Source organism: Lissotriton helveticus, chromosome 12 (genome assembly GCF_964261635.1).
Source record: "Lissotriton helveticus chromosome 12, aLisHel1.1, whole genome shotgun sequence".
In the NCBI taxonomy this organism is placed as follows: domain Eukaryota; kingdom Metazoa; phylum Chordata; class Amphibia; order Caudata; family Salamandridae; genus Lissotriton; species Lissotriton helveticus.
In genome coordinates, this window is record NC_136073.1 from 861359585 (window position 1) to 861884716 (window position 525132).

At 45.2% G+C, this 525132-nt stretch overlaps 2 protein-coding genes across 4 annotated transcripts; one reads left to right on the forward strand and one right to left on the reverse strand.

Moving 5' to 3' along the window:
• The first annotated feature begins 71468 nt into the window (after positions 1-71468).
• Positions 71469-224844, forward strand: COMP (cartilage oligomeric matrix protein). Its single transcript, XM_078671385.1, has 19 exons — positions 71469-71623; positions 83333-83418; positions 107170-107221; positions 116651-116826; positions 117743-117880; positions 134027-134101; positions 135144-135296; positions 138434-138538; positions 138628-138735; positions 141771-141930; positions 146809-146927; positions 159119-159171; positions 163954-164147; positions 175039-175217; positions 193502-193550; positions 194423-194619; positions 197649-197821; positions 220754-220893; positions 224034-224844. Exons 1-19 carry the CDS (start codon positions 71551-71553, stop codon positions 224090-224092), a joined length of 2289 nt encoding a protein of 762 aa, XP_078527511.1. The 5' UTR covers positions 71469-71550; the 3' UTR covers positions 224093-224844.
• A 19097-nt stretch (positions 224845-243941) lies between these two features.
• CRTC1 (CREB regulated transcription coactivator 1) lies at positions 243942-458749 on the reverse strand. 3 transcript variants are annotated; one of them, XM_078669878.1, is made up of 15 exons: positions 458566-458735; positions 356101-356217; positions 345174-345311; positions 341478-341539; positions 332258-332352; positions 330155-330240; positions 322970-323013; positions 311952-312172; positions 288849-288982; positions 288135-288384; positions 286118-286122; positions 277645-277746; positions 263825-263911; positions 253617-253797; positions 244802-247229 (listed from the first exon to the last, which is right to left on the reverse strand). In XM_078669878.1, the coding sequence occupies exons 1-15, from the start codon at positions 458689-458691 to the stop codon at positions 247018-247020; spliced, it is 1860 nt and encodes a 619-aa protein (XP_078526004.1). In that variant the 5' UTR covers positions 458692-458735; the 3' UTR covers positions 244802-247017. The 3 variants fall into 3 exon arrangements, with proteins under 3 accessions (XP_078526002.1, XP_078526003.1, XP_078526004.1); XM_078669876.1 differs by lacking the exons at positions 277645-277746; positions 286118-286122 and adding an exon at positions 326731-326766 and having other exon boundaries at positions 243942-247229; positions 288139-288384; positions 458566-458732; XM_078669877.1 differs by lacking the exons at positions 277645-277746; positions 286118-286122 and having other exon boundaries at positions 243942-247229; positions 288139-288384; positions 458566-458749.
• Positions 458750-525132: the final 66383 nt, after the last annotated feature.

A 525132-nucleotide genomic window follows, 5' to 3' on the forward strand; every position in this document is an offset into this window, starting at 1 on the left:
CTAGCAGGCACCTCCATTGCTCACTCCTCACCCAGCGTTACTCCAGCAGGCACCTCCATTGCTCACTCCTCACCCAGCGTTATTCCAGCAGGCACCTCCATTGCTCACTCCCCCCAGCATTATTCCAGCAGGCACCTCCATTGCTCACTCCTCACCCAGCGTTATTCCAGCAGGCACCTCCATCGCTCACTCCTCACCCAGCGTTATTCCAGCAGGCACCTCCATTGCTCACTCCTCACCCAGCATTATTCTAGCAGGCACCACCATTGCTCACTCCTCACCCAGCGTTATTCCAGCAGGCACCTCCATTGCTCACTCCTCACCCAGCGTTATTCCAGCAGTCACCTCCATTGCTCACTCCTCACCCAGCGTTATTCCAGCAGTCACCTCCATTGCTCACTCCTCACCCAGCGTTATTCCAGCAGGCACCTCCATTGCTCACTCCTCACCCAGCGGTATTCCAGCAGTCACCACCATTGCTCACTCCTCACCCAGCGTTATTCCAGCAGGCACCTCCATCGCTCACTCCTCACCCAGCATTATTTCATCAGGCACCTCCATTGCTCACTCCTCACCCAGCGTTATTCCAGCAGGCACCTCCATTGCTCACTCCTCACCCAGCATTATTCCAGCAGGCACCTCCATTGCTCACTCCTCACCCAGCGTTACTCCAGCAGGCACCTCCATTGCTCACTCCTCACCCAGCGTTATTCCAGCAGGCACCTCCATTGCTCACTCCTCACCCAGCGTTATTCCAGCAGGCACCTCCATTGCTCACTCCTCACCCAGCGTTATTCTAGCAGGCACCACCATTGCTCACTCCTCACCCAGCGTTATTCCAGCAGGCACCTCCATTGCTCACTCCTCACCCAGCATTATTCCAGCAGGCACCTCCATTGCTCACTCCTCACCCAGCGTTATTCTAGCAGGCACCTCCATTGCTCACTCCTCACCCAGCGTTATTCCAGCAGGCACCTCCATTGCTCACTCCTCACCCAGCGTTATTCCAGCAGGCACCTCCATTGCTCACTCCTCACCCAGCGTTACTCCAGCAGGCACCTCCATTGCTCACTCCTCACCCAGCGTTATTCCAGCAGGCACCTCCATTGCTCACTCCTCACCCAGCGTTATTCCAGCAGGCACCTCCATTGCTCACTCCTCACCCAGCGTTATTCCAGCAGGCACCTTCATTGCTCACTCCTCACCCAGCGTTATTCCAGCAGGCACCTCCATTGCTCACTCCTCACCCCGCATTATTTCATCAGGCACCTCCATTGCTCACTCCTCACCCAGCATTATTTCATCAGGCACCTCCATTGCTCACTCCTCACCCAGCGTTATTCCAGCAGGCACCTCCATTGCTCACTCCTCACCCAGCGTTATTCCAGCAGTCACCTCCATTGCTCACTCCTCACCCAGCGTTATTCCAGCAGGCACCTCCATTGCTCACTCCTCACCCAGCGTTATTTCATCAGGCACCTCCATTGCTCACTCCTCACCCAGCGTTATTCCAGCAGGCACCACCATTGCTCACTCTTCACCTAGCATTATTTCATCAGGCACCACCATTGCTCACTCCTCACCCAGCGTTATTTCATCAGGCACCTCCATTGCTCACTCCTCACCCAGCATTATTCCAGCAGGCACCTCCATCGCTCACTCCTCACCCAGCATTATTTCATCAGGCACCACCATTGCTCACTCCTCACCCAGCGTTATTTCATCAGGCACCTCCATTGCTCACTCCTCACCCAGCATTATTCCAGCAGGCACCTCCATCGCTCACTCCTCACCCAGCGTTATTCCAGCAGGCACCTCCATTGCTCACTCCTCACCCAGCGTTATTTCATCAGGCACCTCCATTGCTCACTCCTCACCCAGCGTTATTCCAGCAGGCACCTCCATTGCTCACTCCTCACCCAGCGTTATTCCAGCAGGCACCTCCATTGCTCACTCCTCACCCAGCGTTATTCTAGCAGGCACCTCCATTGCTCACTCCTCACCCAGCGTTATTCCAGCAGTCACCTCCATTGCTCACTCCTCACCCAGCGTTATTCCAGCAGGCACCTCCATTGCTCACTCCTCACCCAGCGTTATTCCAGCAGGCACCTCCATTGCTCACTCCTCACCCAGCGTTACTCCAGCAGGCACCTCCATTGCTCACTCCTCACCCAGCGTTATTCCAGCAGGCACCTCCATTGCTCACTCCTCACCCAGCATTATTCCAGCAGGCACCTCCATTGCTCACTCCTCACCCAGCATTATTCTAGCAGGCACCACCATTGCTCACTCCTCACCCAGCGTTATTCCAGCAGTCACCACCATTGCTCACTCCTCACCCAGCATTATTCCAGCAGGCACCTCCATTGCTCACTCCTCACCCAGCATTATTCCAGCAGGCACCACCATTGCTCACTCCTCACCCAGCATTATTCCAGCAGGCACCTCCATTGCTCACTCCTCACCCAGCGTTATTCCAGCAGGCACCTCCATTGCTCACTCCTCACCCAGCGTTATTCCAGCAGGCACCTCCATTGCTCACTCCTCACCCAGCATTATTTCATCAGGCACCTCCATTGCTCACTCCTCACCCAGCGTTATTCCAGCAGGCACCTCCATTGCTCACTCCTCACCCAGCGTTATTCCAGCAGGCACCTCCATTGCTCACTCCTCACCCAGCATTATTTCATCAGGCACCACCATTGCTCACTCCTCACCCAGCGTTATTCCAGCAGGCACCACCATTGCTCACTCCTCACCCAGCGTTATTCCAGCAGGCACCTCCATTGCTCACTCCTCACCCAGCATTATTCCAGCAGGCACCTCCATTGCTCACTCCTCACCCAGCGTTATTCCAGCAGGCACCTCCATTGCTCACTCCTCACCCAGCGTTATTCCAGCAGGCACCTCCATCGCTCACTCCTCACCCAGCGTTATTCCAGCAGTCACCTCCATTGCTGATCCCACCAGCATTATTTCAGCAGGCACCTCCATTGCTCACTCCTCACCCAGCGTTATTCCAGCAGGCACCTTCATTGCTCACTCCTCACCCAGCGTTATTCCAGCAGGCACCACCATTGCTCACTCCTCACCCAGCATTATTTCATCAGGCACCACCATTGCTCACTCCTCACCCAGCGTTATTCCAGCAGGCACCTCCATTGCTGATCCCCCCAGCATTATTCCAGCAGGCACCTCCATTGCTCACTCCTCACCCAGCATTATTCCAGCAGTCACCTCCATTGCTCACTCCTCACCCAGGGTTCTTCCAGCAGGCACCTCCATCGCTCACTCCTCACCCAGCATTATTCCAGCAGGCACCTCCATTGCTCACTCCTCACCCAGCATTATTCCAGCAGGCACCTCCATCGCTCACTCCTCACCCAGCGTTATTCCAGCAGGCACCACCATTGCTCACTCCTCACCCAGCATTATTTCATCAGGCACCACCATTGCTCACTCCTCACCCAGCGTTATTTCATCAGGCACCTCCATTGCTCACTCCTCACCCAGCATTATTTCATCAGGCACCTCCATTGCTCACTCCTCACCCAGCGTTATTTCATCAGGCACCTCCATTGCTCACTCCTCACCCAGCATTATTTCATCAGGCACCACCATTGCTCACTCCTCACCCAGCGTTATTTCATCAGGCACCTCCATTGCTCACTCCTCACCCAGCGTTATTCCAGCAGGCACCACCATTGCTCACTCCTCACCCAGCATTATTTCATCAGGCACCACCATTGCTCACTCCTCACCCAGCGTTATTTCATCAGGCACCTCCATTGCTCACTCCTCACCCAGCGTTACTCCAGCAGGCAACTCCATTGCTCACTCCTCACCCAGGGTTCTTCCAGCAGGCACCTCCATTGCTCACTCCTCACCCAGCATTATTCCAGCAGGCACCTCCATCGCTCACTCCTCACCCAGCATTATTCCAGCAGGCACCTCCATTGCTCACTCCTCACCCAGCATTATTCCAGCAGTCACCTCCATTGCTCACTCCTCACCCAGGGTTCTTCCAGCAGGCACCTCCATCGCTCACTCCTCACCCAGCATTATTCCAGCAGGCACCTCCATTGCTCACTCCTCACCCAGCATTATTCCAGCAGGCACCTCCATCGCTCACTCCTCACCCAGCGTTATTCCAGCAGGCACCACCATTGCTCACTCCTCACCCAGCATTATTTCATCAGGCACCTCCATTGCTCACTCCTCACCCAGCGTTATTTCATCAGGCACCTCCATTGCTCACTCCTCACCCAGCATTATTTCATCAGGCACCTCCATTGCTCACTCCTCACCCAGCGTTATTTCATCAGGCACCTCCATTGCTCACTCCTCACCCAGCATTATTTCATCAGGCACCACCATTGCTCACTCCTCACCCAGCGTTATTTCATCAGGCACCTCCATTGCTCACTCCTCACCCAGCGTTACTCCAGCAGGCAACTCCATTGCTCACTCCTCACCCAGCGTTATTCCAGCAGGCACCTCCATTGCTCACTCCCCCCAGCATTATTTCATCAGGCACGACCATTGCTCACTCCTCACCCAGCGTTATTTCATCAGGCACCTCCATTGCTCACTCCTCACCCAGCATTATTTCATCAGGCACCTCCATTGCTCACTCCTCACCCAGCGTTATTGCAGCAGGCACCTCCATCGCTCACTCCCCCCAGCATTATTCCAGCAGGCACCTCCATTGCTCACTCCTCACCCAGCGTTATTCCAGCAGGCACCTCCATTGCTCACTCCTCACCCAGCGTTATTCCAGCAGGCACCTCCATTGCTCACTCCTCACCTAGCATTACACCAGCAGGCACCTCCATTGCTCACTCCTCACCCAGCGTTATTCCAGCAGGCACCTCCATTGCTCACTCCTCACCCAGCGTTATTCCAGCAGGCACCTCCATTGCTCACTCCTCACCTAGCATTACACCAGCAGTCACCTCCATTGCTCACTCCTCACCCAGCGTTATTCCAGCAGGCACCTCCATTGCTCACTCCTCACCTAGCATTACACCAGCAGGCACCTCCATTGCTCACTCCTCACCCAGCGTTATTCTAGCAGTCACCTCCATTGCTCACTCCTCACCCAGCGTTATTCCAGCAGGCACCTCCATTGCTCACTCCTCACCTAGCATTATTCCATCAGGCACCTCCATTGCTCACTCCTCACCCAGCGTTATTCCAGCAGGCACCACCATTGCTCACTCCTCACCCAGCGTTATTTCATCAGGCACCTCCATTGCTCACTCCTCACCCAGCGTTACTCCAGCAGGCAACTCCATTGCTCACTCCTCACCCAGCGTTATTCCAGCAGGCACCTCCATTGCTCACTCCCCCCAGCATTATTTCATCAGGCACCTCCATCGCTCACTCCTCACCCAGCATTATTTCATCAGGCACCTCCATTGCTCACTCCTCACCCAGCGTTATTGCAGCAGGCACCTCCATTGCTCACTCCTCACCCAGCGTTATTCCAGCAGGCACCACCATTGCTCACTCCTCACCCAGCATTATTTCATCAGGCACCACCATTGCTCACTCCTCACCCAGCGTTATTCCAGCAGGCACCTCCATTGCTCACTCCTCACCCAGCATTATTTCATCAGGCACCACCATTGCTCACTCCTCACCCAGCGTTATTTCATCAGGCACCTCCATTGCTCACTCCTCACCCAGCGTTATTCCAGCAGGCACCTCCATTGCTCACTCCTCACCCAGCATTATTTCATCAGGCACCACCATTGCTCACTCCTCACCCAGCGTTATTCTAGCAGGCACCACCATTGCTCACTCCTCACCCAGCGTTATTCCAGCAGGCACCTCCATTGCTCACTCCTCACCCAGCATTATTCTAGCAGGCACCACCATTGCTCACTCCTCACCCAGCATTATTTCATCAGTCACCACCATTGCTCACTCCTCACCCAGCGTTATTCCAGCAGGCACCTCCATTGCTCACTCCTCACCCAGCGTTATTTCATCAGTCACCACCATTGCTCACTCCTCACCCAGCGTTATTCCAGCAGGCACCACCATTGCTCACTCCTCACCCAGCGTTATTCCAGCAGGCACCTCCATTGCTCACTCCTCACCCAGGGTTCTTCCAGCAGGCACCTCCATCGCTCACTCCTCACCCAGCGTTATTGCAGCAGGCACCACCATTGCTCACTCCTCACCCAGCATTATTTCATCAGGCACCTCCATTGCTCACTCCTCACCCAGCGTTATTTCATCAGGCACCACCATTGCTCACTCCTCACCCAGCGTTATTCCAGCAGGCACCTCCATTGCTCACTCCTCACCCAGCATTATTTCATCAGGCACCACCATTGCTCACTCCTCACCCAGCGTTATTCCAGCAGGCACCTCCATTGCTCACTCCTCACCCAGCGTTATTGCAGCAGGCACCACCATTGCTCACTCCTCACCCAGCATTATTTCATCAGGCACCACCATTGCTCACTCCTCACCCAGCGTTATTCTAGCAGGCACCACCATTGCTCACTCCTCACCCAGCGTTATTCCAGCAGGCACCTCCATTGCTCACTCCTCACCCAGCGTTATTCCAGCAGGCACCTCCATTGCTGATCCCACCAGCATTATTCCAGCAGGCACCTCCATTGCTGATCCCACCAGCATTATTCCAGCAGGCACCTCCATTGCTCACTCCTCACCCAGCATTATTTCATCAGGCACCTCCATTGCTCACTCCTCACCCAGCGTTATTCCAGCAGGCACCTCCATTGCTCACTCCTCACCCAGCATTATTTCATCAGGCACCTCCATTGCTCACTCCTCACCCAGCGTTATTCCAGCAGGCACCTCCATTGCTCACTCCTCACCCAGCGTTATTCTAGCAGGCACCTCCATTGCTCACTCCTCACCCAGCGTTATTTCATCAGGCACCACCATTGCTCACTCCTCACCCAGCGTTATTTCATCAGGCACCACCATTGCTCACTCCTCACCCAGCGTTATTCCAGCAGGCACCTCCATTGCTCACTCCTCACCCAGCGTTATTCCAGCAGGCACCTCCATTGCTCACTCCTCACCCAGCATTATTCTAGCAGGCACCACCATTGCTCACTCCTCACCCAGCGTTATTCCAGCAGGCACCTCCATTGCTCACTCCCCCCAGCATTATTCCAGCAGGCACCTCCATTGCTCACTCCTCACCCAGCGTTATTCCAGCAGGCACCTCCATTGCTCACTCCTCACCCAGCGTTATTCCAGCAGGCACCACCATTGCTCACTCCTCACCCAGCATTATTTCATCAGGCACCACCATTGCTCACTCCTCACCCAGCGTTATTCCAGCAGGCACCTCCATTGCTCACTCCTCACCCAGCATTATTTCATCAGGCACCTCCATTGCTCACTCCTCACCCAGCGTTATTCCAGCAGGCACCTCCATTGCTCACTCCTCACCCAGCGTTATTCCAGCAGTCACCTCCATTGCTCACTCCTCACCCAGCGTTATTCCAGCAGGCACCTCCATTGCTCACTCCTCACCCAGCGTTATTCCAGCAGGCACCTCCATTGCTCACTCCTCACCCAGCGTTACTCCAGCAGGCACCTCCATTGCTCACTCCTCACCCAGCGTTATTCCAGCAGGCACCTCCATTGCTCACTCCTCACCCAGCATTATTCCAGCAGGCACCTCCATTGCTCACTCCTCACCCAGCGTTATTCCAGCAGGCACCTCCATCGCTCACTCCTCACCCAGCGTTATTCCAGCAGGCACCTCCATTGCTCACTCCTCACCCAGCGTTATTCCAGCAGGCACCTCCATTGCTCACTCCTCACCCAGCGTTATTCCAGCAGGCACCTCCATTGCTCACTCCTCACCCAGCATTATTCTAGCAGGCACCACCATTGCTCACTCCTCACCCAGCGTTATTCCAGCAGTCACCACCATTGCTCACTCCTCACCCAGCATTATTCCAGCAGGCACCTCCATTGCTCACTCCTCACCCAGCATTATTCCAGCAGGCACCACCATTGCTCACTCCTCACCCAGCATTATTCCAGCAGGCACCTCCATTGCTCACTCCTCACCCAGCGTTATTCCAGCAGGCACCTCCATTGCTCACTCCTCACCCAGCGTTATTCCAGCAGGCACCTCCATTGCTCACTCCTCACCCAGCATTATTTCATCAGGCACCTCCATTGCTCACTCCTCACCCAGCGTTATTCCAGCAGGCACCTCCATTGCTCACTCCTCACCCAGCGTTATTCCAGCAGGCACCTCCATTGCTCACTCCTCACCCAGCATTATTTCATCAGGCACCACCATTGCTCACTCCTCACCCAGCGTTATTCCAGCAGGCACCACCATTGCTCACTCCTCACCCAGCGTTATTCCAGCAGGCACCTCCATTGCTCACTCCTCACCCAGCATTATTCCAGCAGGCACCTCCATTGCTCACTCCTCACCCAGCGTTATTCCAGCAGGCACCTCCATTGCTCACTCCTCACCCAGCGTTATTCCAGCAGGCACCTCCATCGCTCACTCCTCACCCAGCGTTATTCCAGCAGTCACCTCCATTGCTGATCCCACCAGCATTATTTCAGCAGGCACCTCCATTGCTCACTCCTCACCCAGCGTTATTCCAGCAGGCACCTTCATTGCTCACTCCTCACCCAGCGTTATTCCAGCAGGCACCACCATTGCTCACTCCTCACCCAGCATTATTTCATCAGGCACCACCATTGCTCACTCCTCACCCAGCGTTATTCCAGCAGGCACCTCCATTGCTGATCCCCCCAGCATTATTCCAGCAGGCACCTCCATTGCTCACTCCTCACCCAGCATTATTCCAGCAGTCACCTCCATTGCTCACTCCTCACCCAGGGTTCTTCCAGCAGGCACCTCCATCGCTCACTCCTCACCCAGCATTATTCCAGCAGGCACCTCCATTGCTCACTCCTCACCCAGCATTATTCCAGCAGGCACCTCCATCGCTCACTCCTCACCCAGCGTTATTCCAGCAGGCACCACCATTGCTCACTCCTCACCCAGCATTATTTCATCAGGCACCACCATTGCTCACTCCTCACCCAGCGTTATTTCATCAGGCACCTCCATTGCTCACTCCTCACCCAGCATTATTTCATCAGGCACCTCCATTGCTCACTCCTCACCCAGCGTTATTTCATCAGGCACCACCATTGCTCACTCCTCACCCAGCGTTATTTCATCAGGCACCTCCATTGCTCACTCCTCACCCAGCGTTATTCCAGCAGGCACCACCATTGCTCACTCCTCACCCAGCATTATTTCATCAGGCACCACCATTGCTCACTCCTCACCCAGCGTTATTCCAGCAGGCACCTCCATTGCTCACTCCTCACCCAGCATTATTTCATCAGGCACCACCATTGCTCACTCCTCACCCAGCGTTATTTCATCAGGCACCTCCATTGCTCACTCCTCACCCAGCGTTATTCCAGCAGGCACCACCATTGCTCACTCCTCACCCAGCATTATTTCATCAGGCACCACCATTGCTCACTCCTCACCCAGCGTTATTTCATCAGGCACCTCCATTGCTCACTCCTCACCCAGCGTTACTCCAGCAGGCAACTCCATTGCTCACTCCTCACCCAGGGTTCTTCCAGCAGGCACCTCCATTGCTCACTCCTCACCCAGCATTATTCCAGCAGGCACCTCCATCGCTCACTCCTCACCCAGCATTATTCCAGCAGGCACCTCCATTGCTCACTCCTCACCCAGCATTATTCCAGCAGTCACCTCCATTGCTCACTCCTCACCCAGGGTTCTTCCAGCAGGCACCTCCATCGCTCACTCCTCACCCAGCATTATTCCAGCAGGCACCTCCATTGCTCACTCCTCACCCAGCATTATTCCAGCAGGCACCTCCATCGCTCACTCCTCACCCAGCGTTATTCCAGCAGGCACCACCATTGCTCACTCCTCACCCAGCATTATTTCATCAGGCACCTCCATTGCTCACTCCTCACCCAGCGTTATTTCATCAGGCACCTCCATTGCTCACTCCTCACCCAGCATTATTTCATCAGGCACCTCCATTGCTCACTCCTCACCCAGCGTTATTTCATCAGGCACCTCCATTGCTCACTCCTCACCCAGCATTATTTCATCAGGCACCACCATTGCTCACTCCTCACCCAGCGTTATTTCATCAGGCACCTCCATTGCTCACTCCTCACCCAGCGTTACTCCAGCAGGCAACTCCATTGCTCACTCCTCACCCAGCGTTATTCCAGCAGGCACCTCCATTGCTCACTCCCCCCAGCATTATTTCATCAGGCACCACCATTGCTCACTCCTCACCCAGCGTTATTTCATCAGGCACCTCCATTGCTCACTCCTCACCCAGCATTATTTCATCAGGCACCTCCATTGCTCACTCCTCACCCAGCGTTATTGCAGCAGGCACCTCCATCGCTCACTCCCCCCAGCATTATTCCAGCAGGCACCTCCATTGCTCACTCCTCACCCAGCGTTATTCCAGCAGGCACCTCCATTGCTCACTCCTCACCCAGCGTTATTCCAGCAGGCACCTCCATTGCTCACTCCTCACCTAGCATTACACCAGCAGGCACCTCCATTGCTCACTCCTCACCCAGCGTTATTCCAGCAGGCACCTCCATTGCTCACTCCTCACCCAGCGTTATTCCAGCAGGCACCTCCATTGCTCACTCCTCACCTAGCATTACACCAGCAGTCACCTCCATTGCTCACTCCTCACCCAGCGTTATTCCAGCAGGCACCTCCATTGCTCACTCCTCACCTAGCATTACACCAGCAGGCACCTCCATTGCTCACTCCTCACCCAGCGTTATTCTAGCAGTCACCTCCATTGCTCACTCCTCACCCAGCGTTATTCCAGCAGGCACCACCATTGCTCACTCCTCACCCAGCGTTATTCCAGCAGGCACCTCCATTGCTCACTCCTCACCTAGCATTACTCCAGCAGGCACCTCCATTGCTCACTCCTCACCCAGCATTATTCCAGCAGTCACCTCCATTGCTCACTCCTCACCCAGCGTTATTCCAGCAGGCACCACCATTGCTCACTCCTCACCCAGCGTTATTTCATCAGGCACCTCCATTGCTCACTCCTCACCCAGCGTTACTCCAGCAGGCAACTCCATTGCTCACTCCTCACCCAGCGTTATTCCAGCAGGCACCTCCATTGCTCACTCCCCCCAGCATTATTTCATCAGGCACCTCCATCGCTCACTCCTCACCCAGCATTATTTCATCAGGCACCTCCATTGCTCACTCCTCACCCAGCGTTATTGCAGCAGGCACCTCCATTGCTCACTCCTCACCCAGCGTTATTCCAGCAGGCACCACCATTGCTCACTCCTCACCCAGCATTATTTCATCAGGCACCACCATTGCTCACTCCTCACCCAGCGTTATTCCAGCAGGCACCTCCATTGCTCACTCCTCACCCAGCATTATTTCATCAGGCACCACCATTGCTCACTCCTCACCCAGCGTTATTTCATCAGGCACCTCCATTGCTCACTCCTCACCCAGCGTTATTCCAGCAGGCACCTCCATTGCTCACTCCTCACCCAGCATTATTTCATCAGGCACCACCATTGCTCACTCCTCACCCAGCGTTATTCTAGCAGGCACCACCATTGCTCACTCCTCACCCAGCGTTATTCCAGCAGGCACCTCCATTGCTCACTCCTCACCCAGCATTATTCTAGCAGGCACCACCATTGCTCACTCCTCACCCAGCATTATTTCATCAGTCACCACCATTGCTCACTCCTCACCCAGCGTTATTCCAGCAGGCACCTCCATTGCTCACTCCTCACCCAGCGTTATTTCATCAGTCACCACCATTGCTCACTCCTCACCCAGCGTTATTCCAGCAGGCACCACCATTGCTCACTCCTCACCCAGCGTTATTCCAGCAGGCACCTCCATTGCTCACTCCTCACCCAGGGTTCTTCCAGCAGGCACCTCCATCGCTCACTCCTCACCCAGCGTTATTGCAGCAGGCACCACCATTGCTCACTCCTCACCCAGCATTATTTCATCAGGCACCTCCATTGCTCACTCCTCACCCAGCGTTATTTCATCAGGCACCACCATTGCTCACTCCTCACCCAGCGTTATTCCAGCAGGCACCTCCATTGCTCACTCCTCACCCAGCATTATTTCATCAGGCACCACCATTGCTCACTCCTCACCCAGCGTTATTCCAGCAGGCACCTCCATTGCTCACTCCTCACCCAGCGTTATTGCAGCAGGCACCACCATTGCTCACTCCTCACCCAGCATTATTTCATCAGGCACCACCATTGCTCACTCCTCACCCAGCGTTATTCTAGCAGGCACCACCATTGCTCACTCCTCACCCAGCGTTATTCCAGCAGGCACCTCCATTGCTCACTCCTCACCCAGCGTTATTCCAGCAGGCACCTCCATTGCTGATCCCACCAGCATTATTCCAGCAGGCACCTCCATTGCTGATCCCACCAGCATTATTCCAGCAGGCACCTCCATTGCTCACTCCTCACCCAGCGTTATTCCAGCAGGCACCTCCATTGCTCACTCCTCACCCAGCGTTATTCTAGCAGGCACCTCCATTGCTCACTCCTCACCCAGCGTTATTTCATCAGGCACCACCATTGCTCACTCCTCACCCAGCGTTATTTCATCAGGCACCACCATTGCTCACTCCTCACCCAGCGTTATTCCAGCAGGCACCTCCATTGCTCACTCCTCACCCAGCGTTATTCCAGCAGGCACCTCCATTGCTCACTCCTCACCCAGCATTATTCTAGCAGGCACCACCATTGCTCACTCCTCACCCAGCGTTATTCCAGCAGGCACCTCCATTGCTCACTCCCCCCAGCATTATTCCAGCAGGCACCTCCATTGCTCACTCCTCACCCAGCGTTATTCCAGCAGGCACCTCCATTGCTCACTCCTCACCCAGCGTTATTCCAGCAGGCACCACCATTGCTCACTCCTCACCCAGCATTATTTCATCAGGCACCACCATTGCTCACTCCTCACCCAGCGTTATTCCAGCAGGCACCTCCATTGCTCACTCCTCACCCAGCGTTATTCCAGCAGGCACCTCCATTGCTCACTCCTCACCCAGCATTATTTCATCAGGCACCACCATTGCTCACTCCTCACCCAGCGTTATTCCAGCAGGCACCTCCATTGCTCACTCCTCACCCAGCATTATTCCAGCAGGCACCTCCATTGCTCACTCCTCACCCAGCGTTATTCCAGCAGGCACCTCCATTGCTCACTCCTCACCCAGCATTATTTCATCAGGCATCACCATTGCTCACTCCTCACCCAGCGTTATTCCAGCAGGCACCTCCATTGCTCACTCCTCACCCAGCGTTATTCCAGCAGGCACCTCCATTGCTCACTCCTCACCCAGCATTATTTCATCAGGCACCACCATTGCTCACTCCTCACCCAGCGTTATTCCAGCAGGCACCTCCATTGCTCACTCCCCCCAGCATTATTCCAGCAGGCACCTCCATTGCTCACTCCTCACCCAGCGTTATTCCAGCAGGCACCTCCATTGCTCACTCCTCACCCAGCGTTATTCCAGCAGGCACCACCATTGCTCACTCCTCACCCAGCATTATTTCATCAGGCACCACCATTGCTCACTCCTCACCCAGCGTTATTCCAGCAGGCACCTCCATTGCTCACTCCTCACCCAGCATTATTTCATCAGGCACCACCATTGCTCACTCCTCACCCAGCGTTATTCCAGCAGGCACCTCCATTGCTCACTCCTCACCCAGCGTTATTCCAGCAGGCACCTCCATTGCTCACTCCTCACCCAGCATTATTTCATCAGGCACCACCATTGCTCACTCCTCACCCAGCGTTATTCCAGCAGGCACCTCCATTGCTCACTCCTCACCCAGCATTATTCCAGCAGGCACCACCATTGCTCACTCCTCACCCAGCATTATTCCAGCAGGCACCTCCATCGCTCACTCCTCACCCAGGGTTCTTCCAGCAGGCACCTCCATCGCTCACTCCTCACCCAGCGTTACTCCATCAGGCACCTCCATCGCTCACTCCTCACCCAGCGTTATTGCAGCAGGCACCACCATTGCTCACTCCTCACCCAGCATTATTTCATCAGGCACCACCATTGCTCACTCCTCACCCAGCGTTATTCTAGCAGGCACCACCATTGCTCACTCCTCACCCAGCGTTATTCCAGCAGGCACCTCCATTGCTCACTCCTCACCCAGCGTTATTGCAGCAGGCACCACCATTGCTCACTCCTCACCCAGCATTATTTCATCAGGCACCACCATTGCTCACTCCTCACCCAGCGTTATTCTAGCAGGCACCACCATTGCTCACTCCTCACCCAGCGTTATTCCAGCAGGCACCACCATTGCTCACTCCTCACCCAGCATTATTCCAGCAGGCACCACCATTGCTCACTCCTCACCCAGCATTATTTCATCAGGCACCTCCATTGCTCACTCCTCACCCAGCGTTATTCCAGCAGGCACCTCCATTGCTCACTCCTCACCCAGCGTTATTCCAGCAGTCACCTCCATTGCTCACTCCTCACCCAGCGTTATTCCAGCAGGCACCTCCATTGCTGATCCCACCAGCATTATTCCAGCAGGCACCTCCATTGCTCACTCCTCACCCAGCGTTATTCCAGCAGGCACCTCCATTGCTCACTCCTCACCCAGCGTTATTCCAGCAGGCACCTCCATTGCTCACTCCTCACCCAGCGTTATTCCAGCAGTCACCTCCATTGCTCACTCCTCACCCAGCGTTATTCCAGCAGGCACCTCCATTGCTCACTCCTCACCCAGCGTTATTCCAGCAGGCACCTCCATTGCTCACTCCTCACCCAGCATTATTTCATCAGGCACCTTCATTGCTCACTCCTCACCCAGCGTTATTCCAGCAGGCACCTCCATTGCTCACTCCTCACCCAGCGTTATTCCAGCAGGCACCTTCATTGCTCACTCCTCACCCAGCGTTATTCCAGCAGGCACCTCCATTGCTCACTCCTCACCCAGCGTTATTCCAGCAGGCACCTCCATCGCTCACTCCTCACCCAGCGTTATTCCAGCAGGCACCACCATTGCTCACTCCCCCCAGCATTATTCGAGCAGGCACCTCCATCGCTCACTCCTCACCCAGCGTTATTCCAGCAGGCACCACCATTGCTCACTCCTCACCCAGCATTATTCCAGCAGGCACCTCCATTGCTCACTCCTCACCCAGCGTTATTCCAGCAGGCACCACCATTGCTCACTCCCCCCAGCATTATTCCAGCAGGCACCTCCATCGCTCACTCCTCACCCAGCGTTATTCCAGCAGGCACCACCATTGCTCACTCCTCACCCAGCGTTATTCCAGCAGGCACCTCCATTGCTCACTCCTCACCCAGCGTTATTCCAGCAGGCACCTCCATTGCTCACTCCTCACCCAGCGTTATTCCAGCCGGCACCTCCATTGCTCACTCCTCACCCAGCATTACTCCAGCAGGCACCTCCATTGCTCACTCCTCACCCAGCGTTATTCTGGCAGGCACCTCCATTGCTCACTCTTCACCCAGCGTTATTCCAGCAGGCACCTCCATTGCTCACTCCTCACCCAGCGTTATTCCAGCAGGCACCTCCATTGCTCACTCCTCACCCAGCGTTATTCCAGCAGGCACCTCCATCGCTCACTCCTCACCCAGCGTTATTCCAGCAGGCACCTCCATTGCTCACTCCTCACCCAGCGTTATTCCAGCAGGCACCTCCATTGCTCACTCCTCACCCAGCGTTATTCCAGCAGGCACCTCCATTGCTCACTCCTCACCCAGCGTTATTCCAGCAGGTACCTCCATTGCTCACTCCTCACCCAGCATTATTCCAGCAGGCACCTCCATCGCTCACTCCTCACCCAGGGTTCTTCCAGCAGGCACCTCCATCGCTCACTCCTCACCCAGCGTTACTCCATCATGCACCTCCATCGCTCACTCCTCACCCAGCGTTCTTCCAGCAGGCACCTCCATTGCTCACTCCTCACCCAGCATTATTCCAGCAGTCACCTCCATTGCTCACTCCTCACCCAGCGTTCTTCCAGCAGGCACCTCCATCGCTCACTCCTCACCCAGCGTTCTTCCAGCAGGCACCTCCATTGCTCACTCCTCACCCAGCATTATTCCAGCAGGCACCTCCATTGCTCACTCCTCACCCAGCGTTCTTCCAGCAGGCACCTCCATCGCTCACTCCTCACCCAGCGTTCTTCCAGCAGTCACCTCCATTGCTCACTCCCCCCAGCATTATTCCAGCAGGCACCTCCATTGCTCACTCCTCACCCAGCGTTATTCCAGCAGGCACCTCCATCGCTCACTCCTCACCCAGGGTTCTTCCAGCAGGCACCTCCATCGCTCACTCCTCACCCAGCGTTACTCCATCAGGCACCTCCATCGCTCACTCCTCACCCAGCGTTATTCCAGCAGGCACCACCATTGCTCACTCCCCCCAGCATTATTCCAGCAGGCACCTCCATTGCTCACTCCTCACCCAGCGTTATTCCAGCAGGCACCTCCATTGCTCACTCCTCACCCAGCGTTATTCCAGCAGGCACCTCCATCGCTCACTCCTCACCCAGCGTTACTCCATCAGGCACCTCCATCGCTCACTCCTCACCCAGCGTTCTTCCAGCAGGCACCTCCATCGCTCACTCCTCACCCAGCGTTCTTCCAGCAGGCACCTCCATCGCTCACTCCTCACCCAGCGTTCTTCCAGCAGGCACCTCCATCGCTCACTCCTCACCCAGCGTTATTCTAGCAGGCACCACCATTGCTCACTCCTCACCCAGCATTATTCCAGCAGGCACCTCCATTGCTCACTCCTCACCCAGCATTATTCCAGCAGGCACCTCCATTGCTCACTCCCCCCAGCATTATTCCAGCAGGCACCTCCATTGCTCACTCCTCACCCAGAGTTATTCCAGCAGGCACCTCCATTGCTCACTCCCCCCAGCGTTATTCCAGCAGGCACCTCCATTGCTCACTCCTCACCCAGCGTTATTCCAGCAGGCACCTCCATTGCTCACTCCTCACCCAGCGTTATTCCAGCAGTCACCTCCATTGCTCACTCCTCACCCAGCGTTATTCCAGCAGGCACCTCCATTGCTCACTCCTCACCCAGCGTTATTCCAGCAGGCACCACCATTGCTCACTCCTCACCCAGCGTTATTCTAGCAGGCACCTCCATTGCTCACTCCTCACCCAGCGTTATTCCAGCAGGCACCTCCATTGCTCACTCCTCACCCAGCGTTATTCCAGCAGGCACCTCCATTGCTCACTCCTCACCCAGCGTTATTTCATCAGGCACCTCCATCGCTCACTCCTCACCCAGCGTTATTCCAGCAGGCACCTCCATTGCTCACTCCTCACCCAGCGTTATTCCAGCAGGCACCTCCATTGCTCACTCCTCACCCAGGGTTCTTCCAGCAGGCACCTCCATTGCTCACTCCTCACCCAGCATTATTCCAGCAGGCACCACCATTGCTCACTCCTCACCCAGCGTTATTCTAGCAGGCACCTCCATTGCTCACTCCTCACCCAGCGTTATTCCAGCAGGCACCTTCATTGCTCACTCCTCACCCAGCGTTATTCCAGCCGGCACCTCCATTGCTCACTCCTCACCCAGCATTATTCCAGCAGGCACCTCCATTGCTCACTCCTCACCCAGCGTTATTCCAGCAGGCACCTCCATTGCTCACTCCTCACCCAGCGTTATTCCAGCAGTCACCTCCATTGCTCACTCCTCACCCAGCGTTATTCCAGCAGGCATCTCCATTGCTCACTCCTCACCCAGCGTTATTCCAGCAGGCACCTCCATTGCTCACTCCTCACCCAGCATTATTCCAGCAGGCACCTCCATCGCTCACTCCTCACCCAGCGTTATTCCAGCAGGCACCTCCATTGCTCACTCCTCACCCAGCATTATTCCAGCAGGCACCTCCATTGCTCACTCCTCACCCAGCGTTATTCCAGCAGTCACCTCCATTGCTCACTCCCCCAGCATTACTCCAGCAGGCACCTCCATTGCTCACTCCCCCCAGCATTATTCCAGCAGGCACCTCCATTGCTCACTCCTCACCCAGCGTTATTCCAGCAGGCACCTCCATTGCTCACTCCTCACCCAGCGTTATTCCAGCAGGCACCTCCATTGCTCACTCCTCACCCAGCGTTATTCCAGCAGGCACCTCCATTGCTCACTCCCCCCAGCATTATTCCAGCAGGCACCTCCATTGCTCACTCCTCACCCAGCGTTATTCCAGCAGGCACCTCCATCGCTCACTCCTCACCCAGCGTTATTCCAGCAGGCACCTCCATTGCTCACTCCTCACCCAGCATTATTCCAGCAGGCACCTCCATTGCTCACTCCTCACCCAGCGTTATTCCAGCAGGCACCTCCATTGCTCACTCCTCACCCAGCGTTATTCCAGCAGGCACCTCCATTGCTCACTCCTCACCCAGCGTTATTCCAGCAGGCACCTCCATTGCTCACTCCTCACCCAGCATTATTTCATCAGGCACCTCCATTGCTCACTCCTCACCCAGCGTTATTCCAGCAGGCACCACCATTGCTCACTCCTCACCCAGCGTTATTCCAGCAGGCACCTCCATTGCTCACTCCTCACCCAGCGTTATTCCAGCAGGCACCTCCATTGCTCACTCCTCACCCAGCGTTATTCCAGCAGGCACCTCCATTGCTCACTCCTCACCCAGCGTTATTCCAGCAGGCACCTCCATTGCTCACTCCTCACCCAGCGTTATTCCAGCCGGCACCTCCATTGCTCACTCCTCACCCAGCATTATTCCAGCAGGCACCTCCATTGCTCACTCCCCCCAGCATTATTCCAGCAGGCACCTCCATTGCTCACTCCTCACCCAGCGTTATTCCAGCAGGCACCTCCATTGCTCACTCCTCACCCAGCGTTATTCCAGCAGGCACCTCCATTGCTCACTCCTCACCCAGCGTTATTCCAGCAGGCACCTCCATTGCTCACTCCTCACCCAGCGTTATTCCAGCAGGCACCTCCATCGCTCACTCCTCACCCAGCGTTATTCCAGCAGGCACCTCCATTGCTCACTCCTCACCCAGCGTTATTCCAGCAGGCACCTCCATTGCTCACTCCTCACCCAGCGTTATTCCAGCAGGCACCTCCATTGCTCACTCCTCACCCAGCGTTATTCCAGCAGTCACCTCCATTGCTCACTCCCCCCAGCATTATTCCAGCAGGCACCTCCATTGCTCACTCCTCACCCAGCGTTATTCCAGCAGGCACCTCCATCGCTCACTCCTCACCCAGGGTTCTTCCAGCAGGCACCTCCATTGCTCACTCCTCACCCAGCGTTATTCCAGCAGGCACCTCCATCGCTCACTCCTCACCCAGCGTTATTCCAGCAGTCACCTCCATTGCTCACTCCCCCCAGCATTATTCCAGCAGGCACCTCCATTGCTCACTCCTCACCCAGCGTTATTCCAGCAGGCACCTCCATCGCTCACTCCTCACCCAGGGTTCTTCCAGCAGGCACCTCCATTGCTCACTCCTCACCCAGCGTTATTCCAGCAGGCACCTCCATCGCTCACTCCTCACCCAGGGTTCTTCCAGCAGGCACCTCCATCGCTCACTCCTCACCCAGGGTTCTTCCAGCAGGCACCTCCATTGCTGATCCCACCAGCATTATTCCAGCAGGCACCTCCATTGCTCACTCCTCACCCAGCGTTACTCCATCAGGCACCTCCATTGCTCACTCCTCACCCAGCGTTATTCCAGCAGGCACCTCCATTGCTCACTCCTCACCCAGCGTTATTCCAGCAGGCACCTCCATTGCTCACTCCTCACCCAGCGTTACTCCATCAGGCACCTCCATTGCTCACTCCTCACCCAGCGTTATTCCAGCAGGCACCACCATTGCTCACTCCTCACCCAGCGTTATTCCAGCAGGCACCTCCATTGCTCACTCCTCACCCAGCGTTATTCCAGCAGGCACCTCCATCGCTCACTCCTCACCCAGCATTATTCCAGCAGGCACCTCCATCGCTCACTCCTCACCCAGGGTTCTTCCAGCAGGCACCTCCATTGCTGATCCCACCAGCATTATTCCAGCAGGCACCTCCATTGCTCACTCCTCACCCAGCATTATTCCAGCAGGCACCTCCATTGCTCACTCCTCACCCAGCATTATTCCAGCAGGCACCTCCTTCGCTCACTCCTCACCCAGCATTATTCCAGCAGGCACCTCCTTCGCTCACTCCTCACCCAGCATTATTCTAGCAGGCACCTCCATTGCTCACTCCTCACCCAGCGTTATTCCAGCAGGCACCTCCATTGCTCACTCCTCACCCAGCGTTATTCCAGCAGGCACCTCCATTGCTCACTCCTCACCCAGCGTTATTCCAGCAGTCACCTCCATTGCTCACTCCCCCCAGCATTATTCCAGCAGGCACCTCCATTGCTCACTCCTCACCCAGCGTTATTCCAGCAGGCACCTCCATTGCTGATCCCACCAGCATTATTCCAGCAGGCACCTCCATTGCTGATCCCACCAGCATTATTCCAGCAGGCACCTCCATTGCTCACTCCCCCCAGCATTATTCCAGCAGGCACCTCCATCGCTCACTCCTCACCCAGCGTTATTCCAGCAGGCACCTCCATTGCTCACTCCCCCCAGCATTATTCCAGCAGGCACCTCCATTGCTCACTCCTCACCCAGCGTTATTCCAGCAGGCACCTCCATTGCTCACTCCTCACCCAGCGTTATTCCAGCAGGCACCTCCATTGCTCACTCCTCACCCAGCGTTATTTCATCAGGCACCTCCATTGCTCACTCCTCACCCAGCGTTATTCCAGCAGGCACCTCCATTGCTCACTCCTCACCCAGCGTTATTCCAGCAGGCACCTCCATTGCTGATCCCACCAGCGTTATTCCAGCAGGCACCTCCATTGCTCACTCCTCACCCAGCATTATTCCAGCAGGCACCTCCATTGCTCACTCCTCACCCAGCGTTCTTCCAGCAGGCACCTCCATCGCTCACTCCTCACCCAGCGTTATTCCAGCAGGCACCTCCATTGCTCACTCCTCACCCAGCATTACTGCAGCCGGCACCTCCATTGCTCACTCCTCACCCAGCGTTATTCCAGCAGGCATCTCCATTGCTCACTCCTCACCCAGCGTTATTCCAGCAGGCACCACCATTGCTCACTCCTCACCCAGCGTTATTCCAGCAGGCACCTCCATTGCTCACTCCTCACCCAGCGTTATTCCAGCAGGCACCTCCATCGCTCACTCCTCACCCAGCGTTATTCCAGCAGGCACCTCCATCGCTCACTCCTCACCCAGCGTTATTCTGGCAGGCACCTCCATTGCTCACTCCTCACCCAGCGTTATTCCAGCAGGCACCACCATTGCTCACTCCTCACCCAGCGTTATTCCAGCAGGTACCTCCATTGCTCACTCCTCACCCAGCGTTATTCCAGCAGGCACCTCCATCGCTCACTCCTCACCCAGGGTTATTCCAGCAGGCACCTCCATTGCTCACTCCTCACCCAGCGTTATTCCAGCAGGCACCACCATTGCTCACTCCTCACCCAGCGTTATTCCAGCAGGCACCTCCATCGCTCACTCCTCACCCAGCGTTATTCCAGCAGGCACCTCCATTGCTCACTCCTCACCCAGCGTTATTCCAGCAGGTACCTCCATTGCTCACTCCTCACCCAGCGTTATTCCAGCAGGCACCTCCATCGCTCACTCCTCACCCAGGGTTATTCCAGCAGGCACCTCCATTGCTCACTCCTCACCCAGCGTTATTCCAGCAGGCACCACCATTGCTCACTCCTCACCCAGCGTTATTCCAGCAGGCACCTCCATCGCTCACTCCTCACCCAGGGTTATTCCAGCAGGCACCTCCATTGCTCACTCCTCACCCAGCGTTATTCCAGCAGGCACCACCATTGCTCACTCCTCACCCAGGGTTATTCCAGCAGGCACCTCCATCGCTCACTCCTCACCCAGGGTTATTCCAGCAGGCACCTCCATTGCTCACTCCTCACCCAGCGTTATTCCAGCAGGCACCTCCATTGCTCACTCCTCACCCAGCATTATTCCAGCAGGCACCTCCATCGCTCACTCCTCACCCAGCATTATTCCAGCAGGCACCTCCATCGCTCACTCCTCACCCAGCATTATTCCAGCAGGCACCTCCATTGCTCACTCCTCACCCAGCATTATTCCAGCAGGCACCTCCATTGCTCACTCCTCACCCAGCATTATTCCAGCAGGCACCTCCATTGCTCACTCCTCACCCAGCGTTATTCCAGCAGGCACCTCCATTGCTGATCCCACCAGCGTTATTCCAGCAGGCACCTCCATTGCTCACTCCTCACCCAGCGTTATTCCAGCAGGCACCTCCATCGCTCACTCCTCACCCAGGGTTCTTCCAGCAGGCACCTCCATTGCTGATCCCACCAGCATTATTCCAGCAGGCACCTCCATTGCTCACTCCTCACCCAGCGTTATTCTGGCAGGCACCTCCATCGCTCACTCCTCACCCAGCATTATTCCAGCAGGCACCTCCATTGCTCACTCCTCACCCAGCATTATTCCAGCAGGCACCTCCATTGCTCACTCCTCACCCAGCGTTATTCCAGCAGGCACCTCCATTGCTCACTCCTCACCCAGCGTTATTCCAGCAGGCACCACCATTGCTCACTCCTCACCCAGCGTTATTCCAGCAGGCACCTCCATTGCTCACTCCTCACCCAGCGTTATTCCAGCAGGCACCTCCATTGCTCACTCCTCACCCAGCGTTATTCCAGCAGGCACCTCCATTGCTGATCCCACCAGCATTATTCCAGCAGGCACCTCCATTGCTGATCCCACCAGCATTATTCCAGCAGGCACCTCCATTGCTCACTCCCCCCAGCATTATTCCAGCCGGCACCTCCATTGCTCACTCCTCACCCAGCGTTATTCCAGCAGGCACCTCCATTGCTCACTCCTCACCCAGCATTATTCCAGCAGGCACCTCCATTGCTCACTCCTCACCCAGCATTATTCCAGCAGGCACCTCCATCGCTCACTCCTCACCCAGCGTTATTCCAGCAGGCACCTCCATTGCTCACTCCTCACCCAGCGTTATTCCAGCAGGCACCTCCATCGCTCACTCCTCACCCAGCGTTATTCCATCAGGCACCTCCATTGCTCACTCCTCACCCAGCGTTATTCCAGCAGGCACCTCCATTGCTCACTCCTCACCCAGCGTTATTCCAGCAGGCACCACCATTGCTCACTCCTCACCCAGCGTTATTCCAGCAGGCACCTCCATTGCTCACTCCTCACCCAGCGTTACTCCAGCAGGCACCTCCATTGCTCACTCCTCACCCAGCGTTACTCCAGCAGGTACCTCCATTGCTCACTCCTCACCCAGCGTTATTCCAGCAGGCACCTCCATTGCTCACTCCCCCCAGCGTTATTCCAGCAGGCACCTCCATTGCTCACTCCTCACCCAGCGTTATTCCAGCAGGCACCACCATTGCTCACTCCTCACCCAGCATTATTCCAGCAGGCACCTCCATTGCTCACTCCTCACCCAGCGTTATTTCATCAGGCACCTCCATTGCTCACTCCTCACCCAGCATTATTCCAGCAGGCACCTCCATTGCTCACTCCTCACCCAGCGTTATTCCAGCAGGCACCTCCATTGCTCACTCCTCACCCAGCGTTATTCCAGCAGGCACCTCCATTGCTCACTCCTCACCCAGCGTTATTCCAGCAGGCACCTCCATTGCTCACTCCTCACCCAGCGTTATTCCAGCAGGCACCTCCATCGCTCACTCCTCACCCAGCGTTATTCCAGCAGGCACCACCATTGCTCACTCCTCACCCAGCATTATTCCAGCAGGCACCTCCATCGCTCACTCCTCACCCAGCGTTATTCCAGCAGGCACCACCATTGCTCACTCCTCACCCAGCGTTATTCCAGCAGGCACCTCCATCGCTCACTCCTCACCCAGCGTTATTCTGGCAGGCACCTCCATTGCTCACTCCCCCCAGCATTATTCCAGTAGGCACCTCCATTGCTCACTCCTCACCCAGCGTTATTCCAGCAGGCACCTCCATTGCTCACTCCTCACCCAGCGTTATTCCAGCAGGCACCTCCATTGCTCACTCCTCACCCAGCGTTATTCCAGCAGGCACCTCCATTGCTCACTCCTCACCCAGCGTTATTCCAGCAGGCACCTTCATTGCTCACTCCTCACCCAGCGTTATTCCAGCAGGCACCTCCATTGCTCACTCCTCACCCAGCGTTATTCCAGCAGGCACCTCCATTGCTCACTCCTCACCCAGCGTTATTCCAGCAGGCACCTCCATTGCTCACTCCTCACCCAGCGTTATTCCAGCAGTCACCTCCATTGCTCACTCCTCACCCAGCGTTATTCCAGCAGGCACCTCCATTGCTCACTCCTCACCCAGCGTTATTCCAGCAGGCACCACCATTGCTCACTCCTCACCCAGCGTTCTTCCAGCAGGCACCTCCATCGCTCACTCCTCACCCAGCGTTATTCCAGCAGGCACCTCCATTGCTCACTCCTCACCCAGCATTATTTCATCAGGCACCACCATTGCTCACTCCTCACCCAGCGTTATTCCAGCAGGCACCTCCATTGCTCACTCCTCACCCAGCATTATTTCATCAGGCACCTCCATTGCTCACTCCTCACCCAGCGTTATTCCAGCAGGCACCTCCATTGCTCACTCCTCACCCAGCGTTATTCCAGCAGGCACCTCCATTGCTCACTCCTCACCCAGCGTTATTCCAGCAGGCACCTCCATTGCTCACTCCTCACCCAGCGTTATTCCAGCAGGCACCTCCATTGCTCACTCCTCACCCAGCATTATTCCAGCAGGCACCTCCATTGCTCACTCCTCACCCAGCGTTATTCCAGCAGGCACCTCCATTGCTCACTCCTCACCCAGCGTTATTCCAGCAGTCACCTCCATTGCTCACTCCTCACCCAGCGTTATTCCAGCAGTCACCACCATTGCTCACTCCTCACCCAGCATTATTTCATCAGGCACCACCATTGCTCACTCCTCACCCAGCGTTATTCCAGCAGGCACCTCCATTGCTCACTCCTCACCCAGCATTACTGCAGCCGGCACCTCCATTGCTCACTCCTCACCCAGCATTATTCCAGCAGGCACCTCCATTGCTCACTCCTCACCCAGCGTTATTGCAGCAGGCACCACCATTGCTCACTCCTCACCCAGCGTTCTTCCAGCAGGTACCTCCATTGCTCACTCCCCCCAGCATTATTTCATCAGGCACCTCCATTGCTCACTCCTCACCCAGCGTTATTCCAGCAGGCACCTCCATTGCTCACTCCTCACCCAGCGTTATTCCAGCAGGCACCTCCATTGCTCACTCCTCACCCAGCGTTATTCCAGCAGGCACCTCCATTGCTCACTCCTCACCCAGCGTTATTCCAGCAGGCACCACCATTGCTCACTCCTCACCCAGCGTTATTCTGGCAGGCACCTCCATTGCTCACTCCTCACCCAGCGTTATTCCAGCAGTCACCTCCATTGCTCACTCCTCACCCAGCGTTATTCCAGCAGGCACCTCCATTGCTCACTCCTCACCCAGCGTTATTCCAGCAGGCACCTCCATTGCTCACTCCTCACCCAGCGTTATTGCAGCAGGCACCTCCATTGCTCACTCCTCACCCAGCGTTATTCTGGCAGGCACCTCCATTGCTCACTCCTCACCCAGCGTTATTCCAGCAGTCACCTCCATTGCTCACTCCTCACCCAGCATTATTTCATCAGGCACCACCATTGCTCACTCCTCACCCAGCGTTATTCCAGCAGGCACCTCCATTGCTCACTCCTCACCCAGCGTTATTCCAGCAGGCACCTCCATTGCTCACTCCTCACCCAGCGTTATTCCAGCAGGCACCACCATTGCTCACTCCTCACCCAGCGTTATTCCAGCAGGCACCTCCATTGCTCACTCCTCACCCAGCGTTATTCCAGTAGGCACCTCCATTGCTCACTCCTCACCCAGGGTTCTTCCAGCAGGCACCTCCATTGCTCACTCCTCACCCAGCATTATTCCAGCAGGCACCTCCATTGCTCACTCCTCACCCAGCGTTATTCCAGCAGGCACCTCCATTGCTCACTCCTCACCCAGGGTTCTTCCAGCAGGCACCTTCATTGCTCACTCCTCACCCAGCATTATTCCAGCAGGCACCTCCATTGCTCACTCCTCACCCAGCGTTATTCCAGCAGGCACCTCCATTGCTCACTCCTCACCCAGCATTATTCCAGCAGGCACCTCCATTGCTCACTCCTCACCCAGCGTTATTCCAGCAGTCACCTCCATTGCTCACTCCTCACCCAGCATTATTCCAGCAGGCACCTCCATCGCTCACTCCTCACCCAGTGTTCTTCCAGCAGGCACCACCATTGCTCACTCCTCACCCAGCGTTATTCCAGCAGGCACCACCATTGCTCACTCCTCACCCAGCGTTATTCCAGCAGGCACCTCCATTGCTCACTCCTCAGCCAGCATTATTCCAGCAGGCACCTCCATTGCTCACTCCTCACCCAGCGTTATTCCAGCAGGCACCTCCATTGCTCACTCCTCACCCAGCGTTATTCCAGCAGGCACCTCCATTGCTCACTCCCCCCAGCGTTATTCCAGCAGGCACCTCCATTGCTCACTCCTCACCCAGCGTTATTCCAGCAGGCACCTCCATTGCTCACTCCTCACCCAGCGTTATTCCAGCAGGCACCTCCATTGCTCACTCCTCACCCAGCATTATTCCAGCAGGCACCTCCATTGCTCACTCCTCACCCAGCGTTATTCCAGCAGGCACCTCCATTGCTCACTCCTCACCCAGCGTTACTCCAGCAGGCACCTCCATTGCTCACTCCTCACCCAGCGTTATTCCAGCAGGCACCTCCATTGCTCACTCCTCACCCAGGGTTCTTCCAGCAGGCACCTCCATCGCTCACTCCTCACCCAGCGTTATTCTAGCAGGCACCTCCATTGCTCACTCCTCACCCAGCATTATTCCAGCAGGCACCTCCATTGCTCACTCCTCACCCAGCGTTACTCCAGCAGGCACCTCCATTGCTCACTCCTCACCCAGCGTTATTCTAGCAGGCACCTCCATTGCTCACTCCTCACCCAGCATTATTCTAGCAGGCACCACCATTGCTCACTCCTCACCCAGCGTTATTCCAGCAGGCACCTCCATTGCTCACTCCTCACCCAGCGTTATTCCAGCAGTCACCTCCATTGCTCACTCCTCACCCAGCGTTATTCCAGCAGGCACCTCCATTGCTCACTCCTCACCCAGCGTTATTCCAGCAGTCACCACCATTGCTCACTCCTCACCCAGCGTTATTCCAGCAGGCACCTCCATCGCTCACTCCTCACCCAGCATTATTTCATCAGGCACCACCATTGCTCACTCCTCACCCAGCGTTATTCCAGCAGGCACCTCCATTGCTCACTCCTCACCCAGCGTTATTCCAGCAGGCACCTCCATTGCTCACTCCTCACCCAGCGTTACTCCAGCAGGCACCTCCATTGCTCACTCCTCACCCAGCGTTATTCCAGCAGGCACCTCCATTGCTCACTCCCCCCAGCATTATTCCAGCAGGCACCTCCATTGCTCACTCCTCACCCAGCGTTATTCCAGCAGGCACCTCCATTGCTCACTCCTCACCCAGCGTTATTCTAGCAGGCACCTCCATTGCTCACTCCTCACCCAGCGTTACTCCAGCAGGCACCTCCATTGCTCACTCCTCACCCAGCGTTATTCCAGCAGGCACCTCCATTGCTCACTCCCCCCAGCATTATTCCAGCAGGCACCTCCATTGCTCACTCCTCACCCAGCGTTATTCCAGCAGGCACCTCCATCGCTCACTCCTCACCCAGCGTTATTCCAGCAGGCACCTCCATTGCTCACTCCTCACCCAGCATTATTCTAGCAGGCACCACCATTGCTCACTCCTCACCCAGCGTTATTCCAGCAGGCACCTCCATTGCTCACTCCTCACCCAGCGTTATTCCAGCAGTCACCTCCATTGCTCACTCCTCACCCAGCGTTATTCCAGCAGTCACCTCCATTGCTCACTCCTCACCCAGCGTTATTCCAGCAGGCACCACCATTGCTCACTCCTCACCCAGCGTTATTCCAGCAGGCACCTCCATCGCTCACTCCTCACCCAGCATTATTTCATCAGGCACCTCCATTGCTCACTCCTCACCCAGCGGTATTCCAGCAGTCACCACCATTGCTCACTCCTCACCCAGCGTTATTCCAGCAGGCACCTCCATCGCTCACTCCTCACCCAGCATTATTTCATCAGGCACCTCCATTGCTCACTCCTCACCCAGCGTTATTCCAGCAGGCACCTCCATTGCTCACTCCTCACCCAGCATTATTCCAGCAGGCACCTCCATTGCTCACTCCTCACCCAGCGTTACTCCAGCAGGCACCTCCATTGCTCACTCCTCACCCAGCATTATTCCAGCAGGCACCTCCATTGCTCACTCCTCACCCAGCGTTACTCCAGCAGGTACCTCCATTGCTCACTCCTCACCCAGCGTTATTCCAGCAGGCACCTCCATTGCTCACTCCTCACCCAGCGTTATTCCAGCAGGCACCTCCATTGCTCACTCCTCACCCAGCGTTATTCTAGCAGGCACCTCCATTGCTCACTCCTCACCCAGCGTTATTCCAGCAGTCACCTCCATTGCTCACTCCTCACCCAGCGTTATTCTAGCAGGCACCTCCATTGCTCACTCCTCACCCAGCGTTATTCCAGCAGGCACCTCCATTGCTCACTCCTCACCCAGCGTTATTCCAGCAGGCACCTCCATTGCTCACTCCTCACCCAGCATTATTCCAGCAGGCACCTCCATTGCTCACTCCTCACCCAGCATTATTTCATCAGGCACCACCATTGCTCACTCCTCACCCAGCGTTATTCCAGCAGGCACCTCCATTGCTCACTCCTCACCCAGCATTATTCCAGCAGGCACCTCCATTGCTCACTCCTCACCCAGCGTTATTCTAGCAGGCACCTCCATTGCTCACTCCTCACCCAGCGTTATTCCAGCAGGCACCTCCATTGCTCACTCCTCACCCAGCGTTATTCCAGCAGGCACCTCCATTGCTCACTCCTCACCCAGCGTTACTCCAGCAGGCACCTCCATTGCTCACTCCTCACCCAGCGTTATTCCAGCAGGCACCTCCATTGCTCACTCCTCACCCAGCGTTATTCCAGCAGGCACCTCCATTGCTCACTCCTCACCCAGCGTTATTCCAGCAGGCACCTTCATTGCTCACTCCTCACCCAGCGTTATTCCAGCAGGCACCTCCATTGCTCACTCCTCACCCCGCATTATTTCATCAGGCACCTCCATTGCTCACTCCTCACCCAGCGTTATTCCAGCAGTCACCTCCATTGCTCACTCCTCACCCAGCGTTATTCCAGCAGGCACCTCCATTGCTCACTCCTCACCCAGCGTTATTTCATCAGGCACCTCCATTGCTCACTCCTCACCCAGCGTTATTTCATCAGGCACCTCCATTGCTCACTCCTCACCCAGCGTTATTCCAGCAGGCACCTCCATTGCTCACTCCTCACCCAGCGTTATTCCAGCAGGCACCTCCATTGCTCACTCCTCACCCAGCGTTATTCTAGCAGGCACCTCCATTGCTCACTCCTCACCCAGCGTTATTCCAGCAGTCACCTCCATTGCTCACTCCTCACCCAGCGTTATTCCAGCAGGCACCTCCATTGCTCACTCCTCACCCAGCGTTATTCCAGCAGGCACCTCCATTGCTCACTCCTCACCCAGCGTTACTCCAGCAGGCACCTCCATTGCTCACTCCTCACCCAGCGTTATTCCAGCAGGCACCTCCATTGCTCACTCCTCACCCAGCATTATTCCAGCAGGCACCTCCATTGCTCACTCCTCACCCAGCATTATTCTAGCAGGCACCACCATTGCTCACTCCTCACCCAGCGTTATTCCAGCAGTCACCACCATTGCTCACTCCTCACCCAGCATTATTCCAGCAGGCACCTCCATTGCTCACTCCTCACCCAGCATTATTCCAGCAGGCACCACCATTGCTCACTCCTCACCCAGCATTATTCCAGCAGGCACCTCCATTGCTCACTCCTCACCCAGCGTTATTCCAGCAGGCACCTCCATTGCTCACTCCTCACCCAGCGTTATTCCAGCAGGCACCTCCATTGCTCACTCCTCACCCAGCATTATTTCATCAGGCACCTCCATTGCTCACTCCTCACCCAGCGTTATTCCAGCAGGCACCTCCATTGCTCACTCCTCACCCAGCGTTATTCCAGCAGGCACCTCCATTGCTCACTCCTCACCCAGCATTATTTCATCAGGCACCACCATTGCTCACTCCTCACCCAGCGTTATTCCAGCAGGCACCTCCATTGCTGACCCTCCACCCAGCATTATTCCAGCAGGCACCTCCATTGCTCACTCCTCACCCAGCGTTATTCCAGCAGGCACCTCCATTGCTCACTCCTCACCCAGCATTATTTCATCAGGCACCACCATTGCTCACTCCTCACCCAGCGTTATTCCAGCAGGCACCACCATTGCTCACTCCTCACCCAGCGTTATTCCAGCAGGCACCTCCATTGCTCACTCCTCACCCAGCATTATTCCAGCAGGCACCTCCATTGCTCACTCCTCACCCAGCGTTATTCCAGCAGGCACCTCCATTGCTCACTCCTCACCCAGCGTTATTCCAGCAGTCACCTCCATTGCTCACTCCTCACCCAGCGTTATTCCAGCAGGCACCTCCATTGCTCACTCCTCACCCAGCGTTATTCCAGCAGGCACCTCCATTGCTCACTCCTCACCCAGCATTATTCCAGCAGGCACCTCCATTGCTCACTCCTCACCCAGCGTTATTCCAGCAGGCACCTCCATTGCTCACTCCTCACCCAGCGTTATTCCAGCAGTCACCTCCATTGCTCACTCCTCACCCAGCGTTATTCCAGCAGGCACCTCCATCGCTCACTCCTCACCCAGCGTTATTCCAGCAGTCACCTCCATTGCTCACTCCTCACCCAGCGTTATTCCAGCAGGCACCTCCATTGCTCACTCCTCACCCAGCGTTATTCCAGCAGGCACCACCATTGCTCACTCCTCACCCAGCGTTATTCCAGCAGGCACCACCATTGCTCACTCCTCACCCAGCGTTATTCCAGCAGGCACCTCCATTGCTCACTCCTCACCCAGCGTTATTCCAGCAGGCACCACCATTGCTCACTCCTCACCCAGCGTTATTCCAGCAGGCACCACCATTGCTCACTCCTCACCCAGCATTATTTCATCAGGCACCACCATTGCTCACTCCTCACCCAGCGTTATTCCAGCAGGCACCTCCATTGCTGATCCCCCCAGCATTATTCCAGCAGGCACCTCCATTGCTCACTCCTCACCCAGCGTTATTCCAGCAGGCACCTCCATTGCTCACTCCTCACCCAGCATTATTCCAGCAGTCACCTCCATTGCTCACTCCTCACCCAGGGTTCTTCCAGCAGGCACCTCCATTGCTCACTCCTCACCCAGCATTATTCCAGCAGGCACCTCCATTGCTCACTCCTCACCCAGCATTATTCCAGCAGGCACCTCCATTGCTCACTCCTCACCCAGCGTTATTCCAGCAGGCATCTCCATTGCTCACTCCTCACCCAGCGTTATTCCAGCAGGCACCTCCATCGCTCACTCCTCACCCAGCATTATTCCAGCAGGCACCTCCATTGCTCACTCCTCACCCAGCATTATTCCAGCAGGCACCTCCATCGCTCACTCCTCACCCAGCGTTATTCCAGCAGGCACCACCATTGCTCACTCCTCACCCAGCATTATTTCATCAGGCACCACCATTGCTCACTCCTCACCCAGCGTTATTTCATCAGGCACCTCCATTGCTCACTCCTCACCCAGCATTATTTCATCAGGCACCTCCATTGCTCACTCCTCACCCAGCGTTATTTCATCAGGCACCTCCATTGCTCACTCCTCACCCAGCATTATTTCATCAGGCACCACCATTGCTCACTCCTCACCCAGCGTTATTTCATCAGGCACCTCCATTGCTCACTCCTCACCCAGCGTTATTCCAGCAGGCACCACCATTGCTCACTCCTCACCCAGCATTATTTCATCAGGCACCACCATTGCTCACTCCTCACCCAGCGTTATTTCATCAGGCACCTCCATTGCTCACTCCTCACCCAGCGTTACTCCAGCAGGCAACTCCATTGCTCACTCCTCACCCAGGGTTCTTCCAGCAGGCACCTCCATTGCTCACTCCTCACCCAGCATTATTCCAGCAGGCACCTCCATCGCTCACTCCTCACCCAGCATTATTCCAGCAGGCACCTCCATTGCTCACTCCTCACCCAGCATTATTCCAGCAGTCACCTCCATTGCTCACTCCTCACCCAGGGTTCTTCCAGCAGGCACCTCCATCGCTCACTCCTCACCCAGCATTATTCCAGCAGGCACCTCCATTGCTCACTCCTCACCCAGCATTATTCCAGCAGGCACCTCCATCGCTCACTCCTCACCCAGCGTTATTCCAGCAGGCACCACCATTGCTCACTCCTCACCCAGCATTATTTCATCAGGCACCTCCATTGCTCACTCCTCACCCAGCGTTATTTCATCAGGCACCTCCATTGCTCACTCCTCACCCAGCGTTATTTCATCAGGCACCTCCATTGCTCACTCCTCACCCAGCATTATTTCATCAGGCACCACCATTGCTCACTCCTCACCCAGCGTTATTTCATCAGGCACCTCCATTGCTCACTCCTCACCCAGCGTTACTCCAGCAGGCAACTCCATTGCTCACTCCTCACCCAGCGTTACTCCAGCAGGCAACTCCATTGCTCACTCCTCACCCAGCGTTATTCCAGCAGGCACCTCCATTGCTCACTCCCCCCAGCATTATTTCATCAGGCACCACCATTGCTCACTCCTCACCCAGCGTTATTCCAGCAGGCACCTCCATTGCTCACTCCCCCCAGCATTATTTCATCAGGCACCACCATTGCTCACTCCTCACCCAGCGTTATTTCATCAGGCACCTCCATTGCTCACTCCTCACCCAGCGTTATTGCAGCAGGCACCTCCATCGCTCACTCCCCCCAGCATTATTCCAGCAGGCACCTCCATTGCTCACTCCTCACCCAGCGTTATTCCAGCAGGCACCTCCATTGCTCACTCCTCACCCAGCGTTATTCCAGCAGGCACCTCCATTGCTCACTCCTCACCTAGCATTACACCAGCAGGCACCTCCATTGCTCACTCCTCACCCAGCGTTATTCCAGCAGGCACCTCCATTGCTCACTCCTCACCTAGCATTACACCAGCAGGCACCTCCATTGCTCACTCCTCACCCAGCGTTATTCTAGCAGTCACCTCCATTGCTCACTCCTCACCCAGCGTTATTCCAGCAGGCACCTCCATTGCTCACTCCTCACCTAGCATTACTCCAGCAGTCACCTCCATTGCTCACTCCTCACCCAGCGTTATTCTAGCAGTCACCTCCATTGCTCACTCCTCACCCAGCGTTATTCCAGCCGGCACCTCCATTGCTCACTCCTCACCCAGCATTATTCCAGCAGTCACCTCCATTGCTCACTCCTCACCCAGCGTTATTCCAGCAGGCACCACCATTGCTCACTCCTCACCCAGCGTTATTTCATCAGGCACCTCCATTGCTCACTCCTCACCCAGCGTTACTCCAGCAGGCAACTCCATTGCTCACTCCTCACCCAGCGTTATTCCAGCAGGCACCTCCATTGCTCACTCCCCCCAGCATTATTTCATCAGGCACCTCCATCGCTCACTCCTCACCCAGCATTATTTCATCAGGCACCTCCATTGCTCACTCCTCACCCAGCGTTATTGCAGCAGGCACCTCCATTGCTCACTCCTCACCCAGCGTTATTCCAGCAGGCACCACCATTGCTCACTCCTCACCCAGCATTATTTCATCAGGCACCACCATTGCTCACTCCTCACCCAGCGTTATTCCAGCAGGCACCTCCATTGCTCACTCCTCACCCAGCATTATTTCATCAGGCACCACCATTGCTCACTCCTCACCCAGCGTTATTTCATCAGGCACCTCCATTGCTCACTCCTCACCCAGCGTTATTCCAGCAGGCACCTCCATTGCTCACTCCTCACCCAGCATTATTTCATCAGGCACCACCATTGCTCACTCCTCACCCAGCGTTATTCTAGCAGGCACCACCATTGCTCACTCCTCACCCAGCGTTATTCCAGCAGGCACCTCCATTGCTCACTCCTCACCCAGCATTATTCTAGCAGGCACCACCATTGCTCACTCCTCACCCAGCGTTATTCCAGCAGGCACCTCCATTGCTCACTCCTCACCCAGCGTTATTTCATCAGTCACCACCATTGCTCACTCCTCACCCAGCGTTATTCCAGCAGGCACCTCCATTGCTCACTCCTCACCCAGCGTTATTTCATCAGTCACCACCATTGCTCACTCCTCACCCAGCGTTATTCCAGCAGGCACCACCATTGCTCACTCCTCACCCAGCGTTATTCCAGCAGGCACCTCCATTGCTCACTCCTCACCCAGGGTTCTTCCAGCAGGCACCTCCATCGCTCACTCCTCACCCAGCGTTATTGCAGCAGGCACCACCATTGCTCACTCCTCACCCAGCATTATTTCATCAGGCACCTCCATTGCTCACTCCTCACCCAGCGTTATTTCATCAGGCACCACCATTGCTCACTCCTCACCCAGCGTTATTCCAGCAGGCACCTCCATTGCTCACTCCTCACCCAGCATTATTTCATCAGGCACCACCATTGCTCACTCCTCACCCAGCGTTATTCCAGCAGGCACCTCCATTGCTCACTCCTCACCCAGCGTTATTGCAGCAGGCACCACCATTGCTCACTCCTCACCCAGCATTATTTCATCAGGCACCACCATTGCTCACTCCTCACCCAGCGTTATTCTAGCAGGCACCACCATTGCTCACTCCTCACCCAGCGTTATTCCAGCAGGCACCTCCATTGCTCACTCCTCACCCAGCGTTATTCCAGCAGGCACCTCCATTGCTGATCCCACCAGCATTATTCCAGCAGGCACCTCCATTGCTGATCCCACCAGCATTATTCCAGCAGGCACCTCCATTGCTCACTCCTCACCCAGCGTTATTCCAGCAGGCACCTCCATTGCTCACTCCTCACCCAGCGTTATTCTAGCAGGCACCTCCATTGCTCACTCCTCACCCAGCGTTATTTCATCAGGCACCACCATTGCTCACTCCTCACCCAGCGTTATTTCATCAGGCACCACCATTGCTCACTCCTCACCCAGCGTTATTCCAGCAGGCACCTCCATTGCTCACTCCTCACCCAGCGTTATTCCAGCAGGCACCTCCATTGCTCACTCCTCACCCAGCATTATTCTAGCAGGCACCACCATTGCTCACTCCTCACCCAGCGTTATTCCAGCAGGCACCTCCATTGCTCACTCCCCCCAGCATTATTCCAGCAGGCACCTCCATTGCTCACTCCTCACCCAGCGTTATTCCAGCAGGCACCTCCATTGCTCACTCCTCACCCAGCGTTATTCCAGCAGGCACCACCATTGCTCACTCCTCACCCAGCGTTATTCCAGCAGGCACCTCCATTGCTCACTCCTCACCCAGCGTTATTCCAGCAGGCACCTCCATTGCTCACTCCTCACCCAGCATTATTTCATCAGGCACCACCATTGCTCACTCCTCACCCAGCGTTATTCCAGCAGGCACCTCCATTGCTCACTCCTCACCCAGCGTTATTTCATCAGTCACCACCATTGCTCACTCCCCCCAGCATTATTTCATCAGGCACCACCATTGCTCACTCCCCCCAGCATTATTCCAGCAGGCACCTCCATTGCTCACTCCCCCCAGCATTATTCCAGCAGGCACCTCCATCGCTCACTCCCCCCAGCATTATTCTAGCAGGCACCACCATTGCTCACTCCTCACCCAGCGTTATTCCAGCAGGCACCTCCATTGCTCACTCCTCACCCAGCGTTATTCCAGCAGGCACCTCCATTGCTCACTCCTCACCCAGCATTATTCCAGCAGGCACCACCATTGCTCACTCCTCACCCAGCATTATTCCAGCAGGCACCTCCATCGCTCACTCCTCACCCAGGGTTCTTCCAGCAGGCACCTCCATCGCTCACTCCTCACCCAGCGTTACTCCATCAGGCACCTCCATCGCTCACTCCTCACCCAGCGTTATTCCAGCAGGCACCACCATTGCTCACTCCTCACCCAGCATTATTTCATCAGGCACCACCATTGCTCACTCCTCACCCAGCGTTATTCTAGCAGGCACCACCATTGCTCACTCCTCACCCAGCATTATTCCAGCAGGCACCTCCATTGCTCACTCCTCACCCAGCGTTATTCCAGCAGGCACCTCCATTGCTCACTCCTCACCCAGCGTTACTCCAGCAGGCACCTCCATTGCTCACTCCTCACCCAGCATTATTTCATCAGGCACCACCATTGCTCACTCCTCACCCAGCGTTATTCCAGCAGGCACCTCCATTGCTCACTCCTCACCCAGCATTATTCCAGCAGGCACCTCCATCGCTCACTCCTCACCCAGCATTATTTCATCAGGCACCTCCATTGCTCACTCCCCCCAGCAGTATTCCAGCAGGCACCTCCATTGCTGACCCCCCCCCACCCAGCATTATTCCAGCAGGCACCTCCATTGCTGACCCCCCCCCACCCAGCATTATTCCGGACGGCACCACCATTGCTCACTCCTCACCCAGCATTATTTCATCAGGCACCTTCATTGCTCACTCCTCACCCAGCGTTATTCTAGCAGGCACCTCCATTGCTCACTCCTCACCCAGCGTTATTCCAGCAGGCACCACCATTGCTCACTCCTCACCCAGCGTTACACCAGCAGGCACCTCCATTGCTCACTCCTCACCCAGCGTTATTCCAGCAGGCACCTCCATTGCTCACTCCTCACCCAGCATTACTCCAGCAGGCACCTCCATTGCTCACTCCTCACCCAGCGTTATTCCAGCAGGCACCTCCATTGCTCACTCCTCACCCAGCGTTATTCTAGCAGGCACCACCATTGCTCACTCCTCACCCAGCGTTATTCCAGCAGGCACCTCCATTGCTCACTCCTCACCCAGCGTTATTCCAGCAGGCACCTCCATTGCTCACTCCTCACCCAGCGTTCTTCCAGCAGGCACCTCCATCGCTCACTCCTCACCCAGCGTTATTCCAGCAGGCACCACCATTGCTCACTCCTCACCCAGCATTATTTCATCAGGCACCTCCATTGCTCACTCCTCACCCAGCATTATTCCAGCAGGCACCTCCATTGCTCACTCCTCACCCAGCATTATTCCAGCAGGCACCTCCATTGCTCACTCCTCACCCAGCATTATTCCAGCAGGCACCTCCATTGCTCACTCCTCACCCAGCATTATTCCAGCAGGCACCTCCATTGCTCACTCCTCACCCAGCATTATTCCAGCAGGCACCTCCATTGCTCACTCCCCCCAGCATTATTCCAGCAGGCACCTCCATTGCTCACTCCTCACCCAGCGTTATTCTAGCAGGCACCTCCATTGCTCACTCCTCACCCAGCGTTATTCCAGCAGGCACCTCCATTGCTCACTCCTCACCCAGCGTTATTCCAGCAGTCACCTCCATTGCTCACTCCTCACCCAGCGTTATTCCAGCAGGCACCTCCATTGCTCACTCCTCACCCAGCGTTATTCCAGCAGTCACCTCCATTGCTCACTCCTCACCCAGCGTTATTCCAGCAGGCATCTCCATTGCTCACTCCTCACCCAGCGTTATTCCAGCAGGCACCTCCATTGCTCACTCCTCACCCAGCGTTATTCCAGCAGGCACCTCCATTGCTCACTCCTCACCCAGCGTTATTCCAGCAGGCACCTCCATTGCTCACTCCTCACCCAGCGTTATTCTAGCAGGCACCACCATTGCTCACTCCTCACCCAGCGTTATTCCAGCAGGCACCTCCATTGCTCACTCCTCACCCAGCGTTATTCCAGCAGTCACCTCCATTGCTCACTCCTCACCCAGCGTTATTCCAGCAGGCACCTCCATTGCTCACTCCTCACCCAGCGTTATTCCAGCAGGCACCTCCATTGCTCACTCCTCACCCAGCGTTATTCCAGCAGGCACCTCCATTGCTCACTCCTCACCCAGCATTACTGCAGCCGGCACCTCCATTGCTCACTCCTCACCCAGCGTTATTCCAGCAGGCAACTCCATTGCTCACTCCTCACCCAGCGTTATTCCAGCAGGCAACTCCATTGCTCACTCCTCACCCAGCGTTATTCCAGCAGGCAACTCCATTGCTCACTCCTCACCCAGCGTTATTCTAGCAGGCACCTCCAGTGCTCACTCCTCACCCAGCGTTATTCCAGCAGGCACCTCCAGTGCTCACTCCTCACCCAGCGTTATTCCAGCAGGCACCTCCATTGCTCACTCCTCACCCAGCGTTATTCTAGCAGGCACCTCCATTGCTCACTCCTCACCCAGCGTTATTCCAGCAGGCACCTCCATTGCTCACTCCTCACCCAGCGTTATTCCAGCAGGCATCTCCATTGCTCACTCCTCACCCAGCAGAAAGATGTTAGTTGCACCACGCAAGACACTATCTCCATCATGAACTCTATGCACTCTGGAGAACGCATGTACTCCTACCCCCAACCACGTCTTCAACCTTGGAAGCAACCCAATCGGCGATGAACTCAGGAAAGTCCTGAACATCTCCATCACATCGGCCTCCTTTCCGCAGGACTGGAAACATGCTGAATTGATGCCCCTCACGAAAAAACGACCCGCTAACCCAACTGAACTGAAGATCTACCGGCCCATCTCTCTGCTCCCCTATCCAGCAAAGGTCCCAGAGAAAGCAATCAACCGGCAACTCACCCAACACCTGGAGCACCTTAACCTCCTGGACTCCTCCCAATCCGGATTTTGAGATAGCCACTTCATCGAAATAGCTCTGATTGCAGTCACGGACGACATCAGGGCCATGCTGGTCCGCGGCAAAAAGGCAGCAGCCCTCATCCTGCTGGACTTGCCAGACACTTTTGACACCATCTCCCATCACATCTTGATCAATAGACTCCTCCACATCAAGATCCATGGATACGCCCTCAAATGGATCACATCATTCCTCTTCAGAAGAACCCAGAGGATCCGTCTCCCGCCGTTCACCTCAGAGCCCAAGAAGATCATCTGCAGAATTCCCCAAGGATCAGACCTCAGCCCCACTCTCTTCAACATCTACATGACCCCCTTGGCATGTATCAGATCACACTGACTCAACATCATCTCCTAAGCTGACAACACCCCGATCATCCTCTTTCTGACCGAGGACCCCTCCACCAACAGAGTCAATTTCTATACTTGTATGTTGAACGTCGCGAAATGGATGAAGGACAACTGTCTCAAACTCAACACGGGCAAGACAGAAGTCCTCATCTTTGGGAACAACACCTCGCCCTGGAACAATGCAAGGAGGCCCGCGGAACTCGGCCCACCCCCGGCCTCAACAAACCATGTCCGCAACCTTGGCATCATTCTGGACAGCAAGCTATCTATGGAAAAGCAGGTCAGCGCGGGCTCATCCGCCTGCCTCCACACCCTCTGCATGCTCTGCAAGATCTTCAGGTGGTTCCCAGTCAACACCTGAGAAACTGTCACACAGGCACTCGTCACCAGCTGGCTGGACTATGGAAACACACTGTACGCAGGAATCACTGCACGCCTCCTGACAAGACTTCAGACAATACAAAACACAGCGACAAGACTCATTCTCGACCTTCCCAGAAGGACCCACATCACACCCCATCTCAGGAAAATACACTGGCTCCCAATACAGAGAAAGATGCCAGTTCAAGATGCTGACCTACGCCTACAAAGCCCTACACAACAAAGGACCAGCACACCCCACCCCCGAGTCTACCTAACCAACAGCGGAGGACGCTATTTCTCACACCTGGCAGCTAGGATATGGAACAACCTTCCCCTGCACCTCCGCACTGCCCCATTGCTCCAGCAATTCAGGACAGGACTCAAGACCTGGATGTTCGAACGAAAAACCCCTTACAGCAGCCAACATCTCCAGCGCCTTGAGATCCTCACAAGTGATTTGCAGCGCTTTATAAATGTTTGATTGATTTGAAAACCAAGTAAACTTTTATGCAAAGAACAGCAATAGTTTTAATTTTTTCTGTTATTATTTTTTTTTATCTAGGAGAAGACGACATTGGCAGTTACACCCAAATATCCCCTTTACACACTGGTCACATTATATTTAAGGCTCCTTGTTTTCCGTTTTTACTGATTTTTACAGATATAGACAGAAAACAATGTGTTTTCTGTCTGCATTTATTTTAAAAAGTGGATAAATGCAGAACATTGTGCATGTTTAAGTGACTGTCCATGCTGTCTTTCATGAATTATAGGCCAGTGGATAGACAGCATGGAAAATTGAAAAACAGGAGGAAATTTCTTTAAATAACGGCATATGTCAATATACATTTATGGTATAACGCTTTGAAAATGGCCAATAAATAAATACCATAAAACCAGGGGCCCTAATTATATTACACATTATGTCTACCTAGGTACAATCACAAACTTAGGGGTCGATTACGATGGCGGACGGATCTGCGTCCGTCCGCCACCCCCGAGGTGGAGGGACTGTCCGCAGGGGCAGCGGCGGTCCCTCCGTTGGAATTAGGATGTGACCGCCACCCTGGCGGTCACATCCCGTATACTTAACATTGCGGCGAGTGCTGCTTTAAGCACCACCCGCCGCAAAGTTAAAAATGCATGTTTTCCTTTGACATGCACAACGTGGCGGGCACCATGTGGTGCCTGCCACCTTGTGCACCCCTCACCCCCCAACACCCTGGGGGCCCGCAAGGGGACCCCAGAAGCAAAGGTCCACATGCTTTTCCACGGCGGAAAAGCCGCCGCGGAAAAGCATGTTTCCGCACCCATCCTAATGTGGCTGGCGGTGTCTTGCAGACACCGCCACCTTATTGTGGTCCACACCCCCGCGGATCAGCGGCAGACGGACCTGCTATCCGCCGCTGATCCCACCGCCATCATAATCTGGCGGTGGGTGTTTTCTATGCCGCGCCGGTGAATCTGCATCCTCCGGGCCGGCAGTGGCTTCCACCGGCCCGGAGGATGCGGATTCACAGCCATCGTAATCGACCCCTTACTTACTAGATTCCTTCTGTTTCCACCGTTCTAAAAGTCCACATATTTTTTGAACATTTTTCCTTACCTTCTTTCCCTTTTTGCTTGTTAATATCTTTCTAACATAACACATTGATACACAGGACCCTGGAATAGTTGAGTTGTGTATTCCATCCCAGTGCCTGACGTTCTGCTGCAGGAAGCGACTTCACAATGGCGCGTGGCGAGAGAAGGTTATTACATTATTTTCGTGCAGCCTAAGCAGCATTCCAGGGTGAAAGGTCACCCTCATTTCAATAATCTTGCAGAGGGCTGGGATGGTGTCAGCAAAGGTTGATTGGAGTCCTGGCACTGCAAGAGACAGCTAAAGGTTACTGATTGAATGATCTTTCTGTTCTAAGATAAGCCGGTGGGTGTCATCTAGAGACATAAAATGTAAACAGAAAAGAAGGACATTTTGCTCCAAAGTCATCTTTGTGTTTTTTTAGTTTTTTTTTTCTTCTGTGAACTGGCGGGCACGCTTCGCGGGTTTAAAAATGGTCATGTTTATATTTGCTGACATTTTGATGGTTTCTCTTTCATTTCACTGTACATATGTCTGATTAATACTCAATTTAATAATAAAATAGAAAGTGTCCATTATTTAGTTGTTTTTAATATATTTTGTGTTTTTTTTATGTAGCGTTGTCTTCAACCTCGACTAGGGTGTCGCGGCGCTTTATTAAAGTTGGGGAACTCAATGCGGCCTTCAACGTGGGTGGCAGGAGCAGAGAAACCGTACTCCAGAACGGATGTATGACGGTACGACGCATGGTTTTACCATGCTTACCGTTACAACGCGGTTTTTACAACGCAAGTCGTTACCACAACTTGCGTTGTAGGGGTGCGGACTTCGTAATTTTTTTAGTTACTATTCCAACACCAGCCTACGTACAGTAGGGAAGGTGTTGAATAGTAAATTAAATTATTCCTTGTCCTGTTGCGCCCTCCAGCGCAAGTCGTGGTTACGACTTGCGTTCTAAAAATCACGTTGTAACGGTATGCGGAGTAAAATCCGCGTGGTAAAGGCTGTTCTCTCTCCAGGACATACACAATGGGAGCACATTGTGCTAGTTTTTATAACATAATTGTAAATAGAGGACAAACTAGTCAATCAGTCGTGTTAATATGGTTCTAAAATAAAACCTGTGGGTAGTAGCCGTGGGCTAGATTTGTACTCTGCTAGAAATAGGTACATGCAGCTGATATTGGTAATTCTTTGTAAAAGCAAAATTCATCTTGGCAGAAGGCAAGAAGGTGTGCTCCTGTGTGTGTGATGTTTTTGTGGGTGGTCAAGGTTGTGCTCACAAGGCACCTCACCCGTTTCCACCCCACGCCCCTCCCCCACAAGGCTTGAACCAGGGTCTCTGTTAAAGAACCAGAGGGGGCTGCTGCACAGGGAAAGCTGCTTCGAGGCCTTCACTGCCTGAATTACCGACCTCTGCCAAGCAGACTCCAAGAAATAATTTGTAATTTAATGCCTTATATCACGAGGCGCGAGGATAGTGAGCAGTGGGGAGGGGGTTATAGTAAAACGGGACTCAGTAAAACAAAATAAAAAATGCTATTAACCTGTGGGTGACGTGCTCTTGTGTGTTAGAGGCAGGACTCGAACACGGCGGGGTCCAGTGGCAGGTCCTCCGCTAAGGCGGAGGAGCGTCGCCCCACTGTCAGGAAGCAGAAAAAGAAAGGAAAAAAAAAATGATAACGTCATGTTATTATAATTTTATTATGTCCTACTGCTGCATAAGGGGGCGGGGCTGCAGAGCAGGGGAGGAGTGGTAGTACACTCCTAAGTGCGCAATGACTGTTTAGTCGGCCCTCTCGGGCCGCCCAAAACTGTCATGCGCACTTTCCCTGTTCTCCATGTAGGCTACATGGAGAACATGCCCACCCCTCCAGACCCTGGCTGATCGCCGTGTCACAGCACTCAGACCAATCACAACGCTGCATTGTAGCGTTGTGATTGGCCGTGGGGAGCGTGAGAGCCCTGGTGCTTCCTGTTTCTCACAAGAAGCCAGGAAGAGGACGGGACAGAGGAGAGGCACCAGCCAGCTATGCCGGAAGTGAAGTGATTATTTTTTTTAACCCAATTCCCCCCCCACCCGTCCGCCCCCACCTGCCCTACTAATGCTTCTAGGCAGCAACCGCGACTGGCGGGGTCTCCTGTCTGGTTCAAATACCAGGAAAGTGAGGAGTGACCCTCCCATTCAGCGGTATGTGTGTTTATTTAAAGAAAAATAAAGAGCAGGTTGGAGTTATAGAGCACGATGAATGTATAGGTACATGTTAACAACATGTGCAAGGCTGCACACCACCTCTAAAAGCAAAAACAGCTGTGGTGGCTTAAAGCGCAAGGTGTTGATGGATACACTTAATAAATTGAGTTGAATTCACGAAAAAAGCTGTACTATCAGAGCTTGAAATGGGAATATTAAAGTTCAAGTACTCAGTATTGCAAAGTGCCTGTTTTCTGACTCCTACTCTGAGAAGTGCTGGTGCTTTTCCATTATAGGTACTTCCCCTCCACTGAGAAGTGCTGGTGCTTTTCCATTATAGGTACTTCCCCTCCACTGAGAAGTGCTGGTGCTTTTCCATTATAGGTACTTCCCCTCCGCTGAGAAGTGCTGGTGCTTTTGCATTATAGGTACTTCCCCTCCGCTGAGAAGTGCTGGTGCTTTTCCATTATAGGTACTTCCCCTCCACTGAGAAGTGCTGGTGCTTTTCCATTATAGGTACTTCCCCTCCGCTGAGAAGTGCTGGTGCTTTTGCATTATAGGTACTTCCCCTCCGATGAGAAGTGCTGGTGCTTTTCCATTATAGGTACTTCCCCTCCGCTGAGAAGTGCTGGTGCTTTTGCATTATAGGTACTTCCCCTCTGCTGATAAGTGCTGGTGCTTTTGCATTATAGGACTTCCCCTCCGCTGTGAAGTGCTGGTGCTTTTCCATTATAGGTACTTCCCCTCCGCTGTGAAGTGCTGGTGCTTTTCCATTATAGGTACTTCCCCTCCGCTGAGAAGTGCTGGTGCTTTTGCATTATAGGTACTTCCCCTCCGATGAGAAGTGCTGGTGCTTTTCCATTATAGGTACTTCCCCTCCGCTGAGAAGTGCTGGTGCTTTTGCATTATAGGTACTTCCCCTCTGCTGATAAGTGCTGGTGCTTTTGCATTATAGGTACTTCCCCTCCGCTGAGAAGTGCTGGTGCTTTTCCATTATAGGTACTTCCCCTCCGCTGTGAAGTGCTGGTGCTTTTCCATTATAGGTACTTCCCCTCCGCTGTGAAGTGCTGGTGCTTTTCCATTATAGGACTTCCCCTCCGCTGTGAAGTGCTGGTGCTTTTCCATTATAGGTACTTCCCTTCCGCTGAGAAGTGCTGCTGCTTTTGCATTATAGGTACTTCCCCCTCCGCTGTGAAGTGCTGGTGCTTTTGCATTATAGGTACTTCCCCTCCGCTGAGAAGTGCTGGTACTTTTCCATTATAGGTACTTCCCCTCCGTTGTGAAGTGCTGGTGCTTTTCCATTGTAGGTACTTCCCCTCCGCTGTGAAGTGCTGGTGCTTTTCCATTATAGGTACTTCCCCTCCGCTGAGAAGTGCTGGTACTTTTCCATTATAGGTACTTCCCCTCCGCTGTGAAGTGCTGGTGCTTTTCCATTATAGGTACTTCCCCTCCGCTGTGAAGTGCTGGTGCTTTTCCATTATAGGTACTTCCCCTCCGCTGAGAAGTGCTGGTACTTTTCCATTATAGGCACTTCCCCTCCGTTGTGAAGTGCTGGTGCTTTTCCATTGTAGGTACTTCCCCTCCGCTGTGAAGTGCTGGTGCTTTTGCATTATAGGTAATTCCCCTCCGCTGAGAAGTGCTGGTGCTTTTCCATTATAGGTACTACCCCTTCGCTGTGAAGTGCTGGTGCTTTTCCATTATAGGTACTTCCCATCCGCTGTGAAGTGCTGGTGCTTTTGCATTATAGGTACTTCCCCTCTGCTGTGAAGTGCTGGTGCTTTTCCATTATAGGTACTTCCCCTCCGCTGAGAAGTGCTGGTGCTTTTGCATCATAGGTACTTTCCCCTCCGCTGTGAAGTGCTGGTGCTTTTGCATTATAGGTACTTCCCCTCCTCTGAGAAGTGCTGGTACTTTTGCATTATAGGTACTTCCCCTCCGTTGTGAAGTGCTGGTGCTTTTCCATTGTAGGTACTTCCCCTCCGCTGAGAAGTGATGGTGCTTTTGCATTATAGGTACTTCCCCTCCGCTGTGAAGTGCTGGTGCTTTTCCATTATAGGTACTTCCCCTCCGCTGAGAAGTGCTGGTGCTTTTGCATTATAGGTACTTCCCCCCCGTTGTGAAGTGCTGGTGCTTTTCCATTATAGGTACCGCCCCTCCGCTGTGTAGCGCCTGTGCTCTCCCATTAAAGGTACTGCCCCTCCGCTGTGAAGTGCTGGTGCTTTTCCATTATAGGTACTTCCCCTCCGCTTTGAAGTGCTGGTACTTTTCCATTATAGGTACTGCCCCTTCGCTGTGAAGCACCTGTTCTTGTTATATAGAGGTACCGCACCCATGCTGAGTACGGTAAGTGGTTGTATAAGTGCACAGTAAGCTCCAGTGGTTGGAGCATCTTACAGTTCAGGCCCTCTCTTGCCCATGTCTGAGATGGATTCTGCACTCAGACCTCAGCACTGGGCCCCTGCCGATGGACTCTCAAGGTTGAACCAACTGAGCTTTGGGGAGCAGTGTTTGAGTGATTCCAGTGATGTCAGCATCAATTATTCTATCTGTGATGTCATCAGTGATGTGTGATCTCTCAATCAGCTCACTGAGCATGAGTCTTGGTTGCTTAGCTCACCATGACCAGTGGCTTTTCATTTTCTGATCATAGCCACAGCATCTCAGCAACAAAGATTTTTAAAATTATTTTTTAGGGGTATTGCTATTTATCTGGATCCTTCGCTCATCTGTAAATCAGACTAGTCTTTCTTATACAAAATCGATCAGTGTCAGTACAAGTGAACACTCATTCACCCTCTAAGTTTAGGGTTTGCACAAAAAAGTATACCAGAAAGAGTGAAATGACCTGCTGTAAGAAACCTCAAAACACTTCTAATTGCAATTTCAGCCTAAATAGATGCTCTTGAGATTGCAATATAGTGGGCCGCTTGTAATCAGCCTCCGAGTATTTTACAGGAAATAATTCAAATGTAGGCTACTGCTAAATATTCAGCTTGCTGTTAATAGTGCCCACAGTGCGCCCTACAGGATGTATGACGGTACAACGCGTGGTATTACCACGAGTACCGTTACAACGCAGGTTTTACAACGCAAGTCGTTACAACGACTTTTGTTGGGGGGCGCTGGATAGTGAATAGTTTAATTTACTATTCCAACTCCAGTCCCCGTGGATAGTAGGGAAGGTGTTGGATAGTAAATTAAACTATTGCCTATCCTAGAGCGCCCTCCAGGGAAAGTCGTTGGAACAACTTTCGTTGTAAAACCTGCGTGGTAATGGTACCACGTTGTAAAAGTTTCGTGGTAAAGGATGTTCTCCGCCCCAGATGGTTACTTTAGTTCACATTGAGTTAGGCCTTCTTGTGATCTGGCCTAACACGAAAGGTCATTTTAGAAGAAAAGGTGCATGTAAAAGTCCATCCTGGATCTGCTCAGACAAATCAAGGATGGACTTTTACACGCTCCTTTTCTTCTAAAATTGGATTTTGCATGAACGTGGCCCTGGGCCAGTGTGACCACTTAAAGTTGAGCGGGAGAGTGTGCTTATGGAACTGTCCTGATATTACACCGGTGCACCCTTGTTCTTAGCCCACACTGACAGTTGCAGAATTTTGACTAACACGAAAGGTGGTCTAAACTGGTCTGAACACTCCTAAGACCCATTTTAGGTTTAGAACTTGGTACAAATTGCACAAGAGATGAAGCTCTGAGATTGGAGCTTTGTTAAAAGTGTGACACTTTTCTGCCAAATTCTCCACTGGGGACATGAGTTCCAATCCCACTTCTGACACAAAAATAAAAAGCCACTAAGAGAGCTAGGAAAAAAGGCAGAGGAGTGGTACTCCAGCCGAAAAATGCAGCGTTTCCTGTTTTGCAAGCGATTATTGACCCAACAAATGTATAACACACCTGGATAAAGTAGCCTCACCAGAATGGTTGGGAATGCTCCAAGTGACCTAAAATCCTTTAATTAAAATAAAAAGTGATCTAAAAAACAGAGCCTTATCTGAAAAGAGTAAATGATTTGCTATTGTATTTATGATATTTGTGATTCATTGTGAAACTGTTTCTCAAAATGTGTGAACAGGCAATTTTTTTCACTATTTTCCTGCTCTTTGCTAGCTTCTTTCATTTCCATGGTAACTAAAATAGGCACCTGCCCCTCAGGAATTATGGTGTCGCTAACAATCATGAGCCGCGCAGTCAAACAAATGCTTCTCTGTTGTTTGATCGGTGTCAGCGACACTACAAGTTCTCTTCGTGACATTATTTGTATAAGGGATGTTGGTGAAGTGGTCCTTGCTCTCAAATGTTTGACGTGTTCAGGAAAAAAAAAATCAAGTAATTGTTTGTGCGGAGTTCGAGGAAAACAACCTTCAGCCCTCTACCCATTGTTTCAAATTGCTTTACTCTTAAGATAAACAAGCAAAGGCAACAGGCCTAGTCATGTGGGGGACTAGAAAAGCCTGGAGATTGGCCTTGGAAGTTGAAGGGATGATGGTGTGGAAGGGTGGGGGCACATCATGTAGTTGTGTATTTGTCTCCACTGAGTGTTTTTTTTTTTACAGAGTTTTATATAACGCAAACTTTACCCGAAGGTATAGGGTATCAGAGCGCTTTACATAGCACCAGTTGCGTTACATGAGGACACACATTCATTTTTGTTAGGCACGGGGAGATTAAGTGGTTTGCCCAGAATCACAGGATGTTCAGCGTCGTTGTTAAGACTCGAACCCAGATTAGAGGTCGACCACCCTAGCCGTTAGGTCAACTCCTCTTCCCAATTGGTCATTGATTGGCAGGGGAACAGCCTTTACGACGCGGCTGTTACACCGCGTGCCGTTACAACGTGGTTTTTTCAACGCAAGTCGTTACCACGACTTACGCTGGAGGGCGCTGCAGGACAAGGAATTTTTTAATTTACTATCCAACACCTTCCCTACTGTACGTAGGCTGGTGTTCGAATAGTAAATAAAAAAATTCCTAAGTCCGCACCCCCTCCAACGCAAGTCGTGGTAACGACTTGCGTTGAAAAAACCGCTTTGTAATGGCACGCGGTGTAAAAGCACGCGTTGTAAAGCCGTACAACCTGATTGGCAATGATGTGTGAAATAGTGATGCCAAAGACATTGGTCGTCAATGTACTGCAGGGCACTCCCACACTCTGGAAGACAATATTCTCTTTCTTGCAATACTGACAATGTCCAACTCTGTGCATGAGGCAAATGATGCATTACAGAGTGTGTGGTCAAAGGATTATGGCTATCACTGTATTAAATAGGTGCATTATTATACAGCACACTATTGCCACCACTGTACTGTAAAATACCACTATGCCTGTCACAGGGCTGCAGGATATGTCCTCACTGTACAGTGAAGTTGGATAATAGCTTATTACGAAAAACAAAAAAGTGATGGGTGGAATGCTTGAATTAATCGCAGCATCTGTTAATTGCTCAGGCTACACTGTAGTTGATTGCTTCTTTGTCCAATGCCCCTCCAGACAGACCAGTTGTAACCAAATGGGCCTTGGTGCGGCTCCAACAAGGAAAGTGCAGCGCGAAATGTCATGCAAGGTGGGCGGCTGAGCAGTTTGCCAGGGCCGGTTTCTGTTCCCAGTCTGGCCCTGATGGTCACGTAGCATAGCAAGGCTGCCCCCCCTCACCCCCAACTCCAGTTTGGGTGGGAAAAATACAGCAATAGACAGGGTTCAGGTCTTTGGGCTCCGGTGCTACTGAACCCTCTGCACTATTGATAAATACACACCGGGCACTGCTAACAACCGTTTTGGTAAAATACTGCAAATTTGCGACATAGCGCATAGCTGCCTTAGAACTACAGCTGATAGGAACTTGCATTCTGTGCACCTTACTGGTTGCCAGTCGCTGTCGATGTAGACGGTTACCGCAGTGCTTAATTTGTGAAAAAAAATTAGGAGATCAAATATATATATAAATATATAATATATATATATCAGGCTCAAACTTCCTTGGCTCGGCAGAAGAATAGACAGCACTCTATTTATGATTTACTCATAGCGGCTTTCAGTGAGCTCTCTTCATCTGTTGCTCTGTGTCTCACATTTTTCTTCCACCACTACAGCATGGTACAGTGGGCCGTCCCATTTCAGCCATTGGCTAGCTTTATTGTGAGTCACAGCCGCGCTCAATTTGTAAACAAGTGCCAGGGAACAGCTTGCTCCACCCTTTGCCCATGCCAATGCTGGAAAGCTCGGTACCAACACAATTACTAATCATCACCCTCTAAAAGGGTGACAGTTCAGACTATTCCAGGCCCCCAAAGCTAGAAGAATGGCTTGGGCGGCTGATATTAGTTATTTTTATTGTACATTATATTAATAATAGACCATTGCTGTCCTAAGATTGGCAGACAGTGCCACCATGTAGCACACTGCCATAAGTGCCGATGTTGACAATTAGGTGCCTGTGCCAAGATCCGGAAACCACTGGCTCAAATTAAGCACTGAGTGATAGCATTCTGCTCTTTCAGTAGTAGACCCTTGAACAAAGTACATTCCTTTAGTGTCAAGAACTACCCTGGCGTGGTGTGCATTGTGAAAGAACATTTTTATTTGTTGCTGTTTAGCCAGTGGCTTTTTCTATATTGTGAGACCCCTGGCAGCTCCCCAGCATCAGAGCCATTGGATTTGCCAGTGCTTGATTTCATGTGTGAGAGAGTATGTGTGGCTAAGTGTACATTGGTGCTACAGGTTCTATGTGTGAGGGGAGATAGTACTTCTGCTGACAATACTGCCCTTGGTCCGTGTGTTGCTGAACATTATGATAAACAAGTCTTCACTACAGAAATGTCACGACTATAGGCTTTGCCAATGTTTGTTTACACACACAGTACCAAGCAATGAATGCCGGTACGACTTATTACAGAAACCTATGCTTGTAAACAGAATTTCTGCCTGGGTGGCGATGTCTGAGAATCGCTCTGATTACAGCTCTTTCGTAACTCTATCATGGACCCATCAATATCACTTCATTTTGAATTTCAATAAAAAATACATCGGTTTAACAATTGAGGCAAAACTAGGGTCATTTTTATGTCTGAGTTTTGACAGAGAACCTGTCAAAATGACCCATGGTTAACATTACACATAGAGTTGGCTTTGCACCCGCCCCTTTCAACCGTTGGCTCTCTTCAACCAGCCTCTTTCAGCGACAGGCTTGAGACTCTGTCAATCATGTCTTGGCTCCACCCAGTGGAGTGTTTATCTCTCACTTAATTCTATTGGCTGTTCGGGTGTGACCTTCCACCTCCAAGCAAGTGTTTGCAGTGGACTGTTCCCATGAGGCACAGGGTCAAGGCTGATTTGCATATGGCCATGTCTGAACTGGGGTGGTGTGGAGTGCAAAAAAACGATGGATTTAGGCCCAGATCTCTGTACTGGGGTGAATGTATGACATTGTTCTGCATTCTGTCCATCAACTGTTGTTTTTGCAGTGTACTGTATGCAGTGGCGTAGCACCTGCGGCCGTCGCGGGGCCTCAAACGCAGGGATCACCAGCAACCCCACCCGCTCTTACCTGCAGCCGTCACGGCGGCAAACGCAGGGACCACCACGGGCGGCAAAAGGTCTAGCTACACCACTGCCTGTATCAGGGACTATATTATTTTATTTTATTTATTTTATTTTGAGAGTTTTATATAGCGCGAACAAGATCTTCGCAGATATCAGAGCGCTTTACAGAGGAGGGGAGCATATATACATAGATACATCAATAGTGTTAAAAGTACAGTGAGGTGATATCATAAACAATCAAGTAAGACAATTTCAAAGTCGAACAAAAATGCAAAGGGTTCGAACAAGTAGTACAGATCAGTATCGAGTCTTTGAAGTTAGATGGGATGAGCCTGGTTTCAGGGGGGAGTGAGTTCCAAATCCTGGGAGCCATTCCTGAGAAAGAGCGTTTATACGTTTTTTCCTTGCGGAATCTTTTAGGCTTTAGCAAAAGATTGTTTGCGCAAGGTATCATTAATACTTACTGATGCTCAACCCTAGACACCATCATCATGCGATACGCGCGTGCACGCGTCATCACAGGCGCATACAGAAAGATATGGGCGTAATTTTATTTTATTTCAAATGTGCTGTTCCCTAATAACAAGCGCCTCTTGGAGTGATAAAAAAATGCATTTAAAAGTGTGTGAAAGGGCTTTGTGGAAGGGAAGTGACCTGCCAAAAAATGGCAACAGCACGGACCCTCCCCAGTTTTTTTATTTTATTTCAAGAACCATGATGAGATGGGTGGTGGAGCAATCGAGGAGTGGATGGGGGTTGAGTGGGTGGAGAAGAAACCAACGAGGTGGGGAAGAAGCACTGTGGAGTGGGGTGATGCTACAGACGAGCTTGAGTTTGTGGGGAGCTGGATTTAGAAATTAAATAAATAACAATAAAAAAACAGGTTGGGGAAGCAATGTTTGAGTACAGGTGGGGAAGGGCAAAGCAAAGCTCAGGGGGATGTGGGCGGGTATATGAGGGAGAGGCTGCACACAAGGGAGAGAGAAAGAAAACACGTGCACTCCCATGGAGGGCTGGCAGACACAGAACAAAGTAGTTCCTTGAATGTGAACAGTGAAAGGATACAAGTTATCCAGTAAGAAGGTTGGTAAAGAAGCTGTGCTCCAGGGGACAGACAAACACAAGAAATGGAAAGAGAACCACTGATCAAGAAGCAAGAAAGTGAGAGTGACAAGAAAACCAATCAGCGGTGAGCAACGGGCGGGCTCTAAGCGCATTAGTATTACCCACAAGAGGTCTTGGCAACAGGTAGCTAGAAGCTGTCTTAAGGCAAGACCTAAAAGGACAAATTTTTATGAACATGCATTGCATTAATGCAAAAAGTATGTATTATAATAACACATGAATGTTCCAAGGATGGTGTGTACTGTGCTTTGACTACAATTGATTCTATGGAGTTTAAGAGACTTTTTTTGCGTTTTGTTATAAAAATGAAACAATATAACGACACTGCAAATCTAAACTGAGCCCTTGTCAAAGGAATCTATATTCAGTCAATCTCACAACGTTTGATTACATTCCCCCGCCAACAAAAAGTAGGATTTTGATATCAGAATATATTTTTTCTCTCTAAAGTTTTTCCCATATGAATGACTTCTCATGGTCTAGTTTGATAGCGTAGCAGTCCCCAGACAATTATGTGGGTTTCACCAGGAAGGGGGTGTTGGCTCCGCCCACATGTTGGGAGCCAGGAGCACCAGTTTTTGATTGGGTAAAAGTTGTGTGCTTCTACAAAAAAAATAAGTGCTAGCCCTCCACACAGCTGTGATCATTTTGTTTATTTATCCAGCTGCCTGAGCTTGAACTTTCAGGGGTACACACATGATATTGGAATGGTATTAAAGTGTCATAGATAACCAGATAATTTATGGCGTTTCTTTCAGGCTGCAGCACAGCTGGGAGGAGGGCATTCAATGCACACGCATTTTAGGTCTAGCTTGACATTGCATTCATGAGCCAGACCTATTGGCATTGCCAAAGCGTGTTTACTTTGTGATAAAAGATGTGTACAGAGCCAACTTTGCACTGTTGGCGCCCGGTGAGGCAATCATTTTCGGCACCCCCATGACCTCCTCCTCAGATTCCCTCTTGACCACCAGGCAAAAGTGTCCCCTCATCTCACCATAGTCCCCCTCACACATACGAAAGCGCTGGTAAAGGCTGACTTTATTCATTAGAATGTATATCTACCCAAACAAACTCTTTTTAGCAACATTAGGATTAGATATCGAAAGACTGGGGAAAAAAACATAACGTGCTAACCTATTTTATGCAGTGCGCGTGCCGCTCTTTAATTACAGTTTGCAACAGTCGCTGTTCTGTGTTAGGGTGGTATCTTATGAACTGCGGAGACAAGAAGATCTCTGTGGCCAGAGCAGTAACCCACTCAGCTATCCACATGAAATACACACCTGTGATCTGCACAGTACCAGTTGTTTGCAGCAGGCATATTAACCCTCTGTGCTACTTTATGGCGCGTCAAAACTGCCACTAGACAAAACTCCCATCTCTCTCTAGCAGGCACATTAACCACAAGAGTTATCTTGACATTTTTATTGCTGCCTGAAAACTGAACGTACAAGGAACTCTGCCACTGGTGTTTTTAAATCATAAGTTATTGCTAAACACAGCGCCCCCCTTGAGGTCAGCGCCCTGGGCGGGCGCACCAGTCGCGCCGCCCTAAAGCCGGCCCTGGAGGTGTACAATGAGTTTCCAAAAGTAGGCACCAAAATCAGAACTCAGCCTAGAGAGATACACCCCCCTCTCTCCCCCTCCACCTTATAGTGCCTCGTGCACAGTGCAAGCAGTAACTTTTCAGGTTTTCAGACTACAAGGGGGGCGGAGGGTGGGGCTTCCTACCGTCTGTGGAAGGAGCAGGGCCAGGACATGCGCGGCTTCTTGAGGCCGGGCCTCCGGCTGGTGTCCACGGGCCGGCAGTACAGGTAGCGCTCCGTGTCCGAGTGATAGCGCTGCGTGATCTTGATGTGCGTGCGCGGCTGGCGCCAGAGGTGCTTGGGGGCCTTGGCCGTCCCGGCCCCCTCCCGGCTCAGGGTGGAGCACTTCGCCAGGGGCTCCGGCGACGCCAGCTCCATGGCGGGGGTCGCCTTCAGGGGGCGCTCAATCGGCCAAAATCACCCGTGGACCCGTCGGAAAGGGGGGGCAGCCGGGGCTCCGGCCGACGGGACCATGGGCGCAGCTCCTCCGCCGTGGGGGTCGTGAAATCCTGGTTCCAAGATGAAAGCGCTATGAGGCGGATCTGCGTCAACAAAGCGCTGGGTCTGTGTCCCTCCAGCAGAAATCCGCGTGCAAACACACGCTCCGTTAGGCGGTGCTGTGGCCACTTATCCTTACAAGGTCGATAACTCGAATACCAGTCAGCGTTGTACAACTATAATCCTCTCTGTTGGCTCATGCTGACTCCTTCTGCTGTGTCCCACTCTAATGTACTAACACTGCTAGCATTACCACCTTAAACCCAGACCGACAGGCTTTGCCAATGCTCTTTTAACATGCTCCCCCTGTGCCTTTTTCCCTCCTCCACTCGCTCCTTTCGGTAAGAAACCTACTCATGCCTCCTCCCTACAGAAATGTACTGTTTTCTCTTCTGTTTGTACATTTATTTTCTACTGCTTTCCCTCCTTCTCTCTGCATTTTCAATTAAAATTCTTTAAAACGTGAGCCGCGTTCTGCCCCTGTCAAAATATACACTTTGATTGTTTTATCAACTTCTTAGATATTATCCACCCTGCAGTTAAACCTAAATTAGAACATCTGTACCAACAAACATTCGCCTATCCTATAATGCCATTGTAATTAACATTTGATAAACAAGAATCAAACTGTAATTTCTTGGGCGGTTCATGGTTTAAACTAAAGTGAACATTAACAAAAAAAACACAAGAGTATTAATTAGAACTGAAAACAGCATAGCCTCTTCCATCGGAAGTGACGTTGTTGAGTCGTGATCCAATTCTGTCAGCACACTGTGTGCTGACTGTGCTGAAGCCCCAAAGATAGGGGAGGGGTCTCCATTACAGACATGCTAATAAGCTGAATATAAAACACATTCAGAGATGTGTCCACGCCTCACCATAACCACTGCAGACTTCTTCTGGAAAGAGAAATATAATGGCTCAAATGCCATCCAAGCAACCGGGGACCTGCTGAGAATTTAGTTTTATTATGAGGAAATTCTGGCCTCTTGCTATATGGATCTAGAAATGTGCCTTCTAGTGAAAATTCCAGATGACAGATTTTAAATAAGGGCTCGACGGATAAGGTGAGACTGTGAAATTCTTTATTGATCGCTTCCCCTAAAAATAAACACATCAGAATGAGGCGGCAGTGGCAACCATGACTGCCCATCACCACAGGAGGACAGCAAATGGATAGTAGAGCAAAATGTATCACAGCAGAACAAATCACACAACGCTGCCACTAGACACTAAATTCCTCCCTCTCCGTAAGACACCCCCCAAGAGAGGTGGAACCACCTGCAGACCGGGATAATATAAAAGGACTGAGTTTACAAATAATCACAGAGATGACCAAGCGCAAGTCACAATTTTTGAGAGCATCTTAAAAACTAATTTACTGTCCTCCCTTCTCCTCACTCCACCCAGACATTTTCCAGTGAAAACAGTACAAGATAATTTGGAGTCTAAAATATCTCCACTGACACCCTAACAGCACTTCCAATGCACTCTGCCACATACATGGGCTTTGGATTAATTCAGTAAACTTATCTCACCTGGTAATTTTTGGGGCACTTAACTTCCAAATTTCTTTAAAATCTATTTCCTCTCCTGCATTCATCATAACAGTGGTTTGCCTTTGTCTAAGCAACTTTAGCTTTCACGTCACCACCATCTATATTCATTCTCCATAACTACCTGGGACAACAAGATGCATTTGAATTTTTCCCCTCATCGTCTCCAAAGGGAACAGACCTGTTGACAAATCAGGAGTCAGCCTACAATTATTTACCATGCACCTCAAAGCGCCCGTGCTTTCATTTCCACAAGATTAGTCTGCTGATTACTTTCCATCATGGTCTGATTAAATCACTCCACCTTATCATTTGACTGTGGGTGGTAGTGAGAGGTTGTCAGTATCAATATCACTAGCTTTAAGATAGTCTTCTATTTCCTATAAAATCAGCGTATAAACACCACCAATGACTATAAACAATTCACAGGGGTAATCGTCCCTGAAAAAATGCCATAAACTTGTTAACCAAACTCTAGATGTCATTTGGTACAAACAACACCTAGCGTTTTTTAATCATGTGCATTAAGATCATGGTGTACAGCTTTACAAATCCAGGGAAATTAAATGATGCTAGTATTTTAATAGCCACTGCAGATCAGGGAGTAATGATAATGACAGCGGTGCTACATCCTTTGTTACTATCTAAATACTACAAACATTCCCTGGCTACCCTCCTTTCTGACACCGAACGACAAGAACCACTTTTCTGTAACTTATTGGGTCAGGTTGGTCCCGAATGCTGTATATGGACAATTCGAGTAGACATTTACAGACCCCTTTAGGTGGTCCTGCATACAACTACATCCACAGTTCATCTTAACTGACCAAAATGTCACAATTCCTGCCTTCATAGAGTGCGTCCACTGCCACCTTTCATACATAAACTTCACAAGCTGTTAATAGACAATATCAGATTTGGTCTCACTCTCCAACTATACGGTACTCTTTCAAGGCCATTTATTGTGACTCCATGTTGTTCTTTGGAAGCTTTTAAAGTGCTGTTCAGAAGTGGTTAATAAAGGTTTATGCATAATGCTAGCCTCCTGTCTTACCATAAAATCCAAAGCACATTTCCAGGTGGCTAAACCTTAAGATGACTAGGAGTATGAAAATCCACAGCCTAGCTACCCACACACTTCCAGACCTGACCTGGTTCATTGCTGAAGAAAGAGGGGAAGGGGTTTGAGATCTGCGATTGTGTTGACTTCCTCACTGCACAAAAGTGTGAAACTCATAAAATGCCCAAACCTTGGCTAGATTTTCATTCTCCAAGACTGAATGCATGGGCTCAGCTTCCTTCACCAGTCTTGACGCAAAACCCATCATGGTCATTTATTTTAATCTTTTTATAGATAGCACACTGACCCCATTTCCAACTTACATAGAGGTTTAGAGGAGTACTGGGGTGCCCATACATAACAAGGTCCACCCTCCAATGTTTTTAAACAAATCTGGCCTACTGCAACTCACTTCCTCAACCCCTGACATATACCCTTCCCCTCCCATGTAAAGGAAAAATAAATACCTGCCTCCCTGTCATTCATCCCCTCCGGCCTGAAAACTACCTACCCTTGTCTAAAACCAAATATTAAATTTAAAAAATAGCTCCTTGCCCAGCCTTCAAACAGCCTTTGCACCATCCTGTCCATTCCTGCCCAAAAACCCTCTCACATTGAGAGCGGACGGCCTGCGCCATGCTGGCATCGGTGCTATGAGAGACGCTTGTCATCGGGGGATGTTTTGTCCTGTCGGCATGGGTCTACAGAGACTGGCGCTGACCTGGAAGAAGTAGGCTGGCACAGCGCTGCCCGCCTCCTCCCGCCTCCCTTGGGTCTGCAGAGTCTTGGAAAAGGAGGATGAAAGTAGGTTAGACTGACAACCACCATTCCACCACTGTGCTTGGGTCTCTGGGGACCCAGACAAGGCTGATAAAGAAAGGTGGACTTTGCGGTTTCCTGGGTGACGTCACAGCAGTGGATAAATGCTTTGGGTACCCACTGTTGTGATGCCCCTGCAGTGAGTAACTGGACTTTAACCTGTTCTTTTTATAGATTTCCAGTGTAAGCTATATATAACCATAACAATAATAATAATTATTAGGATAACTTGTTCTATTATGTCACTTACTTCTTTATTTCACCCTTTAAAAGCAGTGACAAGAATTACTGCTACCTAGTGGAAACATAAATAATTTATCAACCTTATAAAAATATAAGACCAAGTCAGCCCTGGCATAATTTAAACTTGTGATCTGCTGGTCACACCAGGTGTCAACAATAAGTGCTTAACTCACATTAATCATATTGCTAGTAAATGGTACTAAACCCCTCCTGAGAAAGAAATATGTAGATTACCAACAGGCCTCCTTTTTTTGTCTTTCATCTCTGAATAGTTGGCCTTTTGAGCTGTTCCTTTGGTTTTTACAGGCACCAATGCCGACTACCATTTAACAACTGAATCAATTACACAAAAGGTGACGGGAGGAATGCTTGCAAGAAGTCTAACCGCTGGTAATAGCTCGGGGTAGCATTACAAATCATCGTTCTTTTGCTCAACATGGCACCTCAGTTTGGACCCAGCCATATGCAAATCAGTCTTAACCTGCTCCAATGGGACCAGTCCAGCCCGAACTGCCAAGCTAGGTCCTCCCATGTCATAGTAGCGCTTATTGCCAGACTCGAGCGCACTGCTAAATATAGAATCACCATAGCGCTTTATGAGCAGCCCGTGATTAGAATCCTCGTAGCGCTTTTTGAGCTGACCGTGATTTATCTGTAACTGTGCCATTATCAATTGCTGTGCCACTCGCTTTGCATATAGTTGCCTAATTGTGCTGCCCAGTTGATATTGATTAAGGAAGGTCGTGCCCCAATCTCGTCCTGTTTTCACTTGTGGCTTGCAGTCATCTTGTTGTTTGTTTGTTTGCCTCCCAGCCCGGATCTCCCCCCTGCTCCCACCTCCCAGCTGCTCCTCCCTCGCCCCACCCCCCTCCACTATCCACTTATGACAGATGCTTTTACGCGCAGCGTTCACGCGCAGCGATCGCGCCCAATGCGCGCCGAAGGTGCGCCAAAGGTAAGCCCGTCTACGCCCGTCCGTGCCTGGACCGCGCCCAGCGCCAGACCCCCTGTCTCCCGCAAAAACAAATCCTCCCGCATAACGTACGACGCCGCAATCCTCTCAGCACTTAATCCCGGCAGACTCCCAAATTGCAACCAAGCCGCCCCGGGTCAAACGCATGGACCCTTCACCTGCCTCTCCTGCCAATTCGACTGCACCAGGATCCACACCAAACCCACAGACTCCACACTGAATTCCAACACTAACCACCTGAAATGCATCCTGCTCAACACCCGCTCGGTCCACAAACATGCCATTGAACTCTGGAACCTACTCGACACCACATCACCGGACGTCGCCTTTCTCACAGAAACTTGGATGAACGCCTCATCAGCGCCCGACATCGCCATAGCCATTCCGGACGGCTACAAGATCATCCGAAAGGACCGCATCAACCAGACAGGAGGAGGCATCGCCATCGTCCATAAAAACCACATCCGCATCACGACCAATTCCGACGACATCCTCGCTACCGCCGAACACCTTCACTTCCAGATCCACACCGACCCCAAGACCACACTCAGAGGCACCCTCATCTACAGACCTCCAGGACCCCGTACACAATTCAGCGAAGACATCACTGACTTCATCAGCCCACATGCCCTCCCCTCCGAGAACTACATCTTACTGGGAGACCTCAACTTTCACCTGGAAAAGAAAAACGACAGCAATACCACCAACCTCCTGGACAACATGTCCAATCTCGGACTCAAACAACTTGTTGACACCCCCACCCACCTTGCCGGACACACGCTCGACCCCATATTCACTTCCAGCAAACATATCTCCTTGGATCACACCATAGCTCTCCATTGGACGGACCACAGCTGCGTTCACTTCAACTACAATAAGACCACGACCCACAACACCCCACAACCTATTCCCCGAAGAAACTGGAACAAAATTACCACCGAGCAACTCTTCACATCGCTTCACCAAAACACTCCTTCCAAATCCTCGGACCCAAACCAAGCAGCCACCAACATCGCACAATGGATCTCCCACTGTGCCGATGAACTAGCCCCCTTGAAAAACCACCATATCAAGCAAGGTAGCAAAAAAGCCCCCTGGTTCAATGACGACCTTAAGAAATCCAAGAAGCTCTGTCGTACCCTCGAGAAAGCCTGGAGAAAAAACCCAACCACTGACAACATGGCCTCCTTCAAGAACGCCACCCGCAAACACCACCAACTTATCAGATCCACCAAGAAATCAGCATTGAAGGATCGACTTGACAACAACGCCCAAAACAGCAAGGAACTATTCAACATCGTCAAAGAATTCACCAACCCCACCGCCGGCAGCAACGACATCACTCCCTCTCAAGACCTCTGCGACTCTCTATCCTCATTCTTCCACAACAAAATAGCCGACATACATAACAGCTTCAAAAACCAGTCCGAAGACCTGCCCTCTTCACCCACCCCCGAACTAAAACAGCACTCCAACAACCTTTACGCCTGGAACGCAATCACCACCGAAGACACCATCCGCCTGATGAACTCCATCCACTCAGGATCGCCAACCGACCCATGCCCCCACCATATTTTCAACAAAGCAGACTCGATCATCGCACCCCATCTCCGTGACGTCATCAACTGCTCCTTCAACTCCGCTACCTTCCCGGAAAGCTGGAAACATGCCGAACTCAGCGCCCTTCTAAAAAAAACCACAGCAGACCCCACTGAACTTAAGAACTACCGCCGCATCTCGCTCCTCCCATTCCCTGCCAAAGTCATTGAGAAAGCCGTCAACAGTCAGCTCGCCGCCTTCCAACAAATCCCTCGACCCCTCACAATGCGGCTTCCGAGCCAAACACAGCACCGAAACAGCCCTAATCGCAGCAACCGACGACATTCGAACCCTACTGGACAACGGAGAAACAGCTGCCCTCATCCTACTTGACCTCTCTGCAGCCTTCGACACAGTCTGTCATAGCACCCTCATTCAACGCCTCAGCAACATCGGAATCCAAGGAAAAGCATTGGACTGGATCATCTCGTTCCTAGCTGGAAGAACCCAGAGAGTCCGCCTCCCCCTTTCAGATCAGAGGCCACCAAAGTCATATGCGGCGTACCACAAGGATCTTCACTCAGTCCCACCCTCTTCAACGTATACATGAGCCCCCTCGCATCCATCGCGCGACAACACAACCTCAACATCATTTCCTACGCAGACGACACCCAGCTGATCCTCTCCCTCACCAAAGACCCAAACACCGCCAAAACCAACTTACACGAAGGAATGAAAGAAGTAGCCGAATGGATGAAGAACAGCCGCTTAAAACTGAACTCGGACAAAACGGAAGTCCTCATCTTAGGTTCATCCCCCTCCGCCTGGGACGACTCTTGGTGGCCACCGGCCCTGGGAACCGCACCCATCCCTACGGATCATGCGCGTAACCTGGGCTTCATCCTGGACTCCTCCCTCTCGATGACCAGACAAGCCAACGCCGTCTCATCATCATGCTTCAACATCCTACGCATGCTCAAAAAAGTCTTCCGTTGGATCCCTACCGAAACAAGAAAAACGGTCACCCACGCACTGGTTACAAGCCGACTGGACTACGGTAACACCCTCTACGCCGGAACCACAGCCAAACTACAGAAAAAACTCCAACGCATCCAAAACGCATCAGCCAGACTAATACTGGACATCACTCGTCAAGCTCACATTTCCACTCACCTGAAAGACCTCCACTGGCTCCCCGTCAACAAAAGAATAACGTTTCGTCTCCTCACCCACACACACAAAGCCCTATACGACCTAGGACCCGGATGCCTCCACACTCGACTGTCCTTCTACACCCCCACCCGCCAACTACGATCATCCAATCAAGCCCTCGCAGCAATTCCGCGCATCCAGAGATCCACCATGGGGGGCAGATCCTTCTCCTACCTAGCAGCCAAGACCTGGAACTCTCTCCCCTCCAACCTCCGCCTTAATCAGAACCACCTCTCCTTCAGAAAACAACTAAAAACCTGGATATTCGATAAATAATAGCAACCCCCCCCCCCCTAGCGCCTTGAGACCCTCTGGGTGAGTAGTGCGCTATATAAATATCTGAACTTGAACTTGAACTCCCTCAACCGTAACACATGCCACGCAGGCCCGGTTTCACCCTTGTTATGAGTTCATCCGCCAGGTATAGCTTGGTTCCAGTGACACAGTGAGCACAGGACCCACATCTGGGCATATTCGTTTGTTTGATATATCGCCCTAAGTGGTGAGGGTATGCCGGCATTAGCCACTGGGCCACATCAGTCATTGGATGTATTGCATATGGAGCTTCAGCGTTTTAATTAACAGTGTGTGCACATTCACCTAGAAATAGTCCATTTCAGTGCCATGATAGGTGTGCCAAGCACTGTGATGGTTATTTTTTTTCCTTTTGTCTTTGAAAGCATATGCCTAACACCCTTAATTTGTACTTTTTAGGTCTCGCGCCTAGCGTTGCAGTGCACAGCAGCACTTGCGCAGTGTGAGACCTTTTGTAAGGGGGTTTTGAAAGCTGACCACACGCTCGTGCCTGTGATCAGGCTTTCGCCAGCATGCATTGGCTTTCACATTTTTTTTTTAAAAAGGCACGCGATTGGGCAAAGGTGGGCGCATGTCCTGCCTTTGCAACGCCCATTCCCGTCCGTGTCTAGCTTGCGCAGCAGCAGGTGTTCACCTCGCTGCCGCGCTCCCCCCCGCTTCTCTGTGGTGCTAGTTTAAAGTGCTTTGCTTCCCAAGTTAAGATTCAAGGGAGCATGCAAAAGTTACAGGGAATTGAACTATGTGTTTCAATGTTCCAAATAATCTTTGACCCACCTCAGGGGAATTCATTCATTTTAATGCCCTTAATAAGCTGTATGTCTGTGCTGCTTCCCTCCTCCCATCTCCGACCGAATTCTCACCGGTTACATGAAGCCAGCGTGCATCCATTAACGGGTTTCAATGTAACAAACAAGTGCATTGTGGGACCTGTAGTCCTTATCTGCTGCAGTTGCGCCAAATGACCGCACACCTGTACTGATGACGTCCCCCAAATTTCAAAAATTGAAAGAGCTTCGGGCGTAATTTACAAAAGAGAGGTTACCTGGATTTTGTGGGTTCGCAGGACGTAGCCCTTGACGAAGATCCGGTACAAGGAGTCGATGAGACTCGGTCCTGGTAGGTCATGAAAAAACTTCAGCCTCTTGGTGCCGGCTACCGCTGGTGCTGCGGCCACGGTGGCATAGGCCCTTGGCTGCCTGGCCCATGCCCAAGGGCCCTGGACGGGCATGCTCCATCACCCCACAGCCCGTGATCGGGTCCACGCAGAGGCTGGTAAAGCCATAGTGTGGGGCTGGAAGCCTCAGAGATGGATCCTAGAGATTGAGAGAGAACAAACACACGAGTGTCTGGAGCAGTAAATCTCCATTAAGCACTATATAAATGACCACACGTGTGCATTCACAACTATAGAGGTGAAGGTAGGAAAGAAGCACCAGAGAACGAGCTGGAGAAAGCTGGCAGCAGGCACATAGCGCTAACATAAACACAGCCAACAGACGAGTGCCAAGAAGCTGCGTCCTCTGCGGTATGCGCTATATACATTGTTTGACTTTACTCGTGCTCAGTGTATATGACCGATGTTGTGTCCATTGGAGCGACATAGAGCTCCGTGTGCCCAGTGGTGAGGCGGCAGTAGAGCGGGGTCCGGACTTCTTGGCCCGGGAACGCATTGTCGCACGGCCTAAGATCACCAGACACACCGCACACACAACAGACACAGACAGATTATCGCACCACACGCAGCCGATAGACACCCCCCACCATAGGCACATAGCAGACACACACACCCACTCAGCCGACAGACACACGCAGGAGAAATACACAAAAGAGACCAGGCACACGCATACAGCAAACACACAGCAGACAAAACAGACATGCACACACACGACAGACACGCGTAGGTATCGGAGAAAAGTGATCTATCCAGCCACACAACGCAAAGGAGCCAAGACTCAGCAGACAAAAAGGAGACACAGCACACACACTGCAGACAGACACACCGCACACACAAAGGACACAAAACTCGCACCTCTTTGCAATTACAGTATTTTTATTACTCACTCACGTGCGGCACACTGCGCTTTCAATGCTCTTGCGGCACCCGTTTTCTGAGCACCGCTCTCTTACTTTTCACGACGACTCTGTTTTTCCTCTAGTTATGAAAGGGTACTGAGCAGCTACACTGGAAACCAGGCTTCCTTCAGCCTAACTGCACCATCGTTAGAATGAACAGTCTGCACCGAGTATCTTAACCGAGCGTATGCCAGTTGTCGTGCCCCGTTCCAGATGTTTTTACGAATCTTTATGGCCTTCTCGATATCTTTGCGTGCATAACGATGGGTTTTATATCATCCTTAATGCAGAATATACCAGGTAAGGAGAAACTATCTTTCTTATTGCATTATTTACGGTACACCGATCGCTCAGACTGTTATTAAATGAGTTCGTTCGTATAAAAAATCTGCATGCATTTACGGGAATATTATATTTGGTTAAACTGGACAGGGTGGCGTGTGTTGTCTCAGTTTATTAAAACCTAGTTTTGCGCCACGTAATGTCACACTTATACGCATACCGCACCTCAACTTAGAGTTTTGGTACTAGAAGGAATTAAATAAATTAAAGGAGACCTGTTCAGAGTGAATACTTTTGATGTCACCAAATGGTCTCCTGAATAGTTCTTTCACTTTACTGGTGCATAGTGTATAGCATGTGTACAATGTAGTCAAAACTACGACATTGCTACAGCATGAAGCATCGCATCACAACCTGGCCAGCTAAAAACTCAAAACGCCCTGTTGATTAGCATCCCTAGCCCTATATTGCTGGTGACTTTTCCATCAGTACATAAACGCAACACAGGATGTACACACCTCTTTCCGTACACCTTCTCAACAAAGGTAGGCACAAGGAGAGAAAACACAAGCCTTAAGCTGAAGTAAAGCTCCCATATTTATGTAAACAATCACGAACATGGTGCCTTAAAATACTTTAATAGTTCACTACTGCAGGAGCAGTATTAATATAACAGAAGCAAGGTCTCTCTATTCACAAGTGTAAGGCCTGTGAGAATCCAACAAAGCAAGGTCTCTCTCTTCACTACTGGAGGAGCTGTACGAATATCAGACGCAATGCTTCTCTAATCACTAGTGCAAGGGCTGTGAGCGTCCGAAAAAGCACAGTCTTTCCCCTCACTACCAGAGGAGCTGTACGAATATAACAGATGCAAGGTTTCTCTACTCACTAGTGCAAGCACTATGAGAATTCAACAAAAGCAAGGTCTCTCTGTTCACTACTGGAGGAGCTGTATGAATATCAGACGCAAGATTCTCTACTCACTAGCAGAAGACACACAATTGATGGACGGAATGCAGAACAAATCAAAACATTCACCCCCAGTCAAGAGATCTGGGTTAAATCCATCATTCTTTTGCTCACCATGCCACCCCAGTTTAGACCTGACCATATGCTATAGGTGTCACATTTGTGAGAGTTTAAGCTATTGGTATTGTAAATAACAATGCTTTTTATTTATGATTTAAAAATCAACAAGTAAATAAAAGGCATTGTCACTTACACTGCCAATAGCTCAAACTCTAGTAAATGCAAGACCTACCGCATTGCAAATGCTTGTTTTTCTTTACTTTCAAACTTAACTTGTATTGCATATGCTGGTAAGAATAAAAAATAGATCGCACGCCAAGGACAGCCCTATTGGCGCAGCCAATGCTTGTTGATAATGGGTGCAATAATAGATTTTTTAAGAACCTAGGGGGGACAAGGCACATTAAAAGCTACCAGTCACTGCTCCAGACAGGAGGCTTTAGAGTCATGTTGGCAGGCAGCATGGCTTGTTCTTGGCAGTCAGTGAACCCATATTCAAATTTCGAGCGCCTTAATACATTCCAATTGAAGCAGTGTGCCGCATAATGTTTATTAATAAAGGTATCTGTTTTCCAACCTTGCCTCTACGTTAGGCTTAACCTACCCGAGCCCCCAATGTTGCTTTATTACAATATGATAATTTCATTCCGAATACTGTATTACAGGCTCCGAAAATCTAATTACCAACACACCCTTTTAACCAACCACTTTGAATTTATGTGCACTTGACAGAGGGATTTTGAGCATAATTGTTCCTAATTTATTCTACATATTTTACATGAGTCAAATCCGATTATGTTAATTATTCTTCCTTTCCTTTGTACGTGTCAAATGTGTCACTGCGCGGGGTCCAACAGAAAAAAACCAGAGTGAAACGGCAGGGGCTGTATGTCTGTGTGCTCACGCCGCCACCCATGTGATATTCAGGGGGTACGGGTACAGCGTGTCTAATATAGGTCTCAATCCAGGACTCAATCCAGGCCTTGTTTTCTTGATAACCTCTGCTTATGTAAATGAGTTCCATTTAAATTCATTCCATGTCTCTTTATCTTGGGTATCCTGAAAATCAGGACTGGATCTGGCAGTCCTAGATCTGCAGTAAGGTGTGTCTAATCGAGATCTGAATCCATGCCATGTTTTCTTGATAACCATTGCTTATGTAAATCAGTTCGATTTAGATTCATTGTATGCACATTTATCTTGGCTTTTTAAAAAATCAGGACTGGGTCCAGTAGGCCTAGATCTGCGGTAAGGTGTGCCTAATCTAGATCTGAATCCAGGCCATGTTTTCTTGATAACCATTGCTTATGTAAATAAGTTTCATTTAGGTTGATTGCATGCACATTTATCTTGGGTATCCTGAAAATCAGGACTGGGTCCGGCACTGCTGGATCTGCAGAAACGTGGGTATAATCTAGATCTGAATCCAGGCCATGTTTCCTTGATAACCACTGCTTATGCAAATGAGTTCCATTTAGATTCACTGCATGCCCATTTATCTTGGGTATTCTGAAAATCAGGACTGGATCCGGCAGACCTGCGGTAAGGTTTGTCTAATCTAGATCTGAATCCAGGATGTGTTTTCTTGATAACCACTGCTTATGCAAATGAGTTCCATTTAGATTCACTGCATGCACATTTATCTTGGGTATTCTGAAAATCAGGACTGGATCCGGCAGATCTGAGGTAAGGTTTGTCTAATCTAGGTCTCAATCCAGGCCATGTTTTATCACTTCCATTTAAATTCATTGCATGCACATTTATCTTGGGAATCCTGAAAACCAGGTCTAGATCCAAATCCAGGCCAAGTTTTCTTGATAACCACTGCTTATGCAAATGAGTTCCATTTAGATTTACTGCATGTACATTTATCTTGGATATCCTGAAAATCTGGACTGGATCTGGCACTCCTAGATCTGCGGTAAGGTGTGTCTAATCTAGATCTGAATCCAGGCCATGTTTCCTTGATAACCATTGCTTTTGTAAATCTGTTCCATTTGGATTCATTGCATGCACATTTATCTTGGGTATCCTGAAAATCTGGACTGGATCTGGCACTCCTAGATCTGCGGTAAGGTGTGTCTAATCTAGATCTGAATCCCGGCATTACATTTTTTTCCTTAAAATGTCACCTCTGTGAAAGGATCTGCTTCAGTGAAAAATAACTTGCAATTGAAAGAAGAAAAACCCTACATGGCCAACAGGACTGAGGCTAATGTATAGAAAATAGTACAATTGTCCCGGGTACTCATTGACGGAATTACCTTGTGTATCACTTATAACACCCCATGCAATCTGTGAAATCGGTCACAATGATTCAATTGTAGATTTCATGAAAGAAGAAATTAATTCACCGCCAGTCACTCTTCTCTGTCGTTTTAAGTGTTGTAATCAATCCAGTATATATCTGCGGCAATATGTACATTTTAATTAGGGCAGATTTCTCAGTGTTTCTGTAAATTGAACATACATATATCTAAAACAATGGACAAAAACACTGTAAAACACCCAGGTTGCTCATACACAGATCACATTTGAGTAAAATATTGCATAAACCTATACAGAAAATTCTAAGTAGCAATGCATCAAATGGACAACTAGGGGATGGTGTGTCAATGTTTTGCCCTTAAATGACTCCCCAGGTCTCATCACGACCTAGTCATCTGTCTAATGACCACTGTTGTACTCTTTCTGCAAGAGGACCACCACCATATTGTCACTAGCGTTTTCTTCCTGGGTCACGTGTCGGAAGCGATCCTGATCACAGCCCGTCTCACCGTGTAACCTTCAAGGCAGTGCGTACACTGACCTCGTGGGCAAACAAATCCTCTCGCTGAGATCGAGCCACCTCCTGAGTAATCAATAATCAATGCGTGTACACGCGGGAACTGTCTCCAAAGGCTTGTTGTTGTGTCCCTTCTGGTATCCTTATGATATATGTGAAATGATCTGTAGGACATAGTCCCACAAGCAAAGAACCATCTCAAAGGTTTCCAGAATATTGATAATTTCTTTTAATGACATAGCGAGAAAATTGAAATCCACTCGACGTGGGGTTCTGCTGTATATTCGGGTTCCTCCAAGAAACAAGGCTCAGGTAGAAGTACCTGGGTGTGCAAATGCCCAAATACAAATTCTCACTGGGCAACGCCCACTTATTTTGCTTCAGAGATTAGAGTCATAAACCCAAAGTAAAGTCATAATGTTTTTCAATGCAAAAATCATATATCTTTTCTGGAACGTATACTATCCTTTGCATAAAAACAATCTTTTCAACCCTTACACTTCTTGTCTCTTTATCTCATGAATACCGAGGCTGCCTGGTCTTGATTCCACCTCACACCTCTTTCTTCCACCCCCTACACTTCCTGTCTCTTTATCTCATGAACCCCGAGGCTGTCTGGTCTTGATTCCACCTCATGCCTCTTTCTTCCACCCCCTACACTTCCTGTCTCTTTATCTCATGAACCCCGAGGCTGCCTGGTCTTGATTCCACCTCATGCCTCTTTCTTCCACCTCTACACTTTCTGTCTCTTTATCTCATGAATACCGAGGCTGCCTGGTCTTGATTCCACCTCACGCCTCTTTCTTCCACCCCCTACACTTTCTGTCTCTTTATCTCATGAATACCGAGGCTGCCTGGTCTTGATTCCACCTCATGCCTCTTTCTTCCACCCCCTACACTTCCTGTCTCTTTATCTCATGAACCCCGAGGCTGCCTGGTCTTGATTCCACCTCATGCCTCTTTCTTCCACCCCCTACACTTCCTGTCTCTTTATCTCATGAATACCGAGGCTGCCTGGTCTTGATTCCACCTCATGCCTCTTTCTTCCACCCCCTACACTTTCTGTCTCTTTATCTCATGAATACCGAGGCTGCCTGGTCTTGATTCCACCTCATGCCTCTTTCTTCCACCCCCTACACTTCCTGTCTCTTTATCTCATGAATACCGAGGCTGCCTGGTCTTGATTCCACCTCATGCCTCTTTCTTCCACCCCCTACACTTCCTGTCTCTTTATCTCATGAATACCGAGGCTGCCTGGTCTTGATTCCACCTCATGCCTCTTTCTTCCACCCCCTACACGTCCTGTCTCTTTATCTCATGAATACCGAGGCTGCCTGGTCTTGATTCCACCTCATGCCTCTTTCTTCCACCCCCTACACTTCCTGTCTCTTTATCTCATGAATACCGAGGCTGCCTGGTCTTGATTCCACCTCATGCCTCTTTCTTCAACGATCCTACACTTTCTGTCTCTTTATCTCATGAATACCGAGGCTGCCTGGTCTTGATTCCACCTCATGCCTCTTTCTTCCACCCCCTACACTTCCTGTCTCTTTATCTCATGAATACCGAGGCTGCCTGGTCTTGATTCCACCTCATGCCTCTTTCTTCAACGATCCTACACTTTCTATTGTTTTATCTACTTCATTCCTGCTTTCTCCGTTTGTCACTGTTTTACTATCTTTCTCGTCCTCCTTCTGTTTCCCTTCTCTGCTTTTCTCTCTTTTGTTGTGAGTCAAAATCCTATGAGAATGAGTCCCAGTCCCCAAAAATGAATGCTGATGGCCAGCACCTGCAAGCCCCGGCACAAATTAACCATTGTCTGTCTGAGTTATGGAACGCTTGATGCAAGAGTGTTTTGAGTGAACAAGGGTTTCCCCAGGCGTCCCAGGGAGGACTCAAGTTGGATAAAGACTGAGCTAAAGATAACATCACTGCTCCTGGAGGGAAAGGTGCCTGTATGCATCTGAAAATACTTCATAACTGGGCATCCGAATGAAGAAAAGGAAATGCATACGTTTTGGTACCAAAAATGCAAGCATATCTAAGAATTAAACAATTTAATATCATTTAGCACTGTGGTGGAATAGATTTCAGAAGAAACAGATTTACTATTTTATTTTTTGAGCTTGGTATCTAATATTTTATTTCAACTCTCTCTCTCTCTCTCTCTCTCTCTATCTATATATCTATATATATATATATAGATATATATATATATACATATATATGTATATGTATATATATATTCAACTATACTAATTCACCACTAATCCTTTGTATGGGTTCCGGAGTGGCGTGCTACTCGCCAGAAAAGCGCTTCAGCACCCCATCAGGGGTAACAAGTGCTATCTATATGAATGCAAACCTTTCTTCCCTTTTATCCCTCCGCTATCCTTCTCACTCCAAATAACTGACTAATATCCACCACTCAAATTACTTACATATTTCACCATACTAATTCAGCACTAATCCTTTATGGGCTTCCGGAGTAGCGTGCTTCAACACACCATCAGGGGTAACAAGCGACATATAAATACAAGCCTTCTTTCCTCTTCTATCCTTCTGCTATCCTTCCGAATCCAAATAACTGACTACCCTATCCACCACTTAAAATGTACTTGCATGTTTCACTATACTAATTCAACACTAATCCTCTGTGGGTCCCGGAGTAGTGTGCTACTCGCCGAAAAAGCGCTTTGACGCCTCGTCAGGGGTAGTAAGCGCTATATAAATGCAATTACAATACAATATATATATATTTCCTGAACAGCTTTTTCATCCGTAAGGCCTATCGGGCTGGGAAAGTGTCAGTTGCATATCTGGCACAGGGTTGACTCAGCTCCAGCCCTACAGGCCTCTAACAAGCATCTTCTGGATTTCTTCTTATTTCCGGGTAGGCCGGTCCCCTCTGCTTCCCTCCTGCCCCTTCATCTCTGGCCGAGGGGACGTTTATTTTGCCCCAGAGGTTGTTCGCTGCCAGTTCTCGCTGCGAGCTCCTCATAATGGCTTTATCACATTGCTTATTTGTGTAACTTCCACACTCCGGACGGGCCAGAAGGTGACGTGCGCCCTGCTCTGCGTCACAGAGTAAATCCTTCAGGGGAAGGAAAGAAAGTTTAAAACTTGGAAAAAGGGCTGGAGCTGCAGACACAACCACAGACCAAAGCTGCAAGCGGGCTGGGGCATTCCTGTCAGGGAAGAAGTCTCCTGGACTCCAAAATGTTTCTGTATTTTTGGTCTGTCAGTTTCTTGGCTTTTTATGGCGCGTCGAGTCAATCGTCCACTGGAAGAGGTAAGATTAAAATGCAATTTCTGCTGTGCATTGCGGTAAAAAAAAAGCATTTATCTGATTTTTTTTTCAATTTTATAGCGCCGATATGGTTTTATTCTGCAACTTAGGTGCATTGCAAATACATAGACGTGAATTACTTACGTTTGTTTACCTCACTTAAAACTGATTTTAGACTGTCTTAATTCAGGAAATATTGGTCCTATTTACAAAGATTTTTCCCCTGCATAAGACTGTCCATGACACAGAATATATAGTGTTAAACTGTCTAAGATGAGGACAGTACCCTTTGAGGATAGGGCCACATTTCCAGCCTTAATATAATCCCAATGGTGCTTTAAGGCAGAAAATGCAGTTTTAGGACTGTCTTTATCCTAAAGGATGTTATAGATCGCTGCTAAGACTGTTTCAAGCCAGAATAAACTGCTTAAAAACCAGTGCATCTCACCTGGCTTAAGCAGTCCTAAAGCTGTTTGAAAGGAGCTATCCAGAGGCGCTCTAGAACGTTGCTATGCGTGATGACGCCACCTTGGGTTTTCAGCCGTACTGTGATGTCATTCTCAGAACAAAGCCAGAAAGTTGAGTCTTAAAAATATCTTAAGTCTAGAACTACAACAGGCTGACGTCTGTTCTGGGCATATTTTAGTTTTTTTTGGGTAAGGTCAAAGCCCCTTCAAAACAGGGCCCCTTTACTGGTTTTATGACTGTCCCAAGCCAGCTCTTGTGCAATGTTTGATTTCTAATCCATAGGTTGCCCGAAGGTCTTCGTGAGAGCAAGAAGCAGCCATTATGTGTTTGAACTCAGACAGGGCTTCTCACCAGGGTCATACAGGGAAAAACGTCCATATATATGAAGACAACCCTATAGAAGACGTGCCTGCAATGTAAATAACATGCAGCTCTCTCCTCTTCAATAGAATTCTCATAATTCGAGGCGGGAAAACTGCAGCACGAACATTTATTGTCTTAACAATTATTATGGCAGCCCCCGCATTTCTCTCTCATCTGACACACGCTTTGATTCCTCGCTTCTCTTTCTTTTTAATGCATTCTTCATGTTTTTTAGCTCGCTTACCTTTATTTTTGATAAGAAGTGTGACACAGCAACCCACACTAGGTTCTGTTTGGATTTGGTTGGAAAAGTGTGCTCAGGGGCCATCCCATATCCTGTGAGAATGCACTAAGGGTTCACATAGCAATTTGTAACATGTCCAATGGCTGTCCTGCCTGGATGTCAGTCCCAGAAATTTCCTAACATATTCCCTGCTGGGGCAACTTTTAAAAACTTGTGCAATGCCCGCTGGTAGTTAGTGGTTGGCGGGGGTTGGTCGCCTGGTCAAGTGCTTCAGCGTGTTTATTGAGGGCCTAGTTAGGACTTTTGGCAGAGCGGGGGCGTGGTGGTTCCCTATACATGGGGTTACCAATGTCCCTGGTATTGGTAATAACTGGACAAAGGTCTTAGCATTCAATAGTGCAGCAGGTGCAGTTGCACCAGGGCCCAGAGGTATGAAGACCTCAAGTCACCCCATCTTGTGGTAACCTTTTCACTATTAAACCAGGAGATGCGGGGCCCAATTTCCTTTCTTGTATTACGGGCCCTTGCTACGCCAATTCTCCAGTGGTGGGGCAACGCAGTCCATTTACCGGGTCACTAATAATGAAGGCCTATGAGAGGATGGCGGCAGCATGGGCACGGAGGGGTATCAGTCAGACGCAGACGCGGTGGGGTCCCTGGCCTCATCACTCAGACGAGGACCTCAGTCTCAGCTGCCAAGCAACGCGGCATCCAATTATGAACTGGATAGGAATTGCCCTGACCTGCCGTCTACCCTCTTCATTTGAGATTTTGTTGCATATTTTGATTGCTCTCTGATCATATATGTTACCAATGTGTTTTTTTACAAGGCTAAATTGTATGCAATCTTGGCTTTCAATTTGCAGGGACTGCATGAATCAATTTTCAAACTTTCCTCATTTAATTTTCATGGGCACTTTGCCATTCCAGTCATTTTGAAATGTACCCACCATTGGTATTAGGGTGTTCATTTATTGTATTTTTAACAACTATCTGCTGTTTTTGTTTCTGCATGCCTGAGAAAGTATGCCACATGAAGACATTTTTGGAAATTCTGAAAGCTACTGCAACATTTTTCCAAAAACGTTGCTGCTTCCGATCCACTGTAAGTTAAAAAGCTGAAATGTTAACAACTCACACAACAGCAGTGCAGATTATTGCACTTGTCACTGTTTTTCGTACAAAGTGATAATGAGAAAGAAATGAAAGTGCCCGAGGTTCTGAGAGCAATCTCTTCTTTTCTTATTAAGCTAGGTCACAGGCTCCACTAATAATCTGGCAAACAAATACCCCATGTATGGTTAAGAGACGCCATTTTCCATTGTGCACTGTGCATACATACATACCATGTACAACATCGTATGACATTTAAAAAATATATTATATTAAGGTAATATTTAAATATTTTTTAAATACTTTTAGGATGTGATCTGTATAGGTGTCCATAATATCTAAACCTGTAAGGCCGTTTTTTCCTTTATTTTATTTTATTTTTGGCGTAGGTCTTTGGCTGATAGTGGCGTTCCCTGCCTCTGTTGATTGGTATGTGATTCCCTTGCAGCGCCTGTGACTGGCCATATGTGGTGTGTGACTTACTCCAGCGCTTCGATGGAGTACAGATGAGTCTGTTTGAGCTGCAGTATTACTGTAGTAGATGTAGGATGAACCTTTGTCCTACAACTGACTGGCCCGTCTGTAGGTGTTTTTTTTCTATTTGCATGCCCCGCCCCTCCTTGTGCTTCTACTTAAACAACCCTTTGTTGTGCCCACTCTCTATTGCCACACCTACATTTACAACTAAAATGTAAAACTATGGGTGCTTCTTCTGTAAGCAACTCAGCAGACAAAGGCTCATCATTAATGGGAAGGTGAGTGAGTGAAAGGATGGGTGAGTGAGTGAAAGGATGGGTGGGTGAGTGAAGGGATGAATGACTGGATAGATGCACGGATGAACGAGTGAAAGGATGTATGTAAGCATGGGTGAGTGAAAGGGAGGAAGGACGAATGGATGTGTAAAAGGGTGGATGGATGATGAGAGAAAGGATGGGTGGATGAGTCAGTGAAAGGATGGATGATGAGTGAAAGGATAACTAGATGGTTGATGGACAGACGGATGGAGTAAGAGGCCGGATTGTGGGTTGAAAGGAGGGATGGAAGGGTGGGTGAGTGAAAGAATGGATGAATGAGTGAAGGAAGGAAGATGGATGGCTGGATGCAAGGGTGGGTGGATGGATGAGTCAAAGGGTGAATGGTTGGATGGATGAGTGAAAAGGCAAATGGATGGATGTGTAAGTGAAATGGTGGATGGATGAATGAGTTAAAGGATGGATGCAAGGATGGGTGAATGAAAGGGAGGAAGAATGGATGAATGGATGGATGGATTAATGAAAGGGTGGATGAGTGGACGGGTAAACGGATGGATGGATGTGAGAGTAAAATGGTGGATGGATGAATGAGTGAAAGGATACATGTAAGGATGTGTGAGTGAAAAGGAGGAAGGATGAATGATGAATGAGTACAAGGGTGGGTGGATGGATGATGAGAGAAAGGATGGATAGATGAGAGTGAAAAGATGTATCAATAAGTGAAAGGGTAAGTGGATGGATGGATCAGTGGATGGACTGAGTGAAACAGTAGATGGATGGATGAGTGAAAGGGTGGATGAGTGAAAGGAGGGATGTAAGGATGAATGAACGAAATGGAGTGTAGATCGATGGCTGGATGAAAGGGTAGACAGATTGATGAGCTAAACGGTGCATGGGTGGACAAATTAAGGAATTAATGGATGGATAGATGTATGTATGAGCGAGTGAAAGGATGGATGGATGAGTGAAAAGGTAAATGGATGGATGGCTGTATAAGAGAAATGGTGGATGGATGGATGAATGAAAGGATGGATATAAGGATAGGTGAGTGAAAGGGAGGAAGGATAAATGGATGGATGAGTGAGTGAAAGGGTGAATGGTGGGTTGGTGGATGAGAGAAAGGATGGGCGGATAAGAGAGTAAAAAGATGTATAAATAAGTGAAAGGGTAGGGGGATGATGAATCATCAGATGGATGAACTGAGTGAAACGGCAGATCGATGGATGAGTGAAAGGAGGGATGTAAGGATGGATGAGCAAAGGGGAGGGTAGATGGATGGCTGGATGTAAGGGTAGACGGATTGATGAGTGAAAGGGTGCATGGATGGACAAATAAGGGAAAGGGTGGATGGATGGATGAGCAAGTGAAAGGATGAATGGATGAGTGAAAGAGTAAATGGATGGATAGATGGAGGGGTTGAAGGGCAGATGGAGTGGTTGAAGGGTGGATGGATGGGTCGAAGGGCGGATGGATGAGTGAAAGGATGGATGGATGAGTGAAAGGATTAATGAATGACTGGAAATATGGATGGATGGATGAATGGATGAAGGGGGATAGGTAAGTGAAAGGATGGATGACTGACTAAAAGGATGGATAGGTTTGAAGATAGTTGGATAGGTTTGGATATGGATGAGCAGACAGATGGAGTAGTTTCTGTCCTGTAACTCCAGTTCTGTAGTAGGGGTATCTCTGTTATAGTCATAATCTAGTGAATAGTCCCGCCCATGTGCGCGGACCCCGGAGCAATAAAAAATAATCTCTTAAGCTGTCAAAACATGCAGACCTGCATAGACACTTAAGAGAATTTAAAGACAGATAATGCAGCCTATATCCACAGGCTACACTGTCCAATACTTCAACTGGAAATTCCACCAAAAACCACAACAGCACAGCCTGTCCAGGGTTTTCCACAGAGAAAAACCTTGCTTTTAACAGCAAAACCCTCTGGAATGATAGAGAGGAAGGAGTGGACAGACAAGCCCCATAGGCTGCCATTATGTGGCTCAAAACAGGATACTGTGCCTTTAAGAGAACCCTCCAGAAGCCTCACAGTATCCCAGAATGCAGTGCAGGTCCCTCTCACCTTCAGTTCTTTTTGAAGGCGCAACACGCCAGACCTGTAGCATTCCTTACATGAATATCTCTCTCCACCGGGGAGGAGGGCGGGCGCTTATGACTATAACAGAGATACCCCTACTACAGAACTGGAGTTACAGGACAGAAACTACTCCTTCTGTAGTAGGGGATCTCTGTGTATAGTCATAATCTAGTGAATAGAATGGCAAGCCCATCCCCACACCAAAGCGGCGGTGGAGAAACGAGAAATAACACCACTATTGTGCGAACAAATTTCGCAGCGAAGCCTGCCCAACCTGAGCATCTGCCCTGGTAACAGTGTCCAGACAGAAATGCTTAGCCAAGGTATGGACCGTCTTCCAAGTGGCGGCCTTGCAGATTTCTGCAATCGGAACATTAAGCAGCAAAGCAGTCGTGGCAGCTTTGCCCCTGGTGGAATGAGCCTTAGGTTTACCTCCTAAGGTCGTATTAGTCTGTAGGTAACACAATATTGTACAGGACACAATATACCTAGAGATGGACTGTTTTGAGGTAGCAAGACCGGTCCAGACTGATCCATAATTGACAAACAATAGATCTGAACCACGAATCTCTCTGGTTTTAGCCAGATAAAATTCCAACACCCTCCTAACATCCAGGGAATGTAGGGACCTTCCCGCTGGAGATGCCGGATTCTGAACGAACGTAGGCAAAGCTATTGTCCGGTTGACATGAAAACCAGAAATAACCTTAGGAAGACATTAAGGGTGAGTATGCGTAACAACCTCAGCAGTATGAAATACAGTATAAGGTCCTTGGCAACACAACGCCTGAATATCACTCCCCCTGCGGGCCGATGTGATGGCCACGAGGAACGCCGCCTTCCAGGACAAATGCTGCAACGAAGCCCTATGAATAGGTTCAAAAGGCTCCTACATCAATCTGGACAGCACCACATTCAATTCCCATGAAGGCGAAGGAAGCCAGACAGGAGGGAATGCTTTCTTCCAGCCTTCCAAAAAAAAACTTTGATCACAGGGATCTGGAAGAAGGAAGTCTGAAGGGCATTTCCTGTAGGCAGTCAGCGCAGCAAAATGAACCGTAATGGATTAGACATAAGGCCCGACTGCGCCAGGCGTAGAAGATACAGAAGGAAGACATCTTCCTTACACGTCGACAGGTCATGGTCCCTGGACTTGCACCAGAAGCAAAAACTTCTTCCACTAGTAAGCATAAGAAGTCCTAGTGGAAGGATGCTTAGCCTCCTTCAGTATATCCATACAAACTTCTGGTAGATTCAAATGGCCATATCACACTATCTCAAGAGCCATGCAGCCAAACTCAAAGACGAGAGATTGGGGTGCAACGTCTGCCCCCTGACCTTTGCGAGAAGGTCCGGCCTGCAAGGCTTCCGTAGGAGAGGACGGAGAGACCGGTGAAGCAGGTCCGTGAACCACCACTGTCTGGGCCATTCCGGGGCAATCAGGATCATCCGCGCCCTGGACTGGGACAGCTTGATGAACACCGCCGTAATCAAGGGAAAGGGTGGAAAGGCGCACAGAAAGCTGTTCGACCAGTTAATCCAGAACGCATTCCGCAGCTCCCCCACAGGCAGTACCTGGAGGCGAAGTTTCGGCATTCGCCGAAGACTTCTCCTAGTACTTCGTCGTTTATGACACATTCGTGGCTTTCCTGAATCAGTCTGCTCAGCACGTCTGCCTGAACATTCTGCACACCTGGCAGATGGGTAGCCGTTAGAGTCAGTCGCCAGATCGCCCGCGCCTCCTGCGACTGAGTGCGCGATCTCGAACCCCCCTGCTTGTTGAGGTAATACATTGTGGTCAAATTGTCCGTTGTACAAGCAGAGAGTTGGTCTGGAGGGACAGAAGAAACGCCTTCAATGCCAAGGGAACAGCTCTGAGTTCCCAGAAAATGATGTGATACGTGGACTCCCTCGGGGACCACGTACCTTGTATCTGCAAGTCTCCGGAAAGCGCCCCCCCCCCCAGCCGTGGAGAGACGCACCCGTCACGACAGTCTGTGCGGAAATGTCCTTGTGAAAGGGAACCCCTCTTAGGAGATTCTCAGCTGAACACCACCACTTCAGAGACTAAAGAGCACGCAGAGACAGTCGTATCTTATCGACCAAGGATCCTTTCCTCTAATCCCACTGATCCTCCAAGCACTCCTGCAAAGGTCTCATGAGCAGCCGTGCGTGTGGCGTGAGGAATATACAAGAGGCCACCGACCCCAGTAGAGAAGACACCGTCTCCACTGCCGCAGATGGGGCGGTCACAAGAGCCTGAGCCTTTCCAAGGGGAGATAATCGACTCTCCTCCGAAGAAGACATACTTGCTGACAGCGTATCGACGGAGGCTCCCAAGTACTGTATGCACTGGACCGGAATGGGGACAGACTTGGACATGTTGATGTGCAACCCCAGCTCGCTCCAGAGAACGCACGTCCTCTTGAAGTGCGCCTGAGCTTCCGAGAAGGAGGAGGCCCTGACCAACCAATCGTCCAGGCACGGTTAGAGAAGCCACCTCGTTTTTCCACAGGCGTGCAGCTACCACTGCCATGCACTTCGAGAATAGTCTGGGCGCAGACCTCAGCCCGACTGGCAGTACTGAGTACTGATAATGATGAGCGCCGACTTGGAATCGCAGGAACTTCCTGTGTGCAATGAGCACATGGGAGTATGCATCCCGTAGATCTATGGCACCAAGCCAATCTCCCTGTTGCAGCTGAGTATAAACCTGATGCAACGACAGCATGCGAAACTCCTCTACTGCGAATCCACTTGTTTGCTTGTCGCAAATCCAGAATGGGCCTGAACTCGTACCTGTCCTTCTCGTGAACCAGAAGAACCGGGAGCACAGACCTCTCCCCCTTTGGGACAGAGGTACGCCCTCTACCGCCCTTGTCCTAAACAGGACAACGGCCTCTGCTTAGAGCTCGCACCGCTGAAACCGCGAGCCAACCGGAGGAAGTGCTGGAGGAGGGCCGATGAATCGAAGACTGACTCAGACCCAGCCGGCCTTTGTTCGCCGAGGAGCCACAAGCTCTCCCGCATATGCGCACAACATACTTGTAAAGCATTAAATGGCGGCCCGGGACCACCGGCAAAACCTGGGAGGAAAACGCCGCTAGAAAGGGCAGAAGGCCTCAGGCCGTTCTCCGCGCCCCAAACCTACAGCCGTCCAAAAGTCTCCGATTCAGACTTCGTGCGGGCCACTCACTACTCTGATGGCAACCCAAGGGCCGCCCAAAGAACAGGAGAGTAGAAGCACACTGCTGAGCCGCAGGCTGCAGGGACGTCAGGCGAAGAAAAGTATGGCAACGTAGGACAAACCCACAATACCTGGGGGTCGGCAGGAGAGAAAAACTTCGCTCCGACACCGATGCCTAAAACCGAAACTATCAGGCCATTAGACCACCTCATGTAAGGCTTCCCTCCTGTCTCTCGGCAGAGGAACCACAAATCGGTTAAGAAAACCCCCCCACAGAGGGATCTCACAACAACGGTCCAACAACAGCGGGCCACAGCGCGAGGTCCACATGCCGCCACCCCTGCGACCAAGTCAGGAGCACGGTCGGAGCCAGAACCTCCTGCCAAGCGGTAGTGGACGAAAGGTAAGTCCCGCCAACCAGTAAAGAGTCGGAGAGGGACTCCCCGTACTCATGGCAGATGCATCCCTGGCATCAAGACACGGAGGTTCGCAGACTGAGGGGCAAAAGGCCCCTGGGGTGGTGGACGGAAGAGGGAACCGAGAGGATTCTGAAACATCCCCGGTGGTCTCACCAGTAGTGGATGAGCAGGAGGCGACCTAGCAGACGTGCAGGCATGCAAGCACTCAAAACTAAGCAAAAGGACAAACGTCCACCGCGTACACGTGGTGAGTAACCACCAACTCCCCATCAGAAGGGTTCCTCGACGCTGATCAACTGCTCTGCGTCGTGAGTGGAAGGTGCCGGGAACACAAAGTCCCCTCTACGACGGGAGGCTCACCAAGGAGCAAGGCCTGGAACCAGACCCAGGCGTCAAGAGCCGGCAGTACTCTGCGGCTGTAACCCATGACGCCGACCTCACTACGACGTCACCATCACTAAGATAGTGACTGTCTCTACGACAACCAACACTCAGACGTCAAAATGTCACTAGGTGTCAAACACGGAGACGCCGAGCCATCCCTAACGGTGACGGCCGGACCCAACGGAAGAGGGCAGAGCCCAAGAGACCAATGCCCCAAAAGGAGCATCACTGCTCCATGACGTCGAGCCTCACCGCTCCATGACGTCGAGCCTCACCGCTCCATGACGTCTAGCCTCACTGACCCATGACATCGACCTCGAGACACTCCATGACGTCGACGTTGAGACATCCCATGACGTCGAGACACTCCATGACGTCGACGTCGAGACACTCCATGACGTCGACGTCGAGACACTCCATGACGTCGACGTCGAGACACTCCATGACGTCGACGTCGATGCACCTCATGACGTCGAGGCACTCCATGACGTCGAGGCACTCCATGACGTCGAGGCACTCCATGACGTCGAGGCACCTCATGACGTCGAAGCACTCCATGACGTCGACGTCGAAGCACTCCATGACGTCGACGTCGAAGCACTCCATGACGTCGACGTCGAAGCACTCCATGACGTCGACGTCGAAGCACTCCATGACGTCGACGTCGAAGCACTCCATGACGTCGACGTCGAAGCACTCCATGACGTCGACGTCGAAGCACTCCATGACGTCGACGTCGAAGCACTCCATGACGTCGACGTCGAAGCACTCCATGACGTCGAAGCACTCCATGACGTCGAAGCACTCCATGACGTCGAAGCACTCCATGACGTCGAAGCACTCCATGACGTCGAAGCACTCCATGACGTCGACGTCGAAGCACTCCATGACGTCGAAGCACTCCATGACGTCGACGTCGAAGCACTCCATGACGTCGACGTCGAAGCACTCCATGACGTCGACGTCGAAGCACTCCATGACGTCGACGTCGAAGCACTCCATGACGTCGACGTCGAAGCACTCCATGACGTCGACGTCGAAGCACTCCATGACGTCGACGTCGAGGCACTACATGACGTCGACGTCGAGGCACTACATGACGTCCAGGCACTCCACGACGGCCCCAACGCCGACTGGAACCGCGTCATAGCTCAGACGTGCCCTTACTGGGGAGAACCCCAGAGATTACAGCATGGGACTCGGTAGAGGACCTACCCTCACCTCACCCAGAGGCTGAAGATGCCTTCACACTCCTCTGTTTGAAACCTGGAAGCCGAAGCCCCCTAGAAAAGAAGGTACAGAGAAGACAGGTGTCCAAAGACACAGGCAAGCACAGAGTACAAACCCTGTGAGCTTCAGCTTCGGCCTTCAGCTCAGCTGCAGACAAGCACATGTCAGACTACAAATAGTCTGAAGACAAGAAGACTGCAGAAAGTCTGCCAAAAAACCACAGCAGAATGCAGATAAAGGCCAAAGACGTCGAGTGAAGCTACAAAAATCCAAAAATATCACAAAAATAGCATAGAAAAAGCTCAGAAAAGAAGAGCTAATGCTCCAGGGTCCTGCTAGCAGGAGCCGGAAAAAAGAACTGAAGGTGAGAGGGACCTGCACTGCATTCTGGGATACTGTGAGGCTTCTGGAGGGTTCTCTTAAAGGCACAGTATCCTGTTTTGAGCCACATAATGGCAGCCTATGGGGCTTGTCTGTCCACTCCTTCCTCTCTATCATTCCAGAGGGTTTTGCTGTTAAAAGCAAGGTTTTTCTCTGTGGAAAACCCTGGACAGGCTGTGCTGTTGTGGTTTTTGGTGGAATTTCCAGTTGAAGTATTGGACAGTGTAGCCTGTGGATATAGGCTGCATTATCTGTCTTTAAATTCTCTTAAGTGTCTATGCAGGTCTGCATGTTTTGACAGCTTAAGAGATTATTTTTTATTGCTCCGGGGTCCGCGCACATGGGCGGGACTATTCACTAGATTATGACTATACACAGAGATCCCCTACTACAGAAGGACAGAATGAGGACAGACTGAATGTTGGATGAAAGACTGAATGAATGACAGAATGTAAAGGGGAACTGGTGATCATCAGAGGGTGGATGGAAGGAAGAAATGAATTAATCGATGCTCGGCTGGAAGAAACAAGCAAACTCTTCTAGGGAGGGCCATGGTGACTTGCTTCTCTTGCTTGGTGCCAGAAGAGCTTTGGTTCAAAGTGGAGGGTATTTCATTGTTTTCTGGCTACTCTCCTGTACTACATAGTATTACTACTTACTCATACTCGTTTTTGTGAAGATTCCCCTTCGTGTCCAAATATCCTGCTGCCGTTTGTAACTTTCAGGTACAATGATAATCTTATACCATGCGATTCCCAATACACTCTAAAGTACTATTGACTGATCTTTGATATATGTCATATACCATATAATGGCCTATGCAATAAATAAACAATAAACATAATTCAATATGAAAAAGTCCTCAATATAGACAAGTCATTCTGTAATCATGAGAAACTGAAAAGTCTTTAAAGTAGTCATGCCAATTGTAGTCATTAGATAACGGAAAACCAAAATTCAGGTATGCAATTGTTTGGTTTGTATTACATTTTTTAAAAGTATTTTGTCAAGAGCGCCATATAAATGAAGTTTCACACATGTTTTGCTTGTGCAAATCTTTTTTTTTTTATTAGTGGCACAAACAGAATCTCAAATGCTTGCAGAGATGAGGCAGTCAAACTCAGTGCTGAAGGAAGTCAGAGACCTGCTGAAACAACAGGTAAGGGGATAAGAAGGGAAGTATTTGTGAATCTACACATTCTCGACATCAATGTGATTGAGATATTCTCTGTTCCCCAAGTGACTGATACCTCTCCAAGGCCCTGGTCATGAGTGGGACTAAAAGGGGCAAAGGGTACTTACAAAACTTGGCAAATACCATTACCCCAGAGTGAGGGATTTGGCAAGTCCTGTCCCTATCTCCCAAGCTGAGAATTCCCCTGAAAAATGGTCAATTACTTGCAGAATTGGTGCATTACAAGATGCATCAGAAAATACCAGATTTTTTTTCTATGGTAAATTTCATGTGGTTTGACCTGTCTAAATTTACCGGGGGGAAATGACAGAGCTTCAATGTTTGGTGGACAATAATTCCAATCTCGGTCTAAAGATAGGTTCGTACGGGGATCGTATTTAGCCCCACATGTCGAAAGAGGGACTCCCAGACATCTTTACAGAATCTTTTCCCTTTCCATAAACTATATAGAGCTATAGCAAGGTTCATAGCCATTGACACAATGTTATCGGGCATACAAAGTACAGTTCATGTGAAATGACGAATAGTTAGTCCAGTTACTTGGTTTATAAAAAAAATGTACAAAAAATATTGCATTCTGGTGAGTATTATAAGAAATAAATCATACAATTCCTATTCACTATGTGTGATTTCAAATTTGCACAAGATATGTTTTGATTGATTGATAATAATCTTTATTCGGCAAATTTGATCACCATAAAAGAATACATATACATAGTACTTTATACTTTATCAATTCTCCCACTAAAAACTATAAAATGCTACAGCATATAAAAGAAGAGTCCTGGGTTTACGGAATGCACCACAGTCACTAGCTTACTACAACGGTTACAACATCAGACCGTTAGTTCCCTAGAGTGCAATTTCAGTAACCGGGAGCGCGTCACCCACACACTACCCAGAAATTTTGCCACCCCGCATATCATAAAGGTGGATGATGAATCTGAAGAAAGTACACGTAGTGCCTGACTGTGACACCTCAACCCCAACTCCCTGCACACAGGTTTCAGCCAGATTTTCCGGGCCACTTTGTAGGCAGGGCAGGCAAAGAATAGGTGGGCCACAGTCTCCTTGGGTGCTGCACAGCCTGGACACGAACGCAGTGGGGCACAAGATATGTATGATATCTACACGTTGAAAATATGTGTAATACGAACTACTGTCCTAAAATGTGTGATTTTACAATACAGTATTAATTTATGTTTGAATATTTTTATTCAGATGATGCTGACAGGGATGCCACTATATTCACAACTCAATACCTTCAAAAAAGAAATTATTCAATACCTGCGCCCAGAATAGTGTCATACCCTAATACCAAGGCAATTATCTTTCTATATTAAAATTATTTGGAGTAAATTTACTTTTTGGGTAACTCACAAAGCTTTCCAGGAGTATTCTCCAGAAGCAGGTACAGGCACAGGCTTCACTCTACACAAAAACGGTGTAAATTCCTATTTACACACATTCAATACATGAGTATACTTAGTATACATTTACGAAGGCTTAAATATCAAGCATGAGAGCAGTTGCAAATTGTAACTTTCTTTTCCTCCATGTAGAAAATATTGTTCTCTGGAGAGGAATCCCTTACCTCAGACCAACTCATTTCAGGGCGTCCCTTCCTATTCCCACCTGGAAATTAATTTACTCCTGCTGCTGCTAGTAGTAAATCTCCAAAGTTTTCCAGGTTGGGGATGGCCCAAACTAAAGTTTGTGAATACAAGCTAGGACTTTTGCTGCTGTTTCAAACTTCGGATGCATCTAGTAAACCGTTTTACAACAGTAAATTCACCTCTAAGTGGACCACATACTTGGCTTCACCTTTGTGCATTTAAGTTGTATTTACGTATGCTAAGATTTTTTGGAATCTGATACAATAAGTTTGGAGAGTACACCATTTTGCCAGAAAAATCTGAGGGGTTGTAGCTGTGGACCATGTAAGCCTCTAAATGGTATTTGTTTATGTATGTATGTATATGACACTTCTATAGTGCAAACCTATTCAAAATGCAGCGGAGAGCTGTGTGTGTAAATGGTGTCCTTGCCAGGTGATTAAGACATATGGCTTGTAATATATACTTGTGAAAATTTTATGATCTAAATCGAGGCAGATCACTTTCATCACTCTGTACTGAACATGATCAAACACATGCATTCCATTATTCCAGTGTGCCAAACACGTCTGGAAGGGAAGCCTGTCTCACCAAGGTCAACCAGTGCTGACATACCATGCATATATTGGTTCTATTATTCAGACCTCATTCACAAAATATTAAAGCTTTAGAATTACACTTATGATTGTCACATTTTTTTAATTAGTTTTTAGTTTCACCATCTAGATTTCCATGTGTATTCCTAGACATAATGTGGTGACTTTCCCACCATGGGAAGATTAATCATTTTTACAAATAGGGTTACAGTACAAATGGACCTGAACATTAGCTTTCATTCTTAAGTTTTGTGGGAGGCTGGCTTAGTATATGGTGCACACTTATTTAAGTGTAGCACCCTGGCACCAGTCCAGACAACCCTATGGTGATTTTAGTGGTCTTAGACGACCATAGAAAGCTCTCTAAGTGGTATCTGTGGAGAGCAGCCTTCAGGCTTAGTCCAGAAGGAGTGTAGAGCAGCTTGTTTCACCAGACCTAATCATATAGTGTAGGTTAAATGAAATAGAACCACACAGTGTAGTTATAGAAATAGATATATTTATAATACGCACTCACTAACACATTTGTATATCTCTTAACCGGAGATATGAACACAATACACACAATATTTCAAAAGGAAAAAGGTAAGTAAGCACAAATTACAGTGGTCTCCAGGGAAAGACAAACTATAAACTAAAGAGGTGGAATGCGAACTGTGACCGAAGGTCAGACCTGGCCCAGAAGACTCAGAAGACCTGGGGATCCAAGGAACCACCCAAGGTAAGTACCCAGGTACCCCACGGAGGCTATGTGCAGAGTGGAAACACAGCTGTGTCCTACATGCAAGTCAATGGGGAAGTCGCAGTAGCAGTTTTGAAGAAGAAGGACCCTTCCCAGTGGACCCTGAAGAAATCTCATAGAAGATGGAAGGTTGGAGAGTCACACCACCTGTGGATGCCCCAGGAACCAGGATACCTACACCAGGGAAGCCGGGTGCATAGGTGTGAAGTGATGTCAGAAACCGCCATAGACCACAATAGAGGACTTCAGTGAAGATGCCGCTGGCAAAAGAAGTTGAAAGAGTCTGGTGAAATCCAAGGATGATTCTTGAAGAGAAGTCCCTACAATTAGAGGGGACAGAGTCTATGCCACTCTGGAAGGACCAGGAGGCACGGAAGACCAATGACCACCGATGACGGAAGATGCAGGAGAGTTTCCGGTGACCTTGTCGCGGCAGCTGTGAGGACCAGGCGACACTGTGGAGGACCAGGAGCTGTTCACGAGCTGTCTCATGTCTGAAGTCGAGAACCAGGGTGTCGTTGTCCGACAGGAGCACCAACAAGCCTTGGCAACAGCAACAGGCATGGAAAATGAAGAAGGTGCACTGTCGGGACTAGCAAGGTCCAAGGGATTCACCAAAATGCAGAAGAGTCAGAGCAGGCCCCAAGCAAGCAGTGTAGCTCACTGAAATCAAAGAAGACCCTCAAGATGACCCACAGGCCAAAGGCACAAAAGTCACACGAGGCTCTCGAGCAGCTCGCCAATGATCAGGCACACAGTGCCGAGGATGTGGTGTGGAAGAAGATCTTGGTAGGATCAGATGCTGGAGACTGGAGCTTCTTTTAGCCCGAAGATCTCTGGAGGACTTGCTGAGAAGACACTGCAGGCCTCGAGGGAGTTGCAGAACCACCACCTGTGTTGCTGAGCCTTTCGAAGTCCGCGGGACACCAGGAGCAGCAGACCGGTCAGCTTGCAGATGCAGGGGAGTGACTCCTTCACTTCAAGGGAGATTCATTTGGGTGTCCTTGATGCCCACAGGCCCAGAGCAGAACCTGGATAAAGCACAGGCACAGATGACGCAGAAGACTGGCAGGACGACGAGACCAGGAGCAGCAGGATTCTTACTTGATGCAGTCTCGGTTACCAAAGCGAAGTCCAACGAAGTCCAAGGTGCCCAGATGGTTGAAGTGGAAGTGGGGTTGGATCTGAATCTTGTCCCATGAAGAATCTGAAGAGTCACCCACAGTTAAGCCCTTTAGTACTCTATGAAAAGGGTTTGGATGATTCAGGGGACCCTCCCAGAGGAGGGGCTGGACAGAGGGGACGATACTCCCATGTCCTTTGTTTATTTTCACACCAGAGCGGGAGCCAACAACTCCCTGAACTGGTCCTAACTGGAGTATGCAAGGAGGGCACCAAATGTGCCCTTCAAAGCAGTCTGATGGCGCTGGCAAGCACCCCCAGCACAATACACTAAGTCCTGTCTCGGAGGTGGACACAGGTCCCTGTGGCAAGAAGCCTATTGTCCTGCCTTCCCCTGCTCGGGCTCGGCTCAGCAGCAGGAGGACAGAATTGTGTCTGGGGTCGGCAGCAGCACTAGCCTGTCATTAGACCCTGGAAGGCTAGTACCGGGAATACAGGTGGGCCCCCTAGGTGAGCCTCCCAGTACATGGGACCCTACATCCAACACTGGAATCGGTGCTGGGATAGGATTTCAACATGTTTGATACTAAACATGACTGGTTTCGGTGCAGCCAATATATAGCTGGACATCTCGTAATTGACTTGATGTTCACTATACGTATTAAATGGCTGACCACACTTACAAAGCCCAGAGAATCGACTCCAGAGTTTGTAGGGGTTGTCCTGCTCTTGCCAGGCAACCTCACACTTATAACATAGCACCCTGCCTTCAGGATTGAAAGGCCAGCCTTCGGGGTGACATAGTGTTTAAGTGCGGTGACCTCAAATAAAAGGAAACTTATATCTGTGGCGAGTGGTGCTAGCACCAGCTTACACAGGCTGCAATGGCAGGCCGGGAGTCACAATTTGAGTGATGTCTCATGGGTGGCATAATATATGCTTCAGCCCGTGGGGGACCCCTGGTGTACCAATGCCCTGGGTACCGTAGTACCATATACTAGGGACTTACCTGGGTACACCAGTAGCCAATTGGGAAGGTACCAAAGTAACTTACCATTGTCAAATACAGGGAGAGAGCACAGTGACTGGGGTCCTGATTAGCAGGTCTCAGTCAGACTAGTCAAAAACACACAGATACCAGGCAAAACGTGGGGGTAACCATGCCAGAAGGATCCTACCTTCCTACAAGTTTCTCCAAATAGAGCACGTACAGCACATTCAAAGGTTGTTAGTGGAACGCATTGCATCCAATAGCCCACTTACATCAGTAGTTTTGCTACTCATGTTGCAGATGGATATAAAAATACTTTAGGGGTGTTGGGGTACACCGACCAATTTGCGACTTTGCGGATGTTCACCACCTTTCCAGTACCATGTTCCCACCATCAACCCCAAGATTACAAATGCATAAATTCCAGCGTATTTATGGGTTTTTTCCAGTAGTGGGTTCCATCTGCAAGTGTCTAGGTCTGCAGATCTTAATTCTATAAATCATCATTTGCCCTTTTCAGATGAATTGCCACGTGAAACTTACAAAATGTTTTAAGAGTTGGCCTTTAATTTTAATTTTCAGGCACTGAAATCCATTGGGAAGAATAAGAGTCTGGTTGTGAGTCAACTTCCTCCGAGGCACTCCCATATTCTTTGTCACTCTGCCCAAAATGGTGGAAATTCAGAAAAACATGGCTATTCCCCATGCTCTGGTTATAGAGTCGGTCTCCGCTTACCCCACGCCTTCATTGCGTTTATGAGCATGTAGAAATGAGAAGCATCACCATTCCATAAACATTTACTCATCTTTAGAACTGTAAATATTGGGTTACCTCAAATAACCCCCTTGCACTAGAAAAATTTATTTTGCCTTCATGCTTGTTTTTAAGCAGATCTTTCAATTTTCTTAGTTGTGTTTTGCAAACTTCGATATCAAAATTTTGTTATATGATCTAAGGATTTTTAAATGGAGCAACAAAGTATTATTTTCCAAAATGAAACAAACAGGATTAGAACCAAGAGGAACATTTTTTGAATGAGATCACACTTGGACGGTGTGGGAAAGTGCAATGAAACACCCAATTGCAGATGTCTGGATTACTACATTATGTCTTTTGGAGACGCGAATCCGGATATCGTTGCTGAGATATTTTCCCAGTGTCACCATTAACGCGGATTTAAGAGCTCTCAGAACACGTAAGCGGTGTCGGCATAAATTTGTCTTTTGGATTTAGAAAGACTTCTTTATTCCCATGATCCTTTGGCTCTGTGACAGCAGACAGAACATCACAATCCTGGACTGCTGGACATTTGGCACGGTGTGTCCTGTTGGTGCCAGAATAAATCTAGTTGTCTCTGATGTGTAGGAAGAACTTTATAAATATCCAGCAATTGCTAGGAAACCTGTCTGGTTAAATTCCTCCCCTTCTGAGGCCACATTGAAATTCATAAATGTTAATGTCCCTAGTAAACTGAATTTGTTTTCTTAGACCATTTCCTACTGTAATATCCTTATGATATTTATACAACATAATACTGGGGTTGTTGAACTTACTTTTGAGGACAGTGGAGAGCTTTAAATTGTTTTATTGTGCCCTGTCAATGGCAAATCACAGGTGTTTCAAGCGCCAGAGGTTTTGAAAATGTATTTTTTTGATTAAAGTGTCATAGTCAAGTCAATTGTAGGATCAAACTCTGGATTCGAAACTCATCAGAAGATTCACGTAAACGTTAACACTTCTGTTGTATTAATCAGACTTTTTGTGATTTATTCCCTCCTTTTCAGCTCACTTCCTCCTTTGATTCACCTCCTTATATTTGTAAACAAGGGTTCTCATCCCTGAAGCCCTGCACTGGTCCTGGCATGGCTTGGCAGTTCAGTCTGGACTGTTCCCTTGAGGCACAGGGTCAAGACTGATTTGCATATGGCCATGTCTGAACTGGGGTGGCGTGGTGAGCAAAATAACGATGGATTAAACCCAGATCTGTGACTGGGGGTGAATGTTTTGCCATTGAACAACATTCCGTCCATCATTTTGTGTGTTTTGCATGGCATGCAGGTAACAGCCATCTTGGTTGTGGAAACTTCCTTCCATGACTCCATGCTCCAGACCTACCTGCCACCTCCTGTTCATGTTGCAGAGAAGCATCTCCTCCCTGCGCTCTATGCTCCGGGAGAGACGCTGATCACATCTTCTGATGCAGTGATATCAGACTCTGATTTCAGTGAAGGAATCAGCTTATCGACATAGTCCCTAGGACACCAGACGGTCTCAGTTAGCCAGCCCACCTCCTTCATTTGATAAGCACAGTTGTGCCAGAAGTGAACCTCCTCTTCTCCTTCCGGTACTAGTTGGATGCTCAAAAAGTTAGTAACTTTCTCTATACGGCCCATCAGAAAGGGAGTGTGCTAGTTCGGCGATTGCTCGGCAGAAAACAGAGTTGGTTGTACAGTGATCCGTCTCGAGAACCCCTCCGTTATGGTATGTGTATTTGTAAAGTGCACTATCACCCGCGCGGGTGTCCTGGCGCTGAGCAGGTGTGCGTGCCTAGCCCTGCCTATAGAAGGTTGGTTAATTGAAAAGCCAGGTCTATAACTTATTGTGGAATTCAAACAGAGAGGATGAGTCTCTGATGTAGGGTGGAAGCCCGTTCCACGCTCCCTCGCAGCAGCGGTGGTGTCCAAGTTGTACTCTGTACAAACCAACCAGTCCTGGCGGTCACATTCATCTGCAAGATGCCCACTTCCGGTCCCCATTCAAGTCTCCTTGGTGGTCAATTTCATGGGTTCCACCATGGTCTGGCTGGCACAGAGGTCATGGCATTGTGACTCCATACCGTTGAAGTTCTGGAACAAGTACGTTACACCCTCAGTGTCATCGAACGGACCCACGAGTCCTTGCATCGTGTGGGCCCGGATAGGGGCAAGGACGTGCCAGATAGCAATGCTTTTTTTGAGCTCCTTCTATGTGGCAATCCCTGCTGAGTTGGTGGGTCACTGAGTCTTCGAACGCGGACCTGGATCTCAGTAGTGCCTCCAAAAAACAGGTAGTAGAGTTGTGGACCTTCAGCAGTCAGTGAGTGATGGGTGAGCAACAGGTGACCTGAGTTCAAGGGGTCAACCAGTGAATGATGTTACAATGTATTAAAATTCCTGCTGACTCCATCCAATGCTGGCGATTGTTGGTGATTGTTAGTGTTTAGCGGTGCAGGGCGCAGTGGAAGAACTGTGCTTTTTTTTATCAACACCGGATGGCTGCTTTAAAGGGCACTAAGGATTGGAGGTCTCAAAGGGTTGTCCCAGGGCAGTTCTTGCTGAGTTTCAGTCCTATCGTTGGGCGAGTGTGAGGTGTTATTTCTTTGCCTCTGGTCTGGTGCAAGATGGTGGAATCACAGCCTGGTGTGGCACGTGCATAAGGGAAAAGCTGGGAAACCCTTGCAACACGCAATCTCATAACACCACTCGCAAGCATCACAAACACTGTGAATCGAGACACGCAAACCGTACCTGTAGAAGGAAAGGTGACAGTGAGTAAAACACGAATAACTATTGGCTGGGTCATCGTGGAGCCTATACGTTCACGAACAGTGCGAGGCAGTCTACATTGTGGAAGAAAGGGCAGGCTGGAAGCCTAGGGTGGGTGTGAAAGAATATAGTGTGGGTCACCGCAGAAGGTGTAAATCGAGACAGAAGGCATGAATGCAGAACAACAGTCTGAAAGTAGTGAAGCTACAAACAGTGCTCTGGAAAACACAAAGTTGCTGGGGTCTTGGGCATCAGGGTACTGATTGTATGCGCGATAACAACATATTATCCCGCATGCTGCTTTTCCTTTCTGGCGGCTACCCTCTGGAACTCCTTTCCCCTCTCACTCAGGAATTGTGACAATCTCCTGACCTTCAGGAAGTCCCTGAAAAGGTGGTTATTCAAGCAGACCTACTCATAGGGACTATATCCGGGCCTTGGACATTAGCGCCATGAAACCTACGGGTGTACGTGCGCTCTATAAATAAATATTAACATAACATAACATATATTCCTTTCTTTTGGTGCAGCAGGTGCAGTGGCACCAGGGCCCGGGGGACTGATTATTCCTCTATGTCAAAGCAGGAGGAAGTGTGAAAGTTTTTGTAGTGTCTGGATGGTCACCGTCAGATGGCAGTGTTAGTTTCGCGATGAAGATTTTACAGCATGGCACTCTGAAGCAACAGGCTAAGGGTCTCCCTGCTGAAGGAAGTGGCGTTGTAGGGTTCTTCCCAATTACAATTTGGTCCTGTCTTTCGGAACGGCTGACAGCACCGGGTATAAGCACAGGTATAAAGTTTCCCCTCTGGAAGGTTCCTTTAGAGTATACGCAGAACCTCCCTCTCCAAGGTGAGTGGCAGCAGTGACAGCCAATCCCAGAGGAAGGAAGGTTGCTTAGAACGTTCCCTGCTGCGTCACGCTGCTGAGATGCTTCCACCAGTGCGGAACGTTCTCGAGTGACCTGGTGATGTAAGGGGCACCTAACATAAAGAGGTAATTAGACCAGGTCCCTGTCACTTTTCAGTTCTATTATGTTTTTTCTGAGTGAGCCCCTCCCTGATTCATTCTGAGACCCAGGCCTCGTGTGGACGTCTTTCCACTCAGATAGCTACCGAGGCAGGCACACGCCCTCCCCCTCCAATCCTGGAACAGCTCTGTCAAGCATCACGCATATGGGGTTAGACTAACGCAAATTAATCATTCTCCCCGCATTAGCACTTTGACACCTTGTTGTCACGCTATTTCATAGTCCTTTGGGGTCAGCAGTACATTCTCTCGTGAAGTGTGAAGTGTCCGTACATTTGAACCTATTGGAAAATGAAACAAGCAGTCACATGTAGCCACTGAAGGTTTTAAACACGGCTGGATGACAGCATCAGGGCAGAGGAGAGGCTGGCCTTGCATACACGCTTAAAGCTCATTGAAGCTGTTTTCAGCTTGTCTCTGGGCAATTATATTGCGTAAAGTGGGATCATTTGTGATGGATGCCTGTCTCAGTACATGGATGTACCGGCTTTCATCTATCCACAGTAAGGTGTTATGCAAAGTCAGACACGTGAGATTTGAACTGTCACGTGTAAACATACTGAAAACATGGAAATGTCACATACAAGCAAAATGAATACTTGGCAGCTATGCTGGAAGGTGGCAGAAGATAAAGCGAGAGGTACAGATAGATAAACCAGCTCGAGGAAACCCCTTGGAAGGTAAGTTAGCCATGTATGAACCCCAACGACCGTGTCATACCAAACACACGGGTACCAGTTCTTTGGGAAAAAACACCTCCTTGTGATTTCCTTGAAGCTTCTGTGTGCAAGTCATTACTTTTGAAAGCTGGAAGGCAAAGACCCTTCCTTCCCGTGTTCCTGTCTGCCAGAGCAGAGGAAGCATAATTTGTAAGGTGTCCAGAAAATGAACCATATTTTTCTGAAGTGAAAAGTACAGGACGTCTCAAGGTCAACAATGGGGTACACTTCAGTGGTTGACTTGATGCAAGACATTGGCCACTTTACCTGCCAAGCTGGTGAAACAGGCACCTCTTTCAAGTCTCTGAGGTTCCTTGCGTGGAAACAGATTGTGGAAATTCAACAAGTCGTAAAAAAGTGAGTATCCGTTGCCTAAAGCTTTATTTGGCTACTTCAGGCACCGCAGCGTCCTCCTGAGGGTTACATCTTCACCGACTCCACAAAGCAAGCTCTGAGAAGGTAGATGCCGTCTACATGAGGCTTTCGCAATGCAGTACTTCGAGGCCTGGAGCCATGACCAGAAATCAGGCCCTTTCTTCAAATGTGCAAAAACATATCCAACAAAGAGATACTATTCTCAGATAAGATTCTAACATCGAATGAGACGCTGCACAATTGACGCGCTAACATCGAAACTAACCTCAAAATAGAGCAAATAAGACACTAACCTCGAATGAAACGCCAACCTCAGCTAAGGTGCAAACCTCCTGGGAGTCAATATCATCAGATAAGATGTTGACCTTCTATTAAAACACTAACTTCAGTTAAGACAAAAAAAACACGAAAGAATCACTAACTTCAGATAAGTCATTTGCCGTTAATAGGGCACTAATCTCAAAGGTAACGCTAACTTAGGATAGCACACAACCCAAAAAGGAGAGACGAATGACCAATAAGACGCCACCAAGAATGAGACGCTAACTTCAGATAAGACATTAGCCTTTAGGGAGATACTAACTTTAAAGTGTCACTAACCAGGGTAAGGAAAGCCGCCAAAGAGACGCCACCTCAGACCAAACACGGCCAACAAATTGAACACTAACCTTAGTTGCAACACAAACCATGAGTTAGAAGGCTCTAGCCTCGAAAGACTCTTAAAATATGAATAAAAACACTGAAGGATAAACTAACCACACAGGAGACATTAACATCAGAAACCCTGATTTAGGATAAGATAAAAACATTGTTTTGAGTCTCTGACCTCCCATACAATATCAATCTCGAATAAATTTGTACATAAAACATGAATACTGAACAAAATACTAACTTCACATAAAAATGTAATTTAAAATAAAAGCCCTGGGACTCGATTCATAATGCGATTTGGGCATTAAAGTGCACCTCAACTACTGAAATAAATGTATTTATGAGTGCAAAACCTCACTGCTGATTGACAGAATAAGGATTGCTGAAATGTGATTCTTGCAAAGGGAATTGGTGAGCATGGATTATCTTCACGGTCACACATCTAGGGTTGTTGACGGTTGTATGTCCCGACATGGTCCTAACCCAAAACTCATAATTCTGTCTGTATCGACATTCCCCTGGCAGATGGGGCACGCCTTGAAAATGGAGGCAAATCTTCTCCCATCAATAACGGTAGCATGATCTATTTTTGCAAAGGGCAAGTGTCCATTGCCCGCGTATAATTGATGTGTGGGGGAATCTGTTTTTCCATGAGAAAAATGTTTTCCCAATTTCCAGGCCAAAAAAATAAAACTACCACAGTTCCTAGGAGTTTTCCTTGAATGCTTTGCAAATTCCCTAAAATTTGGACGTTTGCTCTAAACAAGATATAAAGCTGTGAGAGAAAATGTCTGCCTTTTCCCTTCTTTTTGTGAAGTGGGTCACCAGAGTGCACGATGCAAAAACCTCAGAAAGAACACCAGCCTGAAAAGTGAGACCAGTGTCAGATAAGACACATACCTCACACAAGGACTGTACAAGAGAGGCCATTTTCCTCTGGTTCCACTCTAAACAGTTTGTTTTTGTTGGGGTCCTGGGTATCTTGTCTCTACCCTTTTTAGCCAACCCAGCCAAGCTATTTTTCCTCCACGTCTGTACCTTTTGTAAGGTGACTTACTGCCCATCTGCTGGTGCTGTGCGCCTCTTGGTGCATTCAACTTCTCTCTGTTTATGTACTAAATAGCTCTATGAACAAAAACAAAACACCCAAAATTGGTTTGTAGGAGAACATCCCGTTTTTAGAGGATGAATTTTCCTGAGGTACGTACGCGTATGTGGGAATGTCTCACCGCAACAAGGAGCCTTATTGGTAGATCTTAGAGTCAAAACCAGAGCATAATGCTGGGGCCTTCTCTTCCTGAAGTTTCCAGTTTGGTACCTGCCTTCTAAATTCACATCCCCCCATCAACCTTCCCCAAAGTTTATCCTCATAATAGGGGCTAAAGTGACAATGCCAGGAGTCTTTTGAGGACAAGCGGAAAGAGTGGGGCCATGAGGGAAACATCAAACCAGGCACCCGTGACTCCCTTCGGTCCTGTCTAAGTTCTTCTCAACTTATGGAGTTGGCAAGCGAGCTACTGAGAGACAATTTATATACGGTACAACAAATCAGAATTATTGTTTGGCACCTAGTGTTAATAGATCTGGCCCTGGCAGGATTCAGATCCCTAACCAGCTGTCTGTTTACAGATTCCAAATAAAAATGTACTGCAGAAGAGATGGCGTGTCCTAAAACATTTACCAGTTACTTGGCTTATATATAGTTTAAAGCAGATGCATCTTTAAAAATGTACATAAATTGATTTTGATGAATACATTTTCCCCATATTTTGTGTTTGTCTCCGGTGTTGCTGCTGTACCATGCACACAGCCAGCAAATCTGCCCCTCACACGTTTGAAGAGAGCTTCTGAAGTGTTGTGTCAGCTGTGTTGCCTGGAGTTCTTTGGCAAGCCTCTTGATATGACCATCTGTTTTTGTCATCAGTGATATTAGATGTCCAGAACTTTACAACCAACTCAGTCCTTGTTTTCAACAGTTCATAAGGCATTCTTTGACGGTGCAAAGGCAATCTCCTGGGCCAACTCAGCTCATCAAACGCTATTGACTGGATGTGTTTCATGTTGAAATCTGTTTATTGAGTTTGGGGTTGGACTCAACTACTTCCAATGTCCAATGAGCTGCAAAGTGACCCGCAGTCAGGTGTCTTGTGAGCAAAGGATACATCCAAATTCCCCTCCTTTCCACTCCCTCTCTCATCATGCAGCCTGGGGAGAATTAGGAAATGCGAAGCCGTCCCTCCATCCTTCCACGCCCACTTCATGGCATTGAGTCGATCCAGGTTAGCGTGTTTCTGCGGCATTCCACCTGGGATGCTGTGCAGGAATCGTACGTATCCAGAGCAGAGTAGTTATCTAAATTCAATTGAAAAGAAGGACAAAAAGGGTACCCAGGGCTTTACAATGTCTTTACGCCACTGTTCGACATACATCATCAATTTTTCCATCACCAGGACCGTCCGTAGTTCATTAAGATAATCTCTTGCGCTGAGGTGGTCTCGATTTACTTTAGAGGACTGTGCTGCTTTGTTTAGCTGCATGAGTGAAAGCATTGGGAACGTTTGGATGTTAGACGGGCCTATCAGTGTGTACGTAGAGGATCTAGGAAGCATGGTCCTGGTATGTAGTCAATCGCTTGGAGAACATCCACCCTGTACCTGTGCAATTTCGGGGAGTGTTGTACTAAGTGGGCCTCTTTCTCCAAACTTCCTCCAGTAATCCTCCCTGCAACTGTCCGTTTGATGGACTCTGACCTGGGTGTTATACCAGTAATATGTTATTTTGGACATTGACTCTTTTACGTTTGAGTTCCTAACTGTCGAGTGTGTTCTAGTCGATATGTCTTCCCATTCTTTCCGTGTGAGTTTGTGGTCTAGTGCTGTTTGCCCCATTCTTGAGCAGTTTGTTTTCCTACTCCTGGTTTCTCTATCATGGGGTTATTTAACTCTGGGACAAGTTTTTTACCCCCATCCTTCATCAGTAGTGATCGCTCATCATTCGTGAAGCATCTCGAAGCATGTGGTTTAATCAAGTGGTGTAAAACCCATTGTCGGGTCTGACAAAAGCAATACCTTTCAGACTCTGTAGGATTGATTTCTTCAAAGGGTTTGATGCCCATAGCAGTGAAGAAATCACCAACTCTCACTTGTCCACCAGCAAACCATTTCCAGAATATAGCTTTGTCTACGGCTGGTGAAAAATGTAAGTTCCAATAGGGGCCAATTCCAAAGTCTTTTTTTAATTCAGGCAGGACTCGACCCACTCAAATACCTTGGCCGTATATTTTAGCTTTTGTTTGTGTCACCTGTGTGGGTCACATTGCAGTAATGTTGTAGTTTGTCATTGCGAGAGTTCTTGACTTACTCTGTAGGTTGTTGGTAGGATTTGTGTGTTTTGATCACCATAGAAAGGTCAAAGTTGGGTTTTTTAGCCTGTGTATTGGCTTGCTATGGGATCAAATCCTCAACATTAAAGATAATACTAGATGTATTACTGCGGCAGGCCCCGAGATTAGGACCACCCAATAAATTGGATCTTGGATTATCCCACCATTAGGATCTCACGTTAGTTATGCTTTAGCCCCCCCCAGTCTTTTGAAACTGCTAAGGACGGGGTTAAATAGCCGCAGGGACGGAATTCTGGCATCAATGGGTTTCCTTGCTCCCAGACACCACAATATCTGCTCATGTTTTAGCCAGTGTGCCGCATTTATCGACCAACACCAGTGCAATGAGGACCTGCCTGGCTATACTGATAGACATTTTCCCAGAGATGGGTGGGCTACCATTACCCAACCATGACGATCTCCATGGCTCCATTCTAGTGGCGGCCTCCTCAGTGTGGGGCTGATGTGAAAGTTTTTGCCTGGGTTGATTTTGTTTGCCAGTCTGGCCAAGATATAATATCCTGAATATTAAGTTACTAGAATATTGTGACCGAAATGTGGAGGACCAAAATATTGAGGAGGTGTATATAGGTAAGTATATATTTACTAGTTTTCAACTCCACGTACCTTGAAGATATATATATATATATATATATATATATATATATATATATATATATATATATATATATATATACGTATATATCGCAATATATGTGAAGTTATGTATAGAAAATCTATACTTACCTATATATATTTACCTACCCATATTTAGCATTTTTAAATTTTGGTCATGATCTTGTAACTCGATATCCAGTTCATGATATTCGTAACCTACACCGACAGACACGCCTCTTATCCTTGCCACAACCTACACCATCCAATCACGACAAGTCTGAGAGCCATCTTAGAGTGTGTGCAATCCATAAGGAGTAGTTTCTGTCCTGTAACTCCAGTTCTGTAGTAGGGGTATCTCTGTTATAGTCATAATCTAGTGAATAGTCCCGCCCATGTGCGTGGACCCCGGAGCAATCAAAAATAATCTCTTACAGTGTCAAAAAATGCAAAAAAAATGCATAGACACTTAAGAGAGAATTTAAAGACAGATAATGCAGCCAAAAGGCTACACTGTCCAGTACTTCAACTAGAAATTTCCACCATAAAATCCACAAAACAGCAAAGCCTGTACAGATTTCCCTTGCTTAACAGCAAAATCCCTCAGGAATGATAGAGAGAAGAACCTGGACAGACAAGCCCCATAGGCTGCCATTATGTGGCTTAATTAGGATACTGTGCCTTTAAGAGAACCTTCTAGAACCTTCTCTCAGTATCCCAGAATGCATAGCAGGTCCAACTTAGCCTCAGTTCTTTTCGAGGGCGTAGGAAACGCCAGACCTGTAGCATTATGATCATGAACAACACTCCACCGGGGAGGCGGGAGGGCGCTTATGACTATAACAGAGATACCCCTACTACAGAACTGGAGTTACAGGACAGAAACTACTCCTTCTGTAGTAGGGGATCTCTGTGTATAGTCATAATCTAGTGAATAGAATGGCAAGCCCATCCCCACACCAAGCGGCGGTGGAGAGTAAAATAACGCCACTACTGTGCGAACAGATTCCGCAGCGAAGCCTGCCCAACCTGAGCGTCTGCCCTGGCATCAGAATCCAGGCAGTAATGCTTAGCAAAGGTATGGACCGACTTCCAAGTGGCCGCCTTGCAGATCTCTGCAATGGGAACATTACGGAGCATAGCTGTCGTAGCAGCCTTGCCCCTGGTGGAATGAGCCTTAGGTTTGCCCCCTAAGGTCTTATTAGCTTTGCAGTAACACAACTGAATGCAGGACACAATCCACCTAGAGATGGACTGTTTAGAGGTAGCAAGACCCGTCCTGACTGAACCATAATTGATGAACAATTGGTCTGACCTACGAACATCTTTAGTCTTATCAAGATAAAACTTCAGCACCCTCCGCACATCCAGGGAATGTAAAGACCTTTCCGCCGGAGACGAAGGATTCTGAAAGAACGTAGGCAAAGTGATAGTCTGATTGATATGAAAATCAGAAACAACCTTGGGAAGAAACTTAGGGTGAGTACGCATAACAACTTTAGCATTATGAAACACAGTATAAGGTTCCTGGCAACACAATGCCTGAATCTCACTCACCCTGCGGGCCGATGTAATGGCCACTAGGAACGCCGCCTTCCAGGACAGGTGCTGCAACGAAGCCTTATGAATGGGTTCAAAAGGCTCCTTCATCAATCTGGACAGCACCACATTCAAGTCCCATGAAGGCGAAGGAAGCCTGACAGGAGGGAACACTTTCTTCAAGCCTTCCAAAAAATCTTTGATCACAGGGATCTGGAAAAAGGAAGTCTGTGAAGGGCCTTTCCTGTAGGCAGTCAAAGCAGCCAGATGAACCTTAATGGAATGGACATTAAGGCCCGACTGCGCCAGATGAAGCAGATATGGAAGGATGACATCTTCCTTGCATGACGTAGGGTCATAGTTCTTAGACTTGCACCAGATGCAAAACCTCTTCCACTTGTAAGCATAGGAAGTCCTAGTGGAAGGTCGCTTAGCCTCCTTCAGTATGCCCATACAATCCTCTGGGAGATTCAGATGGCCATATTGCACTATTTCAGGAGCCATGCCGCCAAACTCAAAGACGAGAGGTTGGGGTGCACCATCCGCCCCCCGAACTTCGTGAGAAGGTCCGGCCTGCACGGCAGCTTCATGTGAGGAAGGAGAGAACGGTGAAGCAGGTCCGTGAACCACCACTGTCTGGGCCATTCCGGGGCAATCAGAATCATTCTCGCCCTGGACTGGGACAGCTTGATGAGAACCGCCGGAATCAGGGGAATTGGTGGAAAAGCGTACAGAAAGCTGTTCGACCAGTTGATCCATAACGCGTTCCCCAGCGTCCCTGGCTGGTAGTACCTGGAGGCGAAGTCTCGGCATTTGCTGTTTTCGGCGGTGGCAAACAGATCTACGTCTGGAGTTCCCCACCTTGCGAAGACTTCTCCTAGTACTTCGTCGTTTATGACCCATTCGTGGTTTTCCTGCACGATTCTGCTCAGTTCGTCTGCCTGAACATTCTGCACACCTGGCAGATGGGTGGCCGTTATCGACAGTCCTCGAGCCAGAAGCCAGTGCCAGATCGCCTGCGCCTCCTGCGACAGAGTGCGCGATCTCGAGCCCCCCTGCTTGTTGAGGTAATACATCGTAGTCGTGTTGTCCGTCTGAACAAGCAGAGAGTTGGTCTGAAAGGACGGATGAAAGGCCTTCAGTGCCAAGTGAACAGCTCTCAGTTCCAGGAAATTGATGTGGTACGTGGACTCCGTCGGGGACCACGTCCCTTGAATTTGCAGATCTCCGGAATGCGCCCCCCAACCTTGGAGAGACGCATCCGTCACGATGGTCTGTGTGGGAATGTCCTTGTGGAAGGGAACGCCTCTGAGGAGATTCTCCTTCGAGCACCACCACTTCAGAGACTGAAGAGCATGTAGAGACAGCCGTATCCTGTCGTCCCAAGAACCTCTCCTCTGGTCCCACTGATCCTCCAAGCACTCCTGCAGAGGACGCATTTGTAGCCGTGCGTGAGGAGTGAGAAAAATGCAAGAGGCCATCGATCCCAGTAGAGAAGACACGGTCCTCACCGTCGTGGACGGAGTTTTCATGAGAGCCTGAGCCTTCCGAACGAGTGATAAACGTCGCTCTTCCGAAGGAGACACGCTTGCTGACAGCGTATTGATGGAGGCCCCCAAGTACTGGATGCACTGCACCGGAATCGGGACCGACTTGGACATGTTGATGTGCAACCCCAGCTTGTTCAAGAGAACGCACGTCTTCTGGAAGTGTGCTCGAGCTTCCGAGAAGGAGGAGGCTTTGATCAACCAATCGTCCAGGTACGGGTAGACAAACACCTTGTTCTTCCTCAGGTGTGCCGCTACCACTGCCATACATTTTGAGAATGTCCTGGGTGCAGACTTCAGTCCGAAGGGTAGCACCGTGTACTGATAGTGATTGGTGCCGACTTGAAAGCGCAGAAATTTTCTGTGTTTGCATGCCAATGGGCACGTGGAAGTATGCGTCCTGTAGATCTATGGCACACATCCAGTCTCCCCGTTGCAGCTGAGGGTAGATCTGATGCAACGACAGCATGCGAAACTTTTCTCTGCGAATCCACTTGTTTGCCTGCCGCAAATCCAGAATGGGCCTGAACTCGTTTTTGTCCTTCTTGCGGACAAGAAAGAACCGAGAGTACAGACCTCTTCCTCTTTGAGACAGAGGCACGTCTTCGATCGCCCTTTTCCTTAGCAGAACGTCCGCCTCCGTCTGAAGCTCGCGCAGTTGATACTGCGAGCTGACGGGAGGAATCGATGGAGGAGGGCTGGTGAAACGTAGACTGTATCCATTGCAAACAATATTCAGCACCCACTTGTCCTGAGTAATTTTTCTCCACTCTGCCAGAAAAAATTGAACGCTTCCCCCCACCGGAGCGGGTAACGGACGAGGGGGAAGTAACAGCTCAGGGACGGGACCCGGCCGGGCCCTTGGTCGCGGTAGAGGACTGTTGACGACCTCTACCACCCTGTCGCTTCTGGAAGGGCTGCCTGTACTGCTGCTGCTGCTGCTGCCGCTGTTGATGTTGACCAGCAGACTGCCCCCTTCCACGACCCTGCGCCCCAAACCGACGCTGGTACTGTCGGAAGGGTTTCTTTTCCTTGGGCTTTTCCAGGCCCACTGCCGTCAGGGTCTCCGCTTCGGCCTTCATCCTGGCCATCTCATCATCCGCGTGCTTCCCGAAGAGGGTATCTCCGGAAAACGGGAGATTCGCCACGCGTTGCTGTGCCTCCGGTTTCAACGACGTCAACCTGAGCCAAGCGTGGCGTCTCTGGTGAATCCCGTGGCAATATCCGTGCGCGGACAGCAACGATATGTCTGCTGCCGCGCCGATGGCCTGATTAGAGACCAACATCCCCTCCTTGACGATCTCCACAAAGTCCTCCTTGCGGTCTCGAGGGACGAGGTCTGCGAACTGCTCCATCGAGTCCCAAAGGGACCGGTCGTAACGTCCCAGCAAAGCCGAGTCACTGGCTGCCTTCATGGACGAGGCGGATGTCCCACACGCCTTGCGACCCGCAGAATCGATCCACCGGCTCTCCTTGTCCGGAGGCACCGTGGACGCAGGGGAGGTGGAATGAAGCTTCCGAGCAGCAGTCACGATGACCGAATCCGGTACCGGGTCTTTTCTCAAGAAGGCTGGGTCTGAGTCCGGAGCCCTGTACTTTTTCAGTATCCTGGAAGGGACAGATCTCACCGTCGCCGGCGTCAGGAATAGCTGTTCGGCGGGCTCAAGGAGCCCCGGCACCAGAGGCAACAGGGGGCGAGACAAGTGCCTCTTGTGTAAAGTCTCAAAGATTACCGAGGTAGAAGCCGTAGGCGCTTCAACCTCAATGCCCAACTTCGCCGCACCACGCAGGAGAACCTCCTGAAATGTGCTAATATCGTCTATCGGAGACACCCTAGTCTCCGGCGAATCGGACAGCGTGGGCGAGTAGGAACGGGTCCCAGAAGGAGAACGTGACCTGGACCGACGTCTCTTGCGATGATGCCTGGATCGTGATGAAGATCCGCGGCCACTCCTCGATCTGTCCCGTCTCCCCGAGCGAGACCTCGACCTCTTGGGCCTCGGACGCTCCTTCGGCCTCCCAGGGTCAGGAGCTCCAGGCTTCTTAGGAGTCTTCTTCGGAGGCGTCGGGAACTTAGGCATCGACACCTCCCTCGGTGGGATCGGGGGTGGAGGAGCAACCGGACGCGGGTCCCGCGGAGCCGGCTTCGGAGGCGGGGTAGGGGCCTTCGGAGGAGGACCCTTCGGCACAGCAGGCCGCGGAGGAGGCGTAGACGGCCTCATCGGAGTATCCACCCCGGAATGCGCCGGTCCCGGCGAGCCATCACCTCTACCAGAGAGTGGGGAGCCCCCCACAGTCCTGGGTCTGTCCTTAGGACCTACAGACGCTGAAGACCGGTGTCCAGACGACGACCGATGTCCCCTCGACGTCGAACGGTCCTTCGGCGTCGACCGAATCACACTCCTCGACGTCGAACCGTGTCTTCGTCTCGACGTCGACCCCGACCAGATCGACGAGCCACGAAACCTCGACGACGGGCGATGGTGCCTCGACGGCGACCTCGACCTCTTCGCCGGTCTCGACGTCGACTTCCTGGATCGCTTCGACGGCGACCCTTTGGACCTCCTCGACGTCGACCTCTCCGACCTTTTCGACGTCGATCTTCTCGACCGTCTCGACGTCGGCCTTTTGGAATGCTTCGACGTCGACCTCTTCGGCGCCGGAGATGCCTTTCGCCTCGACGGCGACCTTGACGACGAGGATCCCCTCGACGACGATGTCCTCGACGGCGAACGGCGGTGTCGCCTCGACGGCGAGCGCCGACGCCGGGCCCTCCGATGTCGATCACTCGACGCCGACAGCGACGACGAGGATATCGACACCGGCTTCGACGGCGGCCGGAACACGTTCCTCGACGTCGACGGGCGACGTTTTCTCGACCCAGAGCCCTGGGGAGACCTGGAACTGGCCGTTGACCGTCCCCTCGACGTCGTGGTCAGCGCAACTGACCCAGACGGAGACCTTGGGCGCGGGCTGGTCTTCCTGCCCCTGGGGAGCCCCCCAGAGGCCTCAGCATGGGTAGAAGGAGCCCCTCCTGACCCACCTCGTGCCTTCAGCTTCCCCTCCTCAAGCCCCTGAAGCCTGATCTTCTTCCTCTCCTTCAGGGTCCTTCCAGAGAAGCTTCTGCAGATCCTACACTCCTCAGGGATGTGGGAAGAGGGAAGGCAGAGAATACAGACCTCATGGGAGTCTGTCTTGGCCTTCTTTCTTGAGCACTCAGGGCACTTGTCGAATAATGCAGGCATTATTGGACAAAAAAGAGTGCAGAAACACAGAAAGAAAGTCACTAGAGTACTTTAAAAGTACCAAAAATCGAAAGCAGTGTAAAACACTAACAAAAACCCTTGAAAGGGAGAGCTCAATGCTCCAGGGTCCTGCTTGCAGGAGCCGGAAAAAAGAACTGAGGCTAAGTTGGACCTGCTATGCATTCTGGGATACTGAGAGAAGGTTCTAGAAGGTTCTCTTAAAGGCACAGTATCCTAATTAAGCCACATAATGGCAGCCTATGGGGCTTGTCTGTCCAGGTTCTTCTCTCTATCATTCCTGAGGGATTTTGCTGTTAAGCAAGGGAAATCTGTACAGGCTTTGCTGTTTTGTGGATTTTATGGTGGAAATTTCTAGTTGAAGTACTGGACAGTGTAGCCTTTTGGCTGCATTATCTGTCTTTAAATTCTCTCTTAAGTGTCTATGCATTTTTTTTGCATTTTTTGACACTGTAAGAGATTATTTTTGATTGCTCCGGGGTCCACGCACATGGGCGGGACTATTCACTAGATTATGACTATACACAGAGATCCCCTACTACAGAACTACACCATAGCTTTAAATTGGACAAACCTCACTGCTTAAGGAGGTTGCTGACACCATGTATCTTGGGTTTCCAGTGCTTGTTGTTGATTTTCAAACAGCTAACTCCGAAAATTGGGCTTTCTGTCCATACTGCCCTTATCCAGCATTCCTTTAAAACTTTAGTACATTAAAATATGTTAGATATATATTCATTTTAATCACTGTACATAAGAAATTTGATTTCTTGGTGATTGAAAAACAGGGATAAATGGAACGTATCTTAAATGTTTCATAGAAATATCCTCTGAAAGGATTTTACTTTGCTTCCTGAATCCTATTTTCTTGCTAGGGAATTAATAGACTTTTGTGGTTGCTCCCCCATGATTTTAATATAGTACAGTTTTGCAGTTGAATAATGGTTTTACCTTCTATTTGGCGCACAACACCTTTTTTTTTCATTGATGGATTTTTCATGTGGGGCGTTTGTGTCGCAAGGAGCGAAAAAGCAAAATATTTTTCAAATTCTTGCAATGATTCAGAGTTTGGGGAGGAGACAGAACAGAACTGTACAAAACGGTAATGATGCGTCAAGAGACTCTAGGCCGCCTTCCAGGCGCTCTGGACTAGGTCTCGTCTGATCCTTTACAGTTTAACGGGATTGCGAAAGGCAGTCGAATTTCTGGAAGAAGTTGCAAAATCTAGTTTTTAATTTCTATTTCAGCTGGTCAGACACTCCGCGAATTGCTGCGTACATTGCAGTGTTCTTTCTGCAGCCTGTATTTTGGAATCCTTGCAGGCACTAAAATAAGAAGATTTAGGGATGAATGTAGAGTTGGTTGGGAACGAAAAATCCATCAGTTATGAAGGGAAATGCTAATTCTGGGTCAAAATTCTCCTGCTGAATTTTCTCCTTCATAAGTGATAGTATGGCAGAGCCTGTGGTTTCACCAATGAATTTAAAATTAGAGGATTATTGTTTTACCACCAAAATCTAAACCAAGGTATTATTTATTACATGAATCTCTATCTTCATATCTGTTCTTGTCAATCCAGGGATATTTCCCACCTTCATGTTGTCCCAGGAGGCCTGGAACCTAAAGGCTCTTTGCAACTTCATCACTTCCTGTGCTTTCTCCTGGTGCAGGAAGTGGTGTTGGGTTAGCAAATTGTAGCAGTGGGAGTAGCCAGTGCTTCAAGATGCTAGCGCAGCGGTTGAGTCTGGGTCACTGGACAATCTCAGACTTCAAAGTTCTAAAATATTAGCACACTGGACTGCAATAATATTTATTATTTTATCTATTCATAGCCCAAGATTTGAGCATTCTTACCTAAAAACATGTTACAAGCAAAACCAAATTGTTTGAAGATTAAGAGTATAAATTGCTAATCAATTACACTGATCAAATGAATTCTTTTTTCTTCTTACCTGACTATTTTCAGTTCTTTATCAAGAGTTGACAAATTCACCTTTTTTTAACAGCTTAAGGAGATCATCTTCCTGAAAAATGCAGTCATGGAATGCGATGCCTGTGGTATGTTCATACATTTGAAAAGCCATTGGCTATTATATGTTTAATATTGTGTCTTATGTTCTACCTGATAACATGTCTGTGGTCTTTAGAGTGTTTGGGAGGGTCATTGTCGGGATGACAATAACTCGAAGTAGGCTTGTTCTGGCATTCCTTAACACAGTTCGCTGTTTCCATGGAGACGGCAGACTCTGCGGTCCTGCATTTGTACATAGTTGTCTTCTATCCGGGGAGGTAGGTCCTTTGAGTTCCAAGGATGAGCCCTAGGCTCACTGGCTGAGACCTCTTAGATCCTGTGTTGGTAAGGTCAATGGCTTGGGATCTAACACTTCATGGTTGGATGTCACTTCCTGATCACTCTGCAATGGAGAACGGCTCAGCGCGTTCTCATCCTGCCGCATCTCCAGATCCCCAAACAAGGCCAAGATCCCTTTCTTTATATAGGATAAGGCCTCTCTGACCTACCCTCCTGTCTCTCTCTTGTCTCTGATTGACTCTGTGTTCAGTGATCCCTCCCTTGGCCTCCCACTTTTTCTCTTATTGCTTGATAAGGACTGTTGCTAGGTGCCACCCCAATCTTTTAAAAGTATGCCCACCACCCTTCGTCCCCGAGAGGGAAAGTGGATCTCATGGTGTTATCAGCTGTAGTGGACAAAACCAGTGTTTGGCCCTTGGCACCGGAGAGCTTCATCCATGTAGTTCTTGATCTTGATGATAAAGGACTGACTCCCAAGCCATCGCATATCCACTGTCTCCAAAACTTGGGGAGTCGTGTGATCTTCGCAAGAGAATACCCCCAATCTGCGCTTCGACCTGCATTTCTGTGATATCCCAGTATCACAGCCTCCCTCAGGATATGATGCTACTATAAAGCCACAGTGATATCAAATTCATTTTATGAAGCACTGATCAACTTCTAATGGCTATGTTAGCTATAACTGTGTCTATATTCCCCCTGGCTGCTCTGGTGTCCAAAATGTTGGACGACATTCCGAAGAAAATTGATTAATCTCAAGCTTTGATTTTGAGTGTCCAATTAAATTCCGACTCCATTGCAAACTTGGTGTCATTTTCGACTACAATAGGATTGCCGTGTAGGCGGTTCTACAATGCCTTTTACAAAAGCAGCTTGTGCTGCGGCCCTGAAAAATGGGCCCCCACACAAGCCGAAGTTATAAAAGGCACTTTGTGCACAGCCTTGCACCATGAGCCAGGCACCATGTGGATGTGACCCCTTGGGCCACTGTACAGTGGCCCGTGGGGTACGGGCGCCCTGCTTCGGGCCCTCAATGTTCTTTCCCGACAGGTTGTTCATGGGGTAGGACCACCATGAACAGCCTGTCGGAAAAAGAATCCTAATCCCTACGGTGGTGCCTGCACAGGCACCGCCCTCACTGTAGGGATAGGAGTCTGACCGCTGTCCAGACAGGATCCTTGATCCTGTCAGAGGCGCGGTCTCCCCGCCCCCCCCCCACACAGCCAAGCTCCAACTGCTTGCACCCGAATCCAGCGGTCGGACAGAGGGGCTGGATGTCGGTGGGACTGCCACTGACGGCCAGTCTGTGGCGGTCCCACCGACATCATAATCAGGCCCTTGGTGTAGTGTGAGGGGAGAAAGGCGCATGAGTGGAATCAAGACTAGATTGTCCTGGTGTTCCTCGGTATTCAACACCACCAGCAAAATTATGAGCCGCATTTTTTTTTTTATTTTTTTTTTACAGCACTGAGCCTGGGAATCAATGTTAGACCCTAGATATGGGCATATGTCTACAATAACAGTTCTGAGTGTAAGGCCCAATTCTAGGGGTGGGCGGAATTTGCGTAATCGCATTACGCAAATCTCCGAGAAATGGTAAAACATCTCCGCGAACACGCAGAAATTCCGCGAACACGCGGAATTGCTTGTTCATGATGCTTATTTCGCAATCACTGTTTGCATGCTCGGGGGAAATATCTCGCAAACAAGCATTTTGAGAACGCGAGCAAGCAAAAACATTCGCGAAGTCGCGGAACGCAGAATTCTGGGTAATTTCGCGCTCTCCGCGGAACGCAAAATTACCCAAATTCCACAAATTCTGCAAATTCCACGAGCGGAACGGAACTTACCGCCCAGGCCTACCCAATTCTCAAAGCTGTTTGCGTAAGCATGTATTTATGGGAGTGAATTCAAGTTTCTAATTGAGAAAAGTCGGTTCCACTCTTGTAAAAAGATTGAATCACACAAGGATTTCATGTGAGTAAATCTACTGTATGGGAGAGGAGTGGGAGGAGAGTTGGTTTGCGATATAGGGCAGGTAATTCATCCGAGTAGTTACACTCCCCACCAAACGTACACATGTTTGGCTAATAACAAATTTGTCTTAGACCTTTTCCCATCTCAAAAGGGTCAGACATTTTCTTCTGTCAAGGACTGGAGTAAAGTCCTTTCCATGGTTCAAAAGGCAAAGGTGCCCCCCTAGGATAAGCGGGGTGTCTAGGAGTAGGGTTACGCCTTCGGAAAATATCTTTTTGCCAGGTACAGCATTCACACTTACCCTCAAACGAAAATATTGGTGTGCATATTTTCAGACACAAAAATAAAATTCCCCAAAGTTTTCTAGGGCTTAGCCTGGAAACCTACAAGTGTCACGTGCTTCCAGGCAAACCTGGAAAACATTTGTAAATTCGTAAAATGACTAAATGTATATCCACGCAAGAACCCAACCTCTGGGCGTAGACTTGTCGCGCCTTTGGTCTTTTTTTGCAGACCGAGACATTCAACAAACACTTTTTAGGGAGCAGTCAAGCAGCACAGTGGTAAGAAAGCATTTATTCAGAGAGCAGGGGACCAGGGCTGGAGACAGGTAAGTCTGGAGGGAGCAGAAAGTGGAAGGCAGGAAACACAAACATACAGTGGTTGGGTCTAGTGCCAAGATATACTAGGGCTAAGGCTTCAATGTGCTGGAGGATGTCCACCGTAAATACAGCATGGAGGTCTCCAGCCATAAGGCAGGACAAAGTGGGGGCTTTGACACGCCTTCTCAGGGCGCAAAGTCTAAAGATCAGAGTTTTAGCAGAATGAACTTTGCCCATGTATAGTTTCAGATGATGTGTTGTCCTGTGGGAAGCTTCTTGTTCTTGCTTTAAGGAGTACATTTGAGTATTGCTCCCCTCTGCCCCGTGCAACGGGACATCGGTTTGAACCCGCAACACTCGCATGTTGTATTCGACCACACACTGACTATATAAGATATTGTTTTCATGATGTACAGTTCAAATAAAAACAAGTCTGTTCTAACCCAGTTGAGTTCATTACGCACTGCAGGTTGTGTTTATTTCAGTTTGACTTGCTTTATTATATTTTTTTATTTATTTGGTAAGGTGCAACACTACCCAAAAAATTGTTTCCAGGCGCAAAATAGAACTAAGACTGTGGTAAAAAAGGCGAGAAATATGGGAGAAGTAGAGGCAACTTGTAGAAAGAGGTTAACAAAAGAGAGGCGTCTTAAGAGTCTTGCAGAGGTCTTGCTCTTTGTTTTGTAGGGTAAGTAGGCCGCTGGTTCAAAAGCTTTGGGCTCAAGATGCCAATGGCGTTCCCTCTAATGCTCTCCTTGTAGCTGTGAGGGTCCCAGACCAATAGTAAAAAAACTCAAATATATATATATATATATATATATATATATATATATATATATATATATATATATATATATATATATATATATACACACATACATACATATATATTTATTTATATATAAGAGGATTGCCCCTGCATGTCACCACTAATTACAGTTCATCCACCCTAAATACCTCCAAGTATACTTAGAAAACTCTGCTCACTTGAAGCGATTTACAATCCATAGTACTTTACTATAGGCACCGGCGCCACTGCACCAGCTGCACCGTCGATAGCCATGTCCCTGTCACCAGTGACCTAAGACGTTCCCGCATCACCAGTGGCTCGTGTGCTGCTTCAGGGCAGCCCATCGTCGGCATGGTGGGTTTCGCAGAGTATGCGAAAGCCGCCCAACCTGGCTCATGAATAAACAATGAGCCGGCTGTTCTGAATCGGTGGGAGGAATGTCCTTGGGTGGAAAGAGGACAGATGATTCAGGCCAAGATGCACAGACATGAAAATAATTTATACCCCCAAAAAAAGTTGAGCTGCAAAATTAGATCACGGAAACAAATTTTAAATAAGGACATTATGAGGAATTAATTTTGCAATTTTCTCCAGAAATAGCCACAGAAGAGAAATGCACTTTTTAAACTCCTTGCCAACAGCATTAGATGTACTCTTGGATTCCTCATGCATTTAAAAGACTTGCATCTCAAACCTTAAAATAGCACAAATATATTGCTAGACAGAAATACTTATTAAGAAGTTTTCTTACTGTGTCGGGCATATTAGGAGTGAGTAATATATTTTATATCCATGAGATAATTGTATTTCCTCCTGAAACCTTTTGTAGTTGAAAAACCTTGATTTCCCAAGACAGGGTTCTTTTATTTCTTTTTTGTATCCTCCATTTTATTCACTCGAAACACAAGCAAATGACCCCCCCCCCTCCTAAACTTCCCTCCTAAACTTCCCTCAGCACAATTCTTCTACTAAGAGCCAGACGCCCTCCTCCACAACCAACAGTGGCGTCACAACAAACAGTGACGTCCGTCACAACAAACAGTGACGTCCGTCACAACAAACAGTGACGTCACAACCAACAGTGACGTCACAACCAACAGTGACGTCACAACCAACAGTGGCGTCACAACCAACAGTGGCGTCACAACCAACAGTGGCGTCCTGCACAACAAACAGTGGCGTCACAACCAACAGTGGCGTCACAACCAACAGTGACGTCCCAAACAACAGTGACGTCACAACCAACAGTGGCGTCACAACCAACAGTGGCGTCACAACCAACAGTGGCGTCACAACCAACAGTGGCGTCCTGCACAACAAACAGTGGCGTCACAACCAACAGTGGCGTCACAACCAACAGTGGGGTCTCTCACAAACAACAGTGGCATCTCTAGCACAACCAACAGTGGCGTCTCTTGAATATATGGGGGGGTGCACACAAGGGGCCACAGATACAACTGGCGGGGGCCTCCTATAACACACAGTGTTGGGAATAGTGTGTAATAAATAATTTTTATATATATATGTACATACATATAGCACACAAACAGGAACCCCTTCGAATTGAGGCCACCCAGGAGTTTATTTTGCTCACAAATCTTTATTAAGCACCTTGCCAGCAGGTACCTTCTCAAAGACAAACGGCCTTCTGAATTCATTTTTCCATCGCCAGACGCGTTTCAGGATTGGAGGTGCTTGGAAATGCAGCGCTCTGCTGCACGCTGTATGAAACTATATATATGTGTTCCACAATGCTTTTTTTATTAGAAAAACGTACCCGGACACAACAGGATTCCTGGTGCAAGAAAGTGAAAGTTAATGGCAGGAAACAACGCGTTTCACCTATCGGCTTGCTCATGTGTTGTTCATCTTTGCGGGGAATGTGCGGGTGCGCTAGCTGCTTGGAGACGAGTGTGATATATATATATATATATATATATATATATATATATAGGAGCCACTGCTGCATCCTGGGAAACTGAGTCCTGAGATCTTCTGTGACCAGCTGAACTGAGTAAATTAGTGCCGAGGGGCGGAGCCGATATTTGGTTGGGCTTTTTAAGGACTGCAGAAACGTGGGTTTCATTTATATCCACCGCAGGCGCTGACGAAGGCCAAACCGGCCGAAATGCATTCGCCATTTATCTGTGAATAATAAACGGAGCTGCTTTTAATCCCCGCTGAGGCTTCTGCTTCTGTCACTTGAGAGGAGTTCCTGTTTTTCATATATATATATATATATATACACCAAACATCCATCCAGCTCCAAAGAGTAAGTGGCACGTACTCATGATCGGGATGAATAGGGCTAATTTATTTGTTCAGGTCTCCCACGACCCTGCAATGACAGAGAGACGCATTTCGCTTTCATATTCTAATTTGGCGCCATGAATTCAAAACTATATATAGCCCTCCCCTCTAGTGCAGGCACTGATAAACATGAAGAACAGACTACATGGGTTAATTCCTGGGAGATATATATATATATATAGATAGATATCTGCTGGAGTATCGTGGATCAAAAGGATTAAAATAAACATGGCATGAACAGGAAACATCGCCCACCGAAGGAGAGTAATTAATTGGTTGGACTACAGGTACCAGAAAGCTCGGCAAAGAAATTAAAGGTTACACCCACTGGAGGGTAATTAATAACATTGAAATTGAGCGAACCTGGTGCTGTCAGTGTAACCACAGCGCGATGTTTTCAGCCGTGCTCCTCCTCTGACGAAGGCCCAAGGTGGGCTGAAATGCATTAGGAAGAAAATAGGAGCGTTTTAAATTAAACTGCAAAAACGAACCACGAAGTGTGCAGCTCAATTCTTTCTTTGGAAGGGTGAGGGTGATATATATATATATATATATATATATATATATACCCCTTTGTACTGCTAATTTACGTTGAAATAAACCCTAGAAATTCACTGAAAAACAAAGCCTAAAGTGACAGCATAGTTAGCTGAAATCGCGATTTCTCATATTACCGTGACTAGAGAATCTGGATTTCACGTAGGCTGACATTATGCATTATTCCTTTAATGAAGTACAAGCAGCCGCTTACATCACAATAGTAAAAGGTTCCAGAATAGAACAGTAGCAACACATGAAAGGCATGAACCATCAACAATCTGCCTCTTTTAAATGTGGAGGAAAATAAGTTCATGAAACTTGAAACATCAAAACAACCTTATGATGAGCAGGATGAAGGAGAAGGAAGAACGAAGGTTAAACTAAAAAACACTGAAATTCACCAGTTGTAGTTAACTGAATTAACTACATGTTGCACCCTCCCCATGCACTGCTTATGACCTCACATATACATCACCTATGACATGACTATGACATCATCAATAACATCAATGCGACATCTGAACTGATATCATTGATGGCAATACTGTGCAGGGTGGGGGCACATGGTGTGTTTCATCTGTAAATTGACATTTATATCTGTGGATCTGAATTGTATTCATGTCTCATTGATATATATATATATATATATATATATATATATATATATATATATATATATCTCAATGAGACATGAATACAATTCAGATTTTTATATATATATATATATATATATATATATATATATATATATATATATATATATATATATATATATATATAACATCACACATTGTGGTCACCACCATGTAGTCATAATTCGGCCAAATTTCTGTCGAAAATGTGTTTTTCTTCATTTCAGAATAACTTTGGTCTGATGAATCTTCACCTTCCATAAAAAGGTTCAGTCACATCTGCTATTCACTAGAAAGTTTCAGGATGATCCATCAAGCGGGGGTAGGAAAAAAGTTAAGGTTCAAAATGTATAGATATGTAGAGACACGGGGTCACAGCGGGATGGGCAGATCAAAAGATAAGGTCAGATTGGATGCCTCAGATCAACAATGATGTTTTTCAGCCATTTGTGGACTAATAGAGGGGGGGAAGGAAGATCCAGATCCAAAACGACTTGTAGGGGTGCCCGAGAGAGAACCCTACTGGGGCCAAAAGTGAATGTTTTTTGTGCTAAGTGCTGTTTTTTATTTTAATGGTCTCAGGGTGGATCAGAGACTGGTGGTGGGTGAATTGATTTAGTTTGAAACAATACTAGGAGAGGAGGGTTTGTGAGCCCCCCTTCCCGGGCAAGTTACTGGCCTTGTGGCCTTATCCCTTGGGTCCTTAGAAAATATATTGTTGCTCCTTTATATAAATATATTTGGAAGGAGTTCTGTACCTGCCCCGCAAGAGCACAGGCAGAAACAGTAAAGGCTGCTCCCGCGGCAGGAGTAAATACAGTATTGCCAGCTCCACTGGCACCCACAATGGGTTCTGGCTAGGGAGTCAGCGAGCCCGCGGAGGTCTTGGGCCTTAACCCAAAGACCCCCAACATTTACAAAAAGTGTGCACAGACGTGGGTGGGACCAGGACCCCTCCCCAAAAAAATGTAAAGCTGGCTCCTGCCGGCAGCCAGGATGAATGTGGGATGAGGAGCTGGTGGGGAAACTGGGGCCCCAGGCCTCGGACCTCACCTCCTCAGCCCCCAAGGTGACATAAACTTACTGGGTCATCCGGGCAGATCTGGGCATCCATAAATGAACAATAAAAAAAACTGGATGGCAGGAATATGAAACAGGTTGATCATCTCATATTTACTGCTCCTGCCCTATAATGCCCTGCAAGGGTTTTTATTTATTTTTTCCTTCTGGTGCCACAAGAAGGGGCAGGGGTAAACCTTTTTGTAAATATTGTGGTGGGCTGCAGGAAGAGCAGCAGCCACCCTAACAACATTAAAAAAACCTCACAGTAAATCTCCAAGATCCTTGAATACCTGACCACAGGAAATCTAACCATCTTTTTTAAAGTACTCTGAGCTGTATGCTTTTCAGCTTGAGTGTAGGAATCCCTTGTGATAGGTTCTATGGCTGCATTCCATGGCCTGAAGAATGTTAAACAAAGTCTCGAAGACACGTCTATGGTTGTTTCATCTAAAAAATCTTTATTTAAAATGTTTTTGTGACAATTATTATTAAGCATTGAGATGTGTGTACTTGGGAAACCATTGACTTATAGCAATTGAAAATGTATTTTGGTGATTTATTGACAAAGCCAATAGTCCTCCTTGTATATTTTAGTATACTGATCATTTGACAAAGCCACTAGGGCTGCCTTACTTACAATGGCACCCCTTTGTACTGCTAATTTACCTTGAAATAAACCCTAGAAATTCACGGAAAAACAAAGCCTAAAGTGACAGTATAGTTAGCTGAAATTGCAATTTCTCATATTACCATGACTAGAGAATCTGGATTTCATTAAAGACACAGAGGCTGACATTATGCATTATTACTTTAATGCAGTCCAAGCAGCCGCTCACATCACAATATTAAAAGGTTCCAGAATAGAACAATAGCAACACATGAAAGGCATGAGCCATCAACAATCTGCCTCTTTTAAATGTGGAGGAAAATAAGTTCATGAAACTTGAAACATCAAAACGATCTTCTGATGAGCAGGATGAAGGAGAAGGAAGAACGAAGGTTAAACTAAAAAAAACACTGAAATTCACCAGTTGTAGTTAACTGAAGTAACTACATGTTGCACCCTCCCCATGCACTGCTTATGACCTCACATATAAATCACCTATGACATGACTATGACATCATCAATAACATCAATGCGACATCGGAACTGATATCGTTGATGACAATACTGTGCATGGTGGGGGCACATGGTGTGTTTCATCTGTAAATTGACATTTATATCTGTGGATCTGAATTGTATTCATGTCTCATTTCGATCAGGGATAAATCCTGGAGCCATCGGACCTGGAATCAGCGTGGCTGCATTTCAAAACAGGTGTATCCCAAACCCTTGTTTCCCCGGCGTGTCGTGCATAGAAACAACAATGGGGTACTTGTGCGGCGCATGCCCGCTTGGCTTCACCGGTAATGGAACTCACTGCATGGATATCAATGAGGTGAGGAGCAAAGAACATGGTAATCTAATTTATTTCCGACTCAGCAGGGATGTATTTCTCACCCACCAATGACAATGACCTCTTTTCATTAGCCTTCCGTGTATTTCATCCCATCGCACCTGCAGAACGTTAAATAAATCAAGAATAAAAAAACACAAAAATATAACTTTATTTAAAGTAATCTGGTGTTCACGTAAAGCAGCCGCGGCCCGTGCAGGTAAGGGCAGTTGGGCGGTGGGCCCGGATGGGGTGGTGTAGGTATGTCGACAGATGACAACGAGGGAAAATGTATTATTTATTTAATTTTCCTTCGTGGTCACATGTCATTACAACGCATGTCACTACAATGCATGCCATTACAATGCATTATTAGGTAAGTAATGGGGAATTGCAATTTTTACCCCTACACAATCTAACACTTACCCTACTGTTGCACTCACTGGAGTGGAAATAGTAATTTTTACCCCTACACTATCCAATACTTACCCTACTGTTGCTCTCACTGGAGTGGGAATAGTAATTTTTACCCCTACACTATCCAACACTTACACTACTGTTGCACTCACTGGAGTGGGAATAGTAACACTGGAGTGGGAATAGTAATTTTTACCCCTACACTATCCAACACTTACCCTACCGTTGCCCTAAAAGTAATATGCGTTGTAATGGTATGCGTTGTAATGGAATGCGTTGTAAATGTAGTTTCTAAAAATGCGCTGTGATGGCATGTGATGTAAAATCATGCGTTGTAATGGATGTTGCAATGTAAAAACTGCGATCTAAAGGAATGCATTGTAAATGTTTGCGTTGTAACGTCATACATTCACTGTACATGCATCTTAATGTCGTTTGTGGGTTTAGCTGTTCTTTTTCGCAATGCACAACGACTCACACAACTTTCTTATCTTCGTTGCAGTGCAGCGTCAATCCATGCCTCCGTCACGTCGCCTGTATCAACACTGCACCTGGTTTCTACTGCGAGCCTTGTCCTCTGGGAACTACAGGGCCAGTGGTCAAGGGTGTGGGCTTAGCATACGCGAAGGCGCATAGGCAGGTACGTTCTTGAATATGTATGTCAGCATTTACCTTTATCAATGGTCAACAACTTTAACCCTTTATGTACTTGCTGCTTTTTTTGACCGAATTGCCAGAAAAAAAATCCGCTACAAGATCTAGAGTTTAGGAAAGCAAAGGGGGTGTAAGTTCTTGATGTTCTATGTACATTGTGATGGTGTGAATGTCCCTCACTGATGTATTCTCACCAACAAAGGTCTCGCCGTTAGTTTCAGCCACCTGATCAGGCATAAGGGCAGCAGGACTCCAGAATCATTCAAAAGAAATTAAATGGCGAACGAGTTCCTTCCATGCCACCACCTTCCATAGAATAGTCACTTGAATCAGAACATTCTGACACCTTTTTTTCATTCTTCCCACCTAAAGGCCTAACTGTAGATGCTCATGTGGTTTGTGGTTATCGTCACATTGTTTTCCGGTTTGTTTTGCCTCTACCACAATTTAGGAATGTTTTTCGTATATTTGTCTTCTTTCTGAAGTGGATTTTTGACTGATTTTGAAGTGGTGGTTCACTTTCACAAGTCGGCTTGGCTTCAATTGATGCACAAGTGGTGCTCAATTCCCACTTTTGTGGATGGGCAAAATAGATGTGTAAACACACCACTTCCGTACTTGCAACTCGTAAATGGTTGAATTATAAGTGGGATCTGACCTATGCAAAAGATTTACAATTGGATGGGTAATGGAACGTCTTTAAACTGCTGGTAGAAATAGTAAAACAACAGAAGAATACATTGGTACCATTTTCTCCATCACACAATTCCAACTCCTACTAGTGGATTTTCAGTGGGATTTTGCATTTCTTTCTGAAATTGGCAAATTTCTGCCACCACTCTACTGTTCATTAGGATCCAAATACTGTATATGAAGGATTACTGATTATTCTAACTTGGATGATGGCCTCCTTCAAAATCCAGTATCCATTTATTTTCTAGACACTATATTGTAAAATTAAATCCTTAATAAGAGTAGCACTGTACTGCTGATTTCATTTTGCCCAGTGCTCTGTAATCAATATAAATATGAACAGCACTTTCGTACCTGGGTACAAAGAATAGTGGAGCTTTTAGTGGTAAGGGTGAATGCCTAATATATTTTTGTTGCATTGTCCAATCAATACACTCTGCCAAGGTTGTAGACCTAATTTCTATTACAGACAAACACAATATATGCATATCCTGAATTATGATATTACTATTACTGCGGTAGAAAATGTATAAGATTCAAGAGGCATTGCGGAATCTGTTCCCTCAGGTCAAAAACAGCCATACCTTCTTGCTAGTCCTAACAAACATTCTTTGAACTGTTCAAGATTACTAATGTTTTTGAAATATTGTGATTTGTCTTCACATGTAACTGACTCATCACAAGATTATAGCTGATGGAAGAGTGTTGAGAAACCAACATTCCAAAAGTTAACTATACCAAAATTCGATTGAACAAATGACGTTGTTTCTCAAGCATGGTAATACCGAGATCACTTTAAAAAAATGGGCACATCTTAGTGCCAAACTATTTGTTTCATAGTGATTTCAACTTACCATAAGAAAGGCAATGGTCTACGGATCCTTATACGAAAGCCAACTCATCGGGCTAACTTATCCAGTCATTTTGTAATAAATGTGGGAGCCTTTCTTATGAACACAGAAGTTATCAGTGTATTATCTTTGTACTGTTAACTCTAAAAGAGCTCAGAAATCAAGTGTCTCTATTCTGCCAACAATTCACGGGTTACAACCAAATGACATGAACTCTTACAAAAGGAAAAGAGGACTTTATGCTCAATAGGCCTCTAAATTATTTGTCAGCTTTGCTTTGAGAGTTACACTGAAAAAAGTGCAACAATTCTCAAAAATGTTTTTCAAACTAACAATAGAGTTATATATTTAATTTATGTTGCTATCTTTAATTCTCTGTGACAATTGCCACTTATGCAAATTTGCATCAGTTCAGATTATGGGATTTTGACTTCCTAAAAAATAATGTAGAAATTTGACGGTATCTTATACTATCCTATTACCAGTGCCGGATCATGCCTCATTCGTAAAACCATGGGCAAAAAAAAAATGGAAATTTGCTAGCATAGTTTTACTCAGAAGTTCAGAGCAAGTTTCTGAACATGCTGTATACATAAATATTCTGTACTCGTAGAAATGCATACCAGTCGCAGATTTTAAGGAGAGCACATATGCAAAAAACATACATAAGCATTTTTGTCACCTTGTAGAAAATGCTGCATGAGAAAGTTTGTCACAGATTTCCACAGATAATGTATTTGCTCTCCAAGAACATATTTTATCCCATTGCCCTGTGATACCATTGAATAGGGAAGTGTTTCACCTCCAAAATAGGGAAGTACTTCACCTCCTATCACACCAGCAAACATACTTATTGCTGACTTTGGAAAGAACAAAATGGATGTGTGTTTCCAGGGTAAAACTGGTATGTACATACACACAAACCTACAGGTATGTGATGTTCACTTAAAACTTAGTAGTGCTACTTCCCAAAAAAACACCCAAATTCACCTTCCTTCCGCTTCATTTTCTGCATACACCATTGATTGATTGTGGGTTTCTAAAGCGCTAGAATCGACTCCCTAAGGAGTATCTCTGCGCTGTAGACCGCTGGGGAACCCGTCCTGGCTTTCCCTGTGAGATGGTCCCTACTGGGTATCTCCAAGGTGAAACCATGCATCCCCAGCGTATGTGGGGGGCCGTTGTGGAGATGAGGCAAGCTAATGCCCAGAGTTGCCGAGTGTGATCCCTAGTTAGAGTAGGCACCGAGGCGAGAATTATCGAGTCCGCGGACATTGACCCAAGACCCTGCCGTGTCGGGAATTGAACCCTGGTCCCGGGCTGTGCTCTGCTCCCAGGTCTGCCGCCTCTAACCAGTGAGCCACACCACTCCACTTCTGGCTGAGTTTCCATTTTTGTAAACACATTCTGTTAATGTAAAATTCCATTACACTTGAGTCTGTTTTTTACAATTACTTCATTTTGATAACCATGTTTTTGTGTAATGTAGATGTCAATGAAACAAAGTTAGTCTGAAGATCTTTAGGAAACTCTTTCAAGCTCCACCCCAGCCTTCCCCGTGCTGTAGTTCAGCCACCACATGGAGATAATCAGATCTCTGGCCCTCTGTAAGTGGATCTAATGTGGATCATCAATACAAACACTACCAAATAAACACTTGCGGAAGCTTCAAAGGATTCAGAATTAGGAAAGGAGACTGCACCACCAAAACCAGAAAAATATGACAACATTACTCTGCCCCTAAGACCACACAACCTACTCCCAGCTGAACAGAGGATTCCTTTCAAAACATCATATCCAGTGAACAGAACCTTCTGAAGCACAGGACCTGGGTCTTTTCAGAAACTGCATCCCAGATATATTCATTTAGAAGCCTTGGCTCTAACAGACGTAGAGAATTCAAAAGCTAAAGTTCAAAGAGAACAAGCATGAGTTGAAGAACCACGGAGGCAGAGCGCTTCTGCTCAGGAGTGCCCCGGCCCAACTATTGGTAGTTCAACAGAACAACCTTTAACTCAGGATGGAGCCCCCTTCCTCTAAATTCTAAATCAGACCCATAGACAAAGAATGGGTAAAAAGCTTTACTACATCAGGCCCTTAGTGTTTAACAACCAGTTAGAACACACACCCTGTGAACATTCTGATTGGTCAGTCCATGGACTGTGTATACTCAGGGGCATCTCCTCCACTTGAGAATGGAGCGTTGCCCCACTGCTTTCTCTCAGTGCGAGAAGCCGAAACATAAAATGGTAAAACTACTATTTCATGTTTCTGCTTCTCACACTGCGAGAAAGCAGAAGGGTCTGGTGGGGGCGGGCGGGTGGGTGGTTCTGCTCTAGGGCAGGGGAGGAGTGGCTTGCCCTCTGCTGAGGGCTCTGACTGTTTGGTCGGCCCTCTGTGGCCGACCAAACCAGTCATGCGCACTCTGACTTTTCTCCAAATAGGTTGCATGCAGTCAACACTCTTCCATCAGCTATAATCTTGTGATGAGTCAGTTACATGTGAAGACAAATCACAATATTACAAAAACACTAGTAATCTGCATGCAGACTACATGGAGGAGACGGCCTCCCCATAGACGCCCGGCTAGTCGGCGTCCCGATCAATCACAGCGCATTGTGATTGGCTTAGGGGAGGGAAGGGAGGCTGTCTGCTTCCTGTTCCTGCTCGCGGCAGGAGAGACAACGCAGGACCTGGCCGATGAAGGTAAGTTGACTTTTTAATTTTTTTAATGTTAAATTAACCCTCCCCCCCGCCCACCACCTGCGAGTCATGCCGGCCGCGACTGTGTATACTAACATCTTGTTAATGAAATAGTAATATGGTCTTGTGCAGAGCACATGCGTGCAGACAGGCTCCTCATCAACCGTGGGATTGTAGTTGTTGTGTCTGTGGCAACAAGGTGAAACAACCCGAAAACGTACACAGATAAAGTATTTTTTCTTTGTGGTAACCTATATGCACATTTGTTCTTCTACTTCGTGGAAAGCTTGTCTACACTTATGCCGTCCCTGCTCTACCGTATGTTGGGGAATCACATTCCTCCCCACACTTCCTGTCCAGTCCCTGTGGCCGGGGTCGTAGCTGTGGACTTGGGAGGATTTTGTGGAGGATGGACCCTCTTACCTCAGAACATCTCCCCCCTTCTTGGAAAAAATGACACTCCCCTGAGTAAGAGACCAAGCAGCTGCCAAACCTGAGTCCCTGGAACCAACTCTCTGCCAGAGTATGCATTTCCTGATGGAGTGTGACACCCGCCTGAAGATACGCAACCGGCGATGACCTTTTGGGCCTTGTTCCCACCGTTCACTTGGTCGACCTTAAAGGAATGTCAGCCAAGGTTGATGAATGGCGAACCGCTGTTCAAGTGCCAGACCCCCCACACCCAAAGTGATTGATGGACTGGTAGAGGATGCCCAACTCAACCAACAGGGAGCTCTTGTAATGCCTCAAAGGGTCTTCTCCAACCCACACTGGGTCAACATTCAAGCTTACTGTGCACTTCACAAAGCCCCGGCTGTTCTTGGGATTACATCATTGGTAAGGAAGTGGAGCTGTCGGCTACTTGAAAGTTCAATATAAGTTGTCCGGTTGCAGGGCAATGATTTGCAGAACCGGTGCACTTCTGCTCTCATCCAAGGAAGAATGGACTCTTGCTCGAAAGGTGCCAACACACAACAGCCAGAAGCAATATTTTAGGCATTTCTATATACTCTAGAGTCTAGGCAGTGATTTATGGTGCTAGTGTGATGCCAGTTTCAGCGCTCTGTCCATCATCTCCTTGTGTTTGCCAGAATTAACACTGTCACTCTCATTTCCCACCACCCGCATGCAATAAGAATTCCTTGATCGATGTAATAGGCCAGCATCAGTCTCGGCCGTGTAGTAGCATCCTGGGTAGAAATGGTCCTTCTACATCGGTTCCACCCACCCCGTAACATTTGATTTGGAAAAGAGAAGAGCCCTATCAACAGGAGAAGAGTGTTGAGGAGCAAAAAGTTTATAATAAGCTTCTTGGGTCTCGTTTGTCGCATTGACATCACTTCATAAATGAGACGCAGTCACACAACAAGCGTAAGGTAAAATAAGCCTCAGTGTTCAGCGACGAGCTCGCAGAGCAGAGCCAATCCGCCATTGAGTACACAGAAAAACATCAGCGCACAACAGAGGGGAGCAGAGGAGATGGGCCAATCAGGAGAAGAGAGACAGAAGAAGAGGATCAGTACAGACTTACTTATTGGACGTGAGCCTCACAGCTTGATTCTTACTACTTACAGGATATTCTCACTAATTGTAAGTCTAATTTTCTGGAGCACTGTGTCACTTTTTAGTTACTCACCTTGCAGCACAGTCCTCCTCTCTTGGCGTCTGTCCAATGCTTGAGTACGCAGTTATGAAGAGCAAGTTTCACTTCTTGTAGCAGTATTTCTGTCTTCTTTAAGTGAGAATTTGTCACCTTGGAGCACAATTGTAACTCACAGGGCCTGGTTCACAAGGGTAAACGTACACGTTTGTGTATGTTGCGATTTCTTTGGTATTCACAAACTACAAGTTAATAGTAAGTTTACAACTTCTTAGACTCTCCAGTCGGGTGGAAATTTCGGCACATAAAACGATAGGTCTGTTGAGGACAGACCTGTCCTTTTATGTGCGGAGTTCTCCCCACGACTGCAGAGTCTCTGCAGCCGTAACCGGACTAATAACTCATAGTTCATGAATACTCAAAAAACAAACTTATATACAAATGTACGTTTACCTTTGTGAATGAGGCCCACAGTATATGAGTGTCATGTCAAGATCACACTAGTACTTAGCCCCATCCTTTTGGGACTCAGTGTCACTCTTTTGGTGTGAGTCCCACACCTTAGAGTAGAATCTCACTCAATCAGAGTGAGTCTCACTTCATGGAGCACATTCTCAATCTTGTACTTTCTCAATGGATCCATTGATTTTAAAAGCACAGAAGGAGTAGTTTCTGTCCTGTAACTCCAGTTCTGTAGTAGGGGTATCTCTGTTATAGTCATAATCTAGTGAATAGTCCCGCCCATGTGCGTGGACCCCGGAGCAATCAAAAATAATCTCTTACAGTGTCAAAAAATGCAGAAATGCATAGACACTTAAGAGAGAATTTAAAGACAGATAATGCAGCCTAAAAAGGCTACACTGTCCAGTACTTCAACTAGAAATTCCACCATAAAATCCACAAAACAGCAAAAGCCTGTACAGATTTCCCTTGCTTTAACAGCAAACTCCCTCAGGAATGATAGAGAGAAGAACCTGGACAGACAAGCCCCATAGGCTGCCATTATGTGGCTCAGAACAGGATACTGTGCCTTTAAGAGAATCTTCCAGAACCTTCTCCCAGTATCCCAGAATGCATAGCAGGTCCAACTTACTTTCAGTTCTTTTTGAAGGCGTAACACGCCAGACCTGTAGCATTCCTTAAAGAAATATGTCTCTCTCCACCGGGGAGGAGGGAGGGCGCTTATGACTATAACAGAGATACCCCTACTACAGAACTGGAGTTACAGGACAGACACTACTCCTTCTGTAGTAGGGGATCTCTGTGTATAGTCATAATCTAGTGAATAGAATGGCAAGCCCATCCCCACACCAAAGCGGCGGTGGAGAAAAGAGAATCAACACCACTATTTTGCGAACAGATTTCGCAGTGAAGCCTGTCCAACCTGAGCATCTGCCCTAGCATCAGTGTCCAGGCAGTAATGCTTAGCAAAGGTATGAACCGACTTCCAAGTGGCCGCCTTGCAGATTTCTGCAATCGGAACATTACGGAGCAATGCTGTCGTGGCAGCCTTGCCCCTGGTGGAATGAGCCTTAGGCTTACCTCCTAAGGTCTTATTAGCTTTTTGGTAACACAGCTGTATGCAGGACACAATCCACCTAGAGATGGACTGCTTAGAGGTCGCAAGACCCGTCCTGACTGATCCATAATTGATGAACAATTGGTCTGACCTACGAATATCACTGGTTTTATCCAGATAAAATGTCAGCACCCTCCTAACATCCAGGGAATGCAAAGACCTTTCCGCTGGAGATGAAGGATTCTGAAAGAACGTAGGTAAAGTTATCGTCTGGTTGATATGAAAATCAGAAATAACTTTGCGAAGAAACTTAGGGTGAGTACGCATAACAACCTTAGCAGTATGAAACACAGTGTAAGGTTCTTGGCAACACAACGCCTGAATTTCACTCACCCTGCGGGCCGATGTAATGGCCACGAGGAACGCCGCCTTCCAGGACAGGTGCTGCAACGAAGCCTTATGAATAGGTTCAAAAGGCTCCTTCATCAACCTGGTCAGCACCACATTCAAGTCCCATGAAGGCGAAGGAAGCCTGACAGGAGGGAATACTTTCTTCAAGCCTTCCAGAATTTTTTTTATCACAGGGATCTGGAAGAAGGAAGTCTGTGAAGGGCATTTCCTGTAGGCAGTCAAAGCAGCCAGATGAACCTTAATGGAATGGACATTAAGGCCAGACTGCGCCAGATGTAGCAGATATGGAAGGATGACATCCTCCTTGCATGTCGTAGGGTCATAGTTCTTAGACTTGCACCAGATGCAAAACCCTCTTCCACTTGTAAGCATAAGAAGTCCTAGTGGAAGGTCGCTTAGCCTCCTTCAGTATGTCCATACAATCCTCTGGGAGATTCAGATGGCCATATTGCACTATTTCAGGAGCCATGCCGCCAAACTCAAAGACGAGAGGTTGGGGTGCAACATCCGCCCCCCGAACTTCGTGAGAAGGTCCTGCCTGCACGGCAGCTTCATGTGAGGAAGGAGAGACCGGTGAAGCAGGTCCGTGAACCACCACTGTCTGGGCCATTCCGGGGCAATCAGAATCATCTTCGCCCTGGATTGGGACAGCTTGATGAGAACCGCCGGGATCAGGGGAATGGGTGGAAAAGCGTACAGAAAGCTGTTCGACCAGTTGATCCATAACGCGTTCCCCAGCGTCCCTGGCTGATAGTACCTGGAGGCGAAGTCTCGGCATTTGCTGTTTTCCGCGGTGGCGAACATATCTACGTCTGGAGTTCCCCACCTTGCGAAGACTTCTCCTAGCACTTCGTCGTTTATGACCCATTCGTGGTTTTCCTGAATCAGTCTGCTCAGCTCGTCTGCCTGAACATTCTGCACACCTGGCAGATGAGTGGCCGTTATCGAGAGTCCTCGAGCCAGAAGCCAGTGCCAGATCGCCTGCGCCTCCTGCGACAGAGTGCGCGATCTCGAGCCCCCCTGCTTGTTGAGGTAATACATCGTGGTCGTATTGTCCGTCTGTACAAGCAGAGAGTTGGTCTGAAAGGACGGGCGAAAAGCCTTCAGTGCCAAGTGAACAGCCCTGAGTTCCAGGAAATTGATGTGGTACGTGGACTCCGTCGGGGACCTCGTCCCTTGAATCTGTAGGTCTCCGGAGTGCGCTCCCCATCCCAGGAGAGAAGCATCCGTCACGATAGTCTGTGTGGGAATGTCCTTGTGGAAGGGAACCCCTCTGAGGAGATTCTCCGCTGAACACCACCACTTCAGAGACTGAAGAGCATGTAGCGACAGTCGTATCTTGTCGACCCAAGATCCTCTCCTCTGGTCCCACTGATCTTCCAAGCACTCCTGCAGCGGTCTCATGTGCAGCCGCGCATGTGGCGTCAGGAAGATACAGGAAGCCATCGATCCCAGTAGAGAAGACACCGTCCTCACTGTCGTGGATGGAGTGGACATGAGAGCCTGAGCCTTCCGAAGGAGTGATAAACGTCGCTCTTCCGAAGGAGACACGCTTGCTGACAACGTATCGATGGAGGCTCCCAAGTACTGGATGCACTGGACCGGAGTCGGGACAGACTTGGACATGTTGATGTGCAACCCCAGCTTGTTCAAGAGAACGCACGTCTTCTGGAAGTGTGCTTGAGCTTAAGAGAAGGAGGAGGCCTTGATCAACCAATCGTCCAGGTATGGGTAGACAAACACCTTGTTCTTCCTCAGGTGTGCCGCTACCACTGCCATGCACTTCGAGAACGTCCGGGGCGCAGACTTCAGCCCGAACGGAAGTACCGTGTACTGATAGTGATTGGTGCCGACTTGAAATCGCAGGAACTTCCTGTGTTTGCGTGCAATGGGCACATGGAAGTACGCATCCTGTAGGTCTATGGCGCAAAGCCAGTCTCCCCGTTGCAGCTGAGGATAAATCTGATGCAACGACAGCATGCGAAACTTTTCTCTGCGAATCCATTTGTTTGCCTGTCGCAAGTCCAGAATGGGCCTGAACTCGTTCTAGTCCTTCTTGCGGACCAGAAAGAACCGAGAGTACAGACCTCTTCCTCTTTGAGACAGAGGTACATCTTCTATCGCCCTTTTCCTTAAAAGGATGTCGGCCTCCGCCTGGAGCTCGCGCAGTTGATACTGCGAGCTGACCGGAGGAATCGATGGAGGAGGGCTGGTGAACCGAAGACTGTATCCATTGCAAACAATATTCAGCACCCACTTGTCCTGAGTAATTTTTCTCCACTCTGCCAGAAAAAATTGAACGCTTCCCCCCACCGGAGCGGGTAACGGACGAAGGGGAAGTAACCGCTCAGGGTCGAGACCCAGCCGGGCCCTTGTTCGCGGTAGAGGACTGCTGTCCACCTCTACCCCTCTGACGTTTCTGGAAGGGTCTTCTGTATTGCTGCTGTTGTTGCTGCTGTTGCCCAGAAGACCGTCCCCTTCCTCTACCCTGCGACCCGAACCGTCGTTGGAACTGGCGGTAGGGTTTCTTTTCTTTGGGCTTCTCCAAGCCCACAGCCGTCAGGGTTTCAGCCTCGGCCTTCATTCTGGCCATTTCGTCATCTGCGTGTTTCCCGAAGAGGGTGTCGCCGGAAAACGGCAGATTTGCCACTCTCTGTTGCGCTTCAGGCTTGAGCGACGTCAGCCGGAGCCAAGCATGGCGTCTCTGATGGATACCGTGGCAGTATCCATGCGCGGCCAGCAGGGAGATATCCGCCGCGGCGCTGATGGCCTGGTTCGAAACCAGCATCCCTTCCTGGACGATCTCCATGAAGTCCTCTCTCCTGTCGCGCGGGACAAGGTCCGCAAACTGTTCCATGGAATCCCACAGTGCACGGTCGTATCGCCTCAACAACGCCGAGTCGCTGGAGGCCTTTATTGTCGTGGAAGACGTCCCACACGCCTTCCGTCCAGCTGAGTCAATCCAGCGACTCTCCTTATCCGGAGGCACATTGGAGGACGGGGAGGTAGGATGTAGTTTCCGAGCCGCCGTCACAATCACCGAATCAGGCACTGGGTCCTTCCGTAGGAAGGCCGGGTCCGAATCTGGAGCCCTGTACTTCTTGACAAGCCTGGAGGGAGCAGCTTTCACCACCGCCGGCGTAAGGAAGAGCTGTTCAGCAGGCTCGACCAGTCCTGGCACCAAAGGCAGCAGGGGGCAAGACAGGTGCTTCGTGTGCAAAGTCTCGAAGATCACAGAAGTTGTGGGCGTAGGGGCCGTCACCTTGATCCCCAACTTCGCAGCCCCTCTCAGGAGAACCTCCTGGAACGTGCCAATGTCATCTATCGGAGACACCCTCGTCTCCGGTGAATCCGACAATGTAGGCGAATATGAACGGGTCCCAGATGCCGAACGGGACCTGGACCTATGCCTCCTATGGCGATGTCTGGATCTCGAGGAGGAACCGTGTCCACTCCTAGATCTATCTCTCCTCCCGGAGCGTGACCTCGATCTCCTGGGCCTGGGACCCTCCGCCGGCTTCCCCGGGACGGACGTCTTGGGCTGAGGAGGAACCTTCGACTTAGGAGTCTTCTTCGGAGGTGTCAGAAGTCTGGGCATCGACACCGACCTCGGTGGAACCGGAGGAGGAGCACCCGGCACCGGGGCCTGCGGTCCTGACGGAAGAGCAGGTAGAGGAGGCAATGGAGGAGGGGTCGAAGCCCTCGGAGGAGGACCTCTAGCCAAAGGAGTAGGAGGAGGCGGCTTAACAGTCTTCCTCGGGGTATACACCTCTGAGTACGCCGTTCCCGGCGAGCCACCATCCTGTCCGGACTGAGGGGAGCCCCCCACAGTCCTCGGCCTGTCCTTACGACCCCCTGACGTCGACGACCGGTGTTCAGACGTCGACCGTGGTTCCTTCGACGTCGAGCGGCCCTTCGGCGTCGACCGTTCCACACGCTTCGGCGTCGACCGGCTTCTATGCCTCGACGTCGACCCCGACCAGATGGACGATCCTCGAAACCTCGACGACGGGCGCTGACTCCTCGACGGCGACCTCGACCGCCTCGACGACGACCTCTTCGATCGCCTCGACGTCGATTCCTTCAGCGGCGGAGACCTCTTCCGCCTCGACGGCGACCTCGCCTTCCTCGACGGCGGCCTCGACGACGAGGACCCCCTCAACGACGACGATGACCTCGCCCTCGACGGCGAACGGCGGTGTCGCCTCGACGGCGAGCACCGACGCCGGGCCCTCCGATGCCGTCCACTCGACGCCGAAGAAATCGACACCGGGTTCGACGGCGGCCTGTGTAAGTCCCTCGACGTCGACGGGCGACGTTTTCTCAACCCAGAGCCCTGGGGAGACTGGGAACTGGCCGTGGACCTTCCTCTCGACGTCGTGGTCAGAGCAACCGACCCAGACGGAGACCTTGGACGTTTGCTGGACTTCCTGCCCCTGGGGAGCCCCCCAGAGGCCTCAGCATGGGCAGTAGAAGCCCCTCCAGACCCACCTCGAGCCTTCAGTCTTCTTTCTTCAAGTCCCTGAAGTCTGATCTTCCACCTGTTCTTCAGGGTCCTGCCAGAGAAGCCTCTACAGATCACACACTCCTCTGGGATGTGGGAAGAGGGAAGGCAGAGGATACACACCTCATGGGGGTCTGACTTGGCCTTCTTCCTCGAGCACACCGGGCATTTGTCAAATAATGCAGGCATTATGGACAACAAAAGAGTGCAGAAACCAAGACGAAAGACACCAAAGTACTTTAAAAGTACACAAAATCGAATTCAGTGAAAAAACACCAACAAAACCCTTGAAAAGGGAGAGCTCAATGCTCCAGGGTCCTGCTTGCAGGAGCCGGAAAAAAGAACTGAAAGTAAGTTGGACCTGCTATGCATTCTGGGATACTGGGAGAAGGTTCTGGAAGATTCTCTTAAAGGCACAGTATCCTGTTCTGAGCCACATAATGGCAGCCTATGGGGCTTGTCTGTCCAGGTTCTTCTCTCTATCATTCCTGAGGGAGTTTGCTGTTAAAGCAATGGAAATCTGTACAGGCTTTTCCTGTTTTGTGGATTTTATGGTGTGAATTCTAGTTGAAGTACTGGACAGTGTAGGCTTTTAGGCTGCATTATCTGTCTTTAAATTCTCTCTTAAGTGTCTGTGCATTTCTGCATTTTTTGACACTGTAAGAGATTATTTTTGATTGCTCCGGGGTCCACGCACATGGGCGGGACTATTCACTAGATTATGACTATAACAGAGATCCCCTACTACAGAAGGATTTTGATCCAAAACCTCACCAATGTCTCCTCCTTGAACTCTTGGCCTGGAGATCTCTACCGAACCCTTGCCTCGGGCCGAGTAGTCAGGACTTTTCCTCAGTAGAAAGAAAGAATCAGGCAGCCATGTGGCAAAGTGCAGGAGTTCAATAGATACTTTTGCTTGGAGCAATCAGCATCAAAACTGGTGGGTCACCATGCCTTCAGTGTGTGACCTGCTTGAGGGTAGAAAACTCTTTTTAATAAGAGGCAGAGAGGGAGAGAATGATAGGATATATTGGTGTGGGGGGCAGAGAAGGTGACAGGGATAAGGGCGAACAGCAGCCAATGACCACCAACACAAGTCGGGGACTTCCTATTAGAAGAAGTGAACCGGACAATCTTTGTAGAATCTGAGGGCTGACAGCAATCAGATGAAAGAGGTAGGAGAAAAGAAGGCACAAAAAAAAGAGGACCAAGGTCACAAAATGAAAGGTTTTGTGTGCAGGAAGGGGCAGGAAGAGCCTCGAAAAGGTACACTGCGGCAGTACTAATGATGAGAAACTGGTGTAGGGGACTGGAGATAAACAAATCATGGCCGCCATTGCAAAATGCCAACCACAGTCTGCTGGAAGAGTCATGAACAGCCAATGGAGCGAATATATTGTAAGTGCTATTGCATGCTCTATCTCATGGAAAGCTGAACTTGGGAAGTCTTCAAACCTAGAAAGACTAACAATTGCCCTAGATAACTAAGCAATTCCATGTCTACTTCCGGCCACCGCTGGAGCCCCAGAGATACGGGCGTGAAAGCTTACTCACAGGTTATCAAAGATGATTACTATTACGGGCAGGTTCCACTCACTTAATAACTTCCACATTAGAATGTTTAATATTTTGATCCATACGTTTTTTTTGTACAATCGATCACAAGTTTTTCGTGATGAAAAAACCCCAAAAGTCCGGTGAGCATTGGATGGAGGTGGGAACAAGGTATTGTAGAATTACGTTTCTGAGGCAACCAGGTGTGCACGTGTAATATCTGGAATATGACAACCAAAAATGGAGGTGAAGAGCAAAAGAGCAACTTAAAAACTAGTTAATTATCCATGTTTTTCTCTTTTTATCTGTATTTATGTTGTGAAAAAATTAATACAATACTACTACATTTGAATATATATTTCACCGATAAAAATGTACGTGCAATTGGAATCCTCACAGTTTTAGTTCTATAAAAAGACATCTATAATGCATATCTGGAATGCAATACACACATTTTGGTGCATGTGCACATCAACTGTTTAAAGCTTCAGGAGGAAAACGTGTCTCCCTTTTTTATGCACCCCTGCGTGTATACAGCTGTTGGAAAACCATTTGTGATTAACAGCACTAAAGAGCACTAAAATGAAGACCTGTTTTTATAATCTTTCTTATTTAAAGATAAAAAACAGGAAAATAGATGATTTTCTATCTGTTTTTATCTGTAAAAATCAGTAAAACCAGAAAACTAAGAGCATTCAAATAATAAGTGAGACAACATTGTGATAAACAAAATCATAGCTACTACTAATCCAAGAAAGATGTAGTGAATATTCCTAGGAGTCAGGATCGTCTATTTGTCACAATAATCAATCTTAGCCTAGGGCCAGAACCAGAGCCCTACAACTGCTTTAGGAACTCTACCCACCATGGAGTTGACTTCCATTTAGAACAGTTTATAGGTAGATGTATCTTATGTGGCTATCACAAAGATCTTCGGAAGGGCTGCTCCTGATGCTAGGAGTAGTTCCAGGATTCACTTATTCACTCAGTGCCTGACATCCACGAGTTTAGTTAGCATTTCAAAACGACAATTAGAACATATTCAGAAATATTTTTTTTAAACATTCCATGTGAATTAGAACACTTATTTCAATATTGGTGTAGGACCTCAATTCATAAGGCCAATACCTTTTAAAAATATGATATTAAAAACAGGATGCAAGCTGTAAACCTTTTAGTGGAAATGATTAGTTTAGATATAGCTTGTGCCTTGGGGAAATGCATAAAAAAAGTTAAAGAGTTCCTTAAATGTAACGAGTATTGATGGTGACTAGATTTTCTAAGCTACAAGGAAAATGAGCTATGAAAGGACAAAAGTAACGCGGTGAGAAATATACGAATGTCTACGAGTGTTAAAAATGAAATTGTTTTTTTTAGAATTTTTAAATTAATTTTTAAAGTCTTGAGGATTATAGGTTTAAGAATGTGTATTGATTATTCTATCATTTCGACCACTTATTTTATTGAATGATATGTTGCCTATTTGTATACTTTGATGGTTGTAAAAGACCGAATAAAGTTTTATTGACTGACTGACTGACATAAGGCCAATGCGATTGCAAATCAGCACTACATTTTTTAATTCACGGTTGAACACTTTACATTTGCATTGAGCGTCTCATCTGCGATGCTCACAGAACTAAACAGTTACTCTTCAGATCATGAAAATTTGACTTGGATCCGATTCTCCTGGACATCCGCTGGTGTCCCCTACTCTAAATGCATGTCTTGAAATATAACTTCTGTGTCCCAGTTTGTGAATCCATTTCCCAGTAAGGTTTTGGCTTCTTTTCTTTCTGTCACTCAGTCTTTATATGTGTCCATGTGGGCAACAAGTCTTGTGTTATATTTGGTTACGCCAATTGGCATTTATATAGCTAACGTTTGGAAGTGGTGTTGGCTGCCCAGAATGTGTATCACTCCACATACTAAGGTTCGGCCAGTGCTTGTAAGTCTTGTAAGACAGCAGTCTTATGGCGCCATCTTGTGATGCAGTTGAATTACTACAAAAGGCCTGAAAACACACCTCTCAATGTATGGAGAGCACTCCAAGAGGCCCAATTCAGTTTCCTGTCTGAAGTGTGCCCTCCATCACATTACAATTAAATAGTAAATCTGCAATCTAGTGTTTGCACAATATGCTATGTGATTTACAACACGCATATCTCCTTCCATTCAAGGCTCGTCAAATGGTAAACCAAATGTTTAAATTTTGGAAAAACTGGGTCATTGATGCTTTACAACTTACTAAAAATGCAGCAGTGATAAATAAACTTAAAGTTTTCTTTTTTTTGTAGATGTGCAGTGACATAGATGAATGTGAAAGCCTGAACAATGTATGCGTCCCGAACTCAATCTGCATCAACACGCAGGTAAATACAGGCGATGCATCCTGTTTGATACCATGTCAATTGCTATTGGCAGAGGAAAAGCATGACATGGCACCCTAATATTTACATTTGTAGAGTTTTTTTTCTTTTTAATGTGACACGTAAAATAAAATACACACTGGCCCACATAGAACCACAATTGCAGACACCCACTATATTAAAACTTGTTCTGAAAAATGTTTGATATCTTGGAGTGTGTTGGGGTTATTCAAGCTGGAAGCAAGGTTTGTCTAAAGTACCATGACACTGACTCAGCTTGTGATGTATGTTTTTTCTGACCTCTGTTTTGGTGCACTAACTTTGTTCATATAATTTCGGGGTATATGTCTACAATCAGTGAGAACATTGTAATTTACATTACTTGAAACATTTGCTTTATGTTCAAGCAGAAAATGTCTTGTGGAAGACCCGCCAATGCTTGAATCTTTTAAATGTTTGCGTTTTAGCACACCTATAGCCAGAATTAGAGACAAGTCAAGGTCTCCTTCAAACTCTATCTTTCTTGAAAATGGCTGGATCATTTCTCACCATTTTCAAAGTGCACTCCTGCTAAATTGTACTTCGGTCAGATTGGGAGAAATATGATGGCCACAGTTTTGAACTATTTCACCATTTTCAGATTTTTTTAAAATAAAAACACATATTATTTTTCCTATTCCTCTAGCAAATGGAATACTACAAACATTGTAATAACCAAGGTTTTAAATATTTTATTGAAATAGAAAGCGGAGTCCAGTGTAGGGGCGGAGGAGTCAACTCCACCCAAGTTTTTGAGGCTATCCTGGTAGCCCCATAACATAAATTTACCAACAATTTATCTGGAAGAAAATAATTTACAAGTCTAGTGGTTAGGCTGAAAAATCTGCCCTGGATCCTTCTCTTGTGGACCTTTGTTGGACCTATGTTGGACCTATGTATCTTTTTGTATGCAAATGTTCTTGCTTGCACACAATTGCATTGGTTTTGATGTTGTATATCAAAAAAGGCTGTATTTCACCATAGAAACCTCTCCCCTTCATTTAAGGGATCATACAAATGTGGGCCCTGTAAACCCGGCTATGTTGGAGACCAGATCGCTGGTTGCAGGTTGGAGCGAACGTGTGGAACGGTGCACTCCACCCCGTGCCACCAACGAGCGAGCTGCTTCATGGAACGCGATGGGACGGCATTGTGCATGGTAACTCCAAGGGTTTGACTCTTCTGATGAATGTTGTAGTATTTCCAGGCCAGTGTATAATCTGCTGGGGACAATCTTTACAATCAATGTAGCCCTCATTCATGAGTTTGACATACAACTCCTGTGATATTACCGCACAACAGTATTACCACATTTAAAAAAAAAAAAAAATTGTCCAGGTCTTACCTTGGGGACTTTCTTCCCGAAAAATGGTCTTGAATTACAGGCGCTCACTGATTTCTGCATGTTATGCCCTATTCTATAGTGTTTTTTAGGGGAATAACTTGTAAAGTCACTGTAGTACCGCAACCTGGTACCCCTGGTATTGTAATGCGGGTATTACCACTTAGGAGTTGGGACACTCGTAATGCTGGCCTAGGAGGCCATGTGCTCCACACTTTTCCACCTGCGTACGACAACTGGGAGATCAGTGTTTCATTGAAGCCATTTTGAGACCCTTTTTGAGTCTAGATACAGTCCAGGAAAAACCTCTAAAAGACTAACTCAGCAAGTCAAGGGGCAGGGTGAGTTTAGCGCCATCGGCGCCAGGTGTGACAATCTTTTTTTGGCAACTCCCCATATTACCCCCTCCTTGCATTCCCTCACTTCCACCCAGCAAATGTTCCTCTATTATCACTCCATAGTCACTCCCTCACATATATTTTATTAGGTTTACAGCTCTGGTAAAGGCTGGCGTAACAAATTCACTCAGCTATCCACATGAAATACAGATCTGTTCTTTGCAGCAGGCACATTAACCCTCTGCCATACTTTATGGATTGTCAAAACTGCCACCAGACCAAACTCCCATCTCTCTCTCTAGCAAGAACATTACTCACAAGAGTTATCGTGACATTTTTATTGCTGCCTGAAAGCTGGAGGCACAAGGAACTCTGCAATAGGTGCTTTTATATTGTACTTTATTTCTAAACACAGTGCCCCCTGGGGTCAGTGAACCCTCTCCAGGTCAGCACCCAGTGCTGCTGCACCAGTCGCACCGCCCTAAAGCTGGCCCCGTCAAGGAGATGAATTGATTGGACTGCATTTAAATCATTTCTTCCAGTTTTGGAGCCTTTGGGCTTTTTTCTTGTAATGACTTCTACAAATCACAGGCAAACTTCCTGGCCCAGATACCGATTTTGTTTACAAATACCTTTGAATGCCCTGGCCTCTGATTTGCTCTCAAAATCGAAAATCACAAACCGAGTGCATCCTGCCAGGAGCTATTCTCAACGAGAGAGACTTTTCTGGAAGCCATTTCTAGAATTTACACTTCTTAAAAAAATGAATGACTTCTAAAATCATAAGCAGAGAGTGTCATGTGTTTCCAGAAAGAAAAACACGTAACTGAAGCTCTGCCTGTCCTCCCCCCATACCAAAGCCCCCCCCACCTTCCCCCATCCCAAAGGAATAAGGCTCCTGGGGGGACAGGTAGAGGTGCTGGAGCAATCATTATATTTTCTAGGGCTGCCACCCGTAGATCTGGCCTACCATGTGGAGAACACTATGGAAGTGTGTTACTGTAGGGTTACTACTCTGTATGTATGACATTTTAAGAATTAACAAAAAAATTAAGAACTTCTGGGAATCTGTGACTGTCACAAACACAAAGCAATTTTATCAATTCGACATGTGAAAATACACATGGAATTTTTTTTTTTTTAAAACAATGTTTACTCTTTTCTTCATAGGGATATATTTTCCCCTTCGAAAAACCTTTGATCCTGTAAATTATCGCCCCCCCCCCCCCCGCCCCCCAGCTATTTTGGTGTCGTGTTCTTCCCATGCCCGTGCCAAAAATGCATTTCCAAGTGTATCTGGCCAAAGAAAGCATGTCAATCTTTGGTCAAACACCAACAGGTTTGCGATTCTATGTCTGTTCCCTACATTTCGCTGAGCCATCCAGTAATGTATTAGAATTCATATTTGAAGGTTATGTCACATTTCACTTTTGTGCTACATTTCAATATCCTGAGCATTTGCGCCTTTGTTTTTATTATTTTTTTTTATCTTTGTTTTTTCAGTGTTTCATGAATAACGCATGTGTTCCTTTGTTGATCGTTATCAAGCCGTTTTCGTTCAAAAATATTTCATTCTGTGTAATCAACTCTAATACTTTACATTATTTTCCGTTTAATCAGCGCTCACAATTGTCTGTGCTGCAATGTGTATTGCATTTCATTTTACGATATTTATGCCTGTGACATACAGCATCTACGCAAAAGGCAAAAAAGTTGGCCTAACGGCTAGGGCGGTCGCCCTCAAATCTGGAGAACTGGATTCGAGTCTCGGCAATGAAGCTGAACATCCTGTGATTCTAGGCAAATCATTGGATCTCCCCATGCCTAACATGAATGTGTCCTCATGTTATGCAAAGCGACTGATGATATCCGATTCGGGTCAAGTTCGTGTTATATAAAACTCTGTAAAAAAAAAAAATAATAATAAATAAATGAAAAAATCCAGGTCCAACGCAAACTTGGTACTATAATACGCGTATTTTGCAATGAGTCAATCAGTCAGCATTTGTAGAGCGCTGCTAATCACCCGTGAGGGTATCCAGGTGCTAGGTTCCTGGGCTCAGTCAAACAGCCAGGTCTTATAATAATAATAATAATATTAATCCACATTTGTAAAGCGCACAATCACCCGTAAGGGTCTCTAGGCGCTGGGGGCCGTTGGGAAGATTAAGCAAGCTATTGCCCAGAGTCACATGGTGCTGGGCTAATCTGCCGCCGGTGCCGGGGATCGAATTGTGATCCCCAGATTCCGGAGTCAGTCGCCCTAGCCACGGCGCCACACCAGGTCTTGAGACTCTTTCTGAAGTCCGTTAGCGAGGGTGATGTCGGGAGGTGCAGGGGAAGGCCGTTCAAGAACTTGGCAGGTAGGATAAGAAACGGTGGTGAGCGGGTTTGATTTACTCCTGGATTCAAGGAGCAAGCCAGGACTCTTCCTGATTTACTGTTGGAATTAAGGAGTAAGGCAGGTGTACTACAAGAGAAAGTCACATCAAACGTTTTGTGAATTGGGCCCTGTTACTACAAGACAGTAGAACACACACTTCTGGTAGTGCTTGAAGACAAGTCTATGAGAGTGATAGAGTAGGGACGCTAACCCTCTCTTCTGTGTCCATGCAGTGTGATGTCGGCTGGGCTGGAAATGGCTTCATCTGTGGGCGCGACACGGACATCGATGGATTCCCCGATGAAAAACTGCGATGCTCGGAAAGAAACTGTAAAAAGGTGAGAGGAACAGGTCAACCCTGAACAAACTGTGCATCTCCCAGATTAACACAATAAATTAACAATCTACGAATGTACCCCTTTCCTAGGATAACTGTGTGACCGTGCCAAACTCTGGCCAGGAGGACGCCGACAGGGACGGCATTGGAGATGCCTGCGACGATGACGCTGATGGTGATGGGATAATAAACTCGGAGGTTGGAAATTTATTTATCCCTAAAATTTACCTGTAATGTTAAATTTTTCATAGACCACTCCCTCTTCATGGCTGTGATTATCTTTATGCATGTTAGCTCAAAAAAGTAAATCTTTGCTACTTAAATACTTCTCTCTCCCTCTATTCCTCTAAAAAGAATGAACACAATTATCCTGTGTATTGTATCCGCTTTTCCCTAATCCTTGATTCTTGGCACGTATGTAGAGGAAAAGGAGAGGCAGGGCGTCTGCCGATGCAAAACATCTGAAAGCTGCCACAAATTTGGAACTCTGTGGCATTCACAATTAAACTGCAGGTGGTGTCTGGATCTGGGAACATGTGTCCATGTACACCAATAAAAAGTTGGCGTATGTGTGTGAAGGTTGGGATCGCCTCCAAACTCAACGGGGTGCAGTGGGAGAGCTTCATCCACGTGGAAAAGTAATCTGCGTGCAGACTAATGGAGGCGCACAGCCATCTTTAAATGGGTATGCATGCCCTGCAAGGCATAGGCAGGGGTAGGGTAGCAAAAAGTGAGAGTGAAAGCTCCCTGAAGGCCCTTTGTGCTTGCCTTTAGTAGCTGTCTGAGCAAACCATGCTTCTCTTTAGAACCAGGTTGAGACACAATGTATAAAAATCAGGCACTGCCAAAACACTTATATTCTTTAAAACGAAACGTATAAATCAGCCAAAACACGTTGATTGAAATATCTGGGTTCGGTCTGTGAACCAGTAGCATCTTGATGTTTTTTGCAGTTTTTGGCCAGATAAAAGTGAGATGAAAGGTATATGTAATGAGTGCCTACGTTTAGAATTAGCTGAAAGATACATGAAAGGTTCCTGAAATGTTGGTGCAGTCTTTCTCTCAGCAGAATGTGTGTGATTTCGAAAATAGATGAAATTCTCACAATGTACTTGCTCTTCATCAAAGGTAAAAAGTTTCTCTCTTCTTTACACACTGTCCAAAGACTATGCAGGTACTTTTCCTGCTGATACTCTGGTAAGTCCTTTGGCACATCTGTTGGTCTATGCTTGGCCATTGCTTAATTTGAGCAGGTGGTTTCTGGTGCTTGGGACCAGCACTTAATTGCCAGCAATTATAACAGTCAGCCACATGGGGGTGCTGTTTGTCCTATTTAGAGATGAACACAACAGTTGTTCATTAATTCAATATACATTAAAAATGACAATTACCTCCCACCAAAACCATTCTTACGGCTTTAGGGGCCTGGAATGTCTGAATTGTCACACTGGTAGCAGTGTGATGGTTAGTAGTTGTATTGATATTGTCACTAGCAGCATGGCAGGGGCAATGGGTGGTACAAGCTACAGCGGCCTCCTGACGAGGGCCCTGGTATGTATTTTTTTTACAAATTGAGCACTACTTTGGCCCTCATGCTTAGGACAGCAACCAGGCTCTTCTTCTCATCACTGTAACACAGCTCAGCGACAAAAGGGATGCTCGGGTACTCACTGACCGATAGTGAGGACAGACGGCAGCCAGCAAATACATACCTGTGTACTTGCAAATTCTACGTTAACTTATGCCTTCGGCATTTGTGTAATGCTTCTACCATTAGTAAGGACACCAAAGCTGTTTTATAATCTAGGCACCCCTTTTGAACTTTTATTGGGTTTCCTTTGATCAAATGATTGCTAGGTTGTTTAAAAGAGTTGTGAAATGTCTAGTTTGGTCAGTTCAGAAATGGCTCATGTTGAGTAATATAAAAGTACGCTAAGTTGGATGCCCCCATAGGTTTTCTTTTTTTCTTGTTAAGATGGGTGGTTCGCTGTCCATAGTTCTGCCTGCATAGATTGATTTCTAGACTGCTTTGCCAGCACAAACTCTTGTAGCCCTATAGGTATCCTATACAAATGCAGCACGTCTCATTAAATGTTTGACCACAGTCATCTTGGGCAATGCCCCTAAAATCCGGAACACCATCCCAGTCCATATCAGGACTAACTCTTCCTTCATAAACTTCAAAAGACAGCTAAAGAATCTACTCCTCAACCAACCGGATAGCAACCACCCAGTGTGATTGGGTGTCTCTGCAACAGGCATCTCGTCCAGATGATTAACAATTGCTCACCGCAAGAGGGATTCTACACCCAATGACTTTTGCTACTCCTTCTATGTTCCCTTCCAGGTCTTCACTTGATTTGACTCATAACTGCTGTCAGCTGAACTAATGTTTGTCTGTTATCGTCATGATCATTGTTGTAAAGTGCTCAGATACCTTCAGGTCCTGCCACCGCTATATAAAACTCTTAAATAAAACAAATAAATCAATCTCTCCTTCAAGGCTGCATCATCTTTAAGACCTGCTGCTTCACTTACAAGGCCCTCGGGTATAAAGCCCCTACATACCAAACACCATACTAGGAACCAGGAAATTGCTAGATAGTAGATGAATAGACTGGCGGGATGTCCTCCGCTGGCCCGGCGGATTACAGTCCCTCATATTTAGAGATCTCCGCCAGCAGCCAGAGATTTTTGTGTCTACAGGGATGCTGCCGCCATGACGGCTTCTCTGAAGGTACTGAAGCTTTTAATGCTTTACTGTGCGCGTTCAGTGTTTAGTGCGTCCACACCGCAAAGTTTTTAAACTCCCAAAGCTGTAGTTTTATTTTGAAACACAAGATAAAACTAAATACCCCTGACAAGCCAGGTTTTATCCTGCAGCAAGTGGGGGGTCATTTATTTGTTTCTCTGTTTGGGGTTATTGGCCTTCCCTAGTGGCCCCAAAAAACAACACTCCAGTCCATCCACCGTAAACAGGGCGGATGGTGTCAGATACTTTGACCAAAAATCCCAAAGGTTTCTACGGGGTGGAGCCAGCAGAGGCTCAACCGGTGGAAATATGGCGATTTCCCAAGCTCTCCGTAGAGCGTGGGAACTGTGAGTTAGGCAGATAGGATACTCAGCAACATTTTTGGCAGAGTATCATGTCCACCAAACTTTAAATAGGATTCTTTGCCTATAAGCTGTGAGTGCCCAATGAAAACTGACTTGGCGTTTCTTCCTCTCGACAGGATAACTGCGTCTTTGTGCGAAATATGGAGCAGAAGAACGCAGATAAGGACAACTTTGGAGACGTGTGCGACAACTGCCGGAATGCGAAAAACGATGACCAGCGAGACACTGACCAAGACGGGACGGGCGATGAATGCGATGACGATATTGATGGGGATGGTGAGTCATTTATTAAGTCTGGTTTAGAGACAACATTAACTGTGTTGTCAGCCCTACGTTTTCTAAAAACTTCATAACAAAATTACATACATATATACAAACCGAGAATACGTTTCAGTCAGCCCTCACTCACCCTCAACCCCTCACCCTCACTCACCCTCACCCTCACTCGCCTTCACCCACCCTCACCCTCACTCACCCTCACCCTCACTCACCCTCACCCTCACTTACCCTCACCCACCCTCACCCTCAACCCCTCACCCTCACTCACCCTCAACCCCTCACCCTCCCTCACCCTCACCCTCCCTCACCCTCCCTCACCCTCACCCTCCCTCACCCTCACTCACCCTCACTCACCCTCACTCACCCTCACTCACCCTCACTCACCCTCACCCTCACTCTCACTCACCCTCACCCTCACTCACCCTCAACCCCTCACCCTCACTCACCCTCACTCACCCTCAACCCCTCACTCACCCTCAACCCCTCACTCACCCTCAACCCCTCACCCTCACCCTCACTCACCCTCAACCCCTCACCCTCAACCCCTCACTCACCCTCACTCTCACTCACCCTCACTCACCCTCACCCCTCACCCTCACACACCCTCACTCACCCTCCCTCACCCTCAACCCCTCACCCTCACTCACCCTCAACCCCTCAACCCCTCACCCTCACTCACCCTCAACCCCTCACCCTCACTCACCCTCACCCTCACTCACCCTCAACCCCTCACCCTCACTCACCCTCAACCCCTCACCCTCACTCACCCTCAACCCCTCACCCTCACCCTCCCTCACCCTCGCTCACCCTCCCTCACCCTCACTCACCCTCACTCACCCTCACCCTCACTCACCCTCACTCACCCTCAACCCCTCACCCTCACTCACCCTCAACCCCTCACCCTCACTCACCCTCAACCCCTCACCCTCACCCTCACTCACCCTCAACCCCTCACCCTCAACCCCTCACTCACCCTCAACCCCTCACCCTCAACCCCTCACTCACCCTCACTCTCACTCACCCTCACTCACCCTCAACCCCTCACCCTCACCCTCACTCACCCTCACCCTCAACCCCTCACCCTCACTCACCCTCAACCCCTCACCCTCACTCACCCTCAACCCCTCACCCTCAACCCCTCACTCACCCTCACTCTCACTCACCCTCACTCACCCTCAACCCCTCACCCTCACTCACCCTCCCTCACCCTCAACCCCTCACCCTCACTCACCCTCACTCACCCTCAACCCCTCACTCACCCTCAACCCCTCACCCTCACTCACCCTCACCCCTCACCCTCACTCACCCTCAACCCCTCACCCTCACTCACCCTCACCCACCCTCACTCACCCTCACTCACCCTCACTCACTCACCCTCACTCACCCCCACTCTCACTCACCCTCACCCTCAACCCCTCACCCTCACTCACCCTCACTCACCATCAACCCCTCACCCTCACTCACCTTCACCCACCCTCACTCACCCTCAACCCCTCACCCTCACTCACCCTCAACCCCTCACTCACCCTCAACCCTCACTCACCCTCACCCCTCACTCACCCTCACTCTCACTCACCCCTCACTCACCCTCACCCCTCACCCACCCTCACCCACCCTCACCCACCCTCACTCACCCTCAACCCCTCACCCTCACTCACCCTCAACCCCTCACCCTCACTCACCCTCAACCCCTCACTCACCCTCACCCTCACTCACCCTCAACCCCTCACTCACCCTCACCCTCACTCACCCTCAACCCCTCACCCTCAACCCCTCACCCTCACTCACCCTCACCCTCACTCACCCTCACTCATCACCCTCACTCACCCTCACTCACCCTCACCCTCACTCACCCTCACTCTCCCTCACTCTCCCTCAACTCCTCACCCTCACTCACCCTCAACCCCCACTCACCCTCACTCACCCTCACTCACCCTCACTCACCCTCACTCACCCTCACTCACCCTCACTCACCCTCACTCACCCTCAACTCCTCACCCTCACTCACCCTCAACCCCTCACCCTCACTCACCCTCACTCACCCTCAACCCCTCACCCTCAACCCCTCACCCTCAACCCCTCACCCTCACTCACCCTCACTCACCCTCAACCCCTCACCCTCACTCACCCTCAACCCCTCACCCTCGCTCACCCTCACTCACCCTCACTCATCACCCTCACTCACCCTCACTCACCCTCACCCTCACTCACCCTCACCCTCACTCACCCTCACCCTCACTCTCACTCACCCTCAACCCCTCACTCACCCTCAACCCCTCACCCTCACTCAACCCCTCACCCTCACCAACCCTCAACCCCTCACCCTCAACCCCTCACTCACCCTCACCCTCACCCCCTCACCCTCACTCACCCTCACCCCCTCACCCTCACTCACCCTCACCCTCACTCACCCTCAACCCCTCACCCTCACTCACCCTCAACCCCTCACCCTCGCTCACCCTCACTCATCACCCTCACTCACCCTCACTCACCCTCACCCTCACTCACCCTCACCCTCACTCACCCTCACCCTCACTCACCCTCACCCTCACTCACCCTCAACCCCTCACTCACCCTCAACCCCTCACCCTCACTCAACCCCTCACCCTCACCCTCACCAACCCTCAACCCCTCACCCTCAACCCCTCACTCACCCTCACCCTCACTCACCCTCACTCACCCTCAACCCCTCACCCTCACTCACCCTCACTCACCCTCAACCCCTCACCCTCACTCACCCTCAACCCCTCACCCTCAACCCCTCACCCTCACTCACCCTCAACCCCTCACCCTCACCCACCCTCACCCTCACCCTCACTCACCCTCACTCACCCTCAACCCCTCACCCTCACTCACCCTCAACCCCTCACCCTCACTCACCCTCAACCCCTCACCCTCACCCACCCTCAACCCCTCACCCTCACTCACCCTCACCCTCACTCACCCTCAACCCCTCACCCTCAACCCCTCACTCACCCTCACAACACATATTGTGTTACAATAGGTGTCACATTTGTGATAGATAAAACTATTGGCATTGTAAATAACAAAGCTATTAATTCGCTATTTTAAAAACAAGCACATACATAAAAAATGTGTCCTTTACAATACCAATAGCTCAAACTTTCCTAATGCGAGACATATTGCATTGATGTGCTTCTCTCCCCTGCTGCACTCTCCTGCTCTCTAGAGATGTAGCATAACGACCAGAGCTGCCATATAAGTCACTTAAATACAAAACATGTTGCATTCCAAATGCTATAGGTGTCACATTCGCGAAAGTTATAACTATTGGCATTGTAAATGACAAAGCCATCAATTTAGCAATTTTAACAACGAAAAAATAAATAAATTATGTCATTTACAAGACCAATAACTACAACTTTTCTAATGCGAGACCTATTGCATTCCAACCCCACTCATCCACGCAACGCCACTCACACACGCAACGCCACTCACACACGCAACGCCACTCACACACGCAACGCCACTCACACACGCAACGCCACTCACACACGCAACACCACTCACACACGCAACGCCACTCACACACGCCACTCATCCACGCAACGCCACTCATCCACGCAACGCCACTCATCCACGCAACGCCACTCATCCACGCAACGCCACTAATCCACGCAACGCCACTCATCCACGCAACGCCACTCATCCATTTGCAAAACGAAAAATGTCAAACTCTTCTATTGCGAGACCTATTGCATTTTCAATACTTGTTATATGTTTTATGCATTTACACATTTTTGTGTATTATTCATGTATTTACAAAACTGAATTAAATAAAAAATACTGCAGGCTTTCCAAGGCCAAACGTATTGGATTTGCAAGTGCTTGTTAGGTCCAGGTAGTTAGGTTGAAAAAGACCTATTGTGGGCTTACCAAGAACTTACAGGGGTCTTAAAGGCCTTTATTGTCACTCATTTCCTTCCTTCTTATTTGATAGCTTGCCTTGTCCATCATGTGTTTGTCCCTCCCCTGGAGCACAGCCTCTTTACCATCTTCTTGGTCTGGCTGACTTGTGCCCTTCCACTTCTCACGTTTAGGAAACTACCTTTTCTTTTAGATTAAGCACTCCAGGAGAGGGTATCTGTTAGCCAGCTCTCTCTTGCTACCTTGTGTGATCCCCCAAATGCCCCTGTGCTCAGTGTGCTTCTACTCCCTCTGAGATGTACTCTCCCTTGTGTGCTTGTCCCTTGCTCCATGTTGCTGTTACCAATGAGTGTTGCTTGCTCCCTCGAGTGCTTCTCTCCACCTTCCGCACTCCATGTTCTTCTCATCAGGTCCAATCATTGTACGCTTCTCCCCTGCATTGCTATTTCACCCACCCCATTTGTTGCTGTCTGCCTTGTGCACTGTTTTGCCACCCTTCTCCCCTCCACCCACTCCTCCTTTACCCGCTCACTCCGCAGTCCTTTTTTAAAAAACGTTTGCGCTTTCGTGCAAAGCAATCTCCTTGGGCGCTGTAAAACCAAACGCCGGTGCTGACTACAGGTGATAGACATCTTTAAAAATAGTTAGGGGCAGGTAGGTTTGAACTAACCCAATGGCTGGTCTGGCTAGTTGAATGACACGCTTCCTAAGTAATTGTTTACTTAATTTGTTTCAGTCCTCACCCTAAGGAAATTTGCTGAAACATTTTTTGACAAATTCAAGAACTAAAAGTGTGAGTAGGCCCAAGCAAACTCGACATTAAGACTGCGTTGTCTCTATTAACAGAAAGATATTGAGACACAAAAGTTATGCCACTTCTGATTATGATTTAATGAAATCTTTTTATTGCTAAATTGTACATTTAAGGCACTTGTACCATCCGAACCATGACATACAAGTAACCTTACAGGCGCCATCTTGTTACAGGGATCAAGAACATACTGGACAACTGCAGACGAATCTCAAACCGCGACCAAAAAGACAGCGACGGTGATGGTGTAGGGGACGTGTGCGACAGCTGTCCCGACATCAGCAACCCAGACCAGGTAAAAATAAAGCCCAGTCTGTTAAATGAGTTAAATGAGAGATTGATAGGAGGGATTTAAGCCTATCTCTCAACTTTCAGTTGCCAAGGAGGGTGAGATTGAGTGGTTTTAGGGGTGAACCTGTAAAAATTAATGAAGATAAACTGTAGGATGGTGGGGAAGGTTTTCACAGTCGGTGATCCCACTGGAGGTGTTTGCTTGCTTTGAGGGTGAAGTGTGTTCCAAGAAGGTTAGCACCCTCCCTAGAAGGCGAGTTATGCTTCCTTTCTTCACTTGACGTTGCTGCCTCTCATTATAAGGATAAGTGGGTTCTGAGACCTGGGATTGTTTCGAGGAAGAACGTGGTTTCAAGAGCAGAAGTGACTGTTATGTTATGTTATGTTATGTTATGTTATGTTATATATGGGTCTTGTATAGCGCAACGGCTACTCCAAAGGAGTGTCCCGGCGCTTTTATGCTCCAGACCCAGAAAAAGAGGCTAAAAAACATAACAACAGACAGGAAGCACAGAGGAAGGAGACAGAAGAAATCTAGTTCGAGAATAACCAAGTCTTAAGATCCTTCCTAAAGGCCAACAGATTGGACGCGGACCGCAACGACAAGGGAAGGGAGTTCCACAACTGAGGGGCCAAGTATCTAAAAGATCGCCCTCCCAGGCGTGCCCTCTTTATACGCGGGATCGCGGCCAGGGCCAAAGACTCCGATCTTAAAGATCGCGTCGGCCGGTAAAAAGCCAACCTTTTCTGTAGGTATTTAGCACCCGTGGCATGCAGTGCCTTGTGAGCTAATGTCAGAGCCTTGAACTTTATCCTCTTCCGTATGGGAAGCCAATGGAGGGATTGCAGCAGGTTTGAGGCACTAGCTCGACGATGCAATCCAAAAATTGCTCGTGCTGCCGCGTTCTGGGTCACCTGTAGGCGCTGTAGAAGGTATTCTGGGAGGCCCAAGTACAGAATGTTGGCGTAATCCAATCTGGATCCGATGAGGGCCTGTACAATTATTCTCCGGTGTTCCTGGGACAAAAGAGGAAAAAACTTTCGAAGCATCCGGAGGATGCCGAAACAGGTTCCAGTAAGGGTAGCCACCTGGGAATTAAGCGTTAGCCCATTGTCAATTTTATTTCCCAGATTCTTAGCCCAAATGGACGCCTGAGCCGGAGGGAACATGTCAACAGGCCACCAATCATGCCAGTTTGGTTCCAGAGGACATCCAAAGAAAAGTATCTCAGATTTATCCGAGTTACACTTGAGGCTGTTCAGATGGAACCAGTTAAAAACAGCCCCAAGGCACTCACGGATACTTTCCCCATCGAATTCTTCGCTCTTACGGCAGGTGAAAAGAAGCTGGGTGTCGTCAGCATATGAGACGATCTGGGCCCCGAAGGACTCCACCAAAGTCGCCAGAGGGGTCATGAGGATGTTAAATAGAGTTGGGCTCAGCACTGAGCCCTGAGGAACTCCGACTCCCAATGGCGGCATTTCGGCAGATCCAGGAGGAACCCAGACCGTTTGCCGGCGGTTGGCTAAGAAGGAACAAAACCAGTTCAGCACCGTCCCCCCAAGACCGATGTCATGAAGTCTTATGAGGAGATCCTCATGGGGGACGGTGTCGAAAGCCGCCGACAAGTCTAACATGACTAACATCACCCTGCCTTCGTCATCCAGCACCTCCTTTATAATCTCTGATACTTCCAGAAGCGCCGTCTCAGTGCTTAGGTTGGATCGAAAGCCCGATTGAGACGCATGAAGAAGCTCATTAGATTCCAGGAAGTTGGAAAGCACGCTATGAACGTGCTTCTCCAGGATTTTAGTCAGTGCTGGAAGGAGTGAAATAGGCCGATAGTTGGATGGAACCTCTGGGGCAAGATTGGGCTTTTTAAGAAGGGGAATCACCATAGCCTGTTTCCAGGAAGGTGGCAGAAATCCCTGACTCAAAGAAAGATTCAGAATAGGATAAGCTAATGGGTTGACAACATCAGCCATTCTGGCTAAAAATTTTGCCGGGCAAGGATCACAAGGTGAACCAGATTTCAGGTTCCTCATCAGAGCTAAAGATGAAGCAATTGTGAGGGGCGGAAAGTCCAGAAGGGCCGGGCCAGAGATAGGCTGGTGTGCTATCTCATTAGACAGAGTCAAATGGTCCCCTGCCAATCTCGGAGAGAAGGACTCCTGAATCTGTCTGATTTTAGGCGTAAAAAAATTAGCAATGGTATTCGCCCAGCTCTCATCTGGAGCCTCCTGGTCCGAGATCGAGCGGGAGGTAGTGAATTCGCGTACGATCTGAAAGATTTCCTTGCAGGAGTTGGCTGCTTCCTCAATTTTCCTAGCAAAGTAACACTTCTTAGCCTGTAAGATTAAAGCATGATATGATTTCATCATGGCCTTATAGGTCTCTTTTGCCTCCCCGTCATATAAGGCCCTCCCATGCACGTTCAGCGGCTTTACACTGTCTGCGGGATTGGGCGACCTCTGCCGTGAACCAGGGGGCCGAAGATCGTTTGGTGTCTGATCTAGGGGGCTGTGCAGGCGCTAGTTCATTCACTCTAGCTAAGAGCCAGGACTGCAGGGTCTCTAGATCGAGCTCCAGATCCCCTGTGACGGAGAGAGGATGATTCACCAGGGCCTGAGATAACATGTCAGGGGAGACCTGATGATACGCCCTGTAGTTCCTTCCCAGTTGCCTGGGGGCTCTGATAGATGGTTTCTCAGTGCCAGATATTTGGAAATGAACGAGATGATGATCAGACCACAATACAGGCACGAGTGCAGTGACCGTAATTGGTGAGGTGGAAAAGACCTGGTCTAATGTGTGGCCTTTGTCATGGGTCGGGCCGGAAAGATAGGGGAGCAGGCCCAGGGCAGATGTGATATCTAATAGCTTCACAACGTCCTTAGCCTGCCGATCTTCCATATGAAGGTTAAAATCTCCCGCCAATAGACAATGTTCTGATCTAAGAACTAGTGTAGCTAGGACCTGCTGGAGGTCCTCAAAAAAGGACCCCACAGGGCCCGGAGGCCGATATACTATAAGGCCCTTCACAGCTTGCTGAGGTGATAGGGAGAGGGTAAAAGCAAGAGATTCGGCACCCATGATATTCTGCGTGGGCACAACAGCACACGAAGAGGATTTCTTTACAACAAGGGCAACACCTCCCCCTCTTCCCTTAGCTCTGTCTTGTCTATATATGATGTATTCAGGTGGAATAGCAGCCGCAATATCCGGTTGCGATGATTCATATAGCCAAGTCTCAGTGAGCATAAGGCAGGTAGGGTTGTTTGTAGAGAGGACATCATAAATCTCCTGAGTATGTCTGGGCAGCGACCTGGTATTAAGGAGTAAGCAAGGGTGAATAATGCTACAATTCTTCGCGAGGGGGGTAGTAGGGAGGACCCTAGTAGGGTGCCACTTACAGCCTGGACATTTATATTTACCCCTGTAGCGCCCCGGGAAGACTGAGAGGCAGGAGGCTTCCACAGAGCGCAAAGAGTGGAGCTCCTTGGATGTATACGACAACATATTAATGCTGAGAGAGGAAAGGAGACAGCCAAGGGGTCCCGCCACGCCTCACGCCTCCGGGACGCTGACGGGCGCAGACGGGCAGGACTCTGGCGCGACTCAGGCGCAGATCAGGCGCGTCCGCAGTACGCGGCCGCTGCGCGGAGGGAAAGAGGAGCTTTATGTAGCGCTACTAGAGCGCGAGGGCGGAGAGTCCTACCCCCAAGATGGCGGCCCCAAACAGATCCCAGCCCTCGGCGTCAATACTCGGCCGAGGGCGGTCTGAAATCCCTGGTAAGGAGAAGGGAGCAGGCGAAGCGCTTAGCAGCGCTAGGAAGTCTCAGTCTGAGCAGCACGCTCGTGAATCAGGCGCGCTCACGTAATTGCACACAATGTTTAAAAATACAAAGTCACAAACACAGAGTTAAAAGCAGGTGGCAAAAGAAAAGAAGAGAGGCCTCCCGGCTTTCCGCCTTAGGAGGGAAATGGTTTGTTTGCAGGTGGTAATGTGTGTCATGACAAAGTAGGGTTCATTAACCCCTTGGCTGCGGGGCCGATTCCCCCGCTGTGCTGGGGGAGGGGGCGCGCACAGCGCCCCGGTGCTCATGATTCTCGTGTGCTCATGACGAGCTCAGCTCGTCATGACCACGGCCGTTCCTTAGAACGCCCAGTACAGCAGGGGAATTAGCCCCGCGTCTGAGTGTTCTAACGGTCATGACGAGCTCACCTCGTCATGAGCACACGAGAACCGTGGCTCATGACGAGCTGCGTGGGAGGGGTTAAAGAGGTGCATGTTCAACTCTTTCCTAAATTGGAGCAGGGTTGGGGCTGTCCCGATGGATACGGGATGTCGTTCCACATCCTCAGCGCGTAGACGGAGAAGGCCAGTTGCCTTGCTTTTGGTCGCGGGACGAGGAGACATCGCTGGAGCAATTAGGGTCCCGCAAAATAACTCCTACCGAGGGCGGGACCACCCGGGAGTGTGAGGCCAGGAAGCCCGCAAAAATGCACGCAGGCAATTGGCCGCGTGATTTGAAGCGACCAGTATGGTAGGGTGGGGCGTGGCGGTCAGGAGGCCAAAAGCCAGGGTGCTGGACCTTCACCACTGACTGACCTTGACAATTTTGCCCACCCAACCACGCCAAAAAAGGCAGGCGTCGCAGCTGCAGAGTGGGTCAGGCAGGGAAGGTCACACTTGGTCCTTGAGATGCCTCACGGCAGGAGCACAGGGGCTGAAATGGCGGACACATCACATAAGAGACCCCTTGAAAGCACAATAGCCGCACAATAGCCGAGGAAAAGAGCTGCCCAAACTATGTCGTTGGGATGCCTCATGGCAGGGGCACAGGGAGCAGGCTATTGGCCAGCAGGGGTCAGCTGCAGACGGACACGGCACTTGCAGCCCGGATCGGGCTTAACGTCCACCCTCACAGATATCAGTAGCAAAGGAAGTCCAGAGGCCGCAAACGCTACACACCTGCAGAAGGAGGCCGTCGCGAAAAGGGCTGTGCCGGGAGTGCTATCCATAACTAATATGAACCCACAAACATGAACTGATCCATTAGCAATAACAGTTGTGTAGAAGGTATTACTACCATTCCTATGTGATTTTAGAGTTTATCTGTTTGTAGCTGTTCCTTGAGTGACTTTACAACTTGTACATTTGCAATTTTTCCCTCCTTTCACTCCACTTGTACATTTGCAACTTTTCTTTCCTGTTTGTATCCCTAAGTAACTCATGTAATTCAAAGTCCTTATGTAACGCAAATGGTTCTTTTGTAAAGCGCCCTGACACCTTCGGGTAATGTGCGCGCTATATAAAATAGCTTTAAATAAAAAATAAAAAAAATTATAATAACATTTTGAATAACCCATGGAGAGTGCATATGGCCATTAAATTGTGATGTTCACCAACTGTGGCTCCTGTTGTGGTTACTAAAACAAGGAAGGAGGGTGCATGGGGTCCCTGCAGGGGGAAGGGTGGTCTCTCACACATCTGGGAGGGATTTTATTTTACACAAACCCAGACTTGTTTGCTCCCCACTTTCCACCACCAAGTTCTCTCTATCCTTGTAGTCGATGAAGCCTGCTGAAAGCTGCACGCTGTCCTTGCTCTGCATCTGAACATTGTGTCTCTCCTTTATTGCACAATAAAGATGTTTTGTGCTGTTTTTATTGGCGGCCTGTTCGTCGACGTACTCCACGCCGCACCTCTTTGGACGCCATCTTGTGACCTCTGCTCACAGCCTTGATTCCCAGGGCATGTTTTACCCCCAATCCTTGGTGCTTTTTCCACAGGGCAGGGGAGGGCCTTCGGGCGCACGTGCACGTCCCTGTGCGCCTAACTGCCCGCTCCGACCTTGTCTGGGCGCTGCGGTCCGCGCGGCCTCGTTTATTCCTTTTTATTGCCCGCATTTTACAGCAGAGAGCTGGGGGCGGCTGCAAACATTGTGCCCTCAAAGCTTATTGCTGGAAGCGCTCTGGTCGCGGGGGACATTGTGCTTGCATTTTTTAAGCATTCAGCAACGCTGCCGATGTTTCCATGGAGAAGTGGTTTTTGCATTTATAGACGATTTTTTTTCCGTCTCCTGTTTTTTGTTGGTAGCAAGGCCAGGACATGATTTCCAAGCGGAGATGAGATTGCATCTCTTAGAACAGGCTATAGGTTTATAGGGAATGGTTTTAAAGAATGCACTATTTGCCTGTATGATGTCCATGGCACCCACTGACAATAGTTCATGAAGAAAAATATGTTTTTAAATGTACGATTTAGAGGCCAGGATTTTGAAAACGTTCTGTAAAGACCGAGATTGCCTCACTTGACCGAAAATACCTTTGCACACTTCCACTTAGTTTTGGTACAGCAGGTAACACACAGGGCCGGCTCTAGGCTCATGGTGGCCCTGTGCAGGGAGCGTAGGTGGGGGCCCCGGAAGAGGGGGTCCGGACGGGGCGGAGCTCAGGAAGGTGTTTTAATAATACGTCCAGAAAAGTGGTTAGATGATTGACCAGTACCTGCGGCTGCTCCTACCTTTCCGAATTCGTCTCAGAACGATACAATTTAGGAAGAGGAGGGCATTGTGACACACGACATGAGGGACTGTAATATTCACAGATCGATTCATTGAAATTAATTGTGTCAGTCTATATACCTGCAGTGCAAGTCCGCTGTCGTCCGGGTACTTTTTAATAAGCAGATGGGTAAGAGAAGGTGGAGAGAGCAGGGAGAAAAAATAATCCCTAATATTCGCTGCAATTCAAAGTCTTGAGTCAGAAGCGGAAGGATGCAAGCCAGCCAGTTACCTCATTGAAAGACCAAAATGCGTTTAGGAAGGACAATCTCAAGAATTGTGAGGAAAGCCATTGATTCAGGATCAGGGAAGCTAGGCACACAAGAAAGTCATCCACTGACGAATATGGGCTGATCCAAAACCCATTATGAGAACTGTAAGTGAACAAACAGCCGCCCATGGATTATACAAATTGAAGTCATGTGAGCAAAACCAAGCATGGCAGGCTGCTTTGATGGGCACATGGACTATTCTGTTGGACTTGCCTGAGATTACAAAAACTCAGCTATTTGTAACAGTTTGAACTGCTTAGCTGACGCATCGTCATACATCTTGAAAGTGCAGAGGCGAAGTATTACTTAGTTTTTCTCGTATCTGGATAGTGTTAAAACAAGCATTGGCATAGCCAATAGGTCTCACCTTTGGAACCTTATAAGTGTTTAGCCATGCAACAGTTAATGTTGTTGCACAAAGAATATTGTGCTGGATGGCTAAAAACTTATAAGGCCCCAAAGCGAGACCTATTGGCTATGCCGATGCCTGCCTATAATGGCTGGTTTTGAACATGTTTACTTTATGACATTAAACATAGTATGAGTGAAAAACGTGGTTTAGCTACAAATTGTGTGCTGTTTTTTTATGTCCTTATTTTCCTGTATTATTGAGGTGAAGATTATAAAAATTCGAGTATAAATGAAAATGGTGCGAACTTCAAAAGCTGGTGACTATAGTCATGCCTTCTTGTGCCCCAGAATTTCTTTCAAATACTTGGTATCCACATTGGCTTTGGCACCCGCAGCCGTGTGACTAGATGGCGTCCATACCTTATGTTTTGCAGAAAGATACAAAGAAATGCACAATACCAACATTATTGTCCACTTGCCTTTGCATTTGGGTTTTTTTAAACTCCCCATTGTGGTTTTGAAAGCATCAAGCTGGCCGCTGTGAACTGTTTTTTTTATGTCACTAAATTATTATGCGTTCTAGACTTTGACATTCAATCATTCAATTGCAGCAGGTAGTAAATAAAATGACTACATTCTGTAGGCCACAGGTTCTTAGTAAGGTTGCCTCAAGGTCGATTAAATCAGTATAATTGAGTTCGGTAATCAGTATCATTGAGTTCGGTAATGGTAAAACCTAAATGAAATTTTGTTTTTATTTGATGGTTGCACAGTGCTGACCCACATATCAAAATACATTTGGGTGCTTTTATCTGCTTCTGGGACTGGGAGTGTGACGGCATGCTTGCCCAGTGGTCATTAGAAAGGCCTATTTTGAGCCGTTTTTGTGTGACTGCAGGTAACTGTTGCATTGTGTGTGTTTGTTTTCCCACATTGAGCAGAATCAAGACGTTTCTTATTTGGCCCTGGCTGCTCGCAGGTCCCTCAGCCCCATTTCAGCCATTACTGGGCAGGCTTCAAGTTTCATTGTCTGTTCGACTCGAGGCCTGCACCGTCCCACATTGCACAACAGTGGCTGCCTGTAATATTCACAGATCGATTCCAATTTGAAATTAATTGTGTCAGTCTATATACCTGCAGTGCAAGTCCGCTGTCGTCCGCTGAGACCTGCTCAGTCTCTCACCGTTCACTTCCAAATAGGGTCGGGCCCGGGGAACCGACGGACGAACTGGAGTCGGACAGAGGTGTTCTTTCTCGATGACGAGTGACGACGCACGCACGCACTCTCTCGTCTCGTGACCAGACCACCACTCGTGACCGGGCGTGACGCCGCGTTAGCTGCGCAGCAGGTGCAGTGAGTTGCGCACTGCGCACAGGCAGAGCGCGCCGCGGGGGCTGTCCCAGGGCCGTCACGTCAGCATTGGTGCTAAGATTGACGGCCCTGGGACCCAAACTGCTGGCTGCCTGACTCTGGGATTGGGAAAGTGAAACTACTATAGTAGCAGGTAAAACAACAAAACAACGGCGCTGGCCGGCCGCTGCCATTGCTAGCCGCCGGAGCCGGAGGGGAGGCCGCCAAATCCTGCCAGGGGGCCGCCAGTGCCACGAACGGATCCTCGTCGTGGCGGCCCCTGGGGTTTGGCGGCCCTGTGCAGGTGCACAGTTTGCACATGCCTAGGGCCGGCCCTGTAACACATTACCCTGCCCGGGAGAGATTTGAGCTGCTCTGTTCTGTCACTTTAAATCTCCACCCTTTTTCACCACTCCCCCCCACCTTGTGACCGCCCAGCCGCACCCATAGAAGAAACTCACTTTTTTTAACTCACTGAGAGTCTCGCATCTTATGTTTAAAAATAAATAAATAATTAAAAGCTTCTGTTGAATTTTGTATAATACAGAAAACTGAAAAAAAGTAAACCAAATATTCAGATTCAGACGATAATATATTAAACATATACCAGATAGAGGCTGATAAAATAGCAAAATGCCTAGAAGTAAAAATATTCTGCAAGTAACACCCCTCAAGCAATGAGTAAAGTTGTACCTAGAAAAGGGGTGTCCAAAATAAGTCCAGGAGAGTTGGATTTAATCCACATTTTCCAATAACCACAGCCAATGTCAACGACACCCATCTAGAGACAGTGTATATATTTTTTCTAATGTATATATCCTGAAAACCTGGCATGGATCTGGCCCTCTTGGTCCTACGATGGACACCCCTGACTTAGAGGATAACATTCTTGATAAGAGCTTCTTTAAAGTAATCAGTTCCATAGTGAGAAGGAGGGTGTATGTCTGGGGATACAGGTGTAGAGAAGGCAAGCTGTGAGGGTGCGGTGTGTGGTACATGCAAGAGTCCGTGGAGGAGGACAGCGTTCTCCTACGACTGAGGGACTGGAGTATATTTCAAACGTGGTTTGAGATAAATTTGAAACATCACTGATTAAATGTGAGGATCAATCCAATTATCCCTTCTTGAGGAGGTTACCCTAATCAAGAGATCTGTGGCTTTATGTGCAGCAAAGACATTTAATCCTGGGATGAGGAGGCACCAGGACAATTTCCTTGCAGGAAGTTATGCATTGTTGTGCACATTAACCCCTTCGCTGCGGGGGATATTCCCCCGCTAGGCTGGGGGGGCGGGCACAGCGCTCACATGCTCATGACGAGCTGAGCTCGTTATGAGGCTCCTGTGCTCATGACGAGCTCAGCTCGTCACGATCACACCCGTTCCCGTGGAACGCTCAGCACAGCAGGGGAATTATCCCCGCATGCGAGCGTTCCACGGCTCATGACGGGCTGAGCTCGTCATGAGCACCGGAGCGCCGTGGCTCATGACGAGCTGAGCTCGTCATGAGCCACGGCGCATTCAAGGGGTTAAGATGCCCTTGTCGAGGCACTGTTTGCCTCTGACGATAGCCTTTCAAACCAAGGTCTTACTCCGAGTTTCGCATGTGGAGTACTGTCCTCCAGGGGGGAGGAGGGCGTTATCTCTGCCACCCAGATGGACTACCGTCTGCCATAGTCAGAGATAGGGCACAGGTCCTAAAAAAAGAAGTGGGGGGATGCTGACTTCACAACAGGAAGTGACGTCACGGAAGCTGGCTTGCACTCAGTTGCAGTTGATAGTTATCGAGCTCCCGGTAAAATAAGTGGGAGGACGCCGTCCACCCGCGTGGTACCCCGACTCAAGCCCTGTTCACAGATGACCCTCAGCCCAGTGGTCATTTTTGTACATTGAAGGGAAGTGCTGTCATGGCCGTTCAGTGGACGGCCACCATTGGTTTTGACGACCGTCCACCAAACTTTTAACTTTTTAAAATATTTTACAAAGACAAACTTCCAAAGCTGGAATTTGTTTAAGTGCCCAAAAACTCTCCCAGGGCGTGTGGATCATGATATTTTTGTTTCCCGTCCTTCACCACCACATATTTCCGACAGATAAGAAAAACAAACATTACACTTTCCACAACATAGGGTGGACAATCTAATGTCCTTCCTCTGACGGCCCCTACTCTATTGGGCAGTCAGGGTACGAGTTCCATCAAATTAGCCAATAGGGCTTCATCGATAGAATTCTTCAGGTCTGACAGTCTCTAAATGAGGTAGGCGGACCCAAGGTTTGGCGTGCACGGTACTCCGGCGCCCTTGAGGCAGAGTACTCTGTCCGCCAAATTCTAAATCAAGCCATAAATGTTAGGCAGATGGAGAGTTGTACCACCATGGAGAACAGTGGGAATCATACGTTCTTAAATGTTATTGGAAGTCTAATTAAGAGATATACGGTATTGTGAAAACTACTGTGTAGCTTTTCGCAATGTGCTCATGGGAAATGTAGTTTTTCTAGGAAGATTTCAGTATTTTTTCTCTTTTTATTGCGCCTGTGTGTTTTCATTAATGGAGACTTCTCAGGTTTATCGGATTGCAAGACAACGGAGGGACAACGGTACACGAGGAGCACAAAAATGACCCTGTGGACGGATACATTCGCCAAGTTGCAGGCCTTTAGGTGATCTTCACCAGCACTTTCATATACCTACATCTTTTTTATTAATTATTGACAAAATGTCCCATTAATGCTATTGTGAGACTCCCATTGTTTTCCAAGGGTCTTATAAATACATTGGCCAGGATAAACACCTTTTCATTGGTCTTCCAACTCAAACTTCAAGCCTCAATTAGGTTTGCAAGGCTCACTCAGTACATACCCCGGTCTGACTCACCAGAGCTTCCGCTGACGCGCCCCAGCAGCTGTTCACTTCTTCATATCTCTTGACCCTGCCATAATCTTGCAAAGCAAACACAACTGTCCCTACTTGTCTGCTCAATAAATGTGTGATCTGCCTACATCCTGCCATTTATATACGCAGACTGTCAGCGCGTTCTCTGAAAATCGATATTTGTTCATATGCTCACAAAGTAATACCTTATTTAACTTCTTGGCAGGTTGTAAATTTACTTATTGGGTCTTTTATTTCGCACGTGCTTTTTCTAATCGCGACGATTTTGAATAATGTTATTTTCTTGTTTTTAATTAGGTTTTAAAATCTTAATTGTATTGTATTGTAGATTTATATATCGCTTATGAATACTGACAAGTTGTGAGGCACTTTGCGGACGAGTAGTACGCTACTCCATGGATCCTAGGGTTATTTTGTAGCTTTAGTTGTAATGCTGCAGTTAGGCATGTAACATCCAAAGTAATTAGTACTGGTATATCAATTAGTTGTGTCCAACTTGTGATCCAGAGGAAAGCTGGTTGTTAATTGTGGTGATTGATACAGATGGTTAAGTTATGTATACATGTGCATTCTAATTCTGTCTCTTTGGTTAAAGGGAATGGATGGAATGTGTATTTTTCTGTTGTTCTAGTGCACTGTGTTTGGATGCAGTTATGGTTGCTCGAGAATACACTACTGCTTACTGTTGGCTGCGCTTTTACAGGCGGGGTCAGTCCATCTTATATTCTAAACTTAAATTATTTTCATATCTCTTTTATTAGGCAGATGCGGATCATGATCTTGTGGGTGACCCCTGTGATACAAATAAGGACAGGTAAGCCTCACAAGTGGTTCTTTGGAACATGCACTTATCCTGTACATGCACTTATATTGTTGATGCACATATCCTGCAGATGCACTTTTCCTGTACATGCACTTATACTGGTGATGCACATATCCTGCAGATGCACTTATCCTGTACATGCACTTATACTGGTGATGCACATATCCTGCAGATGCACTTATCCTGTACATGCACTTATACTGGTGATGCACATATCCTGCAGATGCACTTATCCTGTACATGCACTTATACTGGTGATGCACATACCCTGCAGATGCACTTATCTTGTACATGCACTTATACTGGTGATGCACATATCCTGCAGATGCACTTATCCTGTACATGCACTTATACTGGTGATGCACATATCCTGCAGATGCACTTATCCTGTACATGCACTTATACTGGTGATGCACATATCCTGCAGGTGCACTTATCCTGTAGGTGCCCATACCATGTAGATACACACACCCTGTAGATACATATATCCTGTAGATGCACATACCCTGTAGATGCACTTATCCTGTAGCTGCCCATACCCTGTAGATACACTTATCCTGTAGATGCACATACCCTGTGGATGCACATACCCGGTAGATGCACATATCCTGTAGATACACTTATCATGAAGATGCATGTATCCTGTAGATGCACGTATCATGCAGATCCACATACCCTGTATTGTTTATTTCTGAGAGGTTTTTGGTGTGGGAGGCTGACTTACCATCTCTGTGGCATACTAAAATAGGCAGAGCCAGTGACGCTTAAGCAGCCTCCGCCCCCCACTCCAGGAGCGGTATCGTGCCCCCGGAGTCATACAGGAGCATGCGCATGTGAATTCAGGGAAGTCATGTAGAAACAGTAGTTTAGTAGAACTACCAAGTGGCAAGAGCATTACTGAGGGCAGAGCCAGAGAGGAGGCCTCCAGTTGTCCTTTCAAACCACAGAGTATAATTATGATTTTCTCACTGCTAAGGGAAAACAAGCATTGGCAAAACCAGTAGGTCTTGCCTATGGGAGCTATTGGCTTTGGCAACATTTTGTAGCCATGCTGTACAGCACGACAGATGCTCTGCAGTGTGGCTAAAACTAATTTTAAAAAGTGCTGTAATGCAGCCAGGGCTAAAACGATGTTTTTCAAAGTGCTTCAGCGCTGGATGCATCATAGTCCTTTTTAAAAATTATTTTTTAGCCATGCTGCTAAACAGCGTGGCTACAAATTATTGCCAAAGTTGGCAATGCCCATGCTGTACAACATGAACAAGTGGTAGAGTCAAAAGTCTCAAAGGTGAAACCTTTTGGCTTTGTGAATGCTTGTTAGGACTCAGCACGACACCCCTGTGATTCTGAGCATATCAGTTAATCTCCCCACGTGTGAAAAAGAAAACAAATATGACATGTGGCACAAAAGTATTTCAGTTCATACGTCTTTATTTCGGGTATTTCATCATAAAAGACACAGACATAAAAATAGTACCGTCCAAAAGTACAAATCGAATAATTAAAAAACATTAAGATGGTGCAGTATATACACATAATACGGTTTTATACCAAGAATAAAAGGTACTACTACCTAAACATTACATCATATAATGGTAACTAAAAGATAAAGAAACATAATACTCTAAAATAACTTTAAACAAAGCAGGCCTATACTGGATCAACCCCTTAACTGATGGTTAGCCCTGATGATCCACATCCAACCAAGAAATGTTGCTACCGCAATTACCAAAGGTTCCCTTGTATCAGTCCTAAGAATCCCTAAGGCCTCCAGCCCCACCCGTGTACCAATATTTCGACAAATAGGTTTAAGCCATTTTGTTCGGGGGGCTGAATAGGCAGGACATACAAAAAATATATGGCCGATTGACTCCCTTTGGTCCGTGCACTAAGGGCAAAGATCGTCCCCCTGACCTTTCCAATTTTTTGTGAACGTTCTTATTGGGAGTGAACCGATCCTAAACTGATGATATAACTTCCTATCACTAGGCTTAGTGATGGTATCCCAGTAGTCTTCTAAGGACGGATCAAGTTTGTGTTCTAGGAACATTCCTGACAGGGATGAGGTATTTATCTGTGCAATATATTTCTGTCGAACTGAATGCCAATATAAATCTTTGAAGGCTTTTTTCGATGGAAAGGGGTTATTTGCTGTTTCAATCCACAGGTCACTCAATCCCAACTCAAAAGTATTTCACAAAGAGAAAGCATTGCACCCATTCCCATGTCTTAGTAAACATACACTAGGAAGCATATAACATCCCTGTTTCGTTGTCATAATAAACATCTGTTTCAAAGGAGTACAGGGCATCTTTGAAGTGTGTGTGGCATATTAAAAGATAGCAACACATGGCATGAGGTTGAACAAGGACAGCAGGGAAGAAGAAAAAATAAAAGTAGTGCCTTAACCACAGCACAATCAGTGGAAGGACGGCAATCAAGCTGAAGCAATCAGTACTTGGTCCATGCTCCAGCCGAAACAAGAGGATGTGTAGCCAGCACATGCTGGCCAATTAGAAGGAAGCAGATGAGAGTGACAATGAAGCCAACGAATGTTAAGCAATGGGTGGGCTACAAGCCCCTTGTTGCATCCAATAATTCTAGCAAGCGAGAGTCCATGCGGCACACGAGCTGGCGAGGCGACACCTAAAAAGGGTGAGGTAATAGAAAGGATAAAACAAATACAATAGATGTCTCACCTTATGCTGATCATTGAGTCTATGCTTGGCTAGTTTGGGGCAATGTGTCATGCCCTGTCAAGCTGGCTGTGTTGACAGAAGGTAGGGCATTGCTTCCTGAGTTTGTTGAAGCCCATGTTTTACTATTATAAATTGACAAGTAATTGTACTCTGGTAAATCTTTTTCCATTCACATTAAGTTGATTTACTGTACAGCGCTGGGACGCACTGAATTGGGAGCCCACATCTCGAAAAAGTAACAAGTAAGGCACAGACAACACCTCAGATCTGACAAAAAGCAAGGCCACCTCACCCCCCAACCACTCTGCAGAAAGTGAGGCACACTAATTCACCACTGAAACAGCAGATAAACAACACTGTTGAGCTCCCATCTAGTGCAGCAGAAGTAGATTGCCCTGCACAGAAGCTATCTGGAAATTAGGGTAGCTTCAACTACTCCCTTCTCTCTGGCTTGTTTAGAGTGTAAGGTCTCTAGTGGTGTTTGGGAACGCCATAGGCGCCGCATTAATTGATAGCAGTCTTGAATCTATGGATGGCACTTCAGAGAAATATCAATGTCTGTCTATCTATCTATCTATCTGTCTGTCTATCTATCTGTCTGTCTATCTGTCTGTCTATCTATCTATCCATCTATCTGTCTAGATGTCTGTCTATCTGTCTGTCTGTCTGTCTGTCTGTCTGTCTGTCTGTCTGTCTATCTGTCTGTCTGTCTGTCTATCTGTCTATCTATCTGTCTATCTGTCTGTCTATCTATCTATCTATCTGTCTATCTGTCTGTCTATCTGTCTGTCTTTCTGTCTATCTATCTGTCTATCTGTCTGTCTATCTATCTATGTGTGTGTTGTGTATCCATTGCACATGGTACGTTAATTCTGGATGTATGATTGTCCTAAAGTATGAATATTTATTCTTTCTCCTTAATTATGGACCTATACTTACAACAACCAGAGGGAATTAAAACCGTACCCTGCCGCTCCCAGAAACCGAAGTTCCACCCCGATTCTACCACACTCATCCAGCCCAAGCGATCCCCATAAATATACAAATTTGCTGTTCAGATTGGGTGTTTGAAATTTCATAGGTACCCTAACCAGTTTACACTTTGGAATTTCCTCTAGCCTTCTTTCTCATGGGCCCTGTAGCACTTATAACCCGCTTTCCCTTTGCTCTTCTTTTGCTCTCAGTCTAGTGGTTCTCGGGTTATTTATCCCACTAAGACCCAGGCACTTACCTTAGGTCATGGGCCTTTGCAGGACGTTTGCTGCTGGGGACTGTGGCTCTCGGTGGCTGCTGGGTTGCGCAGTCCTTGTTACTATGATCCACGCCTCGTGTCTTCCTGCGGTTGTCGCCCGGACCTCTCGTCTTCTGCTGCTGTCCTCTTCTCTTGTCAAGGACCAAAAGCAAAGTAGGTCTTCAGAGTGCCTTTTGAGCCACACTGTCACACTGCACAGAATATTAACCATAAAAAGGTGCAAGGGTTACCCTTTTGAGGGTCACTCCTAGGAGGAAAAACCTACCAAGGGAAAAAAAACAATCAATGATGTAGTTTGTAACTCAATTGGTATAATCAGCAAAGCACCAAACTTCCTCTGACATCACAAAGGAGAAAAGAGACAGGTCAGAACTACTTCAGAATATTAAAAAACAACAGCAACTGATGCCAATCAAGACAATAGATTAAAAAAGATTTCCAAAGGAAGAATTCTATCTTGTGAAACAAATTAGAGGCAACATTTATTACAAGGGGGAAAAGAGCCTGACAAAAAGAATTCTGAGAACTAATGCATTGTGACTCATATTGCATTTTCAAACACCATTTTGCATATGCATAAAAGGGACCTGGTCTCATAGGAGGAGATTCCGCCACATCCAGACAGTGGACGTTCTAACCACATTCTTGGTGGACAATTTCTGTCTCACCCACTGAGGCAATTCAATACTCAATTGCACATTTCTCTGCTTTCGCATGAGATTCATAGGGCAGTTCATCTAAATGTATCCTACTCAAATGTAAAGACAGATTGATGCAAATGTCTAGCAACATTCTTAAACACCGACTGCTTTCCTCCACCAGGGACGGGGACGGCCACCAGGACTCCAGAGACAACTGTCCAACAGTGATAAACAGCGCACAGCTGGACACCGACCGAGACGGACTAGGAGACGAGTGTGACGATGACGATGACAATGATGGGATTCCAGACTACAGTCCTCCGGGGCCGGACAACTGCAGGCTTGTTCCTAACCCATACCAGGAAGACTCCAATTGTAAGTATTCCAGGTTTGAGGAATTCATAGATGAGCTCACAAAAGACTTTGAGTTATGGGTCCGAATTGTATATCTTTCAAACAGGGTGAATTCAGAGTGGTGGGATTCCACCTGATAGGCATATGTTGTTTTAGGGGTATAACAATGCATATCCTGTGCATCCCATGGCCTTTGTATGTCTGCAAAGTGAAAGAATCTAAAGGAGCTTTTACAACATCCTCATCGTATGCAAACTATGTTTTGATAGGCACGTCTCAGATAACTGAGAAAGCAGCTTACCTTAAAACAGATCAGTTTTTTAATCTTTCAGATGCGGCAATCAGGTCTACAGTCAACCAGAGAATCAACTATAAAATGCACAATTAGACTGAGGTCATATAAGGGTGCAACTAATTTGACCAGAAAGCAGGAAAATTGTCTCAAAGAATGGATATAAGCCATCACTCACCCAAGGGTAGCATTCTTCATCATAAGGCCACTCCTCACACCACAAACATATAAAAACAAGGGAACAGACTACAAACTCGGTGGAATGGTTGGTGAGCACTTGAGTAATGGATCCTTTGAAGATATTGGTGTGGGATGAAGGATGCAGAGGATATGGAAAGCGATTAGAACTACCTCTTCATGGACCATTAAAAAAGTGTATTCTTTTACCTAGAGTTACCCTCTGGGGGCAAGAATAAACATGTATTTTGTAGCTTAAAAATTGAAGGTTAAAAGAATGGGGTTTAATTCAACACACTGACGTGGTCAACATGTTTCTGCATATATCACAGACCCTATGAAAATGTGTATAGGTATTCTTCAGGACCATGAAATGAATCACTCTGCCAGTATTATCATTTACAAGGAAGATAGGAAGCAGTGGTTATCTCAGTGTTATTAGTACACTGGTAACTGGACCATCTCTGAGTAGGGTAACCAGCCTCAACTTGGGCAGCAAGGGCGAGGCACAGTTAGCGCTTTTGTAGTCTCTACCCTCCAATTTGGTGCTGTGCCATGCCGAGGAGGCCAATCAACCAGAGGCAGTGGCATCGGAAAAGAGTAAAATGTGCTATCTTGTATTTTAGGACACAGGTACACTGAGAAAGTAAATCCTAGTACAGACTAAGGGCAATTTTATAAAATAGTTAATGCTACCCCTGTCTTTTATTAGCAGGGTTATTATAATTGAACACACTTGTTAATTCAAACTCTGTAATACATTATCCAAAAGAAGAAGTAGCCGTCAGAAAGTGCATATGTAATTTTACCTAAGATAATAAAGCTCATTGGATGCAATTGAAAAAGTGAAGGTACACAGTCGTGATCACACTGGCTGCAGGTGAACATCTCTCACGCAGCTAAGCTCCACGGGCTGTGATTGGTTGAGGGGTGAATAATCCATGGTAGTGTCACTTATCTTAGTCTGTCCAACACATACTCACCAGAGCAGCCCCATCACCCTTTGTGAGATGCCAACTTGCTAGAGGAGACTTTTCTTAGAACCATATATGTAGACACAACTATACATAAATGCGGTTTTCTAAATAAATGTTTTCTTAAGTCAAATAAATATGCATGGAGTCATGTTGTGAAATGTGTAGAGGCAAGGCCTGCATCAGATTTGAGTTTGTATGTAATTGCATTATCTCACCTAGGGAACCCTGGGTCCACCACTAAGATATTTTGGCTTATCACAAGACATAATCTCAGAAACTTTTCTGCGGGCCTAAATTATTAGAAAAACACCGCTGATTTCAGACAAAAAGTTTTGTCATTTAGTTCCAACTCCTGGCTTCCTATGTGTGTTCCTCCTCGTTGGAAAGAGCGGGTATACCGATTGTCGCCCTCTATATCTGCTTGGAATTCCGTCCGACTGCTTTTGAACTCCTGCCACTAGTATGACTACTGATCTTTAAAATAAACACCTTAAGCAGTTCCACTTATTTGTAGCGGTTTACTATATCTATGTTGTGACTTACTATTATTACATACTCTTCACTGATTTACAGCACCCTAAAGTAAGGAATATTCTTTTAGCAAGATATAGTTTATTTAAGATTAAAGTTAGATGACAAGAAATACTATAGAAAACCATTCCTATAACAGCTGTGTGCTTAGGAGGTACTGTATGGTAAAACTGTGGCTGCTGCAATATTCATCTAGGTAAATAAAAGAGAAAATAGAATTAAGCAGAAGTGTAGTCAAGAAATGTGTATTATCTTACAAATGCAAATCAAGGTAGTTAGACCTACTGAATTTTCCATCATTCTTAAGTCTGTTGTTGAGTTTTTTTCAAGTTGGCTTGGCAAGATTAGGCAAGTGAGCCACTCGTCCATGGAAAGCTTAATTGAACAGCTCCCATGTCGGAGATTATTTTAGCGACTATCCAAAGAGCAACAAATCATTTGTCACTTCAGAAGAAAACCTCACAAGATCTACATTTGTGTATATTTTTATCTAGAAAAAAATTCCTTTCCGCAAAATTCAAATCAAGTGTCTGTGTAAAAAACGTATACATCTATCTATCTACCTATCTATCTATCTGTGTGTATGTATATATATATATATATATATATATATATATAGATACACACACACATATACACACACATATACACACACACACACATACAGCGTTGTCTTTTTTACACCCTCAACAGGGGGCATCTTTCTTCCAGAGGCAGCGTGCAGAATTTCACTAACATTCAGACATTCAGTGTAGGTACAAAAATACTTTAGTATTAGGAGTTGTATGTTTGGAATACTTTTCTTCATATACACCTACAACTTTCATCCACGAAGAGGGTTTGGAGAATCATTTAAAAACAATCCTCAGTCTCTGAGAGTTTTCGCAAGACATCTCATAGCCTTTTGAAGAAATAATTGATACATGTTGGAGTTTTCATTGTAATTCTAGAGTGGAGCAATAAATGTACAAAGTCTCCACATACAAATTCTGACTTATCAATAAAATATATAGAAGCAATGCCAGGTTTAAGATGGTCAATACATGCTTCCCTTTTAGGGATATCCTACTTTTTCATCATTAGAGAAGTGCATCACTATATTCCTGTCCCACACTTGGCACACAATGAAGATTTTGATAGGATTCACAAATCTTGTTCGACAGAGTCTGAACAGACCTCCCACACTCATCTCAACATAGCTCCGCTCATCCACGACCAAGCACAAACAGCAGGACTGTACACTGGAGGGAAAGGGGAGGGGGGTGAGAGTCAGAAGAATCAGCTGGAATGGTGCAGTGTTGTCAACCACGTCTTCGTTGTAATTAAGAGGATTTAAAATTGACTTTTCTAAGGTGAATGCCAAACGTATACTGAAGGTAAATAAAACAAACAAAGGTTTATGATGGAGTAGTTTCTGTCCTGTAACTCCAGTTCTGTAGTAGGGGTATCTCTGTTATAGTCATAATCTAGTGAATAGTCCCGCCCATGTGCGTGGACCCCGGAGCAATCAAAAATAATCTCTTACAGTGTCAAAAAATGCAGAAAATGCATAGACACTTAAGAGAGAATTTAAAGACAGATAATGCAGCCAAAAAAGGCTACACTGTCCAGTACTTCAACTAGAAATTCCACCATAAAATCCACAAAACAGCAAAGCCTGTACAGATTTCCCTTGCTTAACAGCAAAATCCCTCAGGAATGATAGAGAGAAGAACCTGGACAGACAAGCCCCATAGGCTGCCATTATGTGGCTTAATTAGGATACTGTGCCTTTAAGGAACCTTCCAGAACCTTCTCTCAGTATCCCAGAATGCATAGCAGGTCCAACTTAGCCTCAGTTCTTTTCGAAGGCGTAGGAAACGCCAGACCTGTAGCATTATGATCATGAACAACACTCCACCGGGGAGGCGGGAGGGCGCTTATGACTATAACAGAGATACCCCTACTACAGAACTGGAGTTACAGGACAGAAACTACTCCTTCTGTAGTAGGGGATCACTGTGTATAGTCATAATCTAGTGAATAGAATGGCAAGCCCATCCCCACACCAAGCGGCGGTGGAGAGTAAAATAACGCCACTACTGTGCGAACAGATTCCGCAGCGAAGCCTGCCCAACCTGAGCGTCTGCCCTGGCATCAGAGTCCAGGCAGTAATGCTTAGCAAAGGTATGGACCGACTTCCAAGTGGCCGCCTTGCAGATCTCTGCAATGGGAACATTACGGAGCATAGCTGTCGTAGCAGCCTTGCCCCTGGTGGAATGAGCCTTAGGTTTGCCCCCTAAGGTCTTATTAGCTTTGCAGTAACACAACTGAATGCAGGACACAATCCACCTAGAGATGGACTGTTTAGAGGTAGCAAGACCCGTCCTGACTGAACCATAATTGATGAACAATTGGTCTGACCTACGAACATCTTTAGTCTTATCAAGATAAAACTTCAGCACCCTCCGCACATCCAGGGAATGTAAAGACCTTTCCGCCGGAGACGAAGGATTCTGAAAGAACGTAGGCAAAGTGATAGTCTGATTGATATGAAAATCAGAAACAACCTTGGGAAGAAACTTAGGGTGAGTACGCATAACAACTTTAGCATTATGAAATACAGTATAAGGTTCCTGGCAACACAATGCCTGAATCTCACTCACCCTGCGGGCCGATGTAATGGCCACTAGGAACGCCGCCTTCCAGGACAGGTGCTGCAACGAAGCCTTATGAATGGGTTCAAAAGGCTCCTTCATCAATCTGGACAGCACCACATTCAAGTCCCATGAAGGTGAAGGAAGCCTGACAGGAGGGAACACTTTCTTCAAGCCTTCCAAAAAATCTTTGATCACAGGGATCTGGAAAAAGGAAGTCTGTGAAGGGCCTTTCCTGTAGGCAGTCAAAGCAGCCAGATGAACCTTAATGGAATGGACATTAAGGCCCGACTGCGCCAGATGAAGCAGATATGGAAGGATGACATCTTCCTTGCATGACGTAGGGTCATAGTTCTTAGACTTGCACCAGATGCAAAACCTCTTCCACTTGTAAGCATAGGAAGTCCTAGTGGAAGGTCGCTTAGCCTCCTTCAGTATGCCCATACAATCCTCTGGGAGATTCAGATGGCCATATTGCACTATTTCAGGAGCCATGCCGCCAAACTCAAAGACGAGAGGTTGGGGTGCACCATCCGCCCCCCGAACTTCGTGAGAAGGTCCGGCCTGCACGGCAGCCTCATGTGAGGAAGGAGAGAACGGTGAAGCAGGTCCGTGAACCACCACTGTCTGGGCCATTCCGGGGCAATCAGAATCATTCTCGCCCTGGACTGGGACAGCTTGATGAGAACCGCCGGAATCAGGGGAATTGGTGGAAAAGCGTACAGAAAGCTGTTCGACCAGTTGATCCATAACGCGTTCCCCAGCGTCCCTGGTTGGTAGTACCTGGAGGCGAAGCCTCGGCATTTGCTGTTGTCGGCGGTGGCAAACAGATCTACGTCTGGAGTTCCCCACCTTGCGAAGACTTCTCCTAGTACTTCGTCGTTTATGACCCATTCGTGGTTTTCCTGCACGATTCTGCTCAGTTCGTCTGCCTGAACATTCTGCACACCTGGCAGATGGGTGGCCGTTATCGACAGTCCTCGAGCCAGAAGCCAGTGCCAGATCGCCTGCGCCTCCTGCGACAGAGTGCGCGATCTCGAGCCCCCCTGCTTGTTGAGGTAATACATCGTTGTCGTGTTGTCCGTCTGAACAAGCAGAGAGTTGGTCTGAAAGGACGGATGAAAGGCCTTCAGTGCCAAGTGAACAGCTCTCAGTTCCAGGAAATTGATGTGGTACGTGGACTCCGTCGGGGACCACGTCCCTTGAATTTGCAGGTCTCCGGAATGCGCCCCCCAACCTTGGAGAGACGCATCCGTCACGATGGTCTGTGTGGGAATGTCCTTGTGGAAGGGAACGCCTCTGAGGAGATTCTCCTTCGAGCACCACCACTTCAGAGACTGAAGAGCATGTAGAGACAGCCGTATCCTGTCGTCCCAAGAACCTCTCCTCTGGTCCCACTGATCCTCCAAGCACTCCTGCAGAGGTCGCATCTGTAGCCGTGCGTGAGGAGTGAGAAAGATGCAAGAGGCCATCGATCCCAGTAGAGAAGACACGGTCCTCACAGTCGTAGACGGAGTTTTCATGAGAGCCTGAGCCTTCCGAACGAGTGATAAACGTCGCTCTTCCGAAGGAGACACGCTTGCTGACAGCGTATTGATGGAGGCCCCCAAGTACTGGATGCACTGCACCGGAATCGGGACCGACTTGGACATGTTGATGTGCAACCCCAGCTTGTTCAAGAGAACGCACGTCTTCTGGAAGTGTGCTCGAGCTTCCGAGAGGGAGGAGGCTTTGATCAACCAATCGTCCAGGTACGGGTAGACAAACACCTTGTTCTTCCTCAGGTGTGCCGCTACCACTGCCATACATTTTGAGAATGTCCTGGGTGCAGACTTCAGTCCGAAGGGTAGCACCGTGTACTGATAGTGATTGGTGCCGACTTGAAAGCGCAGAAATTTTCTGTGTTTGCATGCAATGGGCACGTGGAAGTATGCGTCCTGTAGATCTATGGCACACATCCAGTCTCCCCGTTGCAGCTGAGGGTAGATCTGATGCAACGACAGCATGCGAAACTTTTCTCTGCGAATCCACTTGTTTGCCTGCCGCAAATCCAGAATGGGCCTGAACTCGTTTTTGTCCTTCTTGCGGACAAGAAAGAACCGAGAGTACAGACCTCTTCCTCTTTGAGACAGAGGTACGTCTTCGATCGCCCTTTTCCTTAGCAGAACGTCCGCCTCCGTCTGAAGCTCGCGCAGTTGATACTGCGAGCTGACGGGAGGAATCGATGGAGGAGGGCTGGTGAAACGTAGACTGTATCCATTGCAAACAATATTCAGCACCCACTTGTCCTGAGTAATTTTTCTCCACTCTGCCAGAAAAAATTGAACGCTTCCCCCCACCGGAGCGGGTAACGGACGAGGGGGAAGTAACAGCTCAGGGACGGGACCCGGCCGGGCCCTTGGTCGCGGTAGAGGACTGTTGACGACCTCTACCACCCTGTCGCTTCTGGAAGGGCTGCCTGTACTGCTGCTGCTGCTGCCGCTGTTGATGTTGACCAGCAGACTGCCCCCTTCCACGACCCTGCGCCCCAAACCGACGCTGGTACTGTCGGAAGGGTTTCTTTTCCTTGGGCTTTTCCAGGCCCACTGCCGTCAGGGTCTCCGCTTCGGCCTTCATCCTGGCCATCTCATCATCCGCGTGCTTCCCGAAGAGGGTATCTCCGGAAAACGGGAGATTCGCCACGCGTTGCTGTGCCTCCGGTTTCAACGATGTCAACCTGAGCCAAGCATGGCGTCTCTGGTGAATCCCGTGGCAATATCCGTGCGCGGACAGCAACGATATGTCTGCTGCGGCGCCGATGGCCTGATTAGAGACCAACATCCCCTCCTTGACGATCTCCACAAAGTCCTCCTTGCGGTCTCGAGGGACGAGGTCTGCGAACTGCTCCATCGAGTCCCAAAGGGACCGGTCGTAACGTCCCAGCAAAGCCGAGTCACTGGCTGCCTTCATGGACGAGGCGGATGTCCCACACGCCTTGCGACCAGCAGAATCGATCCACCGGCTCTCCTTGTCCGGAGGCACCGTGGACGCAGGGGAGGTGGCATGAAGCTTCCGAGCAGCAGTCACGATGACTGAATCCGGTACCGGGTCCTTCCTCAAGAAGGCTGGGTCTGAGTCCGGAGCCCTGTACTTTTTCAGTATCCTGGAAGGTACAGATTTCACCGTTGCCGGCGTCAGGAATAGCTGTTCGGCGGGCTCAAGGAGCCCCGGCACCAGAGGTAACAGGGGGCGAGACAAGTGCCTCTTGTGTAAAGTCTCAAAGATTACCGAGGTAGAAGCCGTAGGCGCTTCAACCTCAATGCCCAACTTCGCCGCACCACGCAGGAGAACCTCCTGAAATGTGCTAATATCGTCTATCGGAGACACCCTAGTCTCCGGCGAATCGGACAGCGTGGGCGAGTAGGAACGGGTCCCAGACGGAGAACGTGACCTGGACCGACGTCTCTTGTGATGGTGCCTGGATCGTGATGAAGATCCGCGGCCACTCCTCGACTTGTCCCGTCTCCCCGAGCGAGACCTCGACCTCTTGGGCCTCGGACGCTCCTTCGGCCTCCCAGGGTCAGGAGCTCCAGGCTTCTTAGGAGTCTTCTTCGGAGGCGTCGGGAACTTAGGCATCGACACCCCCCTCGGTGGGATCGGGGGTGGAGGAGCAACCGGACGCGGGTCCCGCGGAGCCGGCTTCGGAGGCGGGGTAGGGGCCTTCGGAGGAGGACCCTTCGGCACAGCCGGCCGCGGAGGAGGCGTAGACGGCTTCATCGGAGTATCCACCCCGGAATGCGCCGGTCCCGGCGAGCCATCACCTCTACCAGAGAGTGGGGAGCCCCCCACAGTCCTGGGCCTGTCCTTAGGACCTCCAGACGCTGAAGATCGGTGTCCAGACGACGACCGATGTCCCCTCGACGTCGAACGGTCCTTCGGCGTCGACCGAATCACACTCCTCGACGTCGAACCGTGTCTCCGTCTCGACGTCGACCCCGACCAGATCGACGAGCCACGAAACCTCGACGACGGGCGATGGTGCCTCGACGGCGACCTCGACCTCTTCGCCGGTCTCGACGTCGACTTCCTGGATCGCTTCGACGGCGAACCTTTGGACCTTCTCGACGTCGACCTCTCCGACCTTCTCGACGTCGATCTCCTTGACCGTCTCGACGTCGGCCTTTTGGAATGCTTCGACGTCGACCTCTTCGGCGCCGGAGATGCCTTTCGTCTCGACGGCGACCTTGACGACGAGGATCCCCTCGACGACGATGTCCTCGACGGCGAACGGCGGTGTCGCCTCGACGGCGAGCGCCGACGCCGGGCCCTCCGATGTCGATCACTCGACGCCGACAGCGACGACGAGGATATCGACACCGGCTTCGACGGCGGCCGGAACACGTTCCTCGACGTCGACGGGCGACGTTTTCTCGACCCAGAGCCCTGGGGAGACCTGGAACTGGCCGTTGACCGTCCCCTCGACGTCGTGGTCAGCGCAACTGACCCAGACGGAGACCTTGGGCGAGGGCTGGTCTTCCTGCCCCTGGGGAGCCCCCCAGAGGCCTCAGCATGGGTAGAAGGAGCCCCTCCTGACCCACCTCGTGCCTTCAGCTTTCTCTCCTCAAGTCCCTGAAGCCTGATCTTCTTCCTCTCCTTCAGGGTCCTTCCAGAGAAGCTTCTGCAGATCCTACACTCCTCAGGGATGTGGGAAGAGGGAAGGCAGAGAATACAGACCTCATGGGAGTCTGTCTTGGCCTTCTTTCTTGAGCACTCAGGGCATTTGTCGAATAATGCAGGCATTATGGACAAAAAAGAGTGCAGAAACACAGAAAGAAAGTCACCAGAGTACTTTAAAAGTACCAAAAATCGAAATCAGTGTAAAACACTAACAAAAACCCTTGAAAGGGAGAGCTCAATGCTCCAGGGTCCTGCTTGCAGGAGCCGGAAAAAAGAACTGAGGCTAAGTTGGACCTGCTATGCATTCTGGGATACTGAGAGAAGGTTCTGGAAGGTTCCTTAAAGGCACAGTATCCTAATTAAGCCACATAATGGCAGCCTATGGGGCTTGTCTGTCCAGGTTCTTCTCTCTATCATTCCTGAGGGATTTTGCTGTTAAGCAAGGGAAATCTGTACAGGCTTTGCTGTTTTGTGGATTTTATGGTGGAATTTCTAGTTGAAGTACTGGACAGTGTAGCCTTTTTTGGCTGCATTATCTGTCTTTAAATTCTCTCTTAAGTGTCTATGCATTTTCTGCATTTTTTGACACTGTAAGAGATTATTTTTGATTGCTCCGGGGTCCACGCACATGGGCGGGACTATTCACTAGATTATGACTATACACAGAGATCCCCTACTACAGAAGCTGCACTTACATTGAAATACTTTGAGAAAGAGAAATATTGGTGAATATGCTAATCGGCTTCATAATGGTGTGCCCCAGGGAACACAAACCACAAACTAGGAAAGCCGATAACAGCAACAGTGGAATCCTGGCACGATAGCGAACCTGGAATTCAGGGAGCAAGAGGGAGAGCAAGCACAGCAACCAATACCAGTAATCCAGAGGCCAGATAGATACAAGGCAACCATTCAGCAAACTCAACCAAATAGTAATTGAAGAGTCAAAGTTCTGGCAACCGGTCAGCAAACAGTACCAAACCATAATCTAGACAGCAGGTCAGAATTCTGGCAGGAATGTGAGGGAACCGAAGGAAGTGAGCAGGGAACAAAACAACGAGAGGTGAGGGACGCAACAATAGTGAATGAGCAAAACTGAGCAAAAGTGAAGGAGCCAATACAACACAGAACAGTTGCCAGGCACCTCCCCAAAGGGAGTGGATAGTTTAAGCAGCGCTGCTACCAAGCATGACCTGGAAGTCCCTCCCCTTGACCTCCACCTGTGATGATTCTGACACCACGGCCATGTCCTCTAAAGCAATCATGATTTCTCAACCATATTCTGTGGCAACGAGTTCTAAAAGCAAATCTACGAGTCTGCATAACTCCCTTATTTTGTCAGATTACAAGCTAACTTCATTGTGTCTAGTGAAGAGATTTGTTGCCACTGTTGAAGAATGAACTTCACCAGACCACAGCCTTTTCCTATTTTGAATATTTGGTTTAATAAAATAACAATGAACCTTGAGTCGAAAATGAGATCATGTCATTCTTCTTCATGCGATGTCATCAAGTCATGTCACGTTTTCGGTACCTATAATTTGGGTGAAATTGAGCCACTGATTTTTACCATAAGGGATCTAAGATGTTCAGAAAACCTGGAAGGTTTTACCACTCATTTTCTCCGCATTTCTATTTATCAGCAAATGGAATTGGAGATGCTTGTGAAGGAGATTTCGACAGAGATTTTGTGATCGATCGAATCGATGTATGCCCTGAGAATGCGGAGATAACATTGACCGACTTCAGGGCCTTCCAGACTGTGGTTTTAGACCCGGAGGGCGACGCACAGATTGACCCGCACTGGATTGTTCTCAACCAGGTAGGAAACAAGTGAATGTTGTATAAAAATGTATCACTGAACGTTTTGAGCAATCCCCTGCCAGGGGTAAATCTCCAACCATTTTGAGGGTGGGAAGGGGGGTCAGAGAGCAATTTTTAAATATCCACAGATTCATAGTTTGGTGGACGCTCACAGACCCTTAAGGCAAACAACGCTTTGGAAGGCCCACATCTTGCATGGGGATTTACTCTTGAGTAATATTACGAAACTATAGAGTGATATTATCCATCAGTAAAAGGTTTTATGATTACAACTCCATATACAATTGCACCATTTACACCTGCAAGTCTACATTATGCCTGTAAGTCAAAAGTACGCATTCAAAGGTCTGCGTGAATCAAGCCAAAGGATCTAAAGATCCCACTCAACACCCAAGTAATGTCAGTGTGTGAAATTACTATGATGATCTCATTCGGCCCCTGGTGGGTGTGCTGCGTGTATTTATTATTGGCAAGCCTTACTTTACAAAAAGAGGTTTCAAGAAGCCTACCTTGATTAGTTTGTTCCCACTGGAGAATCTGAGGAGAAATGCGTCTATGAGCACAGTTATGTGTTTTTGCCTTCTAAGAGACTCTTCCAATCCATGGTTATCAGAAGCAAATATGTTTGGAGGAGGGATTCACTTAGTAATGGCCAAGATGAACTTTGAAAAATGTGCACAGTGCTTAGAGGAGAAAGTAATCATAGGTTTTAGTCAGGCAATCTTCAAACTAAGGTGGAGGAGAAGGAGGCAAAGAGCCTCTTTTGAAGTAGAAATAACAAAAAACATTGGTCTCTTTAGCGGAGTGCCACACATCCAAACTTTTATATTTAAGAGTCTCTGGGGTTCTTGGAATACTAAAAGTAGGGGTGGGCGGAATTTGCGGAATTGCGTTACGCAAATCTCCGCGAAACAGTAACAAAATCCTGTGAACACGCAGAAATTCCGCAAACACGCGGAATTGCTTGTTCACAATGCTTTTTTCCTGTTCGCAACCGCTGTTTGCGAGCTTGGGGGAAATATCTCGCGAACATGCATTTTGAGAACGCGAACAAGCAAAAAATTTCACGAAGTCGTGGAACGCAGAATTTTGGGTAATTTCGCACTCTCCGCGGAACGCAAAATTACTCAAATTCCGCAAATTCCGCGAGCGGAACGGAATTTAATGCCAAGGCCTAACTAAAAGTAGGTTTGCTGTCGACAGCAAACACTCCCGCAACTCTGCCACAGACCACCAGAAAGGAGAGCGTTGGACATACTGGGGCGGATGACCGCAGATGAGATTTAGATCAGACATCAGGATGTTTCTTGGGGGTGTTCACTCCATTCTTCCTCTTGCGTCCGGTCATATCACCGCTTTCAGAATTCATTCGATAGTCTTAATATTGGGTGTACGGTCTTGGGCAGGAATTACGATGACCATCTTAATGCTCCTGTGTATAGACTCCAATTCTATTGGTAACAGATGTTTTCTTTTAATTTCTGTACCTGTAAATTCTTCTGCTTTCATGTAAAGGGTCTGCTAGCCTGACGGGTCTTGTTGGCGCTATACAAAATTGCAAATAAATATATGTAAGTACCTTAACCCCTTACTGTAGCTGTTTGGGTGTAGACAAAGAGATGTTCCTAAGGTGAAAGGAGTTTCGTGATGAAGGCTTGTCAAAAGTTAGTGTGAGTCTTGGGTCAAAACTTAAAGCGAGGACCTCTGGAACCTTCTTCTTTTTTCTGGCAGGTCCCACAAGCACCTTTTTCTTTAGTATTTAAAAAAAAAAGACTGCAGGGGACAAGACTACATTGATCCTGTGCAATCTAGTAGACTGGCTACATAAGCTGCCTTATTAATAAGGAAGATGGAAGGCTTGCTTACAATTAAAATTCTATAAATAAATGTTGGTGAAGGAGACAAGGTTACTGGAATGCCTGGTCGTGGTCATGATGCCCCCCTGCCGCCCACGTTGTGGAGACCCAGCAGCAGGGACGCCAAAAAGGCAACAGCTTGCAGGTTGAAGCCCCCTCACCTTCATATTGTTTAAGCCTTTCTGCTTCTAATAGTATTTCTTTGGGGCACTTGTGGCTGAGTATCCATGTCAATGCTGGCAGACTGTAGCGGAGATGTATTCTAGGACCAAAGTTGCAAACCTCTGACCTAGGAGACGGGTTCCAATCCCGTTTTTTGGCCCTTGACCCTTAAACGGGTGATGTGAACCTATCAGATCGCTTGATTTTATATGCACTGAATTTCAAATGTTTATAATGAAAATGTACATGCTGTGAAACTGAACTCTCTCATTTACAAGCTTCTCTCATCTTCACATCTTGATTATTGTAATCCATCCTTAACCATCTCCGTGACCCTTACTGTTTGAGATTCAACGCCGCCTCCTATTTATTCTGCTCCTGCTACAATAGCAATGTTCACTCCTAAATGCTCTGCTGCTATGTCAAATCCCTAAAATAAATAATATATAGAATTACAGACGACTAACAGTGAATAACAGGGATGTTTTCCACCAAGACACTGGGGGTGACGTCAGATAGACGAGAAGAGCAAAGCTAGAGTTGTCTGTGATGTCACTCAGAACCCAGAGGTGACCAATAGCCCCATAATTACTCTCACCCATCACTTTCAACAGCTCTGAAAGGGTAGAGACGTCAAGGGTTAGCCATACAGAACATGGGCTCACCTACCGCTGTCCCCCGCTCAGTTATACCCGGTGTGCTGCCACCCACCCCCTCACTCCCCCTGTGGATGCCACTCCCCTATCCTACCTTAATTGAAGGAAATTAATACCTGGCATCCTGCTGTTAGAAAGGCGATCCCAGGGGGGACAGAAGGTGTCTGACTGCCCGCCCCGAGACCCACCTCTCGGTATAGAATAGGCCGAGCGCCGTAGGGAGGCCTCCTTGGCGAGGCTCCTCTCCTACAATCGTAACAGCTGAGCAATCACACTACTTACAGATGGACACCACACAGGAGGAATATTCACAAGAATCTTTATATAAGCAATTAAGGCAAGTTCTTGGCAGGATAGCAGGGAGGGATCGAGGGATCCGTAAAGTCTTGGTTTCGGGGATAGGGGTAGCGGGACAGTCTCAGCACCAACTGGTGCGTGAATAGTTCAAGGGGTCAGGCCGCGACAGCGTCAGCAGGGCCTCGAAGGTGGTTCAGCTTGGTCAGGCCGCGACAGCGTCAGCAGGGCCTCGAAGGTGGTTCAACTTGGTCAGGCCTGCGACAGCGTCGGCATGGCCTCGAAGGTGGTCCAGGTAGGTCAGGCCGCGACAGCGTCAGCAGGGCCTCGAAGATGGTTCAGCTTGGTCAGGCCGCGACAGCGTCAGCAGGGCCTCGAAGATGGTTCAGCTTGGACAGGCCGCGACAGCGTCAGCAGGGCCTCGAAGGTTCCCAGTGCAAGAGTTCGGATCAGGATCAGCCGCGACGAGGTCAGCAGGGCTTCGACTCCAAGATACAACTGACGCCCTAATCCGGGGCTGGCCCAGATATAGGACTGGAGTCCTTTGATGTCCGGACCCTCGCGCCTGGGGGTCAGAGGGGCCTGGATGAAGGTGTCCAGACACCCAGCAGGGGGGTGGAGCCAGCGCCCAGGAAGGCTGGAGGGCGATTGATACCAGGCGTCCGGGGACGGCTGGAGGCCCATCGAAACTCCCCTTCTCCGGGTTCCGCCAAGTGGCCCCTCAACCACCTGGGAGGACCATGGTGCCTCGATGTCGGGGCTTGCTGGGCCGGGCCCAGGGAAGGCTGCGGCCACGTGCTCGGGACGTGATGGCCACAAGATGGCGTCGGGCCGGACATGGTGGCCTGGCATGGGCGACCGTCCGGCAGCGTTGTTGAGCGGGGACCGCCGGGGCACCAGGAAGGGGGAGAGCTGTAGGTTGCCGGGGAGGCTGCTCTCGCTGAGGGTTCGTGAATGTTCGTATCAGGGGGGTTGATAGTAGGTTGATGGAGGCCCGAGGTCGTCCTGGGCCCACCATGCGGGAGGGGTCGGACCACGCCACGAGGCCGTGTCCAACACACGTCCCCTCCAGCTGAAGGCGGGGAGAGTCATCCATCTTCCTGGGGACTCTCTTCGTCGAGGCGGAAAAACCGGGACAGGCCATGAGCGTTGGCGTGGTCGTTGCCAGGGCGATGCTCCACAGTGAAATCCATCCCTTGGAGGGAGATGGACCATCGCAACAGCTTCGGGTTTTCGCCCCACATGTGCATCAGCCACCGTAGGGGCCGGTGGTCCGTCTGCACCCGGAAGTGGGTGCCGAAGAGGTAGGGCCTGAGTTTCTTGAGGGCCCACACGACGGCGAAGGCCTCTCTCTCGATGGTGCTCCATCGTTGTTCTCTGGCCAGCAGCCGCCGGCTGATGAAGGCCACAGGATGGTCAACCCCCTCGGGGTCAATCTGAGATAGGACCGCCCCGATGCCGTGCTCCAAAGCGTCGGTCTGGACTACGAACTCCCAGCTGTAGTCAGGGGCTTGGAGCACAGGGGCGGTGCACATGGCTGTTTTCAACGTCTCGAAGGCCAACTGACACACGGGTGTCTATTGTACTTTCTGTGGCCGGTTCTTCTAGGTCAGTTCTGTGAGGGGCCCCACAATGCTCCCATAGTTTTTGATGAAGCGCCGATAATATCCAGTGAGCCCCAGGAAGGCTCGGACGGCGGTCTGGGTGACTGGGGGCTCCCAGGCTGTGATGGCGTCAATCTTAGGTCGGAGGGGAGCCACTTGGCCGCTCCCCCCTTGGTGTCCCAGATAGGTCACAGACCCTTGGCCTATCTGGCATTTGCTTGCCTTCACAGTTAGTCCGACCCGTCGGAGGGCCGTCAGGACTTCCCAGAGGTGCTTCAGGTGCTCGGCCCAGTGGAGGCTGTACACCGCAATGTCGTCTAGGTAGGCGGCACTGAATTCTCCCAGTCCCGCCAGCACCTTGTTTACTAGTCTCTGGAAGGTGGCCGGGGCGTTTTTCATGCCGAAGGGCATCACTTTGAACTGAAAGTGACCATCGGGTGTGGAGAAGGCTGATCGCTCCTGGGCGCCAGGGGTGAGGCCGATCTGGCAATACCCAGCTGTGAGGTCGAAGGTACTGAGGTACTTGGCGGCTCCCAGGCGGTCGATTAGTTCGTCGGCCCGGGGGATGGGATGTGCGTCGGTTCTGGTAACAGCATTCAGTCCCCGGTAGTCGACGCAAAACCGGAGTTCTGGCGGGTTGCCAGGTGTGGTGGCCTTGAGGACCAGGACAACTGAGCTGGCCCAGGGACTGTCTGAGGGTTCGACCACCCCCAGGGCCAGCATCTTGGTAACTTCTGTTTGGATGCAGGCCCGAACTCGGTCGGGAACTCGGTAGGCCCGGTGTCGCACTGGCTGGCTGTCCCCGGTGTCGACATCGTGGACACACCACTGGGTAACCCCGGGGGTGAGGGAGAACAGGTCAGTGAATTGTCCCAACAGTTCTTGGCAATCTCTGCGCTGTGCGGGGGTTAGGTCGGGGGAGAGAGAGATCCCCTTTACGGAACCGTCTTTCTCCGCGCACGTTAGGAGGTCGGGCAAGGGCGCGGAGTCGTCTTCGGTCCCATCGTCGGTAGCTAGCAGCAGGCTTAGTTCTGTGCGGGCGAAGTGAGGCTTGAGCCGGTTGGCGTGCAGAACCCGGAGGGGGTTCCGGGGAGATTCCAGGTCCACGAGGTAGGGGACGGGGCTCTTGCGCTCGATCACTTTGAAGGGGCCCGACCATTTGTCCTGGAGGGCACAAGGTTCGACCGGGGACATGACCCAGACCTGCTGGCCCGGCTCGAACTCGATGGATGAGGAGTTCTGGTCATACCAGCGTTTCATGTCCTCCTGACTGGCCTCCAGGGTGGCCTCCGCAAGGGCCCGGAACTTCCGAGTTTGGTTTCGGAGGGTCAGGAGGTACCGGTAGACATCCGGCGGTGCGTCTTGAACTGTAGTTTCCCAGCCTTCCTTGACCAGGCTGAGAGGACCTCGAACAGGGTGCCCGTACAAGAGCTCAAAGGGGCTGAACCCCAGAGACTTCTGTGGTACCTCCCGATAGGCAAACAAGAGGCACGGCAGCAGAACGTCCCATTTGCGGCGGAGGGGCTCTTCTAGGCCCTGGATCATCCCCTCGAGTGTTCGGTTAAACCGCTCCACAAGTCCATTCCCTTGGGGGTGATACGGGGTGGTGAACTTATATGTGACCCCGCATTGTTGCCACAGGGACCACATAGATTTTGAGATAAAGTTCGTGCCCCGATCGCTCACGACCTCTCGGGGGAACCCCACTCTGGAGAAGATCCCCATCAGTGCTCGGCCCACCACGGGAGCCGTGATGGTTCGGAGGGGGATGGCTTCGGGATAGCGGGTGGCGTGGTCCACCAGGACAAGGATGAAGTGATGCCCCTGCGATGTTTGGGGGTCCAGAGGCCCCACAATGTCAATCCCCACTCGCTCGAAGGGGGTGGTCACTACTGGAAAGGGTTGGAGCGGGGCCTTCACCTTCCCCCCGCTCTTTCCGCTGGCTTGGCACGTTGGGCAGGTGCGGCAGTGGTTGTGCACATCGTTGCGCATTTTGGGCCAATAGAAGTGGGTCACCAGGCAACTGTAGGTTTTGTCCTGCCCCAGGTGCCCGGCGAGGGGCACATCGTGTGCCAGGTTCAAAAGGAAGTCTCTGAATCGTAGGGGGACCACTAACACTCGGCTGGCCCCCAGCTCGGCAATTTTCTGTTCACTGTATAGGAGGCCGTGGTCCCAGTAGACCCAGTGGGACCCCGAGGTGTCCCCGGTAGCTTGGGCAGTGGCTTGCTGCCAGGTCCCCTCGAGGGAAGGGCAGGTCTTCTGTTCCTGCCGGAACTGTTCTCGGGTGGGACCACCCTCTTGGCGCCATTGGGCTAGTTCGGGTATGTCGCTGAGCTCGGGGCTGTTTCCGCGGTCGGGCTCCGATGGTCGGGGCTCGGAGTCGGATTCTTCGCTGTCTGCGGGTGGTGGTGGCTCGGGCCACTCCGGCTCTTCGGTTGGGGCGGCCTCGGTCGCCGCCGGGGCTCGGGCCGCCATAGATCGGGTCGTCGCGCAGACCCACTCTGGTAGTCCCATCATCCGGAGGTGCTCTCTCCGCTCGACTTGGGCCCAGGGAGAGCTCTCGAGGTCGTTTCCAAGGAGGCAGTCCACGGGGGCGTCGTCCCGGACGGTCACCTTGAGGGTGCCCGACACTCCCCCCCACTCGAAGGGGATTCGGGCCATCTGGCATAGAGTTTCGGAGTTGTCGGCCGCCCTCACGGGGCATCGTACGTCTGGTATGATCTGTTCGGGGGTCACCAGGTGGCAGCGGACGGCCGTCACACTGGCTCCCGTGTCTCGGAGGGCTTCGGTCCGCCGTCCATTGATGTGGACCCACTGACGGTACTTTCGAGTGTTGCTCGGTAGCGGGGCCTGGGGGACCATGTCTCTTTGGCCCAGGCAGGCTAGGGCCATGGCGGCCGGTTCATATTCTATCTGATCTTCCTCGTAGACCTCTTCGTCCTCTTCTCCCCCTTCTCCCAGGGCTGCAGCAGCGAACTGGCGGGTCGGAGGCCCAGTGGTGCCGGGACGCTGGTTCATGGGGCAGAGGGGGTCACTGGCATAGTGACCTGGCCGCTGGCATCTGTGGCAAGTAATGTTCGGGCGGGGCCCCGGCCGTGCTGGGGGGGTCCCTCTTCTGATCAGGGACGGTGAAGTGTTATTCTGGGGGGACCCCCGAGGTGGACTCCGGCCCGGTGCCGGTGGAAAGTCTCGGCCCCGGTTCTGGCCTCCTCCGCCGCCTCGCTGGCGGGGGTGCCTCCGGCCGTTCGGTCCTGTTTCTCCTATCGGGGTCCGGGGGACCCGGGTGCTCACCCATCGATCAGCCTCGACGGCGAGTTTTCGGGGCTCGGTCAGCTTGCTGTCGAGTAGATGCTGTCTGAGCTCGATGAAGCAGTTGTTGGAGAGGTGCTGCCAAACGATGAGGTCGAACAGCTGCTCGTAGGTGGCCACTTTGCTGCCCTTTATCCATCCTTCCAGGGCCCTGCTATAAAAGTTCACGTACTCGACCCACGTTGTACCGGGGATTTTCTTGCAGTCTCTGAATCTCTGCCGGTACATCTCGGGGGTGAGGCCATACCGGACGAGCAGGGCGTCTTTCATGTGGTCATAGGAGGACATCACGTCCTCGGCGAGCTCTAGCAGGGTGTCTCTTCCTTCGCTGACGAATCTCCCCCATAAGCCGGCACCCCAGTCTTTTCGCGGGATGCGGTGCGCGGTCATGGCAACTTTGTACGCCTTGAACCATTGCTGGATATCGTCATTCTTGTAGTACTCCTTGACGATATCCTTCGGGATGTGGACCTTCGGGTCGGCAGGAGGTGGAGGGTTACGGGCTACCGCGGCGCCAGCCTCTTCGATCTTGGCTTTGATCTCTAGTTCTTTGAGGCCACGTTCGTGTTCGTACGTGAGCTTTTTTTCTTCCAATTCCCTTTGCCTTCGCCTTTCTTCCAGATCTCCCTCTAATCGCAGTTGTTCAAGGGCCATTTTCTTCTCTGCTAATTGGAGTTCTCCGTCCAGCCGGAGTCGGGCGAGCTCTAGTTCATGGAGCCGACTCCTCTCTCGCTCCCGGGAGTCTTCGTGGGAGAGGCCCGGTTCTCTGTTGTCGGTTCTTTCTCCTCCGGGGGCTATGACGGTACTCACGGGTACTTCTAGGACAATGTCATTGTTCGTTTGGGGGGTGGCCGTTCCGGTCTCTACCCAGGTTTGCAGCGCTCCTTTGAAATCGTCTTTCGTGTTTAGTCCCGTGGTAGCGATATCCAAGTCTTTGCAAAATTGTTTAAGTTCTTTATGGGTGTATTCCTCTAATCGTTCCTTCTGGAATTCTGTGGTGCTTCCGGCTTCCTTCGTAGTCATCGTGGTTGTGGGTCTCTGTTAGTAGTGACGTGTTACTCGCTGTACGATTTGCGCGGGCTCGGATCCCGTCGCTTGCCACCAATGTTAGAAAGGCGATCCCAAGGGGGACAGAAGGTGTCTGACTGCCCGCCCCGAGACCCACCTCTCGGTATAGAATAGGCCGAGCGCCGTAGGGAGGCCTCCTTGGCGAGGCTCCTCTCCTACAATCGTAACAGCTGAGCAATCACACTACTTACAGATGGACACCACACAGGAGGAATATTCACAAGAATCTTTATATAAGCAATTAAGGCAAGTTCTTGGCAGGATATCAGGCAGGGATCGAGGGATCCGTAAAGTCTTGGTTTCGGGGATAGGGGGTAGCGGGACAGTCTCAGCACCAACTGGTGCGTGAATAGTTCAAGGGGTCAGGCCGCGACAGCGTCAGCAGGGCCTCGAAGGTGGTTCAGCTTGGTCAGGCCGCGACAGCGTCAGCAGGGCCTCGAAGGTGGTTCAACTTGGTCAGGCCGCGACAGCGTTGGCAGGGCCTCGAAGGTGGTCCAGGTAGGTCAGGCCGCGTCAGCGTCAGCAGGGCCTCGAAGATGGTTCAGCTTGGTCAGGCCGCGACAGCGTCAGCAGGGCCTCGAAGATGGTTCAGCTTGGTCAGGCCGCGACAGCATCAGCAGGGCCTCGAAGGTTCCCGGTGCAAGAGTTCGGATCAGGATCAGCCGCGACGAGGTCAGCAGGGCTTCGACTCCAAGATACAACTGACGCCCTAATCCGGGGCTGGCCCAGATATAGGACTTGAGTCCTTTGATGTCCGGACCCTCGCACCTGGGGGTCAGAGGGGCCGGGATGAAGGTGTCCAGACACCAGCAGGGGGGTGGAGCCAGCGCCCAGGGAGGCTGGAGGGCGATTGATACCAGGCATCCGGGGACGGCTGGAGGCCCATCGAAACTCCCCTTCTCCGGGTTCCGCAAAGTGGCCACTCAACCACCTGGGAGGACCTTGGTGCCTCGATGTCGGGGCTTGCTGGGCCGGGCCCAGGGAAGGCTGCGGCCACGTGCTCGGGACGTGATGGCCCCAAGATGGCGCCGGGCCGGACATGGTGGCCTGGCATGGGCGACCGTCCGGCAGCGTTGTTGAGCGGGGACCGCCGGGGTACCAGGAAGGGGGAGAGCCGTAGGTTGCCGGGGAGGCTGCTCTCGCTGAGGGTTCGTGAATGTTCGTATCAGGGGGTTGATAGTAGGTTGATGGAGGCCCGAGGTCGTCCTGGGCCCACCATGCGGGAGGGGTCGGACCACGCCACGAGGCCGTGTCCAACACCTGCCATCCTCCCACACTAACCAACCATTACCTCTACACCTCTGGTCCTCCCAACCCTCCTCTGCAGCTTCCCTTCCCCCACCCTCCAAACTGTTCTCTCTTCTCCCCATCAGAGCCCGCACCTCTCTGACCAACTCAAACCCCCACTGTCAACATTGATGGAAACTTCCTCCATGGTATAGTTATTTCTAAGAGATATATCACTGCAACATATAATCTGAGGCTAGTAAGCACTTGTTTTTTTTTCATGGATATGTTCATGTGCTGTCGTGCAACCATGGAATATTTGACCTTTGCCCTGTAGTAATAACTAAGGTGAGTTTATTAGTACAGTTGCTCTAAAATAGTGGTACCCGGCCACATTTGGGGATAGAAGCTCCTGACTTCGCTATCTTCCTAAGTTTGATTGCCAGGTCGGCTCAGTATGAAACCTGCACAAATCACTATCCTAATGCTAATGTCACAAAAACTACTGAACGTATTTACACCAACCCAAGCAAAGATACACCCTTCAGTGGAGTTTTACTTTCAGGCCAGAATATTGTAAATCTGGTCAGCTGATTTTCTGTAGCACAGTTCAAAAGTTGCGAAAGGAGTTAAAATGGGAAAATAACTTTTTTTGCTGCCCCCCCCCCGCCCCCACCTTTTCTGCTTCCTGCTTGACAGATGTGCCTGAAACTTGCCACGCTGAACCAAAATCAGGTATACCTGTTTTTGGGAAAGGTTGTTTACATATTTATTGAACGGCACAAAAAAATTACCAAAACAAAAACGCTTTTCAATGGAAAAACAGACCTAACCACACCACAGATGTGCTACTGCCAACACACACTGATAGATATATGTATATATGGGCAGTTATTTTTATAGGTGTAATTAGATGCATAGATATACATTTATTTAGGTTTAGGTATATAAGAAATAACCAACAATTAATTTAAAAGAGAATATAGAAAGACTTCTAGACTTTTACTTTGTTCTGCCACGCCTCCCAGGAACTCAAAATAGCACATAAAAATTTAAAGAAAAAAATTGAAAAGGCCTCTCTTTCGGTTTGTGAGTTTTCTGCCATGGAATACTCCCCTGGCATGAATGGAGAGTGTCTGGCTGCTTTTCTTTTTATGAAAGGTGAATAGCAATTAATGAAAACCAGTCGGGAGTCTGTCGCCCGCGAGGGCGTGCGGCGGGTACGCCCCGCTACTGCTGGGGAGATGGCAATTCACCCACTCCAGTCGAGTGAGCCTCTTCTGGCTTGATTTTCCAAATTGATTAATTACTGTTTGCAGGAGGCATTTCTAATTTATGAGCAACTGCTTGATTTGGCAGCAGCTGGGGATCTGGAGCCGGCTATGTCCAACAAGCCTCCTCTGCTTGCATCGCAAATGAGCGTTCAGATGGTGAGTCAAGCTCGCGGCGGAATGTATACACATATTTATATCGCCATCGTGGAAACTGCTATCGACTCCATCTGCTATATTTTCCACCAGAATTTGATGCAAAAACCGAAGGGCCTGATTCACATAGCCTTTTTTGGCTGTAAACCTACGTTACATCATCAAGTACGCGCAACTGATACGTAGACGGTGTAAAAGCATTTATTGTGTAATTTTACGGCACAATTGCGTAACTTAGTAGTAAAGTAAATGTAACTGGCTGGCTATTTTGGGTCTAACCTCAGTTTCATCTGCCGAACTGATTTTCTCCAAAACTAGCTCTGGGACGCCCCGTTGCTGGGGCAGCCATGCGCTTTACAAATACTCTAACATAAGAAAAGGTCGGAGTGGGCAGCTCAAGGCGTAGTTTGCCTTAAGAATTTGTAGACACCTACAAACTTGTGAGTTTGTTGGCATTCACAACCTCCTCTACGACCCTTCCAGTCATGGATACCATCAGAGTTTTACTCAAGGAAAGGACTGGAGTATGTCCTGTTCCAGGGTGGGCAGCCGAACAGAAAACACCCACAGCTTGTGGGGGTCGGGGCAATGGTACTCCCCACAGAAAAAACCTGTGGAGTAAAAACAAAAAGAGAATAAAATTCAGAGTTACATTGTGCATGCAATTTCTAAATAGCAACAAAAAAAATGCCACCTGGCTTTCCCAGACGTCCACTTGGAATCCTGGGGCTACTGCAGCTCTCAGGCCCTACTATGGGAAATGTGTGTGAATTCCCAAACTGTTACATGTCAGACCACCGCAACCCTTACCTTGAGCCTGCGATGAGACCTTGCAGAGACGATGTGTACCAACTCCACTGTCGCGTTCCTCCTACTTGTAATATACATAAACTGGACAAGACAGAAGGCTGGGGTACTGAGCAGAAAAAAAAGTCCACATTTGTAAAGCGCACAATCACCCGTAAGGGTCTCTAGGCGCTGGGGGCCGTCGGGAAGATTAAGCGAGCTATTGCCCAGAGTCACATGGTGCTGGGCTAACCTGCCGCCGGAGCCGGGGATCGAACCCTGATCCCCAGATTCCAGCGTCAGTCGCCCTGGCCGCGGCGCCACACCTCTCCCACTACCTCTAGAAGGTCCTGTTAGTATCAGGTGAAATGCTCCTTCAGGGTGTGAGTGGTTGTATCCTAAAGAAAAAAGAACAAAGTCAGTAAGAGAGGATACATATGGTATCCCTGTGAAATCCCACCCACCCCCAGACTCTAATAACTACCTAAATAATGTGTTGTAAGTGCAGGATGAGACGTTGTGTACAATTGTGAGGTAATTAGGAGTAAAAAGATGGTCGCCTCACGCAACATGAAGGGTTCTACAGTAAAGAAAAGGAATGTGTTATACTAAGTGCCTGTATCAAAAACAACATTTAAATTATGAGAGGGGAAGGCAAGAGTATTAACCTGGGAGTGAAAGGTGATCAGGTAATCCAGGGATTCCCAGGCAAGACTCAGTTAAACTCACTGAGGGACTAATTACGAGTCTGGCGGTCTGTGGACCGCCAGACTTGTGGAGGCGCGGCAGTGGCGGTTCAGCCACCGCCGCACTGGTGGATGGACTGCCCCAATACAACTTGTGTCGTCGGACGACCCTGGGACCACCGCCAGGGAGCTGCTGTTCCCTGGTGGTGGCGGTGACAGGCTGCATTATGTTTGGCAGGAACACCGTGGTCCTGCCAAGCATTATATGCTTCGTCTCTGAAAGGGTTTTCATGGTGGTGGAACTGCCATGAAAGCCGTTGCAGAGAGGAAATAAAGGGAGGCATTACCATTATGGTGTATTTTTCAAAGGCACCGCCGCCTTTGAAAGGGCACCGTAGGGGGAACGGCCACGCCGCCCTCCCAACTACAAAAAAACGTGTCATTTGGGCGGGTGGCAGATACTCCTGGCAGTGCGGGGGCATTGCGATGGCAGGCTGCCCGCCCCAGCACCGCCAGAGGTCATAATCGGGTCTGTGTGTTTCCCTCAGATGCTACGCATTCAGTGGTGCTCTTGGTAATCCATTTAGAATAAGGAACAGTACCATCCAGAGAAAGCGCTCCAAGTACGGCTCATAGGTGCATGTATGAGCGCTCCAAGCTCATTGAAAACAAAATGATAGATGAGTGCTCCCGTGTGAGAGAAAAAACGAAATAATAGTTGAGCGCTCCAGCAAAGAAAAACAAACAAATGTCCAGAAAGCACTTTCATCGCGTATAAAAGAATTAAGTAAGATTTCAAATAAGCACTCCAAGCACCATGGCAAATAAACACACAGTTTAGCACTCCAGCGCTAAGTCTTAAATATTCTCAGAATGCGCTTCTAGCGCGTGGCATAAAATGCAGAAATACAAAGAAGTGCAACGAGCAGATGTAATCACATATCATAAGGTTGCTGCGCTCTTCTAGCACGTAGAAGGAGCGTAGTTGCAGAGGAAATGTGCAGTTTGATGAATGCCAATGGAGAAGCGAGTCAAGAAACAGGTCAGACGCTCTGTATATGAAGCATTTGGAAGGGAGTGCCTTAATTGCTCCTGGAATGGGACTACGTTGAATCCAGAACGCGAGATGAAGCAGCGTTGGGTTCGCTGACCCAGGTCAAAATACCATATGACCCGGATGTCAAAACCCAACCTGCCATGTCCTCGCGTAGCACCAGAAGGCTAGACAGCTGGCCGTGCAAGGATTCTGCACACTTCCTCATCACACATAGTCAACTGGTAAGGAATGATACGTTATGTCAAGCCCCACTCCCAGCCATGAAACATTTGCTGCTCTGCGTGTGCTATAGTGCGTGTTATAGGGAATTTTAGGGTAAAAGAGGTGTCGGGGATCGGATCCATGACCTTTCATTTACACTGATACAAAGGTGTGTGTGTATGGGTGTAAACTTACAAGTTTTATTTGTGAATCAGGTCATGAACATATTACTTGCATCTTATCTTGATTGGTGCTCCAGTTGATCAGTTGCAATGGTGTCCATTGATCCTCCTGAGGCATAGAGATTATGGAAATTTGACAGTATGTGTCCAAAACAAAACAAAAACAGATTTTTCTGCTGATCACTTACTTGTCCAAAAACACTCATGCTACAAATTGGTTCCAATACAGACCCATTTGCAGCTAGCCTACGGTAGGTTGCCTTATCAACACAGTAGTTGTGCCCAGCACTGGTTCAAAAGGGTAGGTTGAGGCCTGAATTTTGGATATCTGCATAAAATAAAGTTAAATTCAACTAATCTAAATAACCATTTACAAAGTCCGTAGTAAAGCAGAATTTTTGGCATGGATCCAGCACTAAAAGACCAATATTTAACACTTTAAGGTGAGTTCCTTTAACATTAAATCTTAGGTCTTACATAAATATATCTCTATCTAAAATATTTATACATTTTATAGTTTAACATTGCAAAACAAATGAAGTGGTCATCCCCATGTTGTGCAAGATGAAGTTATATAAAAATTATTGATTGTGTAAATAATTACTTTCGCTAATTACAACAAATGTCATTTAGAATTTGGCAGATTGGGAGAGCAACTATAACCCAGCGCATATCACGCATTGCCAAACCCGCTGTTCTTCTGCCTCATTTATAGACGTCAGTGTTCCAACAGTGGAGAGAACTCCTCCCCCACAAAAAACCTTTGATTGGCATCTCATCTGTGCCCCCTAGCTTGTTAATGTCAGAATGCATACCATATTGAGGGTGGGCCTTTTGACTAACATTTTTCCTGCCAGCCACTGCACAGACTAAAACTGTCATTTTCACAATTACACATTGACAAAACTTTGGGCCCGTATCGTTCGGACCCAAAAGAACTGTCCAAGAAAGTTCCTCAAGGCTCATGTTTGAGCCCTACACGGTTTACCATCTATATCGCTCCCTTGGACAGTCTTCTGAGGACGCCTGGGTTTATCCTCATATCCTATGCCGACGACAATCAGTTGCTCTTTCCATTCAACAAATTTACTTCTTCTGTGTAGTCGGCCTTCTCTAATGGTATGAGAGCTATCTCCCACTGGATGAAGAGCAATTTCCTCCAGTGCAATGTGGGAAAAACAGAGATTATGCTCTTCGGAGAAGCCCCTTCCTTATGGAGGCCAGAATGGTGGCTGATTGATCTACGCCCTCATCCTGCCCCCAAGCTGATGGTTATAAACTTGGGTATCCGTTTGAACCAAACCCTCACTTTGAAGGAGCATGCTGCTCTGACTGCAGGTTCTTGTTTCCATGCAATAGGCCTGCTCCGTCGAGTTTTCCCTCTGCTCCCTGACTCAACCCAGAACACTTTAGTTCAGGCACTTGTATTAAGCCCTTTCGACTACTGTAACGGCCTGCTGATCTCCGCTAATGATGCCCCGCTCAGCAGACTTCAGGTAGTCCAGGACACAGTGGCAAGACTGGTCCTTAATGCACCTCCTAGGAATCCTTACCGCCCTCTTCCTATGCATCTGCATTGGCTTCCGATCCGCCAACGGGTACGACTTAAGATCAGCTGCATTATCCACAAGTCACTGCTTAATTTAGGCCCCTCTTACCTCTCGGAGAAATTCAGGCCCTATGTACCTTCCAGATCTCTTCACTCGGGTGCCAAACATCTCCTTGTGGTACCTCGAGTAAGAAAGGCTAGATTGGGAGGAAGAGCCCTCTCCCATCTTGATCCTCGATATTGGAACGAGCTCCCCATACTTCTGAGACAATGCACCCATCACCTACAATTTAGGAAGCTGCTTAAGACCACTCTTTTCAACATCTGATTTTGCTGTCGCTGCAATACATCCTCAGGGTTCATCCTAAGTGCAGAGATACCCCTTCGGGGGTCAATTCTAGCGCTATATAAGTAAATAAATAAATTGAGACTTTTTTTTTTTTGCTTCTCGGAGAGTAGAATAGAAAAAACATACTGAGCATGCCGCTGTGACATGCCAGCCTGTCCAGTATACATCTTCGTCAAAGGAGCTTCTGTCCCGGAAGTCACCGCTGTTCATGCCGCCCTGCCACCCAGTCACAGTAACAACTTTCACATTTATACAATTTTTACAGTTCTAAAACACTATATGTCAGCTTCCTTAACTCTTTATTCTTTGAGGTTTAAATGTGTCTATTGGAAAAAATGCTATGACCTCACACAAACAAACCAGCTTTCTACTAATTTTTAAGATGAGAAGAAAGCTGACCTGTGATAGGTAGGTAGGTGTGGCCTCGTCCGTGCTCATTTCACTCTTGCTGTTATGTTCCTTGTAGTCCCTCAATGTTCTCATTATTGAGTCTGTAATTAGAATTTTAAACATATATGTTCTGCTTTTCTTAGAAGAATACAGAGAAGGTCTCCAACCTAGATTTTCCCGCTTAGGCCGGTTTCTAAATGTCCAGGAACCTAGGCTGCAAGCTTGAAAAGGATCCGCCCCTTTAATCTCAGATAAGAGGAGTGCTTCCTTCATTTGCACCTTTCTGCAGTAAAGTCTCATTTTTCACCACTTATTTTCAAGCGTGATACTTGCGCTCTATCACATCCTACTTGTGGGAACGCCCTCCGATATTGGCTCGCTAATCCACGATATAGAAACAGCACCAGATGCACAAAATGCAGGCAATTAGAAATTTGATCTCATCTCTGTGACATAGCAGTTTCTGCACTGGTTGCCTGTGCAATAGAGCATTCACTATCAACCTTATGCATAGTACACAATGCCTTTACAAGATAATACCCACAATTTTATTTCATAAAACATAACATAACTTATGTACTTGTAAAGCATACATTCCCGCCTTGGAGCATCCTACCGCTCATTAACAGTTAATTATTGTTAACCAGATCAATTATGCTTATTTTAAGGATCTCGGAAGAGTAAAAGGGTGACTGAACCCATTAGGATTTGAACTTATGGAATCTTGGTAGCATTAGTCTACTGCGACCTTCTTAGAGCACCCTCTAGGACAGGGTTCTTCAAAGTCAGTACTGGAGGGCTGGATCCATGGCAGATTTTTAGCATACCCCATTTAGATAAATGTAGTTATCTTAAAAATCCCTGCTTTACGGCACTGAGATCAGGAGCAAAGTAACTACTCTGTTCAGAAATGTCTGTTGTACCAAACAGCTTTCGGATTACTCGGACCCAAAATATGGAACGATACTGCATCTTATGGACGATCATTTGATGTTTTGTAGAGCAATGAAAACCAATCTTTTCTGTTATCTGCACTTACCTTTAGCATGGTTAAGTCATGTCCAACACATCCACTACCTTAAACCTCGAGTCCAAAGCCTCATGCAAAAATCCCAACCGCCCTAACATTTCTTACCCGTTTTAAAATGGCATACAAAACAAACTTTACCTTAAAATTTATATTTTTTCATTGGACAACTCAGTTTCAGTAGTGTATTATCAATGAAGTACATTTGGTTAATATGTTGATGACATTTTTTATCTTCTATATAAAGGTCATATTTTAAAAATAAACAAAGCATTTCAGTAGAGCAAAAGTAAGAGATACAGTAAGAGATACTGTAAGAGATACAGTAATAGGTAAAACAATCCTTAGTATTAAGCTTATTTTACAAGTCAATCCTGCCAGACACTTTGTTAATTTGCATGCAAATGTGAAAGAATCTAATTATTGATGATGAAACTTTCAAACCTTTACAGGGAATGGAAATTGTTCAGACAATGAATAGTGACCCAGGACTTGCTGTTGGTAAGGAGCGTCTTGATTATTTTTTCTACGGGTTAGCGCAGTCCCCCCTAAAGTAGAGCTGTGGAGATGGATCTAGGGTTTTTACTGTGGAGAAATGGGCATAATTAGATTTGAGACAACTTTTGATCTAACCTATACCCTTTACATTATTTATTTACACTATTTGTATACATTTTTTTTCTGAAAACCTTTTAATTGAAATGTAGCTAATCTTTTTCGAACAATATTATGGAACTATATACAATATTGTACTAGATGCAGTGGCAGAATATTTTGGACCGGGAGCTTGCTACAGATCCAAGGCACACAATTCTTTTCCTTATAGTTAGTTATCTGTATTGAAATATTAGGGTAAGTTATTAATACAGTGATGATTTTTCTATACATTAATTGAATGGAATTTTTTTCTCAAAGAAACTTCTAACATATTCCTTTCAACCAGTTTGTTTTTCTACCAAAATACCTCTTCGGAGTAAAGCTACATGTTGAGATTTAAGTTGTCAAATGACTACTGCGTGTCGGCATAACTAGGACTTTTTTGGGGGCTTTCTTTATTGGTATTTGATCTAATATATCAATTTACGGACTTCACTTGCTAACCTGGTATGTTACCATTTTCTTGCTAGATTTCCATGTGCACTGGTACTTTATGTATCCCACTTTAATAGCTTGGAAGGAGTTGGGGAAGGGACAGGGCTTACAGTCACGGTGGTGGTTGATATCATCATCTCAGGGTATTGACGAAATGGCAATCATGTATTTTATATTGTTGTTGTTATTATTATTTATATTTATTGGGCGCAAAACAAATCATCCCCAAGGGGATCTTATAAAATAGCTGAAAAAATTATTTGTGTCCTTTCATGGTTCAGGTTACACTGCATTCAATGGGGTGGATTTCGAGGGCACCTTTCACGTCAACACTGCCACTGACGACGACTATGCTGGGTTTATATTTGGCTACCAGGACAGCTCTAGCTTCTACGTAGTGATGTGGAAGCAGACCGAGCAAACATACTGGCAGGCAAACCCCTTCAGAGCAGTCGCAGAACCTGGCATTCAACTCAAGGTAAAGATGTGCTGTGAAACTGTATATAAGGAACACAAGGACAGCTGTATTGTTATTCACTAATAATGACAAAGCATCACAATAAAACCTTTTAGAACATTTAATGGAATGCAGAGCTCCTGTCTCTTTGCTTACTAATCAAAAGGGCACTAACTGGCATTAATGACCTTTTCACAATTCTAAAGCTTTTAGTGTATTCATAATCCACCAGCCAATTAGAAGAATTTGACTATCTTAAATGTTAATGTTACTTACCTCTTCACAGATTACCCTGTGTCATGTCATACCACAATTTCTGTAAGTTGGCATTGCTTAACACGTATATTTGAAACAACACGCAGTCCAATGATAACTCATTTTAATTGTTAAGTGCCAGGAGTTATCTTAACCTCCACATTCCTAGAGAGCATGCTCTGTTAGCATTATTGGGCATTTAACAGGGCATTATCAATGGCACAGATGCCCGTCAACCTTGTTAAGTGCCCTGTCCATTGTCTTGGGACAAATGCTTACCTGCAGGTAATTACCTCAGGATAGTTGCATTCATTTATGTTATATTGGAATTTAAAAAAAAATTATTTTTATTAAATAGTCGTCAGTATCAAAATACAGCATTACAATGGACCACATACTTTATACACCTTCAGCGCAGTACTACCCAGTTGCAATCAATATCTGTACGTGACATATACAGCAGTACGTTCAGGGTCTCAATCCAGCACCTATCGCTATATTGGAATGTTGGTGGTTGCACACAGAGAAAATAACAGCAGAGAGATGGTTCACCAGGGACACATTCCTTCTTATTGCCATAATATATCCCCTCCTACAAATTTCTTTCAACCCAGTCCCCAATGGTAAGCACCCCAATGGTATGTACTATGTCTGTTGTAATCTTCATGCCAAAATTCTGTCCATGCTCTCTTTCTCTCCACTCACTTTCCCGCTTTGTTTCCTACCCCACACGACATGGAGGCCGTCCTCAGGTGTAATCAGGCATTTCCTCTCCCTCTTCGGGCACTTTGTGCTCCTCTACTCCTCTCCTTGGAGTGATCACATAACCCGCCTCCTAGGATGTCCAGCTCTTGTGTCCACATGAATGGTGGAGAGTTACGGGTGTCTCCCTTCGGCATCTTGCTTGTGTAGATCCGTGCAGGTCAAGTAAATCCAGAATGACATTTCCCCCTTATACAATCTTAAAGTCCCCCTCCCGTTCCCAAAACCCAAATACGATCCCTTCACGTATTTCCCAAATCTAACCTATGTAGGTAGGAGCACAGTCTGTACTTCTAGCAGGACCCTATAGACCCTTTACTGAGATGTAAGTGAATCTCCTTGTCCCTACAGCACTCCTCAGTAGTATAGCTAAAATCTCTGCTGAGGTGTCCGATTTCCATGGATTCCATATTCACAGCCTTTGAGGTACAACATAGACATTCTACTGAGCTGTCTGAGTTCCTTGGTGTTCCCCTTCTGCCCCTCTGTATGATTCCCGTAGACCTTTTAATGAGGTTTCTCGTATGATTCAATGTAACTAGGGCCCTCCTGTAATAACTCCTCGGCATACCCTATATGGGTTTTAACAAGGCCACTTCTAACTTGTGCATGCAGTGGACAGCTCTGTAGCGGCTTGACGGACCCATAGAGCATCTATCTTGGTCACCTGTAACTAGGGCATTCCTGTGGGTTAATCAAGGTCACTTCTGGGTTATCCATGAAGACCAGTACTCTGGCTTGGTTTCTCTGTGACATGACTTTTGGTTGCTCTACCCATCTTCAGATAGACTCCAATATTCTACTATGACCGGCTGTGTGCCGTGTATGCCTGCAGGTTTCTCTCCTAACGCTCCTGAAGGAATATGAAGAGCATCAGTCAAGATTGCCTGTATCCAGCACATGCTGGGGGGTTCCCTTCTCTCACTCCCAGAAGGACACATTCTCAATCAAGCACGATAGTAAATTCATCTAAATTGCAGCTGTTTCATAAAAATATCGACGGAACATTATTGTTTGACCGAAATATCATGGCTGTAATATTGAGGACAAAAATATTGTGAATCTCAGTTTCTATAGGTAAGCTAAGTTTTTACTACACTTCGTTCCACATATATGTACCCTAACAATATATATATATATATATATATATATATATATATATATATATATCTTCAAGGTACGTAGATGTGGAGTTAAGAATAGTAAATATATATTTTCGCAATAATAATTTTGTCACACAATATTTTACTCCGGTCATACAACCAAAGTGTATGCATTCTGTCCCTCACTCCCGCAATCAAACACCTAGACACAACAAACTAAGATAAGAGCAGCACCCTGGTCAATCAAACACCAAAACACTTGCCACACAGACCCACAGTAAGTACAACACCCTGCCAACCCAGCTGTCCCCCACAGTGGCTCATGCTACCCATCAGCTAATGTGCTTGACCCCTTGTCAGGGTGTAAATGCAATTTCAATATAATACAACCATCTGCTGCACATAAGTATCTTCAAATGTTTTTCAAACATCAATCATAGAAAGATTTTAATGCCAGAGGCTTTCAGAAACTGACATTTTTGCTTTCTCTCATAAACAAGGTACAATGTTATAAAATCACTGAGGACAAGATTGATAAGAACATATCTCACAACAAATGCATCTTTGTTTGTAAAATAATTTTGACAGTACTGTAGCATTAAGTAATTCCTGATTGCTATCTGAAATATATATGTATGCTGACTCACATCATTAAAAAGATATTTAAGTGGTACAATTTTGAATTCCTACCTACTATAAGAGAGCCCTCAAGTTTCCAGTTCCATGCCTCACTAGCTCATCTGGTCCAAGTCCTCATTCTCTAATGGAATCAACAGGACTACACATCCCAGAATGCAAATAACCTGATTGGAAGAGCTCCATTCTCATGGAACAGGGAATCCTGAGAGATCTTATGTAGAGGAATACACTGGGCTTAGACTTTAGATAGACTTGCATACTGAAAATGTTTTTACCTTGGTCTTGAAACAGGCTGTCAAGTCTACGACAGGCCCTGGTGAGTATCTCCGGAACTCTCTTTGGCACACCGGCGACACCTCCAACCAGGTGAAACTGCTATGGAAAGACCCAAGGAACGTGGGCTGGAAGGATAAGACATCCTATCGGTGGTTCCTGCAGCACAGACCTCAAGTTGGATACATAAGGTAGGAGATAAAGAATTTGCTCTTTCACATCATTGGGGCCCTCATTCTTGACACCAAGTCAGACTTAGACAATAAAAAGCTTAGCTTATGATTGCAAAACTACTTTCTAGTTTCGAGAAGACAATTTCACACTCATAAATGAATTTCGTCACATAGACATTTCTTTGGGAGAAAATCTACAGCCTGATGTACGTACGGTTGCGAATAGTGGGTGACAACTGCATACCAACATCTTGAAACCTCCCTGTCATATGGCTGCTGCAAATGATGTACTAATAGGTTGGATCACAAAATGCCCATTGGGGAAGGTCTTAAAATGACCGGTATAAGGAATAGTAATCAGGGAGTTTGCTGGTTGCCATGCCATGTGACTGGCTAGTAACAGAGGGACGGTGGCCTGCAATATCCAGAAGACCTCCTGACCTGCATTCACATTCTCAAACAGGAAACTTTTTTTTAAAGCAGCCTGTGTCCATTAGAAGAAGAGTTTCTGCTCCAAACAAAATGTTGGGGCAAGCATTGTAGGGGCAAGCAGTTGTGCCTTGGGGCAGTTTCTGCTCCCTCTGAAGCCACATGAGTTGCTTCTTAATGGAGAAACTCTCTCCTAGCGACCACCTCACGTAGGAGTTGGTATCTAGGGAATGGTTTGCGAACACAGGTACATTCACAACTCTTTGATCCATGTCTTTGCGAATCACATTCTGACTTGAAAATGGGTTTAATAACTAATATAACAAGCATTTGCAATGCAATAGGTCTCGCATTTATGAGAATTTGAGCTATTGACATTCCAGATAACAAAGCCTTTCATTTTTTTTGAACATAAATGAAAGGCATGGTCATTTACAATGCCATTAGCTGAAACTAGGGTAACTGCGAGACCTATTGCATTGCAAATGCTTGTTCATTCCTTCCATGAGTGAGCTGTCCTGAAATACACTTGAGGAGAGATTGCACTGCTCTGCGGGGTTCAAGGTCCCCTATGCCAGCATGAAGAATAGTCAGTCTGGGGGAGTCCTGCTGTAATGTTTCAGACATGCGACTGCCATGGCCTTTGGCTGGACAGTGCCAACAACCCTGCAAAAATGGTGCTGTAGTCTGTGACCAAACCCTCCCTCTATGGTAGTTTGTGAAAAACAAAAAGGTTTGGTGCGCTGCGCATACAAGATGGCTGCTCTGCACCAAACTTTCAGTCACTTTGGCAGCGACTACTCTGTAGGCACAGAGATAACTGGAGGACCAGTGGTGATCTCGTAATTTGGTAGGCGGTATCCCTGACGGGGTGGCAGAGAGGATGACCTCTGCCTCCCCACCCTCCCCCGACTGGCAGCAAGGCACCTTCAATGGTCAGAATCAGACCCTTTAAAATAAACTGCACGAATTTAGGGATGTAACAGACTTGGAGAGAACTTTTTCTTCAGGAATTTGTGGCATGGATTTATTGGAAGAGAGTTTCCTATGCTATATGGTCTCCTGGAAGTTTTTATTTCCATTAACGCGTATATGCTGCAGAAAGGGTACATTTCCAATAATCCGGAGCCAACAGGCCTGATTTACATGTAGTAACGCATCGAAGCCTAGGCATTCACAAATACAGTTTGCATGCACTAACTCTTGAAAGCCAGATCTGTTGGCTTGCCCATGCTTGTAATTATATGATGCTTGCCAGAAGATATGGATGTGTCTCAGAAAGACCTACCAATAGAACGGTAAACACTGTCGAAAATAATGCAGTATTTGCTTTCCTAGATGCTGTTAAAAGATACAATTAAAAAGGTACACACTCGACATTTGAGTACATTCTTTATCAGTGACACTGCAGCTGTTGAGGCATGTACTTTCATATAGGCAGGCTTGATAGATGGAAATTCTGTGTTATCGTTATTTGTGCCTTTGTATTTTAAATGCCTACGTGTGCTTTGCAGAGAACCTGAGCCTGACTTGATTACTCTGCATTAATTATGTTGTTTATTACATCTTAGTTTCGCTTCCATTTTAAGGAGCCTACTGAGGTCCAGATTACATTTGCTGTGATTGTGCTGCTGACCTTGAACAAGGGGGGCCATTTAACCTTTGTCGGCGGAGTGTGCTGTTTCGCAAAACTAGGTGACCAGATTATCTGTGTAGCAACATATCTTACATTTCTTTACTTCATGATTGAATGTGACAAAGACCCCCCTTGGCTCAGTTAATATACCACAAATGTCCCTCCACGCAGCTTATTGTACAAACCAGTCTTCGATATTTACTGGCAACTGCCGGTGCCAAAGGGGTAACGTTCACTGCAGTTGGTTTTATAACTAAGACAAACATTGAAGATTATCTGCACTTAGTGCAGCAGCTTCAGAAACTCCCCCTTATCTACCGAAGGACAGCATGACTCGACATTTTTCACCAAAATTGTTAATTTTACACACTCGTTTGCAGCTTTTTAAGAAATGCCTAGGGATGCTTAAATGTTCTGATTTTACCATTGCGTGTTAAGAACACTGCTGGCACCTAGCGATCTCAACAGATGGCCATGCTCTGCCGGTCCCGGGCAGGTGGAGAGCTGCCGGTCACTCTGATCTAGGGACGCTGAACAGGAGCAGGAAGGGATGTCTTGCACCAGTTGAAAGATGCCGAGCCATCTGATTTTTACAGGCGCGTCCAGCAGGACATTTGCGTGAGCAGACAAAGCGCTGCCTGGCTCTCTAATTTTATCAGGAAAGCAAACATAATGGATTTGCTCTTTGTACCTTGGTTCTGACATTGTATCCACACTTCTAAGCAATTTAAGTAATGCAGTGGAGCATGTACATTGTATCAACAATACTAATACAAGACGTGCACGCTTCTCTAAAAGAGAGAGTAGCAGGTAGTATTTGTAACTGAAGTTACGATTACGGTCTTCAGCGGACACACTTGGAAGAGCAGGTTTACACAGTTCAGCTCAAACTGCTCACTCACACACACTGGGGACACTAGCCAACCTCTGTTTGCAAGCAAGCAGCACTGAAATATGGAAAGCTCCTGCCTGAGGGATGAAAAGACGCACGCTGCTCTACCAGAGGAAAGGTACCGGTGAAAGCTCTGAGTGACGCACCGTCTGTGGCTCACTGACAGATGCGCCATACGTCAAGTAATCATCAACACTGCACTGGCACCTCCCTTGGATGGATGTCAGCATGCTAATAGCAGCATGCTATGATCTCACCTCACTCACCAACAGACAACAGTGCACTTCAGAACAGAACTCACAGCAGCCGCTCAGCAGAGTTTACATACATCGGCAGAAGGCGATCCGCACTTGCAGCCACTTCAAACTTCCAGTTAATTCAGAGACATTCTGCAGTTAGCAGCCAGCCTGTTTATCACCGCCGAGCGCCTCGTGAAGAGCGCCGCGCGGCCCTCCGCAGACTCCCCCTGCATTCCAGCAGGCGCGCGTCGCGATCCGGTCTGCATTACCAGGCTGTGGAGACAAGACCTGGCCGCGCGCACAACGTTATCCTATGGGAAAATGCTGCGCGCGGCCAGGTCTGGTCTCACTTCGTCGGTCTCAGACTGCTGAGATGACGACTATAGTTCTCGCTTGCGAGAACGCGCTTTCAGCGCGTTCGTCGTAGGCGAGACCTAAAAAAGTACTGCAATTGCAAACCCTGTGAGTTTGTGAATCATAACACGAGGAACTGAAAAATGGTTGTGTACTTCAGGCCTTGTACGGGGTATGAAGCGATACGTAAATGCTATTGCAATATAATACAACCATCTGCTGCACATAAAGTATCTTCAAATGTTTTTCAAACACATCAAGAAATATCTAAAATCATAGTAAGATGTTAATGCCAGCAGCATGCTAGATTCCTGATTGCTATATGGAATATATATGTATGCTGACTCGCACCATTAAAAAGATATATAAGTGGTACAATTTACAATTCCTACCTACTATAAGGGGTGCCACTCACAGTCTGCTTCCAGTTTCTCCCTGCTGCCAGAACGATTATCGTATCAACGCGCACACTCCCTAAGCTGCCTCCCCACTGTTCTTGACTCGCTGGTGTGAGCGAGTCCTGCAATCGGCAGGACCCAGCAACGCTCCCAGCTGGAGTCACGTGGGTAGTAGGCAGAGGCGAGGGAAAGCGCTAGGTGCACCGACCGGGGGACTGCGAGGACCAGCATTCCATACGTAGTCCAGCTGGTGCCTCTTCCCCCGGCGGCCACGCCCATTGCTTCACGGACCATAAAACCTTTCGTGACACCCGCTTCGCGGGTGCCACACACAGTCTGCTTCCAGTTTCTCCCTGCTGCCAGAACGATTATCGTATCAACGCGCAAACTCCCTAAGCTGCCTCCCCACTGTTCTTGACTCGCTGGTGTGAGCGAGTCCTGCAATCGGCAGGACCCGGCAACGCTCCCAGCTGGAGTCACGTGGGTAGTAGGCAGAGGCGAGGAAAAGCGCTAGGTGCACCGACCGGGGGACTGCGAGGACCAGCATTCCATACGAAGTCCAGCTGGTGCCTCTTCCCCCGGCGGCCACGCCCATTGCTTCACGGACCATAAAACCTTTCGTGACACCCGCTTCACGGGTGCCACTCACAGTCTGCTTCCAGTTTCTCCCGGCTGCCAGAACGATTATCGTATCAACGCGCACACTCCCTAAGCTGCCTCCCCACTGTTCTTGACTCGCTGGTGTGAGCGAGTCCTGCAAACGGCAGGACCCGGCAACGCTCCCAGCTGGAGTCACGTGGGTAGTAGGCAGAGGCGAGGGAAAGCGCTAGGTGCACCGACCGGGGGACTGCGAGGACCAGCATTCCATACGAAGTCCAGCTGGTGCCTCTTCCCCCGGCGGCCACGCCCATTGCCTCACGTATAACATTGACTCAACATTGACCGCGACGCGGGACGCGCGCGGGACGGAGCTCGGGGCGAAGACCGGGCAAAGAGCGGGCCGTTTGAGGCCGTTCGAGAGCGTGAGAGATCGGACCGGGCCCTTGCTCTAAGCTCTGCATTGATGGACTATCACCGCAGGTACTCATCCAAATAATCGCCCCAAAACAGATTATACAGTCCATCACTCATTAAGTCTTAGTATACCTTCACCCTGATAATGAACACAAGAGGTAGCAAACAAAAAAAACTAAAAAAGCCTGGGGTTGGCGAACAGTTACTAGGACCAATGGATGACTTCATTACTAAAGCAAATACATTCATCGATCAAAGCATTAGCCTGATTGAGGGCAGAGTTTCTACTGACCTTGCTAATGCAAGGCGATCATCAATGGGTCTACTAGCGGTAGCAAGAACCCCAGAAACAAAGAGTACTCTACCGCAATCTTCACCAGGCATCAATAGGCTCAGCCTCCCAAATGTTGTAGACCTTTCAGCCTCCCAACTCTCTGTAACAATTTCAGATTCTGAGCTAGAACAAGCATTTACAATGCAACGGTTTCGCCTTTGCAAAAGTTAGAGCTATTGGCATTGTTAATGACAACATTTTTATTTATGTGTTGGTTTTGAAAACAGATAAATAAATGGCATTGTCATTTAAAATGCCAATAGCTTATTCTCTCGCAAATGCGAGATCTATTGCATTTGCACACACACACACACACACAGAGCCACACACACACACACACAGAGCCACGCACACACACTGAGCCACACATACACAGAGCCACACATACACAGAGCCACACATACACAGAGCCACACACACACACACACACTCAGAGCCACACACACACACTCAGAGACACACACACACACACTCAGAGACACACACACACACTCAGAGACACACACACACACTCAGAGACACACACACACACTCAGAGCCACACACACACACACTCAGAGCCACACACACCTGTTCAGGCACTTTTTGTGTTAAAAAACACAATTTTCTTTTTCCATGAGAGTGGTATTTCTAGGTGTACACCAATATTTGACTTCGAATGAGCATTGAAAGGAAGTTCGACACCATTTCATGTGCTCTTTTGAATGTGTTTCTATACATTTTAAGACACAGAAGCGCCGAAAAGGGGCTGCTGCTCAAATAGCACTCTGGTTCAGAGGTTTACGTTTTACAAATTGAAATCAAACGCCGTCCTGCCGATAATTAGCTATTTTCTATCTTTGATGCCTTAATTACCCACGTTATAGCGATGAAAGAGAAAGAAATGAAAGAAACATGGGAGTAAAATCATAACTGTTTTTTTTAGTTTTGTGTTGTTGAAGGGAGACTACCTAATTATGGAAAACAACCAGTTGTCTCCTGAAACCTCACTGACTCTTCGATGTTCAGTGAATATTGAATATTAAACATGGTGCTCAACAGCCCAGTAATGTACAAAATGCAGGTCTATGTACACTGCTGAAGCTCTCACAGGTATCAGCTACTTTGGACAGAGTTATTCTCCAGAGACAATGGGCATCGCCTAAAGTTACGTCGGCGTGCACCACCTACCAAAGGGGGTGAAGAAGTGTGTGTCAGGCAGCTGTCTCGTGCAATATTGTGACAACACTTCATTACCCTGACAAAGCGGTGAAGCTCATTAGCAGATGGGTATCTCGCTACACCAATATATAGTGCTTCTTTCTCCGACAAGGCCCTGAAACTCATTAGTTTTCTGTACCAAACACTATTCAAATGTACGGACAGCAAGGCCTGCAGGGTCGGCAATATTTGGGTATCACTTGAAAGCAACAGGAGGGCTATTTTATGCCAACATCCAATGTACAGGGGCAGCTCCACTAACCACCTTGTTCAGGGAGGCTGGGCACTGCTCATGCCAAAAACAGAATTACGATGCAATTATAAACCTAATAATTTGTAGTTAAACAACATGCCCAGTTGGCTTACTCCCTCCTTGGCTCCATATCCGATCCTAACAAAAGGACTGGCTTAGAAAATAATGTTTAGTGCCTCTTTTCTCTCCTGGTCTTGCTCATGTAGGACAAGCCGAACGCAAGAGGCGACTTGTATTAATGACCACACGGGATGTTTGCAGCAGGGATAAAGGCTCTACTGGTGCCCAGCAAATGGCAGCTACTGGCTGTTCATTATCTGCGGGGTTATGGTTTCAGATGCTAATACCTGCACTGGAACAACAATCACAACAATCAATTACAGAGGCCGATTTTCTATACATGCATGCACTGCACTCAACACGTAATCGATATAGAATAGTTAACAAACAGAAAAGTGCATTGGAATATGTGAAAAAATTTGTGTTTATTGGGCTTCTCATGATTGTCAGCATGACTCTAGAAGCAATTGTGTCCTTCCGTCACTTGCAACCCACCAGACTTGGCCTGGGGGCGTGCCCATAATAGGATAGGCAGGTGCAATTCACAATAAAATAAGCAGGACAGGTCCTACACCGATTATGTCTGCGTGGAAAGAGTTAAGGACCCTGATTTTATATATTGTTTCTTTCAGCAGTTTAACTTCCAAGCAAGCTAGGTTTGTGAAGACAGGAGAAATCAGACAGCTTAGTTGACAGCCTCTGATAGAGAAGACTCGGACTGAGCGCTCTCTTGTGAAAGGCAGAGCCTCACACGCACACACAGAGCTAGCACCGAGAGCGGCCAGAAGGCAGCGTAAGTGTATAGACTTTCCAACAGTAGTAGTAAGAATGCCACTATTAGAGGGGAAGGAAAACAAGAACATCAACAGTGGACACTCTTATATGGAGCTTTCTGCCACTACTTTGTTCTTTCAGTACCTAAATAAACGGTACTTATATTACCGACCTCGGAAGGATGAAAGGCTGAGCTAAGAGCTGGATTCCAACGCGCGAGATGAAGGCTTCACGTGGATCCATCTCATGGTGACCAGACAGTCCGCCCTCTTACTAAAAGGGTCTCTACAGCGCCCCAATGATATTCTAGGCTCGTATCATTTTTAAGAAACACTGGCCCCCAGTGTGAGAACGACAAAGAGACACTGTCAGCTGGGGACACCAGCGACTTCTCCCACCCCCCTGGTGCTCGTTCAGGATACTCGAAGAAGCACTAAGCACCCTGTGAGGGGTTCAAAGAAGGTGGACAGCAGTGTACAAACCCGCAGGACGCCCCTCGCCAGCTTCCCGCAAGGGCTGAAACAAAATGCAATGAACCAATATCCAAATGGAGGGTTTGGGGTATTGCCTCAAAGCCTCCTGCACGCAGGGATCGGATCCTCGTCGCCAGATGTCGTGTAGTCTTACTTGCGGCAGGCAATAATCACTCAGGACGCTGGTGATGTTATAGAGGTACTTCTTTATTTATCTTTGCTGAGCAGTCCGTCAGGGCACGTCTGTCCTCGTCCTCTTCCTACTATACTCTGTCCTTTCCTGTCCCTGGACAGGAAGTGGTGTCCGGTGACCTGGTCACCACCCTGTGACCCATAGGGTCCTAGTGTCCACTGTCTATAGTCTGTCGTGGTCATCACAATCACGACTATAAGAAGGATAATGAATTGCTTCCCTTAAGCTGAAAGAATAACGCTACAATCCGGGGATAGGAGGGGGGACCGTGAGCATCAGCTACAGCTCAGACATGGGGGAGGGAAAGGGGGTGTGCACTGCTGCGGGAGATGAAGGCCAGCCTGGAGGGAAACGAGGCCTTACTTAGCAACGCTGCCACCGTGTTCTGCTGAAAGCATCAATATGTTTTCAAATAGCGCTTCATAACGCACTAATGTTATTTCTAAGTAGTGTAGTTAGCGTGATAATGTTAGAAGTTTTAAAGATGCTAATTTTACTAACTTCAACGTAAAAACCTGACCTCTCTGTGCCCCTAACTGCGATGCAGTACTATGGGGACGGCAGAAATAAACAAGCATTGTTCGGAAATAGTCAATGGTACCTATGTGTCAGAACTGTGTTGACACTACAACCAGCGAATTTATTTTGCCAGTTTTATTAATCATAACTCTGCCAGGAAGGTGTCAGCGCACTGTACAGAGAACCACTCAGGAGATGCTTGCACAGTAACCATGTTAACAGAGATGCAGCCGCTCCCCTGCAATGAGGGGCAGTGGCTGCGATCTGGCACCTCGAGTGGCTACTCAATCATACTCATTGCAGGGCGAGGCACCTTGAGTGTGTGAGTGAAAAAAAAAAACCTCTTATCTAAATCGCAATTATGATTGCCATCATTGTTATCGTTGTCATCATTATTACCATGGTTATACCGATTATAATTTTTTTTTATTATTCTGCCGGATTTTGTTGAGGGCACTCAGGACAGCTCGCTCGGGTATGCACGTTTGTACTACTTCGATAACGGCGGTATAAAGCGCCGAGCCAGCAGCGCTATACAAGAAAGGGGGCATTCATCATTTTGCAGATGCTGGAACGGGCGGGGAATGGATGGTGGGTCACAGCAGCCAATCAGATCACTTACGTCGCATGCCCTTTAATTAAAGTGCTGTGAGAAACTGCATGAATTGGGCTTTCCATTCATACAAACACTGCTTAATTTGTGCCGGTGGTTAGGTGCATGCTCTGACGTTTGGTGATCCGCACTTATTTTTAACCCTCAGATTTTGACCCAGAACAAGAATGAGAAAGGAAGCAAAGAGGGGGGGAGAGGAGGAAGAGAAATATTGGAGAAAGGGAGAAAGCAGGTATGAATAAGAACCAGCAGCGAGTAAGATAGAGAGAGAGGAAGAGCAGGTGAAAAAAAGAGCCCCGAGATGGGATTAAGACGAGGTTGTCTCAGTGTTGGTGGATGCGGACATTCAGCAGAACTAGCAGCAGGCTCCTGGGAACGGCTCCGGGCCCCTGCGTTTATAGTTTTACCAGATTAAGCTTTGCATAAAATGCGGAGCAGCACCCGAGGGGGCCAGGAGCCACCGTCCTCCCTCCATTGTCTCGAAAGCCACAGCCTGAGTGCATGCTCGGGTGCAAGGGAAGGTTTACACGCTGCTTCTAATGGAAGAGATGCCCCAGGCCCTTTAAAACCCAACACAATAGATGCGGTTTAATTAAAGTACAGATGGAGCAGGCTACACTTCTATGCAGACACATATTTGTAATTAACACCCGCCCCTACATATATTTGCTAGGAGTAGACGTTATACATTGTAATAATAATAACAGAGTATCTAAGTAGCAGAGTGCACGGGGGCATTGGATCTGCACACATATGTATAATATAATCCAAACCTGCCGGCATTTGACAGGCATGAGAAATACTGAGAAAGTATGAACCATACGACATAACAATGGACTGGGATGCAGCCCCGAGTAATTACCAGTGGCTGAGATTTATTCAAGCTTTCCATTCATCACATTTTTCCATACTTCAGTGTGCAAAAAAGTAGCCAAGCGCTCTAAAAATCTAGATCTACTGCACACGCAAACAGGAAGGAACTTTGCTCTATTCACACGCTACAAATTACTTTGGAATCTACTTTTTCCACATACCCTGTAACTGCTAACGGCAAACTGTGTCCTTTGACGAATTCTTTCAGGCTGCTGTAAGGGATGTGCTGAAGCAGGAAGAGATTTTTCAAACAAAAATTCACAACCACACGGCGACAGCTGCAAGTGAGAACCATCCGAATACTGCACTTCTACCGAATCATCCTCATAGAGGACAAACAGACTTTCAGGATACATCGCAGAACATTCAGATCGGCAGTCTGAGATAGGAAAAAAGCAGAAATACACAAGAACCCTTATTAAGAATGCAATTACGGCACCTTTTACAGTTGTTCATATGTCATTGAACTCAATGTTTCTTCTCGGGTTAGCCCATTTTTTACAAACATTTTATTTTCATAAGTTGGCACCTGGATACCAAAATAAATACATTTGAAAAATACGTTTCCCCGTGGTATTCAACCTAATGGACATATGCAGTACATCAACGCATCAGTGTTACAATAAATATGTGCTGCAATTTTGCTAGGGTAAACTGTGTGGCAGTAACTAGGTTAGGCAATAAGGCTAAAATTAAGTGTTCGGATTTACGCAACTTCCAGCCACTAGACTTAATGAGCTCTGTCTTCTCATCTTCTTCACTTCTCATCAGAGCATTAAGCATGATGGGAGGGGCGCTACGTGATAACATGGAAACGAGTTACTGCCAAAACATATATCACTGAAGATGCCATGGGTGAGAATTCCCTGCCAGCTGTCCTGTGCATCCTTGTAGGATGCGCCAACTCGGGTTCATGTCACTTGGTATCCTTTCTTACCTCCTGTTGTACGGCTCCACAGTCACCCGCAGATGTCAACTGCAGAGTAGCTGCTCGAGCCTCCCGCCCTCGGAAGAAACCAAAAAGACGGACGATAAACTGTAGACTGTCTTTCCTGCACGGAAGCGGCCATCTTACAGAGGTAGGGTCTATAAGTTGTACTACAAATTATTAAAAGAGATACTCGATTCGTACGTTTAACATTTTCTATCTTGATTGTTAAAATCTTTTGTTTCAAAACCAATACGCCGAGAACGTTCTAAGGCATATTTCAACGCACAACAATTTTGGTGTGATAAAAAAAACAATTATATAGAGCTTTCATAACTTTTCGCTCGAAAAACAGAAAGTCATACATAACTGCTTCATTTATACTATTCACTACTGAATAAGACATGAACTCTTCGCCGCGTCCCTTTCTTCTCTGTAACCTGAAAACCTAAGAGGCCATCTTTGAATGCAGTATGTCAGTTTCGTCTTAGTTTAGGGAGGACATAAAAAACAAGTCAGGTCCCGGGCCGCGCTGTGATTGGCTGACGTCACGGGGGTGTCCCGGGCCGGCAGCCAATCACAGCGCGGCCCGGGAATGACGTCACGGGGGTGTCCCGGGCCGGCAGCCAATCGCAGCGCGGCCCGGGACAAAGGGGCGGGGCTTAAAAAAAGCACCAGAAACGCCCCCGAATCGCGTTTTCAAGAGAAAGCGCGATTGACAGCCTCTGCCTCCCAATGGCTAGCCTCCATTTATGGAGCTAGCCAATGAGAGGCAGAGGCGGTGCCAACATCCCTACTGTAGACAATAGTTTTCGATCTGGGAGTGGCACTTCGTGCCCCTCGCCAGGTCGAAACCTAAAAAACGCCTGATATCTTCCCTGACCACACTCCCGAGGAAGTAAGGCAGGCAAGAGGGAGGAGGGAGGGAGCCATCAAGAAAAGGAAAGAGCAGGAAAAGGTAGATAAAACTGCCCCCAAGGATGCGGCCGACCAAATAGATTTAATTGAAACTTCAAACACGGTAGGTTTATCCGACCAAATAATTGACGCCGGTAACCACCTTGTGACGATACATCATCCATCACGGAACATCCCAGACACTAGCACCTCAGAATCTCCCGCCATTTCGATTGTTGGCAATGAACAGGATACATTAGGGCTGCTAAATTGAATAACTTCCCTACTAAACTCCTTCTTCCTTCCGATAGAAAATAGATTGCTTAATATCGAGACCCAATTGACTAAACTTGCCAGTTACACAAAGCCAAAAATAATCCAGGGACCGCAAAAAACGGGGACAAACAACCCGGTCGTATCACTCGTACAAAAGAAAGTTACAACCCCAGCCTGTCCATCCCCCAAACCACAAATCGCAGCAAAGGCCTCTATAGCAGCAAAGGCCCTTACAGTAGTGAACCCCCCCCTAAAGCTCCTACTGCTACACTTCAGATTAACACGGCTCTAAAAACACCTATATCAAACACGTCAATTGCAATAACACCAGACCCAAAAACTCCTGCCCCCAAAAAAACATTTCCTCCAGCAAATAAAGGAGGTATGAGAGGGACTATCGACAGCAGGCTCCCTCTAAACATGCCACCTGAGGCATGCCCATATGTGGCAGTGATGACGGGGGTACCAGAATTAACGGGGGAGGGGGCAGAACCGAATTGGTCTTTAAAAAATAAGGTTCAACATTGGTTGAACACAAATCGACCAATTCCTCCAAACTGGCCAAGTAGGATAACATCAGTATGCAGGACCATCTGGGTGGGACATAGGAAAAAAACCATACAGGGAGATTGTATTGTGATCACCTTTGAGGACCCAAGGGTAGCCGAATATATCTGTTCTTGGGAACACCACAGTACAAGTGGGGGGATTGATACAAAGTCTCTATCATTTTTCTATCCAAAAAGACACCATAATAACTACTTCCAAGAACACCGGGCACAAAGCAGTCCCACAACCATGGGAACTAGACTTCCCTGGGCCTAAAATGCCCCAACGATATAGCGACTACAATAACCCTTGGTGGTCCGTAGACTCAAATCACCAGCACTATGAGGGACCGTGGCAGACCATGGGACCACGGAATAGAGGCAGAGAATGGGAACATTGGGGCGGGTCTCGATATCGACCTTACAGATCCACCTACAGAGATACACCACACTGGGAAAACTGGCCGGGGATACCAACTATGAATCGGTTCAGCAGCCTAGAAATGGTTGACTGACCATTAGTCGAAATCCCAACTCCCGCACAGATTGTGTCAGCTTCAGTCCCAGATCCCTCAGGGAATAAGACGGAAGGCCCACAAAAAAATACACTATGGCTCTCTGTCATCTTCTGGAACATCGCAGGGCTCCGACTGAAAATAGAGGACGGTTCTGCCGCCCACTTTCTTGAGGAAGGCAAGATAATATGTCTACAAGAGACATGGGCCATGAAGGCCCTACATCTTGTGGGTTATAAAACATACTTTTCCCCAGCCCTCCCAAGCAATGCAGGTAGACCCAGAGGGGGGCTGGTAACTTACATAGCTAACACAATAACAGCTCTAAAGGTACTAGACTCAGAATCTCTTACAAACTTTCAACTATTTTGTCTTATGGTAGGGGAAAAAGATACCATCATCTTAATAAACTTCTATAATAATTTAGAGGATGATCATTTCCTCAATACGCTTTTAACAATTCAAGAAAAAACAGTTCATTTTAGACAACTATATGGAAAAAAGGGCAATGTTCACATATTATGGGGAGGGGATTTCAATTTACACCCCTGCCCGTCATCGGGCAATCAGAGCTGTGGAGTAGTGGACGAAGATGAGAATCCTCTTACACATTTCCCCCATCTACGAACGGGGTTAGCTATGAACAACCTCCTCTCAGATTTGGAACTATCAATAGTAAATCCAATAGATCCAACTAAGAATTCTCTAGAACCCACATACCGAGGAAGGGGGCATGAGACCACTGTCGATTACATCGTTTTGACAGATGGACTTAGAAACTTGAGTAGGGATTTTAAACTTATGGAAAATACCTTAAGTGATCATTCTGCGCTAAGGCTGGACTTTCAGCTGAACCACTCAGTATCCCATACAACAACAATAGCAAACACTTTATCTCAAAATAGGCTGGAACTGGGCAAAAGAAATGGATACACTATAAAATGGGAAAAAGTGGACCCCAATAAACTGACAAATACACTAATAACGACTGTATACACTAATATAACAAAATGTCTAGATCTATCAGTAGACGAAGGTACAGTCCTTGAAAATTTTAAGCTAATACTAGACCAAGTAAAAGTATTGCTGACCAGAACCCCTAAACAAAATAATTCAAGTTCGACAGGGTGGTTCAATCACGATTGTACCAAGGCGCAAACTAACCTAAGAAAGGCGCTTGGGCAATCAACTAGAGATCAGCAACAGATACAACACCTTAGGCAAGAGTACAATAGGGCCAGAAAGATAAGGAAACAAGAGCTGAAATTAGCCTTATGGGATGATCTTCATAAAAGTGCACTCATGAAAAACAGCGAGTCTTTCTGGCGAATAGTGAAGTCCCCCTTGTTATCCGATCTCAATAGACCCCAGATCGATGTTGCTATAGATGAGGAAACCTGGGTAAATCATTTCTCTAAAATCTTTAAATTAACATCCCCAACAGAAGAATCCCATCATCTTCTTCCCCCAGTAGTTTTTCCAATGTCAATAGAATTCGATCTACAAGACATTGAACGGGCACTGCAAATGAGTAAGGGTGGTAAAGCACCCAGACCTGATGGGGTCCCAGTAGATCTGTTTAAATATCTTCCGGATCTTTGGGCCCCCATACTCACACGAGTATGTACTGCAGCTGCAAAATTGGGACTGATGGAGTCATGATCAAATTCCATCATGGTACCAATTTTTAAAAAAGGGGATCGTCAGGACGTAAAATGTTACCGTCCCATTTCACTTTTAGACTCTCTGGGCAAAGTAGTCGGCAGAGTAGTCTTAGAACAACTCCAGCAATGGGCAGACGATAAAAACATCCTATCGGACTTGCAATTTGGTTTCAGGGAAGGCTTTGGAACTGTTGAACAGGCCCTCAATCTAAGCATGATAGTGTCCGAATATATCCACGCAAAGCCAGGGACAATGTACATGGTATACGTGGATTTGTCCTCCGCATTTGACTGCGTATCTCACGCGAAGCTTTGGACCCTCTTAGGAACCATAGGGGTGGATCCCCCCCTTTTGGATTTCCTAAGAGAGCTATACGCTGAAGCCTCTGCAAAAGTGCGCTAAGGAACAAAAGGAGAACACACTGCGCCATTCAGAGTAGAACGAGGAGTAAGGCAGGGATGTGTCTTAGCCCCCTTCCTCTTCTCCCTGTATACCAACGGATTGGAGGAGATGATGCTGAGGGGGGGCAGGACCTCCCCAGACTGAAACACCGCCTGATCCCCGCATTGCTCTACGCGGATGACGCAGTTATTTTAGCACGCACTCCAATTGAGCTTCAGAAATCCCTATCCAAGTACGCTGACTTTATGGGCGCTTTAGATTTACAGATAAATGTAAAAAAAACATTCGTCATGGTAGCGGGAGGAGGCCGAAAAGCCACAAGGAATATCTACCTAAACTACCAAAAACTCGAGAGGACCCCCCAGTACCCTTATCTGGGCATCATGATTGATGAAAGACTAAACTGGAGGGCCGCCGTTGAGGCCAGGAGACATCTGTTCAAAAGAGCAATTACAGCATTGATGACCTTTTCACAGCGACTTGGAAAGAGACCGCCAGCTGAACTCTTAAAAATCTATGCAACAAAATGCCAAGCCATCGCTCTTTATGGGGCTGGGGTATGGGGACATGCAGACATTGGCTCACTTCAGATAGCAGAGAATTCATTTATGAGATTCCTTTTATCCACCCCAAAATGCTCTACCATCTACGCTTGTCATTTGGAACTGGGAATCCCATATATAGAAGATTTGATAAAGTGCTCTCGAAAGCCTTCTTTGCAACCCTGAACAAACTCTTGGTGCGACTAGCGTGGGCCGGGAAACAACCTAGGGTGCAGTGGAAGGTACTGCAATTGCCGTATGAGCAGGGGGGCTTAGCTGCCCCGGACCTGGAACGCTACTACAGGATAGCGCAGGCCTCCCACCTCCACACCTGGATACATGGCAGCCGTGATGTTCCGCACGTGATACTGGAGCGGCTGTTTGCGGACCCTACTCCGCTTCCTGCTACCATTTGTGGCCCGCAAGACCGCAGAGTTGGCGTACTAGACTCCCTCCTGTCTACCAACCATGCATGGCACTCTATTCTGCAGAGGCAAAATAAAGTACTAATGTACGCTCCCAACATGCCTCTACAATGGGCGCTCTGGCTACCAACCTTGGCGGAACCGGGAGTCCATAGGGCCCTTCACGCATTGGGTGCTCTTACTTTGGGGGACCTATTCGAGCATGGACGGGTGAAGACGTGGGCACAGATCTCACATCGGAGGGAGAGCCCCACACTGCTCCAACGCTTTCAGTACCATCGGGTCCGTAGCGCCCTGCTGGAGCTGCTGGGCCCCGATATGGAGGAACCCCCTGCGGTCCCGGAACTGGTGTATATCATTGACGCCGTCTCACCAAAGAAGCTCATTACTAGATTATACAGGATAGGGCACGAGCACACGGCCCTGCTCTACACGAGGGCGAGACTGGCCTGGCAGACGGATTTGGATACACACGTCGATGACAGCATGTGGGCCTACTGCTGTGCGGCCACCAGGCGCCTTTCCCTGAACGGGAGGCACCGGTTGATCCACTTTAAGTTCTTACAAAGGGTATACCACACGCCGGAGAGGCTCCATAGGTTCGGTCTCCGTGACACCCCACACTGCGAGAGGTGCCGGGCTCGGGTTGCGGACTTCCTGCACATGGCCTGGGGCTGCCCGGGAGTCCAGAGGTATTGGGCCAGCGTGTTCGCTGAATTGAGCGCCATAGTGGAATTGGACCTAGCTATGGACCCGGCCCTTGCTCTACTGGGGTACACAAAATCGATCCCAGTCGCGGTTCGGAAACTGGTGAGCGTGGGACTGCTCCTAGCGAAGAGGGTGGTCGCATTATGCTGGATGAGGGGGCCATTACCTACGCTCAAGCGATGGGTTAGCGACATGAAATACTGCAATACGCAGTCGGACACATACAGTGAGCTCATACCGCCCGGGGGTCGCCCCAAGAACTACTGGGGGCTGTACCAGACCTACTTGTCCTCCAGGCTGGACGGGGAAGTCTCGGGGGAGGGGGAGGGGGGAGACAGAGGGAGTGACGTGCCAGAGCCATCGGATACACATGACTAGGGTGCTCCTCCGCATGACTAATGTACTGTAATGGGGGGGATTCTCCATCCTACTAGCAGTGAGAACAGGGGGGCGGCATTCCGGGCAGGGGGAGGGCGGCAGGCCGCACTAGCTACCACAGGTGATAGAGACGGCCACAGGCGACTCGGGGAGCACGAATGAGGGACCAGTTGAGGGGAGGGGGGCGTTCAGAGGGTTGGGGTTGGTTGGGGGGGGGGGGGGGGAAATATAAAACTGTTTGCTTTGCCAATTTATTTGAATTGCACACTACTTTGCAGATGGTCCGAGCCCACGGAGGAGGCCCGTCCCCGGCAGACCTCCAACGCACTTTCACACTGGACTCTATGGTGTTAATGTGTCATGGTATTTGTACTTGTTGTCGCATGGAGACCTGTTGCCGGCCCGGGATGGGTTGTAGGCAAGTGACTGCGTATACATTGTGCTGTGCTTTTTCATAATAAATATAATAAAAAAAAAAAAAAAAAAAAAAGAAGATTTGATAAAGGTTCAGCCATTGCTACTCTGGAGACGTATCTGGCTGTCGGACAAAAATTTACTGACCAAAGACATACTACAGGACTCCATGGCACTGGATCGTGCACACAAAATAGCATGGCTTACCTATGTCAGACATTTCTTTTCCGACCTGGGTCTAGAAAAGTACTATACCACCCCAGAAAAACTAATTGAAATAACAAAGAAAGACCTAAAACAATTAGCACTGAGCCATCTAGAGTCTCTTAGACTGACCCTGCTATCATCTAAACAATCTGTGCTCCATGCAAACATGATACAGCATACCCCGCAAATCCAGCTCTACCTTACTTTAGAACTCAGCACATATGACAAGATGCTCCTGACAAGGTTCAGACTGAATCTTTTTCATAGACTTGTGGCCTTCCCAGAAAAGAACACTTGGGACGCAAATTTGGTACTCTGCCCATGCGACGATATGTCCCCTCAGTCATGTATTCATACAATACTGTTCTGTAAATACTTTCATACCCATAGAAAGATCTGGCTATTTCCGCTACTAAAACGCTGGGGTTTCAGATACTGTCGGCCCGCCATGTTAGCCTTGCAGGTGTTAGATTCTGAACGCACTTGTTATCATGTACTTAATTTTTTAAAGTGTATTATGAGGCACAGAAATAATCTTTAAAAAAATACACAGGATTTTGGTTATATTTATGTTTTATATCTTGATGATGTGTTTTTATTTTATATATGATACGTATGAACTTTGTGATTACTTTTATGGTTTTTCATTGTCAAAAAACCGAATAAAGGAAATTTATTATTACTATAAGAGAACCCTCAAGTTTCCAGGTCCATGCATCAGTAACTCATCTGGTCCAAGTCCTCATTCTCTAATGGGATCACCTGTGGGTGAGGAGTGTATGTTCCAGGGCATAAATGCCCTGAGGTCTGTGCACATCCACAGCTGAACACGTTTGTTGGTATTCACAACTTATTTTTTCAACCACTTGCTCACCTGAATTGATGAAATATTTTCTCCTGTCAATGGAAGCTGTAAATCCCTTTCTCTGGTAGAGGGGTAAGGGAACAATACACAAACATAATGAGCTAGGGGAAATATTTTCTCTCTGGAGAATGTGAGACTGCACAAGGGAAACTCAAGCATGTAAAAAAAAAAAAAAAAAATTCACAAAACAGTTCCAGGATTATACCCAGAAAGCTGTGACTAGCATGCAAAGCTGTACATATGTGGGTGTTAATTTACTCATATCTTTCAGAAGATGAGTTGTAACAAGATGTTCTGCACAGAGGTACTTGACTCCTGTTTCTATGGGGACTTGGTTTGTCGTGAGATGCTCTTCACAATATGTGCATGAAATGAGGGTTGCAGCCATATGCTGCAATGCTTTTAATGGCTCTTTTTAGGTTACGGGACATCCCATCACTAGTTTATTTTTTTTGCACTTGTGCTGGGAGAGCACGGTCTACTTTTTGATTTTGTGTATTTTAAATATTCAAAACATTTTGCTGAGGAATGGGCCTCTGTTCTAGGTGAGTGCGTTGCTTTGATGATGTTGTTGTCCTGTGTGGTTGCGGTTTTCTTATTCATTTCAGGTAGTTTATCATTTGGTTGACTGCCCTACCAATCTCTAATTCACCTGTTGGTCTGCCTGAATACAGACCCTAAGGGGCCCATTAGGATCACGGGCGGATCGCCACCGCCCGCCACCCATTTCCCCCCGCCATATTACTATGGCGGGGGGACCGCGGCGGACGGAAAGACCGTCCGCCGCTTTTCTACCCGGTCAACTCGTTGACCGGGCGGAAAAGGATTTAATATAGTGGCAGTGTCTGTTAGACACCGCCAGCCATATTAACATGGGTGTGGAAAAATGCCTTTCCATGGCGGCATTGCCGCCATGGAAAGGCATGCGGGAATTGACCACAGGGACCCCAGGTACTTTGGGGGGTGCACATGCTGGGTATCTATGGTACCCCCCAGCAGTTCCATGCACAACATGCCTTCCTGGCATTGTGGCGGGCGGTGCTGAGTGCACTGCCCGCCACAATGCCAAGAATGCAGGATGCACCCGCCACTGTGGTGGGCGCATCCTAATTGCCCCCACAGTACCCCTGCCCTATGGCAGGCGGTCCCTTTTACCATGAGGATGGCGGGCGGACAAAGTCCGCCAGCCATCTTAATGATGCCCTAAGCCTCGAGTCAGGTTTGGAAACAAAAGAGAAGTCACTGATGTATTTAGTATTTATCGGGGAGTTCGCCAGGGGTGTGTTTTAGTCCCACTCTTTTTTATTTAATTTGTATGTTAACAATCTCAGTAGGGAGCTTAGTAAGTGCACCCCAGATTGTGCCGATGGTGAGCAGTTCCCCTATTAAAGCATTATTGAATACAGATGACGCAGTGTTAATCGCTCGTACCCCCAAATCTAAAGCATTCCTTTGTCAATATTATGGCCAGGCTGGATTTATGAACTAATTTTAAGTCTTTTATAAAGACCTGTGGACCAAAGCATACAGTATCCTTAACTAATACGGTGGGTAACAAAGTGCTATTAAGCACTAGTTCCTTTTCTTACCTGGGGGTTACTCTCGGCTCGTCTGGGACATGGTCTGCGCATATCGCAGAAAGAGGACCAAGTTCTCCAGGGCTGTTGGCACCCTGCTAAGTCTTCCATCAACCAGAGGCGAGAGGGGTCTTACATCCCTTTGGCAAATATATTAGCACAATGTGTAACTATAGCAATTTATGGGGCACGAATATGGGGCTTGGGCGACTTGACCACCCTCCAAAGGGAAAAAAATAGTTTCTGGAGGAGAATATTGTCAGCCCCCGTGTCAACCTCAAGCTTTATTTGCCACAATGGTTGTATGACGTTACAACGCATGCTTTTACCCCGCATGCCGTTACAACGCAAGTTTTTACAACTTGCTGTCGGGGTGCGGTGGAGTTTGGAATAGTATAATTTACTATTCCAACTCCAGTCTGTGCAACAGTAGGGAAGGTGTTGGAGTTAAATGCAACACCTTATACCCCCTACAGCAAGCCATTTCGTTGTAATGGCATGCGGGGTAAAAGCATGCATTGTAAAGCATGCAGTGTCTCAGTAGTTTCCCGCCACAATAAACTAGGAGTAGACTTTCTGAGCGATTTTATCCGTAGCTGGCCACTTCACTTGTGGCTATCTATCTGGAGCTCAGAAGAAGAAAAATGAACGAGAGGGATAGCTTTAGACTGTTTGGCATGTGATAAGGGTCTTTTGATCCACTGGATAGCATATGTCAAGATATCCCTGGAAGCTATTGGAATGGCTGATATGTTTTTAGACAGAACGCCGCGGGCAGTCCCTGTCAGAAAGCAAGTACACGTCTTGCTGCTACAGTGATCTAAAGAAGATACGTTATGGGCTGAAAGACAAAAATTAAGTGCTAAGCATTATTTATATCTGAATCCCAGGGCCCTTTCTGCCAACTATTTGCAGAATACTAATAAGGGTATAGTGAAATATTTTCTTTGTTTTACGTCAGAACACCACCCTCAGCTTGACTCTAGAGAATCCCCATGTAACTTGCAAAAACAAATTATGGTACATTTTCTCCTTTTTGTGTGAATATTACAAAATGTATACACAAAAAATTCCTCATACCATTTTTAAGGCTTAGGAATCTAAGGCTTTGCATGTAAGCATATACATTTTTTACTTGCATTACCAGTGGCGAAACATGTGGACATGTGATTCTGTTTTTCAACGCTTCAGTCCCTTCTAGGGGGTCAATGCTTTTAGTAGAGTGATGAATTTGGACCAGTCGGTTTTAATTTTAGGTTTGTTCATCCCAGCCTGCTTTATTTAGATTGTTGGTTATCAATTTCCCAAACCTGATGATTTTATGTATTTTATTTGGATGTTTTTAGTAATTTGCATGTATTTCATTGCTATTTTTCACATATAATGCATGCTTTTATGGCTGTTCGCAGCACAACTAAAGAGAATTCTGATTCTGAGTGCCCTACATTTCCCTTGCATTTGGAAAGCTCATTTTTCCTTACTTAAGGCGCCTGCATACCAAGGTGTGGTTGTTCTTTTTGTTATCTCCAGAGTATGTAGTGCAAATTAAGTTTTATATTTGCTCTTCTTTGTGAAAGGCTATTAAGTTCTATTCCTTCTGCTCCTCCTTGGGAGTTAGTAGTTTAGTTTACATTGTTTTGTCTTCTGTCACTCTTTCAAAGGTTTGGGGGCATTGATTGGCTATTTGGAGTTGTCCATTGCCCTGTGTTTCAATGTTGATATTTAAAGGGATTAGAATGTTTTGTTATTATACAGTCCAAGGTTTATTTTTAAGAAAAAAGTATAACCGCCCTGTAGGAAAGAACAAAGGGTGCAGCACAGTAGATGTTGGATGAGCTCATCCCCATCCCCCGCAAAAACTACATTTGAATAGTGACCGCCACAAAGAAATCTCAAAGGGACGGAGACTAGACATCCTCTGATCACTAGAAAGGACAAAACAAAATAACTTGCATTGGCAAACCATGATGCAGTAGTTGATGGGTGACATTACAAATACAATGCCAGGGAGAATTTTAAATTACGTCTGAGCAAATTTTCGAATTTTCACATTACACAATTTCACGTAATTTTTTCGTTCGACAGGCTCATTTGTGCAGAAAATGGCTTGCCGATAGACATTTTCTGCCCAAAACCAATCTTCTGCGAGAAACTAAGTAAAGTAAAAAAATTGCATCGTACAAATGTAAGTAAAGAAAAATAAGGCAATGTCAAAAAGACGAAATTTATGGAAACGGAGATGCTTAGCCCTAGCGGGAAATGGATCATTATGTTGTAAAAGTAGTATATTTACTTGCACATGATCTCTGCTTGAGAACTAATTGTAATGGTCACTTTTGTATGTTTCAGAGCAAGGTTCTTTGAAGGTACTGAAGTGGTGGCTGACACAGGTGTGATCCTTGATACCACAATGCGCGGAGGACGATTGGGAGTTTTCTGCTTCTCCCAAGAGAATATTATCTGGTCCAACTTAAGATACCGCTGTAACGGTGAGTTTTGAGGTTCTACTTCAAAGACATTTCCTTGGACACTTTGAGAGCAGAAAAATCCCATATGTGTTGGAAAGGAAACCTTTGGCTATTTGTTTAGTCATAATTTCCCCTTTTTGTTTTGCTGGAGACAGAATTGTAACCAGTAGGAGCTTACAATCTGTCCTTTGCTCACTAGAGGATAGTTTTCTAGTCTATTTCATTTCCCCGCTCCCACCCAATTCAATGGCTTGCGTCTTTTGTCTTGTTTTGAATGCCATCAGTTGAGCAATGCGAGTTAAGCCCTACTCATTCTAGATGAGGTCCCTTCTTCCCGGCTTCTATCCATCTATCTCTCCATTTGTTTAAGCCCTTCATTCATGCAAGCATCCATCCTTTCGTCATTCCATCCTTCCAACCGTTCATCATTTGTCTTCCATCCTTCCTTCCACTCACACTTCCAATCAATCATCCACCCTCTTACCCATCCATTCTTTATTATCCATCTATCAATTCACCCTCCTTTTATCAATCCATCCTTTAACCCCTTCCATCCAGTCGTACATTAATCTATCCCCCTATTCATGTAGCCCTTCATAATTCCAGCCACCTATGCAAATGTTGTTTTACCCTTGCATCAATCCTTTTGACTCTTCCTTCCCACAATTTCTTCCTTCTTTTCATATGTTCTTCTTTCATTCTTCCTTCCAGCTTCTTTCCTTCTTTTTCTCTTCATTTCCTTATTGTTACAAACTTTACACCCTTGACCTCTGGTATCGTTTTCCCTAACTTTTGTTTTTTAAGAGCTTTCACCTGCACAGCTACAGACAGGACAGGTTCATAAATATCTAGAAGTCAATATCACTCTAGCTTAAGCTGTGAAAGCGAGGATTTCTCAACTGTTTTTCTCTCTCTTTATTTTAGGTTAATTATAGTAGCGATTTCCAGTGTTTTTACACTGAAAAATCTGTGTTTATACATTTTGGATCCACATAATGTTGCCAGAGACAGCGTTTTCTAGTGTTTGAAAAGTTCATTCACCACTGGACCATCTCTGACATTAGGTGCTAAACAAAGCAGTTTTTACTTGCTTATTTTAAGATTTATTATTTTTTTGTAAGATAACTTGGTGAGTTAATAGTTTTAACCTATTGCTGCCTGGCCTGCATCGCGCAGGGAACAAAAGGCGTGCCAAGGCGCCAAGCCCAGCATGCATGACCCCACAGGTGTGCGGAGTAAAGCTTCAGCTTAGCTGCATACCAACCATAATAGGAAGGCCTGCTAGAACGCAATGCCCAGCGGGCATGGCCATCACACTCCAATGCAAAACAGAGTCCTGATTGAGTGCCAAGTCGAGCTGGTATGGCCACCACATCCCCACACACAAATTAAAGGCCTGCCAGAGCACCAAGCCCAGCAAGCATGATCACTGCACCCTGCAAAAAAATAGATTATCTCCCAGGGCACTAATTTCAGCAGACCTCTCCCCAGTAGGGGTGGGGAGCAAAGTGCCAGCTCGCCCCCAACCTAACTTTACAAATACAGGTGCCAAACTGGGACTACATGGTACTCCACACCTTCAAAATACAGAAAGTCTCCTGGGGCACCAACTTTTTTTCTTCTTTTTTTATTACGGTTCAATAAACTTATCAGCCAACTTAAACATGACACATTTCCAGCAATTGTATATCAGACAGCTTCTGGCATACAGCATGACATTATATATAGATATTTTAATTATTGATGGCCAATGCCGCTTCCACCAGTGTGCATCTAGGTCTCTTTACGTTCTCAGTTTGCTTCTAAAGAATCCATCAATTCAGTCCGGTCCCCCTCACTACATTGCCTGTAATCGTTTCCTCTTTTTGCCGTATTCAGTGTGCCTCTTGAAATTTTCACCACATGGGCCAGATCTTGTCAAATTTCCTGCCGCAGACTCTCGCCTTATAAGAAAAAGATATCCGTCACATCATGTCTAAAGATGTTGGCCATTATGGAACAGGACACCATTTTAGATTATACAGAGCAGCATTCTAAATAGCTAGCTGCAGCTATTGGTTTTGCCAGTGCTTAACCTCCAATTGTACTTGCCCTGACAAAGGCATGGGGGCAACACTGCGATTGTACAAGCATTTCCAAAGCCTATATGACAAGTGAGTTTGCCAGAGTTTGTTCAAAACGATGTTGCTTCCAATCCTCATTAAATTATATTAAGCCGTATGTTAAGTAAGTAACAGATTGTAGGACAGTAATTCACTGAAGAATTTGTTTTTTATTTCTCTGTATTTATTATTGCTTTGGGCATCAAAACCAGCTTGCTGACTGGAAGCTTGATGTAGTAAAAACACTTTTGGTGAAGGTCACCCAAAAACCTAATTTGAGTAAATTGGTTAAAAGAGGTAAAAATGAAGGAAGAATGGCAATTTTTAATAAAAACAAATATAGATAACTGAGGCAGGTGTCAATGGGGTGCAGCATGGAATGTAAACAGAGTGATTTTGAGAGGCAATACTTCCTTGTAGCATTTGGTAACGAGAAAAAATAAATGTCATTTCCTACCGCTGAAATAGGGAAAAACTGAGAAAAGAGTTATGAATGTTTTACAGAAACTTTTAAGCATTGGTGTAACGGGCCGATGAGGCAGCATCTTCCTGGCTCACATTACTGTAGGCAACCTCTTCAATGGAAGACATAGCAGGCACATCACCAGCTCATGGACAGAGTTAGAACAATAATACAGCTCTATATAGTATCAGTGAGAGATGTTTGAGGTGTCTTTCAATGTTAAGATCTCCAACGGATCTATTAAAAATAGTATCTCCTTGACAGAAAGCACTCAGAACCTCACTTATTACCAGAGCAAACCCTAATTTAGAAACGTACAGTTCTTATCTGGCCAGAGGATCGATCACTTTGTTGGCGCTACCTGCCCTTCTCCTTGGAAGTTCTTCATTGCTTAGGATAGATCTGGATAGCTAATGCCCTGGTGTAAATTTACTATTGCCAATCCTTTGTCTAATATTTCCAAGTGTAGTCAGGGTGGAAAAATAGCTACATCCTGGTCAAGCATGAATAGCCGTCCCCTGCCCCGTGACTATACTGGTGAAATACAGATATGTATTATTAAATAAACTATGTGTTTTTTTTCTTTTTTCCCCTAGATACAATTCCAGATGACTATGACAGTTATGTAATCAAGCAAAGCCAGTTCAATGCATGAGCACATTCCCCCCCAGGGAGGTGAGCAAGAAGCCTACTTCATGCAGCCTTTCTTAGGACACTACTGCTGACCCTTCAAAAGGGTTCATTATTACAACACCCAATGTTTCTTTTCTCAGCTCAGTGACGTGCATTTCTGTGGACAATTATATTTGCAAAACCTGAAAATCTGTGCATTATTTAAAACTCCTGCAAGAGGTGAACCTTTACCATTGAGAATGACTGCATCATATCATGGCCGCCAATATTAGGAAATTCCTAGGAAGCAGAGAATGAACTTGCAGTATGGCCAGGGCCACAAAAACTACAGAGGAATCCAGGACCATATTGAGCCGCAAGATTGACTCGATGTGTCAAGAAGAGGCAATTCATGCAGCAAGAAAAGGCAAATTACGCAGAACATTGTGAGAGTAAAGGAACATTATGTCATCTAGCTAGCTTGACATTTTAACAACTCGATACAAAAGGTTCCCAGTGCTAAATAAATTCCTGAATTTCTCAAGAAAATCAACAAATGTTCTACACATGTTGGTCACCAGGAATTTAATTGTTTGTCTTGCATGGGAGCACAGCAAGACAATTTTCTAAACACTGTCCTTTCTGCTTCCCTTTGAGAAATAGAGTGTGTAAAACGTATACATAATTGCCCTATTGCACTCAGTGGAAAACAAATGTGTGACAGTCAATGCTTATAATAAAGATCTGCTTGATTAATGTGGAACATCTAAGTAAAGTTCTAAAACTACTCTTCAATTTCACGCTTACCATATATTTTTGTGACAGAGCGTCTGAAGGCCACTTTTCATTAAGGAACAGCCACCTTCAGAACAGTATTTTACATTTCAGAATTATTGGCCGAGGGTTTCACGAGGAGGTGTGTTAGAAATGAATGCATCAGACCTTAAAACAAGTGAAACATGGGATTCATCTAATCTTTGAGAAGTCTCTTGGTTTAACTGCTGGTTTGAGACCAGTGTCTATAATGTAAACATGAATTTTCCTGAAAAGAAATTTGTTGTTGAACCCTATTTGAAGTACATTTGGGGACTTCGTTTTTTTGTTTCCGTTTGCTGATGAAAGCCCTTCTTCAGGTCCTCCGACTGGGACGGTTTAACCAATATAAGCAACACTGTCGCATCGCAACCGTCTTACTACAGCAATGACTCAATGAGACGTGACAAGCTAACTTTTGCAAACTGCTAGACATAGCATTGCACTCTGTGTCCAGCAGTTTAAATAACTTTCCATCTGGTTGAGTTAGAAACATAAATTTGTTGAAATGTACAGTAGATAATGCATAAGGAAGCAAGTGTGGTTGGTTGATATTTATACATAAAAGCGTGTTTTTCCTTTTAGCTCTGAATATAACGCATATTGACTTCGGCTCTTAGTTCAAGATAAAACCATGTCACAGGTTTCATTTTCGACTTTGGCAAGAATAATTATATAAAATGTCTTGATGTAGATTACTCCAGATAGGGGTAATTGCAATGTTGGGAAAAACACAAAGGCATGTATAAATACAAGCAAACATTTGGATGCAGATGTACTTGTAGCAAAAGGAATACACTGTCAAAGTCAGAGGAAACTCAACTTAAAAAGGGATGGAAGATATGTTCATTGCCTGCTGCAGATCACAGGCACCCATCACTGGGATTGCAAAAGAATAGTTGGTGCATTCAGAGGCAACATTCCAAGACACCATGAGTGATGAGAGACCCATTGTTTAGACAATGAGGCCTATATTGGTGTTTTAAAAAAACAAATTAGAATAACTACACACATTAATGATAGTTAATTTTCCTTGCAGCAATTTCCATATTAGACATTCAGTAAGATAACATTTCTGTTAAATGAACATTTAGTAATTGCAGTCTATAAAAAGTGGTTAAAGTGAAACAAACTCCACACGTTCTTGTGTATTGTACAGTCATGGTTAATACATAAAAATATTCAGAAATCAATTTACAAATACAAATGGCATATAAACTGTAATAAAGCAATAATGGCTAGACTATCTTTTCAATTAATTAAAAAACACAAAGTTTTCTTTTTTGAGCATACATCAGAAATTGATTCTTTTCCAATTCCTAAAAACATCATCAGCTTTTTCTGCTCAGTTCAATCAAACGCCTCCTGGTAAACGCTTTCATCACCTGCTTTACATTTTGCGTACTGCCTCTTGTCTTAAGGACATCCGCTCTGTCTATAGTGACCTCATATAACACTATAAAAGAAGGTCATGACGATGGAGAGTAAAGAGAAAGAATAGATGACTATCAAAAAATGTCAGAACTGCTGATAATTGGAGGGGAGCACCTATCGGGCTTCAGACAGGTATCCCCGCTTCTGGTTACTGTACCCTGAAAGCCTGCCTTACCCAAAGATGTATCCGATATTTGAGGAATGGCGAGGTATCCATGTCTGGAGGACTAAGGAGGTATTAACGATGAGTAACTTGGCATCCCAAATGCCATGTCACAACAATGCAGGTTTATTGTCGAGGTCAACTTGTAGCAGATGCAGAACTACATAGCAGCCAGTGCTGCTGACAAAGAAGGGAAGTCTACTGCCTTAACTGGGAAAAATGTCAACACTCCATGGTATGTGCTGCCTTTGGTCTTGGCATAAAATCCAAGTGGGAGCATTGCATATAGGGCATTTCTGTAGCATAAATATATTGGCACATAGGAATGGCCTAGTGACCTAAGCTGACCAGCACAATTTAGTTTCTAATGGCTATATATATTATCAATCGCAGATGCTGTACAGCATAGCTAAAAATCAGTGATGATGCTTGTTTGTCTAAGCTATCCCCCCCTTCATGATGGGAGCTGCTAAGGAAAAACTCAACTGGAGAAAACATAGCTAATGTTTCGCGTAAACTGGAGGTTTTCTTCCAGTGCGCGGAATACATCTGTTCACTTTGTGGCAGCTGTCCTATTACCATCCACCTCCAAATAATGCCCTTTGTCTGTACAAGATAATATGTGTGTTTACCTTAAGACTTTATCTTTTCAGGCACCGGTTTCTAAATGTTTTTGCTCTGGTTTAAAGTGATTGATGTTGCGTACAAATGGGTGTTGGGGAGCACCATTGACGATAAAGTTGAGTTACCAATGAAACATATCTGAAGAAGGTAAAGTTCTTCGGTGTACCGCTTAGTAATGTATCTGCAAAGACAAGGAGAAGATTACTGCATGACATCCCGCCCCTGCACCTTCACATGATGCATCATGACAGCCTGGCACACGCAAACGTGAGTGGGCGGTGCTAGGAGACCGAAGCTGACAAGATAAATTGCTGCATTCAGAGCTTGCAGTATGAATGATCTTGTGCAGAGATCAGTCGATGTGTTAAAAAAAAGGATCTGCATATTCATGGTAGAATCCTGGCAAGCGTGGGATGGAGAAGAAATGATGCCCTAGCCTTCTACAGCAGCCCGCGCCACCATCTGCTACCCACTGGCTTCACCCACTGTACCTGCTAAGAACACACATTTCAAGACTCTCAGAGCTGAACACATTTAAATGCCTTTTCTTTACTCAATCTGTAGCATTTTTGTTGCTTTCATCTAAATAAATATGGATGTCTACTGCATGAAGTCTAATTAGACACCTAAGGTGCATATTTACTAATCCTCCACTCAGGGCAGCGAGTAAAGTTCTGGACTGCTTTGTGTGAAAAGGAGAGCATGCAAATGCCCCAGATTTACGAAGATTTGGAACATTTCTGCTCTCTCCTTGTGCTGCGGTACAAAAGGGGGTGGTGATGGACGGAGCATCTGAACCAATCAAACAGTCACACCCAGTCAACAGATCTGGGTTTAATCCATCACCGTTCTTTAGGCCACTCTGCCAACCCAGTTCAGACATGGCCATATGCAAATCAGTCTGACCCTGTGCCTCATGGGAACAGTCCAGCCCGAACTGCCAAGCATGCCTTCCCTGGACTGGAAACAAGCTTCCTAGGACCGGTTTCTGGCATTACAGCCGTCTTCAGCCATGATAGCTTGAATCCAGTGGCAAAGTGAGCAAGGGACTCACGTCTGAGCATACCATGCCAACTTATGGCGAACAAAGCGGTACAAAAGGGGGTGGTGATTTCAGCCTGGCTGAAGACGGCTGTAATGCCAGAAACCGGTCCTCGGAAGCTTGACTCCGGTCCAGGGAAGGCATGGCTTGGCAGTTCGGGCTGGACTGTTCCCATGAGGCACAGGGTCAGACTGATTTGCATATGGCCATGTCTGAACTGGGGTGGCAGAGTGGGCTAAAGAACGGTGATGGATCAAACCTAGATCAGTTGACTGGGGGTGAGTGTTTGATTGGTTCAGATGCTCCGCCCATCACCACCCCCTTTTGTACCGCTCTCCTTGTGCTGGGCATCGTTTGCTGCCTAGCACCAATGCAAGCACCCTTAGACCATAGTGCCAAGGTGCCCGCATTTTTGCCAAGTGTAAAAATAATTCGTAGAGGCATTTTCCTCCTCCAATACATGATGCAGAATGCCACATAGAAAGAGGAAGTAACGCAGAGAAAATACATTTCTCCTCGTTACGCCTCACTGTGGAAAGTGTAGCATTTTGACACATTCGCAGATTTACTAGCTTTAGTAAATCTGGGAATGCACCCGAATCCATGGCTAAATCCATGGGAACGCCCACGCTCCGTACCCATGGAATGCATCCCAGCTTGAAATGTAGCGTAATGCAGCGCAAGCTGCTACATTGCATTACATTTCTTAATAAAGTCATGCAAGGTGCAGCAAATACCCCCTTGCGCATCTTTGTGAATATTACTGAAGCTTTTGCGTTGCTGTTGTTGTATCGCATGGCAAGGCCAGCGCAAAGGCTTGATCATTCAGGGGCTAACCCCTCGGGACTCCAGGGCTTCATTCCAGTTCAGACGCAGCAGAGCAGCATCTCAAATAGTTCCTTCCAGCTCTGATGTAAAACATCATCGCAAATCCAATAGTTCATTACACAGCTGGCACAGCGCATCATTCCGCCACCAGTGGTATATTCGACTTCTGGTGCAACATTCCAACTCTAATTGTTCATTCCAGTTGTGGCTCAAGGATGTTTCCTGCCAACTCCAATGGTACACTCCACTTTAGACACATTGGTGCATCATCCCAAGGCCAACATTTCATTCCACTTCTGAGACTGCAACAGCATCAAACCATCTTTGCTGGTTCCAGTTCTGATGCAGAAGTTCATCATTCCAAATCTAATTGTCTATTCCAGCCAAAATGCTTCATTAGGTCTGGTGTTAGCCGAGACATTTATTTTGCTAAAATTATAGATATAATATACTTGCTCATAGGGGATTTCAGCCTGCCCTCTTCACCCACTGGTCTTTCAAATTTTTCTTCCGCTCACTTCATCATACTAACTGGGACATGGTGACGGGTCAGACCACTACAGCCTTTGGCTAACTTCACTGCGAGTGACAGTATTCTGCTCTTTCAAAAAGAGCACATTCACACAAAGTAGTTCCCTTCACTACCAGGCACTACTACGCAAATCTTGCTTTGTGAGCTCCCAAAAATATTTTTGTTTTGCCAAAAGGCTAGCAGCCAACACAGACCTATTCACCTTACCAATGCTTTATTTTTGGCGTAGCACCACATCAAACAACGTTTCAGTCCACGTCTGATATAAAAGCCCAGGAAACTGTATTTTTCATATTGACCGGTTCCCTGCAAAACCGTGTTTTATTTTATATACCTCTGCATTTTTTGCAATAAAAACACCCAACTATACACAAATACACATCCACTCTTACATTTCAGTAGGTGAAGCTATAAATGCTTTTCCGATGATGCTGCAGTTCTTTTTAAATAAATAAAAAATGTAATTGTGGATACAGCGGACAAAGCCCGATACCTTTAAATATAGGAAGGGCCTCAAAGAATTTGCGGGTGCCATGCTATTATGAACCAAGTGATCAGCACTATTTATTACATTAAACATTTTTTTGCCAACCAAGAGCATTTGATGCCTGTCCTTAGCAGTGTTCCCGAAATGAATGGGCAGAACTAGCTATAAAAAGCATCCAAAAAGATTTCCTTCTTAAAATGATGATGACATTTTAAGTAAACTGTCCTTCAAAGTGCCAAAAGGCACTGTATTATGAGTTTCACAAATCTTAATGTTAGTCTTTGTCAGCACGAGCAAGTTATAAAACAGATGCAACTGAAGAGAACAATGTAACAAGCACTGCTTTCTGGAACGACTACAAAATGCTGATCTGAATGTGATTGGTGTGTATCTACATTAGCAAAATTAGGGGACACAATTGGTTGGTAAACACCCAGAGAAATTATAAGTGAGTATGATTAATGACAGCATTGCAACCATCACTTTTTGTTCTACTCAATGTGCAACACTAAGTGTGGCACATGTACCTAGGTGTGTTTTATAGCTAGCTGTGCCATAGAACTAAATCTGCACCTCACTGGTGATACCCAATAGGACCTTTTTGGGATTCAGGAGAGGTGTGTGCCCATGCAGCTTTACCGTTTACCCTGGAATGTTCCCTTTGGAATGATGGGTCTCTGCGGACAGTGGAACATCAAACAAAACAAAATCAACACACTGGAATGCAGCCCAAAGAAACTACAAGTGGCTTAGAAAAATTCAAGCGTTTCACTGTGCTTAGTTTTCATCGAGTAGCCCTTGGTGAGCAAGCCTAGACATGGGTCCCATTCCTCAATGTGCCACAGGATGCAAGTTATACCTAATGATAAGATCTAACAAGGCAGCAACATGTTTGGGGTTACTTGCGCTCCTATGTAAAAGGGTGATACTCTAGCACAAACGGACTGATTCGTGTGGGTGTGTCCAAGACTGATTTGTAATTGGTTGATCCCAACTTGTGGAAGAACCATAAGCAAAATTAAGTGATGAATTTGACTGTGACCCAGCATAATTTATGATGGGCAAGATTTATTCATGCATTTCCCACATCAACCTGCGCGAGTGTAGGGATGTTCGATGCCCAGATAAAAGATATTTTGAACGAGATGCTTAATCTTTCGGTTTGAAGAGAATTCTTCGGAGTACAGATAGTACATAGGCTCAAAACCTGCTAGCTTGAAACTCAAGTGTCTCTTTTAAAAGAAAACACCTCCTTCCTAAGTCCTGTGCTCATTTTACTTTACAATTTGGAGCAGCTAGCGTTTAATCCTGCATAACTCCAGTCCAATTATTTGTGTACTTTTTCCCCATATATTAGAAATTCCAACACAAAAAAAATTGTACTTCAGGAAAAGGGCTTATCCATACCTTTAATGTTTTGGGAGTACCCACATTAGTAGCACTTGGAACTAGAATGCTGGAAGCTGGTCAGCCAATCAGAATGTCCCTTTCGCTGGCTGTGGCTGCTAGGTGCCAACATCCACTTTGGGGTGAAATAGGGAGTACTGCAGGAGAATGACTGGCCTTTCACTGGAATGGAGAGCGGGGGGGGGGGGGGGGGGGGGGGGGGCGAAATACTTCCATCCGCCTATGGCACTGCCTCCGCCACTTCAAATCAAGCTGCTTGTCCACAAATGGCCTCTGTGCTCCTCCCCTTGCTTTTGGTGAAGACAAGCCAAATCAGCCAGTGAAACACGTAAACAAACTGTCCGATTAGGCTTTCTTTCACCAAAAGTAAGAGAATGAGCACAGACAGTCATCTATTTACTGGTAGCTCAAGTAGAAGAGGCAGTAGGGAGGTAGGATAGAGCCCAGTCAGTGGTCATACTCCTGTAGCGCTCCCTACGTTGAGCACATGTGTGGGTTGGGGAGGAGTGCTAATGCACCTACCTCCCTCCCTTACATGTAGAGTTGCCATTCAAGGGCAAATCTTCCCATGGGAGACACAGAGTAAATCCTGTAATTTATGTACACAGATAAAGGCCAGAAATTGTTTTGTATATTGGGCCTGTCGTTGTTCGTTCGGATTGCTGTCTTTGATTACAAACTCAAATGAAAAGTTTATATTATATAGGAACTCACTAAATATCAAACCTGGAACAGTCAAGCATTCCTTATGCCAGTTTAGGGAGGACTGTGACTGGAGTTTTCCTCTTAAATTGCTAAATCTTTCTCTATCTATACAATTCCTTTTCTCAGGAATATGCTACATTTTGTTCACAGAGAGCAAATGTATCAAGTTGCTTAATAACTAAATGAATTTACATTTGGCATAATTTAAGGCATCAGGCTTCATTAAAATATCAGTTGCCACAGGAATAAATAGGCAAGGATTTGCAGAGCTCAGCATGTGCATGTCAGGACTTCGAATAATATGACAGTGTAGGAGTGCTGATCAGTCATAGCATGGACTTCCTCTCATGTGAGCTAACTTTACTAAGTCAGAAAGTTGAAACTCAAGGTTTCTTGGCTGAGAAGAAATCCACACCATTGCGTATGACAAAATCTGAACAAATAAAAGTTAAGAAAAATTTAAATATCACGTTTGGTTACATAAATCAGTGACTATAATTACTTCGAACACTTTCACCCTAGTACACTTCAGTTAAAAAACATTTTCACACGTCGCACTGGCATGGAAAATCTTTACTTGCTTTTTTTCTGTAAACTGTTCAATAATCTTTTTCTACACTGACCGTATCTGTATTAGGTAAATATCTTCAAACTGAAATAAACAAGTCCACATATATCACTCCCCTTTATTTTTTTATTAGGGTTAAATCTTTTAAACCCACATATAAGGCAGGACACACCACAGTTCGAACCAACAACCCTCCCAAACTCTTTCCCTGAAATGAAAAACTTAAATAAATAAAACGCACAAATGCATAAAGTACTCAATATAGTGTTTGTTTTGCAATATATAAATTTCACATGATTTTTAAAAAGGTAAAAATGATTTATAATACACAGAAATAGTAATGTCATCGTGCCCGCATAGAAAACTGACATGCGATCCATGCCTACACTACATTATATAAATATGAAACTAAAATACAAAGAACAACACTACAAATATTTTTTCTTTTAGTTTTTTTAAAAAACAAATAAAACGTACATGTAATAAATCCTTTATCGTTCTTTCACATCAATGTCACAGTGACAGGAGCTCAGTGGCTAAACTGAAAATGCTCATTCTTGCATCACATTTTACATGTATAGCAGATCAATCATAGGATAAGTATGTTTTCTTGATGGGAAATTGGGGATACTAAGCATGAATCATGCTAATAGTGCTAGGTCAAATATATCAATATAGTTTCTACAGAAATATACTTTGTTTAAAAAAACAATTCACTTAAGACATCTTTTATTTATTTAGTGGCATTTCAAATTCAGGTTCTTCTAGCACTTAGCAATATGATGCCGCCTAATCGGGGAATCCTTTCACTACTGGGGATATTGTACAAGCACGGTTTTCAATTTATTTCAAGGCAAGAACTACATCTTACACAAATGGTGCAAATTTATTTTGACAAACAAAAGCAAGGCCACCTCTCACATAGTAAAAGGTTTTTTCAATACAGAAAGTGTTTTATTACAACCAAGTACTGTTAGCAATTTATCACATGCATAACTGGTAGTAAAGCAAATCATTCAATGCTACCACCAGTGTCCTTGCATGCTGCATGTCATGCACAGCTTAAGGTCACACCTGTGGCAAACCTTTTCAGTGGAAATGCAGTAATTGCTATTTATGTACAATGTAAATAACTTTTTTCTTCTTCCCACATATACAATGCTGCACATACTAAATCCTTAATTTCTTGATCTAAACCACAGTACTGAACACAGGTGCATTACAGTACTTTCTTTCCGATTCTTTTGCCAAGTATTAACAAATGAAACAGTCATTTTTCTCATTAACGCTTATTATTTATGGTCAGGCAAAAATGTGACAACCTTTTCAGTTGGGAACACTAAAAAGGCAAATCTGAAACTCCAATGATAAATTAAACACTAACATGGTATAGGCAAAAGGCTATAGTCATTATCCACTTTCTTTGTTTTTAATTTTAGGCATAACGTGCCTCTATCTCTGTTTAGAATTAATTTGATGTCATTTTAAGGAGGTCTTGTAGCAGAAAACAAGTGTGCTAAGGGCTACACAATGTGTTGTAAAATATTAAAAAGTATGGAATGTCACCAAATTGTGTGGTGGTGGGAAGTCTATTTCTTTGACATAGAATATAAATTTACAAATCACTAAAACGCATTTGTGTGTGAAATTATTCAAACTACATTTAATACAAAAATATTTACATATGACTGAACACATACATTGCATGTAACTAAAGTATCAAAACAACAATTTCTCTGGGCTTGATATTTGAAACAGAATGTCAGATATGTACCTATTTCACTACTGAAACTAAAATGATAAAAAAAAATAGTAAGGCAAGCAAGAGATGGGAGCAGTACAATATCTGCATTTTCACAATGGCACCAACAACAAAAATCACAAAACAATGTGCTTCACAATTAAGCTGCATATTTTAGCAGCCATTACTTCAACATTATTTTAAATTATGGCCAAGTTTTCACAAAGGAAACTCTGAATACACATACAAGGTAAAACATGTAACTGGTACAGCAACTTAAAGCTATATCTGCACACAGATGTTTGAAGCAATAACAGTGTACTTTTGACTCATTCAATTAAGTGACCTTTCTGTTCAAATAAAAAATAAATGATCTGTTTTAGGAACCAGTCAAACGCCGAACATGAGTTCAGCACTTAAAGCAATGTCAGGTTTAGCATATCCATAAATCAATGAAATACTTAACAAAAAGTGCAAATCAGAGTGGGGGGAAAATCTATGGGGCAGAGTATGGGAATTATCTGGGGCACAGTATGGAAATTATCAGCTTGCACCACAGGTGTTTGTTAACAAGCAAACCACATGATTCATGTTGACAGTTTACAGCACTCTGGTGGGTCATTTGTTGTAGGTTTTGTCCATTTCACTAGCAAAAATAGTAGTTATCACCATACTAATCTATTATAGATGCATTGAAACAGGGAATCTTTCGATCTTGCAAAAGCAAATGACAATGTTTAACCTAACACATCATTTTATTCCATTTTATTCCATATATGTATGTTGAAAACCTTTTATAGCCATTAAAATATTGAATTTTTTGTTAAAAATGTATTAATAGTTTCCTCCAGTGACCAGAGAATGCACATCTTTAAAAATGCATTCACATAACTGAAATAATTAAAACTGTAGGGTCAGATAATGGCAACATTGAAAACCAAGAACTGTTCATTATGTAATACTGTGCAAGACTTGCACCCAGCTCCCTCAAGAAAGTATTTTTATACCAGGTAATCACAGTTCAGAACAATGGTTTGCTTTAAAACACCGTCTCATATGACAAACCTCAATTGTTAATCTAATTTTTCTGTGGTTCAGTTACGTTCCTATAGATTAACCATTTTATAACGAGCAATTTTGTAACAGGACTTGCTCATCACAATACAAAAACAAAGCCCCTAGGCAGACCTTTTTTTCATATAAAATCGCATATATCATATTTTAAACACCGTTGACACAGACGTTCTCAAACACTTTACTCCTCTGTCTTATGTGTATGCAGCCATTGAGTTATCTGTGATAGCCATCTACTGTGAAAAATAAATGACAGTAACTTTATAGGCAATTTTGGAGACACAGCAACGTTCTTCATGAAAACACCATAATTACACCCCGTTAAGTGGCATTTCAGGGCCATGGAGTGGGATATATAATAAGCGATGATAGTTCAGAGATAATTCCTATCCGATACCTATTTATTATCTCTTAAAATTACTTCTGTCATGACAGTATTCTAGGTGCAGTGCTAGATGCTCAAAGATTTATTTATTATTCATTTGGAAACATTGTACTTTATTCCAACACCCTAATTCATTATTCTTATATTTTAATGAAATCAGTTGTTGGTTCACATTTGTTCTTTTAGTTAGAACAGCAAACTTAGTATGTAATCTGAATAAAGTTTATGATTCCTCATAAATGACCATTGGGAGCCTCATTACCTTGTGATACTTCAGAGAGACTATGACAATTCCATTTCCCAATCTTCTGCTTTGGAAATGCCAATAAGTATGATTTACATTGGTTATGTTGCCCCCAAATACCATGATATACAGACTTAGAAATGGAGGACTGACAAAGTATCCTATTTTGACATTAAAATCCTCAGGTCAAACGACAGAGGTGGCATCTGTACATGCTTGTACACAAGTTAACATGTTTATTTTTCAAGGAAAATGGGCAAGGTGTTGAAGTGAACAGGTTATAAGGGCAAGAATATTTCCTTGAAAATTATGAATTCAAATACTCTCAACATGTTTAAGTTTTACCAATATTTTAGTAACTCTTTTCATAAAGAAAATTGTGAAGCCTTTCCCTTGTTGTTGGATTAAATGCATAATTTGTACACAGTATTCTGAAAATAATTAGTTAGACCTCTACACCATCTGGCAAATATAACAAAATCAGTATATTTAAAACACCTCTTCTTTTCTTACTTTTTGCTTTATTTCAAAATCCACCACATGGCTATCATTAGTTTGTGGTGTTCAAACAACAACACAATCAAGTGTTCTCAAATATGTTTCTGAAATGAATAAGACTAAAGTGATGCGAGAAAGAGCATGCCACAGGAACAACTATGTAGCCTGGTTTAAAAGAGTCTACTATTCTCTCATGGAATGCCATTAATAAAGATTTTAATATTGGCATACTAAATATGGTGCAATGTGTTAAAAGATGTGAAATAAAAGGATGTAATAAAAATATTTGAAAATATGTATTAAAGTTTCCAAATTTAACTAAACTTAGTAAAATACTTATGCTCCACAAATACACTAATCTCGAAGTAACAGAAATGCTTGCACTTTTGCAAACTAATGAAATGGCAAAGAACAAGGGAAGAAAAAGCACAAAAGGGAAAAAAAGAACATACCCAGGCTAAAATAATAGTCTCTATCTTGCATCAATACTGGTTATTTGTACTTGCAGAGTCTGTTACACAAAGTAGCATACAAAATCTAGCAATACGGAACACTTGTAAAAGTCTCCTCATAGTGGAGATAAATTCCCGATTTAGGCACAAAGGAACATGGAACAGCATACAAAACAAAGCTCATTGCAAGTAGCGCTACTGGTTAGAAACAATCATTTATGATCAATGAAGCAACTGCCGCCCATTTAAAACCATCAAAACATCAGAACTTACTTGTCACGACTAATCTACATTTTTTGCTGCATTCTGCACTGTTGCATAGCACTTAGTGTAGGAAAGCATTATTTCTAACTTATAGTTCAGTAGTTTAAGTGCAGAGAGAAGGATCAACTTAATTAAGATCACAGTGTATTTGAAGGAAACTGGCCCTTTGCCTGCCTGCCCAATTCAAAACAAATAACCAGTAAAAGGCCTACCTCGTAGGATCGAGCAAGTTATATTTTTATACCTGCAAGACAATTCATAAAAATGGCACAATTCAAACTTACTGCATTAAAATTGATTTTTAGATGTGATTTATGCTCCAGGCAATGCTTCTGTAGTGTTAAGGAATGTCTTATTTATCCTTGTTTATTATTATTTATGTATTGTCTGACTGCCGTTTTAAGTATAAATAAAATAAATAAATCCACATTTGTAAAGCGCACAATCACCCGTAAGGGTCTCTAGGCGCTGGGGGCCGTCGGGAAGATTAAGCAAGCTATTGCCCAGAGTCACATGGTGCTGGGCTAATCTGCCGCCGGTGCCGGGGATCGAACCATGATCCCCAGATTCCGGAGTCAGTCGCCCTGGCCGCGGCGCCACACCTCTTCCACAAGTATGCAGTCTACGAATAAATAAAATACACTTGTTTAAAAAAATTAAAAACGCAGTTGATTTCAGAAAAAGAACTTGAATCTTGATCAGTAACAAAAGTAGGCTATACATATTAAATCTTTTTGTTACTATGATATAAGTGAACAGAAGGACTTGTACCTAATCAGTATTCCAACCATGATAATGTTTCCATAAATGTTCTAACGAAAAGAGACGGTTTGTCAAGTCACAATGAGATTAGCTAATAGAATAAAAATGTTGGGGCATTACTTTTGAGGAGAGTGGAAACAAATGCAATATAAAAAAAAATAACAGGGCAGAGGCACACCCTAAAATAAGTTACAGATCATCACAAAGACAAAGAAGGCCTCTACATTTCCCACAAATCTAAAACATGAATTAGACAAAGAGCAAATAGAGATTCTAATAAAGAAAAGCATAACAGCCTAGACAATCTTCTTTCCTGCATACTAGTAAATAACATCATTAATGTGGCACATTACACAAAGAAATAGGATAGGTATTCTGCCAAAATAATTTATTGCCAGCACATTATGAACCACAGAAGACAAAGATATTGGACGCCATCTACCAGCAAATATCTTGCTGCAACTATTCATGGTGAACATAAATAAATAGGCACAACTACTTAAAACATATCAACAGGTTTTAACAGTGAGGCAGTGTAAAATGACCGCCGTACAAACTATGATTGTGAACTTAATAGGAATTTGAAGTATATTAAAGGAAATGTATATTTGTTGTTCGTTAACTCTACAAGTTATATCACAAAATATTTTGGCATTCAGTATCAAAAAAGTCAAACAGGAAGCAGGAATTAGGAGAGAAGAAACATAAATAGAGGGTTTGTTTTTTATCAAAGAGTTGCACGAACTCTGCACAGCATTGTATCGTCGACGCTGGAATAAGCATAAGTTAAAGTACATTTACTTCAGTAGGTCAGAAAGTGAATTTCTGAAAGCTGTGAATGCCCATGAATGGCGATCTGAAGGAACAGGATCTGCATTCCCCATTAACAAAATACTCTAGATTAAAATGCAATCCAGGTAACCACTTTAATTTCAGCAACTTTTATTTATTTTAAATTTGTAAGGTGCTAAAAATTGCAAATCTACAAGGGCTTATGATAGGGGAATTGAGATGGTTTATTTAAAGTATGCAAAGTACTTTGAAATAAAAATATCAAAAAGAAGCTTTAATGCCAGATGAAGCCGAACCAAATAAGAGCATAAATGGAAAGGAGAAGTAGATTATCAGAAGAAGGCAGTCCAGAAGAAATGTTCTCACATGCTGCTTAGAGAAAAATAAGCATTGTGGCAGAAAACTATGTCGAGGCTTTGAGACTTATCTGATTAGATGGGACATAAAGGGTTAACGAGAGAAACAAATGGTCCACTCATGGAGAAAAACCACTAAATTAATTTCCAGTGCATTAGGTTGACGTGAACATGAGAAACCAACAGGGTTTTTCACCTGAGCAAAGGTTTCAAAGATAGAAGAGTAATAGCTATAAGCTAGGGTGACCATCTCCCACCACGTCATTACTGGGTGTTGTAATTCTATTTTGCTTACATTTAATAAATTAGACTAACGCACCTGTAGTCATTAATATGTAGGTGACAAGCTGAGGACTAGAATGTTTGTAATTAACACATTTTAGATTTAATACATTGAGGATCTGTAAGTAAATAACCCTAGTGAAAGAATTTATAACTTGGCAACTCACAAATTCCATGTTATAAAAGTTACACTATATAAAAGGGAACACAGATAAACATATGCACTAAAATGGATCACAAAACATCAACTTCGAATTGTGAAAACAAATTATCACAATTTTCTAATAGATGGCTCCTTGGTGGCTGGCAAATGGAAAAAGGTGGTAGACAAGATCACACTCTCACAGTCGCATGGCGGACCTACAGCCAATCTGAATGTGAAACGGTTTGAAATTGTATAGATAATGGAGATATGCTAAATGGAAAGGCTGGAGTTTTAAAAGACAAGATCGACTTTGAGAAAGCAGCAGCAAACCTCCGGCTTGTACTAGTTTTTCAGGTCTAATCCAAAAAGCCAAATAAAGATATTGCTAGAAAGATATATTGAAAAATTATAAAGATTACAAACATATTAGCAACCATACAGGCAACAACACAAAGCAACTACTGAAAACATATGGCAGACACTTTCATTAATATTAGATTAAAAATGTGTATGATGCATTAATGAAAAGTGTACTATTTATGTAAAATGCAGTAACATTCAAGCTCTGCAATGTATTTAAGTAATAGGGCATTTTATGTGAAGGATTCGTGGACAAATACAAGATATTTCATGAGGCACTAATATGTAGGGGTCGATTCCAATCCTGGAAAAAAAACGTCTGTACGATTTGTATCCGGAGCCCTCCCCGTACGAATCGTAAACATGCCGTATGACCCGACGAGTACGATCCGGACCGGGGTATGAAGACGCGATTCGTACGGTCCACGTCAGGTAAGGGCGATTCGTACGGAAAAGCACACAATCACATACACACCGTACGGTCCGTACACCCCATGATCGCGGGGTACGGTGCGTACCCCTGCGATCATGGGGTGTACGCACCGTACACCCAGCGAACATGGGGTACGGTGCGTACACCCCATGACCGCGGGGTACGGTGCATAGACCCCAATATCGCAGGGGTACGATCATGGTGTGTACGCACCGTACCCGGGGGGGGGGGGGGGTGAACTCTGCTTCTCCGGATGTTTTCTGCTCCCGCAGAAAAAGCGTTGTACGGTGCGTACCCGACACAAATCATACTTGCTGGGTCGGAGAAACCAGCCGCGAACCGTATGGATGTCGCGTACAGCGGGTTCCGAGGGAGATTCGTACGGGGATTTGATTCGTATGGTCTCTGTACGATTCGTACGGAGTCCAGCTCCTGGTACGATTCGTACATCGTCAACGTACGGGGGACGTTGCAGGGTACGATTCGTACGGGAAAAACGCTCTGTACAGCTATTCGGAGCGGTTTTTCCCGAATCGGAATCGACCCCGTAATGTTCAGATCTGAAGAATTCCAGACGTCTGGCCACCTAGATTTGAGACACTTTTAAAAGCATGTGCCTATTTACTCAGGATTGAATTTATAACATTCTATGGCTTTTAGGCACACTTTGCTTTAGTCTGCTTCTCTTTAAAAACTGCAGTCCTAGCAGTTATTGATGTTAGAACTTCTGCTTTCTATGCACAATACATTTTATCTTATTCAATACATTACACAATGGACTAGACCAAAAAATGTACTTGAATAGTAAGGTAAGCAATTGAGTGTGACGAAAAAGTTTTACCAATGGCAAACATAATTAAGTAAGTTCTACTGAAGCAATAAAAGGTTTCTTAATGTGATATATTGTAAATAACCCAAACTGGAGTTTGCCTGTTGACATGTCTGAGTCATGCTCAATCAATGTATATTTATTTAAAACAGAGGGCATCCCCAAATAGGTACTACAGGCATGACAATCATATAAACCTCTGTGAAAATAACATGGCTCATGTTAAAACATGCTGTTGGAGAGTATGCAGTGATAAAAAAAGACTCATTGATTGGAGGAGCTCTGCCCCTACCGGAAGCCACTTTTAGAACGCATGAAAATGCCCTCTAATATAACAATCCCTTGGTTTAGAGCCCTAAAGGTGCTTCTAGGGAGGCTAGGAATGTTGGGGTTGTGGTCTGACCCTGGAAGCATGAACTCCATATCAAGACCCCAGCTAAAGGAAAGGTTTTGGGAAATAACACTTCTGCAAACTGCACTTGACTCAGAGAGCAGTTTGACCATTAATTTCCTCAATTTTAAATGCGTTCCTCGTTTTGAGGACACATTGGATGAAATTGTCCGTCCCTTGGCCCGGAAGATGTATTTCCAGTTCCATTACAAAACGCTACCTCTTAAAACATTTTGTAAAAAATGGAGTAAGGATATAGAGAACGATGATCAATGTCCCGCCTGTAATGCAAGTGCTGAGTCCATCATCCACTCCTATTTTTTTGTCCGATGTATAAATCTCTGAGGGACAAGTAGATCTTTTCACTCTGAAAAATTGTTGGGACCGGACATTACTTGGAGGTGCTTAGATCTCTGAGCACTGACATGAGCAGAGTTGTGGTTTTGGTTTTTTGTTTGTCTAGATATTGGTATGCGCTGTGGTTGAAAAGGTCCAAATGTTTGCCCTGATGGATGCTGTAAAGTGATGGACAAAATCGATATGGACTTTAGATGAAGTCCTATTGAAGCAACATATGATCATTTTATTTGGACTATATGACAGCCCGCTCATTTTTCTTATTTTTATCTTTGTATTTTATCTGTATTTTTTTTTACCTCTACTTCATATCGATCACTTTTAACTGTATTTCCTACTATGCTGTGTGTACTTTTATGATCCTATGGTCGAAATAAAGTAAATGATGATGGCTAATTGATTACTACAACACATAGGAAACAACCCATGTGTTTGTCATCACATCCTCTATGAAGTCACCGCTTCACATGATGGGACTATGCAGCAACATTATACCCTGTCCTATCTGCTTACCTAATGCTCATGAAAGAAAACTTGGCATAAACCATACATGCAGATGAGCAGAGATTAATATGCAACTTATTGTCATTGTACAAAGAAAGGGGGACCTCACGACCAACCTGAGAGACAGCCGCTAATCTAGCAAGTCATGGTTGACTGCACAATCAACAGTAGTAATAAACAGCATATTCTACTTAGGACACCCGTTTGTAAATAAATTGCTATGCAGCACATTTTAGCTTTTAGACAATGGTAAAGGGCAAAGAGTTAAAAAAATAAATTAAAAAAAAAGTATGTCCGCAATCTATTCACTGCAGTACAAAGGATGGATTCCAAAATCTCCTGTGGTTCACATTCAAGAACGATTGCAATCTAGTGGCACGGTCTTCCTCATGCTAGTTCATATTAAAACTAAGTACCCAAAACAACAAGGACAAAAATGTATGTTGAGTGTCTGTAAAGATCAGACTTTCCGTATTCCAATATAATGCAGATTGAACACTATCCCAACAGGTCTTGAATTTAGTCTGGATGTAAACAAGCGTGTGAACATCAAGGTCCATTTAACGCTGCAACTTAATAGAGACATTACCTTGGAGTTTATTTTCACAGCAGTGCTGTGGATAATTTTCAAACTACTGATAGGTATCCTCGCATTCCACTAAAACAGGGTGTACAATAGGCACAAAAGAAATAAACCGACCTCAAGCTCAGTGTTTCCACCTCAAGCGAAATAAAACGGAGTAATGTTTTAAGGGTTTTCAATATATATGTTAAAAGGCAATCAAATGAAGTGCACTAACACAAAATCACCGTTGTCTCTATTGTTTAAAGTCATTTTACAGCATAAAACATTTTAAAACTACTATATTATTTTGCTAAGAGGAAACAGCAACTACTATGTGCAATCGCTGTAACGGGTATGGCAGCAGCTGTAACTGGAATGGCAATCGTTATACCAACATTTCAAATTCTTTTTAGGCTATGTGATTAATGCGTCAGATTATGCTATAGCTGCCACTTGTTTATAATTATAGGCCTTCTTTATTGTAGCATAATGTTTCAAAATGCAAAGTTTATCATAAGATAAAAGTGTTTTGCTTTCCTGACCTACCATTTAGGTGTCTTTTAGTACTTGGCAATCCACACCCTTTTCTAGATATGGGCCATAATGTTTACTGGTGCTAATAAATTTATGGAAGAATACGCATTAAAAACAGTGCCGTAAAAAGGGATAGAGACCGTCACAGTTTCAAACATATGGAAGACTTGGAGGAAACAAATTTTGTGTAACTGATGCATTTCTTGGTAAATTCTCTTAATTTCCAGATTTTCTATGGACAGTTCTTAGTTAGGAGACTTGATTTGGTTGACAATGTTTGTAATCCAGTAAAGAAAAAGCCAGAGGCAGGGAAGGCCGATGCAAATATCAAAACCACATCTTTAAAATGAGGATGCTCAAGCATACATTGCAGACTACGGTACACAGTCATCTTAAAGAGGGTAGCACTATCCCTTGTAAATCACATCACCATGGTTTGCCTAAGCCCTAGCAGATGGAGCTGAATTAAGATGGAGCTGAATTATTGTATGTTAGGAAGCTTGGCAACTATCCTAGTTTGCTTACATGTGGATTTGCTTCAAATCATCTCCAGAGGGCGCCACTGAGCTCCAAAAGCGACAATAGATTCTTCAACTCAGAATATCTATAAGTAAACTTTCAATTGATTCCAGATTCACAGGTTACCATTTTAAGATTTTTAAAATTTGGGAATGATTAATTATATACATCAAAAACCGTTTCAGATATAGTCATTCGTTTCAGAGATGAGCACTTGATGATTAGATATTAACAATCCAACAGAACTGACATACAAAGAAGTACTTTCTTTCTGAATGCATTCTTTTGGCGGGATCACTTGGACACTGGTGTCTGGCTGGACATCCAAGTAAATTGTGAAAAGCATTCTTGAGGTGCACCATCTTCAAAAAGGTATAATCTCTAGAGGTCTAATTCTTTGGAATTCAGTCAACAAACCACATTACTTAAACAATGACAGAAAAGAACAATACTGTAGGACTAACGCACAATTAATGTAAAATAAAACCCATGCCATAAATAGTCTAAACTTTAGACCGGATCACACAAACAGGAAACACCTTAAGTCCATTTGTTTCTGTATTCCACATTGCTGACATCTTTGTACATCAATAGATGCAAAATCTGACAGATTAACAATTTAAATGCAATGTTAACGAGACATAAATTTGGCAAAACTTTAAGGATTGCAAATAACATATTTATACTTTTAAATCCAGACAAAATTAAAATGGATCAAACTAAATATGAAGGATGATAGGTTCACACTGCCAATGTTGGTTTCCTTCCTTTTAGCTACATATTAAACACAATTAAAATTGTTATTCAGAGAATGCGGATGGAGGCAAACTACAATACTGATTGCAACACATATTTCCAAGTTTAAGAATCAATCAAATATTTGGGATCCAGTAAAGAAATTAGAACATCCATTGCATAGTGTTTTTCATGGCCCGTAAGGAGCTGGATTTGCAGCTGAAAGTGCATTTGTTTAAATATATTTAGCACATTTCCATATTGTATGAATAACTAGAACAGCCAGGGAATTTTAACATCAATTTAACTATATATTTGTATAGTGTATTCTAAAGAACCCCAATTAAGGCCTTTTCAAGAGCAAAACGTTGTCAGTCAATGTAATTATGATATGTTCATCCACGCACATGAAGGCAATAACATTATTTCTTTAGCTTAAATGGAAATGCTGACATCTCCAAGTTCAGCACATTTTACTTGCAAGAAAGGAGCCACATTATAAGTAGTATGCGGTTTGATTACTCGGACTACTCATATTAAGCTACTGCTAGGGGTCTCCTCCTGCAATTTAAATGGGTTTGGTAACAAACTTGACAATCAATAGTATTCATAAAGGTTAGACTGAGAAAAATGTGTTGTCCTGGTACAACATAAAAAAATGATAGGTACAATGCTAACTACCAAAAGAAGAAAAATACACAAAAATATGCAGATCTTGTATGGTTTGTCCATTTAAACTACGTCTGTGTACTTCAAAGTGAAGGATGAGGTGAGATATTTGTGGCCATATAGAATCTAGGTTACTTTTACATGTTTTATGGCTACAATAACATTAATATATACTGCCAAACGTATTTAGAATCTGAAAGCCCATATCTCCCCAATTGCAAATAGTGGAACAAAAAGCAGACTATGTTACAGCGGGGCTTTATAAGAGCACATGATCAGTAAAAAAATAAAGATTCAAATGTAGTTATTCTCCTGCACAAATGTCCTAGAGTGACACAATTTCTTCTTTTCAAGACGAATGAGAACTTTTTTTCTGTATCTTTCTTAAAAGCTTTTGTATACATTTCCAGTTATGACACAGGAGGAAAAAATCTGAAATAAGAGCATCTCAATTGGTTTCATGTAGGATACATTACAAATAGTGAAATATTTAAATAAAAAAACCTTAAATAAGAGTACATGAGAAAATGAGAGCTATTTATAGTCAATCAGAAATGATACAAATGGGCATATCATTGTCCAAGGTATGCCCCCTAATTAGGTGGCCCTTCTCTATTAGAGATGACGTACACATTCTTGTTCTTGTCCACAGATGAAATGCAGATGGTTAAATTTCTCAATTTTCAACGGGCTCCTTCATTTTCACCATGTAATAAATTAGAAGTGTTTCTTTGCTCAGAAATATAAAATTTGCTCTTAAAATATTATTCATTTTGACTTTGAAAACTAGAGCACCAGAAATCTCACCAAATGCTGCGGTTATTGTATGCTAGATGGTTTTATGAATTTCATGCACATAATTACTGGAAACAGCCAATGTAAGACGACAACCTGGAAAACCATTCTGAAAACAAATCTAGGTCACCAGCATTTTGAACACAAAGCAAATGCTACATGATAAATTGGCTTTTCAACTAAATTCTTTTTTGTACTTTGATTGAGGGACCTCAGTAACTGTCTTTACCTTTTGAGATGTAGTCCAAAATGTTTGTTGGTACAGTCGACTAAGATTCATAGCTTTGTTGCATTTCAACTGTTTACATTCAACTGCCATTGGATGGCCTTTCACAAGAGAGTTGACATAACTTCCCTCAGCTGTTAATCATTGCTGTCTTGATAACATTAAAGTGCCCTATTGCTGAACAAACTGGTAACTGTAAGTTGGGCCTCTGAGGGGCAAGGGAAGTTTGATGATGAACCATTTCTTGTTAAACAGCCATGAGACATGAGCTAAAATATGTAGCAAATGGGGATTTGCAGCATTGCAAGCTTTGAACAAGCAGCTGTTACTCATTGTACTTAACAGAGCGTTTGCTTGCAGCAGGTGTCTGGATCTGCCATGACTGACCGACTTGGAGAATCAGTTCAACTGGGCAAAGGTTTGAATTTCATTTGCAGGCTCATGGTGTTACATTTAAAGTCGGTCCATTCGGAAAGTATCTTCTGTGGCTGGGTCTGTCAGGACCATGTCTGGATCATTAAGCATGTGCAGTCCATCCAAGGTTAAAGGGTCAATTTTAAGTTCATCCAGAGGAAACTGAGAATCAGAATCAAAACTGACGTCGCCGACTCCTGCCAAACTATTTGAAAGTTCCTTTGATAAGCTCGGAGGAGACTCTCCAGTCACTACATATCACAAAAAAGAGGAAAAGTTAAGAATTTGTTTTATTAAAAGTAAATCCTCAAAGCAAAATCTTCACTTTACATATTCAATTTATTCTGCCACACATTTATAACTATAACTCTAAAATATTTAAAAGGACCAGCAATTAAATTCAATGATCTGAAAGCATAGACACGATTAATGCTACATTTGGAAAAATTAGCTTAAAGATCCCTATGGCGTTAGCAGAGTATGTAGACAAGTACTGCGTCAGGACTATGAAATATGTAGGTCATTCGCTGTAACAGCAGGCATCTGTCCCAATTTAACATTCATGGGGCACAGAGTTGAACGCATGTAACTAGTCAATGAGTGATTTGGGGAGGACAGTGTATACTGAAAAAGCCTTACATGGACACACATAGGGTTGCTAATTCCACCCAATGATGGGGTTGGTCTAATGGAAGCATTTTGTGGAGTTAAAATGTGTAGTTACTCCTAAAGGTAACCAAATTAAGGAAGACAAACTTTAACAATCTCATGAGACTACAAAGGATTCTGAATGGTCTGAAAGCTTAAACATGTTTTAAAACCAGCCTGTTTCCCAAATGGACAGATCTACAAGACTGACACACAAGGACATTCAATTGCCCAAATGTAACAAATGCACCTTTAATTCCTTGCTCTGATTAGAAACCATAAAAAGTTTTAAATCTGTTAGACATTGTGAGGTGAATTTGTACACCGCAACATTCCTGTTCAAGTTAATCACTCATGAAAACTGAACAGGTATTTAAATGCTTTGTTGTATTCCACACCTCGTACAGGTGACGGATCTGCTGGCTGTATAGAAAGATGATTGTGTTGCAATGCTATTGGGTATAACAACTTATCTGATTGTTCAAACATTGTTAATGGTCACATTGCACGCAGACAAAATTGAATGCTCTCATACGAGCTCATGCTGTTAATGCACAATAAATTATACCAAATATCAAACATTTATAATATGCCATAAGAGAAAAATTGCAAAGTTACATTAAATAAAGAACTAAAAATTCATGATTTAAAAGAAAACAATAAAAATAATTGTCAAAGAATGAAAATAGGACATCACAAAAATAGTAGGAAAGGAACAAGAGATATGTGCAATTTACAATCCTACAAGTCCACAGATTCTTAATCGGACAATCATAATATAGAATCTATCATAATTGCAGATTTCTGTGACACTAAGTACCAATTAAACCACAAAAATGTATCTGAATCAGACTCCTGAGTAACTTGTGTGCAGAAAATTCAATAATTCATAATACAAAAATATAGCTGATCAAAGAATGGAGTGCATTAGGCACGATTACAATTTATAAATACTGACACACTTACATCAAGCTGAAAAAGTACATTGTGGATTAATGTGGTAACACGTATTTTGTTGCCAATTAAAGACAGGGTGAAATACCCGTAGATACCAAGGACTTCTGTTGTTTAGCACTCACTAATGACCAATACTTGACTTTTGGTGTTTATAAAAAATGAACAATAATGATGAAAAACTGAAAGATGAAAATGAGGCATTTAAGTGTGCTACTCAGGTTCAAATAACTATTCGATTCAGTTGAATCATAAAAGTTTGCATACATACATTAAAAAAAAGCAAGACAAAATATACATAGGGAAATTTTGTGCAAAAATTAAATATACAGTACATCTATTTCCTATTCGTAGGTCATATTATCCCAGCACTGAATCTAGAAGTTTCAAGAAAAACCTACTAACGTTCTACGACATATTTATGCAAGATATTAAAAACCCCTAAAATCACTGACATTTATATTCATACATTAAAAACATTTTTAAAAACATGACTTAATATACATTGGAAAAAAAATGTGTGCAAAGATTAAATATGCGGTACACCTATTTTCTACTCCTAGATCATCTTATCCCAGCACATATTCTAAGAGTTTGAAGGAAGCCTCCTACCGTTCTACAACATATTTATATAAAATATTAAAAAACCCTAAAATCACAAAACATGTAAGTTCATTTTACCATTCATAACGTTTCCTGATTAAAAGTGCAGTTCTAAGGAAGTTGAGCACAGCACTGCAGATGACTGCAATAGATAATGACCGCAAATAATTAAAACCCTACTGAAATGAGCAGGGACGATTTCCGTTAAAATGGGCTTGATAGTGTGCTACTCAACACAAGATGTAGCAAACACTAGCAGGCATTCTAAAACACATTCTTTCAACATGCAGTTATTTCAACTAAAAATAACAAAAAAAATACTTTGAATTTCACCAGTACAAGAATAAACTGAAACATTACAGGCACCTCTAATTCTTATTAAAACAACATGAAAAAAGGAAAATGGTCATCTACAGCAGCCCATCAGTATTGTGCACACTGTGGCACCAGAGGATGTTCCTGTACCATAGCTCCAGGGGCAACACACATGCACTGATGAAGTTTGCAGGGAGGCAAATGGACTATGCCCCGGAAGGCAAAATGTATTTACAAATTCACAGTTAAAACTAAAAGTGCATCAAAATGCCTTGATTGTGGGTAAATGGGACATCACAGGCGTCCGCTCAAAACTAAAAGAAAAACAGATTGGGTAAACTTTGTTGCTTCCTTTGATATCATCTGTATGTAGGAGACATGGATTATTGAGCCTTTCTACATAGATGGTATCTACACCTTATTTAATCAAGCTGTTTCTTCATCCGCAGAAAGGGCATTGGGTGGTCTTACCCCATTTGTTCTGTCAATCTTACAAATGTTAATGTCACACTTAAATGTTCCTCAGCACAGTTCCTGGTCACTCGGATATCATTAAAAGGGAAATGTGATATTTTGATAATACATTTTTGTAACAATATTTTTCATCAACAGGTGTGTAAAGCGAGTGTGGACCGGGACAAGTTTCTGGACAGTTTTCATTCACATTTAATCAAGGAAGTTGATTTGTTGTGGATTGGGTATTTTAACATTATCCAATGTTAATTTGGGAGACAGTATTTTGAGCTGTCTTTCCCTAGAAGATGGTCCCGATAGGGCACGTTATAAACACTCAATATTAGGGGATGCTCTCAACACACTCATATTAAAGTAAGATTGAACATTCTCAAATAAGGTTATAACAAACAATTGTCAAACCATCCCTACGTTTACGGGTAGTGCCGCTGGGAGTATTATAGACTTTATACTAGTATATACAGCTGCCTCACCACTTGTTTTGGATTTTAAAATCATTCCCACCTGCCTTAGTGGTTATAACCTAGGAAGCATTGTCCTAAAATGTCCCGACAGGATGAACTCCAGGGGAAAGGGCTGAAAACCAATATTCACAAAGAGTAAAGGTTTGAGAATAAAATGGGGAAATATTTAATCTGTGAGGTTTAGCCCAAAAATTATTAAAGAAAACATTGAGTCCATCATGGCTTGTTTGTCAGAAGTCCCAACCCACACATCTATTCTGCTAGAGTATGAGCATTTATCTGAGTCAATAGCAGCGGGTTCAACTTCTTGCAGGCCGATTCAGGAGCCCCCCCCCCTTTCCATTGTTGATTTCATTCTGCCTATTCTGCGGCCCATAAATAACTAAAGTCCACTCTTAAATCTCCCCATTAAGTGGTGGATATTAAAAATGCAAGACAAGAATATACTGGAAGCTATGAAAAAGGGAATTAAAAGCAAATCCTGGGAGGATTTATTAGCTGTTGCCTCACTAAGGGATATTATTAAATTCTAGGTGGCACTAAACCTCCTGTTCTTTACCCACTATTATACTCCCAAAGTGGAAGCACTAATACCGGAAACTGAGCGGGTGTCCCACTTTTCTAGAGTATTTCAGGTGTCTGATAGAAATTTGCAGCCAAGCAAAGCTCTATCTGGCCACGCTCCTTTAGACTTCCCGTCAGTTCACCTTAGCATGCCCACTGAGTTAAATGAGGTGGTCATGGCTATCAACCAGTCTGCTCCTGGGTAAGCCCTAGGCCCAGTACATTTTTTTAAGCTAAATATTGATTTACGGGGCCCAATGTTAACAAATGTGCTACAGAGCATAGAAGAGAAAAACATAGCCAAGTCTTGGAGATCAGAAGTCTTGGTTCCTATATTTAAAAAGGGTGATAAATAAATCAACAGCATGTTGTAGACCAATCTCCCTTATCGATTACACTGCTAAAATCCAAGGGTGAGTGATTCTGGCCCGTCTAGAGGCTTAGGAAGAAGAGAATAAGAATTTAACGCCAGTATAGTGTAGCTTTGGACCTGGTATAGGCACAATAGAACACATTATTAAATCTACTTCTTATAACTAGTTAATATGTAAAAGCAAAAGGGGCAGGTGGCATTCATTGAGCTATTGCACACTTTTGACTTAGTAAACCGGGAGAAACTGTGGGTCATAATGCAAAAGCAGGGGGTTGAACCAGAGCTCCTTACTTATTAAAGCATTTGCACTACGTTCTGAAAATACAATATGGTCCACAGGGGGAACCAACATCACAAATAAAGTCCTTAAGTGGAATCAGACAGGGATGTATTTTAGCCCCTTTTCTCTTCTTGATTTAATATAAATGGTATAACTGAATACCTATTACACTCAGGGAGGGACCTGTGAAACATGAGAGAGCTTTCAGTGACCATACTTTTATATGTAGATGACATAGTACTGATGACCCGCACATCAAATGGTCTCTATGGTGTGTTGGATCACTTTGCGGCTTTTATGGAGGGATTGAGCTTAAAGATAAATCAGTCACATTGCTACACTATGATCTGTGGGCCATTTAGCAGTAAGACTAAGCACTTTAGAATTGGGGTGGGGGAAGAGACATCTATTAAAAAGTGGAATCATTTCAGTTATCTTGGGGTAATTTTTTGTTCCTCCCAAATGTGGAAATCGCGTATTTTAATGAAATCACAACAAATAGGAAGGAACTTGGAAGTCATTACCCCCTTTGCACGGATTCTAAAACATAAACTGTTAATGGAGATGATAGCATTGCACAAGATAAAATGATCCTCGGCCACCTTATAAAAAAGCAGAGGCACTTTAACGCATAGAAAATGGTTTCACACGCAGGCTGCTCACCATTCCTAAAAATACTGCCAACTTTTTCTGTCTTAAGAAGCTCGGCTTACCGTTCAGTGGGGATCAGCTATAAGTAGCACCTCTCCTCCTATAGATTAAATGTTGGCAGAATCCAGAAGCCGGTTTGGTGAGAGAATGTATGTCAAATTGCTTATCATTCAAAAATGCAAATAGAATACCCTGGCTGACGTATTTAAAATCATCCTTTCAAAAACTGGGTTTAAACGAAATTCTCTCCCAACCGGAAAGTTTAGGCACAGATCCCAAGGAGATTCTGAAGTGTTGATTTATAGAAGCATGCCTGGAAAAGAGGCTACAGAGTGCATTTAAAGACTGTAGAGTTTTATGTACAAATATCATCCATATATGTTGAATTGCATTTGCTGCGGACAGAAAACCCCTCTTACTATTTTTATTTTCCGTATTTCAAAATGAACCGGATTCCCTTTAAAGTTGTCCTCCAATCTCAATGTGAATGGCACCATGAATTAACCCCATGCCGCTGCAATAATATCACAAAACAGAGTACCTGTCACTTTGCCCTATTCTGTCCTTTATAAAATGGTTCAATAATCTATTTCCTGGCTCCATTACTTCACCTGGCAGGGATTATGCAACATTTGTTTGCAATGGAGATTTTACAAAAACTATCAGCGACAGAGATTTATCATGCAGTTTTCAATTTTATTAGAAGTGCGCTACAAATTAGAAATTGCTACGAGCTGGTAACTATTTAGAGGATTGTTTCTAAAACAGTAAGCTATAGTTTCATGTTGTTAAAACCTTTTTATTATGTCCAAAATATCTTGTAGAATGATTCCAATTATATTGGTTATGGGTGAGGCTAAACTGAAAGATTTTAAACAATGTATTCATGTTTTTTTAACACTGCATATGTTTTAGTAGAAAAACAGTTGAAATTCTTTGTATTGTTTGCTCATGTAAGTTTTATATGCTTTTATGGCAAAACGCCGAATAAAGATGAACTGACCGACTGACTCGGTAATATATAGAAATATGTTAAACTGTGTTATTTTATAGGACATAGGCAAGCATTTTCCATTTGAACTTAACCCAAATCCTTGGTGGAAAAAGATATGATTCATCATATTAACAATGACAAATAAGTAAAATAACAAAATATATACGTATTGAGCGCCTCCTGAAAATTGAAAGCTCAAATCAATATTGCAGAATACAAACTCCAGGAAGCCCTAATAATATACTTATTTGAGTTGACCATACATACACAATGAGTGCATCCATAAATCATTTTTGCATAATTTGATGCACTCCTTACCTGTGAGAATAATATTAGGTATGTTTCCATGACTGGAGTAATTAAGCTGGTGAGAGTCCTGTAAACTGCCATGACTGCCAGTAAGTCCCATCATGGCTGCTTGGGAGTAGTTCAGTGTTGAACATGGACTGTACAGGCTGTTAGAGCTGATGGCGTTTTCTATCATATTAAACTGTTCAAGCTGCAGATCAACAGAGAATACATCTGTTAACAAAGGTCAAAACTACCTGTAAAACCAAGTTGCGTACCAAAACATTTATGTTTAAGGGCTTCACCTCGGATGTGTGAATTGTCTCTCATACAAAGCCCAATACTTCTTAATGTTTTTTTCAGAAAACACTTACTATCTTCATAGAAAATCTATTCTTAGTTTTAAATGCACTATAAAATATGATTTCCTCTAGCAGCAAAATCAATCACAGCAAATATATGTATATATACTAAACCTACTAGTGGTTTTGGGGGATAAAGTGTAAATAGGATAGAAGGGGTCAGGATAGAGGTATCCTGACACCATGGGACTGATGGAGGGGTCTCTGATCGACACGGCGCTCAGCATGGCCACCCATGTGAATCGATGGCAGATCCACCGTTCTAAATCCCAATAAAAAAATACACCCACTCACACATACACTTACACACCCACACGACCATTCACAGACCCATGTATACACCCATGCAACCACTCATACACCCACTCAGACACCTTTACAGCCACTCATACCGCCTTAGACTCACAAAACCACACACTCACACAGCCAGTCACACATGCGCTAACACACATCTAGCCACTCTTAAACCCACTCAGACACCCACTCACAGAGCCCCTCACACACACCCACTCACAGACCCACACAGCCACTCACAGACCCCCACAGCCACTCACCGACCCACACAGCCACTCATATACGCACTGACACACCCACCACAGACTCATACACTAACCAACACACACACAACTGACACACCCACTCACATGCCCAGGTTACAAGTATGTTATAGTTCGAAAATAGCATTAAAAAAGGAGAAACTTACTGAAAAAACCCAAAGGTTACAGGGACGCTATAGTAAGGAAATAGAATTTAAACAACTTAGAAATTCACTGAAAAAAAAACAAACAAACCTTACTGGGACATTATAGTTAGGTTCAGATATTACATACACAAAACCATAGAAATTCAGCAGTTAGTTATCTCATGTAACAATTCACACCCTCTGCATCCAATGCTAATTACCCCACATATGACATTACTGTTGACATCTTCTCCTCATTGATACATTCAGTGAAACCTTTGCAGTGAAATTATTGATGAGAAAACTGTACGATATGGGTCAGACGATGAAAGATGGGAAGAAATTGGACTCCTACCAGTTAGCACCTTAGATCTAAACCAAACAAGTGTTCTTGTCTTTTTAACTGGAGTAGTCGAATCAAGTGTCAACTGGATTCACACCATTTACCAAGCCCTCTTCTGCCAAAGCAAACATTGTTAGAGTGACACAGGTTTCCATTTAAACTTGTCTCAGGGTATTTACTGCAACCCCAAAATCTCATAACCAAATGGGTAGGAACAGGAATAAAGATCAAGGGCATTCCATACAAAATATTTATAAATTTTAACCAAAGAGGCCTGCTTTTGTAGTGGCAGAGTCAGTTTCTCACTGTCTGGAAGAACCAATAGGTTTCTTAGGTAAATATTGTTGCTTTCTACACTGCAATATTTACTACAGCTAACTAAAAAAGAGAGGCAATTTGCTTTCAAGTACTTAAAATACTTTTAAGTGGATTTTATATTAATTACATTAATAAGCAAAAATGTGACTAGAAGAGAGACCAAAACCAGCAAAAAGGGGTGTATTTTCACATCACTCTGCTTCGTAACTGAATTGACAACTTCTTCGTACCACATTCGAAAAAAGTATGGAGGTCCCCATGGGAGAAATAGAGTAAACAAGTGAATAAAGTTCCTTTAACCCCTTGACCGCGGCGAAAATTCCGCCGCGGTGCGGGTGATTTACGGCGTGGGCTGGACGGCCCCCGGCCGTCCTCCGCACACGCCCACCGTGACGTCGGACGGCCGCCGGCCGTCCGACGCATGGAAGGGGTTAACACAAGTCTGGATTGATGTACACAACCTTTCACAATTGTCACCTACAGAGGTCTTCTTTTTATTTTTTGAAAATTAGAAATGTATACTATACCTGTACAGGATTTATTTTAATTTTGTATTAAAGAATTGAGGTTTTAAGTAAATTAAGAATGTGACAAACCAATTTAATACGGACAATGTAATGGTAAAATGCCTTTGCAAAACCTATGATTACAAATCTAGCTACAAAAATGCCACATTCTTGCTTCATCACTTGCTAACCCAATGCTTAAATTGTGCTAACTTTTGTGGTGTGTATATATTTGGTGTTGTGAATGCACTGGATGAGCAGAGGCACCGAAATTGTGCACTAGCAACCACAATACCTGTGCACTCACGTTTGCATTACCAAATAATGTTCCACAGACCTAGAGAATACTAAAGAAAGTTTAGTTATAACATTTTCAACAATCATCCCAGATATCTCTGCAGATCTGCTTTTCAATCTCTGTAGTCTAAACAAGTGGCTCTATCCTTACACAGATTAACTTGAAGCCATTAGGGAAACAACTAAGCAATAAATTGCAGAATGCCACTACATTCTGGTAGATAGTCAATTTCTGAGCATATGGCAGTTTTAAGTAAGCAAAAGAGGGTGCATTTTAACAATGGATGACAGGTTGAGGTGCTTAGGTGACAGTGGGTGAGATAGAAGACATACTGAAATGGAATAACATTATGCCAAAGGGAGAGGTTTCAAGAAGTCTTTTTTTTAACGAGCCGTCATTCATTAACACATTTGATAATAGCTGTCAATTCACCAAACGGGATAGAAGCAATACTTGAAAAGTGCTGCAAGTATGGTAACCACAAAATTAGCAAAGTTCAAGCATGAATGGACTGTGAACTTTATTAATAGAGACAATAATGTGTAATTGGGAATAATGCATTGAAGATGGTCTCCTTAAAAAGAAAAGGTACTTTACACATGTGTAATCATTGCTACTCGGGTACTCCTAATCCAACAATAAATGATAAAAGCAACATAGTATCCTCCATAAAACCAGAAAAATAGTCATTTGCATCAAAGTACAATACAGTGCACAATCCATCCACAAAATTATTTTGTCACCACTTTAACAGCATTGCTTTTACCAAAGAAAAAGGTTACCCCAACTTTAAAATACAGTTCGCTTAAAGTCTGCCTCAAGAAATTTCTACAAGTCTGTAAAACATTGTTTCAACAACAAAGAAACTCAAACTGTAAGAGAATTATCAACAGGATTAAAATAGTAAAGATGCATGGATGAAATTAAAAACTGAAATACAGTAAGCTTAAAAGTTAACCATTTCAAAGGTACTTGACTGTGTGACTCTGAAAATGAAGTTCAGATACAAATGGTTTTAGGAGTTACACTGCGTAGAAAAAGAAGACACAACTGCTGCATCAGTTTATGAACTGTCAAGGAATTAATAACTTCGCGGCGAGGTAGGAGAACGATCTGCCACCGGAGGTCGTTCTTCGGTTGCGGGGTGGCGAGGGCGCGGTCGGAGCGGAGCTGGCGGTTCAGGGTGTAGAAGGTGAGTCGTCTGTTGAGGTATGCTGGTCTGGTGTCATAATTTAATTTAATTTAATTGTGGGTTTATATAGCGCTAGAATCAACTCCCGGAGGAGTATCTCCGCGCTTCGACCGCTGGGGAACCCGTCCTGGCTCACCCTGAGAGATGGTCCCTAATGGGTATCTCTAAGGTGCGACCAAGCATCCCCGGCGGTCTGGGGGGCCGTTGTGAAGATGAGGCAAGCTAATGCCCAGAGTTGCCGAGTGTGGTCCCTGACTGGAGTAGGCACCGAGGCGAGAATTATCGAGCCCGCTGACCCTGGTCCACGACCCTGCCGCGTCGGGAATTGAACCCTGGTCCCGGGCCGTCCTCTGCTTACGGGTCTGCCGCCTCTAACCAGTGAGCCACACCACTCCACTGGAGTGCCTTGTGTGCATGGGTGAGGAGCTTGAAGGTGATCCTCTTGTTGACGGGCAGCCAGTGCAGGTCTCCCAGGTGGGGTGTGATGTGGCGGTGTTGAGGGATGTCAGGGATCAGGCGGGCAGAAGCATTCTGTATGTGTTGCAGTCGTTTCAGCAGTTTGGCCAGGGCTCCCGCGTAGAGGGCGTTTCCGTAGTCCAGCCTGCTGCTGACGAGGGCCTGGGTGACCGTTTTTCTTGTGTCGGTGGGGAACCACCTGTAGATCTTGTGGAGCATGTGGAGGGTGTTAAAGCAGGAGGATGCAGCGACGTTGACTTGCTTGGTCATGGAGAGCGTTGAGTCGAGGGCGAACCACAGGTTGCGTGCGTGGTTGGTGGGCGTTGGTGCTACTCCCAGGGCGGTCGGCCACCAGGAGTCGTTTCAGGCTGAGCGGGTGGAGCCGAGGATGAGGACTTCCGGCTTGTCCGAGTTCAGCTTCAGACGGCTGTTCTTCATCCATTCAGCGACGGCTTTCATTCCTTTGTGGAGGTTGGTTTTGGCGGTGAGGGCGTCCTTGGTGAGGAAGAGGATCAGCTGTGTGTTGTTGGCGTAGGAGATCGTGTAGTCTGGCGAGAGGTCGAGCAAGCCCAGGCATATGTTGAAAAATGTCAGGCTGAGGGATGATTCTTGGGGTACGCCGCAGATCTTGGAGGCTTCAGAACGGAAAGGGGGGAGGAGGACGCTCTGGGTTCTGCCGGAAAGGAAGGAGGTGGTCCATTCCAGAGCCTTGTCTTTGATCCCTGCGTTGTGGAGGCGTGAGCGTAGGGTGCAGTGGCAGACCGTGATGAAGGTGGCTGATAGGTCCAGGAGGATGAGGGCTGCGGTTTCGCCGTTGTCCAGCAGGGCCCTGATGTCATCGGTGGTGGGGTTGAGGGCAGTTTCGTGCTGTTGTTGCGGCGGAACCCGGACTGGGACGGGTCCAAGATGATGTTCTCCTCAAGGTAGATGGTCAGCTGCTTGCTGACGGTTTTCTCGATGACCTTCGCCGGGAACGGGAGCAGGGAGATGGGCTGTAAGTTCTTGAGGCCCCGCGGATCTGCCTTGGGTTCTTGAGCAAGGCGTTGATTTCGGCGTGCTTCCAGCTCTCCAGGAAGGTTGCGGTCTCGAAGGAGGTGTTGATGGCCTTGTGGAGATGGGGTGCGATGGTGGCGTTGACTTTGTTGAAGATGTGGTGTGGGCACAGGTCTGACGGGGAGCCGGAGTGGATGGTGTTCATGATTTTGATGGTGTTGTCGATGTTAATCCAGGTGAGCAGGGGGTCGTGGGGTCTCAGGTGTTGTTGGCTTTCGTGGTGGTCTGGTTGTCGAAGCGGTCGTGGATGTCTGTGATCTTGCTATGGAAGAAGGTGGCCAGGGAGTTGCACAGGTCTTGCGATGGTGAGATGTCGTTGGTGTTGGAGCTGGGGTTGGTGAGTTCCTTCACGATGTTGAAGAGCTCTTTGCTGTTGTGTGCGTTGTTGTCGAGCCGGTCTTCGAAGGAGGTCATTTTGGCAGATCTGATGAGGTGATGGTGTGGCGCGTGGCGTTCTTGTGGGCTGCCTGGTTCTCCGGTGTCTGTTCGCGGTGACATTTGTTCTCTAGTCTTCGGCAGGTTTATTTGGAGGTCTGGAGGTCTGCGGAGAACCAGCTGGCATTCTTGTTGGTGTGTGTTGGTCGGGGCGAGGGTGTTGGCGCAGTGGTTGATCCAACGCCTGAGGTTGCTGGCGGCGGCGTATGGGTCGGCGGGTGGGCTTTGGGTAAGGTTGACTGACATATTTTCAACTTCAGTAACATCACACACCTTGTGATGATATATGTTATTGTAAAACAATCGCAAAAACAACAGTTGATGGACAGAATGCAGAACAATGTCATACATTCACCCCAGTACAGAGATCTGGGCCTAAATCCATCGTTTTTTTGCTCACCACACCACCCCAATTCAGACATGGCCATATGCAAATCAGCCTTGACCCTGTGCCTCATGGGAACAGTCTAGCCCGAACTGCCAAGCCATGTCTTCCTTGGACCGGAATCAAGCATCCTAGGACCGGTTTCTGGCTATCAGCCGTCTTCAGCCAGGATAGCTTGACTCCAGTGGTGTGGAGAGCACGGGACTCACCTCTGAGCATACCCGTCCCACTCAGGGTGACAAATGCAAAAACAACAGTTGATGGACAGAATGCAGAACAATGTCATACATTCACCCCAGTACAGAGATCTGGGCCTAAATCCATCGTTTTTTTTGCTCACCACACCACCCCAATTCAGACATGGCCATATGCAAATCAGCCTTGACCCTGTGCCTCATGGGAACAGTCCAGCCCGAACTGCAAAGCCATGTCTTCCTTGGACCGGAATCAAGCATCCTAGGACCGGTTTATGGCTATCAGCCGTCTTCAGCCAGGATAGCTTGACTCCAGTGGTGTGGAGAGCATGGGATTCACGTCGGAGCATACCCGTCCCACTCGGGGTGACAAATGCAAAAACAACAGTTGATGGACAGAATGCAGAACAATGTCATACATTCACCCCAGTACAGAGATCTGGGCCTAAATCCATCGTTTTTTTGCTCAACACACCACTCCAATTCAGACATGGCCATATGCAAATCAGCCTTGACCCTGTGCCTCATGAGAACAGTCCAGCCCGAACTGCCAAGCCATGTCTTCCTTGGACCGGAATCAAGCATCCTAGGACCGGTTTCTGGCTATCAGCCGTCTTCAGCCAGGATAGCTTGACTCCAGTGGTGTGGAGAGCACGGGACTCACGTCTGAGCATACCCGTCCCACTCGGGGTGACAAATGCAAAAACAACAGTTGATGGACAGAATGCAGAACAAGGTCCTACATTCACCCCAGTACAGAGATCTGGGCCTAAATCCATCGTTTTTCTGCTCACCACACCACCCCAATTCAGACATGGCCATATGCAAATCAGCCTTGACCCTGTGCCTCATGGGAACAGTCCAGCCCGAACTGCAAAGCCATGTCTTCCTTGGACCGGAATCAAGCATCCTAGGACCGGTTTCTGGCTATCAGCCGTCTTCAGCCAGGATAGCTTGACTCCAGTGGTGTGGAGAGCACGGGACTCACGTCTGAGCATACCCGTCCCACTCGGGGTGACAAATGCAAAAACAACAGTTGATGGACAGAATGCAGAACAAGGTCCTACATTCACCCCAGTACAGAGATCTGGGCCTAAATCCATCGTTTTTCTGCTCACCACACCACCCCAATTCAGACATGGCCATATGCAAATCAGCCTTGACCCTGTGCCTCATGGGAACAGTCCAGCCCGAACTGCAAAGCCATGTCTTCCTTGGACCGGAATCAAGCATCCTAGGACCGGTTTCTGGCTATCAGCCGTCTTCAGCCAGGATAGCTTGACTGTTGTTTTTGCATTGTAAAACAATCAACACAAGGTGGAGGAAGATGAAGGATGAAAGCTCTGTTGCTTGAAATGTTTGGCATCATCTAATTATTTTTATTAGATGAGAACCTGCAAACACCCCAACACAAAAGACATAAGTAGAGGAGTCATGAACTATCAAGTCATTTGAAATTGGCGACAGCTGGGTACCTAAAATGCAGCAATTGTTGCTCCACAAAGCCATTTTCCAGGCAAAGTAGGAGGGGGATTTATGAACATATAGTTTTCTTTAATTGATTTGATTACATGGCATGAAGCATGTATGTATTATCAAGCAGTGTAGTATGCCATTCACTGGTACTGGTATGTGAGGGGAACAGGGTCCTTACTCACTCAGGTTAAGCTTGTCATGTCCCACTTCAGTTGTTTCACTTAACATTAAAAACGCTGGTTGCAACTTTCTGAAATACAATCAAGTTGAAAATAAAATTTCCATTTTAAACTAACTATCATTTGCTTACCTCTACCTGCTACCTGATGTGCTTGAAACTAAAAACCATGACTACTTTCTACAGGCGGCTAAGGCACCAATAAGTTTGCTTACAAGGCACTCAATTGCCTCAATAACGAAATGCCCTCAATGTAATCAGTAAATCAGACAGAAGCGGTGGCCACATCTGGGCTTACCCGTCCCACTCGGGGCGACAAATGTAAAAGCAACAGGTGATGGACAGAAGGCAGAACAATGTCATACATTCACCCCAGTACAGAGATCCCATGAGGCACAGGGTCAGACTGATTTGCATATGGCCATGTCTGAACTGGGGTGGCGGAGTGAGCTAAAGAATGATGATGGATTAAACCCAGTTCAGTTGACTGGGGGGTGAGTGCTTGCAATGTTCAACACTCCGTCCATCATTCCCTTTGGTTTAGCTTTGTTCGCCCTAAGTAGGCAGGGTATGCCCAGACGTGGGTCCCTTGCTCACTTTGCCACTGGGTTCAAGCTAGCCTGTCTGATGACGGCTGATTAGCCAGATACCGGTCCCAGGATGCTTATTTCCGGTCCAGGGAAGACATGGCTTGGCAGTTTGGGCTGGACTGTTCCCATGAGGCACAGGGTCAGACTGATTTGCATATGGCCATGTCTGAACTGGGGTGGCGGAGTGAGCTAAAGAATGATGATGGATTAAACACAGATCAGTTGACTGGGGGGTGGGTGCTTGCAATGTTCAACACTCCGTCCATCATCCCCTTTGGTTTTGCTTTGTTCGCCCTAAGTAGGTAAGTAGGAAGGGTATGCCCAGACGTGGGTCCCTTGCTCACTTTGCCACTGGGTTCAAGCTAGCCTGTCTGATGACGGCTGATTAGCCAGAAACCGGTCCCAGGATGCTTATTTCCGGTCATCCCCTTTGGTTTTGCTTTGTTCAACCCTGTATGCTGGCTCCTCCTGCCTCATAAGCACCCACAAATTAATTGTTACCAGTTTTACTGCTCAGTAATACTTGCTGATGTCAGGAGTTGCCAGTCCGCCATCGAACACTCCCTCTGCAGTTTATGTAAGGCTATTCTAGAGTTTCCCCCATCAGGGTAAAGAAATATGACCGTTTTTTGTTGTTTGTTGAATAACTAGTAACGACAGATAAAATATTTATGACATGAAATCCTTTCCATCCATAACAATATTAAACCATTGAAAAAGCTGAAATAGTACCCTATCCTAGATTTGTCTCTCAGCTCACCCATCCGGTCTCTCTCGTGTCATTGCCTCCAATATTCTACATGTTCTTGTATCCAGTCATCAAATGTCTCCCTAAATACATCTGTGACCTGGTTTCCTACATCAGGCAAAATCATTTTGATAATTCAAGCAACTATGGACACCAACAAGCTTAGTTTTATTACAGCTGAGACCATGCCGAGTAGCACATTGCCATGAAACAAAAAACAAACTGATCACCTTCCTCAAAAACAGATGGGCATCATCCCATTAAGCTACTGAAAGGTATTATGGCGGTAATGACTAAAGAGGTCATAAAAAATTCGCTCCTCTGCTTAATTGTTTAAGGAAAGAACACCTGTATCATTACATGAGTAAAATGTATTTTGAAATAAGTTGCTGAAATTATGATTAACGTGACTCAGTTACCCTCAAGTCTAATGGGCTATTTCTGAGACCAAAATAAAGTGGAATTTATCACCTGTTTGCAAAGGATAGTAACACCCAAAGGTACCAGTATAATGTGCAACCCTGCTATAAAGCAAGACACAGTTAGTTTAGAAGAGCATTACACCAAAGCAGTCTACAAGGCATTCGAGGGTGCCAGGATGAGAACAGTATGATATACAACATATCTCATGCTAAAGGGACTGAATGTGGGGGCTGTATTTGCTCCATTTCCAGTGTCAGTCTAATCTACAAAAGACAACTGAACTACTTGCCTACGCAGTGATTTTGGACCTCCAATATCTGATTTTCAGTACATATGTTTTGTGGGTGCAACACAGCAGACACATAGATTAGTAAGAGAGAAAAGTGTCATTCATTTTGCCCCTTGAAGAAGTAGTTTGTTTTTTAAACACTTGGCAGCATTATCTGAATTCCTGGACTATAAAGAGAAATGAGCAAGAAGTAGAGACTAAACACAAACAAAACCACAAACCGGTTTCCCCTTATATGGTAAGCCATACTACATGCCACATTCCAGTTACCACAGAGCCTGTAGGGCTCCATCAAGTCTCCACTACTCACCTGATGGGAGAGAGCATTTGTCTGCCTGGCTGACATCTGCTGATCATAGAAGGAATCCCCAAAAACACTCCCAAGGATCGAAGAATGCTAAAAAACAAAACAAGACACTTTGCTGAGTTTACACATGAACAGAGATCTGTTTCAGGATTGAGGGTCTGCTGCTAAGCCAACATTGACCATACAGTAAAAGGGATGATCTAATTCGATGAGAAAATGGAAGAAATCCAAAATGGACATATATATTTAATAGGTAACAATATTTCTGAACCGGAGGAAAATACAAACACATTAACACTATTTTTGTGAATTTAATACGTCAGTAAATGGATAATAGTCTGCAACAATGCAGTTTTCTTAAGTCTAAAGGGAATCGAGCTATTAAGTATTACAAGTAAAATTTGAGTGGCCTACGCAGGGTGCTTCTACCAAGGTTATGATCTGCTTGGCTGCCACCTGACACCTTGCACCTTAGCGTCCCGAATGAGCAACCATCGCAAGCTCAAGTTTTAGGTTTGCAAGCTCTATGTACTAAACTTCATTAGCTGGTGTTGTGAATTTGTCGGTGTAGAGCATCTGCAACAAAGCTCACATTGTGCATTCCACGGAAACATTTTTGTTTAAAATATTAGTCTGATTCAATGCAACACTTTAACAACATTTTTAATGAGACAAGGACGTTGGAAATGTTGGACATGAAGAAAACTGTAGCACACTGTGACAGTACAGGTGAAGCGCCAACAAAGACATGAAACCAAAGAGATAAAATCAGTCAGCATCGATTGTTGCTCTAATACTGTAATTCTGCACCATATCTCTTTCTCTGATCCAGCGAAGAAAAACGAGGGCGCAACATGGTGAGCGCATCTTGCATATTTAAGTCACAATAGCAATGAATATGCATCTTTGTAAAATTAAGATGTGCAAGTTTCTTTGAATTCATTTTATATAACAAAACAAACAAAATACCTAATCAATACTTGGGGGGCATGGCCTGCGCATGAGGAAAATAGATGTATTGTACATGCTTTACACTCCACTCCGCCATGGGGGAGCTAGACGTTCTCGATCCTGAGCTGCAACACACATCAGACTAAGGATAATCAAACAGGATGGATTCTTCACCATACCCTCGAAGACTGGGTCAGAGGCGGTGGGACCAGTAGGGTGTTCTGTAAGTTCCTCGCGTGTTAGGACGTCACAGGGGATGCAACGGTTTATCAGATGTCAGGAGAGCACTGACCCTCTTTTTTCTTTCCCATCCTTTTCAAGTGTTTTCTCTCTGGGTACAACCTTGTGTAAGTCACTTTCATGTTTGCCTTAATCGCTATGAATGTATTTCTTCAATTTGCCCACAACTAATTTCAAAGATCACCTTTTCTATTTTAAAAATCCTACTCCTGCAACCTAACTACACCTAAAGTCCAATACCTCCTCTAATCCCTCCACCCAACATCTGGACTACTCTCCCAATGTTAACACCCAACTTCCATTAATGTAATCTTCCACAGAGAAACTGTAGTGAATGCATGGAATGGTTTACTTGAGCACACAAGACTAATTCCAGAAACTAAGAGTAACAATTTAACACTGTACTACCCACCTATCTTGGTATCTGGAGCATCGCGCTTCCCGGTGTAAGACACTTTAATGCATCATCAGTGGTAGTAAACAATATATAAATGCAATTACAATCTCTCTCCATATGGAGCTTTCTTCCCTCTAGGAGCAGACTTCTGACCTAGTTAACATAGGGATTGTAATATGGGAAAAAAGTGGCACTCAGGTAATAGCTTTTTGTCTTTCTAGAAAATGCAGATTCCTCCCATGGCTGCCTCTGCTTCAAGAAACAGAAAAAGTGAGCTATAGTCATGTAGCATATTATTCAGAGGGGAACATACAGGGTTTTACTACAGTGACCCCTTTTGTTCTCCACTGTTTTCGTCTGGGCAAAGTAAAGGCTGGGTGGGAATGAGTTTGATGGGAAGGCCTTGGTGAATCCGGTGTTGCCATTTATTTATTTGCTGTTCACTAATATCTCCCTCCCGTACTACTGCTATCTCTCACTCTTACACTTATCACTAATTGCATACCTATTTACCATATCCAAAAAAGAGAATCAGTAAAGGGTTGCATGTATACAAAATACAAAAGACAAGAACCATGGTTAAGTATAACCAAACCTACAGGCTTATGAGAGCGATTAAAGAAATTTCTTGGTATAAACACAAGAGAAGAACAGAAAATACTGAGCTAACCACATGGCTAGCATACAAACCCTATCCCTTAACACCAAAGGCATCTATCACCCAGTAAGACATAAAAAAAATCCAGCTAGACTACTGGCAAAGGTTGAAGGAAGACCTGATAATCCCACAAGAGATAAAGACTGAGGTAGGAGAGGCAATTCCAATGAGAACTAGCTGAGTAGAGGACTTTACATGCTCACCGGCTATCAAAGAAAAAGGCTCTGGTTAAACTGTTTTTAAAAAATCATGATTAATTGCCCTTGCAGTAGAAAACAACTGCAAAGCGAGATGGCTTCCTCTTAGACTACAGAGGACGGAAAAAGATAGACGCTTTCAAAATATACACACCTGATGCTGACATTTCAGACTAGTGCATATATGTAGGGAACTCTCTCACATACCACAAGAGGAGGGAATCACTAAGTGTGGAGAATATTTACCTGCAAACGGAACCCTAGACACAGCATCAACATACAAATTCAGACCGAACAGATTGAACGCACACAGATAAAAAAGTAACAATACAGAAGTGCACTTCTACATTTTAAAAGTAAATCATAAGCGATGGTATTTAAAAACGAAACTGCTAAGGAATAAAATGGTGAATCAACTAATTTATTCAATTAATAATGCCCGTTTCCCTGTACATTGTTCCAAAGCAAGAAGTTCTTGAAAAAAAGACTACACCTCTTATCGCCTACATCCACTGATCTGCAGTTGGGGAGTTAGAATCCAGCCAACCTCCAACCCTGAAACAGGCGTACAACTAATTGGGAAAGAAAAAAGTGTATTGAATCCCTATCTCAGGCACAGAATAAACAAGCTGATCTAAGGATAAAGATGTATAGATTCTATAAATTTCTGTTAAAATGATCACTAAACTGGATAATGATCCCTCAGTGTTTAATATATATGGTAATGCAGTTTTAATATGCCAATTGAAGAGTTTAAATACAGTAAATAAAGATGGGGAAGTATCCAATAAAGACAAATATTTCGATTTTCTACTTTAAGACCATTCAATATTTGAGCTACAAATTTAACAAGATTCTTAATGAAGATACAACTCAACATGGTCAACAGGATTATTTGATGAACTGCTCAGCATTCTTTAATAACTTATATATTACCCTTGAAGTGCTGGGAAGGAAAGCATCTGCAGACGATTAAAACGTCTGGAAAACTAGAAGGTAATAATGAAGGAAGAGAGCTTCAAATTTAACAAGTTGATTAAAATCCAATAACAGTCCAGTCTGGCCAAGAATGAAGGCTCAGTGTATAAGATGGGGGCAAAAGGTCTCCTCTCAGGAAACCCAAATGTGTAATACTGACTGATGGATTTTTTTTTTCTAGAACTGGAAACTTTTGTACCTAGAAAAATAACTTTTTTTACTTTCAATAATATGTTCCATTTAAATAATACATAAAAAGCATTTTATTAAATACGTTTTGTATAGAAAGAGGAGGAAATGTGTACAATGGAATGCCATTAAGCGTTCTAACTGCAAGAAAGCATTTGGGGACATTTGCAGAAATTCGAGACTACAATATAGTAATAAAGAATTTGTTTACAATAAAGCACCGATTTTAAACCAAATCGGACAATACCATTAATAGTAGTAAGTGAATCTGTACCCAACAGAAATGTAGTAAGTGAATCTGTACCCAACAGAAATAGAATATCATAATTATATGTACAGAATGCATTTTATAATGCAGTACATGAGCATTTCATTGATTTATTGTACCTTTTATTAATGATGCAACACCAAAGGCCACAAATACCTAAAGATCCAGGGGCTACAAATCAGGGTTTAGTCAAAACAATATTAATTTATTATTGATTAAAGAAAAGTCACTGAACCAGGGCATCTAATTACAAAACCCTACAAAATAAGAATTAGATAACAAAAATGTAGTAATTCGGAATATATAGGATTGATGTAAGACCAGAAAGATGATGTCTACTGTTGATGTGATTTAGAAGCAAAAAGGGCATTGCTAGTGTGTATTAGAAGAGGTATAACACAAAAAGTGGTAACAAAAATCTACTTTATAATGCAAGTAAAACAATATTTAGAAAACTATGATATATTTTATTACCACAGTTGTTACTGACATTTTAGGGTTCCTAGTTGCAAGATTGTATCCCAGTAATGAAATGAGACTCCTACTGTCGTAAAATTAAGAATAAAAACGAATAACATTTTGCACTAAGGATTTTTGATAGATAGGAGACCATAGATTAAAATATTTGAGGTACTGGAGCCCATTCTATGGGTAATTTGAGTAATCGAGGACATAGGTGGTAACCAGTATGTGCTTTAGAATCTTTTTGCACAGATGCACAATTAAATAAATTATTTTACAGCCTTATCTTTTCCATTAAGAAATATTCTTGATGTGCACACTGATTATATCAAGGCAAGGCAGTTAAAGGTACACACTTTAAGTTAAACGCCATGTACTTTTCTATCATCTTCAATATTAATATGATTTAAAAGTGGTGTCCTGAGGTCGTGGTTTTATCACTGCTTTCTTTAAATTGTGATTAAAAGGGAGCAACCTGTTTTAAGGTTACGAAGAAAAAGAACATGACTTACTAGTTGACAAATATAAGTATGCCTTTTCCACTGCATGCAAATACAAAAATAACATTTTAAAAAGTCTTGTTTGAGGGGCGGAAAAGGGGAGGTCAGGTTAGCGACAAAGAACGGCCATGCAAAATGCTTTAAACACCCATAAAATCTGAACTCTGAAGGCATTATTCAACATTTTACCTGCCAACTGCCATCAAGGAAACAAAAATCTAGCTTGCAACACAAATCAGTCTTATTCTAAAGCCTTATTTACAGAGTTGAAAGGGGTATGAAGACCCATAAATCACAGAGGGGAAGATAGGGGTTTCACCAACTGGAAATATTTTCAAGGTTGAAGAAAGAAGAGGAAATAAAAACATTGACTAATGTCCGTCTGTCAACCAAAGTTACTTAGGCAGATTAACCGACGTGGATAATTACGAAAAACAAATATGAAGTATCATGCATGAAATTCTACGCTGTGATGCTTTTCAGATTTACAGTGGCAGATTTCTGCAAATCTCCTGGAAGACAGAAATCTTCACAAATTGTAGGTAAAAGGTTTGGAGGAATGGCAAATGCAAATGTCCCTGACAATTCTATTGACAGAACATTCCCTTGGAGTAGGTGACACAAGACTTGGATATGAATCAGTCAATTTCCATGTGCATGTATTGTGAACAGATCTATTTGTGTATTACCAAGGGTGTGGAAGATTGGGTCTACCACACTTTGATATGGCTCCCAGCACATTACAGAAACCACCAACACCGCTGGACACCTGTTAGACCAATTTTTAATTAGCAATATCACAGTCAACAAGCCAGCAACCATGACCGAGACAGACCACACCCTCGCCAGTTTCCGTATACCAGTCCAGCACCACCACAGACCTATCGACCACCAGCCCTGCCTGCCGCAGCAGGAAAAGCATCACAGAAGAGTGGGCTTCCGACCTCTCCGGGCATTGGCCTGAGCACACCAGCAACTTGCTGAAAGCCATCAACAACCGGATCACCACACAAGCACTAACACCCTGCCTTCCTTCAAACGCAGCCCAATCACAAGCGCCTGACCACAGGCCAGTTGGGACACAGTGAAACTGGGACTTCATATGCAAATGTGCTTATTTCAAACTCCTCCCACACAGATACAAGGCACTACACAACTTAAGCCCCTCCGACCTGAACACTCACATCCCGTTCCACCAATCACCCAGACAAATCCATTCCGCAGAACTTGTACTCACACACATCCCACGTGTACACAGAACCACATTAGGAAGACGGTTCTCCTACATTCCTATGAAAGTGTGGAACAACCACCCACTCCACATCAGACCCGCCTCCCCTCTTCTTGAATTCCACAAGAAGCTGAAGACCTGGCTTCCCAATTAACTAACCTACTATAGGCAGGGCCAGGCTCTGGGTGCACACATTAGCTCAGCGTCAGGATACCGCCGCGGTGATAGTGTCCTTAATAAATACACAAAAAGAAACATAATTAAGATTGAATTAGCCTGTGTATGGCTGCTGATGTACATATCATGGCTAAAGTGCTTTTATTTATTTTCATCCTTGGTGTGAGTGGATTAAATTATGCTGTTTGTTTGGTAACCTCGTTCCACTGGTCTAAGATATTAGGGAGGATGGATAAGAATTGGTTGTTCTTCTGCTACAGCAGAAGTGTTTCTAGCAGAAAACGTGCCTCAGTTTGATCACTGCACAGTTTTAAGTCGTCTAGGGTAAGAGTCAAGTCCCTTACTGAGGAGGCAGATTCCAGGTCTTGCCATATATTTGACTCTCCCCGCGAAGCCTCTTTCATGGGTTGATAATACTGCTCATCCTCCCCATAAAGATCTTCTTGCTCATCCTCCTGCAGTTCTGGAGTTGCTGGGCAGTCTAACTCTTTGTGGGTTCCTTCAGCTTCTTTGCTCTCTAAAGCCTTTGTGAGGAGCATAAAGGACTTCACTTATCAACACAATGTTACTTTTTCAGAAGTAAAGCAGCCATGTCAGCCTTGAGCTGAAGTTTTTTCCTTTTGCTTGCTTGACATCAACCAGCCTTCTTTTTCAAAGACGAAGACACATTCTTCAGATCTTTTTTCTTCCTTCATCCCAATTTTGGAATCAATTTAGAGGGTCACACATGTTCCCTCTGCTTTCTACTGACTTGGACCTGTGAGGCTGTTTTGTTTTGGGCGCTCCTCGACTTATGAGTGCTTCGTGCCTTCGTGACTGTTTCAGTGGCTTCAAGTTCAAAATCTTTGGCTCAGACCTACTGCAAGCCAGTAGCACAGTGGGTGCATGCTTTTTGACATCAATGTTCTTTCTTCTACTGTCTCTTAGGGTTTTGGTATTTTGCTTCAACGTCTGCTCTGGTAATCGATATTCACATCCATTTTTTTTACCCCATTTCATAGAGGCTATCACTTCTTAAGCAATCAGTGATTCAGCACTGTGGACCATGCTTCCAAACCCAATGGCAGCAAACAGAATCCAAAGATGGGCGACAACACACACATGGGCATTGTGGGCTTAGGTTGAACGTCATATGGGTCTAGCACTTCTGTGGAAAAAAGCTCCTTTTGCAAAATGTTCGCGCTTCTGTAAAAGGGATAGCAGCATTTTACAAAAGCCTTGGAACTAATCAATGATTTCAGCAAAAACAAACTGACTTGTCTAACCATTATTACATAAGCGGAAATGTGGTACCTAAATTATTTCATCAAAAATGTTGTGAAGCAAGGTAGATGGAAGCGCTTGTTAGGCTTCATAGCTTCTCATATATTGAATCCGTTAGGGATTGACTTTGGTGTGGCATACACAACTTAAATTTTTTCAAGATCTCGAACATAAACATCGCATGGATACCCTCACGAGTAACAATATCTCGAGCATGAGCAGCGCCCTACAAATCCACTTTTTATTACATTACTGCTTTATCTCCTTGAGAAAAATAGTGGACGAAACCATGAACACAGATGATAGCAGTGTAAACTAGATTTATTAAAATCACTCACATCAAATGACCTAGAAATCTTGGTAGCTGATTTACCACTGAACCCAATTTAAAAATTACCATGTATACAAAATATAGAATAGGCAAACCTTAAAGCTCAAGTAAACAAAATGAAAATATAATCATACAGAAAGCATTTAGAAACACTCCTCTAGGAGTGTATCACAGAGGAAAATTCATCTAAGACACCAACCTTCTTGTCCTCATCCAATGGAACCATCTCATGACATGAAAAAGCCTTTTACAAGCAGTGGTATGGCTCTTTAGAAGGCCACTGGAAACTTGAAATGCACATCAGCTTTCAATGACCTCCATTACCATCTGCAACCTGCACTTATCACTTTCAAGGCTTGCAGTATTGGCTACAAAACAGAGAAAACAAGTAACCAGGCATCTTTATGCTAGGCGCTGAGAATTTTGGAATTCCATCAGAATAGAACAGGCATATTTCCTTCTCCGATTCAGAATCAACTGAAAGCCGTACTCTTCAAACACCTTATTTACAGGTAACAATGAAGTTGACAAGGCATAAAATGATTCTCTACAGATGCATGAAGTGCCCTTTTGACATCCACTCTTAGCTCTCACCCTCTGTCACATTTTGTCGCTCTATTTCATCTACCATCAAACTAGGTTGGGCCTATACATCTCCCTATATATAAAAAATTTCAAAGATTATTATAGCATCCACTAGCACCCTCTTCAAACTGCAGAACAACTGGTCAAACTGGACATAGGCAGATACATCTCTAAATGAAGCTCATAAGACTGGAAACTGATCAGCTCAATGGAAAGAAATAGTCTTGGTTATGCTAACAACCTAAATACCAAGGAGGGAACCAGCTCGAACATCTCTGTCTGGCACACGCAAGCCTAACAGTTCTGAAAATCTCTTGACAAAATAATGAAGTTAGTAGCCACAGAAACTTTTTACCACAACTTTTTGGGCCTGGTTCAATAATTTGTTATACACGTTCTCTTGACATTATTCTAAGAGAAACAGACCTTTCCCTTTAACTGAATCTTTTAATTTTTATTTGAAAGCCACAGTCAAAACTCTGACAATTAAAGAGATATATAAAGTGGAAAAAATGGCTGCACCTGAGTTATCACACCTGTTACAATGTTTCCATCAAAGAAAAACCAACCTACCTAAAATGCGCAGTAGGGCATTTGGAAACAGCATCCATAAAATATTAGTATTTATATAGTGTTAATTACCCCTGACAAGGCATTAAGAATATTTCAGCGAGTGAATATTAAGGACTACATATAAAGGAATAACAGAAATGAATACCAGTCATGATGTAAATCCTGCCCTAGGGGAAACGATGGTTGGTAGCAATTCGGAAAAAAAGGAGTTTTGCTAGAAATTAACTAACAATCGGGAAGCAACTGGTACGGAAAACAATATTAGGGGAATAAAAGAGCGTAAAGGAGAAAACAATATCAAGCTTCATCTGAGAAATATTGGAGACATAACTCTTTTGGGTATGTGTTAAGAGATTTGTAAATGAACAGTAAAAACAAGTTTGTTTTTCTTTAAGCATCTGGAGTGATAAAGTTGACCACCATGTGGATTTATTGTCTAATGTTTAATGATACCCTTGTCTACTGAAAATAACTTGTTTGCACCCTCATATGCTTTGTCATCAGTGCAATAGTAAAAAGAAGGTGGGATAAAGAAAGGAAGAGGTCTAATGAGTAATAATGATGATTTACATCTTTGCTGAGAGGTTCAGAATTTCAGAACATAACTGTCTGGCCCGCTAGCTTAATTTGAAATTTGTTAACAGCAAATTAATTCTCCACTTTTTTACTGCAGGTCACACAGAGCCTTCAACAAGGCGCAACGAGGAGGGATTTAAAGACTGGGCAAATGATAAAACTTCTCCACAAGTTTGAAATAGAAATAATAAGCTAGTTCTATGCTAACTTTAACTAGAATTAAAAAAAAAAAAATATATATATATATATATATATATATATATATATATTTGAATTCTAGTTAAAGTTAGCATAGAACTAGCTTATTATTCAGTCTGACTGGCTGCAACGAAAGGGCTTCTTCCCATGCAGACACTGCAAAGTATGCAAAATCGCAAAGGCCACGAAAGAAGTAGAAATCAGGAAAGGAACCAAATGGACAATACCACAACATCTGACATGTAAGAGTACCCATGTGGTTTATCTAATTGAATGCCCCTGCAACAGAAGATATATAGGGAGCACAACTTTCGAGGCCAAAAAGCGGATACTTGAACATACAAGGGCCACAACTAACAAAGATCGATCATACGCAGTGGCGAAACACATGGAAGAATCACATGGAAGCAATTGGGAACTTCTGAAATACTGTGCTATAGAACAAGTCCCACAGTCAGAAAGGGGTGGCGATCGCCAGAAAATCCTACGACGAAAGGAGTCGAAACACATCATAAATTTCAGAACCCTGGAGCCCAGAGGTCTGAACTTAACGGAAGAACTCTATGTACACCTCTAATCATGAAAATGGTAACCCAAAGAGACCCCTGGATAACATGGAATTAGCCCACTAGAGGGCAATCCACAAACGAATTATCAGGAAATAAACCTGCATAAAACAGAATGACATCCTGCCTTGTAAACAATAATGAGGTAACACCATCAGATTGCATCCCAAAATTCTGAATCGAAGTGAGTGCAAAGATGACAAAAAAACTCACCAAAGAGTGAAAAACTGTTTGCAGAACAAACATAATGTTTTATTTCCCCCCCCCCCTTTTCTTTTCCTGAGTTATGAAACTGAAGAGAAAAAAGCGAACTGGTGACGAAAATGTAGTGGACACTACATTAACCAGAATGCACTAACTGATAACACAGGAAATCACATGATGCAGTGTTTAAAAGGAGGACTTAGAAACCGGCTCGACATCCCGTGAACAAGCTTTGTAAGGAAGCGAAACGCGTTGGGTTTTGGTTGCTGATTAAACCGCTGTCACAAAACTGAGACGGGAGAGTGCGTTTTTATTTCCCCTCGGGGAACTTCAAGCAATATTTAAACGACGAGCCCAGTCGTAAAAAACTGCACCACGCCTGAAAAAACGAGCGCCGACACCAATTTGGGCGACAACTGCTATATATATATATATATTTATATTATGTAGGGATTTACAATGCTAGGTTTTAGTACAGAATCATGTTTCACATACAGGAAGTCTCTTTATACTTGGAAAATAGGGATGGATGGTGTGGATCTTGCCATAAGGATGAATTAAAAGAATGTCACTAAAATATATACATCAAGAATATATATACATATATATATACTTAGAATTTTGCATTGAAAATCTGGAGATTGTATCACACTTCTTACAAATGAAAATAAAATCGAAAATGCTTTTTTCGATTTTATTTTCATTTGCAATAAGTTCAAGACAAACTCCAGATTTTCAACGCAAAATTCTAAGCATATATATTTTCTTGATGTATGTACAGCATCATACGTAAACACCTTTGATTCAGTAGGCTCTCAAATTGCTTGTACTTGATGTAAGCAGGTGAGTTTTATGAGTGAATTTAAAATGCAACGTCCAGGCAAAATAAATGCAATTAATAACAAGCTTTGGCATAGCCAATAGGTCTCGCCTTTGGGACCTTATAAGTGTTTAGTTATCCAGCACAATATCCTTGGTGCAACAACATCAAGTTTTGCATGGCTAAACACTTATAAGGTCCCAAAGGCGAGGCCTATTGGCTATGCCAATGCTTGTTTTTGGCCTGTGACCCTTTGCATGCTGTGCCTTAGGCGGCACATACCACAATGAGAGAAGCAGAACTACAGGTCCCAGAATACACAGTTCTGCCCAGTAAAAAAGCCACGACTGGCTGCAGGAATCTCACAGGGCATGGAGCCGCTAGACAGAGGAGCAGATGTGAGCTCAGCTCCAGTCTGTCTTGCACAGACTGTCGAGGTCACGGAAGGGTCCCCGGCGTCCCCGGGCCCCTGCGCCCTGAAGCGAAGGGAGCTTTTAATATTTCCATTCTTCTCTGCACAGAGCCGTCCCCCTGACAGCCAATTATTCGCCACTCGTAATATGTAGGCCAGGCCAAGCCCAGGGCCCCAGGAGGGAGGGCGGGAATCATTCGGATTGTGGCAGGGGCGATGCTGCATGTGCACCGCAGGAAGCGTCCACGAATGCTGCGAGTTCCTGATGGGCGCCTGCGGCACTCTGGGAGCTGACCCTGGCCGCAAGTAAGCAGCCGTGGCTCGGGGGGGGGCACCTTGTGGTGGGAGCTATATCTAAAGGGGGGCGGCGGGGGGGAGGCCTGGGTTTATGGTCGGGCCCTGCTCGGGTTCAGACAGCTCTGAGCCCAGCCTGCGCTGCTCCCTCTGGAGCACCCACTGAGAGAGACTGTTCGGCGATTAGTGCTGAGACCTATGCGCAGCCTGCTGCAGGTCGCACCTTTACAACACGAGGGCGCTAGCTACGCACTTCATCCTTCAGGGGTGGATGAAGTGAGTGAAGTTGGTAACAGGACCGCCTGTTAATTACAGCGCTGTGGAAGAGCACAAGTGATCCCAATTGCTTACTGCTAGATAACTGCCAGCTGTTCACGTGAGTTTGTAATACTTATCTAAGCGCCTAAAAGCAATCTTGCTGACACTGTGAGCTATACTCTTCTGTATCGATGGTCACAACTCCACATATATTTCTCAGTCTGTTATTAGTCATAATATTTTTTCTTTTTATTGTACCACGCACACGGAGCCTTTGTTCCTTTCCTTCTCCAACCACTTCAGTGTTCGTTTTAGTATTTCCAACAGCAAACAAGCACGCGAGTGATGCGCGCGTGCCACAGCGAGACATCTGTTTAGCATTATCGCGCACGCATCTGGCCCTTGCGGGTAACCGCAAGCAATAGGCAGTGGGCGGAGCAAAGGCGGGACATGCACCCGCCTTTGCCCAATTGTGTGCTGTCTTTCTCAGAAAGACGCACGCAAAGGCAAATAGCCTCTGAATGAAAATAAACATCACGCACGAGCGTGTGGTGAGCATCCAAAGCCCTTTTACTGTTTACATAAAGTCTCGCCAGAGCAGCGCATGTGCGCTGCTACAGGCTCGACCTAAAAAACAAAGTCCACACAACCAAAGTCAGTTGAGGGTGATTTATTTTGCTTAAGGTCCTGGAGAAGAAAAATTAAGTGTTTTATGACATGGATGAAAAAGACTCCCCAGAGGCAATATCTGTTGGGCAGAGGCAACATCACCCCGAAGACATCACCATGTAGAAAGCACAAGTCTCCAACATCATCCATTGAATTCTGCATATTGGCGTGACATGGGAGCAAGTGGTGTTGAGCCCTTCTCTGTTGCTTTCCATTATCAACATGACAGCCCGTGGCGTGATCCCCACGTTTACACTATTGCTAGGGCGCTGCTGGGCAGTAGGGTATACAGTCATCTGATGGACAGATGCTCTGTGTTTTCAAAGGCTTCTCTCTCTATTTCAGACATCAGGCAATATAAGAAAAATGATAAATGGAGACTGGGTGGTTTACTGAACTAGGATTTAAAACGCTTTTAATAAACTGCAGGTGCATTAGCCACTAATGACAATTATTATAAAAACATATTACTGATGAGGATTCAAAGAACAAACAGGAAGTATATGATCTTTTTATTAAACTGAGATACTATTCAACTTCCTTGTAAACTGCTGTAGACTGATATTTGGTGGAAGAATACAGACTGTATGGACCTTCGCTGATAAAACTTTGCAAACTGGGTGAATGTCCATGTAGATCAGATTACTACCAAAAAAATGGCCTGAATCAATCACTTACAGCTGTATGAAACCACAAACAAGATGAGACGTTCAGTGATTCATGATGCACATACAGATACAGTGGGAAACCATGGGTCGGCAATGGAAAGACTCAGCTACATGAGTGAAAACAAAAGCAAGGCCTGTGAAATCACAGAGACCCTTACTTGAGGGGAGCTGCCAGGAGAGAAGCCTTGATTGGAGACAGGAGAAGTGGGAGACTGGTTGGCTGGGGATCCAGCATTACTGCGGTACTGCTGGAGTGAAGCCTACAGAATAACACAGAATTAAACATAGTGGGATCGCAGGACACCTTACCAACTAAGCACTTAATGGTCTATAGCTCGGCAAAATCTTTCAGAGCCCTAGAATGCCAAAGTAATGCATATGTCAACCTCAAACACCAGCAAATTTAAATTCTAGAATGTAATCTAGGCATGAATGGTAGTGCACTGCCACTAAGATTTTAATGAAAATAAATGTTTTGAAATTTAAATTCAAGAAGCAAATAATTTCCTCGTCTTAGAACACTATGCCATTTAAGCCAGGACAAAACATTCTTACACAAATTTACCTAACTAATGGATTTTTGGCTTAGTCTTCTTGAATCGATTCCAAAAGTTATATTGTTCCCCTAATACAAGAAGCTTTCTAAATTGGTCATTTATTTCTTGGTTACTCCATTTATGTAAAAGTTTCAAACAATGTGGAGTAACAGGAGTCAAAAACTAAATCGGTATAACTATGTAATAGTCTTTCAAATATTTTCCATGTAAAAATATTTGTACACTGGAAAAACTTCTTCAAAAAAGCAACAGCCTCACACTTTGGGCCTACAAAGATTAATTCATAGATCCATACTAAAATATATTTTTCTGTTGTACTATATTGAAAATGGTTATGTTTGCAACTTACATCACATTGTTTTGGCACTCGCAGAAATACTGCACAACTTGACAAAACCATGCAATAGATATGCAATCAACCAAATTTCCTCAAAAGATAACAGGTTAACTTATGTAGGATGACCAAATTCAGAAAATCACTGGTCGGAAGCAAATGCAAGCAATGCAGCCACAAGTAACAATCTTTCTGTGATCCTACTGCATCTCTAGACACTTTCAGAAAACACATTTATAGAAACACTCAGTGTCACTGGTTCCCTTCTCCTCAACACTTTGTGCTCACGTAGGCACTTTACAAAAGAAAGTGAACTGCTCATAATACGAGCAGTCAAATGTATTAATACACATTTTTAATTCTACTGGCAGACTGAACATGATGCAACAGAGCAGAAAAAGGCAAATCTATCTCAGTTGTGTTTGTAAGGCTGGTGAAAGGTTCATAAATTTCAAATAAATTGTAAAGCCAAGAGGCGTGATTTTTTTCTCAACAAATGGGAAATATGGTGTTAAAGTCAAGACAACTAGTTTAAACGCACGCATGTTTGATTTTTGCTTTTAATTTTTTACAGCTTTGGGCATAAAGTCCAAATAAAATGCTAAAGGATAAGACCTTTAAAGACTAACATAACATTTAAGCCACTTTTCGAAAATATCCATTAACCAACAAAGGCTATTCTTGCAAAAGGACTACATTAAAATATAAATATACACAAACACCATAGAGCATCCTTTACAAAATCATGAAAATTTACTGCGGATGAAGCGCTTTTCTCAATTTACTGTGTACCAGAAAAAGAAAATTGTATTGTGCGCTAGCTGCTTAACATATATAATAAATATTGGTGTGAGATTACTACATTTGACTTAAAAGGAGACAATTTGTTTAGAGATTTGTGTCATGTGATATTAATATCTCTTCACAGTACACATTTGATCACTCACTCGATTACTTAAGAATAACAGATTGATATGACCTTACTGGACAACATTCTAAAATTAACAATGTTCACTTGTGTACTAAAAGTGCACTAGCAATGTCCATATGCATAGGCAATACATTTTCCAAAACCCCAAACCATTATCTGCAATGGGTTTAACCCGAAAATAACCATGAATGATAGATCAGTGTATGTTTCAAAATAAAATGTATACGTGGTTTAAAGTTTTCACATGGATATGAATGTAAGAGTTCTAACAAAAAATATCATGACAAATTGTTTTCATTTACATACTTATTCCGAAAAGATCTACAATGATTATGTGGTTTAACCCATGTGAGAACAGTGAGCTAAAATCTCTTTCCAAATAAATTGTTTTTCTGAAACAACATAAGTTAAACACAGAATTAAAAATGACCTTCTAGATTTTTATATGGATGATTTCGAATTATCTTATGTTACCATACAAACTTGCAACTTTAATTTTGATAAGGTAGGAAACGTTATAGAAGTCTTTCACAGTGGAGGCTCTAAAATGTCAGATGTCTACGATACACACCGTTCAGGAGTTAAGTCTCATGCAGGTGACAAATGGTGAGACAGAATTAAAGTGCCTTATCCTCTGAAATTTGAATGCAAAGTGTGAGATCTGCTTATAGGTATTGACGGCTCCTGAATGATATTAAAAGGTGTCACAAATAATGACTGCCACAACAACAGAAAAGTATAGCTTGGGCCTCTGACTCGTAATTGAATGTGTGCTTTAATAAAACCAGTGACATTCTTTTTCATTACTCACTACACTACTGCAACTCAACTTTAGGCTAACTAAAGCCAAATGGATAAAATTAACTGTATGCTACCTGCATGGCAAATAGTTAATCGGCTAAATGGATTTCTGCATTAATATAGATTTACAACGTGAACATAAAAATATGTTTGAATTTAAATGCGTCACATTGCCTTCCGCATTTTTAATGTCAACAGCTTGTATGAAAAATGAAATAGAATGGCACAATTAATGACATAAAATTGGTTTTAATATAGCTCAACTACCTGGTCTTCAAAGCCCTTGGAACGGAAGCATTAAGGATGGAATGAGAAATATGATAAGGGGCTTAGTCGAGCTTACTACGACGTACATCAAAACACTGTTCCAAATAAAGTTAAACATATTAACTCTGCTAGACAGAGTGAGGCAAGATAAAGTTCAAATTACTTACCCCTCGTCCCGATATAGTATGTAGACCACAAAATCAATTTTATGACCAGGTGGTTGAATCTATTGCTGCGTGCTGGTGCAACCAAAAAAACCCTAATGAAAAATTACTTACCTTCTGTTAACGCTCTTTTTGGTGCGTGCTTTCATCTACCCACAGGTGCCTCGGATTTAGAATATCCCCAGGTGCCAGACTGGATATGGGGAATTCTTCAGCAATGCTCCTGCACCGTGACAAGTGATGCTGAGTGGCACCGTACAGATCCATATCACCCAGAAATGATGGAGCGCAGCCGCATATAAGTGGAAGCCATTACATTAGTTTTTGTTTTTCACCTTTTGTGACCTCAGATATGGAGCATGGAACAAATTGCTAAAGACAGTGTGTTGGTCTTCTAACTCGTTTTTTTTTTATAGATATTAAAGAGGTCACTCCATAGATGGGGAGGTGGGACGGGTGTTAGGAAACTTGAATTGGATAGAGATTCCTACAGAAAGAGAGCCACCAACAGAATGTAAATTGTTTTTATGATTGGTAACTCTAGCAGCAGATCCCTCTGCTTTAAAATAGATACTATAGAAGCACCTCCTAAAGGTGGTTTGAATGGCCAGACAGTCTTACAGAACTAAGCAATTGGAGAGGTGGGGGCCGGCACAGCTAAGCGTGATGGGGCGGGGCAGCGTGGATGGTTTGACAGAATTAAATAAATAACATCTATTCCGTCGGCTTCCCCCCGTCGTGCCATGCCCGTCTCACCGTACTTACCTGTGCCAGCCGCCGCTGCTTCTAGCTGGACCAGACAGTCAACTAAAGTATACAAAAAACGTGATGGGTGAGATGATTGAATTAATCTTGGTCAGTGAAAATTACTCTGGGCTGCATACCAGTCCATTGGATGTCAATACAGTAGTGCTTCGTGAATGTATGCATCAACGCACATGTTGCAGCCAGGCAGAAGTCTAGAACTACTCTCGCCACTGTCGCTTAGCAGTCTTGGTGGATTGAGCCCACAGACCTTCATAAGGCTGCTTCTTAGCCAGTGCAATAAATATTAGAGGAATATCCTATTCTGCATAGCCTTCCCTTTCTCAGCACCAGGGAATCCCATAAAGCTGACCATCCATGCAATGGTCTTTTTTGCAATCAATGGAAAAGCTTAGTGCTCTCTTGGGTTCAAGACGATGGAGCTGGTAGTGTGACTGACTGAACAACGTGGTAAGGATTCGTAACCTTTGTCAAGAATACTGCAAGAGTACTCAGCATCAATTCGTCCAGGAAAAAGGTGGTTTAAAGAGGTTGCATTGAAAGCTCTTGCAGTATAATTGCATGGCATTCTGACGTACCTTTCAAAGATAAGAGCCTTAGATATCAGATGTGCATAGACTCGAAGGGCAGTTAATGAGAAACGTCAAGACAAACTTGCGGTCCCATTGAGGCATAACAAATAGTTTTAAAGGAAATGTGAGGCAAACCTTGTATACACCATATCACAACTAGTGGCTTAAATAAATATAGCCAAATGCTTACCCTGAGGAGTGCTTTAGAGGAAAATCCAGCAGAGAGAATTGTTGGCACTGCGTTTGACGGTAGTGAACATATCTAGCCTGGGTGTACCCCATTGTTCAAAGATGCCCTGTCCCACCTTGCTTGGGATGAAGACGCCACTCAGTCAGCTAGGCAATGCCTGCTTAGTCAAACTCTGGCAACCATAGACCCTGTCAGGTGGATCAGTCCAGCCACCTCCAAAGACATAGTCACTCCTGATAAGATACAGGAGCCCACTCCACCCTGCTTGTTGCAGTACATGGCTTTAGTGGTGTCTGGGCAGAGTTGCATCAGCTTTTTTTTTAAAATTTTTAAAATCGATGCCAGGAAGGCAAATTGCTCATAGGGCCAGAAAACAAATATTGTGCTGGCTTCTCTGCTGGACACCTGGGGACCTCTAATCTTCACTACTTCCAGGTGCAGCCCCCGACCCCTACCAATCCAGCAGTAACGCACTTGTCACCATCATGGGCTTCAGGTGGAGGAGGAAGAGTACCCTGCCACCAGCACCCACTCCAGACTTCCTTAACATCTTGATGGAGTCGAAGAGGCATCCTTGATGCTGGGGCCACAGGAATCTGAAGCTCTATTGTAGGGGCCACATGTGCCACGGGGCATTCCAGATGAGTAGACTGCACGAGGGCATGAGACCAGGAAGCCTCAGGGCTATCTTCACTAAAACCTACGATTGGTCCCGAAACATCAGGCTCGAATTCAGAATCTTCTGTATCTTCAATGAGTGGGGAAAAGCCTTTGAACACTGCGTCCCAAAATGCCCCAATGAATTTAAGCCTCTGTAAGGGGTTCAGCTGGGGCTTTGGCTTGCTGACTGTAAAACCCAATGATGTCAGAAGTTCGGCCATCTTACGTAGGATCTCTAGGACTAACTGAGGCAAGCCCACCATTAGCAGTCACTCATCAAGGTATGGGAATTCCTGCACTCCAGACTTCTAAAGATGGGTAGCGACCACCGACATCACTTTCGTGAACACCGAAGGGACAGAGGTTAGGCCAGAGGGTAGCACAGTATATTGAAAGTGTTTCTGGCCCAACTGGTGGATGGAAGCACTGCTGGAGAACTCCGAGGATCTTGCCTGGTGCCGGTGGATATGCTATAGGGGACAAATATGAAGTTCTAATTATCCATCAGAAAACATGTCTTATAAATGTAATCATCCTTTGATCGATCACACATAGGGCACAACTCCCATCTCATGCTTCTGCACCGGTTACTTAAATACTGTAGTTGAAAGGCATGCAACTAGGTAAGGGACTGAGAATGGTCATGACTACATAGGCAACAGATATGCTTAACATGTTGATTCCCCCACTATGTCAAAATAGACTATAAGGGGAATGGGTAGATACAATCTAGCATGCCACTATACCACTCCATAGGGATTAATACAATAAATTCCTTCCTTAATCTTCCTGAGTCATTCCTGAGTTTATTATCAGACAAAGATTGGATAAGTGATCCGGTGCCACTGCATGAGGCTGTAGCTGCAGCTCAACTCAGATTTACCTTGCACTGAGTGTATCTAAACCGGAAAAAGATACAGGTTGCATTTGACGAGATGCCTCCAAAATGTACTTGATCGGTGGAGGCCTTTCACAAACTGCGCAAAGCCAAAAGCTTTGGACCTTTTGGAAAGGAGTCCCTCAAGCTGCACCGGGCTAGCCAGTTGAATTCACCCCATAAGAGGGCGCTGAGTACCTTTCTCTCAGACACAGATGCCAACAGATACACACAAACACTCCTTCACATTGGTATCATTGTAGCCAAAAGTGCCATTGCTCAGACATGGTGCGACATTAACTCCCTGAGCTGTACCTCTAGTTCTAGGGGAGGTGAATGGATAATTGTGTGGCTCTTGAGGTACCAGTATATTGTGTCGGGGTACTCACACAAACACTGCAAGACACTGCATGGGTGGAGGCTATTGGTAGAACTGAAAATGTAATTCTTAGATTAACCACCCTGCCATTTGAGTGTCCCACCTGAAATGTATTGGTAGTTTTATGGCCACATGTATGGATTTGTACTGAGGATAATGAATGCACTGAATTATTATAATAATAATAATCCACATTTGTAAAGCGCACAATCACCCGTAAGGGTCTCTAGGCGCTCGGGGGCGTCGGGAAGATTAAGCAAGCCATTGCCCAGAGTCACTTCGTGCTGGCCTAATCTGCCGCCGGTGCCAGGGATCGAACCGCGATACCCAGATTCCGGAGTCAGTCACCCTGGCCGCCGGCACCACACCTCTTCCATTGGAGACGTTACACTTCAGAATAAACTTGAGGTTGTTGTGCCTTGTCAGCAACATGTAAATTGTTTACTATTGTTCTAAACAGTAAGGCACCAACATCAAATAGGCACTTAGAGAAGATATTACAAAGATCTGCCATCACACAGTGAGTATTTTGGTGTGAGATTGCACAGAATTAAGAAACTAGCAATACAGTCCAAGGAAAACTGGGTTTGTTTTAGAACCCGACAACTGCTGAAACTGTGCAAGTGTACCAGTTACTGACAAAAGGTAAGAGTCATGAAGCATCTCAAACACTTTAGGTTTTGCTGCAACCCTAAAGCATGAAGCCTAAGAAACATAGGTAGAGATCATCTGGTTAGTGGAACAATTGAAAAGGCTTTTCGAATATGAAAGGCAGAGGGCAGATTTCACAAGTGTGGTAACAGCCACAGCCATGACTAAGAGAAAAACTAAAGTTCAATGTAAGCAACATATGCTTCCACCCGATCTAAAAAGGGCATTTGGGACCTTTCCTACAGTTCTGAATAACTGCAAAATAGCTCTTATTCCATGTCAACTTTATTCCACAAATAACTGTACATCAAAAACATCAACACTTACACACATTTCTGTACTGTGATTGTTATTTTCAGTAAGCTAAAGAAGTCTATGTTTCACTAGCTGTCAGGAGGTGTACAGAGTTATTCCACATGCATAGTTTATGGTATCAAAATGATGGAGAAGTGCAGACTGTGAACACTTCTAAATGCCCATTTTATGAGTGGTAATAGAGGGAGTAGTTGGAGGTAATGACTCAATCAGTCAAGGAAGGAAACATCGACAAGGCCACCCAATATGCATTCAGTTCTTCAGTATAATAGTATATTGGTGGCATGGTGTTTAAAATCCAATGGTCTGGTGCTCAAAAACCACCTTTAATGATATAATGTTCAGTTCACATTTTGAAGGGGTATGATGGAGGAGCAAACTGTCTGGGATGAAGTATCGGAGTAATTATTTTCTGATTGTGATGAAGGTCCGCTTTGGAGTAAAGAAAGGCACCAGACAAAGAACAACTATGTTTTCACAAAGGGAATATTTGGCTCTGTAGATAAAAAGCTAGAGATTTGTTAATTCAAGTAAGCTGCAGTACTTGAACAATAGCTCTTTTGGGAATATATCAAGGTACCTGCAATTACTTAAAGAGAAATGAGGGACAAAACATCATTTAAGAACCTTTAAGGATTTGTATCTTTGTCTCGCACACTTTCGACATTAAACTATGTAAGTATGTAGGCTTACAGTTGTCCTTTTGGTGAGACAGCTCTGGTATTGAAAACATATTTCCCATTGCAACCCAACTGGAAGGAAAAAAATATGCAGAAATTACTTTTCTCAGCACTCTGTGGGGCTTGACTGGCAGATGTTGCTAGTTTGTCTCCCTCAGGCCTGAGTTTATAGCTTGTTTCTATGACTAAATATTAGTTGGCATGGCCAAGAGAGACCCGGTACCTATCACTGTCCACACTGGCCCTGGGCTGTCTCCTAGGTGGCAGAAAGAAAATATGGTCTTTCCCAGTATCTTACAGTGAGAAAACTGGGATTCTTCTAGGCTATGGCTGTGCATGGTTACATGTTAGCACACTGACTTACCACACCACAAATGATGATGCACTGGTGTTGGAGCACTAGAAATTCTTGGTAAAAATATTTAATACACTACAATACATTTTACATCCTTAGGTTATGCACAGCCTTGTGTTTATCTTCCTGTAACAATACCTTTTACACACACCAGCTACTGTACAACAATGCAAAAGGTGCAAACGCATATACATGCTCAGCAGACGACTAAATGACATTCTGCTTGGGGACCTTGCCAGTCAGTACCATCCCATTGCAACTAATCTCCCCAGCATGCCAAGACTAAGTACACAGACTACTGGGAAGCTTTATGTGGAGACCTCTGAGGGAGCCGTTCACAGTTTATAGGCAAACGGATCCAGGCCCAGTGAAAGTCAACTGTGGCTAGATGTCTCACACACCTTCTCACTCCTGAAGCAAAACTATGCAGCACTGAACTGCTTATGAGGTCCTTGGGAAAGAAACCAGCACAATGAGGAACCAAGCAAACTAAGAAGGTGACTGCAGAGACCTAGCAAAAAAACAAGCTAACAAAACTAAATCTGTGTCACAAGGCCCATGCTTAACCGGTCAGCTGAAAAGGAGAAACACGTGCTATGTAAGGGACCATGAAGGGACTCATTCAGAAATCGAAGTACTCATGGTTGGAGTTGAAATAAGATCGGGGAGCTGGTAAAGGATCTGATAAATTGGCTTTAAGCCCAAAGGTCAATAATTGTCCAGTGGTTCTATCATCCACAGGGAGCATATTGATGCTAGAAATCAAGTACCAAACCACAACATTTTACTTTTATAAAAGCCATGTCAAAGTCACCTTCTGGAAAACACTGAAAGGCTGGAGCTGTAAACAGTAGCTGCTGGGAAAGAAGGCTAAAGCACAGAAAAGTCGAAAACTATGTAATACGCCTACTCTCATTGTGTGAGGAATGACAGAAATGTAAACCCATCACGAAGAACATGCCAAGCAACATGTGTAGTGGCTATCTGGTCACTGCACGACAGAAAAGCTCCACTAATGTTCAGAGGATGTCTTGCGATCTTCAGATTTTCACTAGAGTAGTTTTAGAAGTTGTCACACCTACTTATCGGAACACTCAAAGATGCATTGTTGGAGATGAGTCCACCGGTTGTTCAGATACTTTAGTGTTCACTTAAACGGTGAATGCACTTTATGAAAGCTCAAAAAACTGTAGTGGAAAGTGGTTCCAACATATCTTGAAGTAACACATTTTGAAATGATTTAAAAGCAGTAAATAATGCAAAACCTTTGCATCCTCTGACAACTACATTTCTGAAAGAAAAATATGTAGAAGTAAATTCAGAAAATCAAGGCATTTTATACCACAGCATAAAAATAGCTTAAGACAGGATGCATTTTACCATGGCTGCAAACACATCCGTGGAGTGAGACTGTATCTAACTTTCAGATTTAACAGTTTTTGACCAAAGGCCATTCAAAAAGACTGTATAGGGCAACAGTATGCAGTGGCCATTATTTCTTACATTAGACCCTGGTTTTAACGATACACCATACATAACTTCTCAGAGTGTTGAAGGATAAAGAGCAGAATTGAGTTTCTTAAGTCAACACATTTTATATTAAATACAGTTTCAATCTTCTTCAGTTTCCTTTGAATAGGCGATAGAATGGAATCCTTATTGACAAAGGTACTTACAGGTCAATAAAGCATTTTGCTTCCTCAAAACCAGAAAGGACATCTTAAAATGCTATGAACACTACACTCAATTTGATCAAGCAAAATTTTCACATCAAGTATTTGCTCAAGTTGTGTGCAGCATTACACATGGATAATCTCAAAGTTTGCATACTGAAATCACAACTTGCAGGCGTCAGTAATCTAAAAGTGTAATTCTATCACTCTTCCGACTGAACCTAAACATTACACCTTGCACCATAAATAGACACACACTTCAAAGTGTACCATATTATTCACTAAGAAGTGTTTTAAATGCAATGTCATTGAACAGGTTGCAAAATCCAGTGTCTCCAGCAAACTAGCTGCTGTCTTGACCAGTTAGAATGACATCTGGAAACCCAAATAAGGCAGGAAAATTAAAGTTTTGATACCTATTTTGGAAACTGGCAAAACTTCTATCTGTGTCGTTCTTTAACAAGTCTTGATCCAGACTTACCGAGTTAATGTCTATCGCCATTGAAGGCTGTGCCTGGCTTCCAGGAGGGGACTGTGGAATTGAGGACGACATTGTGACAGAGAGTGGAGGAAGTTGCGTCCCACGCTGCAAACCAGAATTCTGCATTAATGAGGCATTCTGCGACAGTACACTTGACACTTGAGTCTGGGTCGGTGATGTTGTCTGAGTAAAAAAACTGTATGGGGGAAGCTGTTGCTCCATCGACAGTGCATCCATAGCCACAGCCTTAGAAGAAAGACAAGAAATATAATGTTTTTTTTTTTTTTAAACAGTTTTTATTGCAGACTTATGAAATACAGGGTGCAAAACAGTTATTCATCTTCTCCCTGTGGACTTAAAGACAAGAAATATCATGCCAACATCTGTACACAAGAAATTAAGAATGTCAATTAATTCAGAGCACAGATTTTCCTGTCTACGCAACCCCAGCTGCGTCTGCCTAGTTGAGCCTTCTCGGAACGATGCAGATAGAGAAAGATTGTCCTTACAGTACAGCAGGGGTGGTCTTCTCTGTCTGGGTTTACTCGTCCCACTTAGGGAGGAAGCCTCAGGCAGCAAAACGTCACCAGTGATGCGGGAATGGCTGCACATATTTGCTACTCTTGAACATTAACCAAATTATAAGATACCTAACCATTTTAAGCACTGCTTAACTGCATGGCATACAAGCATTCTCATGAGATTCCTACCTGGGTGATTGGTGACAAAGGAGACATCTGTTGAGATTGCGGTCTTCTTGAGTCTGAATTTAGAGACAGTGGACTGACTGATGTTTGCCGGTGCTGTGACGATCCTGTAATTGTGCCTTGTGTCGTCGTCATTCCTACAAGAAAGCGAGGCATAACTAACAATAACGTTGATATTTGAATATAGAATGAAAGACAATCAATACATAAAAAGCATGGGCAGTTTTCTAAAATTCCAACTGTATATCCTTGCTGATCAGCCGCTCAGATGCTTTACACAGAGTCCGATAGCGCGTGATGTCTAAGTGAAAGACCCTGTTGAATTTTTACAGTGTTTAAATGGCCTGAGAGATTGTAAAAGCATGTAGTGCAGAAGGAGGGCTGGTGTTACAGAGACTGAAATCTAACTGTTTAAATAACACTTCTGAGCAGTCCCATCCTATTGTTTGAAGAGTTTCCACCTTGTATGCTCTGGCCAGAGGGAATGGAGTAGACTAAGTAGGCTGAACCTTTGAAAAACACTTTCCTTTTGGAGCACATCTGGAGCTATGACTGACATGCCAAGCAGTGCAGTATGTGACATCACACAGTAAGTATTCAGTGCTATAGGATGCTCCAAAGCTCCAAACTAGGGTTTGCAGGAAGTGGATGCACTCTCTCTGGAAAGATTCATGCAGGTTCGTCAAATGGCATCAAAGTTATTAAAAATACAAAAAAAGCCTAGTCGTTGGAAAGTCTGAATTAAGATTAGTACATTGGCCTAATCGTTGTGTGTGTGTATAATATATATATATATATATATATATATATATATATATATATATATATACACACACACACACACACACACACGCACGCACACACGGACACACACACGCACACACACGCACACACAACCACACACCCACACATTACTTATGCTTATGAATTTTAGATTACACTCTGAGAAGTCTCCAGAAGAAACTGGATGCACTATCAGCATACTGCGCATTAAGCCATTTCAGAAATGATTTAGAAAAGACAAAGGTCAAACTTTTTCTAAAAAGTGCCAAATTTCAATTGGTATATTAATAATACGAAAATAGAATGAGTTACGACCTATGAGTATTTGGGGCTGTACTTTAAAGCAAAGTTGAATTGGAATGAATATCGGCAGGATATTAAATGAACATCTGCAGGATATAAAATCTAAGACCTTATTACAAGCGGGCTCTCTGGTGAAGTTTAATGGAAAGTGTTAGAAATGGGGGTCCCTAGTTGGCCATGGCTTGCACCCAGACCAAGGAGGGACCCCCATGCTAGTCAAGGTAAGGGAGTTACACACCCAGGATAGCACCTGTTCACCCCTAGGTAGCTTGGCCCGGGTAGCCAGACTTATTTCAGAGGTAATGTGTAAAGCATTTGTAAATACACACACAGCAACACGGTGAAAACACGTCAAAAGGAAACCACGCCAGTTTAGTAAAAATAACCAATATTCATTTGAATAAAACAAGACCAAAGCAACACAAATCCAACATACAGAAGTAAAGCTATCACTTTTAAAAGGTTCATAATAGTTTAGTCTATAGTAAACTATTGATGTGCCACTTATCAAAAAGTACTGGGATGCGTCAGAATCAAAGATGACAACATGTGCAAGGGAGGTGAGATGCCAGAAAAGAAAATAGATGCAGCGGTTCTGTACTCCAAGGGGAGGTGATGCGTCAGTTCTTTACTGCAGCGCAGGGGACTTGATGCGTCTGTTCCTTTCTGTCAGGGGAGATGATGCATCGAGTTCCGGACACGCGGTCTCAGTTCATTACTGCTGGGCAACGTTGATGAAGAACTTAGCGCACAGGTGCAATGCGCAGAAAACGCTCTGGGTTGATGTGGCGGCCACACAGGCGCTGCATTGATTTCCTCAGCCGCACAGCAGGGCCTGCGATGGAGTTGAATTGGGCGCCACAGACGTCCGTGACCGCGCTCGGGACTCTGCTGTGCCGATCTTTCAGCTGCACAATAGGTGCTGCTTCGATCCTTCAGCTGCACCGCGGCGATGCATTCGTTTTCCAGCCTCACAGTCATGCTGCATCAAGAAAAACAGGCACTGGAAGTCGATGCAGGGATTTTCTTCAGTCCTTTGCAGCAAAACCACATTCATGAGCCCAGAACTTGAATTGGCAACACTTGGAAGGTCAGAACTCCCAGCAGAGGAGTTATGGGGCTAAAGAAGTCTTTGATGGGCCTGAGACTTCTTAACAGGAGGCAAGAACACACAAGCCCTTGTAGAACCTTGGCAAGCAGGAAACCGAAGGCAAAGTCCAGTCCTTTCACTGCTCAAGACAGAAGCAGCAAGCAGTAGGACAGTACAACACACCAACAAGCAGAGAGGCAGTTCCCCTCCTACAGCTTCTCCAGCTTTTCTTCATAGCAGAATGTTCTCTCAGTCCAGAAGTGTTCCCAACTTATGGTGTCACATCTCCAGTCCTTATACCAGTTTCTGCCTGTGAAGTAGGCAAATTACACAGGAACGTCTTTGTAGTGCATAACACCCTGCCTTTCCCTGACCTGGCTCTAGACACAATACAGGGGGTAAAGACAGCTTTGTGTGAGGACAGGCACAGCACTATTCAGGTGTCAGTGACAACTATTCCCACCACTCTAGCTCAGGAAGACCCATCAGCCTGATGATGGGCCATCAGGATATGCAGGGCATACCTCATCCCCTTGTGTGACTGTCTAGACGAAATGCACAAACAGCCAAACGGTCACCCTCCCACAGACATGGGTTCCAATGGCAGGCAGAGGTAGAGAATTTTAAAGCAAGAAAATGGCCACTTTCTAAAAGCATTATTTTCAAACACGCAATTTAAAAACCAACTTCCCTCAAAGATGTATTTTTAAATTGTGAGTTCAGGGACCCCAAACTCCAAATCTCTCTCTCTTCCCAATTGTAAGAGGAGACAAGGCAGCTCCAATGATAACCTATGGAAGAGATAGTCCTTGCAATAGTGAAAACGAAATTAGAAGTATTTCACGATCAGGACATGTAAAACACACAGGTACATGTGCTACCTTTTAGGGGGGCCTTACATGTAGTGAAAGGGAATGTTTGGATAAACAATCATAATCACAATTTAGACAGAGACTTTAGCACTGATCAACAGCGGTAAAGTGCCCAGAGTCCTAAAGCCAACAAAAAACAGGTCAGAAAAAATAATAGGAGGAAGAAGGCAAAGGTTTGGGGATAACCCTGTAAAAAGGGCAAATTACAACAGAATGTATAGGGGACTGTCACTCACACTCTTTCAAAAGTATTTTTGCACAAAATCACTTCTCTACCACTTTATGGACCAGAAATTTTGGGAAAGATGTAGGACCATTTCCTTTTGCGACTCGCAAATTGCGTATTTTAACGAGTCGCAATTTGCAAGACGCAAAAGGAAACTTACTTATGTGTCTCAGACACATTTTGCGAACCGCAATGGGGTCGCAAATGACCTGCCTCATCAATATTCATGAAGCAGGTTGCAATTTGCGACCCATTGGGAATAGGCAATAACACAGGGATGGTAACCTGCTGGGGACAACAGACCCCATGTCGGTTTACTTTTTAATTAAAGCAACTTTAAATAAAATTGTTTTTTAATGCAGCCAGTTTTCTTTAAAGGAAAACTGTATGTGTCTAAAAAATAAAAAGGAAACGTATGTTTCATTTTTTAAGAGTAGGCAGTGGTCCGTGGGACCACTGCCTGCTCTTAAAAAACATTTTTGCTACCAATCACATAGGGGAAGGGGTCCTCTAGGGACCCCTTTCCGTTTGTGACTGGCTTACCAACAATTTGAAGTAGGTGGTAAATGTGCTTGTTTTGCAACAGCATTTGGGTTGCAAAACAGTATTAGATCCCCCTGCGACTTGATATTAGGAAGGCACGTCCTTGGCATTACCCTTCCTAATAGCGACTTGCACAAACAATTTTGAGAGTTAGTAACATGTTACCGGCCAACAGAATAGGTTTGGTACATGCTGCAACCCATTTTAGCGGTCGCCAATGGACCGATTTCCTGTTTGCGACTGGTATAAACAATCGCACACCTGGCCCTCAATGTATAAATGGGATATCTTAGACCCACTGGAAAATGTGTATTAAAAGAGTCTTAAACTTCCCAAAAGGATCTATGATATAGAGTATTGGATATGAAGTAAAGTTGATCTCTTGGGCATATATGACAAGAATTGGCTTGACATTTTTTAAAAATCATATTCAGTTAGATAGCCCTGGAAGAATAGCACAGATATGTTAGATTGAAGCTCAACGGAGTGAGCTAAAATGGCTCAGGCTCTCAGAAGAAATGTACCAAAACTGATATTTTATCTGCTAAGGTTTTGGCTAGTTGGGGGCACCTCACACAAAAGTTACTCAGAGAAGCCGCTTGGGTTTTGTCCTATCAGAAAGATAAGAAGTACTGATTTAAAAAACCCTCAATCCAAATTACAGTGTCTTCATTGGGCAGCTTGCATATATGTACCCAGGGCCGGACTGGCCATAGCGGGCACTGGGCGTTTCCCCGGTAGGCTGCTAGGGTGGGGGCTAGTTTTGGGCCCCTGGGGGCTGTTTTTGTTACCGGGGATCGGCAATATCGGCCACCTGTCACAAAATCGGCCGAAACCTGGTCAGCTAACTTCCCCTCACCCCAGGGAGGGGGGGGGGGGGCAGCTGAGCAGTTTGCCAGGGCCGGTTTCTGTTCCCAATCCGGCCCTGTATGTACCCAAATCTTTTTTATCTGCTAGATACTTTACATCGATTAGAAATTTTAGAAGTTAGAATAGGTCTTAACCGAGGGTAGTATAGATGCTGGTCCTGGTGTAATAATCAAGCAAACTTGATTTTAAATCGTTCAGACTATAAATTGAATGAAAATGAAATAAATGTTCTGCATTTGAGTTTAAGTTTTTGCCCCACCAATTTTTGTGATTTCACGGAAGTGCACATTGACATTTAAGTTCACAAGACTTTTGAAGTTTAAATGTGTTTTGCTCTGAATCCTGGAAAGATGTGAATAAAAAGTATGGAATTGTCAGACTTGACTATTTCTGATGTTAAGAACATGCAGTCTCTCCTTTCTATAAATGATGAAAGTGATGTCCAAGAGGTACTAAGAGATATGCATATACAACCTGATTTGTCTATAGACAGTGGATTGAGGCCAAAGACTAAATTGGTTCCCCAGAACATGCAGTTTAGTGGGAGTGAATTGTTTCGGAAACGTGTTATGCAGGATTTACATGCATTGGAGGATAAGAAGAACTCATCCCAGGGATCAGGGTTTGACAGAAAGAACCTGACTAGAAGAGAACTTCAAGCTTTGAATGGTTCGAAATCTAATGCCTCCCTTATAATTCGTGAAGCGGATAAAGGGGGCAATGTGGTAGTGATGAACCGCACACAATATCATGCGGAGGTACTGTGGCAACTCCACAACATCACGTGCTATAAATGAATTAGCGCCAACCCCATTCAGGTATCAAACTTCTGGTTAATGAAAAATTGACACATTGGCATGAGCTTTGCCTTCTAACGGATCTAGAATATAGATATTTGAGGGTAGAGAACCCTAGGTTCCCCTGCCTATGTATGTTACCAAAGTTCCATAAATAAGCCCAATTTCAACCAGGTCGCCCAATTATATCAGGCATTAGGTCACCAACAGAGCGTTTGTCTGCTTTTATAGATGTGTATCTGAAGCCTTTTGTATTGAATTTACCCTCGTATATTAGGGACACCTCTGACATTTTACAAAAGTTTGACGATGTGGTTTGGGATGAGAATAACATGATGTCTGTGACACTTGATGTTGAGAGTCTATATACTTGTATCCAAAAGGAACTAGGTTTTTTGGCTCGACTCGTTCCTGTCGACTAGGAGAGCAAATCTTTTATGAACATTCAGAGATGTTGAAGGAAATTGCAGACATCATCCTCTCCAACAACTATTTTGTTTACGAGGGAGAATGGTACCAACAGCTACAGGGTACTGCCATGGGGTCCAGGTTTGCCCCCTCTTACGGCAATCTCTCCATGTGTTGGTTTGAGAGGAGGCATGCCTGGGCCCCTATGGCCTCTGAATGGATACAACATGTTCATTTCTGGGGACGCTTTATATATGACATAATAGTAATATGGACAGGGTCCCTGGCTAAAATGGAAGAATACTTCAGTTATTTGAACAGTAATTATCTGAATGTCAGATTCACAATGAACACTAACAGAACCAGGATAGAATTCTTGGATGTCCAACTGTATACTAAGGACAACAAGATTCAGAGCACTTTGTTCCGCAAGATCACAGCGTGCAACACCATTTTACAGGCGAAGTGTGCACACCCAAGGAGTACCATCAAAGCAATTCCCTTTGAAGAAATGTTACCCATTAAGCGGAATTGTACTGAGAATATCGAATGTGAGAGAAATTTGGACAAGCTTACAGATAGCTTTTTGTCATAACCCCATGAGGTAAGCCTATTTGGTAATGCTAGAAGAAAGGCAGCAAACACGAATAAAGGAGAGTTATTAACAATCAAGGCCAAGAGTGTAAGTTGCAAGCCATTAGCTTTGATCACCACTTTTAATCAATCAAGTCACCAGATTTGGTGTGTTTGAGAAAACACTGGAGCTTACTTGAAAGTGTTCCTGGTTTGGGGCCCCATACCAGTAAACATCCAAGACTGACATATAGGAGGGGTAGGACAATCAAGGATTTGGCCAGTCCTAGCAATACAACTGAGAGAAAAAAGACAAACATGCTTAATTGGCTACCACCTAAGCCTAATGGCTTTTTTTATGTGTAATACTTGCAGCATGTGCTACCTGGGCTTGAACAAAGAGAAAAGCTTCAGGTTTAATACTGAACGAGAATATAAGATTAATAGCTTTATTATCTGTGCCTGCAAGAAGGTGTATATTGGCAGTACCATCAGGGAATTAAAAGTCAGGATTGCGGAGCATTTAAGAGCACTGAAGAATAAGGATGTGTCATACCCATTGTCAGCTCACGTACGTGATGGGAGAAATAATTTTCCTTTTAGATATCTTGGAATTGACTTTGTTAAAGCAAACGATAGAGGTGGGGACAGGGAACTCTTATTGGGACACACGGAGTGCAAGTGGATTTCACGTTTACGCATGGTGGAACTGGGTTTGAATGTTGAACAAGAATTTCACCATTTCTTATAGACATTTGTTTCTGTAACTCTCTAATGATTCCATAATCAGTGTGATACGATATAACAAGTTCTCAGGAGTATTGTACTGGATGGCCCTTTTGGGTCATTGGCCGAAAAGACAATGATGATATGGGTCCTTTAGAGTTCCCACCTGAAATATCATCCTCATAATTTATTTATTTTTTTTTTAAAGAAGAAAGTGCTTGAGTAATAAGGTGTAAATATAGGGTTATGACCCTGCTTTAAGATGGGCGCTGTGGTTTCATAGATGTTTTCGTGTTGTAGTATCTTGTGCATTGCCGAGAAAAGGACTCTACAATCATAGACTTTCATACCTTACCATTTGTATTATACTCAAAGGGTGAACACCCAAAAGAGCAACTTCTAGGGTATTTGTAATTATGGGGCATCGTTGCTATTGATGTTGACATATTAAAACATTAGAGTCACTGCTCAAAGATGGCCGCCAGAGTTGCTTAACATTCGTGAATGTTTTAATAAAAAACTGCGGATAGGGACTGATCAGTTGGATTTACATTATAAATGTGGGAAGAGACAGTAGTATCAATATTACTTTGGTGTATGGCTGTGTATGGCTGTGAATTTAAAGCCCAGCATTTTGGAATGGACTAGTGACACTTTGAGATGTAAGTTAATGTGTGTGACATTGTTACAAGATGGCCGCGACGGATTGAAAAAGTTTGCGATACACGTAGACCAATGTCAGGTGGTTAGTTCAACCTATTGGCTTAATGGGTGGAGTATTTAAAATGCATCTTGACGTCGACTCGGTTGCACGCCTTGTCAGTCGATGTCCCGTGACGTACATGTACAGGTAAGTGGATATAGTTGTAATGGGGAATAGATTCTCTTCTATTCTGAGGGCTTGTTAGTTTAGTGTATTTGCTTGCTGCACTGTTTTATTGCTGGAACCACTCATGTAACCTGAGCCAGCATTTGAAATAGAAGTCAGTTTGGGTAGGAGTGTTAGCGTTTGGAGTAGCTAATGAGCCTCTCCATTACACTTGGGTTTTTGAGACAGTGTTTGGCCATGTTAAAAGTAGCCGTTTAGTGGAGATGTGAAATGTCACTTGTTTTTTATTAGGTGAACATGAAATATGTTGGTAACGCTGTGTTAAAATGGATTTTCTAGGGAACATCAAACACGACTGGGTGTAGTGAAACTGAGGAACGGTATTGTGTGGCCGGTTGTTTGATGATTTTATTGATTCAGAGTGTGGAGCATAAAGAAATTTCTTGATGGAATGACAACAGAAATGAGAAACCGGTACGTTCAATACAGTGTTTAAAGGTTTTTGACATCTTGTTGGTTAGTTAGGGACACTGTACATTCTTGTCTTTATATTTGCAGACCACGGTGGTGAGCATTCACTTTAAATCATTTGATGGATGGTTCCGTTATTGCATCACGAAGAAAATATAGCTAAGGTTGACCGATGGAGTGCTTCTTAGTGGCTATAGGGTATGGTCTAATGGGAGTTGGCGGATGTTGGGTTTATTGATCTCTTGTTCATTAGCTACATAATAAAATAGAGTGAGTCAACCGAAGAGAACGCCTCATTGTGTTAATATCCATGAGTTGGACAAATTCATCTGACTAGTTTGGTAAGTTCAGACTGCCTATTATGATATTGTGGTCATTATTCGACAGGACGGTGTGCCTATACTAAGAAATGTGTAATGAATAGGTCAGAGTTACAGATAGGTCAAATGGGGACAACAGGATTTGATAGGGTAATGAGATAAGAGCTTGTCTAGAAAAGGAGGATACGTATCTGTAGAAACAGTGACTTCGACCAAACATGCTAGTAATGGCTCTTGACAACTTCCGGATTAGGAGGTGGTTTGGGGCATGAAATGGTGGTACCTATGTATTGGTACAACTTTTTAGGAGATATTTCTACGTATAGCTCTGATGTAATAGGTTACAAGCGTGCCTTTCACCATGTTGGAAATCTGTACTATTTTGAATGTTCATATCATAACATATATGACATAACATATATGACATACACTAAATTATGCATTTTTGGTTGAATGCACAATGGTTACTTTTAATATCTTGGTGAATTGCACGATGGTTACTTTTAATGTCTATGTATGTATTGTGTATATATTGTATTAAATGTGGTTGTCACCTATTGTGTTCTTGTTTTTACTTGTTTTTATTTATTTGTAAAGTTTTATATAGCGCGAACAAGATCCTGAGGGATATCAGAGCGCTTTACAACAGGATGAAAGGAAGAACATAAACACAATATCGACATCAGGTATAAAGAAGTGACCTCAGCTATAGAGGAAGACAGCTTCCTTCATTCTTAAACCTAACAAAAACCTAACACGGTCCACATCATACCGTTCCAATGCACCTTCAATTACATTGGGTCGTGTTGACTTGTTTTTAAAAGTTGATTTTTGTATGTGTTTTTTTAAACAGCCCTGAAGAAGTCCTGTGAAATAGGGGCGAAATGCGTAGGCTGTATACGATTTGTGTCAAGACGTTTTTGATTACACACTTGCAACACAAATAAAAAGAAAGAAAAAGAAATCATGGAAAATCTCTCCTCGGTTTATTGACGTATTGATATTCATGTTGTCCCATATATTGATAATTTCTATGTATCTCAACAGTGAGAACTGTTGCTTTGTGTAACTCAATGAACTTTATTACATTTATTACATTTGGAATAACAAGTTAGGACGATACGTTGTTTGTGTGATCCTCCATCTTGTGAATCCAGAATAGGTCTTAATTCCTTCAAGGCTCTTGGTTGAAAGAAAATAATCAGGGAAAACAAGAATATTGGCTATGCACTTTACCAAGAAAATGCACTATTGTGCATGTACTGATTGATTTCCAGTCCAGCTTTTCGGAGGGACCGGAGCCAGAAGCAGGCAGGCAGAGGAGCAGAGCGGGAGCGGGAGCGGGAGCGGAGCGGAGACGCTGAAGAAATCGCTGAAACTTCTCAATCGCTCCACCGCTCCAGCCGTTCATACGCCGTTCATACGCTAACATTTCCCGCATTGGGGGCCGCACCGGCTCGCAAAACTTGCCGTGAGCTGTGCCCCAAAGCTGCAAGGGATACAGTAAAGCGGCCAGAGGCCAAGATTAGCGCTATCAACGCAGCCAAGGCTGCATCTGCCGGAGCTAGTAGAAGGCTCATGTAGAAGGCGGCGACCATAAAAGATAGCTTTACAGCTTTTACGGGGCTGGTGTCAGGAGTCCGTTGAAGCTTCCAGAAGGAGGCCAAAAGAGCTGAGCCTCATTTCCTCTCTTGCAGAATGTAGAATTCAGAACGCTGAAAGCCGAGCTGTGAGGGAGAGACCAGAGAGCAGAACGCCAATCGCCAAAAGCGAGTAGTGAGCTGCAAGCCACCACGCCACGCCAAGCCCTGAGTCCAGCTTCCAGCAGAGGGTCAGCGGAGAGCTGCGGGAAAGCCACTCCCGCTTGACCCAGCAGTAGCAGCAGAACAACACGGAGCCCCTGGAGCCTGGAACCATAGCGTGACACGGGAGACGGGAGCAGCCGCGATCCTGCTACGGGCAGTAAGTTACTTGCAACGTGATAATTTGGCGGCTCCTTGAGCTGCAATTTTGAGACTGTAATTTTTGAGACTGTAATTTGAGACTGGGGGAAGCGGCGAGATTGGCTGGGAGCTCAGCCGGAGAGAGGAGCCCAGTGCCTTGCTATCTGGAGCTGGGCGGAGCAGAGTACGAGCAAGCAGCATTTTATCCTCCCTTCCCACCCACATAAACTCGCGCATAAGTCCACCACATCACCCGGCTCACCCGATTTGACTATCCAGATTAGTGCCCGCAGGCCCCTATCCGTCATCCCCCGACGGCTGCTGTTTGCAGTGCCCGGCCCATTGCCATTTGCCTTGCTTGCCTCATATTGGAGGTTTTGCCAGAACGGCAATTGCGTGTTGGTCACTTACATAGCGAGCAGACAAGCAGGGGGGGGCTGTGTTGGACCCTGTGGGTTTCTGGTGGAGCTCGAAACGCGGGTGTGCATCAATAGTTGGAGATCTGAGGCGCGGCGTGTAGAGAGGTGTGGAGGTTGAAGAAAGACACAGGTCTAGTCCAACCAATTTAATCATCTTAAGAGTCTGTGGATATGAGATCTGGCCATCAACGTGGGGCGCTACCCAAACAGAAAAAAAGTCTAAAGCGGGAGGAGAATAAGGACATTACTACTCAACCCAAGCAGAGTCAAGAACATGTAAATGAAGCCTGTCCCGGAGTTTGCGCTAAGGACGCAACCGAGTATAAAACTGAGTTGGCAGAGGCAGTAACTTCGGCCTTAAGAAAGGAACATCCAAATGACCAGGCCCAACTGGTTGTAGCTCCTACTACCTCAGGTCAAGACAACAAGGTCGTGCCACATGTCACTCATGCTATTCAGCCATCCATTAAGAGTCTTTTTCTTAATTATCAACAAAAACAGATACAAAATCATCAAAGAAAAAACAAAAATAATTGTGGATATGATGACGCCTGTGAAATGTTTTCTTCATCCTCAGTTCCATGGGGTAAAAAGGGAGCTAACCCATGTGTATTATCAGAGGCCTCCTTAGAAATAGATGAATCGAAGGAGGTAGTAGTCAGCTACAACAAGATCATTCCTAGTATGGGCAAAAAGGGGAACAGTGCAGAAAAGGCTGAAAAGGCGGAAAATGTTGAAAATGAAAAAAAGTCAGGGATAACATCAGAGCTTAAAACTTTCCTATCAGTCTTCGGGTCAGATTGGGTCAAAAGCAACATTTCATCAAGCCCAAATTCACGCGCACAACTTGCATGACCCTGTATTATGTTGTACGGAGTCCATCGGGGTCGGTAGCGGTCCGGCCCCATTCGGTACCCGGATGGCTGGAGGCCAAAAGGAGCAAGGTACGGTTATCAATATTTCCTCCGGTCTAGAACAGAATTTAAGTGATGAGGTTTTTGTATTGGATCATATTGCCAAAGATATGGCTTTACTAACTATCGATCTAGTATCTAGCCCAAATGGTCATCTTGAGAATGATGGCAATGTAAGACCTCTCAAACTGGACCAATCTAGTATAACCTTGGAGAATAGTTACTACTTGAATAAATCACTACTGGTTCCAGGCATAGTTAATGGTGAAAAGGTCCATTGTACATCTGAACGAAAAAAATCCATTAACTCAGATTCAAACGATCGGATGAATCCACTGGATTTTTCTTTGCTAACAAAATTTGATGGGAATTTTCAACCAAGATCAGAGCAAAGAGAAAATAAAACTGGTTGTGAATGTGACTTATGGGCCAATCTTCTGCACACGATGGATTCAATTACTAATGCCCTAAACTTTCATTCAGATAAATTAGATATGCAGGTTGATATTTTAAGTACAATAGCAACACATGTAGTTGGAATAGATGAAAAGTTGCACCATTTATCTGATTTGATTACCAAGGTACAAAAGGATAATGAAGGCCAATTAATAACTTGTACCTGTGCTCAACTGATTGATAAAATATCAGATCTACCGGCAATTGTTAGCTCTATGGTACAGGAGGTAAAATTGTTATCTGTCAGAAAGGTTCAAGGTATCAAAGGGGGTACTAATTGTTTAAGCAGACAATCTACTACCAATTACCTCACGGATGGCGGGGGAATATCACAGACAAAACAGGTTTTACATATGAAGACAGACACAAATCAGTTAACGATAATAAAATAAACAAGTCTCTACTGTTGCATGAAGAAACGATAAGTAAAGGCGTGGAGACAAATAAATCGTTAATTGATATCTCCAATAAAACTCAAGATATACAGCCACCAGAAATTAGTCAAGTTCTGAGCGTAAAACATAATCCTAAGATCTTATCTAAAAGGGCAAGAAAAAGATTGAGGAAGAAACATAATCAAATCCCTTTGGGAACAAAACTTATTATAGATGAGGTAACCACAAATCATATAAATATCAAAGATTCCTCAAGAGTGGAAGTTACTGTAAACCCTATCAAAGAATCTGGAAAAAAAAGCCCCATTTCCAATTTTTAAGCGTGTAAAAAAACCTGAACCTAAAATAAGGGATGTACAAGATGATATCCACTTAACACAGGGTGAGGCCCTTTTTAATGCGTGTCCCGAGGCTACTCAAAAAAGGGATCCCATGTCTGATCACCCATGTGGTAAATCGGTGGAACAACTTGGAGTGAAAACCACCCCAAATGGGGAAACTGTAAATTTTACAAATCCACATGTTTCAAGAACAAAACCCTACGCTGCTCCCGCCTGCACTCTAGCACAATAATCCATCGAGTTGCCTGCCTCACGTCAACAGGTAGAGCCTGCATTGGACCATGTTGTTGTGAGGAAGGCACAGGTTGTTTCTTTAGATAAGGATGAAGCAGAAACCCCAATAGGTCAAATGGATAAGAGGAAAGTAGTCTTCTGCCCGGAGTACATCACGAGAGGAACTCATGATGTTCTGAATCGTGGCAATATCCTGAAGTTATTCACTGCAATCCCAGATCTGATAGACATAACATCGGGAGATCTGGAACTTGTGGAGTTTAAGATCGACCGCAATATTGAAACAACTGTGACTACTTGGCGAATTGAGGATATTGTCAGTAAAATATTGGCCAATGCCGATACATTTGAAAAATGGGGCATTAAAGTTAGGACCATTTGTGAAACTCAATACCCAACTTTGTTGATTCAGGTTAAATCACCTTGCAATACGATACAAACAAAGGGTATACAAAAAACAGCTTATGGTTCACCTGTTAGAGTACTGAAAGGTGCCTCAGGTCCATCAACTGAGGTGAATATGATGTGGGGTATTAAGATTAAGAGCCGTCAGTCAGGATCACGAGTTTGTGTTGAATTACGGCCCACATCTAATCCAATTGAGGATTGGAGTTGGCTTCCTTCAATACTATCAAAGGCTAACTCTGCAAAGATGGACTGAAGCCGATCTTCCTCTGAAAAAACATTTAAATCTCTAAAGTTTTGTTCTTGGAACGTAAACGGTCTTAAAACACTTCTTGAGGATCCGAGTGTAACGAGTTTTTTGAACTCCTTTGATATTTTAATATTGCAGGAGACCTGGCAAATGTGTAGTGAACCTATTATTGGTTATTACGAATATCTGAACGTGGCAACTCGTGAGGCCTCTATAGGTCGCCCTAGTGGAGGTCTCTCCATATAGGTTTCCTTAAATCTTGATGTTAAACACTTTGAGATAGACCTCCAAGTAAAATGGATCTTGTGTGTTAAATTCATTGCCAAACAATCAATTATCTTCCTAAATGTCTATTTGAGTTCAAAGAAAAAGATACGGTCCTCACAACTCGATCTATTATGGGAAATGGTAAAATTGTTATATTACGACCATTTGGGCTCGATGATCATTACAACTGGGGATTTTAATACGCATCTTCTCTCATTTAAACAAGCATTGGCATAGCCAATAGGTCTCGCTTGTGGGACCTTATAATTATTTTGTTTTGCAGCACAATATCCTTGTAACTAAATACTTTTAAGGTCCCACAAGCGAGACCTATTGGCTATGCCAATGCTTGTTTTAATAGTTTGTGTTTTGTGGGGTTCACAACACCTTAAAGGGAAGCAAAGAGAAGAACTTGAAATAGAGGGTCGTGTGTGATGTGACTTACAGAGGGAAGGGGGACACACTACAGTGGCAGACAAGTGAGGAGGGGAGATTGGGAGAAAAGAGGGAAGGGGAGGTGAAAATTCAGAGCAAATTCAACTAGAAAAGTGTTATGGCCGATGTAGCAGGGCGGTGCGTATTCTTGCGTGTGGTGTCGAACCTTGCCGGACACCTGAAATCCCAGCTCTCCCACCTGAGCGCAGTGTGTGATCCTGGGTTAGCATTCCCGTTGATGGCAATACCTTATCTCCCCAGATTGGGAGGCTTAACAAGTTTACCATCTAGTGTGAAGGAAAGTATTAGCACCTACTTGTAAATAGGTTTGGCATTATGTTATCAGGGAATAATTCTGCCGCTGAAAACAGGGAGGGCTAAGGCAAAACGGACAGGTATATTGATTTTACCGCTTTTCACTGTACACCGCACTCGGTTATTCTTACCGATAGCTTTTTTTTCTCTCAGTTGCTCTGGGTTAAAATCTGCTTTTAACTTTCTTTTCTGGGGCAAATAATACCACAGTTTTCATTTTTCAAGCTAAGAATTGGACAATTATTTATTGACTATATCAGCTGCTGGGCAACATACGCAGCTGCTCCCCTCTGATTTACTTGGGATCATTTTGTAGTTTTATAAAGCGCTGAAAGTGCACGGCCACTGCCTCACGGCGCTGAGGTCCTGCTGTTGTATTGCGGTTGGATTGCAGTGGTTAAGCGCTGCCCGAGCTCTTGGTTCCACGGTGGCAAGCCCCTCGGCCCGGTATGTAAGAGAGCCCTGCGGCTTGTTTGACCCTTAAAGCGATTCACGATACAGCGCCAGAGCGCACGGAACTGTTTCTAGGCGCTGAAGTGGTGTTATCGTGACCCATCGCACTGCTGCTTCTTTGTACCAACCTTGGGAAGATGAGAGGCTGAGTGCAGCAGAATGGTTCGGACTACACCCTGCACTATGCTATTTTGCGTAGTGTCAATCTCAGCTCTCGACATCGTGCGCTTTGTGCAGGGTGAATGTTCACGAGGAGGGGGCCGGAGAGATCCCTACAGTCTGCATTCCGAGGTTGGTGTCTGTTCTCCGGGTTCAGTGGGTGTCTGTGCTTGACGGTCCTGGCTGCGCCGATAAATTACAAGTGAGCATGTTACAAAAGCAAACGTTACGTTACATGAGACAATAGTGACAGTTGTGCAAGTATCAAGAGCAACAAAATACAAGAGGTAGCAAACGATATGCAATAGCATATCTGAGGGAACACGGCCTGGGGGAAGCTGGCTGGGGAGGGGGAGGAGAAATGAAAGGAAGGCTGTGTTTGCGGGGAGAGAGAGGGGAGGTGCTGGTGTGGGAGTGGGGAGGTGCTGGTGTGGGAGGAGTGCTGCTACGGCAAGGCTGTGTTTGCGGGGAGAGAGAGGGGAGGTGCTGGTGTGGGAGGGGGGAGTTGCTGGTGTGGGAGGAGTGCTGCTAGGGGAGGAGAAGCCCTGGCCGTGAATGCTCGTGCATGTTGACGTGAACTGCAAGAAAACGCCGGGCTGAAACCCCTTAGTTTGAAGAGGATTTTGCCGACATGAATTCGATCCTATCCATTCCTTGCGGAATGGGACAGGCTCGACCTAAAAAGGAATGGTACCATCATCCACCCTATTAGAATGGTCTAATTGTGAGTTCAGAAAATATAACTTAAATATTCTCAAAGATGCTGATAATACTCCTACATTTAGGAAAAGTGTTAGTCCTTCGATAATTGATTAACGCATAATTTCCGAAAATTTTGTAAAGGCAGTCCAAAGTTATCAAGTTGTACCAAGGATCGAGAGTGACCACAACCCACAAGTCATTACCCTTGCTTTAGCGTTCGATTATCTGCCCGAGTCAAGAACAATTAGAACAGCATCTTCCGCTTTTAATTTAAAAAGGCTCATATGGAATGATAAAATTAAAAAGGATATCTTGGACTTTCTAGCTGGCCTAATTGCTGATTTACAAGATGCGATACTTGAGGGAAAAAATCCGGTAGACCTTTGGCCTTGTTTATGTACTGCACTTTTGTCAAATTTTTCTAATTTAAAATCTACAGGTGGTAAGACGTTAACTCAAAGGAACCCAGGATGGTTTTCCCCTCGCGTAAAATATCTTAAAAGAAAACTCAATAAAATCATAAGATCGCTATATAGGAAAGCGAATGGGTCCATTTGTGCTGTGGTCGCTCAACAAATTAGAGAATTAAAAAAGATTTACAGGAATGAAATTTGGAAGTCCAAACAAGCCTATTATGAAACAATTTGGTCCAAATTACATCATGCCTGCAAATCAAAAGACCCTAGGCTCTTTTGGAGTTTAATTAATAATTTAGAAAACGGAAACAATAGAAGCAACAGCGCAAATATTGATGAATCAACTTGGGTATCTTTTCTAAATAAGTTTGTTAAAGACAAAACTATTCTTATGCGTAATAAATGTCCAGCGATAACCGAAATATCTGGGCAACTCCTGACAAATATCTCGGTTATTGAGCCATGGACAGCTGATAAAGTAAAAAAAGTGGTACATAGGATTTGATCAAATGGTGCGCCTGGGCCTAACGGAATGCCAAATGCCATATTTAAAGCTACCTTGGAGGATTGGCCAGAGGTTCTTACCCTGCTGTTTAATGATGTACTTAGAACCAGCAAAATTCCAGACTCTTGGCAGGGTAGTATCGTTCAACCAATTTATAAAAGCGGCCCTCAAGATAATCCAGCAAATTATAGATTAATAGCCCTAACGGATGTTGATGCTAAAATATTCGCAACCTGCCTATTAGAGGAATTGGAATTATGGGCCTCAAAAGAAAAACCGATACCAAATCTACAAACTGGCTTCAGAAAGGGAGAATCAACCTACTCAAATTTATTTTTATTAACACTATTAGGCGAAAGAGCTAAAATTAGGAAACAAAATCTGTATATATGTTTTATTGATTTAAAAGCAGCCTTCGACTCTGTGCCCCGTGACATATTATGGTAAAAATTTGATGATTGGGGAATATCCGACGCACTTTTAGAAAATGATTAAACTGCTATATTCGGATACTTGGGTCCAGATTAAAGTAGGCGACAGTAGTCGTATAACCCGACGCCTGGAAACAAATATCGGCTTGAAACAAGGTTGTGTTTCGGCCCCCTGCCTTTTAAATCTTTTTATGTCTGATCTCCCTGCCCATTTTAAAGATATTAACGCTCATTCCCCTTTTGTGATGGGCCAAGAGATTAAATATTTACAATACGCTGACGACACTATTTTATTAAGTCAGACAGTTATTGGCCTTAAAAGATTAATAGACTCTTTTAACGTCTATGTTGCAAGGAATGGTCTAAAAATAAATATTAAAAAAACAAAAATAATGACCATGGGAAAAGGTAAACTAGGTGTTAAAGAATGGAATATTAACGGTATGGTTGTTGACTGTGTAAAAACGTACAAATATTTGGGTATTACATTTGATCACAATTTATCTTTCAGGAAACATTTTAACAACCTAGAAGCTAAAGGCTCATCGCTTACATTTGCCTTTAGACAATTGAGGGATAAGTTACTATGCCCAAATCATGACCATTTGATGAAGGCCATAAAAGTGAAGTTAATTCCTTCATTGGACTATGGTTTTGTTATTTTTCGGGGCAAAGATGCGAAACTTTTAGATGATATTGAAATAAGATCATATAAATCGGTCTTTAGAATCCCAAAAAACATCAGTCGAGCGAATGTCAGACTGGAATTTGGATTGAAGAAACAGTGTCTCGTTAGACAATCTACATTTTTTAAATCTTTATTGTTATTATCCAGATCGGAGGAAGGCTCGTTGGCCAACCTTTGTTGGCTTGAGATTCAAAGAGGGGCCTATTCGGGAAGCTGGCGATCTTATTTAAACAAATGCTTGCATGCCTTCGATTGCCCGAACTTAGAGGATGAAACAAGGTGTAAAATGGTTTTTTTTAAAAACCAATCAATCAATCAGCAGCACTTTTGTCTTGTATAACGGATAAAGACGATTTAAGGGGATAAAATATCTTTGGATAATAGCAAACTCTTTTATTAATCTGTATCCCCAGCCTTACTTGAAATTTTATTTAAAACCTTATATCAAAAATAAATTTACGCTGCTACGGTTTGGGAGACACCCAACCAAAGATGTAATCCCAAAATGGGAAAAAAATTGGCCCTCTAATGTCTGTAGATTATGTGGTAAGAATGAAGAAACTCTACAGCATATTGTAACTTTGTGCCCAAAATTGCTTGTAGAACGAAAGATGTTTTTAAAACCGCTTTTTAAGGAAATGGGAGTAAGAACGTGCAGAACTGCAATCATTGTATGTCTAAGAGGTATTACACCTAGATTAGTTCATCAGTTTGTTAAGTATATCCTTATAGTGGAAACAAAATTATGTAAGGAAGACACTGCAACCGATGAAATCCATGTAATGAATGCTATCTAAAATGTCAATGACTCTACAATAGTAAATGCTTTTAGGGATCACGATGAAATTTTATAGAAATTTTTAAATTTAATTGTTATAAATGTATCACTTCATTTTATAGATAATATTTGCTGCTAGCATATGATTTTCTAATTTGTTGACTTAAAGTACATCAAATCAGTTGGGGAGATAGTATATTAATTTTGTTCTAAGTTTAAAATGGTTTTATCAGAATTCTTTGATTAGCATCTAAAGTATTTGATATGGAACTTGAGCGCACATTGCACTTTATTTAACTTTTGCTGCTAAATTGTTCATTGTTAATTCATCCTACTACAGCTGAACTAAGTATGTATATGAGCGTTGGCTAATCTGGTTCTGTGTTTATATTGTTTTTCTCAAATCAGGTTGTAAACTGAATTTGCTCTCTGCTGTTTGTAATGGTTTTAATTAATCAACAAAATAAACTTTACTTACTTAAAAAAAAGACTTCCCCCCCCCTTCTTTTAATTAAGCGCAGGAAATTTTTAAGACCATTATTTTTAAAATATGGTGCATGGTCTCTCTTTCTTGCAATTGATGTTTTAGTGAGTATTCACTTTTTAAATGTCATTGTTGGTTTGGGTGCTTTTTTAAATTGTTGAGAAGAATGGATTATCATGAATTAACAATTTTAATGGATTTTGTTTTGCTCTTTTGTACATTGATAGTTTTAACTAGTGTTTATTTTCCCAAAGAAATTGTGTTTTTAGGATGCTTTCTATGCTCTACGAGAAATATGGGCAATTCTGAAATAAATCGCAAAAAAAGTTAAATGGATATTTGAATGCATGTGCTTTACGAATGCGGTGTTGATTTGTATCGGCTTTGATTGAAACCATATGTATTATGGTGTACATCTGAGTGAAGATGTTGCCTGCATTTGTGCTAATCTGTGTGGCCAAAGTGTTTACAATACATACAAATACTCATGGAGCACAATAATTCAAATGTGTTTTGTGATGCGTTTGTATGGATGCAAGAAGTTTAATACATTACTTAATGTTCCATATGCACTCCTAGTGTAACCTGCTTTTAATGATACAAATGGGTAATTTTTTCTTCTTGCAGCATGAGTCAGAGTGAACTAGAGGATAAGCAGAAAGTGTAGAACAGCACAGTAAGATGTCAGGGGTGGTAGATCCAGAGCTGACCTGGAAGTGAAGTATCAATTTTTAGCAAGCGAAAATAATCTGATACTACTTTACTTTGTCCACAGTATCATGTGCTGGCGTGACTCTCTTTAGGTGTGCACTGTCAATTTCCTCACTGCATTAAAAAATATTATCCCATTCTATATTTCATAAAGCCACTAAAAGATTTTTGTTTCAATAACTTTGGCTACATTTGACCAATTGAAATAAAACTTTAAAAAAAAAAGTACATTCACTTTGGGTTATTCATGTTAAGTTGCATAGATTCATCATGAGCATCTAAAAAATAGATGTTTAGGGTGCTTAGGGAGTCCCAAACGTTCAATTTCCCAGCTTAACTCCCACAGAATAAATGTTCTTCAATACAGAAAAAACTAACAGAATTACACCAAACTTGGCATGTAAACAGAACTTAATCCGTGGAAGTGCTTTTAGCTGGTTGGGTACAAATCTGCTCAATAGTTTTGAGAAATCAGCATTTAAAAAGTGTTTCGTTGTAGGAATTATGAGGTTGAATTTTAGAGCTATCTGGACTGTTAATTCATATATTCTCCACATATTCACTAGTTTAAAAATAAAGGCGCATCATGGGGCATGGGGAGCTTCTTCTCCTGGCGTCTATTGAGGATTTGCTAAACCTGCTGCAGATTCGCAAACTGCATTATTATGGTAGACTAGTCGTCACAGAAAAATGTGTGGTCATTGCAGTGATCCAACATGGTACACTAAGCATAATGCTAGGAGATAAAAAAAAAAAAAAAGGGGGAAGGTGAATTTACGGTGACCCCATTTGGGAATCCTTAAAGGGGCATGCAGGGCAGCAAAATAATTATATAAAAAATAAAAAATTATTTGTGAATCCTACTCTGCATCTGTGAATCATGGAACCTCGTGGCCCACAATATTCACGAATCCAGTGTAGGAATTCGGAATACTGTATAAAAAAAAAAAGTTATCAGCACATTACCACCCATGGTAGGATGGCTGTAGAGTCTGACTGCAGTCCAGGCTCTTAGGCAATCCTCTGCTGTGCACAGCAAAAGGCTGTACACTGTACTGGTTGTAGTACACATAGAGTTGGGCACAGTGCATAACTGGAGGCTAGGCCTTTGGATCAACCCTGCTGGATGCGCAGAATTGAAGATTACACACAGAGGTGATTGTCTGTAGGGCCTGGAATGGGTGAGGCTCTGCAGCCAATCCCCACTCCCCATGGGAGAAATTTCAAATCTCACCTTAACTCACGCCCCCATCATGCACTGCTTAGGACTTTACAAATTACATCTTCAATGACACCAGTGATGGCACCCGACATCACTAAATTACATCACTGATGCGGTCATCCAGAGGTACAAATACTCAGCATTTTTCCGTGCACAGTAGGAGTTAGGTACAGGCCAAAGCCCCTGTGCCCAACCCTATATGAGGTGAACAACAAAGCCATACTGTGCACAACCTGTTTCACGCCCAGCTATGCAAGTGTATTTCTAAACGATATGCCATACATTGTAGTTTGACTATGATAGATAATTTATTTGTGGCATATCCGGGGACACTAAGATAAGTGACTGAGTTTGCGGACAATATCAGTAAGAATGACTTGAATGTTGAACACAACCAATATTAGCTGTAAGGCTGTAGAGTGTCCTGTTGTCAGAGTGGAGGTAAATAAGGGAGCTCTACTACAAATCTGCTTCACAGAATACACTGCAGGTTATAGTTTACGACATGGGAAAAGTCAACACTTGGCAGTATTACATAGAGCATCCTATGTGGGGAGTTGCTCCGTGAGAAAACCTCAGGTGACACACTGAAGAGAGAGTTCACTACGAGACAGCCTGACAAGCAGCAACTTCCTGACAGAAACTAAATATGTATTGTTAGGTGCGGATTACATGCTTTTTTCATTGTGTAAAATGTAAACTATATTTGATGTCAAGAAGAGTGTATTGGAGTATCTATAAAAAGTAACGAAAAAGGAGACTGGACTTGTCATTACCACAGAAGATTAAACATGCTAAATATATAGCAAATTTCATATGCTTTCAGTATAAGATGCCACAGTTATCAGCATTATATATATATACATTTCAGAAATAAAACAGAACCAATTCTGATGCACATGTGGTTAGCCTATGCAGTGAGTACATGCATCTTAATAGTTGAATATTTTCACTCTCCAACAGTTCACACAAACATCACAAACCGAAATGATTAAGGGACCTCAATATATTGATCCTCATGCATAGTCAACCAAACATACTTTCTATTTTTGCAATATGCTGTATACTATAGTTAGGATATCCAAAAAGAATTCTCAGGTGGTTACTCTCCAAATCTACCTTCTGGTACATGTGCTCTAATGTCTCATTTATATGTATTAATTAGATCTCCAATCTAATCCTAAGGTTTTTTAGCACTCATTTGCATTCATCATTTATTCTCACAGTACAATGTTTTGTTGATCAGACATTATGTGCTAATTTAAGACACTGCAATTGCAAGTTGAATTCATTCAATACACATTTTTAACATAAAAACATACTTCTTAAAAGGCACAAAGATTTGTCTGTATTAAAAAGAATTTGTGATCACCTTGACTGGCAGTGCTGATTCCCATGTGGTTCATAGTCGTCGAAAGATTACCGGTGCTGCTTGAGCTACTCAGAGATGGGAACGCAGTTTCTTCTGGATCCAATGGGATTGGTAGAGGAGAAGGGAAATGCATGTTTGTCAGGTCAGGCAAGGAGCCACCGGTGTTGTGGGCAGCAGGAACCAAGGAAGAGTTGTTTTCCTGTTCGGACGATGGATAGATGCTTAATTTAAAAGAAGAAGAAAGTTTACTTGTTACTAATTTAATGATCTGAAATAAGGTCTTCATGATTAATGCAACAACACTATTTTCTTTAATAAGATATGAAAGACTCGTTTATAATCTGAAATAGATCTGTCATGATTAATGCATCATTAATATATTGAAACTGTTTGATACAATACTGGAGACAATTTATTTGAATTGATGAAACAAAATGTTCAAAGAAATGAACACCATCTTGGAATGGGACAAATGCTTCTGATGAACCACTGCGAGCAAAACATTTGATGCAGTGATAGGATCATAAAACAGTCAACGTTTCTTCTAGAAGTTAAAAATCCAAAATCTATAATTAGATAAAACTGCTTGAATTTAAAATGAATATACATTTGCAACACAACCAGAGCATCTGTTCTCATCTTTAATCAATGTTCAACCATTCCTACAGCTGACAAATGAAGCATCATCAATGAAGGTGGGTTCCTCACAAGGCTGAAGCGCCATTTTGTACCGATTTATGCTTTTTATGAAGCATGGATTGTCTCCCGTAGATGCCTGCAGATGCTGGTGTTCACGATTTGCAAAGATTGTATGAGCGCAGGGATTGGGCAGTTGAGAATCCAGTTGCGGGTAGGGAAGACCCCAGCATTATTATTTAGTTGTGACCTTGGATGTAGAAAAATGTAGCAAGTATGAACAGCACATTTTCTAGGGTTATACCTAAATGCAAGGACTCAAAGTACACCACAGTTTGGGTCCCAGTAATTCCAGGGGGTCCCCATTGTGTTTCAGCTTCTTGAAAGTAGAAAGGCTGAACAGATGTGCTCGTAATGAGCACATGATTCTGGAAGGGGCATTGGGCGCTGCCAATTTCTGCAGGTATCCCTGCGCCATCCCCCTAGTGAGGTTCATTAACGGTAGATAAGATTGTCTTCTTTATTCTGGCATCCACTAAATTTAAATGCTAGTTTGGTGCCTTTACTGCAGATTACATATAAACCATTGAATAGCAAACCACATTCAGACTGCCTGGCCCTGTAAACCTTGCAGAATGCAAGTGTAACTCTTCAGGAGCCTGCTCGACATGTCATTACTATAGTCCAGGAATGCCACCACTAAGATCTATATGGATATGGTATTTCTAGCACTGTACAGAGGTCAATGACCAGTATGAAGTTAATCAGTGATAGAAGCGGTAGCTGGGTGTACGAATGTATGCGTTATGTTACATTATGCAGATTTGCAAAGCGCACTATCATCCAGGAGGGTATCCAGGCGCTGAGCAAGTGTGAGTCCAGGGACACCGTGGGCCTACTGGGGCAACTTGAAAAGCCAGATCTTCATCTTATGAAATTCAATCTTATGTGTAGCAACAGGGCGTGCCATGCTTTAGGAGCGATGTAGGAGAAGGCTTGACCGCTGGATATGGTTTCCGCTTGTTGAGATCTGCTGGACCAGCGTTAGGTAGTGTCTTAAGTGTGTGGGTGAGGAGTGTGAATTGTGCTCGTGTGTGAATGTAGAGCCAGTGGAGCTTGGAGCTCCTTCAGGTGTGATGTGATGTGAGTGTGGCGTAGGAGGTTGAGAGTTCTGAATGGTCTGCAGACGTTTGATGAGTTTTTGGTTGATCTTGGAATAGAAAGTGTACTGTTTAATGCATTGTGATGTAGCGTTCTTTAAAGAGTTAGGTCAGTACTAAAGGATAAGGGACTACTGTTTCAGATCCTGGATGCACACATAGAAACGGCCAGCCCCCTTGTTGGTTTCTGTGTTTTTACACTTCTTAGTCTGATGATGACTATGCTGCGGGTATGCTGACAACTACCAGACATGGTGTGGTAATCTGGCAGCTAATAGGAGGGTTTGATTGTGATAGCTTTGTACAAGATGCAGTTCAGCAAGGGAAGCCAATGGAGTACCATAGGGGTGATGTGTTCAGATTTTTTCAGGCCCTGCATGAGAAGTGCTGTGGCATGTAGGATGTCCTTAAAGGGTGCCACTGTGAAGGATGTACGACATTACAACGCATGCTTTTACATCGCATGCTTTTACAACGCATACCAACCATTACAACGCATAGCGCTTTGGGGTGCTGGATAGTGAATAGTTTAATTTACTATTTCAACTCCAGTCCCCGTGGACACTAGGGAAGGTGTTGGACAGTAAATTAAACTTATTCCCTATCCTAGAGCGCCCCCCAGCGCAATGCGTTGTAATGGTTTGCGTTGTAAAAGCTGCGATGTAAAAGCATTGCGTGGGAAACCATGAAGCACCATCCAGATGGGAGTATGAGGATGGACCTGTAGTCACTTTCTGGAAGAAATTGTTTCTCTTTCTTTTGAAGAGGGAGCTGTTATCAGGCCGTCTCTTTTTTCTTGGCAATGTGTTAAATGAACTTAAGGTCCAAGGTGAATCCAAGAGGCTTGGTTTTCAGCGAAGTTAGGGTTCAAAGCTGCCAAGGCTCATATCATTGATCCATGTTTGTACTATTTCTTGTTGCTGTCCTGGGTAAAGAAATTCTGCCTTGGTTCGGTTGAGCTCAGAGTAGACATAAGACCTCTGGGTCTGGATGATGTGCGAGAAGAACAAGTTACTTACCTTCGGTAACGCTTTTTCTGGTAGATACAATATCTGCCTGTGGATTCCTCACCTTGTGAATATCCCCTTGCGTCAGCAACGTTCGGAAATTTTCTTCGTATCACGCCGACGTGGAAGACGTCACAGGAGTACGACCTCGCGCTTGACTCCGCCTGACGTCACCGACCCCTTATCAGGCCCACGCCGGCGTGATGACGTCAGTTCCGCCCTTTTTTCCATGCCTTCGAGGCACACGGACGGACCAACGATAGCAAATATGCAAATATACAATGTACCCAGTACATATAAATCAAAATCAATACAATAGCATAAAGCATATATACAGAAAGACCAGGTATAGCAGAGTGGACAACGGGGAGGCGGGTGGGCATGTGAGGAATCCACAGGCAGATATTGTATCTACCAGAAAAAGCGTTACCGAAGGTAAGTAACTTGTTCTTCTAATAGATACATCTGCCGTGTGGATTCCTCACCTTGCGAATAGTGTCCCACAGCAGTCCCCACTCCCGGAGGAGGGTGTCCACTCCGCTACACCAGGAAATCTTGGAGAACAGAGCGCGCGAAGTGGCCGTCCCTCCTCACCTCGGTATCCAAGCAGTAGTGCTTTGCGAAAGTGTGGAGGGAGGCCCAAGTCGCGGCTCTGCAAATGTCCTCAACAGGTACACCTCTAGACAAAGCAGATGTTGCAGACTTTGCTCTAGTTGAATGTGCTCTAATACCCTCAGGAGGGTCCTTACCCGCAAGGGAGTAGCAGATCTTGATGCACAGGATTATCCACCTGGAAAGTGTGCACTTGTGCACCGCTCTGCCCTTCCGACAGCCAGCAAAACCAACAAACAGCTGGTCGTCCACCCGGAAGTCTTTAGTCCTGTCCAGATAGAAAGACACCGCCCTCTTAGGGTCCAGACGGTGCAGTCTCTCTTCCTCCTTAGAAGGGTGAGGGGGAGGATAGAAGGTAGGAAGGGTAATGGACTGTCCAAGATGGAAGGGAGTAACCACCTTAGGCAGAAAAGCAGCCCTGGTCCTGAGAACCATCCTTTCAGCATGAATGGTCAGGAATGGGGGCTTGGAACTAAGAGCCTGAAGCTCACTTACCCTCCTTGCCGAGGTGATTGCAACGAGGAAGATCGTTTTAAAAGAAAGAAGCCTCAATGGACACTTGTGCAAGGGTTCGAAGGGAGAACCCATTAAGAAGGTCAGCACAAGATTCAAATCCCAATGAGGAACAACAAAAGGAGTAGGAGGGAACATATTCGTTAGACCCCTCAAGAACCTTAAAACCACCGGAGATTTAAAAAGAGAGGGCTGATCCGGCAAACAGAGAAATGCCGATAAGGCCGAAAGATACCCCTTGACCGTGGCCACAGCAAAACCTTGCTGCGCCAGAGAAAGAGCAAATTGTAAAATGTCAGATAAATGAGCCTTCAAAGGGTCAATATCCTTCTCCCTGCACCAAGAAACAAATTTAGACCACCTATAGGAATAAATGGACTTAGTGGAGTCACGCCTGGCAGAAAGAATGACATCCACCACATCGTGAGGGAGAGAAAAAGAACTCAAGTTACCCCGTTCAATCTCCAGGCATGAAGGTGCAATGTCTGGAGGTGGGGGTGTAGGACCTTCCCCTCCATCTGAGAGAGGAGGTCTGCCCTGTGAGGGAGACGAAGCGGCGGGTGAGAGGAGAGGTGGAGAAGGTCTGTGTACCACACCCTTCTTGGCCAATCCGGGGCGATCAATATGACTTGGGCCCGGTCTTGGCGAATCTTCCTCAGAACCCGAGGAATCAAGGGTATGGGAGGAAACGCGTAAAGGAGTTGATTTCCCCAACTCAACTGAAACGCGTCCCCCAAGGCTCCTTGCAACGGATACTGGAGACTGCAGAATGACGGCCAGTGAGCATTCTCGCGAGCGGCAAACAGGTCCACCCGAGGAGTCCCCCACATCTGAAAGATGTCGTGAACCACCTCCGGGTGAAGCCTCCACTCGTGGTCGGCAGAGAACTGCCGACTGAGACTGTCCGCACGAACGTTCAGAACCCCGGCCAGATGATTTGCCATCAGACAAATCTGATGGTCCTGAACCCAGGACCAGAGACGCAGAGCCTCTCTGCAGAGACACTGTGACCCCACTCCTCCCTGCTTGTTGATGTACCACATCGCGGTCGTGTTGTCCGTCAGGACTTGAACCGACCGACCGCGAAGGGAAGGGAGGAAGGCCTTGAGCGCCAAACGTATCGCCCGCAATTCCAGAAGGTTGATGTGAAGCAACCTTTCTTCTGGAGACCAAAGGCCCTTGACCTCCAGGTCCCCCAGATGAGCACCCCACCCGAGAGTGGATGCATCCGTTATCACTGTGGCCACTGATGGAGGCAGTTGAAAAGGCTTTCCTTGAGACAGATTGCCTTCCACGCCCCACCAAGACAGATCCGCTGCAGCTTCTCTGGAGATCCTCACTGACTCCCTGAGATCTCCGTTGTGTTGATACCACTGCCTGCGGAGGCACCACTGGAGTGCCCTCATGTGCCAGTGTGCATGACTGACCAACAGAATGCAAGAAGCCATTAGACCGAGCAGACGAAGGACCTTCAGGACTGGAACAACCGCTCCATTGTAGAATAAAGGAATCATCTCCTGTATGTCGTGAATCCTTTGAGGTGGAGGGAATGCACGACATACAGTAGTGTCCAGTACCGCACCTATGAACAGGTTGCGCTGGGAGGGCACCAGGTGAGACTTGGGTACGTTTATCGAAAAACCCAACCTGTGCAACAACTGAGTTGTCTCCTGCAGATGATGGAGCACCTTCTCCGGCGACTCCGCTTTGATCAGCCAGTCGTCCAGATAGGGGAACACAGGTATCCCCGATCTCCTGAGATGCGCAGCCACCACTGCCATCACCTTGGTGAAAACTCGAGGCGCAGTAGTAAGTCCAAACGGAAGGACCGCAAACTGGTAGTGCTGCGATCCCACCGTAAAACGGAGATACTTTCTGTGCGACTTCAGAATGGGGATGTGAAAATACGCATCCTGCAAGTCGATCGACACCATCCAGTCTTCTTCCATCAGCGCTTGAAGAACCTGAGCAAGGGTGAACATTTTGAACTTCTCCTGTTTGAGATAGAGGTTCATAATCCTGAGATCCAGGATTGGCCGAAGCCTGCCATTGTTCTTGGGTATCAAGAAATACCGGGAGTAGCACCCTTGACCCCTCTCCTGCTCTGGAACCACCTCTATTGCACCCTTTCGGAACAGAGCCAGGACTTCTTCCTGCAGGAGCAGCAGGTGGTCCTCTGAACAATAACCTTGGCAAGGAGGGTAATTGGGAGGGAACTCCTGAAAAGGAAGTGCATACCCATTTTCCACGAGATTGAGAACCCAAAGATCTGATGTAACCGATTCCCAATCTCATAGAAAATGAGTAAGCCGACCCCCTACTGGCCCCACATGATCCAGAATGGTGGATCTAGGGCTGCTTTGCTGATGCAGGTGGGGGTTGGGTATTATTGGAGGAAGTGGAGGAAGAGGAGACTTGACGCCCACGTCCACGACCCTTCTGTCTACCTCTATAGGACTTATACAGAGGGTTCTGCTGTTGCTGCTGTTGTTGTTGGCCTTGTCCGAAGGGACGAAAAGAGGATCTACCAAAGCCTCTAAACTTTCTAGTTGTCGACCCTCTCATCTGGAGACCCAAAGATCTTGCAGTAGCACGGCTATCTTTAAACCTTTCCAAGGCGACATCCGCCTTTTTACCAAAAAGGCCAGTCCCTTCAAAAGGCAAGTCCAGCAACGTAGATTGCACATCCGCAGAGAAATCAGAGGATTTTAACCACGCGGCCCTCCTGGTCGCAATAGAAGAGCCCATAATCCTGGCAACAGAATCAACTGTGTCCATGCCACTCTGAATAACCATGCGTGCAGCAGCCTGAGTGTCTGAGACCACCTCATTAAAGTTCTTTCTATCTTCCTCAGGAAGCTTAGGTGATAACTGCTTCACAGAATCCATCAATGCATGGACATACCTTCCTAAAAGGCAAGTAGCATTAGCGGATTTAAGAGCCATGCTCCCTGAAGAGAAAGTCTTCTTTGCAGACTGATCCAACTTTTTTGAGTCTTTGTCCGCTGGTACTTGAGGGAAAGAGCCTGCAGCCCTGTTAGAACATGCCGCCTGCACTACAAGACTTTCAGGAGAGGGGTGCGAAGAGAGAAACTCAGGGTCACCAGGAGCCACCCTGTAGCGCCTTGCAATAGATCTTGAAACCGCAGGAGCAGACAACGGTCTCTTCCAGATCTCTTTTATTGGATCTGATAAGGCATCAGTGAACGGCAATGTAGGTTCAACAATAGAAGAGGGAGAATGCAAAACTTCTGTAAGGATGTTGGGCTTGTACTCAACCGTGGGCAGTTTCAAGTTGAGAAGATCTGCAGCCTTCCTAATAACAACGTGATAGGGTGCCACGTCCCTAGAAGGAGCATCAGAAGCTAAAGGTAAACCCCACTCAGGAGAGAGCTCCAGACCACTAGCATCACGTAGGTCTTCAAAGTCATCATCATGATCAAGAAGCTCACCCTCTTCCACATCTGAATCTTCACCTCCCCTTTCTTCCAGAAGACGCTGAGCCCTTCGTCTCGACCACTCTATTCGAATCGAAGTCGACGGATCCGGTAACGACTCCGACGGAGCCGGATTCGACGTCGAGCGAGGAGCCGGGGCAGCCGGAGGACGAGACTCACGGACAGGTGTGGAACCTCGATCCAAACTACGAGGTCGATCCGGAGTCGGCGAAGCCGCATGCGGAGTCGAAGACCTCTGTGGTGCCGTACCGAGCCAAGGTGTAAGAGGCGCCGGCATAAAAGGCATAAATGGAGCTGGGGCGTACGACTGAGGAATGCCCAAATTGTATGATAATGGACCCATGGGACCAACAGGTGCTCCAGCGGGGTACATCGCCCAGGAATATACTCCAAACATCGCATTGAGAAAATGCGAGGGGTCCTGACCAGGACCAGGAAAGGGAGGGTACGAACCTACCGGATGCTCTAAAGGAGGTCGTTCCGACACAGGTTCATTCTGACCTTCTTGGTCCACAGGAGTCTCCATCGGAGCCGGAGTTTGAGGAACTACCTCTTCTTCCTCCTCATGTTCCGAAGAATGTAAAGATACCGGATCCGGTTCCGGAGTCGGGGAACCTCCGATAGACTGAGCAGGAGAAGGAGAGACGAAGTCCTTATGGTGTTTGCGAGACTTATTCTTCGAATCTGAAGATTCCTTCCCCGAATGATGCTTTGAGCTGTGCTTTCTCCTCTTGTGCTTCTTCTTCGAGGAGCTCGAAGCGTGACCCGAAGCCGACTTGGATCCAGATCTTGATCTCTCTCTGGACCTCGACCTCGCTCTGGATCTCGACCCCGCTCTGGACCTCGACGCTGATCTCGACTTCGATCGAGACCATTGCTTCGACTTCGAGCGTCTCGACGTCGACCTCGAAGATCTCCCAGCATCTCTTCCCTTTACCTTCGCGAGAAGTAGTTTTGCTTCACGCTCTCGAAGTGCCTTTGGGTTCATCTTAAAACAAGATCGACAGTTCTTAACGACACCACAAACAATCGCTATGTGGGTCGGTGATTGACATCATGCGGGCACAAGACCCACATTGTTTAAATCCTGTCTTCCTCGACGACATCCTCGATGAAGAAATAAGTCGCAAAGGAGAAACAGTAACGTTTAAATAATAGCCAGATACTAAGTATCGCAGAAGATCCCGAAAACCGTTAGCGTCGAAGACGCGGAAAAAAGGGAACTGACGTCATCACGCCGGCGTGGGCCTGATAAGGGGTCGGTGACGTCAGGCGGAGTCACGTGCGAGGTCGTACTCCTGTGACGTCGTCCACGTCGGCGTGCTACGAAGAAAATTTCCGAACGTTGCTGACGCAAGGGGATATTCACAAGGTGAGGAATCCACACGGCAGATGTATCTATCAGAAGTATTTGACATCAACCAAGGGTCTTGTCATTTCTACTTGCTGGTCACCATGAGCAGTGGTTTTCCAGTGAAAGAAGAGAAGCAGATTAAAACCTCTGATGACTACTGACCAGTGAAATACGTTGGTCAGGATCACTGGAAGCGGTGCATTGAAAAGCACTACAGATTCTTTTCTTTCTACAAAATAAATTCTGGTGTTTCTAGATTTACTGGCTAATTAAATTGCAATGGCTTGTGCTCACCTCCTCCAGGGCCAGGGTCTAAATCTTGGCTCCACTGAGGCATAGACGCCTCTATTTTGGCCCAATGAATGCAGATGATAGTCTGTTTCCTAATTTATTTTCCAGCTGGAAGTGGACTTGGGTGCCGTCCACATAAATCTGAAAGTGGCACTGTTCTAAAATGCGGCCAAGACCATTCACAGATGTTAAACAATTCCAACATTTGACAGAGAGAGCTACTTTAAAATTCTACATTGCTGGAACCTTTGACAGCAGATATGACTAGTTCCTGACCCCATCATGTTGTGATTGTTTTGCGTGCGTTGATAAGAAATTAAATCAGTTCATGGATCAAAACACAAGGGAATTAAATTCTTAAACGTGCCTTAAAAGAATAATTCTAGCAATCTGCAAGTTTATTTAAGCAAAAGTGGTCTGGCTTATGTTGCTAGCAATATAGTAAGTACTTAATTATACTTTATTGAATGCATGAATTACTATCATCTCCGAAAGGCTAGCAGGCTGTGGAGCAGACAGTCACATATCCGCAATAAGGTCCCATGAACGAGAAGTAAAGTCATCCATCTGTGAAAGAGGAGTGTCAGGACGTTCACATTTTTAGCGCGAACATGGCAGACATGACCAATTACATTCTTATGACGTGTGTTCGTGAATTGCAGTAGGAGATCACAAACCCAGTGCCTAAGAAATCAGTATTTAAAACCACTAAGTGGCATGACTTGGGCATATGATTTAGGCTATGGGCTAATCAAATGCAGGAGAATATATATATATATTGCAAAAGCAGTGGGGTGGTCCCCGTGACTGGAGCACGGCCACTTAACATCTAAAACAAACTGCTCGCAGTTAGGGACACCCACGCAGCAATCACTTTAACCTTCTTTTATTTGTGCTGCAGCCAGGTTCTGGAAACGCTTTGCGGGTCCATGCGCTCCACCAGAGGGGCGCGGAAAATGGAGCAGTGTACCTGTTTGTGAGGCATGAGGAAAGCTGGGATCGTGCTACGCCGATGAGGTGCCCCGATGGAAGTGTTACGAAGGAGGGAAGGAGGCTAAGCGGCACCCATTAGGGAAATAATACTGTCCTGAACTACTGATTCCAGGATACATTGCGAACTTACCAGCCCAAGGGGGCGGAACTGAGACTTTATAAACACTTGCAGTACTTTGAACGCTTTCCCTCAACTATTCCCCCAGATTGCCATGCCACTAATGAAGGACTCTCCGAAACGCGTATGGCGTATATGGCACACGTTTGCACTGTCTTGAAGCGTTTCCCGAACCTGGCTGCAGCACAAATAAAAGAAGGTGAAAGTGATTGCTGCGTGGGTGTCCCTAACTGCGAGCAGTTTGTTTTAGATAGATATATATATATATATATATACATACATATTTTACACACACCTTTTAACCCCTTCGCTGCGGGGCGTTTTCACCTGCTGTGCGGGGGGGGGGGGGGGAGTGGGGCCGCGCGCGGCGCCGTTGTGCTTGTGACGAGCTCGGCTTGTCATGAGGCACAGTGGAGCTGCACTCGTGACGAGCGGAACTCGTCACGACCACACCCGTTTTGGAACGTTCAGCACAGCGGGGAAATTATCCCCACGTGTGAACGTTCCAACGGTCATGACAAGCTCAGCTCGTCATGAGCACAGCTCAACCGTGCCTCATGACGAGCTGAGCTCGTCATGAGCATGGAAAGTGTTAATTACTATGTCCATTAAGAATACTAATAATATACTTTGTATGCTCGACAAAGAAAGTATATGCTACATTCAGGGCTTAATTAGAAAATCAATTAGTGCCAGAGCCCAACGTTTTGCTCACAGAATTGCTGGGCTGCAAAAATGACAACCAGTCCACCAGACCTGCAACAACTGTCTCAAATTGAGCATTGACTAAATCACACTATTCTTGAGTTTATCTTTTTTGCATTTTATTGGATATAATGGCATATTTCACAGTACACCCATAAATACAAACAATACCTGATTCCAGGGACCTCACATGATTTTGGCCTTGAAGTCCCAGTCTACAACACAAGAGAGAAAGGTCGTGAATTACACACTTTTAAAATCCATCATACATTAACATTGGCGTTTAACATTACAAAATTCAGCCGCAGCGATTTTCTCTTCAGCAGAGACCATACACATGCTCAAAATTAAGAATTCTGTTTTCCTTCCAAAGCTAAGATGAGACATGGGCAACAAGATGAAACACGCATAAAATAATGTTTTTATATCAATATTTATATTAAGGTTGCTGTTTCACAGAAACAAATTACTTCATTAGCAGTCTTAAAAGTGTGACTAAATCTCTGAAAATGTTAGTTATGACAACAGTTCATTAAATACAGTCATTATGGAAACCAATTAATTTGTACCGTCATATTCATATCTATCAAGAGTTTTTTTTAATCTTTAAAGTGGTTGTTACGCCTCATAACATTCAGATATGAAATCAACTCCCAACATGTCCAACTATTTCAAAAACAAGGGGAACGGCAGCAACAGCTCTTAAGTGGGAGGATGACACTACCGAAATATAAAAAAAAAGCCTGGAGATCAATATCAAAATTACCATGTCTATTTCTTCATGCCATTAGAATTGCTTTATCTTTAATGCGTTTTTCTCCTGGGGGTTGCCTCTATCTACACTACTTTCAAACATTAAGAAAAAGAGGACCATAATTATTACTAAATTTATCTCAATTTTATTCCATCCATTTATTCCATTATTGTTGAAAGGTTATCAATGAATAGACAAATTCACAAAGTATGGTAGCACAGGACAAAAGACGGCAAAAATAATGTAGGTTTTTTGGTTATGGGATAGTATTTCAGTTTGCAGTGACGTCAGACTAGGAACAGATGGTGCCTCATCTAATGTTGTGTATTTAACAATGATGTACCCACCCACCCACACCGATCATGCCCGAAACCTCGGCATCATCCTCTACTCCTTCCTCTGGATAAACCGCCAGATCAACGCCGTCGTCTCCACCAGTTTCAACTGCCTTCGAATTCTCCGTAAGACCTTCAAATGGATCCCCTCCAACTGCAGAAGGACCGTCACCCAAGCACTCATAACCAGCAGACTCGACTACAGCAACGCCCTCTTCGCCGGAATCAACAAAACTCTCCTACACAGACTCCAAACCATCCAGAAAGCCGCAGCCAGACTCGTACTCGGAACTCTATGGCACGAGCACATGACCCAACACCTGCGCAGCCTGCACTGGGCTCCCTGTCGAGAAGAGTCTTTTTCAAGCTCCTCATCCACGCCTACAAAGCCCTCAACAACATCGGACCCAAATACCTCAACGAGAGAATCTCCTTCAACGCACCCAAGAGAAACCTACGCTCCGCCGACCTCGCCCTGGCAGAGGTTCCCCGCAACCACAGAAATAAAAACCGGAGGAAGAGCCTTCTCATACATCCCAGCCAAGACCTGGAACGAGCTCCCACTGAACATCAAACGCTCCCCGACCCTGTACACGCTCAGGAAAGGACCTCAAGACCTAGCTCTTCGACTGATCCGGAGCCGTCTTCTCTCCCCCCCAGCGCCCTAGGACCCTCACGGGTGAGTAGCGCACGTTATAAAGCCCTGATTGATTGATTTAAGATGGCGCCTGTGCAGGATGCCACATTTACACGGTACTACGAGGCGAACTGTCTCAGTTCGGATATTTTCAATATGGATAAGGGATGGAATTTGCTGCTGGAATTACTTAGAGGAACCTTGTTTAGGTTACTATATTTTAACTGGAATGCTTGTGTTTTGTTGTAGACCTGATGTGACGTGCACACCACAGACATTTAAAGACCAGGAACACGTGAATTACTTGTTTTAGGCGAGTGTCCAAGATGGTACTTGTATACTACATTGACAGTGTAATCACAAGAGCACCTATATTATTTGAGGAATGGTGGTTTGAGTGTGTATGTAATTAGTTATTTTCATAGGATTTAATATAATTTCAATGAAACATGGGTTATGAGTGTGGATTTTGAATAGTATTGATGGGATTTGAACCACCTAGATACTTTAAAGGTGGGTAGTATTTTCACAGCTAAACTGTATATTATACATTGTCAAGCATGCCCACAGGCTCTCTCGGTTTCTTATACTTCATTTTGGGGTACCGTCTTATTTTGGATGCACAAAAGAATACCTGTTTGTTGTGACATTTTCGGAGTCTCTTCTGTTTCTCTTACTCAATTACTGAACAAATGGGTACACTTTTGTAGAAACTTTCGCAAATAATTGCAAATGCATCTCTGTGGATGGTCCTTTAACTTTGATGTTCCGGTGACTTTTTTTTGTGATGGGTACGTTTTCATGACATTGGGTAGCTGATTATGATGGTAACTTTGGTACATGTTATATGTTTCTTTTTAGGTATGAAGACAAAACACATGTTGGCTAGAGTGAAGGTGTAATAAAGAAGCAACTGAATATCAAACGTGACAGAAGTCTTGTATATTGGACTACTGAAGATTTGGAGTTCTCGAGCAACAATTATATCAATGAATAGAACTTGACTGTGAACTCCTATTTTAGTCATGCTTACTGCGCTTTCTAAGGTAAATATCTTTTTAAATAGCTCTTTATTGACAGTTTTCCATACACTGAAAAAGGTGGTGGAAAGGATACATACCAAGCCACCATGCGCATGGCTACATACATTTATCGACTATTATACATAGCAAACAGGGCTAACAAGGTCTGTGTCAGGTCATGCACAGATGAATAATTCACGGCATACTGAGTTACATGCCATGTGCTGAAACATTGTACACAGAAAAATCTTCAAGCATGGTGAGGGCAGTCGCGGAGCCCTACACGGGGAGGTGCTTTTTGAGATCAGTCCAACCATCCAGACCGACTATTGGGGCCCAGGCTCTTGACATACCCTCTGGCTTCACGAGGCACCACAGGTTATTAGGAATGATTGTCAACTTCCAGATATAGTCACTGCTCAGTTTCAATCAAATAATTTTGGAAAATGTGCCTTATCAAAAAACACTTCCTGGGTTTTAGGTGAATGAACTGGTCCTTGCAGCTATAAAAGTTCCAGGCTTGATGAACAAAACTTACTGTGATCACCCCCAAATTGCTATGTTCTAAGGAGCGCTATGGTTCAGAATGCTGCAGTTCCCTTGGCCTGTAGCTGAGGGTGGATTAGTGCAGGATTAATTTAACTGACCTTCTGTCAGGGAGGTTATGATTTATGTTGAAGGTGGGTTGTACGGCTTGGATGTGCTTTCATACATTTACATAACTAACAGACACGACTCAGATATGTTGCATTTTTATAATCAGCGTTCACCGCAAAAAAATCTTCTCCTGTGTCCCTTAGGCCCTCTGTTTTCTAGGGACTCTACATTTCACCTGTGCCTTACAGTTAAGTATTTTTTGTACGCATCTGAATGCTGTTCCTTACTCCTGATGTCTTTTGCTATGAAAGGGTTAGCTTATTCTATTATAAGCTCTAATTTCTGGTTGATAAACAGGTCCATTAGAGTATTTTATGTTAAAAGTATTTTATAAGTTTCATGTATCAATCAATAAGTTACAATTGGTACACCGTTGTAGACCCGTCTCACGAGGAAACCTCAACCCTAAGCATGGTTTCAATATCTAAAAAGAATGCATGAGCAGATATCTGCTTCAACCATTGAACCAGAAAGCGCTGCTCCTATTATGAATGAAGTTAGCAAATGGCTGAAATGGGCTGACCTACCACCCTGTGCTGCATGCTGTAGTGGGCGGATGAAAACTGTGAATGACAAAAACAGACAAAAGCATAAAGAGAGCTGACTGAAAGTCTCTTTAAGTACATTAAATTTATAATTTTAGTAAGATCAAAAGGTCTTGGCTAGCGCAGACCAAAAAATCAGAGACCAAGATGACATCACAATAATCAGAGGCAAAACATACATATTAGAGGCTTAATTCACAAGTACAGTTTCTTAAATGAATGTCAGCGTGACCAACATCACGCTGCCTGTACATCACAAAAAACAGGAAAGCAAACGGCACACTATAACATTTTATGATTCTTTGTCACGACTGATAAAATGGTACTGAGCAGGAGATCTAAAGTATACAAATTAACATGACATAACATTGTTGTCAAGATGCTGAAGCACTGTGCCTCTAACAATGGAATCATTCACTAAGGTTAAAACATGTTTCCATTTCAGTCGATAAGTCATGATTATTGACAATCAGCAAGATCGGATGAAGTTTTATAACAAAAGAGACATAAGTATGGAGTCCCCAAAGGAGAATATGTTTTACTATTGTTAATAGATTTACTTTCTCTACCAAGGGAAATCCAGGATGGTAAAAGTTGGCTGTTTGAAGGAAGCTGGCTCTGTATATGGTATTACCACTAGGTGGTTGTACTGTGCACAGAGTTCAGGGGTTCCCCAAAAGAGTAATGGGGCTTAACGTAAAACCCAAAGTGCTTTATTAGTGGTAGAGTGGGCGAGCAGCCTCAGACATTTATTGCACAACCGTGATCAATAATGGAAACACTACTCAAGAAGGAAATCCAGACCAATTTTAGAAAAAAATACTTTGTTTGTACTTTATTTTAAGACCAAGACCTTTGCAATAAGGTAAGTATATTTTTAAATAAAAAAACTTTTCACTTTGTAAAATCGACACTTAGAAGCTTTTCAGCATAGTTCAATGTTTTCCCAGGGCGAAAACAAGTAAGTAATGCACTTATAATTCCAGTCTTATGCACCAAAAGTCAGCAAGGGGCAAGGGTCAGGCGAGTATCAAAACTGCACTACCAGCGGCACAGTGGCGGCAGGGTGCAGAGGTCAAAACCGGAGTTTGGCCCAAGGCTTTTCAATGGAGATTGGGGTGCCTGGAGCCACACTGCTTTCAGGTAAGTAGATTGGCGGCAGGGCCAAGCTTTGGGGGTTTGGACAAGCACAAAGGGGCTACAAAGCAGCACCAAACATACAGCACCAGCGGCACCGGGTGGCCACGTGCAAGGTACAAGATCAGCTTCGGGCGACAAATGCTTTTCTATGGCGATTCTTCTTTTGGCAAACAGGCTGCAGGTGTTGCACTGGAGGTCGAAGGAGGAAGATTACGGAAAGTCAAGTTAGGTAGAGATGTAGGGGGTCATGGGGCCACTGTTTGTTCCACTCACCAAGGCCCAGGGGCTTCAGGTGCAGGGGTGCATTTCAACGTCAGAGTCTTCTTACCGTTGCCGGTCAGGTGGAGCCTCTGGATTCACACTGCCGGAGCCGCCGTGGAGATCAGGAGGTCAGCCAATGCTGGACACGATGTCAGGATCGCTGGGGAGACTTCACTGCAGAGTTGAGCCATGTGGGCATCGGGTGCAGAGTGGGCAGGGATCACGGTTCCAGCTAGACCCAGAGCCCTTGTAGTCAGTTTCTTCCAGACAGGTCCACTATCCACAGGAGATTGGAGTCTTTTTCAAAGGCAGTCCTGCCAGGGTTTTCAGAGGTTGCTGGCTGCAAGATAAGTAGCAGGTTTGCAGAAGCTGGAGAAAGGCTGGTAGGGCTGGGGCCAAGGCAGTTGACGTCTTCAGTCTTCTCTGCAGGATAGTCTTCTTGCTTCTTAGGTCATCGCAGATCTAGTTTCTAGGTCTGGGGGAGCCACCTAAATATTAAATTTAGGTAACATTTTAAGGAAGTAGTAGGTAGGACCAATGGACACCTTACCTAGCGTAACTATACCTTATATTATGCCACTCTCCTGTGGGAAGGGGCATAGACCTAGCCCTGATTGGCGAGGTCTCCCCATCTTCAAGATGTGCTTCACTTTGCTCCCCCACCTTAGTGGTGCAGTTGGCAGAGGTGATCATACCTCCTATTCTTCGGAGTTTTCCCACTGGTTGTCCCACCCTAAGTGGGGATGTAAACCAGGAGCTGCCATATGCTGCTAGCAGCAGAGACTGGGAGTTGCATTACAAAGGCACCCGGCCTTTGAAGCTTCGCTCTTCTGGGCCTGGCCCATCCTGGGGGAGGAGGTGTGATACCTCTGCCCCGGGTGTGCATTGTTTCTGGGCCCAGAAAGTAGGGGCTCTCTACCCAGGAGTCCAGAAACATGTCTGGTGGTGGATGGCTGCCTACAGCCGGTCAGAGACCACACCAGAATTGGTAGGTTTTCAGGGGGCACCTCTGAGGTGCCCTCTGGGTACAAGTTACAATAGATCCCACAATAGCATCAGTGTTGATTAATTGAAAGGAGTAGTTTGGTACCACATGGTTACATGTTGTTATTTATTTATTTTATAAAGTTTTATATAGCGCAAACTTGACCCAAGAAGGGTATCAGAGCGCTTTACATTTAAGATTGTTACGTTAAAAGTTACATCAGTTACAAGAGCATAGAAAGGTACAGTACACAAAAATAATGTTGCAAGAATTCGTAGGAGGGACGGAAGGAAGGAGTCAGTAGCAGACATACGAGGAGGAACTGTGCCCAATGTCCGGCTGGGTAGGTGACTGTCAGGGGGAAACCAGGGCCCATCTCCTCAGTAGCTGTCTAGCAGGTGCACCGGATATCAGCCATGCTGCTCAGGTCTGAGCGAAACAGGGGAACCAGTTATGAGTTTTTTTTATTTGAAAAGTTTATATAGCGCTGGCTAGACCTGGAGGTATCAGAGCGCTTTACCAGAGGGACTTGAGTTACAAGCTACATCAGTTACCATAGCGTAGTAACGTAGTAAGGTACAGTAAACATACGTTGAAAGAATTCAAAGGAAAGGAGGGGAGGAAGGAGCCATAGCAGGAAGACGAGAAAGAACTGTGCCCAATGTCTGGCTGGGTAGGTGAAGGTCGAGGGGAAAACCAGGGCCAATCTCCTCATTAGCTGTCTAGCAGCTCCACCGGGCATCAGCCATGTTGCTCAGGTATTAGAATTCAGGATAAAAATAGCTTAGACCGGTAGGTATCAAAGCGCTTTACATGACATCCTTTTTGTTCCAAAATTACATCAGTTACAGGTTACCTCGGTTGCAGGGAGAACATATAGAGATCTTGGAGGACGAGGTCAGAGTAAATGTAGAGGGGTAAGGGGTGGGGTAACAGGAGCAGGCACACACTCACAAATGTACAGACACACACACTCTTATCAAGCCTGATACAACATAGAAAGCTAGGGAAAAAAAATACCTTTTTAGTGTCCCATCCTTGTTTATTCATATTTTTGTCTGCTTCAGATGAGGTCTCATCCATTCCTGGCAGCGACAGTAACAAAACTAAAAAAACAATTAAGATTCATATACATTATTTTTTAAGCATGATAGAATTACATTAGAAAATGTTTGCAAATCTTCTCTTAACATGCAATGCACTACAACATGTGCATATCACAAATTAACTAAGCATACTGGCGAGTTTTATCACATTAAGGACTGTGTATATCCCAGGCAACCTTGCATTTCAAATGTGTGAAATAGTAGAGCATTCTAAATGAAGTTGTTAATCGAGAAAATAAATAAGATTGCAAAGGAGAAAGGGGGCCTAGCAAATATGATGCTGATCTTAACAAAGGCCTCCAGAGTTTTAACCGCAGCTTTGTGGAAAAAACATTGCTGATTCTGAGCAAATTACTTTACCTCTAGGATTACAACTAGGAATATGTGTAACACAAAGGGCTAACTGTAAAGAATTCATACTAATACCGCCACAATAGAATGTTCTCAATTCACTCACTCTTCAGCAAAACCTGGTATATATGCCCGGTAAAGCTAGCACAGGCCACTACACACTATTTTTATATGTACAGCACACCATGGCTCAGATTACGGACACAAATATAAAAGTATGTTAATCTCTAACACTGTTAACAATTTTTCTAAAACTCATTTGTCTCGTCAGGTTCCATGTACATATCTCTGCATAGCCTGCAGAAAACAAAAACCTTCAAGGTATGGACTTAGTCAGTTTTACAGTTTTTCTTGAAATCATGTGCCAGGTGATAGTGTGTGCACTCTGTTTTTTACTAGGCCTTGTTAGTTAAACCAGAAGTAATCCAATGCCACGGCCCACTGACTATAGTTGGAGGACACACAGGTAATAGTGGGAGGTTGGGTTTTTACTCTAGATCTGGTTTTTCTATTGCCACAGAAGCTAGTACTGCAGGACAGTGATCAGCGTCGCAGTGTGGAAAGAGAATACAGGGACACTTCCACCATCCCGCCAGGTTGGCAACTGTATTGATCAACAAAAGCATTCCATTTTGTGCTGCTCCCAATGCAAATTTCAAATGAATACCTTCAGTATTCAGGAACCTGATCCACTGTGAAAACATCACCACAAGGCCGCTTACAGGAGGTACAATGCGGCTGACATACAAGCTCCTTCCACTAAAGCAGAAGTAGCTGCCTACCTTGTGATCAGATGGACGCAGGCCAAAACCTATGAATACTTTGAATACGTTCCTTTCAATCACTCGTGGAAAAAAATACGACACACAATAAACACAGAAGGAAAAACCAACAATGAAACAGACATCCTTCCTCCTGATTCAGGTAAGAAGGCCTAGGATGTTATTTGGACTGTCTGAAGTCAGATCAGTGCTAGGAAGTCTTGCATGCACAAACATCAACATGTCCTAGTCAATCAAACGCCTTCACTTCCTCTACCCTATTCATTCCACTGGCCTAATAATATTGACAGCATCTGTATGCTCAAAATACCAACCATCTCTCCATTACGCTCAAGTAAAAAGGAAGGACCACAAGGTCTTTAAGAAATAAATTAAATTCATTTCCTTCTTCAATAGCCTTCTTACTGAACTTGTCCTTCACCGAACATGATCACTCTAAATGGCATGGCTGGAAAGTCAGCAGGTGCAGAAGGTTTTTTATCATTCCCTCAAAAAATTTAATGTTGCATACAGTCCTTGCCTTGCAGCTAAAAAGGTTATCTCCTGCATACTTGACTGTTCAAAACAAAGAAAGTGTTCCTCATTTACAATCGTACCCGGCATATGGAAAAATAATTTTTGGTGAGGTTATGATAACTGAATTGGCCACCAAATCTTACGTGAATATAGGGTCCTGGAACCCACAATTAAAGACAATCTGCTCACTCTATTCCACATAAAATGGGCTTTGAACCCGACAGTAGCACAACATCAAATTAAATAATTCACTTATTAATTACACAAAATGGAATGAAAATTTTCAGCAAGAACTTCCCAAAAAGAAATGCAGCAACCGTCTTCGCACTCTTCAATGATTATACGCGCTTTCTGGTGTATAGGTGTACCTCGTTTCTGCTGCATGTCTTGTGAGCCTCCAGAAAAAGCTTCCTGTTGAGCAGGAGTCATCGTACTTTGATGCAAGGCAGAATCTGAGTTCGTTCTGATGGAAAAACAAACATCTTCCTTATAGATTTCCAAATGAACACCACAAATTCAGCAATGACAAGATACCAATAAGCTCAAAGGCAGCGCAAACCACAAAAGTCAAATGCAATTAGACAAGGGACTGAAATTTAGGCAAATAAAATAGTTCTTTATTAAAATCTTTGAAGAAATACTAACAACTCTCCCCATCACCTCCTTTAATATGGAGTTAAGAAGTGTACACGTCATTACTAAACCATTCAATATTCTTAAGTGTGCTCAAGGTCAATAATTTCAAATAATTTAATCTTTGTGAGGAAAAAAAAAAGGACTAGGCAAAATGCCCTGCTTCGGAGAAATGTAGTTGAATAAATAATGCATGAAATATTATCTCAAGGACAATTAATAAGAGGTTCCTAAAATGTACCCTCCCCATACTTTGTCAAGTCAGTGGTGACCACGAGCTCTGGATGGGACAGGTGGAAGGGGTATTCCATCAAGCGACTAGAACCATATGGCAACCATTCCAAGTTCAGAAAAAAGGACAGATGGACAGGGATCTGTCTCTAGGTCCCACAAGCAGAAACCACAAAAGTCCACTCAGTGGAATTGTAGGGAATGCCAGTAGAGTTTGGCATGATGTACAACCCACAAACCAGGATGCCTTTATTTCTCGAAGGCATTGAATCAACCTTGCTGTCACAATATGTTTGGACACAAAGTAAGCCACAGCCTTGGAAAAACTGTTCACTCTGTCAAACCGAAAAAGCTCTAGCGAGATTTGAGTTCAGAATCACCACTATCAACTGTATCTTCTTTAATAGGATAAATTAATAAATAACTGAATCTCGAGACTTGAATAGGGCCCGGGTGCGGAGGCTAAATTGGACTGCATCAACTTTTAGCACTGCTCTTACGAGCCAACCACATAGGTATAGATGGCAATGGCATCTGTAGTCGCAGAACGCCAGCCATTAGGACAGTTTCAGGGTTGGTGAAAACTCAAGTGGTGGAATGGACACTGGAGCGCAGTGTCTTGTACAGGTAGTACTGGCCTGTTGCCATGAAACAGAGAACTTACATATGTCCCCCCAGATGGGTACACAGACGTAAAAATCTTGAAGGTACATGGAGCTCAGCTCGTCATTGTTCCAGATTGCTACCAGAATCTGCGTGAACATCTGCATCCTAAACTTCAGGATCAGTGGGCCATATGTACTATAACATTTTCTGACAGACACAGAATTGTTTAAACACTTTGATATATTTGGCCCTGTGACTTTTAAAATGTTGTCTTTCAAACCTTCAACTCTGCTAGGGTCCATTGAAGGATTGGACTTCTTAAATGTACTGATAATTCTAAGCCATTATCACACACTTTTTGTGCCATCTTGGGCACAATTCCACTGAAAAACATGTATGCTGTAAAAGGGTGTCCAGGGTCAGGACAGAGGCACTTCCTTACCCAATTGACTCCCCTAGCTGAGAGGTTGCCAGGCCTGAAGCACTTCCTGCTATTATAGCAAAGAAAGCCCATGCTCTTGAGGTTAGTAACAGCCTGGTTCCCTGATAATATTTGCCAGGTCTCAGATCTTGCTCCAGCGGTGTCTAATCTGTGGCTCATCTATTAAATACCTCATTTTTGTCTAGAGTGGTTCCAGAAAGTAGAAAGCAGGCGGTTCAGCTTTTTCTTTAGAACCCGATTTCTGGCGGACACCTAGACCCAAATAACAAACTGATCAGTTTGGTACCAGCCATACCCAAGGTCGGCAGGTTATCTCATGTGCTAGTTCCCCTATTACTTTGAAAGCACAGATTTTCTGGGCACCTTGCAACCAGGCTTTCACCATAAGATAGGGACAGAGATCACTTTGGAGCCTGCATCGATTCACCATTCTTCTAGATCTACCGACATCAGTGCAAGCCACTGTTTGGCAATTTTAAGCCTTTGCATGTTTGCCATGTCCCAGTCTTTCCTTTCGGAACAACGACAGATTCGGATTTTGTTGTTCTCACCATTTCCTTTTGAGCAAACCTCTTGCGGGGTTACATAGGGCTCTTATTATCCCATTTTATTTAATGTCTTTCTGCAGCATTCCTACCTATCCCCCTTCCCCAACAGGCGTCAGCCTCTGTCGGCTTCATTACAGACATGATTATGGAATTTGTCAGATTGCATTTCTGGGTCACAACAATAATAGGAAGGATCTAAAATAACCAAAAACCGATCTTAGGGATATAGACGGATGCAACTTTTTCATTTGCAGTGTAAAAGAGTATAAAAACAACTTCTATTAGTAATATAGATGCCCACTATATCGAAAAGGTAAAATGCAACTCATTAGGTGAGAAGGGACATAATTCAAGAATTGCCTTCACATTGGATTTCTATTTTGTATTCCTCCTGCGATGAACAAATGCCTCAAAACTCGGCTTGAGTGTGTATTCAACATTCACCACACATGGGTGCATGCTAACTCCCCCCCAAACATAAGCTGCAGAAGATGTTTATATTTGGCCATGCTTGCATATGGAGAGAAATAACCCAATGCAGAAAGTCCCCAATGTTGGCAGTCTTGATGTTAACCATCCTCCAAATGTCAAGCAATAGCTTAATGCAGTGCAGCATCTCAGCAATTCTTGACATTGAAGGCGAGGTGCACATTCGCTACCATTTATGGTGGCCTAAAATGGTGACCCATCTTCTAAGAAAGGGGTCCTGGAATAGGTGGACATGGCTACAGATGGTGGATTCACCAACATTCATTTTAATGGGAAGAAGGAAGGCAAAAACTCCATGGCGATCGAATGGGTGAATTTGGTTGCAGGACATATCGCTGTCCCAGTAAACATGCATCTTAAAAAGAAGAAAAAAAAGACTGACAGACAAACAAAGCAGGTACTCCAAAAGAAACTAGAAGTCCAGCCAGCAAGAAAATGATTTGATCACAACTCTTTGTACTACCATAGAAAGCAAGAAAATTAGCAAAACACTGAAATAACTACTGGCGTACAAAAGAAACCCCCTGACAAAATCTCCAAAGAGAAAAATGAAAAAAAGTGTAGGAGAGCCATGTTTAGACATTCTCCAGGACTAACTATAAACATTTATTTTAATCTCTTCACTTGGACTTCATATTGGAAGTTTTAAAATGAAAAAATTTTACAAGTCAGAATTGACAGGAATGTAAGAAAATAAAACCAACAAATGTGCATCTGAGATGTCCCCATGCTGGAGAAGCAAGATGTAATATCATTGCTATTTTGATGGTTAAAGGGAGGATTGGATTCTGTGGCTTTAGGAAATGGAATTATGAAAATTAGAAACTGAAAACCTGGTGACTCCTTGGAGCAGGGAATACATTTATGAAAATGACCCACATTTTCAAGGAGAGAGATGAGTCAATTACTAGACGTCAGCATATAAACCAGATTTCAAAGCGACACTTTAATGTTTTCCAAATATGGGTTAAGAGTCATTAAAGGAGTCTTACGCCAACAACGAACAAAAGTGATAAAAGCTTATAGTGTTTAAAAGCTTTAGTGAGCCAAGATATACGTTCATTTAGTGGAAAGAAACACAATCCCCGCTTCAGAAGGAGATGAGCTATTAGGGGGGTACTCTATATTAGAAAAAGGTCATTGGCAATGAATGAGATGGAAATACAAAAGTGCCGGTACTCACTATCAAAGAGTACGTGTTTGTTACTGAGAAATGCTGGCACTTTCCCGTTAAAAGTACGAGACGGATGCTGAGAAGAGCAGGTAGTCTCCCTTTCAAATAAAAAAAGTGAATCCCTGGAAATCAGATGCAAATAAGGACTGCTGGATTGCTTATTTAACATGGAAATCCATCTAGCTCAACTTGCCAGCATATGTGCACCAAGAATCTGGAACTCATTTACTTTCAAATTACAGCCAGCTCTCCTCCTGCCTTATGCTCCATAAAGAGCTCACATCTCTGCTGCTCAGGATGCATGGCAACAGTCCAACATGCACATCACCACCAAGAAGAACTGAAACTCTGGGATAAGGATACTTTAGCTAAACCCCAAATGTAAAACGCTTACTGAATCACATTGTTACACTACTTTTCTACATCATCTCAGTCTCAAGTATGTAATCTTAAACCCAATTAAATTCCATTGTTATTTGTGCTAGTATCTCATTTGCATTAGTGCCTGTACATAATAATCAAATTGCAAAATTATGTATAATTTATTGTGTATTCACCTGTATACAACAAGAGTTACTGATGATTGATCATGCATTTAAGAAGCAAACCGTTTGGTGCAATTTGCACGGTCAGTATTTTTTTTAATCTATGCACTAAATTTTAACTGTTAATCATTACTAATATTTTACACAATGTTGCTCATTAATTTATCATTGTGGCACCTCTTCCATTTCCATGTATTGATTTTATATTTCTTAAGAATATTCAAGTGTTGCTTTTTTTTTAATGCACTTCGTATGGATACACTCAGCATTTTAATTGTGCTGTTTGATTCATCTTTGTAAGAAAAAGAAACAAACATTGAAATGAATGAAACCCAACAATTCAACAAAAATCTATCATTGTGCAGGAGTGTTCACTTAGGTTGACTGTGCATGGAGTCCTGACATGAGAAGTACTAAACCCTTTTGGCCGAGCACAGCTGGATGTCATCCTCTAGGCACCCCTACTTCACAATGCTGCACACTCAGAAGGAGAAGCAGCAACAGAAGCAGAAGGAAGAGTGATGGAGGTAGGCACTTATCTCAGAAGGAGCCTGTCTCCATGCCACAGTCGTCCAAAAAAAGGATTTCAGGACATGAGAACTGGCAGGCACATAGCTCATGAGCGATGCACTCACACAGGCAAACACAGACTGAGCCCCACAGACCCCCACAATCCTACCAAGAAGATCAGTCACCAACAATCTGGACGCTGGCTGGCACTCAAGGCCATGGAGCCTGCAAGAAGGGTGATTCCAAGTATCTGTTTGGTGCACAACACTCGGATGTGGTCTTGGATGTCCGGAAGCAACACAAAGCTTGCTTTCTTCTTCAGGTTATACAGAAAGGTAAGACAAAATGAGTTTGAGGAACAGCTACTGAGAGAGACATTCCTATTGTTTAAATAAAACATTCCAGTGGTACTGCGCATCTCGATCCAGCCCCCTTCCCTTGAAGCAATGTAAGGTAGGCAATGGTCAGATGTTCTGAGCTTCATCATGGTGGTAAGCTTCTCCTGACCCTCTGTAAATCAAAAGCCCACCAAGATCGTGCCAGAGGTTCCTCACAATGCTGCCCTCTTCCACGACAGCGTTTTGTGAACATCTCTGATTAAACAGTATGGGGTGCAGAGGTACTTTAGGGACTCAAACAATAACAAAACTTGAGACATCTTCAAGAATTCCATGGATAAAGGAAGCCAGCTCATTGGACAGTTTGTGGTACAAATATGAATATAATAATATTTCCTATGAAGCACGATGCCATTAATTGGATGATACTAAAAGCATGCCAAAGTGAAACATTAAGGAGACTCAGAGTCACAACAGCAATCATGCCATATGTTTTCCTGGCACTGGGCCAATGGATCCCGCATTTAATAACCATTGACAAGGTATTCGGGCTGAAATGAAAATATGCGAGACGAAAGAAGCTTTTTGAGAATGTACAGAGTTAAAAGCAAACAAAAAAGGTAAATAATTGGGTTTTACGCTTATATGCAACTGGCTGAAGTAGCGTCATGTGGGAACCTTAGGATGCAGGACACAAATCCGAAGTTTGTGGCTGCCAGCATCGATCAAGCAACTCTATTGTGTAGCTCTAAGTCCAAAGCGCAGGTAACTCAAAGGTAGTTGTCAAGAGCGGAGCTTGCAAAAAGCATGTGTCTTTGTCGGTATTTCTCTGCACTGCAGATCAAGGGAACCATCACATATCACAGAAGACAAGTATTCAATTCCCCCGAAGGAGAGAATGTCCATGCATCAAAAAAGGAGGACCATTTAGGAAGCATCTGTAAAGATAGTCCAACTAAAAGCAAAAGATGCTCAAAAAGTCTCTCTGCTGATAGTATGCCACTGAACCCAGCGTACAAACATAGGGAAGAAACAAATGCGTATGGTTCTCCAACTGTCTTAAAGTTGCTTTGTGGGGCACCTAAATTGTTCTCAGACAAGTTGATGCAGACCATACATTTATTTCAAAATAGCTTTTATCGAAATCAACTGGAGTACATGTGCCAGCATTATAATATATGAACAAGAAAGGGTTGGGTGTTACTTGTATGTATGTCAAGTGGAGAATAGTAAAAATAAAACCACCAGCTCCTCCATTGCTACCCAGTAGCAAGCTCCCTGGTCACTTGTAAGTCTGCTTTGCCGTCTCCATACATGGTGTTGTGGCTTTTTGCTTCTGGCTCACAATTAAGGCATTAAAACAGCAATTGTGTGAAGGGGGTTACGTCGGAGAACCTTCCTGAGCTACAGGCAGGATCATGGCCCACAGTCTAGAAAGGCACAATACGAAAAATATGGTTGGGCTGCCACAATGGGGCTACCAAGACAGACTAAGATGCTTTGACTTGTTAAGGATGCCCTGCAAAAACCTTAGAGAAACCCTTGTGAAATATTACAACGTTCCCTACAGAGCCATGAACCCTAGTGTTTCTTGATTTGTAAGTGAGTCCTTGGAATGGAGTTGACCAGAAAAGATGGGGGTTGGGGGAAGTGGGGGTATTTACATAAATCAAGCGCTTGGCTTTACCAGAGAAACTATCATAAATCTTCGCTGATGAGTGTTTCAGCCCTCTGGACCACCAAGTGTTGAAGCCATATAGATGGTCTTCATAGGTCATCAGCCTTCTCTTAAGCTGTGAAGGACGTATGGTCTGCTTGTTGGCGATGTTACTCATAAAGGTAAAGCCACACGGATGATATTCTATCTAGGGATAGAGGATTTGTTGGCTGGTCGCACCTACCATCCCCAAGTCTTCTCTCCCTTGACCAGCCACCTCTTGGAGGCTTAGGAGGAAAGGCTGGAGAAATCTTGTGAGAGCTGCAATGAATTACCTTCTTAAGTCTACACTGAATATGTAAAGATTCACATACAAATTAACTTACTAGTGAAGGCAGCACATCCACCTCAATCTTAGTATTATTTGCCATACTAAAGCTGTGAAACGTTCTGTATACTATCTGCCTACCCGCGCTTACAGGACTCTTACCTTGAATGTTTCCACATCTGCAACTATTCCATCACTTTTTTGTATACTTTAGTCTAATTCTCTAAGTGGGATGGGTATGCCCAGAATTGGGTCCCATGCACACTGAGCTACTGGAACGAAGCTACACCTGATGAGCCCAAAACAAAAAGGTAAAATCGCTCTTAGGCTGCATGTGTTCCGGCGGTTTTGGCTGGGCTGTTCATACTGGTGTTGACTTGCATGTGGCAAAGTCCAAACTGACGTTACATGGTTTGCAAAATAACAATGGACTGGGATATGGCCCAGAGTAACTACCAATGGTTGGCAGTAATTCAAGTATTCCATCCATCACTTTTTTGCATAATTTATACTTCCTTAAGTGGGACGGGTGGTATGAGCAGACGTGGGTCCCGTGCACACTGTCAATGGAACCACGCTGTAACTGGCTGATGAGCCCTAACTACGGCGAAGCCGGTCCTGGGTTGCTTGTGTCCCAGTTCAGGGAGGACCTGACCGGCAGTTCTCACTGGACTGCTCCTATTGGAGCAGGGTCAAGATTGATTTGCATATGGCTGAGTTCAAACTGAAGTGGCATGGGTGTGCAGAATATCAACAGGCTGGGATGAGGCCCAGAGCAATTACCAGTAGCTGAGATTAATTCATGCATTTCATCCATCACTTTTTCGGATACTCAGAGGAGTAGCTATTTTGGGGAAGTGCTATTCTGGAATCGCTTTTCGCTTTTATTTCAGTAGCTATTTTGAGATTAGCTGGTTTGACGGTGAGCTTGTTTTCAGAGGGCGGTGCATAGTTTAAGGCTGTGGGGGTGGGCAACACAAGGGAAAGTCTCTAGATCAAGCAGAGGTGCCAACCATTAAAGAAACATAAGTGACTCGTCAAAGTGCGAAGACCAAGAGGATTTTAAAATAGGTCAAATGGAGTGTAATTCACTTCTTGGCCATAGCAGACTGAAGCACTGCAAGGCTTTTGATAAACCAGTCCATTGCAAAGTGACAACACGCTGGAAGTAAAGTCTGTGCACTTAAAAACCGCACATCAACATTGAGGTGCACTGCACACATCCCCATGAATAAAACGAAAACACCAAATAGTCAGTCATAGTGCAAGAGTTACTTATGTTAATGAGTTTGTAAGATCATCCTGATCAGATGTAAAATATAGAGCGCTCAAAATCGGTGTCTGTAACCAGGAAGATTCCAACAAGATCTTCTCTAAAGCAGGTGCGGCTCCTCCATGTGGGCGGAGGAGCGTCGCTGAACTGTTTCTCGCAGTGTGAGAAGCAGAAACTTAAAATGGTATTATTAATACAATTCTATGTTTCTGCTTCTCGCAGTGCGAGAAAGTAGAAGTGTTTGGTTGTTTGGGCGGTGCGGGTCTACTCTAGTGCAGGGGAGGAGTGGCTTGCCCACTCTGAGTGCGCTGAATGTTTGGTCGGCCCCAGGACCGACCAAACCAGTCATTTGCAGTCTGCATCAGCCTACATGGAGAAAATTGGCCTCCCCATCGACACCAGTGTGGTCGGCGTCCCAGCCAATCACAATGGCTGGGGGAGGGGAGGGAGGCAGCCTGCTTCCTGTCAGGAGCAGAGAAGCAGTAAGACGCCGTACCGGACCGGCCAGCTGGCTAAGCTAAGTTAATTGTTTTAAAGTTAAATTAAAACTCCCCCCCCCCCCCCGCCAGCGAGTTATGCCGGCCGTGACTGCTCTAAAGGAAGGCTTAGTAGGGTAAACTATACAACAGAAAACAAGAAAAGACAATACTACTGTGAAAGAACCACCTGACAAGTGTTTGCCAATCAATAGCGCTCTAAAGAAAGCACAAACTCACAACAAGCAAAACTCATTTCACAACTGGTTATAAAAATGTTATGCATAAAGGCATCTCAAATTCACATCAAAAGAAAAAAATAAGCTACCTGTACTCACCTTCTCCAGCTGGTATCCGGCGGAGGAGACAGGTAAACAGTACCATAGGGACAGCTATCGACGTGATATGTTGATTTAAGGAAAATGACCGAAGCCTGGAAGATCCTGACGATCAAACTGATGCAAATTAATTTTTACCAATGAACTAATTTTGAAGGAAATCAAATGAATCTTTAAAAAGAACATCCTACATCATATTGCTTCTCATAATCATGATTAATGGTTAAAGAATTATTTGGGCCATGTATACATTTCTAAATTACAAAATGACCAGATATTCGCATCGAGGGACTCTTTGTAGGGACAGGCCAGGACTTTGGTTGCTACTCCTATGTAGCCTCTTCCTATGTAGCCTCTCGAAAACTCTATGGATTGCTTTCACCTCCAGTTATTCCACCAATCTAAATAGTTAATTTAAAAAGTTGTCGCCCTTCAACTTTTGCTAGTTTTAGTAGGTGGTGCTTTCTTTCTCAAATAAATCCCAGTTCTCGAACATGCTGCAGCATCAGCTTTTCATTACAGGTTGTTTAAAAATCAAGAGCATTCATTTCCACTTTCTTTCTTCTATGCAACTAGTCTCTGCTGATTGAAGTTCCATTCTCATTTGCTCTCACCCAATGGGACACAATGTTGTCTTGAGCAGCACTCTGCGCTGTGTGGTGCCCAAGTGGGAACAACACTTCTTCAAAATCAGGGGAAAGAAGAATACGCAAAGTAAAATCCAGTGACTTCTTTCGAGGACAGGAACAGTGAGAATGGATGTAGCTTATGCCACAGGCCAATAAATATGGAAAGATTACAACAATGATTATCAATCATGCCAAGAGTTATCAGTATGATGGTGGCAATAAGCAGAAAATCAAAGACAGATCTTAGGAAAGTAAGAAGTATACTTTGAAGAAAGGCTTTTCATGCTGTATGAAAAATATAACAAAGAGTGCCTCAGTTGCAACGGAGGCAATCAAACATAGCCTTCACAGATACAAAATATGGGAACACAAGATTTCACCATAGATTCTTGTAAGCCTATACATAAATGTAAATTTACGAGTGTAAATTTACTCATAAGCAAATCTACTCCTTTATATAGGTGTAAATCTATAATTTTGAGCTATTCACAATTCCGGGGTGCAAATTTATTCCCAAGTGTAGAGCAACGTCGCCACCCCTCCCCCTGTTCCGGGGTGAAAACTTCCAAGACTGAATTTACAACTGCAAACTTTCCACAAATATGTGGAGCTTTCTGCCATCGTGGGAGAGATGTTCCCATACGAACGTATAGGGGAAAGTATTGAAGTTTAATATTCTTTTTAACATTATACAAAATATTTTAAATTAGAATATTTTGCACTATAAAAACCTTTGTTTGTCAAGGTCTGTACTTTTATGCAATATGTGGAATACAGGAGATAAAATAAACACTTTTAAAATATGCTCATTAGTCATACCCTGGCAAAAACATACCTGGTGCTGTACTCTCAAAGATAAGCTGGGTCGGTGGGGAATAACACCGAGAGCAGGGGGTGGGAACTTGAGGGGCAGGGGTATCAGGAGAGAAAGATCAAGAAATCACACGTACTCTCATGAAAGGATGAATGAAAAGGAAAAAAGAAGTTCCCTGAATGAGAGTAGTGGAAGTATACAAGTCATCCAATCAAAAGGTTAGCAAAGAAGCTATGTTTCAGGGCAGGGACAAACCCAGGAAGAGAAGGAAAAGTCACTGATTAAGAAGAAGAGTGACGATAAAGCCAACCAATGATAAGCAATGGTGCTCGCACAAAGCCTGCTGGGAGTTTTTGGTATGCTCCGCAAGAGGTCGATCAACAACAGACTGTCTATAGGCAAGTTCAATAGACCTAAAAACACAACACCACTAGGAGTTTGAAGTCTATTTCCACAATTAATCCTAGACTTAATATCTCTGAGTTACATGCCTATCTGGTTAACTACAGGACTATGGATTCCAAACAGTGGGACCGCCCCTCGTTCTCAAGAAAAATGAGTAGCCATGAGAACTCCACCTCATCCCACATGCAGAGAGCATTACATATTTGACAATTAAATAGCCTCCACGCCAGAAAGTCCAATAAAGGATGTAACAAAGCATTAGCTCTCACTTCTCAAAGATGGTCTGGGCCAAAATGAATTTTGGGATCGAGACAAATTGCCTGACAAGAGTGAAACTAATACATACAAGCTAGTTTTAAATTATCAGTTGATACAAAAAAATAAATCAAAATGACATTATTTCTATCACAAATTAAAAACAAGTCGTTAAAAAGCAATTGTCAAGGAGCATGTAGCATTAGTAGGACAGGAGGTGCTTAGCTGGCATAACTTTTTCAGAACATTTTCTATAAGTAGAATATTTTCTGGGTATACTAACTCAATTCTCAAAAGTGAGGTTGGCAAACAACTTTATGTACGTTGACTTTACAGTAGTCTACTTAAGTAACTTGAGTAAACATTGCAACAGCATTTAATAAATGCACCAAATAAGCAGAGCAAGTAGTCCTCAATAAAACTGTCAGGTGTAAGATCAGGCATAGTACAGATTCTCAAGGTGGATATTACAAGGGCACTTTAACAAAAGCAATGTTTTTATGCATGAACATACCGAAATCTGAACTAAGCTCTTCCGTGTAGGCATAGTTAGCCTAGTTAAAATAGTTTACACATTTGTGATCCCCTTCCTGCTCCAGAGACAAATCAAGCAATATAAGTGTCTCAGAACTGAAACTGTAAAGTAAAGAAATAAACATGATGCTAAAATTCTATTACTAGTCAGCGTGCCATGGAAGGGCCATTCGTTGCTCATAGTGTTCTAATGCTATGGTTCTTAACCTTTTGACTTCTGGGGACTCCCACTTAATTATTACTGGATCCTGAGGACCCCCACTGAATGGTTATTGGAATTTGGGGACCCCCCTCCCCCTCATGAGGAGGCTTTGCAGAACCCCAGGGCCCCCCCACCACAAGTTGGGAACCGCTGTTCTAATATAATACTATTAATTTTAGCTGCAAGGAACAGAAAAACACAGTTGCTTGCCTTTAATTATTAATCTGAAAGAAAATAAATATCAGCTGGGCTGATAAAAATGAAGAAGGTGGTCACATTTAAAATGAGGACCAAAGCAGCGAGAAGAAAACAAGCATTGCAAAAGCCAACAACTCTAGATTTACTGTGCTAAAACATGCAGTGCTGGCACATTAGATAGAGTAAGTTACACACGACTGAGCTCGCAGAGGCGGACAGAGAGGAACACAGTTGTCTAGTAACCCTTCATGTACTTCAATGCAGGCACTTTAGTAAGGGCAGAAGGATACACTTAAGCAACCAACAGCATCAGGGCTGAGCCAGGACATGATTGAGAGGCTCAAGCCAATGGCTGAAAAAGGCAAACTCAAAGCCCAAAATGTATTTTGCTAGCAATACAAATGGAAGACAGCTGCACTGTCAAACCACAGACCTAAAAAGAGCAACTTTTTAATACTGTCAGCACCTATACAAAGTTTAGAGCTGGTGCACTAATGTGTGGTAGAAAATAATTAACATTTTTCTGATGTAGCACAGCATCCCATTCTAATATAATCTATTCACACAAGACCAAAAATATATCTGAAGTTAGTTTATGTAAATGGTAATTTACAAGATTCTCATAATAGCACTCCTTTACAAAAACTAAAAAAGGATATCTGTCGTCCATGCTTATCCACTGACAGTGGGCGTCTGTGGGGGGAGCCAAGGCGGTTTCGATCTCGATACACTCGGTCCACCAGTCCATGATGCCGGGTAGTTCGACTCGTATCCAGTCCAGATGATTGGAAAGGAGTCTAGAGCAGACAAAATATATAAGAAGGACCAAACACATCTCAACATATGCCAAACCATACCGAAATGCCAACATAACTGACCATCACAGCCATAGTAGCCGTGTTTTTGGCCAATGGAGCATACTTGAAGGGCGGTATTGAGTAAATATGCATACAAGAAATCGCAACAAGTCAACAAGTACAATTTGGCCTGTGTCTTTAGACTGTGTGTAACTAGGTACAGGACAATGGCTAGTCTGTTTAATAGTCAGAGCAGGTGCACAACAATGAGTGGAGTCAGAATATATTGGAACAACAAACAAGTGTAAATTATCTATGAACCATTTTAGCATAGGCATCTTGAAAACAAGGAATATTTTAATGAGTAAAACGTGTTAGAAGTTTAATCAAGTTTCTAAAGCACTTCAAATGAAGCCTGGTGGACTGCATAATTCACTTCAGAACAATGGTGGAATACATTTAAACATTAGAAAACACCAAAGCAGAACTACAGCTCAAATTGTTGAAGGTTTGCCATTTCGACAAAAGTTTAAAAAGGAGAAGTTTGGATAAGCTTGGCCAAAACCTGGTCCCTACGCACAGTTCTCTGTTCCCGGCTTTCTTACTTGTAAATGGCTGAATAAGCTTATAATAACTAATGACCCCCTAAAAAAAACATAAGCACTCCTGCGTGATACTGGCTGGGCTGCTGTTTTTACCCTGCTACTTACTGTCGGCTGACCCTCTGCCAAACAAAACATCTCTGAATGTGTGTAGCCAGTGAAAAACAACAGCACAGGCAGTATCAGGCATGGGTGCTGCGGGAGCCAGTTGCAGGTTCTTTTAGCATCAAGAAAGGACGTTGTTAGAAATAGGTGTCTCTAGTTGGCAGAGCTAGGTACCTTTGTCCAAATAGGGACCCTTGCTTCTAGTCAGGGTTAAGGGGATACACACTTTAGATAACCCCTGCTCACCCCCTTGATAGCTTGGCACGAGCAGACAGGCTTATCTCAAAGGCAATGTGTAAAGTATTTGTGCTCAAAACACACAGTAATACAGTGATAACACCACAAAAGGACCCCGTACCAGTTTAGAAAAATAAAGTATCTTTAGCTAAACTCAACAAGACCAAAACGACAAACATCCAACATACAAATATTAAGAATATGACTTTAAAAATGTTTCAAATAACTTGGTCCATTGAAAACGATGGATGCATGATTTCTCTCAAAGTAACTATAGTTGTGACAAAATTCACAAGGCCAAACAGTCACAGAGATGGGAAGCGTTGAGAACACAAAGAGATGCGTCAGTTCCTGCGAGCATGGGGCGGAGATGCAACAGTTCTGCTGCACACAGGAGAAGCGATGCATCGTGTCCGGTCTGTTGAGGGAAGTGATGCGTCGCCTCCAAGACGATTCCGGTCCGCGGGTGATTTCCGCACAGGTACATTCCACGCATCGCACCTGTGCGGCAAGTTTTTCCGACAATCACCAGCAGACCAGAACCGTCACCAAGAATCGACCAATCACTCCCCATACAGACCGGATTCGACACAACCCTTCCTCTGCATGCAGCAGGACAGTGGCATCGCCTCCCCAAGGTCTCAGGAGTTGACGCATCTCTGTTGCCTTGTGAATTTTGACGCAACTACAACCACTTTGTGTAAAAGTCACACATCCATAGTTTTCTATGGTACAAGTTCTTGAAACCTTTTTGAAAGTCATATTTTTAATTATGTTGGGTTTTTTGTCGTTTTGGTCTTGTTGAGTTTAGATAAAGATATTTTATTTTTCTTAACTGGTGTGGTGTCCTTTTGTGGTGTTTTCACTGTGTTACTGTGTGTGTTGGTACAAATACTTTACACATTGCCTTTGGGATAAGCCTGTCTGCTCATGACAAGCTACTGAGCAGGTGAGATGGGGTTAACTAAAGTGTGTATCCCACTTACCTACCTCTGCCAACTAGAGACCCCCACTTATAACAGACATGAAGGGACATCTGGAAGACTCACTTCTCACCTTGTGTCAATGCTCTTGTGGAGCTCTTTTGAGGATGCTCAGTTGACAGTTTAACTGAAGGGAGGATGTCACTGGAGGAATCTGAATAAAAATGTGTCGCTGGAATGCTGCACAATGCAAACAGAGTGTGAAAATGATGACCATGTCGAAGTGGCTTTGGAATCCACTCAATTCCCCAGTGCATTGCTGTACACGTAGCAATAAAGATCAGATCTCTTGGGAGTTGCGATCATAGGAGAGTGCGCTTTACTTTGTGAGAAGGATTTCTGGACATTAATGCTCACTGAGAAAATTGTAGAGCGACTCACTATTCAGAATCATAGAGTCCAGTGTGTGGATACTAAGAGAACACGTACGAATAGACCACTTGTGGACTGAGTGCTATGCAGCTGAAAGAACAATGCTACAGCCAGTGACCGATACAGATACACAGCTTACCTGTACTTGTGAGCAGGCTTTAGGAACTTCTGAGAGTAAAGCACTGGCCAGGTGCAATTTTTCCCTTTTTACTTATATAAAGTTAACTTAAAATGTTTGAAGACTCTGATGAGAGGATAAGCAGAGGGCAGAACAGTGACGTAAGTAGTACTGGCGTTTGGGGGGTGTGGTGGGTGGGGGGATAAGGAACAAGAGATCACCACAAGGTGCAGGAGTAATTGCATGGCTGAGAAGAGTACCTTTCAATTTATTATGAAAAAAACACAAGAGACCACGATGGAGCGCCCGTCATTACATATGAATGTATCAGGTGAGACATGAGATGTTCGAGCTGGTCTAGAGACTCAAGCTGTCCAAGCAGCACACATGTGATTCATACAGTAAATCCAGTGATCACTCACATTCTTTAGCACTTATTCAACGGAAGGCCCTCACTTTTTGCAGAAGCTAATCAACCTAAGAAGGTACTATGCATTTGTATTAAGTGGGAGTTTGGGGTTTACATTGCATTCCTTAGGTTATGCTTGTCCCCCTGCTAGAGCAGACAGTGAGGCAGAGTCAAAGGTAATGCAACTGTTGCAGGGACAGGTGCGAGTCAAAGAGGAGTGTGGATGTAAGTCTTCAATTGTTGCAGTCTCTTTAAGTACCAATGGCGGAGGAGCAATGTAGTTATAACTAGGGGTGGGCGGAATTTGCGTAGCCGCGTTATGCAAAGTTCGGCGAAACGGGTTCCGCCCGTTCGCGATGCGTTTTTCCTGTTAGAGGACGCTGTTTGCTTGCTCATGGGGAAATATCTCGTAAACATGCCCATTCCGTCACGTCTATCTTGTTTCACTTGTCCCGCCCGCTCGCGATGCATGTTTCCTGTTCGTGAAGGTGGATGTCCGATGGCGCGTTCGAATTATGTGTTCGCGATCGCACCCTCTCGCGGGATCGTGCGGCCAGAAGCAAACGGATAGGAAAACTCGTCAGTGAAAGCAGGGATCCCGGTAAGTTGCTCCTGTGCGTGCAAACACGCATTTTGAAAGGGCGAACAAGGAAAATATTCCGCTACGCTGCAGATCGCGGAATTTTTTGTTATTCCGCGTTCTCCTCAGAACTGCCAGAATTCCGCGAGCAGAGCGGAATTTACTGCCCAGGCCTAGTTATAATTAAGTATGTCTAGAAATTAATGAGGGCAACGGTGTGGGCCACTGAGCCATTTTGCGCATTCTTGGAGCCTACCCAGAAAAGAGAGGTCCTCATCCTCGGACCCTGCGCCTCCGCCTGGGACAACAGCTGGTGGCCCTCCGCCCTCGGGAGCCCGCTCACCCTGACTGACCATGCACGGCACCTCGGCATCATCCTCGACTCCTCCCTCTCCATGTCCCGCCAGATCAACGCAGTCACCTCCACCAGTTTCAACTGCCTCCGCATCCTCAGTAGGACCTTCAAATGGAATCCACAAGACTCTCCTACGCAAGCTCCAAACCATCCAGAACGCCGCAGCCAGGCTCGTCCTGGGGGCACCGTGCCATGAACATATGACCCAACCCCTACAAAGCCTCCACTGGCTCTCCCATCGAGAAGAGAGTCACCTTCAAACTCCTGACCCACGCCTACAAATCCCTCTACAACATTGGACCCAAATACCTCAACGACCGAGTATATCTCCACATACCCAAGAAAAACCACCGCTCCGCCAACCTCGCCCTGGCAGATGTCCTCCGCAGAAGCAGAGCCGGTGGGAGAGCTTTCTCCTACATCGCAGCAAAAGCCTGGAACGAGCTCCCAGTCAACATCAGACGCTCTCAAAATCAAATTAGGACAGGACACTTGTAACTACGTTACACTTGGTTTTCTTAGATAACCCTCATAAACGCTATGTTAGAATTTTCGCGGTTTATATCGTTTTACGCCCCACATAAGCGTTGTGGCATTTATCATTGGGTCATCTAACGTGCATTATGCCAGCCTCAAGCCTGAGGCAACCTCTCCACACGTTCAGGAAGGACCTCAGGACTTGGCTCTTCGACTGACCGGGAGCTGTCCCCCCCCCCCCCTCATAAACGCTATGTTAGAATTTTCGCGGTTTATATCGTTTTCCGCCCCACATAAGCGTTGTGGCATTTATCATTGGGTCATCTAACGTGCATTATGCCAGCCTCAAGCCTGAGGCAACCTCTCCACACGTTCAGGAAGGACCTCAGGACTTAGCTCTTCGACTGACTGGGAGCTGTCCCCCTCCCCCCCCCCCCAGCGCCTTGAGACCCTCACGGGTGAGTAGCGCGCTTTATAAGTCTCGGATTGATTAATTGATTGGTAACCACATTAGATTTACTTCAGGCGGTGCATCTCCTGAGGAGCCAGGACATTCTGCATTCGCCATGCCTCAAATAACATTTGAGATTCTAGGTGGAGTCACCTATTTATATCTTACATTTACTTACTTTGGTTCTAAGTAGTTGATCGGTAACATGTTTGGTTGTCCAAAAAGAAAAAACTAAGTAAAGATTGCTTCTGTACCAACTTCAGCTTTGTGGAGTTGGTCACTGAAAAGTTACCAGGAAGAGAAACTCGGTCAAAGACCGAGGGTGAAACCATGCAGTTTGTACTGTGTCCAATGCTATAAAAAACAGAGAAGACACAGAGGACATGAAGAAAGGAATAAAAGACTATGAATTTAAGTAGAACAAAGATTAGCTCATGCCTGCTTAAGAGGATGTTTCTAAAGACTAGAGGGCTTGACACTTCCTATGTGTGGGTCTGCAGAAAGAAGATTCTTCGTCTCTCCTTTAGAGATTTTAAGTCAAAGGTCAGCACTTCTCAAATTGTAGGTTCTAAATTACCATCTTTATCTCAAATAGAGGTATAGTCAGGATAGAAAGAATCCTTGACTGGTAAGGCAGTAAGGGGAAGAGATGCCGGTTACTGTACCATAGCCCATAATTAGAGGGATTAAAAAAAGAGCTACATCAAGAAACATGTATTAATAAAGGAAATGTCAAGTCAGGTTAATTGAGACTCCCATTTTTTTACGAGAGAAATACACCCACTAGAAAACAACTGATGGGGAGCTAGATACAACCCACATTATGTGACCATGTTTGGAAAGTTGGCGGCAGAAAGCAAAACTAATAGGCTGAAGGATTTAACAGAAATGAAGTTTAAAAAGAAAGCTTAACATCAAAGCCCGACAACGGAGCACATCAACCAACGGTCTGCAGTCAGCATGATGAAATCCAGGTTGAGGCTATTTTCTGAGTGACCAATGGTGGCACAGAATGCTCCTAGCTAATATAATCAACTGAGAACGACATCAGGATGCATGTATTTATGTAAGAAAACTCAAAAAAGGTAAATATAAATGTATTAAAAAAAGGGGCCATGATCATGATGCTTAGGAATCCCCTCCCTCCCCACCCCCAGCTCCTGATCCAATATGGAAGAGTCCATGGGACTGCTAAAGAAATATTTCACATCAGCAGGATGCAACAAATTATCGGGTGGACTTTTTTCCCTCTCATGCTGCCAATAAATGCAAGGACACACAAACATTCTCTAATTTACAAGATAGGAATACACTGCTGTGCAAACAAGGGAACATACTTTAAACTGAGGGGTGCAAAACATGAGGCGAGCAAGCGTCGAGATCCCTTTCTGTAATAAGAAAGTGAATTGGAAGTGCAAACCGCAGGAGTAAATGCTCACTGCGTTCTCTAAACACATCTGTACTAGGCACTTACATCGTCAAATCTCCACATTTGAACACTGTTAATTCCAAACTGTATTGAAATTTTGGAGGCACATAAAATATCTGCCACACGTAGTACCAAGAACGACAAGATAAACGGAATTTGTTCTTAGCATTATAATAAGAGCTAAAGAAAAGCAAAATGTATAAAATATATTTTATTATTGCTGCTCTTCTTCTTCATTAGAAAAAACATAACGATTTGAACAACAAAAATGTTACAGAATAAAGGAGAGAAATAGACACAATATTAGTCAAAGATCTGCGTTACCTCCAGAGGGCTAACATCTAGAAGATGCAACGTGCAGCTTTCGCAAGTACACCAGCCACATTTTCCACACACTTGGCTGCACCTGCTTAGCACATCGAATCAAAGATGGTTCTTTCTTATTTTCACTGACAACTCAGCCCAAGGCACTGCTTGTTATCTTGAAGAAGGAAAGTGTTCTAACAACAGTGACTCATGTAAGAGCTACTTGCCTTACATGATTTGTCAACAAGCCCTCTGGCACTGCATATTACACTCTGGATCAAGCAATCTTCATTTCTAAATAAATATAACCATGATATTATACTAGGTGTCAAAGAAGTTCACGTCACAAAGACACTTTGGGACTCTAAAAGATTATTCTCACTGCAATCTACAGTTTTTGAAAGGAGCATCGTAGCCTCTGCAGTGATTAAGTGTTAGCCCTTACAGTCATGATTTCAAAGAGATAGGTCTGGAGGAACACAGAGCAACCTTTTTCGAAGTCGCGAGGAGTGACCGGGCTCGGGCTACCAACTCTTTCAGGAAATGCATGAAGAGGAACGTCCTTGTTTACTGGTTATCACAGCAGAACATCAACACCGCAGTCCTTCCAGTAACAAATCTTATCACTAGTTTGTGATAAATTACACATTCGCTGATCATCTATAAAGAATGTATCCGTGAACTCACAACCGACCATACGTGAAATTGTAGATTTCTTCCGGAGACATGGCCATCTTCTGTTGGAGGTATGGCTCACCAATGCCACCTATTCGCTCCCAAATCTCCCCTAATATTGGCTGAGGTGGCCGGAGAGACTGATACAAAGGGAGGAGGAGAAGCAGACATCTGTTTGTGAAAGCCCAACTCTTTTTTACTCTAACTCCTGTGCTTTCTGGCAGTACTGCAGGGATTCATTGACCCCATGGCATGATGCATGCTGTCTGGGCACATTAATCAATTAATTTGTAGGTGACGTACTTTGGACTCGCTGTAGTATTTAACTAGTACTTCAAATATGCAAATGGCGAGCTAGATATACTTAGGATCTCCTCAGAACCTCAAGACCACAAACCGTGGCTTGAACTTGCATTCAATTTGGGGGTCAGAACACTGATCGCGCGTTTGCAAAATAAATAAATACATAAATATTAATCACATTACAAAAGACCATTTTCTATTAACTGCCCCATCTTTTGGGAGGCTACCCTGATCATAACAATTCTGTATGTACATTTTTACTGCATACTGTTAAGGAGATAGCAGAGCCTCTCCAAAAGATGGAAACCTGGATTGCGTAATAGATGAGGTATTAGCGTGACTCTCTATATTCCCATATGCACCAAGCATTCAGAGCACCCTTAAAAAATTATCCCCCCACCCCCAATACACGAAGTACAGACTAGACTAGGCTCTGAAGGCACTTCAATAGTGTCTGCCCCGTCGCAGGACTCACAACAGTGAGTAAAATGCTTGGAAAAGTTGGACATTGACCAAACTGTTGCAGAATCCCTTAGACTCCTGTGGTGTCATGGACCCTGATCAGCAGGATGCTTTCAACACAGCCTCATGACGTAGACCCACAGCCTTGATATGTTTAACGATGTTCTCATGACTGGAGCCTGAAGCCCCCTCTTGAACATTTTAGAACTTTCCAACACCGTTGACATGGATGACCACCCGCCATCCTTAAGTTGCTTTAACAGGGTGGGTGGCTCAATTCCAGAGCATTATAAGAGACCCAGGTATGGAAGCAAGAGTGTTGCACAGGCAAGGGAGCAAGAGTGAGGCAAGGGAGCAAGAGTGAGACAAGGGAGCAAGAGGGCAGCACTGGCATGGGAGCAAGAGGGCGGCACAGGCATGGGAGCAAGAGGGCGGCACAGGCATGGGAGCAAGAGGGCGGCACAGGCATGGGAGCAAGAGGGCGGCACAGGCATGGGAGCAAGAGGGCGGCACAGGCAAGAGAGCAAGAGGGAGGGCACAGGCAAGAGAGGAAGAGGGCGGCACCGGCAAGGGGGAGCAAGAGGGCGGCACCGGCAAGGGGGAGCAAGAGGGCGGCACTGCAAGGGGAGCAAGAGGGCAGCACAGGCAAGGGAGCTGTCCAGGCAAGAGAGTTATGAAATTGGTGCACACACACTACAGGGAGGCAAACCACAAGTCCTAGCCATAGCTCAGGCAGGATGGTGTAAATACCGCAGAGTGGCAGGGTAGCAGACTAGGAACTACTGTGATTCTCTCTGTGGGGGAGGACGAGAAGGAGACAGAAGAACCAATGTTAGGGCAGGGAAGGAGCAATTAAAACCCAGGGCAGAAAACTGTGAAGGTAGTGGGGATTGAAAAAGCAACTAAACAGGAGCCTTCCTAACAACGAATGAGAGTAGTCGAGGGAGGGGGAAGGCCAAGAACAGAAGAAAGGTCTCTGGGAAAATCGAGTGGGAGAGTGGAGACACAATAGCAAGAAGGGGTGCGAAAGGGCATAGGACAAACCAAAAGCAGGACAGGGGACACAAAAAGGAGTTAAAGTTGTTGGGGGTGGGCAGGAATGTAATTGGGGGATTGAAGAGGGATAAACTAATTCACATGGACCACGGGGGGGGGCTGCTCCATGGCAATGCAAAGCAAGGAGTCTAAGCAGGCTGGGAGGTCACAAGTGAACAGTCCAAGAAAGGTGAGTGGGTGTGTGCGAGTAGTCCTAGGAGAGTGAGGGAGCAACAGTGAGCTAGCAGCAAGGGGTGAGCAAAGGATCAGCCAAGCAGAGGTAGAGCAAGAGGCCAAACCCAACAATGCCACAGAGTGGCAGTAGCCTAAGGAGGATAGGGGGGCAAGAAACAGAGCACATTGACAAGAAGTAGGCATCATTTCTTCCTATGATAATAACTACTGATAAAAGGTAGAGGCCACATCCTGCCTTCCTTTATTAACAACAACATACAGAATTTGAATATTTTCCACACTAATACTACTCTATTAATTCCTGGCCAACCACAGCCAGTTGGAACGTCAGCAACAATCTAAACATAATCATGCAGCTATGCCAGGACATAAGGGCAAGAACAGAAAGATCTGGGTGGAGAGGCCTGTACAATATCACTTCCTGTACGATATCCAAAACAGAAGAGAACAGGATGTCCCTGCAAGAAGTAAAACACTTTTTAGGTGCTTCATGGGCCACTATTAAAGAGATGAAAAGGGAAAACATTTGTTCGACGCCTGAAAAGCCCAACGTTTGGTAATGAGCCACAGAGTGAACGAGGTTAAGATTAAGAATAACGAACGATGAACCACCATTTTGAATGGAGCCTATAAAGGAGACGTTACTGTCTGTCACCATGTGATTGCATTTTAAGAACCTGTTCTAGTGGCAAGTACTACATTTATTTTTTGCAGCTTGATTTTCTTACTGGAGCGATTTTTAAAGTGTTCCAAGTTCAATCTTTTGTTAACAGTTGGCCAATTATAGCTTTAAATATGCTTTTAGGCTGTAATGTGTAGTTCTTTTCCCTTGTTATTTAATAGCTATGCTAAAAAGGTTGAATGTGTTTAAAAAAACAAACTACAAGGCTTGTTCACCTTAGTTTTACATGTTATAACTATTATAGTAATTTTGTGCAAGACAGTAAAAGTAAAATGTATTGTTCAATGAATTATGACAATTTGATAGACTTCGGGGCAGGAGGCACTCAAATAAAATAAACTCAATATTTTCACCAGATTTATGGCTCCAGAAAGAAAAGAAATGTAAATTCGTATTTCACTGCCTCCAATAGAATACTTGCACTACATTTCCACATCCAACATTTTATAATTATGGTACAGACAATGTGAGAAAAAAAATCAAAACGTTACACCAACAATAAATAATTCAATGAACTTGAATAGAAAGGATTGTCCTCCACCACAATACAGGTTTGCACCCATGAAGGCATTGTCTCGTCAATTCCTCATTTGCGGCATTGCCAACACCCGCCACCCCATCACATGACTTCCCGTGGTCGTTTTGCTATTTGACTGAACTCACCAAAACGAGAAAAAAATAACTATAAAGCTTTCGCCAAGTATGTAATAGATGGTGGACGCTCTTTGCCATATTATCACTATTCCCACATCTTTCAGGGCACAAGTTAACGTGTTTGTACACACAAACGCATATACATACACATGAATATATATTATACACACGGAAATCAGGTCATTAGTGCATCATTTGATATCCTGAAGGTGAGAGATACAACATTAAAGTGACTGGAAATGGATAGTTTTCACGGTTATGGAAAGACATCAATAAAATGCTGTATAAGATAATGGCCATCGTCATCTTGACAAAAAATGTATTCTGACATGCAAGTAACAACAGCTAGACAGACGTACCTGGAAAGGCAGGTCAATAGTGCTGTTCCCGATCTGATTGACGTTTGGCAGAGAACCTCCATAGTACTGCCCACGGTTCGGTCCCAACTGTAAATACTGCGTCTTCTGCAATTGTAACTACAACAAAAGGAGAAAAAAGAATTAACATTACAAACTATGGAGTTCCACGCCACTCAAAAAGTAGAGAAAAAGTAGAAACCTTCATCAGCAATTAGCTCAACATTTGTTTGTTTTTTGTTTTTATTTATTTTTGCAAAATACATGAGTCAGTAGAAATGAGTCGATCTAGTACATACAGAATATGCTATAGGCATTCGAATTAACAAGGAAAGAATAGAATCAAAAAGCAATATAAATAACACTAAGAACATCCATAATACACAAAGAGGAATGAAAAACAATATAGAAGATCATAGATTATGGATTGCAGTGTAGAGCTATGAGCACAATGTTACAATCATCAGGTGACCCAGGCAAGGCCAGAGTTCAAGTTTCAGACTCAAGGTAATGCAAGACTATGCCCCAGATTTGCTCTCCACGCTTCTTTTTTCGAGGGCATATAAGCTATACTCCATATTGTATACAGCAAAGAACCGTGCCCTCCACGCTTCAAAAGAAGGCGGTTCCTGTTGCAACCAGAAGGAGGCTATACTTAATCTGAATACCGCTGTAGCTAAAAATATTAAGCAGACATGCTGCTTTAACATTCCTACCTCAGCGGATCCCATCTCTACACCTAAGATAATCTGAGTAGCAGATAGATGCGTAGGGGTACCAAGGATCTCTGATAAACATTTCTCCACCTGCGTCAATAAACAAACTAAAGAAGGGCACCAAAGAAAATATGAACATCGTCTGCAGATGGGTATCCGCAGCGGAAGCATTTCCCTATTAGATCCCCAGACCATTTTGAGACCTTATCTGGAGTATAATAAAGATTAAAAAGTGATTTAAAGTGTTGCGCAGAAAGCTTTGCAGAGAGAAATAAATTCTTGGCCTCCAAAGAAACTTCTATTTGTATATCCTGCCTCCCCAATTTAATCCCCCATTTGGAATTTTGTTCTACGATATCATTGGCCTTAGTGCTTAGCATATGACCATATAAGGTACCTATCCTCACTGCTTTCATATTGTCTTCTATCAAAGGATTAACTTGGAAAATGCCTCCACTATTCACCAAGTAATTCCTAATTTGTAAATACTTGGCAAAGTTCTCCCTAGGGAGCTGGTACTGTTCACGCAGTTGCTCAAAAGATTTAAGACAGCCTTCGGAGTAAAGGTCGCCCACCACCCTTATTCCTTTCAATCTCCACTTATCAACCACCCGATCCCACAAATCAACTGGCAAAAATATTGAAGATACCAGTGGTGTATACCAGGAAATTTTCTCGAACCCATACATACCCCTTACTACTTTCCAAACTTTATACGCAGCACATATGATCTTAAATCTAGTGCGCTTGTAGTAGTTCCACTCAAGGTGTAAGAACAAAGATTTTTGGCTTTCACCCCCAGTAGCATCTGGTATATGGATGGGCACTCAGCAATATCCAGGGGACCAGCCCCTGTTAACAAAATATTCATGCCTTGAATCATGCAAGCGTAATACTACAACATGAAGTCAGGTACCGACCAGCCACCTAACTTTCTTGGTAATACCATGTATCGCCCAGCCCAACGGGCCATGCAAATAGCTTGGAGCTGTGCCAAGCTCGCCTTTGGAATTTCTAAGGGGACACATCTAAAAAAATACAGCATTTTCGGGAGTATCATCATTTTTTATAAATTGCATCGCCCCACTAAGGAGAGAAGCAGACATTCAGCCCGGTCTAACTGTTTCCTTACCCCCGATAAAAGAGCCTCCCAATTTGATTTAACCAGGGCAGTTGCAGAAACCCTAAGCCTGACACCCAAATATGTAACCTCTTGGCAAACCCTCGGTCAGAATACATCGACATATTGGCATATAGCAACTGGGTTTTGGCTGTATTCAGCTTGTAGCCAGAGACCACGCCAAAGTCTGTGGCTAAGCATTCAATCTCCTGCATCGCTATGGTTGGACTCGGCGTAACGACGGCCACGTCATCCGCATAAGCGAGGACCTTGAACTGGTAAGTCTGTATAGCGATTGGTTGAATCCTAGCACTAGATTCCAGTATTTTTAAAAACGGTTCTATGTATAATGAAAATAAAAGGGGGGAACAGGGGCACCCTTGCCTAGTACCCCTCTGTATTTGGACCACCTCCGACTCGAGTCCCATGGTGTTAATACGGGCCACGGGTTGACGATATAGTGTCTGCAATGATGTAATAAACTCTGGCCCAAACCACGACGCCTCATAACATCCCATAAAAAGCACTATGAGACCCGGTCGAAGGCCTTCTCGGCATCTAATAGAATTAAATAGAGTGGTTCCCGAGTTATGTTAACATAATCGAAGAGAGTTATCACCCGGCTGACATGATTCGCCGTTCCTCGATGCGGGATAAACCCGTGCTGCATAGTAGAGACTAGTGAAGAGATGACAGAGGACAGCCTATTGGCCAAGATTTTTGAATAAATCTTCCCATCCGCGTTCAAAAGCGAGATGGGACGGTAAGAGCCGGGCAGATTCGCAGGTTTATCTTTTTTATGAAACACAACTATGCATGCTTCATTCCAAGTCACAGGGGGAGCGCCTTTCTGAGCCATTCTCACTGTTGCCAGGAGATCTAACTTTAAAACAGAAAAGAACGTTTTGTAAATTTCCAAAGGTAGCTTGTCTGGACCTGCCGCTTTGCCCCCAGCCAGCCCGTTCACTGCTACTTCTAATTCTTCTAGCGAAATGGGAGCTTCTAACCCTTCTGTCTCCTCTGCAGGGAGATCTGCATGCAATACTGGCTAATAAGAATAGCCGCACTATCTTCGTCATACTCAACTCTTCGATATAGTACCTCATAAAATTGTCTAAACACCTCCAAGATACCGCTTTCATTTTCAACAGAATAGCCATTCGAATCTAGAATATTATCTCTCCGTTGAGCTGCCTCTCTCAATCTTAATTTTTGGGCGAGGCATCTGCCACTTGCCTCACCGTACTCATAATGCATTTGCTGTTTGATAAAAAAAATGTTTGCAGTTTCCTGGGACCAATTAAGATTTAGCCTTGCTTTAAGCCGTGCCACCGCCGTGATCAAATCAGTAATATCTTTGCCAACATGGATGCCCTGCATGAGTGACTCCTCAGCCTTTATCAGCTCTTGATATAACTCTTGAAATTTTGCTGCTTGTTTTTTTTTGATTATACAATCCGAAGCTCAAAGGTTCGCCTCTAAAAGCGGCCTTGAAACTGTCCCAGACGCAGCCTTCATTGGTGCTCCCACGATTGATATTAAAAAAAAATAGTAATCCATTGTTTCATATATTCGACAAATTGCTGCTCTAACAATAGTTTACGGTCGAAAGAAAACCCCTTTGGCCTATTGACTGCTACTGTACCCGTTATTGAGAGAACTACCGGCCCATGATCTGATGTAATTCTTGGATATACCTGAATAACAGCCTGGTTTAATAACGATTGTGGAACAGAAAAACAATCCAGTTAAACAAGAAAATGGTTCTGTTGGGTAAGACAGATTATTTGAACTATGCTCCAGGATGCAAAAGAAAATCAGCTCTCAGATACAAGGACTGGTGTTCAATGAGAAATCAATGCTCAAAACACAGACAAACACAGTCAAAGGGTCAAAAGAGTTGTATTATATATATATTAATACATGGCTACTTATATACACACCCGAATTATTTCATTCATGGATTGATATTTAATACATAACAGGACCGTCATATAAATTTGTCACTTTGTGTGAGGAAGTGCTCAGTGAACATAATAATATATACAGTGTGGGGACATGAATCTATACACGCGTATATACAGATACAGTTCAAGTTTGGTCAGAAGATGGTTTGATCTCAACCAGAGATTCCTATAATTTCTGTGGGAATCCTGGTGATTCTGAACCTATGGATTCGTCGACGTTTCGACCCTGGTGTGCCCCTGTAGGTGGTCACGGCGGGTCTTTCTCAAGACAGGGGGGAAGGAGGGGGACGGTTTTAAGAACAACACAGGGAGTATTCAGGTTGATCTTGAATGGCTCAGTGGCCTGTTGCATGTATCGTATTTGGACGGTGGCGGAGGCTCGGAATCTCTCTCGGCGGCTGAGTCCGATAGTGGGAAAAAGGTTCTGAGGGACACCGGGTCACCCTTTTTTTTGTAAGACAGAAAAATAATCCAGCCGCACTAACTTCCGATGGGGGTAAGAAAAGAAAGTATACCCAGGAGCCGCCCCCCTTAAAAAAGCCCAAACATCCACCAACCCATGTGCCATCATTAGTGCCTGCAGCGCTTTAAAGACTTGCGGTTTCCTGCCACTATAACTCAACTTTTCATTGCATAAAATATTAGGTGTTACATTTATATTTAAATCACCGCACAGGATTAGTGGTGTGGGCCAAGACGCTAACTCGACATTTAGAAACTCTAAAGTGGCAGCTTCATCTAGATTAGCCCCGTAAACTGCGCAAATCGTAAATATTGTAAAACCGACAACACATTCCACAATTGCCCACCTACCTAGCCCATCAGTTAGAATTCTGCCTGTGTTGCCTATATGTTTTTTGACCAAGATTGCAACACCTCTGGCAGTACCGGAGTATTTAGTGCAAGCTATTAGATTAAATCCCAGCTCTTCAAGCAATTGCCGCTTTGACCATACTATATGGGTCTCCTGAAGACAAATTATATCACAAAGGAGGACTCGTAGTTCCTGCGCGACCCGCCGTCTTTTATCAACTGAATTCAGCCCCCTTACATTCAGCGTACCTATCCTAATACCCCTACCCGCCATCTAGCTGTGTCTGGGTTCCCTTCGCTAGCCCCACATACGGACTGAAGAAGACAAACAATGCCCATAGTAAACTCATTTCCATCCTGTACTCATGTATTATGTTCTTTCCCCCCCCCCCATTCCCCCCCAAACCCCTACCCACTATCCCCTCAGTACCCACACCCACCCTCCCCACGTAGCCCCACCACCCATAATGAGGCTTAAGGACCATGTCCTCTGCGATGTAGAAGTGATATGCCCAGTGCCCCCCTTTTTGACTCCCCTAACCCCATACTCTATCTCTCTCATTTATCAACCTGACAACATACCCTAAGAAAAAAAACAACAAAGGAAAGAAAAAAGTTGCCTCCCCTCTCTTAATTCCGATTCCCTATATCACATATCATAGGCATTTCACGGAAAATCATAAACTCGCAAAGCATACTTTCCCATATGCCCCCAATAATCGATAGTCAAAGTTCCTTAGGAACATGCAATACTCAAGCCTTGAGGGAGGATACAAAAATAAAGAGTAAAAAAAAACGAATTTGTAAGAGAGAGATAAACTCTATAGTCTACAGAAAAAAGAATTCACTTCCCCCCATGATACACACGATATGCAGTCTACTATCACTACGAACTCATTTGTTGACAACTAACATTGACATCTAATACCTTTAGCTTTTCTGACCCTTATCAATTTCCTTTAAATAGTCCTGTGCAACCATCCCAGATGTAAAGTATCTAGTTTGGCCACTGAAGATGATTTTTAATTTAGAAGGGTTGAGCAAAAAGGCCTGGGCCCCTTTTGCTTGAAAGGGTGCAATTAGTTTCCGGAGTTGCCAATGTTCATGCACCGTTGCAGGACAAAAATCAGGGCGCACGAAAAACTCACACCCCATGCCTCTCCGTTTTTTCTCAGGGCGTGCCAGATCATATAATGCCTCTCGCAGCAAATAGTTATTAAGACAAATTAAAATCGCCCTGGGGTATGAGTTTTGATCCGCTTGTCGCTCCTTTCCACGCTGCCGTAGAATAAATGGAAACCCGTGTGCCCGAATCACTTCAGTTTCCCAATTCCAAACATTAAGTTCCGGGAAGGCTTCCTTGAAGAGCTGTACAATGAATTTCCGTGGGTCTCCTCCTTCTTTTGTCTCGGCTATGCCAAGAACGCGCAAATTATTGCGTCGCGCACGGTTCTCTAAGTCCGTGAGCTTCCAATCGACGTCTGTTTTGGACTTTTGCAGGGTCTCGATAGCGGATTGCTGTTTAGCCAAACAGTCCTCGGCTGAGGAAACTCTTTCTTCCACTTCCACCACACGGGTGGTGACTTCTGCACAAGTCTTAACCAAGCGCCGTACTGTATTCTGGAGTTTCCTTACCGCCCCTTGTGTGCGTAAGCCTTCTGCTTTGGTTTCACTACGATGAGCCATTATACTCTTATAAATTAGGCCAAGAGTAATCGCATCCTCCTCAAAGTCCTCATCCAAGTTTGGCTGAGCTAATAGAAAGCTCTGCTCGTGCAATGGTCCTTCACCAGTCTCCACCACCTTCCTTACAGTTTCATGAGGGAGAGGTCGATCAAAATCCTCTCCTTCTTCGTCATCTGGCAAATCCCCCCAAACTATAGCTATCCTCATCATGCTCCTTATCTGAAGCGGTTGTTAAGTCAGTCATGGAGTAGAATTTGCATTCAGATCCAGCATACTCAGACTCGCTGCCCTTCTCAGTTGCTGCTACAGTAGAATCAGTGCTTGGCCCTAGCAAAAAACTGCTTTCTCCTATAACTGTTGCTGCGTTGACTGCATTCTCTAACAAGGCTGCCATTGCGATAGTATTAGTACTACCTTCTTGGTCGGATACAGCCAGGGCCGATGGGGCTGAGACTGCTATAGCAGCTCCAGTAGAAGTGATCACTTCTTCCTGAGACAACACATACTGGGCACCAGGAGCTGCTTGAGCTGCTTGAACCATTCCTACTGCCTCTGTGCCCAATTTCGCCTTCGCTCCTTGTTTTTTATTAAAGATTGCTGGGACAGTCCGCTGCTTTGCAGGAGTATCCTGGTTCTGGTGCATGGTCTGGTTCTGGCGGATACCCTGTATCTTCAAGACCGCCACATGCTCCTTCTGAAAGTTAGTGTAACCTGCCATACTCTGCGCATCACCAGTGTCTTGAAGTATCGTAGCAGTGCTGTCAGTACTGCCGCTGTTATCGCTGGCGTGAGTGCCTTTGCTCACGCCCATATCACCACTTCCAGATAAAGCATTCTCGCTAACAGCACTATGCCCCGGGGCCGTTACAGCAGGTTCGGTAGCTACCCCGACGGGTGTATTCGCAGATGTTCCCCCACGGGTCCTCACACCACCTCTACCCTTCGGCGCCATCGTGAAGGAGACACTACTCACCGCGCCTGGAGGGGTTACCAGTGTCGAGTATCGTATTTACTCAAAGCTATCTGGGGACAGGGGCGCTGCACACACCAATTCGTCTCTGGCGGCGATCAATCGCTCGGTCTTTATCGCTGCAAGTATTATGTCTCAGCCCGCCGCAGAGGCAACAGCTCAACACGCTGACCCCAGCACGATCAGCGTGATCAGTGCCGGCGCCTCCCTGCTCGTAATCAACCTCAGCTGGAGCCCTTCGAGTAGGCGTGGGGGTGTAAGCCGGGCTGAGCTGCAGAAAACACCACAACCTCCAAGTCAAGCCAAGCCGATACACCGCCGCTCAGCACAGCTCTGCAATCCAGCAGTCACACCAACGCTGCTGATACCATCGGGAGAGAAGTCGCAGGCAGTCACGGAGGTAAAGGGGAATCACGCGGAACTATGGACACACCACCTCACACGGCCACAGTTGCGGCCGCCATCTTGCCTCCCTCCAATTGGCTCAACATTTGTGCTGCTACTATTTTTTTTTTTAACTTGGTGGGCTGTCAACATTTTTTAGGTCTATGAGTAGAGGTAAATTATATGTCAATTTAAAACATAAAACGCATTGTTTGTTATTCAGCTCCCTGTGCATTGTCAATGCTACTTTCCTTTCTTTTATGCAAACCCTCTTCGAACGTTGTTGGCCCCACTCTTTGATTATAGTATACAAAAAGTTAAAAAAGATTCAGAGTAGTATAATATACTTATCCTTCCCTTTTTTTGCAAAGCCCTTTACTATATCCCTTTTCGATTTATTTCATCAGAGGAAATTGTTCACGTCTACAGAGCTAATAATTTAATGAATAATCGAAAAACCGACTTATTCCGTTTTAGTATTTGTGACTTCAACTGAATCTGTGTGTATATATATATATATATATATATATATATATATATATATATATATATATATATATATATATATATATATATACATACATACATACACACACACACACACACACACACAAAAACACACACACACAAACATTTATGTGAAAAAATCTATAAATAAAAAAAGCACAGTCTCTGATGTTTAGGTGTACAACCAGTGGCCGCTAGTCTATAGATCTACCAGATGGAGTGTATACAGTCGTCTCACACTAACCATACAGACTTGCCTTTTTTTTTTTAAGTTAACTTTTCTGAAGCAAATCCACCAGTGGCTTTCTTTGCTCACATTTAAAGATTAATTTAATAAATTCCTCTTTGTGATTAGTGAATTTACGATTTATAAGTTACATTGTCATTCTGAACTTACACTATCTTGTAAGGAATTTATTTCTTTAAATTTAAATCGTGAAGTTATTACTAATAGTGCAGCATGTATTTTCGGAAGAGGCATGAGATGTATTGAAACCGGTGCTTAGACTGTGTAATATTGTCATCTACTGAAGAGATTTCACGTCTTTTTCAGTTCACATAAGCCTTCACAGAATCACAAGATTGCTTTCCATTCATCAGGCTCTGCCCCAAGGCTAAGAAAATACATCTATAGACACCCGCTGTCCTCATGCCAAAACATAAATCAGGGAAGCAATGACTCACTTACTGTACAACCAAGAAAAGCTGAACGTCAAGCCGCGGCATCAACTTAACACAGCCCTCCACATGAATTGTGCAATGAATTAGCAATCTTTAGAAATGACGGAGAAAAGTATATACACAAGAGGTTTTCTCAGTAGGCTAATTGAGTATGTTGTATTCAGAGCATAGAAGCATACAGTGATCATGGAATACCGTCTGGTAGACTAATGCTTATATCCAACAAAACATAAATAGATAAAACCTGGTTTTAAACATCTTGGACTCTAGCTTTTCACAAAATGACAGCCTCACCCCCACCCTCCCCAGAGTGCCGCATCCCCAAGACACTGGTTGTCTTTCACCTGCTCTTTGGGATCCAGCTTGTTTTTCACTAGTTCAGAGGGCACCAACATCTTTTCAAAATTCCCTAAAGGAATAAACGCCTTATTCTTAACTCCCATTTAAAACTCAAATGTCAACATTTAAAGTCGTTAAAACACCCATCTAATTTTCCCATATCATTATACGATCCAAAACATTCTGAATCAAATTACACTCAAGCCACCTCTTTGAGCTAAAAAAAAATAAGGCAAATTCACAGAAACATCTGCAAATCATCCATTTCAACGAATCTCCTGGAACTCCCCCAAAAATTAATGAGTTCACACACCCCCAACTAAGGCCCTGGACCCAATACTTAAAATTTGCCAAACTCAGGCCCTCGCCACTCTGAAATGGCTCCTGTTTGGTGGGGATGTGGCTATGTTCTGCTGGAATAGATGCCCTACACAGACATAACAAGAGTGAATCCAACATCCAAAACCAAGTCACCCGTGGAACATCAGACTCTAACCTTAAGTGACAATGAGGGGAAATTGTGACCTATACAAATGATCTAAGTACATAAGTAATATGACTTCGCTCTTTCCACAATTCACTATTACAACATACTGCATTCTTCTGTAGTTTAGTGTAAACATGTATTCTCACATCCAGTGCAATGCCTAATTGTTACACTCTCCGGGAGTGGGCTTCTCCTCTTCGATCAAGATCTTCTCCCATCTTTCCTCCAGTAACATCCAATTCTCCCCATTAGCAAGCAGTCCACCATTCTTACTTTACTATCCACTGTTCCGAAACGTGAAAATGGTACCTGTCATAGTTTAATTTCATAGTACCAAAAATTACCTAGTCAAGATCTATAAAGTGGGGAAAATGGTTTTGACTAGTCATACTCTGGAAGATTATTTATATTCATCTGTGTAATGTTATAGTTAGGATAACAATGAACTAGTGTTTCGCACAATTAAGGAAGGTGAAGGAATAGTGATTGGAAGTTGGTAGAAGTAGCTTTGGTAAAGATAAGACCACAAACCGTGTTCAACAATCACTGGTTAGAAACAGGCAAAGTTTTTTTATGACCAAAACAGTAGACATGTGTGGTTTGAAGTCAAGTGGCTTTATCGCAAAGCAACTGGTCTCTGAAAAGGCAATTCTAATTTACACCTAAAATAACCCACTTGATTTCTCCATCGATTTGTTTTAGCGCAACATACACTTTAGACATTATTACATTTCTGAAGAGGGTGCACTCCAAAGAAAGTAATGTTAGCATCGCAGAGCACCATATCTAGATGAGTTAAGCTATCAAGAAATGATATGATGCTCTTCATCTCACACTTATCATAGACTTGCAATCAATACTTTGGCACAGGAAACGTTATGAAAAAGCATCCTGCAAAGTGCCTGCTACACCTGAAGCTGTGAAAACCTAAATTAGTTCTCTCTTAAAGGATACCTTACGAGAAACATTAAGGGACAGCAAAGGTTATCATCAATAGAAGTAAATCCCACCACGATTTTAATGTTACAAGACAATAGTCTTACAGATGTGAGGTCCTTATAACACCACCAAGAGTATTCTGACATTTGCTGGAACTGTGTTCAACAAGAAAACCAATTAGGTATTCATACTGGTGTCTCAACAAAATCACCCAAATCTACACCGCGTTCTGCTTTCAGATGTAAAGCTACGAGATTGAATTGGTTCTCCCGCCAACCCGTTGCTCCCCTCACTACAAAATGTTCTCTTTGTTTAAACCCACTGAATTATTTCTTCTTCTCTCGTGAAGAAAATCAAAACATAGCCCAGTAACTCATGCGATTTAGAGCAACTGGAGCAATAAACACACATTCATTTTTTACGACACTGAAAAGTTCAAATTCCAGTTCATTAACACAATAGTATGCAACTTGCATGAGAAAATCATTGAAACTGCCCCAAAGACTGCAGTCTACTGTTACTTCACATGTAGAAGCAACTTTCCTAATAGAAAGGAGACCTCTTCACTGTAATTTTACCTTAATGCACACATTTAACCTCTTGCAATCTGGTTTTGGGTAAATACCAAAAAACAAAATACATGAAAAATGCAACACATAAACCAAATATGCAGATGCGCTGAATGTACACTCAACAAAGGTAATAAGTAGCATGTTACTCTCAGTGAATCTTCATATATACGATACAGATTCTGGTCATTCGGTTGTGTGTGTGTTTCCGCGCATGACTCCTCCTGCCTGTGCCAACCAAATGGGTGAATCTCCTTCAACATTCACTACCAAGCAACTTTTGGTTTTCACAAACAAAATATGGTAGCACTTGGTTACTGCTACTAGAACATAGTTTTAGGACATATAGTGTACATTAAACTGTTAACACATTCAAGTCCTCGCAGGCCTGCTCATGATCACCTTTACAATGTCCCTTTTACCTATAAATAGTGACACCAATTTTCCCAGGTCTGGACTTTGGATAGTTTCCTGGGAGACGTAGTTAAATACAGCTTTTAATTCATAAAACCTAGTTTGTCGTTTTTCTCCAATCGTTCTCCATTTCTATAAACACCAAGGATTTGGAGCATGTCAAATACAAAAATGTTGCTGTGTCAATTTGAGTTTCTTTTCCTTTTATCAAACATACACTCATTGTTTATTACCCTATTCGTTATTACTCTTCCTGTGGGTTTTGCTGTTTTCATTACATGTTTTACTGTTATGGGATTTATGTTTTCATAATCAGTTGCATATTTTGATTTTCATTATTTACTGTCCAGGTCATTTAAATTTCAATGCTGTGTGCTGTTTTTCCAGACGTTCCAGAATAAACAAGCATTGGCAAATCCAGTAAGCCACATCTCAGGGACCTATTGGGTCTAATGCATTTTGGTGATGCTGTACAGCAACGGAGGAGAACGCAGAAGGCTTGGTGACATGACTGCTGACAGTCACGTCATGTCATTCTGCTGGCAGATGCATTCATGCTGACATATGTGAAAGCATGCATCAACACATGTATGCAGGAGCAGAATGATGTGGGGAAGATTTTCTTTAGTTGTGTAGTTATCCTGCCAAAAGAGTTGAATTTTGAACGAAAAATACTGAATGGAAAATCTAAACTAAATAAAGTCAACAGAGGGATGGTGGGAGAGAGCAGCACTGGGAGAAGGGGAGACGAATACGAAGGAGTGAGGAACACGGAGTATGGGGAGGTGGTGGGAAGAGAAGCACACGAGAGAGCAAGCAGCACCCTAGCTTGACAGCAACACAGAGAGCAGGCAGAAGAAGGAAATGAGACAGAAAAAGATAGAGTATGGAGGCATGCGTGGGGAGATGTACACAAGAGAGAAACATGGAGCTGGGAATTGGGCATGGGGAAAGCACAAAACGGAGCGCAGGACAGAGCTGGAAAACACATGCACTCTCAGAGTGGTTAATGAAAAAGAAAAAATACATTTCACTAAAAGGGAGTAGTGGGAGGACACTAGTCAGGCAATTCAAAATGGATAGTAGAGATGCAGGGGAGGAACCAACACAAACAAGGAAAGGCATAAAAAAGCAAGTAAATGACTGTGACAATAAAGCCATCCAATGGTAAGCAATGTGGAGCTATAACCTGCAAGTACGTTCTTGGTAAGGTTATAGGCGAGACCTAAAAACCCTATGTTGTCATAAGCATACTGCATTGGCATAGGCATATTTCACAAGCATATTCCATATGCCCTGTAATGGTCAAAACGTAAAAACATGGCCAGAGAAGCAGACTGGGTAAAATACCTCCTTCTACATTTTTAAGAGGAAAAAAAGGGCATTGTAAATCAAACTAGAGAGCAAGCCTCAATCATACAAAGAAAATGTATATGCTGGCAATGTACTCTCGCTAACCAGTGCCAAAAAAGTTAGTCAGCTGGGGAAGAAAAATCAAGAACTTAAAGCATCTCCTCATTCTAAGTTCAGCGAAGTGGTCCGGAATGCTGGGTTGTAGTAGCCTCTTGTAACCAGAAGTAATATTTGGGTAATCTGTATCCCAAACCGTGGTTTCCGGTACCAGTACACATTCCTGAACATTTGTTATTTTTCTCAGTCCTCCTGTTAAAATTGTCAAGTGAAGAATATAATCCTAAAATGAGCACAGGTACCAAGTTTGATGTTTTAGTTTCAGAACCCTACTTCCACTCCTGCTCTGGTTGCACACTGTGAGATACGGCTAAGTGTTTTGATTTGAAGGGGGGGTTCTCAAGTCGGCAGCACTGGTGGGGCATACATACCAAAGAAAGCAGGGTCCACTTAATGGTTTGCTTCTAAATGCCCTATGTTTGCTTATTGTTGGCTTTACATTTTAGCCACCCTGCTGTAGCTTCAAATTAAATATAAAAATTAATGGAGAGTTGAGGTTCGGCACCTGTTTATGCAATGTGACAGAGAAGTCAATAGTTAAAGCTGTAACAGAACGTGAGAACATGGGTTCTGGAGTCCACTGACAACAACAAAAGAAATGAAGACAAAAAGGCGAAAAACGATTTAATCCCTTAAGTGACGCAGCCGCCCACAAACTGACAATAGAAGCTAAAAGTGTAACGCCCAGCAGAATGACCAGCCACACAACTTAAGGGTGCTAATGGTAAATATTTTTCAGCTAAGAAGGACAAAGGGGCAGCTATAAATAACTTTAGCCATGTTTAAAAGGGTGTATTCTAAAACAGACACACCCAAATAAGCGTTCTCAGAAAACAGAAAAAGAGTGCAGTGATGTCAAAACCTGTAGAAAACCAATAGGCGAGTAAGTAGCCCTCTTTGTTCAAACAAAGAGAAAGACATTTTGTTTTCAGGACTTCAGAGCTTAAAATAGTACTGCTGGAATTACGCCCTGCTGCTACCTGCAGAAAGTTAGGATAGTTTGTTTGTTTCTAAGTTACAATGGGTGCTGAAAAATGCAGAACAATCGTTAAAAGGATCGTCTATAAATATTCAGTCGGTACACACTTTCAACAGTGGTCTAAAATAACATTTTGAAAGTGCTTAGAATTGAACAGAGACATAAGAAGATACACGCTGGACTAACCTCTGACCAATGTAAATAATATAGAGAATTGTGTGACAATACGAAATCCCACAGTAAATTAATAGGAACATTTCTAAACTCACGGGAATGCAGGTTACTGGCTGCATACAGTCTATGTACCCTTTTCCTGCTGGGTAAAGGTTTACTTTCAAAGACTGGATAGACCTTTTTTTGCTAAGAAACTCGAAGCCTTTAAGAAGGAATTCTTAACAGAATTATCCATGAACAGTTCAATTAATAATACTTTATTCGATGTATGCACAGTAAATCATAAAAGTACATAACAAATTAGAATTCAATATAAAACAAACATAACATTTTAGCACACATATCACTTCACAGAATGAAAACCCCAGCTAAAAACCGTGAGTAATAAAAACAATCTTTAAAACTAGATACAAATTGCAAGTATAACAGTGCTGGTTGAACTTGTGTAAAATCCTTATTTGAGAAAAGGGCATAAATATACTTATGTCGTAGGGTTGCATATTGGGGGCAAATAAAAACTACATGCAATGTTGAACAGTTCTAGCCAGTGGTCAGTGACATATTTTATTCAGACGGACAGCATTCAACGCCATATAAAGAAAAGAAGCGACATCATGTAAAGAAAACGAAGCAAAGCTATAGATGTTAAGAACCTAGTGATGGGAAGACATCCTCAAAGATAGGAATGGTTGAAAGTAAATACGTACAATTGAGCAACTGAGTTGCCGAATGCTACTGAAGAACAAATGGGACCACAGAGATGCTCATTGGTTGGCGGTGGGAGAATTCTATGGATGCCTGCTTAATAGGCGTGACTGCATCTGGGGGTTGATGGTGGTAGTGTGTCTTTAGCGCAGCGTGATCAAAGCTTATGCAAAGTGTTGTGCAGTATGCCGTCATACTACGCGATGATGCTAATGAGTGAGGTCATTCGAAGTGGCGGCATGCATTACTGTCACTTGCAATTCGGAAATGCTCTTCTTTGGTTCACCAAACAGACTCCTAAACATAGTACACTAAAAGGAATCATTAAATTGCCTTAACCTACAATCATTATTATTGGCTGTTACATTAGAAGTGCATTTCAAGCATATTTAGATCAGATTGAAGGTACACTCAGAAAGTATATATCCGATATTGTACAGTAAGTTGGTTCATCTAGATTAAATACATCATTCAATTAAGATTAAAATTCTCTGCAAAAAAAAAAACTGTACAAATCTTTCCATTTTATGTTTTCTATTTAGAACAAGGTAACTAATTCAGTAGTTTTTTGCTGCAGTCGGTTACAGATTTAAAACCAAATATAAAATCATAAGACCAGTGGTCTGTATCATTGATTCCTGCACTACCTCCCTTGTCCTGTGGTAAGCTAAATACCAGGAAGATAGACAGAATAAAAGGAAATGCAATCTAAGAAAGACTGCTGCAGGCAAAGTGTGTGCGCTACTTATTTACTTAGGAGTTTTCTACAGTGCAACTGAAGCCCGTATGGCAGAAAAGTGTTCGCAAAAAAGGGAGAGAACAAATCAGATAGAAGCCCATCAAAAACAGAGAAACTGTGTATCACTGCCAACACTACCAGAGAATGGCTTCTTTAAATGACCGCGTGCAAAGAAGCAGAGCAGACACACTGAGTTTCTTAAATATGGGTAAGAAGGTTATATGGTTAGAAGGCCATGGCTTTATAAGAGTATGGAAGCTGAAGGGTGATTATGCTTGCAAGCCCCAGATCGAGCATGCCGATATGGCCCTTTATAAATACTCACCGGGAGAAGTCAGTTCAGCGAGATATACCCATCAGGTATGGCCCAGACTTTGGTGACTCGGAGTTCTGACTAGTTGGATCCACTGCTGATCCACTAATGCTCCTAATCCACATCAGAAGATGCAGATGTTAATGACCATGCTGGCTGTCCTCCGTGAGTGGGGCCCTCAGGAGACCCTTTCTCCACCTGATGTTTCAAGGTGGGGTATAATGGGACCTGGTCTGGTGGCGCCACAAAGGCAAAGCCTCACTTTATTGCTGAATGCTGCGATTTCAGTGAGTGCAGATCTTCGCATTCTTCAGCCCAGGTCCAAAGAACAGTGGATGCGGATGATTGGGTGGTTTTGTTATCTAGATCAGTTGTCTGCTTTTGATTTGACGGCTTTCTTTGCTATTCTTGATTTTGTGAGACTAAATGCTCATGGGCACGACACTGTTCTTGTTTAGATGGGTTATACTCTTCCACCGTGTATTATATATTCAAAGCCTCATTGAAGTTAAAATGTTTCCAAGCTCTCCGCCACCACTTATTCCTGTGCCACATGCTCCCTTCTCATTCATTCCTCCCCCAATGTTCACCGTCACTTTCCCCATTTGATTTTATTTTAACTTTTTTTTAATTTTACTACAAGAGCCTGACAGTTGTGAAGTTCCACCCCCGCTTTTTCCTCCACCCCCCATTGCACATTCTCCATGGTCTTGGTAGTTCAGCAGAAATATGATTTACCCCAAGGTCCACCTCTCATTCAGCAACATTTCTCTTGAAGGAAGAGAGCATGGGTCACATCAAATCAATTGTGTTGCAAGGAATCCAAGATGACTCTGAGGATACACCTCGAGAAAGGCCCAAGACCCTCAAAATGTGAATCGCTCCCAGCCCTTCTTCAACAAAAGTATCCCTCAGACTAACCTGTTCAAAATTGCAGCTTCCGATCTTTTACCCCTTCTCTGCTAAACTCCTGACAGCCACCTGATCAGGCTGATGCCCAATCTCTCAAGCAACTCAGTCCTCACCTTAGCATCATCTCATTCCAACAATCACAGGTGTTTCAGTTTTGGCTGCCACTGCAACATTTTCAACAACTACAGTCAAATATAAATAAAGAGAAGCCCTAGTACATGCAAATGTCAATCTGTAAACAATCAAATGCATCAAAAAAGACTGCCTAGAATAAATAAGACTGAGAAAATAAAGAGTACCAGCATTAACCCTATTGTGGCTATTACTCCTACACGAGCTACAGAAATGCCATGCTTGTGGGGCTACAATTAGACTGAAGAAGATTTAACAACATATTGTTTGAATAAAACCACAGTATAAACCCCTATCCAGAGAGATAGTCACTGGCCTCGGCTAACTCCCATCAACTAACCTATGGGTTTTTAAATAAAGAATGCCCTTTATCAGAAAATGGGACGAATTCAAGTAAATAATACAATTTCTGTTCAAAACTGAACCTCTCCACCCCCCAAAAAGATCCCACATGGTGGCCACACCTACTCTCTGCTCCTTGAACTGTGTTTTAGGGTGACAGCAGAACAATATGACAAATCAAGTGACATTTATCAAAAGAAAAATCGATTTTTGTTTTGATGTAGCAGATAGATTACAGTTACAAGAAGGGCTGCATGAAACACTTGTAAAATGAACAAAAGTAAATCCTTAATATGCTTTCAAAAAGAATGTTCCTTGGACTAGCACAGAAACTAAGAAAAAACGATGAAAAATAAATGTCAGTGCCTAACATCACAGCCACTCCTGAAGGATCAGCTGATTTGACAAGTGGCAGCATACAATGCCAGCCAATGTTCTCATTGGAGGAATCATTGAGCACCACCAACTAAACACAAATATAGGAAAATGATCTGTGACAGATCCTGTTCTACAACAAGGAGGTCCCATTCGAAAAGGTGCAACCAGATGAGGCATAGTAACATGAACCACGTGAAAGAATCCACTCTGGTCCTCAGGAGGTTGCAGAAGTTGTATGATCATAAATCTGCCCTGCATGGAGTAGAGGAATGTCATTATACAGAGCAGACTTAAAATTCAGCCGACACCTCAGTCGTCCGATACTTCCCGCGGGAAGGATGTGAAGAATGGAATGGGTTCTTAACATTCAGGGTGCCAAACCTGAGTCTGCGGACTCAGTCCCACATTCATTTGATAGGTCTTAAGACTCGTCCATAGACAAGAGTTAAAGGGACTGGACATCTGTGGGTGCCTGAGGCTCGAGGAGAGAGTGGCTTGCATCACGCAGTTGGGAAGGTTCAGCACCCTTAGCTTAGCCAGAAAGATAACACAGCGGTTTATCACACGCATAGAACCTTCAGGTGCAAGGACATATACACGTGAGGGGTGTTTCGATGGACGTCAAAGCTCGAGTCTCAAATAGGGACTCTTCATTATTAGATATATTTATGTAATGTGGTTTTCTTAGAGGTGTAAGGTGTCGAAATGTTCCACCACGAGCAGGACAACAAGAATATTCAGAGGTTTTGGTTCAACTCACAGATCACTGATTTCAGCAACACCAAGCAGAGTCAATGGAACACAAACAAAAACTTGCAAGACAAGAAGCATTGACAGCTATGAAGATCTGTGAGCTCCAGAATCTGCAATCTATTCACCAGAACGAAGGTTCAAGAGGTTAGAGACTTTTGAGCTGCTCTGTATGCAGTTAAGTGGTACAGCTCCACATTGCACTTTGGCATCACTGGTCTAAAAAAACAAAAAACAGAAGGACAACTAGCAACAGGCTGAACAAGGGGATGATAAAGCACTTAGTGATAGGACAGTGGTCAGAGAAAAAAAGCAGATACATTTGAAGATTGACAAGATAGGTTTAACCGAAATCCGGAAAAAAGGTGAGTTATCGAACAAATAGTTTTGAGAGGACTTCATAAGTATATGCACAGTGAAAAGGCAAACTTACAAATGGTAAGGGTGAAGGTCTTCTTAGAGAAAGAGTCTGTCTGGGACTAGTAAAAGCTGCATTATATAAGGCAAAAAGCACAAACTGGGAATTACGAGTCGATTAAAACATGACATTTCTACAAAGGAATTACCTTTCAGCAAGACATGAAGGAACAGCAGATCTGTACATCCAACTGAAAACACTTTCAACCATCCTATAGGTCTGAAGTTCCTATTGTGATCCACACAGGCTATGGAGATAAATTACAATAATATTCCTAGAAAGACCCCTGCAGGATTCTCACTTTTCTGATCGAGGCACAGATGCACTTCCACAAAAAAAAATGTATGTCATGAATCATGTCATATATAAAAGTGGAGCGTTACTTCACTTGTCTGGATAAACGTGCGAGAACGGTATAAAACTGTCCTACTGCTATCCCCCCCCCCCCACCCACCCCTTACACACTAATCTGGGGCATCCCCTAATAGACTAAAATGGTCTGAGAACGTTTTACAATTTTAGATGTTGTGCTCTTTACATAATGGGAAGAAGGACCTGAGAAATGAAGAAATGTTTGGAAATTACAGCACAAATATCTAGAAATGCTTGTGCATTCAAAGATGCGGGTCCATAATTTAAATCTGAAATTATGCCCAAGACAACAGACAACTTCCGAGTATTGTATGACCGCAATAACAAGCCTACTGTGAAAAGTGGCTTTTGGGCAGCAAAGTGTATATTGAAAGGGGACGTGATCGGAAATAAACACACGATGGGGATCAATGTTTCAGTAATCATCTACAAAAAATATAGATTTGAGATCCATGAACAAATAATCAAGGTTGGCCATCATTTGCTTAGTAGGATGCGCGGTTTTAAAACCTCTAGGGCATGCCCAGGGAAATGAAGAGGACATTAAGATATTTTTTCACTGTCTGTAGGAACAGATAAAGCAAGGAAAGAGAGTCCTTCTGCAGCGTTTTGCGTCTCCCATGATAGACACTATACAAAGATGAAGGAAGCAGCAAGAGTCAACGTGCCGAGTGCAAGGAGCTGCAGGAGAGAGAACAGATAATGATTTTGGTGAGCGATGTGCCCTCAGATGAGGAAGGCAGCATCAGGAACCTCAGGGGAAGTTACCATAAAGCTTCTTATATCAACAGAGATGCAATCCAGTGAGCACTCTACAAAAACTTTCGAGAGAGTCATATGAAACAAGGGTTCAAGGATGAGGTGAAGTATGGCGGGTGGTCCTCACAATCAGGACAGACTACACAAAATGAAAATGTGCAAACAACGCAAACTGAATAAATAAAACAAATGCATATAAATGTGAAATAAATGCACCTGCAATTGTTATCAGCCCAAAAAAACACGTGCAAGCTTAGAAAAAAAAAAAAGGACAGAAGCACAGTACATTTAATTAGTATTCAATTAAACAAAGAAAGGAGTACCACCAAAAGTAACCAGGAAGGTTTCCTAATGGGGTGTTTCAGATGACGAAAAGGAAAGGATTCATCCTTTTGTAAGAAACCCCTCACTCACCAACCTAGTGGTGACATGCTTCATCATCGGGGTCCACCCTGGTGGCCTAGCGTCACCAGGGTGTGCTTCGACACCTGAACTACAGTGGAGCAGGTTGTGAGTATAGGTGCAAAAAATAGTGTGTTAAAAATTGTCCTGGTTTAACTTGAAAAAGTGATTTTTGAAGCAACTGGACAATATTAAAAGAATGGGGGAGTCCTGAGAGGTGAGTTACGGCCAAAGTATCTCTATATGTGTATTGGTGTGTTGGTCGACATGTTTCTACCATATGGGTAAATACCCGGTATTCCTCAGGACCAAAAACAAGGAGATGGGCGGTGTGGGCCCCCTAAAAGGCACACCCTATCCTATGTCCTCGTATACCTATTGGCAAAAAATCGCCAATGATAGAGAAGCTCGATTCAAATTGATGAGCTTCGCGGTTGAAAAACATAAAACCTGTGGAGAGAAGAGAGACAAACATCGATCAGGCGTAATCAATCTTACTAGCCTGTAACGTCGTGCTGTGTCTTTTGTGCTCTCATATTTCATGCCACTGTAAATAGGAAAACTTTCGGTGATCTATGTGTGATGATCAGGTTACCGTAAGGGGCTAATTATTGTGCCAGGGCTGTTATACTTATCAATAAGTGCGTGCAATGTTGCATGCATTGTATTTAATCGCATTCCCACTCATTCAAATAATGTTCCAGAAGTGCGATATATCATTCTGTCCATCCAGCTATGGTGGTGGGGAGATTGCGGTGCATGGAATTATCCATCTGATAAGATAAAAAAACGTACAAGTACTAACAAACACGTAACACTCAAGGGACAATCACACATGTTGCATGGCGGGGACGGCTTACATTATTTTATGTTGTTATATGCTTCGGCGGGCAGGGGGTAGTCTCATCATACAATCGAACACATTCTGTAATATAGAATGTGCACTGATAGTGAGAGACAGGTCCGCTAACCGCCAAGGGTAGTGATGGCTATCTGAAAGTATTAGCGGTAACAGACTCCGTTGACCGCTGTCTTTGGGGAGATAATTACTTACAGTTTTCTGCAGATGCGTGTGGCCATTAACCTACTGCTACCGTTTGCTGCTCGGCTAGTAATGCCGGCTGGTGCTGGGAACGGTAAAGAAGGGAAGAATCAGTTTCCGGGTGCGATCACGTGGTTCGCATTGTCATGGGAATGGGACGAGGCTAGGGCTACGGTGGCCGAGAAATGGCAAAAAGTGATTAAGTCTCTTGTGATACGCTTAGGGCGTTTAACGAGCGTTCGAGAGTCTGCCAAGTCCGTAATGGACATAGAACATGCTTGGGCTATGTGAGTGATTAAATAGGTAAAAATGTTTAGTTGTAAAAATAATTATTAGGGGCACCGAAAAGCCATTAAGCTCCAGCCATGATTGTGGACAGGATCATTGGAGGGAAAAGGACTATGCCTTGGGAAGGTATTCCAGTTGAAGCATATAACATTGATCGCTCCAGTTGTGGGGCGGTCGGAGAGAGATAAAGAAGAAGAGGGGGCCCACACTAGGGGTCTGGGAGTCAATGATATCATCAGATAATATGATGGATAGAGGTGGGCCGAATCATCCCTAATAGGAACACCTAGTGCTGGCTGTAGTGTATGGGTCTAACAGTCCAGAGGGATGGAAACTGTTATTTGAAAACCGATGCCCACGGGATATTGTCATTCAATCCTGTTTTGTGGGTCGAAAGTCTATAAATCCATCGCTGCTCTTTTTCGAAAAGGCGTTTTTGCGCATTGGGGCCCGGTTGGATTTGTTCTATTACTGTCCATTTCATGTCATTAGGTGTATGGTGTGACAACAAATAATGGTCTGTGAGTCTTGTTGTATTCTTCTTGCATCGGATCGTGCTTCGATGTTCACTTTTGCGCTGCTTCACCTTACGTGTAGTCATACCTATATAGGATTTATCGCATGTACATTTGATCAAATACACAACGTTACTGCTATTGCAGTTAGTATGGGATCTTTGTTCCCACACTCTGCCTTCCTCTAGATTAAGTGTCTTGGTGTTGTCAGTCAGATGACAGACACTACAGTCTCCGCACCTAGAATGTCCTGTTATTGGTGGGAGCCCCCAGATCTGTGTAATACTTGGATTGTTGGTGGTCGTTGTTGTTTTTGGTCTGGTGTTCACCAGGCTGTCTTTGAGACTCAATGCTTTTTTGTATGAGAATAAAAGGTTTTTCCCATTTGAAGTTGCCCGTATTGAGTATAGACCAATGTTTGCTTATGCTTTTGCTCACTTGGTTGGATATGGCATTGTAGGTAGTTACACATGTGAGAGGTATAGTCTCGTTCATTGGCGTTTTCTCTTCAAGTAGTGCTTGCCTGGGCTGATTCCTTGCTCTTTTTTGACATTTATTGATGATTTTTGATGGGTATCCTCGGTTTCTGAGTTTTTTGGTGAGGTCTTCCGCCTGGTTTTTGTAGTCAGCCAGCTTACTACAATTCCTTCGTAGGCGTAGGTATTGACCATAGGGCAGATTTTCCTTGAGCGGGCGCGGTTGAAAGCTCTCAAACCTAAGTAGGTTGTTCTTAGCTGTAGGCTTGAAATGGGTTTTTGTTATGGGAGTGTTATTTTCTCTTTGTATCTCAATATCCAGGAAGACCATTTTATCCTTGTCTATATTGTGAGTGAACCGGAGGTGTGGGTCACAGTTGTTAAGCCAGGTGATGAATGCCATTAGTGTTTCTTCTGGACCCTGCAGATTGTTAGAATGCCATCTATGTACCTTCGCCAGAATCTGATGTGATCACTGTAAGGGTTATCCGGTGATAGGATGTATCGTTGTTCGAAATCAAAGACGTAGAGCCCCGCTATGCTGGGGGCAAAAACACTGCCCATCGAGGTACCCCCAGTTTGGAGGTACAGAGACCCCTCATATTCAAAGAAGTTCTTTTTGAGGGCCAGGGTTGCACATTCTATGACAAACTGATTTGGTGTGCGGTAATCCCAGGTGGCGGTTTGCAAGGTTTTTTTGAGAACATTTATTGTTGCATCCTGTGGTATGTTGGTATAAAGGCTTTCAATGTCGAAACTCACAAGGATGGTATCTTCCTCCATTTGGATGTTCTCTAGGAGTACTAAAAGACTTTTAGTGTCCTTGAGTTATGTGGATGTTCCCTGTACTATGGTTTTAAGAAAAAAATCACAAAACCTAGGGAGTGGTTCCAGTAGGGAACCTATGCCCGACACAATTGGTCTGCCGGGGGGAGGGTTTTTGCCTTTGTGCATTTTTGGAACCACGTAAAAGTATGGAATTTTCCCTTCAGTTTTGGTCAGATAATCTGCTTCCTGTTTCGAGATGTGGCCTGCCGCTTCTGCTGTTTCCACGAGTTGTATTATTTCAATTCGTAGGTCTTCTGTGGGGTCCATTTGGAGTGGTTGGTAATTCTTGGTGTCTCCTAGCAAGCGTCTACACTCCACGTTGTAGTCTGATTTATCCATGACGACAAGGCCTCCACCTTTGTCCGCTGGTTTTATTATTATTGTGTCGTCTTTCTTCAGGTCTGATATGGCCATATTTTCAGCTTTGCTGTTGTTGTGATAGACCGAGGTGACTGTCATTGTTTCTATGTCATTAAACACTGACTGCTCAAAGGTATTTAATTCCACAAGGATTGTATGTGGCGGTGGTACAAATGAGGACTGTGGTCTCAATCCGGTTTCATTGGTAACCTCTCCCTGGTTCTCAGTATTGGTTTTTTCAAAGAAAGCCTTTAGTCGAAGTTTCCCGAAAAACGACGCTAATTCGCAATGTAGCTTGAATTTGTCCAGGGCTGCTGTTGGGACGAAGCCAAGTCCCTTATTCAGAACCTGTGATTCCGTCTCTGTCAGTGTCCTGGATGATAGATTAGTAACTAACTCCTCGCATTGCTTGGGCCTGCTCTGTTCGACCCGGTTTTGCTCCTGGTGTTGTTGCCCACTGTGTCTTCCTCCTCCCAGTGGACGTTGTTCCCTCGTTTGTTGCGTCCTCTTCCGCGCCTTCCTCTGTTGAGAAAAGGAGGACGGAATTGGTCTTGGAGGAAGGGGAATTGTTGAAAAGTCGGTTGCCACCCGTATATTGGAAAATGTTGGGGTTGTTGAAACGGGTTTTGAAAAGAGGGATGGCTATACTGAGGCCATTGGTAGTGTCCCCTGTATGCGCCTCGCTGTTTTTTTCTTGGGGTTCCATTGTTGGATCCTCCACTGCTGTTCGAGTTGTTGGAGGTATTACTTGCTGCATCTGAGTCTTGGTCTGGTGTCGCAGATGCCTTGTAGTCTGGGTCTGAATAAGGGTATGTCTTGACAAATGAATTTTTTTTTAGATCTTTTTGAAATTTGAGTACTTTTTGTTGCGTAAGATTGTCTCTGTATTCATTTATCTCCTTGTTCAGGTCTTCCAGCTTCTTTTTGTAGCCTGTAATGGTAGCTTTTATTTGGTCTTCTGTAACCTGGATCTCTATTTGGATTTTTTTCTGATAGTCGTACAGCCGTTTTGAGAATCAGTATGATCCAGTCGTATTTACAGTGCCAGGCGATAAGGGCCCAATCTTTCCTGAACTCTGGGTCATCTAAAAAAATACGAGGAGCGTTGGTTACTAGCAGACCTCTCACATGTGTAACTACCTACAATGCCATATCCAACCAAGTGAGCAAAAGCATAAGCAAACATTGGTCTATACTCAATACGGGCAACTTCAAATGGGAAAAACCTTTATTCTCATACAAAAAAGCATTGAGTCTCAAAGACAGCCTGGTGAACACCAGGCCAAAAACAACAACGACCACCAACAATCCAAGTATTACACAGATCTGGGGGCTCCCACCAATAACAGGACATTCTAGGTGCGGAGACTGTAGTGTCTGTCATCTGACTGACAACACCAAGACACTTAATCTAGAGGAAGGCAGAGTGTGGGAACAGAGATCCCATACTAACTGCAATACCAGTAACGTTGTGTATTTGATCAAATGTACATGCGATAAATCCTATATAGGTATGACTACACGTAAGGTGAAGCAGCGCATAAGTGAACATCGAAGCACGATCTGATGCAAGAAGAATACAACAAGACTCACAGACCATTATTTGTTGTCACACCATACACCTAATGACATGAAATGGACAGTAATAGAACAAATCCAACCGGGCCCCAATGCGCAAAAATGCCTTTTCGAAAAAGAGCAGCGATGGATTTATAGACTTTTGACCCACAAAACAGGATTGAATGACAATATCCCGTGGGCATTGGTTTTCAAATAACACAGTTTCCATCCCTCTGGACTGTTAGACCCATACACTACAGCCAGCACTAGGTGTTCCTATTAGGGATGATTCGGCCCACCTCTATCCATCATATTATCTGATGATATCATTGACTCCCAGACCCCTAGTGTGGGCCCCCTCTTCTTCTTTATCTCTCTCCGACCGCCCCACAACTGGAGCGATCAATGTTATATGCTTCAACTGGAATACCTTCCCAGGGCATAGTCCTTTTCCCTCCAATGATCCTGTCCACAATCATGGCTGGAGCTTAATGGCTTTTCGGTGCCCCTAATAATTATTTTTACAACTAAACATTTTTACCTATTATTTAATCACTCACATAGCCCAAGCATGTTCTATGTCCATTACGGACTTGGCAGACTCTCGAACGCTCTTTAAACGCCCTAAGCGTATCACAAGAGACTTAATCACTTTTTGCCGTTTCTCGGCCACCGTAGCCCTAGCCTCGTCCCATTCCCATGACAACGCGAACCACGTGATCGCACCCGGAAACTGATTCTTCCCTTCTTTACCGTTCCCAGCGCCAGCCGGCATTACTAGCCGAGCAGCGGACGGTAGCAGTAGGTTAATGGCCACACGCATCTGCAGAAAACTGTAAGTAATTATCTCCCCAAAGACAGCGGTCAACGGAGTCTGTTACCGCTAATACTTTCAGATAGCCATCGCTACCCTCGGCGGTTAGCGGACCTGTCTCTCACTATCAGTGCACATTCTATATTACAGAATGTGTTCGATTGTATGATGAGACTACCCCCTGCCCGCCGAAGCATATAACAACATAAAATAATGTAAGCCGTCCCCGCCATGCAACATGTGTGATTGTCCCTTGAGTGTTACGTGTTTGTTAGTACTTGTACGTTTTTTTATCTTATCAGATGGATAATTCCATGCACCGCAATCTCCCCACCACCATAGCTGGATGAACAGAATGATATATCGCACTTCTGGAACATTATTTGAATGAGTGGGAATGAGATTAAATACAATGCATGCAACACTGCACGCACTTATTGATAAGTATATCAGCCCTGGCACAATAATTAGCCCCTTACGGTAACCTGATCATCACGCATAGATCACCGAAAGTTTTCCTATTTACAGTGGCATGAAATATGAGAGCACAAAAGACACAGCACGACGTTACAGGCTAGTAAGATTGATTACGCCTGATCGATGTTTATGTCTCTCTTCTCTCCACAGGTTTTATGTTTTTCAACCGCGAAGCTCATCAATTTGAATCGAGCTTCTCTACCATTGGCGATTTTTTGCCAATAGGTATACGAGGACATAGGATAGGGTGTGCCTTTTAGGGGGCCCACACCGCCCATCTCCTTGTTTTTGGTCCTGAGGAATACCGGGTATTTACCCATATGGTAGAAACATGTCGACCAACACACCAATACACATATAGAGATACTTTGGCCGTAACTCACCTCTCAGTATCTCCCCCTTTCTTTTAATATTGTCCAGTTGCTTCAAAATAAAAATCACTTTTTTCAAGTTAAACCAGGACAATTTTTAACACAAGCAAACCCTGGTGACGCTAGGCCACCAGGGTGGACCCGGATGATGAAGCATGTCACCACTAGGTTGGTGAGTGAGGGGTTTCTTACAAAAGGATGAATCCTTTCCTTCATCTGAAACACCCCATTAGGAAACCTTCCTGGTTACTTTTGGTGGTACTCCTTTCTTTGTTTAATTGAATCCTTGATCAGGGGAATAGGAGTATTCTCCGTTCACCTCCAGGTGAACATCATCCCTTGCTCTCCCTCTTTGTTTTCCTACATTTAATTAGTATGCCTCAGATCTAAACACAACTCTCTCACAATCCACCCTGCCATACAATTTTCAAGCTATGACAACTGCAAGGTGCAGACAGCAGATACCACCAGAAGGAGCCCTAAGGTATTGTCTCCCAGCTTTAGAGAAGCTGTGTCCATCATGGCAAAACCTCAGCCCAAATGATGCAAGGTGATGCTCTTAGAAACCTTCAGAGTCCGTCCTTAATACCTGAAATAAATGCTAGACTATGTTATCCAACTGCAGATAGAAAAATGTTCATACCTAAATCAAAAAACATTTCCTATAGCGATAGGTGCAAGTGACAAGTTTAAACAGCTACAGATCCTGAAATGTATGATATAATTGTACAAAATGGGTTAAACTTTTTTTTACATTAGATCCACTTGCTTGAACGAGTGGATTAATTAACTAGGTTTTAACAAATGCTATGGAGAATCAAGTAATGAAACCGGACGTCAACATGTCGCTAAAATAGGAGCACCTACTGAATTTCTTTTCTGTATTTAGGAAAAAACTTGGCACACAAACAATGCAGATCACAAAGCTTTGCAGATTCAATTTGTTTTGGTGAACACCGGGTTAAGTAGAAACCTAAACTTGGCCAAAGGTCAAGAATGAGAAGACAAACCCTCATTAGATGCACATGATACATCAACCTCACCCACCATTAAAAGAGAAAATCCTAACATATGGTGCACAACACCAAAGCCATGTTAGCAAATTAGACAGACTTCGAGAGATATTAAGAGGTTCTAGCAGGCAGATACAAAAATCACAAAGTAGGCACTTAGGAGCCGTCAGCTACAAGGGCAAAGTAACTATGGATTTTTAATCAATCTTAAACACAGAGGTAATCTCTAAGCGCATCAATCATTTACTCAGCACAATGATCTTCCTGCACAGCCCTCAATGCTATATGGCACTATCTGCGTAACTTTTCCAACTTTTATTTCCCTTTATGAGACTGACCCAAAGATCAGCATAAAGTGATGTCTAAGTGTTTCAATGACCCTACACTCCCTATTCATTGACTAAGGGTGCACAGATGGACTGGGGGACAAAGAAATATCACTTACGAACAGTGCATGTTGAGTTACATACAAGAACTGCATCCTTGAAAAAAACAGGATAAAACATACCAAAGGTTTGTAGGTAACGAATGCAGAATCGGCAAGTGATGCGGTTACCAACAGACATGTTTTTTGTTTCAAATAGTTTATTATCAAAGAGAACTCTGGGGCGTGGTCTGCCCACGCAGGAAGATGGCCGCCTGAACGAGGAGCTCTGCTTCGGGACGAACTCCTGACGAAGGTGGCGCTCTTTTTCCAGCACTTCCGTGACTTCAGCAGCGCCGACTTTGAAGACCTAACAAAGCGGCTTTTTCAAATGGATTGAATTTCGGGGCCAAATGAGTTGCCCCAAGACACGTTCCAGCTCGAAGACTTCCAGAGCTCATAAACGTGAGTTGGTCCTTATGACGCAGTGAAGCACCGGCTCTTGGGTGGCTGGTGCGCCGCTTTTGCTGTCTTCATGTGCGGATTCAGATATCGCGTCTATCCGGTCCTGAGGATAAAATGCACTTCTGGGATACGGTTCTTCCCAAATGGTAAGAACTATTGTTGGCTCGTACTGGAAACGTTTATAAATGGAAAATAAGAGGCTTAAATTTACAGTAATTCATTTCTGTCACCTCAGCTTCAAAAACTAAACGACTGGAATTTCTAACTATTATACGCTGACAATTTTCCTCTGATGCAGGACTATTGTCACTATCTATAATGGAGTGCCTTCAAGCTCCACATCGTTATTATTCCAATAATTATGCAATAAAACATGAAATCAAGCTCTTTATGACGCATCACACGCTAAATTGCAATTGTTTTGCATACTTCGTCAGATTTGTACCCCATCTTTAATTGATTTTCATGAGGTTCTGTGAGTGTTTTCCTTGCTATTGATAAGTTAAGACCATTATATTTATATTCTGACAGATTTGGAATAGTGGTGTATGAGGGGGAATTTCTGACACACTTAACGCGCCAAGAATTTTAAATAATTCTGTCAGCACTGCAGTGAATTTGCAAGACACCTAGCATTGCATAATATACTATATAAAGTCTTAGCTCAAAGGTATTACTGCTGGGAAGCAGTGTTTTTCCATACGTCTGTGAGATACTTGTTTTTGAATTTGAACTTTTGCTGCAATATTGATAAGCTGCAGTTTAAGCAATTCACGCTTTGCTTGCTAATCTATTGCTTCACAAATGTCTAATCACAAGAACGGAAACAAACCTTCTAAGCAACCCCTTTTTGCAGAGGCGCTCAAACAATCATGCACTATGTCAGCTAATGGTTCAGATTCCCCAACATCTAATCCACCCTTGGTCACCTCAACTGAATTATCAGAGGACACTTTGAATCGCATTTTACAAGAAGTCTGATCAATTAACTCTCGTCTGATGGATATGGACGCTAATATCTTTTCTCTCATGGCAGAAACCAAATCAATTAGGGCTGACCTTGTGCAATTCCATACCAAAACAGAAGGGTTGGACCAACGTTTAAATATAGTGGAAGCTAGACTCGATTCAGTGCAAATCAAGGACCAAGACCTATCATTTTTCCGCAGCAAGCTTGTGGATTTGGAAGACCGAAACAGAAGGGCTAATATTCGTTTTTTTGGTTTTCCAGAAAAGATTGAAGGTCATAATGCTCGACTATTTGTATGTGATATCCTTCCCAAGCTTCTTGCTTATCACCTTTGAACCATGGTTGGAAATACAACATGGTCATAGAATTGGTCCACCACGCAAACAAACAGATTTCCGACCAAGACCCTTAATTGCCTGTTTTTACGACAGAACCAAGTACGACAAATATTGATGGCAGCACGAACGCAAGGCTCCTACATCTATGATGGTCACGAAATACGCATGGCTGCTGACTTTTCAAAAGAGAATAATGAAAGGCATTTCTATCTATGAGACCACAACTCTGGCAGATGGACTTAAAATATGATTTGTTTGACCCTGCTCGTTTCCGTATCACCAAAAATGGTGAATCTAAGGATTTCTATAATCCTGAAGACCTGCAACATTTTCTGGATAGTATTTCGCTTCAAGATATGGATGTACAAAATCTTCCTACTGATCTGCCTATCTCAAGTTCTAAACCCTCTCAACAACCTTCAGACAATCGACACCGCAGCACCAGTGAAAATCGTTATCATGGCAGAGACATTGAGAGATCAATCCGTACTTATGAAGACAAAGCTTCCGATTTACAAACAGCCTCTACTTTCACACAAGACTGTCATAGGAATAAATCTCGATTTCCCCTAAAAAAAATCTGCCCCAGATGGAGAATAGGCTCTGATGTTATCTTCTTTTCACAGCTTTATCCTTTTATAATGTACTTTCATGATTTTCCTTAGGCTCTAACAGATTAGTACTTTCCAAGATCTTTATAAATACTGCTATTCTATCTTTGCTCATATTAGTACCTATAGTCATTCTTATATTATGTTCAGGATTTATTAGTATATTTATTGCGCAAGATTTACAGTGGTCCAAATTAAATTGATGTCGCCCTTTCATGAATTTCTTTAGGTTATAGAATATGTAAGTATATTGTTATTATATTTTTGGTTATATTTCTATTTATAAACCACCTACACTTCTACTTTACTTTAGATTTATTAATGTAGTTATAGTATACGATCTACTATAAGTTTAACTTGTATGTTTTTATAGAGAAAAATATTCATGAATATATTTACTATTTTCCTTCTCTCATACAAATCATACTTGGAGAAAAATTGTGTTCATTATTACATTTACCTCTTTTGAGTTCTAACTTTTAATAAGGTCTGTTTCATTCTATAGCAGATATGTGTATAATCATTATTATTTACATGTATACTTCACTTTTTAGTATAAAATTGCATTTACGCTTATATTATTAAATGTTATGTCTTATTACATTACATTCTATTTAAAGTTATATATTTATTATAATATGTTTCAATTTCTTGAAATTATATGAATGTATTGACAATTTATACATGTTTTAATGCCAATATTTTACATTCATGGGTCTTTGAATATATTCTATTTTTCCCCCTAATAGCCACAGTTTTATTCTCTTGAAGGAGTTCCTACCCGGTGCGGTGCTTTAGTGACCCCAGACACGCGGTTGTATTGCGTAAATGTATTGCGACTTATATAGCGCACGTATCACCCGAAGGCATCAAGGCACTTGCCTTGGGAACCCGTCCTGGCTTTTCCCTGTGAGATAACCCCTACTGGGTATCCCCAGGGTGAAAGCCAGGCATCCCGCAGCGGGTGGGCCGCCATAGTGGAGATTAAGCAACTATTGCCCAGAGTTGCAGCGTGGGACCCCATGATTAGAATAGGCACCGAGGCGAGAATTATCGAGTCCGTGGCCATTTTGGGCTCAGGACCCTGCCGCGTCGGGAATTGAACCCTGGTCCCGGGCCAGACCTCTGCATCAGGGTCTGCCGCTCTAATCAGTGAGCCACACTCCTCCACCGGTTGAAAGTTAGAGGTATACTGATTCCATAGAATAGCTTGACTTCTTTAATCTACTTCTTTAGGAACTTTCTTTCACCTTTCTTATATCAACTGGTATTGTTCTATACAATATTTTACAGATGTTATATTGTTTTTCTTCTTCTGTTTTTGCTATTACGTTTCGTTTTCACCAGTCAATAATCTTTGCTCTGGACTCTAAACTTCTTATATCAAATTCTTATTCTATTACACTTCTCTATTGCATATCAGCCAGAGTACCCCTCCCCTTTCTGCCCTATTCCCGCTCATTGTATTCCCATTAATTTATCATTTCCCTTCCTTTGACTAATACATTGATTCCTGAATTCCTAATATCTTTTGACCGTACCTCAGCATGGTAAGCACTCATTCATTATCTACCATCACGTGGAATGTCCATGGCCTCACTCATTACATTAAAAGGAAAAAAATACTCTCTTATCTTCAGTCTAAACATGTAGACATGGCTTTACTACAGGAAACACACCTTGATGCGATTGGATCTGAAACTCTGCAGAGATTGGGTGGGGAAGGTCTTTCACAGCAGTATTCACAAAAATGAACTCACAGATACTAGCCCTGTACGCAAATGTGGAGTTGCAATCCTTATTCGTAAATCACTTCCAGTCACAATTTTCAAGACCTGGTCGGATCCCGATGGCCAATATGTATTTGCTAAATTATGTATTGGGAATTCTTACATTTGCCTGGGATCAGTCTATGCTCAGACTGGCAATAAAAAGTCATTTTTCATTCAATTGAATCGTCTTCTCACAGAGATGAACAACTCTAAATACCTTATTGGTAGGGATTGGAATCTGGTACGAGATCCTATCCTAGATAAAACAGGTCTGTTTGATTAGATAAATGCAGCGGATAGAGCCCTCTTAAATGATATACTCTCGAATAATGGTTTGGTAGACCATTGGCGCCTTAGCCATCCACAAGACAAAGAATATACGTTCTTTTCTCCCTCGCATGGCACATTTTCCATTTTCCCGCTTGGATTTTTTTCTGGTATCACACAAAGCGGTCCAATTGGTCACGGAGTCTCGTATCCTAGAGGCAGCCTTGTCTGATCATTCTCCAGTCCTTTTACATTTAGACCTAGGTCTATCGCGACTAGGGCGTAAGCCGTGGCATAGGAATATTCAGCGGCACAGGACACCTAAGGGTACATTTCTATTGCAATCCCATCTCCAAGATTATCTCTCTATTAATCAGGGTTCTATCCCTTCCAGCAGGACGGTGTGGGCGGCAGCTAAAGTCAATATTAGGGGTCAGTTAATGCGTGATGCAGCGCTCGCTAATAAACAGAATATTGCAAAGCAAGGAGAATCAGAACAGGACATTCAATCTTATTCTCGCCTATATACATTAGCCCCTACCTTGCATAGTCGCAAATTATTAGAGCAAGCATGTATGTCACTAAATAGGCTCTTTACTTCTAAAGCTGCATTTGTTTTGCAAAAAATGAAGGGGCGCCATTACGAACAAGGGGAGAAGGCCGGGCGGTTATTAGCTGCACAACTACTTCAAAGAGAGGCAGCAATAACCATTTTAGCTATTCGGTCAACCCAAGGTAACACACTCACAAGACCTCAGGAGATAATGAATTAATTTGCCTCCTTTTATCAATACCTGTATACTCCAGGCAACCAAATAGACCTAGATAAGATGACCTCTTTTCTAGCAAAGGTAGGACTTCCTCGTCTTTCTGATGGCGGTAGAGCTTTACTTGATGGTGACATCACAAGAGATGAGATCTCAAAGCCATTGCTGCTCTGCCTTATCATAAAGCTCCTGGGGAGGATGGATTCCCTGCTGAATTTTATAGATGGGCAGGACATAACATTATTGACCCGCTGCATGCTGCATTTCTTGAGGCTGATAAAGAATCATCACTGGGACCTCTTTCTAATAAAGCACCTATAGCCGTATTACCTAAATCTGGCAAGGACCCTCTTTTATGCGGTAGTTATCGTCCCATTTCTTTATTAAACTGTGATATTAAAATATTAGCCAGCATCCTAGCGTCTCGAGTCCGCAAAGTCCTACCCTCATTAATGCATCACTCTCAAGTGGGCTTTGTCCTGGGGCGTTCCTCTCGGAATCATCTTCATACATTGGCCCATACATTGTGATCTGCTAACCATCTATCAGAAGATGCCTTGGCCCGTTCGCTTGAAGCAGAAAAAGCATTTGACCGCATTAATTGGGAATACCTTTTTACTATAATGCAACAATTTGGATTAGGTGATCAATTCATAACTAAAGTACGCTTATTATTTGATAATCCCTCATCCTAGGTGAATTGTGGTGGTTTTTTGTCCTATGCATTCCCAATTCGGAGAGGAACACGCCAGGGTTGCCCATTATCCCCCCTCCTTTTCCTTTTAGCAATGGAGCCACTTGCTGCCACAATCCGTCAAACTGATGAAATCGTAGGTGTCCCCCTCCCAACTGGTCATTCTAAAATGTACTTATATGCAGATGATATCCTTCTTACTAATCTTTCTCGATCTCTTCCATCCCTTCTTCAAATTATTAATGATTTCTCCTCCTTTTCAAGTTATAAAACAAATTGGGACAAAAGTGAAGCCTTACCGATTTCCGCTGGCACTACAAAGGCAGCGGTCTAGGGATTTCCTTTTCATTGGCACTCTTCACATTTCAAACATCTAGGAATTTTTATCAATAAGGGCTTGGAAAACATGGTTGAAGACAACTTAGCCCCTCTAGTTTCTCAAATGCAGAGGAATTTAGACAAATGGAAAATTCTAGGACTATCTCTTTGGGGTAGAGTTCAAGCTATCAAAATGGTCACTCTTCCGCGTTTTATCTATACTTTAGGTATGCTTCCCCTCCAGATCCCTTTAGCTACCCTTAGATCTATAGATTCCAAGATCAAGACCGTTATATGGGTTCAGCTAGACCACGCCTTGCCATGGCAAAATTAAAGGCCCATCAGTTATACGGAAGTATGGGTCTTCCATCCATAAAACATTATTCCCCTACTTTACACATCTCCCAATTCTCTTATTTTTTGCCAGGAAATAAAGATATTCAGCAATGGGTTTCCATTGAGCGTCATCTCTTATCCATGGATTCAGGCCATTCTCTTTTATATGGAAGTGGTACTAGTCACTCTGACCCCAAAAATTCGATCTTATCAGTCATGCACAAATCTTGGCAAAGAGTGCATCGTTTATTGGACTCAAATTCACGTATTCATGTTAAGGCTCCCTTGTGGAATAATTCAGCTATCCGTATTAATGGTCGCACTTTATAAAGGGCCTTTATGGCAAGCAGCTAGCATCTACTTCCCAGATCAACTCCCTCATGATGGTGATTTCAAATCCTTTTCCCAATTTTGTGAGGAATTTAATCTTCCTGCACAACATTCCTCTAAAAATTCTCAACTTCAGCAATGTTTGAAGAAACATTTGGGTTCTCCCCCTTGGTAGCTCCAAGTATCTCCAATATATCTTACCTAAATCTGTGGGGGAACATAAGGGAGTGACTTCTGGTCTTTATAAAACCTTTATGCTTCCTTTATTTTCACAAACCCACTCTCATATTCTTCAAAATAAATGGCAATCCCGTTTATCTATTTTCTACACGGTTTCCGAATGGGACCAGATAGTGGAGGGATTACATAAAGGAGTCCGTGAAGCAAGACTTTAATTTTGTATATTTAAAATTCTTCATGACTGACACTGGTCCCCGATTAAATTACGTAAAGCTGGACTACTTTCCCACACTAATTGCAGGAGGTGTTCCGCCTCTGGTTGTGATATAACCCATATCATTTGAAAATGGCCAAAAATCCGGTCTTTGTGGATATTTGTTGGTAAAACCTTACATGCCACAATGTCATTACAGCTACCATTTACATCTGCCACCATTCTTTTGCATGATTTGCGTCATTTTCCAAAGCTTTCCAAACCACAAATTTGTCTCAGACATACTGCGTTAGCTACAGCTAAGATTTGTATCTTGCGCCATTGGAAATCACCATCCTCACCTTCACAGGAAGAATGGCTGGTGGCAATGATGCAGACAGCTTTACATGAACCCACAATCTAAAATCTTCAGGATCAAGCTGATATTTTTCTTCACATTTGGTCTCCTTTTTTAAAAGCTGATATTGATGATACAGCTAATTCTACTAATAAAAACTACCAAATTAATTAATTCACTATTTTACATCCTTGTGTATTAAACTTTCTTCACCATTTCTTGCATTTTTTTTTGTTTCCTTCCTTTCTTTCATCTCCATTTATCATTTAATTTTCCCTACCCCTGCCCCCTCCCTTCCCATTCCTTACTCTGGCTCTATTCTTCACACTATTCTTTCATATTATTCTACAGCTTTTCCACCTCTCTCTTATTTTCTTTCTTTCCTTTTCCGTATCCATTTTATATTCTTCTCCCAACTTTTGAGTCCTAAACTTATCAATGTAACTATCTCCTGTAATATATGCAATATCAATTTTCATTCATGATATTTCTACTATTTATCTATTTACTTATCTATTGATATATTTAAATATTTATATATAATATAATTCCTTATATATTCTATTTATTTGCCCATATTTATTATTAATAATATGTATTTCATGTTTTTCTTACACGTATAATATTTCTTCAATATTTATCAATAATGCATTGTTTTCATCTATTTTGTAGTACTATATATTTTATTGTAAAATTCAATACAAAATGTCAACACAAAAAAACCAAAGAGAATTCTGATTTTGGCTAACTATGATTTACCTTTTCTAAACTGTTAATCGGCCTAGGCCAGTCTTTTACACATTTGAACTCAAATGAGGAACTCAAAGACCTGCAACTACCATTAGTGCAGTAGATACAGTGACACCCGGGTCCAGGGGTGTGAGTCACCCAGTAAACCACATGTATAGCGGTCTTTTATTAGCAACTAGGGATGCAAGGGGGCCCATTTTCCTTTCTCGCATTAGAGCCCATGGCACTTGAGCTACACCACTACCACTTTAAATAATGCAGGCTGGAGCAGAGATTTGTGTGGCATTTTAAAAAGCAGAAATGCCCAGAAATAAGTTCCTTGCTTGCTGCGCCACAGGATCCAAGCTACACCACACTGACGAGGATAAAATCAGTCTGGGGTTACTTGCCCTCCCTTTTGGAGGGGCCTTGAATGGAGGTCAGAATGGTCTGTTCCCATGAAGAGCAGGGCGAGTACATATTTGAATAAGACGGGCCTCTGTCTAGAGTGGCACAGAGGGTGAAAATCGATGAGATGGAATGAAATCTAGAGAGACTGCCATGAGAGCAGTCCTCCCATAAGCTTGTGTGTGCTTGCCCTGGTTGAAACATACTGCGAGGGCTTGCCGCTAGCCACTCCTAGGGCAGTCCCGCTTAAGGATGCATTGAAAGCGACCACAAACATATACCATCCTTTTTTCTGAATGTAAACGCAACATGTTTGTTTTCAGCTTAGTTTAAAAACCATATGCTTGGCAAGGAGGACCATTCTTATAAAATGTACTTTTAAATTGCACATGCAAATCTGAGACTAAACTTATTTTTATATTCTTGAAAAAAAAGGGTGGCATTTGTCAGAACTACTTAACCAGTAAGTAGACTTTAAGCTATCGTTTAAGAGGACATAGCATGAAAACCTGGTTAGATTTTTGTTTTGAATGGAGCAAAGCTCAACGTTTCATGACAGCTTGTCTACAGTGTTGTCTTTTTATCATAGAGCTGCTTAATCAAATAATGCACCCATCTGTATGATTAATTTGCAGCTCATATTTAGCTGCTAAAGACAGGCAGTTGACAGTGTTGATGTGGAAGAGTGGTCACTATGAAAAAGTGACAAGCAACTTCTCCAGTGATGTGTTCAATCGCAGCATATTAAGTGATAAGTCTACAGAAAAAGGCTTTTATTAACAACATTTACAACTTCGTTTGCCTAAAATCCTAGCAGCTAAAAGTGAGAAAATGTGAAGGCGTTTCGGAGAATCGTACAAGCGAGACTCTTAACACATAGTCCATTCACAAGAACAGTGCCATACCTGGTTATCTTGCTGGATTTTAATATTCCTTTCCTAGAACTGACGGGCTAAAAATAAAACACTGGTAGCTTTCCAAGTTAACAGGAAATCCCTTCCAATAACTATCCCAACATGGCTCCTGCCAGACCGCATTATACAGGTCTGCGATTCGAAATGCTTGAGGTTTCGGCACTAGAGCTTCCAGGGAGTTTCACTTATTTGGTTTATTTGTTGTTTTGTGGAGTCATCTGCCTCGAAGTAAGCATCACAGTGGATCATGAGAACAGGACTATACAGGCCCTAGTGAATATGCAGGAATGATGATCTAATGAATTTCAATTGTATGGTGACAAGACATAAGGACCAGCTGTGCCACTCTCTCCCTTTAAACACTTTGATAATAATTTTAGCAAAGTGTAACGGGTCAGGCGGACAGGAAGTGTCTATCCCCTTGGACTGGTGGTCCGCCACCCCCCTCTTACCTTGCACGTTTTCCCCACAGCTCCCACCTGGTACGTGGAACGAGGAACCCGAGTCAGGAGGGCCGGATGAGGATACTAAGTTCGGCTCCTTTAAGGAAACAGACTCAAGGGCCGAGACCCCGCCCCTCGCGAGCGGAGTGACGTCAAAAGGCGGAAGCAACGTGGAGAGGACGGACGGTGATTCCCTGGTGGCGGTGCTGAACGAAGAGGACGGAAGGCGGTATCCTGAGAACTGAGAGACCGAGAACGACAAGCCAGGAGGCCCACGGTTGGACGCTTCGCCCCGCCACGCTCCCACGGGAGGGGCGTGGCTTCAAGAGGTACGGGGCCGGGTCACGGGTTGGGTTGGGCGGAGGTGGCAGCCCCCAGTGTAAATAGTGTGCTGTACAGCCCTGTAAGACAATACCTGCCTGAACACAAGCACTCCTAGCACGCCCGTTTCAAACCGTGCACTTCTCACTGGTGGTAATCCCTCACCCCCGGCCCTTACAAGCAAACCCAGAGTGGTTCATGTGTATGACCCGAGTTTCCTTTCTTTTTTTGGTACCGGAGAGGATCAAGGAGCGGAGAGACGTCCCGTCCAGGACAAAGATCGCCCGGACCCCGACCCAGCTGGAGAAAGCTATCTTTATTTTGAACCCTACATCCTTTTACAGAGTCATAGCCCCTGTACCGATGAAAAAGACTTACATTCCAATAAAGCCGTCTCTGAAACCCTTATTGAAGGCGGCTGTGTTTCTGTTCACCCAGACTCCCCTAGTCAGTTCCGGACCTGTGGTCGAGACCCCTCCCATCCCGGAGCCCCCGGGACAACTGGTGTCAGAAGTGGGATCTCCTCCACCATCCATCTGCTCGGAAAAGATGGAGGCCCTTATCGACCACATCATTAAAGGCCAAGAAAAGCTCGAATGGGCCGTGGAAAGCCAGCTTACAATGGCCCAGGCGGACCGAGAACTGTTCACAAAGACCATAACCGCCCAGTTGGAAGGCATCCAAAACGTGCCGCATACCACCCAGTCCTCGCCCAACGTGGCCCGCATGCACAGCCCCCATCCCACCGGGATGGCCCTCCAGAAAAACGTACACGGCGAAGACCCAGACGCTTTTCTATTAAATTTTGAAAGGGCCGCTCGCGCTATGAGCTGGCCCGAGGATAAATGGCCGTTTTTCTTAGCTCCTCTCCTCACAGCCGAAGCCCAATCCGCCTATCAAGCAGCCAACCCCTTGGGTACTACCCCCTATGCGACCATTAAAATGGCCATCTTGGATCACCTAGGCCTAGATCAAGAGGCCTATAGAGTACGCTTCAGAAAGGAAAGAGGGGTTCATGGGGAGAACCCAAAGACTCTGTTCTTCAGATTAAAGATGGCGGCTGACAAATGGCTGCGTCCGGACCTGTGTAGCAAAGAGGACATTCTAAATAAGGTATATCTCGAACAATTCATGGAGGCGTTGCCATATGCTACCCAAAGATGGCTACTCCAACATGTAGGGATCACTGTGGAACAAGCCATAGAAATGGCCTCTCAGTACGCCCGAGCCCAACCTAAGACCACTCCCTGGGAACAGGAGAAGACGCATAAGACCATGCCTCCGCCGAAGCTGGACAAAAGACCTAAACCCGTGACCGAGGTTCCCCGATTGTTTAAACCTACAGGAATGATGTCCGCCATGAATAAAGGACCCTAGTGCTTTGAGTGCGGGGAGTGGGCGCCACATAGCGAGAATGTGTCCCAAAAGAAAGAATCAAGAAGAACCCATGGAAGTCGGTTACCTTCCGCGGACAGTGATGTACTCAGCGGAAATGGGCAGCACATTCTATGCGAGTATGTGGATGAATGGTTGTAAAGTAAAGGCCCTATTGGATTCAGGGTGCAGACAGTCAGTCATCCAGACGCGTTTTGTCAAAACCGAACACATGAATCATCAGAGTCCGGTGTATATTCGGTGTGTGCACGGGGATGTGAAGCCCTACCCGGTTGCTTCCATCACCATAAAGCTAACCCATAGAGAACCATGTACAGTCCGGGTGGGGGTGGTGGATTCCCTACCCGAGGACACGATCTTAGGGACATACAACCCCAAATTCCTTTCTCTCTTTAGGGAATCCCTGTCCCGACCGGGGAAAAGTGAGGCCCTACCTTCTTACCTGTCCCCTGAACCCTGGGTTATCGACAGGAGTTTTCGCTTTGCCCAGGGAGAGGACAGGACCCTATTTCACGCCTGGGAAAACGCCCACAACTCGGAGGGGCTCCACCCCCAGTCATACCCCCGTTTTCTGATTAAGAATGAGTTACTATACCGACAGAACAGAGAAGAGGGAGATCTACAACTGTTGGTACCCCAGTCCTTCCGGGAACAGGTGCTCTTCTTCGCTCATGCCCATTTAACGGCCGGCCATGCAGGCAAGGAGAAAACTACAGACAGCATCATCAGGCACTTCTTTTGGCCGGGGATATATAGGGACGTACAGGACTTCTGCGCTAAATGCGAAGTATGCCAAAGACGAAACACCCATCGACCACCCGCTGCGCCCCTCCAAAGGATGCCCATCATAGGCGTCCCCTTTGAATGGGTCGGCATGGATATAATAGGGCCCTTGCCGAAGTCGGGTCGCGGACATTTGTATGCCCTGGTGATTGTCGACTACGTGACCCGGTTTGTGGAAGCTTTTCCTTTACGTACGACCACAACCGCAGCGATAGCCGAGAGATTCGTGGAGCTATTTTCTCGAGTGGGGTTCCCCAAAGAAGTGCTGACGGATCAGGGGACCCCTTTTACTTCAAAAGTGATGAATGAAGTTTGTGCCTCTTTGGATATCAAACATCTGAAGACATCGGTGTACCATCCCTAAACCGATGGTCTTGTTGAGCGGTACAACCAGACGCTCAAGCAAACCCTGAAGAAAATGCTGACCGCCGAAGGACCCACCTGGGACCGTCTCCTGCCCCTCGCCCTGTATGTCATACGGGCTCAGAAACAAAGCAGCCTGGGATGTTCCTCCTTCGAGCTCTTGTATGGAAGACTGCCCCGGTCCCTCCTAGACATCACGAGAGAAATGTGGGAAAACGAGGAATCCCAAGAACAGAAGAGTATGTTGGAATACACCACGCAGCTGAGAACCCGCCTGGGGAAGCTACGAGAACTAGCATACTCCAACCTGGAGCACCATCACGAGAGATACAAAAAGACGTACGACAAAGGAAAGAAACTAAGAACCCTTGACGTCGGGAAGTGGGCTCTTGTGCTGTTACCCTCCTTGAGTAATAAGACCAAACACGAGTGGCAAGGCCCCTTTCGGATTATCAACTCCATCGGAAGAACCACTTACCGATTACGCCTCTCGCCCACTAAAACACAAACGTACCACATCAACCTCTTGAAGGAATGGTTGGGACCACTACCCAGAGCAGGTCATTTCGTAGGACAGACCATCAACCCTAACGCCTCGACCTTGGAGCAACTGGTAGTCAACCAGGGGTTGACGCCCCAGGAGAAGAGCGAACTGGCAGACGCCCTGAAACCCTACGCCGACGTCTTTTCCGACTTACCAGGAAGAACAAACCTGGCCGAACACCGTATCGAAACACTTCCGGGAGAAGTGGTAAAACAAAGACCTTACAGGATACCAGCGGCCCGGAAAGAAGCCGTCCGACAGGAAGTCCACGACATGCTCGAGTTGGGAGTCATTCGGCCCTCCCAGAGTCATTGGTCGTCCCCGATTGTGATGATACCTAAACCCGATGGGACCAAACGCTTCTGTATGGACTTCCGGGCGTTGAACGCGGTGTCTCACTTTGATACATACCCTATCCCTAGGGTGGACGATTTAATCGAAAAGATAGGCGACGCCAAATACATCACTACCATAGACCTCACGAAGGGGTATTGGCAGGTGCCTCTTCGTGAGGAGGACAGAAAGAAAACCGCCTTCGTGACGGACGAAGGGGCCTATGAGTTCACAGTACTTCCGTTTGGCCTCCATGGCGCCCCGGCAACTTTTCAACGCCTGATGAACCGGGTTTTACAACCCTATACAGCATTTAGCTGGCCTACTTAGACAACATCGTCATATACAGCCAGCAATGGGAGGTGCATCTTCTGCATTTGCAAACCATACTTACAGCCCTGAGGAGAGCGGGACTCCACATCAACGCGAAAAAATCACGAGCCTCTTTCCGGAGTGTGAACTACCTGGGGTACGTGCTAGGGGAAGGCACTATAGCTCCCCAAAGCGAGAAAGTGCAGGCAATAGCATCAGTCCCCTTTCCCACCTCTAAAAGAGACCTCCGGGCCTTTCTCGGGCTGGTAGGATACTACCGCCGGTTCATTCCAGGTTTCGCCGAAGTGGCAGCCCCCTTAACAGACCTTCTCCGAAAAGACACGAAGACCCGGGAATATAGTCATCCCTCTCCGGAAGCCTTGAATGCTTTTCATGACCTGAAAACCACCATGACTACTGCCCCCGTTCTGGTATCTCTCGATCACTCCAAACCCTTCGTGTTAGCCACAGACGCCTCCAATCAGGGGATAGGCGCCGTGTTGTCCCAGGTCAGCAAGGAAGGGGTAGAACACCCGGTGTTATATGTCAGCAGGAAGCTATTTCCCCGGGAGTGTAACTATTCCACCATTGAGAGAGAGGCACTGGCCATAAAGTGGGCTATAGAGAAACTGAGGTACTATTTGGAGGGCAAACCATTCATCCTACATACTGACCATGCCCCCCTGAAATGGATACATCAGAACAGCAGCCACAACCCTCGGGTATTGCGGTGGTTTCTGTCTTTACAACTGTATTGCTTTACGGTACACCACCGAAAAGGGAAGGACAATGGCAATGCGGACTTCCTTTCCCATGTGTTCCCTCTCCCCGAACGGGAGAAACCAGGGGGGGAGGAATGTAACGGGTCAGGCGGACAGGAAGTGTCTCTCCTCTTGGACTGGTGGTCCGCCACCCGCCTCTTACCTTGCACGTTTTCCCCACAGCTCTCACCTGGTACGTGGAACGAGGAACCCGAGTCAGGATGGCCGGATGAGGATACTAAGTTCGGCTCCTTTAAGGAAACAGACTCAAGGGCCGAGACCCCGCCCCTCGCGAGCGGAGTGACGTCAAAAGGCGGAAGCAACGTGGAGAGGACGGACGGTGATTCCCTGGTGGCGGTGCTAAACGAAGAGGACGGAAGGCGGTATCCTGAGAACCGAGAGACCGAGAACGACAAGCCAGGAGGCCCACGGTTGGACGCTTCGCCCCGCCACGCTCCCACGGGAGGGGCGTGGCTTCAAGTGGTACGGGGCCGGGTCGCGGGTTGGGTTGGCCGGAGGTGGCAGCCCCCAGTGTAAATAGTGTGCTGTACAGCCCTGTAAGACAATACCTGCCTGAACACGAGCACTCCTAGCACGCCCGTTTCAAACCGTGCACTTCTCACTGGTGGTAATCCCTCACCCCCGGCCCTTACAAGCAAACCCAGAGTGGTTCATGTGTATGACCCGAGTTTCCTTTCTTTTTTTGGTACCGGAGAGGATCAAGGAGCGGAGAGACGTCCCCTCCAGGTCAAAGATCGCCCGGCCCCCGACCCAGCTGGAGAAAGCTATCTTTATTTTGAACCCTACATCCTTTTACAGAGTCATAGCCCCTGTACCGATGAAAAAGACTTACATTCCAATAAAGCCGTCTCTGAAACCCTTATTGAAGGCGCCTGTGTTTCTGTTCACCCAGACTCCCCATGTCAGTTCCGGACCTGTGGTCGAGACCCCTCCCATCCCGGAGCCCCCGGGACACAAAGTTACTCGTGCTAGCAAATACGGCAACATTTAAATGAAAAAGAGGAAACTATGATACTGAGTTTTTAGATAAGGAATATAAGCATTCTCCCTGCTCGGTTTCTTTAAGAGGACGGAGATTCTTAACTTTTTGACTTCTGTGGACCCGCACTGAAACATTACTGGAATCCAGGGACCCCCAGTGAGTGATTATTGGAAGCTGGGGACCACCCCATAAGCAATTTCTACGACCAACCTCAAAACAGTACAAAAAATACAGACAGACAAGTGCACATCTGATAAACCCACAAATGGCAAAATATTTTATTTAATTCACAACCAAGTACTGTAAAATCCGAACTTTAATTTTAACGGGAAGTTCAAAGCTTTTCTAAATTTGGGTTTTAATTTTAAAAGATAAAGCAATATACTAGACTTAAAATATCACTGTCTCTTTTGCTCTTAATGCACGCTCTTTTTGTTGGTACTTCAGCTGATGTCACCCATCGTCCATGCTATAATCTGTTTGCATTTTACATATATATATATATATATATATATATATATATATATATATATATATATACTCACTTTATTTATCCGATAATATTCCATTTGTTACACTGTTACAGACCCCCTGAAAAGGCGATGCAGACATCCAGTAGCCCATGGACCACAGGTTAAGAACCACTGTCCTAGGTTGTAGCCCATTTGGCTCGACGGCCTCATCAACACCTTCAATCAGCTTGTTCCTTCGCATCTGGTCCCTCATTCCCAACTTTGTGATGAATGAACAAACATATTGGCTCACAATTAAGATTGATCCAAACCAGATAACCATCCACCACCCGCTTGTATCAAATGTACACAATAAATCTGTAGTAAACATTTAGCTGGAAACAAATTCCTGCTCCAAACCCCTGCACTTTTATATTAGCTACAAATGTTTACAGATATCAAGATGCTGCTGACAATGAAAAACCAAAACATAAACAAGCATTTGCAATGCAATAGGTCTCGCATTTACGCGAGTTTGAGCTATTGGCATTGTAAATGACAATGTCTTTTTTATTATGTTTTGGTTTTCAAAACATAAATAAAAGGCATCTTCATTTACAATGCTAATAGCTTAAACACTCCCAAAAGCGAGACCTATTGCATTGCAAGTGCTTGTTTCAGCTTTGCTCCTGGGTTCCAAAACTGTTAGATGTGTTTAAGATTATGATATAATTAAAATATGTCTTTGATCATGTCTAAAAAAAACCTACTCACTAAAAATTGTTACAGCGCTTTGATACTAGATGATGTTGTCACTGTTAGGTTACACGAAGAGACTAGCAGCAAGAACATTACCCACTGTGCTATTGTTCTGAATGCTTAATAGTGTGTACCCAGGTGGAGCGATACAAGCGTTTTATTTAAATAGCATTTTTTTCTGGTGAAACAGGTGAGATACACGTCCAAGAGTGCCGTTGAGCTATGCAAAGCACAGTATTATGAAAGCCTGATGTGTGACGTCATGCGCAATTAGTTTTAGGTGGTTCTTATTTACATAATCAATATGATACATACAGGCGCTGAGGACATAAACCACGCGGAAGAAGGACACGTGACTTATACCTGTCACCTAAACCCCAAAACAGCATTACTGGACGCTAAAACGCATTCCACTTGCGTATATATTTTTTTTATACATGAAAAAATTACATATGAAATATGTGTGGATTTCTCAAGAAAACATTAGTTAAAATGTTTTTTTTTCAGGGGAATTATGCACATTTTACTGCTCTTGCATATTTATATATTCGTGTAGCGCTCAGTGTCACTGTGAAACAGCTTCTGTGCTCTGTATGGTAGGTGCTGTCCTGTGTGTGAAGAGCAACCTATGACACTCGCTCGTTCAGCCTTCCTCTGCTGAGTAAGACAGCTTCCGTGAATTATGTATTTGAAACCAATATCTGTGCAACAACATCAGCCAAAGACGTAAAATAGATTCGCTGCTGTAATATGATGATGTAGATGGTAGCATAGCTAGGGTAAGTGCCCGGTGCACTAGAACAACATTCACTGTTTTTTAACATAAAGCCCAAACATGCACACTTGGCGAGGCAATACGTCTGCCCAATAATGGAATGCGATGTCATGTCAGATATGCCATGTTGTACGGGGAAGCTGTACTATACCGCCATGTTATGTCATATCAGGTTATGGTATACTAAGCTGTGTCGTGACGTGTTAATTTGGCATGTCATACTATGGCATGTGATACTAGTCTCTGGTTATGTTATGTTACGTCACTGTATGGTATGCTAACGTCAGAACATGTCGGAAGGACGTGGTATGCTAGGTATTATGCGATATGGTATGGTGTTTAATCTCAGGTAGCTCTAAATGAGGGCCAGTGCAGATCTAAAAAGCGTTTTCGCACTTTCAAAGCTATGTAGGCGCTATATAAATATTAATACAGCACATGTGTGCGCACGGCAGCCTGCACTAGACATGTGGGCGCTGCCCTTCTTTTTGCTGATGTCCCTGGCGCGCGCGCGCTCTCTCTCTCTCTCTCTCTCTCTCTCTCTCTCTCTCTCTCTCTCTCGCTCTCTCTCTCTCTCTCTCTCTCATTCTCCATCTTTCTCTCACCCTCCTATCTATTTCCAAAACGGATCTTTGAACTTTTCCTCCAATAACATTGGTTTCCCAGCACCGAAAAAGTGAAAGCGGCAAAATTAAGCTTGGTCGGAAATAAATGAGGAAAGAACAATCAAGGAGCAAGGGGAGGGTGGTGGTAGGGGGTGACAACACAGAGGAAAGCGGCAGTGCATATTAAACGTATGGGCGAACCAGGAGCCATGGCAAACAATGAGCGAGGGGCGGGAGGTGGTGGGGGTGACAACACCGAGGATAGCGGCCGTGCAACACCGAGGGATTTGGCCGTTCATATTAAACATATGCATGAACCAGGCGGCATGGCAAAACAAGCAAACAAATCCCCCCCGGCCCTCACTTACCTAACGCTGGAACAGCACATCGCAAGTCGGCCTCGAGCGCGCCTCAGAAGAGACGCGGGAGGACAGGAGCGTGACGCGCGTGAACGTGCACGTTGACGTTCCCGCGCGTTCACGGACCTGAGTCGGCTCGTGCCCAGGTTTGGAGCTGCTAGTTCACAGCTCTGACTCCCTTGGCAGGGAGGAAGGTGACTATAGTCTCGCTGGCGGGAGCGCTTCGCGCTCCAACGCCAGCTCGACCTAAAAAATGAATGCAGTTGAAAACGAGCAGTGCAAGCAAAAGTGGCAAACAGAAAACCATGCACTTAGATAATTGAAACAAGTATCTGTACTTCGAAAATTGCAGCTCTAGAACAGACTGTTATTTTACATGACTGCTCTTAGCAAACTGAGTGCTACTAAAATGTGCTTCTAGGACAGTCTGTGGTAATGTTAACACTGCTTTACTTACATGGTTGGGCACTACATCACCTCCTATAGGTTGTGGGACCTTACGTCTCCATAGATAAGTAAACTAAATAATAGAATGGTAAGGGTTAATTAACCTAAAAAGGCGAAGGATAACAAATCAAAAAGCCACTCCCATCCCCAGACGAGGTAATGTGTGGGCGCGACGCACACAATTTGCTGTAGCGTAATTACGCGACAGAGTAATATTACATGGCATTACGAAAGGAGCGTAACCCAGCATTTAGAGTTAGTTTCTGTGCACTCAATGTAACCATGCATCCAAAATAGACCAGAGGATGTATTCTACGTTGAGAAAATAACATGCAACTGAACCGGCAGAGTAGTACAAGTCAGCAGCCACGCAGGCTGGCTGAGTTAGCTGTTCCTGTAACAGGAGTACTTTGGCACAAAAATCATAAGCAAACAGGGAAAAGTGCATAATTTTCGATAATGCAAGATTACGGAAATAACTCCCACTGCTTACTAATTAAAATGTTACCTAGGTTTAGTAAAGTCACACGCTGTAGTGGCAGAGAGGTAACGTCCATAAATGTAGTTACTTTCAATAACGTGACATACAGCCTTTACTTATATTTCCAACTTGAATGTACACATAACATTTCTGTATTGCGAATTAATTAGCTGATATAAGACATTTCACATTTTCTGCTACAAATTCACCATTTTCACCATTCTGAAAGATGCACCACAGTTAGGATAAGTTGGTTGACATCTCGTCATGACAGTTTACTGTACATTAGCCACTGGTTCGATGTCCAGGCTTTTCACTAGAGGACAGTCTACATTTACTATAGAGGTAACCATAAAACACACACCGGTCAAACCAGATAATACAACCCTCACTCTCTTAAACTTTCCTGCATCACTTCCTGTGCAAGAACAGCTACAGTTTGGGGCACCACTCAAGACCAGTGTACGACACCCAATCTCTTTCCACCAAGGCACCTATATCATTTCACACACAATGAATTGGGTAGTCCTGCTTTAAAGATGGTAAGCATACAGTAAAATCCATGATATCTCTTTCACCTCTTTCCTACATGCTTAAACACAGCTACAAGTATATCACAAGGCATATGTAGCGCCCCTATGAAAAGGACAGTCATAGCTTCATAAAACGGACAGATTGAAGGTCAAGAAAAGGAATTCTCTTCTTAATATATAGCTTTTTTTTTGTTTGATAGCACACTTAATGAGGGTAAGAACAGACCATAAATATAGGAACGTCAGCGTTCATTTATTTAGAACGGAGTAAATCTGGAATTCTTTTGACTTGGCGGTAGTAATGAGTGAAACAATATACTTGGAATAAATTGTAAGGATATTTAATTACACTTGGATCTAAAAATGCGATTTTAGATATTTAGGTAATTGAGTGGATTTAAAAGAAAGAAAAGAAAAAAAACACCCTCGCTAAGCCCTCATTCCGAACTACTGGTAATTCTCAATATGGGCAGAACAAGGAGGTCCCAACAGAATCGTGAACTAGTGCAGTCATTTTACACGTAGTCACCAGATGCAGAAACACTTCCACTGTTTTCGTGGATACATTCACCAGGTCTAACCTGGCAGTAAACGTCCCTAGAAAAAGGACCAGAATATGGGAATTACAAACCTAAATTGTTGCGGAAAGGCCATTTTCAAGGGAATCTCACATTCCATGGGAGAAATCTCAAACTAGTGTGCTTCTTTTGCAACAAATTGAGAGACCTTGTGCAAACAGGTACTAAGGAAGGAGAGTAATCTAACCTCGAACAGACCTGTCCCTGTAAAGAAAGACTTCGACAAAATTTGGTCACTTAGAACTGAATTATCATGGTACAGAGTATTAGTAATGGTAATGAATTATACGCAGTGTTGCCAGACTTGGTCATACTTGGAGCCTAACGGCAAAAAACAAACCGGATAAGTGGTCACATTTTTACCATCGTATGGCGTTTATCAGAAAATCACACAAAACATGAATCCAAAGAGCTTTACAAGCAAGTAGACTTTTACATACATTAAAAAAAAAAATACAACTACACAGAGATTTAAAGGAGTGAAAAGCATGCAGAATAAACAATGGAGTTTCTATTTGCAAAACAATATTCAGAGATGTAGGAAATTGAACATCTGTTGGCTTCCACAATGAGATCCAGAGCTTAAAAAGGCAAGAGATTGTGTGTGGGGTGGGATGGATTGAACAGAGAATTAGTAAATATGGTGTAAATAGAACTACTGCTGCAACTGCAAGTAATCATCATGCTAATGTGAATAAAATCACAATCTCATGTGGTAATAAAGATAAGAAAAGGTTTAGTGAATGCTGATCATTGACCAAAAGCACAGTTGTATTGACATAATAATAGGCTTGTAGTGCATAGAGTGAAAATTAGCGCAGTACATTTAAATTCGGGTTTTAATAGAACAACGTTTTTAAAAGTGATGTAGTTGCAATAAGACAAGAAGGGAATATCCAACATTTGTGTGCCATTTTGCTATTAGAGGGTCACTAAAGGCACTTACCAAAGGTGAAGCAATTTTTAAGCTGATAGACACGTTGATTATTCGACATGTTAATACTAGCAATCATTAGTGGATCCGATGCCAAATTTCATGACACTGAAACTGCCAACGTTATCCTCATGGTCCGGCAACATATTCACCCGCACATGGTGATGCAGAACTGCATGCAGTCCCTTGTCTTGAGAATTTAGTCCTCTATAGTGTCTTCAACCATGTCCTGGAGCAGATAATAATGGACATCAATTCATCCATTATCATCCCCTTGAACACCACCGTCAGCATCCCACCACTCAAAGAACATCGGCATGACCGTTCATCTCTCTCCATCTCTCAGGGCTAGGACCATGACCAATACCAGCCAAGAAAACAAATTACAGTAACAGACAGTCTCTGCTCTGTCTCCTACCTTCCGCTAACCTTCATCCCAGTGGATCAAGTGTTTGAGGTGCAACTTGTGATAACTTCAAACTACCAAAAATTGTTCCAAAGTGTTCCATCAGAATCAGGAAAACTTGGATCACAGAATACAGCAGAAGCTCAAATCCTTGCCATCCGTCTGGTCAAAGCATCTCACTATAACTTTTGCAACTCCTCTTCACTCTGAAACCCACCACTGTTGGACCATCCAAAAGCATTCATGGTTTCCCTCCTTTTTATGCCTCCGCTACAAGATTAACTGTCTGTTGTTTAAGGCCTATAGTGTAGAATTCTAAGGATGGGCTTGGAATCAGTCCATTGCTCATCACCGCTTGGCTTTCTTACCAATTTCATTTGCTTGCTTCTTATTGTCCCACTCAACCCAAGCTGCTCATAATAGCACAAGAACAGGTATATTTTTGCCACTGTCTGGAAAAAAAGCACCTTTTTTTAAGACGGTTTAGATGACTGCTGCAAGCCTGCTCCCCAGGTTACTACAGAGCAACAGATGGCTGGAGCATTTAATCAAATCCCGTGGAAAGTAAATTATACTTTGGCAAGCATTTTCTTTTAAATTCTGACATTTCCGTATTCACGACTTTAGACAGCTTTTCATTTAAGTATCTGCAACTAGTGCTGTGTTTGAATTTTAAGCTAGATCACTTGCAACCGGCTTTTAAAATCCTGTTTAGTTCTCCGTATGAGAAGTACCTACCAAGTAGGATTGAAATATTGAATTAAATGTTCCATTACAAAACACTTTAAGAAACATGGTTGCTTTTCTTCCAGTATTGGTAATTGTTTTTTAACGATGCCTTAGAAGCAAACATAGGCAGAGGCTTGGCACTGCCATTATTGGCAAAACCCTCTCTCCTAGCACCCAAATTCTTGCAAGTCATCCATCATCTGACAACGCTCTCATTTCTTGCACATCTTTTAATTATCCCAGAGGAAGCACCACCTCATAATGGAGGAAGAGGGACAGGTATACAACAGACAGACCCATACAAGTGCACAAATTCCATGTATTCCTTTATGAGGGCACTGCTATGTCTTTTCCTGGTGTGTCCCTCTCTCCTGTTCCAATCCCCTTCCTTCTAAGGTCATGCACACAATCAAATTCTGGAAATAAATACAGTATTTGTTTGAACCCATCATAAACAAAAAACAAATCACCCCCTTAAAACTAAACAAAATGCCACCTGCACCCCTCCCAAATATCCCTTAAGCTTATTTGGATTCAATAGTATTTAGGCACCGGCTACAGACAGATGTAGGCAGACCTATTATTTCCAACATCAAACACTCACTTAGAGTGGGCTTTGGGTCAGCCCCTTGCTCATAATTGGATGTTGTTGTCCAGCTCCATTGTCTGCTACCGATTTCAATGCTTTTCTCTGTATTCTTGTGTTTTTCATTGCCCATGGGCACTGCATTTCGGTCTCAGACATACTCGGGATGGGCAAGTTTTATCCCCACATTGCATACTTTGAGCCCTTTTATACATTGTATTCAGCATTACATCAAAATCCATGAGTTTCATTGTTCTCCTTGCCTTCTTCTCTGCCCTTCCCTATTTGTTTTCTTTGCACAAATCTCCAATGCTCCCCTTCTTGCTTGATATATATATATATATAAATAATTTATTGTATTTTACGGATTTGAGGGCACCTATTTTTCACTTTTCTATATTGTAGTTTTTGTTCCAACATGGTCAAACACCATGTTAACAAGCATTTGCAATGCAATAGGTCTCGCATTAGGAAAGTTTGAGCTATTGGTATTGTAAATGACAAATATTTATTTATGTGTTGGTTTTGAAAATAGCGAAATTAATAGCTTTGTCATTTACAATGCCAGTAGTTTTACCTTTCGCAAATGTGACACCTATAGCATTTGTAATGCAATATGTGTTGTATTTACGTGACTTAGATGTATTGATATTACAAATAACAATTGTTTTTAATTTTTTAAAATAATTAATACTTAAATAAAAGTTATTGTAATTTATAATGGCAATAGCTTTAACTTTTGTGAATACATTTTGTGAAGATTATGTTTAGTGTATTTTATTGTGACGAAAATCCAAAAACAAAAGTGAAATATTAACATCTTTTTGAGACATTTGTAATAAAGATAGAAACATTGAGAGAACATATTTGAACCAGTTGTTGTTGAATGGTTGCACAGATTGATGCTGTGGTGGCGCTGAGTGATGTTGTGGTGGCGACGAGTGATGCTGTGGCGTTTAGTGGTGCTGTGGTAGCGCATAGTGATGTTTAGGTGCCCCTGAGTGATGTTGTGGTGCCCCTGAGTGATTTTGTGGTGTTGCAATAGATAGATAGAGTGAGGGCGATAGATAGATAGAGGGGGGCGATAGATAGACGGAGGGCGATAGATAAAAAGATAGATAGATAGAGTGAGGGCGATCGATAGATAGCTAGATAGATAGAGTGATAGCAATAGATAGAGTGAGTGCGATAGATAGAGTGAATGCGATAGATAGACAGATAGAGTGAGGGGTGAGGGCGATAGAGTGAGGGCGATAGATAGATAGAGTGAGGGCGATAGATAGAGTGAGGGCGATAGATAGAGGGCGATAGATAGAGTGAGGGCTATAGATGGATAGAGTGAGGGCGATAGAGTGAGGGCGATAGATAGAGTGAGGGCGATAGATAGAGTGAGGGCGATAGATAGAGTGAGGGCTATAGATGGATAGAGTGAGGGCTATAGATGGATAGAGTGAGGGCGATAGATAGAGTGAGGGCTATAGATGGATAGAGTGAGGGCGATAGATAGAGTGAGGGTGATAGAGTGAGGGCTATAGATGGATAGAGTGAGGGCTATAGATGGATAGAGTGACGGCGATAGATAGATAGAGTGAGGGCGATAGATAGAGTGAGGGCGATAGATAGAGTGAGGGCGATAGATAGAGTGAGGGCGATAGATAGAGTGAGGGCGATAGATAGAGTGAGGGCGATAGATAGAGTGAGGGCGATAGATAGAGTGAGGGCGATAGATAGAGTGAGGGCGATAGATAGAGTGAGGGCGATAGATAGATAGAGTGAGGGCCATAGATAGATTGATAGATAGTTAGATGGTTGTGTGTGTGGGGGGTTGTGTGTGTGTGGGGTTGTGTGTGTGTGGGGGGGTGGGTGTGGGGGGTTGTGTGAGTGTGGGGTTGTGTGAGTGGGGTTGTGTGTGGGGTTGTGTGAGTGTGGGGTTGTGTGTGGGGGTGGGTGTGGAAGTGTGAGTGGGGGGTTTGTGTGTGTGTGTGTGGGGTGTGTGTGGGGGGTTGTGTGTGTGGGTGAGTGTGTGGGGAGTTGTGTGTGTGTGTGGAATTGTGTGTGGGTTGTGTGTGTATGGTGGGTTGTGTGTGGGGGGTTGTGTGTGTCTGGGGGGTTGTGTGTGTGTGCTTGTGGTTGTGTGTGTGTGGCTGTGTGTGTGTGAGGTTGTGTGTGTGTGGCTGTGTGTGTGTGGTTGTGTGTGTGTGGGGTTGTATGTGTGTGGTGTCGCATGTGTGTGGAGTTGTGTGTGTGGGTGTGGGGTTGTGTGTGTGGGGGGGTTGTGTGTGCGGTTGTGTGTGTGGGGGGTTCTGTGTGGAAGGGATGTGTGTGTGGGGGAGGGATTGTGTGTGTGGGGGTTTGTGTGTGTGGGGAGGTTGTGGGTGTGTGGGGGGTTGTGTGTGTGTCTGTGCGGTCAGACAAAGATGACCTCTACACAAGTGATAGAAAATAGATTTCTGAGGAGATTCCCTCCTGTCCCTATGGCCATCCCTTCTTATATTATCCACCAAGAAGCAGGGATGAGTTTTATAGGAGCGCTATACAAAACTTCAATACATAAATAACTAAATTATTTATGACACTCTCAGAGTACAATGCCTGATGTTGGCTGCAATGTCTGTATTTTCTGACATTCACTGTATTTTTATATGTATTAGACCTTTGCAACGTGTGTTCTGAGGTGGCAGAAAGGTGACAGGTTAGCTCTAAACAAAACACCTTTCATGAAATATAAAAATTATTTTGTACTCCATGTTCCCCAACATTACTCAGCTATTTCTTCACATTTGTGGACGCCGTCCTTTCAGCAACCATGTGTAAGTTATGAATCTTAGAAAGGACTTGCCTGCAATAATACAGCAATGTTCTCCTTAAAGCATTCTGCTGCACCAAGGAGCCAAACTAAATAAAATGTTCTCCCCTCAAGCCCCGCTTCAAGTTTGCAGTGATCGATTGTTGCAAATTGCATGTCGAAATTGCACTGCACAGGTGCGAGTTATGTAATTTGGACAATGGTACAGCCGCAGTGAAGCCAGCGTCAGGATGAGATGGCGTATTCTGCACGGAGGGCTGGAGGGAAGAGCGCCCTGTTCCCATGTACCACGAGGATTGCATCCCGCAGGCAGGGCAGGCAGTCATCCTGACGCCCAGCACGAAGCACGTTATTGGCACACGTGCACACGCTTGGGTTTGCCAAACTACATACCGCCCGGAGGCTGGGAGCGAGGGTGCAGGCGCGGACACGCACGTGCAGTGGGTACAACGAGTCGGTAACTAAACTACAATCGCCTCAAGGAACGTCTGCAGATTGTGTCATTCCTTCCCTGCACTCTCACTGCTCCGCCTTGAACCGTTTCCTTTTTATCCTTCCAACAACTCTAGCGTTGTTTTATTTCCTTTCGAATTCCAAAGGCTGTAGCGCCTTCTTCAGCCGTTCGGGGGTTCGGGTGAGTGCTCATTGGCGACTATGGGCCAAACTGGTTTACTAGTAGCTTTTTTGGTAGCTGGGTGAAATATACAAATAAAAAACGATTCAATGCTAGACGTGTATTAATTAAAAATAAGTGTACATGTATAACGCTGTAAGTAACCGTGGCAAGAGAGTGAGCACTACCTGTCTTAATAGGGCCGCGCGGGAACGAGCGATGAACAACAAGGTCCCCGGGACTGGCAGGCTGGCTGAAAATAACTAGCGCATGCGCTGTCCCTGTATCTGCAGCTAGTGCCCACATCCGGGCCGGGGAGGAGACGGGGGTGGGGGCACGAGGGCTGCTCGCGCATGCGCTGTCCCTGGGTCTGCCCCCGTAATCAAGGGAATGCTGAGAGAGTCGTGCAGCCGCCACTGGCGCTCCAGAAACGACTGTCCCCAACAGCAGTGAGGAGCGGCTATCGGAAGCAGGTAAGAGGGAGGCCCCGCGGGGGCCTGTGCAGGAGCGGACTCCCATAGACTCAGACTCTACCCTCCCTCCCTCCGCGTGTGCTGTGTGTGTGTGTGTGTGTATGTCTGTGTGTCTGTGTGTCTGTGTGTGTGTGTGTGTGTGCATGAGTGTGGCTGTTGTGTGTGCGTGTGCGTGTGTGTGTGTGTGCGTGTGTGTGTGTGTGTGTGTGTGTGTGTGCGCGCGTGCCTGCATGCGTGTGTATGTGTGTGTTGGCACACTCCAGGGAATCTGAGGCAGGGGATGTGCACGGCGCCGGCCTGGACGTGCGCGTCCACAGAAACCAATCGCCGCGCGTGCCCGACCCCTGTCTCAGATTCCCAGGAGACAGGCAACATTAGTTGTCGAGATGGACGCATTTTCTTCAGCTCGACCTAAAAATGACAGGCATGTGTCATAAAGCATGCACATCCGTACGTCACAATACTCCCAGCCCAAAGCATGTGTCAGGACTGCCGGCCATGCATGCATATCATATTGGTAAAACGCACCTGTCAAGAAAATAGGTGGCTTACAGGTAACCAAAAACTAATAACCTTCTACCTACCAACCAGACACCTACTCCCTCTTCCTCGCAGACACCCCCCGGATCCGCAGAAGCAACTGCAGAGGACACTTCTTCTTACACCTGGTGACCAAAGCTTGGAACAACCTTCCCCTGCACCTCAGGAGTGCTCCATCGCTCCAGCAGTACAGGAAAGGACTCAAGACCTGGCTGTTCGAATGAACAGATCACTACGATACAAGCAGCAACTCCAGCGTCTTGCAACCCTCATGGGTGATTTGCCGTCCATTATAAATCCTTGATCGACTGATTAACATACAGAGATAGAGGCAAGAAATCAACAATGAACAAGATAATTCCAAAACAGTTGTCATCATAGTTAATATAATAAGCAGTCTTAACATTAACAGTAAGGGGAAACCAAGCAATGTGTGGCTTGCTGGTGCTTTCATACTGTATAACTGCCATCCGGGAACATTTATTTAAAAAACTAGACTCCTACAAAAGACGCAGCACAAACATGCCAGTGATTTCCAGTTACCATAAATGAGTAAAAGAGGGGATCTGATTCCAGTAACTCAAAAGGTGTTTAAGAAACTTATAAAGTCGATTGGGCAGCAAAACTCGGAGATTTAAGTGAAGCAGACATTACATGGAGTGACTGGGAACCTCTGAGAAGTAATACCATCTTCTAGAAGCAGAGAAGGGAAAGGAGAGGGGCCTGTGTTTACTCAGAAACAGTACATGCCCAAGACTCAATGACTTTAGTATGTGTTGGGAGGATAAAACTAGTATCAGCAGTGTCCTAAAGATTAAGCGAGGCAGAATCCTTTTGAAAAGAACAGCATAATGTTAATGCTCAGGAAAACCAATTACACAATTTAGCAATTTTAGACCTGATTCAGGTCGTAGGTATAGACTCTGGAGTCATAAAAATGCTAACTTAATGTACATACATTGTGTATTTCTGTGCTTACTCCTTACCCGAAAATCCTTCTTCATATTCAATCACAGGATCAAAGACAGCGACACTAATTACATACACCTTGCATTCACGACCACCAGGTTTGGAGTCATGTGCAGAAGAACAGAAACTAAGCACCCTCCAAGTTACATGGCATCTTTCAGCACACACACCATGGCATTTAACCTCCACTACACTCAATTACTAAAGGACAGATGCAAATATTGCCAAAACATAAATCCACTCCAGCATCAGTGACTGATTTGCTCTTATGATCTGCACCTGCTTCCGGTTGACAAATTAATCCCCACAGAAGCCTCTGCTTCCATAACCCGCTGAGATTAATAATACCACTGTCTGGCGTGTGCTCACCGCATATAGATCGCCTGCCGCCTTTTGGTAATTCTCCAGATTAATGCCATTTATCAATGCAACCGTTATTCACTCAAATCCTAAAAAGACCCTTTAGGAAAGCCTAAAAGTGTTAACGATTGTGATTTACTAAAAACAACTTTCCCCCAAAGAGGCATCTACTATCCAGATTACCTAACTCTGAAGCAAGATTAGGGCAGTTCGCTCCTTTTCCATAAGCCCTCTGAATAGTGATTTTCAGTTTTACAACATTTCATGCAAGGGATGGAATAAACATAACCTAACAATCCACGTTGTGATGATGATGATGAAGTATTTAGAAAGAGCACAATACCCTAAGGGTCTAGGTGTTAGCCATGAAAGCAAACGCATTCAGCTCAAACAGATGAAGCGGTATGCCCCAAAAGCCATGTTTTAGACACTTTCTAAATTTTAGCAACTCTGCCTTGTCAGCAATTACGGACACATTCCACTGCATTTCCTATTATTGGGTTTCCTGCCCAATAGTCAATTACTTCAAAATGTGAGTATTCTGTCAGATAAACAGAATAATAGACCGGACTACCATGTCTAAAACATGCTGGACTTGCACTCCAGCAATGTTTCTGCCAACAATATCCATTCACTACTAGAATCCAGGATATTGCGTCGTTTAATTCACACATTTCGCAGGAATGTTAAAAAATTCTTTGTACGTGTGCATCAGGACAGTTTGGCTAGAACGGAGGGAATTCTGAATACTGCAACAAACACCTAAAGGGTGTCAAGGAGAATATAATCAAGAAATGTATGAGAAAGGTTCTCTGGCCTCCATTCGTTCGTAACTCAAGACCTCTGAAGAATCAATAACCATCCAATTTAGTAGCAGCTTGTCGAATCATTGCAAAAAGTACTACTGAATATATAGTGGTCCATTTCTGCACCTGTGCAACAACAATGCAAAAAGGATACTGCTCACAGCCTGTAGTCTTTTATAAAATGAGATCTGTGTTTGTGCTGCTTGGTTCATCCCTGGGCCCTTCCTAGGATTACAGACTCACTCTGCTCACAGGTACTGGGACACTGTCATGCACTTTGGTTTCACTGTATTTACAACATGACAGATGGAGTTTCCTACAGTGGGAATTGTTTGCACTCAAAGGCTGAGTATTTCATTTGCCACACCTTTTTACTAAACAAATGTGCACACAAGGCCAGCAATTTGTTATTGGTTTTCTATTAAACAAAAGCCATACGAAGACGGAACCTAACATGCCTGCTTGTGTTGTGGTGTGTGCATACATGATTTTTAATTTACAGTTTTCTCATGAAGGGCAACAAAGTTTGAACAGTAAACTATTATATTGAAGAAAGTGAAAAACAAGTGTCCACAAAGCAGAAGAAAACAAGCATTTACAATGCAATGGTCTCGGCGTCATTAAAGGTAGAGCTATTGGCATTGCTCATGACATTTTTTTTTCTTTAAATCATAAATAAATGGCATTGTCATTTACATTGTTAATACACACCACTCTGCACTCACCTGCACTGCACTCACCTGCACTGCACTCACCTGCACTGCACTCACCTGCACTGCACTCACCTGCACTGCACTGCACTCAACTGCACTCACATGCACTGCACTCACATGCACTGCACTCACATGCACTGCACTCACTTGCACTGCACTCACCTGCACTGCACTCACCTGCACTGCACTGCACTCACCTGCACTCACCTGCACTGCACTGCACTCACCTGCACTGCACTGCACTGCACTCACCTGCACTGCACTGCACTCACCTGCACTGCACTGCACTGCACTCACCTGCACTGCACTGCACTCACCTGCACTGCACTCACCTGCACTCACCTGCACTCACCTGCACTCACCTGCACTCACCTGCACTGCACTGCACTCCAAATACCTGCACTGCACTGCAAATACCTGCACTGCACTGCACTGCAAATACCTGCACTGCACTGCACTGCAAATACCTGCACTGCACTGCACTGCAAATACCTGCACTGCACTGCACTGCAAATACCTGCACTGCACTGCACTGCAAATACCTGCACTGCACTGCACTGCACTGCACTGCAAATACCTGCACTGCACTGCACTGCAAATACCTGCACTGCACTGCAAATACCTGCACTGCACTGCAAATACCTGCACTGCACTGCACTGCAAATACCTGCACTGCACTGCACTGCAAATACCTGCACTGCACTGCACTGCAAATACCTGCACTGCACTGCACTGCACTGCAAATACCTGCTCTGCACTCACCACTCTGCACTCACCACTCTGCACTCACTACTCACCACTCACTACTCACTACTCTGCACTCACTACTCACTACTCTGCACTCACTACTCACTACTCTGCACTCACTACTCACTACTCTGCACTCACTACTCACTACTCTGCACTCACTACTCACTACTCTGCACTCACTACTCACTACTCTGCACTCACTACTCACTACTCTGCACTCACTACTCACTACTCTGCACTCACTACTCTGCACTCACTACTCTGCACTCACTACTCTGCACTCACTACTCTGCACTCACTACTCTGCACTCACTACTCTGCACTCACTACTCTGCACTCACTACTCTGCACTCACTACTCTGCACTCACTACTCTGCACTCACTACTCTGCACTCACTACTCTGCACTCACTACTCTGCACTCACTACTCTGCACTCACTACTCTGCACTCACTACTCTGCACTCACTACTCTGCACTCACTACTCTGCACTCACTACTCACTACTCTGCACTCACTACTCACCACTCACTACTCACTACTCACTACTCACTACTCTGCACTCACTACTCACCACTCACTACTCACCACTCACTACTCTGCACTCACTACTCACTACTCACTACTCACTACTCACTACTCACTCCTCTGCGCACTCACTCCTCTGCGCACTCACTCCTCTGCGCACTCACTCCTCTGCGCACTCACTCCTCTGCGCACTCACTCCTCTGCGCACTCACTCCTCTGCGCACTCACTCCTCTGCGCACTCACTCCTCTGCGCACTCACTCCTCTGCGCACTCACTACCTACTCTGCACTCACTACCTACTCTGCACTCACTACCTACTCTGCACTCACTACCTACTCTGCACTCACTACCTACTCTGCACTCACTACCTACTCTGCACTCACTACCTACTCTGCACTCACTACCTACTCTGCACTCACTACCTACTCTGCACGCACTCACTACTCTGCACACACTCACTACTCTGCACACACTCACTACTCTGCACACTCACTACTCTGCACACTCACTACTCTGCACACTCACTACTCTGCACACTCACTACTCTGCACACTCACTACTCTGCACACTCACTACTCTGCACACTCACTACTCTGCACACTCACTACTCTGCACACTCACTACTCTGCACACTCACTACTCTGCACACTCACTACTCTGCACACTCACTACTCTGCACACTCACTACTCTGCACACTCACTACTCTGCACACTCACTACTCTGCACACTCACTCTGCACTGTGCACACCACTGATATCATGGAATCTTCCACCACACTTTCTAAAACTCCATAGTCCGAAGCATAATAGGCACAGAACCAAAAGAAGGGTAGACATTGTTTAAAATAATCTTATTGTATTTATGAGAAGCAAAAGCGAGACTGTGAAATGTGCTGAATATCAGTTTGTTACGAATCAACAGAGTGGAGTTAGAGAACCAAGAAATAGTAATTTAGAATCCGGGTTAGAAGGAGTAGTAATCACAAGCTGAGGATCAACGGGCGCGAAACAGCGTGGTGGGCGCGCAGGAGACGCAGCGTGAGCGTGCACATCAGCTGAAGATCGCCGGAGAAGACACCGAGCCTGCCTGCTGCCGTGACTGACCGCTGCAGAGGGAAAGAGCCCGGTGAGTGGGGGTAGAGGGGGGGGCGGCAGAGAGGGAGTGGGCAGAGAGGGAGGGTGTGTGTGTGTGTGTGTGTGCCTGCGTGTGTCTGTCTGTGTGTGTGTCTGGTGTGTGCCTGCCTGCCTGCCTTTGTGGGTGCGCGTCCACAGACCCTGGTCGGCTCGTGCACCGCTCTGTACTCCCTTGCGAGCTTACTCGGCGACAATAGTTCTCGTTGCCGAGACCTAAAAAAAGAGAACGGGAGTGTTCGGGTGGCACTTTGCAGCTTCCAGGCCCTCAAAATGCAAATAAATCGAAAATAAATATTTAACACAGGGAGTGAGGCTGCAGGGACAGCAAGTTGTTGAGGGCACAAGAAAAGGAAGGTGGAAGAGCAATAACAAAACACTTGAAATCCCACGAGTGCTGAAAAAAAAAATAAGAGTTCCTTCCAGTAGGCAAGGTGGTCCACGAGCATCAGAAAATAAGTCATCAATTCAAAACAAAATGGTGCCAAATACATCAAGGAAAGACACCATTTCAGAGTATTTGGGGTAAATTGAGGTCAAATAATCTTTTCTTTAGAATGCCTTGCTAGGGCTTACAGCAGTTTGTTATGGTTTGTGTTATTTTGTGCTCAGCTATAGACGAGAGCTCAGGACTCCAGCATCTTCAATCCATTCCAACTTTTTCATGGAACCATAATCCAGTTTCTTTCTTTCCCTCAGTTCAGTAACACCAGTGGTCTATATTTTAACATGTAATAAAAAGGGGGAAACATTTTAAGTCATTTTACAAGGCACTATGTACCTAGTGTTACATAGCGCATGAAAGTGGTAGTGCTTTTTCAGAATAACCCTTTTGAAATTTAGTTCACAGGTAGCACTATATTTACCCCATATCAGATCCTGCTGACAGAATATGGATTTTATTGTTACCACTTTGCGGTGTATCAGTGGTTCATACTGCAAACAATCTGACAATCAGAATATTTTCGTCATTTTGGGGCGGGGGGGGGGCTAAAACACGCCTTACCACATTTTAATGCATCCAAAAATAGTACAAATAAATGTTTCTACAAGAAAACTAACACTAGTAGTCTGTAAGCAGCTGACCTATGTCCACCATTCACTTTATTGCTTAGTAGACCACTGGCCTATAAATGTTATCCCGAGTTTGACAAATACAAATGAAACACAATTTCTAATCATCAAAACAAGGACTTTTAACCTGATTGATCCATCTTTTCAACAATGTAACCTAACCAATCCACATGATGTTGAAAGTTTTTGGTTAAACTTTGTTGAGTTGAAACCACTAAATCCATCCATTTTGTTATGTTGACATCATAAACCCACAAGCACATGTTCTGACCTCAGGACAGAATACCTAACCATGTATGCGATATAATCAATATGGAAAATGTAGAACACGTAAAAATAATAAAACCTTGTATAATAAAAAACCTGTAAACATAAAGAGGAACTTTAAAGTAAAAATAATCATGCATAACCCCACCATGCGCACTTTAAAGTATTTCAGTTCCTGTGGAAGAGGTGTCAACCACCAACATTAGCAATAATTAACGACAAACATAACAGGACCTGAAAGTCAATGGGATATATTAACCCCTTGCCTTGGCCGATGGCAGCACTAACTCTCTAGTGCTCCTGTCGGCCAACGGCCGACGCAGCCCCGCCCACTCTTCAGAAGGCCCGCACCGCAGCGGAAAAACCGCCGCGGTTAAGGCGTTAATAAAGCAACCAATGGGCATATCCTGGCAACAGTAAGAGATGAGTATACTGGGATAGAAATCCAGATGGAACAATGTAGAAACATCATTCAACAACAAACCTGTGAGCTCTCTGAGCAGGACATTCTCCAGCACAATATTCCAAAGGTAAGTGTTCTGCCAAAGGATTTCACAGATCCATATTTCCCTGAACCTATACGATATTATCCGTCAGGAATGAAGCATTTGGCTCTTACAACAATAAACATTCACGGCAAGTCAATCGAAGTGGTCATTGCCATTAAAGGATGGAGGTAAATTCATGTTTAAGTAAGCATACCCTAATGATCCGCTTCAACATTTGCATGGTTCGCACTCACATTGTGCACAGTTATCCCTCCATGCAATTGGGTGGATGCCGTTGAGTTTGCTCACCATTGCAATATTTTGATTTTCTCTTCCATAAATTATCTTAGTATTTAAGTATTTGCCTAGTCAGTACTGGAAGCCCTGCAACAAGTGTTTCGTATTATTTCCTCATTCAAAAAAGATAAGCATTCCTTGTTTGGGGGGGGGGGGGGGCACTTTGGTTCTGCTTTTATAATATACAGTTAACTGAACCAGTCCCCGTGCTTTGCGGGAGGTCTTTTGCAACATGTCGGTTCAAACCACACCTGTGAAATTATTAGGTTTATATGTTAGCCCTGGGGCTACACACCTTCTCACAAGCTCTGTAACACTTCTTTGGCTGGTATGCAGCTCTATACACCGTCCATTGTAAACAGATTTGGACAAAGTCCGCAGGCGTGCGCTCCTTAAAATGTCTATCAAGATACCCAAGGTTATCTTCCTAAATACATTGTAGAACAGAAAAGTAGGTGTACTCGAGAGAGGAAATTACCTGCTATTACACAACACAGAACTTGCCGTATTTTCCAGAGTCAATGTTTTAGCGCTAGAGACCTCCCTCACAATGTCTTGGCTCACAAGAAATCCCTGTCTTCTTAAACACATAAAAGCCCTGATGCACTAACGCTCCCAATCTGACATTACACTCAGAGCACGGCTGATCTCCTAGTTTTCAGCCTTATCACACAAGCCTCTGTAAAGTACATACTTCCGACCCTTTGCCGACACTTTCACACGCACCAGATCGGTCGTGTAGCCTCTTTGAAAGGGGACAGTGTCCCATTTCTGGAAGGAAGATGCAATAGTTGGAAACACTAAATGAGGGACAACAAACCAGACAGGAAGACAGCAGTACGAGATGCTTTCTACTTCTCGTTGGACACTTTCTCCAGAATCCGTGTTCACTACAATGAACAAGATCCAGGGCAGCACGAATGAATGCAGACTAATGATTTCCCTACTCCTGCCTCCTCACTCAGATAATCTCCTATGTCCCAGGTGGTTAGCATCCTTTCCTACTTGAGCCTGCTCCCTTCCAATTGCACCGGTCTACGTTACCAGCACGGATCTTTCCTCTCTTCCAAACAGGAGCACTCAAGCGGTTTTCCACACTCTCTCTGTGCTGAGCAGCCAGCAAGGTCTGTGCCTTTTACTGAATTTGTGTGCTACTGGCTCAGACCATTCCCGGACAACAGCTGTAAAAACTTTGGGTGCTGTGCACACTCCCATCGCCCGCTTCTCTGTAACCTTCTCCCACTCAACCATTCTGTCCAATTCTCTATGGGCCTGCAAGCAGGAAAGACTACAAATCTCTTCTATTCCTCGTCACGGAGCATCACTGGTCACTGTGCTCTCCTACAGGCACGCTCTCTGCTCCTCAACCCCGACAAACCAGACTCAATACATACTGGCTCACTTCCTTGCAGCAGCAGCCACTCAGCAGCTCCCTCCCCGACCACCAATGGCTGAAGTGCTGAGCTCTACTTTTACCAATCCCAGATAACATCACATTTTCACTCTCATTTCCTAATCCAATAAAACATTTAACAGGCATCCGCTGTACTCCACTACGTTGCCTCATCAGCTCTGCCGGTCTTCCGTCGCTTACCATTACTCCTGTTAATCCCCCAATTAACTGCCTCGTCATTGTTTTCTTTTCATCTCAACCATCTCAGTTGTGCTCGACTCACATGCCTCCCTTAACACTCTTTATCCTTCAGCATAACCACTTTAGAGTGGTCATTACCTCCTCTTAGACTCATGTCTCACCATCACTCCCCCACCAATATCACCACCCACCTGGCTGCACCCTGTTCTAGTAACTGAGAAAAAATGTGTTGCTCTTTTCCAGCCCCTCAAAGAAGGTATATTCAATTTCCCATCACTGCTGCATTACATACAATTGCAATTTATTAAAAGATTTACATATTTTGAGTGCAATGTTAGTCAAGAAACACCACATTTGTTCCGAGATCCGAGCAAGAGGTAAACAGGAAGGAGGTGCAAGGAGACTGGGTTGGCATGTACCGATCTTGTGCGAGAAGGTGGGGTTTTTATTTTACTTTTGAACATCAGACGACAAGAGCTAGTACTAAGGTGGCAGGTCAATATGTTCTGCATAATTTGAAGATCCTGTGCCCTTAATCTTGAAGGCAGCTAAAGGGACTTTGATGTTGTGGTGTCTTGCTTAGATAAAAGTGGATGATGCCTCGAGTGCAACCCTCCTGGCTTCTAAATACTCACCATCCAAAAGCCTTCAAGTTGAGAAGATTTTTTTCTCTTTGACCAGTTTCCAAGTAACACGTTTTTAGGTCAAAAGTATTATTTTACGACTGCGAACCTAAAATGTACAACACCACATTCTAGCAAATGTTTGTTGCCATACCTTTGCCGCTCACTAGTTTAGCATCTTTGGTCTCTCTTGGTAGCAGTTGCATTGCCCCCTCCCTCGAGCCTGCCTTCTGGCTTTCCATCCACAGTCTTCTACTATGCTAAAACTGCTAACCTCAATTTTCACTCACTCAGTCTCTAGTTTATTTCTGACTGTCCTAACTATTGTCCTGCTTTTGCTTTTTCCTGTCACTTAAGGAGAATGGGCCAATGAGTTTGAATTGTACCCACTTACTGTCCGAGAGCCCATGAGCACTTAGACGATGTGGGTTGTTGGAGAGGAACGTTGAAAACCACTTGGGCTGCAAAGATAACAACTCAGTCCATCAGAGATGAATGTAAACTTTAGAGAGACCAAGCAGCAGGTCGGTAGGCAGTCAGTGAGACAAGGGTCTTTCCACTTAATTTTGCTCTCTACCTTCCAGGTAAAAGTCACACAAGATTAACATGTAAAATAGATCATTTTATCATGCATATTAACTTGAAACCAATATCAGTGACATTTCTGACAAACTTGCCATTCCTTTGCAGCTGTCCTTATTTCCTTGGCAAGCAATAATAGTTTATCTTCAGTAAATATGTTGCTAATAGCCTTCTAGCCAGAAAAACACTGAAACATCATTGTCGACCCAACAAACCGGTGTAATATTTAAAATAGTGTGACAAGAAATCTGTATGCTGCTAAAACCAGAAAAGACAAAGGTGTACAAATGCCTCAGCAAAGGCTAACAGCCATCATCTATCACCAAGTCCGAGCCACAAGGCACAACAAACGTGGATTATGTGGCAATCTGTCACCTTCCAGGCAAAGTACTAGACATCTGCTGTCCAATTTCCTCCATTAAAAGACAATTATTCTACCTTCTCATCTTTCAGTCCACCTGTCTCCACACTTCCCATACAGTTTCTGAGTAGAACTCTCACTTTTGTTTGTTATCTTCTAACATCAAATGGTGCTGGTCAGCCCTCAGCCAACCCTGTTCTTTTGTGATTTGTGTAACTAAATTAGAGCGGTAAAAGTTGTTCAAATATAAAATAGGCAGTTTGAATCTAAGTGAGAGGTGATCCTGTGCCCTTAAATGCAGAAGACACAGGAAATCTGCTTTGCAAGAATAAAGTCCTTGTTTAATTGATCTGCAAATAAACTAACAAATAAGATGGAAGAAATCGAACTAAAGTTGGAAGACAACATTTTCATTAAATAGAGAAGCAGTGGTCAGAGGTACATGACATTGCAACATATATTACTAAATTGTGCATTGCACTTTGCCAACAGATTTGAATTAAATCGTACTAAAACCAAATGTCACTATACGTCATGATTGCAGACGAATGACCCACCAAGCCCCTGATGTGAGTAAATAGCTACCTAGCACTATTATTACATTTCTTACTTGATTAGTTGTAGCGGACTGGTCTAGCCTGTAAGTAAACATATTTATTTTTTCAGTATTACTTCCTTATGCTAAATTCAGTTTTTATTTTTATTTCTAATTTCAGGTTAAATAGGTTTTTAAATCATAGTCTAAACAAAGACGTGACTACAATGTATATTATATGTACGCCAATATATGAAATTAACAAAAAAAATTATACCTTCTACCAGCTTTAGGTGCAGAATTTTGTGCTTAAAAATCACCCTTTTACCATGTATCAATTAATCCTGCTTCTGTGCTTTTGATGCTATACTCTACAGCATTCGTAGCAAGAAGAAGGATAAAGAGACCGGTAGAGGTAGAAAGAAGTGAGCATGGTTAGTAAAAAAAGAAGGAAAATAATGGTATTAGAGGGTTAAAAAACCTCACTTTTGGTAATAACCACGCTTTCCACTATTTTATTTGAAATCTTAAATCAGGTCAGGAAGAGATCCAATATGGCCTCTGCATGTGGATGGCAACAAAGACAGCACTGTGTGGGACTCAAGGCAAAGCTGCCCAGAGCAATATCAAATTCTAAATTGAAAGTAGCCGTGCCAAGCAGGTGTGATGCAGCTCAGACGCCACTTGTACAAGCATCTACTATACTGATGGATTTCAGAGGAACTGAACAGCGTCCCTCATGGGTACATCTCTCAGTGCGACTAGAATAGCAATGGGTTTTGGGCTTTCCAACAGTCCCTGCTCTGTCTTCAAGCGTGTCTAACACATCAGACCAAAAGAGCAATTACATGTCTTCAGGAGGGCGCGGGCCTCTCTGTGAAAGACTACATATGGCTATGTTATAAGCTCCTTGTACATTTGGCAGAGATTTAAAAAAAATATTGTGAAGTTTGCATTAGAGGGAAGCTAGATAAGTCCGATCGAGGTCCCACTTTCTGCCTAAACCAAGGAAAAACTGTGAACTTAGGAATGCATCTCAGCAATGCAGATAAATGCAGAAGCATGTTGCTGAGGGGGTGCACTGCCCCCTTTAATCCCTACAACACAGTATCTGTCTGAAGCATGATGTACTGGAATCCTGCTTCAACGACCCTGGCGAGACTGAAGAAGCTAGTGTGTCAACCTCACTCAGAGACCAGACTCCAGAAAAATACTCTACAGGTAACTACGTAGAACAAAATATGCAAAGATGGTAGTCTCATTCTTCTATGCAAGACTCAAACCCCAAATATAATTTGGAAAACAAGCTCGAGGCCTGGTTGCAGTACTCAAACGTGTTCTTCCTGTGGTGCACTGACTCTACTTCACATTGCTTTATCTCTGCACCATAGCATTAGGTTAGCTCCTCCAGGAGTCTTTGCCATAGTATTCACCCAATTACAGGACATTCAAAGAGGGAAAAGAACTCGGGACGTATACACGGCTAATCCTTCCGCTTTAACTGTACTGTGTCTGTCACTTGACAAAATCTTATACTGCGCAAACCCCCAAACTATTAGTTTGATCAATGCACCAGAGTGAGTTCTGGCCACAGTGTCAGGCTTTCCAAAACAATTGATATAAGAAATACATACTTAAAAGGGACTTTGGGCCATACCTTTTCATCCACACAACTGTCAAGTGTCATTCACGTTCTTCTTCTGCCCACAACAACTTGGGGCACCGAGTCGCCCACTTTACCCATTGGCTCTTGTGCGCTATAAGAGACGGCATTTTGCCTGATCATACGTGGACAATCGCCTACAAATGATATGCCACAGAGGAGGACATTTTAGGGTGTGGACTTCCTTTCCAATGTTCCTTTCAATACAAACAGTGAGCATGAAAGCAATGGTTTACGTCTCCTCCTTTGCATGTAATGTGCAGCTTATTGCACGAAAAGAAACAAATGCAACCAGACACTAATAAAAGAGGGAATGGAATCCTGCGATATGAGCTGAATGTAACCTCCTGCTCTTTAAATATTAGAGCTTTGGGACAGTCATTTCAGCTTGAAAGAAAAGAAAATCCAAGGGCTTCATTTCATATTTCAGAGTAATATTTGCAGAGAGTCTAGGTTTGGAGAACTACAACTCCAGGTACACTTGGAAGGATGCTAAACTTCGAGACATCCTTCAGTGAAATGGGTCGCTTCATGTCTCAACCCCATGGGCCTATGAAAGGCTACCAATGTCAAGCCTACATGAACCTGGTGTAAAAGGGCATTCTAACTCTTCCGAGGTGAACCTAGACATCCACTACCATGTGCACTCATTAGATGTGAATACGGACTCCCGTCCAATGTAAGCTGCTTGTGTGTCGTTAATCATGACTATGCATAGTAATGCTGCGTTGTACCTGGTGTTAGGCCAGCACGTCATGCTTTTACATTGATGAGCTGCAGTGCTTCTTGAAGCAGATCCAAGGTATGGTAATAAATAAAATGATAGAGTTAATCGGGAGGAGACATCTGGGACAAAGTGTATAAACGTTAACAGTAATGGAAGCCGCTGGCTCCACAGTATGCCTATGAACGGGTGCCCTTATCCGAGAGCTCACCGGAGGATTCCACTACTTTTGTAAATGATGAATACATTTATCCGGGAATTCCAATGAAACGGAACAGGAATAAACCAAAAAAACTCCTTCTTATTCTCTCGAAAGCAAAGCAATCAAACGCCCTGTTTGATAACTAGGAGAAACCTACACTGGACAAGCCAACAGTTTGGGCGTTTGCATAGAGAAAATATTCTGTCAATCTTCATTCCAACCGACAACTGGCAGAACAAAACATGAGGCCGCGCACGCTTCTTTCATTAGCAGCACAGATTGAGCAGTAGTGCATGCTTCATATATAAACACGTGCACAACCAGCTGTGGCAAGTGCGTTTTGGTTCACTACTCACATCCATGGAAACGGTACTGCATGGGAAAGCAATGGTGTCAGGTTCACTACCTAGGTCTAGATACAGTAGACAGTAGCAGTTCAATCCCCCCAGTCACACACTTACTCAGCAGGAGAAGCATCGCTGGCCCAGACCACAGAGGGAAACAGCGTTTACAACGTTGTCAACACAACGCACTTCCATTACAACATGGTCGTTACAATGACCCCGTTGTTTCTACGCGATCCATTACATCGCAAGTCGTATCAACGACTTGCTGTAGGGGGCGTGCAACACCAGGGAATATTTTGAATTTTGAATCCAACACCTTCCCTGCTGTTGCGCAAACTGGAGTAATCCAGCGCGACCCCTACTGCAAGTCGTTGAAACGACTTGCAATGTAATGGATCGCGTTGTAATGGAATGCGTAGTGAAAGCTTTCGTTGTTAAGGGCCATATATTCCACCATAGATGTTAGAGCAAAATCAGCAATGCATGCTACCTCACTAAGAAAAGAATAAAGAGGTCATCAGCATCAGTGACCACTTTCGCCACCCACACGGCACGGACAATGACAAAGATGTCCTCAAACACACAGAGCAGATATAGTATATAGTAGTTTAAGCTTCCCCTCACACAGGCAAAGACCAGAAGAATGGCTCATGTGCTCTTTGGAAAAAAGAGGAAGACAGGACAACATAACTTGCTGTCTGTACTAGGCTGCTGTCTGCAAGGATGGTGGTAGAGGTACAGAGTGTGGCTGACGCAGATGAACAGAATGATTCCTCTGTTAAGTTAGACGTCCTAAATTGTAACAAGACAAGCTGTAATTTCAATTGACACTGGCACCGGCTCAATGCAGGGCCAAAGTTCTTTCATGGGATACTCTTTCAAGATGGCTGCACACCCTGCTGCCCATGATCAAGGGTTGCGCACAGCTGCCAGCTCATGGCCACCATATCTTGGTGGCGCCAGGTGAAGATATACCCGCTCCTGAAGGGCGAAACATCTCAACAGAGAAGAGCAGCGGAAGTCATTTTCCTTGCCCTCCTCCTGTTTCTAGGATTGACACCAACCCCTAGTCCAGAACTCTAGAATGTGTGTGCCAACTTCATACCAGGAAAAAAAATCCCACAGGATCCATATGTGCACACTTTTGATGAGCCCAACCAACGATTACCACAGTTCATGAATGCTGCATGTGGTGGAAGCTATGATGTAGTACCATTATACCACAGCATAGTGCACTGTGCATGAAGCACTTTAATCAGAGCATACCTTCTACATATGGGCGCTATGAAGTGCTCACTTCTGGGCCATGACATGATTGTCATTAAACCAAAGCATTAGACCCCGCATTTCAAATTGAGAAAACAAAAGAATACGTTTTAACCAGCAATGGCAAAGCCAACAGATTGCGAACTTGAAAGCCTATTTAGCATCCAAATGGTGTTCTGTATCGGCAAAAAAATACCGGTTGATGCTAAACAAATCTGGCAAACAAATGCTGTGATGTAGAACGACCAAGCTGGGTCTGGCGGCTCAGTGGACTAATGCGTCCACTGTAGGGGCCTGTGTTTGACCTCATGGTCACAATTTCAAATCCCTGCGGGTCCACTCAGACTTTTATCCTTCAGAGGTCGATAAAATGAGTACCATTAAGTTGGGTACTATAAATATCTGGTATTCAGCGCCAAGATACTCTACTGGGTGAACGTGCGCTTTACAAATACATGTTATGTTATATGTATGCATGGGGCCCAGAGCTCTGCAGCCTGTGTGTCACCACAAAGGCTCATATTCTTAATCACTGCAATTTGGCAGTCACCCATCTTGCATTAAATTGAAGAGGAAAAATAAATAAATAACAGAAACAGAAAGTGACTCGAAGTACATTTTTTGAACTAAGGAGTGGACCGAAAGCAAACAGTAGCTGCCCTGCCCTCCTAAAAGAGATATATATATATATATATATATATATTTTTTTTAAATGGGAGTCGTGGAGAGTGGCTGGACAGTTGGAGAAGTGAGCAGAGGCAGAACCCAGGCAGCACGGAGGAAACCAAGGATCTTGGTGAAAAAAACCTAGGGGATGGGAGGACAACAAAGAGCACATGGGTGCATGGGAGAGAGTGGGGGTGGGAAAAGCAAAAGAGAAACTGGAGTAGAGCAACAGCGACAAAGAGCACATAGGTGGAGAACAGGTTCAGGGCTGAAGCAATACATAAGGGCGAGAGCAAGAAAATCAAGCATATGCACTAGGCATTGAATGAAAAAGGAAAACTTAGATCCCTGAATGTGTAAGCAGCGGAAGGATCAACATCGTTCGAACAATAGAATGGTAAAGAAGATATGGTCCAGGGAGGAACAAACATAAGAAGAGGAAGGACGGCCATTACATAAGAAACCAGCAAACAAAACTGACAAGAAGCCAATCGTGAGCGAAGGCCTAGCCTAAAGCCCACTGGAAGCTTTGGTATTGTGCACAACAGATGTTTTCAAACTAACAAATTTGCTCTTTAGCACATACACCACCTACTTACAGATAAATGAACAGTACACAGCCAGCATGCATAGAGCCAATATAGTTTTACCTAGATTCACATAAACACACAGCCTTCTAGAGGTCATCAAAACCAACCACACCAAATTCTGAAAATAAAATCCATGTGGGTCAATAAACTGCAACACATCAGCACACCCTTCCGAACCCTATCCCCAATTCAACCAAAACAACTCAAGTACCTTCGACTTATCCGTTCTGCTAACAACTCTAAAAAAACACACAAATAAACCAATTTTGCTCACGTTATGGCATACGCACAAGACTTGTATCCTCCTCTCATTCTCTGCACCGTCAATGTTGCTAAATCACAAAACATTCACCACTAACTTCAAAGGTTATCACCACTCCACACGCCCATGCTTAATCATTTAGAACTTACAGATGAGAAAGAAGTACTCCGGCAAGAACTCACTTGCATCGAAACACCAAAATCAACGTTCCCAAATACAGCCACTTTGGCTTTTGCACAGTGAAAATGTTTGCTCACCCCACAGTAAGGCACAGTAGAATCACCCTCTCGCCAGCCTGCGTGTAAGATTCCACAACACACAAAACAGAGCAAGGACTGCAACAGTGGAAGCTATAGACAATGAAATACTAAAGAGGACAACTGCTGCAGCTTGTGCTGCAAGAAATGAGGCTTCTATTTCCAACATGGCAGAAGCATCAACCTGCTCAGGGGCAACTGGGCAAGGATGGCACAGGAACCTTTTGAAACTTGTGACTTTAGCCTAAATAGCTCAGTGAGTTGAACAGTCACTTCTGACATCTGCAGGGAACTGCAGGTCATGAGTTAAAATGCTGGCAAGCCCGACTTCACCTTCCCTTGTTCAAAGGTCAGTAACTAGAATATAATTAAACCGTGAAATAACAATACCTGTTATTTACAACACTTAGAGGCAACACACATGAATTTTGAAGCACTACATACATCTTGATATAAAGGTGCCCACTTTAATTCCCTAGGTCGTGTGAGAGCAGCGAGGATTTAAAGGAGAAAGACCAGTGCGATACTGGCAGCAGACGTACCAATCGGTGGCAGAAATGGACACGGAAGTGGCATGAGAGTTTCTGGTGCTGGAAAGATAGAGAAAGCCTACGAAGGGAGACAAAGAATGGAGAGAGAACAGGTTTCTCAGGATAGGTAGGGGGTGGACAGGGAAGTGTGGGTGGGGACCCATGTGAATTGTGGAGGCCGAAGACTTGAAGTGTTTTATAGTGTCTTCTCCACTGTCCCACATGGAAGAAAATTAAGAGCAAAGGGGACATGGGGGTGGCAGCACTGATTGGAAGAGAAGGTATGCCTAGGTTGGCATCTTATTTATAATCCCTTTAAGATATGTGCATGTCCAGGATCATTAGTCAAAGCCAGCACTAATCTTGAGTTCATATGTAGCAGCTTAGCTACAAAAGGGTAGGTCCACTCAGACGCAGTTCCCGTGCTTGGAAGCAATTCAAGTCTTGTGAAGTGTATTTTTAACAAATGATTTGATGGATGCTGCATACTCATGAGGGCCTACATGCGGTGAGCAAAACTGCTTTTTGAAAACTACTTCCTAAAGACGTCCCCAAATTTGGGATATACATGTAAGCAATTGGATTATCTTACCCCGGCCCCACGCAGATGGCAACAGCACTTTAGATCCTAACCCTCAACGTGAATGGCCTGAATAACCCCACTAAAAGGGTGGCCATCCTCTCATATTTGGAACATTCCAGAGCTTACATACGTCTCTTACAAGAAACACACCTTCTCACTAGCCACACCCATGGGTTTTGCTCCAGGGCATTCCCTCACCAATACCCTTTCATCCCTTTCTTCTAAAACCGCAGGGGTAGCAATTCTTGTCACCAACTCTTTTAGCGGCAAGGTCAGCCCTAAGCAGGGTGAAATTAAGGGGAGATTATTGGCAACCACAGTCATGGTAGGATCTCATAGCTTGACCCTGGGTACGATGTACGCTCCTAATGATGGTCAGGAGAATTTTCATTGCCACGCTGTGACGGAACTATCTGGGTCAGAAAATCGTAGCCTTTTGCTGGGAGGAGACTTTAATCTGGCTTTAGACACTGAATTAGATTGATCGGACCCAACGCCAGGGACAGTCGAGACGCTCTCCCGAGATGGGGCCCGTTGGCTACAAGAGATGAGTATGGCTGATATTTGGCGGACGCTTAACCCCCATACTAGAGATTTCACTGTTAATTCCCACGCCCACAGAACCTATGCCAGGATCAATTACTTTCTGGGTACACAAGAGGTTGCTTTTTTCACCACAGCCGCTGAAATCGAACCACGCTGGCTATCAGATCATGCAGCAGTGACGCTCAAGTTGGATATTCCCCTAACTAAACAATCCTCGAAAACTTGGCGTCTGCGCCAAACGCTCTTGAATCGGCCAGACGTTGTTAAACAGATTACTAAAACACTGGAGGAAATTTCAGCATTTAAATGACACCCCAGATGCTTCTAATGCTACCCTTTGGAAGACCCTGAAGGAAGTCTTCAGGGGTGCATTCATTGCGATCTCTTCGGCGGACCATAAGACCCGCAAAGACAAAAGGGAACTGCTTTCTAACCAATTCCTTGAAATAGAGCGCGTACATAAATGTAGTGGGACTTCCCGAGTTTGGTGTCAACTCAAAGCGGCACGCTCACAACTAGCAAGCATCGATTTGGACAGGGCAGAGTATGCGGCCCTTCGCCCGCGGCAGACGTATTATGTTGGGGCGACAGATGTGGGCGCCTACTAGCCAATAGACTGGGCACGCGGGGTTAGGCGGCAGGGGTCCTGGTAGTGCTGAACTCGGCTGTGGAATAGTGCAGAGAGGACTCTCATATAGTAGGGACGTTTCACACCTTTTCCGGAAAATTTTACACGCCTCAATGGCTACCTGCAAGGGCTCCGTCATGATATCTCCAAGGAGCGTTCACTCACAAACTAACCGTGGAACAGGCCTGGACCGCCCTATTCGTATTGAGGTCATCTCTGCGACTGCCCGCCAAAATGCTTAAATCCTGGGCCCAGATGGGTTACCAACTATTTTTTTATAAAACATTCTGCCCTCTCATAGCTCCCATTCTCACTAGTTTGTTTAATACTTTTGGTGACGATCACGCAGTTCCCACATCGATGCTATCAGCCTCCATTGTGGCTCTTCCAAAACCATGCAAAGACAAATTCCTCTGCACATCATACAGACAGATATTCCTTCTTAATTTCGACCTTAAACTCTTCACTGGGATACTTGTGGCCCGAATGAGCTCAATGCTGCCAGGGCTTATAGACCCCGACCAAGCGGGTTTTTGTACCGAACTGTCAATGCAGCGACAATATGAAGAGACTGCTCCACCTTCCTGAAAAAGTCCAGCACTGACACAGAACACATGTTGCTGGCAACAGACGCAGAAAACACGTTTGGTAGAACCCACTGGCCATACGCAGAAGCCACACCCCAGCATTTTGGCTTCAGAGACCGTTTTCACAACTTGATTCTCAGTGGCTATACATGGCCGGAAACTGCGGTCCGTGTGAACTGGCACTCCTCAGCTCCATTCTTGATCTGCAGAGACACAAGACAGGGTTGCCACCTCTCCCCCATATTGTTCATTCTATATATGAAGCCTATGGCCCAAAGAATTAGTGACAATCCCCTTATCACATGTATCATATTTAGACGAGAGACACACGTCATAAGCCAATACTTACATGACATCATAGATACCTTAGAGGATCCCTTGACTTCCCCGTCAACCTTCTTTGACGAGCTGAAATAGTTTGCCCATGCGGCGGGCTTCATAGTGAATATACACAAATCCCAAGCCCTCAATCTATCGCTCCGGCCCACCAGTGTGGAAGCTATACAACGGTCCTATATGGTGCAATGGGCGCAGACTTCGATCCCCTACTTATGACTCCAGCTCGCGGCTAAAACCCGGAAAACGGTGTCTCTTAATTATAAAACTCCACTCCACCTGGTCAGTTCGGACATGCAAACCTGGAGGCCACATGGGCTCTCCTGACTTGGCAGAGTAGCTGCCCCGAACGCGACCATACTGCCAAAAATGTTATCTCTTTTCCAGGTGCTTCCCATGGAGCTCCCACGTGGGGCCCACCGCACTCTCCAAGAGGAGATCAATCGCTTTGTTTGGGTGGATAAAAAGCCCTGAATGACTAGCTAAATAAGCCATAGACCCCCTGGGGAGGCTTTTTTAGGCATACACAATTTTCAATGCTTCAACCAAGCTAAGCAACTTAGGGTCCTCTTGAAATAGTCCCGCCCCGAATCTGAAAAGCATTGGCTTTTTATGGACCGAAAGGTTGCGGACCAATGGCCGTTGAAGATACCTTTCCTCCCTAAACCTGCACACCCCAATAGCTTGTATCTATCACAAGACCCATACTAAACAGCATGGGACTCGAGTGTTGAAAAGAATGGACTAACTTCCTTCCCCTCCACTGTAACACCTATCGTAAGTAACCCAGAATTTACCCCTGGCCTGGACTCTCTAGGTTCCAGACACTGGAACCAGGAAGGCTGCAGGTCTATAGGCCACTTATTCGACGTGGAGGGAATTTGCACCTTTGAGGATCTCCAGTCTGACCTAGCCCTAACTGATACCGAACACTTCCACTACAGTCAAATAAGGCACTGGGTGTTGCACAATACGATACATCCCAAGGTGAAATGCCATCTTGCCCCCTAAGAGAAATGGCTACTCTATACTCTATAGTGTCAAACACCCGCCTCATCACTGAGCTATATGGCCTTCTTCCCCCTGCTGCCTCTCAGCACAAATCTCCTAGTCAGAGACGCTGGGAATCCGAAATAGGCCGCACTCTCATACAGCAGGAATGGGAGGATATCTACTACTACTGCACAGGACATGCATTGAAATGGCGACCAAAGTGGTTACATATTGGTATCTCACACCTCACCAGTTGCATAAAGGCAACTCAACTCGGAGGCCGGAGTGCTGTCGCAAATGTGGCTCGCTAGGCACACTCTCTCACCTGTTGTGGGGCTGTCCTAAACTCACTTCCTATTGGACACAGGTACTCAACGACATTAACACTCACTTCAACACACAACTATCTGGCTTCCCAGTTTACATTATCCTAGGACTGTCTAACACCCTCACCTTCCCACTCAAGTCTCACAGAGACGGGCAGATTGGCCTCGCACTGGGCGGTGCTTTGCAAACCATATTGTCGCAGTGGGGCATATTCCTACCTATCAGGGATGGATACATCGAATGTGGTATGTTCTTAGCATGGAGCACATTTCCCTCTTCTTGTTGAATCAAGGGTCTTTCTTCCCAGACCTATGGCGTCCATTCCTTTTGCTTCTGACTTCGAAGTTCTGTGAACTCACTTGCCCCAAATATCTCCGCCTCCTATGCCTCACAGAGACTTCCATAGGGTTCTACTTGCTTGAGATTTGGACAGCGCCCACAAGACCTATGGAAACAGATGCGCACTTGATTTACATGAATGTTCCCCCGGGGGAAGGGGGAGAGTGGAGGGGATTGGTTGACAGTTATGAAGAATGACAAAGCTATTGGCCCACTGATTGATATTTGTAAAATTAAATAAAGAGATTTAAAACAAATACTGCTTCCTATTCTCCTTTTCTGTGCTGTAACAAATGAATACACAATTTAAAAATATATATATATATATATATATATATATATATATATATATATATATATATATATATATATATATATATATATATATATATATATATATTGTAATCGGAGTTTCACTGAGATCACTGTTAGAGGTTTACTCTGGCCAAGTACACTCCTGTATGTCATGAAGCTATTGATTAGGAGTAACCTTAACAGAGCACTTTTTCTACAGGATAATAGAGCCCTTAAGGGGTTGATACCTAGGATCAGCTACCACACCTGGAAAATACAACTCACGCCTGTGGGCCTCTGGCGTCTTCCTCTGACTTTATATAGTGCAAACTAAAGACTGTCTGATCTCATCTACCATGACTGAGTGTATTCAGCTTCTAACTACTAGTCACTCGCCTCCTCTTGGGAACAATGCAGGCCCCCTAGCATCCCTGCTTCCATTCAATACATACAGTAAACGACTCCTCTCTCGCTCAAGAGTAGGGTTACAGACACCCACATAAACGGACCGCATCAGGCAGTTAACAACAATAAATGAATGTAAAAAGCATGCGCGCTCTTCCAATGTTCGTCCTCCTATTATATGGATAGTTGCAGCGACCTAAGACGAGATTGAAGGACCATTCTGGTCACTCACACAACATGAAAATAAGACGCACAGATGCTTCATTTTATTGCCAACACTCTTACAACTAAGCACTTCCCTATTGTGCAGGGTACTACGGCCCGCTAATACACTCATATATGTTAACCAGGCATGAAGCGCTATATAAATGTGATAAAACATTAAAACTATCAATTGCAAGCACTAGCAGATTACAGAAGAACAGACCTTGAACTGCTTGCACAAGTATAACAGAGTACCGATTACACATCTTAAACCAAAGTATGTTTCACAACATATGAGATATCAGATACATGTTGCCTCTCTTTATTCACCTAGCCCGCCGACTGACCGTTCTACAAAAGCCATATGGTGCTTGTCTTGCAATACTTTGTAAAAAGAATACAAAAAGTTATAAAAATGATGACAAAGTTTGTTCCATCATGTGAAGTATACGAAAATCAAAGTCCCAAACAATTTAAAACCAAGAAGGAGAACTTCTTGGTTCATCCAACAAAATAGCTAGAAATCTGGATATATAGATTTAGTAAAAGTGTCAATTGTGTGAACAGTTTTAGGTTTTTTCGTTAGACTAATCCTTTTTATATTTAAAAAAATGTAAGGCGTGTAGGAGTCATCTGGCAAAACTAGAGTGATACGTAAAAAGCGTTAATCTGGTCTTAAGTCCAGCAAAACTATCCCACGTCAGGTCACACAGGGGCACGAGCTAACATGACTGCTGGCTAAAACCGAAGAGGATAAATATTAAAACCATAATCCTAGATAAACAATCAAACAACACACAGCAGTGATCCCAATGGGAACACCATAGATGAGAGATGAGAGTTAAAAAAAAAAATCAATACAGCCCTGATCTATAGCCCTTACATGCTTCCATCATCCGATGAGATATAGACGGTCAACTTAATATGCTGTGCTGACAAGTCATCAATAACACTGCAAGCAGCGAGCATGCTCCACACCATTCGGTCTCATTTTGGTACATGTATGGATTTAAAAATTGTATGTGTTAAAGTTCCTTCGTATTCCACAACAGTCTGCACAAATATACATTTGCAATAATATGAAAAGCCAGATATAGTAAAATACCACTGGACGTCAAAGGTGCTTAAAATATTCATTTGTTGAGTTCATCCTAGCTTGTGTTTGAACAGAGCTGCCTAAAAGAGGGACTTCCATCAACACTTACACTGTTGTCCATGTAAGGAGTACAATTGTGCTTGGTTGAGATACTTGTATTTAACAACCAAGCAGAATAAGTTTTACCAACATCTTTGTGAATAACACTAACTCTAGTATGTGTAAATCGCAATTACTTTCAACAGGACATCAAAATATGGCTCAGGAGGTGGCAGGTATGTGATTAGGGTAAATTATTTTCAGATGCATTTGTTTATGGCTAACAAACTCTGACGGGTTCCTCATTTTTGCACTGATTAGAATGCACGAGGCATTAAACCCATGCACAGACAGATACAAGCTCAAGAAATTTATGGGTCTAGGTGAAATTTTAAATACGCTGGTTAAATTAACAAAATTTCCAAATTTTGTGTTACAAGAAATATACGTACTATTTCAGTTTTTCACATTACATGATTTCACATAACTTTAACACCCAAGATCATACCTGGCATTAAAAAAGACACAAGAGGGGGGCGTGGCCAGGCGCCGATGAAGATGGCCGCCTAACTTGGGAGCTCCTCGGAGCCAAAGCCCTTCACTCCGAGTAAATCCGCTAAAATCCGCCATTGCTACACCCCACCTGCACCATCGACCCTGCGAGGTGTAGCGGAGCTGAACGGACCCGCTCCGGTCTCTCTACTTGCCTTGAGAGCCGTACGGCGCGCCTGTTGCCTGGGGTTCCGCGCTGGCGGGAAGCGCTGGTGCTATGAGTGCGGCCCGGTCGCCACGAGAGGCCCCGGCTCGGAGGCCTTGTCGGGACGGGGCTGCGCCGGAGCCCGTGCGGGACCCGGGAGGTGATGCGCTGCCCCGGTGGGGCCAGGGGCACGGGACGGAAGTGCCGCTGGCTCCCTGCATCAAAGATCTGTACCGGTGAGGAGGCCAGCCGGCCCGTGGAAAAGAGTGAGGCCTAGTGTAGCCCTAAGGCACGGCCTTGTCATCGGCCGGGAGCCGGGCAGAAACAAAGGAGTCCGGCTCGGTGGGAGGCACTGTTTGCACGTCTACCAGGGGCCCAGTACATCGCGTGAGCCCAAAGGATCGCCACAAGAAGGCCAAGAGTGTTGCTGCTCGGACGGGGGCGGCAAGAAATGTAATACACCACGGGCCCTTGGGTGGAGTCCGTGAACATACCGGCCTGGGGCGCTCACAGCCGTAACACGACAAGACGGTGCTACCGTGAGCCCAAACCGGGTAAGACTGCGTTTCTCCCTTGCGATAGCAGATTTGAAATCGGGGCCTGTGGCGGCAGCTGCAGGAGAGGTTTCCCTGACCACAGCGAGAAAGTCTCCAACAAAAATATAGAACAAGAGAGAGAGAGAGCGGAATCCGGTACCAAACGTAACAGTGAAGCCTTGGGAAGACCGGGGGGGCATCTTGTGTCTGTGGCGTAGGTAGAAACGGAAGCACGGGAGGCCCGAGATTCGAGCGGACACCCGGAGCTGGAGCACACTCCTGCGCAGTGTGGATGAGAGGGTGTCCTCATTGTGGTTGCAGAAGAGCAAGTGAGTGTCATTCCCGCAGCACGGATCGGTCGTGGAAGGGCACCGGAACCTGGCGTTAGCTGTGGTAAGATCCTGAGACACGGGACCAAAAGTGTTGGCAGATTCCCAGCGGTAATTGGAGTGGTTGTTGGGGAGTCGCTTCGCCCGGCGGACCCCTGGGGTGCATGTGGACGTTGTTCTGCGCTCCTGAGGAGCCGAGTGTTCTGGTGCACGCGGCACTAGTGCAGGGACTGGAATATACACGGAGCAGAGCGGGAGGCGGCCTGGTGGAAGATAATTGAGCCATAATTTAAATACTGAAACAGAGTTGTTCACCAAAGGAGGTCCAACAAAGGAAGTGAAAGCAACGGTAATATGGAGATGCTGAGATCCAGTTAAAGTGTATATCTTAGAGATGCGACACTGATGGAACACTGTTTAAAGCGTTGGGACACCCCTAGCGGGGAAGCTACTCTGCAACAGTCATTGTTTCCAGCTGGGGTTTTGGAGGTTACTACTGCAAGTATCGTGGGGTGGGCCACGGGCCCAGGAGGATACACTAGGGGGCCATCTGTTGATGTAGAACACGCGTGGGCGGCGGTATGTTGGCATCACAATGCAGCGGCCAACTGAGTGCACGACTGCTGAAAGCAGTAACGCAGGTCATTGTATGGTGACGAAGTGTTGATTCCCTGCGGGCACTGCCGGAGGTGGAGAGACGGCAAGGATTGGTGCCAGACAGGCGGTTAATCGCTGACTATATTAAGAGGCAAGCTGTGACTCAGTTCTTTCGTTCTAGTGGGAGATAAGCACCCAAGGGGACAAGTTATTTACTTACTGAACACCATGGGGAAGGATAAGGCCCCCAAGACGCAGGTGACCAAGATCTCTAATTATGCCCAACCATTGTCGCATGCCCTGAAACAACGGGACAAATATATTGGCGACGATCGGCAGCCTCCAGAAAGAGGCAAAGGGGATCCCCCCACGCTGGTAGGCATGCTCCAGGCCATTCAAACGACCAGGGACAACATGGTCAACAGAATAGACTCGGTGGCCATATATGTTAATCTGCTACGCGCTGATTTGTGGAAAGTGTCAGATAGTGTGTCAGTCACCGAAAAGGATGTGGGCGCACTGCAGTCAGAGATCAAATCTCTCAGTGCTATGGTGGTTGACTTGAAGAGGCAGGCAATAAAACTGGACGAGAGGACAGAAGATTCAAAGGGGAGGTCGAGGAGGAATAATTTACATTTTGTCAGATTCCCCGAGAAGGCGGAAGGCCCCTCCACCGAATTATTCCTGGAAGAGTGGCTCACTAAAGTAATTGCCCCTAGAACACTCTCTAAATTATTTAATGTGGAGGGCGCGCATAGGGCGCTTGTTCCGCCTCCCAGGCCAGGAGCACCACGAGGGCCATTATTCGAAAACTGTTTAATTATAGGGACAGAGACTTCCTCCTGCAGCTTTTACAAACCAGAGGTCAAATCCTCTTCGAGGGACACCCTAACTTAATATACCCGGACTATACTCAACGAGTACAAGCTCACAGGAAATGCTACATTGTGGTCAAGCGACGATTACGTGAGTTGAATCTGAAATATAGTCTCATGTTTACTGCGAAACTCAGATGTTGAACATGGATGACGTGCACTCTTGTCCCACTCGGCAGAAGATGCCACCAAATGGTTGGATACCAGGGGACCATGGGGACGCCGTTTGGTCTCACCCACAATGTCATCTGGGAGCCAGACTGTGCCGGATACCTTACAAGATCGTCGGCGATCCCAAAGGCAACAACAGGCGGATACATGCAGGGGCCACGGCCGGATTAGAGTTCTCCAAGATGGCACTTTGCATACGTCCGATACAGAGACTGTTCCGGAATCCATTAAGGTGACACAGAACACAGAGACAGATATTGGAGGACAAGGAAGTGGGCAGGAATGACGGCGTCTTGATGCAGAAAGATCTGACGTACAGATAAGTACTAACAATGGCGGGCATGTACTGTTGTAACGCTATCTACACAAGGACTGAAAGTTGTCAAGAGTTATTAGAGACTCAATTTAAAAGACTACTCTTGTGTAAATTACTAGGTCGGGGTGGGCAGCAGTGGGGCACCAGCACCCCCCAGCAGAGGTTGGCCTCACGAGGGACGCTTTAGAGCAATCTTGCTCCTTGGTTGGGTTCAGTTATCTCGCGCAGCACTCAGTTTGTACATTTTCCTGGGTTTGTTTTAAGTTTAGAATTGTGCCTGAGCTACGGTTCTGTATGTTATGGACTAATAGGCACTCTTTGAGGAGGAGGGGGGGGCTGGGTGGTGTGGGGCGGTATGTGTTGAATTTTGCACTGGATTTCCTGCTATCTGCTGAACTCACGCAACTGGCCAAGGGATGGGACAGGAAACGGGACAGTTTGGTTTGTAATGTTCTCATGTTTGAGGGGAGTTACACAGGGTCATGGGCTGAACATGATAAGGAGCAAGGTATCCCGGGCGGGAAGACTTAAACAATTGGGGTAGATATAACCTTAAACATTTAATTATACGGGTTGATATCAATGTCAGCGCAAACTTTGAAACTCCTTAGTTGGAATATTAGGGGCATGGCGGGACTGGGGAAAAGATGCAGGGTTCACGCTTTTCTGAAACGATATAAAGTGGGGATTGCAGGATACACGTGTGGAGGGCACTGTTACAAGTCTACATAAAAGATGGAGAGGGCAGCTGTATGCTACTTCCTATTCAGGATTCGCAAGAGGGGCATTGATTTGGGTGGCTCCTGGGGTCCCAGTGCACCACATGAGTCACATTTTGGACCCCGAGGGGAGATAAGTTATCCTGCATGGAAAGTGGGAGGGTAGAGAGCTCTGTCTTATCAATGTGTATGTCCCGAACATGGATTGCCCAGATTTTTTCCCAGCCATCCTTAAAGCAGCAACACCATACATGGGGGCTGAGATTGTCCTCTTTGGGGATTTTAATTGCTGTCAGCAGACACGGAGGGTATTTCATAACTCCCTCAATATATTTCGGATCATGCACCATTATTACTCACGTTGAAAAACGGTCCCGGTCGACCGCCCATCCCACTGTGGAGACTTAGGGCCGAAGCATTATTGGACCAGCCTTATGCTGCAGTGGGCTCAGAAACATCGAGAAAACTGGGGGTCCGCCACCACCAGGTCGACTGAATGGGAGGCCATGAAAGTGGTCATAAGAGTGGTGTGTATGAAGACCACCTATGGGGTGAAACAACAGTTAGATAGGGACCTACCAAAACTGGAACGTCAACTGCAGGGTCTGGAGGGCACTGTACTTGAGACACAGGAACATTTGACTAGGTTATGCGGGGAGCTACTGGATGCCTAGGCCAGATTGGAAAAATTCACATATACGAGGCTGCATATGCAAGGGGATAGGTCAGGGGTGTTGCTATGGAGGTTAATTAAAACAGAAAAGGAGCTATTGCCTATATATACTAAGATTGCAGAACAGCGATGGGGTCTGCCTACAAACACAAGGGGAGATCTTGAGGGAATTTGCATCACACTTGGAATCCACACTTGGAAAACTACTGCGGGAGGGTTGCAGGATTTTTTAGTTGGCTTGGCTCTCCCCACACTTATGGAGGAAGAGGTGGAAGCTCCGGGGGCACCAATCTTGCGGGAGGAAGTTCTGGTATCTATTCGACACTTGAAGCCAGAGAAATGTCGGGGTGGAGACGGGCTCCCGGCAGAGTTTTATCAGAAATATAGACCTTTGTTGGTAGATCTGTTGGAGGTGTTCAACAAGGCCCTAACTAATAAAAGGTTACCGAATACGATGTCGGAGGCAATTGTATCCATGCTCCTCAAACCAGATGAGGACCCCCTCTCGTCTAGCTCTTAGAGGCTAATATCTCTCCTCAAAAAAACCAAAAATAAATTAATAATATATATATATATAAATATATATATACATATATACACACACTTACAGCAACAATACCCTACTGAGGAAAAAATTAAGACTTTCACCTATACCAGTGTCAACCGACAAGAACAAAATTAACATATGTACAAACCATTGAGAGTATACACCAGGCTCTGGAGCTTCAAAACGATAGACTAACAGCCTTCTACCTTTTCTAAACATTACTCCAGTTGATGCCAGCTGTGACACTAGCAAAAAATAAAGAAGTACCTTGTTCTATATTTTTCTTGACAACCCACCCCCCAACAGTGCCTGTAGATCCCTTTACCTGCACAACAACTTTTAAGCCAAACTAACGAGAAACACACGAGGACCCATCTTTTTGTCAATGTTGCCTTATTTGCCGCCGCCATATAAATCGGTTGTATGACGGAACAACGCAGGGAAATACTTTGCATGCCTTTACATTTTTTACCCCGCATTTGTTTTTGAACGGATATGCTTTTACAACGGACACCAATACCATGCATTATTTATACATATAAAAACAATGTATTTGTGAGGGGAGACCCCCCACGCCCTCAATGTACCTTAAATTTACGGTAAAGCCATGAGCTATAAAGGCATATATGTGGTGAAAAAATGCATGATAAAGGAACATAATTGTAAAAACCTCATTATAAAGGCTGTTTGCCATATAAATCATCTTAAATTTCCATGACAAGCTTTCTCTCTCCTTTGATCGTCTTGTCCCTTCGCGGTTCATCCGAACTCACTCGTTCTTCAATTCTGCTGCACCAATATCACCCCAAGCTTGATTGCAGCACAGGCACTTTTCTCCTTGGAAGACCGCATGCAAGTGTGTAAAGTGGAATTTTAAGCTCGTATTTCAAGGTCTGGCATGGCAGCACAGCATCCAGCAATACATTTTGCTTCCAAGTCTTTGAAACATACATAGCAGGGGCTTTGGTTCCGCCATGAGGAATATCTCACACATCATGGTATTGGCTGTTGTATTACTCCATCACTTTTGGAGAACTTGGATTGGAATGCGCAGAAGGCAGTTTTCATCTCAGAAGTACAGCGAATCATCACACATTGAATTTTTTATATCATGGGTGCTTTGTGTACAGAGATTAATCATATTTTCCACAGGAGCAGGATTTAAAATATATATATATATATATTAGTCTGCAATTAAAATGCTAACTCATTATTGTCTTTGCCAAAGCCTTTTCATTTTATTCCATACACCAATACTTTAGCTCACATTAAAACTGAACAATGCAGCTTCGCTTCTCTGAAATGAACGTTTAGTCCTATGAAAGCCACAAGTCTAGAATTTAAAAAAAGAGCAAGAAAACACGTTCAGCCAGTGGTCTATCTAGAGACAGCCAATATGAAAACATTAATTTCCCGTTCCTTAAAGAAAAGAGTTGATGCATACTGACCAATGAACCCATTGTCCACAATTTCATTGAACAGGGCCATTTAAATAGAATGTATTGGGTAGGTACGAAGAATACGGAGCAAATCGATAGCCCAAACAAAACGGACAAGCGGGTGTTCATTTCTGATGTGCTATGCAACTAAAAATAGTCTTAAATTACATATGTAATGAGATGCAGGGTGCTAGCACAATGGTATATGGTTCAGTGCAATGAATGGCACATCTGGTCAGTCCTTAAATGAAAAGGTCGTTTATGACAGGAAAATAATGAAATAATGTTCTTACATATCTTGTTAACTACTACATGACACCAAAGAGAATTGGTGTGCTTTGCAATCACCAGTGAGGACTGTGTGATTATACACAGCACGGGTGGCCATCTTGGACAGGAGGACGCAAATGTAAAACCTCACGTTCCACGCCTCAGCCCTAAAATACCAATAGAAAAATGTACTAATACTGGTGCTGAAGCATATCAATGGCAAACAACACTGCAAATATACAAAGCTATAAACCATGAAGTCAAGAACTGAGTCTGCTATCTATAAGAAAGAACACTATCGATTATATATATTGCCAGGAGGTAGTTATAGTTAGGACCATGTTTCCATAGGAAAAGCATTTTCGACTTGCCTATATCTTTGGCACCATTTAACAAATCTAATCCCCCGCCTTCTAAGAAGCCCCGGGACCACCACCTCCCTGGGGCTTAAATAATAATACTGGGAGGAGGGCCACGCAGCTCCCCCCCACCACCACCACCTTCCCATGTTCAGAGAAGGAGGGGGGCCGTGCTGCCCCATTCCTGGAGCCATTTGTGGCCCTGGGGACCACACTCCATCCCCCCCCCCTCCCAGGACCGGCTCCTGCTATGTCCTGGGGTGCCCATCCCTGGGACATAGCCGTTTGCTCTGGCTTAGTGGGACCTTTGACGGCTCCCGCCAAGTCAGAGCAATGCCCCCCAAGGCCGAATTTGTCCTAGAATGGGGGCGCGTGCTCTTCTCCCCCAAAACTACAGTACAGGTGGTGGGGTCCTTGGGGCCAAAAATCAGTCCGGTGAGGGGGCCATGTGCCGCCTCCCTAAACAAATGAACCAAGCCCCAGGTGATGGGGTCCCCAGGGCGAAAAATTGGTCCAGGATAGGTAGGGTCACTGGCCCTCCCTCCCCTAAAACAAAATGCACTCTGCAAGAAGAGGGGCCACGTTCTCCTTCCCCTGTAAATAAAGTACTACGCCCCAGAGAATGGGGATCATGGTGCCAAAAATTGGCCTGGGAATGGGCCCACCTGCCCCCCCCCCCTCCATCCCCCAAAAAGTGTGATGGTGCCCAGGGCAACAAAAAACGGCCTGGGAGTGGGGCCACAAGCCCTGCCCACCAAATAAGTGTGCCAGGCCCCAGGGGATGAGGTCCCTGGGGCTGAAAGTGGCACAGGTGGGGGGCACATGCCACCCCCCAAAAAAATGTGCCAGGATGGGGTCCAAGATCAGCCCAGAGAGGGTAGCTGCAAGCTCCCCATATTCCTAGTTTTAATTAGTGGATGGGGTCTCCAGAGCTTCTCAAGGCTTGCAGAGAGGGAGCGCGCGGGTTCCCCTTTATTTTTAAAAACCATCCTGGGAGATGGGGCCGCCAGGGCCTAACAAGGCTCAAGCGGTGTGGCGGCAGGGGGGCGTGGGGGACAAGTGCACCCCATCTGCTTACATTTTAAAAGTGTCCCTTGGGGATTGGGTCCCTAGTGCCTAATGAGGTTTTGGGAGAGGGGGCCACGTACATCCCACCTTTAAAATACATATGGCCCTGGGGATGGGCTCCCCAGGGCCATAATAGGTTCATTAAAAAATATAAATAGGGGTCCTCAGAGCCATGCTTTGTGGTCAATCCTGGCTGTGGGCGGTGAGTGAGTTGGCTGCTTTTGGAGGAGGCAGGCCTTGTGGCCAACGCCCCACTGTGCACAGCCAAAAGCCGTGCACGGGGTAGGTTTGTCTGCATGCGGGAGACTGGCCGCAAGGAGATTTGCCCCACGGCCTGGTCGTATGCCAGGCCCTGTGGCCAACCCCAACCATGCAGGACCAAACACCATGCGGAGCAAGGGGTTGGCTGCATGCATGGTGTTGGCTGCGGCCAACCGAGCAGCATGCACAGCCAGAGGCCAAGCATGGTAATCAAATAGTAAACCTTAGAAATTCGCTGAAAAAAAGAAGGGTTAAAGTAACGTTATAGTTATGTGAAATATTTCAGTTTTAAACTCTAAAACCCACTGAAATTTACCACTTGTAGTTAAAGTTAGCTCAAGTAACTATAACTCATACCCTAAGGTAACTATAATTCCCGCCCTCGCCATGCACTGCTAATTACCCTTTCAGTAATAAAATAAAAATATATATACATACATACAGACACACACATACACATACACACACACACACACACAAACACACTATATGTTCTGGTAAGTGGTCTGGATTGATAGCACAACTGTCGTCAGACAATGCGAGAATTACCAGGAGAGGGACTTTGGCCCTACCCGCATTTTGGGAGCCTGGCAGAAGTTGTGTGCTTCCACAAAAGTTTGGGGTTTGGGATGAATTAGAGAGTGGAGGGAATTGATAAATTGATAGTTATAGGGTGAGAAATAAAGTAGTTAATTGAAAGACTAGTAGAAAGAAGTTTGAGATGAGTCAGAGAGTTGAGCTAGAGGATATATTGAGAGCGGTATAGGGTGAAAATGTGGGTATGCTGAATTAGAAGAAAAGTAATAAATATGTCAAAGTAATAAATATGTAGGTCCAAAAGTCATAAAGATATAGATCCATAAGTACATGGAAGGTATACAGATGCATAAAGGAAGGTAATACATGTAGATAAATGATGAAATAAATAAACCCTGGCTTTTAGGTGTAGCTGTACTTTACATTAGTTTTATTTATATATTTATGGGGTAGATCAATAGTGAAGCAATTGTAGATAGTTATGATAAAAAGATGTACTCATTTATGCAGTCACTTATATACACATGTTAAAAACATAGAATTGTGTAACTATCAGTAATATGTACATTTGTTAAGCAGAACTAAATTGTTTTTTACACATCAGTATTCTGCACGTTTATACAAAGCAATACACATATATAGGTACATATCTATAGTACAAATAAATGCTTATAAACAGAGATACATGTTGTATATTTCTATCTGTTTGCGTATGGTGGTTATGTGGGGAAGAGCTAACTCTGGAGTAGTTTTCTGAAGATAAGGTGGTTATCTGTGGATCTTATGTTGGGGAGTAAAGAGTAGCATAGTTTGGCTGCTTGAACAGAGAATGATGTACCACCCATTGTCTTTTTCTTGTATCTTGGGATTTTGAGGCGAGGTGCCACTCTAGAGCGGAGGTTCCTTTTTTGAGTGTGTTTGATGATTTTATTCCTGATGAAGAGCGGTCCAGTTCCATGTATCGCTTCGTGGGTGATACAAAGCAGCTTGAACGTTGATCGTCTAGCAACCGATAACCAATGCAGGGCTTTCAAGGCAGGAGAGATGTGCTCTTGCGGTTTTATATGCAAGAGTAGTCTGGCAGCTGAGTTCTGAATCCGTTGTAGTCTTTTCGTGGTTGTTAAAGGTGATCTGTGGTAGAGGCTATTGGTGTAATAGAGTTTGGGAGATGGTAGCCTGAACCTTGTGTGGAAATCCCAAATGGGGGGGGGGGGGGGAGGGGCGGGGAATTCATTGCAGATTTTTATAGTAACAAAGCTTGATCTTTCTAGTTTGTCAACTTGGGATTTCATCAAAAGCTTGGTCCATGGTCATTCTGAGGTTTCTAACTTCCTTAGATATTGTAGGCGGCGTTTCCAGATCATCAGGCCACTGGCAAGTGGGTCATAATGTTTCCAATCGCCAAACATGAGTTTTTTCATTTTGGAAGCATTTAATTTGAGATGGCGCCACGTCCACGGCTCTGAGTCAACTGAAAATTAGCGAGTTTCCAATGTCTTTGGGGCATTACAGACGAAGGAGTATTTGTGTGTCATCTGCATAGTTATAGCACGTGAGGTGAAATTGATTGATCAGTGTCGGTAATGACTTCATGTAGATGTTGAAAAGCATGGGCGAGATAATAGAGCTTTGAGCGACCCCTGCTTTTGTGAAGTATGGTTTGGATGAGAAAGGTGGGGTATAGATGACGTTAGTTCTGTTGCGAAGGTAGAATGTGATCCAGTCGAGAGCAGTCCCCTCTATGCCGGCTTCATAGAGTCTTTGTATCAGAGTGTCATGGTCAACCGAGTCAAAGGCAACAGTGAGGTCCAAGAGAAGTAGTGTAGCAACTCTGTTGCAGTCAACTGTGTTCTTCAGGTCATCCCAGATGACAAGGAGAGCAGATTCTGTGCCTCTACCTCAACGGAATCCCGTTTGGCATTCTCTTCAATGAACTGTGACATCAGGGTGAAAGCTGCTCTATCAGTTTGCCCAAGAAAGGTCCATTTGAAATTGGTCTGTAGTTGTCAGGGTTCAGCGGGTCCAAGTTTGTTTTCTTCAGTGATGGGCGTATGTATGACTTTTTAAGATCTTCTGAAAATATTCCGGTAGTTAAGGAGTTGCTGATGATTCTCTTTACTGGAGTGGCAGCAGAGGTTGTTAGAAGAATTGTTTTGACGGTCTGCGGTGGACATGGGTCAGAAGGGCTGCCAGCAGGCCTGCTTACTTTGACCAGGTCCATAAATTCATTGAGTGAAATGTGTTGGAAGGAACGGAGGGGCTGGGTTAGAGTATTCTTGGATTGTAGCTTTGTAAAAGGGTTAGTGCTGATGCTTTGTCTAAGTACGAGTCCAGTTTGTCTGAACTCTTGAGTAACAGCATGAGCTACTTCTAGGCAATTTGGTTTATGAAATACACTGAGAATTTGATATAATTCTTTATTTGCACATTCAGCATTTTCAATTCTGTCTGAATAGTATTTTTTCTTTGCCTTTTTGATTGCTGACACCTATAATCTGTCAATTTTCTGTAGGCAAAGTTTGTCTTGGTTGGCATTTGTTTTGAGCCACGCACGTTGCAACTTGACAATTTGTCATTTTATCTCTTATCTCTGTATTTCTCCAAGGTGCATGTTTTCTTGTCTTCTGTTGTGTGGTTTTTTAGAGGTAGCAGGATATCAAAAGCTTTCTGTAGCCACTCATATAGTTTAACAGAATTTGTTTCTAGATCTTTACTCGATGTTAGTTGTGTCTCTAGGTGTTCAAAATTGAATTTGTTCCACGACCGATAGGTGGATGCACGTAAGGTGATTTTAGGTGCGTCGCTTAGTGTTTTTTTATGTTGGAAGGCAAGCAAATGGTGGTCTGACCCTCGGACTGGAGTCATCGTTTGAATTTTAACTAGTTCTGTATTAGCAAAAATTAAATTTAGGATGTGTCCAGCGATGTGTGTGTGGGTTCGTGGAGGTTTGAAATTTTGTCTAGAATAGCATCTGGGAATGTTGCCTTGCTAGGTGGAGGTCTGTAAAGGAGCAGGGAGTTACAAAAGGACGACGCTGTAGGATTGCATCTGGTGAAAAGGGCCTCACAATTTTTTATGGAGACGTCCTCAACTTTAATGATATGTAATGTTTGCCTGAAAACAACAGCTAGGCCATCTCCTTTTTTGCCTGTATGATTTTGGGTGATTGTTTGATAGCTTAGAAGAACCGATTCATGCAGAACTGGAGCCATATCATCTCCCAGCCATAATTCAGTTATGAATAGTATGTCTAGTTTTGAGTCAGTGAGTAGGTCGTGGATGCGATGTTTGTTCTTAGAGAGCGATCGAGCACTTATTAGTAGACAGATTATAGAATTTACTTTGGAGATAGTGTGACTTTGTTTTGTAGAGGAGTAAGCAGTATTTTGTGGGCTTGAAGCTGGTGGGTCCTCAGTGTTGGTATTAGGTATATGCGGAGAGCAATCATGCAGCTTTTCTGTATCGTGTTCTCCGTCCAGCAGACGAAGAAGGCATTTTGATGGGTCTATATGCGCAGGTGGTGCGGACGGTGTTTGAGAGTGAGTTGGTGTGATGTGTTGTTTTTGTAGTATAACCTTGTTGTGGTGTAGACATGGAGAAGCAAAGTTGTGAGGTGTGGCACTGTGGCGGTTCAGAAGGAGGGACACGGATACCAGAGTGGGGTAAATACGGTTTTATTTTTATAAAGGTCATTTTCTTTCTTTGGGTTAGTCTTTCTCTATCTAGCGCTGCCGGGTCCACCGCGGTGGTTAGGGCACGGGGTCTTTGGGGGCTCATTCTTCTCAGTCTGTCCTCTGCGCTGGCCCCTTCTTCCCTCGTCGCGTCCCAGGGCCACATGCAGAGGGAAAACAAAATCTCTTAGTATGGTGCTCAGGCTTCCAAGTTCTCCCAGGGGAATCAGGGGAGTGAGGACACCGGTGCCCGTGTATTTACAGAACGCAGATGTGACTACAGGTGAAGGGTTGAGGTGAGGACAGAAGGTAAGGGAGGGTAGGTAAGTTAAGGGGAGGTAGGTTGAGCACGCTATGTACACTAATTACACTGCGTCGCCACGCCTCCCCAGCCAACCCGACATAGGCTGACGCACCTGGTTGAGACACACTCCTCCGTGAGTGTGGCTGGGCGCTGCGCGGTGATGTTGGCCTCCAGGCATAGCGTCTCCCGTCTTCCGTTCATCCGCCAAGTCCGTTCTCCTGCCCGCTCCGTTCTTCCCGCTCTCAACTCGCTCTCCTCTTTTCTCAGAAGTGCCGGAACACACCTCTCCTTCCTCTTCCTGCTCTTTGACCAATCCCGATAGCAACGCTAAGATAAAGGAAATGCTGATGGATTTGTTTTATGAAAAGAATTTGTTAGTATACTATGGTTTGTGAATGAAAGTTATAAGGTAAAGGGGTGGTGATGTGCGAGTAGAGTGTATGTTGTGTGTAAGAGGGGATGAAGTAGAGTTGTGAGTGCTTGTCTTAGACTTTTTTGCTGCAAAAGGTAATATGTGTGGTGCAGGTGAGTGTAAATGTTCAAATAATCAGACAAGCTAAAGGCGTTGAAGTATTCACTGGATGTGTTAAGGACCAACTTACCACACCTTTTTACAACACTGAACAGTTACCTAGTAGCGAATCTACACAGACTCTGCATACTAAGGGATTGATACGTGTTGTACAATTAACTAGGATTCTAAACGTTGACCATCTCCTCTTTGAGCAAGCCCACCCGCCATTAAAAAGAACTTATATCTCCTATAAACACATTTCAGACATGTTCACACTCGTTAAAGCAGAAAACCGAAACTACAGAGTTTACGTGTTCACAATGGATGCAGCCTTTGTGTGTCCAACTACAACAGAGAGAATATTAGTGAAAAATCTCAACTTCATATTGACTTGTTCTGCTACTTTACAAATATGCAAAAAGGATAACAATGTATATAACTGTAATATTTATTCAAATAGTCATCATTGTTTGAACATCACACAGGGGTAAAATCTGCAACAAACCCTATTGAAGGGCTAGGGGAATTATGAGGCTAAGGCGGTGACGTTCTGTGGCAGGGTTGCTACATTATGCTCAAGGAAATGCAAATTTTGCATCAAATTATGAGAGGAAAATTGTGCAACTGATTCTGAGGCATCGCGTATCTATTCTGACATTTAAACGCACGCTGATAAAAGAATTTAGAGAGATATAGACCAGGCTCTTTAGAAAATGCATTTTAAAGAAAGAAGCCTACACATATTCAGCACATCTTGCTCACATTCAGCATATCCTGATTTTGAGGTGCGTGAAAGCTAAGGAAGGCGACTGTATATTGTCCCTGTCTATTCTGCCTCCGGAATAAAAACGTTTTTATGTAAAGACATACCATGCATCGACTAGAAAATCCATGGATATACTTTTTGTAAAAGGTGTGCTTCCTTTATTCTGCACACCCACGTTTGTTCTAAATCTTGCGCTCAGTTTTGGGCGGATTCAGAGTTCACACTAGGGGGCAGCTGAAAGCACCTCTTTCCATTACAAAGCAGCCCTGCAGTACAGTCTGGGAATGTACATTAGATATTTATTAAGCGTCTCCCGAGTTGGCACTTTATCGTTTCAAACATCAGACCTCCCCAGCCCATCAACTGGGGATATTAACACGATCGGAGTAAAACCCTCTTCCATAGGGGCTAGCAATGCACTGCATTCACTGCGCAGTGGTTTCAGTGATTTCAATCCCTCAGCTTAAAAAAACATTTGTTAAAATCCCGACTTTATGCAGCAGATGGATTAAATGACAACTGAGGCAAAAATATAGTTTGACAGCGACTAGAGCACAGGCTCAATTGCTTAATTCCGGTGGCCATGGACTATCTAGTCTAGAGAAGTGACTCTTAGGGGGCCTATTTTTTAACCGCACAGTAGAATACACATACAGTGCTGCTGGTCATCGATCAATCGTAAAACCTAAACAAAAAGGGGCCAAATCCGATCACAGATCATTTCACAGCACAAAGCATGTTAAAATAGGCACTGCCAGCTCCTCTACAGCATAACGCGTGGAACATCTCTTTAGCTCCTTGTCGTTGACAATCACAGTGCTGATCCTTATATATAAAACCGCACCAGTCCATTTCACACTGAACATTTCATCGGTGGAAATCTCCTTCAGCACTTTTGGTTGCCATGGGAGTCCACACATTCATCACACCGAGTCTACAACTGAAGGAATGCCTTAAGGGGATCTCGCCCATCGTTGCGCGAAGCCTCTCAAGATGTGGCTTTTAAGAATGTAACAAAAGCACCTACATTTGCTCTCAAATTTTTCTATAAGAATCCTTACATTTAGCTATATGGCCTAAGAGAAAAGAGGGGCATATTAAAGGAGAAAGAAAAACAGGGTATCTTCCCCTGTGTTAACACGGGTGAGAGGGGAGGTACATGAGGTGGAGCAAGACCAAATTCAAGGGGAGAGCTATGATGGTGTGCCCAAGTGTGAAAGAGAAAGGAAGACTGAGTGAGAGACAGTAGCATATGGGGATGTGGGAGCCAGGAGGAAATGTCAAATACTCAGAAACAATTCACTTATTCTCTCTGCTTTACCCATGAAAGGCAGCTTCTTAGTAAAAATTCTGCAATCAGAACCTTTCAACAAAAAGACATTCATTCAATTTGCATCTTGAAATATTCCCATGACAAAGTAGTGGTACCTTAATAAAACCACACTCCTCAAGAAAACTAAAAAATCTCTTTAGTATGTACATACACACACAGGAACCTTCCTCTCCCTAAAACACACCATGACCTGAGTCACACGCTATTACCAGTTTAGCCATTCGGGCACAAGCATCAACTATCGACGTTTAAACTTTCAAATGGGTGTGTACATGGATCCCTTGTGGTCCTCAGGCAAAATGGACACGACAAAGTGCCCCAAGTATAGTTACTCAGTAGGCGGAAGACTGAATAGCAGTGGCTTTTCCTTTTGATGTATTAATATTTCCCCAGTAACAGTGTTGCATTCCATTATCACCCAAAATACACCGAATACTTAATCCCGGAGCCAACTTTTAAACATATCAGCAACAAGGTTCTCTAAAGACCAATTTTCCATTTGCTTTAAAATGATTCACCAGATGCCAATGCAAAGTAAGATGTAACACTTAAATAAAAGTAAGGAGAATGCACAGAGTGTCTCTGTGAAATAGCTTTGGGAGAAGCAGAGCAACCACGTTGCCATTATTCGATAAGTCAAGATGATCTTTTATTAGGCAAAGAAAAAAAAACATACAACATAAAACATCATTACAGTACATCACAGTATCTTGTCCTTTTAAAATAACATATCCATATAGTATCTCAATCATAAAAGAGACCATCTGCAATAAATAAAATAAGAAATGCATACCTTAACATAAAACATTCAAATAGGTTTAAAATTCTTTAGCCCCAATAAAAAAATTCAAGTTACAAAAGTGCATTGTGTGCACAAGTAGCTAAAACTATGGACAGGGCACTTCTCTTCATTCCAGTCTCTGCCAAGCAAACTCATCTTTTTAAATACGGTTGCAGAAATGCCTCATACAGATATAAACATTTTGCATAAAATTGCAAAGAATCACCAGGACTTATCACAACAAAATACTATTTCCCCACTAGGTTCCTCCTTCTCATAGCTACATAAATGATTTTATAAATCATCAGACAAATATAGTCACTTTGTAAAATCTGCAAGTAAAGCAGGGCACCTCCTGATATTTACGGAATTTAACAGCGGGATTAAAAAATGTTTCAAATAATTTACAGCAAAAGAAAAAAGTGCAGCATGTTCCAAGAGGCACGGTTCAAGGGCAGAGTAAAAAAAAACATTGCTGGAGTATGAAACTAAAAAGTGGGCTATGTTAACGCTAAACCTCACCAGGTAAAATCTTTGGGACTGTTGGAGTGCACTCCATCGAGTCCGTGGTTGCTAATGGTAGATAACTGGCAACCCTCTTCTTTCCAATCACCAGACCTTCTGTTCGCCTTTTACATAGGGCTAAATAATCCTGTTTTAACCGATGTCAGGAGACAGCAGAGATATTCTGCGGCTCGACAAATCATTCAACTCTCCAAAGCATGGCTCCTTAATGTATCTCAAAAGACAGATGATCATTATTATTTCTTGATTAAGTAGAACTTCTTGTTTGGTCCAAATTGAGTGCCAGAGCGAAGCGAGGCTAGTTTAATACGATCTTCTCATGTCCACAGACCTAGGCCCATGTGGCAGAGAAATATGGGGAGGCAGTTGGGGATAGATAGGCGCCTTCTCAGGAACACATTCTTTTTAATCTGTAATTTTGAGATGCCATAATATCCCAGGATCCCATGTGTCACAGCAGAGAGGTAACGTACTTCATAAAAATTGATCGTCGCATCCACAGGTTTGGAATCTAATTTCCCAGCAAAACTAAAAGGGACCTCTATGGTTTGATCAAACCGAAATGTTCTACCCTTTAATAGATGTGACCATGTGCCTCTGCGATCAAATGGAATATTTAGATAGGTGAATATCGGGACATCCATACGTACTTCACCATTAATGTAGAGTGGTCTCAGGCTGGAATATGTGTGACCTACTACCATCACGTGTGCTTTAGCAGAATTGTCTTTAGGCCCACTTTACCCATAAATAGTGCAAATTCCCCATTTTCCCCATATCTTACGCAAATAGTCACATCTTCTTGCAACTGGGGCAGAAAATGAACCAGTGCCCCATCCACACCCTTTTGTAACATTTTCTGACATCATTTCCCTCAGTCGAGGGTTGAGGTGAGGTACATAAAGGCTAGCTGGAGACCGCCCATCTTTGCCACAGTCTTATGCAGAAATTACAAGATGTTCGATAATCAAAGACGCTTTTCAGATTTATATACAGATAATGGAGATTTTGCAGCAGCACATTCTCAGAATAAGCTCTTTTAACTGTTGTCCCTAAAAGCCACTAAAAACAATCATATCAGTTTTTCCACATAGCTCCACTTTGGAAAAACGTTAGTACGATTAGCTGATGATAGGTCTCTTGGCCAAGCACAAGGAATTATTTTAACATTATTTCATGGTTTTTGAAAGCATCATCTTTGGTAATGGGATGACGGTGTCCGAGTCAACAGAACTATAATGAATTGTATAGTTATCAAATTGATGATATGGGGTGAACTAGGAGTCAGATTCATGGTTAAACGATTCTTTGATGGTGGAAACGTGGAAAGGGATGATGGGTGGAAACAAACAGCTGATGACCAATCCAACCATGGAAGAAGATGTTGGGTTGTCTTGTCTGGCAAATCTCGTCCAGCTGGTCCACCCCAAGAAGACATGAGGAGGAGGGTGGACATGGGGACAGATGGGAGTCAGTTGACACCATGCCATTTTGACAGAAAGCTTTCCTGAAAAGTATGTCCTTAATATTGCCTGACCCTTATAAAATGATATTCCACTCAGACTTCAAGCACAGACACTGGTCAGCGTCGTATTTATTTGTTTGAGAATAGGAGAGATAAGAAAAGGGTAAAATGCTTGATGCAACCCAAAAAGATTTCCGTTTTATTCATTTTTTAAATCACCCCAGCTTTCTTCCTTTGGCACTGCTTTTATCTTTCTCTTCATCCTTCTTTCCCCTGCTTTTGTGTTTTTCTCTCTGCTGCTCAAGATCAAAGTCCACGAGGGGAAAAATAAGAGCTGGTCTCTAGATAACAGTACTGGTGGGCCCCACTTGATCAAATTAAGCAGTTAAGAAGAGAACAGTAAAAAGTCCCAACATGCTTATTGCTCGAGCTGCAAAAAATCCGGACTGCTTGAAAGTATCCCTCATTACTGACATAACTTCCAGAAGCAGCACAGTGCTTTACAAAGAAAAGAAAACTATTTGTGTAGGAGGAGCCTCTCAGATATAATGTAGAAAGAACAGAAGAGATTGAAGGGTCACCATGACACCAGACAGGATGCAGCTGGTAGGGAGGTAGGTACATGCAACGAGGTTAGTTCCTGTAGGATCAGGTACATGATGTTTACATTACTCACATTTACAATGAATGTCAAAAGGAAAATAACATTACATGCCCAGAACCATACAATTGCTCAATCAAGTGTAAAAGGGGGTAGTGGAACATAGGCCACAAATCAGTCACAAGTCCACATTACACCCGGAAAAAGACCATTTACAATGGCAAATGTCACAGAATTTCAATATCAGTGAATGCGCTCTGTAAAGTAGTGATATTTTGCATTATTTAAAGTAAGGGAGAACAGAAAAAACATATCAGATTTAGAAAAGAGAAGTTGCTTGCTTACTCCCTCAATGTGCCCACATTCCAAATATTCAGAGTGGCCTGCACAAGAAGCATGGTTTGTGTTCTTTCAAACACCTGATCTATAGAAAACATACTGCCCCAAAGAGAAAACCGGTGTGCAAATATATACGAACAGCTTTGTAACGTATGATTTAGATAGCAAACATAAGCTGCCAAAAGTAAATCATACAGGTAAAGTTGCAAGTCTATTTCTTACAGATCAACTGTGCTAGGGAGACGGAGCCACAATCTGAAAAAATGATTTCAGTCAATAAGAGCGCCTAGAGGCCCACCCAATCGAGAAAACAGTGCTACGCCAAATATGAATAAAGTGACACAAAATAATCGATTCATAGCAAAAAGACTACAGATCATGTCGAGTTTTTGAAAACATGAGCCACACGCAAATAAGAAAAAAAACGATGCGCCATTCATTCTAGTTAAAAAAAATACATACATTTACACAGCAGAGGACGATTTGGAGAGAACGGAAGAATTCATACAGGGTTAAATCAAGAATGGTTCCTCAAATTAGAAAAAGAGGCATTTTGTAATATCACCGTTATTAATATGCCTGACCAATATTCTCTGTTTAAATGTATGTGTAGTACGTTTTTTGCTTGATTATGCAATAATTTTAGGAAGGGACCCGTCATCTGTCAAAAAAAAAAAAAAAAAACACAGACGTGTAACAGTACAGTATCATGCTGGACCGTGTGTGCCCTTTCTAACGAGACCTACACGTCACACCGGATGCTCTGATTTTTTGTGGGCTGGTTTAAAAAAAAAAAAAAAAAAAAAGAAGATCTCGGAACTTAATTCTTTCCAAATTCTATTTTTTTCTCCAGAATAACTCTCATGGTATTTTGGGACACGTCACTAGGGTTACGCTACGAAAACTTCTAAGCAGGAGTAGAAATCGTGTGTAAAAGTCACCCCTCCTGCTCTGGGCCACATCACTCACGCGTGTTCTACTACGGCTGCAGCAGGGGCCGGCTGATTCATGTGTTATTGTTTACATTGAACCGCCAATGCTCGAGACCCGCGTCGTGCCTGCCAAGCACCGCGCTTTCCCCTTCCAGAGACGCTTTTGGATACTGGGGGCACTTCAGGGCGACCACTGGCACTTCTGAGCGCCTGCTTATAACACCCCATTCATACCAGTCGGGCGCAAAATTTCAATAAAGCTGTCAAAATTAAACAAACAATATCACAGCAAATTATGGACAGGGGAAGGCAGTCTAGCAAGCTAAACCTCTTTGGGCTGCAGAGTCGAGTTTCCCTCAACTGAATAGAGCTTTGCATTCATTTTAACGAGGATCAATAAATATTTCCAAGAAAGAAACCACAAATTTCCGGAGAAACTACAAAAATGTAACCCTAAACTCGAATCCGGGAGGGAAAAAAAACACGAGTTGTTTTGCCTCGGGCTGGCTACGTTCATATGCCCTTTAATACATAGTATTTTGCTGTTTGCTTTACAAGGATTTTGAGGGGGGGGTTTTCTTTAGTAAATGGGAGTCCACAAAGTCTAAAATGTTAGGGATCATAAAACCACACTATAATTTACTATTTTATTTGAAGGCAATGTCTGTCGAAAGTCCGGTCATCGTGGAGGACTAAAGCAATCATATTGGAGGCATAAGAACCAGTGTCAAAATATTTACTGCGTCCACGAGGGAGTGACAGCCGTCACAACAGAGCCCCAGGGTGCAGCCACATTTCAGGAAACTGGCAAAAGCCCTCAATTATTTGCAGATAATATATTCAAATGTTCAAGAGAGGTAGCAAAAATAATGTTCCCATCCAAATCTAGCAAACATTGTCTTCCAACAGTCCTGGTCCTGAATGCAGTTCCCTGAATTTAGTTTTGTTTCTAGTGGGATGTGGAGTTAAATAGTGCTGATTTTTAAGGGGCTGTCTTCATTTATCCCCAGTCTGGGTTGGCACTGGGCATCAGTGGTCTGGAGGTCTCAGGTCCTGCCCTGGGTGCATCTTTTGAGTACCTGGACCCTGGACAGCGCCTGTCAGGAGTCTGAATATTTTGGCACACCATGGCCATTATTAATGGTCCAGTGGGCGGCTATGGGCCATGGCAGGCTGCCCCCTCACCCGGGAGGCCTACCCCCGGGGTAGCTGCGCAGCCCCGGGCTGCTGTTGCTGCCCCCCGGCTACGTGGGCAGGGGACCAGGCGCTGCCAGCTGCAGCATCCCCTTCTCCCAGCTGGACCCCCGCCCTCCCTCCCTGGAGCCCCGCCCCCTGCGCGGCGGCAGGCCTTACCCGCGCTGCCCGGGTGATGCTCAGGTCCTTCATCACCTCCTCGAAGGCCGCCGTCTCCTCCGCCTGCTTCTGGTTGTGCAGCGCGATCTTCTCGCTGAATTTCCGAGGGTTGTTTGAAGTCGCCATCTTTCTCCGCTTCTCCTCCTCCTCCTCCTCCTCCGGCGCCGCCTCCCTCCGGCGCGGTGACGTCAGCGCGTCCATGGACGCGAGCCGCGGCGTGGAAGGGAGAGTGGCGATTCACGGCTCTGCCGACAGGGGGCGGCGTAACTTCTAGACGATGGGTACACTTATCTCAATAATGTTTCATTGACATAAACGTCATAAAAAGAGATGTATTTCGCCCCTTTAATTTCTTTTTACCCTTTGTTACATTGTTTTATTTCTTGGTTGATTTCCTGTTATTTTTCATACCATATGAAGTGCCAACATTAACATTCACTTTTTTATATAATATAGTGCTATTTTTTTATCTCAATTACAATTGTTACATATTATAGTAGCTAAAGTTTTTAAATATATTATATTAATTATATGTAATATGTATATTACATATATTGACCACTGTTCCATAATACCTTACTTTATATAAATTGTAAAAACCTCATTATAAATATTTAGTATGTGATTTCTAACTTCTTTGTCCCTGTAGGAACTTATAAACAAAATACTGCTCCAATGGCGATAACACAATAAATTATGCCGTAGAAATAATACAGAAAGATATTTATACAGTCCAACTAGTTTTGTTTATATTTATATTCATTTTATTTACCACAGTTTGGTATTATCTTACTTTACAGACAAGTTAACAAGCTTGTAATAAATATTTAGTATGTTTGGTAACTTTTCTGCTGTGTAAGAATGTATTAACAATATAGTTCCAAAATACCAACAACATAATGTAAACACCTTTTAAATAATATAGAAAAATGATTTTACTTATTCCAAATTATAAAATGCTAAAATTGCATTTAAAAATCACGTAAAAGGCTAACAACAATTTCAAACTATTCATCAAATACAATGTCAGGCTTCTACTGGGTTAAAAACAATCTGTGCAATAAAAGCAGTTCAGCAATAGTCAAGTTAAAATATAAAAAATGAATCAACTTAAATCACTCTCATGTAATACAAATCATTGAAAATAAAGCAAACACATTTCCACAGTGCAAGCAGCTTACCAATATCCTGTAAGAAATATCAGCAGTATAAAACAAGACTCCTATTAAAATGTGTCTGTGTTCACCAATTTAAAATGACCACCTAAACTGGCATGTCTGGATTAAAATATAATCACACATAAAACAAATAAAGAAATTAAAAGAGAATAAAAACAATAACATGTTTAATTAAAGCTGTATGACTTCCAAATACAAATCGCAACCTGTCCACTTAAAATAACCCGCATATTAAAATGCCCCATTTTAACAAGCCACTACCAATAGAAATGTACCTAGATAAATTATGCATATTTTGAAACTCTAAAAGTGGGTTTCATTTTGCCTTGTTATATTGGCGCACCAAAATATCAACAATGTATGAGTAGAAGATTTATTAGAATAAATATAATCATAAATTTAAAGCGCTATATAATGGTTTCCAACCTTCTAACTGACCTACGATATTCTTGAATATAGTCTATGTATGGTCGTTTTAAGAAAATACACTTGTTGCAACCCACCAAACAGTACCAATTGCATTAATCAACTGGGCAGTAATACCTTAGCGGTATTTCTAAAAAGGCCAGAAATATCTTTAAAGAGAACGTACTTTATATACATTGTAAAAACCTCACTATAAATATCTAGTATGTGTTTTGTAACCTCTTTGTCCACATAGTAACATATAAACAGTATACTGCTCCAATGGCAATAACACAATGTATATGCCTTAGAAACATTATAGAAAGAATTTTATAAATTTCAACTAGTTTTGTTTATATGTATATCAATTTTATTTACCACATTTTGGTATTATCCTACTTTACCTACAACTTAACAAGATTATTATAAATATTTAGTATGTTTTCCTAACTTTTCTCCTATGTAACAGAGTATTAACTATATAGTGCCAATATAGCAAAAACATAATGTAAACGCCTAAAAAATAATATATAAAGATTTGACTTATTCCAAATAATAAAATGCTAACATTTAAAGTAAAATCACTCAAAAAGCCTAAATAATTTCAAACTATTCAACCATTACAATTTCAGACTACTACAGGGTTAAAATCAGTCCGTGCAATAAAGGCAGTTCAGCAATAGTCAACAGTTAAAATATCAAAATGAATCCGCTTAAATCACTCTCATATAATACGTATCATTCAAAATAAAGCAAACACATTTTCAAAGTGCAAGCAGATTATACATATCCTGTAAGAAATATCAGCAGTTTAAAACAAAAAAACCTATTCAAATGTGATTATGTACACCAATTTAAAATGACTTCCTAAACTGGCAAATATGGGTTTAAAATATTATCAAACATAAAACAAATAAACACATGAAAACAGAATAAAAACAATAACATGTTTAAATTAAGCTATATGATTTCCAAATACAAATCGCGAACCACCCACTTAAAATAACCCGCACATTAAAATGCCACATTTTATTAACCCACTACCAATGAAAATTTACCTAGATTAATTATGCATATCTAAAGGCAGGTTTTATTTTGCCTTCTCATACTGGTGCACCAAAATATTAACAATGTATGAGCATAAGATATATTAGAATAAATATAATCATAAATGTAAAGTGCTAGATAATGGCTTTCAAACCATATAACTGGTTGGCAATATTCTGGAATCTAGTCTATATATGGTCGTTTTAAGAAAATACACTTGTTGCAACCCACCAAACAGTACCAATTGCGTTAATCAACAGGGCAGTAATACCTTAGCGGTGTTTCTAAAAAAGGGCAGCAATATCTTTAATGAGGCCTACTGCTTCAGATGTATAGTGGGGGAAACCGGATGTACAATTACAAATGAGCTTCAGTCAGAGTGTGCAATTTATTCCAATTTGAAGGAAAACTAATATAATAAATCAAGCTGTTAAACAAGCAGCGTGTTCCAAAATACTTATAAAAGGTACAGTCCAAATAGAATACATACATTGACACCTTTCCTGGAATATTCAAACTGAAATCACAAACCATCACACTGCTTTCTTTGGTGTGAATAGCTCTCCTGAATCTCATTTTGGCTTAGATATACAATGTAGTTGTTTCACTGTCTGAAGCAGAGCACGCGGATGTTCAGTAATCCATGTATAAGGGTATATGGGCCACTTGGTGCTTCTAAAGTGGTCATGGTTTTGGGTGGACTTATGCTTTTTTCACTGATGTTTTGGTAATGGGAGTAACAGCCTGCAATATATTGTTGATGGTTGGATTGGAATGTCACCTATTTTAATTGTAAGCTAATGTCTGAAGTGATGGATAAAGAAAGGATACTTGATTAAAACAGTGGTCAACGTTTGTTCTCCAAGCCCATGTGTGCACTACGGTTTAGTGAAACGAAGGCAAGTAGCCAGTACCTTCATATCTACATGCCTCACTTACCTTTGATATGCACGAGGAGTCGTGTGTTATCAGAGCACAGCGGGGTCGTCAACCCCCCGCTTTAAAAAGCTGCAGCGGGGGTGGGGTTCATGACAGGCCTCTTCTGTTAGCAACTTGGCAGACAAAGGCCCATAATTTACCTGAAAGGGTGGGTGGGTGAAGTTAGTGAGAGGATGGATGGATGAATGAATAGATAGATTTGGAATAATAGATGGGTGGATGGATAGATGTATGAATGAATGCGTGAAAAGATGGATGACAGGATGGATGAGTGGAAGCAGGAAGGATGGATGAGTGAAAGGGTGAATGGGTGGATGGATTAGTGAAAGGGTGGATAGGCAATGAGAGGGAGGATGGATGGATGGGTGGATTGATGGGTGAGTAAAAGCATTGGTGATGAAAGCGTAAATGGATGGATGGAGTGAAAGGCTGGGTGGATGGACAGGTTGAAAGGGTGGGCGGATAGATGGATGAATGAAAGGATGGATGGATGAGTGAAAGGATGAATGTGCGAATGGATGAGTGAAAGAATGGGTGGATGGATGGATGAAAGGGTGGATGGATCGATGAGTGAAAGGGTGGATGGATGAGTGAAAGGGTGGATGGATGAGTGAAAGGGTGGATGGATGAGTGAAATGGTGAAAGGATTGCCGGCTAAGTGGATAGGTGGATGGATGGGTGAGTAAAAGAATGGATGGATAGATGCTTGGACGAAGGGATGGATGAGTGAAAGGAAGGAAGGATGGATGACTTAAGGGTGGATGGATGCAGAATGAGAGAAAGGATGGATGAATGGACGAGTGAGTGAAAGGATTGATGGATGAGTGAAAGGGTAAATGGATGGTTGGAGTGAAAGGCTGTATGAATGGATGGAGTGAAAGAGTGGATGCATGGACAGAGTGAAAGGATGGATGGGCGAGTGAAAGGGTGGATTGATGGGTAGATGGATGTGCGAATGAAATGGTGGATGGATGGATGAATGAGTGAAAGGATGGATGAGTAAAAGTGATGAAGGATGGAAGGATAGATGAGCAAAAGGGTTGATGGATGGAGGATGAGAAAAATGATGGATGGATGACTGAGTGAAAGGATGGAGGGAAGATTGAAACTGTAAATGGATGGATCAATGAGTGGGTGGATAGATGGATGAAAGGCTGAATGACTGGCCGGAGTGAAGGGGTGGATGGATGGACAGAGTTAAAGGATGTATGAGTGGATGGAAAGATGAGTGAAAGGATGTTTGTAAGGATGGATGAGTGAAAGGGAGGGTAGATGTGTGGCTGGATGAAAGGGTGGAAAGAAAGATGACTGAAAAGGTAAATGGAAGGACAGATGAGTGAAAGGGTGAATCGATAGATGAGTGCGTAAAAGGATGGATGAGTGAAGGGGTAAATGGATGGATGGGTCTATGGGTGGATGGATGAGTGAAAGGATGGATCACTGAGTGAAAGAATGGACAGATGAGTGAAAGGGTGGATGGGTTGGTGAAAGGATGGATGAGTGAAAGGAAGGATGGATGGATGAATGGATGATGAAGGGGTGGATAAGTGAAAGGATGGATGACAAGAAAAAGGATGGATGGATGACAAGTAAAAGGATGGATGGATATGTTTGATGGATCGGTTTGAAGATGGATGGATGGATAGGTTTGGACATGGATGGGCAGACGGATGGATGGAATGGTGATAGCCTGCATGTTGGTTCAAAGACTGAATAGATGACAGAATGTACAGCTGAAATGGTGGATATCAGGTGGCTATCACTGTAGGATAAAAGGATGAATGGATAGATATTTGGATGGAAGAGACAAGCAACCTCTGCTAGGGAGGTGGCGTGATGACTTGCTTCGGTTGCTAGGGCCATGAGAGCTTTGTTTCAAAGAGGGGGGTATTTAATTTTCTGGCTTCTCCCTTGGTGGAGACCTAGATGTTTGATAATGAGAAAATCTAGGACAAACCATTGGCGACCAGAGAATGTCTTTGGAGTTATATTATCTGTGGACTACACTTTGGAACTTGGATGCATGCTCCGTGCAGTAATATACAACTGGAGGAGTATGCTCTAATATGTGAGGGTGTTCTGTCTCAGGGATGGATGGAAGGTGAGAAATTAATCAAAGTGTATGGAATCTGCTGTCTTGGTCCTATAGAGAAGCTGGAACCCAGAATTGTATACTTGAGGTTATGCTGGAGTTGTTGCATAGCGGCATTCCAGGGTGTTGACAGCAAATAGGTTCTGAGGCGATACACCATCAGCATTTGACTGCTTTCAAACTAGCTCTGTTTGTCTCATCTGATCAGCTCCATTTAGATTAGAAGAGATATCTCTTACAAATTCGTCAAGACACTTCTGGGGGGCACTGTACGAGGAAAAACTCCAACCTTAAAATCACCTCTAAAACTTATCCAAAGTCCCTGTATGACTTCTGCCTGCTTCTCATTTCAGTCTTTGGACTCATTGGAAAAACCAAACTTTGGTTCCATGGACTACTGATTCTAGAATGCACAGCCCAGTATTCATGGAGACCCAACATACACAGGGCAGTGTTTTCAATGGGAGTAGCCCTGTTGTTTCTCAGCAAAGGATTCTTTCCTCCAGGACTTGTGAGAGGTAGGATATTGCACACACCTGTGACTAGTCTTGTGCAGCCCAGTCATGAGACTCCATCTTGGGCTTGCTGCTGCCTGGAACTGCTTATAAGCTGCATTTGCCATTGCCCGAAGATCCTTGTTCATGCATTAAATTTAGGACTTTGGTGTACTGGATCTCTTGTTGGCTGTTTTCCTGACCAATTTCTGCCTTCATTCGGCTGGAGCCTTTCTCCTGTTCCAGTGCATCTTGCTACAGACTTATCCCAGCTCTGTACTGGTTGTGTTTCACTCACACATCTGCCTCTTTTCTGTAGTCAAGTGCAGCCCCAGGGCTGATGTCTTTCTAATGTGTTCCTAGTTTGTTCTCTCTGTTTCTGCTGTCCCTTCTCTTGCATTTTTGTTTCTTTCATAGCTTGTTTTCTTGCTGCCCAGTCTCCTAGTTTTTATTCCTTATTTACAGTGCCTTTCTCTGTGGTTCTATTTGCATTCTTGCAGGCTCTAGTTTCTCTGAATGTCTGGCTCTTACATATTATCTATAGTTCCTCAAATGCCGTGCTCTTGAATAGTTGCTACAGTTCCTTGAATGCCGTGCTCTTGAATAGTTGCTACAGTTCCTTGAATGCTGTGCTCTTGAATATTTGCTACAGGACCTTGAATGCTGTGCTCTTGAGTATTTGCTACAGTTTCTCGAATGCCGTGCATTGAATATTTGCTACAGTTCCTTGAATGCCGTGCTCTTGAGTATTTGCTACAGTTCCCTGAATGACGTGCTCTTTAATATTTGCTACAGTTCCTTGAATGTCGTGCTCTTGAGTATTTGCTACAGTTCCTCGAATGCTGTGCTCTTGAGTATTCGCTACAGTTCATTGAAAACATCGATGTTAAAAATATCTGGAAAAAATATAGAATACAAAAATATCGACTCCCACACCTACACAGATAAGTACAAAAACATTGAATCAAAAATATTGATGTAAAAAATATAGATGTAAAAAATATCGATTTACATATATATAAAATATAATAATATATTAAATATTAATATTACTTCAAACAAAATAAAGAACATTTAATATACATTTTTGCAAAATATTACAAATAAATGTAATTTAAAAAAATAAACACAAACATAATAATTTATACATATATATTTACTTAAAAATAATTAATACACTATTAACTTTAATTTATTTTAAAACTTTAAAATTATATAAAAATAATATATATATAAATAATTTAAAATATAAAAAAAATGTAGAATAAATTAAAACATTAAACTATGAAACAATTTAAAACATAAATTGCCCAATACAATCAGTGCAACAGTAGGAAAAGTGTAGATTAGCAAAATAATTAAATTTACTATTCAAACTCCAGTAAGTGCAACAGTAGGGAAAGTGTTGGATAGTGGAGGGGAAAAAATTACGATTCCCACTCCAGTGAGTGCAACAGTAGGGACAGTGTTGGATAGCGGAGGGGTAAAAATTACTATTCCCACTCCAGTGAGAGCAACAGTAGGGAAAGAGTTGGATAGGAGAGAGATAAAAATGACTATTCCCACGCCATGAGTGCAACAGTAGGGAAAGTGTTGGATAGCGAAGAGATAAAAATTACTATTCCCAATCCGGGGAGTAAAGCAGTAGGGAAAGTGCTGGATAGCAGAGGGTTAAAAATTGCTATTCCAATTCCAGTGAGTGCAACAGTAGGGAAAGTATTGGATAGCGGGGGGGGGGGGGGGGTAAAAATTACTATTCCCACTCCAGAGAGTGCAACAGTAGGGAAATTGTTGGATAGCAGAAAGGTAAAAATTACTATTCCAACTCCTGTGAATGCAACAGTAGGGAAAGTGCAGGATAGCGGAGGGATAAAAATTACTAATCCCACTCCGGTGAAGGCAACAGAAGGGAAAGTGTTGGATAGCGGAGGGGTAAACATTACTATTCCAACTCCAGTGAGTGCAACAGTAGGAAAAGTGCTGGATAGTGGTGGTGTAAAAATTAATATTCCCACTCCAGTTAATGCAACATTAGGGAAAGTGTTGGATACCGGAGAAAAAAAAATACTATTCACACTCAAACACTTAAAAAATATAAAATATTGAAAAAAAAAGAAGAAAACACTTAATAAATATATTTTAAATATATATCTATTAAACATATAAAAAGAACACATATTATAATATTAATTAGATATAACAAAAACCTACAAATATGATATAAAGTAAAATAATAAATACATTTACAGTAAAATACTTTTTTAACTAGAAAATATTTACAAACAAAAAATGTATTAAAACATAATTTTGTTTAATTTCCTACCCTACAACACCATGCCAATAACAAAACACTTCAACATTTTTAATTAAATGTATCTATATAATTAACATAATTAATAAGCAATTAAAATATTATTAATAAAAATAACTAAGAACTAATAAACATTAATTCACTACACACATGTTAACACTATAATATCCACAACACACACCTAAATTCAACTATAAAGTATTAAAATACTATTAAAACGTATTTTAAAATGTAAAACTATTACTATTAACTGATAATTAAATATTTAAAATGTATTTAATACCCACCCTTTACCCTTTTATAAGTAAAAACAACACACAAAAAATAAACAATGACCCAAAATAAATATCAAATAATTAACATTAATTAACTGTATATTAAATTAATTAAACACAAATTACTTCCCACCCTTTACTCCTATAAACACCACAACACACACCTAAAATTAATTACACAATTACCATAATTAATTACCAATTAATTAATTGAAATTAATTAACAACCAAGTATTAACTCAATAAAAAAATTCCCACTGTTTACACCTATAAAAAAAAGAAACACATCAAAAATTAATTACTCATTTACCAAAATGTATTACAAATTAATCAATTAAATTTAATTAACAACCAATTATGAATTCATAAATTAAAAAAATTACTTACCATGCTTTACACCACAACACAATCCTAAAATTAATCACGAAATTGCCAAGATTATTAAGCAATTAATTAATTAAAATTAACAACCAATTAATAATTCATAAATTAAAATAAATTGCTCCCCACCCTTTACACCTATAAACACCATAACACACACCTACAATTAATTACACAATTACCATAATTAATGACTAATTAATTAATTAAAATTAATTAATTATTAAAAATTACTCTGCACATTTAACACTATAACATCTCAATTAAACAAATATTAGTAAATAAAAATTAATCAATACATTTAATTCATTCCCATCCTATCCCCCTATAAACCCACAACCCGCTACTGAACTAAAAATGCAAAATTCGAATAAAAAAAAGTTAATAAATTTAATATCATTAAATTACTTCCCACCCTATTCCCCTATAAACCCACAACCCGCTACGGAACTAAAAGCTCAAAGTTCAAATAATAACAACTAAAAATGTAACACATATATTAAAAATACAAACAATTCTTCTACAAAAAACATACATATAAAATATATACTAAAATACATAACAATAATAAAAAACTATATTTTTAACAACTATATTTTTGCAAACGATTTTAAACACTTCGATATTTTTAAAATGAATCTTACTTCCCTTAAGTCGATATTCTTGACCACGATATACTTGTTTTCCGATATTTTTGACCCACGATACTAAGGACTCGATATTTGTGCAACTCGATATTTTGTACTCGATATTCTGTCTCTGCACCATCCTTTGCATGTCCAGTACTTCCTTGAATGCCATGCTCTTGAATGTTTTCCACAGTTCTTTGAATGCCATGCTCTCGAATATTTGCTACAGTTCTTCGAATGCCGTGAACTTGAATATTTGCTACAGTTCCTTGAATGCCGTGCTCTTGAATATTTGCTACAGTTCCTCGAATGCCGTGCACTTGAATATTTGCTACGGTTCCTTTAATGCTGTGCTCTTGAATATTTGCTACATTTCCTTGAATGCCGTGCTCTTGGATATTTGCTACAGTTGCCTGAATGCCGTGCCCTCAACTGGCTACCGTTTGAAGCCAGAATTCATCTAAAAATCGCTTGTATGACTCACAAGGCCCTCTACCACAACGCCCCACAATACCTAGCTCAGAAACTGGTGCTCTCTGCGGGCAGTAGAGCCTCCAGGTGTGCCAAGACTCTTCTCCTACAACCTCAATGATTTTCCAAGAAGAAACTTATAACCGGTCCTTTTCTGGCATGGCTCCGAGGATATGGAACGCTTTGCCCAGTGAAACAAGAATGAACCCTTCCCTTGCCTCCTTCAAAAGATAAGTGAAAGCTATCCTCATGGCTAAATTCACGTGAACTCTATGTCTATTCACTGTATTTTATTATCTGTTGTGTTCTTGCGGGGAAACATCCTTTACAACGAAACTTTTACAACGCAGTGCTTTTACAACGCAGGTTTTACAACGAAAACCATTACAACGCATTGCGCTCTAGGATAGGGAATAGATTGAATTTACTATCCAACACCTTCCCTAGTGTCCACGGGGACTGGAGTTGGAATAGTAAATTAAACTATTCACTATCCAGCACCCCAAAGCGCTATGCGTTGTAAAGGTTTGCGTTGTAAAAACTGCGTTGTAACAGCATGCGTGGTAAAAGCATGCATTGTAACATCATACATCCGTTCCTGTGCTAGCTGAGTACTGCTTTCTCTCGATTAAGAACTATGTATAACTTACTCACATAGATTGTTGTATACTATATCTTGCCTTCAACTTATGACTTGTAAAGCGCTCTGATACTCGCAAGAGTCTTGTCCGCGCTATATAAAACCTTCAAAATAAATAAATAAATAAATAAAATACAGTTCCCTGAATGACGTGCTCTTGAATATTTGCTACAGTTCCTCGAATACCGTGCTCCTGAGTACTTGCTACAGTTCACTGAATTCCTTGCGCTTGAATATTAGCTACATTCCTAATATCCTTGTGCATGTCATACCCTGTTGGTTCTCTAGTATTTCCTTGAGCGATGTGCTCTTGAGTATTTGCTACAGTTCCATGAATATATATATATATATTTTAATTTATTTGAATTTTATATAGCGCTGGCTAGACCTGGAGGTATCAAAGCGCTTTACATAAGGATCCACAAAATTACATCTGTTACAAGTTACATCAGTTCCAAGAAAACATTTCAAGAGCGTCGGAAGACTAAGTAAATGGAGCTTAGATGTGTAAGGAGGTGGGGTAAAGGAATAGGAGGGAGAAAGGATGGATGAAGAGACGAAGGAGAGTCTGCCCAAAGTCCGGCTGGGTAGGTGACGGCCGAGGGGGAAGTCCACAGCCCATCTCCTCTATACCTATCGGTAGCTCCACCGGGCATCAGTCAAGCGGCTGTCCTCTTGAATATTTGCTGCAGTTTCTTCAATGCCGTGCTCTTGAATATTTGCAACAGTTCCTTGAATGCCGTGCTCTTGAGTATTTGCGACAGTTCCTTGAATGCCTTGATCTTGAATATTTGCTACAGTTCCTTAAATGTCGTGCACTTGAATATATGTTACAGCTCCTTGAATACTGTCCTCTTGAATATTTGCGACAGCTCCTTGACTGCTGTGCTCCTGAGTATTTGCTACATATCCTTTAATGCCTTGGTGTTGAATATTTGCTACAGTTCCTTGAATGTTGTGCTCTTGAATATTTGCTATAGTTCCTTGAATGCCGTGCTCTTGAATATTTGCTACATTTCCTTGAATGCCGTGCTCTTGAATATTTGCTACAGCTGCCTGAATGCTGTGCTCTTGAATATTTGCTGCAGTTCCTTGAATGCTGTGCCCTTGAATAATTGCTACAGCTCCTTGAATGCTGTGCTCTTGAATATTTGCTACACTTTGATGCCCTTTAGGTAAGTAAAATGTAATATAAGCACAACATTGCTACTGGCAATGAAGGTACTTCTCTGACATACAAATTCTTAAGAATTTGTGTTGTGTTTACAAAAGAAATTCACAAAACTCTTAATAAGTCCAATACTTTGAGGCTTCTATTTATTACTGTGGCCTCTTGTGTTTTAGTTTCTCACAAAAGCAGAGCATCTACAGTTCTTTTGAGGTCTCTCAATGTCCATACATTTATGTTTACTTCAAAATAATGCTGATATTCCTTCTGACTTGCAAGGTTCATTCATTGCTAACACAGCATGTTTTGGTTTGCATTTAATTTTCTCTGTGATATTTTTATAGAGTTAAAGCTGAATGGTGTATTGATTGGACACATTTGTTTTAATGTACGCTGGCTAAGCGCATTTTACTGAAATTAAAATACTAGGAAGTTATTACAAATCGTGCTGGAAATTGAATTTCCATTGATCACAACTTTATTCTCCACCTTTGCTTGATCTGTGAATGTAGTTGATGTTTTACTTAGTTATCAGCATGCCTTGTAGTTGCAGTTCCTACTTATTCTCTTGCAGATGAGGCTGCCCTAAAAGAGTTGGATATCGCGAGGTATGGCCATTATTCATTCATTGGAGTATGTGCCTCCTATATTCTTTCACGAAACTCATCCTCAAATAAACAAACAAGGGTAGCACACACAAGAGACACCCTCAGAGTTATACTGAAACAAAATAACTCACTCTCAACTTTAGAGACTGAAGAAAAGATGTGAAATAAATAGGTAAACAGTCTTTACAACGCAGTCATTACATCGCACTACCTTTACAACGCAGTCATTACATCACTTACCCTACTGTTGCACTCACTGGAGTAGGAATAGTAATTTTTACCCCTACACTGTACAACACTTACCCTACTGTTGCACTCACTGGAGTTAGGATAGTAATTTGTACCCCTACCCTATACAACACTTACCCTACTGTTGCACTCACTGGAGTTAGAATAGTAATTATTACCCCTGTACTATCCAACACTTACCTTAATTGCGATATAATGGTATGCATTGTAATGGTATGCATTGTAAAGGGATAATGCGATGTAATGGAATGCGTTGTAAAGGTAGTTTCTGAAAATGTGATGTAATGGCTTGCGATGTAAAAGAATGCATTGTAAAGGATGTGGCGATGTAAAAACTGCTTTGTAAAGGCATGCGTTGTAAATGTATGCGTTGTAACGTCATACATTCAAATAAATATTAGTCATTTTGCTATCAGTTTCGGATTTATTGGAGCCAATAGTACATCCCACTTCCTTTCCGGGGGCCTGCCATCCCTTGAGCAAGTAAGTAACTGAGTGCAAAGGGGTAACGGTGTGATGCACACAGTGAACCAACATGTCACATGCTTGCGTGGTGGACCCCGCACACATGGATACTCATGCAGGACACAAGCGATAGCTCATCACATGTAATATAAGCCACTTAATTACAAAAGGGAGTGGTACTACCCTTGCAAGGCACTTAGAGGTCCACCCTCACCAACGTGCTCCCGCAAGCCTGAGGTGGGCGGTCCATGGGGTTAGCAGACGTGAGAAGGGCTTCGTCCCTCCCCCGTGTAGCTGTGGGGTGGTCAGTGGAGGTAAAGTGTTTGGTTGGAGTGCATTTCTTTGATCCATGGAAGGCTGGCTGTGCTGTCCTCCCATAGCCAGCTAGACCTCGCCCTGCACAATCACCCACTTCGTTGAAACTCAAGATGCATGTAGGAACAGTGAACTCACACATCTGCTAGGAGTAAACTCCCTTCTGTGCCTGTGTACTTTTGCCAGCCTCTTATAAAGCCTTATAGCACTTTAAAGTGAATTACAAAGACTAATGCAGGGCATTGTACCCGAATATCTTAGAATATCAATAAATATTGTGACCTAAAACATATCAAACATACCACTCCATTGGAATTAATAAAAGACAATCCACACCCAAAAGGATGATTATTTTTTTCCTAAACAATATTTAGGACATGCCATTTATGTCAGTCGATATATCTATAGATGGCATTCTGGCATACATCCCTAATGCAAATGAATGTATATAGGGCATTGTGGTATCTCCCAACGTTGTTCTCCCCCGGCGGCTCCGCGTGTGATGGACCTGCTCGCGGTGACATCACTTAGAATGTCACCGCGACCAGGGTTCCAAGGCGAGCGCCGGGGAAGTCTGTGAGAAGCTGACTCGTGCGAGGCTGTGGCTGAGGTCGTCAGGTTGACACCTAATTCAATAAAGTTCAAAAGGTTTATCTCAACCCTGCTAGTCCATCTTCATTTACCAATATCACACTGGCGACGAGGGAAAGTTGAAGCCTGTGACCTCAACACGCAAGGAAATACGGAAGGTATCAGCATGAGAAAGTAGAGCGGCACGGAAGCAGACGGCGTTGTGTATTAGCAGTCGGAAGGAAGGAGCGACGGAATCGAAGGAAGAATTGTCGATTTCGTGTCAGTCAAAAGTACAGTGAACACCGTAAAGGAGCGGCTGCTGATCGGAGGAAGAAAGATTCCTTCAAGAAGCATAAAAGAAGTAAGATACGCCGGCCAGCTGCCCCTGGCGCGCTGTTTCAACACCCCCTTTCGAAGTAACTGTTGAACTGGTAATGAGGATGAAGTCTGTGAGGCACATGAGGTGTTTGGTGTTGCCGGTTTATGCTGGGAAGTGAAATGGTCCGGCAGCTGCGTGGAGAAAAAGCCGGCATCTGACAGCCGGACGGAGTCAGTGAGGCGCGTGAGGTGTTTTCACTGCAAGTATCTGCAGAGCAGGGAAGCGAAGAGGCTGTCGCATCGAGTGTATGCCTGAATATGACAACTAGCTGAGTAAGCAAGGCGCGCAGGTTCACACTTCCACTCGAAGGTGAAGAAACGGGCGGAAGCGCAAGGTGTGAACCACTGTATCCCTGGTCCCACTCGTCAGCTGTGCAGCGCAAGGAAGAGAGGCAAGGGGTGTATCTCATGCCCTGCGATGTCTGCGGGGAACAAATGCGACGAGGGCTGCAGCAGCAAAGTGTAATCTTTGACAGGCCAACCTCGCGCTCACATGTAGCAGCGTGCCAGATCCCTTTTTCTTGTCATCTTCGTGGTTGTTGGATGCAGAGATTGAAGTGACGGATTGGTACAAGCTGCGCACCACCCTTTTTGTTTGATTCACACCATTATAACTACGTCGATTTTGAAGCTTTGCATTTGACGTTGACAATAATTTTTTTTTGCTTCGTTTTTCACCCGTTTTTGGTGAAGTGTGTACAACCCTGTGTTGGTGTAGAATCTAGCCTGTGGCATTTTGAACAGTGAAGATCTTCAGTGTAAGGAGGCTCGGCAGACCCAGAAAAATGTGAATGTGGCTTTTCACTGTGTGTAATTATTCCCTTGTGGAAATTTATGGGAAGGCACCATACAGTTTAAATTTAGAATCCCACTGTGCCCAAGGTGTTATAAGGAAAAGAAAATTTGTGGGGCAGTTTAATTCCCTGTACTTTGCTCTACTTTGCTCCCTATCCTCTTCAATAGTGGCAATCAAGTTACCCTATGTTTTGGCACTCTAGTTTAAAACAGTTTTTTTTAAACCTCAATTTGCACCCCTTAAGCCAAATATACTCCTGCGTTTTGGGTTTCTCAGTTGTCTCAACGCTCAGGACACTTCACCATGCAGAGTGTAACTCCTCCCCCCTTTTTCCTGACTAACCCAGGGGACCCTAGTATCCAATGGAAAAAGTGGAAAAAAGTATTCTTAAATTATGCCACTGTATGCGGGCCCAACCTTGGACTTGAGAGGAAGGTAGCATTACTAGCATACTACTTAGGGGCAGAGGGGGAGGAAGTTCTAGATCACCTTCCTGATTTAGGGACGCAGGAATCGAGGGGTCTCAACGAGCTAGAAGTAAGCCTTAAAAAATTGGATTTACATTACCTTCCCAAGACGAGCACTATAATGGAAAGGTACCATTTTGGGAAGAGGGCACAGAAGGAGGGGGAATCTATTGAGGATTTTGTATCAGAATTGAGGAAACTAGCTGCGACTTGTAAATTTGGTGGTGCAAGTGAAGAAAGGATCAGGGATCAATTTGTACTAGCTTGCAGAATGGAACGCGTACGTGAGGAGCTATGGCTTAAGGATGATCCGCCTTTGAGGGAGGTTTTGATCATAGCAAAACAAATTGAGCACATGTTGCAATGTGTCAAGGAAATAAAACAAGACACAGGGGACAAAGGGAAAGATGATAAGCCTGTAGTGAGCGAGGTGGTGACCGAAGGTGAGGCTGTGTCTGTAATTAAAGGGCAGAAAGTAACGGGTAGAGAGCAGAAGGAAAGTAAAGTGGGGGGATCATTCAAGGGCACCTGCTACAGATGTGGCAAGCAGGGGCATTTAGCCAATGACAAGGAGTGTCCCGCTTTGAGGTTCACATGTAACAAGTGTGGTAAGAAAGGTAATTTTAAGCAATATTGTAAGAGTGGACAAGGGTTCAATAGACAGAGTAGAGACAGGACGAACATAGTCTGCGATGAAATTGTGGTACAAGTCAACGAAAGGCAGGTCAAATGCCACAATGACCCCATGTGTGAAGAAATTGTAGTACAGGTTGATGAGGGTCAGGTCAGCAGCCCCAAAGACATCACAGTAGTGGGGGGCACAGAGTTAGAGGCGTTTTTCGATTCCTGCTCTAGAATAACCATTATCAATGCTAGAGAATTCGCCTGCGTGTCCAAAGGGAAGATAATTCTGAGGAGAATGGACGTGAGACCTGGAAGATATGCTGGGCGCCCCATCTCCATGAAAGGGTACTTCTGGGACAAAATAGAATACAGAAACAGGTCAACAATGTCCAAGGTGTATGTGTCCACTGTCGGGGATAACATTTTGGGGTGGCAAGCGCAGAAGGAGCTAGGGGTTTATCTCAATCCCAATAGCAATCCCCAGATTTTGATACAAGAGGTTATGCAACATAAGGAAAGCGTAGTGTCTGGGTTCGAAGAAGTATTCAGAGAAGAGCTGGGATGCTTAAAGAACTACTGCCACAAGATAAAATTGAAGGAAAACGCCAAGCCAGTCGTAGCCAAGGTCAGGAAGCTTCCCATTGCCATCCAGGAAGAGGTGAAATCTGAACTGGAGAAACTATGTAAGGCAGGAGTCATCGAACCTGTGGAAGCAACGGAATGGTTGGCACCCATTGTGGCCGCAAAGAAAAAAGATGGGTCAGTTCGGCTCTGCATCGACCTGAGAGCACTTAACAGAGAGGTCGTGGTCGATCGATTTCCCCTTCCGAACATCGCCCAAATGATGAGCATGCTCGAAGGGGCAAAAGTGTTTTCCACCCTTGACCTCACCTCTGCGTACTTCCAGATCAAACTGCATGAAGAGTCGCAAGAACTCACAGCGTTTGTGACACCCATGGGGGCGTACAAGTTCAAAAGGATGCCTTTTGGACTAGTCTCGGCAGCTGCCGTGTTTCAGAGGCTCATGGGGAACATCTTGAAAGGCATCCCAGGCGTCATGTGTTATCAGGACGATGTGCTGATATTCGCAAAAGACCATGAAGAGCATGATGAGACGCTGAGACGCGTGTTGGGAAGGTTCAGGTCGCAAGGTCTAACGCTCAAGAAAGAGAAGTGCGTCTTTGGCTGCGCAGAATTAGATTTTTTGGGACACAAGGTGACTGCAGAAGGAATATACCCTAAAGCCGAGCTCCAGAAGACCATAGTAAGTTTAAGTCCTCCCACAAGCAAGGATGAAATTAAGTCTTTTATGGGAATGCTAGAATTCTACGGGAAGTTCATACGGAACCTCGCAGGAAGGACATACGCCATCAGGCTGCTATTGAAGAAAGAGACAGAGTTCAACTGGAGTAAGGAGTGTCAGAGGGAGTTTGAAGATGTGAGAAGGGCACTGGCAGAAGCCCCCAGTTTGAAGTCCTACATACCCAACCGCGCGACAGTGGTTACCACCGATGCAAGCGCTAAAGGGCTGGGAGCAGTCCTCACCCAAAAAGGCAAGGACGGTGAGGAAACAATTGCGTTCGCCTCTAGATCACTCCAGAAGTCTGAAAACAACTACTCGGTGATCGAAAAAGAGGCTCTGGCAGTCGCCTGGGCATTGGGTAAATTCAGAGACTTCCTGTGGGGCACACAGTTTACGCTGCGCACTGACCACGAGCCGTTAGTGGAAGTCTTCAGCAAAAAAGGCCTGGACGCCATCTCCAGCAGGATCAGGCGGTGGGTGGTCAGTCTTCAAGAATATACCTTCAGTGTCGAGTATGTTCCGGGAGCACGTAATCTTGCAGCAGACTGTTTGTCAAGACTTGTAAATGAGGAGGAAGCGAAGGAGACGCATGACAGGGCAGATGATGAAGCAGATGAACACCAGATAGAAAATGTCTGTGCTGTCCAGAGGGCTTTAGGAGAAGATACATGGAAAAGCGCAATGAAGGAGGATGAAATCTTGGAGGAGGTGTGCAAAAGAATAAAGGGCAAGTGGAAGCATGAAGACAAAAGGGAGGAGACACTGCGGCCGTACTGGGTTGTCAAAGACGAACTGTCCATAGTCGATGAATGCTTGTTCAGGGGAACAAGACTGGTGCCACCTGCGTCAGTGAGAGAAAGCCTGGTTGAGATAGCCCATGAAGGCCACATGGGTATCACCAAGACGAAGCAAAGACTGAGAGAAAACTATTGGTGGCCAAGCATGGACCTCACCATAGAAAGGAAAATTAGGGACTGTGTTCCCTACAGCAACAGTGACAAAGTCTTGAAGCAAATGACACCGCCAATGGTATGCAGGCCGCCACCGTCAGGACCCTGGGAGGAATTGGCACTGGACATCGTGGGTCCGTTGACAGGAGAAGTGCGCACACCGTATATTCTGGTGCTCATAGACATGTATTCTAGGTGGCCAGAGGTGAGACTAGTGAGCGAAGTCACCACGAAGGTTGTCATCGAGTTCATGCAAGAGCTATTTGTCAGAGAAGGGCTACCCAGCAGCCTACTCACCGACAATGGGGTGCAATTATGTTCCAAAGAGATGGAAGACTTCCTGGAGGGGAGAGGTATCACTCACAAACGGTGTGCTCTGTATCACCCAGAGACCAACGGCATGATCGAGCGTTTCAATAAAACCCTCAAGGAAAGCATCCAACTAGCGAAAGCCAGTGGAATAAGCTGGAAGGAGGAATTATGGAGACGGGTGGAAGCATACAGGTTCACCCCGCACCAAACAACGGGAGTCACCCCTTTCGAGCTGCTCCGGGCTAGAGTACCCAACACCAAGCTATCCCCAGGATGGATGGGGTGGCACAAAGGATGGTCGGATCACTCAAAGGAAGCGAAAAGCCGGGAGAAACAAGAGGGAGCCATGATTGAAAGGAAAGAAAGGTATGACCGGCTCAAATCTACACGGGAGGCCGAGTTCAAAGTGGGAGATAGCATCAAGATCAGGACACCTACTGGTAGAGCAAGCTGGTCAGGTTACAGTGGTCCAACCAAGATCACTAAACTGTTCAAGAATGCTGTGAAGACTCAAGAAGGGAAAATCTGGAACCTGGGAAGAGTAGTGAGGTTTCACCCACCCGGGCATGACTCTGATAGTGAAGGAGAGGGGAAAAGTGACGTAGGAGGGAGCAATCGGGCAAACACTAGCAAGCCGTTGCCGGTCTCCCACCCTATTGTTAGGTCTAGCAGGAGAGTGACCAGACCCCCAAGACATTTGGATCAATATGTTATGATGTGATTTCCTGCATGCTGTGTTCTTCTGTATTATTCTCATGTTTCATTCCGCAGGGGAGGGGGATGTGTGGTATCTCCCAACGTTGTTCTCCCCCGGCAGCTCCGCGTGTGATGGACCTGCTCGCGGTGACATCACTTAGAATGTCACCGCGACCAGGGTTTCAAGGCGAGCGCCGGGGAAGTCTGTGAGAAGCTGACTCGTGCGAGGCTGTGGCTGAGGTCGTCAGGTTGACACCTAATTCAATAAAGTTCAAAAGGTTTATCTCAACCCTGCTAGTCCATCTTCATTTACCAATATCACAGGCATGTAGATGGTTTTCATTAACTGCTTCTAAGATATTCTTGGATTCTTTGTTTACAGGTGCTGGCTTGTGAGCTTAAGCTACAATGCAGCCCTTGTCTGCTCTTAGAAATCTAGATTGTCTTTTCCATCCCTTCCTGGGAGTTGGCAGCTGTGGAAAAAAACAAAAGGAGAGAGGAGGTTTGTGTTTTTTAAAGCCGGGCCTCACGCTGATTGGACTGTTCTTTGCGAGGTGGACCGGTTGTGGTCTGGTTGGCCACTAGGATTGAGGAGAACGCCTCTTTGAAGAGCGGCAACTTTGGGTTTTTTAAGGAGGTCAGGTTTGGTGGGTTCTGCAGTTCTGGGTGTTGTAACTCCCAGAGTTGTGCACCTGTGACCTGAATCTTTCAGCAGTCGAACGCTTCTGGAATGAATATTATTCGATTGATCAAATTTGCTCTGTCTGCACTCAAATTTCAATTTGGAATTCATGTGGTGTTTGAAACTGTAAGAAGTTAGGGGTCAACTCCATTGCACAATTTGAGGACTGAGAACAATCACTTGAACTTTATTCGTGGTACTGGTTATCGGGGAAGCTTTTTAAGTATTGAATGACATGCGACCAAATGTTTCCTTTTTCCCCCTGTAGGGAACCTTTTGTGCTGTATTGAAATTTCCCAATGTCTCCTAGATCAAGGTTCCTGAAATATTTCATTAATGTTAGCCCACAATCAAACCTGACCATGATGTACCCCAACAATTTTCAACACTAATAAACATGTTATGACTTAAAGTGGAAGAGCCCTCCAATGCCCTTAGGTCACCTGATGACATCAGAGGAAGTGACATTATATGACCTTTGAACATTGTAAAATCATAAGGGTAAAATCAATAACTTCTAAACACTTCAGAAGCATATAAATGGAGGCAAAGGTGTCACAATAATGTATTGATTTCAGATCCTTACATAAGATTGGAATCCTAGTAAATTCGCCCAAGCCACCCTGAAGCCTGGGATCTTAAACTCATATTAGCAACACAAGGAAATGGACTCAGGCCCTGGGGAAACAGGGGAGAAGGGAATGGGTTTCTGCCACTAGGAGAAAGAATTCCTGATCCACAGGTAGGCAAGAAAGCAGCAAAGGTGTAGTTGAAGGGCCGCTAGGTGCGAACTAGAACAAAGAGCAAGACGGCCCACCAACACGTACCGTTGCCAGGGGAAGGTCGTTTGAAAGTCACGCCCTTTTATACGGCTCTGCCTATGGAGGCCTGGAAGAGGAACCCATTCACCATCTAGGGAGGTTTGGCCCTTATTCCTTACTTAGGGAAGCCTCCACCACATTGGAGTTGTTAAAGGGCCAACAGTTCTATACATGGTTCATCCATCTCTCTGGTGGCCATCGTTGCCATGTTACCTTCCTGATCCGTCATGTGTCGCTGATTCTTCCGAGCACCCACAAGCCCGTGGAGTCCGAAGCACAGCCTATACGGCTTGTTCTTGGGTGAGTCCTGATAGGTAATCAGTATTTTAATTATAATGCTATAGTAGTACTGTTATACTACACGTATATAGCACATTGTACCCCAAAGAGCATCTCTTGTAGCCAAGGGAAGTACAAGGTTTGCATTTATTATCAGTTTTCATTCGTAAAGGCGCGTCCATCACTTTTTGATACCTACTGAACACTGATCCCAACCTCATTGAGCACATCGCCAATAAAATCAAGACAGTCTGGTACCAGCTCGCTCTGCTTCATAAAGTGAAACCCTTCCTCCCAGGAAGTGACTTCAGAACTGCTGTTCACACCCTCGTACACTTGCATCCGGATAGTGGCAACGCCCTGCTCCGCGGCCTCCTAGATTTCACATTGGCCGCCATAAGGGCCTCCTATATACTGGCTGCAGCATGCCTCGTTATTTTTCTGAAGAAATATACTACCACATTAGCCGACCCTAAGGGCGCTCTTCTGGTCCTCTCTGCGCTCCTTTCAGGACCTGCAGGACACTTATGACCTGGGAGCTGGTCTTTTTTGACCTATAACGCATTAATTCTGGCAGTCAGGGAAACCTGGGCAGAAGGACAAGATGAACCAGGGCTTTAAGTGGGCCGGGTCTCACCGGTGCTCAGCATCTGCGGTTTTTTTAAAGGGGGGCTCAAAACAGGTCGCTATCGGGCTCTGTTTTGTGCCCTGGCACAGGTGGTCCTGGACTGCAGTGACAGCAGGCACATCCATGTGCGCGCGCTCACACTGCTCACTTCTCACTAGTGGAGAAGTTACGGCATGACATCATGCCAGGTGAGCGTTGAAGGGGGAAGGGAAATACTTTAAAGAGAGTCATTTTCTCTCTGATTTCGATTCTCTTTTTGAAACTCAGGAGCAGCAACATTGTCCTGGTGTCACCAGGGCTTTAAGTGGAAGCTTTTTCAATATTATATACAAGCCATACTTGCTGCTTATGTATCTTATGCAACTAACAACCATTGACAAAGCCAATAGTCCTGACTTCTTGTAGGTATGATGTTACTTGTTGTATTATATATCTGGATGCAATGGCAGAAACGGCAAAATACAAGTCTGGCGGCACACTATGCTAAGCACAGATTTTTAGCTTGCATGTTTTAAGCCACGCCCCGAAATACATTGGCCACGCCCCTTTGAGAGAACCCCAAGTTGTTTTATCCCACTTAAAGCCCTGAGGTGAACCACAGCTTCATCATGGGTTACAGTGCCTTTCTTACACATGGGTTAGGCAGACTGGCGTTCACGATGATCTACACAGCGCTGCAAACTGCTGAGGTGAACCATACGTTGCGTGGTAGGAGTTTCTGGGGGCAGCACTGATGGTTAAACAGTGGGGGATGGCGTTGGAAGAGGTGAAATGTGTCTCTTGAAATGCCTGCTTGAGGTTTACACCGTTTAACGACATGCATCAAACTTCTCTTGCACTGCACCAGCTGCACAGGATGTTTCCAGATGTGGCCAGATGCCACCTTCCTACATATGGCGTGAGATTGTCCGCCATTGGCGTGAGTCTGGGTGCAGGTGATGGAGCACATCTCTGCAGTTGGGGCTGCACACCTGGCCCTGGTCCTCTACTGTGCCTACTGGGGGGTTGCTAAACGAGCAAAACACACCAAACATTACATGAAATTGGTTAACCTTGCCACAGCTTTATTTAAGCGCTAAGTTGCAATGTCTTGCAAGGCGGCGCAGCCCCCCCACTGTTTCTGGTTGGCTCGGCGTAAACTCTACCAAATTTGGTGTGGCATACAAAAAGGGATTTCTCTACAAGAAGTGTCTTCCATGTAGAGATAAAAATAGGATACAAAGTATATTTTCTCCTGCATTGTTGTTTTTCTTTTTTTTTTTAAAACATATTTTATTAAGTTTTTGTATAACCACTTGGTCGAAAGCCCGACATGGTCCAATTGGAGACAAAATATTGGTAAGTTACCAGACATGGGAATTTCAATGGGTACTGTTCGTATGTATAACGAAAAAGAAACAAAAACGGAAAACTTTACGCAGACTTTCCCACCCCCACCCGCATCGGCAAGTACATTTCAAGACACTGGAATACCTAAACGGATAAAACAGTATGACATACATTATGGCCCACAACCATCTCTTGGAGCTGCTGATTTTTTCATGTGAAAATATATGTGTGTATTTTTGTGCATGAGAAAATGTAATTCACAAAAGGTTTCCCAGACGCTGAGCGGTTCTCCAATGATGGGCCTTAGGGACCTCCTGGAACACACAAAGCGATTAAGTTCAATTTAATTCTTGATATTTCAGAGGAAGTAAAGCTAATTGTTGTCAGCAGTGTTTTCGAAATGGTAATAAGGTGCAGGATAATTAGATGTGCCTCCTGGAAAAATAGGATTGAAAAATCTGAATATGTTAATTGCCAAAATTAATCATTGGTCTGAATAACATGCAGACGGAGTAAATGAAGCGTGCAGAATCTTGCAATGTTTAACGCAATCAAGTCTAAAGTGTTCAATATCCCTGGATGCCATTCATTGTGGAGACGAATAACATTTGGTGGAATGGAATGCTTCAAAGAGGGAATCCAAGGGGTTAGAAATAGGGATAGGATTAATGTTAATCATGCCTGCATAATCAGGCAACTTTGATGTATTCCTTAGTGTCCCTACAAGTGGATGTCCTGCCCAACATGGATGGAAAATCCGGCTGTAGGGATGTGTATTTTCTTGTTGTCATTTGAATGGCACCATGGAAACTATGTATGGAGCTGGGCCCCATCACCTCGCTTTTATACTGGAAGGCCTGTCTTGTGATCTTGGCCCTGCATGGCACCAGTAAAATTTTCTTTGCAGTGGGTTGTATGTCAGTACAACGCATGCTTTTACCCCGCATGCCATTACAACGTGGGGATTACAACGCAAGTCGTTACAACGACTTGCGTTGGGGGGCGCTGGATAGTCGAAGAGTTTAATTTTCTATTCCAACTCCAGTCCCCGTGGATAGTAGGGAAGGTGTTGGATAGAAAGTTAAACTATTCCCTATCCAACAGCGCCCTCCAGCGAAAGTCGTTGTAACGACTTTCGTTGTAATCCCCGCGTTGTAATGGTAGTGCGGGGTAATAGTTGCGTCGTAAAGGATGTTCCCCCAATTGACAGCTGTCAGGCTTCCTGACTTTGCATGGTCCATGTTAAAGCAATGATTGAAGTTTTACTATGCATCAATTTTTTGCAACCAAAGAGACTCTCCCAAAGTGGGATTGGTTTGCCAGAGTGTTGGTCTAGAGCATGCTGGGCCCATGGTCTATGCAAGGGGAGGGCAACTGGAGCTCTTTGCCCCAGGCCCCGTGCATTTTCAGGCCCGCGCTCCTATTATAAAATGTTTAATAATGTTCTTTACTGCAATTAATGCAACAAAACCATTAGGTGGCACCAAATGCCATTTCTTTACTTTCCTTAGATTAATCGTCTTCCTAATTATGAGCTGTGCAGAGGGGCCCCCAAACATTTTGCTGACAAGGTCCACCGTATCTTCTGAAACACTTTGCTGTGCCTTGGGATTGAAGCTGTGTCTCACTGATGCAGCCAACCGGTCAAAACACACTGCTGCTTTAAGGCAAGTCCAAGACTGAGATGCACATGGTTGGTTTCCATCTCCAAAGACATGCTAAAATAATGTAAGGGCATTTTGCCTTGAGGAAATCCTTGTTGTTAAAACCTTTTATTGTATTTCAATTAATCCATTTGTTGATGCCTAAATGAATAACTCTTTGATTGAGAATCATGTGTCAAAATGTGGGAACCATGCTTGTGCAGACAGATTCAAACTGCACCACCCTGAAGAAGTCCAACATGACGGAAACATGTCGCGGGTTCCATGTTTTCCAGTTCAGAGCAGATGTATCTTTGCAGTTCAGCCTGGACAGTGCCCTTTGGGGAGGGTTTGCACAGGTTTAGCCCATGTCTGCAATGAAGCACACAGACTAAAAAGATAATGATAAGGATGCTACCAGGAGGAATTACCAGCAGTTAAGACTGATTCGAAATGTTCCATCAAGACATATTGCAGCAACTCTACATTTCTGCTTGTACCTGATCTTACCTGAGTAGGTCTGTAATGATTACAGATGCTCTTCATAGTCATCTTTGTGATTTGATCAGTATTATGTTGACATTATTTGTAGCTATACATTTTTTCATTTTTGACGCTCCAGGCTTTATCTGTAAAACGGCACCTCTGCTTTAATACAATAATGATTTTTTTTGTTTGTCTAACATTCTTTTTAATGATTAGTTTTTAACATAGCACTTCATTCCAGTGTGTCCCATCTGTAAGTACTTTAAATAACAAGTTCTACTATAGCCCAATGTTGTGATACTCAGTATAGCGATCTCTGAAAGATAAAAGGCTTATTTGACCCTGCTGGCTGTCAAACATTTGCCAATAAGTCACATTCTGGAGGGAGGCTGGGGCAGTGCTTAATTTGTGAATAAATAAGTGCCAGGGCGCTCAACAGGAGGCCACTGCAGCTTGCATCACCCATTGCCCCGGCCACCGCTTCCAATAACTGAACCAACCCAGCTACTGACCATTACACCCCCACTAGTGTGACAGTTCTCAGTATTTCAGCCCCCTAAGGTATACGAATTGCTTGGGGGCAGGTATTAGTCATTTTAAGGCATATTGAATTGACAAACAAATGTAGTTGTGCTCGTCTCTAAATTAAATAAACAGCGCCACCATGTGGCAGACCATCATAAGTGCCGGAAACCACTGGGTCAAATTAAACACTGGGCTGGGGGCAGCTGAATTACAGATGGCGGGAATGGGAAGCATCTATGGGAATCTGGGTGTGTAGAAGAGTTGAGAGGAAGGAAGGGGCACAAAGAGAAACATGAAGATCAAGTCCATGGGGGGAGGGGGCAGGTGGGAAGTAATAAAAGCAAATATGTGGATATCAGGAGGGTGTATCTGGAAGGATGAGGTAAAGTGACAGAAGCGGGTGGAATGAGGGTGAATGAATAAAGGCAGGTAGTGGCATTGCCAGAGTGCCAAGAAAGGGCCCTAATGTAAACAGAGGCTACTACTTCCTGGATGAGTAGAAACAGGAAGTCATAATTGGGAGGCACGTGGGCCACCTTTCAACAGCCCCCCCTAGTTCACACTTCCTGTTGGCACTTCTCTTTACAATGGTTGAGTTTGACTGCTCACAGGCAAAATTGCATTAAAAATCTGATCAATTAAATTAAAATGTTAAAAGAACCGAGAAACACATTTCCAACAAGAGCAGAGAAATTGATCACATACAATTATTGGGTATTGGTGAAGATTAAAAACATTTCAGCTAACACTGAGCTGTGTCCTGTTAAATCAATGAGTGTACGTTGGTGATGTGTTGGAGAGAGGTGTGTGGGTTAAAGACTGAAGGAGAGAAGTTGTGAAAACAGGGTTGTTGAAGTTAACTAATGAGAATCAGGGTTGATTTAAGCCAAGAAGGTATAATAGAAGCAAGAAGTGCAAGTTATTCAAACATAGTACTGAGTTCATCATGAGGTGGCCAGTCACACCAAGGGTGTGATTGCTGGTGATTTTGTTTGCTTTCAATGGGTTGGTGACCAATATGCAGTGATAATCAAAAGAATGTGGTAGTGGGGTTGGTGTAGGAGTAGTTGTGTGTGCATTGTTGAAGGGACACCAACTTCCTCTCCTTGACAATAGTTATGGAGTGGTGAGGTCAGCAGTTTGGAGAGCTGCAGAGTTAGCTAAACCCTTGGAGTCAAGACACCTTTCAGTGAGAGAGGGTTATGAAGTGTTACAGAGGTTTGTGCAAGTCAAAGTGTTGAGTAAAGAAATACGTGTTGTTATAATTTGAGGAAGCACTGGCAGAGTGAAACAGAAAGAGCAGCTGAGGTTATGTGTGACAGCTCAGTGGTTTATTTTATTTTTAGCCTCTGTGGGTAGATAAGGTCATTTTTGTTTGCTTTAAGGCTGCATTGCCGTGTGTAGACAAAGGGTGTGTATTATGGAAATTGATGAGATGTGGCACTGGGTTGTGTGCTTGGCCATAGAGGCCTGGGATTTAGGGAGGGACAGGCACAGCAGAAGGTGGGACATGATTATGGTAAGTAACATGGTGGTAAACGTGGAGGCGAAACACAGTTAAGGCAGCGGTAAAATATATAATGACATAATGTAGATGTGGTTTAATCATGCAGTCCTTGCAAAGTGCAAAGTATAAACCGGGTTTCATTTGAAGGAATTGTCTTCAGGCCCAAGCATGAAGCAGATAGGAATGCAGGCAGGACTGATTTAGATCATGGCAGACAGGTTACTCCGTCAACACGGTGACGGATATCCCGTCCGCCGAAATCTAAATGCCATAGCATATAATATAGCCTTTTAGCCCACCGTAGCGGATTATACCGGCTATTAAAGGCCCTCTCCAGCGTTAAAGGCCCAAGCCGAAGGCGAGGACTTTTAACAAGGGAGTGGGACTTTAATAGCCAGTATAGCCAAGCTCCGAAGGGCTATAAGGCTATTAGAACAATCTGCCACTAGAGGGCAGAATGTTCTAACAAATAAAACAAAGGCTACAGGGAGCGCAAGGGGATTGAAATCCCCTCAGGCTCCCTGAAGCCTTTGTTCACAGCCAGAGCTGTGAACAAAGAAACATTGGAATGTTGGTGCTCCAGGCTTATACCAGCCATTATAAGCCCAGAGCTACTCCATTGTTTTCAATGGAGCTACCGACATTCCAATGTTCTAATGGGATTTATATTTTGTAGGATAGGATATCCGTCACCGTTGTGTCAGAGTAACCCGTCCACCAAGATCTAAATTAGGCTCATGGTCTTAATCTTAAATAGAGACCAATACACAAAAAAGCCTCCTGTGAGTAGACACAACTACTGGCTGTAGCACTCAATTATGGTATTGTGGAAGAGGTATTTCAGTGTGTAGTCAAGGGTGGGGTAGTTTTGCTTATTTAAGAATTACAGTCATTGGTAGACAGGTTGGCAGAAGGGCCTAATTGTTTACATCCTGGTTTCGAAGCATATTCCTTTGTGCCACCTGCTGGACTCCAGATTGGGCAGAGTGTTCTGCCCAGGGACCGCGCGTGGCCCGAAAGGGCCCAAACAGGTGGCAGCTTTACTGATCCAGTCCTTCGCTGCAGGAACCCCAGGAGAGGGTAGGCAGGGCAGGCTTGGTTTATAAGGGACTTATAGGGTGGCAGGACAGTCTGCTCCACATGGCATGAAAAGCAGTGATACTGAACTCACCAGCTAACTGCGTGCATGCAAACCAACCAAGAAAATCAGTGCAAGATGTTCAGGGCTGGCCTCACCCATCAAACTCACACAACATAAATTCTGACACAACCACCCAGCACAGCAACAGAACAACATGCCACTGGACACACATCCCCACATTCTGCACCAGACTCTGGTCTGTGAAGGAAAACTAAAAAATACACTTAAAAAGTCACCCCTGGCATTTCAAAAAGTGCTGTGATGCCATTCGGCATACACAAACGCCAAGTGATATTAATAACAACAAACAGCTCAAGCGACAGAGGGGAGAGGACCATCCCAAAAACCTGGTACCACACATGCTCTTTGCGACACTTTGCATTTTTGTGTGTGTTTTCTTGCTTATCCCCATAGGACAGAGAAGACTCAAGCAGAGGGAGATGCAATGCAGCAGCTCGTCTCCTTTGCACATATTTTCAAAGCTAATTCTCTTAACAATGTCCCTTGTGAACGACCCTTTCTACAAACACTTGTTTTTTACAGCATCACCATAAAAAGCCTGCTCTGGAGGCTGGAATAAATTGAGTGCCATGTATTAGTTTCAGAGGAGTGCCCTCAGCATGACTTATTTATGAAGCAGCATCAAGGAAAGCAGAACTGGTGTTGTTATTTCAGCAAGAGAAAACATGGCTTTATTCATGTATCTCCAAGTAAAGGCATGCAGGTAAAGCACACAAGAACCAGCCAAGGCTGGGAGGGGCTGCATGATGGGAAATGGGGCATGGGCTGTGGCTGAACATGATTTAAGAATGGCTACATTGGACATGCTGTTATAAGGGTATCTGTGTCTAGCTGGGCTTGTTCTGTGAATCTCTGCAGTAGGGCATGTTGTTATACGGGTATCTATGTCTAGCTTGGCTTGTTCTGTGAATCTCTGCAGTAGGGCATGTTGTTACATGGGTATCTGTGTCTAGCTTGGCTTGTTCTGTGAATCTCTGCAGTAGGGCATGTTGTTATATGGGTATCTGTGTCTAGCTTGGCTTGTTCTGTGAATCTCTGCAGTAGGGCATGTTGTTATATGGGTATCTGTGTCTAGCTTGGCTTGTTCTGTGAATCTCTGCAGTAGGGCATGTTGTTATACGGGTATCTATGTCTAGCTTGGCTTGTTCTGTGAATCTCTGCAGTAGGGCATGTTGTTATATGGGTATCTGTGTCTAGCTTGGCTTGTTCTGTGAATCACTGCAGTAGGGCATGTTGGTATATGGGTATCTGTGTCTAGCTTGGCTTGTTCTGTGAATCACTGCAGTGGGGCATGTTGTTATATGGGTATCTGTGTCTAGCTTGGCTTGTTCTGTGAATCTCTGCAGTGGGGCATGTTCTTATATGGGTATTTGTGTCTAGCTTGGCTTGTTCTGTGAATCACTGCAGTGGGGCATGTTGTTATATGGGTATCTGTGTCTAGCTTGGCTTGTTCTGTGAATCTCTCCAGTAGGGCATGTTGTTATAAGGGTATCTGTGTCTAGCTTGGCTTGTTCTGTGAATCTCTGCAGTAGGGCATGTTGTTATACGGGTATCTATGTCTAGCTTGGCTTGTTCTGTGAATCTCTGCAGTAGGGCATGTTGTTATATGGGTATCTGTGTCTAGCTTGGCTTGTTCTGTGAATCACTGCAGTGGGGCATGTTGTTATATGGGTATCTGTGTCTAGCTTGGCTTGTTCTGTGAATCTCTGCAGTAGGGCATGTTGTTATATGGGTATCTGTGTCTAGCTTGGCTTGTTCTGTGAATCTCTGCAGTAGGGCATGTTGTTATATGGGTATCTGTGTCTAGCTTGGCTTGTTCTGTGAATCTCTGCAGTAGGGCATGTTGTTATATGGTATCTGTGTCTAGCATGGCTTGTTCTGTGAATCACTGCAGTAGGGCATGTTGGTATATGGGTATCTGTGTCTAGCTTGGCTTGTTCTGTGAATCACTGCAGTGGGGCATGTTGTTATATGGGTATCTGTGTCTAGCTTGGCTTGTTCTGTGAATCTCTGCAGTGGGGCATGTTCTTATATGGGTATTTGTGTCTAGCTTGGCTTGTTCTGTGAATCACTGCAGTGGGGCATGTTGTTATATGGGTATCTGTGTCTAGCTTGGCTTGTTCTGTGAATCTCTCCAGTAGGGCATGTTGTTATAAGGGTATCTGTGTCTAGCTTGGCTTGTTCTGTGAATCTCTGCAGTAGGGCATGTTGTTATATGGGTATCTGTGTCTAGCTTGGCTTGTTCTGTGAATCACTGCAGTAGGGCATGTTGTTATATGGGTATCTGTGTCTAGCTTGGCTTGTTCTGTGAATCACTGCAGTAGGGCATGTTGTTATATGGGTATCTGTGTCTAGCTTGGCTTGTTCTGTGAATCACTGCAGTGGGGCATGTTGTTATACGGGTATCTGTGTCTAGCTTGGCTTGTTCTGTGAATCTCTCCAGTAGGGCATGTTGTTATATGGGTATCTGTGTCTAGCTTGGCTTGTTCTGTGAATCTCTGCAGTAGGGCATGTTGTTATTTGGGTATCTGTGTCTAGCTTGGCTTGTTCTGTGAATCACTGCAGTGGGGCATGCTGTTATACAGTATCTGTGTCTAGCTGGGCTTGCTCCGCGAATCTCTGCAGTAGGGCATGTTGTTATACGGGTATCTGTGTCTAGCTTGCCTTGCTCTGAGAATCTCTGCAGTAGGAGTGGAGTGGTGTGGCTCACTGGTTAGAGGCTGCAGACCCGGGAGCAGAAGTCGGCCCGGGACCAGGGTTCAATTCCTGACGTGGCAGGGTCCTGGACCAGGGTCAGCGGACTCGACAATTCTTGCCTCGGTGCCTACTCTAACCTGGGGTCCCACTCTGCAACTCTGGGCATTAGCTTGCCTAATCTCCACAACGGCCCCATCAACGCTGGGGATGCCTGGCTCCACCTTGGGGATTCCCAGTAGGGACCATCCCACAGGGAAAGCCAGGACGGGTTCCCCAGCGGTATACAGCGCCGGGACACCCCTTTGCTGGGGCAGCTGTGCGCTTTACAAGTATATGACATTTAACATTTAACATTTAGGGCATGTTGTTATATGGGTATCTGTGTCTAGCTTGGCTTGTTCTGTGAATCATTGCAGTTGGGCATGCTGTTATATGGTATCTGTGTCTAGCTGGGCTTGCTCCGTGAATCACTGCAGTAGGGCATGCTGTTATACGGGTATCTGTGTCTAGCTGGGCTTGCTCTGTGAATCACTGCAGTGGGGCATGTTGTTATATGGGTATCTGTGTCTAGCTTGGCTTGTTCTGTGAATCTCTGCAGTAGGGCATGTTGTTATATGGGTATCTGTGTCTAGCTTGGCTTGTTCTGTGAATCTCTGCAGTAGGGCATGTTGTTATATGGGTATCTGTGTCTAGCTTGGCTTGTTCTGTGAATCTCTGCAGTAGGGCATGTTGTTATATGGGTATCTGTGTCTAGCTTGGCTTGTTCTGTGAATCTCTGCAGTAGGGCATGTTGTTATATGGGTATCTGTGTCTAGCTTGGCTTGTTCTGTGAATCTCTGCAGTAGGGCATGTTGTTATATGGGTATCTGTGTCTTGCTTGGCTTGTTCTGTGAATCACTGCAGTGGGCATGCTGTTATACGGATATCTGTGTCTAGCTGGGTTTGTTCTGTGAATCACTGCAGTGGAGCATGCTGTTATACGGGTATCTGTGTCTAGCTGGGCTTGCTCCATGAATCTCTGCAGTAGGGCATGTTGTTATATCGGTATCTGTGTCCAGCTTGGCTTGTTCCGTGAATCTCTGCAGTAGGGCATGTTGTTATATGGGTATCTGTGTCTAGCTTGGCTTGTTCTGTGAATCACTGCAGTAGGGCATGCTGTTACACAGTATCTGTGTCTAGCTTGGCTTGTTCTGTGAATCACTGCAGTTGGGCATGCTGTTATACGGTATCTGAGTCTAGCTGGGCTTGCTCTGTGAATCACTGCAGTGGGGCATGCTGTTATACGGGTATCTGTGTCTAGCTGGGCTTGCTCCGTGAATCACTGCAGTTGAGCATGCTGTTCTATGGGTATCTGTGTCTAGCTAGGCTTGCTACGTGAATCTCTGCAGTAGGGCATGTTGTTATATGGGTGTCTGTGTCTAGCTTGGCTTGTTCTGTGAATCACTGAAGTGGGGCATGCGGTTTTATGGGTATCTGTGTCTAGCTGGCCTTGCTCTGTGAATCACTGCAGTGGGGCATGCTGTTATATGGGTATCTGTGTCTAGCTTGGCTTGTTCTGTGAATCTCTGCAGTAGGGCATGTTGTTATATGGGTATCTGTGTACAGCTTGGGTTGCTCCGTGAATCACTGCAGTTGGGCATGCTGTTATACGGGTATCTGTGTCTAGCTGGGCTTGCTCCGCGAATCTCTGCAGTAGGGCATGTTGTTATATGGGTATCTGTGTCTAGCTTGGCTTGTTCTTGTCATGCTTGCCGCGTGCGTGGAGAGAACAACTTACATTGAGTGATGGCAGCCTATTGCACAGAGGTCGTGGTTGGCATTGGTTGGCAAGTGCATGTACAGGGTTTGTAGCACATGCGCAGTGTTCGCGCATGCGCGGTAGTTAGACACTCGGAATTTAACCCGCCCCAAAGAACCAGGAAGTGCTTCGCGTTAGCTAGCTGTTTCCTGATTTCGTTCCGTGTCACGGTGTTGGCGTCCGAGGAGCTAGAGTGCCGGTTGGGTGTTTGTTCGCCGGTTCCTGTGTTCGTGCGGTTCGTAATTTGCTTCTTTACAGTTCCATGAAACGGCTGGTTTCTGGACTGTTATTTAAATTTGTAATATTACGCATCTTTTGATTTAGACCGAGTAGGTCTATTTAGTGTTATTGTTTAGTCATAAGTCTGGGTCTTTCAGGTACCCTTTTCCTCGGTTTTGGGTATTACCACTTGGGAATAGTATTCAGTGGTTTACTGCTATTAATCACCGAGAGATTGCATTTATCAAGCTACAGAGTTCATTATTCGAACCTGTGATTCATTGTTATTAGCAGGCAACATCAGAGCCTGTGGTGAGTGTTATAAATAAGAAGATATCTTCATTAATTGGTTTAGGAGAAAGTTGCTTCATATTATTTTCTTAACTTTAGACGCTTCGTGTGCTGAAACACACCATACAGCCTGCTGTTGAACTCCAGGATTGATTACCCTCTTTTAGTTCTAGTGTCCCTCCACTCTCTGAAGGTACTCTTGTTTTCCATTACTTCACATACCTTGAGTCATACAAACATAAAGGGGGGGCTAGTTCTCACTTGTCTTTGCTTATCTTCCTATGTAGATCCTGTTACTGAAGACATAACCTGTTCAAACACAAAGAAGAGTGTGGAGTCTTGTTTCTTTCCCTTTCTACCCTTGTTTTGTTCCCCTGTGTTCCCCTTAGTTACAACTTGGGGTTCAGTGTGTATTCCTGGATTCCGAGGGGTGACAAGGGGAATCAGGGTGTCTAGCGGCGTGGATCCAGGACGCTTCCGAGACAAAGGTGCGTGCATGACAGTTCTGTGAATCTCTGCAGTAGGGCATGTTGTTATATGGGTATCTAGTCTAGCTTGGCTTGTTCTGTGAATCACTGCAATAGGGCATGCTGTTATACGGTATCTGTGTCTAGCTGGGCTTGCTCCACGAATCACTGCAGTAGGGCATGCTGTTATACGGGTATCTGTGTCTAGCTGGGCATGCTCTGTGAATCACTGTAGTTGGGCATGCTGTTATATGGTATATGTGTCTAGCTGGGCTTGCTCCTTGAATGACTGCAGTTGGTCATGTTGTTATACAGGTATCTGGGTCTAGCTGGGCTTACTCTGTGAATCTCTGCAGTAGGGCATGTTGTTATATGGGTATCTGTGTCTAGCTAGGCTTGCTCTGTGAATCACTGCAGTTGAGCATGCTGTTATACGGTATCTGTGTCTAGCTGGGCTTGCTCTGTGAATCACTGCAGTAGGGCATGGTGTTATACGGGTATCTGTGTCTAGCTGGGCTTGCTCTGTAAATCTCTGCAGTAGGGCATGTTGTTATATGGGTATATGTGTCTAGCTGGGATTGCTCCGTGAATCACTGCAGTTGCGCATGCTGTTATACAGTATCTGTGTCTAGCTGGGCTTGCTCTGTGAATCACTGCAGTAGGGCATGCTGTTATACGGTATCTGTGTCTAGCTGGGCTTGCTCTGTGAATCACTGCAGTAGGGCATGTTGTTATATGGCTATCTGTGTCTAGCGTGGCTTGCTCCGTGAATCTCTGCAGTTGGGCATGCTGTTATACGGTATCTGTGTCTAGCTGGCCTTGCTCCGTGAATCACTGCAGTTGGGCATGCTGTTATACGGTATCTGTGTCTAGCGGGGCTTGCTCCGTGAATCTCTGCAGTTGGGCATGCTGTTATATGCGTATCTGCGTCTAGCTTGGGTTGCTCCGTGAATCACTGCAGTAGTGCATGCTGTTATACGGTATCTGTGTCTAGCTGGGCTTGCTCTGTGAATCACTGCAGTAGGGCATGCTGTTATACGGGTATCTGTGTCTAGCTGGGCTTGCTCTTTGAATCACTGCAGTAGGGCATGGTGTTATACGGGTATCTGTGTCTAGCTGGGCTTGCTCTGTAAATCTCTGCAGTAGGGCATGTTGTTATATGGGTATATGTGTCTAGCTGGGATTGCTCTGTGAATCACTGCAGTTGCGCATGCTGTTATACGGTATCTGTGTCTAGCTGGGCTTGCTCTGTGAATCACTGCAGTAGGGCATGCTGTTATACGGTATATGTGTCTAGCTGGGCTTGCTCCTTGAATGACTGCAGTTGGTCATGTTGTTATACAGGTATCTGTGTCTAGCTAGGCTTGCTCTGTGAATCACTGCAGTTGCGCATGCTGTTATATGGGTATCTGTGTCTAGCGGGGCTTGCTCCGTGAATCTCTGCAGTTGGGCATGCTGTTATATGGGTGTGAGGGTTCTCCTCGGTGCGCGAGATCCCCACTCACCCCATCCCGGACATCACCCCTCCTCTGCTCTCCCTTCCACGACACGCAAACCGAAACAGACAACAACAGCGTTCGTGACAACGGAACACCCGCCCCTCTCTCTGTTGCAGGACCCAATCGGAAGAGACGTCGGACCGGAAGGGCCTCCCCCTGACCCCGGAAGTCCCACCTCCCTGCCGACGGCCGGACACAGAAAAGACGGAGGACGAGAGACAGCGGAGGTCGGAGTATAGTGGCAGGAGATTTCGACTGGCGCTACGACGGAAGGAGAAGACGGGAGCGGAGAAACCGAGGAGTGGTCGGAAGACTGGTGGAGTCCCACGGAGGTGGCTGAAGAGCGGCCGTAACTCGGAGGAGAGTTACGGCGGAGCGTGTGAGTACCAGCTTCCTTCTTTAAGCACGCTAGGTGCTTGTGTAAATAGTACGGCCCCGTCCCGTGTAATTACCCCCTCTATCGTAGACACGTCCATTGTAGTAGAAAGCCACTTTGTATATAGTATATAGCACCTTGCACTGTAAAAACAGCCCCCACACGAACCCTCTCGACCACCATCTCTGTTCTCTACCCTTCTTTGTCCTTCCCACCCCTTCCTCACAGTCTTTTCTACCTCAACACCCCGGGTGACGGTTATGGTATCCGGCCTCCAGCCCCAGGAAGACTAACGGTTCCTTCTCTTTCTCTTACTGCCCTCCGAGGAGCCTTCCCGGTCATCTACGGACGCCTTCACCCAAGACCCGGAACACCACTGGATCCCCAGAACATCCGGCGGTGACAGAAGAAGACGGCACAGCCCTTGAGAAACCATATCCCTGTTCCCTCTCTTGTTATACGAACTGTTCAGAGTGCAATAAAAGAACACTATTGCCCACTATATCCGGCCTCCTCGCCTGATTTTCCAGTCCGCCGACAGCCCACGATCACAATGGGTATCTGCGTCTAGCTTGGGTTGCTCCGTGAATCATTGCAGTAGTGCATGCTGTTATACGGATATCTGTGTCTAGCTGGGCTTGCTCCGTGAATCACTGCAGTTGAGCATGCTGTTATACGGGTATCTGTGTCTAGCTGGGCTTGCTTTGTTAATCACTGCAGTAGGGCATGCTGTTATACGGGTATCTGTGTCTAGCTAGGCTTGCTCTGTGAATCACTGCAGTGGGGCATGCTGTTATACGGGTATCTGTGTCTAGCTGGGCTTGCTCCGCGAATCACTGCAGTAGGGCATGCTGTTATGCGGGTATCTGTGTCTAGCTGGGCTTGCTCTGTGAATCACTGTAGTTGGGTATGCTGTTACACGGTATCTGGGTATAGCTGGGCTTGCTCCGTGAATCTCTGCAGTTGGGCATGCTGTTATAAGGGTATCTGTGTCTAGCTTGGCTTGCTCTGTGAATCTCTGCAGTAGGGCATGTTGTTATATGGGTATCTGTGTCTAGCTTGGCTTGTTCTGTGAATCACTGCAGTAGGGCATGCTGTTATACAGGTATCTGTGTCTAGCTGGGCTCGCTCCGCGAATCACTGCAGTAGGGCATGCTGTTATATGGGTATCTGTGTCTAGCTGGGCTTGCTCCGCGAATCACTGCAGTAGGGCATGTTGTTATATGGGTATCCGTGTCTAGCTTGGCTTGTTCTGTGAATCACTGCAGTGGGGCATGCTGTTATGCGGGTATATGTGTCTAGCTGGGCTTGCTCCGCAAATCACTGCAGTAGGGCATGTTGTTATATGGGTATCTGTGTCTAGCTTGGCTTGTTCTGTGAATCACTGCAGTGGGGCATGCTGTTATACGGGTATCTGTGTCTAGCTGGGCTTGCTTCGTGAATCACGGCAGTTGGGCATGCTGTTATACGGGTATCTGTGTCTAGCTGGGCTTGCTTCGTGAATCACTGCAGTAGGGCATGCTGTTACATGGGTATCTGTGTCTAGCTGGGCTTGCTCCGTGAATCACTGCAGTAGGGCATGCTGATACATGGGTATCTGTGTCTAGCTGGGCTTGCTTCGTGAATCACTGCAGTAGGGCATGCTGTTATACGGGTATCAATTTGAGGACTCTCCCTGACTGGGACCGGCCTGGTAAGCTGTTTTCCAACGCCTAAGGACACCCCTGCACCCACAGCCCCTGGGCCTTGGGGGTCCTGGCCGACAGTGTCCCCACATCCCCTAGCATCTCCACTTACCTGGGCTGCAGTGGGTTTTCTTTGTCCTGGCCTGAGCCTGCAGCCTTTCTTCAACCTCAAGCTCCCTCATTGAATTGCATTAGGCCCCCGACGCTGTGTTGACACTCTGCACCCGGCCGCCCTTGTGGTGCTGAGGGTGTATGTTTGGTGCTGCCTTGGGGCCACTCTTGTACTTATCTTAACTCCAGGAGATTGACCCCTCACACCGCTTCACTCACCTGTGAGCAGCGCATCTTCCAGAACCCCCAGTCTCTATTGCTTAACATTGGGCAACGACCCTGAATCTGACCTCTGCACCCGGCCGCCCCTGTGTGCTGGTGGTGCAGTTTTGGTGCCAATCTGACCCTTGCCTGGTGTTGACCTGAAACCCCGAAGACTGAAACTGTTTTCCTCCTGAAGTTAACACTGCAAAGCCTGAAAATTGCATTGTGCCCACTTTTTAAAGTATTTATTATTTTTCCTGAAAAACATACTCACCATTCGGCGAACATCTTGGTCTTAAAATAAATCTTGAGCAAAGCTTATTTTTATAAAATCGGTGTGGATCTCCTTTTTGAGTCATCTGTCATTAATTGGTCGATGTGTGCATAACAAATGTCTTACACACCTCTGTTAGGCCTAAGGCTGCTTGGCCACAATACCACAAATAGAGCACTTTGGGTTTACATTGAGCCCTGTACACTTCTGGGAGAATCTCTTGCTCTCTGCACGCTATCACCACTTAGTGGTATACCATATACAGATCCAGCTTCCTACATTCCTGTTAAATTGTCTTTACATTGGGGGAGGTAGGCCCCCCTCAGCTCCCAAATAAATGTTAAGGGGGTGGGCGGTGATCTGAGGCGGGAGACTGAACTTGCCTCATTCACTTCACTTCAGAAAAGCCTCTAAACGCAAACATCATTTGGAGTGGAGCGTAGAAAATTGGGCTTTGGAAAGAGAAACGCAAGCAAAATTGCATTGTTTGAATTATTAAATAAATGAACCTGAAAATGAACGGTAACAATAAATCAACATTTTTGTTCAGATTTTTTAGACACTATATGCCCATGGCCAAAGTCCCTTAGACATTTTACCTCACTGTCTTAGAAAGTCGTTTGAATTCCATACCTAACACTTTTGTTCTTTTTCTTTAGGGCTCGGCCTACGTCACCACGAAGTGGGGCGGAGCTCCGAGCTCCTATTGTTAAAGAAAACAAGCATTAGAAATGCAATCGGGCTCGGATTTATTTGAGTTTGAGCTAATGGCATTGTAAATGGCAATGTCTTTTCGCCATGTGTTATGGAGTGTGTGCATGTGGTGTGTAGTGGAATTATGTGGGTTGGATTGTAATTTTACCAATGGTGGCATGCTGTGCTTTAGATGAATATGTTTAAAAGTAAAGTGTACCATACTGCGATTGCTACAATAGTTAATTGTGGATGCGTTAACAATTGATGCGTGCACTGATGGCTGGTGGTGTGTGACTCACTGTCACTCACTGTCACTCACTGTCACTCTGCACTCACTGTCACTCTGCACTCACTGTCACTCTGCACTCACTATGCACTCTGCACTCCCTATGAACTCTAAAGTCTGCACTCCCTATGCACTCTGCACTCCCTATGCACTCTGCACTCCCTATGCACTCTGCACTCTGCACTCTGCACTCCCTATGCTCTCTGCACTCCCTATGCACTCTGCACTCCCTATGCACTCTGCACTCCCTATGAACTTTGCACTCTGCATTCCCTATGCACTCTGCACTCCCTATGCACTCTGCACTCCCTATGCACTCTGCACTCCCTATTCACTCTGCACTCCCTATGCACTCCGCACTCTGCACTCCCTATGCACTCTGCACTCCCTATGCACTCTGCACTCCCTATGCACTCTGCATTCCCTATGCACTCTGCAATCTGCGCTCACTATTCACTCCCTATGCACTCTGCACTCCCTATGCGCTCTGCACTCCCTATGCACTCTGCACTCCCTATGCACTCTGCACTCCCTATGCAAGCAGCCACTGCCTGGCACTGAAGCCTGATCTGTGCTGATGTAATCTGCAGGGCTGCTCTGTGTCTTCATCCTTTTTGTGTCTGCAAGCAGCCGCTGCCTGGCACTGAATCTGTGCTGATGTAATCTGCAGGGCTGCTCTGTCTCATCATCTTCTTGGGTATGCAAGCAGCCGCTGCCTGGCACTGAAGCCTGATCTGTGCTGATCTAATCTGCAGGGCTGCTCTGTGTCTTCATCCTTCTTGGGTCTGCAAGCTTACTACCCCTGACAAGGCGACAGAAATGTTTTTTGGCAATGAACACAATTTATAGATATGCACTCTGCACTCCCTATGCACTCTGCACTCCCTATGCACTCTGCACTCCCTATGCACTCTGCAATCTGCGCTCCCTATTCACTCCCTATGCACTCTGCACTCCCTATGCACTCCCTATGCACTCTGCACTCCCTATGCACTCTGCACTCCCTATGCACTCTGCACTCTGCACTCCCTATGCACTCTGCACTCTGCACTCCCTATGCACTGTGCACTCTTCACTCCCTATGCACTCTTCACTCCCTATGCATTCTGCACTCCCTATGCATTCTGCACTCCCTATGCATTCTGCACTCCCTATGCACTCTGCACTCCCTATGCACTCTGCACTCCCTATGCACTCTGCATTCCCTATGCACTCTGCACTTCCTATGCACTCTGCACTCTGCACTCCCTATGCACTCTGCACTCCATATGCACTCTGCACTCCCTATGCACTCTGCACTCACTATGCACTCTGCACTCCCTATGCACTCTGCACTCCCTATGCACTCTGCACTCTGCACTCCCTATGCACTCTGCACTCCCTATGCACTCTGCACTCCCTATGCACTCTGCACTCCCTATTCACTCTGCACTCCCTATGCACTCCGCACTCTGCACTCCCTATGCACTCTGCACTCCCTATGCACTCTGCACTCCCTATGCACTCTGCATTCCCTATGCACTCTGCAATCTGCGCTCACTATTCACTCCCTATGCACTCTGCACTCCCTATGCGCTCTGCACTCCCTATGCACTCTGCACTCCCTATGCACTCTGCACTCCCTATGCAAGCAGCCACTGCCTGGCACTGAAGCCTGATCTGTGCTGATGTAATCTGCAGGGCTGCTCTGTGTCTTCATCCTTTTTGTGTCTGCAAGCAGCCGCTGCCTGGCACTGAATCTGTGCTGATGTAATCTGCAGGGCTGCTCTGTCTCATCATCTTCTTGGGTATGCAAGCAGCCGCTGCCTGGCACTGAAGCCTGATCTGTGCTGATCTAATCTGCAGGGCTGCTCTGTGTCTTCATCCTTCTTGGGTCTGCAAGCTTACTACCCCTGACAAGGCGACAGAAATGTTTTTTGGCAATGAACACAATTTATAGATTAGGTCCCTGTGTTTACATTTCTCAGCTGCAGCCGCACAACCGTACTTCTTTGGCATTGTAATGTGAACAACAAAAGGGCCCGTAGTTTAAAGAAAAGTGTAGGCTCAGTGCTGAATGTGAACCTGAAATGTAAAGTGGTACGATTTCGTAATTATGTTTATGGACCTGCAGAAGGGGGATGGGTGTAATTACTGCAGACTGGTGTGGCGTGTTAGTATGCGGAAATGAATGGAAGTGAGTGAATGTGTGCAGGCTGCTGGCAACGTACAGAAGGAGATAGGGTTGTCGTTGCAAGATAGAAATAGCATTACGATGATAGATACGAAAGAAATGTAAATGTTAATGTGGCAATTCCTACATTAACATCGATATTCCTTTAAGGGCAGAGATGTATTGTAATTGCATTTATATAGCGCTTACTACCCCTGACAAGGCGACAGAATTTCTTTTTGGCAATGAACACAATTTATGGATTAGGTCCCTGTGTTTACATTTCTCAGCTGCAGCCGCACAACCATACTTCTTTGCATAAGATGGAACTTGAAGGGCGCATTCTCATTGCTGTAGATACGATAGCAATGTAAATCTTAATGTGACAATTCCTACATTAACATCTACATTCCTTTTCGGGCCGAGATATATTGTAATTACATTTATCTAGCGCTTACTACCCCTGACAATGCGACAAAAAACTTTTTGGGAAATGAACACAATTTATGGATTAGGTCCCTGTGTTTAGTTTCTCAGCTGCAGGCGCACAACCGTACTTCTTTGCATAAGATGGAAGCAGAAGGGCGCATTCTCATTGCTAGACCCTACAATGGTCTGCAGTTGTAAGATGGAAGAAGGGGTGGCAGGGAGAGGGCAAAACGCCTTTGCTTAGCTGTGATAGAACTGTGTGTAAGACTCAAGGAGGCATCAATAAACTATCACGCATTGGAGAGACACAGTAAAGTAAAGTATGATCAGCACAGGCAGACGAACATTACACACTGCAGACGAACGCGCGCCTGATACATGCAATGCAATGCTGAATGGTGAACGCGCTCCCACCATCTGGATTGCATTTGGAGGAGCACCCTGACAGCTCCTAATTAAAATTAATGGACTGCCGTGCGCGTAACCACACAGAAAATGCCAACAATGGCGGACGAAAATTATATATAGCCTATCGCGTCAAGGCTACTAAAAAGACAGCACAGCGAAGACGAATCACTATGCAGATGCCATAAAAAAAGCTCGCGCACTAAGGAATGTTTCTGGCCCGAGCCCTAAAGAAACCTTTTTTTTTTTTAGGGCTCGGCCTACGTCACCACGAAGTGGGGCGGAGCTCCGCGCTCCTATTGTTAAAGAAAAATCACTGCAGTAGGGCATGTTGTTATATGGGTATTTGTGTCTAGCTTGGCTTGTTCTGTGAATCACTGCAGTGGGGCATGTTGTTATATGGGTATCTGTGTCTAGCTTGGCTTGTTCTGTGAATCTCTGCAGTAGGGCATGTTGGTATATGGGTATCTGTGTCTAGCTGGGCTTGCTCCGTGAATCTCTGCAGTTGGGCATGCTGTTATAAGGGTATCTGTGTCTAGCTGGGCTTGCTCCGTGAATCTCTACAGTTGGGCATGTTGTTATGAGGGTATCTGTGTCTAGCTGTGCTTGCTCCGTGAATCTCTGCAGTTGGGCATGCTGTTAAAATGGTATCTGTGTCTAGCTGGCCTTGCTCCGTGAATCTCTGCAGTTGGGCATGCTGTTATAAGGGTATCTGTGTCTAGCTGGGCTTGCTCCGTGAATCTCTGCATTTGGGCATGCTGTTATAAGGGTATCTGTGTCTAGCTGGGCTTGCTCCGTGAATCTCTGCAGTTGGGCATGTTGTTATAAAGGTATCTGTGTCTTGCTGGGCTTGCTCCATGAATCCCTGCAGTTGGGCATGCTGTTATAAGGGTATCAGTGTCTAGCTGGGCTTGCTCCGTGAATCTCTGCAGTTGGGCATGCTGTTATAAGGGTATCTGTGTGTAGCTGGGCTTGCTCCGTGAATCTCTGCAGTTGGGTATGCTGTTATAAGGGTATCTGTGTCTAGCTGGGCTTGCTCCGTGAAACTCTACAGTTGGGCATGCTGTTATAAGGGTATCTGTGTCTAGCTGGGCTTGCTCCGTGAATCTCTGCAGTTGGGCATGCTATTATAAGGGTATCTGTGTCTAGCTGGGCTTGCTCCGTGAATCTCTGCAGTTGGGCATGCTGTTATAAGGGTATCTGTGTCTAGCTGGGCTTGCTCCGTGAATCTCTGCAGTTGGGCATGCTGTTATAAGGATATCTGTGTCTAGCTGGGCTTGCTCCGTGAATCACTGCAGTTGGGCATGCTGTTATAAGGGTATCTGTGTCTAGCTGGGCTTGCTCCGTGAATCACTGCAGTTGGGAATGCTGTTATAAGGGTATCTGTGTCTAGCTGGGCTTGCTCCGAGAATCACTGCAGTTGGGCATGCTGTTATATGGGTATCTGTGTCTAGCTGGGCTTGCTCCGTGAATCTCTGCAGTTGGGCATGCTGTTATAAGGGTATCTGTGTCTAGCTGGGCTTGCTCCGTGAATCTCTGCAGTTGGGCATGCTGTTATAAGGGTATCTGTGTCTAGCTGGGCTTGCTCCGTGAATCTCTGCAGTTGGGCATGTTGTTATAAGGGTATCTGTGTCTAGCTGGGCTTGCTTCATGAATCTCTGCAGTAGGACATGCTGTATGTATGGATTTAGCTGGGCATGCTGCATGGATGGCTGAAGTTGGACATGCAGCGTGGATGGCTTTAGCTGGGCATGCTGCGTGGATGGCTATAGTTGGACATGCAGTGTTGATGGCTGAATTTGGACATGCAGCGTGGATGGCTTTAGCTGGGCATGCTGCGTGGATGGCTGAAGGTGGACATGCAGCATGGATGGCTTTAGCTGGGCATGCAGCATGGATGGCTTTAGCTGGGCATGCAGCATGGATGGCTTTAGCTGGGCATGCTGCATGGATGGCTGAAGGTGGACATGGAGCATGGATAGTATTTCCTGGTTCTCAGAGAATTACTTTTAAGGTTTTCACCCTTGCTTTTAAGGCCCTTCATTCGATTGGCCCGAAATATATCGGGAAGCGTATGGCCTTCTACGCGCCTAGGAGGATTCTACGGTCAGCCTTGTAGGCCAAAGCCGTTGTTCCCCCAATTAGACGCGCACGTATTGGAGGTCGCTCCTTTCGATACCTGGCACCTCGGTGCTGGAATGAGCTCCCCGTTTCCCTAAGAAAAGCCAACAGTCTGTTCTCTTTCAGAAAGGAGTTGAAGACCTGGCTTTTCTCTCAATAATTTTCTTTCGGCCCTCTGTGAGTTGCTGTGTTGTGTACTCTTTCCCAGTTCTCTTTGCCAAAGCGCCGGGACACTCCTTGGAGTAGCCGTGCGCTATATAAGAGACCTTATAACATAACATAACATAACATAACATGCAGCATGGATGGCTGAAGGTGGACATGCAGCGTGGATGGCTTTAGCTGGGCATGCTGCGTGGATGGCTTTAGCTGGGTATACTGCATGGATGTTTTAGCTGGGCATGCTGCATGGATGGCTTTAGCTGGGCATGCTGCATGGATGCTTTAGCTGGGCATGCTGCATGGATGGCTATAGTTGGACATGCAGCGTGGATGGCTTTAGTTGGGCATGCTGCATGGATGCTTTAGCTGGGCATGCTGCATGGATGGCTATAGTTGGACATGCAGCGTGGATGGCTTTAGCTGGGCATGCTGCATGGATGCTTTAGCTGGGCATGCTGCATGGATGGCTGGAGTTGAACATGCAGCGTGGATGGCTTTAGCTGGGCATGCTGCGTGGATGGCTGAAGTCGGACATGCTGCATGGATGGATGAAGTTGGACATGCTGCATGGATGGCTTTAGCTGGGCATGCTGCATGGATGGCTGAAGTTGGACATGCTGCTTGGATGGCTGAAGTTGGACATGCTGCATTGATGGCTGGAGTTGGACATGCTGCATGGATGGCTGGAGTTGGACATGCTGCATTGATGGATGAAGTTGGACATGCTGCTTGGATGGCTGAAGTTGGACATGCTGCATTGATGGCTGGAGTTGGACATGCTGCATGGATGGATGAAGTTGGACATGCTGCATGGATGGCTGGAGTTGGACATGCTGCATTGATGGATGAAGTTGGACATGCTGCTTGGATGGCTGAAGTTGGACATGCTGCATGGATGGATGAAGTTGGACATGCTGCTTGGATGGATGAAGTTGGACATGCTGCATGGATGGCTGGAGTTGGAAATGCTGCATTGATGGCTGGAGTTGGACATGCTGCATGGATGGCTGGAGTTGGAAATGCTGCGTGGATGGCTTTAGCTGGGCATGCTGCTTGGATGGCTGAAGTTGGACATGCTGCATTGATGGCTGGAGTTGGACATGCTGCATGGATGAATGAAGTTGGACATGCTGCATGGATGGCTGGAGTTGGACATGCTGCATTGATGGATGAAGTTGGACATGCTGCTTGGATGGCTGAAGTTGGACATGCTGCATGGATGGATGAAGTTGGACATGCTGCTTGGATAGATGAAGTTGGACATGCTGCATGGATGGCTGGAGTTGGAAATGCTGCGTGGATGGCTTTAGCTGGGCATGCTGCCTGGATGGCTTTAGCTGGGCATGCTGAATGGCTGGCTGGAGTTGGACATGCAGCATGTACGGCTGGAGTTGGCCATGCTCTATAAAGGTAGCTGGGCATGCTGCATGGATAGCTGTTGCTGAATGTTCCGTATTGGTATCTAGAGTTAGTCATGTTGTATGGATGGCTTTTGTGAGCAGAATAGTGTATGGATGGCTGTTTCCAGTACATGCTCAACAGATGGCTGTACGAGGAATGCTGTAGTTGGGCATGCTGGATGTATGTGACTTATTGTTTATGCTCTGTAAATTACAGTGGCTTGACATACTCAACAGATGGCTGTAGAAGAAATCCTGTAGTTGGCTGTAGATGACTTTAGTTGGTTGGTTTGTAGAGATGCCCCCTGAAAGCCAACCAACCCTGGTGTGGTCTCTGACTGGCTTTAGGCTACCTGACACCACCAGACATGTTTCTGGACCCCTGGGTCAAGAGCCCCTGCTCTCTGGGACCAGAAACAAAGCCTATCCTGTGCACAGGTGTCATCTCCTTCCCTAGAATGAGCACAGTGCTTTCGAGGGAAGCTTTAAAGGCCTTGCTACCTTTGTAATGTGACCACAGCCTCTGCTGCTGCCAGCAGCAGACAGCCCCTGGGTTCAAACCTCCACTTTTGGCAGGAGAATCGGCAGGAAAACTTAGTGTGAATAGGAGGTGTGCCCACCTTCGCCAACCCCACCCCTCAGGTGCTGGAGGCGAAATGAAGCACATTCCTTAGTGCCCAACATCTTGAAGATGGTGGGACTTTTTCCATCAGGGCTAGGAACATGCCCCCCTCTCACAGGAGGGAGGCATAATAGTAGGTGTAGACATCCCAGATAAAATGCCCATTGGTCCCCACCTGTCACTCCCCTGTAACACCCCTAAATCTAGTATATTAGGTGGCACCCCAGACCCTGAAAACAGATCTACGATAAACTAAGAAGCCCGGACTCTGAAGAGCCGCACTAGCACAAGAGAAGGACCAGTGACTGACTCTGCGCCAGCCCTCCCGGCCTGTCTGCTCCCTTTTGCATCTGCTACAAAAAGTCAACTTGTCCTGCAGGCACAGTGACCTCCAAAGCCCTGGGAGGACTGACTGCCTTCGATAAAGACTCTAAATCTCCCGTGGACAGCAGACCTGTTCAGAAGAAACCATCCACAAAGAAAAAGAACTCTGTCCTGAGGAAACGCAACTCACCTCTGGATCCACCTCTGCACTCGAGGCCCACGGCCCGAGTCTCAGCGGCCCAGCAGTCCTGCGAAGGTTCCCCAGTGCTTCTGAGCATGAGTCCACCATGAGCTGACCCCTACGGATGCCACCTCGAAAACTGCAGCCTAAACTTGAGGACTCTCCCAGGCTGCGACCGACCTGGTCAGCTGTTTTTCAATGCTTAAGGACACCCCTGCACCCGAAGCCCCTGGGCCTTGGGAATCCTGACCGACGGTGTCTCCACGTCCCCTCGCATCTCCACTTACCTGGCCAGATGTGGGTTTTCCTTGCCCGACCTCCTGGCCTGAGCCTGCAGCCTTTCTTCAACCTCAAGCTCCCTTATTGAATTGCATTAGGCCCCCGACGCTGTGTTGGCACTCTGCACCGGGCCGCCCCTGTGCTGCTGAGGGTGTATGTTTGGTGCTGCCTTGGGGCCACTCTTGTACTTATCTTAACTCCAGGAGATTTACCCCTCACACCCCGTCACTCACCTGTGAGCAGCACATCTTCCAGAACCCCCAGTCTACATTGCTTATCATTGGGCAACGACCCTGAATCTGACCTCTGCACTCGGCCGCCCCTGTGCCGCTGGTGGTGCAGTTTTGGTGCCAATCTGAACCTTGCCTGGTCCTAATCTGAAACCTCAAAGACTGAACCAGTAAGTCATCTACTTGCCTGAAAAAACACATTCTTGTTTCCTTCCCTAGGTTAAAATTGCAAAGCTTGAAAATTGCACTATGTTCACTTTTTAAAGTATTAAGTATTTTTCCTGAAAAACATATTCACCTTTATGCGAATATTTTGTTTTTAAACATTTTGAAAGAAGCTTATTTTTATAAAATTGGTGTGAATCTCCTTTTTAAGTTGTCTGTCATTTATAAGTCACTGTGTACATAACAAATGTCTCACCCTCCTCTGTGTTAGGCCTATGGCAGCCCGACCACACTGCTACAAATAGAGCACTTTGGGTTTACATTGAGCCCTGCACACTTCTGGGGCAATGTCTGGACTCTCTGCACGCTATCACCACTTAGTGGTATACCATATACAGATCCAGCTTCCTACATTCCTGTTAAATTGTCTTTACATTGGGGAAGGTAGGCCCCCCTCAGCTCCCAAATACATGTGAAGGGGGTGGGCGGTGATCTGAGGAGGGAGCCTCATTCACTTCACTTCAGAAAAGCCTCTAAACGCCAACCTCATTTGGAGTGGTAAGTAGAAAATTGGGCTTTGGAAAGAGAAATGCGAGCAAAATTGCAATGTTTGAATTATTAAATAAATGAACCTGAAAATGAACGGTAACAATAAATCAACATTTTTGTTCAGATTTCTAAGACACTATATGCCCATGGCCAAAGTCCCTTAGACATTTTACCTCACTGTCTTAGAAAGTCGTTTGAATTCCATACCTAACACTGTACACACTTTTGTTCTTTTTCTTTTTAAAAATGCAATAAGCCCCCTCCCCCCACCCACCTTCAGAGCCTGACCTTGCCCCGCCTCCAATTTCAATTCAGAGTTTAGGCAACCGTGCAATGAATTACTCAGCAAATATATGCACTTCCACAACGTGTTTTTGGTCTCCTGGGAGTTGTGAATATATCTTTGTTTTTATTATTTTTGTGAGAAAATGTCATTATTGCTAGAGGGTGGTGCTCAGCTGAAAATAATGGAAGTTTGGGCCTAAATGAGAATAACACGGCTCTGACCTCAAGGTGGCGCCCTCTCCTTTGATAAAAACGTGCACATAAACTCATAGTTCAAACATCTTTGACACTGGCACGTTCAGAGCTGCTCTTGTCTCATAGTTGTGTCCTAGAACCCGTGACACCGGCAATCTCTGCAGACTTGTTTCGTTTGCTGTGGTTCATTGTTACATTGTTTTCAGGGCACAAGTCCTAAATAAAGAAGTGGGGGGACGCTCAGAGACAGGATGTGACGTCACGACAGGAAGTGACGTCACGAAAGGTAAAAAACAGAAATACAGTAATTAAAATTGGAATGTGATACTTGGTACTGCCAGTGTGCCACTCTAGTGGAATCCAGTTCGTAGTAACTTTGTTATAAACACTGTTATTAGCTACATCAGTTTGATGAAGCGAGTTTCAAATTTAGGGGACTCCAGAACCATCTAAGGCTCCGCTCCTTAACACTATCATAAGTGTTTTGTTTTTTTAAACAACTATAGTATCTTAATGTCTTGCAGAATCTTACTTTGAACGAATAGCCGGAATTTTCCTTAGGGGGGGATGTGGCAACATTACTTGTGAAACTGTGATTGAGTTCAAATAAAACCTTTTATTTGTGGGTTATAAACTAGTCTTCTTTGTTTGACCGACTAGCAAATGATGCTGCAGGGACTCCTCTTTTGCCTAAGTCAATAATGACTACAAATGACTGTTTCTGAGGGATCTTTATAGTCTACATTCTCTTTGAAACTGTCCGAGGCAAGTTCATCTTTTTCAACGTCTTCTTAATGAGTTGTATGTCTCGGGCAGACTGGGAACTCTGGAATTAAAAAATGCAACAACGCAGATGGAGTTTTCCCACGGGTGTGTAAGGTCGTTGCGTTCAGAACCACTTTGTCAGCCTCTGTCTGCCTCGTTTGGCTCAGGGTCCGAAGAAGCCCGCAGAGGTGGGGCCCATCATTGTGAAGTTGTGGTTTGGTTGGTAAAAGGCTCAGGGCCAGTAGCAGCTCGCCCCTGGGTATATGGGGGGAGGGGGTGAATGAAGTCACGGGAAGAGAGGAGTGAGGGGACGAGAAATGGGGAAAGGATGCGCGCCTCATAGTTAAGAAAGTGTGAAGGCTCAAAGGGGGTGGGGTCGTGAGCAGGTCATGAACAGATCGCGGGGGGGGGAGGGGGAGCTTCTGCGAGAGGGGAGAGCGGGGCACAGACTTCAGGAGAGGGAGCATGAGATGGGTAGCGAGTGAGTGGGCAGGGGAGGGTGATGGGAGGGGTGGAGAGAGGAGGAAGCAGGATGCGCAGAGTACGTCAAGGTTCGGAGATCGGCGGTGCGCCGGTCCGGTAAGTAACACCATCATTGTCCAGTCCAGCTTTTGGTCAGGGGGGACGGCGTCCACCCTGTAAGATACGTTAAAATAAGTGGGGGGACGCCGTCCACCCGCGTGGTACCCCGACTCGAGCCCTGATTGTTTTCATGTTCACAAAAATGGAGCCAACGACATGATACCTCCATTTAGGTGGGAACCTGCAGCGCTCAATGACGTCGATTCGTCAAAATGGCGCCCTATGACATCACGGGCTGACGCCTTGTCCCACGCTTGGCCTGTTAAATACTTCCTGTTTGCTGCTGAGCGCTCATCGGAAGTGTAAGGGGTGAAGCCAGCCTCAGCCTGCATGTCTGATGAGGGGTAACCATGGTTACCAGGTGGTACCCAGGACTCAATCCAGGTGATGGCCAGAGATGTACCATTTCACCTAGTGATTGTCGGTGCTCAATTTGTAAAATATGTCGATAAACAAATAGGTGCGGGAGCCCGAAGATTTTCCTGAGAGGTCTTCGGTGCTGTTTGTTGCCAAGGCTCCCTTTTAACAGGTCTCCCCGGTCCCACCTCACTTTTTCTTCCACCAACCCACACTGTCGCTTTATCTCAGCCCTACAGGTTCTTTTTTCATCTCTGCTTTTACATGTTGTCATGGTTTTCCTGCCTTCCTCTTCTTCCTTCTTTCTCCATATTCTGCATTTTCAGTCCCCTCATTTTAATGGGTGTTGCAGGTGGTGGCCACTACTTATTTTTCCTCAACCTACTGTGCCCTGGAGCACAAAAGGGGGGGAGGAAGGAAGGCGAGAAAGAAGAAAACACTCATCAAGGGAGAAAGCAGGAATGAAAAAGAACCTGTAAGGGTGAGGTAAAGAGGCAGTGAGTGCTGGTGGTGAAAGAAAGAGGCATGAGGGGGAATCAAGGCCAGGCAGCCTCTGTATTCATGAGATAAAGAGACAGGAAGTGTAGGGTGGTGGAAGAAAGAGGCATGAGGTGGAATCAAGACCAGGCAGCCTCAGTATTCATGAGATAAAGAGACAGGAAGTGTAGGGTGGAGGAAGAAAGAGGCATGAGGTGGAATCAAGACCAGGCAGCCTCGGTATTCATGAGATGAAGAGACAGGAAGTGTAGGGGTGGAAGAAAGAGGCAGGAGGTGGAATCAAGACCAGGCAGCCTCATTATTCATGAGATAAAGAGACAGGAAGTGTAGGGGTGGAAGAAAGAGGCATGAGGTGGAATCAAGACCAGACAGCCTCGGTATTCATGAGATAAAGAGACAGGAAGTCAGTGGTGGATAAAAAAAAAAGGCATGAGGTGGAATCAAGACGGTGCAGCCATGGTTTCGGCACACCAACCTTCGCTAGCATCAGCCATGTGATTCTGAGTAAAACCCAGCACTTATTCTTTTAGAAATTAAGCTCTGCTTTATCTCTGATGCCTGAGACGTCTGATTTTGAAATATCAGTCTAATTCACCAAATATCAGTGCCAGTGCCCAGCACCTGCAAACACCAGCACAAATTAAGCCTTCCTCAGTACGACCTTCTCCATTTATGAATCTGCATCCTTGTATAGGTATGTGGTAATGAGATTCAGATAGAATTGCTCAAGTGCATCATGAATCTGTGACCCGTTCCCTTCATATCTGCTCTAGCGCTCACCTTAGTGAGTAGGACTCAAGGCAAAATGTGTAAAGTTTAGATGTTTTTGTCTTCTTTTCAAATTTGCTCCTGAGAAAACCTTAGGGAAATTAAATGCAGTGGGTGTGGCTTAATGGCGAGAGCTGCAGACTTTGACGGTGGGATCCAAATTCGACTCAACATCCTGTGATTCTGGGCAAATCACTCAAATTCCCTGCGCCTACCAAAAATGAACGTGTCCTTGTGTAATGTAACTGGTGCTCATGTAAAGCTCTGTAATACCTTCGGGTTGACTTTGTGTTATAAACAAAAGTGCAACAACAACAAAAATAATCCGTAAACGACCATTCGCGACAGAAGCCCGCCAAGCCATGTATTTATACCAGACGAAGAGCATGTTACTTATAATAGAAACCCATCAAAGCATGCAAATAAAGACTTGTGAAACATGATATATTACCTCTGGTAATGAGTTTTTTAGTCAAGCAAACTAAATTACATCGTTATCTGACACGGTTAAGATCGAACATTCACAATAAAGATGGCGTGAGGTGTCGCTGATGTTACTCAATTACCTTCGTTCATAAAAAATTAACAAGGTGACAGACAGATACAATGAATTTTCTACAAGAACATATTTGACGACTGCTCCTGCGCCTTAAACAGGTGTTATTATAGACAATATTTAATATATTTGCAAACATGGCACTAACATTAGCAGACATATTAAATATTGTTTATTTGTTTATGGCAGCAGTAACACTAGGATGGTTTGGAGAGCATTGTACTCAGAATGAGCAATGCTGGAAACTGAGACTCCCCTGTGGTTTCCCATAGTCTGGTGCACTAGAGTAATAAAACACACAATATGATGGACGGAATGTTGCACAATGGCAAAACATTCACCCCCAGTCACAGATCTGGGTTTAATCTCACCAAGCCACCCCAGTTCAGACATGGCCAATTGTGCAACATTCCGTCCATCATCTTGTGTGTTTTGCTGTTCGCCCTATGTGGGACGGGTATGCCCGACGTGGGTCCTGTGCTCACTATGCCACTGGAGTCAAGCTATCCTGGCTGACGAAGGCTGATAGCCAGAAACCGGTCCTAGGATGCTTGATTCCGGTCCAGGGAAGACATGGCTTGGCAGTTCGGGCTGGACTGTTCCCATGAGGCACAGGGTCAAGACTGATTGGCATATGGCCATGTCTGAACTGGGGTGGCTTGGTGATCAAAATAATGATGGATTAAACCCAGATCTGTGACTGGGGGTGAATGTTTTGCCATTGTGCAACATTCCGTCCATCATCTTGTGTGTTTTGCACTAGAATTATGTCACTATGCAGCGTCTTTACACAAGATATTGTTCTCCACGTATACTATCAAAAGTGAACGCAAACTCTGCATACGGAATTCAGTGAAGCTCCTAACACTTTGCAAAAGTTAACTGGTCATCTTTCCCCTCTTGATTGGTCTGTTCAGATTCTAAAGTGTGGGAATATTAACCAGAGGGTGTTAATATATTTAGTATATGGACACAGGGGTGTACTTGTGTCTAGAGTAGGAAACACTTAAGGTAAGTGCTGACTCCCTGAGCACAACCTTAGAAAACGAAGAACGTTTTATGACTGATTGTCAATAAAATTCAAATCCAATTTGTGATGAATTGCTTCTTCTTTTATTCACTGTTGTTTTTCCACATGAATAAATTTGATTGCTTTATCATGGTCGATCAATTCATATGTCACATTTTACTCTTGATAAATTCATCGTCACCCAATGCATTTCGGACAAATTGTCCTTCATCAGGGGTATTCTGCAAATAATATAAACATAATGTATGTATGATCCCACAGGAAATGAACGATATACATGCATCAAAAACATAAGTTAAAACATTCAGGTATGGTTGCGTGCAGGTTGAAATAAACAGAGTTAATGTGCATATAAGGTGAAACTAAACAAGGTGTGTTAAAAAAATGATTCGTGCATGTTCACAGGAAAAACCAAAATATCAAAAGTATCGTGTACCTAATGGAGGGCCACCCCCAAAGAAGAATTAAGGTACGTGCATAATCGATGGTGTGCAAACGTTTTCAAACAAATAGCAGATGAGCCGGTGCAAATATCGATCTGTGCAATGATGATAACCCAAAGCGTGTATTCACTCGTGACTCGCCAAAAGGAGTTCGCGGTTGATGTTACATGATCAATAAAATGTTTTAGTTCCCAATGCACAACGTGCTAACGCAGCAATTATCAAAAGCGACAAAGCTTAAACAAAATGTAAAACGCTATGCGGACAACGTTGATGCGGAACTTACTGATGGTGCAGCGTGGACTCGCGCGTCTACTCCATGCGTCTACAGCCGTGTGTGTGTGTCAAATATACGGAAGTGCACCCACCTGAAATCATGTGTATAGAAAGAGGACACCGAAGTGGCGGCCATATTGTAATGGTCAAAAACTGATCTAGTGTGCGATTAAAATGAGAACATGTTTGAAATACATGAAATTAATTAAATGATGCATCATAATTAGAACAAAAATCCTCATTTACAGGTAACATAAAAACTCCATACGATCATTTAAACCCAATGGTTTGGTGGATTGTAAAAATGTAATCCAATGATTTTCACGTTGCAGCAAAAAGTTATTGTTGTCCTTGTCTTCTCGCTTTGTCACCACTTCAACAGCAGCGAATCTAAGTTGACTGATGTTGTGTCTTTTTTCTTTGAAATGTGTCGCCAAGCTGGATTTAGCATTTTCAGTTCTTATATTGCTTTTATGTTCATTAATGCGTATTTTCAACTTTCGTGAGGTCTTTCCAGTGTAGACCAATCCACATGGGCATTTAACAATGTAGATCACATTTTCAGTGTCACACGTCGCATTCAATTTCAATTTGATGTCAGTGCCTTTTATTGGATGTTTTAAAACCGATCCTTTTATCAAATTATTGCAATTTTTGCAATTGAGGCAAGGTTGGTTCCTTTGAACATGGTAGAGGTGGTTCGTTTTGGTTGTTTAATGATTTCTTTTATGTTTTTTCCCCTTTTGTACGCAAACAAAGGTTGTTCCTCAAAAAGTTGTTTAAAATCTGGTTCTGTGCTGATAATCGACCAGTGTAACTTTTTGCTGCAACGTGAAAATCATTGGATTAAATTTTTACAATCCACCAAACCATTGAGTTTAAATGATCGTATGGAGTTTTTATGTTACCTGTAAATGAGGATTTTTGTTCTAATTATGATGCATCATTTAATTAATTTCATGTATTTCAAACATGTTCTCGTTTTAATCGCACACTAGATCAGTTTTTGACCATTACAATATGGCCACCACTTCGGTGTCCTCTTTCTATACACATGATTTCAGGTGGGTGCACTTCCGTATATTTGACACACACACACGGCTGTAGACGCATGGAGTAGACGCGCGAGTCCACGCTGCACCATCAGTAAGTTCCGCATCAACGTTGTCCGCATAGCGTTTTACATTTTGTTTAAGCTTTGTCGCTTTTGATAATTGCTGCGTTAGCACGTTGTGCATTGGGAACTAAAACATTTTATTGATCATGTAACATCAACCGCGAACTCCTTTTGGCGAGTAACGAGTGAATACACGCTTTGGGCTATCATCATTGCACAGATCGATATTTGCACCGGCTCATCTGCTATTTGTTTTAAAACGTTTGCACACCATCGATTATGCACGTCACTTAATTCTTCTTTGGGGGTGGCCCTCCGTTAGGTACACGATACTTTTGATATTTTGGTTTTTCCTGTGAACATGCACGAATCATTTTTTTAACACACCCTGTTTAGTTTCACCTTATATGCACATTAACTCTGTTTATTTCAACCTGCACGCAACCATACCTGAATGTTTTAACTTATGTTTTTGATGCATGTATATCGTTTATTTCCTGTGGGATCATACATACATTATGTTTATATTATTTGCAGAATACCCCTGATGAAGGACAATTTGTCCGAAATGCATTGGGTGACGATGAATTTATCAAGAGTAAAATGTGACATATGAATTGATCGACCATGATAAAGCAATCAAATTTATTCATGTGAAAAACAACAGTGAATAAAAGAAGAAGCAATTCATCACAAATTGGATTTGAATTTTATTGACAATCAGTCATAAAACGTTCTTCGTTTTCTAAGGTTGTGCTCAGGGAGTCAGCACTTACCTTAAGTGCTGCGGACACTATTTGCATTTCAACACCTTCTGTCAGGGGGTGATATCTTTGAAGCACACCACAGCTATTCATTTTTGATTCAGAGCGGCAGTGCGCAATCCAAAACCCCCTCTTACAGTAGGAAACAGACTTCATTATCTGCCACAAAATGTTTTTTCAAAGTGGCTTTCATTTAATTTCTTATTTTCATCTCAAAGTTCTCAACATAGTAGGGCACTTGGAATATAGAAACATCTCTTACATTTTATACCTCTTGGAGCTTAATTTGTAAAATAAAATAAGTTCAAGGGCCCTTCTAGGGGGCCACTGCAGCCTGCACCACCCATTGTCCCTGTTAGCGCTACCAATGAGAGTACCAATACAACGACTGGCCTCTGTACCCCTAAAAGTGTGACAATTCAGATTATTCCAGGACACCCAAAGCTAGAATAATGGTGTGAGCAGCAGGTATTGTTAATTTGTATTGACTTATTATAAACTGTTGTGCTCATCTCAAAATTAGACCGACAGCGCCACCATGTGGTGGACTGTCATTAAAGCTGGTGCTGGCAGTTAACTGTCGGTGCAGAGTACTGGAAAATACTGGCTCAAATTAAGCACTGCAGTCTTGTCAGTCTTAAATCCTCTAGTGAGGCACTCATATAATAAAAATATAACAGACGGTGTTCTTCTGCAGGATCGGTTATTAATTAGAAGGGTGTTTTCAGAAGAGAGAACTGCTACTCTAGAGTACACTAAAGTAAGAAGTAAGGGGCAGACGATCATTGTTCCCAAGGAGAGAGGGAGACTGAAGAGAACTTCAGCACAGTAATGATGTCATCGGGGATCTACTATACGGATGGAGAAAGGAATTGAATTGAAATAACATTTATATAGCACATGGCTACCCGGAAGCATCCCAGCGCTAGTAGTAGCAGTAATGAGAGATTTCACCCGTTAGGGGAAAAGCAGTTTTTAGCAATTTGCGAAAGGCAAGGTGGTTGGATTCTACACGCAGGTAGGGAGGAAGGGCGTTCCAGAGTCTGGTCGCGTTAAAAGAGAATTGCCGACCCCCGCTTTTAGCTTTCCTGATCCTAGGGACAATGACAAGATTCATAGTTTTAGACCGAAGGCTTCTGTTGGGCTGATAGAACTGGATAGTGCTATGAAGGACGGATCAAAATTACATTTCTGTGAATATGAAGAAGCCCTTGTATTTGCTGGGAGGGGAAAGGTGACCGTGGCCGCATTATGACCTCTGAAACGAACATATCCTTTGAGTATAACTAACTTTACTACTCTGCAGTCTCAGCCACTGAGGCTGGCCCAACCTGCCGTTGAGCTTATCGACAACAAAACTACACCCCAACCTGCAGAACCACTTCTTTTTATGGCAATGTCAGCACAACCTTTGTGACAATCAAATGCTGCTGCTGTTGTTCACAAATGCAAGATGGTAAATCTTGGCAGATGCCCAGGGGAATGCCCTGGGATACCAGCTGAGCCCAGACCAAGGAAGCTACAGAGCGGTGAACCTGGTCGCCGCACCATATACTGGGATATACATGTAACACTCTATCTGCCTCAATGCAACTATGTATCAGTCTCAGTATAACAGTATGCCTGCTTCAGCGTAATCCTTGGTCTGCCTCATTATAACCAGGTCTTCCTCAAGGTGACTCTGTATCTACCTCAATGTAACTGTGTGCTTGCCTCAAAGTAACTGTGTATCTACCTCAATGTAACTGTGTGCCTGCCTCAAAGTAACTCTGCATCTACATCAATGTAACTGTGTGCCAGCCTCAATGTAACTCTGTATCTACCTCAATGTAACTTAGTGCCTGCCCCATGTAACTCTGTATCTACCTCACTAAAACTATGTATATACCTCAATTTAACTGTGTGCCTGCCTCAATGTAACTCTGTATCTAATTCAATGTAACTGTGTGCCTGCCTCAATGTAACTCTGTATCTAACTCAATGTAACTGTGTGCCTGCCTCAATGTAACTCTGTATCTACCTCAATGTAACTTAGTGCCCGCCCCATGTAACTCTGTATCTACCTCACTAAAACTATGTATATACCTCAATTTAACTGTGTGCCTGCCTCAATGTAACTCTGTATCTAACTCAATGTAACTGTGTGCCTGCCTCAATGTAACTCTGTATCTAACTCAATGTAACTGTGTGCCTGCCTCAATGTAACTCTGTATCTACCTCAGTGAAACCATGTGAATACCTCAACTTAACTAGATCTGTCCCAATACCACCATGACTGTAGTGCCTAATTTGAGCAGGTGCTTGTGGTGAGGCCCATTAGCACTCATCTTTTTAAGACTGGCACTTACATTTCACCACCCCACTTTGACCCAGAACAAGAGAGACGAAGGCAGCAAAGAGGAAGGAAGAATGAAGAGAAAGACAGAAGGACAGCAACAAAGCAAATGTATGGATGAAAAAGATCCTGCAGGAGTGAGGGAAGGAGTCAGGGAGGGTATGTTGGTAGTCGAAGGAGGCATGAGGTGGATTCGAGATTAGATAGCTTTGGTACTCAGCAACCCCCACATTTGGCAGTGATGCCATAAGACCTCTAAGAAAAATATAGGCCCTGGCGCTTGCTCTTTTACAAATTAGGCTTTTCACGGCTGTATCTCTACCTCAATGAAACGGGGTATTTATCTCAACGTCACAGTGTATCTACCTCAAAGGTTGCCTGCACTTGTTCTACCTCGCGCCTCTTTCTTCCTCCACCCTACACTTCCTGTATCTTTATCTCATGAATAGCGAGGCTGCCTGGTCTTGATTCCACCTCATGCCTCTTTCTTCCACCCCCTACACTTCCTGTCTCTTTATCTCATGAATACCGAGGCTGCCTGGTCTTGATTCCACCTCATGCCTCTTTCTTCCATCACCCTACACTTCCTGTCTCTTTATCGCATGAATACTGAGGCTGCCTGGTCTTGATTCCGCCTCTTTCCTCCATCACCCTTCACTTCCTGTCCTTTTATCTCATGAATACCGAGGCTGCCTGGTCTTTATTCAACCTAATGCCTCTTTCTTCCACCCCCTACACTTCCTGTTTCTTTATCTCATGAATACCGATGCTGCCCGGTCTTGATTCCACCTCATGCCCCTTTCTTCCACCACCCTACACTTCCTGTCCTTTTATCTCATGAATACCGACGCTGCCCGGTCTTGATTCCACCTCATGTCTCTTTTTTCCACCCCCTACACTGTCTCTTTATCTCATGAACACTGAGGCTGCCTGGTCTTGATTCCACCTCATGCCCCTTTCTTCCACCACCCTTCACTTCCTGTCCTTTTATCTCATGAATACCGAGGCTGCCTGGTCTTGATTCCACCTCATGTCTCTTTCTTCCACTCCCTACACTTCATGTCTTTTTATTTAATGAATACAGAGGCTGCCTGGTCTTGATTCCACCTCATGCCTCTTTCTTCCACCCCCTACACTTCCTGTCTATCTCATGAATACCGAGGCTGCCTGGTCTTGATTCCACCTCATGCCTCTTTCTTCCACTCCCTACACTTCATGTCTTTTTATTTAATGAATACAGAGGCTGCCTGGTCTTGATTCCACCTCATGCCTCTTTCTTCCACCCCCTACACTTCCTGTCTATCTCATGAATACCGAGGCTGCCTGGCCTGGATTTCACCTCATGTCTCTTTCTTCCGCCCCCTACACTTCCTGTCTCTTTATCTCATGAATACCGAGGCTGCCTGGTCTTGATTCCACCTCATGCCTCTTTCTTCCACCATCCTACACTTCCTGTCCTTTTATCTCATGAATACTGAGGCTGCCTGGTCTTGATTCCACCTCACGCCTCTTTCTTCCACCACCCTACACTTCCTGTCCTTTTATCTCATGAATACTGAGGCTGCCTGGTCTTGATTCCACCTCACGCCTCTTTCTTCCACCCCCTACACTTCCTGTCTCTTTATCTCATGAATACTGAGGCTGCCTGGTCTTGATTCCACCTCATGCCTCTTTCTTCCACCCCCTACACTTCCTGTTTCTTTATCTCATGAATACCGATGCTGCCCGGTCTTGATTCCACCTCATGCCCCTTTCTTCCACCACCCTACACTTCCTGTCCTTTTATCTCATGAATACCGACGCTGCCCGGTCTTGATTCCACCTCATGTCTCTTTTTTCCACCCCCTACACTGTCTCTTTATCTCATGAACACTGAGGCTGCCTGGTCTTGATTCCACCTCATGCCCCTTTCTTCCACCACCCTTCACTTCCTGTCCTTTTATCTCATGAATACCGAGGCTGCCTGGTCTTGATTCCACCTCATGTCTCTTTCTTCCACTCCCTACACTTCATGTCTTTTTATTTAATGAATACAGAGGCTGCCTGGTCTTGATTCCACCTCATGCCTCTTTCTTCCACCCCCTACACTTCCTGTCTATCTCATGAATACCGAGGCTGCCTGGTCTGGATTTCACCTCATGTCTCTTTCTTCCGCCCCCTACACTTCATGTCTTTTTATTTAATGAATACAGAGGCTGCCTGGTCTTGATTCTACCTCACGCCTCTTTCTTCCACCACCCTACACTTCCTGTCTCTTTATCTCATGAATACCGAGGCTGCCTGGCCTTGATTTCACCTCATGCCTCTTTCTTCCACCACCCTACACTTCCTGTCTCTTTATCTCATAAATACCGAGGCTGCCTGGTCTTGATTCCACCTCACGCCTCTTTCTTCCACCACCCTACACTTCCTGTCTCTTTATCTCATGAATACTGAGGCTGCCTGTTCTTGATTCCACCTCATGCTTCTTTCTTCCTCCACCCTACACTTCCTGTCTCTTTATCTCATGAATACCGAGGCTGCCTGTTCTTGATTCCACCTCATGCCTCTTTCTTCCACCACCCTACACTTCCTGTCTCTTTATCTCATGAATACCGAGGCTGCCTGGTCTTGATTCCACCTCATGTCTCTTTCTTCCACTCCCTACACTTCATGTCTTTTTATTTAATGAATACAGAGGCTGCCTGGCCTGGATTCCACCTCACGCCTCTTTCTTCCACCCCCTACACTTCCTGTCTCTTTATCCATGAATACCGAGGCTGCCTGGTCTTGATTCCACTTCATGTCTCTTTCTTCCACTCCCTACACTTCATGTCTTTTTATTTAATGAATACAGAGGCTGCCTGGTCTTGATTCCACCTCATGCCTCTTTCTTCCTCCATCCTACACTTCCTGTCTCTTTATCTCATGAATACCGAGGCTGCCTGGCCTGGATTCCACCTCACGCCTCTTTCTTCCACCCCCTACACTTCCTGTCTCTTTATCCATGAATACCGAGGCTGCCTGGTCTTGATTCCACCTCATGCCTCTTTCTTCCTCCATCCTACACTTCCTGTCTCTTTATCTCATGAATACTGAGGCTGCCTGGACTTGATTCCACCTTACCAGGGGAGGCTCCTCCATGTGGGCGGAGGAGTGTCGCCCCACTTCTTTCTTGCAGTGCAAAAAGCAGAAACATAAAATGGTATTATAAACACCATTTTATGTTTCTGCTTCTAGCACTGCGAGAAAGCAGAAGGGTCTGGTTGGTGGCGGGCGGGTGGGCGGTCCTGCTCTAGGGCATGGGAGGAGTGGCTTGCCCACTCCGAGAGCGCTGACTGGTCGGGCCCAGGGCCGACCAAACCAGTCCTGTGCGCTCTCCCTTTTCTCCATGTAGGCTGCATGGAGAAAATGGCCTCCCCATAGATGCCTGTGTAGTCGGCATCCAAGCCAATCACACCGCTGACATTGCAGCGCTGCGATTGGCTTAGGGGAGGAAAGGGAGGCTGTCTGCAGCTGCTTCCTGTTTCAGAGGAGAGACGCAGGACCGACGACGCGGGACCGGACCGGCGAAGGTAAGTTACATTTTATGTTTTTAATTTTTATTCAATTACACCTCCCGGCCCCCCACCCTTAAGTCATACCGGCCGCAACTGCACCTCACGCCCCTTTCATCCACCACCCTACAATTCCTGTCTCTTTATCTCATTAACACCGAGGCTGCCTGGTCTTGATTCCACTTCATGCCTCTTTCTTCCACTCCCTACACTTCCTGTCTTTTTATCTCATGAATTCTGAGGCTGCCTTTTTCCAGTGCTCCAAACTTCCTGTGTCTTTATCTCACTCTTGCGGGTTTCTTCTCATCTCTGCTCCCCCCCCCATTGTCTCCGATCTTTTTATTCCTCCCCCTTCCTTCCTGCATTTCTCTGTCATGCTCTGGGTCGGAAAGTAGTGCTAGTGCCACCTGTAAACACTGGCACAAATTAAGCACTGTCTTTATGAAACCCCCTGGCAGCAGACAGTCTAAATCCTGAGAAAATATGTGAAAATCTGCTTGAACAATGTGAAATGTCATCAGAAGGGACGGCCAGGCTGTGGGACCTCCTCGCCAACATGAACATAAAATTTCCTCGCACCCATGAATTGTTTGGCTATTCCCTCCCCAATGACAGAAGATAGTGTTGCAGCCAGGGTTTATGTCTACCAGTGAATTACACAGAGCTTTGTAGCACCCGTTTTGATCACTGATCTCACAAGAGGAGTGAGGCCAACACCAGGCCGGTCATGCTGTAGCCAGCAAGGTCCAAAGTGTGATAGTGGAGCACCCAGAAGAGGGAAGGGGGTCAGTAAAAAGGGGCGTACATAACTTTTTACATACTCCTAACCCTTGGCTCCCTGAACTTCAGTTACAATGAATGACCTACGCTCGTCCCCGGACCCACGACAAGGTCATCGGCCTCTAAAGAGGAAGTGACCACCAAGTGCTGCTCAACATTGGTGCTACCAGCTGAATGTTGGGATTGCTGCTCTCTACTCTGCTGCGACTACTGCTGCCACTGTTGAGTCCTACTGGCTCATCTAGGAAAGGGGTTGGGGCATGGTTTCCCTCCCAGGGGTGAGCTGTAACTCCAGAGACCAGGTGCACATTTCCTTCTTGCATATACATGTCAGGAGAAGAGGTGTGGCACAGAGGGCAGGGCGCCTGACTCAGGACCACAGGGTTCACGCTTTGATTCCCGGTGCCAGGTTAGTCCAGCACCATGTGACTCTGGGCAATAGCTCGCTTATTCTTCCCGACGGCCCTCAGTGCCTGGACACCCTCGGGTATTTGTGCGCTCTACAAATACTGGATTTCATTAATTTTTTTTCATTTCAAGACGATAAACAGCATTGCGTTGTGTCCTGATGAAGCAGCTAAGAGCCATCATTAAGCCAGCTTGCCGAAACATTGGGCTGGTGTTCTGATATATCTACGGCTGTGGCGCAAGGCTTAGCGGTGGGTGAAATTCCAACTCAGAAAGCAAAATGTTAGAATTTCACTCTGTTTTAGGTCCAGCCTGGGCACGCATGCACTGCTCTGAGAGGCATGCTGTATTGAGGTAGAGACTTGAAGCTCCGCCTACTCTCCACCCATATTTTTCATTGGCTTGTGCCATTGTCCACTGTAAAGTCTGGCTGTTCATTGGTCAATAGGCTTAGTAGTCCCTCCTTAGTACCACCTTGTCTCATTTTGTAACCTCCCATGGCGACAATCCCGTTACGTGTGATGTTGCTCGATAGGCTTTAATTACAGCCTACGCACACTATTTTCTCACATAACTTTGTTCTGCCTCCTATTGCAGGCAGGACACGCTCTCTCCTAATGCTTTTTAAAAATGTTTTATAGCACGGGCACTGGCATTTTCAATGCAATAGGTCTCGCATTTGCGAGAGTTTAAGCTATTGGCATTGTAAATGACAATGCCTTTTATTTATCTGCTTTAAAAGCAACACATAGATAAAAGGCATTGTCATTTACAATGCCAAAAGCTCAAACTCGCGAAAATGCAAGACATATTGCATTGCAAATGCTTGTTTCTGCCTGTGAAGTGGGATGGAACATGAACTGCTGGCCCTTAGGGATGTCTGTGGGCAATGCCTGCTGGGCCCTTAAGGCAGGCTGGTGCCATTCTCAAGCCTGCCTCATGGGGAAGACGCTTTGAAAAGCACTTTTAGGGGACGACCCTTGTAAATGAATGTAATTACCATTAAGTTCATTGTAATGGCCCGCTTTCTTGCGCTGGGAGTACTGTTGGAATTTAGCTTGTAGGACCCAAAGGCCTTTAAAGTGGCTTGTTCTGTGAATGTTGCAGCGTATTTTCAAGGTCGGCCGTCTGGGTACTGGTAACCAGTGTAAAGGCGGAAGCACGTGTGTTCCCTTGGGTGGATGTCTGGTGGCAGTCCTGCTGCAGTGTTCTAGATCATGTGTAGTTCTGTTGTCAACTGGGGCCAATTGTGTCATCTCCACAAGGCGTCGTCCATTGTTTAGGGAAGGGGGTCCCCACCTTTTTTTCCAAACTCGGTGAGTGTCTGTGTCAGGATGAGCAGTGGTCAGCCTGACAGACACTCGCGATGTTCAGGTCAGGCAGTCGGGCGCTGTTCTTGAGCTAAACGCACAGGTACTTGGCCGCCCAAGCCAAACTTTCCCTGGCTAAAGGTTTCACAGCCTGTGGGTGTTACTTCCTCAGTCTGGTAAAGTGAGGTCTTCCCCCCCTCATTCTAAGGGTGCACGTCACTGATATACTCAGCCCTGAGCACTTCAGTTTTAAGCACACAGTGACCAGTACCGACTTTAAAGAGCGCGGCGTCCGCTTCAGGGACACCGCACTCTGTTTCATTAAATAAAAAAAAACTTACCTCGCCCCCCGATCGCACTACAAAAGCGCTGAGCACTAGCGCCTTTCACTATTTCCTTACCCAGTCCTGAGGCGGAAAGCCGGGAGCTGGTGGTACGAGTGTCTATTTCATTGAATTGAATTTTAAAACTGCTTTTAATATTCGTGTGGTGTCACTTACTTTGCCATCTGTATGCTAAGCGCCACTGTTGGGAACTGCTCCTCTTCCAGCGCACAGCCGACCTGAACGCTGTCGCGCTTTGCATACACTTCAGCGGCCGCCATCAGCCCAGGCGTGCGCGCTGACCACGCCCCCTTTAGGCCACACCCCCCTCTCTGCTAGATATGTGCATACACAGGAAGCGCAGCGGACGAGCGCAGCGGGAGCGCCGTTTGCGCGCCGAAGGCGCGCCTAAGGCAAGCCCGTCTGCGCCCGTCCGCGCCAAGACCGCGACAGGCACAGGCAACTCTGCCACGCATATCAGTTATCCTTCCAGCGACCTCCACCGACTACGCGGTAAGAACAGCTGCTCCTGCCAACTAGATCTGGCGAACTTCATTGGCTCGTTCCACTGTAAAATCTGCCGATGGTCTCCCATCATAACCCCAGTCCATTCACCCCCCTCCACTCCCCTCCCCTCCCTAGGGCTAGCCTACCGCACTTTAAAGGAGGACTGATAAACGCACGCTCTATGTGTAAACATAGCCAAGACATAAGAGACCATATCCTCGACTCAGACCTCGACTGCCTCTTGATAACTGAAACCTGGCTAACAGAAGATAGCAATCCGGACCTAGCTATTGCCCTTCCCCAGGGATTTTCCATCTTCAGACAGGACAGACCGAAAGGGAGAGGAGGAGGAGTTGCATTAATACTGAAAAAGAGTTTTACCTGTCATACCTTTAACCTAGACCCCTTAAAAGACACTGAAGGTCTTGGTTTCTCAATCAAACTTAACGAATCCTCGTCCTTTTCAGGTGGACTTATCTATCGCCCATCCGGCAATCCCTCCAGGTTCCTTGATACACTGAGCGACACTCTGGGTCATCTCTTACTTAGATACCCTCACTTCACCCTACTTGGGGATTTTAATCTCCACCTTGAGTCCAATTCCGACCAACAGGTCAACAACTTTCTACAGACCCTAGAAATTTTTACCCTTCAGCAAAATGTGACTTCGCCCACTCATGCCCTTGGACATACACTTGACGGGTTATGCTCCAACTTCCCCTCTCTCACAACCCTACCCCCGGTCCCTCAAATATGGACGGATCATAGTCTGATCCCATTCCATATTAAAACTTCCCACTCACAAACTTCTAGTAAATCCAACTCTCATCATGACAATCCCGTCAACTGGAAAAAGATGCAAGAAGCCTTCGTACTCGACCCTATTTCTCAATCTCATGTCCCCACTTTCACCGGAGACGTTGAATACGACGCAAATCTCTTCCACAGATGGATTACTCAGGAAATCAGTGCATGGGAACCCCCTAACCGCTCCCGAAGAACAGACAAAAAACCCAAATTTAATGCCCCCTGGTTTACATCCGACGTAGCCACATCCCATCTCTCCTGTAGAAAAGCCGAACGTAAGTGGCGTAGAACGTATGATAATGCTGACCGACTATCATACATTCAACTAAGGAAAAGCTACCACTCCCACATAAAATTAGCTAAGAAAATATTTTACATTAAAGCTATCAGAGACTCCAACCAGAAACAAAAAACGCTGTTCTCTATAGTGAAATCGTTCACCCAACCCAAAGCATTACAAACTGAAATACCCCCA

Coding starts and splice junctions, on each gene's coding strand:
- COMP (XM_078671385.1), top strand. CDS start 71,551: ATGTTTCTGTATTTTTGGTCTGTCAGTTTCTTGGCTTTTTATGGCGCG. Junction 107,222..116,650: donor CATGGAATGCGATGCCTGTG/GTATGTTCATAC, acceptor CATTTCGATCAG/GGATAAATCCTGGAGCCATC. Junction 135,297..138,433: donor ATGGGACGGCATTGTGCATG/GTAACTCCAAGG, acceptor GTGTCCATGCAG/TGTGATGTCGGCTGGGCTGG.
- CRTC1 (XM_078669878.1), bottom strand. CDS start 458,691: ATGGCGACTTCAAACAACCCTCGGAAATTCAGCGAGAAGATCGCGCTG. Junction 332,353..341,477: donor CCGGATACCAGCTGGAGAAG/GTGAGTACAGGT, acceptor TTTTTCCATCAG/AACGAACTCAGATTCTGCCT. Junction 247,230..253,616: donor ACCTAATATTATTCTCACAG/GTAAGGAGTGCA, acceptor TGTGATATGTAG/TGACTGGAGAGTCTCCTCCG.